The 476150-nt window shown below is 43.2% G+C and overlaps 1 protein-coding gene and 1 long non-coding RNA gene across 3 annotated transcripts; one reads left to right on the top strand and one right to left on the bottom strand.

Moving 5' to 3' along the window:
* Positions 1–23459: 23459 nt before the first annotated feature.
* On the top strand, positions 23460–80207 carry LOC123362087. Its single transcript, XR_006576337.1, has 5 exons — positions 23460–23501; positions 42749–42784; positions 75197–75313; positions 75411–75486; positions 80101–80207. It is a non-coding gene; the product is annotated as an uncharacterized LOC123362087 (long non-coding RNA).
* HMGA2 (high mobility group AT-hook 2) lies at positions 77196–249605 on the bottom strand. Of its 2 annotated transcripts, XM_045002386.1 has the most exons (5): positions 249466–249605; positions 246967–247053; positions 238179–238229; positions 107075–107107; positions 77196–80263 (listed from the first exon to the last, which is right to left on the bottom strand). In XM_045002386.1, exons 1-5 carry the CDS (start codon positions 249580–249582, stop codon positions 80207–80209), a joined length of 345 nt encoding a protein of 114 aa, XP_044858321.1. In that variant the 5' UTR covers positions 249583–249605; the 3' UTR covers positions 77196–80206. The 2 variants fall into 2 exon arrangements, 1 of the variants encoding a protein (XP_044858321.1); XR_006576336.1 differs by lacking the exons at positions 238179–238229; positions 246967–247053; positions 249466–249605 and adding an exon at positions 114899–114957.
* Between the last annotated feature and the right edge of the window lie 226545 nt (positions 249606–476150).

The raw sequence follows: 476150 nt of genomic DNA, 5'->3' as shown, positions 1-476150 counted from the left end.
GAAGCAGAGTCTTTTGGCCACTCTGTTAGTACTGCTTTCTTGACTGCCTGTGGTTGGATGTCTTTTTCTATAGCCTCTTTGATTTCCATCAGCTTCACTGTGGAAACTGGGAGATAGTGTGGCATGTTAATGAATTCAGTGTCCCGATCCCCGTCCCCCAACTTGCTAATGCTGAGTTTCTATGCCCTGCTCAGGCTATCAGCTAACACCAGTAATCATCTTGGACAATATATGATCTCTGCTGGGTAGCGCTGGAGGCACATCAACATGTACTTCAATCTCTTTGGAGCACTAAAAAGGGGTTTTGCTGTGATTATGTCTAGGTCTTATTGCACTATTACTACTGGGTGGCTATTGGTGTACTGATGGAATCAATCCATTCCAAATACCACAGCCAGAAGACCTTTTTCTATTTGGGTGTATCCCTGTTCAGTCTTTGGCAGGGCTCTACTGGCGTCAGTAACCAACTACTCCTGGAAAAGAGTTACACCCAATCCTTTCTCTGATACATCACACTAGAGTGTATGTGGCTCACTTGGTTGGTAGTACTTCAGGATAGGGGCATCTGTTATCTTTTGTTTCAGCATGTCAAATGCTTGCTGTTGGGGACCTGCCCAGTCCCACTCAACATCCTGCCTTGTGATCTGACGTATGGGTTCTGCTATTGCAGGTAGGTGTGGGCAGAACTTGGACAGTGGAGCTGGCATTTCTCTGACTGCCTTGATCTTGCTGGGGTCTTGTTGGGACCTGAGCTGTGTGCAGATGTCCAATGTATGTCACCTCACGCTGTTTGAGTCACATTTTTTTTCTGCATTGAGTTTTATATTCTTGTTCCTGTATTGTTGTAGAAAAGCTTGTCACAATCTTGTTCAGCTTCTGTATCAATAGAAATTTTCTATCACAATCTTGTTCAGCTTCTGTATCATTGCTCTCTTCACCTATAATGAAGATTTCATCTACAATTATTTTCACCCCAAGGAGTCTCTCCCATACTTGGGTGAGTCTTCTTTGGGAGACGTCTGGCACTGGGCTTATGCCCATCGGCATGTGCAGACATCCGTGTCGAACAAATGATGCTGCAATAGTTGTCAGCGTGTTGGACTCTTATCCAGGGCTTATGTGCCAAAACTCATTTCCTCAGATCACAGACTACAACTCTGGCTTTGGAAAGTTCTGGCAAGATATCATCACTTCTGGGAAGTGGTTAGTAGCATTTTTTCAATGCCTGGTTCAGTGGCTTTGGATCTATGCAGATGCACAATTTAGCTGATAGCTTCTTTACCACCACCATGCTGTTTACCCAGGCTGTACTGGCCTCTACAGGTGGCATGATTCTCCTGCTCTACAGACTTTTAAGCTCCTTGCATGCTGGATTATGTAGCACCACTGGAATTTTCTTTTGTGGGAAGCACACAGTTCCACTGTGGGAGTGGAAGCTTTGAAGCTTTCCTTTGAAGCACTTGTCACCTTTGAAAACATTCCTCTATGCTTTTAAAATTGTCTCCACTGTTCCCTCTTTGCTTCTTGTGCTGCAGCTATAAAATTCGGACACTGCACCCTGATCAGATCCGTGGCATCTGTGGCTGAATTCCCCCAGAGAGTTATGTGGTGGTCACCATCCACTATTACAAACTTCCGTTGGTAACATCTGTTATTTTTCAGGTTAGTTACTATGAGATCACATTTTCCTGCATTATGCTGTCATTGTATATTGGTGGATTGTACCTGATGTTTGTTATGCGTGTGTTCCAGTCCAATTTAACCCAAGGAATCAAATTGCAGGAGACCCCACACAGGGCATTTCCCTATTAACATTGTTGCTTGCACAGAGGTTGGTATTGTCCCTGTTTGGTTTCCTGTCCTGACAGCCTGAGTCTGATAAGCTTTTAAACTCAAGGAGAGAGTACCATCCCCCTCTTGCAAGTCCTACTGCGGGGCACTTCTTCTTTCCCGACTCATGGTATCTCCCATAGTAAATGCATCTCACTGTGGGTGTGGAATCCTGGCCACTTATTGACCTTTGATATTGTCTCACTGCATGTACTACTGGAGTTGCTGTGCCTCCTGGAGCTTTCATCCTTTCTCTTCAGGCTTCTGCTGCACGTCCCATGTCTAAATATCCAGTGTCAGATCACCTTCCTGAGGCAGCCACTCCCTAAGGTAGTGATCCCAAGTGCTGCAGACTCTCCTATCCTGAATTAGGGAGGCTGTCAAGTCCCTAAAATAGCAAGTAGCATCCAATGTGTGTAAGGCAGTAGCATAGGGGTCTGTCCCCTCCCCTTTGGATTGGTCTCCAGTGAAAATTCTGTGTCATTCCACAGTTGTGTTCTGCTTTTTGGGAGCTGTGGGTCCCCATGGCTCCTAAGGCTGCTGGGAGGCTTGAGGCACTGGTGAGCTTCAGAGAGATGCAGGCCTCTGTGCCTTGTTTCCCAGTAAGGTAAAATAATAGTTTTACTTTCCTGCTGGTCTGTGTCTGTGTACAGCTCAAATGCTTCCTTCCATAGGCCCATTGCTGGGCTAGCTTAGTGTCTGCAAAATGCAAGGCTCCTGGGGCCTTCACACTGAGTTCTGTGTCTCATGCTGCCAGCTGCTGCGCTTCACAGAACTTGCTCCTCAGATGCTACCAGCATGTTTCATCAGCAAGGAGTAAAGCTGACTGCAGGTTGAGTTGAACAAATGGAACTTTCTTAAATTCTGTGCATGGCTCTATCCTTGTAGCTGAATTGCTTCCAACCTAACTCCCCACATCTGCATTCCCTGTTCCATTGTTGTCCCATCAATAACAGTCTCAATAACATGCATTGTGGTTTTTTGAGTGCACTCAGCAGTAGCTTCTTCAGGATGCTTTCTATTGGCTCGTGATCGGACTGCACGTCCACCTCATGCCCAGAGGTGAATTGATGGAATCTTTCCATTCAAAGAGCATAGTCAATAGCTCCTCTTCTATTTGAGCAAATCCTCTTTCTGTGTCTGTCAGGGCTATTCTAGAGAGTGCTAGGTGTATCAGTCCTGCTGCTAAGCCTTCTTCTGAGGCGTTGCCCTGTAGCTATAGATGCTCTGTGGGTACTTTCGTACTTTAGGCCTGGTGCTTCACTTATTATTTTCTTTACTTTTCAAATGCCTCATTGTGTGTTAACAATCTCCAGGGTTCAGAGGTTTCTGATACATGTGCAGAATTTGGGAAGATGATTGGGCATCCCTGGAGATTGTTGGACTCCCTTCACATCCTTTGCTCTGTGTCAGGACCTCAGCTAACTGTGGGCTAGCAACCCAATGAGCTCAGCGGGGATGAATAAACCCTCACTAAGTGACCGTGTTTCCTGATTGGACAGAAGGCCCAAGAGATCACCATTTAAGCCTTGTAGCAGCAGCAGTGCAGTGGCTGCTCAATGCATTCCATGCCCACAGCTGCACCAGGCCTGCCTCCTGTACTGGTTTTGCTCCAATCCATGCCTTCTCCCTCTCCACAGAGGCGGCTCCAGGCATCAGCATGCCAAGCGCGTGCTTGGGGCGGCAAGCCACTGGGGGTGCTCTGCCGGTTGCCGCGAGGTTTGTGGTAGCTTGGCGGCTTGCCTGCAGAGGGTCCGCTGGTCCCGCGGCTTCGGCGGACCTCCCGCAGGCATGCTTGGGGCGGCAAAATGCCTAGAGCCACCCCTGCCTCTCCAGCCCTAGTGCCTACCTTCCTCTGAACTCTTGACTCCTGACTCTGATCATTAGCTTGTCTCCTGACTGTGCCTCTGGGTCTGCCCTCTGATTCTGCTCCGACCACTAGGTCAAACTCCTGTTCTGACCATTAGATCACCCCACTTATGGTCTGGCCATTTCTTTATTGCCTCTCAGTTTGTCAGAGTTTGACCTGAATCCCTCAGAAGTCAAAAGACATCCAATGTTGGGTGTCACCCTGCCTACTGTGGGACACAGCTAAGAGCACCAATCTCAGGTCAGACTACCAGAATACAGGGCATGTACCCCAAACTGGTGGTATATTCTATCACAAGATTTCACCAAACCAGTAACAAATGAGTGCTTCCAAAATACTATACTGGTTATTATGTAGCCACAGACAGTCCCCTTCAGGCCCCCTAGCCCCTCACACACCACTCAGACAAACCAGACTTCTGTGATAAATGATTATTAAAAGCAGAAATCACATATATTTGGTTCTTCCAGTTCCAAAGAATCAGACACTCACCTTGGGTCAATATGTACTTCCAGCTCTCACCAAATACCATGCTGCAGCCAATCTTTAATAAACTAACTAAAGATTTATTAATTTAAAAAAAAGGAAAGAAGAGAGTTGTTAAATGATTAAAGCAAATCATATACATTACAGTTGATTTCAGAGTCAGCAGATCAGGATAATAGCAGTGATGTTAAATCTGCCAGTTTGTAACAAGTCTCTCAGTACATCCAAAAGATTGGAGTCCTCAGTCCATTGTTCAAAGCTACTTTTGTTAGAAATCACAGTCCAGAGATGTGGAGCAGGAAAGAGGCCGGGAGATGATATCACAGTCTCCAATTTATACCTCCCTGTCCATGTGCATGGAAAGTTACTGTCTCAAACATGGAGTCAGGGATCACATGTTTTACGTGCCCTGCTGAGTCACTGAGTCTCTGAGGCATCCTCAGGAGGGGCCCATTGGATAAGTTTATTCTCCTTAATGGCCCATTGACACATAGCTGGCTAGTCTTGATGTAAATATATCTTGTGGGTATTACCCAGGAACATAATATGTTTAGTAAAAAGCATACAGCAAAGTGTCATAACTTCATATACAAAGATGATACACACATTTAAACAGAATAATCATATTTAGCAGATTATAACTTTTCCAGTGATACCTTTCAAGGCATACATTGTGTAAGATTTATCTCAATTGTGCAGCAGTGGTGATACATCTGTGGTGATACGTTAGTGAGAACATGGTAATCTTTCTTTTTCTACAGCGTCACATAGGGGACCTCAGTTCCCCTACAGTCTTCTGCTTTTCTGCATTCAGCCTAACTCCTGGCACCTGGGGAATAGTTGTCACAATTTGGTATCATGGTTCTGGATTGCATCTTCCTTAATCTTGCCTTCTCCTACAATAATAATGTCATCAGCTACAGTCTTGTTGCTGGGAGTTTCTCTAGTGCCTGATTCAGTTTGCACCAGAGCGCCTCTGGGGCTGGGCTGATGCCCTTAGGTATTTGTACCCAGCGATACCTGCCAAAAGGTGTGCCAAATGTTGTCAGGTGACTGGATGGCTCATCTAGCTCAATATGCCAGAACTCATTCTTGACATCACAAACAGTGAATACTTTTGTTCTGCATAAATCAGGTAGTAGGGCCTCAATCACTGGTATTGGGGAGTGACTTAGACTCATAGACTGGACCATCATGATCTAGTCTGCCTGCCTTCACACTGTAGGCTACAGAACCTCATGCAGCCACTCCTGTAATAGACCCCTATCCTCTGGCTGAGTTACTGAAGTCCTCAAATCAGGATTTAAAGCCTTCAAGTTACAGAGAATCCACCATTTACACTAGTTTAAATCTGCCAGTGAATCATGCCTCTTGCTGCAGAGAAATACAAAACCCCCCACAGGTCTCTGCCAATCTGAAAATTTCTTCCTGACCTAAATATCAGTTAGACCCTAAGCATGTGGGCAAGACCCACCAGCCAGACACCTGAGAAAGAATTCTCTGTAGTAACTCAGAGTCCTCCCCACCTGATGTCTCATCACCGGCCATTGGAGATATTTGCTGCTTGCAGTTGCAGTTCAGCTACATGCCATAGTAGGCAGTCTCATCGTACCACCCCTTCCATAAACTTATGAAAGTCAGTCTTGAAGCCAGTTAGGTATTTTGCTCCTACTGTTCCCCTTGGAAGGCTGTTCCAGAACTTCACTCTTCTGATGGCTAGAAACCTTCATCTAATTTCAAGCCTAAACTTGTTGATGGCCAGTTCATAGCCATTTGTTCTTGTGTCCACACTGGCACGTAAATAATTCCTCTCCCTCTCTGATATTTATCCCTCTGATGTATTGATAGAGACCAATCATATCTCCCCTCAGCCTTCTCTTGGTTAGGCTAAAGAAGCCAAGCTTTTTGAGTGTACTCTCATAAGGTAGGTTGTCCAATGCTCTAGTCAGTGATTTTGGATCAACGCAGATTCTCAGTTTACTTGAGGGTTTTCTCATGGCTACTAGGCTGCTGAACCTCTCAGCTAGTTTCAATGTAGTGCATGGGTAACAAAATCAATGTCCAAAATATGGCTGAGGTTTGTATGCAGTCTAGAAATGTGCTGGATGAATGGGGGCTAGCTGTGCAGGGAATTTGAGAATCCCTATTATCGTGTGTGTTTGCATGTAGTCTATAGGTAGGTGTAGTCAAAGTAGGCTGTATTGTAAGCTGTAGAGAGTCACTAATCCAGGTGGTCACTAACACAGCATCCTGTTGATTCCACCATTAATTTTGACCCTAATAGCAGTAAACTTTTCTGGTGGTAGGAATTCCAGATAGGTAGTCACATTTCAGGGAAGGATGTATTCTTTGTGCCCTCTTCTGTAGGACACCTGCCCACTCCATTCATAGATGTGTTGCTCTGTCACCATAAGCTTGAAAACCTCAGAAGCACAAAGGGCTGGCTTGCTACTGGTAGCTTGGAATCAGGTTGGATTGATTTTTAAAGCAAGGCAATTTAAATCATGGTTTAGATCAACAAGAGGAAAGCCTAGTTTAAATCATCAATTTTAATCAACTTTTCCATTTTCACTTCAGTTAGTTTCTAAAGAAAGGTGCATTTTCATTGGTTGATATAACTATGAATATACATCATAGCATGGGAACTAGGGGGTGCAGAGGGTGCTGCAGCACCCCCAGGTTTTACGCGGGGCCTCTGGCCCCATGCCCAGTCCTCCAGTCCCCAGCCCAGGGCTTGGGTCCCGGCCATCGGTCCTGCTCCCCGGCCACTGGCCCCATGCCTGGGGCTCCGTGCCAAGGCCCTGTTCCTGGCCTGAGGGCCCCATGCCCGGAACTCCACTCTCCAGCCCTGCGTCTGAGGCTCAGGTCCCAGCCGCTGGTCCTGCTCCCGGGGCTTGGGTCCCGGCTGCCAGCCCGCTTCCTGGCTGCTGGCCCTGTGCCCAGGGCCCCGCGCCCAGGACTCTCAAGGTATAACACTATAACTATACACATTTATAGAAGCAATTATCTAGCTTAATATTTTCAGATTCTTGTTAATTGATTGTACATTTTTAGTATGTTAGAAATTGGTGAATGCTGTGGTGAATGATATATTGCTTATTTACTAGATAATTAACTTTTTGCTCATGATTTGTGTCAAGTTGCATTAGGAAGGTAACTGGAATTTAATTAGACACAAAAACCACCATATAACATTTATTTTTATTAAACAAAACAAGCCCTTAATACATATATGATCCATTGTGCCATATTTATAAAGTTCGATCTCAAAAGTTAGATGTTTTCCCCCTGGTTCTTTCTTTATATAGAAAAGCAGCCTTTATACTCAGTTTTTGATAGAGGCTCATGGAATCAACATATTTATTTTTTATTTAAATGTTTAAGAGATTATAATAAGTTTAGGCCTTAACATATTTTGTATTAAATTCAGATTTCATTTTAAACAGGCTTATTTTTTAAAAAAATATTACAATTTAACAATAAAATATCTGATTCAAATTAAAAAATCTGATTTTTAATAGTTTTTTTAAAATCCTCAGTTTTTAATTTTAATTCACTCTGCTTGAACTAGAGCGTCCCTTTGCCATTCAGGGACTTCCAGGATTGTTATGTCTTCCGGAATATGGAATGCCTGAAAGGATTGAGAAAACTTAGTAAACCACAGCGCGCGCGCGCGCACACACACACACACACACACACACACACACACACACACACACACACACACACACACACACACACACACACACACACACACACACACACACACACACACACACACACACACACACCTACCTATATCCCCAGGCTTCAAATTTTAAATATATAGCATTTGTGAATTTCCCCTTACCATTGTGTGTGAACTCTTTTCACTCTTCTTAACTCATTGTCCATGGAGCTTCTGAGAACTGAAGTGTTCCTCTAAGAATAGATTTTATCTTCGAGACTGCTCTGTTGCGGGTTCACTCTGGCCTATTATTTATCACTAGTACTATTTGATTATTATTTGACTAGTGCCAACAATATGTTAGGAATTTTACAGGATAAAGACAAACTACCTGCCCCAAAGACCTTACAATCTAAGGTCTCAATCCTGCAATGAGCTCCACACGGGCCCATCAATTGCAGTGGGGATCCCCACAAGAGCAGAAGTAAGACCATGAAGACCTCATTGCATGATCAGGGCCTAATTTTAGATGTGATGTGACAGAAGAGGTCTGATAGCAAGCACCAGGGAGGGGATCAGGTGAGGAGTTACAGCAATAGGATTACATGGTTATTTATTTTGGAATGGTTCAATAAAATGTTTTTTTTAATTTTAAATTTTATTTTTAAATAATAATATTGATTTGACTCTACATGGGCCTCATGGAAGAAGCAAGTCTGAAGAAATGATTTGATGAGTATAGGATGGTGACTTGGTGGATTCAAATTGTCTTCCTTGGTTCTGCAGCAGGGAACTCAAACACTATCCACTGTCGCAGAAAGGAAAGCAATTTTTATTTATAAAGAAAGAACATAAGAACAGCCATACTGGGTCAGACCAAAGGTCCATCTAGCCCAGTAGCCTGTCTTCTGACAGTGGCCAGTGTCAGGTGCCCCAGAGGGAATGAACAGAACAGGTAATCATCAAGTGATCCATCCCCTGTCACCAATTTCCAGCTTCTGGCAAACAGAGGCTAGAGACACCATCCCTGCCCATCCTGGCTAATAGCCATTGATGAACCTTTCTTCCATGAACTTACCTAGTTATTTTTTGAACCCTGTTATAATCTTGGCCTTCACAACATCCTCCGGCAAGGAGTTCCACAGGTTGGCTGTGCGTTGTGTGAAAAAAATACTTCCTTTTGTTTGTTTTAAACCTGCTGCCTATTCATTTCATTTGGTGACCCCCTAATTCTTGTGTTATGAGAAGGAGTAAATAACACTTCCTTACTTACTTTCTCTACACCAGTCATGATTTTATAGACCTCGATCATATCCCCCCTTAGTCATCTCTTTTCCAAGCTGAAAAGTCCCAGTCTTCTTAATCTCTCCTCAAATGGCAGGCATTCCATACCCCTAATATTTTTGTTACCTTTTTCTGAACCTTTTCCAATTCCAATATATCTTTTTTGAGATGGGGCAACCACATCTGCATGCAGTATTCAAGATGTGGTGGATCATGGATTTATATAGAGGCAATATGATATTTTCTGTCTTATTATCTATCCCTTTCTTGATGATTCCCAATATTCTGTTTGCTTTTTTGACTGCCGCTGCACATTGAGTGTATGTTTTTTAAAAATTACCCACAATGACTCCAAGATCTCTCTCTTGAGTGGAAACAGCCAGTTTAGACCCCATCATTTTATATGTATAGTTAGGATTATGTTTTTCAATGTGTATTAGTTTGCATTTATCAACATTGAATTTCATCTGCTATTTTGTTGCCCAGACACCCAGTTCTGAGAGCTCTTCGCAGTCTGCCTGGGTCTTAACTATCTTGAGCAATTTTGTATCATCTGCAAATGTTGCCACCTCACTGTTTACCCCTTTTTTCCAGGTCATTTATGAATATATTTAATAGAACTGAGCCCAGTACAGACCCCTGGGGGACATCACTACTGTATTTACCTTTCTCCATTCTGAAAACCTTCCATTTATTCCTACTTTTTGTTTTCTATTTTTTAACCAGTTACCAATCCGTGGGGAGGACCTTCCCTCTTATCCCACGACTGCTTGCTTTGCTTAAAAGTATTCAGTGAGGGACCTTGTCAAAGGCTTTCTGAAAATCTAAGTACACTATATGCACTGGATCCCCTTTTTGAGGGGGTCCACATGCTTGTTGACCCCCTCAAAGAATTCTAGTAGATTTGTGAGGCATGATTTCCCTTTACAAAAACCATGTTGACTCTTCCCCAACAAATTTTGTTCATCTATGTGTCTGACAATTTTGTTCTTTACTATAGTTTCAACCAGTTTGCCTGTACTGAAGTCAGGTTTACCAGCCTGTAATTGCTGGGATCACCTCTGGAGCCCTTTTTAAAAATTGGCATCATGTTAGGTATCCTCCAGTCATCTGGTTGACAGGGGGGACCTGCTGTAATGATAGGTTACAGACTACAGTTAATAGTTCTGCAGAACTCTTGGGTGAATACCATCTGGTCCTGGTGACTTATTACTGTTTAGTTTATCAATTTGTTTCAAAACCTCCTCTAATGACACCTCAATCTGGGACAGTTCCTCATATTTGTCACCTCAAAAGAATGGCTCAGGTTTGGGAATCTCTCTCACATCCTCAGCCATGAAGACTGATGCAAAGAATTAATTTAGTTTTTCCACAATGGTTTTATCATCCTTGAGTGCTCCTTTAGCATCTCGATTGTCCAGTGGCCCCACTGGTTGTTTAGCAGTCTTCCTGCTTCTGATGTACTTAAAAAAAATTTTGCTATTACTTTTTGAGTCTTTGGCTAGCTGTCCTTCAAATTCTTTTTTGGCCTTCCTAATTATATTTTTATATTTCATTTGCCAGAGTTTATGCTCCTTTCTATTTTCCTCACTAGGATTTAACTTCCACTTTTTAAAGGATGCCTTCTTGCCTCTCACTGCTTCTTTAACTTTGTTGTTTAGCCACGGTAGCACTTTTTTGGTTCTCTTACTATGTTACAATTCAAAATACCTCCAGTTATATATAGCGACACTTATAGGCCCTTATCTCCACATCTTTATAGAAATAATATAGTACCAGCAGATTCATACTGTCTTCCAGATCACCCAGAAGACCAGTGCCTGCTCAGAAAATTTGGGGACTCCCAAATATTCACTCCTTGTTTTTAACTGAGGGTTCCAGCATTGGACAGCAAAATTTTCCTAAGGCTATTCAGGAAGCCCCAACTTTCCCCAACCACTTTTTCCACTATGCAGTGAGTAGAAGCAACCAATGTCCCTGATTGGCTTGGAGTACAGCTCTGAAGTGATTTAGAGTTCTGCTATCTCTGCTTAGATTTGGGAGAGGTCTCTTCTTAAGATGTGTGTACAGTGCCTAACGCAATGGGGCCCAATCCCTAACTTGGGTCTCTTGGTACTACTGCAATACAAATAATAAATCTTAAGGCACCCCAAAAACAAAATATGTACAGAATTTGGATCTTTGTCTTGAAAAAACTGTGACGACACCTCTACAGGTTCTACAGCATCCATTTGAAACCCCTTTACATTCATTGGGCGAAATCCTGACTCCCGCTGAAGACAATAGCAAAGTTCCCCATTGCCTACAAGGAGCCAGGATTTCACCCATTATCTTGTCTAAAAATCCTTGCCATTCATGGTAAAACACATGCCGCAAGGAAAGGAATATTTCTGCAAAATAAAACTATGGCCCTTTTGCAGGAGGCCCCAGAAGCCTAGAGAAACTGGCTACAACAGCATTGTGTGGGCTTCTGCATGAGGGAAGCCACATATATCTTTTGCTGACTTGTGCCCCCAGGAGATTATGGTTTGGAATATAAAATCGTTGACAGTAATATACATTGAACAATCATTTTTTATTAGGAGGTTGAATGGTAGCGGTTAACAAATTAATTGGGGAGCAGGGATACAAACATACGCCTTAATAGTTCATAGCACTGGTAGGACTCTTATTTTCTCTACTTAGTTAGGCTGTATGTTTTAAAAGGAATAAATTATAGGCTTGTCATTTTTCTTGTTGTCCAAGATTCCAAAAACAAAACAGTAGGGAACTCCCATTACACGTTTTAGCTCAAAAAGTATTCTTTTCTATTCTCTTTAAAATGCACAGATATAGCAGTCCAAGTGAAACATCACTGGAATTTCACCATAAGTCAAAAACAATATTAATTTTGAGCCCACATATTTTCCTTTTGGTAGGGTATAAAAGTTTAAAATAAGTATTCCAGACAATTTGTAAAGGGTAGAGAGCACTGGATAACATAAGGAAAGAAAAAGGAAACAAAACACATTTTTAACAACAAAGCATCAGAAATGTTTTAGTATGACAACAGGAATGAGAGTTTTTCCCCTTCTGTGGTCAGGTTCAAAGAGAAGCTAAGGTTGGCATCATGCCACAGAGCTGTGGTTGAAGATTTCTGTACCATACTAATCTATAATCAGGGTTACTCCTTGATGGGAAGCACAGAGATTCTTACAGAATATTAGCGTGGCATACTGAGCTAATGTATCCCTTTCTCCCTCACTGTATGGGAGACTCTGAAGTGCTGTTTATCTGAAGTCTAAAGATTACCATAGTCATCTTTTTCAAATTAAAACAGCCGTGTAAAGTTTTGTAAATGTTAGTTCTTCTAATTGACAGTGGCTTGTATAATTAAAATAAAATCACTAATATTTTCTCTTGTTTTCTTTTTTATCACTGAAGTTCATTTTTCAGTAACTCATACAAGGGCTTCATTTTTATGAAGACCCATGCTGACCTCTAAATATCTGATTTTTTTCAGTTAGTGTTTATGCCCATCTGGTTTGAATTTAGCATTCTTATGAGTCATTGCACTTTGATAGGAACACTATGCTGTAGCAAACTTCTGTTAATATTTTAACATTCTAAATCAAACACTGCACAGAGCATTACCTAAGTTGAGGTGCAATTATGGAGACCTGTATGTTACATTTGCTCATGGAACATGCCTTTGCTCCTTTGTTAAATAAATATAGTTCATGATAGATACGTCTATAGCCCATATGTGTTCAAGTGTTTTACCATGGTTTTCTGTCACATCCTTTCCCAGACTTAATAACAGCCTTTTGGAAGCAGTCTCAGTAGAGGAAGGATGAGTGATTCTATAGGAAGTAAGGATGCTCTGCACTTCCTTACATCTGACATTTAACCCAGGCAAAAATGCTATATTTATTTTTCTATCACACTGACTTTATTACTTATTATGTTCTTACTACATGCATTTCCTGATTTTAAAAATAGAAATTTTAAATAGGAAAGTAACAATACACAGGAAAGCATTTGAATAGATTTTTTTAAGATCACTCTAAGGCTAGGAGTGATGGGTGTGATTCCTAGCTCACTTACTCATACTTGTGCTCTCACCTCAGCAGCAGCAGCATGGGTTAGCCACCTTGAATACCAACCCGCCTGGACACTTTGGTTACGTACTTGGAGAAGTTAGCCTGTGTCACTGCTGCCCGTGCTACCGAGGCTTCACTACTACTTTTAGTATGTTTGCGCCGATGATAGCTAGCACAATTATGTATACATGAGTTGGGAATCACATCCCTAGCTTGTAGTGGCAGCATACACAAAGTATTTATTAAAAAAGGGGGAAGAAAAAAGTTATAAGCAACATATTCAAAATTACTTCCAGGGCTTAGAGACCAATTTTGTTTCAAAACAAAGTCTGAGTGTATTGGTATGTTTTGTGAGTTATAACTGAATCATCACATGAAATGGAACATCCAGTTCCAACTTGAAAACAAACAGTGTATTTTAAGGAGTTATTTGTTTGCATTAAGTGGAAATATGTCCTAGCAAGTTGATTCTATGATTCCTTTACCAGCTATTTAAATACATTTCAACTCTTTAAAAAAAAGTTTGCTTAACTAAACAGAAAACTCATGTCAGAATATATATAGAATAATCACATTAAAACAGATGAAAGTTACTCTGAATAATGGACCTGATTGAGGAAAACATTACTGTTCGGGAAAGTATTTAAGCGCGTGATTAATTTTATGCATATGCCTAAAGTTAAACATGTGCTTATATGTTTTTCTGTATCGGCATAAACTTAAGCACGTGCTAAAGCGCTTTCCTAAATCAGGGCCAATGTTTTTAGCTATCTTTGAGAGCAACTGGAGTTTACTTCTCTTTATGGCCTGATTCTCCTCTACCCTTACACCACAGAAAATCAGATTTGAAGAGTTTAACTGGTGTTAGCGAGGGGAATCGGTCTGCAGATAATCTCTAAAAGACATGCATATTAACACAATAATGCAGCTTCACCAAGATTAAGAGCATTTATTTCTTTAGTCTCATTGATCCTGATTCAGTGACGCACTTAAACTCAGGCCTTAGTCTATTCCTGTTCAGCAGAACAAAGAACGTGCTTAAGTGCTTTGCTGAATCAGGCCCATTATGATTATTGTAAGTCAGTTGCAGCTTAACCATAAATGGAAAAGAAAATCCCTTATTCACAGAGACTGATTTTTGTAACTACCTGTCATAACCATTCATGTTCGGCTTTGAGCATGAAGAATACTTTTGTGGTTCCCAGTAGCTGTATTACCGTGGCTGAATAATGAAAGCAAAAGGATGGCTTTTTTCACACAATTTAATTAGAGATACCAGATGTGTTGTTGTATGACTGATGTAAAATATGGCACTTTTCTGTAAATATTTTATCTTAAACAACAAAGTAAATCTCTATAACTGTTTTAAAAGCATTTCTAAACTGTGTTAATATCTTACATTATTTTTGTCTTTGGTGGAACAGGTCATAGACAACTGCAACCTCATTAAGAAATTAGGGAAAAGTATTAAATTGGATAACATTTGATTATAATTTGTCTAATGTGCAGTAATGACTCATTGCAGATTGTTGAACTTTGTGAATTAATGAATAAACAAACACAAAAAATGTCCTTTGTTTACCCATTTGATGTATAGATTAGCAATGACTGTTTATCATACTTCATAGTATACTAGAAAAGGGTCTAAAGTAGGGCTGGTGATTAATCACAGTTAACTCACATGATGAACTCAAAAAAATTAATCGCGATTAAAAAAATTGATCACAATTAATCGCAGTTTTAATCGCACAGTTAAACAATAGAATATCAATTGAAATATATTAAATATTTTGGATGTTTTTCTACATTTTCATATATATTGTATTCTGTGTTGTAATTGAAATCAGAATATATTATTTTTTACTTCAAATAATTGCACTGTAAAAATGATAAACAAAAGAAATAATATTTTTCTATTCACCACATACAGGTATTGTCATGCAATATCTTTGTCGTGAAAGTGCAACTTACAAATATAGATTTTTTAAATTACATAACTGGACTCAAAAACTAAACAATGTAAAACTTCAGCGCCTACAGGTCCAATTTCTTGTTCAGCCAATTGCTAAGACAAACAAGTTTGTTTACATTTACAGGAGATAATGCTGCCCACTTCTTATTTACACCAGAGAGTGAGAACAGGCAATTGCATGGTACTTTTGTAGCTGGCATTGCAAGGTATTTATGTGCCAGATATGCTAAACATTCGTATGACCCTTCATGCTTCATCCACCATTCCAGAGGACATGTTTCCATGCTGATGACACTTGTTAAAAAAATAATGTGTAAATTAAATTTGTGACTGAACTCCTTGGGGGAGAATTGTATGTCCCCTGCTCTGTTTTACCTGCATTCTGCCATATATTTCATGTTATAGCAGTCTTGGATGATGACCCAGCACATGTTGTTCATTTTAAGAACACTTTCACAAAATGCAAAGAAGGTACCAATGTGAGATTTCTAAAGATAGCTACAGTACTCAACCTAAGGTTTAAGAATCTGAAGTGCCGTCCAAAATCTAAGAGGTATGAGGTATGGAGCGCGCTTTCAGACGTCTTAAAAGAGCAACAGTCTGATTTGGAAACTACAGAACCCAAACCACCAAAAAAGAAAATCAACCTTCTGCTGGTGGCATCTGACTCAGATAATGAAAATGAACATGCATCGGTCCGCATAGCTTTGGACTGTTATCTAGCAGAACTCGTCATCGGCATGGTTGCATGTCCCCTGGAATGGTGGTTGAAGCATGAAGGGACATATGAATCTTTAGCGCATCTGGCAGGTAAATATCTTGCGACACCTGTTCTCACTTTCAGGTGACATTGTAAACAAGAAACGAGCAGTATTATCTCCTGCAAATATAAACAAACTTGTTTGTCTGAATGATTGGCTGAACAAGAAGTAGGACTGAGTAGACTTGCAGGCTCTAAAATTTTATATTGTTTCATTTTTGAATGCAGTTATTTTTTGTACATAATTCTACATTTGTAAGTTCAACTTTCATGATAAAGATATTGCACTACAGTACTTGTATTAGGTGAATTGAAAAATACTATTTCTTTTGTTTGTTTACAGTGCAAATACTTGTAATCAAAAATAAATATAAAGTGAGCACTATACACTTTGTATTCTATATTGTACCTGAAATCAATATATTTGAAAATGTAGAAAACATCCAAAAATATTTAAATAAATGGTATTCTATTATTGTTAAACAGTGCGATTAATTGCACGATTAAACGTGATTAATTTTTTTAATCACGTGATTAATCGTGATTACTTTTTTGAATCATGTGATTAATTTTTTTAATCGCTTGACAGCCCTAGTCAAAAGTGTATTATGTAAAAGTAGTAGTAAGTCTTAGTAATATGAGACCACAATATAGTTCTCTGCTACTTAATTTGTGCTGAGAAATGGGGAGAGGTTGCATTTTTAGGTGTGTGAATTATGAGGGAAGATTAGCAAAGTGTACATTAAAGGTTCTACTGTGTTTTTTTTAATGTGCTGGCATCTATGTTTAGTAGTTTCTTTTGGACATATGAAAATATAGTGGTGTTTGTGTACTGTTAGCAATTAGTGAGGCATAAAGTTTAGCATGAGGGAAGTGGTAAACAGACTCCTAAGTTTCTTTAACACTGCCTTTGACCTGGTCTCTCAAGGCTAGATTCTGATACTCTAATTTTTTTTGAGTAACTTTATCCCACAAATAGGCCCATTAGCTTCAGAGGGAATAGTTGAGAAAAAAGGTACAATTCAATGGGAATAAGGATGTAAAAAATACTGAGTAGCCTGGAAGTTTGAAACCCTCTTGATGCACTCAAATGGCATTGCCATTAAGAATGGGATGGTGGTTAAGCTGCTGACCTGAAATTCAGAACTACGGTCAAGTCCTGGTTCTGCCACACACTTCCTTTGTAACCTTGGGCAAATTGCTTAGGCTCAGATCTACAAAGGTACTTAGCTGCTTAAGTCACCTTTTTAGGCACCACTGCGATCCACAAAAATTGCTGATTAGCTGCCACCTAAACCCTGTAGGCACCTAAACTCACTCTTGCACCTAAATTCTTGCCATAAGAGTTCCCTAGGCACCTATGTTTCTGCCTCTGGCAGAGGTGCTGGAACAATTTGTACAGTGGGGGTGCTGAGAGCCATTGAACCAAACTATAGAACCTGTATATAATGGAAACCACTTAAAGCCAGGGGGTGCTCCTGTACTCCCAGCACCCCTAGTTCCAGCACCTATGGCTTCTGGGCATATGAAGTGCTGCCTTGCTCTAGGCGACTAGATACCCATTTCCTGCCTGAGTCCTAGAGCAATCCACAAACAAGAAGGATAGCTACTCCTCCACCTGTCTGGCATCTAGCCCCAATCAGGTAGGTATTCTCAGAGACCACCTAATACCACAAAAAACAGCCCAAGGAGGCATGCTATTGTAATCTTTAGCCCAGTGATTAGGGTATTCAGCTGGGACGTAGGAAACCACCTATGAAAGTCCCTAGTCTGCCTGCTGAGGAGAACAGATTTGAAGAGGAATCTGCTCCAGGGCTGGTGCAACCATTTAGGCGACCTAGGCGGTCACCTAGGGTGCTGGGATTTGGGGGGCGCCATTTTCTTTGGCAGCGACCGTGGCGGCCGGATCTTCGGCCGCCCCGGTCGCCGCCGACATTTAGGCGGAGGGAGCTGGGGCAGGGGAGTGCGGGGAGGGCCACTTGCAGCAAGTAAGGGGAGGGGGTGGCATGCAGGGGAACTCCCCGCCCCAGCTCATCCCTGCCCTGCCTCCTCCCCGAGCACGCTGGGGCCCTTCACTTCTCCCGCCTCCCAGGCTTGTGGCGCCTAAGCTGATTGGCGTCGCAAGCCTGGGAGGCGGGAGAAGTGAAGCGGTGACGGCGTGCTCGGGGAGGAGGCGGCGCAGGGGTGAGCTGCTTCACTTCTCCCACCTCCCAGGCTTGCGGCGCCAATCAGCTTAGGCGTCGCAAGCCTGGGAGGCGGGAGAAGTGAAGCGGGATGCTCGTGCTCGGAGCAGGGGTGAGCTGGGGCGGGGAGGGTGCCTCAGGGCGGAGGGTGGGGGGTGGGGAGCTGCTGCAAGGAGGGCACATCAGGGCAGAGGGGGTGAGCTGCTGCGGGAGGGGCACCTCAGGGCGGGGGCACGGGAGGGGGCGCAAGGTGGAAGTTTTGCCTAGGGCACGAAACATCCTTGCACTGGCCCTGATCTGCCCCCTCTCAGCTGAGTGTTCTAACCAAGGGCTATAGGGTATTCTGTTGTGAGGGGGCTCCCTCAATCTCTACTGTTGAAGTTGTTCTAGTTAAGTAATTTAATTATTAAATATTAGTTGCGCTAGAGAAAGAATGAAGATTGCTCGTGAGCTCAGTGGTTGGCTGTTTAACTATTTATCCACACTGGGGTAGTCATTGGGCCAGAGAGAAGGTGGGAATGGGAATGGGAATGACTCTGTAGCCTGGGATTTGGGAGACCATGGTTCTAGTCCTGCTGCTCCAGTTACTCTTTCATTAGTTATCTATGAGCTTCACTAGAAGACATTGAAGGAACATCCCCACCCTCATGTCAGAATATCCCATAGCTCAGTGGTTAGAGAACCCCAGAAGAGGTGGGAACCCCTGTTCAAATCCCTTCTCCCCCTCTGGCAGAGAGCGGGGAATTGAATCTGGATGTCCCAATCCTGTGTGAGTGCTCTAACCACTGGGCTAAAAGTGATAAGGTGAGCACCTCCTCAAGCTGGATTCTGAATGGGGACTGAAGCCAGTAGGCAACCATGAACACACTGACTGGATCAGCCCTGCATGCAACTTAGATGGATGAAGGCCTTTCTTCCTCTGGCTCATGAATCACTCTGGGGCTTATGTAGAAGATGGATTTTTGGACACCTAGAGGAGACAGCAGTGCACCTGCCCAGGAACATAGGTGCCAAGCGAATTTTTACCCTGAAAAACTTAAGTGCTGAGTGAGTTTAGGCACGTATATGGTTTGGTGGGAGTTTTGTGACTTGCAATGGAGCCAAAATTGGGACTTAGGTGCCTAAACCCCAGACTAAGGCACCTAAGTCTGGGGTTTAGGTGCATAAGTACCTTCGTGGATCCCACCCTCTTTGTCTCAGGTCCAAGTCTGTACAAAATGGCACTTCCCTACCTCACAAGGTTGTTCTGAAGGTAAATACATTAATGAAGGTGCTCAGATGTTATAGTAATGGGGACAATATCAGTACCTCGATAAATAGATTAATTTTCATGTATCTTTTCCTCCCTATTCAAAAGCACAAATCTACAAATGGCCTCACAGGAGTATATCTTTGAAGCCAATGGGGCTCGCAAAGTTACACACATACGTAAGTGCATGAAGGATTGGAATGGAACACAAACAACAAATCAAGGAGAAAGAGACTCTAGATTTTAACTGCTAAGCTGCAAACTGCATATGAGGTAAAACACGTGAATGTCTGTGATTTTCCACAAGCAGAGTGTGTTTGGATTATAATAGTAATTCCTTTCTCCAGAAAGTGCCTCCATTGAAGGTGATCAAATACAGTTTTTATATTTGTAACTGCAATATATTTGTTTTTCCTGCAGTCAGTTAAGTGTTTCTTGTTTGAGTAGTCAATGGAATTTCTTTAAAATTCAAAACAGCACCCAGTTTAAGCCTAAACAATACATAGTTTGTTCATTATTCTTTTTACATCAGTCATAAACTGCGAGTGATTCTGGGTAAGGAGGTAGGCAGAATTAAATCATTGCCTGGCTTCTTTGAAATGTTTGTGATTGTTCAATGGGTTGTATGCTGTGAGGCATTTAGACCGTTTTGCTGCCAAGTCAGTGACTGTTGCATTAGTCATAGGAATCTCTAGAGATCATAAAGGAGGAAAGTGCTGAATAACCTGTGACTCAGCTCTATTAGAATTTCTAAGTACACATTAGTAACACTCAGCCTCTGGGTACACCACTCACGCCCTGATACTACTCCTACGCTCCTTCCCACATGAAACCGGATTTGAACTGTCTCTTTCAATTTTCACTAGTTGCTAGGGACAATGGATCATTGCTCAGCCCCATCCACAATTTCTGCAGCCTATCAAAGGCTGCCGAGTTTAATACTACTTAGCTTGTGTACAGTTTCTTGAGCAAAACAATAAGGACAGAAACCAGCTGAAATTTACAGCGATGGTGCCGTTGTTGTATGTTGTAGTTAAAGCTCAGTATTTTTCACCTTTGTACACATCAGGAGTTATACACAGGATTTTTAAGGAAGAATGAAAATCGAGCCATCAGGAGGTTTCTGTGGTAGAAGCTTAAACGTGGGTTTTTTTTTCCTTTTTAAAGACAACTTTGTTTCTGTTGGCGTTATTGTAGATGAAGTTAATGGTGGGTGTAGGCTTCCCAGGAAGGAAATGTGTAGGGGTAAAAAATGAAATTGTGGTGGGCCACCACCCTGTAGGGCTTTGGTGGAAACCCTGAATAATTGTCTGAATGTTTTGTGTTATGGAGTTTGGGTCGTCTTAAATGAGAGTTTTACAGAAGTGTAGATTTATGCAGCATGGGGTATGGTAAAAGAGCACAGCATGTTTTTTCCCATGTGGAAAGAAGACAGGACCTTATTCACGACAGCCAGATTCTGCCAGCCTTGCTCATAGTGAGTAGCTTGTTAATCCAGGAATAGTTCCATAGAAGAAAGGAGAACTGTTTGTAGAGTAAGATACTAAAGCTCTGAGTAAGGATATCGGAATCTGGCCTTAAAAATAGAGATTAATTTTGATTTGGGAGATATAATGACACATGAAAGGCATCCTTAGCTACCCTGCATGGGAACGCAATGGGAGCATGGTCAGATGATCATAGACCTCTCAGCCTGTAATAAAAAAAGGCAAAATACGGAAGAAAAGCCAAGGGCCAGATCTTCAGCTGGTGGAAATTTGTGTAGCTTCACTGACTTCAGTGGAGTTATTCTTATTTACAGCGGCAGAAGATCCAGCCTAGGATGCCTTTGGCCAGCCCAGATCAGGCATATGAACCCCACCCATGAGCTGATATGTTGTTTATATGGAATAGACTGACTCTGCTGTATACTGGTCAGAAAATTGTAAATATTTTCTGTGAAAGATTTGCAAAAGAAATTAAATACTTTTCATTTCATTTTTTAAATGTTAGCAAATTGTAGAGAGATTCACAGTATCTGCTATGGTAAGGCAGTTTCAAAAGGAGACACGTAATAGTTACATTGAAGCCAACTTAAGAATTCACAGTTGCATTGTCCAAGTTGTTCTTAGTCTTTGATCCCCTTTTTAATTGCCTGAGCATTATATGGTCTCTCTCTAGGTTTTTATTCTGAGCTCATTGCCATGCCAGCTGAGCTCCTAGTTACAGCGAAATCTAGTGCTAGTTATTGTAAAACATTTAGCATGCGTAAAACAGCAGCAAGTGTTAAAAAGTAAAGTCCAAATACATTTACGGAAAGACTTTATGACAGAAATAGTTTTATATATTTGTAGTGCAGGTTCTGGTTCAAAGTGCAGATCTTTGAAAACTCAGTAACATGAAATTCACTTTAGAAGTGGAAGGTTTTGGAGGCTCTGTATAGCCAGGGGTCTGCCCGTGCGGATCTAATTTCTTTATTATTATTAATTATTATTGTATGAAGTCTTGAATGTGTTGGGGCCCCATTGTGCTAGGCACTGTACAGACTTGGGCCCCAATCCTGCAGACTTACAGGGATGCTTAATGGAAATGCGCACAGTAGTTAGGAGAAGCACATGTCTAAGTCTTTGCAGGATTGGGGTTATATAGTAAATGGCCCTGCCTCAAGCAGCTTGCAGTTTGGGGGTCTTTGGGGAAGCTGTGTCCTATACTATCAAAAATAAAGCCCTGGGCCTTTCTTTGCAGAAGATATAAGCTAGGATATATTATGAAGTGAAGTTTCAGCTGGATGCTCTCCCTTTTGTGGATGCAATTTGTAGTCACAAAACTTGTGCCCACATTTTTGCACCCATAGTTGTATTGCAGGGCCAAATCCAAGTAGTTTTATCTTTAGCTAACTGATTGAGATTGCAAATCAGTCAGAGACAAAGGCACTCAGATTTGCACCCACAATTCATTTTTATGCGTGCAAGCTGCATCAACAAAAAGGATAGTCGACTCAGTCCAGCTGAACTTTATTTTACATTGTGTTTAGTGTACTTGAATGTTACATTGGGTTTTTGTGTCTGCACAGGAATCACGTACACTCCAGTATCATCACATTTTGACATTACACCTGCAGTACAAAAGGAACTGTAGATGCCTGCAGTCTTGTTTGAATTAAAATTATGTTAATCTTGGGTGCCATTGTGTATGGTGGTCAAAGGTTTAGGAAAAGTTGTTCACAATCTGTGAAACATATGAATTATATTTACATCACATTTAGAAATACTTGGAAGAGAGAGAAGTGCTGAGTGAAAGGTAATAATCCACAGTTACCTTACCTTGTAGTTTGCCTAGTGTTGCAGTGTTTAGCCATTCTATTGCATAAAACATTTTTACTGTATTTCTTAATGGTATAGTAACCATTCACCCAACGTCTTTGTTATAGTAGCCATCCAGAAAACACATTAAACACAGGCACAATGCTTATAATTTTCCAGTAACTCAAAGATATCTTAAATGGAAAGAACTTCATGGAGCCCACTTCAGGTAAAGATGGCTGTAAAGAACTTGACAAGTCTCTCATGTTTCATGATCAGTATCTGAGCTCCAGGAATCAGTTTCCTGAGCTGAAGCGTGTTACAGGAGGAAAATGTGACAGTAGAGTAGTTGGCATTCCAGCTGCTTCCCTTGCTGATAAAGGGGAAGAAAAAACAACGCATTTCTCTCCTAATCCTTATTAAAACTTTTGAAAATGCACGCAGAAACACTGATTTATAAGGGGAAACCTGCAGAACTGAACTCCAGAACAGGGCCGCCCAGAGGGGGGGGCAAAGGGGGCAATTTGCCCCAGGCCCCGGGCTCCGCAGGGGCCCCCAAGAGAAGAGCGGAGGCTCCCGCCTCCGCCCCTCTCCTGGAGCCTCAGCGCATCAAGCGCCGAGTCTCCGCCGGGGCCCCTGAGCCCCACCCCGCTCAGAGCCGCGTGGTCAGGGGGCGGGGCTGGGAGCTCCAACGGGGCCTGATCCCCGCCCCACTCAGAGCGGCGTGGGGAGGGGGCGGGGCAGCTGCCTCCGCTCGGCGTGGAGCTCCCAGCCCCGCCCCCTCACCACGCGGCTCTGAGCGGGATGGAGCTTTGGCCCCGCCGGAGACGCGCTCAGGTAAGAGGCTGGGGCCGGGGCCGGGGCCGGGGCGGGGGGGGGAAGCGGGACCCGCCCCCGCCGCCACCGAAGCGCAGCCCGGTCATCGGCGGCGGGGGGCCCCTTCTGTTCCGGGACCCACCGCCGAAGTGCCCCGAAGGCCCGCGGCGGGGACCCCCCCCCACCACCGAATTACCGCCGAAGACCGGGCTGCACTTTGGCGGCGGGTCCCGCTTTGGCGGTAATTCGGCGGCGGGGGGGCCCCCGCCGCGGGTCTTCGGGGCACTTTGGCGGCGGGTCCCGGAACGGGAGGGCCCCCCGCCGCCGAAGACCCCGGGCCCCCGGAATCCTCTGGGCGGCCCTGCTCCAGAAAACCACCCATTGCAGTGCCAGAATTTAAAATGTGCTGCTGTTAGTTTCTTTTACAAGCATATTACAAGCCAGGGATAACTTGAGATAATTTCTGTGGATGAAATGTACTGCTATTTGGGAACCCTGGATTTAGACAATGTACTATCTGGTTATTTGGCTTGTCTGTCATCTGGGTGCTATTTGTCTGACATACAGTGCCAGCCACAGTATTTTTGGGCAGATTGGTGAAATAAATGTTCACTCCCCCACTCAGTGTTCACCTCCACCACTGCACTCATTTCTTATCCACTACTACACTTCCACCACAAATGATAAATGACAGTTGGGCCACAGGACTCATTGTTAAAGCCAGGATTAGAGTGTAAGGGGCCTCTGGTCTTAGTCCCATGCTTATCCCAGGTAGTGGGCTACACAGCCTCTCATGGTATTTAACTGCCTCTTCTTGTAGGCAGAGGTCGCATTGGCTTCTCATCAAGGCAGGGGAGCCATCTCAACTGCAAGCAGCCAGCTGGGAGGGGGCTTGAAGAAGCCCTAGCAGTGTCAGTTTGCGACTGGCAATACTGTTCTACATCCCCACTCCCCACCCCAAGTGCCACAAACTGAAGTGATGTGCTCCCCAAAACAGTGATTGTGACTGTGGTTGTCACAAGCCCCAAAGACCAGTCATGGATATTCAGTGGATGCTGATGATAATAATAACAATAATTAATAATAATTGTTATTAATAATTAATAATTAATGGTGGTCTTTAGGGACAATACTTTTTAGGAACTTTTGAATACTAGTGATTACATTACATTACTTTACAATGGAGTCTCAATTCCACCTTTACCAGGCAAAGGGCTAGAAACGTACTAAAAACAAACAAAACAAAAAAGCAAGCTAAGATTAACCCAGCTAGGATCTCTGTATTGAGGAGCTCCAGAAGCCAGCTATGGTAACGTGGATCTAATATGTGACCCCCATGTTCAGCCACATTATTATTACTTTTTTATTTGTATTGCCATAGTGCCTAGAAGCTAGGGTTGCTACCCATCTGTGTTTTACCCGGACAGTCCGGTTTTTGGCTTCTGTGTCCGGGTGCCATTTAGGGTTGCCAAGTGCCCGTGTTTTTTACCAGAAATTCCAGTTGAAAAGGAGACCTGGCAGTGTTCAGTCAGATATACTGACTGGACACCAAAAGTCCGGTTACCTTGGGGTGGGGAAGGCACCGGGTCATTAACCCATGCCAGCCCGTACCCAGCTGGGCCCACCTCCTGTCTGCAAACAGGCTCCTTGTCAGGCTGCAACAGCTCCCATCCCAGCCCTGGAGCAGAAGGAGCCCAGCTGGGGGAGGGAGGAGGAGGGAGGTGGAGACAATTCAGCAAACAATGGAGGGAGGCGGTAGAGAAGTCAGCGATTGGGGTGGGGCTTTGGGGTAAGAGGCAGAGAAGAGGTGGGGCCTCAAGGTAAGAGGTGGAGCATGAGTGGAGCCTTGGGGGAAGAGGCGGGGTAGGAAGCAGTGGGAGGGGGTCCGGTTACCAGCAATTAGAAAGGTGGCAACCCTACTAGAAACTGTAGTCATAGACCATGACCTTGTTGTGCTAGGAGCTGTACAAGCAGGCTGTCATATCTTTATAAGGTTACAGCTGGACAGAAAAAAGGAGACTGAATGGAGAGGGGTTTGTGTTGCAGGTGGACCAGAGGACACATAGTACAGTAACCCCGACATCTGTGGTCAGTGGTTTCAGCTCTTATCATCTATTAATGGGGAACTATAGGACCCTAAGCCAAGATGAAGTAACTGATAGGTCTGTGAAGTGCTGATTTTTCCAATGCCCGTATTACTATTTTTACCTTTTACTTTCTTTTTTACTGAATTCTTGAGCTAAAACAATGGGATAATCAGTTTGAAAGAAAATGCCCTTATGGCCACAATGATTCTTTATTGGATTTAAAATTCCCCTACTAGCTTTGAAGTAGTCATTTCCAGAATCCTGTTAACTAATTCTGGAAATGGGATGATTTGATAAACTGGTCCTTGCCCATTTGAACGGCTCAGTCCTCATGCATTTGTAAATTACATTAATTAATTAGTCTTATTACTGTATTCAATTCACACAGCTAAAGAGATGTAATTAAAAAGTAAGTTTACATGCTATCTCATCACAGCAGCATTAGGACTAATGAGTTCAGTAAGCCATCTATGAAGACATCAAGCTTATTATACAGGCTGTAGCATGTTTAAGACACTCAAAACTGAGGAAAAGAGGCTCTGCCAACTGAGATATTGTATCTGCACCAAGAGCATTTGCTTCAAAGATCATAGATAATGTTGGTGGGACTTAATGTGGGGATGCTTTTAAAATGTGAATATGAGTAACTAATGGCCACATAAATTACATTGCATTTACATCATACCTCAGTATTGGTTTATATGTTGAATTAAAAAAAGAAGAATCTAACGGGCTAAATGGATTCCTCCATTTCAAAGGGTAATCTTGCTTGTAGGTGATATGCTGTTATTATAAAAGGGCCAGATTGTGTTTACTCACACGGGTAACCCCATTAGCTTTATTTAGCTACTGCTCATTTGAGTAGGGTTTGTAAAGACTGGCCCCAAAAGTTTTGTTGGTATCTTAAATAAATAAACAACAGGTGGCTCAGTTTTGCTGCTATGCTTTTAAAACGTGAACGTTCTAAAAACCTCTTTGAGATCAAAACAACATAAAATTATGGTAACACTGCAAAATGAATTTATTTTTATGATATGTAGGATTGATAATTATTCTTTAAAAGTTCATTGTTGTTTTTACAGGAAACATTAAAATGTTCTGTGTTGAACTGGCAGATGCAGGATATTTTTAATATGCTGACATAAAATGTGCTTAAATAACCTTCCACAATACTCTTTCTTTCTTAGCTTTGCTTCTACTGAGAACCAGCAGTCACTTTAAGTTTTAATAAGTTTCATATGATTTGTACTGAATTGTGTTTGGTTAATTCTAACCTTTAATTAGTAGCCTCTGGACTGGTGTGTATCCCAGATATGGGGATGTTATTAGTGTGAAATGAAAGCTGTGTGTGTTACTCCATACAGATCAAAACAAACCTGGTATGCTCTAACAGCATTAAACCCCACTGAAACCTGATGCAGAATATCGTTTTGTCATTCGCAAGTCCTTGCCAGACGTTGTCCCCCAATACTTCAGCCTCACTGTGTATATACAGAGTAGGTGGTCACCTGAGGTAAAGCCAAATGTGCACTGTAGTAGAACATTTGTTAAACGAAATAATTTCTTCCAGCTTAAAAAAATTAAATTCACACCATGGAAAATGGTTACATTTAGCATGATGGCTCTTCCCTGACTTTCAGGCTTCTAGAAATAATTTTGGACTTACTAGGGCTCTGCATTGGCATAGATCCAGCTGTAGGATCAGAGGTTTTAACTGAAACTATGCTATGGAATTTTCGGATTTGTATCTCCTGAATGCTTACATTAAAACTCAAAAGTCCTGTTTAATCTCCTCCATGAGAAGAAGAGAACAGAATTTTTATATCCCCAAAAGGCAGAGGGGTTAAAGACCCCATGATGTCTACTAGGAACTTAGCTATTGCTAATCAATTTTACATGGAAGATACCCAGATGCCAGATGATGCGTAGAAGTCTAAAACCCTAAGATGGACAGACAGATAGACAGTGAAGTGGTGAAAAAATCTCTGCTTAATCCTGATTTCAGGAAACACTGTTTTATTATAAAAAGAAAAATTCGCAGTACCGAGTGCAAGTTTTGTCTAGGTGGGGAAAAAGGCAGATAAATATGCATTTTCAGTTATCACACTTGTACCTCTAAGATGCTCTTCCTCAGAGTATTATTAACATGTAGAATGATAAACTGAGTTTGTTCTAGCATTAAATTGTTATGATTATAGCTGGTCAGAAAATTTAGAGAAAAATGAAAAAAAAATACAAAAAATGTTTTCAAGCAAAAGTTTTTGATTTTTCAACAAAAACTTGAAATTTACCATGGAAAGCAGAAATTTTTCAAAAACACAAGGGTTATCCAAAAAAACCCCAATTTTTTGTCAAAGAATAGGTTTGATGGAACTTTTTTTCAATCAGCCTAGTTATAATTTTTCCACATGCTGAGTTGGAAAGTTCAAATGAAGCACAATTAGACCATTTATGTAGTAACCTTCTTCATGTCTGGCTGGGTGTGTATAAGTCAAATGGGACATTTTATTAAGCAATGGAATAGGCTTCCAAAGGAGGTTGTGGAATCCCTATCACTGGAGGTTTTTAAAAACAGGTTGGGCAAACAGCTGTCTGGAATAGACCAAGTATATTGGATCCTGTTTCAGCTCAGGGGACGGGACTAAATGACCTCTCAAAGTCCCTTGCAGTCTTATCTTTCTATGGTTCTATGATTTCCACTCTAAGACACATATATAGTTTTTAATCTATTATTACGTTACTGTACAAATGTGGCAAGTAACAACTGCAAGTATTTTTTACTTGGTGAAAAACTTTAAGATGTATTTTTAAAGCAAATTTAATTGCTGTTGGTCTCAGGAGTGTTGAAAGGTATTAGATAAAGTTTTAACAGTGGATGTATATGTTATACTTACAGCATGATTATACTAAGATACAGAAATCCAGTCTGTCACCATGCTTAGAACAAGCCTGTGAATGTCTGAGGTTTAATGGCATATTAACACAATCTATTTTTGACTTTGTCTAATGCAGAGTCAATGATTAAAGGGACAGACCCTGCAAACGAGTATACATGTGAGTAATTTTACTCATGTGCATAAGATTTGATGCCCAATTCAACAAAATACTTACATGCAGAGTTGGGGCTTTATGCACCTAACTTCACTCCCATGAGTAGCCCAAGTGAGTTCAATGGAGCCATTCCTGTGAACAAAGATATTCACATGCAGGGATCAGGTCTTAAGCTATATTTGTCATGCGAACAAAAGGAGTCAAAAGGTTTTATTTGCAACAAAGTCTAAATGTAAAACAGATAATTTTTATGATTGATTTATAGTTAAAGGATTGTTTTTATAATTAATTGCCTACATAATTATTAATAAAAATGTATAATTGAAAGCATGTGTCCTTTCTTCTGTTAAGTGCCTCAGTTCACTTTTGTTCTATTGACTGGTTACTCTGTGCTCCTGAAGTCAATATTTGATGACAGAAACAGTCATGGAAGTAATTTAAAATTAGTCATACGGTAGGAACATAGCTATTGTATTACTGTAAAACTAGTGTATGTTTTATTCCTCTGTCCAGGAGCAGCAGATTAGGGCACTGCTTTTAGGAGTACTCTTTTCAAATGGTCTAGTAGGAAATTCCCTGTGAGGAAGGTATCCGCATCTTTTCACACATCTTGAATTTGCGTGGAACTAAGTAATTGCATATTCTAAGACAGAATGTTTTCTTTCATCAGCACCAGGCGCAAAACATTTTTTTAAAAACTGGCTTTAAGGATCTCCAGTGCTAATTTGTGTGTGTGAACAAAGCAATAAAACCTAGCAGACTATCCTGAGCTAGGATCTGAGGTTTGAGAAGAAATCTGAAACTCCTTTTCAATTTCCCCTTTGGTTCCCCTGCCCCCACTCTTTCATATGTCTCCTGATGAAGGAGCAATACCAAGTGCTATTCAAACAGCATCTGAATCACTGTTCACTTGACATCATAGTTAAATGTTGCTGGGGCATTTTGTGCTGTGTGGTATTGCATCTTTTTGCTCATACTCATTCATCTTCACAAGACTAAAATTTAATTAACTTCTTTAGATTGATGATTTTCAACTTCTTGACAACAACTGACTAGCACAAAAAGTGCTCACATCAAGAACATACAGCAGTTATAACTCACAACCAATTCCAGGAGATTTCACCAGCATGATGAATAGCAATTTGTTAATTCCATTTTTTGTCTCCAGAGGATAATCTTCCAACAAATTAATTATGATAAAATCATTTTAAAAACAATCCTCAAAATAATCAAAATATGCAAGGAAATATGCAGGCAAACTACAGTGTCCAGTCAAACAGAAATTCAGAAGTTCAGAGTTTTAAACTATTTGTTGATTCCATTGACAGTTGTAATAATTGCTGAGCTGACAGTGGTAGAAATTGAAAGAAAATGTCAGTTGCATTTATCATGACATTGAATATAATTGTTTACAGGTATATTTTGTACACAAGAGAGTCTCTTCTTCAGAGTAAAAATTTTGGTACAAAAGTAACATGTTTAAGATCAATGTAACACCTTGCTAGTACAGATACAGTCTGTAAGCAACATAAACAAGGTAATTTTTATATGAAATAGTTACTTCTTTGTGGCCTTGCTGAGAATTTTGCCATTGACGTTAACAGAAGCAGAATCCTATTGGATTCAATAGGAACAGAATCAGCCCTAAACTTGGTTCTAAGATCTGACTTCAGACTTGATGTTCTTGGGTCAGTCTTCTGTGTAAAAGAGTTTCTTGGTTTAATGGAAATAACCCAAGTTTTGGGCCCCAATACAGCAAAGCACTTAAGCACATGCATAACTTTAAGACTACGAGTAGTCGTATTGAACCCAATGGGACTACTCATGTGTAAGGTCACCCAGATGTTTAAGTGCTTTGCTGGATTGAAGCCTTGTATCATGGTGATTTCAAAGTCTATTTATTTATGACATCACTGTGCTATTCGAGGGACTGACTGAATAAATAAATGAGACAAGGGCAAGTCAAGCAGAAGCTGCTTAGGGAGGGGAGTACCACATCCCATTCAAAATAAGAACATAGTAATAAGAATGTAGGAGATAGGAATCAGCCACATAAGAATTTATAAATAACAGAGAGTGGTATAGCTGGCTGAGATACCATTGTATTATGGTACATATTCTATAGCACTAACATATCAGTGCTTTGGGCTTTAAATCTTCCCACAGCTTAGGCAGCAACCTGTTTTCCAAGGCCAATGAGGTTTGGTCTGTGGGAGAACTCAATCTCTCTTTGCATGAAATTTGATGCTATATGAAGTACAGTAGCTGGTGCCAAGACTGCAGGGCACATTCAGGGCTTGGCATTAGATGTGGTATTGTTTTCTGTAGTTTTCTATAGGCCAGGGAACATTATTATTGCTTATGCAGTGCCATAAGTATGCACAACGCTTTACAGACAAATAAAACCCAGCAATTTCTTTCCCTGATGTGCTTGCAAACTAAATTAGACATAACATACCAAGGGATGGCAATAAGTAAAGGTTGTGGGAGAGGATAAGCAAGGCAAGGGTTACACTGTGAAAGGGCATGAGATATACTTATTGGGGTAGATTCTCTGGAGAACTGGGGCCATAGCCTGCAAAATGGTTTGCAAAGGAAAAAAGTGTGTTCATGCCCTTTTCATTTTGTTCTTCAAGCTGTATACAGAATGAAAGCTCTTTTGTTAAAAAGGGTTAATTTTACTGATTGTTTTTCACTTTCGAAACATCAGAAATGCCAAATCTGGTTCTTCACTGGTTTTGTTGGGAGATGCCTTGGTTGACTTAGAATTGTATATTGGGAGTTCTCTTCCTGCTTAAGCAGGAGGAACAGGGGTGTTGAATTCTTAGCATTTCTCCAACCCCTTGTCCCCACCCCACTCAAACCCCTAAAAGTTTTTAAAAGTTTAAATAAAAATCATATCTTCTCTGTTACTCAGGTTTAACCACCATAGTACTTGTGATTTGATATATGTACCAGTTCTCCAGTCATCCATAAAATCACCTAAGTCAGAAAAGACCTGAATTACTAACATCAAAAGGAAGGAGAAGGGGGCAAGAACCCTACCCCCCCCTCCCCCAAAAATGCCTTTTACGGTCATTTTCATACATCATAAAGGATCCATAAAGAGCTAAAGTCTGCTATTTTTCCTTTGAAGGTCCCCTTCAAGCATCCACTTCATTACAGATGTTGGCTTACAGCTGGAAATAAAAAAAACAACCTTCCAGTCCTATGGTGGCTGATGGAAAGAGAAGGCAAGCTTTCTGACCAAATATATCAAAAATTCCATAAGCCTTTTCTATTGAAAACATGTATAGATATGATAGCAAGGGCATAGATTGATTTATACTTCCCTCTTTGAATCTTGCTGACAATGCTGCAGCCTGAGTATTTTTCACCTTTTTGTTTAGTTTTGCTTATTGTTCACAGATTAAAAAAAATATTTTCCTGGGATCATTTGTAACTTGAATATGTAGACTATCGACTAATATAATAAAATAAAGTTTTATGTATAGAAAAGGGCAAAGTTCCTACTATTTCCTTGAAGCTCTTAGCACCTGACTTCACATTTGATAGAATTTACAGGCAAGATCTCAGCAGCAGCTTGGTCACATGCTGCTAGCTCACAACAGAGCAATGACACTTGCACTGTTAAAAGAGGATGTGTTCCATCCTTTTATTACATCAGCACACAGCATCACCACTGTAGCGAAGGCTGAGTTGCTCTTTCCATTATAATCCTCACTGAGGGTGGGTTATATCATAACTCTGCCTTCTTAGCTAATAACTGTGTTGCAAAGAGCTGAGTGTTATGCAACTTAAGGGTGTGATCCAAAGCCTGTTGGAATCAATGGGAGTATTTCCATTGCCTTCACTGGGCTTTTGATCAGTTCGTAAGCCTGCAAACACTGACATATGAGTGACTTTACTCTTGTAGGTAGTTCATTTGAGTGAGCTACTGCTCACATGAGTAAAGTTACTCAGATGCGTACGTGTTTGCAGGCTCTGGCCCTTCATCTGTTTCAAGCAAAAACTCTGCAACTGTTTGCTATCTGGTGATTCAAATAACTGTATCTGTTAAACTAGTTTGTTGGGCAAAGGCAGTCTATAAACAAAACAAAACACCTTTATAAATGAAGGGCAGGGGAAAGCCAAGAAGTGCAGAGGACCACATGGTTTGAGCAGAATCATCCCTTAGGGATGAATGTATTAAAGGGGGAATTCCATATCCCAGTAAAGAGGACAGAAAAAAGTTGGTAAAGTACAGGTGGGAGCTAATGAGGAACAGTCAAACATAAAAGAGTCCCAATATGAAGGCAAACAACTCAATATTGACAAAATTTACAAGTGCTTGTGTACCAATGCTAGATGTCTAAATACTAAGCTGGGTGAACTAGAGTGGCTGGTATTAAATGAGGCTGTTGATAGAATAGACATCATGGAATCTTGGTGGAATGAAGAAAATCAATGGAACATGGTAATATCACTGTACAAAATATATTACAACAACAGAGTGAGTCACGCTGAGGTAGGAATGGCACTATATATGAAAGAAAGCAGAGTCAAATAAAGTAAAAATCTTAAATGACTCAAACTGTACCATAAAACCCCTGTTGATAGAAATTCCATGCTCGAACAATAAGAGTATAGCAGTAGGAATATACTATTGACCACCTGACCAGGATGATGACAATAATTGTGTAATCCTCAGGGAGATTAGACAGGCTACAAAGGCAGAAAATGCAATAATAATGGGCGATTTCTACTATCCTCATATTGACTAGGTATATGTCACCTCAGGACAGGATGCAAAGATAAAATTTGAAGATAATGTTAATGACTGCTTTCTGGAGCAGCTTGTCCTGAAACCCACAAGGGTAGAGCAATTCTTGATTCAATATTAAATGGAGCACAGGATCTGGTGCACAAGGTGAATATAGCTGAACCATTTGGCAATAGCTACCATAATGTAATTAAGTTTAACATCCTTGGAGGGGAAAAATTCCAGAGAAAGCAACCACAGTAGCATTTAACTTAAAAAAGAGGAACTACACAAAAATGAGTAAGCTAGTTAAACAAAAATGAAAAGGAACAATCACCTGGGTGATATGTCTGCAAACTGCAAGGATGCTATTTAAAAACACCATAATAGAGGCTCAAACTACATAAAAAACAATAAAAGGGCCAAAAAATGCCGCTATGGCTGAACAGCAGAGTAAAAGAGGCAGTTAGAGGCAAAATGGCATCCTTTAAAAATTGGAAGTCAAATCCTAGTGAAGGATATAGAAGGAGCATAAACTCTGGCAAGTCCAGTGTAAAAGTATAATAAGGCAGCCAAAAAAAAAATCTGAACAGCAGCTAGCTAAGGTCACAAGAACTAACAGCAATTAAAAAAAATACATTAGAAGCATTACGCCTGCAAACAATCAGTGGGGCCACTGCACAATCAAGATGCTAAAGGAACACTTAAGGAAGACAGTTAAATGAATTCTCTGCATCAGACTTCTCTGAAGAGGATGTGGGAGAGATCCCATCTGAGTCATTGTTTTTAGATGACAAATCTGAGGCACTGTCCCAGATTGAGGTGTCATTGGAGGAGGTTTTAGAACAAATTGATAAACAGTAATAAGTCACCAGGACCAGATGGTATTCACCCAAGAGTCCTGAACTCAGATATGAAATTGCAGCGCTACTAACTGTGGTATGTAACCAGTTGCTTCAATCAGCCTTTGTACCATATTACTGGAGGGTAGCTAATGTAACATCATTTTTAAAAAAAAAAGTCCAATCTTCAGTACCAGGCAAATTGGTTGAATCTATAATAAAGAACAGAAAAGGAACATAGATAAACATGATATGTTGGGAAAGAATCAACATGGCTGTTGTATAGGGAAATCATGATTCACCAATCTATTAGAATTCTTTGAGCATGTCAACAAGCATGTGGACAAGGGTGCTCCAGCTGATATAATGTAGTTTGACTTTCAGAAAGCCGTTGACAAGTCCCTCACCAAAGGCTCTTAAGCAAACTGAGAAGTCATGGGATAAGAGTGAAGGTCCTCTCATGGATCAGTAATTGGTTAAAAGATAGGAAAAGAAAGGTAGGAATAAATGGTCAATGTTCACAATGGAGAGAGGTAAATGGTGGGGTCCCTCAAGGATCTGTACTGGGACCTATGCTGTTCAACATATTAATTGATGATCTGGAAAAGAGGGTGAACAGAGAGGTGGCAAAGTTTGCAGACACTACAAAATTACTCAAAGTAGTTAAGTCCAAACTGACTGTGAAGAATTACAAAGAGATCTCATGAACTGGGTGACTGGGCAACAAAATGGTAGATGAAATTCAGTGTTGATAAATGCAAAGTAATGCACATTGGAAAACTTACTCCCAACTATACATATCAAATGATGAGCTCTAAATTAGCTATTACCACTCAAGAAAGAGATCTTGGAGTTCTCATGGATAGTTCTCTGATCCACTCAATGTGCAGTGGCAGTCAAAAAACTAACAGAATGTTAGAAACCACTAGGAAAGGGATAGCTAAGAAGATAGAAAATATCATAATGCCACTATATAAATCCATGGTACAGCCACACCTTGTATATTGTATGCAGTTCTGGTGGTCCCAACTCAAAAAAGATATATAGGGATTGGAAAAGATACAGAGAAGGGCAACATAAATGATTAGGAGTATGGAACAGCTTCCTTACAAGGAGAGATTAAAAAGACTAGGATTGTTCAGATTAGAAAAGAGACAACTGTGGGGGGGGGTGTTATGATAGATATCTATAAAATCAGGAAAGGTATTGAGAAATTGAATAGGGAAATGTTATTTACCCCTTCACATAACATAGGAATTAGGGATCACCCAATTAAATTAATAGGCAGCAAGTTTAAAACAAACAAAAGGAAGTATTTCTTTACTCAATGCACAGTCAACTGAGGGATGTCATTGCCAGAGGATGTTGTGAAGGCCAAGTCTAAAACAGGGTTCAAAAAAGAACTAAATAAATCCATGGAGAATAGATCCATCAATGGCTATTAGCCAAGATGGTCAGGGATACCATGGTCCCTAAACCTCAAACTGCCAGAAGCTGGGACTGGACAACAGAGGAGGGCTCACTCAAAATTGCCCTGTTCTATTCTTTCCCTCTAATACATCTGACACTGGCCACTATTAGGAGGCAGGATACTGGGCTAGAGGGACCATTGTTCTGGCCCAATATGGCCGTTCTTATGGTCTTATATTCTTACCTGTTCAAAAATGTTTTAAAATGGAAAACTAATCTAAAATATAGCCATTTTAAAAAACATTTTTGTTAACGGCTGTAGTAATCAATGTTAAAAGCAGGACAGTTTTTAAAATTAAATCTTTGTTGAAATTCTTACAAATAACATACAGTAGCATTTATGTTTCTTGTTTCATAACAGTTAATTCCATACTACTTCTAGAAAGAAAGAAAGAAAGAAAGAAAGAAAGAAAGAAAGAAAGAAAGAAAATTAGTTCTGTAGTACAGTAATGCCTCACTTAAAGTTGTCCCACTTAACATTGTTTTGTTGTTACGTTGCTGATCAATTAGGGAACATACTCATTTAAAGTTGTGCAATGCTCCACTCTTACATTGTTTGGCTGCCTGCTTTCTCCACAGCTGGCAGCCTCCTACGCCCCCACAGCGCCTCCCGCCCGCTGGCAGACCCCGCGGATCAGCACCTTCCCCCTCCTCCTGGCCCCGGCAATCAGCTGGCTTGCGGCGTTTTGGAGGCAGGAGGGAAGAGCGAGGACTTGGCGCGCAGGCTCCCGCTCCCTCTCCTGCCTCCCAAACGCCACAAGCCAGCTGATTGCCCCAGGCAGGAGGCAGGGGGGAGACAGAGGGAACCTGCGTCAAGTCCTCGCTCCTCCCCCCTCCCTCCTAAACACCGCAAGGGGGGGAGGTTGCAGGGGAGAAGAAGTGGGTCTAGGGTGGGGGATTGGGGGAAGAGGTGGAGTGGTGGGGCTGGGGGTTGAGCCCCCCGCCCCTGGTGCTTGCAGAGTAGGGGAAACTGCCCTGGAACCTAACCCCCACATTTACATTAATTCTTATGGGGAAATTGGATTCGCTTAACATCATTTCACTTAAAGTCGCATTTTTCAGGAACATAACTACAATGTTAAGGGAGGAGTTACTGTAATTCTATGAGAGCAGAATATATGTTAGCATTCCTGTGGTTGTAGGGTTCAGCTAACCTATATTTGTATGTGTATATTTATTTTGAGGAGGATTTTCAAAGGCATACAGGACAATTAGTCACCCATCTCTCACTGGAAATCAATGGAATTTGCATTTTTGCCTTCCCTCACGCTTGAGAGGCGCTCCCCATAAACATCCTCAAAGCTACCTCATTGTCCTTCAGATCCCTCTTTAAAACTCTACTTTGCCATGATACCTACAAAAAAAATGAACAATAGCTTGGCAGCTGGTATGCAGAGACCACTGCTGATCATGCTGATTAATATTACTGGTAACTCATTTTCTTGTCCTCCCCAATCTGTCTGACTGCCTCCATTTGTTGTCTCTTGCGTCTACTTAGCTTGTAAGTAAATTCTATGGGGGAGGGAACTGTCTTCTCTTTGTTCTGTTTTTGTACAGCATGTGGCTCATTGGGTCCTGGTCGACGATTAGGGCTTTTAGGTGCTACCAGAATACAAATAATAAATAATACCAATAAGGGAATTGGGTGTCCCTTGTGCCTTTGAAAATTGTCCCCAGAATAAATGTAAACACTGTGGCTATTCTATAACTGATTGCTCTAATCCACAACACACATTCACACAAGGCCATTAGTTTTAAAGAGTTTAGGAAGCCTGCACAATGCCTAGCACTATGGGGAAGTTCTATGCTGAGGTCAATGGGAATGAAGCATATTCTTCAGGAAGGGAAATGCAGCACAGGGACAGACTGTGGTTACAGCTGAACGCACCTCTCAAAAAGGAAAGGTTGTTATATGTTGTTTAGGAGTGGGAACGGCTGGGCAGAGGCAGAGGTCTGGGGCGGCTGGAGTGGTAGGAAGGAGGGAAATTGTATCGCATCACGGGATCAATCACCAGATCTTTTTTTATTGTTTGCCCATATAATCCTGCCCTGCACTCCTTTCAGATATGGCATTTCTTCTGCATGATGCCATTTATGTTTTAGATGTACAACAAAATGATCCATTGAAAATCCAATTTGACACAATTAACAAAATGTCAAGTTTCAAGCTATCGCTGCTACTTAGTAACCTGCAAGGCTTTTGCTTTTGGACATAATCAAGACAACATGTTGGGTATTGGTTTATCCTTAAAAAGCAAAGTAAAAGCAGATGAAGTGTATTTATAGTCTCATCAGCCAATAAATGGATGAAAGGGAAAGAGAAATTAATGGGAAAATGTCAGCCAGGATGGAGGAGGGACTGACTGTGAAGTTCATGTCCAGACCAACTATTTGGAGTTAATTCCAAAGACAGAGGTCACTTGATTTACAATAGAAGAAGAATTGACACTTTAGCTACAGTAAATTTAAAAATAAAACAGTAAAAGAGCCCAGTTTTACTAAGATTCCTTAACCAAGCTCCACCTTAGAAAGGGAAGAACTAGGAGGCACTTAAATCTGGCCATTTGGAAGTGTGTGGCTTTGATTTGAAGCTCAAAAACCTTAAACAAATGGGGAAGGTAGAACAAATGTTACAAAATGAATAGCTCTCCCCAGCCCCAGATAACTGGAGAGAAAGGGGGAGAGAGAGAGAGAGGAAAATGAAAGGAAAAGCAGAGCTATAAAGGGATGATGACCCATGTCTTTGTTGCTCTCCCACTAAGCCAAAAACACAACTCTTTGAGAGCATAACCTCATTTAAAAAAAGCCATTTCCCAGCAACGTTAGAGACAGATAAAAGCAGAAAGAAATAAAAGTCTCCATAATGCTGGGGGGAGGCATGAGCGTGGCAGTACAGAATCATCCCTCTTTTAGGGGTTTGGTAAAAATATCTCTAATTCCATAAAAATCCTATAGTCCATTCTAGTTCTCTCTTTAAAAGGGGGGGGGGAGGTATTGTAGAGCCAAACACAATGAAACTCAGCTCCAGGAAATGAGGAGGTCAAAGTAATCTAGTAGGTAGGGTTATTGCTGATTTTGTTTCAAGTTCTGCTACTGGCTCACCCTATGATCTTGAGAAAGTCATTTAAACACTCTGTCCATCAGTTTAGCCATTTGAACAAATACATTTTTACCTACCTTATAGGTGTGCAGTGAGGCTTAATTAATTAATGTTTGCAAACTGCTCTGAGATCCTCTGATGAAAGACACATATGTGCAATATATTGTATTATTACTATTCAGTGATTCCACTGAAAGAGATCCTGCATGTCTTCCATAAGTACAAAAGAGCATTTCCAAAAATCCATCTTTCACAAATTTGACTACAGGGGTATTGCTATGAATCAACCCATGCTCTAAAATATAAGCGAGAGTATAGAATTCTGAAATAAAATGCAACTGACATAACATACATACAGCTGGCAATACTTCACAGGTCATGATCTGATGATGAACTTTAATGAATGTATATTAGTTAATGGTCTAACCCAGTGTTAATTTAAATAAAGTAAATTGGAACTTTTGTGTTCACTGGGGAGATGAATGGAATAAAAACTGAACCACTTCCTTAATTCTTGTAGAACTCAGCGCTCGAAATAGCCCCTTCAGACCGGTTCCACAGTGAACCATAGTGAAGTTTGCAAACCGGGGCTAATAATACAATTCATGTTCCAGAAAAGCAATAACCTGTGACACACAATAGAGGCTCAATACATAAAATTGTTCTTTTGTAATGTATTATTTGGGAGAGCTATTTCTTAAAAATATGTAGAGCAGGACTATTTCTTATCATTCCCACATAGAACAAGTGGTGAAAGGGTTGCAGAAATAATTTTTATTGCTATCATATGTTTTCTCTAAATGTTGCTATAGGATTAGGCCTTTCTTGGTACTATTTACAATATTCTATTGTTTGACATCCAACATTATAAGTATGTTTGAATAGTTTACCCTTGTAGCATCCTTCTTTTTCTTTGTGGATTTAATTTGAGATAAATACACCAATGTTTTCCTGAGGTTTTAAAAATTATTCTCACTGCAGCTGGGTGACTGAATATTAAAGAAATGTCATGGATTGTCTTGGTGGCCTACACTTAGCGCATTGCATTTCCAAGTGTGAGATCTGGCTTTGAATCTTAGATTTAATAGCTTTTGCCTCCCAGACCCCAAGACAGCTCTATGTACTGATAGGCCACTTATCTGCAGATGAAGGAAGGGTTTTGTTGGGCCTCTTGGCTCTGTGCTGCTCCACTAAGCAGTGAGAATTCTCAAACTATTCAGCTGAGACTCAGCCAAAGGTCTGCAGCATATCTGGGAAAAAGTAAAGGTCTTCTTAACATTTGTTTTCTTTAATGTATATGCCTAATTGACAGACACCAACACCAAAAGGTCAAGGATTGTTCAATAAAGCTGGTGACGAAAATTTCTGGCAGAGTATTTTCATTTCATTGGAAATTTTCCAGGTTTTCAAAAACTGAAAAAAGCAAAGAAATTTTTTCGTTGTTAAAAAAGATAACCATCCACCCAACCAAAACAAAAAATCAACCCAAACCCACCCACCTACTCTCTTTCTTTTTTCAGTGAAAATACATACATTTTCCTGTAATTAAATAAACACATAAAAATGCCATTTTTGACTGTTTTTGCTGAAAATACGTATCATTTTCCAACCAGCTGCAGATCATGTTAAAGACATATCAACTCATGTGTGGGTTTCATATACTTCCATTGGCCTGTACTGGGCTGGCCAATGGCAACCTGGTCTAGCTCTTCAGCTGCTGTAAATCAGAATAATTCCACTGAAGTCAATGAAGCTACAGCTGAAGATCTAGCCCATAATTTTTATTCCTAATTTTGCCTAATTTTGTCACAGGCTGGGAGGTCTTTGATCGTCTGATCAGAAATTCCATTGCATTCCCACGCAGAGTAACTGATGATGCCTTTCATATGTTGTTATAAATCACAGATAGATGCATAAAATTAATCTCCATTGTTGGGGTCAGAGTCTGACATTCTTACTCACACCGAGTAAGACCTTCCTCCACAAACAGCCCCACTGCAATCCATGGAACTAGTCACAGAGCCAGGATGGGATTTGCCGAAGTGCTTTAGTGATTTCAGAGTACAAGTCCCATTAATTTCCAAAGATGTGATGCTAAATTACATAGACACTTTTGAAAATCCCACCCTAAGATATTACTAAGTTTGAATAATAGTGTAAGAAGCTGGCCCTTATTTTATTGCCATTAAGCCGCATTTTTATTTAATTTAATATTTGGATGTTTGCACTTTTTCAGTGGGCTGCTAATCCTCAGACAAGCCTCGAAAAAGTTAACCCCCCGAGAGTTCTCCTTCCAGTGGTGACTTCTCTGAAGTCTGCAATTGTTAGAAGAAATAACTCCTATTCTATGTATAGATAAATGGTGGGAAAGTGCGATCACTTGAGCCTGTGTAGGGTGCAGCATCAGTGAGGTGATCAACATTTGTCCATATTTAGAGTGCCATGAAAACGAGAAGTCCCAGATTCACTGTTGCTAAATCAGGGGCTCAGAGCAATCTCTGGAAGGAGCCAAAGCCTCTTCGCAATGTGAAATCATGGACAGGACGTAAGTGATTTTGGGTAAATGCAGTACTCATAAAGCTCTAATACATTAGTGTTGGTAGAAAGGCGGTGTGAAAAAGGCAACATAAAAGCTTTAATTAATTAGCAATGAGAGAGGCAGCGTGGTCCAGGGAATGGGGTAGTGGTGTGTCAGTCAGGAGACCTGTGTGCTATTCCTATCTCCATCCCAACCTGCTGTGTGACCTTGGACTCTCTATGTCTGTTTTTCTGCCCACTTTGTATGTTTTATAAGCTCCTTGGGATAGAGACTGTCTCTCACAACCTGTTTGTATGATACCTAGCCCAATGGGGCCTGATCTTGGCCTCTGGGTGTTATTGTGATACAAATAAAAGATTTACATTCCTATTATTATTATTTCTACAGTGGTCAGGCCTGGTAAAGCATAATTCGGTGTGCAGAATTATAGGACATTTCCCCCCTGAGCTTTATAAAGACTACTACCTCCATTTGTACATGCTGTATGCCACCAGCTTCTATGGTGTGAAGTAATTTAGTCTCAGTGCTAGCTTTATTATTCTGGGTCTCTCCTTAGCAGAGTGATTACCATTTGTGATTAATTATACGCTGCTCTTTGTCATGTGGGCTAGTGTCCACAAAAAACTGAACTGAGACCACAATCACAGAACTTAATTATGCTCATATCATGATCCCTGAGGTGGAAGATTTATACTCTATTAGCTAAGCAACCCAATATTAACCCAATCAACTTTCTTCAGGATTTACAGGCAATGGAGCATAATGATACAAATGTATCTTGAATAGTTAGTATAAAGTTTTCATCTCATTTTCAGTAATCATTTAAACAGAAGGGTTTAGTTTTAGATAGATGCTGACAAGTTAAGCTGTATTCTACCTCTGTGTACTAACAAAGGTCATGGATAGAGTAATAAGTGTTTGAGGTTTGCTGGATTGCTTTGATGTAAATTCTATTTGCCACTGGTATTCTTCATTTACCACATATGTCCCTTGGGAATGGCCTGCCTGCATAGCTTATACATTTGTTATAAATCATAATGTTTCTGTTACATCATTTCCAGCCTATCAGGATAAAAGCACAATGTGATTTCTTTTTCCTATGTGAAATTTCCAGTTTGGTGGGATTTCTACTTCATAATAAATTCCAGACGGTCAATATTTCATGGGATATCTAAAGCCTGCATTTTGGACCCGATCTGGCTGACTGTTGAAAACTGTGGGAGTTTTGGTTCCAATAGGAGCAGAACTGGGCCCTTTATGTGCATTACTTTTATTTGGTGCAGTAAAATGGTGTTTTGGGGTTGGCCTCTTATATAATAATATGTCTAGGTTTACAAATATCTGACGTGCTAATTATTTGCTGAAATGTGGATTTCGATGCCAGCTGGAAGCAGTGGGTTTCTAATTTTAAAAATCTTTGTTTATCTTTAAATTGTAGGGCTACAGAATGTAACCATTACACATCATAACAATGGTAAGTGAAGAAAATGTCAGCAGCTACTACACAATCATGTCATATAGTAAAATGATAACAATGCTGTAGCATATTTCTGCTGTATATATGTTCACCATCAAATAGTGTAGGTGATGAAACTGTATAATTATCACATTTAAACTAATAGTCTATAGTACTTGGATTGAAGGAATATTTTGATTAGCTCACTAAAGGCTTAACATGAGTTCTAGTCCTGCAAACATTTACATACATGCGTATCTTTACGTACATAAGTAGTCCGTTTGAACTCAATGGGATTGTTCATGTGTACAAAGTTATTCATGTGCATGTTTGTATGTTTGGGACTTTATTCAGTAAGATGCATAAAGCTGAGGTAAAACTCCTGCCTCTGTAGAGAATAATTTTTGGAGGGACAAATTCTGCCTGTGGATAGGTGCATGCATTGAAGTCACAGTGAAACCTGTGCCCGTATCCAAGGGTCTAATTTGATACTTAGTCAGGTCTCTCTGCCTGTTTATCTAGCTATTCTCCCTCATGTTTTATACCAGTAAAGCAAGTAGCGAGGTGTGTGATTGTGACACAATCAAGGGTAAAAAAATCACGATGCAGGGTTGAGTAAGGTGCCAGTGTTATGATACAGTACCTCCATTATCACGAGGACTGCTTGAAAAACAGAAAAATAAAAGTATGTCACAATGTTCATGAAAATTTTCTCTCCTTTTTTCATCAAAAACATTCACAACTGGAAATGTTTTGACCAGCTCTATAGCTGGTTTAAAAATGGGTTGACTTTTTCATGAACATTTTCACCAAAAGTTGAAGTTTGAAATTTTTTTACCAGCTCTAATTGTCGCCACTCTTTTGTTATGCCTGTTAGTTAAACTTACCAACTTTTAGCATATTTCCCCAACCAAAAATAAAAACAGCTGCATCTAAGTTAGTGAAATTGGGGAACTTAACAGAGAATAAGGAAACCTGCAAAAGTATAAACATTTTTATCTGCAAGGCTATTGAGTTTAAATTTTTGTTTTAAAATCCCAACAAAAGCAAGAATATAAATGGGCAGGACCTGTTGGTATTGAACTCCTGGCAGCGGCTCTGCAAAAGCTCAGCTTGGGTGACTTGTGGTCAGGGGGGTCGTTCTGCACAGAGCTCACTGCAGGCTCAAGGCCTCTGATGTCATAAATAAATGGGACAAGTGAGTCTACTATGCACACCATTAATAATACACAGAAAAAAAACAACATTTTCCTCATTAAAAAAAACCACCCTGAGGGAGTGGTATCTCTTTTGAAATGAGAGTTAAAAAGACATGCCCAGCAATGGGTCAATGAGGTACATTTTTGTCACTGATTTCCTACATATTTCCAAGCTCCATTTAAAAGAGAAGTCTCCTATCAAGTGATCATTTGCAATCATTCACTCTTTTCTGGTTGTAAAGTATAGCAACAGAATACTTTTTAATAGAAACCCCAATAAACGACATATGCTGCAAAGTGGCTACAAATGAGCTTTATAGTCTGGAATTCTTACGTCACACGCTGTTTACACTTATGATCCTAGTGAATGGCTCTGGGATGTGGAAGAGGATATATGAGGTTATAATGAAGGGACAAATGGACAATATTTATTTTAGAAGTATATTGTCCTGCGGAGAGGAAAAGGTAAGGGTGCCTCTCATAAATACTGAAAACATGTATTGTTGGGAAGTACTTTGCAAATATTACGGTATATTTTAAAAAAATACAACAGTCCCCAGTAAAAGCCTTGTCTACACTGGGGCTTTGCCCCGACTCTGCTGAGAGTGCCCACATACAGTGTAGCTGTACCATTGTTACCCCTGAAGGCCCAAGTCCTCCCCTTGATAGCAGCAGTTTGTCCTAGTGCTATTAATTGCAAGACTGGGGTCTAACTATTGACAGGGACATGCGGGGCTTGCACTGATTGGGCTAATCAAGGTTTATTCCTATTTGTAGTTGGGGTAAATCCTGATTATCTCAATTGGCCCAACCCCCAGCATGCCCTTATCTACACAGTACTGGTACAGCTAGACACAGATTGCTGGCCATGGATTGGTTAATGAAGGCCACTGCCTCCACTTATTCCCAAGTGAAGACAATGCCAGTGTGTATTCATTTTTTTCTTTAAAAAAAATATTTATGTGTGGTTCAATGTTCAAGCTTTATTCTGATCCCCGTTTCTTTTTAAAAAAAATTTACACAATACCAGAAGCATTATCCATTTTCTTATTGAAAGCTGACATGATATTACTTGACAACATAATATTAGTTTTAAGCAGTTTTTTCGTTTCAACATAGGGTGGTTAATTGAACACTGTTCAGCAACATATTTCTCAATTGTTTATTCATGATAAAGTATTTCTTGGTCGTTCTTTAGTACCTTTTATAGTTATTAAATATGCAGTCAATTTAGCTCCGCCCAGGCATTAAACAGGTATTGTAGATCAATGACAATCAGTTTACAAACAGATTTGTTGAGGCTTTCCAGCTATGAGTCAGACCTTCTCTAAATGTCACTAGTGCCCTGACTCAGCAGTCCAGACCTATTCAGCAAAGGACTTAAACACTTGCTTAACTGATTTACTGAATAGGGATAAACCTAGGAACATGCTTCAATGCTTTGCTAAAATGAGGCTTAAGGTCCCAATCCTGCAAGCATTACCCATGTGAGAGAATACTTGCCTAAGTAGCTACTCACGTTCATAAGTGTAATAGTGGCTAGTAAACAGTATTTAATATAAAATAGCAGCTTCATTAAGTCAAGGGATTCCAATTGTTTAAATGTTGTTTAACTATCAATCAATTATTGAAATGTATTTGCTGAAATTAAGGGTACAATTTGCAAAAGTGCCTAAATGATTTAGAAGTCTAAATCTCACAGGATTTAGATTCCTAAGTCATTTAGGTGCTTTTGAAAATGTTAACCATAGCCACCACATGAGAGACACTGTACATGTTTCCACAACAAATACTTTATATCAAATGCATACTAGAGACCATTTAGCCAAATGCTGCTCTCTGCCTATACCCCGTATAAAACTGGAGTATCTTGGCTGCAGTAAAGTTATACTGGTTTAAGATAGGAATTTAGTGCTTTGATTTTAAAGCCTCACTATCATGGCTTATCATTTTCTTTGTCTCGTTTTTAAATGATCATATCACCAATAATAAAAATGCATTCCTAACCTACCCCAAGAATTAATCTCAATACCAGAGAAACTCCTAAAATGGAATTCATGGTGCCTGGTGGACTTAAATGAACAAGTAGATTTCATTTCTGCAACTTCAGGTTTAAGCTACAATTGCATCTCAAATGACGTGAGCTTAGGGATCTCAGCTAAGGCCCTGATTCTGCAAGTGAGCCATACAGGCAGATTCCTTTGCCGACATGGTCATAGTCATCATAGTCAAAGGTGTTCCACATGGATGCGATTGCACCATTGGTAATAGGTATTAGGTCATCTTTTCTCAAAGAGGATCAGTGCAACCTATTGGAACACATATACCTGTATACCACAGGCAAGATGAAATCCTGACCCTGTTGAAGTCAACATCTCATTGATTTCAATAAGGCCAGGATTTCTCTCCAAACATTTATCTTATTCTAATAGCACTTAGAAGATAGGTTTCTCTGGCCTGGTCTACACTAGGACTTTAAATCGAATTTAGCAGTGTTAATTCGAATTAACCGCTCAACCGTCCACACTAGGAAGCCGTTTAATTCGACCTAGAGGGCTCTTTAGTTCGAATTCGGTACTCCACCCCGACGAGGGGAGTAGCGCTAAATTCGACATGGCTATCTCGAATTAGGCTAGGTGTGGATGCAAATCGAACTTACTAGCTCCGGGAGCTATCCCACAGTGCACCACTCTGTTGACGCTCTGGACAGCAGTCCAAGCTTGGATTCTCTGACCAGCCACACAGGAAACGACCTGGGAAAATTTGAATTCCTTTTCCTGTCTGGGCACTTTGGATCTCATGTCCTGGTTGGACATCGGGGCGAGCTCAGCAGCACCTGCAACGATGCAGAGCTCTCCAGCAGAGGAGTCCATGCAATCCCAGAATAGAAAGAGGTCCCCAGCATGGACAGACCGTGAAGTCCTGGATCTGATCGCTGTGTGGGGCGATGAGTCTGTGCTTTCGGAGCTGCGCTCCAACAAACGGAATGCAAAGACCTACGAGAAGGTCTCCAAAGCCATGAGAGACAGAGGATACAGCCGGGATACAATGCAGTGCCGCGTGAAAATCAAGGACCTGAGACAAGGCTACCAAAAAGTCAGAGCGGCAAACGGACGTTCCGGAGCACAGCCCCAGACATGCCGCTTCTACGAGGCACTGCATGCCATTCTAGGTGGGTCTGCCACCACTGCCCCACCAGTGACCGTGGACTCTGAGTATGGGATAGTGTCGAGGGGCAGTTCCTCGGCGATGTTCGCCGATGGGGAAGATGAGGAAGGGTTTGTGGAGGATGACGCAGGTGACAGCGCTTACAATACCGCTTTCCCCGACAGCCAGGATCTCTTCATCACCCTCACAGAGATCCCCTACCAACCCTCCCCAGCCGTTAACCCGGACTCAGAATCAGGGGAAGGATCAGTCGGTAAGTGCTATAAACATGGAAACATTTATTTTTTAAAAAACAGGAATAAAAAATATGTAAAAACTATATAAAAACTTTTCCTTAACAAACTATATAAAGAGAAGGTCCACACATATAGGGATGGAACAGAAATCCTCCTGGGACAGTTCCACGAAGCTCTCGGAGAGCCGCTCGAAAAGTCTCCGCAGGAGGTTCCTGGGGAGAGGTGCCTTATTTGGTGCTCCGTGGAAGCACACTCTTCTGCGCCAGGCCATCCTAATGTACAGCGGAATCATTGCCTCCACCAGCATTGCAGCGTACGGTCCTGGTCTGTGCAGGGATTCGAGCAGCATCCTCTCTCTCTCTCTCCGAGTGACCCGCCTCAGGGTAATCTCGTTCGGCGACTGCTGCATTTAATTAGGGCATTTAGTGTACTGTTACTATTGTGAATGCTTGACTTTTACTTTGCATAGCAATGACCTTCGTTTAACAGCCACGTGTTGGAGGCCACAGAGGAAAAGCATACAGTGATCTTTCCCGTGCACAGCCGCGAGGGGCTGGAACAGGGTCAGACTTTATGCTTTACAGATTGCCTTCAGCGGGAGAGCACAGCTATCCATTAACTGTTAAGCAGCCTATAGTGTAGTGCTTACCAGGCCTGCCTGCTACACGGATTCAGCTGTACCGCCCCGCTTGTCCGATCTCCTGTGCAAGACCGCAGCCAATGAAAGCGTATTCCGAAATCTCGAACTTGTCCTTAGAGCTCGTGAGACTAGGTGCCCTGTATGGTCTTGTTCACAGAAACTGACTAGACTGTGTTCAGTGTTCGCAAACATGTATCTTTTCAAGGAAATCACTTCCTTTTTCCCATCACACAGCTGCGGCTCTTTCACGAACTGCCCCGGCATCCCCCTCACAGAGGCTGGCGCAGATTAGGCGGCGAAAGAAAAAGACTAGGGACGACATGTTCTCTGAACTGATGGCTTGCTCCAGAGCCGAGGCGGCCGAGCAGAGACAGTGGAGGGAGACCCTATGTCAGCACCAGCGCTCACACAGCTAACGGGAGGACAGGTGGCGGCAGGAAGACCAGCAGGCGACTCAAACGCTGCTTGGGCTAATGAGGGAGCAAACGGACACGCTCCGGCGCCTTGTAGATGTTCTGCAGGACCGCAGGCAGGAGCAGGCAGGAGCCCCCCTGAACTGTATCTGCAACCGCCTTCCCCCGCCACAAAGTCCTGTCTCCCCCTCACCAAAAATCACAAGAAGGAGGGGCGCTAGGGGCCGTGAAAACTGTCACTCCACCCCAGCAGAGCGCTCATGTACCAAACAGCTCTCATTCCCTAAAGTATGAGAAGTGCTTCCCTTCCTGGATCACCCAGTCCCAAATCCAAGTTTCATCCCCCCACTGTGTAGTTGAGTATTAAAAGTAGTTTGTTGTTATTCACTGTTTCCGTCACGTTTTCCTTGTCAGAAGACTTTGTGTGAAGGGGGGGAGGGGTTTTTTAATTGCATAGGACAGCCTCCATTACCAGGGTACAGACTTGGGGGCAGGATCAACAGCAGGACACACACAGACTGCAGTCACTAGGCACTAGGGTCATTCTGGGAGGTGAATGCTGCCCCGGGTCAGTCTGTGAGGTGTATGCTGCCCCAGGGTCCTAGCGCCTGACATCCACAAATGGCAAGGCAGGCTGCCCTTACCATGCCCTTCCCCCCTAGCCACGAGCCTCTCCGATGTCCTGAGCCCCAGCAAGAGCCCTCATCCACGGACACATACTCACCCTTCCCACACACCCCTCACCCCTTCCTACGCCCCAACCCCCAGTCCAGAGCCTGCATCCAAACTCCGTCCCAAAGACGGCACTCCTCACCCCTTCCTGCAAACCCACCCCTTCCTGCACACCCACCTGCAACTGTCCTCCCCCCAGAGACCGCTGTAGGAGCATGTCATTCCTCTAGTGTAGAAGCGGTCTGGACATCAGTGCACACCGTACCCACCACAGTCCGCGTCCATGTTTCAACCCTTGAACAGGAATTCATAATTAAAGAAAACTTTATTAATAATCAGTGTTCCATCAAAGTTATTTTAAAACGTGTGTTGGAAGGGGGGAAACCTGGAGAACGGAGTATGTAACCGCAGATCGAAGTCAACAGTCACTGAAACAGGCTCAGGTTCAGCTTCTCTGTAAATCAACTGGAGAGTCATAGGTTATCCTGCTCTCCGAGGAACCTATCTTTCAAAGCCTCCCGGATGCACAGCGCTTCCCGCTGGGATCTTCTATCGGCACGGCTGTCTGGCTGAGCGTAATCAGCAGCCAGGCGATTGGCCTCAACCTCCCATCCAGCCATAAAGGTCTCCCCCTTGCTCTCACAGAGATTGTGGAGCACACAGCAAGCAGCAATAACAACGGGGATATTTTTTTCGCTGAGGTCCGAGCGAGTCAGTAAGCTCCGCCATCTCCCCTTGAGACATCCGAAAGCACACTCCACCACCATTCTGCACTTGCTCAGCCGGTAGTTGAAGAGCTCCTTCTCACTGTCCAAGGCGCCTGTATAGGGCTTCATGAGCCAGGGCATTAGCGGGTAGGCTGGGTCCCCGAGGATCACTGTAGGCATCTGCACATCCCCAACCGTTACTTTGTGGTCCAGGAAGAAAGTTCCTGCCTGGAGGTGTTTAAACAGACCAGAGTTCCTGAACACACGCGCGTCATGAACCTTGCCCGGCCACCCGATGTTGATGTTGGTAAAACGTCCCCTATGGTCCACCAGTGCTTGCAGCACCATAGAAAAGTAGCCCTTTCGGTTAATGTACTCGCTGGCCTGGTGGGCCGGTCCCAGGATAGGGATGTGAGTCCCATCTATAGCCCCACCGCAGTTTGGGAATCCCATCGCGCCGAAGCCATCTATGACGACCTGGACGTTTCCCAGGGTCACTACCTTTGAGAACAGTTGCTCAACAATTGCGTGGGCTACTTGAATCACAGCAAGCCCTACGGTAGATTTGCCCACGCCAAAGTTGTTCGCTACTGACCGGTAGCTGTCTGGCGTTGCAAGTTTCCAGAGGGCTATGGCCACTCGCTTCTGCACAGTCAAGGCTGCTCGCATCCGGGTGTCCTGGCGCTTCAGGGCAGGGGACAGCAAGTCACAGAGTTCAAGGAAAGTGCCCTTACGCATCCTGAAGTTCCGCAGCCACTGTGATTCATCCCAGACCTGTAGCACTATGCGGTCCCATCAGTCCGTGCTTGTTTCCCGTGCCCAGAATCGCCGTTCCACACCATGAACTTGACCCATTGCCACCATGATCTCCACTGCGCGGCGTACCCTGCTTTGTGAGAGGTCTGCGCCACTCTGTGAATTCCTGTCCTCACCGCGCTGCCGGAGCCTCCTCGCCCAATTTCTCAGCAGCTGACTGTGGAAGAGGTGGACGATAAGGTGCGAGGAGTTGACAACGGCCATAAGTGCAGTGATGATCGCAGCGGGCTCCATGCTCGCAGTGCTGTGGCGTCCGAGCTGTAAACGACCAGAGAAGGGCGCGAACAGATTTCCCGCCGGCGCTTTCAAGGAGAGAGGGTGGGAGTGACGGTTCAATGATGACAGTTACCCAAAACCACCCTCGACACATTTTTTCACCCAGCAGGCATTGGGGGCTCTACCCAGCATTCCAATGGGCAGCGGGGACTGCGGGAACTGTGGGATAGCTTCCCACAGTGCAACGCTTCCAACGTCGACACTGGCCCCGTTACTGTGGACTCAGACAGTCGAATTAGTGTATTTAGTGTGGATACACAACTTCGACTTCATAAGGTCGATTCCACAAATTCGAATTAAGTAGATTCGAAATAGTCTTGTAGTGTAGATGTACCCTCTGTTACTACTACAGACTCTTTCATACCAGGCTATGATGTGGCTGCTAAAATATTACATCATCAGCTTTCTTATAAAGCTGAAACTAATATTTAGATACTATGTCTACTGGGATTGAGTAATTCATTTTTTATTAAAAAGCCATGAAAGCATTTTTCTGAATTGCCCCAAATAGATTTTCCCACCTAAAATATGCTGATCATTTTGTCAAGGATTTTTTTTATTGTTTTTATGGATTGCTTTGATCTTTTGTTTGACTCCTGCTTCATGGAAAAATGCTCATAAACCTTTACAAAAAGGCTTTCTTTGTTTCTAGCTTATTCAAGAAATGTAAACAATTGATAGATCTATAGCAAAGCTATTTTAAGAGCACTTAGTACTAGAATGCTAATTTATTTGCTCACCGCCAGACATAAGGCTTAATCGTCCCATGAAGACTTAGAAAAACACTTTTAAGTGTATAGAAGTTTTCTGATTTTGATTACAGGCTCTAAAAAGGACAATCTTTTGAATATGTGATAAAGTATGAATGAGGCCACATCTATATTCATTCTAAAAAGCCTTCAAGAGAGCTATGGCAAGTCTATGCATAAACACAAATTCTATGGTTTACAAACAAGTTATGGCCTGTTGTAATTCCAGGATAAAAACAGACCATAGGTCATTAGAGTGCGAGCTAGCAAGCTGCCCTAATCCAAGATTACTACAGTTTTATTGCAGTGACTCCACAAATTACATATGTATGTGGAACTAATGGTTTTTTCAAAGTGTTGTGATGTACTCTGGTTAAAAGTATAGAATTAAAAACTCCTAATCATTTAGCACTTATGCTACTAATGGTGTAATTTACTAATCAAACACAGGAAGAAACAATTCACTGTATCTGTTTTGCTGTTTTATATTGTACTATTCTAATTCTGTTATGTATTTTGCCCTGCTCCATTAAAATATATCCTTTGTTGATTAAATATAGAACGGATAACCTAAAATACAAAGGTTACAAAGCAAAGATGGAGAGTTGTTGCTGCTTCTGTTTTAATGTTTAAGCTTCAGAGGGGTAGCCGTGTTAGTCTGGATCTGTAAAAGCAGCAGAGAGTCCTGTGGCACCTTATAGACTAACAGACATATTGGAGCATGAGCTTTCGTGGGTGAATACCCACTTCGTCGGATGTTTAAGCTGATCACATTACATTGTTTACTGATGGGAGAGCACACACACACGCACACAGAAAAGCCCTGGGTTGTAATTCCATAAGAGAATTCAGGCAAGTTTTGTTTCACTTGTATCCCAGACCAAAATATCCTAAATTAAAGTTTAACCTAGGTCCTTGAAGAAGCCAGAGCTCAATGACCCTAAAATGGGCCCAGTCCTGCAAGCAGACCATTGGGTGCATGCAGAGCCCATTGAAATCAGTTAGACCTCAACCATATTGCTCAAAGGAACCGCTTGAGAATCATGTTTGACTGCAACTACCAGAATGGATGAGGCTAGGGATTAACAACAGTTCGTTGCTAAGTGTGCTCAGTGACAGTCTCTTGAGCTGGAAAAACAAAAACAAACTGACATAGTGGCTTCAAAAAGGGAAAGGGCATTTAAAATATAGACGTCTCCCTCAGTCCTTCATGTAACGGTCCAATAGAATTAACCAGAAAGTGATAGCCTTTGGCTTATTTTTTTAACCTTCTTTTAGAATTTAGTGGAGACTTCTGTGCCTACTACTGAATTCAACAGCATGGATTAAAAAAAACAATAGAAAAGATATAATTCTCCTTTACATTCCATAGTTTTTTAGGATAATTTCTACAGAATCTGAATGGGTTCATCTCTATTAAATTCTATAGGATTTCTCAATAGAGGATGGTTGATATTCATCCCTGGCTGATATTCATCCCCAGTGACTTCAGTAGATGAATTTGGCCAGTGTAGATGCTCTGATGGGAGCTACACAAGTAGATGAAGGGGGAAGCAGAATCTTTGTAGGGGTTGAGGATCTTTACTGAAAGAATCTTACACAAGGCACCTATACAGCACCTAGTACATAGAAAATTGTTCTCATTTCTCCCATGCGGCTGTTGCCACTGAGGAGTAGAATGGGGTGTCTAAATATGGCAATAAGCCACAGCCAGGTGAACATGCCTTATCTGTGTGTGAGGCAGGAGGCCAAAGGCCTCCAGTAGCCAACTCATGTGTATTATTTTTTGAGTTCATTAGGACCCCAGAAGCCTAGCTGCTCTATCAGCAGCAATGTGTGGCCCAGCAGCCCCTTTCACCTCAGGTTTATTTATTAAAAGTAGGGGCCAGATTCTGGAACTACGCACATGAGTGAAGTTATTCACATGCTTACAGGTTTGCAGGACTGGGCCCTAAATTTGGCACACTGAACAGCTCCCTGTCTAGCTTTTATACTTGCAAGTCGCTTAAAATTGGTTGCAGAGGCCACAACATGCTACTGATAGTGCAGAGAAAATGTATCATTATTTCCCCTCATTCTTGCTTTTCTCCCCTCCCTACCTTTCCCACTTTAATCGGCTGCCTGTTCTGTTTCTGTCCTCTCATTAACATTCCTTCCAACATCTCAGCAAGGCGTATTTCACTTTGTGGGTGTAGAGATATTGTTTTAGTTGGTGCACAGTTGTGATGTCATCAGAACGGCCCAGCTGGTCAGTCGGAGTGTGTCTTTCAACAGCCATTGTTCCCAGCAGGAAACTGTATTATGACTTGAGTATCTGATCAATTGAAAGTTCAAAGAAGTTAATGATTATACAGGACCCGTGTTAAGGTAATTACATTGTACATTGTTACCACATCTTAGCAAGGAGATCAGTCTTTAAATGTTTGATATAAAGTTGTTAGAAATAAAAATCTAAGTAGCTAATAATCTGTTGGGCCTGAATAATGCTTAGAAAATATGAAACAGAAACTTGGATGATGTGAAGGTTTAAATGTGATTTGCACTCTTACTAATCCATTGTTTTACACTGTGCTCTTTCTTTGATACCCTGCTATCCTACTAACTGTAGTATGATATTTATGCATGACATGACATCAGGGGCGGCTCCAGGCCCCAGCATGCCAAGCGCGTGCTTGGGATGGCAAGCCGCGGGGGGCGCTCTGCTGGTTGCCAGGAGGGCGGCAGGCGGCTCTGGTGGACCTCCCGCAGGCGTGCCTGTGGAGGGTCCGCTGGTCCCGCGGCTTCGGTGGAACGTCCGCAGGCACGCCTGCGGGAGGTCCACCGGAGCTGCGGGACCGGCGACCGGCAGAGCGCCCCCGCAGCGTGCCGCCGTGCTTGGGGCAGTGAAATGGCTAGAACCGCCCCTGCATGACGTACCAGGTGCCCTTTGGATAGCTCAGTGAAGACATGAGGTGGGGTAGAGGACTACTCAGTGGGGTGAAAACAGCCAATAAGATGTTTGGCTGTATTAAGACAGGTATAAAGAATAATACAGAAAATGTTGTAGCGGCATCATGTAAATAGATGGTACGATCCCCTCCTAAATTCTGCATTTCATTTTCATAAAGAAGAACTAAAGAAGGAACAAAATAATTAGAAGAGTGGTATAGGCCACATAAAGACAAATTAAGGGCTTGATCCAAACCCCATTGAAGCCAATGGAAATCTTGCCATTGACTTCAATGGTCTAGCTCAGGCCCCCAGAGATTAGGGATGAAATCCTGGTCCCATAAAAATCAATGACAAAACTCCCATTGACTTCAATGGGACCAGGATTTCAGTGTAGCGCTGTTTACTTTGGAAACGAGAAGAGGTGATATGACAGGTGTATGTGAAATAATGAATGGTACAGAGAAAGCTGGTTCCAGCACTCTATTTACCCTCTCTTATACTGTATGAACAAGTGGGCACTAAATGAAACTAAATGGCAGGAAATGTAAAATAGATTAAAAGAAATATTTTCTTACACAATATATAATGGAATTTTTGCTGCAGGAAATAGCTTAGTAGAAATAAAAAAATTAGACATATGAATAATTACAGCATCTGCAGTTACATTACCTAGTGTAAAATTACAAAATTGCCAGTTGGACTCAGGATGAAAATTTCCTTCGTGGTCTAGTGTGATATAATTAGGTATGTTGTGGGGTTTACATCTTCCTCTTAAATGTGTCTAAATAGCCACTGCTGAGAACCAGCAAGATGGACCACTGATATTGTTTCAGTACACTAATTCTTACATTTTTTACTCTATAAGGTGTTTGAAAACTAGCAATATCATATGAAAAACTGAAGGCATCTGCAATATAGGAACAGTTTTCAGAGGCTGTGCTAACCGTGAAACATAAATTCTGATTCCTTCCCATAAACAAAAACATAAAATGAAAAGGAATATATCTTAGAGATCTACCAGACAAGTATGTTAGCACTGTTTTAAAATTCAGATGAGTGGCTATGTTTATTTAACATACACACACGAAAAAACAGACACATACAAGGACATTAGCAGTCAAGAAGAGACACTATGATACATCGAGGTCTGACCTTTTAAACTCAGGAAATACAAATCAACCTATTTCTCATTAACCTAATCTCAAATATCTGGTCAGTGGTACATACTCTTGTGCTTGCACCTTTTTCAAAAATGACTCCCCCTCCAGAATTGGTGTTGTTCACTGCTTAGAACAAACTGCCAAAGTTAACAATCAAACTATCTTCTCATTACCCCTTGTATAAAGAAATTCTTCCTGAATTGTTTATGGACTAGCTCCCTCCTCCATTTCAGTCCATGACCTCTGGGTCGTAAATTAGATACTGTGTTAAGCATTTTATCCCATCAATCTGTTACTCCCCACTCAGGATCATATATACCTCCATGGGACCTCCCCTCTGCCCTTCCAGTTTCCTTTTATTTTAAAATAGGTATTTGCCAAATCTGACTCATCTTTCTATATAATTCATTCCTCCCAAACCCTGAATCATTTTAGTTGTCATCTGCTGCACCTTTTTAATCTTAGCGATATTCTTCCTGTAATAAGTTTTCCAAAATCACACTCAGGACTCTGAATATGTTCTCACCAGTGACTTTGATAGTGCTGGACTAGCTTCAGTTGATTTAAAAATCAGACTTCCTATATATCCAGAGAATTTGTCTGGCTTTCTGACAGCTGCCTAGCATGGTGCAGCTGGTTTTAGTTTATCCACCATTTACCACCAAGTGATTTCCCCCTTAAAATTAATAGAAGAAAAATATTTGGAAAGTGATAGCTCCTTGTTAGATATCACTTCTAGCGTTCCTGTCCATATTTTTCTTTTTTCTCCCTCCAAGCCTCCCTTATGGATTTAGCCCTGTGATACTGTGGTGCTTGAGGCTGCAATTCAGCAAAGACCTAATGGTGCAAGCTGAGTTCCATTGAAGTCACTGACGTAAATGGGGCCAGGATTTGATCCAGGGAGCTGAATTCTGGCTTTGCCCCAAACCCCAAGTAAGGGAGAACACATAATTGAGCAGAGCAGGGAGCAGATGGTGTCTCAGAGCCCTTCCTTTGTCACCAGTAGCTCCAGGCTAGTCATCTGTGCTAGCCCTGAACCACGGGTGCAGATTGTTTCCTCCTCCATGCTGGCTGGCATGTTGGAAAGGCAGAGTGGCTCTGGCCCTCCCTACCTCTGTGGGAGGGGAGAGAAAGGGCCCTGCAGAAGCTGCTGTCTCTACCGCTCCCTGCATGCCACTAACAATGATACAGGTAGGTAGTTTGTGTAAAGGAAGTACGGGCAGATAACAACCCTTGTCTGCCCTCCACAACTGTGTCCTTAAGCATGGGTTTAATTCTAAGCATGAGAACATTGCCATTGACTTTATACGGCTATTCAGATTTATGCTTAGGGTTAAGCATATGCTTCAGTTCTTTGCTAAATCACAGGGATGTTTTTAAAGGCGAGGAATGCTATTAACATATAGCATGGCCCTTTCCCAAAGACCAGCATTTTATATTTTCCTTCACTGAGCTCTATCTTCCTCACTTGCCTGCTTTGGCAGGGATGGGTTCCGTTTTGGGAAGGTTTACACCTTGCACTGTGCTATAACTAATGGGTTTTAGGATTTTTAAAATTTGAATTTGTGATGCTACTATCCCATTTTAGGCCCACTTGAATGAGACCTGGGAACCTTTCATTTGCTTCTATACCAATTGCATGTGGATATCAAGCAGAGCTGGGAAAGAGGGGACTTGAAGATTTCTCTCCTTTCCTTTCTCTCTCACAAATTCGGTAGGCTAGATCTTTCTAGGTCCTTTCATCCTAGCCCATATGATGTTCTTTGGCTGCTGCTAACATAAAGGGCCAGTACTAGTCACCCACAGTTCTCCAGTCATTATTGTGTCACAGTCTTGCAATATACCAGCTACAAGAGCCACTGGTCAGAGTAGGATGTTACCATGCTATTTGACTAAAGCCATAGCACTGAGCAGACCTTCTAGAGGGAATGGCTGTGATATATTTGTATGGAGAATGATCCTTCTGTACCAAATATCTCACAACTTGTGAGGAATTGGGGTTCACCAAGCTCCCTTTGACTCCTTTAGAAGTGATGTTCTATATAGACAAATTAGAGGATTGGGCCATCTGATGAGGTTCAACAAGGAAAAGTGCAGAGTCCTGCACTTAGGACGGAAGAATCCCATGCACTGCTACAGACTAGGGACTGAGTGGCTAGGCAGCAGTTCTGCAGAAAAGGACCTAGGGGTTACAGTGGACGAGAAGCTGGATATGAGTCAACAGTGTGCCCTTGTTGCCAAGAAGTCTAATGGCATTTTGGGCTGTATAAGTAGGGGTGTTGCCAGCAGACTGAGGGACGTGATCATTCCCCTCTATTCGACATTGGTGAAGCCTCATCTGGAGTACTGTGTCCACTTTTGGGCCACACACTACAAGAAGGAGGTGGAAACATTGGAAAGAGTCCAGCAGAGGGCAACAAAAATGATTAGCGGGCTGGAGCACATGACTTATGAGGAGAGGCTGAGGGAACTGGGATTGTTTAGTCTGCAGAAGAGAAGAATGAGGGGGGATTTGATAGCTGCTTTCAACTATCTGAAAGGGGGTTCCAAAGAGGATGGATCTAGACTGTTCTCAGTAGTAGCAGATTACAGAACAAGGAGTAATGGTCTCAAGTTGCAGTGGGGGAGGTTTAGGTTGGATATTAGGAAAAACTTTTTGACTAGGAGGGTGGTGAAGCACTGGAATGGGTTACCTAGGGAGGTGGTGGAATCTCCTTCCTTAGAGGTTTTTAAGGTCAGGCTTGACAAGGCCCTGGCTGGGATGATTTAGTTGGGGATTGGTCTTGCTTTGAGCAGGGGGTTGGACTAGATGACCTCCTGAGGTCCCTTCCAACCCTGATATTCTATGATTCTATGATTCTATGATTGCAATTGAGTTCAAATATTGAGGTAAGCACTTTAACAGCACAATAATACATTCCAGTGTATGTGTGTGTGTTTTCTAGCTCAGATTGTCACTGCTTAGGTGTTTGGAGGCACAATACACCCAAAACACATGTCAAGGGATTCTGGAGACACTGTAACCCATGCGATATTCAAGATGGCATTAAATTATATGGTCTGAAAAAATCTTGAAGGACATCATTCTTTTCTCCCTTGTATGGGTCTCACACTGGTGTTACTTTATTCGTTTCAGGGGAGGAATTGTTCCTGATTTATGCTGCTGTAGCAGGAGAATCAGGCTTCTAATCGCTAATCGGGTTTTGACCCAGCTTCCCCACTCTCAGGTGGCGTCAGTTCTCGGAACACTTGCCTCCTCCCTCCAGTTTTGCCTCGGAACTTGACTGGTTGCATTTTCATCCTCTACTGGTGTCAATCAGAGTAGCCCCATTGACTTCATGGAGCTGTGTGGATTCATACCAGCCGGGGATCTGGCACAAAGTATTAACATGGAAAGTACATCCTGACATGGCGTTCTTCTTCTTACATAGAGCAGAACAACAGTAAGAATCTTTAGTCCTTTTGTTGACCATTCCTCAATCCCGATGTAGGGATTTTCCAGTTGTAAGATCCAATCAAAGCCCATCTGATATCGATGGATCTCCTCTTTTGAGAGGGGAATAATGGTTTCTGTGGAAGAGCAGCTCTTCCTGCTAATTAATGCCCCTCTCCGGTATGGTGATTCATGCAGTCACAGAAGCTCACAATATACTTACATTACAGAATAGAACACAGATATTATAAGTAAGATTAATGCATGCAGCAACTCACAAGCATGCACTAGAGACAAAACACTTTCTTTAATTCTAATACCTATTCTATCAATACTAACCCCCAAGTGTTAGTATCTGTCAGTCTCCAGTTGAGACATGGGGACCTTGGCATGAACTGGCACCTGGCCCACCAGTATCAAGCACAAATGCCCTTTCAGCAAATTTAATAACTAATTAAAGCTTAACGAGCTCAGCCTGAACAGACTTAGTGCCACTCTGGATGCAGGCAAGATGGAATAGTTCAACTAGTCCTCTCACTACCAACCTACAGTGTACTAATGCCCTTGTGAAATCTCCCAGAATGCACTTCTTCTGGAAACTGAGCCAGGGATTGTAGAATGGGTACCCAGGGAAGTCTCAGATCTGAAAGGGTAGTTATCACAGGGGAATCATCCTAGAATGCGGGTGCTCTTAGTGGGGTTCTGCAGAGATTGGTACTAGGCCTGACACTAGTCAATATTTTCATCGATGATCTGGAAGTAAGTAAAAAATCACTGCTGATAAAATTTGCAGATGACACAAAGATAGGCGCAGTGGTAAATAATGATGATGACAACAGCCATATAGAGCAGGGGTCCCCAATGTGGTGCCCACCGGCGCCATGGTGCCTGCCGGAGCCTCTAAGTGCGCCCGTGTACTGGCCAGTGGACGAGTATCCACTGAAATGCTGCCGACAAGCAGCGTCATCCACAGGCGTCGCTGCTGAAATGCCGCCAATTTTCGGTGGCATTTCTTCGGCGACGCCTCTGGATTCTGCTGTTTGTCGGTGGTATTTCGGCAGCGATGCCTATTGACGTTGCCGCTTGTTGGCAGCATTTTGGCGGATGCTCATCTGCCGCCACAGTCCTCCGGGGCTCGTCGTCTGGTGCCCGCCAGACGAAAAAGGTTGGGGACCACTGATATAGAGTAATTAGGATTGCTTGGTAACCAGGGCTAATTCAAACAACATACATGTTCATACAGTCAAATGCAAAGTTATACTTCTAGGAATAAGAAATACATGCCAGAAATACAGAGTGGGAGGCTGTATTCTGGAAAGCAGTGACTCTGAAAAGGATTTAGTGGCCATTGAGGACAAGCAACTCAACAGGAGTGCCCAGTGTGATGCTGTAGCAAAAAAAAAAGGGGGGGGGGGAATGGATGTATAAACCGGGGAGTAGTAAGTAGGAGTAGGGAGGGGATTTTACCTTTGCATACAGCATTGGTGAGACCAGTACTGTAATACTGCAGACAGTTCTTGTACATGCATTTTTAAAAGGATGTTGAAAAATTGGAGAACGCAGAAAAGAGCCACAAAACTGATTAGAGGGCTGGAGAAAATGTCTTAGAGTGAGAGGCTTACAGGCTCAATCTGTTTAGTTTATTAGAAAGAAGATTGAGCGGTGACTTTCTTACACTGTGTAAGTACCTTCATGGGGAGAACATACTGGGTACTAACGGGCTCTTTAATCTAGCAGAGAAAAGCATAACAATGGCTGAAAGCTGAAGCCAGACACATCCCCATTAGAAATAAGTAGAGTTGGTTGGAAAATTGTCAACAGAACATTTTTTTCTTGGAATTTGCTGTTTTTTCACAAAGATGGTTCGATTTTGACAAAATTCTACCAGACACCAGGTTTGGAAACCTGTCTGGTTTCCTGCCAGCTCGCCCACCTGATTCCTTGGCAGCTTGTCTGGAGGCTGCTGGGGACCTTGGGCTTCCAGACTTCTTGCTCTTGGGCAGCCTGCCTAGCAGCTGACAGGCTCTGGGAGCCTAGAAGTCCTAGGAGTCCTGTCTTTCAGGCTTAGCAGCTCCTCAGTAACCCAAGTTCCCAATGCTTAAAGGCTCCACAGCTCTGCAGTGGCCAGCCAGGTGAGCTGCTGTGGAGTCCGGGTTCCCAGTACAGTTGGGTGGAGTTAATTCTATTCTCTACCCAGCCTGCTCTAGAAATAAGGCACACATTTTTAACGATGAGGATGAATAACCACTGGAACAAACTACCAAGGGAAGTGGTGGATTCTCCATCTCTTGATGTCTTCAACCCAAGACAGGACACCTTTCTGGAAGATATTCTTTAGCCATCCACAAATTACTGAACTCAAGGCAGGGGTAACTGGGTGAAGTTTAGTGGCTTGTGATATACAGGAGGGCCGACTAGAGGAGCCCATCTGGCTTTAATCTCTATGAATGAAATTGTGTAGGACAGTGCAAGCAGAGAGATTCAGCATGGCCAGTGTGGTTGCACTGAACTATTTGGGCTTAAATGAGTTCTGTACAATGGTTTCCGTTACAAATGATTCATTTCTTTTGTGTAGACAAGGCCAAAATGCCAGCGCAGAAATCCAAATGAAATCAGAGATCTTGGTAGCGTAAAACTAGGCAGTTCTTTGGCTTGTCTCAACTCCAAAGACTAGCCAAATCTCCCTTAGGGTTCCCAAGATCTCTTCAGGAAGCCTTTCTAAAAGTCATGTGTCCTCCATGGTATGAAAATGTTTTTCAATTGTACAATTAGCACACGCCATGCCTTTATTTATCCCACAATGAATTTGCAACAGCTTTACTTCCCTTTTTGACCATGGAGATGGGCTGCTGTAATGTCCCCCTTGGTAGAGCTTCCAGCAGGGTTTCCCCACCGCTTGTAGCTTGTTCTGAATACTGCATTGACTGAGCAGCCAGGATTCTGTTACTTTCCTGCCCCGCTAAATTGTGCCTGTAAAATGAGGATACAGCTATTCTTGCTAGAGGTGTTATGAGACATAGGGTGGAATGTTCTTAAGTGACTTAGGAGTCTAAGTCCCAATTTCAAAAGTGACTTAGATACCGAACCTCAAAGATATTTAGGCCTGATTTCGATGGGAGTTAGGAGCCTGCATACCTGTGAGGAACTGGGCCCTAAGTCACTCAGGCCCAGATTTTCAAAGGTATTTAGGCATTGCTGCGCTCAGCATCACAACAGCTAACTGATTTAGGAGCCTAAATCTCATTGTCAAAATGGATTTAGACACTTAGGACTCCAAATTCCATTGACGGTCAATGGGATTTAAACTCCGACGTGCCTAGACCCCTTCTGAAAATGAAATGTAAGCTACTAAATCAGTTAGGTGATGCAATGCTGAGCACAGCAATGCCTAGATAGCTTCAAAAATCTGGGCCTGAGTCACTCTTGAAAATTCCTATTGTTTATGTAGAGCCTGGCAGACCCTTGAATGGAAGGTACCAATAATGCAAATTATGATTATTACTACTTTAAATTTTGTAATTGCCCTGTCTGTTCTCCAAGCATCTCCAAACATTTATCACTAGTAAATGATTATTGGGACTAGGTTTCTGCAGACTGGGTTGAATATTTATGGGTATTTATGTGTGTATAAATAATGGGACAGATTCGAATTTCATTTACAATAATATAAATCTGGGAAAGCTCAGAAAGCTGAAATTCTAACATCATCCGGTGAGCTAAGGCCATGGGGCCTTAAAAAAGTTTTGTCTATACTTAGGGTTGCCAGGTGTCTGGTTTTTGACCGGAAAGTCCAGTAGAAAAGGGAACCTGGCAGTGTCTGGTCAGATTTACTGACCGGACACCAAAAGGTTGGTTACCATGGGTGGGGGTCATCAACCAGGTCATCAATTGCCAGGTCAGCAACCCATGCCAGTCCCTGCTTTAGGATCCCCTTCTACCTAAATCTCATGGGCAGGCATGCAGCAGACTCTGCGTCAAGCTGCAGCTCCCAGCCCAGAAAGCCCAGCTGCAGAGGCGGAGGAAAGGAGAGCAGCAAGCAATGGGGGGAAGGGGAATGAAGAACGAGTTGCGGGGAGGGTCTGGGGGAAGAGGAGTGAGTTGGGGATGGGACCTTGAGGAAAGAACAGCACAGAGATGGGAAGAGGCGGTGCAAGGAGTGGAGCCTTGTAGGGAAAAGGTGGGGCAGGTCCAGTTTTCAGCAATTAGAAAGTTGGCAACCCTAACTATAGTATCTAAGGCTTTATCTGGCCACTAGCTCTAATAATGTGAAACAGGCAAGGAGTGTTTACTTCTGAATGTTTGGTCGATCAGCTTGCTCTTTTTCATTTTTTCTAGAGAGGAGAAAACACTGTGAACATGAATTAATAACAGAATATCAAGTTCATTAGGAACAGCATATTAGTCTCTCAATATATGCAGTGCCTTGAAGAAGAGCTACAGTTTTTAAGTGCTAAGTATTAGTATGATATTAGCTTTTTTAATTCTTGCCACTAAAAACAAAGCTTGGGAGTAATGCAGCCATCCCAGATTCATGGTAATGAAACATTTATACTACCAGACCCCAATTATGAGTGTGTATGTGACTGTATATACTCTCTCTCTCTCTCTCTCTCTCTCTGTCTCTCTCTCTCACATACACACACACTCTCTCTCTCTCTTGCTGTCTCTCACATGCACACATATTCATTCTAACAGGTTTATAAGGAATACATAAGAAAAATCTACTACAGGAAGACATATGTTCATCCTCTTGGGACTTTATTGTCCAAATTACTTATGCAGCAACCCAATGATTTGTGGTTTTGGCATTGCCAGGAAGGGTCTTTATTTATTCAAGACTAGTTACTTTTAGGGTTGCACATCCCAGAGGTGTCTATAGAACCTCAAGCTTCCTCATAATTTAGAGTTTAGAGGATCACAAAAGAAAATCTGCATAAATCCGCATAATTTTTTGAGCATGAGGAAAATGCAATACCAAGGTCAGTTTTTCCAGGTCAAAGCTAATTACCAAAAAGAACAGAAACAACCCTGAAGTTGTTCAGGGAAAAGAGATAGAAAGAAGATTGTGAATGCTTCCTGTGTTCCGGAGGAAATGAATGTTTCCTATATTCCCTTTTAAATCTATTTCCTATGGAAATCGGGACAGGAGATGCTTTATATACTTTTATGTCACTGTTAAGGACCAGGGAAAAACTGCTTTCATATCAGTTAGTTTGTGCCATATAGTTAACTGGATTGTCTACATGAGGGGGTTAATCTGCAGCTTTTCTATATGTGTCAGGTAACGTGAAGTACACAAGCTGCACAAATAGCATTCACACGAGGCACTTGTGCCCTCTTTCGGTGTGCATCATTCTGTAAATAGGGTGATGGCTTCCCATCCCATGGCCCTTTGCTTTGCTGCTGAACAGTGTGCATTGTGTGATTTTTCTTGCTGTGCATTGTAAGATGCATAGCGGAAACCAGGAGAGTTCAAATTTTTAAAAATTCCTATGTTTCTTCTGTCTCTGCCCCGTACTTCCTTCCTGGGTGGGCTAGCACCACTTTTGGATTACCATTGGCCAGCATGGACCTGGCAATGCTCTGCACTGCTATGCTGGCAACCTTGAATATGCAGAGGCTGTTTGGGCTGTATTTCAACACTCAAACCAGATGACTTCACCTTTGGATTCCACCTACCAGATGACATGATGGCAGCAGCATCTCCTCCAGGTGTAGCAGGAGCTTCAACAGCAGAGGAAGTGGGATGAGGATGAAGAAGAAGACACCGAGCAACTGATAGTACAGGAGCAGTTCCTGGAGCAGCTTCATACCCTGCAGTGCCATATCTGGGCTTGGGAAACCAGCATGGACTGGTAGGAAAGGGTCGTTCTGCAGGCCTGGGATGACCAGCAGTGGGGAGAGAATTTCGGGATGCAGAAGGCAACCTTGTTGGAGAGCTGTGCTGCACTAATGCTGGAGCTGCAGCAGCAGTGTACCAACAGGCAGTCCCTCAGACCCCGGACCAAGCAGGTTGCCTTTACCATCTGGAAACTGACCACCCCCAAATGCTACCAGTTGATAACCAACCAACTTGACATGGGGAGATTGACGGTTGGGGCCATTGTAATGCAGGTGTGTGATGCCATGCAAAAGATGCTGTTGCACTGGTTTATAAAGTTTGATAACACTAAGAAGATTATAGATGGCTTTGCATGCATGGGATTCTTCGTGGGCCTGATGTGCCTATTATTGGCGTAACCTCTCCCCCCACCATCAGGGATGAGAATTCATACACAGAAAGGGGTATTTCTCCATGGTGCTTTAAGGGCTGTTTGACCACTGTGGCAGGTTTCTAGACACACATTGAGGGCAGCTGGAAGGGTCCACAATGTTAGGATCTTTTGGAACTCAGTTCTGTTAACCTCAATGGAGAAAGGAATGTTTGCCCCTAGGAACACTATGGACATTAATGTTGTGGACATGGCTCTGTCTATCCTGGGAGCTCCCGTTTATCCTCTGCTTCCTTGGTTAATGAAGCCATTCACAGCATGCTTGGACAGAAGGAAGAACTGTTTAACTACCATCTCCATAGTGGCAGACTGGTGGTGGAGTGTGCATCTGGCCATTTGAAAGAAAACTCTTGCTCTTTGTGGAATGGGTGGGAAGCAGAAGAAAAAACATGCCTAAACTTGGGGCAGCATGTTGTATTTTGCACAGTATTTGTGAGAGTGAGGGAGAAAGCTCCAATGCTGGTTGGGAGGCTGAGATGCAGAGACTTACTCAACAGTTTGACCAACCAGCAAGGTAGCCAATACAAAATGGAAACTGCTGGAGCAGTACTGTCAGGTGCAGCTGTACGTCGAGCTGTTAACCGGTGCTGGGTGGGCTGGACTGAACAGTTCAGTATTGTTTCTGGGTGGTGGAGGGGCACCCTGGTAGTACTCCTTATTGTATCTTGCGTCTTTGCCCAGATACTTTTGTAGAACCTTGTGAATGAGATAAAATGTAGGGCTGTTCTGGGTACAATGCATTGTTGAAGCCTTCTGAATGACGCTGTCAAGGATTTTATTATCATTAAACAATCTATTATGGACCAAGCAAAACTAAACCTTTAAGTGCAACGATAACGCAACGATGTTTTTAAAAATTTTGAAACACTGTGTTAACCAACTGTGCAAGAAACCTTAGTGCAACAATGTCGTGTAGAGCACAACACAAAAAGACGGGAGGAGCTTAAAGTCACTGATGAGTAACTGTGTGGCCTCTGCCTCTTCTTGTTCGTGGGCCTTCTGGTGTTGAGTGGCGAGGCTTGAAGGTACCAGGAGAGGTGGAGGCCTCAAAAGAGGAGGTGCAACTGTTCTCAGTGCCCTGAGCTTGGGTGTGTGAAGAGGATGGTTGCTGTGGTACAGCAGGGAGGTGTTGCTTTTGTTCCCAGTAGCCTGTATTGTCCTTGTGCTACATCACGTGGCTGGGTGCTGGTTTGCCATACTGCATTGCCTGCTGCCCTAACAGCAACATGCGGTGCACCAGGGCCTTCTGGCTTTGTATTCCTTTCAGGAGTTGCCTCTGTAGCTCCCTGTTTTTCAACACTGTCTTTTGCCAGGGCAACGCTGACCCTGGCACCCGCCCTACTGTCCTTGGCCACTCCCACGATTTCTCTGGAGAGCATTTGTCTGTCCTCAGATACTGCCTCTGCCTCTCCACTGTTTTTTTTTGGGAGGAGGGAGGGAGATTTGGAGGGGACTCTGCAATGATGTCTGTGAACATTTCAGCCTGACTTTTCTGTTTTCTCCCCCTCAGGTTTGCCAGTTTCTCAGCTGTTGATAAAGGCCCTGCCCTTGACGATCAGGCTGGTGCAGGTGCCTGGCTGAGGAAGGATTTAAACCTCTCCCCCAAAGGTGGTTCTTGTTTGTATTCGACAGATGCTGTGATAGTATTTTTGTCATGTGCACTTCTGACGTTACCTCCCTGAGAATCTCCCCAGTCTGGGGAGGGGGGCACCTCAGAGATGGTAAGTGGTGTGTGCACTTGGCTTTTTGTTTGCGCAGAACATGCTGGTTGGCTTTGCTGTTGTGCCTTGGAGGCTGTGTGTGTGTGTGTGGTTGAGGAATTATGTTTCCAGTCTTGTGGAGAGGAGCGATGGTGGGAGGAGGAGGTTGGGAAGTATGTTCCTGGGCTTTTACAGATCCAGACTAACACGGCTACCCATCTGATACTTGACACCATGCAAGGCACTGCATTTAGCCGTGTTAATGAGTGGAAATCCATCAACCTCATGAAGAAACTTGCACAAATACAGACAGATATCATCTTCCTTTTCAAATGCAAACGGATGGACATCATACCAAATGGACTAAAGGTAAAAAATCCACTGCTATCTACATACTACACAGACCACAGTGAGAGATTATGCCATACTCTATCAAAGAAACTGAGGAACCACCTGATCAGCATCCTATACAGCAAACAGGAAAACATCAAAAAAGAGCTCTCCAACCTGGAGACTCTCATAAATAACCAAACTTCCATACAAACGGACTTCACTAAAATAAGACAGGAGATCTACATTACTCACTTCACCTCTCTACAAAGGAAAAAGGACTGTAAGCTGTCTAAACTCTGACCTGCCACATGGGTCCACAACCGTGGTACCCCCTAACCCACCTAGCAATATCGTCAATCTTACCAACCACACACTCAGCCCAGAAGAAAAGTCTGTCCTATCTCGGGGACTCTCTTTCTGCCCTGCCACCCCCACTAACATGATACAGTTCTGCAGCAATCTGGAAGCCTACTTTCGCCGTCTCCGACTCAAAGAATACTTTCAGGATAACACGGAACAGCCCACTGATACACAGTTACCCTCCCACCAACAGCACAAGAAGAAAAACTCCACATGGACTCCTCCTGAGGGTCGAAATGACAGTCTGGATCTATACATAGAATGCTTCCGCCGACGTGCACAGGCAGAAATTGTGGAAAAACAACATCGCTTGCCGCGTAACCTAAGTCGTGCAGAACACGTCATCCACAGCCTCAGGACACTCCCTACACTAACACCGGAACAAATTAACATACCCTTAGAGCCCCGACCAGAGTTATTCTATCTACTACCCAAGATCCACAAACCTGGATATCCTGGACGCCCCATCATCTCAGGCATTGGCACTCTCACTGAAGGACTGTCTGGATATGTGGACTCTCTACTCAGACCCTATGCCACCAGCACTCCCAGCTATCTCCGTGACACCACTGATTTCCTGAGGAAACTACAATGCATTGGTGACCTTCCAGAAAACACCATCCTAGCCACCATGGATGTAGAGGCTCTCTACACAAACATCCCACACACAGATGGAATACAAGCTGTCAGGAACAGTATCCCTGATGATGCCAGAGCACAACTGGTTGCTGAGCTCTGTGCCTTTATCCTCACACACAACTATTTCAAATTTGATGACAATATATACCTCCAGATCGGTGGCACCGCTATGGGCACCCGCGTGGCCCCACAATATGCCAACATTTTTATGGCTGACCTGGAACAATGCTTCCTCAGCTCTCGTCCACTCAGGCCCCTTCTCTACCTATGCTACATTGATGACATCTTCATCATCTGGACCCATGGGAAGGAGACTCTGGAAAAATTCCACCACGATTTCAACAGCTTTCACCCCACCATCAACCTCAGCCTGGACCAATCTACACGGGAGGTCCACTTCCTAGACACCACGGTGCAAATAAGTGATGGTCATATTAACACCACCCTATACCGAAAACCTACCGACCGCTATGCCTACCTTCATGCCTCCAGCTTCCATCCCGGGCACACCACACGATCCATTGTCTACAGCCAAGCACTGAGGTACAACCGCATCTGCTCTAACCCCTCAGACAGAGACCAACGCCTACAAAATCACCACCAAGCATTCTCAAAACTACAATACCCGCACGAGGAAATAAGGAAACAGATCAACAGAGCTAGACGTATACCCAGAAGCCTCCTACTGCTAGACAAACCCAAGAAAGAAACCAACAGGACTCCACTGGCCCTCACATACAGTCCCCAACTAAAACCCCTCCAACGCATCATCAGGGATCTACAACCCATCCTGGACAATGATCCCACACTTTCACAAGCCTTGGATGGCAGGCCAGTCCTCGCCCACAGACAACCTGCCAATCTGAAGCATATTCTCACCAATAACTGCACACTGCACCATAGTAACTCTAACTGAGGAACCAATCCATGCAACAAACCTCGATGCCAACACTGCCCACATATCTACACCAGCGACACCATCACAGGACCTAACCAGATCAGCCACACCATCACCAGTTCATTCACCTGCATGTCCACCAATGTAATATACGCCATCATATGCCAGCAATGCCCCTCTGCTATGTACATCAGCCAAACTGGACAGTCTGTAAGGAAAAGGATAAATGGACACAAATCAGATATAAGGAATGCCAATATACAAAAACCTGTAGGAGAACACTTCAACCTCCCTGGCCACACAATAGCAGATCTTAAGGTGGCCATCCTGCAGCAAAAAAACTTCAGGACCAGACTTCAAAGAGAAACTGCTGAGCTTCAGTTCATCTGCAAATTTGACACCATCAGCTCAGGATTAAACAAAGACTGTGAATGGCTTGGCAACTACAGAACCAGTTTCTCCTCCCTTGGTTTTCACACCTCAGCTGCTAGAAGAGGGCCTCATCCTCCTTGATTGAACTAACCTCATTATCTCTAGCCAGCTTCTTGCTTGCTTATATATACCTGCCCCTGGAAATTTCCACTACATGCATTCGATGAAGTGGGTATTCACCCACGAAAGCTCATGCTCCAAAACGTCTGTTAGTCTATAAGGTGCCACAGGACTCTTTGCTGCTGTTCCTGGACTGACTGTGCAGTTTTGCTGTGCCTTGCAGGTGCCCATAAGGTGTCACAGGGGTTAGTGGGGTGAATCTGGGGGTGAGCTGAATATAGGGTGACCAGACAGCAAGTGTGAAAAATTGGGATGGGGGGAGGGGGTAATAGGAGCCTATATAAGACAAAGCACCAAATATTGAGACTGTCCCTATAAAATCGGGACATCTGGTTACCCTAGCTGAATAGCAATCCTCTCAACATCCCTTTTAGGCTGTCCTGGCTCTCAATGACATTGTACTGAGCCTAGTGATTGGGAGGAAGAGAATGGTCTTGCTGAAAAAGGCAAAGGGCAGATCAGCAAAGCTATTCACCAAGGTGGTCCCCCCAGAAATGCTGCTGGGAGCTATACCAGGGGGGAATGACCATGCAGCTATTCCTCATCATGTCCAGACAAAAGCTAAGCAATCTTTCAATCTTACATCTTGCTTTATTTCCCCTGCGGACATGATGAAAGTGCAGAGAAAAACAGATAGGATTCTGCACTGCTTGTGTGAAGCAGTCACTGTTATCAGTCTTTCTGTATGTAAGCCTGTGAAAAGCCACTAAGGGCATGGCTACACGTCAATTAAAAACCCCACAGCACTGAGTCTTAGAGCTTGGGCTCACTGGGCTCAGGGCTAGAAATTTGCAGTGTAGATGTTTAGGCTCAGGCTGGAGCCCAGGCTCTGAAACTGCCTCCCTTTGCAGGATCTCAGAGTCCAGGCTCCAGCCTGAGCCCAAATGTCTAGACAGACATTTTTAGCCCTACAGCCCAGGCCCCAAGAACCTGAGTCCACCGATCCGAGCCAGCCACTGCTGTGCCATGGGTCTTTTATTGCAATGTAGCGATGTACCCTAAGAGCTTTGCTATCACTACAGTAAGGGTTATGTGCTGTAGGAATGGGGCCTTTATATCTCAGCAGGGACAGGGAGCTGTCCTCTTTGTAACTTTACAGGCATGGAATGTCCAGTCAACCTCATGTAAACTGAGAGTTACTAACTAAACTTATTGCCTGGGGACCAGTGTTTCAATAAACTCTCATATTTCCCCCAATGGCATGTTTTCATTATTCGAATTTGCCATGGGAGGAGAGGGTGAGATACAGGCTGTGGCTGCACCATGCTCCTGGCTGTCACTTTAAGCTGGTGAATGAGGTGGAGAGGGGGAAGGAAGGGGTTCTATGGGAAGGCAAGATGGGGGAAGGGAAAATGAAAATAGATAGATGGGCATGTGCTCTCCAGGGCATAGGCCTAAAAATGGTTGATAGTCAAGTCTTTATCATGAGAAAGTGGCTGATTGCCCAGCTGGGGCAGCTGCCATTTTGGAAGTGTGTAGGGGGAGGGGGCTGAATGGACAGAACGGGCTGAGGAGGCTGACGGGGGGAAAGGGGCTTGGACCGGAAAGTGTCCTAGCACTCATCCACCTATATTGGTTGCGGCCATGAGGCACCTGGAATGGATGGTGGACTGGCAGTATAGCACAATGATCAATTATAAAGCTAGACATGCTGAAGTTCCTTCCATAGGATCAGCCTCCTCAGTCCTGGCCTGGGTTGCTGCCTGGGAGTCAGCGCTGGGTGCTACAGGGCAGGAATTGGGCTTGCCTTCTACCAGGCCAGTGTCAGGGTCCTGAGTCCCGAAGCGATCTGGCTTTCCAGGGAGATCTTGTCACTGTATTCCTCATGCTCACTCTCCAGTGAATTTTGCTGGTTGTCCTCAGGGGACAGGGGAAGACAGCAGCCAGCTGGGTTCAGCAGTTGTGCAAAATCCTGTCCAGCTCTTCAAAAAAATGGACAGGATTGCTTCCTGATGGACTTTTTCCTGTTATCCGTGGTTTTAGTGTAAGGCCTCCTGAGCTGTGTGCTTTTTATCCAGCACTGGCCCAGTCGTGACCCCGCTCATGGACAGCTGTTTAGCAACATTCACAAAAAGATCTTTATTATGGTGGCTGGCCCCAAGAGCTTCCTGCACCGAGGCGTCTCCCCAGATGGCGATGAGCTCTAGGGTCAGCACAGCTCCAAGCTGCTGCTTGATACATGTTGTAGGGCTTCTGACGTAATATTGCAGCAATTCTGATAGGCTCAAATCCAGAAGCAAATGGGCAAAATCTGGCCCTATGCCAACTTTTAAACAGGAGAAGGGCTGCCCAGTCAACTTGAAATGAGAGGCCACACAGGTGAACAGACAGGGCAGCTCATCCACATGCAATGTGGGATAGCCACTGGAGGCCTGCTAAAGCCATGTGCAGTAGCATTGCATGGACACAAACAATGCACTGCACTAACTCAATTCACAGCAAAGTCAGTTCACGTCTAAAGAGCCTCCAGAGTTCATGCTAGTTAGTGTGCAATAATGAATTGTGGTGCGTGTATGCAAGTATTTTCAAACTAGATTAACTCTGCTGAATCCGGTTTAAACCTCCCCCTCGCCCATGTAGATAAGCCAAATTCTGCACTCAAATAAGAACATCCAATTCTCAGTCAAAGGGACTTGTGTATGTATAGCTGACAGCACAATTTGAGCCTTAGTAGTTTAATCACCAGCTGTGGCAAAATTACTTTTTGTTTTTTTAGAGAAGCCTTTGAACGATGGTGCAGTAAGCACTTTTGAATGATTTAACTTCCCATTACATGAGTCTGATTGGGTTTTGGATGATAAAAAAAGCTTCTGAAATTTAACATGGGCTGACTAACTCTTTGCCCAGAATTGGTGAGGTGCCATCGTTGCGTCACTGTTTCTTTGCTCTTGGACTAGAGTATGTTGATAGATGTAACCAAAACCTGACTACACTGAGACAAATAAAAGCAGCGTGTGTTGCAAGCTTGCTGGAAAGCTGTGGGTGACATCCCATACAGCTGGGAAAGAACTGCAACCTGGGGCCTGAGTTGCCATGGCACAATGGAACCAAATTCTGCAGCAACAACCTACAACTTCCACAGCAGCAACAGCTAAATTCTAAGGCCACATTACCTTATACTGCCACATATAATCCCCTAACACACACAGCGATGGTTCATAGTTATAAAAAACCTCACTGATGTTACATTCAGCTGTGATTATTTTTGAGGCTGGGGTTTTCACTATGGCCTCCGAAAGCTCCAGTTCCATTCCATGGGCCTTTGTTGTCCAGGGGCCCAGCATTGACCTGCCTGCGCTTACTATGTGCCTGGGAAGTAGAGCGATTGTAGCCCCGCTTCAGTGGCTCATCTGAATTCAAATGTTCGATTTAAGGCACTGCTTATCAGTGGGAGACGGCGGTTTTTGCATTGCAAACAGTATGGACGCTGGTTTTACTGGGGTCATTGCTAAGCGCATTTTTGGAGCAAGGAACCTTAGCTTTGCCTTGTCAGGTGGCAGTTTGTAAAGCATGGGTGTGAAGCCTCTAGAGATTCATTATAAATAGTTAAGGTGACATTATCCATGGGACCAGAGTGAGCCAGTGTTGTCCTGACCCTGACAGGCAGAGTGGGAGCCAGACCTTTTTCTCTTAATTGCAGCTGTTTTTTTTATTTTATTTTAATTTTATTTTAAAGAGGCTAGGGGCAGGAGGAGGAATGAGAGGGGGTTGCGAGTACCCTGGCCAGCAGAGAAAACAGATCAGTTGATAAGGGCAGTAGAAGAGTGAGAGAGAAGCTGGAACTCATCAACTGATGGCGTAACTGGGCGTGATAATGCTGGGTTGCTAAGAGATGATTTCTGATGGAGGAAAACAGAGTGAGGCTGATTGACTTATGGAGGGAGGCTGCCCCAAGGAACAGTTGTGGGCTCGGTGAGCCAGAGTCACAGAGGATGTAGCAGAACAAACAGGCGCGAGCTCAGATGGAGCCCAGGATCATTTGGAACATTAAGCCGGCGAAACCTCTGTGCTGGCACAAACTGATCTTTTGATGTTTTTTTGATTTGCCTCTACAGATTTGCTTATCTTGTTGAAAAAGCTGGACACTGTTCTCTAAGCGACACGCCTTATTGGTGAACTAGACAGACTCCTGTGGTTCATCCTGACAAAATGAGGTTCCGGGGGGAAAATAGACAGCACCCCAATGTTGCCAAATGAGCCTGGCATTTCACTGGGGTTCCTGCCTGTTTGTTGTGTGTGATGTGGATAGATCCAAACAATCCAAGATGTACATATTGTGAACCTTGGCAACAATATGGGCCTACAGTGTCTTGGACAGGAGAGTGATACTTCTTGGCTTCAAGTTCCTTTACAGTCCAATGCATTATAAATACCTTTTTGAACATTCTGTTAGTCATGCCTCATAAAATCCTTATCTTACAGGCTTACGGTAGTTTTAAGGATGATCCTCTGCAGTCCAGGCAAGCCCATAGCAGCCCCTCCCACGGAGCTGCAGATTGTTTTCAAATGTTGATTTAAGTTTTAGAATTTGTTTTATTATGTGATAGTCCTAAAACTATGTTTTTATGGGTGAATGTGCTCCAGTGTAATAAAACTGTGCTTATTTTTCTGTCTACTCCGTGAACTAAGAATAAAATGCCTCAAGGGACTATATACATTTAATGGATTTTCTGAATTAAAAAAAAAACCGTCAGATTAAAATCATAGTCTTTGGTGGTCCTACCCAATAGCCTGTTACTGACACTAACACACAACTTTGGAAGTAATAGTTTTAATGCTGTGACATCTGCTTTCAGAGAACTCGTCTAGTGAAAATTAGGGTTTCTACTCAGTTTTGGGATCCACTCATACCTCACGTATGCTATTTTCACTCCTTGGTGAGCATTAATATAGTGTACATTAGGATCACTGCTCTCATCCTCTCCAGGAGCTGCCTCACTGTTGCTGACTGTAAGTCTATTACTTTATATGACAGCTCTGAATTTTTTGCTGTCATTATGCCCGTACTATTATCGTGCCCATTTTTGCAGATTTAGGTGTATACCTCTAATTGTTTAATCTTGTAATTTCCCCTTTTGCTACTGAGTAGATGAGAAGAATAAGCTTGTCTGCTATATCTATAACTAGCATAGATTATGGAGGCAACTCTTTACTGTTAGTGCTCATGCAGTCCTATTATCTCGCGTGCAAATGGTCAACACATTTCCTTATCAGAAATAAGTACCATTGGTCTAATATCTTAATTGCTAATAATAATTTACTTCACGTATTTTCAGACTGTACTAACTGCAAGACTGTTCACTTTGACTATTGGAGCATCTGCAAACAAAGATTAAAGGAATGAGAGTCTGTAGCAGACAAAATAGGTGAACCAAAGGAAACACTAAAAGGAGGTAAGAAAGAGATGCCCCAGATGGGGGGAAAGGGTAATTAGAATGGAAGAGAGGTGATGGAAGGAATGATGCTGAACCCTTGTTCATTGTGTCGCAGTGAATCAGCAAGAAAGGTACTGGCAGAAAAGCTCAATAGTGATGGAAAACAAAGGGAGAACAAATGCAACATAAAGGTAATGGTTTAGTACAATATATGACTGGACCAGGCAGTCCATAGGGGAGACACAATAAATCAACTGCAGCGATCACTATACATGGGTAAATCAAGGACTAAGGTGAAGTAGCTTCTGCATAGAATGTTGCTAGGGGTATAGCAGAGTGGGAGAGCCACTCTGGAATGAAGAAAAGTGAATCATGCCAGTACATGAAATGACGAGAGGAATGCAAATGTACAAAAATAAATTTGTTTTTAAAGTATGGCAGCCAAAGTATTTCCCCCCTCTCTCTCTCTCTCATACACACACATGCACACAACAAAGCAGAGAGAGTGATAATGCTATAGGTCACAGTGGTTTCCAATCAAAGAAAAATATGGCACCCAGACTTTCACTCACAACTAGTGGAGGAAAGGTATGGATTCATGAATAAATATTTCTTGGGTTATAAAAACAAATGCAGAAAGGAAGATTATGGGAAATTCAGAGCAGCTGAGTCCCTAGTGAGATGGGAGAAATTAACGGAAAAACGATGTGAAGGAATGCAAAGGTGTGAAGGTTGGAAATGATACTTCATTATAGTGTCAGGTAAAGAATGGGGTATGACAAGGCTGCATCCTATCTTCTGGGCATAAGATAACAGGAATCGCCACACTGGATCAGACCCATGGTCCATCTAGTCCAGTATCCTGTCTCCAACAGCGGCCAGCACCAGATATTCAGAGGGAGCTGTAAGAAACCATGTGTTAGGCACTGTTGCATACATGGGCAGTGAAACCACTGTAAAAGGGATACTAGCCACGCACCTGCAGCAACAGCTTAAAAAATCCTCCCCAAATCTGGTGTGAGAAAATGACCTGATGTGAGTTTAGTGACAGAGGTGAAAGCTTATCATAACCTTTGTTACAGTTGTACTGGACAGAGCAGAAACGTGGGAGCTGACAAACATAGGTCTCGATCCTGCAAACACTTGCGCATGTTTTAAACATGAGCAGTCCCATTGGGAAGTGCATCGTGGATAGATTTATTGGAAGCTATCTCAAGACGACAAGTGGGAGTGAGGTGATCTAGAGGAATGACTAATAAGAAGATATGGGGAGTTGAGCACAGTTACAGAAGTTCAGTGAGCTGGCCAATCCACCAGGTGGGCGGGTTACAGCTGGAGCATAAGATCAGATAAAATAACAGGAAGAGTTGAGTGATGGCAATCAGAGGGAGGTAGACCACCAGGAAGACTGAAATGTGAAATGGAATGGTCCTGTAACACTGTTGAGCAAGGAACGAGATTGCAGCAAAAGGGGGCAGAAAATGCAATGAATGAAATTGTTCAGATCTCTGCTTCAGAACTGAAGTTACGTATATTACTTCTCAGTACTTGTGTTGGGATTATGTTCTAGGTTATTTGTCTTACTAAATAACCAAGTTCAAAAAGTACATGCCACCGAGCACTACAAAAAATAACGGTTATAGGTTAGGTATGCTGAAAAAAGTAGCTTGGAAATAAACTAATACAGAGAACATGCGTAACTAAATATATGGACTAATAAGATTAGAACAATCACAGTAAGAGAGTGAGGCATAGTTGCAAACATAAATGTGTGGGCATATACCACAATGTTCCAAACTCTGTGATTACTAAAGTCTTTAAAAACAACTCTCCTTTAACTCAACCACAAAGATCTGTACATTATCCATGGTTCTCACACAAAAATGATTTGCATACAAACTTTTACAAATTTGGCCCACTGTGACCAAACTTTATTACCCATTTCATGGTGCTGTGACAAAAGTCTAAGAATCAAACAACTTGGGGATCACAGAGGCTATTATGTTTATTGTGCCGAACAGACTGTGATAATCCATTAAAGGACCATTTTCAACAAGCAAGCGATTCAAAGTACAATCATAGACAGCAACTCTACATGAAGAACAAAGCAAAAAAGGAACAGGAAAACAGTAACCTGCAGTTAAACATCTTGGAACTTGTTTCCTGCAAACATACCTATCTTGCAGAAATGGTAGATAAGTTTAATGTCCAGTTTTATTTACTAGTGACCAATGACAGCAAAGAACAGTCCTATAAAATTTATCTCCCATAAAAATAAACTATATATATAAAAAATTTTATGATGTTCTCACTGTTTCAATGGCCACGAGCAGTTTTCAGTCTGAAAAATGAGGTATAGTAGGCCCTAAGAGGTAGTAATGTGTTTTGATTGTACTACAATATATAGACAATATAAGATGCACTTCATCAGAGCTGTAAGTCCCTCGGAGCTTGATCCACATGCATCAACTACTTCTGTTTCATCTGTTGAACACTGTGTTTTGAAAAAAAACCAAAATGCATTTGCTGAACATGAAATTGTTAGGACCTGATCCAGCGTCCTTCGAAGTCAACTGGAGTCCTTCCATTGACTTCAGTGGGCAATGGATGCAGTCTTTAATGAGCTACAGAATGGATATGATTAGCCCTCATTTAGTTAATATTAACATGTCTAGTTTTAATACTCCGATCAGCTCTTTCTTGGCAATCCCCAAGAATGAGCCCTCTGCAGTCTTTTGAGGAGATCCTTGTTTCTTGATATCATGTCTTTGAAGAAGCCAGTAAGTAGTTATCTTTAGGTGCATTTGACTCAGTACTAAAGCCATACCGATAGAAGCCTTCCTGAGAAACTACCCCCGGCCCAGTTAATAATACAATGTCACAAAGCAGATGTACTGACTAGGAGAGAGAGCGAGAGAGAGAGGGGGAGAGAGAGAGAGGAATAAAAAACTCTACATAAGAAGCATTTAAAATAAATCAGGTTTGAAACATTACAAAAATCACATTTGTGTAAAATACATGAAAATACTTGTCAAGTATTTCCTTACAATCTACTAATTTTAAAAAAAAACAACAACACATATTTGTGATTGCATTATGCAAAAGCTGAGCTTGTTGCTTCCCACCTACAAAGCTTCAAGTTTCTTTGAAGGTTTTTTTTGTTTTTTGTTTTTAATAGGAATGTAATTTAAAATGTGTTCATTTCCAGCAAAGTTCTTTTACAAAAAATAGTTTTGAATTAGAGATTAGTTGCAGTCCTAACTGTTTCAAACATCTCAAACTAATGCTGAAAGTAACAAGTTCATTCCATTTAAAGTCTGGAGGTAGGTCTTTGTCAATCGATTAGTCCATTTCTTTAAACAATTCATTTGAGGTACAAACTTGGACAGTAATATTTAAACATTACAACTAATTTTTTTCTATGTCATGTAGTGTCATTGAAAATTATCCTTACAAACCTATGAGTATTCAGTACAAAAATATATTCAAGTTAACAGTACATTACACAGAAATCTAGCAGAGAATAGGAATAAGTACATTAAAAAAAAAGAAAAATACATAGTCATGCTGAAACACATTAAAAATATTGCGTCATTAAGTGTTGAAGAAAAAATAAGGAGAAAATAGAGATATTCATGATTATCTACCCAATAATAATTTCCTGCATTGTATGTGTATAGCAGCATGTATTTATCAGGCTGTTGAGTTAATTGTAAAAATCAGAGGTAGTGTTGAATAGTGGGGTAATATTGCATCTGTTGCTAAAAGTGCTGTTTTGAGTGAAAAAGATGGAGAAATGTCACTGGAGTAAAACTGCCCAGCGAACCATCCTATGTCAAAGTATATTGCTTAAAGTAATACACAAGCTCACTTGAGGTACATGATGTTGATTCTTACATCAAAACTGGTGAGTAATGAGAAGAGATTCATTCCCTTTGAAATATTGATACATGATGGGTAAAATTAGGTGAGGTCAAACAAAACATTTTTTTCTTGGTTCAGATAAGTTCCTGATTCGTTCTGGGATACCTTTTCATGATTTTTTCCTCCGAAACCACTGTAATTGATAAATCTATGTCTTTATATGGCTTGAGAGTGTTTTGGTGTTAGTCACCTCTAGTTTTGTAAAAAACGTCTAGCTCTGCGGAAAGCTGAGTCTACCTGAATTTCTAGTTTTCTGAAGATGAGTGCTGTGAGTTTAATTTATTACTACTTCTGCTGATATGTTTGTATCTGTAAGTATACAACGTATCTTTGTCGTCCCTTTTGAAAAATGAAAGTACCTATTTTTCCTTTCTTTCGATTATCGGCTGAATTAAGTGAAAAATCAGCTCTCAATTCTTCCTGAAATAACAGTAAGTTTTTTAAAAAATCAAGTACAAATCTACAAGGTTACAAAAAAAAAAGAGTAGTATCTATCCCTTATCTTTGGTGTTCTAAACAGGGAGTTTACTAAGCTAGGGAGTGGGTTCTTGGAGGTGTTGTAAGGCCAATGATGTTACACACCAAGCCTTTCCTATTTCAATGCCCGTTATAATTATGTTACAAGTCTCTTGTTTATATGCAGTGCAGTGAATGACTTAAATCTGATTCAAAGCTTTCCTGACCCAGTCACCCTTACTTAGCAGCTCAAACAAACTATTAGTAGGTTAAGAAAAAAGAAAACAGTAATTAAAAGTTGCATTGGTAATCTGTGTCCCCTTTGTGTTACAGCAGTTTTTCACTAAACCTGGGACTGTGAAGGGATTACAAAGAAGGTGATTAATATAGTCTTTTTTAAGGTTATGTGATTTTTTTCCCCCCAGGCATAAGTGGAAAGACCATGGCATAGAAAATAAGTGGTCAAGGCAGCGTCTTCTCCCTTCAAAAGACCCAACTGCTGATGAGGTAGAAATCGAATGGTGTGGTCTCCTAGTCTTCCTCTGCAGATTCTTGTGAGGACGTCTCTTCAGTTTCTTCAGTCTCTTCCTGGAATACACAAAATAAATAATTACCATTGTGTCTATGCCTTTCATTTACAAAGGCAGACATGGTTGCCACTGAGGACTTCTGCATAAATTATAATTACTTCCTAAGCTGAATGAACACTCTTTATAACCTTTACATTATTTCAAGAGTCCTCTTCCATGATACCTCCATACCCATGTAAATTAGAACATAAGAATGTAAGAATGGCCCTACAAGGTCAGACCAAAGGTCCATCTAGCCCAGTATCCTGTTTTCCGACAGTGGCCAATGCCAGGTGCCCCAGAGGGAATGAACAGAACAGGTAATCATCAAGTGATCCATCCCATTGCCCATTCCCAGCTTCTGGCAAACAGAGGCGAGGGACACCATCCCTGCCCATCCTGGCTAATAGCCATTGATGGACCTATCCTCCATGAACTTATCTAGTTCTTTTTTTAACCCTGTTATGGTCTTGGCTTTCACAACATCCTCTGGCAAAAAGTTCCACAGGCTGACTGTGTGTTGTGTGAAGAAATACTTCCTTTTTTTGTTTTAAACCTGCTGCCTATTCATTTCATTTGGTGACCCCCTAGTTCCAGTGTTATGAGAAACAGTAAACAACACTTCCTTATCTACTTTCTCTACACCAGTCATGATTTTATAGACCTTGATCATATCCCCCCTTAGTCATCTCTTTTCCAAGCTGAAAAGTCTCTGTCTTATTAATCTTTCCTCATACGGAAGCCATTCCATACCCCTAATAATTTTTGTTGCCTTTTTCTGAACCATTTCCAATTCCAATATATATTTTTTGAGATGGGGCGACCACATCTGCACACAGTATTCAAGATGTGGGCGTACCATAGATTTATATAGAGGCAACATGATATTTTCTGTCCTATTATCTATCCTTTTCATAATTATTCCCAGCATTCTGTTCACTTTTTTGACTGCCACTGCACATTGAATGGATGTTTTCAGAGAACTATCCACAATGACTCCAAGATCTCTTTCCTGAGTGGTAACAGCAAATTTAGACCCCATCATTTTATGTCTAGTTGGGATTATGCTTTCCAATGTGCATTACTTTGCATTTATTAACATTAAATTTCATCTACCATTTTTTTGCCCAGTCACCCAGTTTTGAGAGATCCTTTTGTAGCTCTTCGCAGTCTGCCTGGATCTTAACTATCTTTAGTAATTTTGTAAATTGGAAGGAAATGTTCTCTTTCAATGTCCAGCTATGCCTGAGCAAACTGTGGCTCTGACCTCTTGCCACCAGATGGAATCCAGAAAGAAACCAAGAACTTGGGGACCTCAACCCGCTTGGAAAAGGTACTGACCTGGCTGACCACATCAATTCGTTTTCAGTTGTCTTTCAGTCTGCCCATTTTTAATTCTTTAGGACCTATGCTGCTTTTATGTTGACTTAACAGAGGTGAGACTAAATAAATAGCTAGGAATTGGAGGAAGCTTTGAGTACAACCATAATTATCTTATTGTTTTGGGTTTGACACTGGGGTGACTTTGATCTCAACATTTCTCATGCCAGAGGTACATTAACTAGATGCAGCCTTACTCATGTATTTAAACTAGGAAAGAGGAGAGCAGCATCTTCATTAACACCAGAATGCTCTTTTAGTCCTGATGTCCTCAGACAACAATATGAAGAAAAATATGAAAATATCTCTGCTAAAAGTAGCAACTTCAACCCTGAAGTATTAGGTGGAATTTCTTCCTTTAACCTGACTTCTTTCAAAGATTAAGAAGAGAATTTGTTTGAGTGGATGTTTCTCAACTGTTGTTTAGAAGTTTAACCAAGTTCTGCTGAACCACTTAGTCTGAACACTAAAATACATGTAAAAACAACTCTGTGGCGAGATGCAGTGTCTGAAAGGTGGGCTAGCCACGAAAAGTAAATTTGACATATATTCTTGCAGGCCCCTCTCTTAACAACAACTGCTCTCCTCTGCCCCATCCCTCTGGCCTTGATGTTTTCCTTCAGCAGGCCCAGCTCTGCCGTGCAATCCTCTTCACATGCTTATTTAATAAATGTGCAATACCTTTCAGGACATGGCTGGTAAACTGTAGACAATAAACATTTCTGATAAAAGGGCTGCTAGTGTGAGATTGATTTTTATCAAATGCTGCACATCCTCTCCTAAGACAGCATGTGAAAAAGATCTAGGAAGAATAGGTAAACATTTACCCCTACAGCAAAGTGAGACCTTTTAAGAACGACCAGCTTAAAACAGCTTATAACAGTCTTCACACTTTAATAGATTTGATTTTCCACATGGCTTCATTTTGTCTGGGTGGCTAACTGACACAATTTATAACTCTCTTCCTTTCCCAGGCCACTACAGTACACCATTCAGTAAAGCACGCCTTAAAGCTCGTCTGCATTATATGACCAAACTTCCATTCATTAGTGTTTGAAACACCTCAGCTGTGAAGGGCTCCTAAATGCTACCATGTGTGACAGTGCTGCACAAGAGCAGCATCGAGAAAAAAAACACTGGGCTTTAATCATAGGCCACTGCTTACTGCAATCCCTTTTCAAAAGGTGCCCCCCCCCCCGCAAAAGGCTGAAAAAAGCTGTAAATCCAGGGAATAAACACAAGTACAAATGAATGGATGACAGCTTAAAAAATATAACCATAGCAGCATCAAGCCATGAGATTTCACACTGGTTTTGTTTAGTCTGCTTTGGGTTATGTGGGAAATGTGGAAAGCATGAAGCAAAAGCCCCCCTCCCTGCTAAACCATGGGCCTCAAATATTTAAGCCAGTAGGTTTATACCTCTTGACTAGGAAACAGGCCATGACCCTGGGGTACTCTCTGGAGTACCAGGCACAAAGAAAGATGTAGCATGATCAAAGCCATGGCCAGACGAAAGAGAGCAAAGTCAAGTGTCAGCTGCCCTCTGACCTTGTCTTTTCAATTAGTATTTAAATTCCAGAAAGGCACTAAGCGAGCATGCAGATACACAATTTTCTTCCTCACAATGACTCCTTTCCAGTGACATGGGAGGTATTTAGATTACTGCAATGAAAGTTGTCACTGAACAGCAAGTGCATGAGTGAATTTTAATCCCCCTTGCCAAGGTTCAGAATATTCAGGTACTGAACCAATCTTTTTAACACTTCATAAAATTCATAAATACATGATGTGTTTTCCCCACTCATCCTCCCCATCTTGCAGAATGACATAGGGGGCAGTTGTAACAGTTCAGGCTAGAAGAAAATCAGTATCTGAAGCCATCTTTGTGCTGGCAAGTACTAGAAGTGGGAGAAGCTGTTTTAAAACATATTGCATTGACACTTTGCAAATTCAGAGGCTCATCAAGATCATGACGAGCAACCGCTTTGCTCAAAGCTGTCAGTGACTATTCAGCTGAAAATGATGACCTTGGATTCTGTTTTCTTTACTTAACATAACACACATAGGTGGGTTTTTTTAAATGCTGCTTTCTACTGACTTTGAAGTTGTATTAGCTTTGACATTTAATTAATAATGGTATGAGGAGCAGCCTGGAAACCTCCAATGATTTTTCAGGCTATGTAGAGGGCAGCAGTGAGTTGCCTGAACTTTCTAGAAGCCCATTTCACATACCCAACAGTTAAGCTACTACTCCTGGGGGAATTCTGTGCCAAAAAATTAAAAATTCTGCACACGATATTTTAAATTTCTGCAAAATTCCGCAAATTTTATTGTCAAAATAACACTATATAATCATGCCATTTTCAATTATTTTGGTAATTTATTTCAAAATACCTGTCAGTAAGTATTGTCTGTAAGACACACACAGAAATTCCCCCAGGAGGAGAGAGTTAAAGAAACCCCCATGACAACCCAGTTCCTGTTTCTCTGCCCCCTCCTCTCCAGAGCCCAGCCGGGGGGCCAGACACCCACAACCCCTCCCCCCCAGAGCCCAACTGTAGCCCCTTCCCAGCCCAGATACCCATCCTCTACCCCTTAGAACCCAGCTGCAGGCTGCCCCCAGCCCAGATACCCACATCCCCTCCCCCCAGAGCCCAGCTGCAGGGCCCTCCCTAGCCCAGACACTCACCTCCTACCACTCAGAGCCCAGCTGCGGGCCCCCCAGAGCCCAGATACACCCCTTCCCCCCACAGAGCCCAGCTGTGAGGCTCACCCTTGCCCAGATATCCACACCTCCCTCCCCTCAGAGCCCAGCTGTGGGGTGCCCCCAGCCCAGATATCCGCATCCCCTCCCCTCCCAGAGCCCAGCCAGGCCCCCCCCCCAAGCTCAGACACCCACCTCCCTATCCCTCAGAACCCAGGGATCCAGAGGGAGAAACAGCCCAATGCTGGGTCTGCATTGCGCAGTGGTGCAGCATTCCTCCAGGAGTACAGCTACAGGACCACTTGCATCATTTTATGATTGGCTAGTTGGGAGAATACTGCAACCTTAACTGGTTCTTTCTGAGAGCAGGTGGACTTCTGACCACACTATCAGAAAGAAAGAGTGGGGGGTTACTGGCAGCAGTCTCTGGAGAAGGTGTTTGTGGAAATAAGTGTTTCACAGCCAGCCTTGGAGAGCTGAAGAGACATCTTCATTGCCAAAGGGTATGTTTTAGTGCCAGTGTTGCCACCTCTTTTAATGTTATCAAAAGGCTTGCGATATTTAATGGTTTTCTTAAAGTTCCAGCAAGAGATTGCATGAGAATCTTAGCTATCTTTTTTTAAAGAAAGATTTTAGCCCTCATGATTGTGGTAAAAGTTTTGAAAATGTGACCCAAGGGCACCTTAAAGCTGAAACCCCAGAAATCAAGTAAATAGGACACCATATTTATTTATTTAAATCTCATGATTTTAAGACAATCTCATAATTTTGGGACTTGATTCATGATTTTTGAATGTCTGAGGTTGGCAATGCAGTGGATCATTTTAGTTTGGAAGAAGAGCTTTTCAAGAAGAAAAGCAGAACTGGAAAAGTTGTTACTCTGCTAAGGGGAGTGGAATATTGACTTGCAGACTGACAATTGTCTTGTGTGAAGCCTGGTTGAATTCCTTCTATGCAAACACTAAGACCAGAACACTTAGTTTAGAAGTGACAGTAGAAGAAAGATATTTGTAAGTAGCCTAGCCAGTAGTTATTATTTACTGGCTGTTTGGTATTGTACAAAACACAGAAGATGACATGCTTGCTGATTTGGAGTGCTTACCACCTAAACAGAGACAGAATAAAAATTAGGTGTGACAGATATGGCAATTTCCTGCATATCTTTGGAGGACCGTACTGTCTTAAGCTTTATATATCATTGCGGGCCAGGGATTGCATGTAACTCCAGGGGGCAGGGTGACCACTGCTCCTCCAGGAACTAAGAACAGTGGGGGAAAATTCCCTCAGATTGTGACTCCTGTAGAGCAGTACCACTGTCTAGAGAGATTTGCATATACTACTTCAAACTAGATTCCCCAGAGACCAACAGACAAAGAAAGGACTTCCGGATAAATAGCCTGAGTTTAAATTGACTCAGGGCCTTCTTTCTGATCTAGCAAACAGACAGGACCTTCTGTCCAAGTGGGGCCTCCATCCTTCCTGGGAAAGGCTGGAAAGGCCTATCAAGGTTATAAAATACTTTGGTAAGCATTTAGCCTGCATATAGGAACTTTTATTGTTTGTTATGTAGCTTCTCTGTAATGCATTCACCTTAAGAATAAATGTGCTTTCTTAGAAAGAGCTGAGTGGTAACTTGTGACTGGTGGCAATTATAGCTGTTCATCGCCTTTGAAGAGAAAGCAAAGCACAGACAGTGGCCTCTTTACGCTGTCTGGCGTGTTGGGCTATTACAGTGTAGGCAGGGAACTATGCAGCGTGGAAAAACCCTGGTCAGGAGGCAGAGAGATGCATGTCTCTGCCCAAGAGAAGCAGGGCCGCCCAGAGGATTCCTGGGGCCTGGGGTCTTCAGCGGCGGGGGGCCCCCGCTTCGGTGGTAATTCGCAGGCGGGGGGGTCCTTCCACTCCGGGACCCGCCGCCGACGTGCTCCGAAGACCCGCAGTGGGGGCCCCCCGCCACCGAATTACCGCAGAAGCGGGACCCACCGCCGAAGTGCAGCCGGGTCTTCGGTGGTAATTCGGCGGCGGGGAGTCCCCGCCGTGGGACTTCGGGGCACTTTGGCGGCGGGTCCCGGAATGGAAGGGCCCCCTCGCCACCGAATTACCGCCGAAGACCCAGCTGCACTTCGGCGGCAGGTCCCGCTTCGGCGGTAATTCGGCGGCAGGGGGTCCTTCCGCCCCGGAGCGGAAGGACCCCCCTGCCGGCAAAGACCGGGAGCAGAAGCTCCGGGGCCTGGGCCCTGCAAGAGTTTTCCGGGGCCCCCGGAGCGAGTGAAGGACCCCACTCCAGGGGCCCTGAAAAACTCTCGTGGGGGCCCCTGTGGGGCCTGGGGCAAATTGCCCCACTTGCCCCCCCCCACCTCTGGGCGGCCCTGAAGAGAAGTGATGACTGAGGAGCCAGGAGACTAGAGTGGGTGTCCTTGACAGACCACAGAGGGGAATACAGGTGAAGTTGCCCTGAACTGGGAGATCCAGAGGAAGTAAAGTAGTAAATCGTCTTTTTTTGTGGAGACAGCACTTTGACAGAGGTGGATTAATGGTTATGGGTTCCATGGAAGAAGAGTGCTTTAAACAGAAATTTGAAAGGAGGGCAGGTGCACTATATACAGTCGAACCCATTTATCTCGACCTCGGTTAACTTGCCAATCCTATTAACTCGAGGTTTTACAAGTGGAACCGCCAAACTCCCTCTTTATCTTATGGGCTTCTCATCTGTTATGTCGATTTGCCCAACCCTAATATCTCGAGCCCGGCTCCCCGCGTCCCCAGCCGCCCGCTCCCTGGCTCTCCAGCCGCGCGGTTCCCCAGCCGCCCGCTCCCCGCGTCCCCAGCCGCCCGCCCGCCCCCGCATACCCGGTCCCTGCCCGTCCCCGCCCGCCCAGCCCCGCATACCCGGTCCCTGCCCGTCCCCGCATACCCGGTCCCTGCCCGTCCCCGCCAGCCCGTCCCCACATACCTGGTCCCCGCTTTGCCTGCCGCCTGCCCGCCCGGCTCCGCCGGTCCCCGCTTTGCCGCCCGCCCCTCCGCCCGGCTTCGCTTCGCTGCCCGCCCGCCCGGCCCCGCATACCCGGTCCCTGCCCGTCCCCGCCAGCCCGCCCCGCATACCCGGTCCCTGCCCGTCCCCGCCCGTCCCCGCATACCTGGTCCCCGCTTTGCCTGCCGCCTGCCCGCCCGGCTCCGCCGGTCCCCGCTTTGCCGCCCGCCCCTCCGCCCGGCTTCGCTTCGCCGCCCGCCCGGCCCCGCATACCCGGTCCCTACCCGTCCCCGCCAGCCCGGCCCCGCATACCCGGTCCCTGCCCGTCCCCGCCGGCCCGTCCCCGCATACCTGGTCCCCGCTTTGCCTGCCGCCTGCCCGCCCGGCTCCGCAGGTCCCCGCTTTGCCGCCCGCCCCTCTGCCCGGCTTCGCTTCGCCGCCCGCCCGCCCGCCCGTCCCCGCATACCCGGTCCCTGCCCGTCCCTGCCAGCCCGTCCCCGCATACCTGGTCCCCGCTTTGCCTGCCGCCTGCCCGCCCGGCTCCGCCGGTCCCCGCTTTGCCGCCTGCCCCTCCGCCCGGCTTCGCTTCGCCGCCCGCCCGGCCCCGCATACCTGGTCCCTGCCCGTCCCCGCCAGCCCGCCCCGCATACCCGGTCCCTGCCCGTCCCCGCCCCACATACCTGGTCCCGGCTTCGCCTGCCGCCCGCCCGCCGGCTCCGCTTCGCCGCCCGCCCGCCCCCGCATACCCGGTCCCTGCCTGTCCCCGCCCGCCCGCCCGGCCCCGCATACCTGGTCCCTGCCCGTCCCCGCCCCACATACCTGGTCCCGGCTTCGCTTCGCCGCCCGCCCGCCCGGCCCCGCATACCCGGTCCCTGCCCGTCCCCTCCAGCCCGGCCCCGCATACCCGGTCCCTGCCCGTCCCCGCCAGCCCGTCCCCGCATACCTGGTCCCCGCTTTGCCTGCCGCCTGCCCGCCCGGCTCCGCCGGTCCCCGCTTTGCCGCCTGCCCCTCCGCCCGGCTTCGCTTCGCCGCCCGCCCGCCCGCCCGGCCCCGCATACCCGGTCCCTGCCCGTCCCCGCCAGCCCGCCCCGCATACCCGGTCCCTGCCCGTCCCCGCCCCACATACCTGGTCCCGGCTTCGCCTGCCGCCCGCCCGCCGGCTCCGCTTCGCCGCCCGCCCGCCCCCGCATACCCAGTCCCTGCCTGTCCCCGCCCGCCCGCCCGGCCCCGCATACCTGGTCCCTGCCCGTCCCCGCCCCACATACCTGGTCCCGGCTTCGCCTGCCGCCCGCCCGCCGGCTCCGCTTCGCCGCCCGCCCGGCTCCGCTTCCCCGCCCGCCCGCCCCCGCATACCCGGTCCCTGCCTGTCCCCGCCCGCCCGCCCGGTCCCGCATACCTGGTCCCTGCCCGTCCCCGCCCCACATACCTGGTCCCGGCTTCGCCTGCCGCCCGCCCGGCTCCGCTTCGCCGCCCGCCCGTCCGCCCGGCTCCGCTTTGCCGGATCCAGCCACGTGCAGGCAGCGCGGTAAGGGGGCAGGGAGGGGGTGGGGGGGTGGATAGGGGTTTATCTCGATCATTGGTTATCTCGACGGCTTTTGGCAAACCCCTAGGCCGTCGAGATAACAGGGTTCAACTGTACTAGGATTGGGAGACACTTCCTGGTGTTGAAGTTGGCAGAAGTGGTTAAATTTATCAGAATGTTGTAACACAATGATTCTCAACCTCTCCCATGCCATGGCTTTATGTTACCATAGAAAAAGTATCCTCCCAGCCTGCTCCTGTGTAGCCATAGAATCACAGAATATTAGGGTTGGAAGGGACCTCAGGAAGTCATCTAGTCCAACCCCCTGCTCAAAGCAGGACCACTCCCCAGGCAGATTTTTACCCCAGTTCCCTAAATGGCCCCCCTCAAGAATTGAGCTCACAATGCTGGGTTTAGAAGGCCAATGCTCAAACCACTGAGCTATCCCTCCCACCCTGAAAAGGTGAGGTGGTCAGGATCTTCTGAAACCTGTTTGCTACTCTGCTAGGGTTGCTTCTCTGACAGTGTGCAAACTTGTGCTGTTATAAAGTATTCAGGAAACTAGGGCCCACTGAAGTCAGTGGGACTATTCCCATGTTTAAAACGAAGCATGTGCCTAAGTACTTTGCGCAGTTCCTTGCAGGACTGAGCCACTAGAGAGGAAGACATCACAGTCTTATGCCGTGCCTTCATGAGAGGATAATGTATTTTACATAGACCTACTGACTTGTATCTGGTGTTGCTGCATGCAATAGGACCAGGCACTGAGACAAAGCTTCAAACCAAAGAGAAGGATACTGTGTGATGGAGCAGGGAAACAGTCCCAACATTTAGGAGGAACAGGATGCTGGAATGAAAGGCTTTGTGGGTCCAGATGAACTCTGACCAAACTCAGAAACGCACATAATCTCAAGCATGAAGGGACAGTCACTGGGTGGGCATCAGAGATTCTGATCACTCAAAACCAGTGCTAGATCCACCTACTGACATGCCACAAAATCAAGAACAAAACCACAGATCATGGAAATGGTGCAATCAGCTAAGCAATCAATTGAAATGATGCCTGGCTATCCTTAATTCAGGCAGTTCTTAACTTCTGAATGCGTGATTTTGCAACCTTAACACTTTTAATGCAGTTATCTTAGCTGTAAGAGAAAGGCATTGTTTGAGTTAACTTGATTGTTCTGTAATCCAGTTTTTGCATTTGTATGAAAAAATTGCTTTCTTTGTAACTGCTGCTGTTGTAGGCAATTAAAGGGGGACTGGTGGGAAGTGGGAGAACAACTACAAAATGCCTCTCAATCCTCTCCTGTATGGACTTAATTGTGACAGAGAGTAAGGGGTGGGGTCTAGCTGCACTATCCCAATGGGAGCACTGTGAGACATTCTTCAGATGCTCTTAGGCACATAGAAGCTGAACAACTGCTACCACATCACTTTCTGTGGTGCATCTTATCGTCTCCTTGTGTGGCTGGCCAGATCAGAGTGCAGGGGCTGCAGTTCTGCCTGGCTCTCTTGCAAGCTGCTGCAATAAAAGTATGAAACACAGGAATTCTGGCAAGGGACTGCACTTTATTTCCTAGCTCCATCCGCATGACATAGGTTGCAGTATCAAAAGGTTAAAACCCCCTCCCCCATCATGTGGCAGGAGCTAATATCCCTGACTCCAGTGGCTACTGTTATATCTCCCTTCCTTCCCACCCCCCCATTTTTTTTGTTTTGAAAATCAAATGCATATAAACTGTCATATCAATAAAAATAACAACCACAAACTAATCCAACTACTTAATAAAAGTTAGAAGTAGAAACAGCTAGGATGGCGCTCAGGGTACAGCTACCCATAAGTACCCTATCAGAACCTCAATGCCTTTTTGATCACATGGCCAGCCACTGGTTCTCAAAACACTTCCTTCTGCAGTGTCCTAATCAGCTGCTGAGGTGGATCTGCTTCCTGGCGTCTTTGTTTGCTGCTCCTCATGTTTGCTGTTGTGAATAACCAAGTGAGCATGTGTTGCTTTTGTCAGTACTGTCAGTAGCATTTTGGGTGTTCTCAAGACCAACAAGTCAGTGTATTCCTTGGTCTCCTTCGGATGTCTTCAGTTCCTCTTTCAAGCCTGACCCTCAGGGTAATTATGACAAGACTTCAGTGATGAATCTAACATTCTCTCCCACTTGCAACAGGGAGTAACTGCGTGGCATTTTTGCCATAGTATTTCTCCTGTTTTAGTTTCCTAGTGTAAAATTCTTTTGTCACTACTTCAAGGTAAATTGGCTCAAGAAGCTTGTTGGATGTTGGCACTAAGGTTTTGGCAATATTCTAGCAATGCTAAGTACTGATCCCTTGAATCTGCCAGGGCTTTCTTTAAAAATCAAATGATTTTATTTATACAGCTTTCTCCTACTGTGCCTTGTAAGGCCACGATGGGGAGTGCTTAAACTGATATGCCAAAGAGAATTACAGAAATGAACAGCTTATGAACTGTGGACCATTGTCTGTTGCTAACTCCTCTGGAATTCCATGGAGAGCAAAGCAGGATTGTAACAGGAACCACTGGAGACTGTTGCTACTGTTACAGCTGCAGAAGGCGAGTAGAGGCTAAATGTGCACCCATGTAAGGTCAGCCCTGTAGCTGGTAAGAATTTTAGCTTGAACCAAGTCTAGTTTGTTAAGTTTTAGCACTAGGAAGTGGTTTATCTTTATTTCTCTTGTGACCATTTCTGCTTTAATGCCTTGTACTTGTACTCACTTGAAGCCTATCTCTTTGTAGTTAAATACATTTGTTTTATTCTTTAATCAAAACTGATCCAGTGTTTTGGTTAAACAGAGCTCTGGGGTAACTCCATCCGAAGTAACAAACAGTTGGATATTGTTCCCTTACAGGGGCAATGGACCTCCAATATCTGGACTGTCCAGGAGAGAGCTGGACAGTGCAGAACACATGTTTTGGGGGAAAATTTGGGACTGGGAGTGTGTTGGGGTCAACCTGCAGGTCGTAACCAAAGCTGCTGGTGTCAGTGTTCCTGGAAGGCTGCAGTTATACACACACATTCAGGGTGTGACCTGCATGCTGGTTGGCTGTTTGTGAGGGGCTCAGGTTGGGAGCTACAGTACCAAAGCATTGTGAGGCACCCCAGGTTGCAGGGCAGGTGTGACACAGCCCCTGACTGGTCGGCACTGCACCTCGGAATGGGACACTTACTCTGCTTATAGTCCCAATGAAGTCAATGATGTTACTTAATAGCAGAGTAAGGCTACAGTAAATGTGAGTAAGAAGGGCAAAATCTGGATTCAAGGCCAATATTTTAAAGGTATTTAGGCATCACTCCACTCAGTGTTGCAAGTGACTTACACACTTAGGAGCCTGTGTATCACTGAAAGTCAATGAGACTTAGGCTCCTAGGTATCTCAGTCACTTTTGAAAATGAGACAGCCATCTAATTCACTCAGGCCTTGTGACACTGAGCGGAGTGATTCCTGAATACCTTTAAAAATATGGACTCACCTGACTAGAACTACAGTAAAAGCTGTCAGCTGGCAAAATTGAGCACTTCTTATAACGGGTCAGAGGACTTTTTGCACAAAGCAGAGTTCAAGCGTATATTCTGTATAGCATTTATACTGGGGACAAATCCTGCTTGCAGAAATCTTGGGGGGCTGTACAAACTCAGATAAAGAGATACACCCTGCCCTGGAGAGGTCACATGCTAAAAGACACAACCAGGTCACCTAGGATTGAAATAAAATATTAAAGAAAGTAAGGAGGCATTCCTAATGCATATTGGTTGAATCAGTAGTGTGACCTTATACAACCTTGTGGCAGACTGGCAAATCCCAAGGTTTGGAAACAGCTTTTACAAATTGTCTTTTAGATTATAAGCCCTTTAAGTTAAGGACTATAATTTACTATATGTTTTCACAGCACACAGTATAATGAGGCCATGACCTGGATGGGTTTGAGGTGCTAAAAACAATATAAATAGAACAATTGATAATAAATTAACAAGCACATAGCTCTGAGGTCAGTAATTCCTAGTATTTAGGCCTGTGCACTACACTGACAAATTACAGGCCTGGGTATAAACTCTTCCTCCTGATGGTAGAAAAGATTATCAGTACCAGAGAGATGTTGCTGTCAATGCAGGTGGAAATGATATAATCTATAATACCACTGAAGAGCTCCTAAAGACTCATGCATGAATCAGCATATATTTCTGTGCATCCCACCTGTTTAATTACAATCAGTGTTACAGCAATGATTTCGTTTTTGGTAGGCATGAGATGTCAGAATATGAAAGAACAGGGAGACGACAGTCCAAATAAAGGTGTGGGCTGAAATCCATATGACCTGTTTTAGCCAAGCCTAACATCATGATCTCCTATCAACCTGAAGTGAGAGTCTCCTTAGGGCATGTCTACACTGCAATTAAAAACCCACAGCTGGTTCATGGCAGCTGACTTGGGCTTAAGGGCTTGGGCTAAGGGGCTGTTTAATTGCAGTGTAGACGTTCGGGCTCGTGCTGCAGCCCGAGGTCTGAGATCCTCCCTCCTCGCAGGATCCTAGAGCCCAGGCTGCAGTCTAAGACCAAATGTCTACACCTCAATTAAACAGCCCCTTAGCCCAAGTCAGCTAGCACACGTGAGCCATGGGTTTTTAATTGCTGTGTAGACATATCCTTAGTGTGTGTTGTAGAATAGGAAAGAAGAGGCACCAGTCAGATATCTGGGGGCCTCCTGTTATAAAAAGACATAAAAAGATGAGGAAAGAGTTTTGTCCTTTTAATTCCTCAAAAGAGTAATTGCTTGTTGCAGGCTGATAAGGAATGCCCAATGACACTGAAATCCTGACCATTACTTCTTACAACAGCATTATCATTAATTTACAGACAGGTGGCAACCATGATTTTTCTGAGTAGCCAAATTGATATTATATGTATTATTAATAACTAGTATCTGAAACACAGCTGAAAGGTTGTGCCAAGTGCTAAAACTTGGTTAGACCTCAAAGCTCCTGCTTCGAAGTAATAAGAAAGAGATTGAAAAACGGTAGCCAAGAGCTGCACACACCTCATTAGGGTCAAGCAATGTGGGAAGGCCAACCTGCAGCTTCCTGCTCAAGCGTGCTTATCCATTGGAAAGGGGCTTCAGGAAGGTAAGATAAAAGAGCTTTTCAAAGTGGAAGTGCACAGTGACATTTTTATGAGTGCTAGTCATGAAGGCTTCTAAACACTGAACAACTCAGTCATTTACATAACCTACTTCACAAAGAAAACGAAGGCTGCTACAAGGAGCATAACAAGCCCATTCTTTGAGGGAGGGGGAAGGTTGAGTTGGAGAACTTTGTTTTTATTATTGCTGTTTCTAAATCTCACTGATTTGCTCTTCATTTGTTTTCACTCATGAAAGGAAAAGTTTAACAAATATGGCTCTACCTTCCCCCCCAAGAGTGCTCAGAAAAGCTCCCAGAATAAGAAACATATTTCTGAAAGAAAGCTGGGTCCTCTGACTTGGTTCAACGAAGTTCATGCGAGACCTTGCTGTATAATATATCTACATGATTTGGCTCTTAAATAAATAAATAAATCCACAAAATCAATGAAAGAAGAAAACACTAAAGGCTAAAAGCCTTGTAAAATCGCTTTTAAAATGTCTGAAGAGTTTAATCCTAGATTTTACCACACAGACACTGGTGAGGCTGTGTGCTGGCAGCAAAGCAGAGTATTTAACTTTGAGAGCCTAAGTGCTGGGTTTAATTTTCAGTTTCAGACTAAACAGCGGGTCTGCAGTTAAAGGCAGGGCAACGAGGACTCCTGAGTGAAATGGGGTAATGGAAATGGTTTCCTTGCAAGTTTTACTGATTGTGTAATCATGGAGCACCTCCTTGTGCATGCAAAAGAACACACAAATCAGAGAACTTTGTGTAGGCTTTAATAAGAACCCCCGTTTTCCCTCTCTTTTTTACTGCAAAAAATTCTCTTGCTATTTTATTATAATATGCTGCGGGCTAAAAATATATCCCTAATTTAAGCCATTTTGCCAATAAATCTACAAATACCTGGTAATCCAAAAAGGGTAGTTATGGTTTAATGACATACTCTTCTTGTCATCTTAATATGTTCAACTCCTAAAGGATTTAGAGCCATGCATTTAAAGATTTTTCAACTTCTTGAATATCTCTGAGCAGTCTGGTGGAAAAGGCAATAAAGTATGGACCTCTTCACCATGGCGCATGAACCAACTTTTTGAGTTCCATCTGCTAAGTGATTCATGTTACCACAGAGCTGAGCCTTTTCTTTTTCTACATTGGATAGTTTGATTTAAAAATACATTGGGGCTGTCTCACTTAATGGATGGTGATTATTTCCTTTTGACTAGAGAACTTTATGGTAGTTTCTTTTTAAATGGAACATATCTAAACCCTATAATCTAATAGAAAAAAGCGCCTGATGGAAACCTATGCACAAAATACTTTTTCTTTCAAGACAAAGAAAGATTTATTGAAGTTTATACCTCAGTGTTCAACTGTTTTCCTCTTCCTAAATGTAAAAAAAATTGAACTAAAATAAATTACAGTTAACGCCTCATTATATAGCATTCTTCCTTGGAAGACTTTGTTAAAGTGAAGGGGAGGCGGCCTAAAATACTCTGTCCCTGTGTTGTTCTGATTTCAGTTTCCAGATTTTGTCTCAAAACAGCCATGGGAAATAGGGAGGAAAAACCCTATTCACTGTCCTTGCTGTAGATCTCTGGGTCCTAGAGCTCAGTGTTTCATTCTGCCAGATTCCTCGTCTGGTTTCAATACAGTGCTCTCTTTCCCTCCCCACACCCCACCCATTCTGTCTGTGAGATCAGCCATTGGTAACTCTGGGAGACATTATAAACTGCGATGTGGGAAACTAGAGATGAAAATTCAGGCAGAATTTGAGTGATTTGTTTTTTCTTTATTTCTCTCCTTTTTTTTCCCCCCATGGCTGTTGGGTGGCAGATAATCTTCAAAACCAGAGTTCGGAGATCAGAATCAAACTACTTCAGCAGCCTGCTGACCAAAAATTCAGCAAGTTTAGGAATGATGGTTTTCCCTTCACTTCACCAGATGCCAAGACTCTCAAGTGCTATAAACAGGGTTAAGATAAAGCAAGGGGTATCATGGCAAAACCCTAGTGTAGTTAAACAAAATCAGGGATCATTAAAAATAAAGTACAGATTGTGAGCAAAATTTTCAAAAGCACCTAAATCCCATTTTAAGAAGTGCATAAGTAACTTGACTTTTAATGGGACCTAAGCTGCTTACACTTAGGTGCTTTTGAAAATATTACTCTGTGTCTATAACCACAGTAGTACCATAATATCAGTAATCACAGTAATTGTGTAGCCCACGATAATAGTGCTCTGATCTACTATTGCAACAGGATGCCTGCAGTCTCCAACTCTTTGCACAGGCCAGCACAGAACTGGGATAAGGGTGGCTTTTGGAACCTTCAAGTTAGAGCCAATGAACAAGCAAGACTGCTTACTACCAACATACTAACAGAGGCAGGCATGGTGAGAGTTCTATTCCAAACGATGTGGACTCAGCTGGGGTTAAAAACATTTTTAAATGTGTGTGTGTTCTGTGATTTTGTGGGTTATGGATTTTCGTGTGGTTTTTTTAGGTTTTTTTTTTACTAAGGCCCAGTTAATGCACATGAGGGGGCACACTGGTATGCCTGCATGGTATTAGCAAAGGTACTGGTATCATGCTCTGATTGGCTGCCCATATGTGGTAATGTCCGGAGACAGCAATCAGCACTGGTGTAGTGTGATATAACCGTGATTTCAAAGAAAACAATTCTATAACTGCCCATCATTAATATAGTAGCTGTGTAATGCTTCCTACTCATATTCTAAGGGGTTTTTTGGTGTGTGTTTGTGTGGTGGGGAGGGATTGGGGCTTATCACTTACTCTTCCAGGGACAGTTTCCATGGTGAGACTTTATAAAATGCCAGAAATACTGAGGAATCCTTAAAGAATAAGATGTTTTTCTCCCAATCGTCTTTCTCCCAGGAAGCATACATCAATAAATAATTAGGGTTAGAAGGGACCTCCAGAGTCCAATCCCCTGCTCAAAGCAGGACCAATCCCCAAATGGCCCCCCTCAAGGATTGAACTCACAACCCTGGGTTTAGCAGGCCAATGCTCAAACCACTGGAGCACACAGCTATTTCTACTCACAAATTGTTTTTTTTTCAATTGTGCTTGGTATGAAAGGACCATAATTGACAATAACAGGCAAAGACTCTATATTTAATGGATGACAATGCATTATATTCACTGGTTCATTTAGTCATTCTGTGGTTCCTATATTTTCCCAACATTTCTTATTCTATTTCTGCTACTTCATAACTAAATGTTTGTATGTATTATAGTACAACATGTGAAACCAGTCTGAAAAGACCAACAGGCTTGGAGATTTCAGGCACTGGATAATAGATATCTTTGTATAGGAAATTAAACTGTGAATCAGTTTTGTCATCTGAGACGATGTGGTACAATTCTGAGAGGAACAATCTGATGCATCAGTGCTTCATCTTCCACCCTTTCTGATGTAGTTGATGATCTGTTATGTCCTTGTATAATTTTAGTACATCCAAGCATTTAAAGACCTAATCCCAAACCCACAGAAGTCAACGGGAGACTTTCCATTGACTTAACTAGCTTGGTGTTAGGATCTATGAACTTGATTGTAAAAGCTGCTAAACACTCATAACTCTATAGGTGTTCCATGAAACCCTGTCTCCTGGATCCAATAAATGTCTTTTTTTTTTTTGAAGTAACACTCCAACTCACATCACCTTCAATGATTAGTGTGATGGGACATACAGGCCACACACTGGCAAGAATGGGGTTATTGAGGGCCTGTGGACCAAACTGCCTCTGCCCCACCACACCTGTAACATGTCAGGAGTGAAGAGGGATACCCAGCTTGATTTGAGGCTGACCAAGGAGGAAATTAGAGCTCTGCTTCTCTGTTGGTGAGGCCTGGTTTCAGCCAATAATCTGAGACCGCTTGCTGCCTGGACGAACCTCCTGGGGGATGGGACAACTGAGACCACTGACTGGCTGAATGAAGACAAGCCCTAAGCAGAAGGGTGGCATCCTGCCAAAGACTCTTTGGACACCCCTAGTTTTGAGTTCATAGTATTCCTTTAGTTTCTAACTTTATATCTTGGAAGGGGTGAGACTCAAGTGTGCCTTGGCCAGAGGGCTAAAGTGCCACTGCACCAGACAGTGAGAGGTGGCAACCAATCGTTGAAGTCCCTATGACAGCCTGAGTAGTGTCCCATTGGGGCATCATGGAGAGAGGCCCGGTCACAATTGGTTTATTGATTATCTTTGTTGTTACAGGTATAAGACAAAGTCCAAGATTTTCAAAAGCAACTAGTGATTCTGGGAGTTCTTATTTTTTGATGTCTTTCTGGAGACACCTTCAAGAAGTCTGAATTTAGAGAGTGGGTGCTCAAAATTTCTGGCAATCAGGCTCCTCTAAGGTGTCTCAGGTTGGGCACCCAGAAATTATGGAACTCAAAGAATCACAGAAATGACATGCTGGAAGGGACCCCAGAAGGTAATCTAGTCCAGTGGTTCTCAACCAGGGGTCTGTGGCCCCCTGGGATCCATGATATGTGCTTGGTATGTAAACCTGGTGCCCCAAGCCCCCGGGGCTGAGGCTGACCCCCGGCGCTCCCATGGCACAAGGCTCCCCCAAACTGCAGTGCCTTACCCAGAGTGGGGCAGTTCCGGGGAAGCTCCAGCTCCACCCCCTCCTTTCCCCAGTCCCTCTCAAGCCCAGCCCTCTGTCCAGGTCATAGGTGAGAAGCCAGAGGCATGCAATGTGGGGGACCTGCTCCTCTGGCTGGTGGTGCCATGGAGTGGGCAGCCGTGGCATTCCGCCGTCGGCTGCTGGTGCTTGGGGTTGCGGCTGCTCCTCATTTCCCAGCCCCCTTTGACTGCTCACATAGCCGGTAAGAGCTGCCTGGGCAGGGTTGTCTTGCTGAGGTGAGTCAGGGGGTGGAGGTGGCACTTCCTCCCTGGACCCTGCTATGGAGAGCTGGCCCAACAGATGTTTGTCTAAGTTGTCTTAATGATATATCACTGCAGGAAATCTTGGCTAAATTATATGATATAAATAATGGCAAAACTTTTTATTTACTGGCAACGGTAATTGTTTTTTTTAATAGATGCACCCCCCACACCATCATTCTCAATGACGTTGCCCAAATATACTTCAGACACCCTTTTTGCTGTGTCTACTGTTACGGATATTTTGGGCCCTTTCAGCTCTGAGCTCAGTTCTTAACTCCATGTAGTTCATCCCCTAAACATCTTTTGCCAAATATGCTTCTGTGGACTCCTAACCACAACATAAAACATAAAGATACTCTGCGCACAAGCACCATCTGCTCTTCTCTGCTGTTGAATAGCCAATGGGATGTAATGACCAATGCTAACTCAGGGAGGTGTAGCCTTTCCTTTCAGCACCAATGGGAGCAAAAAGTCCTCTGAAGACCACTTCAGAGTGGGGTAAGACTATGAATCCACTGACTACTCCTTGGCATGTATCTACCTATATTTATATTTATCTCCTAGCATCATAGTACCTAATGGAAGCAGGATAGAAAAGACCTCCCCAAAGACTTCAGTCCCTTGCAGGCATTCTACCTCAGAACACACCCGATTTGGTTCAGGACAAAACATCATGGAGGTGCATAACACACTCAGTGTCCTCTACGCTGTCCAGACAGCATGAGAACTAATTAAACATAGTGCCCAATGGATAGCTTTTTAAAGGTATTTGGGCACCAAAATCAAAGGGAGTTAGGCACCTAAATACTTGTGAAAACCTGGCTCTGAATGCTTTACAACCATTGATCAAATCACTAGTGGGAGGGAGGGAAGCACTACCTTCCCCAGTTTTACAGATGGGGAGCAGATCCCCAGATCCCATAGGCAGCGGATAGCATAGACCAGAGGGGGCTAAGCCTCCCCTGCGGCACAGCCGCTGACCTGCTGCCTTTGAGAGCGCGGATGACTGGGTTGTGGTGGCTCTGCCTGCACTCTGCCCCCAAAGTCCCCTCCCGCTTTTTGCCCTTGACCCCATCCACCTCCGCCTCTTCCCATCCCTGCTCTGCCCCTCCGCTGAGGCGCCTGCCACTTCTCACTGAGTCCCTCCTCTCCTGAGGTGCCCCCACCTCCTGCCACTTGCTGAGTCCCTCCTCTCCTCCACCCCCCTCACCCAAGGTCCCCACCGCCTGCCGCTCGCTGGGTCCCTCCACTCCCCTATGCTCCCCCCCCACCACTCAGGGGAGGGGGAGGGACTTAAAGGGTTGGGGAGGGCCATGGGGGAGAGGAAGTGGAAGAGAGGAGGGACTTGGTGAGTGGTGGGCAGACCGGGGGGGGACCTTCGGGTATGAGGCCTCGCATGAATGGGGCCTGGGGCAGAGTGTGGGTGGAGCATGGACAGGGCCTCAGGGGGAGGAGGCCGAGCGGGGGTGGGACCACGGTCCAGTCACTGAGGGCGTTTCTAGCACTCAGGCCAGCCTCCCCATGCACCGCCCATGCCAGATTCTTAAAGGTATTTAGGTGCCTAACTCTCACTGATTTCTGTAGATGTCAAGCACCTAAATACCTTGGAGGATGTGGGCCAGAGAGACTAAACACCAGATTTTTAAAGGTATTCAGCCATCTAAAGATGAAGACAGGTGCTTTGTAGGATATTCAAAAGCGCCTGGATACCTAATTCCCATGGGACCACAAGGCGATCCTTCATTCCCCCTCACAGAGGGGAGCCAGCAGTGCAATGGATACTCCAGCCCTGAGGCTGTTCAACAGCCTAGGGAAGCTATTTCCCTCCCTTCCACAGAAACTCCCCTCCAGAGCAGAGTCTGGTTTCTTGGGCTATGAACTTGGGGCAGGATTAGGGAAATACCTTGAGGTAATGGGTCATGATGTACGTATGTATTTGTAATTCACTTTATAAAGACCTGCTGGGCATACTCTATATTCTTGATGAAATGGTGGAAATGCTAAGTAAACCCTTCAAAAGCTTTATCATAGGTGTTTTCAATAGGTTTCATAAGGGAAAATGTTCAAATCAGCCATGATCGACGCTAGTTCTTATAAAGGTGAATTTTATTGTAGAGAGCTATACTTGTGCTGGCTCATTGGTTGTCACCCTCTGCCTAACAGGTGTCTGCATTTCCAACCTGATGCAGCTATACAATTGGTAAGCGCTTTGTGATAAAAGGCACTATTTGAATGCAAAATAATAGAGTAATTACAATGCTTAGCGCTTGTCCCGTTACTTTTATCTTCAGATCGCCTTAGAAACATGAACTGAGCTCTTCAGATTGGCCTTGTGATTTGGGACTTTTTTAAAGGTGATTAACCTCAACACGTTCTTTTTTAAAGGTAATTTTTCTCCCTTCCCCTCCTTCTTCTTGGCCACGTAAAATCTCAGTTGGCTTGTTTAACTCATTTAAAGAGGAGTTTCTGGGAAGCAGCAGTCTCAGAAATGTCACTCAGTATAGTTACAAAATAAACAAAAATTACAAAAAATATTTAGAACTGAGGAAATCCAAATCTTAGACCAGTTTGGGGATCTACAAAGAGCCTAGGGCTCAGTAACATTCTTTAGATTCTGCTCAGAAGTGATGTCATATAAACAACAAGAAACTCCCTTCCAAAAAACATCTGACTTCCTCTTCTAACCCCTAGTTCTTTAATACAGTTTAGTTTATTGTTTCATCTGTTTACAAAATCAGTCACTAAACTGCTAATCATTACTTGTTTGTTTTTATTTTTTCTTTCTGAACAAGACATCTTTTGGCTTGCTGTCAGAGCTCTCAAAATCTGTCCTTGTGGGTTTTTTTTTCTTGCTCATCATAACAACCTTTGAGGCACCCAGTCATGGTAACATCCTACTGCCCAAAGAAGACTAGAGACAACTTCCTGTAGAAACCACACCCAACAATGCTACATCTTCATCATCTGAAGTGATAGGAGTTGCTTTGGAGTGAGTCTAAGGGCTTGTCTACATTACAGAGCCATGGCTGGCATAGCTATGGCAGTATAGCTATGCTAACAGAGCCCTCTAGTGTCAACGCAGTATAAGCCAACAAAAGGAGCTCTTCTGCCATCATAGCTACACCATTGTCTACTGGAATGATATTAGCTACGTCGTATGCAGTGTTCACATTTCGGTCCCAGGATATTAGAGAGACAAGGCGGGTGATGTAAGATCTTTTACTGGACCAACTCTCATCACAGAAGTTGGTTCTATAAAAGATATTACCTCACCCCCTTTGTCTCTCTAATTAGCTATACTAACAGAAGCATTCTTCTGTTGGTATAGTTATGTCTACATCAGTGGTTTTATTGGCATAGCTATGTTGACAAAGGAGTGTGATTATTTATTTTCAAAACTTTGTGGTGTAGACCAGGCTTAAACACTCAGCCTATGCTGCATTGTCAGGTGGGAAAGTGAGAGGTTGGGAATAGAAATCAAACTTGTCTCTCTCCTTTCACACTGGAGAGCAGTGCCACCTCCTAATTTTTTAACCTGATTCTGCAATTCATCGGCTTGTTGTTACTCTAATTCAGGGTTCGGGAACCTTCGGCATGCAGCCAATCAGGTTAATCCGCTGGTAGGTCGCAAGACATTTTGTATATGTTGACCGTCCACAGGCACGGGCCCCCCGCAGCTCCCAGTGGCCGGGAATGGGAGCTGCCGGGGGCTGTGCCTGCAGACATTCAAAGTAAACAAAATGTCTCGTGAGCTAACCTGATGGGCCGCGTGCCGAAGGTTGCTGACCCCTGCTCTAATTTTTATTTGTTTTATGCTAAACAATGTTTAGAGATATTTTAAATATAAACATTTGAGCTAGTCAAAACACAGAAAAACAGTTTCAAACTTGACCCATTTTCCATGAAAGTTTCTGTAAAATTTAAGATAAATTTTTTATCAAAATCATGTCCAAAACTGTTTTAGAATATTTTTGTTCACAGAAAGCTGCATTTGGGGTAAGCAAAAATGTTTAATAATGATTTCAAACATAATTTAAATTTAAAAATTTGATTAAAATGTCTCAAAACTTTCACAAAAAACCAGAAACATTTCAAAAATACCAACAATTTTTGGCAAAAGATTCCAATTTTTTAAAAAAGGCCAAATTGCTATGAGCTTTTTGTGCAAAATTTTTTGACCAGCTCCAACAACCATCCTTACCACTGCCCTTGAAGTCTCTGTGAACACAGCCAATATTTGCTTAAAATAAATAAACAAACAAACAAAAAGCAAGATAACCAAATGTTTTGGAGATTCTTTTGCAATGGTGCTTGTCACCCCTATACAATTACTTTCAGGTTAAAAACTATATGTGCTATTGGACAATAAAGCTTCCTGCCTCTTATGAATTGTAAACTTCCAATTCTGAGCCGCAATGAACATAGAATAACTATTTATCCTTATGTGCTAAGGGACTGATTCAAAGCCCCTTGAAGTCAATGGGAAGATGTGTGAAGTCCAATGGACTTCAGTCCCTAGAGGATTAAATTTATGTGATACTGAATAATTGAGTCAATGAGCACTGAAAGCCATTCCTTGCAAAGGGTAGGCAGCACTTCAGAGGTTCAAGTCGCTGGAGCAAAGTTTAGACCCCAATTCAAGAAAACACTTAACCATATCCTTAACTTTAATAATGACAGGGATTCTTTCATGAATCAGGACCTTAATTAGCAAGTAAGACACACAAAAATGTACTTAATTTGCCTTTGTACCTATTCAAAAATAATGCTTTTCTCTTTTCCTTGTATTGTTGTTATCGTGTTCGTTTGCTTGGTGTTTTTTTTTTTAAATTTAAGCAATTTATTTACTATTAGGTAAAAAAAGTTACTTAACTGCTGGTAAAATATATTTGGACTCATGTTCTTTCTTCTGAATTCAGTTATGAGATCCAGAGACTCTAACATCTCTGATTTTTAGGCTCTCCCCCCATATGGATCATTAAACAGTTTCAAAAGCTTGTAGACTCAGACTATTTCTATTCTGCAGAAAAGATAAAAATAAAACCTGTCCTGTTCCCCAAAAAAACGTTGACAACCTTCATGAAGTTTCCCTAAAAAATATCAATTTCTTTTGTATTACTTAAGAACGCAGCTAATCTATATGCCATCAGCTGAGGATCCAGCTGTTACAAATCACTTAAAAATGAGGAAAGTGGCTACTTAGTCCTTACTTAGTCACTTAAATGAGAATATGGTAGATCTTACTAGTAAGATTGGTTTGTTTGTTTTTTTTTCTGGTGACTAAAACATATTTGAAGCAGATACCTGAGACTTCTCATCTTTTGAGATTTTTAGATACCTATCCTTCATGGAGACTTTAAACTTATTGATGGCTTGCAGTTAGATTTTTCCAGTGCAAGTTCACCATGGTGTGTGTGTTTCCCCATTGATACAAGTCACCTGGTGACCATCATGAATACATACAGATCGTATGATTTACATGTTTGCATTGATTCTGTGGACATATCTCTTCCCAGTGGAACCTGCTGTTGCATTTACCACCTGCAAGATGGGAAATCCTCAGGGTTCTATGGATGTTTGACGATATCATAGGTGTTTACATAGCACCTTCATGACCTTAAACTGGACAGCAGCTGTCCATAAAAGGAGATTTAGAAAATGCCTGAGACCTGGAGAATGCCTAAAACCTGGGAGATGGTGACATTTACAGAACTGTTATGACTACAAGAAGAACTATCTGTTTTTGCTTCTGTGCCTTTTAAAATGCAAAACAATCAACAGTCGTTCCATCTGAGTTGGCAACAAGGGTAACAACTGGATGTAAACTAACACTAATCCAAAATCCTTGAGAATGAACATCTCCAGAAATTCAAACCACTGCATTCAATGATAAGTCTGATCAAGGGTTATGCTTCTTTTATTCAGCCAAACTGTGGCAACATGCTCACTATCACATAGCAGTGCTTGAACGTAACCTTTCAAAGCTCCGCTGATGAAGAAAAGATATGCTTCTAACTTAATCCAGACTGCCACATGGAAAAACCATCTGTGAGGATATTTTGAAGGAAACAGATGGAAAAGGAAGAGATTCCTCTGAATGCAGTGTAAGATTTACTTTATCCTCATGAACTTCCATGTAGTCCGCATGTTTATATAATTTATCACTATTTCCTTAGACAGCTCAGATTAGGAAACTCGCATGAGCTCATGTTCTTGCTGTTAATTCTGAGTCTGAACTCTTCTCCTTTAAAGGGAAATTCAGTAGTGTAAAAGAAAAGAAAGAAAGGCAATTGGACAGAGTGAAGGCGAATTGTGTCAGGCTCCCAAACTTCCCATTGCTATCTCTCCTCCTTTTCAGCCTTAGAGTCATTTTGGTATGTGTGTACCCATGACGATAGTCTACATTCATTACCATGCAATAGAGCCAAGTGACAGCAAGAGGCTTTGCTCATTGTAGTTCTAGAGCAATGCCTATTACAGCTGCTTGATAAAGGCCAGTCAATACTTGTGTTGAAAACCACTGCTGCCAGGGGTTTAAAAAACGTTCTTTGAGTTTAACATGACATACAAATAACTGCATTCATATTTATAATGTATCTGTTTGTAAATAGAAGTTTAGCTATAGTTCTAGTGCTAGATTACCTTTTAGAAATCAAGAGTTATTTACTTCCATGTTAAATACATGCAGGGGAGGAGGGATAGCTCAGTGGTTTGCACATTGGCCTGCTCAACCCAGGGTTGTGAGTTCAATTCTTCAGGGGGCCATTCAGGGATCTGGGGCAAAAATCAGTATTTGGCCCTGCTAGTGAAGGCAGGGGGCTAGACTCAATGACCTTTCAGGGTCCCTTCCAGTTCTAGGAGATAGGTGTATCTCCATATATTGTACATTCTCTACTTGATTTCTAGCTTTTTATAAATACTGCAAAGTTCAGAGATTAAAAGTGGGAGCCCCAATGGGGCAATTCTTAACTCTAGTGCTCACCATGGAGAGGAATCCCTCTGCCCGCTTTTGGCTGCAAAGCTGCACCCAGGAGGCTACTGCTGCCCAGTGTCTGAACCCCAACCCCCCACAGAGTGAGTCTCAGAGCCCAGGTTCACAGATTTGGGCTCTCTGCGCCTGTGCTATGCTGCTAAAAATAGCCATGTGGATGTTCTGGCTTGGGCTGGAGCTCAGGTTCTGAAACCCACCTCCCCTCCGAGGCTTCAGAGCCCAAGGTGGAACGTCCACTCGACTATTTTTAATGCTGTAGCATGGGCCCAGCAAGCCTCAGTCTATAGACATGGGCTCTGAGACTCGTTGGTGCAGGTGGGTTCTTTTGCCATGTAGACGTGGTCTCTTCTGCTGCCTCCTGTGTGGGGAGGGGAGGATAGTGGGATCCAGGCAGCAATGGGTCTTCTGGTCCAAGCCTTCTCTTAGTCTACCTTTACCCTGCCCAATGTACAGTACTGCCCATCTGTGGAAAGGAGCTCTGCAACATGTAAGAAACATGCACCTCATGCAAGGCCCCACCCAGAATCCTGTCCCTCTTTGCACAGCCGAACTGTGCCTGGAGTCTCTGCTGGCTGGGAGGGATGGTGAATTTGAGTTTAAGTGTGGAATTCTTACTGCATTATCCTGAATATCTCCACAATTAGGGAGTGTAATATTATTGTATCAACACCATTCATTCATCACAGCTGTAGTTTTATTGATTTTTTTAGAAACTGGACTCCTACAAATGCTTTTGGAGAGTTTATATCTTTTTACCACTAGAACTTTCTGTTTCTATTCTTAATTCAGGTTATTTTACAGCAATACATTCAAACCATAAGAAAGTCTAGCAAAAGTACTATTCCTTCAAAAAAAAGCAGACCTATCTCAAGAAGAGTTCTGTACCCTTAGCAGTCCACCTGTATTCATCAAAGCACTAAGCACATGCGTAAGTACTTTTCTGAATATGGATGGACTTATGCTGATATGTAAAAGCTTGGCTGAAATGGGGCCTATATATAATTATACTGAAAAATATTTAGTGGATAAGTTGGGTTTATTTTCTTGTGTGGTTTTAATTGATGATTTAAATGATCAGTGCATTTTTCCATTTATTAAGTACTAATTACATTACTTACAATAAACATTGCTAATTTATGTGCTCAAGAACCAAGGATATTAAGGTAATCTACAGAATTAATTCATATAAACATTTCTTACCTGAGCAGGCTTCTTCTGAACCACTTGTTGCGGCTGCAAAGAAAAGTAAAGATTAGCCCTTTTATGAACAAGAAAATACATTGAGATCATATTTCATTTTCTAAGGTCTGAAACAACATATAGACAAAGGACCAAATTCAAAGATGATGTGAAAAATAGTGGACATCTCCTGCACGCACTCAGACGCCCTAGTCATACTTACATCCCCTCGCTCAGTGTGCAAAGGTGTCTCAGTTGATGTAATGCACACTGTGTGGAGGCAGACATATATGTAAGGGTAAATTAAAGCAAGGTGAGGGCTAGGTTAATATGCACCTTCCTCCAGCTCCTCAGGGTGTGTATTATAGCAGCTTTACACATCAGAAGAGGGGGTTTACACAGTTATAGAGTCTGAATGTAGAGGAGTCTGTTCCTGTAAGGGAGTCTGCCTTATAGCATCTTCTATATCCCCTCCGAATTTGTCCCCAAAGATGCAATTTTAGTTTAGTTTCAAAAGTAATTTTATTGATACTGTGTTAGATTTTGATATGTGTATGTGAGTACATATCAAATAACTTTTGGGAAGCTTATATTCCCAGAAATTTCCCTCATATCGGACACTGGGCATTCTGTAAGCAGGCTGACCCCCATTCAGTCTCTCAGAGCTGTTTGTGTGGCTACAGGCGCACATTCATACTCCAAAAGTGGCATTTCTGTGGTCCTATGTTCTGGCTGGCCCGGGAATGGGCACACAACACCATTGCAGACCCCTGATGATTTTACTCATTCCAGCAACACAGGTAATTCCAGCAGAGGATGGGGGGGACGGGTGAGCTAACATAAACACACCAATCTCCTTGAGCCCAGGTCCTATCTGAAATACTATCTCTGTAGCTCTGATGACCTGTAGAGCATGACCTCCACAGGTCTTGATAAAGGCACAAAATAACAAAACTACTTAGCACTCATAGAGGGTGAAATCCTGGCCTCACTGAAGTCAATAGGAGTTTTCCCAATAACTTTAATGGGGCAAACTTGCACCCACTTAATTTTTTTTAGATATATTCAAAGCACAGTAGTGGCATCTAATGATTTTCTTCCTGGCCATTGCTTTCTGGATGTGTTGCCTATTCCCAACTTTGCCTGTTCCCAGCTCAAGGCCTGTGTTTGTCTCCTTACTTGGGCATGAGCCAATAAGTCATTTGGATATCCAAAGGCTAGTTTTCATTATAGCGTGTTAGAAAATCGCTTAAACTTTTCAAAATAAACAATTTGATGTATCTGGGCCTTCAGAGCAATATTTTAGTGGGTGAGAAAAATCAATGAAAATGTAAAACAAAAGTAACTGACGCTAGGATCAATTTAGACTGCCCACCACAAAGCATTCTATTTCAGCAATAGAGACTTTGTTTACCTGCAATATCTTTCTAGTTCTATGGAGTCCTGTTAATGATATATTTTTGTATCTGTGCATAAAGCTCTAAGGAAATACTAGAAAAGAAAGTGCCATTTACTAAGTCCATTTATAAAAATCTTAGCACTGACCCTTTCTTTTCCATTAGATAACCGTGCAGTGGAGAAGCAATCAAAAATGCACACTTTTTTGTTGATGTCTTACCCAGGTGACCACAGGCCCTGGGCTGATTAGCACATTGGCTGCCTCTTGGGAAATTAATGTTGGTGCAAAGAGATGATTTGGTTCAAAAGAATCATTTGTAAAACTAGAATTCATTGAGCTTATCAATAATCTCAATCATTAGCACTTTCCTGACTTTTCTTCCCCCTGCTGATTATACCTGTACACATGTTTACTCACAAACCACACAAAATCCACAGACATTCTCACTGGCTGACTTGATTCCCATAGCTCAGAAATCCCCATTTTTTTTGGCTGTGGACCCGGCATTCATGTGACTGTTGCACACTGTAGCTCAATGAAATCCACTGAAAGAGCTGCCAACTCACCAAATTTTCCATGAATTAGCTCCTGACACTTCAATGAGGGGAAAGACAATGTCTGAAACAAGGCCAGCTCTGGCTCCTTGCCTGGTATGTGTCACAGTAATTCTACCAGCTGCCCTTCCACACAGCACTTCATACTTTTCAGACCACCAAAAAGACCCTTGAATACTTTCAATACCAGTTGGGGTTAGAGCTGCCAGTATGTTTTCCCAGGCTCTGGCACCCGATGGCTTCAGATTGAATCTAGAAAGTTTTGTGTATGTTTGTTTTGTTTTTATTTTTATGAATGGCTTTAGTAGAGGACTCTGATTGAAGCACAATACTGCAGTCATTCATAAAAAGTGAAGGGAAAATGTTGTACTTTGCCTGCCTGGAAACTGTTTCTGATACTGACCAAGTTTTATGAGACTCTTACTCACTTGGGACCTTTGCTATCTGACTGCTGGGAGCAGTTTGTTCCTTGCTAGCTAGAGTTCTTGTGATTCAAAATACAGTGGATTTGTGGTCTTGGATATGCTGCTTATTATGCTTTTATAAGGAAGAACTGTATGACTTAGATTAAGCTTTAAAGCAGGGGTCAGATACTCAGCTGGCGTAAATCAGCATATTCCCTTGCAGCCCATGACATTTAAAGCTTTGCCACTTAGAAAACAATGATTTGTATGAGCTGGGCTCCTGCAGTTTGAATCAATGGATGCTTTGTTTGCATAAGGACTGCAAATATTGCTTGGTAAAGTCAAGCGAGATTTAGTCTGGTTCCCTGAGGCTTTTGGAGTGTCCCCTGCCTTGAAGGCAATGAGAGAGTTCAGGGAAACTGACTCTGCACAGAATCAGGACCTATGTGTCCTGCTCTAGTGATGCTTTCTTTGACTGAAGTGGCTGCGTATCTGTTGGCTCCTTTGTCAACTCTGAAAAGCTAATGACGTAACCTCCTCTGCTCACTAAGCTTTCACTTCATTGTGTTAACAGATCTCTGCATCTTCCAATGAGTGTCTTGAAATGAGACACCTCTAATTCAAAAGGTTGTTGCATTTAAATGTACAACTTGCTGAGGTGAAAGAGAATTCATCTTGGATATTAAAAAAAAGTTAGCGCCTATAAAAAAATGCCAGAGACAAAGGACTTTAAAGAAATCCTTTAGAGCAAAATAACATTGTACACAGAACTGGAGAGCCCTGAATAAAAGACTCCATCAGCTGAGAGTGTCACTTATGGATTCTGTACAGCAAAGGGTGGTATCTCTGACTGTAATCAAAGATGTGTAGTCTTGATTATTTCAAAGATCACATTTGGGGTAGCTTAGCTCAATATATAACTTTCAAGTCTTATTTTTTGCCTAGTTTAAAAGTAGACTATTTTATATTGCCTGGAATTTCAGTCACAAGTCTGGACACGTGAAAGCAAAATTCATCTCTTTTGGTAAAACACGATTATAAGACACAGTCTTATACTGTGTCCTCAAATTCATGCACTACAGGGAATACAAAGCAAAAGTGTTAAAATGCTGGCAGATATTAAAAATATTCATGTGAGAAGAGAACTTAAATAGCAATAATTTCTTTTAGTATAAAAAGGAAACTAGAATAGAGCAGGATTTTCTTCACCAACTTTAAAATTGTGTTGTTTTAGTGTGCTAGCTAAAGCAAAATAAAATTAACTGTATACTTTCATGGTACGATACTGCACTTTGGATGGAAAAAAACAACTGTGGTGACAACATGAACAGACCTTTCATATGTCTTATCCTCAGCTTAAACTTCCCACAGTTAAATCCCAACTCCTTATCTTTCCTAACAAACCTTCTTCACTTCCTTCATCCTCTATCACTGCTGTCAATCACTACCATTCTCTCTGTCACCCAGGCCTAGGGATTAGTTTTGACTTCTTTTCTCTTGCCCTGACATCCAGGTCATATCCAAATCCTGCCACCTTTTCCTTCTCAACATCCGAGATGCATCCTTTCCTTTCCCTCCCCACAGTCAAATCTCTTGCTCAGGCCTCATTATATCCTGCCTCAATGACTACAACGTCCTCCTCTAAAAAGTCTATAATATCAGATATTGTCTACCTGTGTAGGGAACTACAGACCCTGATCAAATCACTTCTTAACCCGTCTCTTCATAGACTAGTTTGAGCTTGTTTACTCTCTCATTGTAAGACATGATCTCCAGACCACAAATCATTTTTGTAGCTCTTCTTTGAACCCACTCAATTTTTTTTTAAACTGGACACATTATTCCAGCAGTGGTTTCATCAGTACCAAATAAAAAAGCAATATCATCTCCATACTCCTGCTCAAGATCACCCTGTTTATATTTCCAAGTAGGAATGCCAAGTTAGCCCTTGTTAGTGTTTCATACTTGGACGTTCACGGACTTTGCTGAATGCCAAGCAAGTAATCCTTCCAATGTTTTCAGTATTAATTGGGAGACTTCAATAACTGAATGATAAGTTAGATTTTGAAACGTCATGGCGCTGGCTGGAAGAATATGCATAGCTTTTCCTTTAAATAAAATGAACAATGCTGGAACACATATCTAATGATTACAGATGAAAATACTATGCATGAATTCAATCCACTAATTGATTTCTGTCCCCAAAGTGCAGCAATACACACTGTTCTTAAGTATTAAAAGTTTGCATTTGGATCTGTCTCTCTCCCTTATTAAAGTGAGCTTACTGCTGTGAAAAGTGCTAGATGGACAATCCCTGGAGACTACAGTTCTCTGTTTTACTCACAAGCAAGTACAATATCAACAGTAACAATAAAATCATACGTCGGTAGCTCTGTTGGTGAGATTAGCAAGAAAGGTGAAAAACTAATGGCAGTTATGATGGTTACACTAATGCCAACTAAGTACTGTATTGAGACAATCAACTCATTTCAGAGCATTTGTAGCTCTAATTTAACAGAAATGTAAAATGATATGTACAAATCCCTGCTGACCTACACACCCAAGGAGGTTCAAGAACTCAAATAATACTAGCTAAACTGAAATTAATCCAAACTAAAAATATATCCCTCCAAACAATTTCAAGAGGTGGCACAATTATTCCTGTTGTAACCTCAACCTCCCTCAACCAGTTTTAATCCAACTTTGCCCCCGCCTACTTGACAACTGTGCAAGACGTGCATATTTGGTGATCCATGTTTTGGGAGATTGGGAGTGGATCCTTAGTTATGGACAAAGGCTGCTTTTAGCTTCTTAACTGCATACATGAATCCACAATGCAGAACTTGTGATATATTGGCTTATATATATATATGCATATTCTTGCCCTCTAGCCAATAGAACCAGGTATGCAGGTTTCTCAGTTGGAGACTACTGTGTACTACAGTGGTTAGAGACCTAAAAACAGTATATATGTCCAACCGTCACCAAGAGCTACAGCATATTCTCTATTAGCTCAGTAAGTAAAATGCCTGAAAATTTTGGGAGCAAAAGATCATGAATTCTATTGCTACAGCCCATGTTTACAATTAACAGGCAACCATGGTGTCTGTGTATGCTCACAGCCATGGGTCACTAGAATCTAACAGTAATACCATCAGGCCCGTATAGTGCAAAGATTTCACAGTGCTCTGTGTAGTCTCATAAACTGGGATAATAGTAATCTGTGGAGAATTTTGGCAAATATGTGCTATTTCTAGCCTTTATTTTCTACCCTACTTGGTCCTACTTTTAGATTTCAATAGCAAAGACAAAGGAGGATCATTGAAAAACTATTCATTAGTTTATTAAACTGATCTTCCTGCTGCTGAACTTAGTTTTATAGAAACTCACAAACTTCCACAAGCCACACCACTGGAGACCGATATCTTTTAGCCTATAGCAATGTAAACACCACTCTCATCCTAATTGTTAATGGCAGTAGCAAGGAACTCAGTTATCTCAATAGAATATTTAATAGGATATTTCACTGTTTGCATATTCAAAACTTAATTATAGGAAAACCTGTTCAGATAACAGAAATTTCAGGCTGTTACATGTATATCCAATACGACAAGCACATTAGTGGAGATGAGGATTTAACAGGCAATAGTAACTTTTTATCTAGGTACTTTTATGGCCTTTGTATTTGATCTCCTTGGGTGAAATTCTAGCCCCATTAGTGTCAATGGCGGTTTAGTCACTAACTTTAGCGGAGCCAGGATTTCACCCTTTGAGTTTACACAGTGAAGGCTATCTTCACAACAGAAGGCTAGACGCCTGTTATGTTTTTAATAGTTTTAGGTTGTGGGGAAAATATCAAAACATGAGAGAAATCCCTGGGAAAGAGCTAATGGGTCAGATTCCGCTCTCATTTACAGCAGGATAATTCCAGTGTAACACTAATTTAAATGGATTTACATCTGGATAACTGAGAGTTACTGGCAGATTTTCCACAAAAAATTCTTCAAGTTTGAAAGGAATTGTTGGCAAGTAAATTGGAAAAGTCTCATTTCTTCTCAACTGTTAATTACTGATCAACAATATCCAACAGAGTTTATCAAGGATGTAATCAAGACTCAATGCACAGCAGGTGAATGTAAATATATTTTACACTCTGTTGCCTTGATATAAAACATTTTTGATTATTTTAAATATGTCAACCATACTATCAACTACACTTCTCTTAAACTTCTAGGGAAGTACAGGTTACAAAATAATTAGTCATTCAAAAGGGGCTTATATCTCTGAGTGAAGTATATAAGGCTGGTCTACACTGGGTGGGGGGGCGGAATCGATCTAAATTACGCAACTTCAGCTACGTGAATAATTTTATTCACGTGAACAACGTAGTTGAAGTCGACGTACTTAGATCGACTTACTGTGGTGTTTTCACCGCAGTGAGTCACCTGCTGCCGCTCCCCCATTGACTCCGCCTGCGCCTCTCGCAGTGGTGGAGTACAGGAGTCAACGGGAGAGCACTTGGGGATCGATTTATCGCGTCTACACTAGACGCGATAAATCGACCCCCGCTGGATTGATTGCTGCCCGCCGATCTGGCGGGTAGTGTAGACATACCCTAAGTCAGATTCTCCACTGTGTTACACTGTTGTAAAACCAGTGTATCTCAGCTGAAATCAGTTTTTTAAGTCATTCTCTATATGTTTATATTGAATTCAAATATGGGAGCCCACTAATAGCCACAACCATCAGAAGCTGTGGTTTAGGGCCAAAGTGTGCTTGGTCTTGCTCAGATTCACTGTCTGGAGGAGGGCACAAAAAGTCTTCTCTTCTTGCACATCTTGATTGCAGTGCCTGCATCATCATTTTCCCTGTTCCTTGCTCTCTTTCTGCCTCACCTCTTCATTTTTTTAGCATTCCCCCCATTCCATTCACTTTTCTGAAACTAAGGGCTTGTCTATATGGCATGGGCAGTGAGTGAACACGCCCTTGAGGGAGGCTAGCCCCCAGCCCTCCCCTTCTGCCTCCCTCCCCCACCGGAGCCCAGAGTACCCTCCTCCTGCAGCTGCCGCCCTCCGCTCCCACACCCCAAGCCCCCGTGCATCAGGCAGGCGGTATGGTGGGCGGTGTGGCTGGAGCACCCCAGCTCCAGAAGGGTGGTGCGGCCAGAGCGACCCCAGAGCACTGGGCAGGCAGTGCAGCTGGAGCAGCCCCAGCCCTGGCGTGGCCCCAGCCCCGAGGTCTTGTGTTCATCCGCCCCAGCTGGCCTGCTCGCAGCCTCTCAGCCACAGAAGAGCAAGAAGGGAACTGAAGCAGGCAGGAGGAGGTCTGGGGGTGGAGCATGGGCAGGGAAACACCAGGCTGTTTGGGGAGGCACAGCCATCCCCTGTCTATGCTACCTGCTGCCCATGCTATATGGAGACTTAGGCCTGGTCTACAGCTTCGAGAATAGCGTAGCTGAACTCGAAGTACCCTAGTTCGACTGACTTACCCGTCCAGATGCGGCGGGGTCGAACTCCGCGGCTCCAAGGTCGACTCCGCCACCGCCGTTCGTGGTGGTGGAGTTCCAGAGTCGACCGGAGCGCGCGGGGAGTTCGAACTATCGCGTCTTGATTAGACGCGGTAGTTCGAACTCCGAGAAGTCGAACTCACCGCGTCGACCCGCGTGGTGAGTATGGACCTGCCCTTAGTGTGTGGCAAGCCGGGGTGCAGATATACAGTGCACCAGCCTGCAGCGCACTACGTGGCTGTTTGTTTGAAACAGCAGTACATCATAGTGCACTACGGAACTTTGGTTGGCAGCAGGCTCCACTGGCTGCTTAGTACATGACAAGCTGATGCAATGTAAATTCATACCCCAGCCTGCCATGCACTACGTCTCTGTATAGACAAGCCCCTACATTTTAAAACTTTAATGTGACTTTTTAAGAGCTCTTGAAAAGTGACAAACTGACAGCTGCAGGAACTGAAGCGCCCTGTTTATCCTCAGAACAGATAAAATATGTGGTTCTCAACCAGGGATCCAGGGCCCCCTGGGAGGCTGCGAGCAGGTTTTAGGGGGTCCGTCAAAATAAACCGGAGAGCAGGGCTAGCATTAGACTCGCTAAGGCCAAGGGCAGAAAGACGAAGCCCAAGCCCTGCCACACAGGGTTGAAGCGGAAGCCCGAACAAGTTAGCTTTGTGGGGCCCAGTGCGGTGTGGGGCCCTGGGCAATTGCTCTGCTTGCTATCCCCTAACACCGGCCCTGGCTTTTAATCTACTGGATACGCAGAAAAACAGTTGTTGTGGCACAGGTGGGCCGTGGGATTTGTATAGCAAGTTGGGGCCGGGGGCCTCAGAATGAAAAAGATTGAAAACCCCTTTAACGGACCTTTGTCTATGATGCCCAATCAATATGCATCAACCTGAATCTAGAGGGGCTACTTTTAAGGGAGAGAAGGTGGTTCAGTCTCTTTGCCTTTTCTGATAATATTGCCAACTAAGGTCCCACTTAGTGCCCACTGTGGTGCTGATTTTTGTGATGTTGTGAATCTGGTCCCAGGGTGCAACATGACAAGAATCCAGTTTCTTCCCAAATGTTTTCAATAACCTAAGCCAAGGAATCTGACACACAGCATCATATGTGTGTGGTCATGCATGTCTTTCCAAGTAACACTTTCCTAGTTGCAGCCAATTACAGTTTCTCCTTCCTTTTATCTGCATGCTCTGCTGCAGCCACTGCCTTTTGTTTCATGTTTTCAGCAGCATCTTCTGAAAAAAGAGAATGAGGAGAGGCTCATATCTCACTGAATGAGATGATGTGAGAAGGTGAATAAAGAGAAACATGATCTTTTGGGGTGGGTTGGGGCTTACAGGGGATGTGGATGATATCATCTGTACTGTGCCTCTTTCACAGCCATGTTTGGTACAGGGTTTATGCCTTTTGATGTTCTGATGGTTTGGAATTGACACCTGACAATTACATTGGATAAGCTGCAGTGGAAGTCATCTGAATAACCATTGTGGCTAACCTTAGCGTATATATCTGAGAGTCATCCATGCTGAACAGCGACAATCGAATTTCTGATAATGTTTCAGTGGGAGTCAAGTGCTTCATTGTAAGTGATCACTTGGCTTGGTCCTTCCCAGCAAGCCAGTCCCATTTATGGCCTTCCACTACTCTGCCATAGGCTGGAAGGATTTCCCTCTAAAAGAGTTGCCTACAATGAAATGAGAGCAATCAATGGAGCTACACCCATTAATAGCAGCTGAAGATCTGGCATGATATATTTATCCTGAATGTCTTGAATGTCTGAGCAAATGTGCTGGTAGCCAACTGGTTGGCTAGAGATGTTTTTGTATGTCTGGGATAAACAGATGTTTTTAAGGTGCCATATTTGATAATTACTGTTGCATCCAGGACAGGGTTGCCAACTGTCTAATCACACTAAGTTGACCATCCTTGCCCCGCTCCCTGCCCTGCCCCTTCTCCCGAGGCCCCATCCCCACTAACTCCATCCCCCCTCCCTCCGTTACTTGCTCTCCCCCACCCTCACTCTCTCGCTCATTTTCATCGGGCTGGTGCAGTGAGTTGAGGTGTGGGAGGGGGTGAGGGCTCTGGCTGGGGGTGTAGGCTCTGGTGTGGGGCCAGAAATGAGAGATTCAGGGTGTGGGAGGGACTCTGTGGTGGGGCAGAGGGTTGGGGTGTGGGAGGGGGTGAGGGCTCTGGCTGGGGGTATGGGCTGTGGGGTGGGGCTGGAGATGAGGGGTTTAGGGTGCAGGAGGGAGCTCTGGGCTGGGGACGAGGGGTTCGGAGTACGGGAGGGGGCTCAGGGCTAGGGCAGGGGGTTGGGGTGCAGGAGGGGTTTTGGGGTGCAGGTTCCGGGAGGGAGTTTGGGTGCAGGAAGGGGTTTGGGACTAGGGCAGGGGGTTGGGATGCGTGAGGGGTTTCAGGGTGTGGGCTCTGGGCAGCGCTTATCTCAGGTTGCTCCCAGGAAATGGCGACATGTCCCTCTGGCTCCTAGGTGGAAGCATGGCACGGGGCTCTGTGTGCTGCCCTCACCTGCAGGCGCTACCCCTACAGCTCCCATTAGCTGCGGTTCCCAGCCAATGGGAGCTACGGAGCTGGTGCTTGGGCAGCGCGCAGAGCCCCTGTGGCCACCCCTACACCTAGGAGCTGGAGGGATATGTTGCCACTTCCTGGGAGCTGTGCAGAGCCATGTAGGGAGCCTGCCAACCCTGCCAACTGGACTTTTAACGGCCCAGTCAGCAGTGCTGATCAGACCTGCCAGGGTCCCTTTTTGACCAGATGTTCTGGTCGAAAACTGGACACCAGGCAACCCTAATCCAGGAAACTGATGCTGCTGTTGCAAAGTTTCTGAGAGAGTTCTAGTGGAGTTTGCTGAAATCCTAGCAAAGTTTTATAAGGGAGTCATTATCCTTCATCCAAAATATAAATATATTTTCCATGTACCAGAAATACACTAGTGGCTTAGTCAGAGATAACAGAGGGATGGGGGGAGGACGCAGGGTCACATCCCCCACCCCCAGATTTGCTGCTTGGTTTGTACTCAGCATGCTCACATGGACTGAGCATGTTCATTTACACTGCTGCCCTCACTCTGCCATCCCACTATCTGCTGGCATGGGTCGTCTCTAGGCTTAGTGCTGCATTATTGTAGGTAATCCATTTCCAGACATGCAGGGAAGACATTGATGTGGAACCATTTTGCTGTATGGTACATTAGATGTTGCACTTGGCTCATGTTGTTATATTTGAAAAGGAATCAGGGGTGTGTGTTTCCCAGGGTTCAAAACAAATGATTTGTGCAATCCTTGCAAAGCAGCATGAAAGCCAAATTGAATTTTTGCTATGTTTTTACCATCCAGACAACAAATGCAACATCTCCATATACAGTATGCTGTAATCCACAGTATGTAATAATAGATTTAAAAGATGTTAGCAAAGCTAAATTCCTCTTTATTCGCTGAAATCAGCTGTTAAAAAAACTGATTTATGGATGAATACTCAGCCTCTGTAATAACCTACCCATAACATCCTGGTAACCATAGCGAAAGGAATGGAGTGTGTTCGTGTGTGTGTGAGAGAAAAAGCTCTCACTTCCTCTTCCTGCCAAGATGGCAGCAGCCTCAGATGGTGGGACTGAAAGGGGCTTTATTCTTCCAGTACGTTCTCTGGATGTGAAGGTGCAAGAATCCATCTATTTGGAGATTGACTCAGAAGTTACTGTGCATAGACTGGTGGATCCCGTCGTGCTATTGGCTGATGTTATGATTAATAGATTCATAGATTCCAAGGCCAGAAGAGACCATTGTGACCATCCAGTCTGACTTCCTGTATAACTCAGGCCATAGACCTTCCCCAAAATAATTCCTAGAGCATACCCAATGAGCCTTGTTTCTGTGGTGCCTTGAGGTACCTGTGGGGAAGCTGACTTGGGAATTGCTCTGGGGTATGGGGAAGGATTTGGGGTGAAGGGACAGGCATTCGGAGTACGTATTCAAAAGGAAAAATAGTTTGCTTTGCAGCTCCTTGCTTTGGGGAGCAATTGCCAGAGGGAGCTCTGGGAAAGGAGGGGTGGAACTATGTCCTTTTACTCTGGGAAATGGTTTGCAAGGCATGTCCTCCATTTAAAACACTGCATAGAGTCTTGAGGAGAGGCAGGAATACAGTGGAGCTTGGCCACAGTTGGGCTGTATCAGTAATACAGGGGTAAAGGACAATTTAGTAGCCACACGTGTGGCCTTCCCATCCCCTGTAAGTTGAGAGGAGGTAGTACTGGAATCTCCTCTGTTGCAGGGGCTCCATTTGCTTTAAGGAACTCCACCCAGGGGATTATTCAGCCTCTTGACCAGAGGGAAAAGTGGCCCATAAGAGGCATTTTTAAAGAATCTGAAGTGGGGCCTTTTGTTTTTCTTGCCCCTGAGGTTCCCAGCAACACAAAGGGAAGCCCCCATGCTGAGGAGGGAGCACAAAGGCCTGTTCTGAGTGAGCAACTGAGGAACAGTGACAATAAGGAAGGACCTGAGGTGTCTGTTTCCAGCATGGGGTTCCCAAGGGGCTGGATAGGAAGAAGTCCCATGCAACAATCACAGCCAGTTGGGGCCAGGCGTCTGGGCAAGCCCCCTCACAATGAAAGCATTGCCCTCAGCAGAGATACATGATTGGACTGCGCTACACAAGGGACATGCACAAAAGTCCCACTAGGGATTTTGTTGTTGGGACTCTGTTAAGATTCTTTAGGGTTCTCTCCTGCATGTCTGCAAGCTGTGATATACCTGCCAGGCAGCAGAGAATGCCATGTCAGAGTTTACTCTTATGGAAAAAAGGATTTTTTTTCTGGGAACAGTTTGGAATTAGGAACAGGACGAGGGATTGGGGTGACATAGTAGCCATTCTTTATTCCATCCTGCTATGAAGCCCATGACTACTTTATTCTGCAGCGAAAATGTACATGAAGCAAAAGTGCTGCACTGAGTTCCAAGTAACACTAAAGTGGTGCAGCCTCCGATTAAAGTTTCTGATGGATTTAGGGTTTGGAATGGTGAATTTAAAGGTACCATTAACCTCTTCCAGATAAATAATATTGTGCAACATCTCCCCAATACATTTTACTTAGGTTTGAAGTGGGGTTACTGTAGGGATCCCGGGCAACCACTCACTCTACAGGGCATTTTAGTGTGTCTGGGGAATGAAGAAGTGCATGTGCTGTAGTTAGGGTGACCAGATAGCAAGGTTGAAAAATCAGAATTCGGGGGAGAGGGTGTAATATTTGCCTATATAAGACAAAGCCCCTAATATTGGGACGGTCCTGATAATATCAGAACATCTAGTCATCAAGGCTGTTGTTCTAATGCAAAGAACTCAGGACTACAGGGACTTCAACAGATGCAACATGCGTGGGAGAAGTGAACATGTTTATAGTCAGACATGGCCTAATAGGGAAAGAAATCATTCCCAGCCTTGCAAGGAACCTTCCTTCTTCCCTGAGCCAGAGGCTCAGAGGATTTCGAGCAGCCCTGCAAGGGTTGTGGCAGGGCCTCTCTACTTCTGGGGGAAGGACTGGGGGACTTTGTTTGTTACTGATTCAGGATTGGAAAGGGGTCACGGTGAGGGAGTGGGAACCACTGAGAGCCAGGATGATGCAGTTGGGGAGATGAGCCCTAGTAATGTGGGGGAGACTATCAGAGATGGGCAGGGGGGAAAGGAGAAGGGAAGGAACTGGGGAAGGAACATTTGCAGGCACAACTGGATATGCAGGAATCCCAATCACCAGGGATGGACAGGCAGGCTACGGGTATGGCAGACTTGCTAGCTGGGAGGCAGGTTTTGATGTGCTCAGCTTCAGGAAAAGAAGAGTTTTTGTGCAATCAGACGAGGAAGGAGAGGATCCACGGAGAATGCTAAGTAGCTGAAGGTGGCCTGCAGCTCTCCAAACTACACAGGATTTTCACAATTCCAACGGGTAACAGGTTTTCTGTATAGGTGCTGTTTCAGATGACAGAGAGCAGGCATTACAAATACCTTTATTTGGGGAGGCAGAACTGAAAGTTATTGGGCTTGAGCAATTTCAGAAAGAACTGCCAGAGTTGGGATCAGGATCTGGGGACTCAGGATGCCCTCCCTCCCCCCCGAGTTGACAACAATGGACTAGTCAATAAGAAAAAATTGGCCAAAGAAAAGGAAGGCGTGAGAGAGATGAGTTAGATGGAGGGATTATCAGCAGTGACATGATGGACAACTAGATGAGGATCACAAGTACCCGTAAGAACTCGGAGCTGAGCCTTTGTTTAGATAGTACTGAAGGTTGCAAAGTGAACCATATGTTTCATTCTGAGTGTATGCCAGAGGCAGATGATCTTTTAGTTTTTGGAGGGGCAATATTTGGATCTGGTGGGGATCCAGGTGTGACAAGGAAGCTCAGAGGGATTGGAAGAGGGACCTATCTTTTTGGTCCACAGTGCTGGATACTTACGAAGGAGTAGGGATACTGTTTTATACTTAGGCAGTGTAGGTACAGAGCGTGGTAGAACTGCAGCTGGGAAGGGGATTCTTATTTGATTTCTGTTATTTGCATGTGAGATATCGTTGTGTCAGCATCTTTGATCCACAGTGTCAACAACTGAGGAAAGATCTTTTTATAGAGGTTGCTCCTCTTGACAGTTGTTTTGTACAGGGGATTTTAATTGTTTAGCTGCAGTGACTGACGAGTGAAGCAACACCTACAGTATTACAAGCTGATGAATCTTAACTTACAAGTTGTGTGTGATACTCCTGGGTTAAAGGATGTTTTTGGGCATCCTCGTTTAAGAAAGGAGGGAGCATTTATATTTTTTTTAGAGGGGAACTGTGTAGTCGATTGGACAGGGTGTATGTGAAAACCACCACAGTGATCAGATTCTGTGCAATGCAATCTGTAGTTTTCTGACCACTGCTTGGTCAGAGTATGGAACAGTGATGTTCCATACCTTGCAGAGTATGGAACAGTGATGTTTGGCTGCAGTTATTGGAAACTAAATACCTTACTCAATAATGCTATTGCAATCAGAAAGATTGAATACATCTTTATGGTATGAAAAACAGTTCGGGAATTTTATGCATCCCAAAGTGACCAAGCAGAGCCTGGTGATTTCTCTACGTTCCTTTTTCAAGCTGCCTGTATACAACTGATTACAAGCATTATTTAGCATTGCAGAGCCATTTGAGAGGTCTTGATAGTTGACTGTGGGCTGGAGAATGCATAGAAACAAGTGTCTTTAGAGGAATTAAAAAGGAAATATTACAACGGTACAGGAGAAAGCTGGAATCAGCTACATTTGCAAAGGACTTTAGGACAAAAGGTGGGGCAACCTCCTCTGATATATATGCAGGATGTAAGGAAAAGAGACTGCAGAGGAGTATGATGGGGTTATGGTATCTTAAGCAAAGGGCAGGTCCACATGGACACCAATGGCATGTTGAGGATAGTTCAGGAATATGACAGTGAGCTCTTTCAGGGACAAATCACTCCTCCATCCCCGCAGCAGCAGCAGCAGCAGCAGCAGCAGTTTTTGAATAGTATTGCAGGTTTTCCAGCACTGGCAGATGAGGAACAGGACTTGCTTGTGAGGCCAGCAGAGCTGTATCTTGCCACTGAAGAAGGGAACTTCCCTGGGGATGCACGGTTTGACAGTGGAATTTTATCAGAGATTTATGGATCCCTTCTCTGTAGTGCTCTCATGTGCTTTCAATGATGCCTTGATTAGAGACACATTGGGATCTTCCTTTTATTAAGTCCTTTTGGTTTTTTTCTTGGCAGACAAAGAGGATTAGGCGTTGAGGGCCCATTGCTCTTTTGAACATAGATTACAAAATGTTGGCTTCCATTCTAGCTGAGAGATTGGGGAAAATAGCTGGAAAATTATTGCATCTCTGCCAATCTAACACAGTTAAATGTTGCACAGTGGCAGACACTTTTGTGTCGTTCGTAGGAAGTATTTGAAATTGGGCGACAAGGATAGTGGGAGGTTTTTTTTTTCGGCTTTGGATCAAGCCAAAGCTTTGGATAGAGTGAACCTGCCTTCCTCGTGGGATGAGCCCCTGTGGGGTTATAGATATCTTGTGATTCACCTTTGTCAGTGATTCAGTAGCTGAGTTGAACTGGGAGAAACAGTTTGCCTTCTGCCGGGTTAAGGTGATGAGGTGGAAGAGGTGGACCCTGACGCTGGCAGAAGGGGTGATGTTAATTAAAACATTTCTGTTACCTCTCTGCATTTATGTGGCATATGTGTTTCCTCCCCTAGAAAATTATTGGTCAAACTGACCTAGTTATTTTTTCAGATGCTCTGGGAGAATAAATGTAGCCTAGTGAAGAGACATATAGTTTATCTGCCAATTAAAGAAGTGGAATTTGGGGATGATGTGCCCTGAAGCTTTCTTGATGTTGTTGGTTTTGTTTTTTAATTTTCATAAGGTTTGCATGGTTGGGGGCAGGATATGTGCACTTATTTTCCAGTATTACTGGGAAGTGTCACAGGAGAAGAAATGGAGTAACTGGTGGGGAAAGGGGGATGCAGCCCCTAAAAAGGAATTTTTTTTCCTGCCCAGCAGGCTCCCACTTACATACAACTTGCCTCAAGGCGTATTTCCCATTGCCAAATTCAGGCAACAGCACTCCAGCATGGTGGCTCACAGTTTAGGAGACTGCTATATTGGAGGGCACTTAAGGGGTATTTTTCAGAACTCCATATGGCAGTACTGACTTGCCTAGAAGATTGTCTTAGTGAGGCGTTGTTGTACCTTTAAAATAACAGAGTTCCCTTCAAGTATAAGGATGTACGGTGGTGGGTATCTCATGGTAAACTGTCTGTTAGAGGTAACTTATGAGGAAAGTACACAGTAGATATAGGCTGCCCTTGGTGAACCTGATCTGTATCAGAGGAGACAATGGAGCACTTTTTACAATTCTGCTCCTTTAACGTCCACAATTGAGATTTGTTGGCTTCAAAACTGAGAGTCCCACTGTTGTGTAGCTGGATTGATGGACTACTGGCTTTTGGACTTTTTCAGACACCAGAAGATTCAGCACCTACCTGGATCGGACATTTGCCATGTATTTTCTTTGAGAATTTGGCAATTGTTAACGCAGTGGTTTTATACTATCTATTGCAGAGCTGCTGTTCAAGCCTGTCTTCAGGCACAGAGTGACACACCTGAAACTCTAGTTCACACTACTGTGCAGTTATTCCGTTGCTGGCAATGATGGAGAAAAAACTAACAAGTTCGGCGGAACAGTGGGCAGCATGGGGACCTAACATACCGGATTGATCGTCTAGTTTTCAGGACAAAGAGTCTGGGGTGGGGAGGGTATGAACAACTTCTTTTTGTGTCTGTGATTTGTCCTAATTGTGACTGTATTTTTGGTCTTTGTTTTGAAGTTTTTATTTAAGTAAACATGAACACACACAGAGAGAAAATATACTCTTGGTGACCACAACGTAATTCTGAAGTAACTCTGTTGAAATCAGTGAGTCAGTGGGGTTACTGTGAATTTAGACCAGTCTAACAGATAATAATTTTCTCAATAATTTAAAAAGAACTATTATATAACTGTTTAGCAAAATTTTTAGTAGTCTTTTAGAAGCTGTGTCTAACCTGAAGATCACATTTGTTATTTGGATCTAACATTGTGAATATCAAAGATGTGTGTGTTAGGTATGTATGCAAATCCCCTGTAGCTTTTTTCATAATATTACTGTAACATGATACTGCATCAAGAATGCAGTGCCTAAAGCACTTAACTACAACCCTGCTAGCCATTACAGCTTAAAGTGGTTTCCTTGTTCCTATATCACAAAGCACCATATGCCACTGGCAAAGCAGTCCAGTTTTAAAATGTACTCTTGTTCAGGAGCTGTCTTGAAAGGAACATTTCAGCCAATCACATTGCTCAATAACTTACTTCTGTTTCCTGGCACTCACTCTCTATTTTTTTTTAAAAGACAAAATAAAGTAATTAGATATAAGTGTTTTATAAACACTGAGCCACATGCTGCTCTTGGTTGGAAGAATGTATCCCACAATGTAAACACCTTGCCCCCTCCCCAGCTAGGCATATTTTATTTTTGGTTAGTTAAATATGTGGTTTGGGGATGCCAGTTAGTGGCAACTGTGGCTGGCTGATCCTGGGAGGCAAACTAAGAACGGCCTGCTGGATAAATGAAGGGGATGGTTGGCCCCAAAATCCTGCTGTGGCTGGCATTGGGAGTTATGTCTTTCAGGAGATTATGCATCAACCCACCATGTGAGATGAATGGGAGTTGGGTTTGCTACAGCACCTAATCTGCCTACATGAGATCGGACAATATATCAGTGTGGTGGATGAGGGCAATTACAAGACTGTTTGGCTTTGGCAGTGAGACAGCTACGGCATGTTGATATATGAGCGGCTGATGATGGTGCAGAGGAAAGTATAGCTGCCTCCCTACCAGGATTTCCTGCCTTCAGGATTCAGGTAGTTGGTTATGTGTTAATAAACTTGCATCCTTTTCAGACACTCTTTAATTTCACTGTGTGTCTCTCCTTGCTGATGTGGATGTTTTTGTAACTGGAGTTTTATTGCAGGGGCAACGCCATGAGGACTGACACTTCCTCATTTTGTCAATGGCTTACAAAAGGTGTGCTGCCACTGGTGAATCCCTCCTACCTGGTAGGTGCAAAGACTGGGGGATGGGGGTCTCAGCTATTGTGACCAGATGGTAAGTGTGAAAAACTGGTACGAGGGTAGGGGGTAATAGGTACCTATTTAAGACAAAGCCCCGAATATCAGGACTGTCTCTATAAAATCGGGACATCTGGTCACCCTAGTCTCAGCTTGTACTGCCCATTAAATGACTTGCATCTGAAGAAGTGGGTATTCACCCACGAAAGCTCATGCTGCAAAACGTCTGTTAGTCTATAAGGTGCCACAGGATTCTTTGTTGCCCATTAAATGTGGACCTCTACTGTTCTGCATTCTGTCCACCCTGCTGTTATATGTGACTTTTGTGTTGTTGATGTGCCTTTGGTTTGTTATATACTTTTAAGTGATAGATTTTGGGCTTTCACTTATGTCAAGGGCATCCCACCACTTTGCAAGGTTGTGTTTTGGGGGTCAATAGGAATAGTCTGATTTTGTCATCTCTGCGTTGTGTTTTCTTTAGCTACTAGGATCAAATCTATCCCTTAAGAGTGGACCTTTAATAGTAATGACCAGGGATAAAGAGATCCCCTTCTTCCCAGATGGGTGGAAAATAGCAATGGTGATGGCAGGTCTGCTAGCTGCACTATTCTTGGGAGTTGAGGGATACGCCTCTTCCTGTAAATAAGGAATCAACACACCATTAAGGCTGATGACAGTTGGATCCACATTCTCCCTGCACAAGAGATCTAATGATCTCTCAGTACAGCAACTTGTGCAGAAATGCAGGTCTGTTTAGGTGTTGTGGTTAGATTCCTTTTGACATGGGACAGCTAGGATGCTCATTTTTATAGGAGCACTAAAAGGGTGAGGAGGAGCGATGGCACAGTCGTTACTGTTGCCTCTTTGTCTTTCATTATCTACCAAGAACATTTGCCTTCGGGGGTGTGACGTTATGACTGTGATATAATATCTCATTGAAAGATGACAGGGCCAGAAAGAGTTAATTAACTCACAGACTGACCTGACCCATGGGTGAACCTTAAGGACTGGTTAGGAAGATATGTAAATGACTAGAGCTTTGAAATGCAAGTCTGCATTGTTAGAGGTAGTAGGGGAGATGTTTGCTCAGGTCTTGTGATGACAGCAAACAAGTCTTGTCTATTGCTATAGTTTTAATTCAAAGATCAAAAAGGGAATATTAACATTTATGATAATACTTGAGTGAAATAGTATTATTGTCTATGTGTCTCTTTGAAGGTTGTGCTAACCTGTATCTGAACTGTTTAATGGATAAATTACTCTGTGCTAATTGCCAGGATGTTTGGGAGAAGGAGTTAAGCCTATTGTTTTCTCAGGCCAAAAGGCTGCTGGAAATGTATAAGAACCCTGGGACATGATCCTTCTTCATCTCAGATCTGCTTTGGGTTTCAAGAGGGGGAAACCTTAAGCCATAAGGATTGAGATCACCAGTCATTGACTGGAGCCACCCTGAATATGGAACTTGGACTACAACCTATGGACTATTTCTAAAAGGACTTTTGGCAACGACAAGCTCATCTCTGCTGTGTATCTGAACCTCAAGAATTGAATTCAAGTCTGTCTGTAGATTAATCTTTTAACCAACACTCTCTATCTTTTCTTTTTTAATAAATTTTAGCTTAGTTAATAAGAATTGGCTATAGCGTGTATTTTGGGTAAGATCTAAGTTATAATTGGACCTGGGTATGTGGCTGATCCTTTGGGATTGGAAGAACCTTTTCTTTTATATGATGAAGTAAGATTCTTAGGAATCATCATCATATCTGACAGGTGTGTCTGGACGGAGGCCTGAGGCTGGGCACTTTAAGGGAACTGCATGGTTTGGACTTCTAAGTGACCAGTAAGGTACTGTAGAAGCTGTTTTGTGCTGGTTGGTAAATCTAAGTATTGGAATAACCACCAGCATTTGGGGTTTGTCTGCCCTGTTTGGTTTGCAGTTCACCCTAATTGAGTGACCTCAGCTGGCTCCCACGGGCAGCACCGTCACAGTGGCGTAGTCGTAGTCGGCAGGATCCACAGAACCAGGTCAATTAAGCTTTGGGTCAGAACCCCACGCTATCCAAATTGGAATTTTGGTATTGAGAGTTTGGTTGGTTAAGGAGCAGTTGCAATGGATAAGCAAAGAGCATATGAGGGTCTTGACAAAAAAGCCCTGGAAGATTTGTGTTCAGGAAAGGGGATAAGCTTTAGAAAGAAAGCTACAAATCAAGAAATGAGAGATCTGTTAACGGCCAGTGATCAGGAGGCAGGAGCACGGCCCTTACCTGATGCTACAGAAAATGCAGAAACAATTAGAATAAATAAGGCAGCAAATAAACTGCAACTGGAGCATGAACAGAAACTAGCAGATCTTCGATTGCTGGAAAGGCAAAAAATAGCTGAATTCGAAAGAGAAGCTGCTGAAAGAGAGAAAGAAGCTGCTGAAAGAAAGAAGGAGGCTGATGAGAGAGAAGAAAAAGCTCGTAAGGGGCGTCTGGAATTACTGGCTGCTGAGGAGAAAGCTCTACAGAGGCAACAGGAGCTGAAACAGGAGACCCAGAAGATGCAACAAGAAACTGCTAGACTCCAGCTCCAAGTCAAAAAAGCAATGGAAGAACAGCAGAAACTGTATCCTCTTGAAAATCCAGTTTATAACTGTGTGGATATGTGGTATTACTCTGGGCAGTTTTCTGTGTTTAACCAGTTTTGCTATGGCTATGCAGAGGGGGATTCTAACCTGGTGGGAAATAGCTGTTTGTCTGTGAATGAAGTTTCTGAATGTCTGTCTAATGTCTCAGAAGTGAATCTGAAGTTAGATCAAGAGCAAAAAGATCTCATTGGGGAGGAAAATGTTTCTCAGGTTAAATCCCTAACTGAGGAGGGAGAGGGTAAATTTGTAATGGGTAATGGATTGGTGGCTAGTGCAGCTTGTAGAGGTAAACCTGAAATGGGTAACTGTAATTTGCTAAAAGTAGCTCAGTGTAGTGAAAAGAGCAGCAGCTTATCTGTTGGGAGAGGCAATGTGCCTGGTAGGGAAAGTTTGGAGGGGCCTAGGCAGCCTTGTGAGCTGATGGCTTTGTCTAATCAGCAGTTTGGGAAGGGAGGGATAGTGGAAGATGAGTGTCCATATCCCTTACCTGTTTCCTGTGTGGAGAAATGTGACAGTGGAGGGAATGTGCCTGTGTCTGTCAGGAGTATTGACTTGCCTATAAAGGAAGCTACCCCAGTCTCCAAGCAGTTGTCTGTGAACAGCCCTGTGTGCTGGGACAAGGGAAGTAAAATCCCAAGCTGTGTGTCTGGTAAAGGAGAATGTGTCTCCGGCTCTTCTGTGTCTGTGGAGCAGACAGAAGGTGCCTGTCAGCCTGTGATGGTTGAGGGTGATTCAGTTGTCTCGAAGTTGGTTGTAAATACAGCTAAAGCCCAGGAAGGGAATGGTCCTGAGTTTGGGTCTGCTGGGGAGAATGGCACTGTGACTAGGTTGCATCCAGTTAGTGTCTTAGCAAAATCCCAGAGAACAGACAATTCTGGTGCTTGTGGTTTGCCAGTTGCTAATGTGGGGTTGGAAAAGGGTGCAGCAACTCTGTCGGATCAGGGTGATACCCCAGCCAGGGCACAAGGAGAGCATAAAGGTGATTTAATTGTGTTACCGACTGACAGTTTGACAACTTGTAGCAAGAAGGAAAAGATTCCTGAACTTGTTCATGGCCAAGGGAAGGAGATTGTTTCTAACCTGTTATCTAGAAAGTCTGTAGCATCTGTGGTTGCTCAGGGAAGTGTTCCTGTAGAGCAAGCCCTAGGTGAAGAGGGGAAGGGCAGAATTTCTGTGAGGGGTGAATTGCTGCTTAGAGAAGCTCCTAGGGAAAGGAATCCTCATGGTAGCCTGTGCAAGCAGTTTACTGCAACTGAAGGGTGTAAAAGTGATTTAATCAAGAAAGTTTCAGTTCCTAACAGCCAGAAATTTTCTGTTGTGAATGGATCCACTGACTTTCCTTTTAAGAGATCCAGTGTGGGCAGCTTTGAAAAGGTCTCAGGTGGAGTAGAAGCTGTTAAGGAAGTTGAGCAGCCCTATAACCACCTGGCTGTGTGTGGCCAGCTTGTTGGTGGGGAGACAATGCTGTTGGGACAGGAATGTCTCCATGCTGAATCTGTAAGTGAGCAGTCTGTGCTTCAGGATCTGAGGACAGATTCAGTTACTGGTGTTTCAGAGCAGAACAGTTGTATGGCTAAATGCTTGAGGAGGCAGGGGAGAGCAAGCCAGCTCTCACCCTCAGACTCTTTGGATTTGTGTGGTACCTCTGTGAGACAAAGTCCAGCCATGGAATCCATAGCAGCTGAAGAGTTAAAAGCTAGTGTCTGTGTTGATGCGAATTACTTGGCTGGCAGGGAGAAGACAGAATTGCTAATAGCTGTTAGCACAGAGGGCCCGCCCCATCAGCCAGTGAATTCTGTTAAGCAAGAGAAATCAGGGTTTAATCCAGAAGGAAAGAGAAGACTAAATTTTGCAAAGGGAAGCCACAGGTTAACCCTAAAATGCCCAAACTCCAATGGTATTGAGCCAAGGGTGTGGCATGACAAACATGATTGTAAATGGACACTTGCAATGAATTTGTTGTTATTGCTAATGCTAATTTTTGTAACTAATGTGTTGCTATGGCCAAGAACTGTAACAATGTACAATGTGCCTAATCTTTTGGAAAATCCCTTAAACATGTTGAAAGGAATACATGAAAACACACTTTATGTTAAAGGGCCTTGCTATACTGATGTTTCACAGTTAATGCATGTAAACAGTGTTGGAACTTTTCACAGGGGAAAATACATTCCAGACCTGATGTGCTGTATGAAAGGGGAAACTGAGGCACACTACCATATTGCTTTCATGGCTAAATGCAAAGATTCCTGTACAATGAACAACATTAATATCTACATTGGTTTAATGTTAATTGGGTTCCAGGCATTTGCCAAAGCTTGTATAAATAAAATAGCTAGTTTCTTTAGCTCTTGGCAAGATCACATGAAACATACAGGAACCCTGCTGCAAGAGCAGATCCAATCCACTATTGTTCTAACCAAGTTTTACCTTAAGTTCATAAAAAGATTCAATCATGTTATTGAACATGAGTTGGGTAAACCATTTCTGTTATACAGTGACATGGCTTCTAACCCAATACAAGCTGTAATAAAACAAAACCCAGGATGGGGAGCTTTTGGGATGCAGTCAGTGATGTTTGTGTCATCCCTTCCTGCATCAATTTTGCGTTGGGGGTGTGACGTTATGACTGTGATATAATATCTCATTGAAAGATGACAGGGCCAGAAAGAGTTAATTAACTCACAGACTGACCTGACCCATGGGTGAACCTTAAGGACTGGTTAGGAAGATATGTAAATGACTAGAGCTTTGAAATGCAAGTCTGCATTGTTAGAGGTAGTAGGGGAGATGTTTGCTCAGGTCTTGTGATGACAGCAAACAAGTCTTGTCTATTGCTATAGTTTTAATTCAAAGATCAAAAAGGGAATATTAACATTTATGATAATACTTGAGTGAAATAGTATTATTGTCTATGTGTCTCTTTGAAGGTTGTGCTAACCTGTATCTGAACTGTTTAATGGATAAATTACTCTGTGCTAATTGCCAGGATGTTTGGGAGAAGGAGTTAAGCCTATTGTTTTCTCAGGCCAAAAGGCTGCTGGAAATGTATAAGAACCCTGGGACATGATCCTTCTTCATCTCAGATCTGCTTTGGGTTTCAAGAGGGGGAAACCTTAAGCCATAAGGATTGAGATCACCAGTCATTGACTGGAGCCACCCTGAATATGGAACTTGGACTATAACCTCTGGACTATTTCTAAAAGGACTTTTGGCAACTACAAGCTCATCTCTACTGTGTATCTGAACCTCAAGAATTGAATTCAAGACTGTCTGTAGATTAATCTTTTAACCAACACTCTCTATCTTTTCTTTTTTAATACATTTTAGCTTAGTTAATAAGAATTGGCTATAGCGTGTATTTTGGGTAAGATCTAAGTTATAATTGGACCTGGGTATGTGGCTGATCCTTTGGGATTGGAAGAACCTTTTCTTTTATATGATGAAGTAAGATTCTTAGGAATCATCATCATATCTGACAGGTGTGTCTGGACGGAGGCCTGAGGCTGGGCACTTTAAGGGAACTGCATGGTTTGGACTTCTAAGTGACCAGTAAGGTACTGTAGAAGCTGTTTTGTGCTGGTTGGTAAATCTAAGTATTGGAATAACCACCAGCATTTGGGGTTTGTCTGCCCTGTTTGGTTTGCAGTTCACCCTAATTGAGTGACCTCAGCTGGCTCCCACGGGCAGCACCGTCACAGGGGGTAATCTAGATGGGTTTATATTAATGAACGTGTGGCCTTTTTAGCCATAGTTTAACTTTAACATTTGTCTGCACTCACTGGCACATGCCCTCAGCAATTTGTGATTAGTTTGCTCATTTGTGGTTCATTGGGTATTGTATAGTTGTCCTTTTGTACTCAGTCTAGATAATTTCTTGAGGTCAAGCAAACATAGTTCATGAAGGTGAGACAGCCTAACTTTAGTCACTTTACATATTCAATTACCTTTTGTGCTTATTTATTTCTTAATAGAAAATATTAAGGAATATGACACAGAATATGCTGAGCAACACAGAGTGTAGAGAGCACAGCTTACCCCAGTGCACCACTCTCTGCATTGACTCCCTAGTGAATACTGAGTCAAATTCAAGGGTTTGAATCCTCTTCTTCAAAGCCTTCAATGGCATTGGCTATACTTATCTGGGGACAACCCTATACTGCATAATCATGACCTTCCATCACAGCTGGGTTCTAGTGCAACAATGCGACTGTCAAGCTCCTGGGTCAGTCTTGTAACAGAGACTAAGCTCCTGGAAGAGATCAAGATGTCCTTGAATCTCAGAGCCCTTCAGAGAAAAATGCAAAACCCACTTCATTAATGTAGCATTCCCATGATACCACCAACAAAAATTAACAAAATCCAAGTCCTGCAGACTGAAAGGAAAAGAGAGGACTCAGTATAGCCTGAATTCTACAAATTGATCCATGTGTGTGCAAAGGCTAACCTATGCAGATAAACATACAGGCAGGGCCGGCTCTAGGTTTTTTGCTGCCCCAAGCAAAAAAATTTTTGGCTGCCCCCCCCCCCCAAATTTTTTTTGCTTTTACATATGTTTGCACTTTGCAGTTTTGTTTTGACTGTTTAAAATTTAAAAAAAAATGAAAACAGAGACTTTGTAGTTAGTGAAACAAAACCATTTCCTACTAATGTAATTTTAACATTTAATTTTAACAAAACCCTCCCGCCTGGCCCAACTCTTACTTTGCTGCAGATCTGGCCCGAGGCGGATTCAGCTCCAGTCACCACCGCTCCCAGGGCCAGCGGTTGGGGCTGCTGCTGGATCCCAGCCCCGCTCATCCTTGGTCTTCGCCTTGGCCCTGGCATGAGCTGGGCTCAGCCCGGGCTGCCGCTCTGCTCCCCTCTCCCGTCCCCTGGCAGGAGGCAGCGCAGAGAGGAGGAGTGTCCCGCCCGGGCATCATGTCCCTCCCGTCCTCTGCAGCCGGAGCAGGGACGCACTACCGGCTCCTGCCTGGGGGGTGGCCGCTGCCTGTGGGAGAGCGGCGGGGACAAGCCTAGGAGGAGCAGCCTCTGCAGCCGGGGAAGGGCCGCGCTACTGGCTCCTGCCGCTCTTCCACGGTCAGCGGCCACCACTCCCAAGGCGGAGCCGGTAGCGCGGCCCTGCCCCAGCTGCAGAGGACGGGCTGCTCCTGCTCGGCTTGTTCGCGCCGCCCTCTCCCGGTCAGTGGCCACCCCCCCACACACCCTCCTAAGCGAGAGCCGGTAGCGCGGCCCTGCCCCGGCTGCAGAGGACGGGCCGCTCCTCGGCTCGCAGCGGCGGGATGAGCTGGGGCCCCAGCCTTATGCCGCCCCCTATATTTTGCCGCCCTAGGCACCTGCTTGTTTAGCTGGTGCCTAGAGCCGCCCCTGTGTGGAATGCATCCCCGGGGGCTGAATTCACTGCCTCCTATGCAGCACACTGGAAGGCCTGGGCCCATCCAGATGGGACACTCGAGAACCAAAGCACATGCCTCTGGAGTGAGTCACCAACAGAAGCGTTCTGCTCCTCCCAGGCACTGGGCACTCTCAGCTTTCTTGGCAGGGGCAGAGGTGCAAGACACTTTGCGTGCCATGTTGCTTTGCTGGTTTAAACGCACTGAGATTTTGCACATATTTCACACCCCAAAAATTGTTCTATTTGCTGCAGCATGTTCATTACTCGGTTTCAGGGCAAGTCTGACTATAAGTCAGTGCAGCACCTGTGACGATGCGGTTCTGGCGGGACCCAACCAGGGGTGAGCTGGAGCCGGTTCGCACCGGTTCGCGTGAACCCGTTGTTAAATTTAGAAGCGGTTTTAGAACCGCTTGTTAACTAGCTTCCCTGCGAGGGAAGCTTTGATGGGCTCTGCCTGGGAAGCCTGTAATTCCTCCTCCCGGCCGCTGGGGGGCGCTGCGCTGTGCTGCGAGAGCCATGTGAGCTGCCTCCTGGCCCTGTTGCTGCTCCTGCTCTTTGGACCTCTGGCCCTGGGGCTCCTGCTGCTGCCCCGTGAGTCCCCGGCTGCGTCCTGCTGCTCCCCGCCCCCCCCCCCCCCCCCGTGTGAGTGTCTGCGCCCCTCCCCCGCCTTCACTGCCCGCAGCCGCCCCCTGCTACAGCCACCCCCTGCCCCCAGCCAGCCCCTGCCCCCAGCCACCCACAGCCACCGCCTGCCCCACCCCCTGCCCCCAGCCACCCCCTGCCACCCCAGCCAGCCCCTGCCCCCAGCCAGCCCCTGCCCGCAGCCACCCCCTGCCACCCCCTGCCCACAGCCGCCCCCTGCCCCACTCCCTGCCCACAGCCACCCGCAGCCGCCCTCTGCCCGCAGCCACCCCCTGCCCACAGCCGCCTCCTGCCCATAGCCGCCCTCTGCCCGCAGCCAGCCCCTGCCCCCAGCCAGCCCCTGCCCACAGCCACCCGCAGCCGCCCCCTGCCTGCAGCCGCCCCCTGCCCGCAGCCGCCCCCTGCCCCACCCCCTGCCCACAGCCACCCGCAGCCAGCCCCTGCCCACAGTCGCCCTCTGCCCGCAGCCAGCCCTTGCCACAGCCACCCTCTGCCCGCAGCCAGCCTCTGCCTGCAGCCCCTGCCACAGCCACCCCCTGCCTGCAGCCAGCCTCTGCCCACAGCCGCCCGCAGCCACCCCCTGCCCACAGCCACCCGCAGCCCGCCTGTCTGCATCACCTGCCCACAGCCAGCCCGTGTCACTCCCTGCCTCCAGCTAGCCCTGCCCCACGCCCCTATCTGCAGCCAGCCCCACATCCACTGGTGCCCTGCAGTTCCCAGGGCAGTAACCCTGCACACCTGCTTTAATGAGGGGGGGGGCAGGGAGCAGCTGGGACCCACACATGTGCACACCCTAGAGTGACCAGACAGCAAGTGTGAAAAATCGGGACGGGGGTGAGGGGTAATACGAGCCTATATAAGAAAAAGACCCAAAAATGGAGACTGTCCCTGATCACCACCCACACATGTGAAACGGAGCTCATTTCTAGTTCAGCCCCATCTTTTTAAAAAAGAACTTTAGGTAGGGTTAAAATACATCTGTATTTTCCTGGACATGTCAGGCTTTTCGGTTCTTAATCACCTCCTGGGAAAATATGGACGTATGGTAACCCTATTGGTACAAAAAATACATGCTGTCGCACATCCCTTAAATCAGAACTTTTTATAGGGAACCCGTTGTTAAATCAGAACTTTTTATAGGGAACCTGTTGTTAAGATTTTGGCAGCTCATCACTGGACCCAACTGAGAGTGCCAAATCAGGACCAATTGCTCAAACAGGGCAGTCACAGCCCTAGGCTGGGGTTTTTCCACCTCTAAGGCAAACCAAACCAGCCGGACAAAAGGGACTTTGGTCTCACCCCACTGGCTAACCACAAGTCACACAAGCAATTTCCTTAGACACTCCAGTCTCCCAGTATCACCACCAGTGCACTCGTCCTGGGGATGAATGGTTATGAAAACCAACACCCCAATAAAAGAAAAAGGTTCTCTCGATCCCAAAGGACCAAGCCCCAGACCCAGGTCAATATACACATCAGATCTTACCCACAAATCACGCTGTTGCCAATCCTTTAGAATCTAAAATCTAAAGGTTTATTTACAAAGGGAAAAAGGTAGAGATGAGAGGTAGAATTGGTTAAATGGAATCAGTTACATACAGTAATGGCAAAGTTCTTAGTTCAGGCTTGCAGCAGTGATGGAATAAACTGCAGGTTCAAATCAAGTCTCTGGAACATCCCCCGCTGGGATGGGTCCTCAGTCCCTTGTGTAGAGCTTCAGTTTATAGCAAAGTCCCTCCAGAGGTAAGAAGCAGGATTGAAGACAAGATGGAGATGATGCATCAGCCTTATATAGGCTTTTCCAGGTGTAAGAACCTCTTTGTTCTTACTGTGGAAAATCACAACAAAATGGAGTCTGCAGTCACATGGACAGGTCTCTGCATACCTTGCTGAGTCACAAGGCGTGTCTGCCTTCTCTCCATGGGTCAATTGTGTAGCTGATGGTCCTTAATGGGCCATCAAGCAGGCTACGCAGAGCTAACACCAGCTTGTCTGGGATGCTTCCCCCAGAAGCACAGCACCAACTTGAAATACAGATAGCACAGAGCCAACATTTATAACTTCAACTAAAAATGATACAGACATACAGACAGCATAATTATAACCAGCAACCCATAATCTGGTCTTAGACACCTTATATGACCCCCTTTACCTAAGATTTGGTGCCACTACAGGACCTTGGTTGCAACCCATGTTCTATATGGTCCCAGTTTATATTAATAATGTCACAGCACCCCAGCTCTGCCAGCACTGTTCCGCACTCCCAACACACCTGCCTTTGACCTGCAGCACCATCTGCTGTTCCATTCTGCTCTTTACCATCCCCCCTGTACTTACTATCCCATTTCTAAGCACCTCTTCCCCTCCGCCCCCAGCATCTTCTCACCAACACATCTCATGCTGAACTGCATCACTCCCTGCCATTCCAGACTTGGGCCCCACTAACAGCTCTGCCAGTCATCCTCAAGCCTCAGATACCACACCCTCTCCGGCAGTGGTGCAAGGAGCTGTGCTCAACACCACCCAGCCTCAGGTGGCAATGCAGGCGTGGCAGCGCCAGAAATGGGCAGGGTCTGCGCTAGGGAGGGGGATGAAGAGCATGTCTGGACTGGAGCATTCTTCCTCCAATCCCAGGACCAGAGACTGAGACACAGATCAAGGACTCCACAGCCCCAAGCTTTGGTCACAGTGTATATAAGAGCAAAGATTAAAGTAACATAAAAAGACAGCCACAAACATCCCCTGGGCTCTCTGTACCCCAAGCACTCCCCAGCACCAACCAAATGTCATTGCTGACAGGACCTGCTCCCACATCCTCCCATTTCAGTGTTCGGATCAAGCTCCAAACAGCCAAGAACTTCCCCCAGAAACCAGGATTCCTAGATCAGCCCGAGAGCAGGAGCGGCTGCTCTTGGGTCCCTCACTGCTTGGGGACTGTTATTCATGGGGCTCAGGCTGTCCTGCTCTGAGGTCTGGCAGGGTCCTGGGTTTCTAAACAGAGGAGGACTCAGCAAAAGAGCAAGCAAGAGCAAAAGCAAGTGAGCAAGAGGTGGGCAGGAAGGGCTTGTGCCAGCACGCCATGCTTTGGGACAACGCAAGCCATGCACAGGTCCCAGCACCGCACCCCTGACAATGCCAGAGGGAAAAGCCTGAGCTAGCCCAGGATCCTCCCTGATGTGGAGGGCATCCAACGATTACACCCCAGGTCACAACAGCAAACCCCCCCTCCCTGTCCCCTGACCGCCCCCCCCCAACAGAACCTCTGCCTCCTCCCTGCCCCCTGAGTGTCCCCGGGACTCCCTGCCCCTTAGTCAACCCCCCGGCCCCGGCTGCTTACCCCCAGCTCACCGCGCGCATCGAGAAGCGGCCCTGCACAGCGTTGCAGCCGCATGGCTCCCGGAGGGGGCTGAGCTCTTCCCCGCTCAGAGCCCTGTGGTAAGGGGAGGAGCTGCTCGGCCCGGAGCTCGCAGCCCCGCCCCCTGACCACGCGGCTCTGAGCGGGGCGGAGCTCAGCACCCTCCCCCCCCCCTGGAGCCACGGGGCTGCTGCGCTGTTTAGGACGCGCTGAGGCGCCGGGGGATGTCAGCCCTGGCGCGAACAAGCGGAGGAGGAGCAGCCCGTCTTCTGCAGCCAGGCGGGGCCGCTCTTCCGCGGTAAGGGGCCATCCCTCTCCCCCAAGCGGAGCCGGTAGCGCGGCCCTGCCCCGGCTGCAGGGGGTGGGCCGCTCCTTGGCTCGCGGCGGCGGGAGGAGCTGGGGCCCCGGCATTATGCCGCCCCCTATATTTTGCCGCCCTAGGCACCTGCTTGTTTAGCTGGTGCCTAGAGCCGCCCCTGCATACAGGATCAGACCCTATATCATTATATGCATACTTCAGCATTTTGGGAAATGCTTAGAGAATTGTATAAAAACTCTAGATGGAAAAATCTGTCCCTTGAGGTGTTATTGGTAACACCCGTAAGGAATTTATTTTTACATTACAAGGTATTTTGTCAGAGATCTGTAACGGATCACAACAGTGTCATTATTGGGTCAAACATTATGCTTTTTAGAAACAAAATCCATAAATATGAATTAACCAATAATAGCAACAACAATAGTAAAATATATCACCTGACATTTGCACATCATTTTTAATTTTTAAGAAAGGAAGAACATAAGAATGGCCATACTGCCTCAGACCAATGGTCCATCTAACCCAGTATCTTGCCTTCCGACAGGAGCCAGTCCCAGTCCCAGATGCTTCAAAGGAATGAATAGAACAGGGCAATTTATTGAGTGATCCAATCCCTTGTCCAGGCCCAGCTTCTACTAGTCAGAAGTTTAGGGACACCTAGATCATGGGTTTCTTTCCTGACCATCTTGGCAAATAGCCGTTGATGGACCTATCTAACATATCAAAAAAATTTTTTAACCCAGTTATACTTTTGGCCTTTACAGCATCCTCTGGCAATGCGTTCCACAGAATGCCTGTGCCCTGTGTGAAGCAGTACTTCCTTATATTAATTTTAAACCTGCTGCCTATTAATTTCATTGAGTGACCCCCAGTTCGTGCGTTACGTGAAGGGGTAAACAGCACTTCCATATTCACTTTCTCCACACCAGTTATTATTTTATAGACCTCTATCAGATTGCCCCCTCAGTTGCCTCTTTTCCAAGCTGAACAGTCCCAATCTTTTTAATCTCTCCTCATGTGTGTTCCATCCCCCTAATCATTTCTGTTACCCTTCTCTGTACTTTTTCCAATTCTAACATATTTTTGAGATGGGGTGAGTAGAACTGCACACAGTATTCAAGGTGTGGGTGTATCATGGATTTATATAATGGCATTATAATATTTACTGTCTTCTTATCTATCCCTTTCCTAATGGTTCCTAACATTCTGTTAGCTTTGTTTTGACTGCTGCCCCACAATGAGCAGATGTTTTCAGAGAACTATTCACATTGACTTCAAGATCTTTTTCTTGAATGGCAACAGCTAATTCAGATCCCGTCATTTTGTATGTATAGGTGGTACTATGTTTTCCAATGTACATTACGTTGCATTTATCAACACTGAATTTCATCTGCCATTTTCTTACCCAGTTTTGTGAGATCCCTTTGTAATTCTTTGCAGTATGCTTTCGATTTAATGATCCTGAGTAATTTTGTAAGATCCCAAAGTGACTTACAAACCCTATACAGGGATCCATTTCACTCCCCACTGAAACACAGCCATCTCTGAGATGATATATGGCATCTGTTTAACAGCACAGAACCGTTACATATGTTTAGGGCATGAGGTGAAAAATACCATATCCAGTTTAAGCTGCAGGGTAGGAAGGATGTCATTATCCAAACTGGAATTTGGCCAGGACAGCAGGGTCAATACACCTAACTCTTTTGAAAAGTGTCATGGGAACTTTAATGACCACAAGTGGTCAGGGCCTTGGTTTTACATCTCATCTGAAAGACAACACCTCCAGCTGCACAATGCTTTTTAACACCCGCCTGGGGCATTGGTTCCTTAAGTGATTCCGAAGGAAGAGTGCCAGCTAGTGAATCACCAACGCCACTTCCTTCTGCATATAGGTTCACTGGAGATGTCAAGTACTGACCCTAGTATACTCTATTTTTATGATTAAGATTTTTTTAGGTCTTGTATACATTGCTCCGCAGTTCAGACTACAAGGGTATGAATAGCAATGCACACCAAAGTGCTGCACTGTAATTCCCCTGTGTGGATGTTGCAGGCGTGAAATAAAAGGTTCCTAGTTCAAGTTAATGTAGTCCTGGTTGAAGAGGATTACGCTAGGAACCTTTGAGTTTGCACCCACAGTGTCCATATGGCGAGAGATATAGTGCAGCACTTTGGTGCACACTGCTATTCACACCCTCGTAATCTGAACAGTGAAAATGACTGAAATTTCTTTCTTACTTCATTTTTGAACAATTTTTATCTTGTAAGTGAAGTTCAGCAATCTGACTGCCCAGTTCTGATCCTATTTGGCAGAATACCATAGTGTTTCCAAATCACTATTATTTATCTTACTGTGGCTCCTATGGTATGTCTACACTGTGTTTTAAAACCCACGGCAGCCAGTCTGAGAGCTTGGGTCTACAGATTCAGGCTCGTGCTTCGGCACTAAAAAATAGTTCTGCAGACGTTCAGACTCAGGGGCTGAAGCCCAGGAAGTTCAAGTCTGGGTCGAAAGTCTACACCGCTGTTTTTAGTGCCATAGTGTGAGCCAGAGCCGGCTCCTGTTTTTTCGCCACCCCCAGTGGCGAAGCGGGGGAAAAAAAAAAAAGCTGATTGACAGCACTTCGGCAGCAGCTCAATCGCGCTGTTTCATTCTTCTGCAGCAATTCGGCGGTGGGTCCTTCGCTCCCTCTCTTCCTTTTCGGCGGCACTTCGACGGCAGCTCAAAGAGGAGGAAAGGGACTGAGGGACCTGCTGCCGAATTGCCGCCGAAGACCCGGACGTGCCGCCCCCCTTTCCATTGGCCACCCCAAGCACCTGTTTGGTTCGCTGGTGCCTGGAGCCGGCCCTGGTGTGAGCCCAAGCCTGTAGACCTGGGATCTTGGACTCGCTGCTGCGGGTTTTAGACTTACCCCTAGATTTCTCAACTGAAATTGGGCCCCATTATGACAGGCACTGTGCAAACAAATACTTAGCAAGAAATGGTCCCCATTACTACAACTATTATATTATATTATTTATTATTATTATTATTATTATTCGTAATACTGTAGTGACTGAGAACCTCAGTTATGGACCAGACCCCATTGTGTTAGGTGATGTATAAACACACAACAAAAAAGACAGTCCCTGCCCCAAGATCTTACAATCCCCAAACACTCACATTCTAAAAAGAGAAGACAGAGAAAAGGTGGGAAGGGGAAAGAGAGAGACAAAGAGGGGAAATGACTTGCCCAAGGTTGCACAGCAGTTCAGTGGCAGAACTGGGATTAGCATACTGGTCTCCAGAATCCCAGCATAGTGCCCTATCCACCGGACCACACTGCTTCTCCGATTTTTGAAAACTATGCCTAGGTGAATATTACAGTTTGCCAACTATGGCCAAATGCAGCCAGTATAAGGGGATTTTTCTGTGGTCAGTAATTTCAAACAATCTTCTTGAGAATATCAGTCATGGCAAAATTCTATGGCCTATGGTTAAGGCTACGATTTAGTCACGGGTGTTTTTAGTAAAAGTCACAGACAGGTCACGGGCAATAACCAAAAAGTCACGCCCATACCCCTAATTAAATCTTACCTGCTGGGGGGAGGGTGCTCCAGCAGACGCTGCTGCTCCTAGGGGTGATGGGAGGCCCAAGGCCCTGCCGCCGCTGCTACTCCTGGGGGGGCAGCTGCTGCTGCTCCTGGGCTACGGGGTGGCCCAGGTCCCCACCGCCGCTCCTCCGGGCCAAGGAACGGTTTGTGACCCTGCCGCTGCCGTTCCTCCGGGCTGAGGGGTGGCCTGGGGCCTCGCAGCTGCTGCTCCCGGCCAGGGGGGGGCAGCCCAGAGCCCCACCACCACTGCTGCTCCTCTGGGCGGGAGTGGCCTGGGGTGCCGCTACTGCTCCCGGACCGTTGCCTCGGGCTGCCAGAGCAGCAGCTGGTGAGGCTGGTACCAGGGCCGCCCCAGCTCCTGGGGTGGCCCTGGGGTCAGCCGCACCAGCTGCTGCAGCTGTGGAAGTCACAGAGGTCCCGGAAAGTCATGGAATCCGTGACTTCCATGAACTCTGTGAAAGATTCGCAGCCTTACCTATGGTCTCTGTTATTTATACGGGAGCTCACAAAGTAGATCTCATGGTTCCTTTTGGCCTTAAAATCTATTAATAAAGGGTCAGATACCTACATCTTTAAAAATGTGCAGTGGACTGTTAGTAAAACTACGTTTTAGTCACAGGTATTTTTAGTAAAAGTCATGGATAGGTCACGGGCAGTAAACAAAAATTCACGGCCCGTGACCTGTCCATGACTTGTACTATGTACCCCTGACTAAATCTTGGGTGATCTGGAGGGGGTTTCTGGGGGCGCGGAAGGGGTTTCAGGGGCACCATGGGTGCTCCGAGGCAGGGGGCAGTGGGGGACTGCCGCTGGTGCTGGGGGTGGGGGAGGGGCAACAGTGTGTGGCCCAGAACCACCACTGGTGCTGGGGGAGGGGTGTGGCACATGGCCTGGGACCACTGCTGGTGCTTGGGGTGGGGTGGAGGGAGTGGCGGCGTGCAGCCAGAACCATGGCTGATGTGGGGAGGGGCAGCGGCATGGGGCCTTGGGACCGCAGCTGGTGCGGGGAGGGGCAGTGGTGCGCAGCTTGGGACCGTCACTACTGCTGGGAGTGGGGGATGTGGTGGCCCAAGACTGGGTCAGTGGCGCCGTCCACTGCAGAAGTCATGGAACTCCTGGAAAGTCATGGGATCCGTGACTTCCATTACAGACTCGCAGCTTAAGTTAGTCATGTCAATCATTGCCAAAAGGTTTTGTAGTATTACCTTACACAAACACACACACACACACACACACAGAGGAATTGCATAACAAATAACTGTTCAAGCAAAGTTAAGGAGACAACTTAAAGTCCACTAAAACAAGGAGCCCAATACTCCAAACCCTAATTCATGTGATTAGTGCTATTGTAGCCGACCTGACTGAAACCAACAGGAATGCACACATGAGAATGGACAGCTCATATAAATAAGGGTTGTGGGGTTTTGCCCAAGGAAAATTAACTTAATGACTCATCATGTTGTGCCTAAGTATTGGATAGATCTCCTGGCCATGAGCTGGTTTATATACAATACAATATATGAATGTGCAGCCATATCCATGTGAGAGAACCTAAGAATGGGGTTTCAGTCTCACCTTTACCTAGACCCTGGATGTAACTTGAATAAATGTAGGGGGCATTATAAAAAGATACTGGTCTAGTTAAATAAGTTCATTCACCTGGACTACAAAGTGGCCAGTGAGATCAAGACACCCCATGACTATTGGGGGGAGGAATAGCTCAGTGGTTTGAGCATTGGCCTGCTAAACCCAGGGTTATGAGCTCAATCCTTGAGGGGGCCAGTTAGGGATCTGGGGCAAAAATCAGTACTTGGCCCTGCTAGTGAAGGCAGGAGGCTGGACTCAATGACTTTTCAGGGTCCCATCCAGTTCTAGGAGATAGGATATCTCCAGTTATTAAATTTATTTTAGTTAAATTGAGCCTCTTTTATAAAGCAAAAGCCCTGTGGTTTTTAGAAGTTATGACAGCAAATAAGTTTTGCACAATTGCTGTCTGACTGTAATCAAACATGTTCTCCAAGCAAAATTCAATGAATGGAAACATACCGGCTCTTATTTTTACCTGTGATTTTACGGTTAAGAGCACAATTAAATATATTTCTTTTTATCTGGAGGTACACAAGTATTAGCACACAGGGACAAAACTGAAAAAGCTGCACCATCAATAAGTAATGCAACTTTATAAATATCTACTGGTTTGTGCTAAACAGTTTTTTTGCATTTGATTTTGGCCACACAAAAATATATCACAACCTTTGCAATGTTTAGCCCACGGTGTCTAAAATAAGGCTTGCTTTATCACTATGCCACCCCCACTTATAAGAGTTAAAAAAAAAACTTTTAAAATCTAAGCCCTTACTCGTCTCTCTTTCGCTCCTCTCAACTTTACTATCCTGCTGGAAAGACTCTCATTGTTTCACTTTAAATGTCGGACCTTGATACCATGCTCGTTTTCCTAAGTCAATTCATAATATCATTTTCCCTGAAGGTCAGAAACAATATATCAGGAAATACCACCTGCTAGTCAGGGATATCACAGGAAATTTGCATTTCCACTTTATAAAGTGTTGTTATTTTGGACTGACAACCTATATTATTTCATTATCCCAGAGTGTTAGAACCTTGATAGCTACAAAGAGAAAGAGAAAGAATGAGAATCACTGTCCTGGCTGCCCTCCTGCTGGCATTTCATGGTCATTAACAATCAGAGTGAGAAGACAAACAGTCTGTTGCTGAAAGATATGCATGCTTTACACACAGCTACAAAAATATGGTGGCAATTCAGTTCCCTCAGTATCCTCCAGTTTGGCCAAAATGTCCCTGAGAGCTGGGTTACTGCCAGAGTGCATTCTTCCATCTTCTGTAAACAGCAGTTGAAGAATGAGGTGTGTGGTCATGGCTGTATGTTTTTACCTCATTCCAAAGGCTATGACAGACTCTGATACTGTTACTGTAGAGCAGTGGTCTCCAACCTTTTTATGCCCAAGATCACTTTTTGAATATAAGGGCAACCCAGGATCTACCCCACCCCTTTCCCGAGACCCCGTCCCTTCCCAAAAGCCCCGCCCCACTCACTCCATCCCCACTCTCTCCATCACTCACTCTCCCCCACGTGGCCTCACTCACTTTCACCGAGCTGGGGTAGGAGGTTGGGGTTTTGGAGGGGATGTGGGCTCTGGCCTGGGGCCAAGGGGTTTGCAGTGTGGGAGGGGGCTCTGGGCTGAGCCTGGGGCAGAGGATTGGGGTGCGGGAGGGGGTGCAGGAGGAGGCTCCGGGCTGGGGCAGAGTGTTGGGGTGCAGCAGGGGGTGTGGGGTGTAACTCTGGGAGGGGGGTCAGGGCTGGGGCTTGGGGTGCAGGAGGGGGTTCAGGGTGCTGGCTCCGAGAGGGGGCTCAGGACTGAGGGTTGGGGTGTGGCCTCCCATCGGGCAGCACTTACCTCCAGCGGCTCCCTGTTGGCGGTGCAGCGTGGCTGCTGCTAAGGTAGGGTCCCTGCCTACCCGGCCCCATGCCACTCCCGGAAGGGGCCAATGCACCCCGTGGCCCCTGGGAGGGGGGGCGGGTGGTACATGCCCTCTCTGCAAACACCGCCCCTGTAGCTCCATTGGCCACAGCTCCCCATTCCTGGCCAATATACAGTAAGTTGTTCCCTGTTCCCGGCCAATTGGAGCTGCAGGGGCATTGCTTGCAGGCAGGAGCAGCATGCGGGGGGAGACCCCTGCCCCCCATACTCGCAGGGCCGCGCTGGCCGCTTCCAGGAGTGGCGTGGGGCTGGGGCAGGCAAGGAGCCTGTCTTTGCAGCAGCCTCACTGTGCCGCCGGAGATCGCAATCAACTGGGAGATCCTCTAGGATCGACCAGTCGATCATGATTGACTGTTTGGTGACCACTGCTGTACAGCTAAATAGCCTTTGCTAGATCTTTACACAGATAGTCAACAAGTTTGAAAATCAAGTGCTTCTGGATCACCCTTGGAAAGAAAAAAACAACTCTGCCCTTAGATAGCAGCTCTCAACTCGTATGAATAGCCATGAGCGCTGTGAGTGAATAGTTCAAAACCAAATTCAGCCCTTGACGTAACCAGAAGTACAAACTCCAGCAATTGTATAACCTTACAAATCTCAGACTACTGATATGGGCTCATAGAATTTAGAGATGGAAGACCTCTGATGGAATCCATATCTCTGCACATTTTTAGATACTGTTTATAAAGAACAAAACAGATATTAAACTTGATCTTAGATAAGAGGGCTTATTATCAATACCCTCCACTTTCCATACTCAAACATAGTTGTCTTTCTGGCCCGTCCTACTTTTTCCTCTTGAGTTTACACTTACTGATATTAGATGTACAGCATAGACTGGCAGAGCAGGCCACAGTCCAAAGCCATATATAGTGTATTTGATGGAACCTGAATGAAAGTAGAAAGACATGTTGCTAAATGGATTTTATTTATGAAGAGCTCAACTCAATGGTTTAAGACAAAGCGTCACTATTGGGGCTTTTTTGTACGGTATCTAGCTGGCTGGCTGTGTCCCTGACAAGAAAGTATCCTAGAGATTTCACTACAAGAAATAGTATTTTGAAACTTTTTTTTATAATGAGGGTGTTTCAAGACACAATCCTATTTCAAGCACCAGTGATAGATACTCTTATGAAGTGGACTGGGCCAAGGCTGAGAAGGGACATAGCAGAAACAAGAGTAGATGGGGAACTAATCTTACTGTCTGTGTTAAGCAGCTCCTTATTTAAGGGAAACTTAAGGCTCATCCCTGAAAGTGGGAGCAAAATATCTCTAAATTAGATGACACCTAGTGAAAAGCATTTGCAGGTGAGACAATGTGAGGCAGAATGTAGAGTTTCTAAGTAAGTCACACACTGGCCCAGGTACTGTTCCCCTGCTTCTCGCACCCAAACAACTTTGCTCTGTTGCGGCACTGCAAAGCAGTTGGAAAGTCAGGTTAGCCTGCTACCCAAGGAGTCATCAGGTGGTATGGAGTCAGAGGAGCAGCTCTCCTGGCACCAGGTGTAGGAGGCATGGCTTCTCCAGCAATTCCCAGCTGCAGAAATAGCATTCTGGGGCCTCTGGCACTCGGTTTCAATTAGAGCAGCTCTGAGACTGCTCTAAGTTACACTATGGCTGGATTGGTTCCCCACTACCCACTACCGTCATCCCAAGGGGATGAGGGAGTGCAAAGGTAGTAAAAAGCTATCATCCCCTGTGCCCTCCCCGCCCCCTGCCACACCCATCTGCGATGCAGCAAGTATCTCACCACAGCTGAGGATCTAGCTCATTGTTTCTGGGTATGTGAATTTGCTAGCCACACAATGATACTCTTATTAGCAAACAGGATCAGTGAAAGCATCCAACTGGTGGAAAAGTGCTATATACTGGCATTGATTTAGGTGGTGGGTTAAGAAAGACTTTCTTAAAAACTTCTGCCTGATAAAACTAATGACTGTGTTGAAATGACTAGCCCCCTATCCTATCATAAAGCTACTGCTGATCTTTCAAATGGGTTGGAATGAGCTATTCCCTTATACTCAGTGCTTAACTGGAAATAGCAATCTGCTTTACACATCAGAACACTTGGGCCAGCAGTCAAAAAGTTCAAAAAGTGAGAATCACCTCTCACCATGAATAAACACCGATGTGCATTTGAAAATAACCTTTTCAGTTATAATTAGCCTTTCGGAGCCCTCTGCTGCTTGGCAGTTCTCATGCTGAAAAGTGACCGAGATACAGCAAGAGACTGTAAAACAGTTTCCAGCCTAGTTTAATGGTGATTTAAAAATCAGAAGAAAAAACGTCAGTGTTTAGTATTAAAACAAAAAATGTTTAATTTTTAAACATTTATGTTCTTTTTATGATTGTTAAACCAATATTAATGCAGAATGTAAACTGTTTTATTGCCTCAGCGTAGGACTCCCTTGCCACTGCTTCCACAAACAGTCCACTTTCTTGGTAAGATGAGCACCACCTGCAGGAGGTTCAGAAATGCCAGTAATAATTACTAACACCAGATAAAAAGCTTCAGTCTTTGTTCAGCCAAAATTCTTACTGACTTCACTGACAATTCTGCCTGAGCAAGGATTTCAGGTTTTGGGCCCATTACTGTCAAATGAAGAGAACAGTTTATTTGTGATCTGAGGTGCTTCCTCCTGTCTGAACTTTCAGTTTGACAGGCTGAGCCAAAGAGGAGCTGTTTCAATTTAAAAGGGCTCTCTCCCTTTCCCCCAAGTTTGTGCTCTCTCTGTTATTCAAAAGGGCACCAAGATCTTATTATTATCACAAGGTTCTCTTACTATGAGCTTAATCCTGCAAGCCCTTCACAATAGACTAGAGAAAAGACGTTCAAGCGATAAGTGGGTCTTTACAATAGGCTTCAAAAGAACTGAAAAAAAACTTTTCCCAGAGTTAGCCTTCAAACAAAGAGCCCTACTGTACAATTCTTTATAGGCACTGCATAGCATTCATCACTATAAAACAGGAAGACCTACATCAGTGGTGTGCAACCTGCAGCCGCAGGCTGCACACAGCCTGTCAGGGTAATCTGTTGGCAGGCTGCGAGACAATTTGTTTACATTGATCGTCTGCAGGCATGGCTGCCCGCAGCTCCCAGTGGCCGCGGTTCACTGTTCCCAGCCAATGGGAGCTGCGGGAAGTGGCAGCCAGCATGTCCCTGAGGCCCGCGCTGCTTCCTGCAGCTCCCATTGGCTGGGAACAGCAAACCGCGGCCACTGGAAGCTGCGGGCGGCTGTGCCTGCGGATGGTCAATGTAAACAAACTGTTTTGTGGCCCACCAGCGGATTACCCTGACGGGCTATGTGCGGCCCACGGGCCCCAGGTTGCCCACCACTGACCTACATACACTAGGATGTGCTGTACTTCTTTCAAAAGGATGATGTTCTATGGGTGAAAATCAGGCATAGGGTGTCTGAAGTTGGGCACTCAAAAACTGAGATGCTTGCAAACAGCGGCATCTTGAAAATTGTTTCCTATGTGAATTTCTGATGCAGGTCTTACAATGGTAGAAGAGTGAGCACAGAACCCAGACCACTCTGCTCTATTTGTCTTTGCTGCAGCAAAGCTTTTTCAAGAGTGTTGAAATGGTAAATATTTACAAGCAAATCTCTGTCCTATAGCTCTATGGATTGAAATATCACAAGTCTATCCTTCCTCCCAGTCACCTGTACAAAGTGCAAGCTGGTCTCCATATTGGAAGAGAAGGTTCAAGGTCTAGAGAAACAAGTCTCAACCCTGCATTGCATAAGAGAAATTGAAGATTTCCTGGACAGACGTCAGGATATGCTTCTACAGGCACAACATTCTGAAGAATCAGAGCAGGCTGCACAGCGGGGACAGAAGGACGGTGAAGAAATTTGGCAGCACGTGACCTCCAGAAGAAGAAAGAGGAGCGTCCATGTACCAGCAATGCAGATACAGGTGAGCAACCGTTTTCATGTTCTCTCCACTAGTACTAATGCGGAGAGTGGACTAGATGGTACATTTGAGGGAATGGAGCAGAAGGAGACTCCACAGATTGGAAGGCATGAGACGCACTGTCCTAGGGTTGGGGGTTCCACAACCACCACTCCCAAGAGAAGGAGGTGGGTGGTGGTGGTTGGGGAACTGAGTCATCTATCTGCTGTTCCGACTGGGAAAACTGAGAAGTCTGCTGCTTGCCAGGAGCTAGGATTCACAATGTGACGGAGAGACTGCTGAGACTCATCAAGCCCTCGGATCGCTACCCCTTCCTGCTTCTCCATGTGGGCACCAATGATACTGCCAAGAATGACCTTGAGCAGATCACTGCAGACTACGTGGCTCTGGGAAGAAGGATAAAGCAGTTTGAGGTGCAAGTGGTGTTCTTGTCCATCCTCCCTGTGGAAGGAAAAGGCCCGTATAGAGACCGTTGAATCATGGAAGTCAACGAATGGCTATGCAGGTGGTGTTAGAGAGAAAGCTTTGGATTCTTTGACCACAGGATGGCGTTCCAAGAAGGATGAGTGCTAGGCAGAGATGGACTCCACCTAATGAAGAGAGGGAAGAACATCTTCGCAAGCAGGCTGGCTAACCTAGTGAGGAGGGCTTTAAACTAGGTTCACTGGGGGAAGGAGACCAAAGCCTTGAGGTAAGTGGGGAAGTGGGATACCGGGAGGAAGCACGAGCAGGAGAGCGCAAGAGGGGAGGACTCCTGTCTTATACTGAGAAAGCAGGACGATCAGCGAGAGAAGCCTGGGAAACAAGCAGGAAGAACTGAAAATCCTGGCACAGTAAAGTAATTATGATGTGATTGGAATAGCAGGGACTTGGTGGGATAACTCACATGACTGGAGTACTGTCATGGATGGATATAAACTGTTCAGGAAGAACAGGCAGGGTAGAAAAGGTGGGGGAGTTGCATTGTATGTAAGAGAGCAGTATGACTGCTCAGAGCTCCAGTATGAAACTGCAGAAAAACCTGAGAGTCTCTGGATTAAGTTTAGAAGTGTGAGCAACAAGGGTGATGTGGTGGTGGGAGTCTGCTATAGACCACTAGACCAGGGGGATGAGGTGGGTGAGGCTTTCTTCCAGCAACTAACATAAGTTACTAAATCACAGGCCCTGGTTTTCATGGGAGACTTCAATCATCCTGATATCTCTGGGAGAGCAACAGAGGTGCATAGACAATCCAGGAAGTTTTTGGAAATTGTAGGGGACAATTTCCTGGTACAAGTGCTGGAGGAACCAACTAGGAGCAGAGCTTTTCTTGACCTGCTGCTCACAAACAGGGAAGAATTAGTAGGGGAAGCAAAAGTGGATGGGAACCTGGGAGGCAATGACCATGAGACGTTAGAGTTCAGGATCCTGACACAAGGAAGAAAGGAGAGCAGCAGAATACGGACCCTGGACTTCAGAAAAGCAGACTTTGGCCCCCTCAGGGAACTGATGGGCAGGATCCCCTGGGAGAATAACATGAGGGGGAAAGTCCAGGAGAGCTGGCTGTATTTTAAAGAATCCTTATTGCAGGAATAAGCCATCCCGATGTGTAGAAAGAATAGTAAATATGGCAGCCAACCAGCTTGGCTTAACACTGAAATCCTTGCTGATCTTAAACACAAAAAAGATGCTTACAAGAAGTGGAAGATTGGAGAAATGACCAGGGAGGAGTATAAAAATATTGCTCAGGCATGCAGGAGTGAAATCAGGAAGGCCAAATCACATTTGGAGTTGCAGCTAGCAAAGGATGTTAAGAGTAACAAGAAGGGTTTCTTCAGGTATATTAGCAACAAGAAGAAAGTCAAGGAAAGTGTGGGCCCCTTACTGAATGAGGGAAACAACCTAGTGACAGAGGATGTGGAAAAAACTAATGTCCTCAATGCTTTTTTTGCCTGTCTTCACAAACAAGGTCAGCTCCCAGACTACTGCACTGGGCAGCACAGCATGGGGAGGAAGTGACCAGCCCTCTGTGGAGAAAGAAGTGGTTTGGGACTATTTAGAAAAGCTGGACAAGCACAAGTCTATGGGGCCAGATGCGCTGCATCCGAGGGTGCTAAAGGAGTTGGCGGATGTGATTGCAGAGCCATTGGCCATTATCTTTGAAAACTTTGAATCAGTTCTTTGCTAAATCACAGGGATGTTTTTAAAGGCGAGGAATGCTATTAACATATAGCATGGCCCTTTCCCAAAGACCGAGCTCTGTCTTCCTCACTTGCCTGTCTTGGCAGGGATGGGTTCCATTTTGGGAAGGTTTACACCTTGCACTGTGCTATAAATAATGGGTCCCTGAAGGATTTTTAAAATTTGAATTTGTGATGCTACTATCCCATTTTAGGCCCACTTGAATGAAACCTGGGAACCTTTCATTTGCTTCTATACCGATTGCATGTGGATATCAAGCAGAGCTGGGAAAGAGGGAACTTGAAGATTTCTCTCCTTTCCTTTCTCTCTCACAAAATCAATAGGCTAGATCTTTCTAGGTCCTTTCATCCTAGCCCATATGTTGTTCTCTGGCTGCTGCTAACATAAAGGGCCAGTACTGATCACTCACAGTTCTCCAGTCATTATTGTGTCACAGTCTTGCAATATACCAGCTACAAGAGCCACTTGTCAGAGTAGGATGTTACCATGCTATTTGACTAAAGTGTAGCACTGAGCAGACCTTCTAGAGGTAATGGCTGTGATATATTTGTATGGAGAATGGTCCTTCTGTACCAAATATCTCAGAACTTGTGAGGAATTAGGGTTCACCAAGCTCCCTTTGACTCCTTTAGAAGTGACGTCCTATATAGACAAATTAGAGGATTGGGCCAAAAGAAATCTGATGAGGTTCAACAAGGACAAGTGCAGAGTCCTGCACTTAGGACGGAAGAATCCCATGCACTGCTACAGACTAGGGACCGAGTGGCTAGGCAGCAGTTCTGCAGAAAAGGGCCTAGGGGTTACAGTGGACGAGAAGCTGGATATGAGTCAACAGTGTGCCCTTGTTGCCAAGAAGGCTAACGGCATTTTGGGCTGTATAAGTAGGGGCGTTGCCAGCAGTTTGAGGGATGTGATCATTCCCCTCTATTCGACATTGGTGAGGCCTCATCTGGAGTACTGTGTCCACTTTTGGGCCCCATACTACAAGAAGGAGGTGGAAAAATTGGAAAGAGTCCAGCAGAGGGCAACAAAAATGATTAGGGGGCTGGAGCACATGACTTATGAGGAGAGGCTGAGGGAACTGGGATTGTTTAGTCTGCAGAAGAGAGGAATGAGGGGGTATTTGATAGCTGCTTTCAACTATCTGAAAGGGGGTTCCAAAGAGGATGGATCTAGACTGTTCTCAGTGGTAGCAGATGACAGAACAAGAAGTAATGGTCTCAAGTTGCAGTGGGGGAGGTTTAGGTTGGATATTAGGAAAAACTTTTTGACTAGGAGGGTGGTGAAGCACTGGAATGGGTTACCTAGGGAGGTGGTGGAATCTCCTTCCTTAGAGGTTTTTAAGGTCAGGGGGTTGGACTAGATGACCTCCTGAGGTCCCTTCCAACCCTGATATTCTATGATTCTATGATCTCCTCACAAATTCAATCATTGGAACAAGAGGTGCAATAGTTGCCTCTCCCCAGTTCCTCCTGAGCCCTGTTCCTAGAAGACACCACACAGCAGCAACTCTGTTAGTTCCCACTCTTTCCACAGATTTTTTTGATTTTCTTTGGGGGTTGGAGGGGAGGAAGCTGTTCTGCAATATATTTTACTAACGATTTAAAGCATATGGTCTGAAAGCTCTGAGTGCCATGGAAGATTATTGTCACATGTCGCATCCCACTGCATATCTGTTGACACAGTATCACCTTTCATAAATTGCTGGATATAATTTTCCCATCAGCATCACTCTAAACACAGGAATTATTGCCAGGACATAGATCCAAATAACCCTTATGTGCTTAATAAAATAAATAACAATTGGCCTCTTAAATATCTCTCCTTTAAAGGAATTTTTCTTATTTTAGATAAAATACTTCCTGGGAACCCATGTTAATTTGTAATTTCCAATGCCATAAATAACTAACATAAAGAAAAAAGCAGAACTCACACTAAATTAGCCTGATTTATTTTTTTTTAATTTCAAAAAATTTGCTCATCTAGTGCTCCGGGTGCACACACAATTTTTAAACGAATGCATAGAGAACAAGACCACTCTGATGCATCAGATCGGCTTTTGCATCCTTAGCTTAGCTCTGCATTAACGGCGCTAAACCAATTTATACCACCTGGCCCACAAAGTTCACATGAACAATGAAATGTCTTTATAAAGCCTCCTCCTTCTCCCACTTAAGCAAAGCAATTAAAGGGTAACACTGTACATCTCCCTATGCTCAGAACTCATACTGACTATCTGGGTCACTTCTGGGTCAGGCAAGAACAAACAATTTCATTCAGATGAAGGCCCAATTTTCTGTAGAAAGACATTTTGATGTAAAATTTCCAACTGGCCTGAATCAGGACATTTTCCCTTCTTGTAACAACACATGCTATTGTGTGTTCCTGGACCAGTCTACATCACAACCCCACCCGCCAACCCCACACACATTCCTCCCTCACAACCCATATACACAAAGCGCCTAGGAGAATACATAGGCTCTGCAATGTGTCCTAAAGTTCAATAGATCTTGGCTCCAATGGGCCAGCAAAGGAGTAAGTTCCCGAGTTGGGGAACCGCTCACTAAGAAATCCCATTCTGCCAACCTCCTGTTGTTTAAACCTGGCAGTTGAGTGCCACCACTCAGTTTAACTGTTGCATGATCACATGAGTAGAGAGGTGGTCTCTATGGTGGCATCAAGCCACATCAAGATTTATAGGTTGAAACCAACAACTTGCACCTGGAGACTGGTCAGGGCAAATTATGGAGCAGAGATATAATGTGCTCCAGGTGGGAAACACAGCTAAATAAGTGAGCAGACACATTCTGTACTAGGTGATATTTCCAAGTGGAAATTACCTTACAGTAATCCAATCTAGAAGTGGCAAAACACAGGTAGGGAGTGTTCCCCTTTACCACAGTATCAGAACATTTCCTACCTACTTAAAAACAGAATTAATAATCTCTCTCTTTCTTCCTTCCTATGGTCTATGAGAAAAAGCTTAATTACTTCAAAGAATTTATCTTAAAGCCAAAGTATTTGTTTGCATTTATGAATTCTAGCAAGGCCCAATCCAACTTCAAATTCATTTTAACGGCCAAGTTTACATAACATAAAAGAATCTATCTTGTCTAATGTTTTAATGTCTACTTTGGTCATTTCATGTTCCATAAGTCTCTAAAGCAGAGTGTAGTTGCACTATGAACCTTCCATCACATCTGCATGAATCTTTGTCAACTCTGATGTAATGGTGATTTGGGAGCTGAAACATTGTACTATGTCAGCCTATACATAATATAGACACTTTCAGGAAAGGATCTTTGTCAGGTGCAGTTTATGATGTATCACATCAGTGTAGATTAGAGACACTCACCCCTTCCCCATGGGCCACCATGTTTACTAGTCTGCAGTGCTAGTGTTCTTTGAAGAGTTAGCATTCCAGGAAAGTCTGACACCTCAGACGAGGTGCGCCACATGTGCGATGCAGTACTACATGTGTACATTCTGTGTCAAGTACCTTGTATATTACACTTAACTGATGAGATTAAGATGCAGGTCAGTGACACCACAACCTTATTGGTTCCTTCAAAGTGGTTGTCACATCAGTTCCTGTAGGAAACCTTAAAGACTAAACGCAGATGTAGCACATGCCTTATAAAGTTACTCTGTTGTGAAACAACGCGCTGGTGTCAGCCCAGTTCCCCACAGACAGGTTCTCACTGCACAACCAACCATGTTGCAACTGATACTAATTGGAACCCTTGTTGGCAATCCCAGCAGAGTCCAAGACTTGGCAAGGAGGCTTACTACTCTGTCATGCCTCCAGGTGGAGACTTGAACTTGTTAATATTCTAAGTATGTATGGAGCCAATAACATCACCAGGCATCAACATGCCGAGACCAGACTGCACTGGCCCTATCATGGGGATTAACAGAGGACTTCAATTTCCAGGGCTGTCAATCTAGCAACTTTCACAAGCAACACATTCACTCTGGAAAACAGTATTTAAAAGAGAATTTAAATATTACTGAACCTGTGCAATAGCAGACTGGCAAATATTGATGATTTGTTAGTTTTAAAACTTTAAATAATAATAAAGTCTCCAAACAAGCCAAGTTTATGTTACATGCTAATGATGCCTACAAAATGTCATCTTTTTTTTTTTTTTTAAAAGAAGGGTCAGATTCTCAGGTACAGCTGAAATGCACAGGGTGCAATGGGTAAGGAGATGCAAAGGTGGCTTAAAGTTTGCCTTTGCACTCCCTTGTCCTGGTGACACTTAACACAGGTTCAGTCTCCTTACACGGAGTTGGATCAGCCGAAAAAATTGCTTGAACTTATTCCAGGCTGCAGTGCCTCAGGAGGCTAAAGACGCAGCCAAGAATCTGTGTACGGTGGTGCTGTCACACCCATGCTTACTTTCCTCAGTTCACGTCTATGTTAACTGCTACACTGGCAGCAAAGAAAGTGTTGTAATAGTTCCTCTGATGCCTCTGCTCCACCAGCAGATCATCCTTCTCCTGAAGTGAGCCTCTCTGGGTTGGTTACACCTGCATTTGGGTGATGAAAAGCAGCTGTACTGCATGGTGAATCTGGCCCCAAGCCATTTTAGTGATGGAGCTTGACCACAGATCATGAGTGTTAGGGTATATCTACACTGGGAAGTTTCTGCACCACAAGTCATACCACTTTTATTAAAATGTTGGAATTAAACTGCTGTTGTGTGTTCACACTATGCTCCTTCAGAGCATCCACATTATCAGCTCTTGCAATGGCAAAGACAGCAGTGTACTGTGCAACTGGCTGCAGGGTACTTTGGGAAGGGTTTGCAATGCCTCATGGGGCAGGCACAGCGTCACATGATGCAGGTTTCCCAATCCCATTGTTCCATGGGCAGCCTACTACATTACTGGCTTCTTTTCAACTGAAGTGGGGTGGGGGGAAGAGTGTGTGACAGGGAGAGTGTGTGTGTGTATGGAGGGTGGCGGAGAGAGAGTGTGTGTTTGGGGGGACAGAGTGTGTCAGCATGCTGTCTTGTACGTTCAGACAGTGGCAGGAAGCAACCAGTCCTGAGGCAGAGGGAGGGGGAAACCCTGACATCAGCCCCTGCCGCCCTCCCTGGGCTCTCTAGACAGCAATATCTCTCTCTACACACACACACACACAAGCATTCCACATTAATGGTTTGCTTTGTGTCCTGGAGCAGATCAGCACAGCACACAACCGCTGTCAGAAACGGAACTTTGGAAGGGAAGGGGCGCATGTCTCCAGGGCAGCTGAGTTCAAAACAATGAGCAGAGTGGTCACTTGCTGCATTATGGGACAGCTCCAGAGGCCAATTACAGCGCAGAAAGCAATCAAGTGTCTACACTGGCAATAGAGCGCAGGAGCCGGTGCACAAATAGCCTTAAGACTCTCAGCGAGGTGGTTTTTTTGCAGTGCTGAAGCTGAGGTGTTTCTGCGCACAAAGTGGCTTGACAGTGTGTTCCCGTCTGCAGTCTGAGCGCAAAAAGCTACTTTACTGCACAGAAACATGCCAGTGTAGATAAACCCTTAGTCGGATTTCAGAAACATGTTAACATTTGAGGCGTATCAACCCTCCCTCCACTGTGTGTTGAACTTATTAAAGAGTGAGGCATCTGCTTCATATTGCTCACATTTTAAAAAAAAATCCCAACTTTTATCACCAATTGTTTCTGCCTTTGCTCTGGAGCTGCCAGGCCTACAAGGGTGCTTACCCATGCTGAAGAACAGGGAAGCATAAACTCCCTCTCTACCCTGGCTTCTCTTTAAAACAATTTTCATTTATGGTAACACTGACAAATATCAACAGAATGTCACACTGTCAACTCCTCTCTCCAGCACACAGTCTTGCAAGCTCATTGGAAACCAGAGGAGAAGGGTGGGAGGGGGTGGTGGAGAACTCAGGTGAATAAACTCATAGACTCACAGACTATAAGATCAGAAGGGACCATAATGATCATTGCAGGCCACAGAACCTCACCCACCCACTGTCTCTATATCCTTTTGAGCCTCAGACTGCTCTTACTTATATCCAGTGGAACCCCATTAACTGAGGATGCACAGAGTATAAGTCACAGCTGAATCTAGCACATTGATTGAATTGTTTACTTTTGCCTGATTCTATATGCATAGTTACAGAAACTAATGGTGAACTGAAAAGGTAGATTAGTGCCATTTTACAAAGTGCACAAACAATGAGATGTACATCTAAATCCTCATGCTTCCGGACATAAGTCAACCATTAAAAGCCTCGGGTCAGGAAGAAACTTCCCCTATGGCCAGGTTGGTCTATAATTTCCTGTTATGGGGATTTTGATCCATCCTATGAAGCACCTGGTTCTGGCCACTGTCAGCTACAGGACATAGGGCTACATGGACCACTTCTCTGATCCCGCATGGCAAATTCTTAGTCCTACTCCCAAGTAGAGTTTACTTTTTTTAAATAAGATTTCTAAACAATTCTTCCAGAGTGAGACAACCTTGCCCACTAAGAAGAATAAGAATTGTATCAGGCCTAGAATAGAATCCAATACAAAAAGGTATATGGCACTATGACATGTGCTCCTTTTGTCCATTTTTTGCTGAAGTCAGTCAAACATATGTGAAGTATTTTCTTTTTGACCAGCTCTCTAATTTTGTTAAACATAAAAACAGTACAAACAATTATTACTTAAAAAGCATTTGTTTCTTTTTTAGTGAAAGGAATGCAAAAAATGGCAAAATTCAGCCAAAATACTATTTTTGACATCTTCTAAATAATAAATCATGGCCAAACCGATTTCCTTCAAATTTTGTGGAAAAGAAAAATGTTCTTGGATCTAAGCTAAGAGTTTGTGCATTACATTTCAGTCTGGAGAGAACTTTTATGGCTGTGTTATACACCGCTAATATACAGAGTTTATAATGGAAACATTGACAGGACCTCCACTGAAGCGATACCAGGAAAGACCGCTGTAATAAATTCAATTAACAGCTAATAGAAATTGTGATCTCATCACATGCCAACTAACATTATGCTCTGAATAAACTAAGACTAGCACTGACTGGCTTCTGTCAATTCTCTAAGACTCCTATCCTCAAATTCTATCCACAGAATAGCAGGCGTTATGAAATGATGTGTCTTCTTCAATGTAAACAGAAAACTACTGATTTTAGGCCACTCTGAATCTCAGTTACACTGGTTTAAATCCAGAATATCAGCATTGGAGTTTTCATCCCTCACTCTCTGCGATGAGATTGCACGGGTGTAACTGAGGGCAGAACTTGGCTCAGAGGCTATTAAAAAGACTAAATAGAAATTAGTGATTCCTACATTATAAAGTATTTGGATTCAAATCAGAGTTAAAATCAAGCCCTTGTTTGTTTCCTGCCCATAGGACATGCTACACCTAACATCCTTTTAAATTTCAGAGGTAATAAAATTTATACTAAATGAGGCAGGTCCCAGCACAAGTCTGTACTGATGCCAGGTTTAACAATCACTTTGATGTGTACTGTTTTGAAAGTACCAGGGCTGAAAGGCACAGGGGTTTATGGAAAGACAGGACTTGACATTTCTACTGATAACATGATTAAGCTGATAACATGATCATTGCACATAGTACATTGACAAGTTAAACAATTTTTGTATGGGGGTGGAAGTGGTGGAAGGGGCAGGGAAGTGTGAGAAACAAGGAAAACAGCATCAGTACAAAGCATAGGATGCTAACTTCTGTTTCCTAGAAAAATAAATAAAACAAACCCTTTCCAAAGGGATGTGCTTTGAGCCTGAATTTCATAAGGTGTAGGCATGATCTATGTTGTAAAGATAATTACAGTGGAATTCAGGTGGGGCCCAAGTACACAGAGTATAGTTCTGCAAGGTTAACCAAGCCATATAACAAGGGGCCCAATTATCTGTTCCTGCTGAGATGCACTCAGTGTGGGAGCAGAGGTGTATGGGGAAAGTAAACCAGCCAACTTTGTGCCTCATAACTTTTTTTACTGACACTTGGGCTACTTACTCAGAACCCCCAGGAGGATGTGGGCAACCAGGAGTACTTGGTGTGCAGAGGTGCATGGGCCCTGTCCTGCTCTCCCTATCCCTAAAAGGGGCTGCAAGAGTCAATTGGCATATAACCATTCCATCATATCGATACCAGCTGGGGAGCCTCCTTATAGCATAGGTATTTCTGGGGGGAATTCTGCTGATTTTAAGACCCCTTTATATTGCTGGAGAAACATGTGGGGGCCTTAACACAACAGGACATTGGATGTTCCCACAGAAGCAAGGCATAGTTTACAAAATACTATTAAACTAAAACAAACCCTAAAACACCAAACATAGACTCAAAGATTTTAAGACCAGAAGAGATCAGTCTCACCTGCATAACACAGAAACCTCATCCAGTGATTCTTGCATCAAGCCTATAATGTCTGGTTATAGCTTTTGGAAAGACAGCCAATATTGATTTAAAGATTTCAAGTGTTGAAGAATCCGTCACATCCCTAAATAAAGTGCTACAGTGGCCAATTACCCCCACTGTTGAACATTTGTATCTTAATTCTAATCATGTGAGAACTAAAAATACAAAGAGTAATTGAATCATCACCAAATCATAGTGCTATGCCAATTTACTTCAGTTGAGGATGGGCCCTTAATATCTTTATGGCTTTTTTAATCCCAAAACAGAGCATATACTACCAATCTGAAATATTTTTGTGTAAAAATCTAGAACTAGGCAAGAAATGTTTTTTCCAACCCATGAGAATTTTCAAGATTTCAAAACATTTTCCCACCTCGAATCAGGATAAAAAGTTGAAATCTTGAAAATTTTTGTGAATTGAAAATCCCAACTTTTTTTGGATTGGGTCAATTGAAACATTCATTTTGATTTTGATCTTTGTTTTTTTTTAACCTATACATTTTGAAACAAAAAGTTGTTTCAAAACTGAAATGCAGTACTTTTTATTTTGAAAATGTCAAAATGGCATTTTCAAAAAAATGTCAACATGAGAAATTCATTAAAACTGACCTTTTTGCAGAAAAAGTTTTGGTTTTGACATATCGGTACTTTCTGACCAAAAATTTTTGTCAAAAACTCTAATAAAATCTGATGGGCCTCAACCAACTGTTGTGTATCTAGAGTTTTATCAGCAATTGTGTGAGGGCCATATGGAGACCAGACAGACAGAATGATTCTCTTCACACTAACACAAGTTGAAAATCAAATTACTTTTGATTTACTCTAGTGCAAATGAGAGAAAAGCCAGGCTTAGAATTCAGAATACACTGCTCGATGGGAAGCAACTAGCCACAGCAAATCTGCTCGTAAACAGAGGAACAAGGAACCAATAAGCACTATGGTCTACGCCTTTTTGAGGAAGTAAATGCTACATGTATTTTGAGAAGGATGGCCAAAACATGCACATAGGTGCACTGTCATCTATTGTGCCCTTGATATTGGTGATTTAAATCCCATTAGCATCACTGATACTTAAAGAGAGGAGGGACTTTTCTGTGCATTCTGTAAAAAGGACTCTGATTTAATTTGTAGTCCTGCATTGAGAGTGGATTCTACTTTTAAGTATAATTTTCTGTCCCACTTCAGTGTTTTTTTAACCTAATCAATGGTTTAATTATTGAACATGACACCTGCAGGAATCAAATAATCCAAAATGCTTTGATTATGGACCAAAGCTTCCGATGGTGTAAACTGTCTGGTGTAAAAACTAATAAATGCCATTTGAGGCCGGGATCAATGTCTCTTTTAAATGCGTTGTCAAAGGTGGAACAACACATGTGCGCACATCCTTCTCTCCCAAGTCATCATGTCCTACATGTGGGAGGAAAAGGATATTTTACATGAGCTGCCACTGATTTCAAACTGGTACTTTTACCATTCTTAGGAAATTCAAGTACATGGAGAATAAATCTGCACAAAAGTGGAGCTTGTTGCTGGAGACGCTGACCTCCAGGGCGACCCCTTGATGATTCCGCTCTAGTCTCCAACAGAACACCAAAAGAACTTCACCTTCAATCATTGTTAAAATGTGACCTCATGGTTACTTCCCCACATGAGCTTAGCTGCAGGCCTATGTTTTAAAGTTCAGGCACTATAAAAACCAGATTATTAGATGCAATCAGGAATTAGACTTCAAAGGCTATTAGTCTGTCATTTGAAATTAACATATTGGATAGCAATTAAGCCACTTTTGGCATTTTATAGCACCAGTTCTTTGGGAAGAATGGAGCTAGTTTTTAACAATATTCATCAGAAAAGATTTCATTATTTAAATGCACCTTACCTTTCTAGCATGTTATAAACTGCAGAATTTAATTATGGAAATCTATTTGATAACACATCATTGGAGATAGTATCATTAGAAATCAAGGCTATAGTCTCAAACATAATGTTGCATTCATGTTGTTTTATTACAGTTGCGTTAGTGGCACTGACTGTTCTGGGGGAGCAGGCTGTGTAATTAAAAAAAGAATTAAAAATAGAGGTGTCAAAACACTGATTGGAATGATGAATATACAATCATTAGTCACATGTTCCAATAAAGTATGTGTACTATGAGGCTACATAGCCCGATGTAATACATCCTGAAGTGTGCATTAAATACATTACAATGTTTGACTGCCGCTGTTCATTGAGTGGATGTTTTCAGAGAACTATCCACAATGACCCCAAGATCTTTCTTGAGCGGTAACTGCTAATTTAGAACCCATCATTTTATATGTATAGTTGGGATTATGTTTTCCAATGTACATTACTTTGCATTTATCAACATTTAATTTCATCTGCCATTTTGTTGCCCAGTCATCCAGTTTTGTGACATCCCTTTGTAACTCTTCACAGTCTGCTTTGGAATTAACTATTGTGAGTAGTTTTGTATCATCTGCAAATTTTGCCACCTCACTGTTTACCCCTTTTTCCAGATCATTCTGGTCAAGGCTAAGACAGACCTGACAGCTTATATGTTTTGTATTGTATTACAGTCATTTCTAGCCCAACTTTCTTCAAAGACAAATGTCCTCTTATTTATTTTCATTTATTCACATTCATTTTCATTTTAGAGCTGTCAGCTGAGCTGCTGGCTCGTTCAATCTCTCCCTGGCTCTGTCAGCTATATAAATCCCCGCCCCTCCTTTGAAAATGTCAGGAAGGAATTAGGAACCCTGAAAAGGTAAGAAGAGGCCTATGATTTAGTTTGGGAATCAAACAAGTTAAGTCTTCGAGTCTAGCCATTTTTTGATTTGTGAGTGAATGAAAAATTTAGAACAATTTCCATAAAATGGAAAAGTACCTTTTGCCCCTTAAGCACTGTAACTCAAAACCAGAATGTCAGATTAACCTCAAGCTTTCGCAGAAAAGTTTATTTTGCTGTAAGACTAAGCATACACATTTCCACCAATAATGAAGGTTTTGTTTTGTTTTGTTTTTGCTTAAGTTATGGGGATATGGAATCAAAATAGTCTTGGAATGGCAATTTATAACTTCAAGACACTAACTTGGTCCATAATCCAGAGAGGCAAATCCTGGTCTACTAGCAGTCAATGACAATTTTGGCCAAATGGGACCAAAATTTGGCATAGAAGATACAATGTGTTTAATAAGAGTTTTCTATATATCTATGGCATAAATTGTTTGTTCTTCCTGATTTAACCTAATGACACTATCTATTACACTGTGTTTGTTATGATTCTACAACGGCAACAATTTCAGTTCAATATAAAAAATTCTACTCTTGAAAAATTCCATCCAGTTTTAACATATTCACTTTATTCTTTCCTCCTCACATACAAACATGCCAAAAATGACTCAAAAAGATATAACTATAAATACTTAGCTCAAGATTTTAAAGGTATTTAGGCACTCTCCATTCAGCATTGCTGGTGTCCGTGATTTAGACAACTAAGTGATTTAGGCACTTAGAAGCCAAAGTCCCGTTAATTTTCAATGGGACTAAAGTTCCTAAGTCACTTTTGAAAATGGGACTTACCTGTCTAAATCACTCAGGGCTTGTGGAACAACATCTAAAAAATCTTTAAAAATCTGGGCTTTATTGTCCAATTTCACTTCCCTTAGCGACAGATTTCAGAGTGGCAGCCATGTTAGTCTGTATCAGCAAAAACAACGAGGAGTCCTTCTAGCACCTTAGAGACTAACAAATCTATTTGGGCATAAGCTTTTGTGGGCTAGAACCCACTTCATCAGATGCATGAAGTGAAAAACACAGGAGCAGGTATAAATACACGAAAGGACGGGGCTTGCTTTACCACCTCACACTTAGTGTAAATTAGTGATAACTCTATAATCTATGAGGTTACACGAGTGTGAGATTAGAATCAGGCTGTAGTGTACTTATTCAATTACAGCCACTTACATTGAACTGAGTAGTAGATTCCCTTTAATGAGGTCCATTAACATTCTAACTAACCAGCTGTCATATGTTTCTTGCTTATACCTTTTCACAAGCTAGACAATCATTTTGAATCTTGTATCTTTCAGGTTTTTAGCTTTTGCAATTCACATGTCAACATAAGAAAGAAAGAAAGAAAGAAAGAAAGAAAGAAAGAAAGAAAGAAAGAAAGAAAGAAAGAAAGAAAGAAAGCCTAAGGCTATATGAAAACTTGAAGAAAAAACTACTGCCTTCAGTAGCTTGCCCCAGAAAAGGATTACAAATGGGCATGGTTACAGTATTAATGTTATGATTCCACAAAACTAACCACTGCCATCAGGTGCTTGGTTCAGGAATCCTATTCTGAAGAACTATGAGAGTTGTCCAGTGTACCACAACATTGAGTTGTCAAGTGTATTGTCTTGGTTTAGCAATCTGTTGATGTATTGTTCACATTTTTTTAGAATAGCACCCCAATTTTCTTGCAATATATCATCTTCCATCGTGACATTTTCAGATTAGACTGGCACCCGGGGAATTATTTATCGGCTCATAAATGTGAGAAGCCATGTGACACAGACATAGTAGGCCACACTTTGATTTCCATTTCACATGTTTCTTACATCCTTCTCTTTGTGAGGAACATACTATTATTTTCACTAGAGGTGGTAAAATCACATTGAGATGCTCTTGAGAAGTAGTGTTGTCAAATCCTTAGAGCAGAGAACTGAGAGTCAGCACCCCAGGTTCTATTTCCAACTCCACCACAGACTCACAGCTTGGCCTTCAACAAATTAATGATTATTTCTGGCCCTAATTCTCCTCTCACTTATACCAAGGAAAACAGAAGTCAATGGAGTTAAGGGGTCTAAGTGAGAGGAGAATCAGACTCTAAGTGGAAGTTTACATGTCTATAAAATTACTAGACCTGGGTGAAAAAAAAATTCTGTAGAAGTTTTCCTGACCAAAAAATATAGTTTAATTGAAACCGAAATTTTTCATTTGAATATGTCAATTCTAATAAAAAAATTCAGTTTTCCCATGGAAATTTTTTAAATTAAAACTTCTTGCTTCATTTTGACTTAAAACAATGTTTTATTTCTCTATTTGTGGTTTAAAAAACTGAAATTACATGACAATTAAATTACATGACAATTAAAATGTCAATTTGAAATGAAAAACAAACTGCTCTGAAACTTCCAGATGGCAGCCCAACGTTTTTTAACCAAAATTTTTCAACGTTTTTGTCTTCAGAATTTCTTGCGAGAAATATTTTGTTTGTCCTCCCAGTACTGGGATAATGGAAGGTTTCATCAAATAAGGATTGAGATCTTTAAATGAAAGGAACTACAGATCTTGCAAAGGGATTCACCTGTAGGGACCATTTCACCCACATGGAATTCTACTGAAGTCAATGAGGCTCCATGCTGGCTTAGGGCACATGATCGCTGGTGGGCTGCTTTGCAGGTGTGGAGCTCATGCTTATTAGTACACAACATTTTAGCATCATGCTCTCAGAAATGCCAACAATAAATAATAAAACTTCCGTCAGACAGAGAAAACAACTTTCTAACATTAGCCATTCCCAGGATCAAACATCCTTATTAGAAGGAGCTTCAGAAGGTTTACATTTTATTTGGTTCCTCCCCTCTAAATAATAAAAAGATGCAGCATTGTCTGATCTTTGGTTGCTGAGATTATTTTTTATAAAGCAAAACTAATTTTTATACCACCCCTTTGAGTTCTGAAAATTACTTTTCTCAACATATCCATTACTAGAAAAGCATAGTACTTGTTAACCAGCTGCTGGGAGAAAAAAAACCTGCAAATGTGTTTTCTAAAGCACTACAAAATAACTATATCCGGAGAGACAGAGATTAAGAACAGTGGAAACTTGAACTCATATTCTGATGCCAAGGTGAGACATTCCTTAACATCCTGTCCTTCCTCTCCTGCCCCAAATTCCAGCTATTTATGGGATGCAAACTCAGAAGAACCTACCCCAATGTGAAGGAAACCTCTGAATCAGACTCCTTACACATCCCTCCTCCGAAGGTATGTAAAATCAATTACAAAAAGGAGGCCATGCAGTTACTGTATATGAGTTTATGGAATCTTCTGAGGTTCACAATGGCCTTGAACTGGCCCACTGACTTACTGGGGTGCACAAAGGTCACAAGATCTGCTTCTAAAAATAGCCATGTAGCCCAAAAGGAATGTACATTCATAAGAACAGGGAAAGAATGAGGAAAAGACTAAAGGGAAAGAGAGGACAGGGAAAAATGGAAAGAGAGAGAGAGCGAGAAAGAACCACATTTCCCTACAAGAGCAGCTTTGTGATTCCTCTAGTAATGTTCCTTAGTTTTGTTTATCATGAAAAGAGCCCATTAGTGTCCCAGCCCAATCAAACAGCAGACCAAGTCCATGAATGGCACCTATCAGAGGCCAGGGTAAATCCAATGATTAGAGGGAATTCGCCAAAGGGCCTTTGTAGCTGAGAAAAATGCCTACTCCAGAGAGGAATGCAGAAAATTCCTGGGAGCACAGGCACTCCTTTGTTGGCAGTCTGGCGGTATTCTGGAGCAAATAAAGGCACACAAAAAATGGGATCTTAGATGCAATGAACATTCGAAGAAAATGTTCAAAGACCTCCTTGAAATAGTCCTTATTTTTTGAAACTGTACTAACTCTGTTTAGGATGAACTAAAGGGCTATACTCAGAATACCACTTTTTTTAGTATTGCATAACTTAAATGTTTCCCTACAGCAACAACTTTGCTTATTTCTTTTTCCTGATTTTTTTTTCTAATTCATTTTTTAAAATTGATATAAGGTTTGAGAGGCCAGATTCTCAGTGAGTATAAATCAAGGTAAATCCACTGAGGTCAATGAAGCTTCGATGATTTACACTCGCTGAGAACGTAACCCCGAGGCTTGCAAAAGAGAAAATAGAAGCAATATTCAGAAACAATGGAACAGCTCCACATCTGGAGTAGAACTAAAGTCAATGTGGCTTCGCTGATTTACCCCAGCTACAGATCTGGCTCCATGTATATACAAAAATAATACATGCAGTCTATGAACTGTGATGCAGGAATCACACTACACTAGAGAATGAAAGACATGCCTGGCTGTGTTCGGCTTGAAAATACAGAGACATTCCACCAGAAATAAAACTCACTAGATAGGGCAAGACAGGACAGCACCTGGCAAATAACAAAAGACAAGTCATGTGGGACCTGATTCTTCCCTCACTTACGTAAGTGCCACTCAATTTACTTCAGCTGAGTTAAATCCTGATTTAAACCAGTGTATGTATCAATATGTGGAGAATCAGACCCATGGAATTCAGCCAGATTTTATTTAAGCTACAATTTGTTATGCAACATTATGTCCACGTTTGCTTACCAGGATTCTGTCAGCTAAATTACAACAATATGAACAGTACTAGAAAATGTTTTTATACCAAATAGCCCCAGGCCATGTATAGTGGCAATGTTCTGTCTACTATAGGTCAGATTCTGATCTCATTTACATCAGTGTAAATCCAGAGTAACTCCACTGATTTCACTGACACCCAAGTGAGATCAGAATTTGGCCCTGTGGCATTTTCATTCTATTTCCTCCAGAGAAACTAAAACCATTTATTGTTATTTGTTTGGTGTGAAGAATCAGATACAGATTTTATGGCTGAATTAGAAGATTATATCTGCTACTGAAATCCTGAACTGAATAACTGCATGTAATCCTCACCTAAACACTTTCAATAAACATAATTTCCTCCCCTGCCCCCACTTCCTAAGGTCTGTACAATCTTAATGACTTTTTTTCACAGTGTGTCCCTAGCTGCAATATGTTTCCTCATAAATCCAGTTATATGCTTTTATTTTATGTTCTGTTTTAGAGAATTTGCTGGAATGAGCAAGGAGTGAACTAAAAATCTTGTTCCTGTTAGATTCTGTGTGCATGCACGCATATCTGAAACCTAATAAAATATTATTTATTTGCAACTTTGGAGATTAATTCACTAGCATTTTTCAAAATGGGAGTGAAGTTGTTGCAAAGGTGGTACCTTTATTGCTCTGCAAATGTTGTTCATTTTACTATTTGTTTTAAATGCTTTTTTACAGGTCCTGGTGGATTTACATCTATTAAGGAGTGCAATGGCAGTCAGAGGATACAGAGTTATACAATCAAACAAAATATGGCCTATTCGGAGCACTGTTAACATTAGTCATTGCTTGACTATCTGTAAGAGCCCAGCAATGTTAAAAGGACTGTTATTGTCTAATAATTAAAAAGAATCCAGGGGACTAATAGAGAGAGAAACAACTACCTTCTCCCTACTGCCAATTAGTCCAGTACCAAGCCATTGCTACACAGTAATAGGGATAAGGGCCACTCTTGCTCCCATCAAAATCAATGGGAATTTTGCCATTTTAACAAGAGCGGGATTGCGCCTTTAATCAAACGGAAACAGACAAATTCTGACATCCTTGTTCATGCTGAATAATTTTCAATGGGACTCCTAGAGGAGTAAGGTACCATCCTATTTCACATGGGTAAGGGTCGCAGAATCTGACCTGTAGGCAAAAATGAGAAGTCAGCCATTCTGAAAGGCATGTGGCATTGTGCCCTGCACGCCTATTATCTCTGCATTTACATGAACAGAGATGGAAACAAAGGGCTGCAAGGGGCCAGTGCTTCCTACCAGGTGCAGAGCACCCTCTACTCTGGTTAAAGTCACTGGGAATTGAAGCTACTCAGCATTTTGCGGGATTAGGTGCTAAAAGACCCCCACGACAGAAACGCACAATTAATTCTAGCAGAGAACAGACACGCTGACAGAACAAGCCATTAATTACGCTTCCTCCAAAAGGGGTGCACGTCTCTACACACCAGCTCTTTAATTACCATCAGCTGCATGCATCCTAAGAGCATCTTCTGCAAGATAAGTATCAACTAGGAAAATAGGTCATCAAAGAAAAATGCAGAGCCTGCAAAAGGCACATACAAGCACACACACACTCACACAAATGCACGCGCACACACCAAAACTTGACTTACTGAGCCCTATTTTCAAAGCCGAGCAGATGGCTGACCTTTTAAAATATATTTCTAAAAGTGTCCCCACTTTTTTACCCCACCAAACAGCCCTTAACATCTTTGGTAATATTTTTTTTAAAACTACTTAAAAGAAGGAATAGTACGGTAAAACAATGCGACTGTGATGATGCGTACGAGTGGTCAAATCAGGGTATCATGGAAAAGCGTGAAAAGTTGGAGCTCTCTCTTCCAAGCTGAGGCTGTATAATCTAAACACATGCTCTTTTTACTATTTTGTACATTTGGCTGTGCTCAAAAATTTCCATGAATTAACCACTGATTTACTAGCTGTTATGAAGCATTAATTGTAGTACAAAGAAAACAAATCAACTACCTATAGAAAATTTTATGGGGCCATTATGTATTTTTCAGTTGTATCTTATTGAAAAAAAACCAAAACGAGATAAAGCTGGATAATTATAAGCAACTGACATCCCGTAGAGACAAGGCTGGGTGCTTCAGGAAAGTCATTTACAGTATGTCTACACTGCAATAAAACACCCGCAGCTGACCTGTGTCAGCTGACTTGGGCTCGCAGGGCTCTGGCTGTGGAGCTATGAAATTGCAGTGAGGAATCCAGGCTTGGGTTGGAGCCTGGGCTCTTGGACCCCACGAAGGGAGAAGGTCCCAGAGCCCAAGCTCCAGCCCAAGCCCTGGCATCTATATTATAATTTTATAGCCCCAAAGGCTGAGCCCCATGAGCCTGAGACAACTGACACAGGCCAACCATGGGTGTTTTATTCTAGTGCAGACGTACCCTTAGGGCCAGATACTTAGGACCCTAAAGTTACAGATAGATTATTTCAATGGGAGTTAGGTGCCCAGGCACTTTTGAAAATCCCACTAGCTGCCTATCTGCATCTTTGATTGTCTAAATAGCTTGAAAAGTCTGGCCCTTAGTCTGTCAATGCCTCAGATCCCCTTTTGTACAATGGGGATAATAGCATTTCCTTACCTTCCTGGGTCATGGAAAGGATAACGACATTCAAGATTGTGAGGGGCTCAGATACTGTGGTTAATGAGGGGCCATAGCTAGCTAGTTTCATACCAGTCCTCTCTTCTAAAATAAAAAGAGTGAGGATTTATACTGATGGGCTTTGGATCTGGAATGGTTTGAAGTCCCCTCTCATCCAAAGCCAGAAATGTTTTCAGATTATTTATTATTTTTTGCTAGAAGCAGCCAAACCACCATTAAATCCTAAAATCAAACTACTGATTAAAGCAAACTTTCTATAAAATAAAAACAGCTTGACTGGCCCAGATGCTGAGCTGCAGCCAAAAAGTGCTCAGCACAACATAGTAGGGGTGTGCTACAGGAGCTTTAAACTCCCTCTGCATTCCCTTAACCCTGAGGAGGGTTCCGTTTCTCTCATTTACGCTAGCTGCCCGGCACCCGGAGGTGTCATTTCTACTAATCAGAGGTTGCTGGGTCATCAGGGAAATCTGGCTAGGCCTGCGATTCTCTGGCCGCACCTGTGTCACTAGTTGCATCAAGGCGGAGGCAAAGCAGCTGATATTGCATCTTTATGCCACCTAGGTATGCTCTAGTGCCTGCATAAGGAAGCGTAGTGCTGATCCCCCTTGCTCCTTCCTTTGTCGCAATTCATCCCCTTTTAGCTTCTCCATTTCTCTTCACATACATAAAGTGTGCTCTCTGGATGGAGTCTTGTAGATGTCTTTTGGTGAGGGGATCAGATACCATGGTGATGGTCTAAGTGTAAGAACCCAGACAGATTTGATATGTTAGAGGGATAATCCCTGGTTGGTTCACCCTTCAAATGCATGTGAGGGGAGCATTTCCAGAGCACAAGCAACAGGTAAATTTGAGTGTGTCACTCTCTAAATGTTAGTTAGTGTTGCCTCTGTATTGGTCCTGATTTAGAGCTTACACCTATGTAAATGAGGAGTGATTGAAGCCAAAGGTACTCATCTTGTACAAATGAGATCAGAATCAGACCTGTTGTCTACTGGAGGGAGTTTATGGGTGCAATTTTCCAGTGTCCCAAAGTGACTTGATTTTCAATGGGCTTTGTGCTCCATGTCACTTTGTGGCTTTGGAAAATCCCACTCTAAGTGTTGGATTTTTCTCTCTTCCTATCACCATGAAATGTTGGGGAGGTGGGGGGGGAATCCTACATAAAACAAATCAGATAAATCAATTACACTTTATGTTCACTTCTCTGCTTCAGGAATTGTGGCTGGCATTTAAACATATACCCTTCAGTAGTGATTCAGACACTCAACAATCATCCATGAGCCAGCAGGAAGTAGCTACTATTGAGGTCAGAAAGAAGAACATTGCGATTACCCCTCTGAACCTTTGGAGTGTTCATCAGGATATGAATGTATTTAAGCAGGAACAGGTACTGTTTCCAAAACTAGATCTGTGCAGTGTTAAATTAACATGCCTAAGCCTGAAGCCTGAAATAACATTCGCTGGTGTTTAACTTTTAGTATTTTGCATTTTACATGCTCTTAATTAAAAATCCAGGAAGGGTCTTGAAAGTCTTGGGGAACTTAAAATAGCTGTGTTCTTCAAGCATTAAAGTACAGCTGACCTTTATAAATAACCTTTATAAACCTAATGAGAGTTACTGAAATATATTTACTGACTTTTCTTTCCACGGGGGGGAAGAAACACGGACTGCCTTAGCATAAAGCAAATTGGCGAAGAGAGTGCAGAGGTAGCTCTGGACACAAAACGTCTTGCTATATTTCTTAAAGGTTCTCCTATAGTAACAGCAATTAGAAAGTTCAGCTGTAATTTCACCCCTCATTCATACAGGACCTTGTCTCACCTTAAACAGGAAATAGGGACTGAGTTAGTGGAGCTTGAATATAATAGAAGTCTGTGACTGTAGTGCAGTGCAACCATCAATATAAATCTGTCAGAGACACACTCAGTGAGGAAGAAGAACTTCCATATACTACAGCCCCTACATTTTTTGATGCAGATACAGATTTATGGCACATGGGGAAGCAATAAGCCTTTGAGCCAACAAGGGCCTTGTAAATGTGCAGGATTCTGGAGACTTACATTACAAGATACAGCTACAATTTTCTAATTGTGTTTCTAGCCAACTCCCTAAAAGACAACAGAGCTTCGTCAGAATAAAACTGAGGGGTCTACCCAATAGCAGGTCTTCTGTCACTTCAGTTTTCATAACAGGGTGAACTGACAAAGGAGACCTAGAATTTTTCAGAACTAGTAAAACTACATTAAATCAGACTTGGTCTACGGCCTCTCTGCAGCATATTATGCTTCAAGATATAATGTTAAGACAAACAGAGAACCAGATTCTGTTTCCCTTACTCACATTTGCTCCATGTGTGGGATCATTCGTATGATAAGGGACATGAGTAAATGTAACAGACTCTGGCCCCAAATGCATCAGTTGGGTAGCTTCTCTAACAAAATACTAACATCGACTACCAAAAAACAAAACAAAACAAAAAACAACCCATCTATAAGGCACTTAAGTCAAGTGCCTGAATTAAGACAATTACTCTTCTGAATTAAGGTATCTTAAGAGTGTTTTCACATAAAAGAAACTACAAATGAAAGAAGTTTTTAGCAAATGAAAAAAACAGCTCAGTGTCACTATTAATTAATTAAAAACAAATTTTCTAAGTTAGCCTAATAGAAGGCTTCCTACATGCAACCAGTAACTGATTAAGTGAGTGACTCAAGCAGTAAAATCACAGTTGGGCCTATTTTCTTCACGCTGGAAGGCCAAGTTCAATATTTTTCCTATGAGGCATGCCTGTGCTATAAAAAGAATATGATGTTTGAATGTGAGTGTCTCTGCTTTCTCTGCGCTGGCACTAAAAGCTTTTCCTAGCCCTCCTGCCACATTTCAAGAGTACAGTATGAATCAGAATCATGTGGCTCACCTCCCTGCCAAATTCTTTTCTTCTGCTACCACTGTGAGTTCCTCTCTGATCTCTGCCAACAGTATCTGTTTCCCAGCCAAGACCATCAGCGTGAGTGTCAGTGGGGGAGACAGGGCTTTCTCTTTTATTCTTCCACTAGGAAACAAGTAGGCAGATTGTTATAAAACTGCAGTCACCAGACTGACTAAATAGATGGTGGTGTTTGGAAGCATAGGGTTAGAAAGAGAGAAAATAAGTAGGAGGCCAAAAATGAACAGAGAGACAGAAGAGAAGAAACACATGTGCAACTGAATGGACTCTGCAGCCCACACTTGGAGATGCAAGGCAGCTCTCTTTCCTTTCACACACACCCAAATTATAAGCACACTCTTAATCCATCAGACAAAAAATGTATGATCAGCACAACACTGCTTTCAACCAGGCATATCTCTTAGACAACAGAGTTTCCTTTGCAACAGAGCAATGAGGATGTGTAATCTTATCACAGGCTACTTCCTGTAGCAGTAGCATCTGGGCCCCAAGCTATGGCAGAAAGGCAGATGGGAAGGAGGGTATTAGTTGATGAGGAAGCAGACTGGGTTTGAGGAAAGCTTGTGCAGAGATTGTACCACTGTATTGCTCAGACCAGGAATAAAGATGGTAACAACTGTAAAAATGCTTTTAATCTACCATAGCCACACTTGTAGGCCAATAAATACGGGCTAGACATAATATAAGATCAATGCACAGCTCAATATAAGTCAGAGAAGTGCAGAAGCTGCAGCAAATGATTACACAGCTCACCTTACTGAGTGACAAACATGCTTTTTGCCATCTCCCACAAGTTACTTTTACCATCCCTTTTTGAAAATCTAGCAATCTGGAAGTCTATATTACTCTTCCTAACCCTTCCCCATCAGAGCTGAGTTCCAGAGAGACCCAAGGAAACAGAAGGATCACCTGTGTTCCCTCTCAGTGTATACAGCACTCAGAGGTGGGTTCACAGGCCATGGTGATGTATGTGCAGGGCCGGTGTAACCACTAGGCGAACAAGGCGGCCACCTAGGGCACTAAGATTTGGGGTCACCAAAAACCGGTGCCCCCCAATTTTTTTTTACACTACAGTGGAGTTACACCTTATGCGGGGGTTAGGATCTAAGGTCAGCACGTAAGAGGAAAATCACGTATAGTGAAAAATACCATAAAGTACAGTACACACAGTATACACTGTATACACTAGAACAGGGGTCCTCAACCTACAGCACGCGTGACAAAGGTGGCACCCGATTTTTTTGATTTTTTTTTAATGGCAGGCTGCGGGTCCCGGCCACCACTGAGCCAGCTGCCGACCTAGGGTTCTGTTCACCAACGCCTGCAGAAGGCTGAGCGGAGCCGGCAGCCAAGACCCCAGCTGGCAGCAGCCTGAGTGGGCTGAGCGGGGCTGGCAGCTGGGACCCTGGCTGGCAGGAGCCTGCAGACGGAACCCCAGACCGGCAGCGGGCTAAGCAGCTCAGCCCGCTGCTGGTCTGGGGTCCCGGCCGCCAACCCTGCTCAGCCCGCTGCTGGTCTGGGTTCTGGCTGCTGGCCCTTTGCCAACCAGGGTCTCAGCCGCCAGCCCTGCTCAGCCCGATGCTGGTCTGGGGTTCTGGCTGCTGGACCTTTGCCAACCAGGGTCTCGGCTGCCAGCCCTGCTCAGCCCAATGCTGGTCTGGGGTTCTGGCTGCTGGCCCTTTGCCAACCAGGGGTCTCGGCCGCCAGCCCTGCTCAGCCCGATGCTGGCCCTGAGCGGGCTGAGCGGAGACGGTGGCTGGGACCCCGGCTGGCTCAGCCCGCTGCCGGCTGAGTGAACAGAACCCCAGGCCGGCAGTGAGCTCAGCGACGGCCGGGACCCACAGCCTGCCATTAAAAGAAAAATCGGCTCGCGTGCCACCTTTGGCATGCGTGCCGTAGGTTGAGGACCCCTGTTCTAGTGTATACTGTGTGTACTGTACTTCATGGTAATTTTCACTATACGTGATTTTCCTCTTACTCGCTGACCTTAGAACCTAACCCCCGCGTAAGATGTGACTCCACTGTATTCATTTTTGAAAGTTTATAATAAGCAATGCTCCGGGGGGAGGGCGGAGGGAGGGGGTGCAAGGTGGAAGTTTCGCCTAGGGCACAAAATATTCTTGCACCAACCCTGTGTACGTGGTGTAAATACACAAGCAGACAGGGTGGAAGAGAATGAAGAGGGACAACTAATAGTGTAACTGACATGGGTGAGGGGTCAGAATATATCAGGCAAGTGGCAGAAACTTTTCTGATTGGTATAATTCCCATGTATGAGAGTTCTTCCTCCATTTTACAGAACTGCCTGTCCATTTGCAAAAGATAAACTTGGGGATGGAGTGGTCTGACAAGTCTAGCAAACACAATTAGAAGACTAAGGCTACATCTACAGTGTTGCCGGGGGTGTAATCTGCAGATCATGTAGATACACCCATGCTAGCTTTAATCTAGCTACCTCTCCTAAAATAGTAGTGAGGATGCAGTGGTGCAGACTTCAGCATGGGATAGCAATGCCAGTATGTGCCCAGGAGGATTGGGGGGCTTTTACATCTTGCACTGAACTCTGTGCTGCCATGGCCTCACTGCTACATTTAGCCACACTGTCCAGATTAAGCTGCAAATTATGTGCCTGGCTGCAACATAAAGGTATCTTAACACTTCCTCTTTGAATAAAGCCTTTCCACCATAACAAGAATGACATTCACAATGTGGCACCCCCACCTTCCCAAGTGCGTGCTCCAAAAACCAAACGAGATAAACCCAAACCCCAAACAGGGCATTTACTCCAAGAAGAGAGAAGAAGAAGAGGCTCCACGAAGTCCACCATGGACGTTGCTATTACTATCAATTTTGCTTGCAAAATGCTCAGACACTGCAGTGAGGGGTGGCAGTATAAAATCCTAAAATAGATAAGAGAATAAGCAGAGTACATGACAGTCACCTCAAATGGAGTCATGCACGGACTGTCACCGAGGACCTGAAGCACTCAAGATCATATAAGCGCTTCTTGAAAAAACACAACAAATAGGGGGAAATCCACAAGCTACTTATTGCAGAGCTTCAGTGAATCCAGACAAAGGGTTCCAGTGCTCAGACCCCTTTCTGCTGGTGCACTAGTATTATTTACCTGAACAAATATTATTGTAAATCCTCAAGAAAATATTTTCTTTATGTAGGAAGGAGTCGTGTTACTGCTTTGAGCTATTGACTAATGTAGCAAGATAGGAGGGTTAAACAGATCCCAGTTTCTAAGTGCTCCTACCAAGAACTCATTCAAACTCTCCTCTAATCCCTAATCTCTCTCCCTACCCAAAAACACCATTGCAGTTATTGCTTCAATATCTCAGACAGGCAAACTGCTGGGGGAGCTTTCCTCATCGTGTGTGGGGGTGTGAAAGGCTCACTAACATTGGGAGAAAGAGTGTGGTAGATCGCCCAAGAGCCTCTACTCATTGATAAACCCAACGCAAATGAGGGGAGCAGTTTTGCTGGTCCTGCTCCACTGCATGTGCTTCTATTATGAATGGCAAAAAAGAATCATTCTTAAAGGCTACCAGAACTTATAACTAACCTTACATGTGACTGAACTGGTTCTCACTTCCTGAAAAAATGTTCAGCATGGGTGTGTCTGGTCATTGCAATGTTTTGCCGGGAGAGAATCTGAAGATGGATGGCTTTTAGTTGTCCTACAGTGCTCAAGGGTCAGGGTTAGAGTTAGGTAATAAAGCACCTGCTTTACATTAAATTATTCAGGGCAGAACTTTGGCAGGTGTAAATCAGCATAGCACCATCAACTTCAGTGGAGCTACACCAATTCATACCAGCCAGCCATCTGGCCCTTAACATTTAAATAGAACTGAGGCTGGAGCGTTTGCAGTTTACTGTTTGCCATAAAGAATATACAAGGTCTACAACATCTACTTACGTGACTCTGACAGATTTACTCATTGTCTATAAAAAGCAAGGAAGCAAAAGTACCCTACCCCAAAGGATATTAAATTCTAGACTCTCCACGTTCTTCGTGTAATGTTACCAAGCCTAGACACTGTGCGCAGAGGCTGTAGACTTTCCAAAAGCAGATGCCCTAGGTTCAGAAGACATTAAAGCTGGGTGGATTAGGGAGGCTGGATCGCATTGGAATATGAATCTAGCACACTGTAGTTATAGCTCAGAGTGTTGCTTGCAGGAAGAAGAGTAGCCCAATGATTAGGTTTTCCATTTTCAAAGTATTCCCAACTATGAGGAGACTGGGGGAAGGGGGAAGATTAAAAACTGCAACTAGGTTTCCATTTAAACAAAGGAATATTTCTTGTTTAAAATTAACTGCAGTAACTGAAAGATACAAGTTACTTCATAATAAATGTTTGCATTAGTTAGAGCTAAAACTTACCAGAACAGCTAAGATTTTTTCCTCCAATTATAAAATATATTTACTTATTGTTTTTATTATCAGAACATAATTAGGGATTAGAAAGGCTGCAGAGTCGAGTGGATAAGTAATGAACTGGGAGTCAGAAGAACTGACTTCCATTCCCAGCTTTGCCATTAACTCACTCTCTGCCTCAGTTTCCCCATCTACTAAATGGAATGATGATAGCTCTTAAAGCTTGGCATAAAAGAGAGTATGTTTAAAAAATGCTGTGTAAGTGGCAAGTGTTAAAAGTATTATATTTCACTATTGGTAAAAACTGTTTCTCTAATCAGCATCTCAGAAATACTGAGAAGAATAAATACCACTTAATACCCTGATGCATATGAATCAACAGTGTGCCCTTGTTGCATATAAGTCAACAGTGTACCCTTGTTGCCAAGAAGGCCAACGGCATATTGGGCTGTATTAGTAGGAGCATTGCCAGCAGATCGAGGGAAGTGATTATTCCCCTCTATTCGGCACTGGTGAGGCCACATTTGGAGTACTGTGTCCAGTTTGGGGCCCCCTACTACAGAAGGGATGTGGACAAATTGGAGCGAGTCCAGTGGAAGGCAACAAAAAATGATTAGGGGGCTGGGGCACATGACTTATGAAGAGAGACTGAGGGAACTGGGGTTATTTAGTCTGCAGGAGAGAAGAGTGAGAGGAGAGTTGATAGCAGCCATCAACTACCTGAAGGGGGGTTCCAAAGAGGATAGAGCTCGGCTGTTCTCAGTGGTGGCAGATGACAGAACAAGAAGCAATAGTCTCAAGTTGCAGTGGGGGAGGTCTAGGTTGGATATTAGGAAAAACTATTTCACTAGGAGGGTGGTAAAGCACTGGAATGGGTTACCTAGGAGGTGGTGGAATCTCCTTCCTTAGAGGTTTTTAAGGCCTGGCTTGACAAAGCCCTGGCTGGGATGATTTAGTTGGTGTTGGTCCTGCTTTGAGCAGGGCATTGGACTAGATGACCTCCTGAGGTCTCTTCCAACCCTAATCTTCTATGATTCTATGAATTCAAAGGGGGGCAGGTCTTTTTAAAATATGGATTTTTCCATTTTAAATAACGATTATTAGGCTTCTCAAAACACATTACATTAATGTTAGTCTAGAATTCTTAGAAAGCTTAATAAATCACTCTTAGTGCGGGCTGTTCCTTTACAGGATGCCAGCTGAAGAAGAGGAAGTTTTAATGCACAGAAGTATGTGCAGGCACTAATAAATTATTGAAATAAAAGTGTCTGAGTCCACTGAAACCACACTGTTCCTGACAGAAATATTCCCCTCCATCACTCTTGATGGCAAGTTACTTTAGAAAATACTATGGTCCAAATTTAGTTTTGAGATGCAAAAACTAGTAAGTAGCTCCCACTGGAGTACACAGAAGGAAGCAGTGCAGAGAGTATGATATGGCCCTATGCGTGGGCACATCAGCAGTATTGCTGAAAGACTAGTTCAGAATCAGTGGTTAGATGAAAAGCCTAAAGATCATTTTTCAAGTTGGATACCGTAGGCAAAATTGAGCCCTGGTGAATGCAAGCATAATACTACTGATGCTGGTGACAATGAGCCTGCTTCCATCGGGGCTGAATTTGGCCTAACAGGACTAACAACCACAAAATGCTAATTATGGGATCAAACCTTTGACCAATATAAACTCCATTAAAGTTGCCAGGACACATTTACAATTCTGAAACAACTTTAGGCTACTTCTATATTCATACCTTTTAAATAGCTAGGGTTTTTCTTACCTTTCCCTCTCTTCACCCAAAGTTTTCAGTCCCCCTAAAGGTATTTCAGTTGTGGCTATAACTTGGACACAAGACACATTTAGTGCATGCCCAGGCTGCACATGTAAGCTGATGACTCAGATTCTCTCATTACATGCTGTTTATATGCAGCATTTACCATTTCCTGTACAGAGGAGAAACTGCAGTTGATTTGTACTTTTCAGCTGTGCTAAAGTTCAAATCAACTGGATCAGTTTAGATCGGGTTCATTCACCTTTACCTAAACTTGACTAGAAGGTGGTTTGGGGGTTTTCTTTTTTGGCTCTTTGGTCTGACAACGTAACTATTCCAGTCTAAAGAAATGTACACACACTTTTGTTTTTGCCTCTAAGTAAATAAAAGGTATTGCATGAAATGGCACTCGGAAGAGTATGGCAGAGCACCAAGATGCCACTGCAATATTATTCAGTGGCTTTATTTGTTAATGAACACAGCTGATTTGACCGGGTTGTTTTGTTTTGTTGCTGGATCCACTACAAACGCAAACCATTGGCAATTCAGCTAGAAGTATATGAGAAGGGGCTTCCTCTCTCACCATAGTGTTCCTGGCTGTTTGAGCATGAACAGAAAAGGTGGACTGAGGCCAATTGGCAAAAACAGTAGAAATAGCAGTGCATGATTCTAATACAAGCAGCAAAAAGCACAGGCACACAGCATTTTTCTCTCTCTCTTTCTTGCTTGCTTTCTCCCATTGACCAAGGTTGCTTTTGGCACACATCAGCACAAGGCTTTCTCATGCTTATTTTCCTCTGGTCAGAGCAGATAACTTTAATTATGTAGCAACACGAGGTAATACTGTACATTCTCTGGCACCAGCGGTCAACTAGGGTGGTAAATGAATGTCAAGTGTGCTGATCAGCTGTCAAGAGGCTCATAGATACTCCCCACCTTGACTTTCTAATGAAATTCCACATAAAGGGGCTTATTTGGGGACTTCCCAGGAGCTCTCCTCAGACCAATTCACATGCACTGCATGAACACATGGGAAAGGGCGTACAGCTAAAGGGAAGGAAAATGTGTAAACAGCAGTGACTCAGTAATCCCAGCACGTTTATGAAAGGCAGGTTCACTGGGATTAACATGCTTCCTTCATAAACAGATCTTCATTAACAACTATTCTGAGTGTGCGCATGTTTCTGTGTGTATGGAATAGGGCAGTGGATGAATCAAATTCTTAAGCAGTTTGCTTTCTATTTTTTCCCCCTGCAGGACATCGTCTAAACACAGCGCCAGACCCAACCTGATCTTTCCACTACTTAGCAGCCAGCACGTGGATTTGCTGGAGTGGGGTTTTTTCATTATTATTTTCACTATTAACTGAAAGACTGCTTCATAATCTTTAAGATTTTTTAGCCAGCTTTTATGTTGTGACCTGCAAAAGCAGTGATCAATCCATGGATTTCACAGCATGAGGGCAGCAATCAGAAAGACTCTCTCAAAACAGATGATGTCTTTCCTGAAAGGAAACTGATCTTTTCACCAAAAAGACAATAATACTTTTCCTGTAAATACACGGCTGCTTCTGCCAACTGTAATCTGGTTTCCAGACACTGGGGGATAGGGGAGGTAGGGGAAAGTGATCCAGGGGAAAGTGATCCAGGGGAATTGTGATCCAGGGGAATTGTCCCTTGCCGGGACTGGAGAAGCGGGAACTATGAAGAAATATGCTCTATGAAGAAGCATCTTCACATGCTCTTGAAGGGTGGTGAATTCTGCTCCCTATTGGGCATGTCTACATTGTGATAAAAGACCCACCGCATGGCCGAGGTCAGCTGACTTGGGCTCACGTGGCTCAGATTTTGGGGCTACAAAATTGCAATGTAGATGTTTGGACGTGGATTGGAGCCTGGGCTCTAAGACCCTCACCTCTTGCAAGGTAGCTCCAGCCTGAGCCCAAATATCTATACTGCAATTTCATAGCCCCACAGCCTCAGCCCCACGAGCCCAAGTCAGCTGAATTGGGCTCTGAGATTTGGTGCTATGGATTTTTTATTGCAGTGTAGACTTACCCAATAATGAGATCCTACTGGCATCTTGCCAGAATCATGACAGCTGCACCTAGGGCCTGATCTAATGCCCCATGAATCTGATGGATCTTTCCCCTGACTTCAGAGGGCATTGGATCAGGTTAATAATTTGTAGGGCTGTCTATTAATTGCAGTTAACTCACGTGATTAACTAAAAAAAATTAGTCGCAATTAAAAAAATTAATCATGATTAATCGCAGTTTTAATTGCACTGTTAAACAATAAAATACCAATTGAAATTTATTAAATATTTTTGGATGTTTTTCTAGATTTTCAAATATATTGTACAGTGCTCACTTTATATTATTGTTTTTATTACAAATATTTGCACTGTAAAAATGATAAACAAAACAAATAGTATTTTTCAATTCACCTCAGACAATACCATCTCTTTATCGTGAAAGAGCGACTTACAAATGTAGATATTTTTTGGTTACATAACTGCACTCAAAAACAAAACGATGTAAAACATTAGAGTCTACAGGTCCACTCAGTCCTACTTCTTGTTCAGCCAATGACTAAGACAAATATGTTTGTTTACATTTATGGGAGATAATGCTGCCCACTTCTTATTTAAAATGTCGCCTGAAAGTGAGAACAGGCATTTGCATGGCATTTTTGTAGCCGGCATTGCAAGGCATTTATGTGCCAGATATATTATACATTCATATGCCCCTTCTTGCTTCGGCCACCATTCCAGAGGACATGCTTTCATGCTGATGCTCATTAAAAAAATAATGCATTAATTAAATTTGTGACTAAGCTCATTGGGGGAGAACAGTATGTCTCCTGCTCTGTTTTACCCGCATTCTGCCATATATTTCATGTTATAGCAGTCTTGTATGATGACCCAGTACATGTTGTTCATTTTAAGAACATTTTCACTGCAGATTTCACAAGCAAAGAAGGTACCAATGTGAGATTTCTAAAGATAGCTACAGCACTCAGCACTATAGCAAGATTTAAGAATCTGAAGTGCCTTCCAAAATCTGAGTGGGACGAGGTGTGGAGCATGCCTTCAGAAGTCTTAAAAAACCAAAACTCCAATGTGGAGCAAAGCAAAACTACAGAACCTGAACTATCAAAAAAGAAAATCAACCTTCCGCTAGTGGCATCTGACTCAGATGATGAAAGTGAACATGCATTGGTCTGCACTGCTTTGGATCGTTATCGAGCAGAACCCCTCATTAGCATGGACATGTCCTCTGGAATGGTGTTTGAAGCATGAAGGGACATATGAATATTTAACGCATCTGGCATGTAAATATCTTACGACGCCGGCTACAACAGTGCCATGAGAACGCCTGTTCTCACTTCCAGGTGATATTGTAAACAAGAAGCGGGCAGCATTATCTCCTGCAAATGCAAACAAACTTGTCCGTCTGAGTGATTGACTGAACAAGAAGTAGGACTGAGTGGACTTGCAGGCTCTAAAGTTTTACATTGTTTTATTTTTTAATGCAGTTATTTTTTGTACATAATTCCACATTTGTAATTTCAACTTTCATGATAAAGAGATTGCACTACAGTATCTGTGTGAGGTTAATTGAAAAATACTATTTCTTTTGTTTTTTAAAGCACAAATATTTGTATTAAAAATAAATATAAAGTGAGCACTGTACATATTGTGTTCTGTGTTATAATTGAAATCAATACATTTGAAAATGTAGAAAACATCCAAAAATATTTAAATAAATGGTATTCGCTTATTGTTTAACAGTGCGATTAATTTAATTGCGATTAATTTTTTGAATCGCTTGAAAGCCTTAATAAATTCACATGTATTTTTCAAGCCAGAATAAAGGCACTCAGGCATAACATTTGCTTGCACTGTATCAGATGAATAGAGATGGATTACTGTTTGGATTCACTAGTAATAAAATCCCATGCATGATCAACTTTGTCCTCACTATACAGTTACAAAGAGAAGGCAGCTGTGAGATGTATTTTAGGACGTAGAGGGCTGCATTTAGCCCATGAGCATCCAGATATAAGGATTTAGGACTCAATCCTTGGCTCTGTATTCAGGCAAACTGCCTATGAAGTCCATGAGGAACTCAGGATCAAGCCCTCAATTATATCACCAACTATGTACACTGTGATTTTGGGCCTGATCCTTTGAGGTGTTCGGTGCCTGTTACGTGCTGAGGTTAGTGGACGATAAGGGAGCTCAATACATAGCAGGAGATGCTCAGCACCTTGTCATATCAGAACATGTCTTTCTGAAGAGACAGAAGAAACAGTTAACATGAGAAATCTCTTCACCTCACCACTACAGGCCACATTTTACTACCAACTTTGATACACTGATTTCAGCAAGGAGTTCTGTATGGTGGAAGACTGATGGCAGAAAATTGCTCTGTGTAGAGGTTTGAATGGTGCAGCTTTAATAAAAGAGAGAAACTCTTAGCAAACTCTCAGCAAGGCAAATAAATCCACAGATATGCAGGCTACACCTTATTGTAGTGCAAAAGTACTATGAAAGCTCAACAGCTCCACAGAAATAGTTGCTTGCAGCATGCTTAACTAACTGTTCCACTGCAATTGAAAAAATCCCCTGCCTTTTGTCTGTGGGGTTGGGTGGTGGAGAAGGGATGGAGGGAATGTTGGTTTGTAAGAGATATGGAAGTGCCTGTGTTTCCCCATGGGAAGTGCCTATCATTATCTCCAGTGCTCTAAAGTCAGTGTCAAAGGTTTGTAAATGGGTTTTTAGAATGAGCAAGTGGAACCTCCCATCGTTAGCTGTCTACATTTTTTATAACCACTTGCATACTTTTGGTCAACCACTGTAAAATAAACAGTCCTTCCCAAATGTTTTTGTTTTCTTTGACAGCACAGCAATAATTCACTTGGAATGCTGCAGACTATAATAGCACTTTATTGCTGTTGTAAAGCTGCCTTTTTATTATTTATATTCATCAAGTTGTTTTTAAGTGAAAAGGATACCAGACCTGCAGAAGTATAAAAAATTAGAGGATATACTGTGTGTGTGTGTTTGAGGGGGTGGAGAGGGCTCAGGCTGGAAAGACTATTTTTAATATAGTTTTCACCTGTGATTTTTGCAGAGAAGCACAGATCACGTCTGTGCCTTTGAATATGTCAGCAACACTTTATGCCACAGTAAGGTTAAGTTTCACGACTCCTGAAATCTAATCAATAAGACCCAAATGAAACCCATTCAATATTTACTCCTAGAAATAGAACAAACCACCCTACTGACTGATTGCCTGCCACACCCACCTGTGCAAAAAAAAAAATTATGAAAGGACTTTATTGCATCTAACCAGAAGAAAATTCTTACACCTGCATATAAAAATATTACAGGGCTGCAAATGCAATCCGGAAAGACTGATGCAGAAATCTGTGACCATCACTACAGTGCCTATTGTGTAGTACCAGGGAGCTGAGCCAATGTACCTGCAGATATTTGGGTCTTGATGGTGTTGCTGTATTTATCTTTCTCATCCTCCTCTCTGAAGAATCTGTCTCCAGCCTGCACAACAAAGCTCCTAAATTGCACTGTATGACAAGAATGAATAAGTCATATGTCAAGTTTGATCTTGAAGGCTTAGAGGTTATCAGTTCAGCCATCGCATCTGCATTCCTGACAACCAGCTGGAGACCAGGGAGGCCTAGCCTAGCTCAGAGCTTCTCCAGCAGAGAGCAGTGATACACTGTCAGTGAGCTCAATCCTGGAAAGCAGGGCAGTTTCCAAGCATGAGAAAAAGGCAAAGCTTCAAAGCTGGCAGGCTCACCAATGTGTTTCGAGGAATGTCAGAGGAGCTGGTCTTGGAGAAACAGATATAATAAATAGGGGTCATCTTAAAATAAAACAACAGTTTAAAAAACAACCTGAAAAGGTGGTGCCGGATCATGCAGCCTTTATTCACAAACGTCAGTTCTGTAAGGGCTGCAGCATGGGGCCTGTGATTCTCGCAGCATTATGTGTGGCAAGAGAAGAACAGGTGCAGGTGATGTTACATTTGCACTGTAAAAACTCAGCACCTAACACTACCATGGCAGGAAGTGCTGCAGATGCTTACAGTTGCTCATATGTGTGCCAAAAACATCCCTCTTTAAGGGAGCAGAAGAGAGTTTGGAGGCAGAAAACAGAAACAGAAAATTGCTGTGTTATAGACTATTCTTCTTACTAACACAAGTTTTGTGAGCTATGTATCCGGCCGCCGCTCACATGTATACACAACTACTTCACCTTGTACTGCGGCTTTTTGGCCTGTTCTACAACCCCAGTTGCTTCTGCTCAGATCTTTCTTGCCTTTAATGAAGTCATAATGGAAATTGCTCCTTAAGACAAGATAAGTAGCAATGACAAGTGTTGACTGTTTAATTACAGCTGCCATCATTGTGAACTAAACATAAAAGACAGGTACAGAATATGCCTTAGCTGAATGCTGCTAACTCCTTCAAGTTGTGAGGATTAATCTGACCTTCTGGATAAAAGTCTTCCCATGAGTGCAGGGGACCCATACAACCTTATCACCAGTGCATTCTATGCTGATCACATTAACTATTTTGCATGTATATAGCAGGTTGTATCTGGCGAGCTCAAAAAGATACATAAGTGTCATTATCCCTATTTTACAGATGCGGATACTGAGGCACAGAGTGGTAAGTGACTGGCCCAAGGTAACATAGTAGGCCGGTGATATCCCTGTGTAGACATAGCCTAAAACACCCTGGTTGGCCTGCGTCAGCTGATGCAGACTCGCAGGGCTGAAAAATCCCTGTGTAGGTACTCAAGGTCGGGCTAGAGCCTGAGCTGTGGGACATTGCGAGGGTCTAAATGATGACTTTCAGCCCAGCAGCCTCAGCTCCGCGAGCCTGAGTCAGATGACCCGGGCCAGATGTGGCCCTTTTACCATAGAGTCTTGGACTAGAACCCAGGTCTCCTGACGCTTAGTCAACAACAAATTTTCAGAATGAGAAAGCTAAATATAATTCTGTTATATACAACTGTAACTACCCCCACAGTGCGTATCTTTAGCAGGGCTTGAACCCTAAGGCTATGGCAGTTCCAGACAGACTCCGACCACTTGAGCTATAGGACTAACAAGGCTGACCAAGAGCAGAAGGCGGCTTTTATCCCAGAGGTGGTGAAGATGGAGGTTATGGGTGTGATTGGTGCGGGGAATGAGGAAAGTCTGGCCCAGTCCCTCACTCTTTCCATCCCCCATGGGAGGTGAAGGAGCTTCTGACCCATGAGGTGTTATATGCTGGGTCAGGGGGATGTGTGGGGGAGGAGGGGTAAGAGCCTGTTTATAGGGTCGGGAAGCACAGCCTGCTTCCAGCCCTAGGTGCTGCCCCCAAAGGCACCAGCCACTAGAGCCATGTGCTAGGTCCAGGGGAAGAGCCCATCCTGGCCCTACCCCTCGTTACACCTGCCAAGGCACCTCTAAGGTGTTTCCAGTCCCAGTGTCTGCGGTTCCTGCAACTTTGTCATTGGAGCCACTCAAATATTGGGAAAACTATTAGGGACAGGATTTTACAGTGGCAAGAACTGGAAACCCTACTATTCTCTACCCTTTCAGTCTTGGCTTTCCTTTGTCAGAATATCAGAAGTCAGATATGCTTTTCTATTTGAAGGGTGCACCTTGAGCCAATTCCCTTTTACTCAAACAATAACATAGTCTCTCTCTTCCTGTGAGGACCTCACCCATTTAATGTTAAATGCTGCCCTCAGACCTGTAGCACAGACCATTTTTCAGATAATTTGAGAGAGAGCATTCTCTATATCAGAGGTTCCCAGAGGTGGGCCGCAACACAGTCCCAGATGCTCCGCTGGCATAAAATGAAAAGGAAATGTACATTGTTTATTTGCAATGTTATAGTTTATATGTATGCAATAATTAAAATTAATAATTTTCCTGAAGAAGTGTTAACAGTGGGGCCACAGTGCCTATTGCAGCTGCACACGTGGGCCTCAGGGAAAAAGGTGGGGGAACCTCTATATAGGAATGACCATGAGAGGGGAATCCAAGGTTTCGTTGGTTCACGTTCTAGCCCTGCCACTAACTTAGTGGGTGGCCTTGAACAAGTCACCTAACCTCTGTTTTTGCCATCTGTAATATAGGGACAATAATGTTTCATATTTGTCATCACTATTGTGAGACTAAAGTTTTACAGGGCTTTGAAACTGTTAAGTGTTATTTTTACTAATTATTATTAGTAGTAGTAGTTTTACAGTAGTGCCTTGAAGCCCCCGTCATGGATCTGCACCCCATTGTGCTAGGTGATATGCAAACCCAGAACAAAGCCTCTAAGTAGTAAAATGATGCTCTCGATCTTTATTACATTTACTGTCTCCTAAAGGCTGAGTTCAAGGGCCAGGCGCAACCCATGGGTTTATGCGATCTGCCTGAGTAATAGGTGAAGCATCCAGGGGTTACACACAACAGAAGGAAAAAGATCAATGTGGTACCTTTCCTAAAATGCACACACAGAATTAGATGAACTTCAGGGGGCTGGCTCAAATCTTAAGACACTTCAAGGTTAGCATTCCTTTTTGGCGATTGTGATCTTTTTACATGATGCTAGACTCTCTTCTAAGCAATTCTATTTCTTGCGCTGAAACAATCCACTTTCCCTCACACACACCCCGCCTCACCACTGCTACCATCACCATGGGCCCTGCTTCTGGAGGACAGTAAATAAAGCTGCAACCAACACACCTAAAGTCAGTGCTTCCCTGCTATTGAAGAATGCAGGCTGATGTAAAGGCTGAAAAGCTTGGGAAAGTGCAGCCCTGCTGTTCCGTGTCAACATTCCACCCCCTCTGCCTTTCCCAAGGTCTCAGGCAGAAAATCCTTTTTTGTTCTTATCAGTTCAAACAAGAACAATGAATTCCTCAAGCCCGCAAGAATGTGACAAGGTGCCAACAAAGCCAACCAGGAAGGTGATGTATGGTCTATAGGCTGTAGCTCAAATAAATCACTTCACAACCCAGGACTTGAAGGAGTGAATTCAAGCAGTTTAGAGCTTGTATTTTAAGTTCCCCGCTACAGATTTTCACCTGCAAACCATCCCAAATATAAACAGTTTGTGTGATGCTAGAAGGCTGCATGTCCTTTGCTTTCATTACAAGTAATAGCTATACAGTATGTAATTAAATCTATATTACAGTAGTGCATCTGCACAGTTTCAGGGAAGGTTGAGTTGCCGTTTCCATTATAAACCCCTAGATTCAAGGGTTTACAACTGTCAGTAAAAACTGGCTCGCAGAGCAAAACTTGGCGCATACAGCTGTCAGCTTGAGAGCAAATGATTTTTACCATATTTCAAAAATAATTGGTTTGGCTCTTTTTAAAATCATACGAATGCTTAAACAAATGAGACGGTTACTAGGCCTGGATGCTACTTAGTATATATCTTCCATTTCTACAAAAGAACACTGGCAGGCTGTTTGTCTCATAGCCAGGTAGTTTGAAGAGGAAAAAGAAAAGAATAATGACCAAGCTACTCAGCCCTGAAAAGGTGCCTCAGCAGGTAGATAATGTGAATTTGATCAGAATGCTTATTTTTCTTCTTTCACTTGGATAGGACACATCCTAAATGAGACTTTACATGCCAGTCTGAGCCGGAGTCTATGGAGAAATTAGAAGATATAACAGATCATCAATAAATCACGCTCATGATGGGGAGAGACACTGGTGCAAATCCATAGGACAGTAACTGGGCTAGGTGCTCAATAGAGATGCATTCTCCCCATAAGCCCATGGGGCAATGAGGCAGCCCTATGCTGCCCTAGGGTGAAATCCACGCCACACACATAATACTCAATTAGTCAAGGTTTATGTGAATGGCTGGGGATGTGAATTCCATCTCCTGAAGTCAGGCCAAGCAGGTGAGTGGCTGCACAACTTCCTCATGGCTGCTATTCCAGCTCCTGGGCTGGAGAAGTGGCTTCAACCTCTGTGTTACATGAAATACTGTGATTACAGGATCCTTGCAAATGTGGATCTCCAGTGCCTCCCCCTGCCCACTTCCACCATGGCTTCCACTCTGACCTATAGTGGGCTGGTGCTTAGGAGATGTATAGTTACATCACCAGCAACCCCGCAACACACTCCCTATACAGAGTTTAATTGGTGCCAAAGGACCTCCACACCATGAGTGAATTTTATCCCTTATGCACCATCTCAACTCTGCTGGAAAGAGGATACGCATAGAAACAAATTCTCAAGCATTGCTCCTGCTCCTTTCTCTGGCCCACCTAAGTCCTGCCCCCACCTGCTGTCTACAGAGCCCTGTAATACTCAGCAGATGCACAATCCCCATACAGAAGAACCACAATGGTCCCACTGCCAGCGGATTGTCTGTGGCTACAGGGACTGGATTTGCCCTGTTGCAAATGTTTCCAATTTGCAAGCTAGGGGGTGAGCAGAGAAATACAATAAAAAAGCAAGGAGAATGCCCCCCAGATGGAGTTTCTCCTTTTGTTTTGACAATTGCCGCTCAATTCTAACTGCTTGTGTTAATCATTCATAATGTACCAGTAAATGTTCTGCAGAATATTTTGTAAAAATACTCTGTAACATGAGACCTCACTACAGCCCTGGGCTATTAAATCTTTGCTGTGTGGTGGGGAGAGACGGACATTTTTTGCTGAGAATTATATAGTGTGTGGATTAGCGAGGTTCCACTTAGTCGGCCATTTCCAAAAATGACTTCAGTGGGAAATTTGCCTGAGTGAAGAGTGCAGGAATTGGCTCTCCAGATTTAACCAATAGACTTGAATAAAAGAAGCTGAAGAAGAAAAAGCTGAAGACGCTGTTTTGTTTTGCTGGGCACATGAGGCATTTGCCAAAAAAAAATGCCCTAAATACATATTTTACCCAACAGACCAGAACAGTCAAGTAAATAATTTATAAACATGTATTTATATGGTAGATCAGAATGGCTGCCTTGCAATTGCTGCACCTGACATCACCTAGAACAGGTTTTTTAAAACCTTCCTGAAAGACTCCTGTGTACAGGTTATTCTGGTACAGTCTGAAAGATGCTCTTCTGATATGCACCTTACCAACTACACTCACTGGCAAAGTACCTATGGGTCTAACCCTGGATAGGCTTATTTACAGGGGTAGTCCTGACATATACCATCATCAGTTATGTCAAAGTCAGTGAGATTACTCCTGCCTTGGAGGCTTATATTACAGTGGCACACAGAAACCCCAGTCAGAATCAGGGCTTCTCATGATTTTTGGGGCCTGATTCTGAGTGTTTGGTGTTGGCAATCCTGTGACATCCATGGGATTTGCGCGCCTGTCACTTAGATGCTTTTGGAAATCCCGTCCACAATCCCTACACCGAAGCTCTTACAGTGGAAGAGGAAAAGGATATGTGAAGGCAAGGGGGAGAGGAATACAATTAAACAGAAACCATCTGTATATAGCTAGATACATTTGAATTTAATGTTAGTAATAAACACAAAGTAAAATGATCCCCCATCTGCTCCACAGCCTGCCAAACCAGCTAAATACTTATCAAAGGAATTCAAAGAGCTTTCAGGTCAATAACATACATTTAATGTTGTGCCTTTAATTCACTTTATGCCTTTTAATTTTAATTAAGGTAAGAATGTATTAAAATGTATTTACAGTAAAATTTTTATCATCAGGTATGTTGGGGTAATGGGGAGTGCCAATAAGTCAAAAATTCCAGTTAACTAAGAGGGAGGGAGTTTGGGTGTGGGAGGGGGCTCGGGATGGGGGTTGGGGCACGAGAAGGGGCGTGGGGTGCCGGATCCGGGTGGTGCTCACCTCGGGCAGCTCCCCACAAGTGTCAACATGTCTCTGTTGCTCCTAGGCAGAGGCGCGGCCAGGCAGCACCACCTACAGGCACTGCCCCCACAGCTCCCATTGGCTGCAGTCTCTGGAGAATGGAAGCTATGGAGCCAGCACTTGGGGCGGGGCAGGGGAAACACACGGAGCCCCCACGGCCATTCCTCTGCCTAGAAGCAGCAGGGACATGTCACTGCTTGCAGGGAGCCGCCCAAGGTAAGCACTGCCTGAATCCGGCACCCCAAAAGCTCTCCTCCACCCCAACCCACTGCCCTGAGCCCCCTGCTGCACCCAAGCTCCCTCCAAGAGCCTGCACCTCCTCCCAAAATATCAGTTTCTAGAGCTTTCCCATTGGTAAAATGCTGGATAACACAGCTTTTACTGTATAATATAAAGGTTATGGCAGGAAGCTAAGAAAGCAAAGCAAATTCTAAATTAGCTCCAGTCTTCTCTTTCTTTGCTCTCTTTGGCACCATGCTTTCAATACAATAATACAATACAAGGCTACTGGTGCAGTGAGTTAATGCAGTTCACCTCAGGAGCCCCAGATATTGGCAGAAGACACAAGCAGAAATGATTTTTAGTATCATCCCACTCCCTTTGCACAGAACAACCAAGCACACATGCAATTTGGCACAACCGTCTCTGCTCAGGAAAGGCTTAGTACAACATGAGAGTGGATGTAGCAGGTCTGGGCTGGGATGAATTCACCAACCTGCCAGTATGTGCATATGCAGTCAGCAGACACAACCATGTCCAAGTAGCCTTACTCTCAGAGGTACCAAATACATACATATTTTTCAGCATCAAAGAATGGTATGACAGACTTAATTACAGTTTCCTAATCTGTATTTCAGATTTAATCTATAAATTGGGCTGAAGAAAGGGGACTGTCTGATTGGCTAATAAGTTATAACTCGAACTACTGTCTAGTTGAATCCCCATGGGCAAGGTCAAACATTTTGGTACTATTCTGGCATCCCTGCCCACCTGCTTGACAAGTGAAAATGACAGACTAACAAGACTGATTTGAGCTAGGGCAGACACACGGGGCCAAATTCTCTGCTGGTGTGAACTGGTGAAGCTTCACTGACTTCCTGTAAACTGTGCTAATTTACACCAGCAGAGAACTTGGCCCAGGCTTCACACTGCTCTGCCATGCATCCCAATCTTCCTCTGTTCTTCTAGTCCTGAGCGTCTCTTGAACGAAACCTGTACTAGTTTTGTGATGTCCACAAAAAGGGGAACTCATTTTCATCTCTGACCTAAATGAGCCCTTTACTCTGGAGGAAAGAGTAATCAACTAGCCTCCCCACTGATCCAGTCCTGCATACTGTTGACTTGTACCTACAACTCCCACGAACTTGATGGCATTCATCACCTTGAAAGAGCTACTCAGTACCACAAAAGATGACATCCTTTTGGAATTTATGAGTAGCAGAGCACATTAATTAATGTAACTGAAGAGTGTGCATTAGTGATTTAATTTAACACACAGTCCTAATATGATAACACACCCGATACACTACTCTTTACTCACTACTGTGTATTGTAGTAATATCACACTCATTTGTTTGTCCTTTGGGAACTCTCCCTACTGTAGATCATTTTACATCTCTTTTCGAATCTCATCTTAAAACAAATCTTTTCTCCCTGGCCTCAATATCTTGTAATTCCTCTCTGCTTGGATTTATAAATAGCAGGCCAGATTCTCCACAAGGGTTGAGGAGTGAGTGCTCAGTGCAAGTCTGAAGGAAGCCTTGCTTCTTCTTTGTGATCTCTTCATCCTGAAGCTGTCAAGCACTGACCTAGTCGATGGTGCAAATTACAACTGTTGGTGCTCTGTCTTCTTCTGGGTGTCAAAAGTCCTCAGGGACTGTTACAGCAGCCAGGGATCTGATGGATGCAGAGGCACCCAACCACGTCCACTTCAGGATCCAGAGGAGAGATGGTGGCAGACCCCCATTTTGGAGGAGAGCCACATTACATGGAAAAAATAGCCTACATGTGTGGCTCTGGAGGGTGGGAAGGGGGACACAATCCAGCAGGGAGAGGATGTAGGATCCATTAGAGCGGTCTAGAGTGCCTAAGATTTTCCCTGGGTAAGGAGAATCCTCAAGTTCTCAGATCTGCAGCTCTATGTTTGCTTTGTACTGTTGGGATAGCGCAAAGCAGCCAGAATGCTCTGGAGAATTGGGGCCAAGGTTTTACTTCAGCACCTTGCATGACCAAATTTTCAAAGGACCCCATGTACATCTTTCCAAACTTGTGCCAGCAATTTGGCATGCACAGCACACAAATGAGAACTGTGTGAGCAGATTGAAAAGCTGGATCTCTTCTCTACCCAATGTACACAAATCCTAAGGGGTATCTACAAAAGAGTTGCAGACACTAAATGATAAGGACTAGTTTGGAGTCTCATTATGGACATTTGTCATAAGTTAAATAAATATCAATCAATATGCAAGTATCATGAAAATAAATGGAAATGAGACAAAGCCTAATCAACAAAAAGGATTAAAATAACTAAACTAGAAAGTAGATAAATAGTTAATTATTTTTTTTAGATAATAATGCTAACAGGCAAGGCTTACAAACCAAGTTACAATGGCCAAGAATAGTGGCATTTAACAGAACTGAAAAGGAAGAAACAATGGCTAGCTACAAGGGCATCTGGGGAGAGTATGTGTGTGTATATATATAACAAGACTAATCACCCACCTGATCATTTTGCTTTTATATTGTGTCCCTTTTATCCACCCTTTGTCTGTGTTTTGTCTTTTTGATTGTAAGCACTTCTAGGGGTGGCCTGTGCCTGCAGAGAACATAGCACATTTTGGGAACTACTATAATATAAACAGCAAATACTGCTGGCCTGGATTGTGTCCCCCTTCCCACCCTCCAGAGCCACACATGTAGGCTATTTTTTCCATGTAATGTGGCTCTCCTCCAAAATGGGGGTCTGCCACCATCTCTCCTCTGGATCCGGAAGTGGGCTTTCCACAGGTTTGTGACATGGCAGGAGGCACAGAATGGATGAACTGGGTACAGGAATAGGCAGAACAGGTGTGTGGGTGGTGGGGGGAATGGTGTCTCATCTTGTCCTCCCTCCAAAGCTGCTGAGATTTCCCAGCAAAGACAATATGGCCATGGACTGATTTGACTGAGTTCTGAGTATTCCAAAACCATGTCCTGGACATGCACAGTGCAGGTTTTTTGTTTGCTTTTGAACTAAGCTTCTTAAATTTGCACTATGGAATGATGGAGTACGCATGCAGGCACCGCTGGATTTGTTTTTTGGTAACCTGAACTGTTCCAAATTGGTCCTGATGACATTCCAATTGTTCTGGGAAACCCAGGGTCTGGCAAAAGACACCCTTGTCTTGCTACTACTAAACTGTCCTCTTAGCCAAAGAGAATGTATCCAGAGCCAAAAGGTAGGAGGTCCTGACTTCTCTTCCTACGTCTTTCACTAACTGGACCTAAAACAAGGGTGGAATTTCAGTTCTCTCACTTAATTTACTGGCCTGGTGAAAACAGAAGCTGTATTGTCACAGCCTTTAGCAATGTCTCTGTATTGAGCACGGGTCGGGGTATTCACATGTTCACTAGGGGGTTCTGCATTCACCTTGGTACCTCTGGTTCTTTGTGAAGTAAAATAATGATGTCTAGGTTTAAACTACTTCTGATCTACCTCAGCATGAGAGTTGCAGGCAATACCTTATTTAGCAATGTTTTCCTGACCTGAACTAACCCTCTTTAAACATATTTTTAAAAGATTACGCCTTTGTAACTGTTACTCTAGGAATCCCAACAAGGGATTAGATTAAACTGCAATATCCTAAAGCACCTGAGAACACAGATGTGCTGTTTAAAAACATTGTGTAAATTGCTCTTAAGGTGCAGTAGGTGAGAAGGGAGGAAGTATGAGCTAGTGGATAATGAATGGGTCTGCCAGATCTATATTCTCTTCTTGGCTGTGCAGCAGATTGCCTGTGCTACCTTGGCCAAGTCAATGACCCTCAGTTTCTTGGGGATGGGGATAACATTTCAGAGGGGTTTTGTCCAGCTTAGGTCTCTAATATTTGTGAGATGCTGATACTAAAGTGATAAGTGAATAATACATTTTATTATTTATTTAGTCCCTCAAGGTCCATCCCATATTACAGGGTAAATTTACAGGGCAAAGATTCACTTCTGATTTATGCAGCCTTCCATTGTCATAATCCAGAGGACATGGGGTTCCTGGGAGCAGAAAGTCTGACAAGACGGAGGATGTAGCTGTACAGGGGTGCCACAAAGGACCAGTGCAGGTCTAAAATTGTGCATTAATAGCCTAGGAAAACTATAGCTTTGTGTTTGGGACATGCTCTAATCCAGCATTTCCTCACTGACAGCAGAACATCCCCTGAGGAAACCAAAGTTGCTCTTGCCCTCCATGTAACTCCTATGGAAGAGCAGAGGTGGAAACCTCATCTGCTCTCCTCTGGATGTGAACCTACCCCTTTATCTGGGACACCTCTCTGAGCTAGCTGAGGGGAATCTATTTCTGATTTGAATCTTTCTAACTTTAAATTGGTTGTGCCAAATTCACCCTGGTGTAAATCCATTGACTCAATGAACTTGTACCCAACTTTGCCCACTGTTTTAAAAGTTTGGGGGGGGAATATTACTGCCTGCCTAAGCTCATGTTACCATGATCCAACTTGGGACAAGCTATTGGGGTGAATTTGAGTGAGTTAGAATTAACCCCAACACCACCCTAACAGTAAGCTCTAATGTACATAATTCTTCCAAACTGTCCAATACATAGATAAACACGTTTTAACTGTGCGTCTTCCATTGCTGAAGACAGGCAAATGGAAGTGTTAAAATGAAGACTGGTCCATTTACAGCACACCAAGAATTACACATGGAGACACAAACAAGTGCAGTTTCACTGCACAGCAGGCAGCCTGCCCATTTTTTAACCTTGACTTAAGGCATCTCAGTAGAGATACTGCAGTTAAAGTTGAAGCTTCATTTCTATTCCGAGGGTCAAATATCCCCTTGACTGTGCATGTCACTCGCTTCTCATTTATGGTTTATTGTGTAAGTCAGTGATGCCATATGGCACTGTAAAAAAGAACAAAAGAGCTGACGCAACAAGATATCTTTGCCCCAATGTGACTTTACTACAGTCATGTACAAATGCAATGTAATGTATTTCAAAAGTAAGCTATAAGTATGTATTTTTATATGACATATTTGGGGATCAGACATCTCAGGGATTGGCAATGAGATATAGAGGCTTTTGCCTTGAGGTCATGAGTTCAACTACAGACCAGGTTGCTAGTGACCTAAAGTTGTTACAGCCTGACAGCTGCTCGATGGCTTATGTGAAATGAGTTGGTGGTCTCAGATCCTAGTGAAGAGAATTCCCCATCTCAAGTTCCACCCTTTGGGGGATTTAAGTTGAGAGGACAAAATGAAGCCTAACCTACTCTCTCACCCTTTAAGTGGTCCCTCAGTGGGTTGAGGAACCTTGTTGGGATTGTGTGAGGAAATCTGCAGTTCTCCTGCATATACTCTACTTTTTCTCTGTATGTAGAATGTTCTTTTCGTCAGGCTGTCTACCCAGCATCTTTCACTAACACTGTAGTCATACAAAGACATTATATTTTATACAAATTGTCACTACTATGAGTCACTGCTCTAGATCACTGGCTTTTCAGGTGAATCAAATATTTGAGTCCTCCTTGGCCTAACCAGACCTAACAAGAACTAGAACTGTAGCAATAACTGTTTTGTGATGAACAAATTTAAAGGCCCTGAGGGGTTGTTGTTGTTGTTGTTGTTTTTTGGGGGGGAGAGGAAAGAGGGAGAGGAGGTTAAAGGGGCCTGAATTCAGCCAATGATTTTCTGGCTAGAATCTTGCTCCCAGAAATAACTACAAGTGCAATTTCACAGGTGCATTTTCTAGCTCTTAGATATCTAATTGCTTAATTTGTAGGTGCAACTAGGTCATTAGACTTCTAAGTGCTATAAACAGCAACCACAATTATTTCCTGAAGCAAAACTGAAGGAACAAACATTAAGGTCACTTTTCAAAACCATGCTCAAAATATGTTTTGAATTGTACATGAAAATAATTCTATCCTATTACCCGCAGCACTAAAATACAGTTACAGGTGTCATGCCTATAGTGGCACAGGCAGCGGACATAATTGTTATATATTAGCTGCATGTTAGTGAAGCTGTAAATGTTATGGTGTAACAGGTACTCTATTATACTAGGATCCTTCAACAGTTCTCTTACTTATTATAAGTGGATTATCAAACTTGGCCAACTGCGGGGCAAATGCATCAGAGTGTGTATGTGTGTGTGTGTGTGTGTGTAAGCAAAGGAGACCTTTTCACTTTCTGTTTAAGTCTATGAGATAGAGTAGATATTGGGGCAAATATTGCTGTGAGATACGTTCCTGCAACCCTAAGGATCTCAATGGGGTTGTGTGCGTGTGTTTAACTCAAAGCAGAAATTGGTCTATTATTCTCAGGTATCTCATTTTCTGTGGATTAAATGAATGAAATGCAAATAATTCACAAGGTAAATATATAAGTATGAATCACCCTTATACACAATACCTGGGCTGTAATTTCGTTATATCTTCATTCTGACAGTAGATAGCATGTTGACTTACCCTCACACCAACATTGTTTAAAATGTGATATGGGGGGGTGGAGGCTGCCTGGAAATCCAGGGAGTGACTTTTTTGTCTAGCTCCTGTAGTTTTCATTGTTTCTGCCCTTAGGCTTATGGTTTTCTGGTAGCTTAACCCAGCTAACAGCCTAACTGTTTTCAACAGCGGATGCAGCACAGGGGAGATCCTCAGCTGGTGTAAACTGTCAGAGCTCGCAGAACCTGTGCGAATTCACACCAGCTGCAGATCTGGACCAAAACTCCTCTCCAACTTTACACATGCAGAGCTTAGCTTCAGCCCTGCAGAGCTTCACAGTTCCATGGGATGGAAGCTCCCAATTATCTAAACTCCTTGATGGCTTCAGCTATGTCTATAAAATCTGTTTTTCCATCTGTATATAAAGTATTCTTTGCCTGCCGTTGCCTCCTATAATACCAAATTATAAAAGCAAAGCTGAGAAGTCAGCACTCTTCAGTGGAAATGCAAAGCCCTCCTCAATTACCATTTCTTTAGCACAAAGCTCCATCTGTGAAATGCTGGAGCTAGTAAACTGAAAAAAATGACTCAATATAGAATACTTAATTGTCATTAGATGTGAAAGGTATCTCTCCTAAACTTCCTGACCTGGAATGTTAAATGGAACATATGGCACAAGTGGGTGGAGAGCCTGGCTGTGAAAATATAGATAGAGTGCTCTTTCCAGAAAGCCTATGTAAAGGAACTTAGTGATCAAATAAAGTTTAGAACTCTGAGGACACCAGATATGGTCAAGGAATGTTAGACTTTTAGGAATTCCTGATTAATTATAGAAACCCTCATTTGCTTGCATTTATGGGTGATCTGGTACCCACTATGGTAAAACTGATTATGAAGGATGAACCCATCTAATGAAAGGGCAAAGAAACAAAAAGAAACTGGAAAATAATACCTGGAATCTTAATGATATTTGGTTTCCTAGCTGACATGAAGGGATGTTACCATGTTGAGTAACTAACATTGGAATGCTATCTAAATATTCCTAGAGTGATACTAGAGTGTAGAGTTTGCTGGGTGATGATTTAACCGGCTCTGTGTTATTTCCCCTCCACCCCCTTAACTGTGGACACTAATGGCAGAAATATTCTGTTTGGTAGGATTTATATGAGAGGTTCCCCACCCTGCTACACAAACATTCTAGTCAGAGGCTGGGTCTCCTTAATTTTGGAAACACTCACCAAAATGCAATGCCTATAAACTTTTACACTTGCTTTTCTAGCTGTGTGTTTTGGAGACATGAGCCTGATCCAGAGCCCCAAGGAACCTTTTCTTTGACTGCAGTGAGCTTTGGATCAGGCCCCACCTTCACAATCTACGAAGTATGGACTTTTCATTCAGGACTGCTCGGCATGACTTTCCAGAAACAACAACTCTTCTTAAACAGCAGCCAGTGTCACTGACCCTCACTAAGATAAAAACTGACTCACCCTGATCTTGGTCTATTTTTAAAAATTTCTGTTTTCATTTTAGACATTTTGGACGTTCCTATGTGGTGGTGTCCTTTTCTTCTTATTTCTAGAAAGAACTGCTGGCCTGCTGAGAATGGAACACTATAATTAAACTTTTAGCCATGTAGATGATACTGTATAATTGGAATAACGATGCTACAGGGCAGGGGTGGGCAAACTACGGCCCGGGGGCTGCATATGGCCCTTCAGACATTTTAATCTGGCCCTCGAACTCCCGATGGCGGGGTAGGATCCGGGGCTTGCACTGCTCTGCACATGCCGCGGCTCTGCATGGCTCCCTGAAGCAGTGGCATGTTCCCCCTGCAGCTCCTATGCGGAGGGGCAGCTGGGGGGCTCCACACGCTGCCCCTTCCCTAAGCACCACCCCCACAGCTCCCATTAGAACTGTGAGCATTCATGGCCCGCCATACAATTTCCATACCCAGATGTGACTCTCAGGCCAAAAAGTTTGCCTGCTCCTGCTACAGGGCCTGCTCCATTCCCCTCTGAAGCCAATGGGAGTTTTTCCACTGATATCTGTCAGTGTTGCATTGGGCCCATCAGTTAACTGAGATTGGAAAAAGAGAGAGTTTGAGTGCAAACCCAATCTCTGCTATGATTTCCCCCCCACATGCTTCTCTAATGTTAATATTATCATAGAATCACACAAGTTGGAATTGTCACAGACCTTTTAGGACATCTAGGCCATCTGCAAGCTAATACAGGATTGTTCCTCACAGTATGTCTATGAGTGCTTTGTCTATTGATTGAAAAATATTGTAAATCAACTTTCTAATACATTTTGTGAAGTATAGCTTGCTCTCGAGTTTGCTGTACTTTCTTACCCTTCCTGTCTTCACTCCACTTTTCCTTTCGTTTCTGTGGTATAACAGATTATGGCATGTCTTTTCCCATTTTGTCCTCAGGGTCTGTTTTCTTTTTCTTCTCTTTACATCCATCTTCTATATCTTTCCTTTTCCTCCTATAAGGTGTTCTAAACCTCTATGCTCTACCTCTCTATTTTGTGTCTTCTTCCTTCACCCATCAAAATCTCTCCCAGTTGGTACTATACTTCTCTTTTCTGATTTATCCCCACATTTTCTTTCTCTCCCACTTACAGCCTCACATATTTCTTCATTCACCCCTCAGTGACAGAGTCAACAGTCAGAGGACTAAATCTAATAGTTGACAACCTGTAAGAAAGACCCACATACGTTCCCCCCCAAATGTAGGAACAATACGCAGGTGAAAAGCCAAAACTCCTCTAGCTGCAGGGAAAAAGAAAAGGGTGCTGGGATTTAGGATTCCTACCAGAGTAGTGTCTCTGTACCTTGCTTGGTGACTCCATCTTTCATACCAGCCTCTGATGAGTTGACTCCCTCCCCTCCCAAGCTGCTGAAGGAGAGAAAGAACATTCTCTCTCTGTTTGCTGCTCTACAGCCTCCTGTTTGCTACCACTATGAGATAGTCTAGGCTACTATACCTCTCCTCCAACTTCTATTTTTGAGCTCTCCTCCAAGTGAATAGCTACAACTTCTCAGTTTCACCATTGTCAACAGGATTCTAAATAGCGGGAATGGAAACTGACAAGACCCTTGGCAAAGCTCTGAGCACCAGTAGAGGCACAGGAACTGCTTATCTGCAGACTCAGGCAAACAGCACCATATTGATTTATATTCAATTCACGTTTTGAAGGTAACCTTTGTAACCATACAAACTAGAGACTTTTTTTTTCCCACTGAATACTTAGATTCTGTAAAAGTTAATGGCACTTGCCAGGGAAAGCTTCCTATTCATCACATATGAATGGGGGAGTGGATTTTTCAAGGCCTGGACGACAGCATAAGTCTCCTGGGTATCATGGCATCTGCAATGTTACATAATGATGAATATTCAGCTGTCTTTGGCACTTTCTCATTTACAAGAGAATTTCCAGGGCACGGAGAATTGTAAACATTTAATTTTATTTTTGTGCTTACTGCTGCAAATATAGCTAAGCTTATCTCAAATTTCATTTTAACTTAGTGGTTGTCCCTTAAGTGATTCAAGCAGTAGAGTTTCCAGTACATCCCTTGGGAGACTGTTCCATGATCTAATATATCTTGCTCTTTGGAAATATTCCTGATAGTCAAACTAAATTTTCCTTTGTTCATTTTTTCCCTATTTCCCAATTTTATCTTTTTTTTCTTTATCGTATCCTTTTGTTCATTCTGCTGCTATATGTGTCCCAAACACTCTACATCTGCTAATGCCCTTTATAACATCAAGCTGTAAATATTTAGGGCTAAATCCTGCACACTGATTTTCACAGCTCCTTATGGAAAAAATCCTATAGAATTTAATAGAAAAAAATGCTCCATAGATTTTTTAAAACAAAAATTTTCCTACAGTATTTAATACAGAATTATATCCTTGCTATAGAATTATATAGGATGCCCCAAAATTCCTATAGAACAGATATATTTTTCTATTAAATGGATTTTAGAGAAATTTCTATAGAACCAAATTAAACTTCTTTATAACCCTATTAACTGATAAAGGATTTTTCTATCAGACTTGATTCACAGATTTGATATTCTGCTCATTTGACATGTGCAAAATTCCCAGCAGGGGAGCAGAATATTAAAAAGCACAGAGAAGAAATATTATTCTACTTGGAGATCAGCGTTTTGTTCATTGTTATTTTAAATTTTCCACTTCATAATTCACATGTCTTGGTGCATATATTATTATTACTATGTTGTTTTTTATATAAATGAAACCAAAGGAAACTGCATGCCAAAAACTACATTAATAAATGTAAAGGATGAGATTTTAATCCCACAAAACTCAGGTAATTGAGCCATTATGATTCTACCTGACCTGAATATGCAATAAACAAACAGACCAGAGGCATGCTTTGGAGTTTGAAAGGGAAAAAATGCTTTTCATGTAAAGACAGAAAAAAAAGAGTTCATCTAATTTGCTTCCTTTACTTCTTTTTTTTTTTTTTTTTGCAAACTGGCCTAAGAGACAGAGACAAACATATTAAAATCAAAATTCTGGACTTTAGCTCAGCAAACAGATCTTATTGCTCAGCACAGTAAACTGCATTCCAGTACTAAAGAAAAAAATCATTTACAGCAATAGTCAAACTAAAATTTTATTCTAGCATTTTCCTACTGTCTGAAAATCTCAAATGACCAACACATAAGCCAATGTTAAACTTTAATTATATCATCCCAATAATTTATATGTTGTCTGGTTATTAAAGTCAAAACTTAAATTACCACCTACTTGCAAAATCATATTTTGTAAGAACTATACCTTAAAGTTTAAACAGATCTATCTCTTAATTCATTTGTAAAACCCTGATCAACTCCTATTAAAGTCAAAGAAAGCCTTTCGTTCAGTTTTAATGAGAGTTGTATCAGGTTTAAGAGATTAACATAGTTTTTCTTATCAAATGTTAGTTTGATAAACTAAACTTTAATTCCATTCCTTTAAAGAGTCATGTTAGTTGATTCAGTAATTGACCAGTTACTCATTTAAAAGTACTTCCTTGGTTTAGGTACTAGAATAGGGTTGCCAACTTTCTAATCGCACAAAACCAAACACCCTTGCCCTGCCCCTCCCCTTCCCCAAGGCCCTGCCCTTCTCTGAGGCCCCACCCCTACTCACCCCATCTCCCATCCCTCCGTCGCTAGCTCTCCCCACCCTCACTCACTTTCACTGGGCTGGGGCAGAGGATTGGGGTGCAGGTGGGGGCTCTGCCTAGAGGTGCAGGCTCCAGGGTGGGGCCGAGGATGAGAGGTTTGGGGTTTAGGAGGGGGCTCTGGGCTGGGGCAGAGGGGTTTGGAGTGCAGGAGGGAGTGCGGGGTGCAGGGTCCGGGAGGGGGCTCAGGGCTGGGGCAGGGGGTTGGGTTGCGGGCTCTGGGAGGGAGTTAGGGTGCGGGAGGGGGTTCCAACCTGGGGCCGGGTGTTGGGGTACGGGAGGGGTTCAGGCTCCAGCCGGACGGCATTACCTTAGGCGGCTCCTGTCAGCGGCACATCAGGGCTGCAGGCTCCCTGCCCGCCCTGGCTCCACACAGCTCCCGGAAGTGGCTGGCTCCAAGGCAAAGGGGTGGCTAGGCTGCTCTGCACGGTGTGCACTACCCATACCCACAGGCGCTACCCCCACAGTTCCCATTGGCCAGGAACTGCAGCCAATGGGAGCTGGCGCTCGGGGTTGGGGCAGTGCGTGGAGCTTCCCTGATCGCACCTGCGCCTACTAGGGGCTGCAGGGACATGCCAGCTGCTCCCAGGAGCCGTGCAGAGCCAGGGAGCCTGCCTTAGCCCCGCTGCGTCGCTGACTGGACTTTTAGCAGCCCAGTCAGCATTGCTGACTGGAGCCACCAGGGTCCCTTTTCGACCAGGCGTTCCGGTCGAAAACCGGGTGCCTGACAATCCTATACTAGAAACTGATTCATTCAGCAGATATTCTTGCAAGTGTACTTGTCACAGGGTGTCTGGCTTCTTTAAGGGAAGATGGTGCCAGCCACACCCAGGGCCGCCCGGGGGCGGGGGGGCAAGTGGGGCAATTTGCCCCAGGCCCCGGGCCCAGCAGGGGCCCCCACGAGAGTTTTTAGGGGCCCCTGGAGCGGGGTCCTTCACTCACTTCGGGGGCCCCGGAAAACTCTAGCGGGGCCCGGGCCTCCGGAGCTTCTTCGCTCCCAGTCTTCGCTGGCCTGGGGTCCTTCCTCTCCGGGACAGAAGGACCCCCTGCCGCCGAATTACCGCCGAAGCGGGACCCGCCGCCGGAGTGCAGCCGGGTCTTCGGCGGTAATTCGGCGGCGGGGGGTGTCCTTCCGTTCCGGGACCCGCTGCCGAAGTGCCTTGAAGACCCGCAGTGGGGGCTGTACTTCGGCAGCGGGTCCCGCTTCGGCGGCAATTCGGCGGCGGGGGGTCCCCGCCGTGGGTCTTTGGGGCACTTTGGCGGCGGGTCCCGGAACGTAAGGACCCCCCGCCGCTGACTTGCCGCCGAAGCGGGGCCCCCTGCCGCCGAAGACCCCGGGCCCCCGGAATCCTCTGGGCAGCCCTGGCCACACCTGTGCCATAATTAATTAAATGCTTCCCAACCTGAGGGGGTGTGACAACCAAGGGTCAGGTGATAGATTAATAGACATCTGGGCCTTAAAAAGGACTGAAAGAGCTCAGTCTGGGGGGTTGTAACCATGGGAAATGGGTGGGGACCTGTGAAAGGCCCTGAGCCAGGGGCTGAGGTGGTCAGAGACTCCAGTGGAACTAGCCGGGGACCCACTGCTCTACCAGAATGGGCTGGAATCACAGGAAGTGGACAGTCTCCTGTGTGAGGCCCTAAGCCAGGGTCTGCAGAGGAAAGGTACTTCAGGGGAACGAGCCTGGGGTCAGTGCTCTAACCCACAACAGAGAAAGACACTCTCCAGCCAAGTCACAAAACAAGAAGTCCAAACCAAACTAGAAGGTTCTTCTGCCCTTTGGGGCTTCTCTTCAGCCCACCCTATGGGTCCTGTTCCAAGGCCTTTTTAGTTTGTTTGGACTTCTTGTTTTGTGACTTGGCTGGAGGGCTAAGCCACATCTCCAGCACTGACCTGTGTGTGGAGAGCTGAGGAGGCCCACCCCTGGAAGGAAACTAAGCCAGGGAGTGCCAGCAGTGCCATGTTTGGCCAGTAGGGGTTGCTACAGGAAGGTCATACCCATACTGTACAATTTCTTGGTGATGTAAGTTGATGCCTTTAGAATAACAAGACACCAATTTCCAGGGAAAAAAACCCAAAACCAACTACAACAAAAACTTGAGGCAGCAGTTAACACTAGCCTTCTTAGAAAATTTCTTATAAGCATATTACATTTTTTAAAACTTCCACAACTTTTTATATCTGGGTAACTTAACTTAAAAACATATCAAATATTAGAAAGTATGGAAATATTCAATAAAGGGGATCTGAACAACCTTAACTCTGCTCACCAGCAGTCTTCCAACCTTCATAGCTATTTTGTAAAGTGGTATTTTTTCTTGCCATCTTCCTGAATGAAATTTTGTGAAGCATTTTTCCTAAATACTTTATGAATCCAGAGCCTATGTCAGTAAACACCTTACTTTTGGAAAAAATGTTGAACAGTCTGCATGTAAAACATGCCACAGTAAATAAGGATGATAAAGCACTGGTTCCATACATATGAAGTATGGAATTCATTAATCTTTACTCTTGCCAATTCATTAAGCTTTACTCTTCCAGGGCCGGGTTCAGGCACTGTGGGGCCCAATTCGGAAGAGCTGCCGCCGAAGAGAGTGGTGGGACTTTGGCAGCAGCCCAATTGGCTGCCGGTGCCTTCGGTGGCACATCGGCGGAGGATCCTTAGGGACGTTGCAGGGCCCTCTTAGGGACGCGGGGCCCGATTTGGAGGAATCGGGTGAATTGCCTTAAAGCCGGCCCAAATCTTACCCTGTAAATGCCATAAATTAAATAGTTAGGCCTTAGAATTTTCTATCTGTAGATGCAGTAGCTCTGTGACTGACGTACATAATGGGTGACAAATGAAGTGGGGGATGTATCTGGTTTTTGAAACAGTGAGGGGTCTGTATGGTTTAAATGAAAAGGAGTTATACCGGACGATGATATAAACACTGGTGCAGTTTGATATAGATGACAGCATGGTACATGTTCAAGATTAAGACTGGAGCTGGTGGAAAGTTGGGTGAGAATTCATACTTAAAAAGAATTGGTTCCATTTTTTGTCAACATTTCATTTTCATTAACATATGCCAAACAACTCTAATTAAGAGCAAGGTATTTTAGTAACATGTATTCTTTATTGATAGGAGTCAATGCTTAAATGTACCTGTGAATTCTTTGTGGAAAAGGTTGTCTTCAGTACTGGTTGTTCTGAGGGAAGCAACATGGGCAGAGAAAAAGTTCTTTGGACGACCTTGACTAAGCATTTTCATACTTGCCAGCTTTTTTTTCTTTAAAGTGTAATTTTTAATGTTGGATTTCCCAAGTTTTAAAATATTAGTTAGTATTTTATAGAAGGCTGGTGATTCAGTTACACTCTGCTCAACCATAACTACAGTTTAACCAAGATTTTTGCTTGGGAATTTCCTTAGGTATTTAAATATATTTAAGAATTGCTCACCTCTGGTCTACACTGGAGGGGCGGGGGGAATCGACCTAAGATACGCAGCTCCAGCTGCGAGAATAGCATAGCTGAAGTAGACGTATTTAGGTCTACTTACCACGGCGTGTGCACGGCATTGAGTCGACTGCTGCCGCTCCCCCGTCGACTCCGTTTGCACCTCTTGTGGTGGTGGAGTACCGGAGTCGACGGGAGAGTGCTCTGGGATCGATTTTATCGTGTCTACACTACACACAATAAATCGATCCCTGATAGATTGATCACTACCCGCCGATCCGGCAGGTAGTGTAGACATACCCTCAGTTATGCGTGTCTGAGGTCCTCACGAATCACAAGCCATTCAGGGATGGACTCGTTATTTCCCAGAAAGCATCCCATCTCCCCAGAGGCATTCTCCTTCCCATTCCCCATATTGGACACTATCACTCATGCTCTCCCCATCTGCTCAGATCTGACCTAATTGCCTTGCATGTGGTTCCCTACATGCTACTGCTCCATCATAATCAGCTCCCTGCATCTGGACTATACAGAATTTCCAAAGTCTGCAGCAGGCAATGAAGACATTAATCAGGCCATACATACAGCATAGAAAGACCCCGGGCCACGAGCATTTTGTAAAATGAACATGGGCATTATAATGCACACTTCAGGCTTTATTGTGTAATTGAAAACTATAGTCAATATCTAAACAATTTAATACCACAATGCCTTCAAACTAATCACTGGCACTGCTACTTCATCGAACAACAGAATAAAAGACTTGTTTTGGAGATAGGGAAAAATAATCAAAATGAAACCAATCTCAACTTTCTGAGCTCCCAAATCTCTCAGTTAATGTGCCTGATTGTCCCAAGATCTGGTATCAAAACCTTCCAGTACACCAGTTTGATTCTTGGCTAAAACAGAGGGCTGGTCCGAATTAAAATCGACATAACCTAGATTGATTCTCAGATTTATGAGCTCACAGCTGCAGGAGACCACTGCTCTGCTATGGTTCAGGTTGCAAAGGAGGTGTGGGTATGAAGAATTCCAGTGAACACTACTCATTACTTTCTTCTGGCATTAAAATGTTTCACATTGTTACTCATGTAATCATTCCAGGTATAGTTACTGAGAAATTGAGACTAAAATAACCACCCACCTCATGCCTAAAAAATACCTCTATGTGCACAAAGGTGACTGACTTTTCAATATGTCTCAACCAGATTCTAGGGTGTCTCACAGGTAGAGTATGTGCCAAAAATGTACTAAATATTTCCCTATTTTTTTCATCTACTAATGGGTATAGATTGCCTGATAAATACCAGGTGGTTTCTGCCTCTTCTGCCTCTTGTTTTAGTTACTTTGGACATCCAAACTGGATTGCAGGCCAAACATATCATTGCTATTTTAGAAGGTTCCCCCCATGCTGAATAATTTGCTGGGCTTATTACTTGCCCATGACTCCTGATGAAGACTACGTTGGCCACTAGGGTAAATGTTTCTGGGAACAAAGTTTTCTCAGGCTAGGATACTAATGAAGCAAAACTAAAGAAGCAAGGAGGTGGCCACATCCCATTGGACTGGGCATAGGGAAGAAGAGTGACACAGTGGAAAGAGGGGACCCTAATAACTATACTGTGATTTTTTTGTTTCATAGGCTCTAGGACTTCATACCGGCTCTCAACACTGAATATGCCACCTCCATTTATCCACCTACAACCTAATCTACATTTTCAAGCAGCTTTACTGCCCAATACCTCCAAAGTATGTCTACACAGCAGCTGGGAGCATGCCTCCCAGCCCAGGCAGACAAATGTGCTAGGTCTGCTTTGGCTAGCATGCCAAAAATTGCAGTGTGGACGTTGTGGCATGGGATAGCCACCCAAGTACAGACCTGGGGGGTGGGCAGGCTTGTACTCAGATGACTAACCCATTCTGTCCCCTGTGCCGCAAATGGCCACACTGCTATTTTGAGTGTGCTATAGCGTGTCCATCTACCCAAGCTGGGAAGCACTCTCCCAGGCTGGGACACACACTCTCAGCTACAGTGTAGGCATACCCTTAGAAACCAGATCAGTGCTTGAATTGCAAAAGTAAGCCAAATGTTCAAACGATGTAAGTATTGTTTTTACAAGAGCTTAAAGCTAAAAGATAATTCAGGCAATCTACCTGACAAGTGTACAGGGCACTGATCCTCTGTAAATGGCCTGCACATAATACAACTGAAATGGCATCACTCAGAAAAAGTGCATGCCTATTTTCCCTCTTCGGTTCATAAAGCAACCTCAGCACAGGGCATTTCCTCAGGATGGGTGACCAGCTGGGAAGATCAGTTGAAAGCCAATGACTCCTCCTAGCAAGTCCTACTGCCCAGGAAATGCCCTGTTCTTCAATTTTTATTACTTAAATACCATTTGTGAGAATTCTTTCGTTTGTTTCAAGAGGTGCAAACAAAATTGTGTTACAAAATGCAGTGTATATACGTTACTTAACAGGCCACTATGGGGTAGAAGATGCAATAATTAAAACTACAGGAAATAGAAAGACACTACCCAAACTCTGCCAAGGGGAAGGAAATTTGGAAATCATTTACGGTTGAGAAACATTGGCATAGAACAGACACTTCCTCTGTCTTTCTCAAAAAAAAAGTGAATGGGCACAAGTTGGGTGGGTATACCTTAGGCATGCAGACTCTGTTGAGCAGCATAAGATTGTCATTAACTAACCAAAATAAGTAATTAATTAACCACAATTATATTTAAGTTTACACTGAGATTTGAATTTGACAGATGCTGAAGAGCAAGTGTAGACAGATTAGCTCTCTAATGGGGCATGCTGGCCCTTTAAGGGAAGTCTCCCAAAGTATGCTACCCCTTGCCAGGGGATTTTCTGTAAACACAGACCTCGGGAAAAAAGGAGGCAGCCACTGAGAGAGAGGAAGTGGTCCCAGAGTGGCAGTTTATGGTTTGAGGTGAACCAAGGCTATTAACTCTGTGTAGGGCCTGGAACTGAAGCCCTGATGTGTGGGCAGGGAGAGGCTTCCCTTTCTCTTAGCCAGCCAAACAGAGAATCATAAGTAGTATAGTCCCAGGACTGCTATGATTCATGGGCCTTCCCAATGGAGCATGCTGGGAACAGTGAATGGAGATGGAGCTGCTGCCAGCGACACAGAGAACTTTGTTTGTTTGGACTGGCCTGCCAGATCTCTGGAGAATGTCTGGAACCCCTGCAAAAATGCCTGAGAGGAAGAAAGCCGGGGGGAAATTGGTTTATTTGTTTTGAAATTTATCATAAGTCTTCTAGTTTGTTTGTTTGGACTTGCCTGCCAGATCTTCACGAACATCAGGAACCTCAACAAGCCTGGCTGGTAGTCAGAAACCCCAGGGAGGGGGCTGATTTATTTGTTTTGAATTGTCTTACAGATCTTCAGTTTCTTGGTTTGGATTTTGCCACCTCTGGGTTCTCCAGAGAAAGAAACATTGGCCAGGGGCCATATTGTTGTGCTTGGTTGTTGGGGTTTCTTTGGATTTTTTTTTTTTTTTTTTTTTGGTTTTGGTTTGTTTAAGCCTCCATGGGCATGACCTTCTGTCCTCACATGGGAATGACCTTATGGAAAGAAATAGTAAAATATATATATATATTAATCATGGGTAAACAACAGTCACATTATCCATTTGGTTACTGTGGGACCATTGCTTCAGCCCCTGTTCACATGAGTGGTCTCAATGGGTCATCTGTATTTGGGGCGGAGGGTGGCATCAGTTAAGAAAGTTAACTACTTGCAACACACACAAAGAATTTGGTCCTATCAAAGTATGGCAAAACTGTTCTATAGCAGTAGTCTGAGAAGTGACTATATACCACACACTGAACAAAAAGCACAGAAGTTTTGTGGTGTTATCAGCCACAGAAACCCCCCTTCTCCCATAAACTACACGTGGATCACACTTGCAACCCACTTTTTGGGGAATCTATGGAATATCTTTCTCTTGATATCCACAATTTTTGACAATGTTGAGGCACACTAACCAATCAACTGAACTTCTAAAAAGAATAATAAACCTCATCAATTCTGGATGTGGACTGAGAAAAATTATAAAACAAAGGCAGGGATCCAGGAAAGAATCTTATCAAGGCCACTGATTCCAAATCTCCTGAAGTAAATCAAAGGATTGGAATTTGTATCAATTAAATCTTTGAGGGTATATTATATGTAAAACAGGCCAAGAGCGACCACTCATGGGAGTTTGCAAAATTGGTTGCTTGTAAGAGATGGCCTCTCTTCAAAGATACAGTACAGTATTGCCAGCCTTACTTCTGTGCTGCTGCTAGTGGCAGGTGCTGCCTTCAGAGCTGGGCGCCTGTCCAGCAGCCACCGCTGTCCAGCAGCCCAGCTCTAAAGGCAGTAAGAAAATGTGGTCATTGGCCGCAGATGACAGGTGGTCGCTCTTCTCAGTTTCTTCACAGTTAAATTATATAGGGAAAAATTCCATTGGCCTCTGCATGTATTCACTCATGACCGGTGGTCTCTCTTCAGAGGTGGTCTCTAAAGCAGGTTCTACTGTATGTTGGAGCTTGTAGCAGGGTGAAACCCTGCTCCTGCTGTGAGGGGTTTAAAAGTGGCCTGGCAGGGCTTGAGAGCGGCTGATCTCAAGGCTGGGCTTATTGAGGAAGTGGCTGCAGCTGGGGCCACGCCCCAAACTGAGCCACAGGCCTTATAAAAAGGCCAGGGAAGCCAGAAGGAAAGACAGTCTTCCTCTGCCTGAAGAGGAAGAAGGGCCTGGCTGCAGGGGCTATAGGCAAGGTACCTAGGGTGAAGCAGGGCTGGGGAAAGGCTGAGGAGCTCCAGCCTAGAAAGCCCCAGGCTGCGGCCTAGCGAAGGGCCAACTGGTACTGGGGGTTGCAGAGGGCAGCCCAGGGGTAGGCCAAGGCAGCAGGTCCAAACCCCTTTGCCTGTGATGAGTAGGCTGATACTGCAGTCTGCCCCAGAGTGTGGGGCTAGACAATGACTGGCAGTAGCCAATACTGAGGCAAGGTGGGGCTAGAGGGTGGGAGTTCCCCAAGGAGGGGAAACCCAGAGAGAAAGGGGTTATTGCCAGGGGGCAGCACCCCCAATAAAAGGGCACCAGGTCCAGGGAGGGACACGGGGGGCCTGAAGACAGGCGGATCACCGGGATGGACTGAGCTAATTCCCGGAGACGACCAGCAGGAGGCGCCACAGGGGTGAGTCCGACCCGTCTACAGAGCTTAAGTGTAACTCTTCAGAATACATGAGACTGCATAGTTACAACTCAGCTGTTCCAAGGAAAGCTCAGTTGCTTCATGGAAACTTATTTACTAACTACACTCTACAATTGGTACAAATCCCACGTAGTTCATTTATTATTATTTGTATTACAGTAATGCCTAGAGTCTCCATCCAAGATCAAGGCCCCATTGTGTTATGCACAGTAGAACTGTGTAGTGAGAGACAGTCCCTGTCCTGAAGAGCTTATACTCTATAAGTATTTAATTAAGACAGACAAAGAGAGGAGAAACAAAGGCGAAGTGACATGCCCAAGATTACGCAACAGGTTGGTTGCAGAGCTGGGAACAGACCCCAGGTCTCCTGCCTCCTAATAGGGTGACCAGATGTCCCAATTTTATAGGGACAGTCCTGATTTTGGGGTCTTTTTCTTGTATAGACGCCTATTACCCCCCCCCCCCCACCTGCTGTCCTGATTTTTCACACTTGCTGTCTCGTCACCTTACCTCCTAATACAGTGTCCTGACCACTAGACAACATCATTCATCTTTATTCTGTCTGTCATGTAAAGCAGTTACATTGTTTCAATTCCTTAAGGTTCCTCCCTGCCCACCCCTAACAAAAGGCAGAAAGTAACTGAAATATTTCATCCATTAAGTTATGTATTGCCTTATTGATAGAAGAGGTACAGCGCACACACAGTGGTGGAACAAGCTTCCCAGCTCTGGCCTCCTACTGAGTGTGACTTGGAGAGACTACCTCTGGGGGTGCATCCACAATGGAGAATTTAGTAACCCATATTACAATAGCAGCCAGCAATGGTATAGCTGCATTTTTAGTAAGGTGATAGTCAAGTTGAAGCTCAGGCATTTTTACTACTATTCAAAGTAGGTTTTCATAATATAATTGTAAAAATTATAGCACCTCTAGCAATGGTGCAGTTGCACCATCGGCAATAGTCTCTTTATTGAGGATAGTTCAGCAAATCGTATTAATGGAGGTTTTTTTAATGGTATGAACACCTGTCTTCTAGGCACTGAACTGAAACCACTAAGTTATTTCTTTCAGATTGTCTCAGATGGTAACAATTTTTGTTCACTATTGATCGAAGCCAAAGTCAAATCAATGACGTATTGTAGAATGTAAAGGACCGATACCTTATTAGTAGTTACTCAAATCATTCCGTCTCCCCTGAGTAATACATCTGCTAATATACCATTGAAAAGCAACAGGAACTCTTATGAAAATGTGTTTGAGGGGTCGGGCGGAGTCCTGTATTGTCTTATGGAAAATAATAAGTTTTTATTTTCTAGAAACACAAACTTCCTGGAAAGTTATTTGTATTTGTGATTTAGATTGTACTAGTGCCCAAAATGTGCTCAAGCACTTCCCAAACACATAGGAAAGATGTAATCCTGGCTTCTAGTCTAAAAAGTTCCAGCTACTTTTCAACTATAACAAGGCACTCTACAGCTATAACGAAAGACCAGTTTCTAAATCTACTTACAGCTATCTTGAATGCAGATTGTGACTTCCTTGTGATTTTTTTAATGATTTATAACTTTGATGTTTAAAATTGCATTGTCTTGAAACTCAGCACTCAAGTTGTCAGATTGAAACTTGTTTCCGACAAACACATGGCAGCTTTAAATGGCAACTTCAGGCATTTCTAAGAGATACTTATGTCAAAAATTAGTTTCTGGGGGATTCATAAAATTTGTTTTTATTGTCTTCAGCCAAAACAATATTATGAAATTTTGAAAAGCACTTTATTTGACATAGCTCTTAATAATCTACATCATATGTTTTATTTTCCTTTTACCCTCCACTTTATTGTTTAATAGCGGCATTTGCCTGAAAACCTGTTTCTTAAGAGTTCATCTACTCATTCTGCACCTGAAGCCATAATACTTTGTTTTGCAACATCACAGTCTGTTGCTGTGGAAATGATTGTGATGTCACAAAGAGAGGATTAGTGATGCCGTACCTAGGGAATAAACAAGTTAAGCAGATGAACACTTAGATCCTGTTTTCCTACAAATGTTCCTAATAATAATGATATTAATAATAATAAATTAATTAGTAGCAAAAATTTCCCCAAAACCTGTTGAACAGCATAAAGTAATGCAAGTGCTGTTCCTAGATCAGGGACTGAAAACTTTCCTTAATGATGGCTGTTCCAAAACTAGTGCTTGGAACGGTTTAAGAAAGTACTTATAATGAGCTGATAAAATGCTTCTAGCCATGGCGGGACATAGGCCCTTCAAATATCATTAAGATTATCATTGTGCTTCTTTTCTGCCCTCCAGGGGTAGGAATGTAGCACAAAATATTTTGTGGCTTGCACAGGGCTATTGTTCTTTACTCAGGAAAATATGTACAGTATAACACTGAAGCATAAGATGGCAACTCGAGAAATCAAACTCACTGCATGGTACCAGAACAAATGGGGGGGAGTACTTGAAGGCTGAGTTTAATTCTCTTTTCTGTGTCATCAGGTGATAGAATCATGAACATTTGCCACCAAATCCTCTCAATGCTGTGGTAGATGAGAGAACAACAACCAGTATGAGAGTTTCTGGGTTCTAAAAAGGTGCTCATATTCATGCAATATAATAACTAAGTCCAGGAGTCCTGATTCCCAGTCCCCCATGTCTTCCTAGTAAACACACTCCCCACAAAGACGGGAATAGGATTTGTGTAGACTGCCTCCACATGCATTTGTGGGTTCTGGGTAGCAAGCGGCAACAGAAGAACAAGAGCAATAAAAGGCATGTGGTGTTTCTCTGCCTTTTCCTACCAGATGCACATATCTTTGCTCTCAAACCCTCTGTACCTTGCCTGTGCCTCACACCTTATCCATTGCACCCGAACACTTCCCCTCCAAACACTCAGAGGCACTACTTAGCTGCGGCAGATATGAATAAACCACTCTGTCCTACAACCCACCTTGCTTCTTGTAGGATAAGCAGTGAGGCCCTTGGAAAGGTTTGTTTTAGTCTCCCCCAGCTCTGCACTCTGAAAGCACAAACAAAAGGAGACATTGAGGCCCAGATCTAGAAAGGTATTTAGGCTCCTAACTTCCATTGACTTCAATGAAAGTTAGGAGCCTAAATACCTTTGTGGACTTGGGCCTTATTGCCTTTTATCTTTGTTTGTTTGTCTTAGGAAAAGAGTAGCAGATTCTCTACACAAGGGATAAGAGGGTTGTGGAATTTGCTTTTTAGTGTGTATTAGTTTAGTTTGAACCAACTGCACTTAAGAGAAACAAATAAGAGCATCAGTCTACTCTCGGAATGTGGATGGTAGACATGAAGCTGGCATAGCAATCCTAATGTTGAATGAAGCAAAACAGGCACTGACTGAGTGGGAATCAGTCAATGAAAGAATTTTTAGAGCTGGCTTTCAGACTAGATTCTTTCAACTAACAGTCACACAGTGCTATGCACCAGCCAACGAAAAGCCAGATGAGGAAAAAGATGCTTTTACGACTTGTTACATGATATGTTAAATGAAGGTCCCAAAACATGGTATCATAGTGACTATGTGTGATTTTAACACAAAATGCTGGAAGTAACCAGGATGAGTTGGATAAAGTTATGGAAAGTGTGGCAGGGGTTTAGACACGCACCAAAATGGTGACCGATTAGTAGAAATTTGAAGTATGACCAACCAAATGATATGTGTAATAATATTTCCTCATCAAGAAATCCAGAAAGTGACATGGAATTTCCCAGATGGTACTACAAAGAACCAGAGAGATCACGTCTGCATTTCAAGAATGTTTCAGAGCTCCCTGGCAGATGTACACACATACAGGGAAGCAGGTGTGGACAGTGACCATAACCTGTGTATTGCTAAATTGAAGATTAAGTTAAAGAGGATGAAGACAGTTAAAAGACCACACATCCACAATGCACAACTAAAAGATCCAAACACTAAAAGTTTTTAAACAAATTGAGTGTTCTAATGGAGTTAACTGAAGAAAACCAAGACATTCATACCTGTGGGAAGACATCTGAGACTGCTGTCTAGAAAGTGCAAATACTAATACTAACATGACTAATAACAGTGAAATCCAAAAGGGAAAAATGGATTATCAATGCTACTTGAGCAGCAATGGGAAAGAAAAGAAGTATAAAGCAAACACTCCTGAATGCTAAGATATGTGAAGAGAACAAACAAGTGGCCAAAAAAATAAAAATAAAAAATACAGGCCTCTAGATAGAGAGCTAAAAAGGAGTGCTAAAAGGGCACATATTGATAGAAAATGTCAAGATGCTAAAGATATTAGATAAAAGGGTGACCTTACAGCCTTGTGTAAGACAATCAAACAGCTAACAGGAAACTTCAGCATTACTGGAGGCCCTATTAAAGATGCAAATGGAAAGATTCTTAGTATAGGAGAACAACAAAGGAAAAGATGGGCAGAACATTTCAGGCTGTTTAAAATAAACCAGGTCCAAGTGAACTACTACAACTATGTAATGAAGACCCACCTCTAGAGCTTGATATTGGTTTAGGAGATATTACAATGGAAGACGTTAGAAAAGCCATCGGTAAACTCAAAATTGGGAAAGCAGCTGGAAAGGATAACATTACTGTAGAGATGTTAAAGCAAGTGACAAAACAGCTCTCGAGACTTTCCTTAGATTTTTTGATAAAATATGGAATGAAGAAAAGAACCCAACGCAGTGGAAATGAGGCCTTATAGTAAAATTGCCAAAGAAGAGTGACCTTACCAAGTGCAGTGTCTGGAGATGAATCGCATTACTCTCAGTGCCTGGGAAAATCACATACAACATCATCCTGGAACATATCAACAAACAAATATACCTTCAACCAAGAGAGGAACAAGCAGGCTTTTGACCACTGAGGTCATGTGCCAATCATACTGTTGTTCTCAGACATAGTACAGAACAAAGCGTAGAGTGGCAACCATCTCTTATGATAAATGTTATAGATTTCCAGAAGGCTTTTGATAGCGTACACAGAGACAATCTTTGAAAATTATGGGACACTATGGAATACCAGTAAAAATAATTAGAATTATGATAATGCTGAATTTGAAATCAGACACTATGAAATCAGCCAATGGTTTGCACTGACAACTGGAGTTAGGAAAGGGTGTCTTATGTCTCCATTATTGTTTTCACTGGTCATTGACTAGGTCATGAAGAAAGCAACCACAGAAGCCACTGAGGAATTTTATGGACCAAAAATAAAGCACCATTCAATGACCTTGACTTTGCTGATGACATTATTCTACTTAGTTCAACACATTGCTTAATGAAAGGGAAGACCCAGCTTTTGGCAGATACAGCATCAACAAGGGGAAGACAAAATACGTGGTTATCAGTGTCCCAAAAACACTAGAAGTAGTAAGTCATTTTACCTATCTAGGGAGTGAGATGTGCAAAGTTGGTGATCACAAGCTAGATGTCATATGACGAATATCAAAAGCAACAAACAACTTTAATACATTTGAAAAGATTTGGAAAAGTAGCATAATCAGCCCTGATACAAAAATATTAATTTTTAACACCAGCATCATGTCTGTCCTCCTTTATGGAGCAGAGTCATGGAAATCTACAACAGATATTGATAAGACGACCAAGTCATTCCAAAGTAAATGACTGTGGAATATCTTCAAAGTCCATTGGAAAGAGTTGCTTGCAACATCAGAAATTCTAAGGAGAGCAAACCAATCTAAAGCATCAAATATGGTGAGCTGACGACAATGGACATATGTAGGACATGATTTAAGGATTCCACCAACACGATGTCTATAGCAAGTGATAACATAGGCACCACCTGGAAAGATAAAAAGAGGGTGACATAGAGAAACATTATGCAGAACAATAGAGAACGAAGCCGAATCCACCAGCATGACCCTCAGAAGCTTGAACAGACCAGTAGAAGACCAAAATAAATGGCAGAAACTGGTGGATGCTCTATGCACCTGAAGGTGCAGGAGGATAAGGAAGTGCAGGGGAACCAACAACTCCTTCTTAGACCCATAGCACAGTTTGTTGCAGGAATATCATCTAGCAGCCACCAGCATTTGGAAGGCCAGGAATACCCCACTTTGCTTGCTCCTGAACATGAAGATACACAGTGTAAGGGTGGGAATAGTTTCACCTCTGCTTGTCACCCCTAGGCATGACTGCACCACACCAATAAGACTGTACAGGTTCTGAACCTGAGTCCACTCTCCTTTACACCACTGTAAATCAGGAGTAACTCCAGTGAAGTCAGCAGGCCCCATTATCAGTTACTCCATTCTTGCACTTGGCACAGGCTTTATGCTACCTTTGCATTTGTATTCTAGGGCAGCCAGAAGGTTACCCAGCTCTGGGTGAAACCAGAGAATAGCCAAAGCACAATGCATTCTGGCCAGTCTCTCCCCACAAAATTTATCCCTCACACCAAGGCCCAAGAGCAAGGCTGGCACAAAGCCCTTCTGCCAGCTGTATGCCAGATGAGAAGGCCCATTGTGCAGAGGTATTCTCAGAGGGCCACTACCACCTCCTTTATGCCACCAGAGGGGCTTTAGTGTAACTGAGAATCAGATCTACTTAATTACACCATGTGCCACTAGAGTATGTCACAGTATAATTAGTTCCTCTGTGCCCAAGATTATGACCTATTCTAAACCTACACACACATTTCCAGTCACTAAAGAAATCTAATACACACTAGGCCTGACTCTACTTACAGGTCTGTCAGTCTAAATCAGGAATAATCCCATTGAATTCAATGGAATAGCACCAGTGAAAAAACGGTGTGAGAGGCGGGTGAGACCTATTTTCATAACTAATGAGTTACAACAGTGTGCAACTGACACCTTCCACATACTCCATCCCTAAGAAGCCCGAGTCTCCATTTTGTGTAATCATTCACATATATACAAAGTAGTGCTAGCAGGTATATAAAGTGTGAGGGGAGAATTCTGATCTAGTAGTGTTTTCCTCACACTTTACACAGAAATAAATGACTTCAGTGGGAAATCAAACCAGAGTGCCCAACATGCAGCAATCTAACTATTTACCCCACCTATTTACAACTGCCAGGAATAAGAATCCTTCATTTTAAAGTCTTCTATGAGGTATTAGTACTGCCGGTCTTTAATTTTAAGAGCCTCAGAGGAATTAGGTGTTAACTCCCACTGATTTCAATGGGAGATAGAGGCCCAAGTACCTTTGAGGATCTGGGCCTTAGTACATTTTAAAGAAAAAAAATGGCAATAATATTTAACTTTGGAAAGTATATGCTGAAATGCTCAGTAAGATCTGTTTAAACCTTCTTGCCTTGAAAAGAATGCCATAGCTATTCTAATACCTGTGTACTGTTCATGAAAACACTGAACCATCCCCTCAATGAAAGCTTGTTTTTATTTTCATTAAGTATCTCTTTCTCTCTCTCCCCAATAAAATCAGCATAGAGGACATCAAACACCAAAAAATACACTGAAATAACATTAAGGATCTAATATAAATCCACAAAAGCCAGGAAATTCAGAGATAAAGGAAGACTTTCATACTAAGGTAAACTTTCCAATATATTAGATTGAAGCATAAATTCACTTCCCCTTCACATGTTTGCCATCAGCCCTTCCAGACACAAAGGGATAAGTTCCTCTCTGTTGTAACTCCACTGAGTTCAATAGAGTGACAGCAGGGATGAATTTGGTCCTATGGAACTGTATATTAATACTTTATCTAACTATTTCTGATAATTACCAAAGATATTTGAGTTTCAACAGCAACTTCCTTCCTTGCAGCTATAACCCCATCTTTCTGGGATTGTTATAAAGCTGTGAGATCACAATCATTTCTATGATTACACATTGGGATGTCAATCACAGGATTATGACTTCATTGAAGGCCCAACCAGAAGAACCATAGCTGAGGAAGAAAACCCACATTTAAATGTGAATATCTTCAAATGTAGCAAAGATAACACTGAATATTACTAGTTACGTACATTTCCATCTGCATAAATAATAGTCTCACTTTCCATTTTCTTCAAGTGTGAAAATGCTCCATGAATGTGTCAGTTTTGTTCACAATTCACCCATTATCCATTACTCCTCTACCCCTATATAACGCTGTCCTCGGGCGCCAAAAAAATCTTACCACGTTATAGGTGAAACCGCGTTATATTGAACTTGCTTTGATCCACCGAAGCATGCAGCCCTGCTCCCCTCCCCGGAGCACTGCTTTACCACGTTATATCTGAATTCATGTTATATCGGGTCGCATTATATCGAGGTAGAGGTGTACTTATGTTTTTCCACCCAGAAAGGACAAATTCAGACTGTGTTAGTGATGTCTGGGCCAAATTCAGTGTAAACAGTGGTTAAAAAAATCATACACTATGGGCCCGATTCTGTGCTGCACCTCTCAAGAAACACATCACAAACTGTGCAGCTTAGGAAAGAGTGTGAGGGCTACAGCTGCGCCTCCCAGAGTCTGGCCTACTCCATAGGCTGACATGGCTCTCAGCATAAATTAGAGCTGCGCTGTGCTCCACCCACACCCCCTATGACAGAGTAGGAAGAAGCTGTAGAACCAGCTAATAGTGCTGTGCCACCTCAGCTGACTGGTGAAGTCAGCTTTCCACTTGCTCTGTGCTGCCAGAGCAGAAAGTATCAGATGGACCTGGCCCTCTGATCTTTATATCAAAACTACAATTTTTCCACTATCAACTAATGTTACTTAAAAGAGGCAGCTAAAATCATCACCATGCAGTCTTAGCCCACCAATCCTAACCCTTATGTCACTGCTATAAGCACATGGACTTTCAGGGCAAGGTCTTTGGACACTTTGGTTTCTGAGAAACAGTAATTGTTTTCAGAACACCTTTAATTTCCAGACTCTGTTTACAGTAAATGTAAATAAAGTATGATTCAGGATGCACTGAGATTTCACTGCACCTCTTTGACCAAAAACTGATGGTCTAGATGCACTTTTTCGTTTATAAAATAAACAATGTCTGTTATGGGTGAAATCGTGGCCCAGCTTGTATGGCTGCACAGAGGAGTAAAAGGGTGTAATGTGCTCCTTTTATCTCCTGTGTCATACGTAGCTGTGGGAAGGGAAAGCAACCACTGTTGGTTCACTACATTTCCTCCCTCCCATGTGGGTGGGAATCTCCTAGAAGGGGAGGGGAATGGACACTGCCTTGGCTCCAGTCACCCACTCAGCCCCCCACTACACTCAACAGTGCTGGTACTCTGAAGGGTGTACACTGCACCAGGTATTAACACAGTGCAGTGTATTTCCCCACCATAGAGCAGGGCAAACTGGAGGTAGACTGTGGCCTGGTCTACACTTAAAAGGTAGGTCAATATAGGTGTGGCACTCAGGGGTGTGGAAAATCAACACCCCTGAACTCTGCAGCTGTGTCCACTGAAACCCCTGGTGTTGGCAAGGGTAGGTCAATGGAAGAATGCTTCTGATGACCTAGCGACTGTCACTCAGGGAGGTGGCGTTAGTTTTTTACAGTGATGGGAAAACCCCTTCTTTCACTGTAGTGTACATCTATCCTCAGGCACTGCAGCAGCATAGCTCTATGGTGCTGTAGCTGTGCCGATGTAGTGTCCCTAGTGTAAGCATGGCCTGTCTGAGGCTCTTGGTTTGCCCCTGCAAAGATGGACTGCCTCTTGCTTGAGGTGCTTGGAAAAAAGCCACCATTTAGCCCTTTAATCGCAACAGTAAATTAATAACAAAAATATAGTAGGAAAATAATTGTCTGTTATGTTGTGTTTTGTTTGGTAACCAGGCTGACTAATAGTATTCGTTTTTATTACAAGTATCCTCCTGCAATAATCAGTTAAAGTGAACATAACTTTATCATTATTGCTCACAGCAATATTTGCCTTTGGGCAAATACCATTTCCAGTTCCTTGGTACTCAGCTGAATGCTAATTAGTCACCTCTAATTATACACCTCTCATTTTCCTGAAAACTGGGGCTCAAGTTATTTGTAATGGTTTGTTAGAGATCAAAACAGAACCATAGTCAAGAGAGCTCTCCAAAGCAGACCTGCACACCAACATCCTGAGTGCAGACAGTGAAACCCACACCCTGCCTGAAGACATCATTAGAGCCCTGCATGGATACATTTGTATCCGCATCGGATCTGCACTCTGCAAAAATGATCCATGGATGTGGATATCTGTAAATATAAAGCAGATATCCACAGATTTGCAGGGCTCTAGTCATTATTGCTGTGCAGAAGTTCTATCACTTGATGCTAACATTGTCACAGTCAAGGAGAGCAATGGATTGTGCCAGTGCTCAGATTGCAGAAAAGGATTCTCCTTCCGACGACTATCACTATCCACAGAAATAAGCAAGAATGATGTGTGTGTTCCTTTAAACACTCTGCAGCTGTCCATCACATGGATGCAATGATCAAGATCACGCAGTACGGCCAGCCTCTGTGGCACAAACACTATCAGGGCACCCACTTTTTTGTGCTGAAGCAGCAGAAGGGGATATCTTTTCCAAATGCTGATGGGTGTCACCACAATCAGATGGGAGCAAACACACAGCCCACAGTACTTGGGTCATGAAAGGAGATTCTCCAGAGTCAGGTCCAGGGCCGGCTCCAGGCACCAGCCCAGCAAGCAGGTACTTGGGGCAGCCAAGGGGAAGGGGTGGCACGTCCAGGTCTTTGGCGGCAATTTGGCGGTGGGTCCCTCACTCCCTCTCAGAGCAAAGGACCAGCCGCCGAATTGCCACCAAAGAGTGGAGCGGCGGCAGTAGAGTTGCAGTATGCGATCGTAGTTTTTTGTTTTTTTTTTTCTGCTTTGGTCTGCAAAAACCCTGGAGCCAGCCCTGTTCAGGTCAGTAGACCTCTGCTATATTTCCAGTCACTATTGCTAGAGCTTATCTTGTTTTCACTGCTTTCTAGATACAGTATATAGTAAAAATAATACTGTGCACATCTATAGCTCCATTCATCCAAGGATCTGCAAGTGCATTTCAAATGTTAGACTGTACCACAGCCCTGTGAGGTAGATATTATTATCCCCTATTTAACATTTGGGAAAATGGAGGCAGAGATGTTAAATAACCGGCCCAAGGTTCTGGAGGGCTCAGCTGTGCCTTTAAGGAGCAGTGTGCAGCCTCCCCCAGGGACTTCCAGAAGGCAATTAAGCATAGGAAATTTCCCCTGGTGTTCCCTAGCAGACAAGTCCCTCCTGTGTGCTATTAAAACCCTCAGAGGTGCAACGTATTTCCCAAATGTGCCAGACCAACATTTTGGGGCAAGGACCATAGTTTTTTTCTGTTTCTACAGTGCCTAGCACAATGGGGGTCCTGGTCCATGACTGGGGCTCCAAACCACTTTGGCAATACAAATAAATAAATGCAGATCAATGCATGGCGAGCTATGGCACCACCGCTTCCCTGCCCCTCTAGGATGCTTTGCACTTCAGGGAGTCTGCTGAGGTAGCAGTTCCTGCACTCTAGGAAATACAGGGACTGCCATTGTGCCCCACTGCTGTGAAAAATAGGGGACAGGGCACCTTTGCACTCTCCTTCCCTACTTTGAAAACACTATATCAGAACAGAAGGATACAATCTGTCCCCACCTGGTTACTAGGAGAGCCAAGACAAGAACCCAGCCATGCAAATTCCCAGTTTCCTCTTCTACTGCTGCTTACACATGATATAGGCTACGCTGCAGGATTAGCGCTGTAGTTAAGATTCAGAGAGTGTGTTCATTCTAAATGCCTATTTTCTGCCACTTGCTATATGACTTTCTCAAAGGTTACCTGAAATTTCTATATGTATATTTTCTTGGATAGTTTCCAAATAAATCCACTTAAGACATTTTTTAATGAAATAAATGTCCTTTTAAATTTTTCAAATGCATTTTGCTCAGATTACTACAACCCAGACCTTTTTCAAGGCTCATACCCATGACATTTATGTACTTCTGAATGAGGAAAGGGGGGATTCAAATACAGAACCAGAGAAGAAAGAGAAAGAATGTGGATATGATTCTTCCCTGCCTTGCACAGTATGGGAGTAAAATCCCCTTTGCACAGGTGGAAATGAAGACACATGGTATGATGCTGGAGAGAATCAGGCCCTGGGTTTCTTATGAAATACCTTTTATAAGAGCCTTTTTAACACAAACTAGTATGTTTTAACCAAAAGCAAGGAGGCAAATAAATAAATGAATCCTTTTAAACATCTCCTTGCATAGTCCAATATTCCCGCTGAAGTAAATGGGAGTTCAGGTGCACAAAGAAAGCAGGACACAAGGGATAGGGGCAATAACTGCAAAGGATACTCTATGTGAAGCGGGGCAGAGTTAAGGTTACTTTGGAACCGTGCATTTGTTTGCATTTGAATGATTTAAGTCTTAACCTTAATGATACATTAACACAGGTTTCTTCACCCTCCCAAATTATTTAGAAAGATCATGATAGCTCCAACTGGGTCTGTTACCCTAAATCATAAGTGTTTTCTCTATATGGGATTATTATTCTTTGCCTTGGACTTCATAAAGCAGTAGCACCCAGTTTACCATCACTGGATGTGCCATTAGAAGATATCCTAGTGACTAGCTGAAGTTGTTTTTGTAAAAAGGATTATTAAAAAATCTGGTGTTAAAACAATTTTTTTTTTCAAACTGTGACTAGAATAACATTTCTCTTTGGATTTCTGTGCTATGGACTCTTTTTCTTGGCTATACCTACAGAATTTCAATCTAGCTGTTAAAAACAAATGATATGATACATAGAAAAGAAAGGTTACCTATGTTGTGTAACCAGAGTTCTTTGAGATGTGTGGTTCCTATCTCTATTTCTCTCTGGGTATGACAACACTCCAGGCACCTGAGCCAGAAGATTCTTGCTAGCAATGTCTATTGATCTGCACCTGTGCTCTTTCCCTCCTTGAGCTCTGATCCAAGGGCAAGAGGGGTAGTGAAAAACTGACCGCTTCTCCAGTTCCTTCTCTCCCATGAATCAAGTATTATGATCCAAAGCAGAGAAGGAGGGCAGGTAGTTTAATACACCCAGAGATCGCACGTCTTGAAGAACTCTGGTGACAGAAGGTAAGTAACCTCTCTTTCCTCTTTGAGTGCTGGTCCCTATGTGTATCCCACCGTGAGTGACTGACCAGTAGATCTCATGATGGCAGAGGACATGAGAATCTCTGTGGTACTGATGACTGCAGCACCACTAACTGAGACTGAATGCATCCCTATATTCACACTCTATACACCATTGTAATGGTGAACAAAATATGCCTTTCTAGGGTACCATTTGAAAACTAATAACTCTCTGATCAATAATAGCATGATGAAATGTGTGTAGCAACGTTATATGGAAAGTTATGTATTCCCCTGACTGATGTTGGTAGCACATGTTCAAACCCACATAGCCCTGGTTAGGCAGGACTGGTCAAGCAAGTCTTAAACACAGGAATGTGTGTTTATATCAGCGGTTGGCAACTTTCAGAAGTGGTGTGCCGAGTCTTCAAGAGCTGAGGTCAATGACATTGAGTTACTGTAACTTAGCGGACACTAAATATTAATTACATTTCACCATAGGTATTTACATATAAATACATGGTATGAAATCCTGGCTCCATTGAAGTCAATGGGAGTTTTACTATTGACTTTAATGGAGCCTAAATTTCACCCCTGGTCCTTGACCTGAATTTGGCCCATGGAGTAATATATTCTGAACGTGTTTTGCAGCAAGATAATTCAAGTTACTGGCTCTTTCTACACCACAGAATACTTTGCTGGTGTAAAGCTATGAGTTTGACTTTTAAATTGTCTGCTTCACTGAAATGATTAGAAAAGAGAATTATTTGAATTTTTAAAGTAGCAACACTATGTATTTGATACACATGATCCTTTTGTAAAAACATCAACAAAAAGCCCGTTACATAAGGGTAGGATATACAAAGGTATTTATGCACTTAAAGTCCAGTTTTGGCCCCACTGTGATCCACAAAATTCTCACCAAATCCTGTAGGCACCTAAACTCACTCGGCACCTAAGTTTTCATGGTAAAAGTTCCCTAGATGCCAACATTGTTGCCTCTGGGTGTGTACATTCCTGCCTCCCTTTAGGCAGCTGAATGCCCATATCTTACCTAAGCACCAGAGCACTCCACAAATTGAAGGAAGATAGGCATTCTGCCACCTACGTTGTGTGTGAGGGCTGATCCTGTAGACATGCTCCCTGGATCAGGTCCCATTCAAAATCCAGCTGGACGAGAAAGTGGTGGTGGAGTCTACTTTATAATTTTAGCTCAGTGGCTAGAGCACTCACCTGGGATGGGGGACACCCAGGTTCATTCCATGCTCTCTGCCAGAGTGGGGAGAAAGGATTTGAACAGGGATCTCCCAACGCTCAGGGGGGTGATTTAACCATAGAACTATAATGACTATTTAAGTATTTATCAACAGTGGATCAGCCATTGGGGCAGAAAGAGAGAGACAGAGCGAGAATGAATGTCTGAAATAGAGTGGTGGGAGATCTGTGTCCAGTCCCACTGCTCCAACCTCTCTTTCATTACATAGCCAGAGCTGAACAGCTGCAACAGAAGAAGTGGGGGGGGGGGAGAAGAGAGAGAGAGATCCCCCACCACACAAATCAGAATTCCCATAGCCCTATGGTTAGAGCACTCTCCTGAGACGTGAGAGACACCTGTTCAAAACTTCTCTCATCCTTTAGCAGAGAGAGAGAACTGAACCTGGGTCTCCTACATCCCACATGAGCACTTTAACCACTGGGCTAGAAGTTATAAGGGGGATCATCTACCCCATGCCCTATTTTCTGTGGAGTGAAGCAGGCATTTAATTCATTCCCACAAGAAATGCCTTAGATTCCTAAGCTGCCTGACTCCAGGCAACGGGTTCCCATTCATGAATCGCTAGCAGAGCTAGGTGGTGCCTCCCTGCAGCTTAGACTTAGGACCCTGGTCTCTGAGAAAGGAGGAAGTTTAGCACTCACCTTTCTCTTTGACATATCCCACTGGCTATCTTAGGCACCAATCTCTCCCCATTCATTGTACAGGGAGACTAGGTGCCTAACTCATCTTTGTGGATCGCAGCGTTGTTCCTGTGATTTTTAGGTGCCTAAAAGTTGGTCACCACCATGACGCTCAGTGTTGCAACGCCTAAGTCCCTTTGTGGATCCCATCCTAAATTTCTGTACAAGTCTAATCAATCCTTTACTTATGTGGTATTGTCTGCAGGAGATGCTTCCACCTTCCTCTAATCAAAACACAACCAAACACCTAAGTAAAATGTGTACCAAACTTATTGAGATTCAACTATTATTATGATATATGCTCACAATGTACTCAACATTGAACAAAACACAAAGAATATTTTAAATCTGTGTAGCAGATGAATATTTGGCACTTATGTCAGTCTTTTTCATCAACGGATCTCACAGTTTTATGTTAGCATGATAACAATCCCTCATTTTATAGACAGCTAGATGACTTGCATAAGGTCACACACCAAGTCAGTGGTAGACTAAGAACTAGAATCCAGGGATGAATTGAAAAGGAGCGTTCACTTCAATGGGACCAAGATTTCACCCTACAACTTCTGGATCTCAGCCCCCTGCTCAATCTACTCGACCATAGCCACCGGAAGTATTTACTAAAACAATCTTTCCCTTCATATAAGGCCTGATATTACAGCTGTTTTATGCCTGGAAAACTTCCATTGACTTCATCATGAGTTCTCTGAATAAAATGTTTCCAAAATCAGGCCAATACAGTCCAGGGAGACCTCTGTTGCACCTAATGGTGGCATAAACTGTTTCTACACCTAGGCATGCATCACACAGGAGTCTGGTTCTTTTGCTCTGAATTTTTAATGCTGTAAGCCAAGTGCTGTATCAGACAAACAATGGAAAAAGGTTCCTGAGCAGATTTTTCAAAACATCATTAACAGGAAACAATGCAGTATGAGTAGGCAGAGTATCAATGAGTTCAATGTGAATACTAAGAAAACCCCCAAAATATGTGAGCACAGTGCAGCTTTGATAAGATCATAATAGCGAAGCGCATATATGTGTTTGTATTACAAATTGTAAAAGCTCCCAATTGATCTTTATTAGGATAATTGATGTAACAGTCAAGATGGATTAAGATAACGTATTGGATAAAGTTGCCATTCTCTCTGTATATAGGAACTAACAGTTGTAATGAGTTTTAAGTGCTAAGCAGTTATTCTAAACAGAGATGATGTAAAACATAAAATTCTAAACCTGTCTGATTCATTAATAATTTGAATGGCTCCAAAATGTAGGCTATGCCCATCGGTTCACTCAAGCATACAGACCTCTATGGGCCAGATACAAGTGTCATTTACACTGGTGTAAATCCATTAAAATGAATGCAGTTACTGCAACTTTAGCTTAATGTACATCACTGTAACTAGGAACAGAGTTTGACCTTCCAATTTACAGACACCTAGACTGGCAGTTTAGAAAAGGATAAATTTATGATGATATGTCCAAATAAAACATACAGTAGAACCTCAGAGTTATGAACACCAGAGTTATGAACTGACCCGTCAACCATACACCTCATTTGGAACCAGAAGTACTCAATCATGCAGCAACAGAGACCAAAAAAAGGCAAATACAGTACAGTACTGTGTTAAACGTAAACTGCTTTAAAAAAAAAGATGAAAAGTTTTAAAAAAAGATTTGACAAGGTAAGGAAACTGTTTCTGTACTTGTTTCATTTAAATTAAGATGGCTAAAAGCAGCATTTTTCTTCTGCATAGTAAAGTTTCAAAGCTTTATTAAGTCAATGTTCAGCTGTAAACTTTTGAAAGAACAACTAGAATGTTTTGTTCAGAGTTATGAACATTTAAGAGTTATGAAAAACCTCCACTCCCAAGGTGTATGTAACTCTGAGGTTCTACTGTAACAAACAAAACAAAAGAGCACATTACGCACTACTAGCTTCCATAAATTGCTATGAAAAGAATTACGATCTTGAAATCTTCCCCAAAATATGTCAACTTACACAATACATGTATTAAATTGCCTAAAGTCCAACGAGTAGGAAATGAACTACTATTTCAACAGGTAAAGCAAGAAATAAGCTCATGTGAAAGACTTCATGGAAAGTGGCTCTCCTTGTCCTTCTAGCCACACTGTAAAACACACAAGGGCCATGTTCCATGAATGTACTGAATTCTGCAATGTCAGCCTACGGACAAAAATAATGAAGCCTACAAATGGCCATATTCATAACTGTAGCATCTCCTCCTCAGATCTGTCAACTAAGAGTGGCCCTGAGGATGCTCTTGCACAATATAAAGGTCACTGTTCCACCAAGAAATCAAGGGAATGTTAAAGCTGGACAAACCAAGTGAGCAATGACAAAAAAGAAAACTCTGTGATTGACAGTTCCTTCTGCTTGTAAACAAGGAAGTTATCCTACATCAATAGTTACTGACACAGACCATACTGATAGTGGTTTGTAAAATCAGAATCACTTTGAACGGAGAATGACAAAAGATTGCAGAACAACAGTGCATTATAAATGTTATCATCTATAACATCAAGATTACAAGATCCTCAACATATGACTTTTTCATTCAGTCGTTCACCTCCCTGGGCATTGGCGTTTCCTATTATGGAGTCTCCCTGAAGAATGAAAATATTTGAATTCTCCTGTTCCTTTATTGACAATGTCACTGATGCATCTGAAATTGCTAAATTACATATCTTAACTGACTCTTAAATGGTAAAGATCTGGATTCATCTTTCTGTGATGTTAGTGTTTTCAGATTCAATCGGCAGGTTTTTTCCCAGTATTTTATTTTTTTTTTGAAGATCTAAAGAACACTGCACATAGGTTCTGAAAAGGAAAAATAATCGCTCTGCTGTAAACGTGCCATGTTCCTCACACTTTTTTAATTTGAACCTGTATGAAATTTGAGTGGATATAAATGGGCAATGCTAACTAGAGACACATATAAAGTACATTATTGTTGGTATAAAAACTGGTTTTCCTGAATCAGGTGCTTGTACTTAATGAGAGCAGCCCCCTTTCTTGTTGAAAGTCCTGTACTGTAACTAAAATATAAAACTGAATTTCAATATGAAGCAAACCTTTGTCCTATGATTAAGGGAAAGGAAATAATAATAATAATGCTTGCACGTACGTCATGCAATGATTTCATTCAAGGACCTCAAAGCATTTTCCAAACATTAAGTATCCCAAAACCATCGGAAGAGACTCAAACCTGCATTGCATCCAGATCTCCAATTGGGGAATGTAAAGAATGTAGAATCAGGCTTAAAGCATCACTGGTAATAAGTATTATCAAACTCCTTATTTCAGATGGGTGAATTTAAGCACAGAGGGCCTTATTATCATTTACACTAAGCAACACCACTTTAGCAGTATAAAATGGGAGGAAATTATCATTACCGCTAGAGGCCATAGTGTAAATGAGCACTGGGCCCAGGGATTAAGTGGCTTCCCCCATACCGCATAGAGAGTAAGAACTGGAAGAGAATCCAGGCGTCCTGACTCCACAGCCTAACCATCAGATGACACCTTTACACATGGTATTCCATTCATTGTGTCAAGTTTCTCCTTAACCCCCATATATTCAAGGGTGTAAGGTGTTGACTTTTTTATTTTTGAAGTGAGAGGCAGTGGAGGTGCTAGCCCACTGGGGGTCCTAATCAGGAATATTTCCCCCCATGCCCCCAACACATACTAATAAACTAAGCTGAGTCTGGAGCCCTGGCCTTACTAACAAAGGCAAGTTCTTATGAAAATAATAAAAAATCAAACGGGGCCCCCTTGAGCTGCTCAGGGCCCCTAAACAATTGCTTAGTCTGCTTATGCCTAGTGCCAGCTCTGGTGGCTGGCTTTTAACTGGACATGTCCAGCGTCTATAGCAAAAATCAGCATAGATTACTTACATTCAGAACATTTAAGGAATTATCCAGCGAGGTTTGATGATTGTATTTCTTATTTTAAAAGACAAATGCAGGAGTTTTATATGCAATGAAGATGTAAGAAGGAGATAAGTTCACTAGGATTCACACTTCCGTCAAATAGAAACTAGAAAAATTGAAAATAGAGCCCAGTTACAGAAACTCACGCTGGTCCTGACACTCCCTCATCCATCTTGTACACAAAGAGTATGCTAGGCCCTTCCAAGTCCTCCCTACATCGTTGTTCTGACAGCTACACATGTGCTGGATGCATCTTTAGCCTATACGAATTGGAAACAAGCAGATGCATTGGTTTGGGAAACAATTCAAATGTGTGCGTCCCTCCATCAACTAACCTGTAGACAAGAGAGAGCTACTAAGAAAGGACAACCTTCCTATGATACAAGGCAAGTGTCAGGAAATCAGAGTTCTATTCCTGGCTCTTCCAAAGATTTCCTATGTGACCCTGGGCAAGACACTTAGGGCCAAATTTCTAAAGTATTTAGCTGCTTAACTCCCATTTATTTCAATGGAAGTTAGATACCTAAATGTCTTTTAAAATCTGGGCTCCTAACCACTATGGAGTACATTTTCAATGGGCTGAGGCTCAACATCTCCTTTTATACCCACAAAATTTTCATGGCGAAAAACTGAACTACAGGAGCAAATCTGAGTGCTTGCACCTCTACCTAACTGATTTGTACAGTCAGGTCCTTAGAGACACAGGTAGTTAGAACTGTACCTGCAACTGAACTGTGGTTGCACATACTGGAGGTGCAAAATGCCCTCAGAAAAAGTGGGCTTCCCTTTTGACAATGTAGCTCCTGAATCTGTTTTCCCATATATAAAAAGGGAATGCAGAAATACTTACCTACCTGACAGGAAGTGCTATGAAAATTAAGGGATACTGTCAAATGAAAAATCACTTTTAAATACACTAACTTTCTTACCTGTGCTACTAATAATACTTGAGATTATAAAAAATAAACATTTTAAAATGTCAACTTACTTTTCACTATTGATACTGTTTCCTTACTTATTGCATTTCCCTCACTTTCAACCATGAACATTTGCTGTTTGGGGCCAATCTGAGTTCGCAGTTTCCCTTTAATGACTATGAGTGCTTTGAGAAGCTCAGATAGAAAATGCTATAGAAATGCAAAGTTTTGCTCTTTGGCTAACTTGGACATCTTGTGATATCCCATTCTGGCATAGAGGGCATCAGCGAACTACCCTTTTGATAATATAAATAAAAGCCCTTGTTAAGGTCTGGTCTATGCTACAGACCTATAACAGTACAACTGCGTCGCTCAGGGATGTGAAAAATACCGACCTAACCCTCCGTGTAGACAGCACTATATTGGTGCTACAGTGGTGCAGCTGCATCAATGCATGATGCAGCTGCGCTAATGCAACATTTTAGGTGTAGACGTGCCCTAACTGTAGGCCATAAAGATCTAGGATCAAATTCTCTACTGGTATAAATGGGCAGAACTCCATTGCCATCCATAGAGTCACACCCACTTATACCAGCAGAGAATTTCGCTCCAAAATTCTGAGCAGGGATGATAACTGTGATATCACATACAAAATCCTTTACTTGAATCTGATCTTAGACCTAGCCAAGGCTTGTACAGAAATGAAGATGCACACACCTCTTTAAATATATCCAAGGTAGAATATGTTTTCTCCAGAATGTCAAATGGAAAGAAAATAATTAAATGGCAAAATTATGAATCTTTAAAAATTCACCAGTAATTAGAGATAATCTTAAAGGTTGCTGGATAACTTGCTTTTGCAGTCATTCTAGCCTCTTGAGAGATTATACTTTTTGCAGATCATCCTGTTTGGAAATGATATAAATAAATATGATGCTTTCTAAGACTTTTAACTTGTTCTTCATGTAACTTGACTTCGTGTCACTTGTTTACACTTTCAGCTTAGGAATTGTGAGGACACTGGTAATTAGTCTGACCACTATAGCTATAAAAGCCCATCCAAGATCTTTAGGTGGGTAAAATGATGACCGTCCACAGGCAGTAGTCTTGCCTGCATTGATTCATTCATAAGGCTGTACAACAGAGGTGGGCAAACTATGGCCCATGGACCAGATCCAGCCCACCAGCAGTTTTAATCCAGCCCTGGAGCTCTCGTGGCTCCACTGGTGGGCCGCGAGACAGTTTGTTTACATTGACGTTCGCGGTTCACGGCCAATGGGAGCTGCAGGAAGCAGCACGGGCCAAAGGGACATGATGTCCACCACTTTCCACAACTCCCATTGGTCGGTAACAGCGAACTGCGGCCACTGGGAGCTGCGGGCGGCCATGCTTGTGGACAGTCAATGTAAGCAAACTGTCTCGCAGCCCGCCAGCGGATTACCCTGACGAGCCATATGCAGCCACAGGTTGCCCACGACAGATCTAAATCATTGATGAAGATATTAAACAGAACCAGATGCAGAACAGATCTCTGCAGAACTTGATATGCTCTTCCAGCTTGACTGTGAACCATGGATAACTACTCTCTTGGAACAGTTTGCCAATCAGTTCTACATCCTGCTCTATCTCTATCTAGTAGCTCTATCTAGGCTGTATTTCCCTAGTTTGTTTATGAGACAGTCACATGAGACAGTATTAAAAGGCTTACTAAAGTCAAAATATACCACATTTACTGCTTCCCCTCCATCCACACAGTTTGTTACCCTGTCAAAGAAAGCTATTAGGCTCATTTGACATGATTTGTTCTTGACAAATCCATGGTGACTGTTACTTATTATCTTCTAGGTGTTTGCAAATTGATTGCTTAATTATTTTCTCCATCATCTTTCTGCGTACTGAAGTTAAGATGACTGGTCTGTAATTCCCTAGATTGTCCTTATTCCCCTTTTTATAGATCAGCACTATATTTGCCCTTTTACAGTCCTCTGGAATCTCTCCCATCTTCCATGACTTTTTGAAGATAATCACTAATGGCTCAGCTATCTCCTCAGTCAGCTCCTTGAGTATTCTAGGATGTATTTCATCAGGCCCAGGTGACTTGAAGACATCTAACTAAGTCTAAGTAATTTTTAACTTGTTCTTTCCCTATTTTAGCCTCCGATCCTATCTCATTTTCACTGGCATTCATTAAGTTAGATGTCCAATTGCTACGAAACTTTCTGATGAAAACGAAAACACATTTTCTGTTATTGTTTTCCCCCCCTCATTCAGTAATGGCCCTACCCTGTCCTTGGTATTCCTCTTGCTTCTAATGTATTTGTATAATTTGGAGAAAAAGTTATCAGCTAGAAATCATTTGCTTCACTTTTTTAAAAACAGTTTTGTACCCCTTACTCTAATTTTCAGCATTTAAGGTGAAATCCTGGCCCTACTGAAGTCAGTGGCATAACTTCCATTGACTTCAATGGGGGTAGGATTACATCCTTAAACTTAGACTTGTACACCTACGCATGTTAAGATCAGCTCAAACTCTTGCATAGGGAAATGGAGTTTAATTCTGTTTGTTTTATTGGTACCAATTTGAAATGCACTCTTTAGCACATTTGGCAGTAAATATAGCTGCCTGAAAGAAAAAGTCAGGTTATCCGAACAAATCACATTCATCCGTTATTTGTGTTTCAATGGTTCTGTGTGGGTGTGTTTGTGCACGCACATGCTTAGAAATTAACTACTTCCCCTCTGTTGTTATAAGCAAGTTATTGTTGGAGTTTCATCCCTCCTTTGCACAATCCATTACCAGATAGTTTCATACTATTATATCATTATGTCAGTCACTTACCCACATCAACTCCAGACCCCTTACAAAGTTATAACATCTGCATATTGAGCTTTGGAATATGCCTGGCTATTTTATGTGCTTTTGAAAAGTTGTGTTTCCGTTTAAACAATGTGGGGGTGAAATCAGACAATGCTAAAAACCAATCTGGAGGGGAAAAAAGAAAGACAAACCTAAATACCCTTTTAAAGCATCATCTTCAGAATGAGGTTTCAGGTTTCGCCATTAAACTGAAGTTTGAGAGCACTAGAAGTCTGTGAAATTTCCAGGACTTTTCAATATGATCCATTGGAATGAATTATATTATACTGCTTATTCAGTCTCCGTTCCGCTCCTGCCCCAACACAGTACTTCACTCAGATTAGTAGCCTTACACAAATGTAAAAAATATGGAAGTTTAAAGTGTAGGCTCCTTGGGACATGGCAATGGAGACCTACTCCTGCTTCTCCCTGACTCCAGTGTCAGTAGGGTTAGGCTCCACAGGTGAAATCCTGGCCTCACTGAAGACAATGGCAAAACTCCCATTGACTTCAATGGGGCCTCGTGTCTTTATTATCTCTGTAAATTGCTGTGAACATCTATGACACATACAATAGTAATTCTCCTAATAAAAAGCCAGGTTGCTTCATCTGCATGTTCCACTGGCATCAAAGAACCTAGATCATATCCCTGTATCAAAACTTCTAAAATTAAAGAGTAACAAGCATACAAATAAATGTTTTTCATCATTAAAATAATAGGATTTTCTCCCCGCCAAAGTTTTATTGTACTGCACACATACTGGTATGTCCAGCAACTTGTGATGACAGATGGGTTCTACTACAACTGAAACTGAATTTCTGATTCCAAATATGATGGTTCCCATCTGGTTCTTCCTTATTATCTTCAGTGCTTTTAATCAATTAACTCTAAATATGGGTGGCTTTTCTTTATAACCAAATATTTATTTCCTATAGAGCCACTCACTCTTTATTGTTTGTTCAATAGACAAGGATCTTATCTTCTTGGACTATTTTTCAAAGTACACATTATTTTATTAAAAATATTACTTTGTTTATTGTACATGTCTGGTAAAAGAGGTTTCCACTCACTTCACTTCAGCTTTTTTCTCCAGGTTTTATTCATAGTCAACTAGATTTAATCCCTCTTCTAAAAAAAATTGTGAGTCACAAGTATTAAATACTTAATTTGAACTGGCAGAAAGACTGGCTACCAGAATTCTACAGAAGTCTGTTAGCTAGTTTATTTCTGCATGTGCATATTGAAGGAAACAGAAGAAATAATACTTTACTTTTTGATGAACAACATATGACACAAAACCTCTGAACTCACAAAAATAGGTTATAAACTTAGAAAAATATCCGTCCTATACAATTTCTTGCCCCCCGCAAACACAAAGGAAATCTACGCATTCCTTATTTTAATTGATACATAACTGTTTAAAGTAATGCTTGATACAAACATACTAGATCGGGGGTAGGCAACCTATGGCATGTGTGCCGAAGGCGGCACGTGAGCTGATTTTCAGTGGCACTCACACTGCCTGGGTCCTGGCCACCGGTCCGGGGGGCTCTGCATTTTAATTTAATTTTTAAATGAAGCATCTTAAACATTTTAAAAAACTTATTTACTTTACATACAACAATAGTTTAGTTATATATTATAGACTTATAGAAAGAGACCTTCTAAAAACGTTAAAATGTACTACTGGCACGCGAAACCTTAAATCAGAGTGAATAAATGAAGACTCGGCACACCACTTCTGAAAGGTTGCCGCCCTCTGTACTAGATTAACAAAGAAAATAACCACTAATGTACTTTAAAAACCCAAATGAAATTCATGTGATAAAAAGGGGTGTTTTCTGAACAGAAGCTAGATGTTAAAACACAGTGGGCTCTATTATGCCATGCCCATCTGTTTTTAGGTAGAATCCCTCACAGATTTCCACAGCTAATACAGTACTGCTTAAAAATTGTTGGTATGATAATGGCTCCTAATGATTTAACAATATTTTTTCATGTACAAAATGTGATATGACTCTCCATTTTACCACATGTAAAGAGGAGCCCGCAAGCCTGACTCAAGCTGGAAAAAAGAAAAGCAGGAGAGAGAAAATGGCACTTTTATTTCCCAATGTCTACAACTTGATCCCATTGTTAGGTGCATGCTCATCTATTATTTCTAAAATTCACTAAAAAACAACCTCCAGTACAGTAGTGAATGGGTAAAGGAATCCGTTTCTGATACTTGCAATAAGAAAATACTGCAGAGCTTTAAAATAGTCCCTAATTTCAAGGAAATGAGTGACATTGTTGGAAAGCATTAAACTGGTTGCAGAGTGAAGACTGCCTCTATGGGAGAGTCAAGAATTTATTTCTGCAGTTCAATTTTTTCATCCAAAGGACTGTATTGTATTTATTTCTTTGTTGCTACTGCCTGCTCGCTCTTGCCAGTATAAGCTACACAAACCAAAGTATAACACGCCAACTATAAAAAAAAAACTTTTTTTTTCCTCTTCAGAGAAGATACAGCTTAATCTCCAGATACAATGGCTGGGATGGTGCACCTCTTAGCACCACAGACTGTGACACTTTCCATTCCCACAGAGTTAACAACCTTCTGCCTATAACCGCATACACCAAACCTAGTATAGATGGCTTGGATGTTATAAATTATTCTCATAAAACAGCCATTCATTTTGCCTCCCTGGGGACTGCACCCAATATGAGGATTAGACGAGTTGAATTAGCATCCACATATACAGTCTCGGGCCCTACTAAACTCTAGACAACCTTATAAGGAAACTGACAGTAATTGCTATACATTTTATTGAGCTATTTAGTGTTTGCCTCATGCAAGCCACCTTTGAGAAGGTTACCAATTCATGTAAGTTTTTATAAACTATCTAATCTCCTAATGCCAATGGGCTTCTTCTCTGTGTACAAAGAATTTGCCTAGTCTAAATACTGTAGACATGTATAGTATATACTGTATGTGACTGTCTGATTTTCTCCACAATATTCGAGGAAGATCCTCAGGCACTTTTATCACTGGACCACAATAGGACTATTTTTATAGTGTATGTTAAAGCCATCCCTCTTCTCTTGCGCTTAGCTGCTGACACTTTGGGGAATGTCAGTTGTAGTTATAAGCTTCCTGTGGTGCTGTTTTAGCTCTAGGAAGCCTGTATGTCTTGACAACAGTCTTAATATATATTGGAAAGGAAAAGGATGAGCTAATGGAGGGAACATAACAACATGAAGATGAGGAAAGAGAAGAAGGAACATAATAAAAGAATGAAGAAGAAGAGATGAGGTAGGAAAAAGAAGTATAGAAAAAAATAGAGGACAGAGGTGTAGAAGTTACAGGTAAAGGGAGAAGGAAAACTAGATAGAGAATTTATTATGGAACATATGGTTGCACCGTCAATTTCTCCCATTAACTCAGGTGACATTCTCATCACTTTCCTTTTGAAAGTGTGTGTATAAGGGAGAGAAGTAAAAAAGGACATGTACAAGAAGTACTCAACAACTCAACACTGAATGTCTAGACTCCAAGTGACCAGAAATCTGTATGACAAGAGGATCAAGGGCACCTTCCAAAAATGCATTTGTCTCTGACATCAACATCCAGGGAGCCAATAATAGTGTGAAAGAGCAATATTTTAAAATTTAATAACAAGACAAATGAAAAATATAACAAATCACCCAGTCTATGTGAGATATACATCTGGTCCAGACAGGGAAAACATTCGGTGCAAGTTACCCAACGTTTATTTTTGTTCCTGTTAAGGTTTTTGGGAGGGAAATGTACTCTGTTTCTCAGGGACTGTGGAGCATTACTAAAGAGACAAAGAGGTTTTGGTTTTTTAACTTTATCTTGTACACACTGCATTTGAATTTTATCACCTTTCATAATCACTTTCTGATGCCTGATAATACCCCCTTTAACCTTTGTTACTCAATTACGGAACAAGTTATCTCATTGTTACTCTTTTTTTGAAGGAAGAGTTGAGACTCTTTTCATGCTGATAAGACACACAAGTATTCAATGCCAGCAAACATTTAGTAGTAAAGTGTCTTGAGCAAACTATCAGAGTCTAAAGGTAGGAAGTTGAGATAAGGTTTCTGTTGCCTTAACCCTTTCGTCGACCACCCAACAGAACAGAAAGAAATGAGACAGACATTCTTTTTTAAAAATGAAATAGAAATAGTCTTCTTCTAAAGAATGGCATTAAAACGTTTTATAAAGCAGAAAAATAAATCAAATGACTAGAAATGGATTACTTACCCATTTTCTGGGCCGGCCTCTGGGTCGTTTTTCTCCAGTGGCTTCTGCTTTCTGTAAAGTGAAAAAACAACATATTTTATAAGCCAACATTATTTAGCAGTGCTGGTAACTTGGAACATATTTCTTGTAATATTATCCATAATTATGTATCTGCTGATTAGATGGGTGGCATTAAGTCTCTGTCTCTCTCTCCCCTATAGCTTAAATCTTGACTGCATTCCTTTTTCTAATATTTCATAGCATAGACTTAAAGATATTAAAATCCCCTCTTGTGGGGTAAAAAGCATACAGTTTGTTTCAAGAAGGAAGGAAACTTTTTTAAAACTTATGGGCTATTCGCAATGGTCTGCCTGTTTTTCCTCTGTTGATAATGTTCAGAAAGCAAACCAGCATGTTTGACAAAGAATATCATCTTGAACATGTGTGTATTTCTACTTAGTGATACTTTCCTGATTCTGAGTAACATTTTCCTTTTCAGGTGCAAACACGTCCTTTAAACTCTGAACATAAACTTTCACCATTCCAAAATATGTCTTCATTTTAAGGGTTGAAGAAAACTCAACAGTAGGTGCCCTAGAAATGGCACCTGATATGTAAGCATGGCCTAGCGATTAGTGCAAGGAGCTCAAACAGAGAAAACACAGATGCCATTCAGGACTCTGTCATTAGTTTGCTTGGTGACTGCGGGATATACTTACCCACTTTTGTAATGCAACTTTGAAATCCTTGGATGAAAAATCACATATAAAATGTTGTTATTTACAGACAAAGAATGTCCACCATATAGATGTCAATATTTGATTAATAATAATGATAGTTAGGTAGGTGAACTACAGGTGAAATCCTTGCCCCACTCAAGTCAATGGCAAAACTCCCTTCTATGGGGCCAGGATTTCACCCTATGTGCATAATCACTCCTTAGAATCAAGGTTTTTTGTATGCCTGGTGCATAATACGTGTTTTCATATATTGCTTCTTCAAAGGAGTGTGTGTATTTGACTTTCCCCTCAGGAGTCAATTGTCTCATTACATAAATCACTTATTGGCATATCTCTGTAAAATGTGTGTAATGCCTTGTCATGTAAAATGAATCCCACAAGAAGAGATGGGAAAATACTGAGGCCAATCCCTATAAACCCTACACTATAAGTGCAGCGAAATGACCTTGAAATAAATCTCACCAAGAAGAAATGTGTGAAAAATAAAATTCACATTCCTAAAGGGCAAAATTATCACTTAGACGTGTTAAAAGAGTAAACTTGCTCTTTAACAGTTTATACCAGTGTTACGTGTAAGGTGAAACCCTCTTATGAGAATACTTTTTAAAGAAGTCCATTTGCTATATTCTCTAGCTATTTAAGAGGTTTTTGTTTCCCTTCAAGCCCTTCATTATTATGTCCTTATAAGCTGGACAGTGCAAATAGGGATTAATTTTAGTGTATGATGTCCAATAGACATATAGTTATTGTTTGAACTATCTGAGGCATTAATTTTTAAGAATGGATCAGTTTAAAATGTTCTAAATCAACAGTTGACATCTTAGTAAAGGAGCAACAACCCCTCTCCTTTTTTTAAGGTTTTTAATACTCTTAAAACTAAGATCATGCTGGCAGTGTCCTTAAAAAAAATGAACATGAACTTTTTTAGATCAACAGCAAACCTGGTCTTGAAATCAACTTAAAAAACTCCAGTAAGTTGACCTAGACCAGTGGTTCTCAAACTTTTGTATTGGTGACCCTCTTCACATAGCAAGCCTCAGAGTGTGAACCTCCCCCTCCCCCTTATAAATTAAAAATACTTTTAAATATATTTAACATCCTCATAAATGCTGGAGGCAAAGCGGGGTTTGGATTGGAGGCTGACAGCTTGCGACCCCCTGAGGAGTCCCAACTCCCAGTTTGAGAACCCTTAGGGGTAGCTCAGTAAAATATTCTTCAGGTTTTAAGACACTTAGGCTTTGTCTACACTGGCAACTGAAAGACAAAACTTTTGTCATTCAGAGGTGTTAAAAAAAACCCAGTTTGAGAACCCCCAGTTTGAGAACCCTTGACCTAGACTATATAAAGTAGCTTGACTGGAAAGAGTACATGCAGATTTCTTTGAATAATCAATCTTCATTTCCAGTCCTGAACTTCATGCAGTGTGGCTGAGTGCTGTTAACAATATGTTTCACCCCAGAGGTGGCTACATTCAGTAGTGGATAGTGCTCCTTGTGTATCGTTTGTATATCAGTTTGTAAAGTGCTTCAGGACCCTTTGGAATGAAAGGCACTATGTTAGTGATATATATGATTTCCACCTCATGTCAGAAGAAAAACATTTCTATAGTTCTTATCAAAAGCAAATCTTTCCCAGAGGTGAGCTGGGCAAACAGAACTGCATTCCAGTTCATTATGTTTTGGTACAGAGAGATGCTGTAAGCAAACAGGAAGGTTTCCATAGACTAAACTGCAGAAGATGAATGACAAGGACTTCCATAATGGACATTTTATCTCTACTCTAAAAGGCAAAGACAAAACACTTCTTGAACAAACAAGAAGGAAAATAATGGTCAAAAGATGATAGTAAAGACAAGGAATCTAGGAAACATAGTTCCAGTTTTTCACTGGGATATTTAATTATTATTAATATTTATATTTTGACAAATATAGCACGTTTACTTTGGGAGCACAATGTTGTCACAATATAAATACCTGGAGTCATGACTAGTTATTTAGCAATGATCCTGTAAAATAAATAAAATTGTGTGGAAAAATGTAAAATTTAATTAACAAGAAGTTAAACACATCAACCCAACAGCACTACTTTGCCTTTTTAATAGATATTTAGAGCAATTTAATCTAATTACTCTGCTAGCTGTTTGCTTTTATTACATTGTTGTGTCTTGAGTGAGGGACAAATCCAGAGAGAGCACCAAACCTCCCAAACATAACAAACAGTATTATTTAGGCGGCAGCCTGCAAATGATCTCAGCTATCCACTGCAGTTTATACCTGCTTAATCAAAGGAAGCTGTTTCTTTTTAATCCTCTGATGCAATGTAGAGTAAGGTGTGTGGTGTTGGGTTATATCTCAGCAAATGACACAACATGCTGAGACATGACTTTGCTCTATATAACATAGCACAACAACATTTAACACTGAACATAAAACAGAGGAGGGCTGAGCAAGAGGAAGGAAGGTTAGCATATATGCAGTTTAAGGGTGTTTTTCTTTTTTTTAAATTAACACACTTTTATATGCAATATTATAAGCAATTAATTGTTGTGATAAAACATTTTGGGAAAGGAACTGAATTAAGTAGCTTTTTGAGCACAAAATATGTCTGAAAAAATGGTATTTTTCATGCTATCACAACTGCCATTTCAATCTTTTTCATATTAAAGGCAGTTAATGGTCAATGGAAAGGTCTGCAATTCATCTAAGCTTCAGTAGCACAAGGCAACTTGAAGCTGCTTCATAACCTCACACTGTACTGGGCTCAGCAAAAATGGAGTCTGACTTTCCCACCACCAGCGCCTCCTTGGTGCACGGGTGGGCAATGCCAAGCAGAAACTGAAACTGTACAGTTGAAGGCAATTAACAAGACAAGATGAGTGTAAATAATTGAATGGATATAAAGTGTTCTTCGGGCATCCATATATTGTCAAGCACGAACCCAAATGCAACAGAATCCATATCTTGTAAACTCTATCTGTTTTGCAAAATGATCTGTTGAGATGTCAAGATAAAATGTGTCAGAGGCATAGGTCAGCTGGAGTAATTGATAGCTCTCTCAACAAAGATCACTGTTGTCAAACCTAGTCAAGAGAACTTGCACAATGAAGTGTCCCTCTACTGAAGTCACTTTGTAAAAAACAATAATAAAAGGAATCAGGTACTGAACAGACATAATCTTGTTATAGCTTCCATGTCATATTTACCCAGTTTATCGCTAAACAGGGTGTCCTGCCTGACACATCTTACTGAAAACATCTCAGTGGCTGTAGTCTCCATGTTTTAGGTGCAATGACCACTTGTACATCACACAGAATCATAGAAATGCAGGGCTGGAGGGGACCTCAAGAAATCATCAAGTCCAGTCCCCTGCACTGAGGCAAGACCAAGTAAACCTTGACCATCCCGGACAGGTGTTTGTCTAACCTGTCCTTAACAACCTCCAGTAATGCGGATTCCACAAACTCCCTGGGAAGGCTACTCCAGACCTTAACTACCCTTACAGTTAGAAAGTTTTTCCTAACATCTCATCTAAATCTCCCTTGCTCCAGATTAAGCCCATTACTTCTTGTCCTACCTTCAGTGGACATGAAGAACAATTGATCACAGTTCTCTTTACAACAGCCCTTAATATATTTGAAGACTGTTAACAGGTCCCCCCTCCCCACAGTCTTCTGTTCTCAAGGCTAAACAAGCCCAGTTTTTTTAACCTTTCCTCATAGGTCAACTAGATTTTCATCAACCAACGTAGGGTGAAATTGTGGCCCCAAAGAAGTCAGTGGCAAAACTCTCACTGATTTCAACAGGGCCAGGATTTCACCTGACTATTTAATTTAGAGACACAAACCTCTCTTCACAGAAGGCATATAACAAAGTGTAGATACAAACAGTACCACTAACTTTTGTTTGCAAAGCGTGGATTTCCCAACTCACGCGTTTTTGAGTTATTTAATTTCATTCTAATGAAAAACAAATGACTCTATTTTAGTTGAGCCGGACCTAAACTTTTAAATTGAAGGTGAATTTGACATATGAGCGCTTCTTGGGATGCATTTCTGAAGTTTTCTGTTATGGCACATAGTAACTATTTCTATTGTTTTACTTCAAAAGCGTGTTTTTTCATTCCAAATAAGGGAAATTTTATCAAACACAAATATAGGAGCTAAACAAAGAAAAGCCCTGAATGCGTAAGGGAAATGGAGATGTACTAGTAACAGTGCTACCACAGTCTAACAAATAAAACATAGGTACGGAGTAACCAAGAAGATAATAGAGGGATGTCAATATGTTGTCCTTTTTGCAAAGTCAAACAGATAAACCTTAGAAAAGAGAATACCTCATTTTTTGGTTTAAATCAATGACAACAGGACATAAGCTCCAATGATAGAGTAATTCTGAACACTCTAGTACAATGTGATTAGAGTACTTTTATGTCTGTCTCCTACTTGTCAACTGTTAATATGTTATTCGCATCCACTGTTCATGGAAAATTAAAGCAACTGATAGGTTGGGGTGTTTTTTGGTAAAATGCAGGTTTACCTTATGTATTCATCTAATAAATACATGTAATAAATATGTATAAGCTTGGTAGAATTCTATTTTTATATAATTTTGACTGATATTGATGTGTTTCTAAGCCTTTTTTATTTTCATCTATTTAAATTTTCACTGTTGCACAAAATCATGGGTTTTAAGCATTTTTTTAAAAATTGTATCAATTTAAATTTTCACAGTTATAGAAAATTGTGAGAGGGTCAGACAATAATTATTTAATGACAGCAGACATTGAGATTTAAAAAGATAAAGCTTTGTAACCGTTCAAACATAAATTGTGATCACATCAAATTATGCAAAGTAAATATCCTTAAATCAAACTCCAGTTATCAAGCAGCATTTTTCTTACTTTGCCTATATGTAAATTTTGATTATTATTGATGGAAATATTTTTCATTGATTTGTGTGTGAACAGTGAAATCAACGTTCACCAACAAACATTTACAGATAAAAATCTATCTTTCCAAGCCTAGATATGTATTATATGCAAGTCAGTTTTTATGTGTGTATTACCTGAAATTAGAGTAATTGCTACATTATTAGCTGTCCAATTGGTCTTGCAACATTCTGCATGCATTGTCAAGTTTCACATTGCTAATTTCCTAACAAGCACAGTTTGTTTTCAAATGCCCCAAGGCCAGTTTACTAAGTCCAAACACAAGCTCTGCAAGTAAAAAAAAAAAAAAGAACCATACACCAAGAAATTTTAAATGTACCACAGAATCATGATCACAGGGAAAATGGTGCCCCAACTGATTTAAGGATATTTACTTTTTAAAGTATAATAAAACAAAGCTCCAATACTTGTCTGAGTATTTTTAGCTCTCTGCCAGTTTGTGTAATACATTTTTAATTGTTATGTGTAATGGTTTGCAAGAGAACACCCGATCAATTAATCATGAGTGCCTTCTCACGTCCGCTCTGTGGGTTCTAGTGGTGTACGTTTATCTTACATGTTGTGAACACTATAGTACATTTCAACGAGCTCACTTTGAAAACCATAGGCCACACACTATTCTATAGAAATTCCAGCAATTTTCAACTGCATGTAGAGCAACCAAGTTTACATGTATAGGGTCTTAGCAAAGTTAACAAGCAAGGCTTTGAGAGTTGGAAAAGGATATAGAGGCCTTTCAATTAATATATATTAATATATATGTCATAAAGTTACAACTGTAATTCATTATTTTAAAAAGTGATACCAACAACAACTGAACCATGAGTTTTTGTTTGTTTTTAAATGAGAAAACGTTTCAATTCATGTTTACTATGAGGAAATTTATCATAAAATTAATTGTATAAAATAAAAACTTTGAGGTGTCAAATGTGATATTACAACATCTATTTTTAAAAAGGGCAACAAATAGCTAATTGAAACATGATCCCAAAGCTTTTACTTTATTTAGTTAGTTAGTTATTTTTAAAAGTTCTACAACTGTTTTACACTTTGGTAAATATTCCGAAGACTTGTGCATCTTACCCAAGATACATATTTTAACAACCATTCCATCACAAAAATTAAAAAAAAACACATCAGACTTATATTTAAGGAAACATCAAAGATTTTTTAATAGTAAATAAGACATGTCCCTTGATCAAATTTTATTACACATAACATTCTGTAGAGTTTGCCTTAGTTACAGTAGTTACTTGGTGAACTCTGAAAATCAAAAAGGTGCTATTAACTTGTTCAGTTCTTAATTCAGACTAAAAAGGAACTACATGCACCAAAAAGATCTGAACGTAACTAAACTGCATAATATATAATTTTATATAATAAAAAAGGCTTTTCTAATTTATGATGATTTTAAATCACTCAGATTTATTAACAGCTTTTAATATTTCTACTAGAAATATCTTTTAAAAATACATTTCGATGAAGAATTACTTTAAAATTTTATTCTTGCTAGAAATATTACACACAGTACTGCCTACTCTTCCAACAGTAATATTCAAAACGTTTAATCTTAAATTTTGATTTTCCAAACTAATAAAAATGTGTTTTCTCTCTTTTGAAGAATTAATTTTAAACTGTTTAATACTGAATCTGATGTACATTTTTAACTATACAAAGTAAAAAACCTAAATACCTACACTTATTAGAGTAGCAAAGTGGTTTTTGTATATTTTAAATATCTAACCTGAAAAGGACAATTTTTACCAACTTATACATTTATTGATTGAATATACTGTTTTTTTCCCAGCCCAGACACTAAAAAACAATTGGAAATTCAAACACTGTAGGAAAATGTTCATTCAGCTAATATTCAAAACATTTAAAGCAGATATGAAAGAATTTAATATTTATCACTAGTTGCTATGGTAATTTATAACACTGCAAACTATCAAACTTAACATGGTCAGTGCCTACAGGCACAAAGTAAACCACATTTAAAAATTAACCATAATTAGATGAGCCAACAGCCATCTTCCAACACACATTTTACCACATAACTACTAAAGAGTAAAACCCACTGATACACTTAAGCACCACAGTTCACTCCCACATTTCATAACCTTTTGTTTTCAACTTAGTACCTGTAAATTAGTGCTAACTGCTGTGGACCCCTCTACAGAACCATTACTCCTGTACTTATTTTCAAAACTACATACTTCTATTTACTTCTTATGTTCACCAAAAAAATGTCATATATAAATGTATTATTAGCCTTGTTAGCAAGATTTTATAATGCACAGTATTGGCAAATTTAAATTTAAAATTAAGCTAGTTTTTCAGGTTGAACTTACAATTTAAAATCTATGAACTAAAAGGATTGTCTTCACTGGACTGGTCTGTACCATTGCTAAACTATTCAGAACCACTATGGTATATATCTGCTAGCAACACCAAATTGTAGGAGTGGTTCAAAAGACTAATATTGCTTCAAGAAACAACCTCTTTGAAAGTGATTACTAAACAATACGTAGCAGGCTGTTAAGGAACTCTCAGTTTATCATCACAATTTAAAATTGTAAATTTCAAGAAATATTTCTATCAACACATAATTGGATTTACTTCTAATTACCATGTTTGACAAAGCACTTAGCTTTAATAGACAGATTTGGTTTGAAGTAGTAATGTAAATAAATGTACAGGCAATGAATTTTCATTTTTGTGCACAGAAGACTTTTTAAATCTTAAACTGGGAAAATACTATTATTAATAATAATAATAATAATTAATGATATTGATTTTCCTTCTAGACCACAATGCTAGCTGCAGAACATCTCAATCAATATCTCAAATATGTCATATTATTTCATACTGTATGCACTGTACAAAAAGTAAATTGACCTCATATGTTCTGTGCTAGGGTCTTTCTGCAGCAAATGTTAACTCTGATCTTACAAAGGTAAAATGCAGAAAATATGTGGCCTCCATTATTAAAAATGGTTCAAACTCTACAGTTCAAAGGCTGAATGACTGGAATAATTTGGAAACTAACTGATGAGTGGACAGTAATTGTTAAGAACTCTCTCTCTCTCTCTCCTCTCTCTCTCTCTCTCTCATAATCTCACCTTCTGAGCTGCTTTAGAGGGACTCTTGTTTTTGCTTCCTCTTGGCCTTCCTCTTGGTCTTTTAGGAGATGGTTCTCCAGTTGGTTCCTAAACACAGGAAAACATGCTATTGTAGCAATAATCTCCACAAGACACTACCCAAATAGACCTTAAGTATAAACAACTGAAGAGCTACCTAAAAACATGAAGTATAAATGAATGATATAAAGTTTAAAGTGAAGCAGAGAACTCTAGTTTGCATATTAAAGGGAAACATCATTTAAATTCTAATTATGTAAGAACATCATGAAAATTTGCATATTCTAACAGCAGCAAAACATACCAGAAAACAAAAATTGTTAACAGGGATGGAGATTGTGAACTTTGTGGAAAGATGTTTTTTCAAAATGAATTACCCATTTCATTTACGTTTCATTATAAAAGTATACAACTATGGTATGTCGTTTCTATCACAAATATTTTTTGAAAAAGCTCAATACTGAAAAACTGGGAAGTAATTTGCAGTTTTCTCTTAAGGGCACAATTTTTTTTTGCCTTTGTTTTATGAAGTTTGCATTTGTCCAAACTTAATTGTCTTTTGTTAAAATATAAATGTAAAGATTTCTTTGTAACAGATTTTTGGCATGCAATATAGATTTGTTGAAATAAAATATCTATAATGAAAAAGTTTAACACATCTATACAAGAACAGTGATTATTTTAGCAATTTTCTTAACTGGTCCCTGTGTTTGATAGTAAATAAACCAGTCATTAAAATGGATATGAATGACTAATAGTTCGGATTCCAAATATTTATTCAGTGAATCATAAATACTATAAAACTCTTCTAGTTCTAAATATTGAACATTTCATTCAGATTACAGGATGTGGTAAAACTAATTAAATACAGTTTGTTAACTTAAACCAGCCTAAAACCCTTCAGATTTTAAATTCCCTGGTACATTTAGATAGTCTGGAAAGGAGACTAAATTATACGATTCTCAGTTGCAAGCCAGAGAGACATGGTGCACATCTGGATCGAACACGTTTTAGGAGATGCAGTTTTCTTTCTCTTCGAGCCATTCAAATGCTAAAAAAAGCCATGCTCAAAACTTGCAGAGCCCAATGCTACTGGTTGGTTTTGTTGCAAGACCACTTTGGCGGAGCTAAGTGTAAAGTGAGTTTGTGGGGGTATAAAGCTGAAATCGCAAAGCTGAGTAAGTGTCACACGGCAGAGCGGGAAAACGAGGGGCTCCAGTTTTGTGGTTTTCCATAAGTATTTTCTGTGCATTTTTAGGGGCACACTGGAGGGGCAGGAGGAGCTGCATATCCCCCAGTATAGGGGGATGCTTTCTAGGATGTTCTGCATCTCAGAGCTTCCATAATATTTTCTAATCATCTGACATGCTTTGAAGGAAGTGGTGAGATGCTAACGAATGGAGTAAACATGTTTAAAGCCCGCGGAAGTCAGTTTTAAATGAGCTCACTAGAAATCCCCACACACTTCCAATCGCTACTTCCGAAGCCTGCGAATTATGGCAAACAAACCTCCAGCTCGGTGCTTCCCCATGCAGCCCCTGCAAAGCTGCAAGCTTAATTGGTTGCATCCGCAGGCAAAATCCCCGCAGCATACACCGCTTCAGAGGGGGTGAAAAAAGCCGGACTCGGGAAAGCAGAGTGGCAATGTCACTCCAAGAAAGGGGGGCGGGAGGGACGCACAAGTCTAGCAAACTTCAACCCGAGTCGGGTCCTGCAAGCGAAGACGGGCCCGATGCGCCCCTTTTTGGAGTCCCTGAAACTGACCAGGGGTGCAAAGCGAGGGGGGAGCGCCAGAACCCGGAACAGCCCCCCCGGGAGGTGGAAGAACGACCTGCCTGGCAAAGGGCTCCGGAAATGCAAAAGGTGTTGTGACTGCGGCGCTGCCCCCCTCCAGCAACCTCCCCCCGCCGCCGGGAGTGGGGGGCACCTTCGTGCACACGAAGGGAAGTGGGGGGGGGACCAAAAGCCAAGCGAGTTTGCAGCCGCACCCCCCAGCCCCAGGATCTAGGGGTTGGGCTGGTCAAGCTCGGAGGCGGCAGCAGCCCCCGATGGGACCCGACCCCCACAGCCCCGCAGCTTGCAAAGGCTCCGAGAGGAGGGAGCCGGCGCAGCTCAGTCCCTTCGCCCTCTCGCAATTTCAAACTCTGCTCGGGGATGACCCAGCGCGCGCTGGTTGGCCGGCTCCGCGCTGCTCCATGCTGCACGTTTCCACTGAACAGCGCTGCCACCGCCACCACGCCGCGCACAATAGCCAGCGCCTCTGCCCGGCAGCCCGCCCCGCGCCGCCGCCGCCGCCGCTGCGCCGTTCCCCCCTCCGGCGGGCAGCTCCGGCCCCTCTGCCGGCGCGTGCGGCGGAGCCTCTCCGGCGCTGAGCGGGGAAGGGCGCGCAACAAAGCCCCCCGCGTCCCGTCCCCAGGACTCCGGTGGCAGCGGGAGCCCGTCCATGGCCGCGCGCGCTCCGTGTGGGGAGCGGGTACTGACTTGTGGCTGCTTCCTGGGTCTGCCCCGTCCTCTCTTCTGCGGCGCTGCGGCTGCAGGTTGCTCCTGGGCAGCAGTGGAAGTGGAAGGCTGGCCGGCTCCTTCCCCTCGCGTGCTCATCCTGCCGCTGCCGCTGCCGCCGCTCAGCCGGGAACAATCGCTCCGAGCACCTTGAGCGCTGGGGCGGGGGGTGCGGGGCGGGGGGGGGGGATTCAGCCCGAGCGCTCGCCGCTCGCTGCCACCACCGCACACCGGACGTCCTGGTGCTGCCAAAAAGGAGAGACGGGGAGGAGGAGGAGGTGATGGTGGTAGCGGTGCTGGTGGTGGAGGAGTGGGAGGGGGGGGACTCTGCTCTCTTCTCTCCCGTACGCTTTGGGAACGGGGATCGCTGGTAACGCGGAGCAAGTCAAGAAGGGGGGTGGGGAAGGAGGGCGAGAGGGTGAATTGCAGCCCTACAAATGCCAGGAGGGGGGACCGCTGCAAGCAGAGCAGGAGCAAACCAAGCCGGGGGGGAAATATCCTCTTGCCAAAATGGGAAGCAAGCGGTGGCTATCGCCCGGGGATCGGCTCAGGACCCGGTAAGAGGAGACACATTGGAAAGGCACGGGGGACTCGGCCCTCTTGCCAGGAGTCATGCACACTGTGGAGATGGGGGGCTCGGGAGCGGCAGCGAAAGGGCGATCATTTAAAAAAAGAGCGAGCGAGCGCGAGCTGTGGTGTCTGTGATGTGAGCTGCTGGGGATAGAAATATTCTTAGGCGAGTCCTGCCCACGGATTAAACTGGGATGAGTAAAAACAAAAACACCTTTGCCCGTGGGTGGAAAAAATAGGAGGGGGCTGTGTGAAAAAAAAATACGAGGAGGAGTAGGAGGCAGGGCGAAAAACCTAGGATCGGGGGCTGGACCTGGGCCAGATAAAACATTAGAAATACAGCAGCAGTGGAAGCAGAGGCAGGCTAGAGCACACTGAGACCAACTCACGTGTCCAGCACCGTTCATGCCCAACTCGCTGCTGCAGGTTTAAAGGGACAGACCGGGGATTCCCACTGCCCCCCAGTCCTCTCCCATAGGTGATCGAACTAGGGATGCTGCCGGCACGTCGGGCTTGAAGTAATAATAACAACCCAAAAATGTGGTGTTCACCTTCAGCACGCCCACTATAAAAAGTGTCCCAGCACCACTGGTCGTCTCTCAAACCTGAACTAGCCAAGTCTGAGCAGCTGCACAAATGCACCTCAGCTCCTCTACTACAGCTTGTCAGGCATAAAGATTTGTCAACCAACCTTTCTAATAGCTGCTTGTTTGCTTCCTTCAGTGACTTCGTTATTTTGTCCTGCCCCGTCCACTTCAACCTCCAAACCTCCGCACAAAGGCTCCAAATGAGGGGTATAAAAAATCCAATAAGGGAGGATGCAAATAGCATTGGATTCAGAAGTTGACATTTCTGATGCAAATAACAAAGAATAATTTGAAAAGTAAGATATCTACACCAGGATATGGCACAGAGATGCACTAGTTGCATTGACAGATAATCTCCTTACACCCATGGAAAAGGGCAAACATTAGTACTTCTAGAACTCACATCAGCCTTCTGTACAATTAGCCACTAAGTTCTGGCTCACCAGGTTCAGCTCTCCTTCACAAGATCTCAACAGTCCTGAAGTTTTGGTGCTGCCTTCCCTCTTATATGTCTAACTAGATTCTCAGTATTACAGCTGCACTTGCTGAGAAAGAGACAATGCAGTTACTCATCTCTACTTAGACTCTGAAAGAAAAACAGCTCCTGGATAAAGTGCAGCTGGCTCCAAATGAAACTTGATTGAGTGGAGGTGATACTGATGGGAAAGAGGAACACTTTAAGGGACTGATTGAAGCCCTTTGTCAAAAGGTGGGTCCTCTAACTGTCTAGGAGGTGCCCGGCTTAAAAATCTTACCAAACTCATCAGCTAGCATCCAGACGTGTTTTCTCCCATCTTCAGCCATTCTTTCCTCTCAGATGCAGTCCTACCCACAGTTATTCATGCCTTTATCTTGGCAAGGGTTGACTCACTCTACATAGAGCTGATTGTGAAGGCTACGCGAAGGCTTCCATCTCCCAAAACAGAACACTAGGAGCACCACACTAGGGCATTGTCCCCTCTCATCTAATTCCGTATCCACTTCAAGGTCTCGGTCCTTATCTTCAAAGCGCTCAATAGGTTAAGATGTAGCTGCCTCCAGGACTGTCTCTTTCCCCTCAAATAAGCTACAATCAGCAGGGATGATGGGGCCAAGCAGCGATAAAGCCCAGTATGAAACAGAGCCCACAAAGCAACTAGCCGTGAAGATGGATAGCCCTGAAATTTTACAGATGGACTATCACAAGAATCCTACAGACAGAAAGCCACTTTGAACAACATTCAGTTTTCTTCACATTGTGAAGAAATCTGTAGAGCCCTGTAAATCTCTGGATATCTGAGGACCGTGTTTACAGATTGCAGATGGATGCAGATCCAAATGTTATATCTAGAGCTCTGCAAATCTGTGGATATCTGCTTTATATCCATGGACCATGTTTGCGGATCGCCAATTGGATAGGATACAAATTTCATATCCGCACAGGGCTCTAGAAATCTGAAGATCTCCAAGTCCATCCAGTACATCAAAAGATTTAACTGTTGCATGAAAGAGCAAGATTTCAAACAAAGATCATAAAATCAATAGTTTCAGGTGTAGCAGTAAATAATTGTTATAACATCCATTCATCTTGTTGATGTCTCTGTAAGACAATGGTACATAAGATTCCTATGATCTTTTATCTCCAAAACCACTGTTCTTATTGATTCATCCCATATGGGCTATTAATAGTCCTGTGTGTCTTCACCAAGTTCTTAACAGTTCTGGTGACAATGCTATGATTCAAAGGTATTAATGTAATGTCATAATCAGACAACATTCACATCAGACAACTGTCCAGAACTGTCTTTGAAAGCTGTTCAGTGCAGGGGCTGTCATTTTCTGTACTGGTGTTCGTACTGTACGTAGCATGATGGAATTTTAATTCTGGTTGGGCAATACAAATGAATAACAACAACAACAGAAAATAAATGTTATCATCTGAGATATAAAGGTCCATGAGTTCATCATTCATCTGTAGCTGAGTGTATTTCTTCATCTCCTGAAAACCGCTACAACTTGAATCAACATGGTATTCCTGATCGACCAAAGGAGGAATAATTTATAATACAAATCTGCCTCTGACTAATCAAACAACTTAATTTTAATTCAAGCCACTCATATCCAGGGAACCTGAACACAGAAGCAGAGAGGACATATAGCACTCAGAATGGATTTCAAGCGGCAAAGTTTTTGAGGCAACTGCTCACAAGCAGATATGTTTGCATCAAACTGTAATCAAAAGGTGAGCAAATATTTCTCAAAGGACACAATAGTATGAGAAACAGATGCTATCTGCCCACCTGGCTGAAGATACTTGTAACAGGCAGGGCCCTTCTATGCATTCCCCTATGCCCAAGAATGGCACTGCAGGTGATCCTCACCTTTCTTTCCCCCAACTTGGCATCAATAAATTATCTTGCACAGATCAGATTAATAAGAAGCCAAAACAAACTAGTCAAAATAAGTATATCTTCTTTAATGGAGCCCCACGGAAGGAGCACTTGGAAATAACAGTTCACAGATCATTACCTCAGGACCTGGGTTCAGAGCTCCCCGAACAAAGTCTCTGTGCCTGGTCAGGCTAGCCTTCTGGAGATGGAGAGAGCTCACCACCCTTTTGCAGCCTGTTCAGCTTCCATTCTCCTCCAACCCTGCTCAGCTTCCTCTTCCCATTTAAACAGGTCACTAGAACAGAGTGGGGAGTCTTCTGCATTATCCCCAGGCTGTTCTGTTTGTGAGTTCCACCCTGGCCCTTAAATGGGCCTACACACTCCTACACAACCTTCTTATGCACTTTCCCACTAATCTTACTGCTGAGCAAGTTCTCAAGTGGCCATGTAGCCCCTGGTTTTCCACACTAGTGGTCAGTGGAGATATCTAGGAACCAATTCCTTTTAACAGCTACCCAATCTTGTCAAGTAAGGATCATTGTTCCACTTAGACCCTGTATCCCTGAATTTGATGTTGTATTCATTAAGTGGAGCAGCCATAAAGAAGAACGATGACAGCCTGACTGGAATACCCTACTTTCCTCCAGGAAATACTGCATAAAGTTTTGGCTTAGCTTTATCAACAAAGATCATAATCCTGAGAATTAATTATTATTATTATTTGACTCTGGTAAGAGCTATCATGAGATAAGTATTTTACACACATAAACGAATGCATGGTCTCTGCCCCAAAGAACTTACAATCTGATTATTAGGAAAATAAGAATTAGAGATTTATTTATTTAAATACTTAGATTTTTATTAAATGTGCCATGTATCCTGGATTATGTAACATTTAAAACACTGATCTATTTTATTAAATAAATTAATTAACTCCTGCTTACATATTTAGTTATTCAGGCTCAGTAAAAACCATAGATTTTAAAGCCAGAAGGGATGATTAGATCATCTAGTCTGACTTCTCTCATAACACCATAGAATTTCACCCAGTATCAAGCCCCATAACTTCTGCTTGAGCCAGAGCATATCTTTTAAAAAGACCTCCAATCTTCATTATAAATTATAGGTTAAAAAGTTATGTAAGATTATACATTTTAAAAATAATTTCCCTAACTCATTTTTCAATCCACCCCTTTCTCAAAAGCCTGGGAAAACAGACAGAATTTGAACTATGTCCTGATGTCAACGGACTCATGCTGTGTTATACCAAGGGGACACACAAGTCCCATAGACAAGAGCCCTTCTCTGACTACACACTGCCAATAACTCCCACCTGTGTTAGCCAGAGTCTCAGATGCTCTGAATTGCTGAGATATTACATAACACGAGATGCAAAGGAAAGATAGGAAGAATAGTAAGAAGCCAACATGACTCCATCCGGAGCTCTTTAATGACCTGAAAATCAAAAAGGAATACTACAAAATGTAGAAACACATGGACAAATTGTTAAGGAGGAGCACAAAAGGCTAGCACAAGCATATAGGGACAAAATCAGAAAGGTAAATGCACAAAATGAGTTACATTTAGCAAGGGGCATAAAAGGCAATAAGAAGAGGTTCTTTAAATACATTAAGTTCAAGAGAAAGATGAAGGAAAAAGTAGATTCTCTGCTTATCAGGGCAGGAGAGCTATTGACTGACATCAAGAAGACTGAGGTGTTTAATGCCTTTTTGCTTCAGTCTTCACTAAAAAGGTTAATTGTGACCAGATATTCAAACACGATTAATATTAACAACAAGGACAAAGGAGTGCAAGCCCAAATAGGGAAAGAACAGGTAAAAGAATATTTAGATTAATTAGATGTAGTCAAGTCAGCAGGGCCTGATGAAATTCATCCCAGGGTACTTAAGGAACTAGCTGAAGCAATCTTGGAACTATTAGCAATTATCTTGGGGAACTCATGGAGGACAAGTGTGGTCTCAAGGGACTGGAGAAGGGAAAATATAGTATCCATCTTTAAAACAGGGAACAAAGGGAACTCAGGGAATTATAGACCAGTCAGCCTAACTTTGATACCAGGAAAGATACTGGAGCAAATTAATAAAAATCAGTTTGTAAACATGTAAAGCAGTGGTTCTTAACCTTTACTGCAGCCTGCACCCCTTTGGTTCTCAAAATATATTCTCACACCCCTTATCAAAAATCAAAATATGTTCTCACACCCTTAAACCTAGCTATATTTTTTGTTTGTATATTACAGTAATCCTTAAAAAATGTATAATATTAATAAATACATAGGTTTGATGAAACAATGTAGTTGTATTTACATGCCTGTGCTTAATTTTTGTTTTTGATGATTTACCTTCTAACAAAATCTGACATGTCTCGCACCCCCAGAAAGGGCATCTCGCACCCCCAGGGGGTGCGTGCACCCCAGGTTAAGAACCACTGATCTAAAGGATAATAGAGTTTAAAGAATAGCCAACATGGATTTATCAAGAACAAATCATGACAAACCATTCTTCTTTGACAGGGTTACTGGCTTAGTGATTGGGGGGAAGCAGTAGGTGTGATATAACTTGATTTTAGTGAGGTTTTTGACAAAGTCCCACATTACATGTTCATAAGCAAACTAGAGCAATGTGGCTGAGATGAAATTACTATAAAGTAGTTGCAAAACTGATTTAAAGACGACTCAAAGAGTAGTTATCAACGGTTCACAGTCAAACTGGGAGGACTTATCTACTGGGATCCTGGAAGAGTCAGTCCTAGTTCAATATTTTCATTAATTACTTGGATAATGGAATGGAGAGTACGCTCATAAAATTTACAGATGACACCAAGCTGGGAGGGGTTGCAAGCACTGTGGAAGATAGGATCAGAATTCAAAACGACCATGACAAATTGGAGAATTGCTCTGAAACCAATAAGATGAAATTCAATAAAGAGAAGTGAAAATATATCACTTAGGAAGGAAAAATCAAATGCACAACTACAAAACAGGAAATAACTGGGTGGGTAATAGTACTGCTGAAAAAAGTCTGGGAGTTATAGTGGATTACAAATTGCATAAGAGTCAACAATGTGATGCAGTTGTGAAAAAGGCTAATATCATTCTGTAGTATATTAACAGGAGTGTCATATGTAAGATATGGGGCGGGGAAGTAATTGCCCCACTCTGCTTGGCACTGGTGAGGTCTCAGCTGGAGTACTGTGTCCAGTTCTGGGAACACACTTTAAGAAAGATGTGGATAAATTGGAGATAGTTCAGAGGAGAGCAGCAAAAATGATGAAAGGTTTAAAAAATCTAATTTATGAGGAAAGGTTAAATAATCTGGGCATGGTTAGTCTAGAGAACAAAAGACTGATGGGACAACCTGATAACAGTCTTTAAATATGTTAAGGGCTATTACAGAGGACAGTGATCAATTGTTCTCCTTGTCCACTGATTGTAGGACAAGAAGTAATGGGCTTAATTTGCAGCAAGACAGATTTAGGCTAGATATTAGGAAAAACTTTCTAACTCTAAGGTTAGTTAAACACTAGAATAGGCTTCCAATGGAGATTGTGGAATTCCCATCATTGGACATTTTTAAGAACAAGCTGGACATACACCTGTCAGAGATGGTGTAGGTTTACTTGGTCCTGCCTCAGAGCAGTGGGCAGGACTAGCTGACTTCTTGAGGTTCCTTGCAGCCCTGCATTTCTGTGATTCTATCAGTGGTCTTTCAGGTGGCTAGATATCCTTGAATGCTGCAAAACAGCCTATTGGCCGCAGCATAAGCACATTATATGCTAGATGGCGCTTGGCCATTGTTTGAGGGTTCTTAGGAAGGGTGCAAAGAGCAGGGAACAACTGAAGTGCAAAGACTTCTCTCTCCTAAAATTCACAGGAGAGCTATGGGTTGGGATGAAGGTAAGTTTTGGCAGCAACTTTTACAGTGCCAGCAAGCAAGGATTTCTGGACATGGACAGAGGAGCAGTTTGCAACATTCTAAGGGATTGTGCAGCATGCTCTCTCCCTCTGCTTCTTAGAGGTGCAAGAAGGACTGCACCTTCTAAGAGACAGACCCTCCTGGAGCAGCTCCTAGAGTGACCTGGCTCAGCAGTGCCCTGAATGCTGGGTTAGTAACTTAAAGGCACAATCTAGCCCAGTGGTTCTCAAACTTATTTTGTATCTGTAGTTGTTCACACCACACCCCCCAAAAAACATATTCCGCCACCCAGCTTTGAAGGCAGAGCAGAGAGCAGCAGCTGCTGGCCGGGAGCCCAGCTCTGAAAGCAGCGCCGTGCCAGCAGGAGCACAGAAGTAAGGGTGGCAATGTGAAAAATGATATTCGTCATTATCACTTTTCATAGCAGACTTAGCATCCCATTGCCACCCTTACTTCTGTGCTGCTGCTTCCACCCTAGGGCTGACAGCTGGATCCCCACTGCCTCCAGGTGAGGGATTGGGGTGAGGGGGAGGGAAGGAGAGCCTGAGCCTGGGCCACCTCCTGGTGAGGGATTGACCAGGGGACAGAGGGAAGAGCCCAGGAGGCAGGACTGCAGCTGTCAGCCCCAGTGCGGTGAGGCTCCAGCCTCTGGCTTTCTTCTTTATCCCCCCATCCCAGGTGTGCATGGCCCTTCTGCATAAGCCCCAGCCACTTAGGGCTAAGAGCCAGAGCTCTTAAAAAAACAAAAAAGCACACAGCTCATGCCTCCCTTGACACATTCTCACACCTCCCTTGGGAGGTCCACCCCATAGCTTGAGAACCACTGATCTAGCCCTATAGGTGCAAGTGGCTACGCTATACAGTGAACAGACAGCTGAGCCAGGTCTGGCTATATTCCCCTGTATCGTGGGTCATCAGAGTGGCCAAACTCATAAATCCATTTCAGGAACAGTATTGCCCTCCTTGGAACCTAAACTGGGTTCTCTAGGAACTCATCAAATAACCTTCTGAGGCAACATCTTTTGTATATTGACTGTCTATCCATGGAAAACTCATCCTTCCAGGAGGAGAATTAGATTCCTGAGAATATCACCTTCATTTATGAATAACAATATCTTTCATTTTCATTAGGCCTGTTTGATTAGGCTCCCTTCATTCTGCAGGAATACAAAGTACAAGAAAGAAAAGCACGGGCACAAACTGTATGTGTGAAGAACCTTAAGTGTATGTATCAGAGGGACCAGAGTGAACTGCAAATCTTCCACTCTTTTCTTTCATTCCACCCAAACTGCTGGGATCAAAGGAACTGCTGCCTTAAAAATCAATGATCTGCAGATGGCTGAGATAATGCATGAGGGAAGCAAAATTGAAATTGACAAACAAGACCCAGAAAAAAATTTAAGGCTCACTCTCAGGCCTTGTCAACGCTGGGGAATTTTTACAGAAAATTCCCACCATTGCTAATATGAGTGCAGCTGCACCGTCTTTAGCAATGCTGGGAGCTCTTACACAGAAGGGTTTTCATCTTCAGAGCCATTTTCAGCGCTGTGTCAATTAACCCCACTCAAAACAGGGTTAATTGACACAATGCTGAAAACGGCTGCTGGAGCCAGAAAGCCGTCTACACTAAGGATCCCATTGTTGCTAACACTGGTGCAGCTGCACTGGAATTAGCAAGTGTGGGATTTTTTTTTAATTATTATTATTTTGTTGGTTTTTTGGGTAAAATTCCCCTGTGTAAACACAGCTCCAAAGTGTAGTATATCCACCTTCTGGGCCAAAAGTCCCTTGGCTTCAGCCAAGAAATATGCAGAGCTGCAACCAGGTTTCAAAGTTATACACAGGATTTCTGGTACAATCTTTGTGATGCAAAGAGAAGGCTCTCTAAGAGGAAGTCTCTGTACTAATATCTTAAATTTCTGTTTATTAGATTTCTTTTGGATAGCTTTGTTTCTCTTCTGTGTTCTTGGGATTGTCATTGCTTGTTACTTTCCACTAGTGCAGATGGAGGAGGAGGAAGAAAGGAAGATCTCTTGTCTGGTAATTCCGTTTCAATTATTAATATGTTTGTTAGTCCACAACAAAGTTAGTTCTGGAATTCAGAGGTTTTTTCCATATGAAGATCTGATTCTTTGCATTTGGGCTGGAGACTCTTGTTTATTTAATGCAAATAAATAAATACGGGCCTAATTCTGCCACTCTCACTCATGCTAAGTAGCACCTTACTCTGTGAATACTGGTATTTATTTCACATGGAGTAAGGTACACCCAGTATGAGGAAGGGTGATAGAAGTAGTCCATCAATTAGTTTCTATGCATCTTTGAAAATGCCTGAAAGGCTCTGGGTCTTCTGCCCTGCTGAGCAGGACTGACAGGTCTGTATTGCCCCTACTAATTGGGCAGGGAATTATTGTGGTAGAAATATTCCTTTTCCATAAAACTACTGATCTGGCAAACATTAATGATCACATTTTCAAAAGGCCGTGCAAGCCTGGGTTCTGAGAGCGCATAGAAACAAGCCCACACAAACCTCAATTTGAGGCCCCAGCCCAGCAAAGCATTTAAAGCACAGCTGCCAAGTTTTGAGCAGCTTCATGTGTGACCATTTATGCAAATCAATAAATCAGCTAATTTGCATATCTGTAAACTTCTGCTTATGGTCAACACACCCAGCCCAAAGTAATGGGGAGGAAGAAGGACAAAAGAGAAGGAGCTGCAGAATACTTCACAGCGGTTAAGGGTAGGGAGTAGAGTGCTGGAGTGAGTGGCGATGTGCTGATGGGTGAAAACGAGTGGATGTCTAAAGGTGCCAGGAGCTAGCTAGGGAGGCAGCTGGGTGCTTTTTGGAGGGAAGATGGAAGTTATTTGGTGAAGTGGCTGGGTGAGGATATGGCTGGGAAAAGGTGGCGTGTGGCTGTGTGGGGAGGAACTAGGGGAGGGTTGTCTAGGTTAGAAGCTGAGCGGGAAGTTTGGATGTGTCTGGCGATTTCTGGAAGGGGAAGCTGGGAGCCAGCTGAGTGAAAGGAAGCTGAATGGGGTCTGTCTGGGGCCAGTACTGGGCACCCTGCATCTCTGTCCCAACTATAGCCACCAAGTGCTCTTTCCCCACTCTGATCCAGCAGTGGAAGAAGAGGCAGAGGTACAGAGAGGTCTTAAGTTACCTGCAGAGCAGGTGCTATAGCAAGCCCCAGTGACCAGGAGAGGCTGCAGGCCATCACCTCTGCCCAGCTGATATAGGACATGTAGCTGGGCTGCAGGATTTAATGATAGAGCTCTGAAGTCATGAGTGTCACAATAGACGCATAGCACTTAGCAGCAACATTTAAGCATAGTGTGTGATCTAACAAACCACTGAAGTGCACACATTGGGTGTTCCACAGATGCTAGATGAAAGGTGCAGAAGTGCACATGTCCTTTTGCACACAATTTTGAAAATTTGGTCAAAAGCTCCCATCCCCAAACTCTGTAGAATCAGCTCTTTTTTCAATATTAGGAGTGCGAGCTTGCATATTTTGGTACGATTCTTTGTCATTACAAGTATTTAAGACTAGCTCATTTTTCTCTGCAATGAGTTGAATTATTTCCTTTTTAGACCTTCCAGAATTAACTACACCATATCCAAATATTGGCTGCAGTCCACATGTTTTAGATCATTTTCTATAATAGTCTTGTTGTTATAGAATGCTATATGTGTGTGTGAGAGAGAGACACAGACAGACAATTATTTGGAATGAGAAATCATAGTATATTAATTCCATAAGTGTTTTTTAAAAATAGTAAAATACAAGAGAGAAAACCCTGAGTAGTGAAAGTATTGACTTTTAAGGTTTTAACTTGTGCTTGTGCTAGTTAATGCTTCTGATCCCAGCGCATTATGGTACTATATGTATACTAATAACATTATTAACTCACCTTTTCGTGATGTATGATTTTCAAACACAGATCAATTTAATGTTGCTTATTCAGAATTCCATGTTCTCTCCTTTTTGACTTAATCATTTAGAATGTATCTTTCTGATTTGACCCTCAGAATTTGTTGATTCATTGTGAGCTTACATGAGAAGATGAAACAGAGGTGACAGTTGAAAATCCTTGTTCTTCACAAGAAATCAAAGACAGAGATCTGTATCCTGTCAAGACTTTTAGGACTTACGCGAAAGCAGATACTGCAAGCCTGGGACTATTCATGTGGATAAGGTGAACAGGATTTGATGGGGGTACAAGACAAACTTTAACTGAAACAAGGTCAAAGAGTGAAATACATTTTGCCCATTTAGCACCATAATGTGCTGGTGAAGTTCATGAGGACTGGATTGAGAATTGCCCTCCCATCCTCACCTGGGGACAGGATGAAGCCAATAGATCTGTGCCCATGTCACCTTTTACCCAGCTCTTCCCGCCCCCCCTCCCCCCAATATCTCTCCCAGCATGGAGGAGCTGTAGAAATCCCTTGTACTGGCCAATCCACTTGTCACCCACCTTGTAGGGAGCTGATTCAGAGATAAAGTGGTGCTGACAGCCCTATGTATACCCTTTGTGTTGGAGTGAATTTCACCCAAAGAGAACACATTCAGCTTCTGTAACTTCTTTTCAAGCTAAGACAAATTTCTGCTAAGGTCCATTAACAATACCTGTATATTTAATCAGAATTCATTTTGTTCTGTGTTGTCTTTGGAATTAACAATATTACAGTTTATGTGAAATACAAACAAATGAGGGAACAATTTTTACCTCCATGTATGAATAGCAGTTTGCAATTTGTCATTGTGATATATTTATCCTTTGAACTTTCAGTGAGCTCAGCTGAAAAAAATGCTTCTCTTCAGCACTTTACTGGAAAATATATTACACCATGGAAGTATATTACCATTTGAGTTTAGAAATTAGTGGCTAACTATATTTTTCTGTTCTATGTTTTACAAATTGTGTAGTAAATTATTTGGTATGCAGTAGATGCTTACTAGATACTTCAGAAGGTGTTAAAAAGTCAGCATTCCTATTCAAATTAATGTCTATTATGCAAACTTTCATTATGATTACTCTGGGTCTGGCTGCTCAGGCACTACAAATTAGTATAATACAGTTTCAATGAAACAAGTTGTCAACAATGTACACAGAGAGACAGATCCTCAACTGGTGTTGATGGTCATTGTTTGGCTGCAGCAATGACTGTTTCTCAGCAGTTGAAGATCTGCCCTTGGATTTTTATCTACAGCCTCATGACTCAAATTCATAGTGTTATATGGCCATTGCACTCCTAACAACTGTATAGTCTAATAAAGTAGCATTGCTGGTGTTACTATTTTTAAATGATCTTTAAGAAAAATTTATGCTCACCCTAAATGGTCTACAGTGGTTGACCTAACAAATTTTCCAACTTTGATAACTAAATAGCTTTTCCTTCATATTCCTTACATAAGCAACTTAATTAGGAAGGCTGATCCAGTTGTCATGGCACTAGCGTTGGGCTTGAGAGACATGGATTCAGTTCCCTGCTCTGACACAAACTTCCTGTGTGACCTTGGGCAAGCCATTTAGTCTCTCTGCCTCCGTTTCCCATCTATAAAATGGACATAATAATGCCTCCGTATGTAACCTCACATGGGTATTGTGAGAATAAGTACATTAAAAATTATGAGATGATCAGATATTAAGATAATGAGTGCCATAGTTCTCAAGAGAGAGAATAGTGTAAATACTGAGGTAAATTTGCTTAGTTATCTAAAGGCAAAGAAAAAAATTTGAAGTTTTTGAGTGAGACTGAAAGTAGTAAGAAGGGGTCAAACCTAGATTTTCAAAGTCCTAACTATCCTAGCTGCAAATATTCATGTTTTTTTTATTATTTTTCTAAGGATATTACTAAGCATCCATGATATAATCACAAAAAAATGAAAACTCTCCAGGGCATGAGCTTAGTTGTATAATTAACATGGGTGGCTGAAAGAACAAAGTAAACCTGAAGCAAAACTTGTACCAAAACCACACCTAATTATATCTTGCTGCTTAAACCTGTCATAAATATCTGTGTTTGCTACACATCTGCCATTTAAGGTATGTATTATACGCAATGTTATATGTTATTTAGATTTAAAAATTTAAAAACACAGCATGACAAGCTGTGTTACTATATTCACACATGCCTCAAGGGGCAGGGGTGTACATCCTAACATACTCCTCAGACTGCATTCTAATTCAACCACTACAGAGTTACAAATCATTTACATGATTCTATTTTGTAAATAGTATACCTATTTCCTCTTGCTTATCGTGGTGTCACTCTGGAGCAAATCCATTTAAGGCAATGGAGTTATACTAGTGAGAGGAGAATCAGGCTCAATATACAGATTTACATTTATTTGACCAAATCCTGAAGTCTTTACTCAGTGCACCATGCTCTCCTCTGCTCCCATGAGCAAAGGGAACTGAAGCCTCTGGATCTGTCCAGCGAAGGCAGAAAAGAGGGAAGATCCAGCTCTGAGGCAAGTTTCCCTTTTTAGTACACAGCCCCAGAGAAGCCCCTCTGTAGGATTCCATATCTGTGATTGGAGAGGGCTGCAGAATGGGCAGAAGGCCTACCTTTTTAGGGTATATCTACACAGCAAAACAAACAAACAAAAATATTACCTGGCAGTGTGTCTCAGAGCCCGGGTCATCTGCCTCAGTTTCTTAGCATTCACAATAGCAGTGTAGACATTGGGGCTTGTGCTGAAGCCTAGGCTCTGACACTTCCGCCCTTGCCATGTCTCAGAACCCGGGCTCCAGCCTGAGCACAAATGTTCACACTACTATCTCTAGCCCCACAGATGATCTGGAGCTCTGAGATTCACTACTGCAGGGTTTCTTTTGCTGTGTAGATGTACCTGTGACGGGTTCCTTCTCGGGTGCCACCTGGAACTGGGGTACCAGTGAGCACTCTGACCCACCAGTCTGGGCTCCCTTTCACACTGTGCTGCTGCGACAAGTTGCAAAGCCCTCCAAGCTTGCACTTTCACCAGCATTCATACAGGTAGGGACACACCCAGCTGCAGTCACATGCAGGCTCTCTAACCACCGGCCTCCCAGCCTAGGACCCCAGAGTAGTACCATCCTGCCCTGGTCAAATCTGGCCAGTATATGGGTTTAACGCCCGGTCCACCTCTCCCTCAATGTGAAGAGGACCATGCACACCTGTGGTAACCAAGCTGAGATTTTCCCCACACACCTTAGTCAAACGCACACTGGTTTGGATTAAAACATAAAATAAGTTTATTAACTACAAAAGGATAGATTTTAAGTGATTATAAGTGATAGCAAACAGATCAAAGCAGATTACCTAGTAAATAAACAAAACTGCAAGATGAGCTTAACATACTAGATAGGTAGGATATGAATTAGCAAATTCTCACCCTGAGTGATAAACAGACTGGCAGATTCTTAAGGCACAAGCTGCCTTGGCTTTTCAGTTTGGGTTTTTGCAGGTTTTCATACACAGGCTAGAAATCCCTCTAGCTGGGATCATCACTTCCCCTCTGTTCAGTCTTTGTTCCTTAGGTGTTTCCAGGTGTGTTGTAGGGAGAGAGAGGTCCTATCATGATGTCATTTCCCACTTGCTGAAAAGCTCTTTTGCTGTGACCTGGGTCAAACAGTTCCCATTGTGTAGTGCTATTTCTGAGAGGTTTCTATTGTACACAGTTCCTGGGGTAACCCTTGTGCTTGTGTACATTTCCTTAATAAGCCATTAACATTGTTTGGCCTTTTTACTGTTGTACCTGAAAGGCTGCTTGTGGGTGTTTTCAATGTCACAACATGTTTCAATAACACATACACAGCCAAACTTCATAACTTCACATACAACAATAGCACATACAATCCAATGAGATATTAATGTAGAGCCAATCAAGACTTTTAGAATGATACCTCACAAGGCTTATGTTGTACAATATATATCCTAATCACATGACGGGGTGAATATTGGGATGCCAGGGTGTCACTGTCCCCATATATTGTTCCCACCTACACATGTAGTGCCACCCTATGCAAGTCTCCACAGTCTACAGTTACTTGTGTGGGTTACCTTCCTAATCAGACTCCCCTTTGGGGGATAGCTCCTGGGATGGCTGGCTTTGGAGAAGCCCCTCACAACAAGGCTCTTTCAATAAGTCATGCTATCTAGAATCTGTATGGAGGAAGAGGCCTCTGCCTAGCTTCCCCTGGCTATAAGTGAACATCAGGTAACCAGTTGGACTTATCTGTGAGGCAAGACAAACCTGGTTTCCGTGATGAAAGACATGAAAGAAACTCTGTGAAAGCTGACACATGTGGAGCTTTCAGACCCCTGTTTGTGAACAGCCTGCCTGGGGAAAAATGGGGAGCATACATCACATGGTAAACCCAGACTCCTTCCACTTAACCCTAGAATTTGCTTCTCTCACTGCATGGATTTCTCTGATATCACAGAGAAGATCAACTGCATGGGGTTGGCCACTTGGAGCATGAAGAACAGTAGGCTGAATACAGAATCATAAACATATCAAAGAATTCAGCCCATTCACACAAGTAGGCAAAGGAGCACTGATGGCAACTGGAGCCGTCATCTGTGACTCTGCACCATCCCTTCCTGGATGGTAAAGGATAGTAGAAAATGTCTGGCACATACTAATCCTATTTTGTTACTAGGGTGTTGACATTACCCTACTTTGTCAATATCTCCATTGATGAGGGAAATCTACAGCCCAGCCTACACCATACAATAGACTGACCAGTACAAAAGAAAACTCACTCCTGGTGGCATTGTGGAAACATCAGCCATCTTAGACTCTGCAGACCTAAGTTTTAGGCCCCGCATCCTTACAGGAACAAAGACAGCACCCATTGCTCTGGTAGGTGAGTACGTAATGTTCATAGAAAGAAGTACGTCAAAATTCATCCTGTTGGACTGCTCTTCAGCATTTAACATAAGAATGGCTATATTGGGTCACACCAATGCTCCATCTAGCCCAATATCCTGTCTTCTGATGCAGAGGGAATGAACAGAACAGGGCAGTTTATTGAGTGATCTGTCTCTGCTTCTGGGACACCCAGAGCATGAGGTTACATCCCTGATCATCTTGGCTAATAGCAACTGAAGGACCTCCATGAACTTATCTCATTCTTTTTTGAACCCACTTGTATTGTTGGCCTTCAAACATCCTCTGGCAACAAGTTCCATTAGTTGATTTTGCATTGTGTAAAGAAGTACTTCCTTTTGCTTTTTTAAAATGTGCTGCCTATTAATTTAATTGGGTGACCCCTGGCTTTTGTGATATGTGAAGGGTAAATAACACTACCTTTTTCACTTTCTCCATGCCATTCATAATTTTATAGATCTCTATCATGCCCCACCCCTTAGTCATCTCTTTTCTAAGATGACCAGTCCCAGTCTTTTTAATTTCTCCTCATATGGAAGCTGTTCCATACACCCCCCTAATCATTCTTGATGCCCTTCTCTGTATCTTTTCTAATTCTAATATATCTTTTTTGAGATGGGGTGACCAGAACTGCATGTCATATTCAATGTATGGCCATTCCATAGATTTATATAGTGGCATTATGGTATTTTCTGTCTTCTTATCAATCTCTTTCCTAATGATTACTAACATTCCATTAGCTTTTTTGACTTCCACTGCATATCAAGCAAATGTTTTCAGAGAACTATCCACTGTGACTCCAAGATCTCTTTCTTGAGTGGTAACAGCTAATTTAGACCGCATCATTTTATAGGTATAGTTGGGATTATGTTTTCCAATGTACATTACTTTGCATTTATCAACATTGACTTTCATCTGCCATTTTCTTGCCCAGTTCCCTAGTTTTGTGAGATCCCTTTGTAACTCTTCCCAGTCAGCTTTGGACTTAAATATCTTCAGTATTTTTTTATCATCTGCAAACTTTGCCACCTCACTGTTTACCCCTTTTTCCAGATCATTTATGGATATGTTCAGCAGCATTGGTCCCAATACAGATCCTTGGAGGGCCCCGCTATTAACTTCTCTCCACTGTGAAAACCTACCATTTATTCCTACCTTTTAACAAGTTACTGATCCATGAGAGGACCTTCCCTCTTATCCCTTGACTGCTTACTTTGCTTAAGAGCGTTTGGTGAGGGACTTTGTCAAAGGCTTTCTGAAAGTCCAGCTGCACTATATCTGCTGGATCACCCTTGTCCTCATGTTTGTTGACTCACTAAAAGAATTCTTATAGATTGGGGAGGCATGATTTCCCTTTACAAAAGTTGTGTTGACTCTTCCCTGACATATCATGTCCATCTATGTGTCTGAGAATTCTGTTATTTAGTATAGATTCAACCAATTTCCCTGGTACTGAAGTTAGGCTTACTGGCCTGTAATTGCCTTTTTTTTAAAAATTGTCATCACATTAGCTATCTTCTAGTCAGGGCCGGCTCTGGCTTTTTTGCCGCCCCAAGCAAAAAAAACACCCGTGGGCCAGCCAGAGCAGCGAAGTGCGGGAGGAACAAACAAACCTGCGGGCCGGCCAGAGCAGTGAAGGGGGAGGGACAAATGAACCTGCGGGCCGGCCGGAGCAGCGAAGGGGGACGACAAACGAACCTGCGGGCCGGCCGGAGCAGCAAAGAGAGGTGGAACAAACAAACCTGCGGGCCGGCCGGAGCAATGAAGGGTCGGGGGGGGAGGGGGAGACGAACAAACCATGCTGCCTGCCAGGAGGGCTCCGCGCCGCTCCGGTGGGCGGGCAGGGAAGGACGCCGGCTGCCCTGCCGCGCTTGCTACAGACCTGGCACCGCTCCCAGCAGGGTGCGCCTCTCCTCTGCACTGCTGCCCCCTACAGGGTGGCTGGAGCAGCGAACCAAAAAGAAAAAAAACCTGTGGGGGTGGCTGAAGCAGCGAATGCCTCCCCTTGGAATCTGCCGCCCCAAGCACGAGTTTGCTCGGCTGGTGCCTGGAGCCGGCCCTGCTTCTAGTCATCTGATACAGAAGCTGATTTAAGCAACAGGTTACATACCACAGTTAGTAGCTCTGGAATTTCATATTTGAGTTCTTTCAGAACCCTTGGGTGAATACCATCTGGTCCAGGTGACTTATTACTATTTAATTATCAATTTGTTCCAAAGCCTCCTTTATTGACAACTCAATCTGGGACAGTTCCTCAGATCTGTCAACTTAAAAGAATGGCTCAGGTGTGGGAATCTCCTTCACATCCTCTGCAGTGAAGACAGATGCAAAAATTTCATTTAGCATCTCCAAAATGGCCTTGTCTTCCTTGAGTGCTCCTTTAGCACCTTGATGTCCAGTGGCCAATTGCAGTGTGGATGTGGAGGGTTGGGCTCTGGGACCTTGGAAGGAGGGAGAGTCCCAGAGCCCAGCTCCAGCTTGAACCCAAATGTCCACCCTGCAATTTTATAGCCCTGCAGCCAGAGTCAGCTGACACAGGCCAGCCAGTGTGGACATACCCAAAGTCACATGTCCTGAAAATGCTCTATAAAAATGCCATTTTTTTTTGAAAAGCGACAGCACAGCAAATCTGCCTAGCAATGCAGATCACTGTGAACTCACCATTCCAGTACTCCAGTTCCCGCGTGCTGGGTCCCCATTGAACACAGAGTCCAGTTCAAGGTTCAAGAAAGGTTGTTATTTTTATTTCTAGTTTTGAATGCTTGAGAGGTGCTCAGATATTATTATTGCTACTAGGAGGAGGGCAACATAAATACAGAGATAGATAAAGTTCGTAGTCCTTACTCAGGCAAAATTCTACATTTTCATTGTTGTGTGTTTAGGATGACTGCATTACTCATGAGCAGTAAATCCACAAGTGTATTATGCAAGTCATCCCAAACAATGCACAACATAGCATCATGTGTTGTTTGGCCCTGATCTTGTTCCTAATTCAGTGTGTTCACACAATAATTAAACGTCTAAATTCCTATAGGCTTCAAAGAAGGCTGGATTGGTCCTCTCATGTGCTACATATTTCACAGAAACTTCTTTTTAGATATGCTTTAGATTTATTTTTTTTAAATTGATGCTATTTTTCATATCCCTCCACCTTTAAAGTCAGGCTGCCTTAGTATCATAAGTGCAGCTATGCAGACCTTAATGGAAGGAAAAATAATGTAATAACACTTATTAGAAACCTCAGAATATTATCTAAAATAACTTTACAGTACATAATGATGTAGCCATTCTAAGGTCTATTACCTTGTAATTGACCAAGGCTAGCAACTAATTCCTAATAGCACTGGAAAGGAGAGATTCTCAACTTTCCAATGAGATAAAGTTTTGCAGTCCCTGACAGTTTGCAAGCAGATACTGGACTCTGAACTTAAGACTGGTCCAGGTGGAACACTGCTTGCTTATCCTTAGGCTTGACAGAATTTGATTCCCCCCCTTCCCCGATTTTAACAATTAAAATCTATTTTTATTTTATATTTTGTTTTGATTTTAATCAAATTTTATTTTTACAGGTGCAGGAAATTAAGGAGGACAGTAGGGTTGAGGCCAGGGCAAGGGAAGCACTGAGAGGAGGCTGCAGGGGGCACCCTGCATGGCTAAGGAGCCCAAGACACTCAGGCGCAAGGCTGTGGTCCTGGCCCAGTAGAGCAGAGATCTCCAGCCCAGGCTCCAAGAAGGAGGTTGAGACCCCAGTGACAGAGAGGGTCACCCCACCGCTGAACAGTTCCTGCCCAAGGGCAGCTCCCACACTCCTGGCTGGTGAGCAAGTGAGCATGGCTGTGACAGTGGAGCTGCAATGGTTTCCTTGCATGGCAATGGGGCCAGTGATACCTAAGTCTGTGCAAGGTGCAGGGAAGCCTGTGGTGCTGGTGGGGCAGAGTGGAGACCACTGAGCCAAGGCTACAAGGAGGAAGACAGGCCCCCACCATGGGAGAGACCACCATGCTGCTGAATGGTTCCATCCTTGGGCGGGTACCATTCAGCATAGGAGTGTTCTCCCTTGCAGCCAAGGGCTTATCCTCCTTCTTGAGGCCCTAGCCTAATGGTCTTTGCTGTGCTCCACCAGGACTGTAGCCTCCCCCGAACCTTGTACCTACAGGGATCCAGTATCAGCAGCTTCATGGTCGTGTAGGGAGCCTTCTGCAACCCTGCTCTCTCAGCCCCAATCATTCACACCTGTGACAGTGGGGCTGCAGAGGATACTCAGCAAGTTTTTAATAGGATCCTTTGAGTATGAATTACAGGTAAATCCTCAATTAACCAACCCCCAGCTATCTGAATGTTGCATGATCCAAAATATGTTTGTTCCTCAGATCCAAAATTCATTTATCTGAACTGACTGGATGTGCTTGGGGCACTCAGAGAACTGGAGTTGGCCTGTATTTAAATAATCCTGAATGAAATCTTCATAAATTAATCACCTTAGCTAAACAATAAAAATAACCAGTGACAAATAACAGAGCTGTCCAAGCTATAATACAATCCACATAGCATTATTCAGTATTTCTAAACATATGATATTGTCCAACCAAGCCACCTTATCTTCACTGAAAGCTCCATATTACAAAGTGCTAAGTGCTGTGGGTCTGATCCAGCAAAGCAGATAGTCCCAGCCTCTTCAATGGGTCTACATACATGCTTACAGTGCTTTGCTGGATCAGGGCAAAGTGCTCAGCACCTTGCAGAATCAAACACTGCATGTATATGGACTGTGGGCTCTATTTTACAGGACTCACCATATTTGAAAAGATAGAAACATTAATTTATGAGGAAGCAACCCTGGTGTTGGTTTTGACCTATTATGGGCTATAAATCACCTTGTGAGATCCTGCCAGAGATGCAAGCAGCAACGGTGCTCAGACTTGAGCCCCCTTGGTTTAAAAGAGAGAGACTCTCTTTTGCCTTTGGAATTCAGTCCCCTCCTAGGTCCGATGTAGCCCAAATGTATCAGCCTTCAGGGCATGCTGCAAGGTTGATCTACTTCCTCAGGTTTTGGGGGAATAAGCAGATGGAGGAAGATTGCTGAGGGCCAGTATGTTTGGGGAAGGTGGACTGCTTCCAATGTCATTATTTAGTCAGTACTTTTGCTCTGTGGGGAGGACAAGTTGCTATGAGTCATGTAACATTTTATAAAAACTCCGAGAGCCATCTGTAAAATGGATATAACAATAATACCTACATGACAGGATCGCTGTGATGGCTAACTCTTTGGATGATGAAATGTACTATGGGTGTAGAATCAGCAGTAGTAATAAAAGGCTGGAGTCCAGTATGAATAAGGCAAACAGAGTTTACTACATTTATAGTGATACTATTTACTGACAGTACCTCTTGCTGTCACCACTATATCTTTGTAAATACACAAAGCCCTATTAAATCAAGAACTATGACAATGTACATAGAACAGACAGGAAATGTAATATTACAACAAGTAATAATAAGAGGAGATACTTGGAGTTATTAAAATGGAATACTAGAAAAGCTAAACCACATTTACATGTCTAGAGAGAAGGATTACAGGGTCTGAGTTCTAAAGCATTTTGTTCCCCTGACAAGTAATCCAGGGTTCCCTTGGATTTCCACTTATACAGATTACATACTTGGGCATGGAGGGTGGGGGTGATGGAGCGAGGCACACACATGTGCACTTGCGATGGTGTTACTGGCAACTTCTGCTCAGAGGTAGTTTACTATAATGTTCTTTATGAGATTATTTTTAACAGTATCTTTCTCTTCTAATCAATTTATTTTATTTTCAGGTTGGTGTTTATTTTTCAAAGGTGCTTCTTGAAGAGAAGAGGCTGCCAGTACAAAAGGGAAAGGTTCCCAATCCAAAGACATACTTTTCGATATATTTCTCTCCTCCGGGAGTGTGTTTAGCAGGGAGAAGCATCTGGAGAAAGAGCTGAGTCTCCTTCCTTCGCCACAGTGCCAAGAAATTTTAGTGCAACAGTGAAACCAAGTTCTGCTAGATCAAAAGGTATTGTCTCCCCCGATGGAGAGCAAGGAATATGTATCATGGGGGCAAATCTTAAAAGCTTTACTCAGGTCTTACTCATTCCTTCCTTGGGAAAAACTCTCATTGACTTAGTAGTTTTGCCTGGATAATGACGTCAGGGTTCAGCTCTTATTGAATACTGTGAGTATCTTAAAAATTATCTTAATTGCAATTACGGTTCTTGAGGCCAAAATGTATTCTTATGCTCCCTGAATTACCAGCCTGGAGTCTATATTGGAAGTGATCTTAAGCCTTTAAAAGAAAACCTCAAACATTACCAATGGAGTTTGAGAGTACCGATTAAAGACAATGCTCTCCTACCTAGAACAGCTTTCAGGCTCTGGGAAATGTAAATAAAAACCTGAATTTGGGGGTCAATCAAGGTTTTTGAAGGCAAAATATCCCTCTATGAATCTAATAGATATATTTGAAATGATTGTAGAGAAGAAATTTGGTCTCTCTTTAATTGTAATTAAAACTGTTGCATCTCCACAAAAATACTCCAAAAGCCTGGTGATCTCTGATGGTTTATACTCTGGGGAGAACACACAGATACGAACTTTAATAGTGTCTTTTGGTAATGTGGTGAATAAAGACAAATTGATTACAGCAGTCTGGAAAAAAGCAGGTGATGCATTACCAGGGCCACTGGGTTAATGTTTTCCCAGACATGGTGAGGGCCACCCAGATCGTAAAAGAAAGTTGATATCTTTAAAGACTGACTTGTATGATCTGGGGCTTGATATGGCTTTCTTGTTTCCAGCTACATTGTGGATTATATCAAAAGAAAAAGAAATTTCATATTTTATGAGCCAGATTCTGGCCTCATGTACACAAGAGCAAATCTGGGCTCTAGTCACTGACATACATTGGATTTACTCCAGATATACACCATTGTAACTAAAAGCAGAATCTAGCCCTGTGACTATCATGACACGTCACCATTTTACTTTTCAACCTCAAAAAAGTGAAGGTGCAAGAGGGTGATTTGAACTCTGAAGAAGCAGTAGTATGTAATTTAATCATCCTGGCTTTCTTGCTAGTGTCTCATTAGTTAATTGATACATTGTAGCGATAATTGGCATTCCTAATGATATATTTCCCTCCACTTCACTCATTTATCAATTAATTTTGAAAACTTATTTGTATTGTAACACACAGTCAGACCTACAGTCCATATTGTGACCCTTCTCTCTAGAGCACTAGGGGGGAAAACAGCCAACAAGTGGAATTGCTTTGAGGTATTTTGCTTTTGCAGGCCAGGCACAGACAGAAAGCATCAGAGAACAGTGGAGGGACTGCTCTGCAGAGCTCCCCTCTAAAAGTACAGCTTACAGTCCCCCTCAAGGGCACAGCGAGAGCTAGCATCAGCCTTCTGTCTAGGTCATAAATAGGTGTACCAAGGGGATTGGGGAGCATACCCCTTGCATGCTATTTCTCCCTCCTCCCATCTGCCCTGCAGATAGACAGGGGCACCCAGAGCAGAGACATAGGGTGATGTAAAGCATTTCACTAACAAATTGAGAGATGCTATTTCAAAGGGGAAGCAAAGTATTCCCTATTCCACCTTTACTCTTCTTATTTCATGTTCTCCTCTGAGCTGGAGGTGGATGTTGCAGAGAATGGCAAGTTTAAGTTAAATGACACATGAGGCATTTTATCTATCCGTCTTTTCCCTGGTTTTATCAATTATTTATTGTGTTGATTAATTTGTAACATGCACATATTATATAATATTGTAGAAAAAGCCTCTTGTGCTTGGTTGGAAACAAGAAGCTATGGAAGAATCTCTTCTCCAAAACCACTTGTGAGTATTAAGCAGTGTGTGCTGGAATTTAAGGCACTGGACTGGCAGCTGTGTGTGCTGGGTTGTAGTCCCTGTCGTGCCTTGCGTGTGACAAGCTGTATTTTTATCTGCTGCAATTTCCCCCTTTATAAATTGGGAATAATTACCTACCTTTGAAAGTGCTTAGAGACCCAGGGCAGCCGAGCACTATGTAAGAGATATGGGCTAGATTTTGTCACAAAGGGAAGCCCCTTGTAAGGAGCAACACACGGCCATGCTGCCCCAGCAGCATTTCAGGGAAGGAACTGTGATTCCCTAAGGCAGAGTGGCCGTGAATCCCTCCCTGCTTCCTGTTTCCTCCCTGGGCTTAGTAATTTACTGCTTTCATATACCAGCAGTAACTTACTACCCTCCCACCCTGGTGGGTGAGTTGCACTGGCCAGGAAGTTGATGGCAGGAGTGGAGTCAAAGTGTGAGCAAGTGGGCATCTAGCCTCACTTGCCCCTGTGCACCCAGACCCAAGGTCTGGTCAGCCTGTGCAGAAGTGAAAGGGGAGTCTTTGCTCCCCTGGGTGGGTGGGTGGCCCAAGTCACAATCTAACCCCAGGGTATTTTTGTGAATCCTCAACGTTCTGTCCAAGTAGGAGATGAAGTGGCTAGAACAGTAATGCAAATCAGATCAGAAGAAAGCTGGGACAGTACCTTTTCTTGCAAAGGTCTGCACTGCTGAGCAAGTCCACAGCCATAGGGCAGCTCAAACCTCTCAATTAATTCAAATATTATATTTTTAAAAATACCTACATCTTTTGCTTAGGATTTAATTTTTAGGGACCCGGTTGTGCATCCCTGACTCATGTGGAGAGCACTTCCTCATATAAATGCGTATTCCTTGACTTCACTGGAACAACCTCTGTGAATAAGAGATGCACAATCAGGCCCTGTAATTGGATTTACTCTTATAAAAGGGCATACAATTCTGATAATACTGTATTATATGATACTAATTTTGTACAGAGATATTTCTCAAGGGTATTCAACACAACTCCCCAGCTAAACAATAGCAAAGTTAGAGCAGCCTGAAATGGGCATTAGCAGACAAAAAACAAGCACTGCAGAGTTACTATCATATGCAGTAGATAGAATCCCTCACTGGATAGACAGGACTCAGACAAGAATCAGCTGCAGAGACAAAAATCACACAAGGGAAAAACGTATCTCACAGATTTCAAGAGCAATACTTACTATCTTTGGAGAATGACCATGAAGAAAAATTAAAATGCTATTGTGATTCGATTTAACTGTGAATTTTGTTTATTGGGTTCAATTTTACAACTACTTTTGTAAACCACCATTTCTACAGCTAATACATTACAACAACAAAAAAACAAACTGGCTTATTGATGCAAATATATGGGTTTCCTACAAACTTGGGAAGAGGGAGTCTGAGGCTGGCTGCTTGTTTTTGTTTTGTTTTGGAGAAGGGCAGGGAGAGACTTATCATAGAGTTTGGTTTGGGTTGTTTTTTCTCTTCCTTGGCTTGAGTAACTGTGATCTTCATAGAGCTAACCACAGTGTTTTAACCTATGCTGCCCCTGCTGGTCAATGCTGCCAGAAAGACTGACAAAAATGTGCCACAGCATGGCTTTGAAAACTGCTACAGAAAAGCAGGTACTAATTAATGAGCGTGGGGCAGATCAAACAAACATGGGAATTGCCATAAAGGATCAGATCAATGGTCCATTTAATCCAGCATCCTCTCTCCAACAGTGGCTAGCACCACATGAAGCAGCAAGAAACCCAGCCCTAGACAATTATGAAATAGACTATCCTCAGGGAAATCGTCTTCGTAACTCCTATTAGACTTATGCCCTGAAGCAGGAGGGTTTACGTCTATTCCATAAATCTTGTTCTTTTGTGGATTATTTTAACTCCTGACGTTATGCATATAAATATCTAGTTGTTTTCTTTAATCCTGCCAAGCTCTTGTCCACAATGACATCTTGTGGCAATAAATTCCCCAGAATAAATGTGCACTGTTTTATTAGTTTTAATTTTGCTGCCTCTCAATTTCACTGACTGCTCTCATGTTATTGTATTATGAGAAAAGGTGAACAAATGTGTCCTATTTATCTTCTCTCTGCTGTTCATTATTTTTAGGCTTGGCAGAATTTGTTTTTTTTTTAATATTTTCTTGGATAATATCTATAGTTATTTAAAGAATTTTTTAGATTTTTATTGAATTAAATTGTCACCGTTGTGCAAAATTATAGGTTAAAAGCTTCCCTCCCCCCAATTTTTATGTATTTAAATTTTCAGTTGCATAAAATTTGGGGGGGAGGAGGGTCAGACAAAAGGGGGTATAATAATTATTTAGTGACAGCAGATGTTGAAATTCAAAAAGTTAAAGCTTTAAAACTGTTAAACCACAAATTGGCAACATCACAGGTCAAATATAGAAAGTAAATATCCTCAAATCAAACTCTAAAAAGTTCTCAAGCAGCATTTTTCTCACTTTGCCTATTTGTAAATTTTGATTACAGATGAAAGTATTTTTTCATCAGTTTGGGTGTGTGTGGTGAAATCAGTGTTTGCTGACATTTACCAATAAAATGTGAATCTTTTCAAGCCTAATTATTTTGCATACCTGGATAACGTTTTCTTTTTAAATTAAACAGTCCCAATCTGTTCACTCTTATTGGCTGGACCTTCCTCCTGGACGCCTCCTGGGCATATTAGCCACCAGAGCTGTGTCTCTGCGCCTGGTCTCACCTCCAAAGTTCAGAAACTAGCTGTGACTGACTTATTTCCTATCCTCACTTAGCTGCCAAATGTGGCTACACTATAAGAAAAAGTCCTCCCACAAGAACTATCCATGACTCCTTTTAAAAATGTGACCAGCTTTCAAAAGCTGTCCAAGGCCATGTGAAACTCATTGACCTGGCAACATTGCGGCAGGAAGCCTAAAAGCAAAAATTACTCAGTCAGGAGCATTCCTGAACTATCAGAGGTGAGACAGAGGCCTAGTCATAGCAGACAGCTAACGAAGAGAGGCAATACAATTTTGGTGGAGGATGGGGGGAGAAGATGGTTGTTATATGATGGACTAGTGACTCCAGAAGTCAATGTGAGTGCTTGTTTCTTAGGTAACTTTCATAGGCTGTCAAAGTTGACCGAAGGGAGCATTCAAAAATCAATGCCTGCTGTTTTACAGCCACTTTTAGGGGCTTGCTTAGGCAGGTCTTGACTTGCACGTCTGGCAACACTGCAGCGGGCCCAGGTTTCACAGAGCGCGGTTTGGATCCAAATAATCTATAGGGCTTTCTTGAGTACTCCTTTGTGAATTTTGCATGAAATATCTTTCCTTTGACAATTCCTGCAATAACTTGTCTGGGTATCTTTTTTTCCTTTTTGTTCCCTTCTCTGAAGTTTTTGAGTAAGTTGGATTATAGTTACCAGTGATGTTACAGATCCAAATATGGAGTGAGTGAAGAGGGAAAAGATTGAAGACTGATATAGAAAAATGAGCACACAGTGAGAAAGATGTATTGACCTCCCTCAACGGCAACAGAGGAAATTAAAAAAAAAAAATCTTTCCCATTAGCTGGTTTCTCTCCCCCATGTAGCCTGTGCTCTATCTTTTCTCATTTTTCACAGTCTAGCAGATGAGTTAACCATGAGGTTCCATCTCTATAAAATAGGGAATCCATTTCAGTATGTCGACTGAGTTAGTTGGTTAGTCCTCCCATTGGAGCAATTTGTTAACAGCAGGAGTGTATGCAGCAAAATATAGTTCTTTGCACAGACCTCCCAAGTTGTCCCATCTCCATCAGAGAATCTTTTGTGGGATATGGTGAAGGGAGGGTCCTTCTTCCCCGCTCCCCCGAAGTAATGTTTAGGTGGCAGAACCCTAGAAAAATTCCACAGAAGAAAATCTCATTATGAACCCTTTCACCGCTGAAATATTAGCAGGGGAAATGCGTCATTAGAGGGGAAAGATGAACTTACAGAACAGCTAAAATGCAGGGCTTGGAGTCATAAGAACAGCCATACTGGGTCAGCCCAAAGGTCCATCTAATATCCTGTCTTCCAATAGCGGCCAATACCAGGTGCCCCAGAGGGAATGAACAGAACAGGTAATCATCAAGTGATCCAGCCTGTTGCCCATTCCCAGCTTCTGGCAAACAGAGGCGAGGGACACCATCCCTGCCCACTCTGGTTAATAGCCATTGATGGACCTATCCTCCATGAACTTATCTAGTGCTTTTTTTAACCTTCCTTGTTATAGTCTTGGCCTTCACAACATCCTCTGGCAAACAGATCTACAGGTTGACTGTGCGTTGCGTGAAGAATACTTCCTTTTGTTTGTTTTAAACCTGCTGCCTATTAGTTTCGTTAGGTGACCCCTAGTTCTTGCATTATGAGAAGGAGTAAATAACACTTCCTTATTTACTTTCTCTACATCAGTCATGATTTTATAGAGTCAGGGGATCTGGGGTCCTTTTCCAACTCTGCTATGCAGTTCCTGTGTGACCTTAGGCAAGTTGCATACCATCTCTCTGCCTCAGTTTCCCCACCTGTAAAAAAGGAATAGTACTATTGCCCTCCCTTATTGGGATGGCATAAGGCAGAATTCATTCATGTTTATAAAGTGCTTCGAGATCTTTGGATGGAGGGACCCTGGATTCGAAAACAAAATAAAATTCCTTTTTCCTATTTAAGAAAGAGAAACTTGGCACAGGTCTGATAAGGTAGTTACAGCCATGCCCAAAACTACAGGGATCAATCTGCAAGCTAAGCCCCAATATAATATTTCTTCTGCACTGTTTCCAACAGCCTTCTGCAAATTGCTATCTGCACTCTCTTTTTAAATACAATAGAAAAACTGCCTCAGACCAACTACCCGAACTGTCGATTGGCAGGATGTGGCTGGTGTTTGAGGGCTTCTGTATGTATAAAGAAAATTAGATTGTCTCCCTCCATCACCCCCTCCCCCCCCGCCCCGCAGAGCAGTACCCATTTTATCTGGTCTTTAAGGGTTGCAATGGCAGGTATGCAAAGCCAGTTCTGTTGCTGTCCAAAAGGTTAAGTGGAAGATCATCTGACTGGGTTTTAAGGAGAATTAAATGTTTTGGTTTTTTTCTAGCATTGTTATGAGTGTAAGTTGTGCACCTGGGCTGCTTAGTTGTTTGTCTAATACTTATTTCTCGGTAACTATTTCACATTTCCAGATATACACACAGGAATATTTTTGCAGTTGACCACTTCAGCACAGGGAGATGTTGTAGTCCCAGATCAAGGTATTGGTGAGAGTGAAGAATACCAGGTTTTAACTCTCTCATTGCTCTAACAATTGCTTTACTACAGATATGAGCACTGGGAGAACTGTCTGATTTCACATGTATTTTTTCCAGAGGGAACATTAAACATCTTTAAACAAGACTCTAAAAAGGGAGATAGGAAATAAACATTTTTAGTCTATTTTATTTCTCCAGTAATATTCAATTTGTGCACACACATTTTGCCTGTGAAAGTTGAATAGTTAGACATACACACACCCATCTGGGTTAGCAGATGCCCATTTGTGCATGTGACTGGAGATTTTATGGGCACAAAACATTGCATGTATAGTTTTGCAAGCATAAAAATAGAGAGGACGGCTGAAACATCGCTCCTCAAGCTGTAGGCCCTCTATGATCTAAACTGATTGTGAGCAATTTAAAAAAAATCTTCACAAACATATACATCCCGAATGTATATGGTCTAACCGGATTTTTGCTCCCTTAGAAAAGCCAGGGAGGGAGAATATGAACTGCAATCTTCACTGTACTTTTGCAATAGTGCAGCTGCTCTTAATTAAAGTGAGTGGTGGTTTCTAGGGACTGTATCTACGCTATTTGTCTTCCAAACTTTTTTTTTTTTTATTATTTTGCAATGATTTCATGCATCACAACTGTAGCTCAATAAAGGGGTGTTACAGTCAGGACCATATTGTCTGCATATTTCTTTTCTGTTGAGTATCCCAAAGATTTAAGATACAGTCACCAATAAAATGGTTAAGAAGGGTCAAATATTGAAAAGAATATTCCCAATGCAAGGCCACGTGAAGCAGAGTTCAAAGGGTTCCAGTGGAAGTGGGTTTGGGCCTGGGACCATCGGGGGGCCATAAAGGGCCCTATTTCTTCTTTACTACTTTTTGTTTTTCTTTTCACTCCTTTCTTCTATCGTGGGTCATAAGGCTTTTCTGCTTAGTATCCCAAATGTACTATTTAGGGCCCCACTGACTGCCCTAAATGGTGTATTCGGGACAATGTTTAGTGTCCTTAATGGGCCATTCCAGGCCATGGTTAATGCTTTGGAGGCAGGGGCGGCTCTAGGAATTTGGCCGCCCCAAGCAGGGCGGCACGCCGCAGGGGGCGCGTGGCCGGTCCCGCCGCTCCAGGGGACCTCTTGCAGACATGCCTGCGGAGGGTGCGCTGGGAAGGCAGCAGGTGGCTCCGGCAGACCTTCTGCAGTCATGCCTGCAGGAGGTCCGCTGGCCCCGCGGCTCTGGTGGACCTCCCGCAGGCATAACTGCGGAAGGTCCGCCGGAGCCGCCTGCCGCCCTGCCGGCAAAATGCCGCCCAAGCGTGCGCTTGGTGCGCTGGGGTCTGGAGCCGGCCCTGTTTGGAGGTGCCTTTGACATCCACATCAAAACAGGGGAGGGTCTTCTGAGAATCAGGGTACAGTGAGATTCACTGGAGTTGGGAGCCTTTCTAGGGACAGGATGAAGTGAGATTCAGGGTCCCTCAAATTTGGGGGGATATCTCTGGGGATACAGGGCTGGTGGTGTAGTGAGATTCATTGGGGTGTATAGTCTTTTTGTGGGTGCAGCCTCTGCCCAGCTAGCCCTTTCCTGCCCCTCCCTGCTGGCCTGGCTCAGAGCCTGTCCATACAAGGTGCTTGGTTAGGGTTGCCAACTTTCTAATCCCAGAAAACTGAACACCCTTGCCCCAGCCCCTACCCCTTCCCTGAGGCCCTGCCCCTGCTCACTCCAGCTCCCCCGCCCCCCTTCACGTGCTCATTTTCACTGCAAGGCCCAAACAGGCACCAGGAGAAGGCCAGGAGCTGCAACAGTTTGAACTTGAGAGATGGAAACTGGACACCTGGTCACCCCAGCGGCAGGAGACTTCCTGTGCCTGTGGGCCCCTCCCCCAGGGGGCTGCAGTGGTGCCGTGAAGATTGGGTCCCAGAGCAAAGGGGCCAGAGGCTGGCCACCTGGCACTGAGGGGGTTCTGCTCTGTGCCCTGGGCTGCTGGCTGAGTTTTCTTGTCTAGTTTTATTGCCTTTTTATTTTCTCTGATTATGATGTTGCGCGGGAGACTCTACTCTTCCAGGGGCTGCCTAAATCACCTGGCTGGGAAGGGAGGAGGGTGGGCTGGAAGGGAAAAGATGGGGAGGGTGGAGAAAAGAGGATGGGGGGGGAGAAGAGGCCAAGGATGAGAGCAGAGTGGGGATGCGAGGGGGCAGTGAAGGGGAGAGGGGTGTGTGGGGTGGATGGGGATTCAGGGGGAGGCAGAAGGCTACAGGTGCATGAGGCTGTGGGGGCACAGGGTGTATAGGGACATAATAGGAGTGCAGTAGTGTATGGAGGTGAATGGGGTGCAGGACTGTGGGGGGGTGAGGGACATGGGGGTGGCAGCTCTGGGAGGTGGAGAGGATGGGTGGGAGAGTGCTGTAAGGGGTACTGGGCTGGGATGGGCAGGTGTCGGGGGGCAAGATGGGATGGGGAGGGAGGAGTTGTCCAGAGTCCATGGCTGCTGGGGCCAGCAGTGGACTCAGGAAGACTGTACCGGGCTGGGGGCGGGGGGGCAGGGCTACCAGGGCAGAGGAGGTGCTGGGCTGGGCCCACCCCCAACTCCGTGAGGTGGCCAGGCACTGGGTTCATCTCATTCTCATCCCCTCCCCTCCAGAAGCCCCATTCCCAGCACTCGGAAACGGGGATACATACCTCGAACTCCTGGGTGCAGGCAATGGAGCAACAAACCCTGGTTCACCAGAGGACACGCGCCGCAGCTTGAGGCTGTGCTCCTCCTGCGGAGGAGGAGAAGAGGGCCAGCAGCAGCAGGAGAGACGCACCACAACCCCTCAACAGCCACCTACTGAGCGCTCACGAGTTGTGCTAGTTCGTCTCCTGCCTTGACCCGGCCAATAGGAGCTGCACCTGCAGGAGGGGCAGCATGCAGACCCTCCTGGTTGCCTCTAAGCCTAGGATCTGAATATGCCAGCTGCTTCCTGGGAGCCACATGCCAGCTGCTTCCTGGGAGCCACATGCCAGCTGCTTCCTGGGAGCCACATGCCAGCTGCTTCCTGGGAGCCACACTGCATGGTGGCTAGCAAGGAGCCTGCCAACCCCTGTGCAGTGCCGCCAACCAGACAGTCAATGGCCTGGTCAGCAGTGAGCTGCCAGGATCCCTTTTCAACTGGGGATTCTGGTTGAAAACAGGACACCTGGCCACACTATGCTGGATGGCCAGTGGAAGAGGGTTCACCCCCCCTGTGGCTTCTGGCCCCTCCCCAGCTCCTAGGAGGAGCCTGTCCCCCCCACTGCCCACTCCCCTCCCACCACCTCTTCTACTGTCCAGGCTGCCGCAACTCTTAGCTCTGCTATGCTCCCCTATGGACATAGGCACCACCCACTCCTAGTGTGCTAATGGAGGGGCTAATGAGTGGGCATTGCCTGCCCATGAGGGAGTGGAGGAGAGCCTGGGGTACTGTATGAGGCTGCATCAGAAGTTCAGGTAGCTATAGGAGGCAGCAGCTCTAGAAAAAGATCAGCATGGATCTTAGCGACTCTGCTCAGGCTTAAAAATATAGTTTTGGAGCAGGTCTGTGGTCCTGTGTGGCCCTCCACATACACTTTGTGAGACTGAGTTATAGCCACAGATATTATGTCCTTTTAACGATTTCTCTCAGAGCTATTAGTTATGCATCTTTCACCTGCTACTGCAGACATTCCAAACCACACAGTTCATTCATGAAGAACTTGGTGGGTGAATTCTTATGGTCAACTAATTTCAGCCATGAATACCTACAAGCATAACATTGGTGCTCAAAAGTGCAAGCTGCGGCAGGCCCCTGAAAAAGATCAGAAGAGTGCACGTGGTTGATAAAGATTCTTCAAATGCGCAAAGTTCAACCATGTTCCTGGTGATAATCTGTGGACAGTTCAGCTACTTGCACTTTGCATCTTCCTTAGCTGGTAAGGATGTTGATTTGGGTTTGGCAGGAAGAAGGACACGTGGTGCAATATTTTACATCATCCCTTGGATATGTTGTTGTACTTAGGTGAGTGGTATTTAGATTTGAGAGATTCAGACAAGATATTAGACAGTCCTCTAAATGGTAATTTTGGGGGGTTTACTTGAGTTGCTTGCAACGTATTGCGGGATCATATTGAAACTATTAAGGCCAGTACTGCAAAAGGCGAGATACTTCCCAAACCAAATTCAAAATGTATTGGTAGGATTGCAAGAAAAATAGCGGTAGAACTATTTTCAACAAGATTAGGAAAGCTAAATACTTCTTTATTATGGCTGATTACACTCCAGACCTCTCCAAAGCAGAACAAGTGTCTCAGGTGTTAAGGTATGTTGACATTTTGAAAGATGGAATGTTGAGAGCTTTGTAGATTTCACTGATATCCACACCAAAAACAGGGGAAGGTATTACCAAGGTTATTTTAGAGAAGCTGAAAAATATGGTTTAGATATGGCTGATTGCAGTGAACAAATCTATGACCATGGAGCTAACATTGAATACAATTCAGCAGGTAAATCTATACACATCTTTCATCCCATGTGTAACCCACTCACTGAATCTTGTTGGAAAAGTTCCTGCAATGGTTGGTTCAAAAGTCGTTCTCTTTTTTGGAATTGTTCAAATATAGTACCATATTTTCTGTTTCTACTAGACATTGGGATGTGTTAAAAAAGCAGATTAGCACTATATTAAAATGCCAACTCATGAAAAGATGGTCAGCATAGGTAGAGGCAATCATCCATGATGAAATCAGGTTGGGGTGTTTTTGACACGTTAGAAAAGATTGAGGCTTCACACAACTTTATGCCAGAACTTCACTCAGAAGTGGACAGCTTGCAAACAAACATTTCAGAGTTTGTTTCTTGTGTTGGCTGAGATATGGTGTACGATCTTATCTTTTTTATAAAAGTGTGAGGAAAAAATTTCAGAGTCTGCTCTTGACATTCAAACAACTTGTCATTTACTTGGTGGTCTTTGAGATGCTTTATCAGAACTATGGTCTTCTGGGTTCATTGCATGCAAGGAAGCTGCTACTCCACAAGCTGAAACGTTAGGAATATCTATGCAGCTCAAAGGGAATTGATCTTGAGGGAGGCAAGTAATGCCAGGTGAATGTGCAAAGGATGAAAGGTGGTTAGATCTTGAAACAGTTTTTGAACGTGAGGCCTTCAGCCCCATCTTAGACACAATATGAATACAACTGGACGATTGACTCCATTGTACTTACACAGTCTGAGAAAGGTTCGTTTTACAGGCAAGAAACTGAAGTCTCAGCAGTGAAGAGCTAAACAAGCATGCTCGAAACTTAGCAAGCAGCTACCCATGGGATTTAAACTCAGAGTTCTGAGAACAAGATAGAGCTCTTTGTCAGTTTCTTCAAGCAAAACTTTAAGGATGACTTGGAAACAAAGGCACCCATTGCTTTCCTTAGCTACTTGCACAAGAGGATCTTTAGGTACTTGCACAAGAGGATCTTTCCCTAACAGAGAAAACAGCACTGCATATTTTTGTTGTCTTCCAGTAAAAGTGGCTGCTAATAAAAGAAGTTTCAACAAGCTTAAAAAAAAAATCAATCAAGACTGCCTAAGAACATCCACGGGGCAGGAAAGGTAAAGCAATCTGGCAGCTATTTCTATAGAGAACTCAGAAGCATGAGGAACAGACTGGGACTGCTAATTAATGAGGTTGCTTCAGAGAAGGCTAAGAAGATCTTTGTAATAGTAGTTAGTGGGGGAGGAAGTGGGTAATTGTGGACCAGGGAGGAGGAGGAGGAGCAGGGCATATCTGATTCTCTGAACTGGACTCAACACCCTTGACTGCCCCATGCATTCATTAGTATCCCACAATGGGGAACAAAATGTTACAGAAATTATGTGCTTTCATGAGGCTTGAGACAGACAACTGTCATATCACTTTCAGTAGGTGAGGCACCAAAGGGAACACTATACACAGCCAAGTCCTTGTAATACAACCTTTAGGTAACCAATGGGACTCCATCCAACCATTTTTCTTCATAAGGCACTCCCACTGAGGTCAATGGGAGACTTACCTGCAAATCAATCACACAATCGGCCAGAGTATAAAAGTTCAAAGGGAAATGTTATTTGCAGAAGAAGATCCTCACTAATTAGTTCCATTTCTAACCCAGATGTTTTATGTCAACAGGTCTTTTAAAATCTGGCCATATTCTACTCCTCTTATATATGCAACTAGCCCCACTGAATCAAAGGAAGAAATAGCCTTGTGGTCAAGATACGGACCTAGGAATCAAGAGACCAGAGTTCTATGGTGACTCCCACAGGCTGTGTGGGTCCCTGGTCAAATCACTTAAGGCTAGACTGAGTGTTTAGGATCAATCCTGTGTCTGGAATGGCTCAGAGGCACAATTCCCCCTCTTGCTCGAGGGGATGATTAGATTACTACACCTCTTTTTTGGATTGGCACACCCCCCCACACACCATGTACACCTGGCTAGCTCTGTCAGCTGGTGCATAAAATGGGAGAAGCCAAGATTCTGATAACTCCCTGCCTCCTGCACACACCCCAGCCCCCAACTACTAGACACCATACATCCTCCTCCCCATGAGCTATCTGCTGCTTTGCTCCTCAAACCCAGAGCTGTGGTTTGAGAGGGTGAAGAGAAACCTTACTTCCTCATACCACCTGCATGGTGGCATTGGGCTCAGGCACAATCCTAGCCTTAATATCTCAGGGCTTTGTTATGCTACTCTTAGGGCAGGTCTACACTTAAAAACGCTGCATCAGCGCAGCTGTGCTGATGCTGCGCTTAAGTAAAGACATTCCTACATGAAAAGCTCCCCCCATTGGCATAGTTAATCCACCTCCAAGAGACGGTAGCTATGCCAATGGGAGACGCTCTCCTGTCGACACAGCGCTGTCTACATGAGGAGTTGGGTTGGTAGAACTATGTCTCAGGTGTGGATTTTTCACACCCCTGAGCAACGTAGTTATACCAATATAGTCTGTAATGTAGACCTGGCCTTACTCATGCTGAGTACTACTTTGCTATGCAAACAGTGCCACTGAAACCATGGCAGTACTCATGTAGTAAGGTACTACTCCACATGAGTAAGGATGGCTGAAACTGTGCCACACTTTTTGGATCTGTAAATTGAGGAAAATAATGTTTCCTTACCTCTCAAGAAAATTAGTTCATTACTGTCTGTAAAGAGTTGTGAGGTCCTTAGCGGATGGAAAATGCTATAAAATACAGTGTTGTATTATAATCATATGTAGGTTTTATAAAATGCTGTGCCAGCTTGGTTCAAAGTTTAAGAGGAAAAAGGTTTTTCTAGAAATCCAAAATTTTCCAATATTAAAAAAAAACTAATCCAGAATATCCAGAAGACAATCTTGTAAACATGCCCACATAATTAAACCTTTCCATTTTTGGATAGATCAAAATGCTCCTTTTTTATAGGAAAGCCACTTTTGCTAAATGTAACACCAATACTTGGGGTGGGTTGAGGCTGTTCTTTTCATACTTTACAATTCCAGGGGACTCCCACTGGCAAAACCTTTCTGCAAAGGTACACTTGACATTTTCACATTGCAGTGGTATATTTTAAGCATCAACCGAGTTTAACGTCTAAACACAGCATTGTACATTACGATCACTGGGGCTCTGGAGCTTAAGTATTTTGGAACCGGAAAGCACTATATTCCAGAGAAAGAGCCAAGCAGCTGAAACAAGAAGGCAGCAGAGCCTGTGGTTCAGGATGTCCCTGTCTGTTTTTTTTTTTTAATTAAAGTAAGTACTTCACACACTTACAGCCAGCCATAGTTAGCTCTAGCCAATGCTTGTTATTTTGTATCCTGTGGCACCAACCCTGAGAGTGGTAATAGACAGACTTAACTGATGTCGCATAACGCCCCCCCCCTTCCCACCAGTATCCCACAGAGGGAGCTGAAAAATGAGAGCGACCCATAGAAACATATGTGTTTTGCCATTAGTGATCAAACTGATTCAGTTTTAATTACCCAGAATTCCCAGTATTATGACAGTCCTGTAAAATGCTGACCAAGTTAGAAATAACTTTAAAATGAAGACGGAAAACAAAACTAGGGAGCCATTGCTAAAGCTAAATGCCTGCTTCTGAAAACCAGTCACCTATTTGGCTAGAGAAATAGCTTTAAAATATTTTAACAGAACGTGAGGAGAAGGCGTGAACAATTCTGATGCCCAAAGGTGTGTGTGTTAACAGATATGCAAACACAAAATAGCAGCTTCCTTGAAGAAAAAAAAAACCCCAACCAACCAAACTGGCCCAGATGCTCTTCTTAACTGGGAGGAGCAGAGGGAAGGAAAGCAAAGTCACAGGACAGGCTCCAGGTGATCTGCAGCACCATGAGACCAAATTCTGCAGCAGTAAGTGTGATTCCTGAATTCTGTGGCCACATTAAATTGTATTGATTTATTCAACAATTTTTCCATTATGTTCTCCAGGTGTCACTCCACAGGCCTTAGTGCCTGCTCTGTTCTCCAGGCTGCCTAACTCTCCCAGCTGCGCAAGCCAAAGTGCAAGCTGATTTCCACTTTAATTCCCCAAAGTCCTCTTGCTCCATAGCACAGTTCAGGGAGCATGCACATAATCCAATTAACTCCCCCATTGGGGGAAAGCTGCAGGGCAACTGGCAGTTGCTTGCAGGGGAGGGAGACAGGCACCCAGCATTTTGTTTTCTTTCTACAGTGAAATGTTGAATCTCATGGCATCTTGGAGAAATGCCAGGTTATGGGGCTACAGAGTCATGGCAGCCTCAGGGCCATGAATGAGATGAATGTGGCAGTTCACACCTTTTAGAACTAGTGGTTTAGACTGTTTGCAGGCTCACACAGGCATCATTGCATTGTTTTAATCTCGGTTCACGTCTTTAAATTTACTTCAGCATCCATATGGGCTACAAAGGGCTTGGCTACACTTACAAATTTGCAGCGCTGCAGCAGGGTGTGAAAACATACCCTCTCCAGCGCTGCAAATTGTGGCGCTGCAAAGCGCCAGTGTGGTCAAAGCCCCAGCGCTGGGAACGCGGCTCCCAGCGCTGTCCGTTATTCCCCACAGGGAGGTGGAGTACGGACAGCGCTGGGAGAGCTCTCTCCCAGCGCTGGCGCTTTGACTACACTTAGCGCTTCAAAGCGCTGCTGCGGCCAGTGTAGCCAAAGCCCAAGTTTTTAAAAACTGAAAGCTCAGATTCTTTGGCACAGTTCTGTGGCAAATGGTGAATTCTGTGGCTAATTCTGCAGCTGCCAAGTTTTGCAATACACCTTTACTCTGATACAATGCGACCCGATATAACAAAAATTCAGATACAACACGGTAAAGCAGCGCTCCCGGGGGGGAGGAGGGGGCTGTGCGCTCCGGTGGATCAAAGCAAGTTCAATATAACGTGGTTTCACCTATAACACGGTAAGATTTTTTGGCTCCCAAGGACAGCATTATATCGGGGTAGAGGTGTACGTGGGAACAAGAGGGGAAACTCAATGGAACAACCACCCTCCACCACATGGCTTCAAGATTGCATGGATTTCCCAGCTAATATTAGTTAGAGAAGCATTCAAAGTTGCTCCATGACCTTGCTTGGAGGAAGGCTCTGGAAATGCAATCAAGGAAACTCAGAGCATGGCTCTCTGTGGTGATGGGCAAGATAGGCAGCATCACAGATTAGGCAAACCCCCTGGGCACAAAGACCCTTTGATGGACAGAATTTGGCTGAGGATCCTCAAGCTTCCTGGGGCATAACAAGCTTCATATCTACTGGCTGGTCCATGTGACTGCAGACTCCTCCCCTAGAGGGAGGGAAGCTTTCAGCAGAAATTCCATGGGTTTGATGGAATCCTCACAAAAAAAAAAGCATTTTAAGTAGCAGAGGATTATGACACATAAGTGACTTTTCCTTGTGCTGCCATGTTTCCGCTTCAGCTACAGTCTGTTCATAGAGGTTACATCACTCCATGGGCTTGATATAGCGTCAAGAGTTAAAGTAGAGCCACACTAAACAGACATTTTGACAGAGAGGAGGGTGAAGGATTAAAACAAGTACAGCCCATGTGACTCTTTATTAATCTTAGGATTTTCTACAGCACCCATTGCAATGAGCAAGATTTGTGCAAACTTGGAAAAAAAAATCCCACATGCTTCAGAAAATTGTATTGGCTTTTTTTTTTGTGCACAGTAAACGTTTCTAATATCCTACATCTATTTTTGTTAGGAGTGCCTTGGTTACTGGTGCACAGAATAGTCCAAAGGCTTGTTTGTGGCATATGGTGCCTTTCACCTCTAGATAAGTGTATCTGATCCAAAGGAGGTTGGTTTGGATCTAAATTAGTTCCATCTGGTGAGCTATTTGGTAGCTTAGGAGCTAATAATTGTTGCTCTCTTCCTAAGGGATCACTAAAAACACCCTTGCCAACAATGATGCCAATGGCAGTCTCAGCAGGGAGAAAGAGGATAAAGTGGGCATGGAGTGTGGCAGGGTGCAAGCACGCTGGCCATGTGGAGCAACTTGCATAGCTGTTGCCTGTGCTGCGCATGTCCCAAGGATAAACAGAAGAGTTCAGTTTCTGATACTTGCCACTCTAGCACTTTTGACAAGCCTCCCCCAAATGTTCACAAAAAACAACCCCAGAAGATCCTTTTCCTTGAGTAGTCAAGGTTTCAAATACTTGGGAATTGTAGTTTATACAAAAGGTGGATTAAATTGGTTATTTAAGCAATAAAACATTTAAAAAAAAAGAGTTAACCAGAGTTGGACACATGGCATTGCCGCCCTCATTACAGAAAGAACAGAAACTGTTAAGATGAATATATTCCCTAAGTTTTTATTCCTTTATTGTCTCTGCATTAAGCCACCAAACTCATCCCCCCCCCCCATTAGACAAGTCCGTCTCAAGGTCCACTTCATGTGGGAAAGAGCCAAAGATAAAAATAGAAGAGAACTGAATGTGGGCTGCCCCTTCTCAGCTTTCTGGCCTGTTCCCAGGAAGCTCATCTGAAGTATTTAACAGACTGGGTGAAAGACCCCTCAGGGACAGCGTGTTCACAAATAGAAATGATGCCATTTCCATCAATTCCCTTCTGCAATCTGAATAAAAAGACAAAAATACTACAAATCCCTACATCCTTGCAAATCCTTTTCACTTGGAAGACTTTTTTAAAAAGACCTATAAAGTATGATCTGCTGAAGGCCAGACAACCTCTATCACATACCTGAATTCCTTCTGGGTTTCCATTGAGCTGCAAGGAATGGGTGGTCAAAGGACTTGTGTCCCTTGAAGCAATTCTGATATCTCCAAATCTTTTGAACTACAGGGACAATGCATGTTTCAAAGATCAAATTTCTTTAAATAGCTACAACCGAAACCCTTTGTATTCAAAGATTGGCCCTGGTTAGAGGAGCCACTGCAACCAATTAACATCAAAATTAGAGAAAAATACAATAACTCTAGGAATATTGGTTGGCCAGAGTACTTTCTGACACAGAGCCTGATGCTGAAGATGCTGAGGACCCTCACATCCTAATGACATCAATAGAAGTTGAGGGTGCTGAGTACCTCTCTGGAGATGCTCGGCATCTTTCCAGATGAGGTTCTTACTGCAAAAGTAATAAGAAGCAGGTCCTAAACAACCTAAGGATCCACAAAGTTCTTAAGTGAAAGATATATTGCTATCTGTAGAATTTGAAGCATGAAAAGAGATTGAAAGAAACATTTTCCTCACAGTTACAACCTCCCCAGACTGAAGGGGATTCTAATTTCCTGTACTCCACATGCAAAGCATCATAGGCTAAGATTTCAAATGTCCACTAATGTTGGGCACCCACTAGAGATATCTTAGGTATCTCAAATGTGTGCACATAGATGAAGACATCCCAAATTAGTGGACACTTAAAATGTAGCTCTTATCTGTTTTTGGTTCTTCCAATTACTATAGCTGTTGGCAACAAACACGAACACAAACACACACACACACACACACAAAACAAAACCACACACAGCAGTCAGACAGTGACATTTCTATGTGCTCCAGAGTTATCCAACCGTAATCTCATTTTGGAGAACTATTCCTAATTTAATAATTGACAATTTGAATGCAACCCGCTGTGCTAGAGTAATTTTGACAGCAGCAGACAAACAAATATTTGTTTCTATTAATGACCACTGCAGCTGAGCAAACAGAACAAAAATTGGTTTTCAAAAGCTCTCCTCCACTTGAGTACTGTGGTTACAGCAACTTCATATGATGGAAGAAAATACATCACAGTTCTGGAATCCATACAATTTAATTGTTCTGCAAATGCCACCAGTGATTAACTTGTTTATAAATGGACTAGTTTAGTGGCTTCAGACTAGCTAGTAAACAAATCCGAGTTGGTGGGGTGGCACCTCAAACAGCAAGCATGTTTGTAAGATTGGATATGCTGAAATGTCTAAATATGTACAGCTGTACAGTGGCAAAGGGTGGTATGTTCAATAACTGCATGCAGTTTATACCTAAGGATTAGAAAAGAAAAAAAGGATATTTTGTTTAACACTTTGTTCTTTTCCCTCTGAAATACATTGAGATTTCCAGGCTGTACTTACATGTGCTATTGTTATAAATATAGTCTAGCTATTATTAGGTTAGTATCATATGCTGTAAGGGTCTAAAAGATATTCATGTGGATTTGTAATGACTCTACATTTGAAAATGCCCCTAGTGGAAGGTGCTAACTATATTTTAAATCCCAGGAATAAATCAATAGGAGATTTACTATTTACTTCAGTGGGACCAGGATTTTACCCTCAATTTTCAGGTCCCAGAGACAAAAAAGGATGGATGACATTATACTGAGTGAAAATAGGTTCCTAGATCATAGTCACTATTCTATGTATTGAAACATCTTCCTCGGTCTTTTGAGGAACACAAGAATTGTTGTTAGCTGACTGGTTGGTAAATAAATAGGGAGCTTTCAAAAAAAATAACCACTATGGAGCATAGCTTGGAATGGCATCTATTTGGTTTACTACTGATGTTATGTAGTCACAAAAAAACAAAAAACACACCAACCACACACACGACATTTCAAGCCACCATTTCTTTCCCATTCCTCTCTTATCTTCCAACTTCCTACTTGTTCTTCCTCCCACCCCCTTCACCCTTACCATATTCAGGTGGCTCCAAACCACTACTACATCCTATTTTCTCCATTTCCACCCCTGCTCTCTTCCTTTAAAATCTTGTGTTGCATTTGTTCAGAAGTGAGAAAGAACAGGCAGATTTCTACAGGGACAGTTGCTACAGTGGGAGAAAAAGAAAACCAGCGCCAGTGTTCAGTCTCACAAAGGTTGTGGAACAATGCTAAATTGTACCATCTGTGGTTTCAGCTGGAATGTCATTCTGCAAGAGGCCTGGGAAAGGGACTAGAGTTACTGGTGAGAAGGCACAGCATGAAAAATGGGAGTAACAGGTGTATGCTGTAGTAACAAACTAGTGACACCTGTGACTGATAGTCACATGTCCAGAGTATAGTATTGAAATTGACTTTATTAAAGCAAAAATGTGCCCGATTTACTAATCAGTCTGTTACTGGCTGAAAGAGGATTTACACACAGTATTAAGGCAGTGGTGGGGGCTACATTGGCAACCTGCCTAGCAGTGGGTTCCTGACCTTATCCTAGGACTATCTGCATTGGATGAGCAAGAGAGGGTAGGTGTGTGTGGCTAGTGAAATCTGCATTGTGTGGGCAGAAAGGTTGGTGGGTAAGGAGTCTAAATAGGGAAGGGGTAGCTGTAGCAGCACCTGCATAGGAGGAACTAAAGGGATGGCTCAGTGAGAGCTGCACTGGGAGAAAGGAAAGTGGTTTGCTAAGGAGGGAGTGGGGGGAGGTGGGATCTGTGCCAGAGGAAACTAGGTGAATGTACTGTGGAGAGGAGAATTGCACTAGGGGTAGGAAAGATGGATATGTAAGCTTCAGGACCATAATTTGCACTTGGGGGAAGGAAGGAAGGAGTGTGGGTAGATCTGCACTGGGGAAATGAAGGGGGATGGGAATGGATTTATACTCATGAGGAGGGAATGCATAGTTATACCAAAACAGGGTAGGGTAACACTATAGAATGCTTCCCAGTCTGCCAGCATTTCCAGCAAAAGCTGGAGTTTCCTCCTCCATCCCCCACCCAATCCAAGATGTTTAGGTTTGCTGGCAGATTTGCTCCTGTCTGACATGCTGCGTATCAGGCTTCCAAACAAGTCAGTCCAGATTCATCTCCACCCATTTTCAAGAATATTGGTCTGGTTCTGGCTATTTTAAAAGCTTGAAGAATTGAAGTAAATGGACTGTTTGGGGAGCTGTTTTGCAGTTGAAAATTATGTTTTATAAAATGAAATTCAGTCCACAGAGATGATTAGCTTCTTAGGAACTTGTTTTTGTATTACCAACGGGGGAGTTTTAGATTTGTAAAATGGCTACTGCATGTGCATAGTACTTTCATATTTAAAAAATGCTGTGGGTGAATTTGGTGCACATGAAAGTCAAGGACAAACCACACTGGCTTGAGTCAAGAACAATTGCGGACAGATGCTGTGCAAACTTTCATGCATAGCTGTCAAAGCATCCATGTCCTTATTTGCAACACTCCCTATTTGAGTCCTGAGCAGTGTCATGGCAAATGATGCCAGTTTTGCATGGTTCTGGGCTCGATCCAGCCTATCCTTGTTTATGTGAGTATTCCTACTGACATCAATAAGTCTACATGCATAAGTAAAGGCTATTCATGGGAGTAAGAACTGACTGTTAAGGACCTCACTTTCTCCTAAAAAAAACAGGAGTACTTGTGGCACCTTAAAGACTAACAAATTTATTTAAGCATGAGCTTTCGTGAGCTACAGCTCACTTCTTCGGATGCATAGAATGAAACACACAGACAGGGGATATTTATACATACAGAGAACATGAAAAGGTGGAAGTATGCATACCAACAGGCAGAGTCTAATCAATTGAGATGAGCTATCGTTAGCAGGAGGAAAAAAACTTTTTGAAGTGATAATTAAGATGGCCCATAGAAGGTGTGAGGAGAACTTAACATAGGGAAATAGATTCAATTGGTGTAATGACCCAACCATTCATTTCTCCTGTGACTAAAGCCTGGTCTGAATTCCTAGGTTTTTAAAATTGGGAAACTTCGGGCACCAACATGCATTGCTTTGCTGAGCATCTGGCATTTTTTCTCCTCACGTGTATCTCTATTCACAGAATTGGTCCATGCTAAATACTCCATTGTGCTAGCCAAAAGGAGTCAACCATAGATTTTCTTGACAGATTACATTAAGGTTTTATGAAGATGTGTTGAGAAGGAGCCAGTGGCCCCCATTTTTCGAGACCAGCCAATGGTGCTCAGGATAGGGCCCAAGGAGGGTGGGCAAGTGTGGCTTTATACCACTTCTGTAGCTCTAATTCTGGAGATAGCTGGTCAGCAGTTTGGCCCCTGGCATATGTTAATACAATTACCCATAGCCCCAAGGACCTGTTCTGGCAGGAAGGAATAGCTGGAGCATAGATATTTTCTGGTCAGGACCTCATCTGTCCCATGTCATGTACCTTAAACCAGGAGCTCCAAAGACAAATGGCATAGAGGTTCTATGCTAACTGTATGCCACTGAAGGATGCCCCTGTGCTGGGGGAATTCCCATATAGCTGGATTCATGGCCCCATTGTGTTGTTCAAGTGTTATAAAGGGGCTAGAGCAGACCTGACAATCAGATCCACAGTCTGTTACGTAGGTATGTGTTTCAAATAGAGTCCAATAGACAGAATGAAATGATTCTTATACTTAAGTATATGGCTCTCCAGACAAAAGAAAAGCTCTAACAAATTATTTTACATTTAAAAAGAGCTGCAGGGCGACCAAAGTGGCCCTGTAGGACAAATTCAACTCTGTTGTAAGCAGTTGTCCTCTGCTGACTTTAAAAGGTAAATTTGGCCCCGTGTCTGTTTTCCTGCCATAAATTTAGCAGTTTCTTAGAACTAAATGAAAAAAAATAAATTTCCATCCAGCTGAAATTTACAATACTTTGACATTTGTTTTCATCCCAAGTCAGGACAAAAAGTCAAAATGGTTTACTGCATGACAGTTCAAAAAAAATTATTTGGAAATGTCAGAATGTTTGTTTCAACATTTTTGATCTAAATGAAATGGTTCTGCATTCACAAATCAAAACACTTCATTTCAGTTTGTCAGCCCGAGATAAGTTTTATTTCAAGTCAGCATTAATCTCTGCAGCTTTCTGTACCACCACAGCACTTTAGGAGAGTTGTAGTTCCGGATTCCTCATGCCCTCAAGGGACCAGCTCCGCAACCAGAGTACATCTCCCATAATGCACCAAGCTCAGGCACATGCAAAAATTGTCAGCCTGAAATGAAATTTGTTTTAATTTTCCTGACAGATTTCTGTCTAAATTGATCTTTTCTGTGGAAAATTTCAATTACAATGACAATTTTCCAATAAGAAAATTTTTTATTCAAATTTTTCCATCACCCCCTAGTTCTGACCTTGTTGTTGGAATGCAGGTCTAGAATGTAGGTGATCTGGGTTTTCTTCCTGATCTGCCATCTATATCCATGGGCTCCTGGACAAGACACCTAACCTCTGCGACCGTAAAATGGGGTAATATTTTCCTATCTCCCAGGAAAGCACTGTGAGGGTAAATTCATTAGTGTCCATAAAGGGCTCTAAGCTTTTTGGGGCTATTATATAAACTATAGACATACCATGCCTGGATATTTCAGCATATATGTCATAAAACTGTCAGATATTCAAAGGTTCCCCCAAAGCCATTCTGTCAGGCCTCCCCAGAATGTTTTTTTGGTATTTGGTAAAAATGGCAGAAGTAAATCTGATGGTATCTCTCACCATCCCTCTCTCTCTGACACGAGTCCTACCAGTTTTTTTTTTTGTTTTTTTTGTTGTTTTTTTTTTACACAAATTGCCCTATGAAAGAGGGTGTGATTTAGCTGAACTTTGTGTGTGTGTGCGCACACGTGCGCACACACACACATGCTCAGGTAGCTTGTGATGCCAATCAAGTCTCACTAAACTAAACTGAATGCCATCTAATGCTCCTGCAAGGAGTCTGTGAGTTAACCACGTAGTGCTGTCTAGAGCTCAACACCCAGAGCATCCACTACAAAAGTAGCTGCCTTTTTTAATCATAGGACTGGAAGAGACCTCAAGAAGTCATCTAGTCCAGTCCCCTGCACTCTAGGCAGGACTAAGTATTATCTATCTAGACCAGGGGTAGGCAGCCTATGGCACGCAAGCTGATTTTCTGTGACACTCACACTGCCTGGGTCCTGGCCACCGGTCCGGGGGGCTCTGCATTTTAATTTAATTTTAAATGAAGCTTCTTAAACATTTAAAAAATGTTATTTACTTTACATATGACATTCTAAAAACATTAGCATGTATTACTGGCACACAAAACCTTAAATTAGAGTGAATAAATGAAGACTCGGCACACCACTACTGACAGGTGTTTGTTCAACCTGCTCTTAAAAATTTCCGATGACAGAGACATCACAGCCTCCCTAGGCAATTTATTTCAGTGCTTAACCACCCTGACACTTAGGAAGTTTGCTGCAATTAAGTCCATTGTTACTTGTTCTATTCTCAGAGGTTAGGAAACAATTTTTCTCCTCCTTGTAACAACCTTTTATGTCACCCCTCAGTCTTCTCTTCTCCAAACTAAACAAATCCAATTGTTTCCCCCCCAAATCTTTCCTCATAGGTCGTATTTTCTAGACCTTTAATCATTTTCGTTGTTTCTCAGGACTTTCTCCAATTTGTCCAAATCTTTCCTGAAATGTGGTGCCCAGAACTGGACACATTACTCCAGTTGAGGCCTAATTAGTGCAGAAGAATTACTACTTGTGTCTTGCTTAAAACACTCCTGCTAATACATCCCAGAATTATGTTTGCTTTTTTTGCAACAGTGTAACACTGACTCATCTATCTTGTGATCCACTGTGATCCCCAGATACCTTTCCACAGTACTCCTTAGGAGAGTCATTTCCCATTTAGTGTGTATGTGTAATTGATTGTTCCTTCCTAACTGGAGTACTTTGCATTTGTCCTTATTGAATTTTATAATATTTACTTCAGACCATTTCTCCAGATCAGTTTAATCCTATCCTCCAAAACACTTGCAACCTCTCTCAGGTTGGTATCATCTACAAAATTTTATAAGTGTACTCTCTATGCCATTATCTAAATAATTGATAAAGATATTGAACAGAACCAGAACTATAACTGATCCCTGCAGGACCCCACTCAATATGCCCTTCAAGCTTGACTGTGAACCACTGGAGGACTACTCTCTGGGAACAGTTTTCCAGAGATGCACTCACCTTACAATCTAGATGGATCTACTGTATTTCCCTAGTTTATGAGAAGACAATATACAAAGCCTTACTAAAGTCACGATATACCAGATCTACTGCTTCCCCTGTATTCACAAGGCTTGTTACCCTGTCAAAGAAAGTTATTAGGTTGGTTTAACCTGATTTGTTCTTGACAAATCCATGTTGACTGTTACTTATCACCTTATCTTCTAGGTGTCTGCAAATTGATTGCTCAGTTATTTGCTCCATTATCTTTCCAGCTACTGAAGTTAAGCTGACTGGTTTGTATTCCCCAGGTTGTCCTTATTCCCTTTTTCTAGATGGGCACTATATTTGCCCTTTTCCAGTCCCCTGGAATCTCTCCCATCTTCCATTATTTTTGGAAGATAATCACTCATAGCTCAACTATCTCCGCAGTCAGCTCCTTGAATATTCTAGGATGTATTTAATCAGGCCCTGGTGACTTGAAGATATCTAATTAAGTCAAAGTAATTAACTTGTTTTTTCACTATTTTAGCCTCCAATCCTACCTAATCTTCACTGGCATTCGTTGAGTTAGATGCCCAATTGCTACTAACCCTTTTGATGAAAACAAACAAAAAAGTCATTTAGCAATTCTGCCATTTCTTACCTACCAACTCTGAGTTTGCTAAAATCTGACTTCTTGAAAGCCACTATCTGTATTGTGCGGTTTTCCCTCCTATTCCTTAGAATCATGAACTCTATCGCTTCATGATCACTTTCACCAAAGTTGCCTTCCACTTTCAAATTCTCAATCAGTTCTTCCCTATTTGTCAAAAATCAAAGCTAGAACAGTCTCTCCCTTAGTAGCTTTCTCCAGCTTCCTGAACATAAAAAAGTCTCCAATATTCAACAAGTTCTTGAAATGTAATCTGTGCCCTTCTGTTAGGATGGCCAGACAGCAAGTGTGAAAAATCAGGACAGGGGGTGGTGAGTAATAGAACCCTATATAAGAAAAAGGCCCAAAAATCAGGACTGTCCCTACAAAATCAGGACATCTCGTCACCCTACCTTCTGTGTTATTTTCCCAACAGATCTCTGGATAGCTGAAGTCCCCCATCACCACCAAGTCCTGTGCTTTGGATGATTTTGTTAGTTTATAAAAATCCTCATCCACCTACTCTTCCTGGTTAGGTGGTGTGTAGTAGACCCCTCCCATGATATCACCCTTGTTTTTTACCCCTTTTATCCTTAACCAGAGACTTTGAACAAATCTATTTCCATCTCAACCTCAGGTCAAGTGTATATACATTTGATATGCAAGGCAACACTTCCTCCCTCTTTCCCCTGCCTATCCTTCCTGAGCAAGCTGTACCTTTCTATACCAATAATCCAGTCATGTCAGGGAGAAAGTACTCTGAACCTGGGAGATGGAGGGAAATTAACACAACATTGACCAGATGTGGTGGAGTGCCCACAGGCAAGGAAGACATTCTGGAGACTCAAGTTGAGCCCTCTGGATCTGACCTGTCTTTCACCTCACCAAGAGACATGTCTCATCCCAGTAAATGCTGCAATCTCCCTCTCAAGTTCTGAATACACTTTCCATTCTGTGTTCTCTCACATGCAGTAATTCAAAAGGCTATTGGACCAGAGGAACACTATCAGTACCAGATGGTAAAAGCACCTTTATTTCTCATGATCCATCCACTGGGCTGGATCATCCTAGATAGAGGTGTATACAGAGGGTTTCCTCAGCACACAGATCTCTCCCTTTCTGTGCAGGAGAGTGCTGCTACTAGAGCACCACCCCACAGATGCCCCTCCACTTGGGTGCTACAGACCCATTGCTCTGCTCCCACATTTCCATGTGGAAATCCAGGGGAGGTTATATAGCCAGAACAGTAGTGTTAGGGGAGACAGTGGTGCAATTGTTGTCCCTGCAAATAGCTCCTATTTTTGTGAGGAAGGGAGTTCCCTTCCCTGTGAATCCCCAAGATTTGCAAAGTTGGGAAGCAGCAGGACTTTCATTGTCCACACATACCCCAAATCCCTCTCACTAGAATAAATGGTTCCAGTAAAATTCAGATGGAAATTACACCAAGTTTTCCTCCGCATCCTGCAATCCCTCCTGTGGGTTTATTTATGGGAGGAACCAATCTGGCCCACTGGTTTAGGGACCTCTAGAATGCAACATATCCAGATATCACAGAGACCCAATTTTGTACACAGAGCTCAGAATTATCTGAAAGATGTGTAACTACTAAAGTACTAAGAGAGCTCCCTATTGGCTCAGGCTGCTCAGGAGTACAAGTTCAACTTTCCAAGGTCACTTCAAACTTGGGCTTGCTAGATTGGCTCAAGTTCTAACTACACCTCTACCTCGATATAACGCTGTCCTCGGAAAGCAAAAAAAAATCTTACCACGTTATAGGTGAAACTGTGTTATATCAAACTTGCTTTGATCCACTGGAGTGCACAGCCCCGCCCCCCTGGAGCACTGCTTTACTGCATTATAGCCAAATTTGTGTTATATTGGGTCACATTATATCGGGGTAGAGGTGTATTTGGGACAGTAGCATTAACTAAGACTTTTAGCAAAAGTGCCAATTTTAGATCAAACCACACCCCCTTTTGGAAACCTTCCATTATAAGCGCAGAAGACATGTGGGTATGAAGAACCAGACTTTCAGGAGGAAAGCAGAATACTATTGCATTGTAACTTGAATTCAGGAGCTGCTATTTGTCCCTCAGGCACTGAAATTAACCACACATTTTGGAGATCTACAGTTCAGTCCTAAGGAGAGAGAAATGCCAGTTTTTAATTTAAACTATATTTGTTAGCGGCCAGGATTACTGTGATTACAGTGGTTATTTATTTATGTTCTGGTAGCATCCAATGGTCCCAATCAGGATTAGGATCTCCTTGTGGGAAACACTCTACAAACACGAAGGTAGATGTTTAGGAGCCTAAGAATTGCCTTACTTGGTCATACCTGAAGTTAATCTAATCCAGTAGATGACAGTGGCCAATATCAGATACTTCAGTAAGGTACAAGAACCCATCATAGTCAGATGTGGGATAATTTGCCCCCTAACCCTTATTGGTTAGAGATTAACAACCTGGGAAACAGAAGGTTTTCTCTCTCTTACAAAACACTTCATATTTTTATCATTAACTATTATTCTTATCCAGATAAATGTCCAATCCCACCTTGCATCTTAAATTGTTTCTCACAGGACACTGTGGAACTCATGGCCACAGCAGTCTGATTATATCCTGTGCAAAAAACAAACAAACAAAAAGTCTCCTATGACCAATCTGGAATTTACCAGCTTTCAATTTCACTGAATGTCCACTTCTTGATTTATGAGATGGGGAGGGGGAATAAAGCTCTCAGTTGAACTATTCTGCACCATCCCCAATTCTGTATATTTTTACATATGCCTTTGAATTAAATCTTTTCAATCTCTCTTCATATGGAAGACTTTCCATGCCCCTAATCGTTCTTGTCACGCATCTCTGAATGACCTCTAATTTTGCAATATGCTTTTTGAGATGGGATAAGCAATATCATACACTGTATTCCAGAAGAGGAAAGATCATGGAGTGATGTAATGGCATTATCATACAAATTAGAATAAAAAAACCGTAGGGCTGCCATCCTGCATGCTGAGGGAGGACCAAGTATACCTAGATCACCCCAGGAAGGGGTTTGATTAACCTGTTCTTAAAACCTATAGTGACAGGAATTCCATAGGTAACCTGTTCCGATGCTTAACTAGCCTGATAGTTAGAAAGTTTTTCCTAATATCCAACCTAAATATCCCTTCCTGCCAACTAAGCTAATTACTTGTCCTACCCTTGGTGGACATTATAATATTTTCTGCATTATTTTCTACCCCATTCTTTATGCAGCCTCACCTCTTTTTTTTTTTTTACTGCAGTTGCACAATCCCCGCCTTGAAGAGCTTATTACCTAATTTAAGACAAACACAGAGGAATCATAAGGGGAGGGGGAAGGGAAGAGATAAAACATGCAAGCAAAGTGATCAGGAGGAGGATAGCAGACATATTAGTTCCGCAACTTTTTAAAACATAATTGCTTTGCTTTATTTATATTAGAAATACTTGGAGACAGATTCTGGCCCCCATCTTCATCCATTTTGTACCATAATAGGGCAGTTGGGAGTTTCCCTGATGAAAGGAATCCCCACATGGTGTAAAGACAACATAAGCATATTCCTGGGTGAATTGGAGAGGAATGAGCAACTAGCACAGAGTAGGCCCTTGGGGGAAAAAAACCCACCATTCTAACTAGTATAATTAGAGCACTCCTTAGCTTGATCCATGTTATACCAAGGGTCTGACTGGGTGCCAACATGACCAGAATCAGGGTTGATGAAAGACAGCTTACAGCGATTTTCCCCATGTACCCCTAGGGCCTGCACCAGGTGCATCTTGGCCAAATCTGAAGATCTGATCCTTGGTTTTTAGAGGGTTCATTTGGGACTGAAGGGAAGTGGAAGAAAGTGTTGGCGTATGAAAAGGAGATTAAAAGGAAAGGGAAGCTGCAACAGAAACAGAAAAGGGAAAGGATAGAAGCATTGTGGGCTGTAGTGATAAGACAGAGGCCGGTCTTGTGTTTACGGCACAGACCAAAGAGCTCTGACAGCAATTCCCAGCACCCCCACAGGTTTTCTGAGAGAAGTTGGACAAGTCTGTTAGTCGCTCAGTGCCTCAGTTTCCCATCTGTTTTTAAAAAAAAAAGGGGGGGGGGAGGAGACTATTAATACTTACCTAACTCAGTGGTGCTGTGAAGGTAAATCCACAAATACTTGTAAGTGCTAAGATACTACTGTATGGGAGTCATACACATAGAGCTATAGAGAAAGGGTGTCCAGACCCAATAGGAAGATCACAGAAGTGTTGAAGAGTCCAAGCTTCAGACCTGAGCAAATCTGGATATCAGGAGGCTGCCGATTTTGTTTGCTGTGGGAAGAGGGGGAAGGGAGGCCATCGAGCCTGATAACCCACACAGATATGGTGGTGGGTGCTGGAAGATCATGATTCACCACCTATGCCTTATCTGTAGCTGGGGTTGGCTGCTTTAGCTCAGAAGTGTTAGTTTTGATTTTTTTTAAATGCATTTTCAAATACATTTCTCAAAGTACACAGAGCAGGAAGGACTTCTGTAACATCAGGCCTTTGGCTGATCAAACAATCTAGCTTTACACACACACACACACACACACACAGATTTCACCTGCACACTGAGGAATCTCACTTATTCCGCATGTGCAGGGTCAACTGAACATTGGGATACGGTTACTAACAACATCCTCATTTGGTAAAAAAAACCAAACACTATCAAGCACTATCTACAATTAAGACACACTATTTGGCCAAATACAAACATTTTCACCAGGCTACTAGAAGGCTCATTACTGACCTAAAGTCTATGTCAGAAAGCAAGTTGCTACCCCAAACCACTGAAAGAGCGGTTCAGAAAATGGCTACACATTTGCTTGTTTGTAAATAACAGCAAAATATTTGTGTGTGGGAGAGGGGGTGTTAATTTTCTTTGTTTCAAAATGCAGCTAAACTGTATTTGCTAAAAAATTTCCATGAAAAAAAGTCATCCTTAGACCAGCACTAGATGTGGAAAATTACAGTCCAAAAAGTAAAAAAGTTTAAGAAAGTGATAAGCAACTGGATAAAGACCCTTTAGGAGGAAACTTTGGGGTAACTGTAGTTAGGGACATTGGTACAAGCTCCACCCTATGTGTGTGTATGCATTATGATTAACCCCTTTAATGCTGTACTGGAGATGCTTAGAGTCTGACTGCACAAGCTCTAAGGATGCAAATCCTGGTGAAAGAGAAGAGGGTGTTTATTGAACAATTGTGTATGGTGGGGATGGAGATAGGAAATGCTGTTATGTATTACTTAAAAAGGAAAAACTGAAATGTGGGGACCAAAGAGGGCTCAGTCCTCAGCTGTATCCAGCTATGGCTATATATTGCCTTGGTGCCATTTGTACCCCTCTCCCCGACCTCAATAACTAGAACTACACATCACAGTAGAAGCAGCAAAGAATCCTGTGGCACCTTATAGACTAACAGACGTTTTGCAGCATGAGCTTTCGTGGGTGATGCATCCGAAGAAGTGGGTATTCACCCACGAAAGCTCATGCTGCAAAACGTCTGTTAGTCTATAAGGTGCCACAGGATTCTTTGCTGCTTCTACAAAACCAGACTAACAGGGCTACCCCATACTTGACATCACAGTAGATTGCTCTTTGTTTAAAAGTACTACCAGCTACCAAGGAGAGCCCCTAGTTGGTGTCAAACTGTAATTCTTGTTCTATAGTAGTTTACATTGTAAACTATGCAAGTCTAAAATTGCCCCAGAGGAATCCCCGCCCCCTTCAAAAAATACCTACACACACAGGGCAGAATCCAGCTGTTTAGCCAGGCCAGGGTAGAAACAGTGCAGTCTGAAAGTCTGTGTATTTGGGTACATTAACGCCCTCAGCTCCCTTCCACCCACCCTCTCCACAAAGTCTGCATTTTATTTATTGATTGGGTGTACTTTAGAGATTGGAGGAAACCCTAATCCCACCCGCCCCCTTCTCCTGGAAGAGGGGGCGGAGGCAGAGTGGGTGCAGTGCGAGCTGATTGTGCTCCTGCTCCGACCTCCAACAGCCCGATCCGCCTTTGAAGTTTTCCACCCCTCAACTTGAAGTGAGATCGATTACAGAAGAACAACAGGGACAAAGAATCTGCTGCTTTACGTGCAGCCACTTTCCCACGATCAGGGCAGCCAGCTCGACAGCAGCAAGGGATCACCGCTTTCCCCAGGCTCCTCCTTGCTACCATTCAAAAAACCTACACACGCCCCACCCCCAAGCCCTGGGTTTTGCCGGAGGAGGGAGGGGGTGGGGAGATTTACAAATGAAACAGAGGAGGGGGGGGGAGTAGCCTTTGCCGGCTTGATCTTTGCAGAGGAAACGGCAGCGGGCCAAAAAGCAGCGTATTTAAAAAACGCGAGGACGTTTAAAGTGCAAATAAATAATAAAGGGACGTAAGCGGCTGAGTTGAGCTAAGCGGTGAGCAGGCCCCTCCCCGGGCCGGGTCCAGTCCCGGCGCGCACACCCAGTCCCAGGGGGAGTGTGCAACACACCCAGGCACTCGTTGCGCACGCGGGGCGGACTGACGGCAGCTGCGCTGGGCCCAGTTCAATCGCGGCAGGGAGAGGGCGTGGGCGGGGGCTACGTGCCCGCGCTCAACAGCACAAGTCATTTACCTTCGGGGCCGGGAAACACCGTTGTGTCATTGCGGCCGCGGGGCCCGTGCAGCCAAGGGGGGGGCACCTGAAGAGCGACTGTCTGTCACCCCCCCCCCATTCCCTCCCGCCCAGAGGCAGGGGGTTTGCACCCCGGCTGGGGGAGAGGGACGCGCCCCCCGAGCTGCCTGCGGAGGGGATTGAGGGCGGGGCCGTTTCCCCACCCCCCGGGAAGGAAACTCCCGCAGAGCTGGGCGCGCCCCCTGCCCGGGAGGGAGACCGGCCTGTCGCCCCCGCCACCTCCCACCCCAGCGAGTGAGCGCTGCGGGGCTCCCCCCCACCGAGCGGAGACCGCGGCGGCGGCACAGTGAGATGTGCTGGGGGAGGGGGGTCTGCGCACCGCTGAGCCCGCCCCACGGCGCCTCTGCCGGCCTTGCCCCCGCCGCCGGGGCAGGCAGAAGAGCGGCGGCGAGGAGCCCGTGCGAGCTCAGCCCGTGGCCGCCCGGCTTTCCTGCCTGGGCGCTCCCGTCCATTCATAAAAACCCCTCTGGCGGCAGGGACCCCCGGAGCAGCGGCTGTGCGTGCAGGGGGGATTCCCCCGCCTCCCCCGTCCTACGACTTTGTTTATGAAACACACCCCTGCCCCCTCCCCCTCCCGCTTCTCCCGGGGCCGGGCTCCTCCTCCCCAGACTGCCCGGCGTCAGGGCCGCGAGCGAATAGGAGCAACCCAATCAATAGCCCCGGCCGCAAATTACAGCCGGAAGTGTTAGCAACACCCCGGCTCCTAAACAAGATCGATGACTTTCCACTGCGGCAGCCTCCTGCTCCTCCCCCGCGCCCCAGGCCAGGCGGGGGAGGCCGCCCCTGCCTTGCCACCACTCACTGCCCAGGAATGGGGAGCGCGTGTGTGGCGGGGCCGGGGCTGGGGCTGGGACTAGCCCGCCCCGCAACGCGCCCCGCAGCAGGGCCCCACCGAGCTACCGCGGCTGGCGATCCCAGCTCCCAAGCTGCTCAGCAGCCGCTGATCGAAGGAAGCGGAGATTAAATCGGAGGCTCTCAATTCTCAATCCGAAACCCACCGCCCGTTAAAAGCACGAATGTCCAGGAACCACGTGGAGCTGTGTTTGGGCAGTGCCGAGCCCTAAGTGATCTTGATGAGGACCTCTAGGCGGTAGCCGACTATAAAATAAGCTAATAAAGTGTTTTCATGTAATGCACCTGCCCCTATGTCTGGCCAATAGGCATTTTAAAAAAAGGAAAAATGTTGCTAAAAATGTTTTACCTCCGCTGGTTTGTGTGGGTCTTTCATGCATCAGCAGGGAAAGGGACTAAGGACCCCAAGCACCTCAACGAGTTTTATGTGGATGGACCACTGAGCCCACAAGGAGCCACGTTCACACTTCAAGTAGGCCTGTACCAGGGCCCAGGGCAGGGGTAGTCAATAGGTGGACTGGAAGCCAACTCTGGACCGCCAGACACTCTTGAACGGACCCTGAAAACTTTAATATAAATTTTTCTCTGGAGTCTGGACCTTGCCCAAGAAATTTGGACCTTGACAACAATAGACTGCCAGGGGTTGGCCTGCAAAGAACATGCTGCAGGAGGCAAAGTAGCTACACAGGGGAATGAATCAGTGTAACTGACTATGTACAAAGAACTCAGTTTAGCAAGGTGCTGAGTGTTCTGCAAAGCAATCCAGCAAAGCACTTAAACCCATGAATAGCCCCACTACAGTAAAAGGCTGAAATCCTGACCCTATGCTACTATTCACTTAAATAGAGCCACGGCATAAAGGTCTTAAAATTAAGCCATGTGCTTAATCCTGGCCAGAGTGTTCAGTACCTTGCAGGGTGGAGCCAACATACACCAAGTAAGCAGACTGAATATATATATATATTTTCTTGTGATTGCTCACAATTATAACCATCTGAGGTGTTACAGGCAATAATATTTGGTAAGCAAAATTCAGACAAATATGATTTTTAAGGTGACCATGTCCCTATGCACTGGGTGCTCAAGCTAAGAAAGAACAGCATTACCATTCTCTCCATATTTTATGTTTCTTTAAAGCCCTGGCTGTCAGGGTATTACATGGGAAATTTAGCCTTCATTTAAATAGAGAGAAAGCGCTTCTAGCCCTTATGGTTATAGAGAAAAGCATGAAAATGTGATCTGAGTGAACCCCAAAGTCAAATAAAAATAGTTCAAATTTAAAAAAAAAATCATTATTTTAAGACAATCATGATTTGAGGGGGTTTCATGGTTTTTGAATACTTGGGATTGGAATACTGGTTTTACACACACACACGGGAAATTATTGTGTTTTCTGCTTATTGCTATTTTTAGTCATTTTAGGGAGTTTGATTCATACTAAAAAACCAAATATATTCCTCCTCTGTAAAATAAGAATAATCTGACTCAATGTATTGATAGCATAGGTGTTACAGACATCAATCCTTACAAGTACACAGTTAGAGATCAGTTCTATGTGATTTAAATAGCACTAAGTACACTATTACAGGGCCTCGGCTTAAAAATCATAGTTCATATTCTGTAAATCAGTGGAACTTCATGAGAATTTAGCCCGTCTTGTAAATATGTCATTTTTACCTATGTTACTAATAAGAGCTTAGTTATTAAAAGTGGAAGTTTTAAAAAATCTAATTTGTTTCTAATTTGGCTCCTTATTTACTTCTTGTTTTTCTCACATTGATTTTCATCACAATTAAGTCAGTTTCAATTTTGTTTATATTCAGTTTCTTAAAGCTGTAGTATTTGGATTTCATGCATTAAAAAGGAATGTCTAGTCATTTAAAACAAATGGTTTTCATTGGATTTTTTAAAATGAGGAAATGCTTCTATTCATCTTAGTTTTTATAAAAACTTTCTGTTCATTTTTTAGAAAATATAAATGTTTGTCATATTTAATTTGACAGTTTCTCTTCAAATAGTAGAAATAATGCCAGTGGTTCCAGAATATACTATTAAAATTGCAATAAAAATATGGGCTCTACATCAAATACGTTTCTCTGTGTTTGTGGCATTGGCCACTGTCAGGAGACAGAATACTGGGCTAGATTGGACCTTTGGTTTGACCAGTATGGCTGTTCTTATAGTTACACATGTGCATGTAGACAGAGTTGTTATAGTCTTTACACAGACACACATGAACATACATCTATATCTAAACATAATCACACACAAGTATTTATTGATATATTGTTTTGGACTAGGACTCTGATTTTCCCCACAGTGATTTTATTGTAATTAAAATATAGTTCAAGTGTAATACTTTAAAAAAAAAAAAAAAAAGGTTGCAAAGTCGAACACTCAAAAAAGTTAGAAATTGCCAGCTCAACTTAATTTGCCCCATTTGTGCATATGCTTTATTATGCAATCTTTAATTACCTGATTACATGCTGGATTTTGTTTTTTTAATTGTAGCCTTGAATCTTTCTATTCAATATTCTTTATCCTCATCATTCAATGTCTGGCCCTATGCATTTACTGCACACCATTTAAACCCTGCCTGGTATGAATAATTATTAATTTCCCCATGGGTTTTTCTAGGGTGCTCTCAGTAGTATCTCAGTACTTCTGAAACATTAGTGAAATTATTGATCTCTGTTGCAGCTGTGATCACTCAGTACTTCTGCAAATCAGAGCCAGAGTGTCTCAAATTGGGCATTTACAAAAAAAAAAAAATGATGATTACACAGGCAACCTTAATTCTTAGAACTTCCTAACTTTTGAGTTTTGACTTTGCAACCTTAAGTTTTTTAGCATAGTCTTTTTGGATGCAATATGAATTAAACTTAGGATTTCAACATTGAAGGGGAACAGAATTCCTCTTGTTTAGTTCACTACACCCCATACACATTTTATGTATCATTAGAAGCAGTTAGTGGCCTTCTATCCCCTTATTGCTGAAAGCAAAAACAAAGGAAGCTTTTACTACAATAGCATTTCATCATAGGGGGCTCAGTCCTGGCTTCCATTTAAGCTAATGAGAGTTTTGCAGCTGACCTGGGAGGGACCAGGATCAGCAAGCCAAGCCACATTAAAATAAGATTACATAAAAGGAAAAAAAAATCAGTTGCAACTGCTATAATCAGGGTATGATAAGTTATTTTTTCCCCACTGATTGATCTATCCCAAGTATAAACAAGTGTAACTACATCCCCTCCCTCCTCAAAAAACCCTACTGGTTCCTCATTCATTTCAGAATAGGGTGCAAAACTGCCCTCCATGGACTTGCTTCAGAATGCATCAGAGACCTTGTCTTTCTACTCCACTCTCTGTTCTCTGTGCACATCTTCCCCCTTCCATCTGGGCAACTGTTGGTACAAAAGCCTTCTTCTCTGTAGCTCTTACCATGTGAGACAGCCTTCCCATTTGCCTCCTCTTTGCCCAGGGCCGTAACCAAGGTGCAGGGCAAACGGGGTAGCCACGGAGACAGAAAAATGGAGCAGAAACAGAAGCAACACGTGAAGCCCAATGCAGTGACATGATTAGGCCAGCCCCACAAGGCGGAGGTCAAGGAGGGAACGCCACTTACATCCCTGGACTCACCTCAGCGAGTCACCCAACCTATGTTGTTTCGGGGGTCACAACCAAAAAAAAAAAAAAAAAATCTAGAAACATGTGACCCTGCATGCCCCTCCCAACGTGCAGCCTTAGTGCAGAAAAGTTACTCCCCAAAATGAGAGGGGGCACAAATACGCTTGCTGACTCAGGATGCTAAAATGCCTAGTTAGGCTCTGTCTTCACCTATTTATTTTTCACCAAAAAAAACAAAACAAAAAAAAACAAAAAAAACCACACCCACAACCTCTTTTCTCCCTTACCTATAATTGACAGTTTATTGAACACCAATGGTATTATTTAACTCTATAAAGCATTGTGGGATAGAGTTTGTACCAAAAAAATGCTGTACAGAAAAAAGTTGTATTGAATTGTTAACTCACTGGTTGCCTCTGCTTTGTGTCTTGTGAGCTAGACTGATTGTGTTTATTCTACACACTCATTATATATATTATACACACACACTCTATACAAGGGGTCCTCAACCTTTTTCTTTCTGAGCCTCTCCACCCCCCAACAGGTTATAAAAACTCCACGGCCCATCTGTGCCACAACTTTTTCTGCATATAAAAGCCAGGGCCAGCATTATGGGGTAGCAAGCAGGGCAATGGCCGAGGGACCCATGCCACAGGGGCCCCTGAAAAGCTAAGTTGCTCAGGCTTCAGCGTCAGCCCCAGGTGGTGGGGATCTAGCTTTCTGTCCTGGGTATCAGTGAATTTAATGCTGGCCCTGCTTGGCAGACCCCGTAAAGCCTGTTCACAGTCCCCCAGGGGACCCCAGACCCCTGGTTGAGAACCACTGATCTATACAATAAGGGGTATGTCTACACTACGAAATTAGGTCGATTTTATAGAAGTCAATTTTTAGAAACCAATTTTATACAGTCGATTGTGTATGTCCACATTAAGTGCATTAAGTCGGCGGAGTGCATCCTTACTACCGTGGCTAGCATTGACTTACAGAGTGGTGCACTATCGGTAGCTATCCCACAGTTCCAGCAGTCTCCGCTGCCCGTTGGAATTCTGGGTTAAACCCCTAATGCCTGATGGGGCAAAGATATGGTTGCAGGTGGTTTTGGGTACATGTGATCAGGCCCCCCTCCCTCGCTCCCGCCGTGAAAGCAACGGCAGACAATCATTTTGTGTCTTTTTTCCTGGGTTACCCATGCAGATACCATACCATGGCAAGCATGGAGCCCGCTCAGCTCACCATCATCGTATGTCTCCTGAGTGCTGCTGGCAGATGTGGTACTGCATTGCTATACAGCAGCAGCTCCTTGCCTTCACGGCAGATGGTGCAGTAGGACTGATAGCCATCATACATCTCCTGGGTGCTCCTGGCAGACCTCGGTGAGGTCAGTCGGGGCACCTGGACAGACATGGCTATCCTCCTCTTAGAGCATCAAATGGGATCCAGAGACTCCAGTCATTCTCTTCTTTAAGTTTCATCTCATGGAGATTCAGTCCTGCCTGGAATATCATGCGAGCTGGAGGCTTCTGCCTCAGGCAGGCTCCCAGCCAGCAGCACCGCATGGTCACACCTACCCCAGCCTACCCCTTGCTCCCATGGCTCATGAAGCCTAGACAGTAGTAAGGAGCAACTATAGGCTGAGCAAGTGCAGAATGGTGGTAGAATGTGCTTTTGGATGTTTAAAAGCTCGCTGGTGCTGTTTGTGGACTAGGTCAGACCTCAGTGCAACCAACATTCCCATTGTTATTGCTGCTTGCTCCATAATATCTGTGAGAGTAAGGGGGAGATGTTTATAGTGGGGTGGGAGGTTGAGGCAAATCACCTGGCAACCAATTTTGAGCAGCCAGACACCAGGGCTAATAGAAGAGCACAGCAAGGTGCGCTGCGCATCAGAGAAGCTTTGAAAACCAGTTTCATGACTGGCCAGGCTTCGGTGTGACAGTTGTGTGTTTCTCCTTGATGCAAACCCGAACCCTTTGTTGATTTTAATTTCCTGTATTCTCCCCCCTCCGAAATAAGATAACTATTGTTTTGAAACCATGCATTCTCTTTATTAATTAAAATGATATATAACGGACAAGGTAGCCCAGGTGGGGTTGGAGAAGAGGGAAGGACTAGACCACATTGCTTATTGTAGCCACACTAAAAAAACAAAAAACAAAAAAAACAAAAAACACACAACTGTTTGAATGACAGTGTTCTGTTGCTTGGGCCATCCTCTGGAGTGGAGTGGCTGGGTGCCCAGAGCTTCCCCCCCTCCCCCCACACTCTTGGGTATCTAGGTGAGGAGGCTATGGAACATGGGGAGGAGGGTAGGCAGTTATACATTGGATGTAGCCAGGGTCTGTGATCCTGTTGGCTTTCTTGCCACTCCAACAGATGCTACATCATGTCTGTTTGCTCTCCCATTAGCCTCAGCATCACATCCTGCCTCCGCTCTTTATGCTCACTTAATTCTTTCCTGGCCTCTGAATGCCTCCATGCATTAAGCTGTGCCCTATCAGTGCAGGAGGACTGCATGAGCTCAGAAAACAGGTCATCACGAGTGCATTTTTTTTGCCTTCTAATCTGCGATAACCTCAGGGGCGGAGATGATAGGGGGAGTGTAGAAACATTCTACAATTCTGGGGGGACTGCATGGTCCCCTGTGCTGCTGAGTTCACCACACTGACCAAATAGGAAATGAAATTCAGAAGTTCCTGGGGCTTTTCCTGTATACGTGGCTAGTGCATTGGAGTTCAAAGCAGCAGTACCAACTTTCTCTGGCGCCAGTGGGTGCCCGTGCCCCCCCGGCCCTGTCCTGACTCCACCCCTTCCCTGCTCCTATTGGATGCCTTCCCCAATCCTCACCCCAGCCCCACCTCTTCCCCCAGCATGCGGCATTCCCCCTCCTCCCCTCTCCCTCCCTGCCCCATAAATCAGCTGTGGGAGGGAGGAGAAGCAGGACGCGGTGGTGCGCTCATGGCAGAGGCAGAGGCCAATTGGAGCAGGGCCGCAGGGCAGGGCCACGGGGAGCTGCCGGTAGGTGCTCAGCACCCACCAATATTTTTCCGTGGGTGCTCCAGCCCTGGAGTACCCACAGAGTCGGTGCCTATGGTTCAAAGTGCTGTCCAGAGCAGTCACAATGGAGAATTCTGGGATAGCTCCCAGAGACCAATACCCTTGATCTGCGTCCGCACGACCCCAAATTTGACCCAGCAAGGTCGATTTTAGCGCTATTCCCCTCGCCGGGGAGTACAGAAGTAGATTTTTAAGAGCCCTTTAAGTCGATTTAACAAGATTGGTTGTGTGGATGCATTCATTTTAAAATTGACCTAACATGGCTAAATTCGACCTAACCCCGTAGTGTAGACCAGGGCTAAGATTCCAGGATTGCCACCTTGTGTATCATTGAATCCTAGAATATCTGCTGAGTTGGTGCAAAGTGATGGAAACAGCTACAAGCATGGGGCAGAGCTCTTTTGGTTTAGAACGGGTCAGCAACCTTTCAGAAGTGGTGTGCCGCGTCTTCATTTATTCACTCTAATTTAAGGTTTCGCGTGCCAATAATACATTTTAATGTTTTAGAAGGTCTCTTTTTATAAGTCTATAATATATAACTAAACTATTGTTGTATGTAAAGTAAATAAGGTTTTAAAAAAAAAAAATTTAAGAAGCTTCATTTAAAATTAAATTAAAAAATGCAGAGCCCCCCAGACTGGTGGCCAGGACCCGGGCAGTGTGAGTGCCACTGAAAATCAGCTTGCGTGCCGCCTTCGGTGCCCGTGCCATAGGTTGCCTACTCCTGGTTTAGAATATCACCAGGTTCCATCACCACTGGGATTTGAGGTCTATTACGATCCAATTTTTAAGTTTGCAGCCATGGGGGGGGGGGGTGTTAAATAAAAAACAAAACATACTTTACAAATTACACCCAGATACTTGCACAGGCTTCCACCTTATACAGTGGTAATGTATTATCACCTATACAGTTATGATGAAAGAAAAAGCTGATTAACCCTATAAAACATGCTAACAAAATTAAAGACATTTAATACAGAGGCTCAAGATAACTTCATCTTGAACTTGCTACCACTCCAGCCTCATTAGCCATCATTAATGTACAACCCTTAATAAATAGCCATGCTTAATATACATTGTAATTACTTCATTATGCCTAACTATTGCTGACTCTTGCACAGAATGTGTGGTTACCATACAGAATGGATGTTTCATACTTGAAGAAAATAAGGGAAATTAAGATTGGAATTTCAGCCTTCAGTTTGAATTTCTTTTAATTGGCTTGTGACAAGCTTAAAATTATTGAAACCATTTCTTGGCCAGTTAATTAACTTGTATCAGGGCTTTAAAAGCAGATTTTGGCCAGTTAGAGGGAGATGGGACTAAAGTAGTGTAGAAAAGGCAAGTAAGGAACTTCTATCCACCTCTGCCCATAATACAAGAAACAGGGTATGGTGGTCAGTAGGACTAATAGTTATCTGAGCTACTCCAGTATAAATCTGGAGTAACTGATCAGAATTTTGTTTATTTAAGTTAATATTTATCATTTACTGTATAGCACTTCACATCTTCAAAAGCACTTTACAAACAATAATGAACAAATTGTACTTCATTATAGTGAAACCCAAGAAAAGCCAGACATCAAACCAGGTCAGTATCATGCCTTCAACAGACACCAGAACCAGATGCTTCAGAGGATGGGTTCTTCAGAGGATGTTGGCCCAGCCCTGCCCCACATCTGCCCATCCCCCAGTCCATTCATTACGTATGGCTCCAAACCTTTGCAGAGCCCCAGTCTTGTCAAGCATCAGCCCCTCCTTGCTGATCAAGTGGCTCCTCAGATCTCAAACAAAGAACCTGCATCAGCACAAAACCCACTCATGCCAAGGGAGAGGAGCTGTAAACCAGGCACCATCAGCAATTCCCAATACTACCTCCCAAGTACCTTCTCCGTCCCCCAAACAGAAACATTCCCACAATAAATTTACTGCCCCCCTGTGACAGGGTGTGACTCACCACTCCAGCACCTCCTTGTGGCCAGTACAGGAATTAGCTCTGGTAGCCAGTGCACCTTGAGCTGGTAGTGCTCCACCCATTGCCTCTTCTGCTCCTGGACCACATCCCTCCAAGGACCATGATGTCCTCTTCAGTGACACTGCCCTCCAGCCATACCACACTTGGTGCTCTCCCCTTTCAGGGGACATCTCTGTAGTCCCTGTCTAGCCACTTTCCTCAGTGACAACTGCAGTCAAATATTTAGCCATTTCCCCATGGCAAGTGGGGGAGACCCAGTCACAGCCAAGGGACCCTATAGAAGGCCACTGCTTGCAGCACCCACCACCACCTCATGAGTAGATTTCCTGGGCAACTTCTTTGAAGCCCCAGCACCCTCTTTGCCCTTGCCCCAGGGCCTCAGTCTGCAGATCCCTAGAACCCACCAAGAGCTGCTTGCAGTACTGCTCTGTCTAGAGTGCTAGCCACCTTGAGCCTGCAAGGCAGATAGTCCTCCTCAAGCTCTTCTTATATGGGCCAGCTGGACCCTCACTGGCTGCTTCTCACAGCTCCTCTCTGATTGGCTGCCTCCTGTGCAGCTTCGCAAGGGCTCTATTAACCCCTTAGAGTCCAGTGTGGGATAGGCGCCCCATCAAACCCACCCAAAAGCATGCACCCTCCTCTGTATTCCCTGAATTAATTCTTCTGAATTAATCTGGCACTTCTACACATGCACTATCCCAATTAATTCATCTGTTGCCCCCTACACAAGACCAATTAATTAATCTAATCCCTCCATGCAAACCCCAAAACTACTTATGTACCCACGAAAGTTACTTCAGGTTCTGCTGCTGCTGCTTACATTTCTGTGACTCTCCTTATCATTTGCTCCCAGCCGTTCTATTTCCTCCTATTCTCCTCCTGGGAGGTGGGCAGCATTGGGTGCCAGTGAACAGAAGCTGCAAGACAGCTGAGCAGCTGGCCATTTAAGAGAAGAGAAGGTGGAAAATGAGCTTAGCCTGCTCCATGTACTGATGGAGGAAGAAGCCCCCCAACTTATGGAGCAGCTCTGATTGGCCGCCTTTTCCCAGGAGGCAGGCAAGAGAAGAACAGCAAATCAGAGATTTCCTCAAAGGGGGACAGTTTATCCTCACCGGTCCCTCAGGAGGATCTGAAACCCTGTAGTCTCTGGGGAAAGCCCTTCAAGCTAGCAGCTCTCAGTTGCCCAACTTTTGCTCTCTTGTAAAGCCATCGTTTCCCTTGTTCTCCGGTCCTCATAGTGATTTCCAGGCTAGACAGCACCTGAATGTCTAATGTTTAAATGTTTAAAAATCGCAGTTTCTTTACATATCATGAAGAAACATAAAAGGGCAAATGCCACAAGCCACACAAACAGGGTTGCCAACTTGCAAACAAAGGGGATTTTGGCCCCTGTTGGAACCTGTCTCCCAGGTCGGGGAGTAACTCCAGCCTTCAGGCCATCTCTCACCTAGCCCAGTAACTCTGACTGGCTGCCTTCCCCTCTTCCCTGCCGCCTGAGGAAGAACCTCCAATCAGCAGTGCTGAAAGAGGCACACAGAGCCTCTCCTCCCCTACAGCTGCCAGAAGTGCTTGGGGAGGGGTGAGCAGGAGCATACAGCCATTCCATTCTCACAGGAGGGAGGCTTCTCTCTTCCTTCCCATGAACAACAGGGTAAACTTCTCACTCCCCTTTAATCCTACAAAACTGGCCCCAGTATAGGGGAGTGAGGAGTGCCTGGAGCTGGCCCCACCCATGCCTAGGAAATGGGGCTGAAGAGCCTCCACATCTGCAGAAGAGGCAGAGGTGGGGCAGAGCAGGACATAGGGCAGCTGTGAGTCAGAGGTGTAGAATTGATAAAAAATGTGACCTGCATGCACTATGAAGGTTAAAAAAACCAGAAGGCAAATAAACCCCTAACTTTTATTATTTAAAAATCTCATCATTTTGAGGCACCTCACTGATATTTTTGTACACTCTGTATTGGCAGTAGTGCATCTGTATGAACTGGAATAGCATTTGCAACTCCAATATTTGGGAAGAATTCCTCCTAATCCTATAACAGCTTTCTTCTCTATCACCTCTGTACTAACACAAAGTAGGATCATTATGAAGGCTTTTTGTCTTGCTCTGAAGTACTTTGCTTTGGCCACTGTCTGTCACAGGAGCAACTCAGATTAACTTGTTCCAGTGCTGAAATACCTATGTTCTTATTGGTCAGAGATCCCTGGGTTTTATTTAGTGGATTTCTGGATTAAGTGCTGATAAATCACTTACTCTCTCTGTGACTCACCTGTTAAATGGGAGTAATCACTCTGTATCTTTCAGCAACATGGGGATGACTAACATTTGTAACATAGCAAAGAGTCCTGTGACACTTTATATACTAACAGACGTATTGGAGCATGAGCTCATGCTCCAATATGTCTGTTAGTGTATAAGGTGCCACAGGACTCTGCTGCTTTTACAGATCCAGACTAACACGGCTACCCCTCTGATATTTGTAACATAGTTTGAGATTCTCACTTGACAAGTCCAGAATGCTATGACAAACTAATGACTATCAGGATTTCACAGTGGAAATTTAGGAGCACAAAACTAGCATGTTATTTACATTACTAACCTCTATTTTGGTTTCCACTTTTATAAATTAAATATCAAATATATTTTTATTATTCATTTTTTTCTGTGAATCTCCCCTACCCCCCACGTCTGAGATATTATATGCCAAGTTCCATCTAGAAATGAATTTTTATGGTTGAATTATAACCCCCCCTGAAAACAGAGCTTTATGATGGAACTCTGACCTGTAGTACCATGTACAGATACATAACTTGTTGGGGCGGGTGTGTATTAGTATTCCCCTGGTGCCCAGAATAGCAATTGTGATTGTCATTTTTTCCCCTGACAGCGTCACACTGTTTGCAGTCAAAAATTCCTAGCCAGCCATGCAATCGAGAGCAGGATCAACCATGTTCACAAAGAGACAGTTTGTACTAGAAAGGCTAGTTAACCTTGCCACCCGGCATAACTTTCTACGAGCAGCTTCGTACTGTAGAGCCCAGCAGGGAAGCTTTCGATGAATATTCTGCCTGCCTCTGAGCTCAAAACATTTCAGCAATTCAACCTGCTCCCCGAGTCTGCATGGGAGACTTGGGAAAGCCCTGCTGAGGGCCGGGGAGGAGGTGGGGGGAAGAGATCTACAGGAGCTGAGATTGTCTGTCACCTACCATCACCTTCCCACGTGCGCTGAGCAGCAACACCCCTCTGAAAGCAACCCAACAACCCCTGATTGCTCGCGGTGCCCCAGCCCGCGGCACTGCTCTCTCCCCTTCTGAAAGGGCTAAGGGGCTTGCTGGCCGCTGGCGGAGCTATTTACAGATACACACGGGTGGCCTCAAACTCAGCCGCTTTAAAGCTCTTGATTTCCTGTCGGGGAGCCGGAGGAAATCGGGGCATGTCATGAGAGCTGCTCGTAGGAGGCAGGCAAGCCAGCCAGCCAGCCAGCCAGCGCCCACCCGCATCAAGGAGGCAGAATGAAGAAGAGAGTAGCCTGCAAAACTAATCTTGTGGGTTGTTTGGGGGAGAAAGGAAGCGCTGGTGCTAAATCTGTAGGGACTAATTAGCTAGCCACAAAATGGCCCAAACTCCCCAGCCTTATCATTGGAGCCTTCTCTGACCAATCCAGCCTCCTAAACAAGAAAGAGAGTATTTTGCAAATTATTAGACTTTCTACAAACATGATTTATTTGCCTTGAAACATTGCCTGCCTTTATTAAAGCACATTCCAATCAACATACCTTTTGGGCTAAAATTGATTTAAAAGAAATAAGAAGAAAAGAAACCCACCAAAACGAAGTATTGTTTATATTTGAAAATGATTGCTAGTTTTAGAAATCACCTGTCAGATTAAGAAAGCACTGACTTGTTATATAAGGTCATTCTGAAGAGTTAGTGAGGAGGCAAGCTATCACTCAGAAATTTCCAACAAGGTTTGGAATTTAAAAAAATATATATATAACAATAACCATGACTTTATCATTTCTAAAAATCAAAAATAAAACGCACAAACAAAAGTATAAATTGTCTCAATTAAATGAACTCACTGAAAGGAGAAGGAAATTAATTTTCATAACAAACAGAAAAAATAACTGTCATTCAGCTGACAGTTTTATTATAGGAACACAGACAAATTGTGACCAAAAATGATATTTTGATACTGTTTGTTTTATTAGTAATTTATGTCTCTATATGTTTTCTTTGGACAGGGCTGACATTTAAGTAATCAGTATTGCCAAGTAAATAAACTGTGCTCTGTGAACTAATTGTCTTCTTAATTTAAATGTACCTTTTAATTGTTTATTAGTGGAAGTACTGATAACATCTTTACATTTAAGAGAAGTTAAAATAACAGTCACTTCCAGCTGCACTCTAAATAACATCAAGTCAGAATGGTAGTTGTTTTCCTCAATTTATTATGAGATTTAAAATCATATCCTATTGACTTTCAAACTGCTTGCAAATTAAAACAATTACTCTTAACTCATAATGCATATAGGTAAAATCTGATTTTCTTAACGACATATTTCAACTGCAAGTACTATAGCTGTAATTCAAAAGTGGTAAGGTTATCATTAGAAAAAAATGTGTTTTCTATGGGGAATCACATTTTTATATAATAAAAAAAAAAGAAAACCCCATACATGTTCTTCACCTTCAGAGAAGATTTAATGTAAGACTTTGTTCGTTTTTTTGGGGGGGGAGGGTGGATCCATCCACTAGCTTTTTTATAGTTTTTAATAGAGCCCTATAAAGATTTTTCACACCTAAAGTGAAATTGGTAACATTGACTATTTGCTGGTTTTACAAAAGATCAAAAAGATTCACTTTTCATCTGGTACAATTTCTCAGTGGGAAAAAAAACCCAGCAAAAAAGCTGTTTTCACCAGCTTTGGTTTGGAAACTGCCTGTTGTGTATCACAGCAGAAAGCAGGAAAAGGTCAAAGTTTAAATTTAGCTTGCTGCCTCACTTGGTCTGTTTGAATCTTGCACACATGGGGTCTGACTGTGCTTTTTTTTGAGTACCCTAGGCTCCCATCCCCTTCTTTGGGAGTGCAAGGAATGCAGGATCGGGCCCAGGATAAGCAGCACTCATTGCCATAGGGGTAACTTGCAAAGGGAAAGATGTAGTACAGTATTGAAATTATGGGGAAAAAATCAGAAAAAGTCTTACCAATTCAGCAAAAAGAGCTCTTTTAACTTCTTTAATTTCAATGATTTTAAGTTGCAATAAATACATAATTTCCCCCTCTTTTATGGATAAGTAGCAAAAAAATTCAATGAGAGGAGCTGTTAAAAAGGAATTAACCCTGTAAAAGTAGAGGAGGAATAAGAGAAAAGAAAGAGGAAGTCATAACAAAGCCCCCTACAATTACCTCTGTTAAAGGAAAGGACAAAAGGCAGGGGCAGATATGATTGCAGCCTCTTTCCTTCTTGTTTTTTTTATTTCATTCCCAGGATTGGCAGGGCTGAGTTCCCCTTAGATTTGTGCCATTGAGACAAAGAAAAGGGCAAAAACGAGCAGCAAGGGGGGGTGCTGTTATTACAGAGAATAAGGGAATTTTATGCTTTTTTTTTACGTTATTTTCATTAAACTGTTGTGACTGTTATGTGTGAATATGGCTGTGGGCCTGATCCAAAGCTAGTGGAAGTTTTGTTCCATTGACTTCCATAAGCTTTGGATCAGGCCCTCGCTGCAGAGGCTGAGGCACTGCCACTTTTGTGTCCAGAAGACCCTGAGAGAGGTTAAATTAAGCCTAATACTTTAAATAAAATCTGTGCGTTGTCTTAGCTTTTGCTTTTTTTATGCTTTTTCTTGTTCTTCAACCCATCCAAGTGCAGCAAGCTCAAGTCTTTGTGGGATTGGGGCCTCAGGGCAAGTCTACACTACAAACTTGTGGCGCAGCTGCGCCAGCGCCTTTGGTGCAGATGCTTCAAGCTGATGGGAGAGAGCTCTTCCGTAGGCTTAATAATTCCACCTCTGCGAGAGGCGGGAGCTATGTTGGCGGGCATGGGAGAAGGTCTCCTGCTGACATAGCATTGTCTGCACAGGGGTTACGTTTGGTATAACTACATCACTGAGGGGTGTGAATTTTTCATGCCCGAGTGATGTAGTTATACAGACGTAAATGTGTAGTGTACAAAAATAGGTCATGTTTTAAACCTGCAAGCTAACACTGTTTTAAATAAATCTTTGTACCTTGTACAGAGGGCAAGAAATGGCTGAAAACATGTTAGGTAGTCATGGTCAACCCGATCTTCATGCCTACGACTGACCGTGACCAGCTAATACATTTTAAAACATGACCTATTTTCTTAGGCCAGGCATGGTCGAAGAAACCTATTTGCACCTAAAACATTAGCTGCTAATTTTTCAATTGCTACTTATTTGGATGATAATTATATATGCATATTACAATTACTATTTTAGCAAAACAATGTGGCTGCAGTAGCACAGCTGAGGAAGGCTGAGATCATTAGCTTCTATATCCTCCATGCCACTGACATTTTCATCCTGGCTAGTCAACTTGCTGCTCAGGCACTGCTTACACACAGAGTTGAACCGATTTAATGAAAATTGGGTTTGGAATCGATTAAGCTACACTGCTGCAAATCCCCGTGTGGACATACTTAATTCAGTTTACTATAGTCTTGTATCAATGTAGCTTTATTACGTTATTTTCATTAAACTGTTGTGACTGTTATTTGTAAATATGGCTGTGGGCCTGTATTTTTCACCTTTGTATGTAGTTATGTATTAGGATTCTTATCTGTGGGTTTTTTTATTATTATTTTAGTGCTAATTTTTAGACAAATTATGGTTTGTTTTTGAATGAGTATAAAAATTGTTTACAATCAGTGCTTTAAAAATTTTTTCCCTTGGATTATCTGGGGAGAAGAGTCCAACATGCCAGCTAATCTTTAGGGCCACACCATAAACAATTCGCACTTCAAAAATGGTATCTTTCAGATATTTGCATATTCTCATTTCTTTGCTTTAATGGAGTCTCATTAGATTTTATGAGTTATAACTTAAAACTAAAAACCCAAGTTATGGAACTGTGTTTGAGTAGCTAAATTAGGTAGAGCACATGACTAAAACACATGACAGAGTTTTAAAAATAATAGCTAGCAAGCTTTTCATAGCACTTTTTCTCCATAGATCTCAAAGCACTTTACAAAGGAGGATCAGTTGCATTACCTCAATTATACAGTTGTGGAAACTGAGGCACAAGGCAGGGAAGTGACTAGCCCAAGGCCACCCAGCAAAGCCATGGCAGAGCCAGGGGTCCCAAGTCCTAATCTGGGGTCCTGTTCAATAAGGTACACTGCCTGCCTTTAAGAGAGCTGTATTTCATTCTTGATTCTGCCACAGACTTCCTGTGTTACCTTTAGCAAATCACAACCTCTCTGGACCCGTTTTCTCATCTACAAAATAGCGATTATGCCTACTTCAGAGGGTGTTACAAGACTACATTCATTCATGTTTGTAAAGCACTTGGAAATCTGTGCATGGAAAGTGTTCTATATATACAAAGCATTATTTAAAAGGAGGAGAAATGTTCGATTTCATCTCTCTAGTTGTTTGCTATGGGTCCCCGTCACCCACAAAAAAATGTTGCTTTAGGGGCTTTTACTCTGAGCAACACTACTCCAGCAAAACAACACTTTCTCTTCAACTTCCACAAAACCAGAAACAATGCTTAGTTTCTTACATCTTCATTTACTTGCAAATTGCACTTTTCATTTAATTTTTGTAATTTAATTTGAAACATTTTAAATTGAATAAGTTCCCAGATGTTCACTAAGCTGTTATGTCAGGTTTGTGCTAGAATACAAAAATGAATATCTGCAAAATGCATTTCCAATTGGAGTGAAAACAGAATTCAAAGCAAAACTCAGACTTCATTAATCTGAAGTTCTTAAAAACTGATGGCCTTATAGAACCCTCTGATTATTTCTCTCTGATACTCAATAGTGAAATAAATACATAAATAAATACTTCACTCTCTAAACTGGGTAAAGTAAAAAGCACAAGACATTTACTGGACAGCTTCTCTTATGATTCTGAATGTATTATCCAACACAGCTAAATCTATTGGTAATTACTTGACACTATTGGAGCTCTACTTGCTAGAAGATTAGATAAAGTGTTTATGACAAACATCAACCTTTAAAATTACCATAAATACAAAAATTATGATATTGATGCAAGAAGGAAACCTACTTTAATAACATACTCATGTTTCTAGTTACTTGCTTATCAGCTTTGCTTAAATCAACTATGACTGAAATATGCTCTAATCTTTTCCTCAATTAACTTTTCATTCATTCACAAATTCATTGGGCCTCACCCTGGAATGAGACCCTTCATTCTTCAAAGAGTCTGGGTGACCTGTTACAGTTTTCAACTAATCAGAGAAACAAAAAAGTCTGAGATTAAACCCCAAGCTATCTTGGAATTTACTTGCAAGAATAAACATTGTCACTTACAACATGCAGATCTGCAGATATTTAACAAACCCCAGGGTGCCCTATACAGAGAAGATTTCCACATTTGATTGCCATCTTATTCACCAGAGTGGTTTTCTTTTAGATAGTTCTTTATCTAATCAAAAAGTTAGCTGGTTTGTTGGACAAAAGAAATTTTCAGCACAGTTGTAAGGATTGGGACAATCTTCAATGTCCCTATCCATTACAGAAAACAAACAAACAAACAAACAAAACAGTTTAAAGGAATAGGAAATGTGGTTAATAAAGATCAAAGAGACCTGGAAATTGTGACCTCTGTGTTTGAAGGATCTCCAGTTTGTGAACTTACAAACTTTTTTTTAAAGAAAAAACTTGCTAAAAGTTTAACATCATAAATATGATTTCAACAGAAGATTTCTAGAATCACATTATTTATAATTGCATGATGTCTTTGCAAATGTATGAAAGACGAAGGTGAGGGAGGTAGTATCTTTTATTGGACCAATTTCTGATGGTGAAAAAGACTCTCAGAAGTTGGTCGCATAAAAGATGTTACCTCACCCAACTTGACTCTCTAATATTCTCTGGGACCAAAATTACAACAAAACTGAAAACAACAATTGTAGATGTTTGTCCAGCGCTTAGTATGATGGGGCCTCAGATCTTCATTGGAGACTTGCAGCATTACTGAAACACAAATATCAATATTAAATAAATAATAATGGCTCAGAAATCAAATCAGGCAATTTCTAAGATTTACCAAGCTAATAGTCTTATATGCTGTGCTTTTCAGATTTTTTTTTCCTTTTTACATAGCAAAATGATCAAGTTAGCTGAAATGCTATAGATCTGTCTGAAAAGAGTGTGTGTGGGGGAAATAATTGAAAGAAAAGAGCACAAAAGAGTGAGAATACCAACAAAAGCATATACAAATGAAACTTTCTAACTTACTGCGTTACATTGTGGGGCAGCATTTCCAAAGACCCTTTTGGATATATAATGGATGGATAGCAAATATCTTCTCATAACTACTGTGCTCATAATAGGATGAAGACCAAACAACTTGAGCAGGAATCCTGGAATGGGACATACTAATCATGTGCAGCATTTGCCATGAATAATGAATCCACCTCAAAATGAATGGCCAGAACAACGTGTTTCATGACAGAATCATCATTGTCAAAGGATCTTCAGATTTAGGCATCTTCACAGGTTTGCTTGACTTTTTCCCCAGTAACAGATAATTTTTCTATCTGGCGCTAATATATAGTGTACATTTAGTCCTGCATAGATTCGGTCATAAGACCTGAAACTGAAAACATTTATTCATTCAAAAGATTCCATTGACTTACCAAGGGCTAAGGTTGGCTTATAGGAGTCACACGGTTCAGTCCCTGATTCACCCTATGGGAGAAGAGACTGTGGCCGCCCTTTTCCTGGTGTAGTTTACTTTTTACCCCTCTTTGGGAGCTCAACTCCTGCAGGACAGGGGAGTAGCAATTTGATGGAAGCGTCTCTCCCCCAGCCCTACAATACTGGTAGTCTGTGCAGGGAAGTAGGGGAGGTTCCTTATGTCCTCTTGTGCCCCTATGCAGGACCATAGCAAGGGTCGTGATCTGGCCCTAGGAAAGACAATATTCTGCTCCCATTTAAGTCAACAGGCCTACAGTGACAGGAGGGGCTTTTGCACGGCTGTAGAATACCACCTCCTGAGTGACAGTGGCTAGGCTGATGGAAGCATTCATCATTCATCTCTTGCCCTAGCTGCGTATACACCAGGGGTTAGGTCGGTATAGCTATGGCGTTCGGGGGTGGGTGGGGTGGATTTTTCACCCCATTGAGCACTGTAGCAACCTGAATTTTAAGTGCAGACCAGCCCTCAGTGAACGAGTGAGGACTACTCATGAGTGTAAGGGTTTGCAGAATCTCCATTAATTTCACTGAATACATTTACACCCGAGTTAACATAAGCGGTTTAGTAGAGCACCTCATCACAGGCAGCAAATGTGTCGCTGTTCAAGACACCCGCACTTTTATTGCTGATTTATAGATGGCTTCCAACAGTGCTGGAACATAGATGTGACAGAAAAGCCACTCTTCTTCGATTCTTTTATCCTTTATTATTTTAAATTAACATGTTTCACAAATGGCTTCAAATTGCTTTAATTTGGTTTGCGTTACACTAGCTGCTCTTCATTTCTATGTACAGATTATGGAAGATGGCATTTTTATAAATAATTCTTACTCTGCTTGAAGAACCTGTTAACAAAATCAGGGCCAGATTCTCAGATACACCACTAAAGACAAAAGGATTGTTTGAGTGTAAACAGGTTTGGCAAGTAATCTGGATTCCGAGAGGAAGTGGTAACTTCCATAAAATGTTGAAAAGCCCATTCCCCACCTCTCTCCACCTCTTCTACCTTTCACTTGTAGACTGCAGTCCTCAGTAAAACCGACAGTTTTCTAGCCTGCTGTGTCATGCCATGATGATTCAGGATGGACTGAACAAATGGAAAACAGAGCTGTGTGAAATTTTCACAACACATCACAAACTTTGCCTGGTTTCAGGCTTAGTTAACAATCCAAATCCCAGAGAAGGCTAGTTAAGGTTCATGAACCTCAGGGTGAGTTTGGTGAGGTTCCAAACAAATGGTCTGGAGCGCTGAGTGAGAATGTGAGACAGGAATCTTGAGTTCTAATTCCAGCTCTGCCCCTGATTTGATGTGGGTCTTGGGCAACTCGTTCTACTTCTCTGCCATCTGTGAAATAGGGATAATAATGCTGACCTCCCTCCATCACAGGAGTGCTGTAAGGATTAATGGTTGCACTGTCCTTTGGGTATGTAAAGTGCCACCTCAAGCTGGATTGAGTAAAGGGTAAAGCATAGCTATGCTGCCCCAAAAGGAGCCTCAGGAAGGAATTGAGATTCAGTGTTTCAATTTCTTCCCTGCTCTTCCTTGCAGGGGTAGGTACTTTATGGTGTGGTTTACTGGCTAGCATGTTGGAGAGGTGGAAACTTGGCCTCATGGGAGGGAGGGAGGGAGAATTGGGCATATAACCCCTGTTCTGCGCACCCATGCTCAGAGGCTGAGTGGATGGAATGGTCTCACACCCTTACATGGTTGTGTGAAGGTTAGTCATACTCTGCCCCCTAAATAATTCATTATAATTATTATTTATTATGAACCTTTTCACAGAATCTATGCCGTTTTATTAGGATTATTATTTGTTTAGTAATAATTATACCCTGGGTTAAAAAAAAAGATGCTAAGAAAGAAAACAACCAAAGGGCAAAGAAGAAAGAGACAATAAAATTAGTAAATAGGGGAAAATATTTAATATGGTCCAAATCTTGAAGAAGTTCTTCCTCATGCAAAAATTTGGTTCGAGTCAAATCTGCTGCTGGTTATAGCTATGCAGCCTCGGAAAAGTCAGCGTGGTTGCACTGGTGTAACTGAAGGCAGAAATTAGTCCACTGACTTCAGTGAGAGTTTTGTCTAAGGTCTGGGTACATATACTTCTCTACTTGTTATTTAAACAGAAGAAATTGGAACAATTTTCATTTGTTAGATTTTTTTGTTATCTGACCTCAGGTATATTACAAAAAACTATACATATTCATATATACCACTGTAGTTAAATGAACATTTTATTTAGCTGTTTAATTTCCATGATTGACTTTACCAGGAGCCACATGTCTTTTGACCATGTCTTTAAAAAGTATTTAACATTCGTTGTTGTTTTGTCTATAAGATTTGTTTAAATATTGCAAGTCTGCAAAGCCCTATCCACAAATTCCTCAGGACCAGGGGGAAGAAAATTTTCATTTCTGTAAAATAATTTTATTGGGTATTAATATTACTTGCAGCAACCACGTTCATTGGGGTGGTGGTGAAATCAGAGACTTTGAGACAATACCATAACATAGGCAATGGAGTGTCAAGATATTGATTACAGCAACAGCAATTTTGTGAATATTTCATCGTGCATCAGCCACACAGACTGGTGTCCAATAAGTTCAAAAAGGGATTTTTCTGTTGTAAGTCTAGACAGAAGGTCTAGTGAGGCTAGAGAAATATTGGAACTAATATGTGTTGCCAGTCAGTAGGAAACAGGGAGGTCTCTATATCTTTACTCCATATGGGATGAAGTGAGTTTGATGGTATTTTAGATTGTTGGGTTACAGTAGATACTGAAGTTTTGGTGCAGGGCCATTGTATAAAAAACCCACAAACATATATTTAAAAGAATGAATAACTGTGGAAGCCTTATGAGGAATTTATTTAGGGTAATATTGTACAGAGCCAGGGGGCACATACTGCCTTCATACACACCTTGTGACCATCACAATTCTGTGTATTGTTCTGGTGTCAAGAAGTTAGGCCAAAAAATCTAACAAATTAGTGGAAGACAGGAAGAAGCTAGTGTGCATATGAGACAAATTTTCACAGGAGTTGGACCAAAACAATGGAATTTATTCAGGCCAGAGATAAGAATGACTACAGGCCTCAGCACATGCAAAACTCAGGATTTTGACTTTCCCCCACTAAGGTCTTCAGACACTCTCTCTTGCACACACAACTAATTCTATTTCTTCCTCAGGCTGGGAAGAAAGAAAGAGAGAGAAATTTATAGTTTTAAATACATGGGTAAGATTAATTACTAAAATAATGGGTGGTATATAATAGACAGATTTCCCATAATTTCCCAAAATGGAAGCATTAGCGAAAAAATATCCTGTTGACATTTCATGGATTCATTCTAGATCTCATTCATTTTTATGTAACTCAAATCACTAGGCACATTATATAAAGCTAGTGAAATGTGTACGAATTATTACATCCAATATCTATGTAATAGGAGACTTAATCAATAAAAGTTATTTTATTTATATATACACACACTTCACATTTTGAGTACTCAGCAAACATTAATTAAATAATATAACCCATGTTAAAGCTTTCTGTTCAAATTACGTACATTAAATATGTAGCCATAGCAGATTTTTAGAAAATAATAACACTTTGTATTGCTGTTTCACCTTCTGAGGTTCTTAATGCATTTTTCAAACATTAATCAGTTTAGTGTCATGATACATCTGTTAAGTAGATATGTATTGTTATCCCCATTTTACAGATAACAAAAACGAGGCACAGAAATTAAAGACTTTCACAGTGATTACAAGGAATAGAGCCTAGCTTTTCTGACTCCACTCTTGTTCTTTAACCACTAAACTCCCTCCACTTTCTATACATATATTAAGATTAATCATACATAATGATTTCTCACTGGTAAAAAAAAAAGGAAAAACCCTTTAACTGTATTTAAAATAATTTATGTCAAAACTAGGTAATATTTTTCATGCTATAGAAATACATTCACAATTCATTTGGATATAGCAAATTGTATTGATAAGAAAGTAGAATTCATGAGTGAAATGGTTTCAATGCATTGGAATGAGCCACATGGCAATTCCATGCTACCGTGAGAATCTGTTCATAGGGAAGGTGTTCTAAGAAAAATACATTTAACAAAATGAGCACATTTCCACTGTTTTCCTAAATACATAAAGTATGTAAAATATTTTAAACAATATATTAAAGCAAGTAACATATAAACATGATTACTGTGATGTACTTTTAAAAAAATTTCATTGTGATCATAAGAAAATAATAAATGTTTGCATTCCATATTGAGCAATGTATCAGCCACTGTATTTATTATAATTATACATTACATTGGGAGGATGACTTAGCAGAGACTCTTCTCTTATATTCTGTGTTCTAAACAATACAACTGTATCCTAAGAATGTACTTTCCAGGGAGCCTGAAACGTGTCCTAAAGTTCCAATGCAAAGTGTGTTCATGAAGTAGACTCAGGGGTGGCTCTAGCATTTTTGCCGCCCCAAGCACGGCAGGCAGGCTGCCTTTGGTGGTGCAACTGCGGGAGGTCTGCCGGTCCTGCGGCTTTGGCGTACCTGCCGCCGAATTACCGCCGAAGCCATGGGACCGGCAGACCTCCCTCAGGCAAGCTGCCAAAGGCAGCCTGACTGCCACTCTCGCAGTGACCGGCAGGGCGCCCCCCCGTCGCTTGCTGCCCCAGGCACGCGCTTGGAGCGCTGGTGCCTGGAGCTGCCGCTGAGTAGACTGATGCAATAATTTATACATTACATGGAAATAAATTTCTTAAGGGTAGCAGAAAACTTCTAGGAGTGTGACTACTGTGACCCAGGTGTGACCCTGTGAGCTTATAAAAAAAATTCCTCTGTCTTTTGTCATGTGTTCTCTGGGTATGATCACATTACATTCAGATTTAACTTCATTGCTTACAGCAGTGAACATCACAAAGCCACCAAAATGGACATCTCTCTCTAGGAGAGTTCTGGGTAACAGACTATTGGGAAAACATTACATCTCACTTCTACAAGTGATGATGGCCTTCCAAATAAGGTCTGTGGCCATTGACTGGGCAATACTGGAAAGCTTCCAATGCAGATGTTTAGACTACTTGACTGACTGATATATGGCAACTTCTTTTTACAATGCTATTAGTGTCTTAACATTAACAAGCAATGGGATTTAATAAAAATACTTTTCCTGAAAAAAGGCTCAGTACTTTTATTTTAGCAGTAAGAAACTTAAAAGCATTTCAAACCAACCTTTGGTGAAAATAATAATCAGGGCAGGATTTGGATGCCTTCAAAGCAGACCTCTTAAGCATACCGTACTGCATTTTGTGGGATGCCGCACACTTTGGTTGACTCAAGCTGCCTGTTTTGCAGCACTGCAAAGGCAGGCAGTGTTACACAAACAGAGAGAGTAAGAGAGACACTTCCCTGAGAAAATACCCTCCCGCAGCCTAGGGGAACATGCACTGGTGGGGCAAAAGACCATGTCTTTAAATCTCACTTTTAAGGACTATTTATATTTCTGTTAACTTCACAGCTCTTATTACTGACCAAGACCTTACATTCTAACCCTAGAGGCAGTAAATTAACAGACAAGCTGCATAAAGTCACTTCTGAAAGTGTTGGGAATAAACCTCTAATAGTGCCAAGTCTTACCCACTCAGCAAACTGTCTTTTTAGCTATGCCTTCACTGCCAAAAGAGATTATTATTATTTTTAACTGAGAGATAACTAATGCTAATTATCTTGCTATAAAATCCTAGTGGAGACAAGGCACAGATAGTTTTTACTGTGATGTAATTAGGCATCGTCAACACTATACCTCCAACTAGCATTAACTATCTTGCTGTAAATCATACTGAATGTGCCAACTATATGCAATTTGGTTAGCCTACCTCTAACCACTACACCACACTTCCTAACCATGGATTACTGATGTCCAATATGCTGCTGCTGTCTTAATAGGTCTGTAATCTACTAGCAAAGTGTGTGCCAAGTCCCTCTCTAGTGGTCCATACAAAGCAGAGGTGGGCGAACTACAGCCTGTGGGCCACATCTGGCCTGGGGGACCATCCTGCCCGACTCCCGAGGTCCTGGCCCAGGAGGCTAGCCCCTGGCTCCTCCCCTGCTGTCCTCCCTCCCCCGCAGCCTCAACTCGCTCGCTCCGCCACCAGCGCAATGCTCTGGGCAGCAGGCTGTGAGCTCCTGGGGCAGTGCAACTGCAGAGGCCAGCCTGACCCAGTGCTCTGTGCTGTGTGGTGGCAGCGGTGGCGGTGTGGTCCAGCTCCAGCAAGGCAGCACAGCTGTAGCGCCACCAGCCACTGGTGCTCCAGGCAGTGCGGTCAGGGGGCAGGGAGCTGGGGGGGGGTGTTGGATAGAGGGTTAGGGGAGTTTGGGGTGGTGGTCAGGGGGCGGGGGTGTGGATAGGTGTCAGGGTGGTTGGGGGCAATGGGGGGGTTGAATGGGGGTGAAGTCCTAGGGGGCATCAGGAATGAGAGACGGGGTTGGATGGGGCGGCGGGGGTCAAGGGACAGTCAGGGGACAGGGGTGTGTAGATGGGGTCCTGGGGGGGGCTGTCAGGGAATGGTGGGGGTTGGATGGGGCAGGAGGCCCGGGGGGGCAGATAGGAGATGGGGGCCGAGCCACAACTCCCTTCCTTAACTGGCCCTCCATACAATTTACAAAATCCGATGCGGCCCTCAGGCCAAAAAGTTTGCCCACCCCTGATATGAAGGATATTAATTACTCCTGTCATTCAAGCGGTAAATGTTTGTGTTGGAGATCTGATTCCTACCCTATGGATAAGGCCCTACCAAATTCACAGCCCATTCTGGTCAATTTCATAGCCATCAGATTTTAAAATTAGTCAATTTCACATTTTCAGATGTTTACATCTGAAATTTCATGGTGTTGTAACTGTGGGGGTCCTGACCCAAAATGGGTTCGGGGGTCTCACAAAGCTGTTGTAGGAGGGGTCATGGGATTTCTCCCTCACTTCTGCATCCCTGGAGCTTCCTGCAGCTACAGCAGGTTCCTGAAGTTGGAGGTGGGTCTGATCTGCCCCATGCTGCTGGGAGCACCCCAGCAGGGGGCTCCTAGCTGCTACTCCCGGCTGGGCTGGGGTGGGACAGGACTTGCTCTTCCCCTGCACAGCTGCTCTTGGGAGGAGATCAAACCCAACTCTGGGTGCCTCCTCCTGCTGCAGAGTGTTCCCAGCAGCACAGGGGAGATCAGACTTACCTCCAGAAACCTCCTGTGCTGCAGGAAGCTCCAGAGCTGGGGTAGGTACCCTGGTAGGTACCCTGAGGTGGATACCTACCAGTCCTGCACCTCCCCTCCCCTCCAATAGATAGATTTCATGAGGGAGGTCTGATTTCATGGTCTGTGGCACATTTTTCATGGCCATGAATTTGGTAGGGCCCTACCTATGGATGATCCACATTGGCGGGGCGACTTTATGGCTGCATGCAATAGACTTTTTGCTTTTACAGTTTTCTTTTTAAAATAATTTAATTTATACAAAGAGAAAACATCCTTTAAACAGGTTTTGTAGATAAAAAATATAATCAGTAAGTTATGGTGCCATATGCAGCCATATACAGATGATCCATATTTTGGTCATTTGTCACATATTTTGCTTGCTGGGGTCATACATTGACAGATTTGAAGACTGAGAGGTATGCTCAGAGGACTGGTAACTGGTCCTTCGTTCCAAGAGGGAGTGACAGCCCCGCCACTGAATTGCTGCCGAATGGCCAGACATGCCACACCCCCCTCTTCATTGGCCGCCCCAGGCACCTGCTTGCTACGCTGGTGTCTGGAGCCGGCCCTAGTAAGGGGGAAAATAGGAACAGAGAAGGTGAGAGAACTTTTCTAAATTACAATGTGTCACACACAAATACAGAGAAGGAGATTAAATGTATCTCATCTTTCTCTATATATCTACATGTATATGTGGGTAGACACTCAAGGTGTGGTAGGCACCAGTGGGTTCCCTCTATATTGTGTATACGCACACAGGTGCGAAGCACACCAGGAGCCCAGTCCTGATTAAGGCCTCAAAGTGCATTTTCCCTTTAGACAGAAAAGCATGTGTGTAAATTGAGTCAGTCTTAAAATTCATAGGTTAAAATTATGGGTGGAAAAGGTTTGCAAACTCAAAGCAGCACAGCAAACTTAAAAACATACATTGAGAGTAGTCCATCCCTACTTCGCTCATTCTTTCCTTTTCACTAAAATATACTCTACAGCTGCCTTCCAGGTCCCCTTGTCATAACTTGTATGTGCAATAAGGCATTTTATTTGTAGATACCAGATATCATGTATTCCTGAGATGCCCAGAGCTCTGCAAATAAGCAAATACAAGTAAACCATCCAGGAGAATTAAGGCCTTTATGTTTCTCTCCTAATAAAATCTTCTAAAAAAGGAGTTGAGCTCACTGTATCAAGAGATTTGTAGAATTTTGGATTAATCTTATCTGGAAAGTATACCATAGCTCCCCCTTCTTTCTTTATACTCACAAGTGTTCTCTCAACCTCTATGCCTCACAGCTGCAGTGCTAATAAATTACCCACCCGGTCACCTCCCTCATAATACTTCAGCTGAGTCTTCTTCAAAGCCAAAGGAGTGAACTATTTGACTGCATATAAATAGACAAGCAACACACTAACAAGGGTGTGTGAGTGATCTTACTTTTATTTCTCTTTGGTCATGAGTTCACCAGAGTTGGCCTTGTATTTGCTAGGCAGGACAGGAATAAATACAAAGAGAGAATATTAAAAAGCCTAGGGACAGATTTGCACTGCTCCAAAGCTGGCATAGCTGGCCACAGGAGGAGTACCTCAGTGGAGGCATTGTCCCAGTGTAGCTGGATTGCATAGAGTGGCCAAGTGATTTCTTTATCACCATCTCGTTCCTGTGGCTAGCACAAGGATCATAGTTGCGATAAAGACCACGTGCCTGAGGCATTCCTGCATCCTGGTGATCCCCAGCAGCCTTAACAGCCTTTGACAGCTGGTACAAATTACAGTAGCCTCTACATTGCTCTAACTTGCACCAGAAGGAGGGTCTAGCTCAGACTGGAACTAGGATCGGGGGAGTCGAAAGGTAACTGAGTTCTGCTCAGTTCCTAGGCCAGAGCCAAAGACCAGGGCCAAAACTTGTTAAGACAAATACATTTAACTGGATTCATTCACATCTGGAAGAAGCAGCCAGCCAAATATATTCAGTATCACACATTTGGAATGGGATGATTTCCTCTGACTCTCTATGACCCAGGCTAGTAAAGATAAAGAGAAATTCACTGTGCAAGCTAAACATTATTTCTGTACCAAATTCCACCCCAGCCTGGTTTGCTGTGAGGCACATTCAGCCCTGAACTAAGTTTTCTCATTTTCATTTCTGCTTTGCTGTTCACCTTAAAAAATTCCTCTTCTTTTCTCTTTGCTTGTCTCTCAGAGCCTGAATGTTTTATCTGCAAAAACATGCTCCCCAATGCACACGTATTGACATCTACCCACACTACACCAAGGTGAGTGTTTATTCAAAAATAACTTCAACTACTGGATCAAATCCTCTTCTGGCATAAACTAGTTTATCTGATTTCAAGGAAGATCTGGGCCACTATTCATTTAACGAGATAAAATAGGACCAGAATTAAATACAACTCAATCAACGGTGTAAATTTTCCCTACAAACTATGAGTTTCATCAAAATCTAAATTTTTCCATGGGAAAATGTCACTTTTGAGAAAATGTTGCAATTTTTTAATACAAATTCCATAATATCAAAAAATCATCAGAAAGGTTGACATTTAAAAACAAATTGCTTAAATTTAAATTGACATTTCAAAATATATTTTTTTATTTCGATGTTTCCAAAGTGAAATTTTTCTGTACTTTTTCTTCTGTGAAAATTTTGACTTTTCATCCTGTTTTCAGATGAAAACAAATGTCAATATTTTGGAATTTCCCATGGGATGGAAAATTCCATTTTATGAGCAGTTCTATTATTCATACTCAAGAGATCATCAAGTAATAGAAAATTCCTAAATCTTCTTAGCTGGTCTATGGGGCTAATGGTATGCAGTAACTGTATTCAACAAATAACCAAAATCAGAGTCCCTAAAGTAGATTCAAATGTCAGACCTTTCCAATTGCATGTCCAAGGCTATCGCATTAAATAATAATACAGTACTTAGCATTTATACTAGTGCCCCCAAACTTGACAATAAATACTTACACCTTATCATGTAGTTAAGCACAGTTATCATCATTTGACAGATAGTGAAAATGATATGCACAGGGCCAAATTCATCCCAGCTGTAATCCATTAATTTGAGTATATTGGGGATGCATTTCATCTACAGTGCCAAATTCTGCTTACATACACCTCCATTTATTTCATGGAGAATTTGTATGATAAGGGTGAGCAGAATTTGGCCCATTGCAGATTAAGGGACACGTCCAAAGACACATGGTGAATAAATGTCAGAAGTGAGACTAGAAATCTGGAATTCCTGGTTCCCAGTTCTGTACAAATTCCCTTAGCTCATGCTGTTCCTTTGACCCCATCGGAGGCTTTACCACATATGATATTTTGTATGTGATTTCTGGCAGATGTGAAGATTAATAACAACACTGTGTCCTTCTGCAAATGATTTTCACTGGAAGATCTGAAGGAGCTTTACAAACAGTATCCCCATTTTCAGGTGGATAATTGGAGGCATAGAAAGGTTCAGGCTGAGACAAAGGATTTCGGTTGACTTTCATTGGGAGTTAGGTACCTAAATCCCATTGGAAATCCCAGCCTAAACAACTTGCGCAAGGTCACACAGCAAGTCAGTTTGTGAAGTGGGAACGGAGCCAGGCAGTCTCGACTCCCAGTTTCCTAGTGTAACTACTGGACTGTTCACAGGACATTTGGTTAGCATTGCACAAAATCTTGTCAGCAATGCTTGTCATGACAAAATTATAATCCCAAACAGAAGATATGATGCCTTGAAGATAGAAATTGTAAATCCGAGCTCCTTTATATTTAGCAGCAAGGATGACACATCCCATGGTCGGATCTCATTACAATCAAATATTTGCGGTGAAAGAACCAACATGAAATGATGCAGTCCTGATAAAATGGCCATTAAAGACCAGATGTATGCATCTGGAAAACAGGACACACTACATTAAATATCATGCCACAAATATTCTGTTTCCTATTTGGGCTCAAATCTAAAGTCAAATGAGACACTTTTCATGCTGGGAAGACTATTTTCACTCTTAAAAATTTTATTACAAAAAACTAAACCAATACAATCCAGATATTCATATTATATTAATACATGCACACCGAGTTAGATTTTAATAAGTGTAGTCTTCCGTTACTTGCACACTTTAACCTCTCACTGAAATCAATGGGAGGTGTTATGAGCACACAAGTAATGCAAGTTCAGACTCATCTTTGGCGTCTAGGAAACTTATACAGCAATATTAAATCTGTCCATTTGAATCCATATAGGGAAAATCATATAGAGAAATCAGATAGTTTTTAATATTACAGAAACAAATAATTTTGACTCGTGTTTTAAAAAATACTTTCCCTTGAATTCTGTGCAAAGACTGAAGTGGAAAGCCCTGCTTTCTGTGCTCCCAGGGGGAAATCTTAAAGTTTAACCAGTCCTTCCACAAATAATTTTCCTCATGGCAAGAATGGCTTATTTTGTATTTTTGGTGTTTATCTTATAGAAAATTGTTTGTTTCAATTAGTTTTTATTAGTTGTAACATGCAGTAACAAGCCCTTTTTTGATGCACATTAATGAAAAGGTGATTCATGGATTCAATGACAGACAGTATCTTTAACTGATTTACATACGGAGTGAAATAGCTTTGTACAACCAATTTGCACAGGTGTAAATGGCTAGACAAGCTTCAAGCTAGGGAAGAATCAGGCCCACTGTAGCTAGAAGGGAGAAAGAGAGAGATGACAGGGATGTCCATCTGGTCCTGTTTCCCATCTTTAGTGGCACTTCACAGCTAAAAGGCATGTTATATAATATACAGTGTGTCTCTGATTCTCATTTACACTATGGCCCCTTTACACCACTCTGACACAGTAAAGGGGTTTTAAAGTGGAATAGCCCCCACTCTAAGGCACCTTTACAGTGCCAGATCAGTGTAGAGGGGCCTTAGTGTAAATGTGAATCAGGCCCTGTTTCTTTGGGGCAGGGATCATCTTTTCAGGGATAGGGAGTAACACAACAGGCGCCGATCCACAGCTGAGACTTTTGGGGAGCACCACAATATAAACCATAATAGACTAGGATGACGCAAATTGGGGAGAAAAAATGTTTCTCCATATAATAGTTTGAAGTACTTTAATACTTGAGCAAAACCAACAAGGAGTCCTTGTGGCACCTTAGAGACAAACAAATATATTTGGGCATAAGCTTTCATGGGCTAAAACCCACTTCATCAGATGCATGGAGTGAAAAATACAGTAAGCAGAATATATACTATAGCACATGAAAAGATGGGAGTTGCCTTACCAAGTGTGGGGAGGTCAGTGCTAATGAGGCCAATTCAATTAAGGTAGAAGTGGCCTATTCTCAACAGCTGACAAGATGGTGGGAGTATCAGCAGAGGGAAAATTACTTTTTGTAGTGACCCATCCACTCCCAGTTGTTATTCAGGACTAATTTGATGGTGTCTAGTTTGCAAATTAATCCCAGTTCTGCAGTTTCTCATTGGCGTCTGTTTTTGAAGTTTTTTTGTTGAAGAATTGCCATTTTTAAGTCTGTTATTGAGTGTCCAGGGAGATTGAAGTGTTCTCCGACTGGTTTTTGAATGTTACAATGCTTCATGTCTGGTTTGTGCCCTTTTATTCTTTTGCATAGAGACTGTCCAGTTTGGTCAATGTACATGGCAGAGGGGCATTGTTGGCACATGATGGCATATATCATATTGGTAGATGTGCAGGTGAACGAGCCCCCAGTGGTGTGGCTGATGTGGTTAGGTCCTATGATTGTGTCCCTTGAATAGATATGCGGACAGAGTTGGCAACGGGGTTTGTTGCAGGGATAGGTTCCCGGGTTAATGTTTTTGTTGTGTGGTGTGTAGTTGCTGGTGAGTATTTACTTCATGTTGGGGGGCTGTCTGTAAGCGAGGACTGGCCTGTCTCCCAAGGTCTGCGAGAGTGAGGGATCGTCTTTCAGGATAGGTTGTAGATCTTTGATGATGTGCTGGAGAGCTTTTAGTTGGGGGCTGTAGGTGACGGAAACCTATACTGGAAACCTACTGACCACTATACTTACCTACATGCCTCCAGTTTTCATCCAGACTACAGCCAAGCTCTAAGATACAACCGCATTTACTCCAATCCCTCAGACAGAGACAAACACCTACAGGATCTCTATCAAGATGATACAGACTAACACGGCTACCATTCTGAAACCTGTCATCTTTTAATACTTGAGAGTGTCCCATGATTCTGAGAAAGTCTATGCAGATTTCCGAGACAGAATCAGAACTTTTCACTCATGTACCCAGACACTAGCATTTTACACCCTCTTAGCTCTGGTGTAAATGGTGACGCAAAGTACAAGGATGTGGTGAATCAGGCCCACTGGCTATTTTCTATATTCAGCAAATGTTACTCACATAATGGTACAACAACTGCAGCCATGGTATCACTCCAATGACTGCTTACGCAAGGGGTGCTTTTGGCACTGAGTCTATTCCTTTTCATTTTCAGGTAGTTGTGAAATCACATTGTGCACTGGGAAACAGCCTGCTGCCATCCCAGCAAGCAGCCACATTCAGACACAGGGAAACAGCATGCAGCAGTTATACCGGAATAGCAAATGAGGAAATCGATAAAACAGGGCACTTCCCTTGAAAGGCACTTGTCACTCAGCATGTTCACTTCTTGTTATCAGAGGTCAGCAGGGGTGCTGAAGATATCCTTCTGGAAGTCAGACACTTTTTAAAGACTCTTGAAATGTTACATACTAAACCTTCTATTTTGTTCCCAGTGCCCAAGTTTGATACCATCTGGCTATTTGAACTGATTTCTCAACAAAATGTTCTCAGTTCAAGTGAGAAGTGTGGCCCGTAAGGGCCACTCAGTTCAACACAAACCTAGAAAAGATCCTGTAATGAGGCAAAAAGAAAAGAGCCAGGAGAGTAGCAATCCTGTTCCCTTATAAACTCAGGTGCAGATGACCCCTGTGAAGATGCTATGTAATAATCTAAGAATACTGATATGGAATAATGGCATGAATCTTGTAAGTGATCTGGTCAGTCAAGTAAACTTCCTGTGTAATTATGGTGGGTTATTAGAATTTCTTGTACGAATGTATTTATTAAACTTATATTGGGGGTGATGGAATACTTATTACATAGCTATAACAGTACTTGAATTCAACGGGGTCTGTGCATGGAGGCAACAGAATAGCTTCCTGGATAAAAACATCCAGGTACACATTTGAAAGACAATGAATGGAGCAAGATGTTAGGATACAGGATCCTTGAAGCAAGTCTTGTTTGCAAGTCTTGTTTTGTCAAAATTGGGAGCCTGGAGATTAAAAAAAACACATAAATAAAACAAAATACACAAATACTAAATAGTTAAAAAAATCCTCAGGAGAAGAAAGGGATTCAATTGTCAGAAGCTGTTGAGGGACACAGGAAGAGACTCTGCAGAGGGATTCTGAAGGAGTTGGGTCTTCCCAGATCCCGGGGACAGTAAGCCCTAAGGAGAGACAGGTATGCACATAGACTGGTTTATTGTTTGAAGAGTTGTGTTCTTTTAAATGTTTTTGTTCTACATAAATAACACTTTGCTTGAAGAAGGCTGTTTGGTCGCTGTATTAAACCCTGTCATTGCTCCAAGCAGGAACAGACTTGCATGGTCTGGACATAAGTGAGACTTTCTGTGGTGATCACAGTTGATGCATAGGGACTGTAACCCAGGGCCTGGTCTGACAGCGGGAGAATCATAGCATTCCATCCCAAGAGAGAGGTGACAGCTCCAGGCCTGAGGGGGTATAGTCAAAGAGACCAGGAGTGTGAGAGGTGTAGTTAACCTGGTAGCCATGACAACACTGCACCTCAGAAAACAAAACCTTTAATTGCATCCACAAGACCTGTGATGTAAAGGCCAGAAAGAATCAAGGACTCTTAGTGGTCTGTAGAGCTGAACGCAAAGACCCTGTTGATTTCCTAGAGGAACTCACAGAGCTATTGCCCAGCCTGGCGTTGGAATCCCCCAGATTTACTATCCTCAGTGACCTTACCTTCTACATATAGAATGCCAAGAATACATTAGCATCCATTCTTCTATTCCACATGGAAACCATAGGTTTCACACAGCCCATCTTTGGACCCACACACTCAGGTTGTCACACACTGGATCTGATCTTCAGCCTAGAAGTGGACTTTGGGGACATCATCAGCTGTCCGGCCTCATGGTAAAGGCTACGTTTATGTCATGGAGGTCACAGAAGCTATGATTTCCAGAGACCTCTGTGACATTTTCTGCTTCAACCCCTGGGTCTGCAGGGCTGGAGCTGGCAGCCAGTGCCCCAGCAGGGTTCCAGTGACAGGTGACAGCCTCCTCAGGGGCCCTGGGGACAGCCTTGCAGGGGGGAAGGAGGTAGGAGAATCTTGCAGCTCTTAGCCACCACAGTAGTGGGGGAAAACCATGGAGCCGCAGCAGCAAAAGTCACAGACAGGTCACGGCTTCTGTGAATTTGTGTGTATTGCCTGTGACCTATCCATGACTGTTACTAAAAATAACCATGACAAAATCTTAACCTTACACATGGTCCAGCCACCCTCACCCTCTAGATGAAGATCAGGGCTATCCCTCCAGATAATCCAGGTTATGGACTGCCAGAGCCATTTTACTACACACACTTTTAAATCTGTTACATTTTAACATCTCTGTAACAGGCTAGCAGTGTTTGCTGGAAATACCCACCCGGTTAGCAAATGTTAATATTGCTAGGAATGTTAAGGAGGTTCTGCTGATTCACTAAAGCAGGCAGCTTGTCAGCCCATTCCTTGATATAAAATAAGGGGGAGTAGCTGTCTAGAGAGAGAGAGAGAGAGAGGACCCAAGGTGCCAGCTGAGCAGTCCAGGGGAACTCTAGGAGCAGCTAAACCTAGAGGGAGAAGGTCCGAGATGAACTTTGTTATTTTATCGTTAATTTGCTACTACATTTCTTTGTTAATAAAAAAAAAATCAAACCTCAGGAAGAGGACGAATTTAGACTTTACATGAAGTGTAGACTATGTTTGAAAGTAAGATGGGAAAAGCATCTGTTCACAATGCCTTTGTGGGTAAACCACCCACCCACAGGACCGTGGGGATGGGTAACTGCTCCTCCTCCTCAAAAGCCCTCACCAAAAGCGTCCCACAGAGATCCATCTGGCCTCCCTTCTTCAACATCAACATAAGACCACTGGGAAGTTGGTGAGACGCCATAGGCATCACTGCCTCCAATTTGCCAATGACAGCGCTCTGTATGAATCATTTTCTATGGCTGAAACCAGCACCACCACTGAGATGGCCCCTATAAGAGGTCAGCTTTTGGAGGGCAGCTGGCTCATGCTCAAATGAGGCAAGACCTAAGTGATACTGGTTAGGAGGAGAAAAAAAAATCTTCTCTTTCAATCAAATGAATCCTTCCCCTTTCCCATTTGTCAAAGTGGTGCAAGGCTTCTAGGTCCTGTTTGACTCATCCCTAAGATTAGATGCTCAACATCCACAGTGAACACAGCCTTTTTTCACCTCCAGATTGCTAGGAAGTTCCACCCCTACCTCCTGGATGAGGATCTGGCCACAGTGATACATGCATTTATTACCTCCAGACTAGATTACTGTAACTGTTAACTGGAACGAAAGGTGGATGCAAATAGGATGGGTTGCCATGAACACATCTTCTGTGATCTACTCCTCCATAGTACCCCAGTCCACTTCTATTGTCTGTTCAAGCCTTTGCTCCTGATCTTAAGAAGTTTAAGGACCCACCTGAGTCAGTGACCACATCCCCATCTGGTTCATCTAGCCAGCTGCAATCCTGGTTTACAATGCAGCTTAAAAAGCCTCAGGTGAAGGAAGTGATAAAACATTCTCTACTGAAGGAAGATAAAACAAACATTCTATCAAAATAAGATAAAACATTCTCTATTGAAGGGCATTAGAATGACCTTCCAGAGGCAGCCAGACTAATCTAATCTGACCTCCGGTAGGGCATGTTGCAAGACTTCCTTGTTTGACAAAGCATTTTCCCCATAAGTGATAGAATGATGATTTTTAAAAAAATATTCCCCAAGCCATGCCCAAGGAGGGGGAAGAGCAGAAACTTGCTGAAGTTTTAACTTACCTGGGAAGTGTGTCAATATTGTGGTGATGGACAGAAGAAAAACCCTAAAATATGCCTCCAGTATGAAATAGAGCCATTTCAGTTTAGCTCAACTAGTGCTGAATATGGACGGGCGGCGTATCTGTGTAAATGTAAATATGTGTAAAGTGTAAATAAAAACAAACTGTGGCTAACACTGGATCAGCAACCATGGTAAAGCCATTGCCGAGGGTAAATAGGTCAAAGGGATTGTGTTCTCCTTTTCAGGGCCTTACAAAGTCTTACCTGCATATGGCCATTTCATTGTTAATCAGATCCTTAGTCTGGCTCCTTCATTGAGAAATGACCTGTTATGTCTTCATGTTTTCCCCCTCCCTGAAATGAGGGTTTTGTATAAGAGCTACACAGAACAGCTGCTTGGACCATGGATAGGCCAGTTTACATTAGGCTGGTTTTTCTTGAGAAAGTCATAGTTTAAACAAATGGTTGTGTCTATTTTAATCATTTTTGCCCTCTTTTGAAGTGTTTTTTTCAAACATTAGCTTTTTTTCCTTCAGAATCAAGTTTAGCTTTACAAATTAGTCTGCCCTGTCATGTCCCCTTTAAACACAGCTGTTACTACAATGTAAACATAGTTTTAAAAATGTAGATAAACAGTTACAAGAGAAAGGACTTCAAGTGTTTTTAACACATGGTCAGCTTTTGCTTACTTGGTTCTCTGTGGTTTAAAATTAGAATTCAAAATACACTCTGTATTTCACAGATGTCAGCCCCTCAGTAATAACACTTACATAGCGCTTTGCATTTTCAAAGGGCTGAAGAGACATGAACTAATAATCCTCACAGCACCCCTGCCAAATAGGAGAGTATCATTTTATAGCTGGCAAAGCCGAGATACACAAGTTTAGTCTAGGCTAGGGAATGTTTGCAACTATTTCCCACCATCACAAACACAGTTACTGCCCCCACAAGTGTTAGCACCTCAGAGCCACAAAGAGAGGGTTCCTGACCCAAAGAGCTTACAGTCTAAGCCCTAGTGGAGGTGGGCCATCTCTTGCCATCACCATTTTAAGCACCATGACAATCAGAACTGCTATGAGCAAAGTTAGATACAAGGTAACATTTTCAATAGTGCCTAGATGACTTAGGAGCCTAAGTCCAATTTTCAAAAGTGACTTAGGCACTCTTTAAAAGTCAGTGTGACTGAAGTGCCTAAGGGTCAGATTTGTAAAGGCATTTAAGTGCCGACTGGGATTTTCAAAAGCCCAATTTCCTTAGGTTTAGGAACCCAGCTGCTTTTGAAAATCCCACTAGGTGCCTAAACACCTTTAAAAATCTGCCCTCAAGTGCCTAAGTCTCTTTAAAAAATGGGACTTAGGCACTTTTTAAAATTTTACCCACAATGCCTAAAATAGCAGCATCCTGTCTGTGCTAGGGTTCCCAACATCACTAACACCAGTAGAACTAAACCTGTGCTACCACTGATGGGAATTTTTTTGAAAAAAGCTATGGAAATTAAGTAACTTGCCTAAGGTAATCAAATAGTAAGTCAGTGGCAGAAGTCAGCGTAGAAATTAAAAGCTCCTGCATCTCAGTCTTTGCTGTGGTCCTCTAAACTACACTGCCTGTCTTTAACAGAGCGATTCTCCTGCATACTCTGAAAAATAACTAAATTATGTTTAGCAGCCAGAATTGTTGACATTGTCATAATTTTGAGAAAACAGAAGTCACAGATGCAAAATGATCTCTCTTCTGACCCGAATCATTTTCAGAAAGAGAGAAAGGACATGGGACCACAATTTAATAAATGTTTTCCTTTTAATGAATTAGGGATGACTACAAAACTTTGGCAGGCCAAAACTAAAGTGAAAGCAGATAAGCTGTGCATGGCTCTCTCTAATAATTGAAAATAAAATGTGTATTATGTTTATTTGCATTATATTTACGTCAGAGAGGATGTCTACAGAGTAACTCAAGGTAAACTATGTAGCTATTTGCTCTTCTTTAAGAGCAGCCATTCTGATTAGAGGTGCAGCATATAGCAAAGCTTCTAGACAAGGTTACACAAGAGTTTTCATTCTAAAGGCTATTTTTCAGATATAACTTTGTCAAACTGTTGCCTTTGGGGCTAAAATTTGGCACGCTCTCAGCTGAGGAATGAATTGCTTTGAAAAGTCCAAGCAAAAAGGAAGAGTGAAACAACTCTTTCAGCATTACAAAAATTGTCACTTTTTTTTTTAAAAGAACAGTAACATTGCCTAAATGGAGATGGTAAAAACTCTAGATTTGGCAGGGACGTTATCTTAAGGTAAGAGATGTGCTTTTTTAGGGGTTTCAAGAAAATTAGTTTTGAGCTGTCAGATTAATAAGGGATTCTGAAACATCTTTTGCACATGCACACTGTTTTTTATAAGGTTTTATGGTGAATTTCATTTTTAATTAACAGGCAGATATAAAAATATAAGGCAGAATTCAATTTTTATTATTTATCTGTCATTTCAACAGATAATAATGTTTATCTGTAGCATTTTTTTTTAGATTTTGATTGATTTAAATTTTCATAGTTGTGTGCAATTACAGGGAAGGTCACACAATAGAAGGTTGAGACAATTATTTAATGACAGAAGTCATTGAGATTCAAAAAGTTAAAGCTTTATCGCTGTTAAAATACAAATTGTCAACATCACATGTCAAAATACACAAAGTAAATATCCTCAAATCAAACTCTCAAGATCTTATTTAGCATTTTTCTTACTTTGCTTATCTATCAATTTTGATTATGACTGAGGGAAATATTTGTTTGTCGGTTTGTGTATGTATGTTGAAATTGATGTTTACCGACATTTACCAATAAAAATGGAATCCTTCCAAGCCTAATTATTCAGTATACCTTTATCACGTCTTCTCTTTAAATTAAAAAGAGTCCCAATATGTTCACTCTCATTGGCTGGATCTTCCTCCTAGACTCTTCCCTTGCAGATTAGTCACCAGAACTATGTTCCTGCCCCGGTCTCACCTCCAAAGTCCATAAACTAGCTAAGAGAGACTTATTTCTTATTTTATTTACTGACATTTACTGATAAAAGTCTAATCATTCCAAGCCTATATATCAGGGAGGGTGTTTTTGAAGCCCTGCATCATTCCCTAGGATATCTGAAGTTATACATCTACTCAATATGTTCATGAAAGGAGAGATGACTCTAAAGGAGCACTGTTTCTTCCATACATTATGTAAAGCTGCTTTTGCAGAAGCCCTTGCATTGTTGAGTGCATATGTTGTGCAGAATGGCACACTAAACTGTTGTCTAGCCAATACAGGAATTCTTTGTTTTATCTCTTTAAAAAAAAAAAAGAACCTAGGCAATTCCATACAAAAAAAGAGACTGGTACGATTGCAAACTGAAGCAAACAAATGTCAGGAAATACCAAAGTTAAGCTTGCCCATGCATCCTTATCTTGGCTCCACCAATGTCTCTACATTACAAAAAAGGCTTTCATTACAAGATCACATGCTCTTCTCCCCCGCACCACCACCACAGGACATAATGAATGGTGAATAATGTACGGCTGTGCAGTGAATGAAGTTGGGATCTGGAGATCCCATTTCATGCATGGCAAAAGCTGGATGGTGTGTAATGAATGAAGCATGGATCCACAGGCCCCCTGCCCCATTCAGCGTGGGGGTTGGAAAGTGAATAGTTTCTGAGGCATGCAGCCAATCATTATTCCATTGGGAATATAAAATAATTCTTAATGAATATAACATTGTACATTAAGTTAACAAGTAAAGTAAGCAGATTATACATTTAGACAATAATCAGCCATTTAAATGGCCAAGTTAAACAAGATACAATTAGAACTCCCAGAACACCCATGTGTGGGTTGCTAAACCTAGTCGGAGGCCACATTAACTTTCACTACATGTTTATGTTTTACAAAAATAAGTCCTCTCTCACTGAGAAAATCAGCTATTAGGCCAGGACCAGATAGCACCTCTGACCTGCAAGAGAAGGGGAAACCTCAGATGCAGATCTTACCCCTCCCACAAAGAAGTCAGGGGATCATCCATCTTTATGGTTTCTTCTCTCACACCTTTCTAGGACCTCACAGTGAGGTTTCTGTGGGATCTGGATCTGCATGTGGGAGGGAGAGGGGCAGGCACTGGGTGGCCGCATAATGGTGAACAGGAAAAATGTGTATCATCCCTTCTCTGGTCTTGCATCTATGGCTGTATTACCTCTTCCACAGAGCCTACTCTGTGTTAAGACCCACTTTTAAAGGGGGCTGTCAGGGGACACAACGCCTCTGCACATTTGTAGGTGAGCTCCAGGGTTCACTCCAGAATGCCCTTTTACACCCATGGAGCAATAGTAGACAAACATCACAAGATGAAGCTTGTGACGGTTCTCTGGCCCTCAACCCCCATTTGTGGGTTTTACTGTAGGAGGGGGTGATCGGGCCCAGCATTACTTTTTATTGTTAATGGAAACAGAAGCAACACATATGCCGCCATCTGTGCGGTCACAAAAGCAACCACCATATCTACCATGCTACAGAGAGCCTTCGGTGAAGAATAAACCAAGAATTTTCATGTGTTAAGTTATACACCAGAGGGAGTCCCATGAATGTAATACAAACATCCTGATAGCGCTGAAGAAAAGTCAATTTAAGGTTGGACATAAAGGCTACAGAGCTCAAACACTGTGATCCATAGGTCACAACATAGCTCTCCGTGCATGCAAAAGTTCATGAACATCCGACTTAATTTACTGTCTGCTTTTTATCTATAGCCAAACGTAGAGGCTATTGAAGATGACGCCTCTCCTCATGTTTTTCTCCAATATGTATCCTCATCTACGTCTAAATGAGCAGACATATGAAACTGATTTGATGCATGTGATATTTAAGCAAGTAGGTTCGTCTGAAACAACACATTTCTAACATTTGGAACCGTTTTAAGGCAATATTCTAGATTTCCCACTAGGTTTGCTCCTATATGGGATGGTTATTTCCCCCCCTTACTTGAATATTGTAATGTTCATGACCTTCAATATGTGAATTTTAACATCAGCCAGTTTGATGAAAGGATTTCATGTAATAATTCATCTCCTATTGTCACCCATTTTATTTCCTTTCCCCCAGCCTTCTGGAAATCTTACACTTTTCATACGCAGCAGTCTGGTTCTCTCCTATTCCCCTTCCCTTCCCTCCACACTATCTAGTAATGTTCAATTTCTTGCTACAGAAATGACATCCAGAAACTTGCCATATACGGTCAGCTTAATGACTTCAGCAGTTAGCTTCAAATCTGGGCTTTGAACCAGAGTTGAGATTCAAAGGGTCAAATACAGTTTCTAATGTTTTGGCTGGCCTTTGTTTCTATTTTTTTTTACTGTCCTTTTTTTAAAGCACTAAATGGACTTTGTTTTGGCTTTACAGTACGCCAGACTATTTATAGAACTGGTCAAAGCATGTGAGAGAATTTTTTTTTCATGAACATGATACAAAAAGCACCACCCGTCATCATTTAAGCTAACTCTGCTAATTAGAGGAAAAAGTTGTATTGTGTGAGCATTTGATAAATCTGGTCACGGATAAGCTGCTGCTGCTCTTTGTCTGAAAAATTCAGACTCCATTAGGCTGATAGTTTCCTCAGAAGAACAGTGGCTATGTCACTTGTGGACCTTCCTGTTTCCTTTCAACATTCTTAATGTGATACTGGAAGAGGATATCCTAAGGTCAGACATTAAAATGTAAAGTTGTGAGGTGATGATTAAATGGGAACACAGTGAAAACTTCACTCTTCATTATTTTAATATAGTCCAGCCTTTGCTTATATAATCATTTCCAGCAGATATTTAAAGTGCTTGTGGAAATGATGAAAAGAAAAGACTTTCATTTATTATCTTAATTATATTTTTTGTGTTATTTTAATTTTTTTCTTTATTTCACTAAATGCTCAGGTTTAAGTCTTACAAGTTTGTTTTAAAGGACAATATATCTTCAACTGTGCGTTACACTTTGATTTTCCAGGTATAATGGTTTCATAAAGTTATTATAGCAGTGGCTGCGATAGTTAAAATTTATAAACATTTTCCATTATAATCGCCTGGTTTCACACACTCATAACCTGCTGAAAAAGTCACATTTGTGGCTGAAATTGTCCATTCTTGATTGCTGCTTGAAGGCAATTACTTTTTTCTTTTTATAAAATTTCAGCATGATCCTTTCGGCCCTTTTCAGTTATAGGACAGGAGAAAAGAAAAACTAGCACACACATTCTTCCCTGCTCTACACATTTTTCTACAGAAAATACAGCTGAAAAATAAATCCTTAAATTGGGCCTGGGCATAGTCCTGACTGAGACTTATGCCTTTGCATTCATTGAAAGTAACTGCTTTCTTCAGAGTATGACAGCCATTTGAAACCTGTGTTGTGAGCATGTACAATAGAAAATGTCATAGTCCCTAGGTTCATACCTGAAGATATGCAATGAGTAAATTTGCAGGTAGGCTCCCCTTCAGCAAGTTATAACGCCAGTGGGACTACTCATGTGCTTGAATTTAGGCATGCTCAGAAGTACTTAGTTGAAATGGGCGCAACTTAAGAGGCAAATCTGTACTCAGCTCCCAATCAGAGTAACTGAGCTAGTCACTGGGCTATAAGAACAAGGGAGAGAAATCATCATGCCCAAGGCAGCAAAGTGAGAGCAGCTTAGATGGAGTAGAGTGTACTGCCCTATTGTGCGGGTAAAGGAAGAAGGATGGCTGGAAGAGCCATGCAGCTTGCACAATTAAAACCACACGTCAGGCAACGCAAGTCTAAGCCTTCAGCAGCTATATCAGCTCCACTGAACACATGAACTGCTTTCAATTCCTGCTTCTTTGGTTCAAAATATAGCCCAATATATTAATTGTTTATATGCTTAAACATAAACTACAGAATACACAGCACGAGCAGCCCAGCCAGGTTAGTGTTGCTGTTGGAACCTTAACAGTTGCATTTCTTGACATATTGTTATTTCAACTGTGCATCTTTGGTGTAGCATCAACAGAGGCCTTTCCCCCTCCATTTAATTTTAGATTAGCTCAGACTTGCAGTGCAATAACCCCATACATTAAGTCCCCTGTCATATAATTTCCTTTCAATGAGCCTGAACATATGCTCTTTGCACCGGCCCAATGAAAGAGATTTAGCACAAAAATTGAGAGCTAGCTCTCAAACACGAAGCTTTCCACAGGGTTTGCGTAACAAACTTTCCACCACATCAATACCTTTTCAGTCCCCCAATGCGGTGAATTGCTGTCTAGTCCCATCTGATACCAGGCCCTCATCTGGAATGATAGTATAATATACATGGATGGAAATTGCCAAGACCGTAAGGATGCACCAGGATTACTCTTGTGAGTAACGGCTTCATGATCAGGCCCTATACTTCTATACCCCACCAGGACTGGAATGCTATTCCAATTCATTCCCAGCATTCACTCTGAACACCAGGGAACAGTTCTGTCAGTTTGCCCAGGAGGTTGCAAATGTACATTAAATAGTTAATTTTTGCAGTCCAAACTTAGTATTTCTGTCCCCCCCTGCCTCCCCTCCACCCTATCTCCCCTCTCTTCCAACTAAATCAGGACTGTTGCTTTAGGACTGTTGCTTCTCCACACCATCCCGAGGAATCCCAATGTTTGGACATGGTTCAGATAAGCTCATGTGTGACTATGTCACTGCAAGCGAGTAAGGTGCGCATATTAATGACTCACAAAGGAAAAGCTGAGCAGTTTTTTATATAACTTCCAGCCCTGAAAGCTCCCAATGGGATCTGAAGGTCAAGCTGGGTTATTTCCTTCTCACATATCATCATCATCATCAGGAATAAAGATTCTGCAGACCAAATTGTGCCTCAGTTACACCTGTGCAACCCCAGTGTGTTCTGTGGAGTTGCCCAGATGTAACTAAGGCCATGTCTATACTATGGACCTTACAGTGGCACAGCTGTACTGCTGCAGCTGCGCAGTGGTAAGGTCTCCTGTGTAGCCACACTATGCTGGTGGCAGAGAGCTCTCCCACCAGCATAATTAAACGACCCTCAACAAGCAGCAGTAGCTATGTTGGTGGGAGAGTGTCTCCCACCAACACAGCACTGGCCATACTGGTGCTTTTGTTGGTGAAACTTATGTTGGTCGAGGTGTGTGTTTTTTCACACTCCTGACTGACAGAAGTTTTACTGACAAAAGTGCTAGTGTAGACAAAACATTATTGTTACCCACAGGGTTGCACAGCACAGCTGTTAGAATTTTGTTCACAATTCTGTTGCTGATGTGTGTAAATGGCTGGGCTGAGGCAACCTGCCTCTCCTCCATAGGAGGGTTCAGATGGTGTTTTGTTTCTTTGCGAAGGGCTCAAAGGCTCACCCTTCCCTGTCAAAATACAGAACTGTATAGGGGGCCTGAACACCTCAGCCTTTCCAATGGGATTGCAGGAGCAGAATCTACATGGTTTCAAAGGCTAATGCTTTACATAACATCAAAGTAATTTTGCATGTGAGAAAGCAGGTGGTTGTCTACATTCAGAAAATAAGTCCACTGGCTCTGTCAAATATGTAATCACTTTGTCCTTTATATTGACCTGATTCTCCTGCTACATCAGGAGTAACTCCATTGCCTTCCATGGAATAAGACTGAACATGGCACAAGAGAATCAGGCCAACATACTTCAATTTTCTTTGGGGGTTGTTTAGGGCTTTATTTGTTTTTTTCATGTATTAGTTTATGTTGTGAATAATTCACATGGTTTCTTAAGGGTGAGCTTCTGTGCAGTGCCTCTTGCAGCACAAAACTCACAGACCAGGGGGAGAGGGAGTTACTGTGTTTTTAAGCCACTTCAGCACCCTCCCTCCAATCTTGGGCTGGAGTGTTGACCAGCATAAATGAGACAGCCCTGGGACCCTGTCTAAGTAAGGGTGGCCTCTCTCCCCCAATACTGTGTGTTGCAGTGCCACTCCCAACACACCTCTCTGGCCTCCAGCCCTGTCCCCTATACTGGGGCTTGCAAAGGGATCCTTGGGAGGTAGCCTCCAGCTGCCTCCACAGTTCTGAACCAGAAAATTCCTCCTTTAAGCCATCTACAGTAGGGCTTTTAGGGCTCCTTTACGCTGCTCCAGCCTTTTTACTGAGATAAAGGGGACAGAGCAGAGATGAGGATCCCACCCTTAAACTAGAAAAGAATCTGAGCCTGATTTTCTGCTCACTTCCACCAGAGAAGGGACATGGCGGGTGGGAGGGACCTCCAGAGAGGGTGGGGGTGGAGGGGAGCAGAGGAGGGATTCACTAGTCAGTGACAGGCAGAGGAGAACTCGGGGAAGGGGTGGAGCAGGGACAGGAAGAGGCGGAGCACAGGCAGGGCCACCACAGCCCAGGCGTCTGTGCCAGGGAGCCCTAGCCTCCCTTGGCCTATTATACCTGACTCCCATGCTTCCACCCATGTAACCCCATTGGCTTCAACAGAATTACACTGCTGATTTACACTACGGCAAGCTGTTGTGCTTGCACAACAGTAGTGCTAGAGCAGGGCCCCACTGTGCTAGACACTGTAGTAAGAAGCAGCAAAGAATCCTGTGGCACCTTATAGACTAAGACGTTTTGCAGCATGAGCTTTCGTGGGTGAATACCCACTTCTTCGGATGCAAGAAGTGGGTATTCACCCACGAAAGCTCATGCTGCAAAACGTCTGTTAGTCTATAAGGTGCCACAGGATTCTTTGCTGCTTCTACAGAACCAGACTAACACGGCTACGCCTCTGATACTGTAGTAAGAGACAGTCTCTGCCCTGAAGAACTTATACTCTGTGGGCTTGTCTGAAGGCAAGACACACAAAGGAGGAGAGGGAAAACGGAGACACAAAAACTGAAGCGACTTGCCCAAAGTTACCCAGCATGTCAGAGCAGAGATAGAACCCAGTTCCCCTGAGTCTAACGCCAGTGCTCTCACCACTAGACTACACTGCTTCCCTCAGCAAGTGGAAGCATTAAGGCATGTATTTTCAATCCTTTCAGATTACAGCACTTTCTTAGATACCCATATACATTCCCTTTGGCCCCCCGAGTTAATTATAAAAATCAGATGTTGTATCCTAACCGGCTCAGTTTCTTTTATGTCCATTTTATATTCTGCATGGTCCTTATGAAATTAGATAGATTTGATTTCTCTACCATATGTACATCATTATCTTTGTACTTATTTCTATTTGTGTCTTTGTATATACACTGAACATGTGTATGCTATAATTCACAGAAGCCCATATCTACCTAATAATTGGTGTACTGTGAACAATAGGCTATTAAAGGGTTCAGTTCAGTAATAAACAGTTGCTGGGGATGTTGGCCGCCAAAAGCTCCACAGGTTTCCTGTACTCTGCAGCTGTGGCGGCTAATTTACATTCTTCAGAGAAATTTTTTAATTTCACTCATCTTTGGTGGCCATGTAAATAGCCTGTCTGGCCTTCTGTGCTGCACCCTCTCCACAGCAGAGTCCGAGGGCCCAGTTGAGAGGTGGTGTGAGTTACATGGTGGTGGTATAAATTACATGCTAGCAAAGAGATGGAGGGGGGTCCATTTGAGTGCAAATTGATGTAATCTACAAACCTGCCCTTCAGCTCCTGTGGCATGTAAAAGGGAAAAAAAAAATCAACCAACAGGGGGTGGAGTATGAAAGTGTAAGGTAAAGCAGCCTGGCACATACCTCTCACATCCTCCTGCTGATTACTTTTACTTCTACAAACCCGCCCCACTCTCCTAGCATGTAAATTATCAACTTATCCCATAATTTTCATCCCCTCTGAATCAGGCCTCTGACTTTGCCTCGTCTAATATGAAAATCAGGTTCTTGAAAATAATGTCAGGGAAACAACCTCACTAAGTGAGCTTGGAAAATCCCACTAAATATGCTCAGAATCACCCCTCCATCCTTCATAACAAAGCACTTGGCTCCTCCTTAACCGCTTTACAAAAGCCAGTGAGAATCATAAGACAAACCAACCCTAGGCAAAATTTTCTGCTGACACAGGTCCACTGATTCCAGTAGAGTTACAACAGCAATGTATTTAGCTCTACACTTTATTTCTGTCCCTAAATGTTTACCAGTAGAGCAAATTCCAGTGTTATATTAGCCGAGGCAAATCTAATATGTAACTGTTGCAGGAATTTTTAAGATTTGTTTTGCTCCCTAGAACTGCTGTAACAGACCAGGGACTACCACATTTCAACACACCATCCAGTGCCATTATTTTTATTGTTACAAAGAAATACGACGCCTTAGAAGCCTTGTCTATACTAGCATGTTTTAAGAAACCCCCTTCTTGCACTACTGCTAATGCAGCTCCACCAGCGGTAGCAAAGATGGGAGCCCTAAAGTAGACTGAGCATGGGCATTTCTACCACCACATTGTTTAGAACTGCTTTGAGCAGGGTTAGACAACACAATGATAAAAAGACCTGGGCCCTGTTGTATCGGTCTATGGCATTCCCACCAGGGCTGCCACTAGTGGATCTATCTAGTGCAATGGTGGTGGTGGTAGCAATGGCATCCTGAAAAACATGCTAGTATAGACACAGGCTTAATCTGTTGTTACATAAATCTGCAGTTTGATTACACCTAGAATCTCTTCCAGACAAGAATATGGATATCCACAATGTGTGCACCTCATTCAAATGGAAAAGTGGGTCATTTATATAGACCACATATTGTGCTGCCCCAGCATTTACGTCAGTTTTATATTAGCTACTGATACACCTCTACCCCGATACAACACAACGCGATATAACACAAATTCAGATATAACGCGGTAAAGCAGTGCTCCGGGGGGCAGGGCTGCGCACTCCGGCGGATCAAGCCAAGTTCGATATAATGCGGTTTCACCTATAATGCAGTAAGATTTTTTGGCTCCTGAGGACAGCGTTATATCAAGGTAGAGGTGTAGTTCAGGGATATAGACAACATTTTATGGGGCAGTGAGGCTGAGTTAAAATAATAGCTGTTGAATACCATTTTTACATCATCTAACTATTGTATAAGGGATAGTCCCCTGATAACTCACAGTTTGTTCTCTGCAGTTCAGGAGGGGTACAGTGAAGTCCTCTGTTGGTCTTGGTTGCTTGAAGTCCCTCTATTTCCCCTCTTTCTGCTGGCACTTGAGAGCTGGGGCCAGTCAAAGGTCTTTTTTGCAGCAGGCTCTGGCTCCTTTCTTCCCTGGCTGGGAAATGGCTTAGCAAGCAGGGTCTCCTCTGAGGAATTGTGTGTGCCAGGGTGAGGGTCTCCTGTCTGTGCTTTCCCCACTCTTTCTGCAGCCGCCCTGGCCATTTCCCTCCTTCTCTCATGTAGGTTATTAACCCCATAGGTGCTGGAACTAAGAGTGCTGCTGCTCCCCCTTGTTTGAAGTCATTTCCATCATATACAGGGTTTACAGTTTGGTTCAATGGCTCTCAGCACCCCCACTATACAAATTGTTATGGCACCCTTGACTGATTCTCTTATTCTGTCTCTGTGCACGAGGACTTCTCATCCCCTCTTTATCTAGGGAGTCCTGATAGGTCCAGCCAGCTGCCACTCCTTTGGGGCAGACTCCCAGAGACTCCTAATTAACCCTGTTCTTCTTTTGTCCCTCTTCCCTCATGAGTTCCGTATGTTCTTTTTCACAAAGGGAAAGAGAGGCCAGAAGTCACTGAGCCCATGATTCTTTGGCTGTTTTTTTGCAGCCTCTGACACTAGTCTCATCATCCCTTGGGATCACAAGGCCACCAGCTGCCATCTTATTGGTAGTCCTTTCCTTGTCAGACTCTCTGGGTATGAGAGGAACCCAGGGGGTTACCTAAGCAAAACATAAAAAGCAATTGTTTTCAGTGTAATCAATGGATCAGGTGTAGTCTGTTCCCTTTCTTCATTCTGCCACAATCTTGACTAGTCTACAAAGAATGCAGTGACTACATAAAACCAAGAGGCCAGCTAAATGATTCAGTTTGCCGGAGAAGTATTGTGTGTGTTTTGTAATTCTATAGTGCTATGCTGGTCTCACTACGTGAGTAGTGCCTGAGTGAAGTGCCAGAACAAAGCAGATATATTCAGGGGCTAAAATGAAATCACTTTAAAAAATCGCTGATCAAAAAGGAGGAAACTACCCGTCCAATAAAGGGATTGACTTCTGCTGGTCATAGTACTGAGCTGTCTCCACCATTGCCTACAACTGGAACCAACTGCCAGTTGCCTGATGCTGTTAGCATTTCTGAGACTCCTCACCAACTACAATATAAGGTCTTTCCTTGTGCAAAGTTTTGGAAAAAATTTCTAATATGCATAAAATGGAGCAGGGAGCAGCTTTCAGTGAGGCAGGCTCCTGGTCACAGCATATAATGTACCATTTTGGCCTGGGCGGCCCTTATCTGTAGTCTCGGTGAGTCACAACTCTGTATTAAAGGGAAACTGCAAGGGAAATTACTGACATCTGTGGGCTGCATTTGACCAGTGAACCTCCTCCAGAGTTCAAGCAAAATGAGTCAAGAAATAATACATTGAAAAAAGTCCTGAGGAGTAGCAGTACAACTGAACACAAACAATAAAACCAAATAAACAAGACTAGAAGCACTCTCTGTTCAGAATTGTGTTACTCATGTCAACAGGGAGCCTTTTCTTATATTTACAACAAAATAATGTAATGAGAATGTGTCATTTGGGGAAGAGAAACAGGCTGGGGGAAAACAAAGTAATTTGGAGATAGAAGGCCCACTCCTGCTCCCACCAAAGATATTGACAAAACTGCAATGAACTACATGGGGAGCAGGATTGGGGCCAAAGTGAACCTTGACTTTTGCCAACAGTATGTCTGTTGGCTGGAGCTGGCCTCTATGGAAGTACATTCATCCTATTCCTGGGTAGAGGAAATCTTAAGGTCGCAATTGTGGAACCTTGTTCATGTTGGTGAGCACTAGATCACCCAAATAGTCCCACTGGCTGCAAGAACATAACTTGAGTACTTTGTTTAGTTCTGGACCCCTCACTATAGAAGAGATAGGGATAAAGTCACAGCAGCACAAAAGAGAAATGGATAGTAAGGTTAGAGAGCATGCCCTATAAGGAGAAACTATATAGATACTTTCCAACTTGGAAAAGAGGTGACAATAGGTGATGCAGTTGTGGTTGATAGATGGTGCAGATGTTAAAAAATTAGAAGGAAGCATTATTCAAAAAGCAGGAAAACAAGGAGCAGTAATTTCAAAAGGGTAAAACTCAAAAATAAGGTTTAGAAAATAGTTCTTAAAGGTGTAATATACTCAAGGAAGCCACTGAGGTTTCATAATACTGTCCCTGAATATGTCCAAGACAAAATTAGACTTAACACTTAGGGCCACAGTCTAAAGCAAATACCGTTTTATTGTGAGGTGATGAATAGATTATCTGTGTGAATCTATGCATGTGTTAGCAAAAATTGTAACAATACTTTAAGAGATGTCATTGAAAAGAAATATAACATCAGATGGGTGCAATTTATTTGTTTGCTTTTCTATGTAACATCCATCACTGAGGAAATAACTGAGGGATAAATTCTGCCCCAAGATACACATATTGACTTCAGTGAGGGTTGTGGAAGTGTCTCTGAGGGTTGAATTAGCTTGTTGTGATTAGAATTGGTACGGATACCTATGAACTGCAAATATTTTACAATTTAGCCCTTAAACGTAAGGGCTAAATTACAGATCAGAATGCTGTTCTGAACACCATGTAAACTCAAGGGCTATTGGGACTTGTCTATAAATAATTATTAAAAGTTTCCCTTAATAAATAATTATTAAATGTGTTTTAGCCTTGTTAAAAATATTTATTATTTTAAAACTTAAGTCACTTGTTGCTTACTTTCTAAAACATCACCAATTTCCCAATTTTTTTGTAGCTAGCACCCTTGATTTGGAAAAAAACATACTTGTCTACACCTTTAGGACTAATTCCTTTGTAATCCATTGGCTTCAGCGAAGTCACAGAGCTGGCTAAATAATGCCAAATATCATTCATAGGAATTTCATTTTTTGATGCGTTTTTTTGGTTGGTTGGGGATTTTTGGTTTTGGTTTTGTTTTTCAAAATTTCCATGACAATTTTTCATTTTTGGACAAAAAACTAAAACCAAAAACTGAAATATTTTCAGTTTTTCAAAACTGTTTTAGTTACAATTTATAGTTTTCAGTTATAAGTGAAAATGTTTACATTTCCCCCCAATTTTTCCATAAAAATAAATCAGAAAATTTTGACCAAAATGAATAATTCCTGCAAATATTTTCATTTTGGTCAAAAAACCATTTTTCATTGAAAAAAATTCTTTGATGAAAAAAACCTGACCACCTCTAGAAGTTACTCTGGATGAACACTGAGGCCTGGTCTACACTGGGGGGGGTGGAGGGGAGGGGAAAAAAAATCAATCTAAGTTACACAACTTCAGCTACATGAATAACGTAGCTGAAGTCGACGTACTTAGATCTACTCACAGCGGTGTCTTCACTGCAGTAAGTCGACAGCTGATGCTCTCCCGTCGACTCCGCCTGTGCCTCTCACCCTGGTGGAGTACCGGAGTCAACGGGAGAGCACTTGGCATTCAATTTATTGCATCTAGACCCCCCGCTGGATTGATCACTGCCAGTCGATCCAGCAGGTAATGTAGACAAGCCCTTAGTGCAGTGGTCCCCAAACTTTTTCGTCTGGCAGGTGCCAGACGATGAGCCATGGAGGACCGTGGCGGCGGATGAGCATGTGCCAAAATTCTGCCAACAAGTGAAAATCGGCGGCATTTCAGCAGTGACACCTCTGGATGACACAACTTGTCGGCAGCATTTCGGCAGATGCTCGTCCGCCGGCCAGTACACGGGCGCACTTAGACACCCCAGCGGGTGCCATGGTGTCCGTGGGCACTGCGCTGGGGACCCCTGCCTTAGTGTAAGTGAGAGAAGAATTAGGCACTTGGGGCTAGATTCACAAAGGAATCTAGACTTAGTGAAGCTTAGTGTCACCATGCCTAGCTTTTAGGTGCCTAAAAAATCACTGGGCTTCCCAAAGCCTGAGTTAGGGGGTGCAATGCACATGCTCAGAGGCAGAAACATAGATACCTAGGGAACTTTTACTGCAAAAATGTAGGTGCTGAGCAAGTTTAGGACCCAAAAGGAGCTGAGGGCAACTGAGCAGGGGTTTTGTGAATACCAGAGTGGCCTGATTCTGGTATTTAGGTGCCTAAGGTGGCAGCTAAACACCTACGTCCTTTTGTAAATCTGACCCTTGATCTATACAGCTCAGTCAGACTTATTAGAATAGACTAAAAGGTTTATGAATGAAAATCATAGGCAGTCTGTCTCTACAAGAAATAGTCCAATTAAAGTCTAGATTCCTTTCAGAGAATTTTCTAGCAATATATAGTACCATTTATCATTTAGCATTAGACAAGTCTTCCAGGTATTTTCCTGGCTGCTTAATAATGAACTAGTACAAGACTTTTTCAGGATCACTGGCTCCCCTTTTGACTTTCACATAAAGGGAGTTTGTGACTCTCCTGGCCTCATTGCTTTCGGAGTTATAATGCTGCACCTGTCATGAATGATGCAATCTTAGCCACTCAGCTCTTCAGGGGAACTGCAGCACGTATGAATTGCGACAGGACCTTCTGTTTCTAATCACCTCACTAGATTTTAGTGTGTATAGGATTAGAGTTTATAAACATTTCTGATTGTATTTGGGAGAAAAACAGGTGCTGTAGCCATATCATATGATGATAAACACTCTTTCCATTCCATTAGCATCTCAAGAGGATGTTGAACAGCAGCTACTAAAGTTAGAAATTTTTAAATCATCAGGCCCAGGTAACTTGCATCCAAGAGTTTTAAAAGAGCTGGGTGGGGAGCTCACTGGACCATTAATGTTGATTTTCAATAAGTTTTGGAACACTGGGGAAGTTCCAGAAGACTGGAAGAAAGCTAATGTTACACCAGTTTTAAAAAAATGGTAAATGGAATGACTGGGCAAATACAGGCCTGTTAATCTGACTTTGATCCCAGGCAAAATAATGGAGTGGCCAATATGAGAATTGATGAATAAAGAATGAAAGGAGGGTAATATACTGAATGCCAATCAGCAGGGGTTTATGAAAAATAGATCCTGTCAAACTAACTTGATATCTTTTTTTTGAAGAAATTATAAATTTGGTTAGTAGAAGTCATAGTGTTGATGTAATATACTCAGCTTCTGTAAGGCATTTAACTCGGTATAACACAACATTTTGATAAAAAACTAGAATGATATAAAATTAGCATAGCACACATTAAATAGATTAAAAGATGACTAACTGATAAGATGACTAATGTAATTATAAAGGGGAATCATCATTGAGAGATGCTTTTCTAGTGGAGTCCCACAGGGAACCTGTTCTTGGCCTCACAGTGTTTAACATTTTAATCAATGACCTAGAGGAGAACTTAACATCACTATTGATAATGTTGGCAGATGACACAAAGATTGCAGGAGTGGTAAATAATGAAAAAAAAACAAGTCACTGGTACCAAGAGATCTGGATTGCTTGGTATAATGGGTGCAATATGAGTTTTAATACAACTAAATGTAAATGCACACATTTAGGAATAAAGACTGTAGGCCATACTTACAAGATGTGGGATTCTAGCCTGGTAAGAGGTGATGCTGAAAAGATTTGGCAGTCATGCTGGATAATCAGCTAAACATGAGCTCCCAGTGTGACACTATAGCCAAAAGGGCTAATGCAATCCTGGGATGCGGTAGAGGGGCTTAGCTGGGCTCATCCCTCTCTGGGGTGGTGGGGGACCACACTGCCTCATTATATCCTCACCGTTGCTGGTGTGGAATCAGTCCGGTTGCAGGAGTCTCTCACAGGGATGACTGGGGAGATGCCACAAAACGGTTATTCGTGCCCAACTGTGGGCAGTGAGTGCCAGTGGCTCAGGCCCTGGGTCAGGGCTGAGCAGCAGTTTATAAGTAACAGGCCCTGGGTCAAGGCGGGGCAGCAATGAGTCTAAGGCTCAGGCCCTTAGGCAGGGCTGAGTTCAGACAGGTTAACAACAAGCCCTGGCTCTTGGCTCCAAAGGGCCTGGGACGGGGGAGAAAGCCATCCCCAGGAGGGGTGGCAGGGGGGACACAGGTCCTCCCACGCCACTGCATCCCAGCCTGAGGCCCTAGCAGTGGCAAAAGGCCTACTGCTGTGTCAGTGGGGATCCTGGCCGCATCACACTGACGTTGGCACTGGCAGTACTGCAGCCAGAGTAGGGTCAGCTGCCCTCGGGCCACTTCCTAACTCCCCATCTAGAGGTACCTGGGTCAGGACAAAGTCCTCCAGGGGGTCAAACACCATGGGGTCCTAGGTCAACTGGCCAGGTTAGGCGTGGCAGCTCCTTCGGGTAACTGGTGAGGGGTGGGCTTGGCAGCTCCTCCAGGTAACTGGCGAGGGGTGGGCTTGGCAGCTCCTCCGGGCTCTGGTCAGCGACAGGAGTTGGTTGGGCAGGCCAGTCTTTGGGTCTGTTGCTGGGGTCTCCCAGCCAGGAGCTAGGCCAGAAGCCTCTCCAGCAGCTGCACTCAAGTGAACTCTGGCCCCATGTTTTTCTACTTCCTGTCTTGCACCTGACCCGCTGGGAGGCAAGCTCAGAGCTCTCTGGCCCCACCCACTCTGGTATCTGGACGGGTTTATCCCTCTTTGGGGCAGTGGGGGAACCACACCACCTTGTTACAAATGCATAAATAGGGAAATCTCGAGCAATAGTAGAGAGGATTTTGGGGGAGGGATAGCTCAGTGGTTTAAGCATTAGCCTGTTAAACCTAGGGTTGTGAGTTCCATCCTTGCAGGGGCCACTTAGGAATCTGGGGCAAAAATCAGTACTTGGTCCTGCTAGTGAAGGCAGGGGGCTGGACTCAATAACCTTTTAAAAAAAAAAAGACTGGCAGCTCCTTTATCTCGATCCGAGGGGCCTTCCGTGAGACTTCTCTGGGCTGCCGGTCTTCTACCAGGACCTCCTCCGGACCTGGAAGCTGTTCTCCGTGACCAGGTCCGTGGCGGCCACCGAGGGGGTGGACCTCCTTGCGGAGCCCCTGCTACACAACCCCCAGCTCTGTGTGCAGGTGGCGGAGTCCCCTGCGATGCGCCAGAGGTTGGTCCTGGCGGAAGCTACCAGGGTCGGAGACCTCCTGGACTGCAACCGGGGAGACTGGCTGGATTCCCTGACTCTCGCTCAGCGTATGGGGCTCTCCAGACCTTGTACTCCCCGGCGCGTACTACAGGAGGTGAAGGCTGCTTTGCCGCCCGCTGCTCGGGCTTACCTCGACCGGGTCCTGCATGAGGGCACGCCCCGCCCACCCCCCACCCCGAGCCCTCCGGACCTCTTCATCAGGCCCCTGCCCCGTGGACCCGACCGGCCCCCTTCACCGCAAGCCGGCTGCACGATCTGCAGCCGGTCCGTTTCCAAACCGCGCCAAGGAAGCATCTCTACGCGCTCGTGCTCCACACCCTTCACTTCCTCACCCTCGTGTCCCGCCCCGACACCAAGTGGTGGGACCTCCTGCCACCTCTGGAGGGTGAGGAGCCCTGGTGGGCCAGCCTGTACTCCACCCTGGTTCCGAGGCCCGTCGGGGATATCAGTTGGCGACTCCTCCATGGGGCCGTGAGCACGGGCATGTACTTGGCGCGGTTTACCCCTGTCCCAGACACCTGCCCCTTCTGCGGCGTGAGGGAGACCCTGGTGCACGTTTACGTAGAGTGCGCCAGGCTGCAGCCCCTATACCGGCTCCTCACCAATATCCTACTGCGTTTCTGGCTGCACTTTTCCCCCCACCTCCTTCTCCATGCACTCCCTATCCGTGGCCCCACGAAGTCGCGGGACCTCCTGGTCAACCTCCTCCTCGCCCTGGCTAAGATGGCCATCTTCGTGACCAGGGAGAGGCGGTTGGCCAATGGAGACTCCTGTGACTGTGGGGCTTGTTTCCGATCCTTAGTCCGTTCACGTCTCTGAGCGGAATTCCTCTGGGTGGCATCCGCTGGCTCCCTTGATGCCTTCGAGGAGCAGTGGGCACTGTCCGGGGTTCTCTGCTCGATGTCCCCGTCAGGCTCCCTTCTTATGACCTTTTGACCGCACTCCTGTCCCTGTTCTTTTATTAGTTGTCCCCCGCAATTAGTGGGTTTCTGAGGCCCTGTGGAACCTCCCCTTAGACTGGGGGGGGATCCGTTAGCATGGGGCAGGCTTTGCCCGCCCCGTTTCCCAGAAACCCAATAGAACAGTAGAGAGGATTTTGGAGGAGGGATAGCTCAGTGGTTTAAGCATTAGCCTGCTTAAACCTAGGGTTGTGAGTTCAATCCCCAAGGGGGCCACTTAGGAATCTGGGGCAAAAATCAGTACTTGGTCCTGCTAGTGAAGGCAGGGGGCTGGACTCAATAACCTTTCAAGGTCCCTTCCAGTTCTAGGAGATAAGTATATCTCCAATTACTATTATTATATTTTATCTCTGTATTTGACACTAGTGCAACCAGAGCTGGAAAACTGTGTCCAGTTCTGGTGCCTGCAATTCAAGAAGGATGTTGAAAAATTGGAGATGGTTTGGAAAGAGCCATGAGAATGATTAAAGAATTAGAAAACATGCCTTATAGTGATAGGGTCAAGGAGCTCAATCTATTTAGCTTTACAAAGAGAAGGTTAGGGAGATCCGAGTCACTCTAGAAGTATCTACATGGGGAAGAAATAATAATGGGCTCTTCAATATAGCACTGTCCAAAGGCTGGAAGCTGAAGCTAGACAAATTCAGATGGGAAATAAGGCATAATTTTTTAACTGTGAGTGTAATTAACCATTGGAACAATTAATCAAGGGTTGTGGGGGATTCTTCCTCACTGACAACTATTAAGTCCAGATGGAATGTTCTTCTAAAAGCCATGCTATAGGAATTATTTTGGGGCACTTCTATGGCCTGTGTGATACAGGAGGTCAGACTAGATTGGGGTGGGCAAACTTTTTGCCCTGAGGGCCACATCGGGGAATAGAAATTGGATAGGGGGGCTTGAATGCTCACAAAATTGGGGTTGGGGTGCAGGAGAGGATGTGAGCTCTGGGGATGAGGAGTTTGGGGTGTAGGAGGGTGCTCTGGGCTGGAACCGAGGGGTTCAGAGGGCAGGAGGGGGATCAGAGCTGGGATAGGAGGTTGGGGCGTGGGGAGAGGCTGAGGGGTGCAGGCTCCGAGCGGCACTTACCTCAAGCAGCTCCCAGAAGCAGTGGCATGTCCCTTCTCCGGCTCCTATATGGAGGTGCGGCCAGGTGGTTCTGCACGCTGCCCTAGCTGCAGGCACCGCATCTGCAGCTCCCATCGAAGCATGTAGGAGCCAGAGTGGGGCCATGTCGCAGCTTCTGGGAGCTGCGTTTTGCGGCTTCTGACCCTGCACCCCAGCTGGAGCACTGAGCCGCGTGGTGCAGCTCGTGGGCCACTTTAAAATGGCTCACAGGCCGGATCTGGCCCACGGGCCATAGTTTGCCCACCCCTGGACTAGATATTACAATGGTCCTTTTTGGCCTTGAAATCTCTGAATCTGTCTTTGGGGTTTATTCTTTTGTTTTTGTTACTCAGTTTCCTGTTTGGTCAGCTGTCCCAAAGATGGGTATTTTGTAGCTCTACTTGGAAACGTATGGAATCTACACATATTAAAGTGTTCATAGCCCTGTGTATCTGAGCTCATTCTAGCTGGCATAAGTGCTTCTAAAAGGTCAGCAGAAAGAGGCATGCTCTCATGGCCTGAACACAGGACTCAGAGCCAGGAACTCCTGAGTTCTTAACTCTCTCTGACACTGATGATGCCTTTTGTGGATTTGGGCAAACCACATAGGCCTCAGCTGAGAGCTCCTGAATATTCCTGCGTAAGTGGGTATAGGATGCCTCCTTATTCCTCTGCACAGATACATGCTGCAAGAGAGCATTTGCCACTGGGCTCCTTCTCCCCTTCCTGCTCCTCCAATGCACTAGCCAACACGGTTGAGCCAGCACAAAGAGGGGAATAAGGACCAAATTGTGAATCTGAGTCACAGTTTGGTCCCTATCCTGCTCTTGAGGCAGCACAGCTACTCATTGCCCATTAGTCTGGGCAGATTGCAAGGTACTAGTCTATCCCTTCACCTCTGAGTGTCAGTCTCCCTGGGTGTAAAATACTTAATCTAGTTACCCAAGCTCTGGGGAGGGAGGGACACAATCAGGACTGCTACCTGTGTCTGGCATGAGGTTGGTTTGTCCCTAGTTGGTTACTTTCAGGTTTTAGGATGAGAAAAAGCTGCTGGTTTTCATTTTCAGATGACTGTATTGCCTAGAACTTGGGATAAAATCTTTTTTGTTATATATATTAAAAATCAAGCCAACTCAATATATACAATATCTTGCACAGTGTTGAGCTATAATTTTTCATTCTGTTTTGTTTGTTGTATTGTTTAACTTCAGGTTTACTTTTCTTGCTCTTTAAAATGAGCAGATGCCATTTTTGTCATGAGCCCTATTTTATTTATCTACAGCCTCTCCCAGTTAATAAATTAAGGACTGTTACTTGCTGTAATGTTTATCCCTGCAAGTCCCCCGAGCTGCATAATACTGGGGATGTCCTCAGCTGCAGCTTGAATACCAGAAGCCATTGTTTGTCAGAGGAAATATTTTGGTAACGTTCAGAAATTCTTCAGATTTGACAGAGCCATTGTTGTATCAAGCCCCAAGAATATTCCAGAATTTTCCTGACTTTAGTCATAGTCCCCTGGGTCTCTACAGATACACAGTTTGCCTGATTTCCTAACAGCTACTATACTGTTAATCTAGTCAACTAGGGCAGAAAACTTGGCTGGGATACTCTTCCCCCTCCCATTTATTTACTAGCTACACAAGGAGCCACTTAAAACCCAATTGCCCAGGACTGCTCCTGATTTCAACCCAAAATACAGGTGCCTCTTCCCCACTCAACACTGGGCTAAATGTACACTAGTCAATTCATGTGCTTTTATTCCTATAGAATTTAGTAGCTGCAACCAGCTCCCTTTTTCATGTTGCAGCCAACTGATAACGTAACTGATAACGTAACAGGTGGCATTTGATTTCATTTACCACTGCATGAGGAATCACTTGTAATAAAGCTTTAGAAGTACAGGGTTGCATATGGTCACCACTGGGCCAAATCCAGCATCAGCAGCATTTGTTATTGTATCTCATTCATCTCTTGTCTTTGGAAATTCTATTAATCCTTGAAGTACCAGAGAAAGCACAAAAGGTTCACATTACAGATCAATGAGTGTATTTCCTTAAGACGGTACTTGGCATCCCTTGGAAGTATATGAATCATCATCTCCTTTGGCTGCTGTATAACTACTTATTGTTTTATTGAACAAGAGAGTAAGAAGTCTCATAAAAGCCTGCATACTGTAAATGGCCAGGGTATAATTCAGACCTGCCCTTGCGCAGATTAATTGATGCATTTGGCCTTTTTGGAAAAAATGTCAACTGTTTTATGATAAATATAGCTTAGGCTGAGCACTTGAACCATGAATGACTTTTATTATTATTTTTTGGGTTGAATTTCACTCACCCTTCTAATTTTTTCTCTCTCTCTCTCTCTCTCTCTCTCTTTTTTTCTTTCTTTTTTTGGCTCATGAGGTTTTTTGAGTGTAACAAGGGGAAGCAAGTTAAGACAACAGAAAAAAACCATACCCTTTCCAAACTCAGAAAGAGCAACTTTTGGCATTCTCCATAGATAGTGCATAAAGCTTTATGAACATAATCTCTCGTACCTATATGTTTATTTGTAGTATTGTGTGTTTCCTCCTTCTGAAGCACACAGTCAACATTCATACGTAGGAGATGTTTTTTACACCAGAAGGAGGGTGATACTGGCTCTGTGATACTCCAGCATCCCTGGAATATTTTTTTGGAAAAGCCCAATGTTGGTTTCTTTTACATAAATACATGAAGCATCACAGTGTTTGCCCCAGATTTTCTGTGCAGCTGTCCCAGGGTCTGGTCTACCTAAGCACAAGCTGTGAGGTGCTGAGTGTCTTTAACTCTCATTGAGCTCCATGAGTCACATTCTGAGAGATGCTGAGCACCTGCAGCTCCCCCTAAAGTTAATGAGAACAGCAGGTGTTCAGCACTTCTCAAGAGGGTTACAGGAAGGGAAGGGGGAGGCCCTGGAGAGAAGAAAACTTTATGAAGTTCCTCCACAGACAGTTTCCTAAAATTTCCTCCCTTCTACTGAAGAAGCTGGAATTCTAAAAGAACCCCAAGGTTGACATGGATCTTAGGAATCTGCCAGAAGCCCCAGGCCTGCATATTGGCTACAGGGTCACTGGTCCCACCCTTTTAGCACAGTCCCACTGGTGCTGAGTACCTTCTGCATGGATTTTGTGCAGGATTTGCGGGGGAGTCAATGCCTCCAGCCCAACTCATTTGTGGATCCCAGACAACAGAGGTATCCCACAGTAGGAATCCAGGAAAGTGGTGCCACAGAGTCAGGATTTGGGACAATGGGACTGAGGTATTTAGGCGCTTACAGATGCAGGTAGGTGCCTAGTGGTATTTGCAACAGTGCCTAAGAAAGTTAAGGTTTAGGTGCTTAAACATCTTTGAAAATTTGGTCCTCAGTTCCTTGCAGGGTCAGGTTCACCGATATTTAAAATTCACACCTGTCTCTAGGCTTTCATGGGTAGTCCTACACCAGAAAAATGTTGTTCCTGTTACAGGAGTGCTCTATAAATGAGATGACTGTACATATGTAGATAGTTGTTCGATAGATAAGTGCCAGTGGATAGTGCTCAAGAAAATGTAATATAGCTTCTGAGTTTTGTTGGACCAATGAAACTTGTACCCTTCAAATTGCTTTCTCTGTGAAGTTCTTTACAGGGAACTGTGAACAGTACCCATTTTTCAGCAATGGTAGACACTGCCCCTGGGGCTTGTGTAGGCAGAGCTCAGGTGTTTTTATTAGCAGGTTTTCAGGATAAAATGCCTGAATCTTGTCTTCACTAGTGCTTATACTGTTACTAGTCCTGGTGTAGATTCACCCTTGCTGGAGAAATGAGTAAAAAAAAAAAATGTAGTATACACTAACATGATGAGGGGCTCTGACTTCTGGACATTAAAATATAGATTTAACTGTATGATCATGGTGCAGCTTCAGAGACTGTCTTCAAAGCTTTGGACTTATGTACACATATTGCACTAGGTCACTTCTAGTTTCCTCATGTATGAATTTCACACCTGTTTTACACTGACATAACACTATTGATGTTAGTGGAATTACTCCTGATTTACACTGGTATAACTGAAATTAGAGTCGGGCCTGGAGTGTCTTTGTTTCAGGCTTTGTTGCAAAAGGTAACATGGTGTAAATCAAGTGGTGGTTATTGTTGGTTGCTGATTGGCTGAGCCATCCCTAATTGATAGCAAAGGACAACCATGATGCATTTGTAGGTCAGTTCTCATCAAGCAGTCCTGAACTCAGTTCTGCCTTCTGAAGAACCTGCTTAACCCCACTCTTCTTATTGGGGTTGGTTGCATAAGTGCCATGGAGGGTAGATTTTGGCCAGCTATGTTTAGCTGGGACTGAAACTCCAATTTCCACAGGTTAACTTTTAAAATATTTTTTAACGTTTATAGATTTTCAAATACAGAGAATCACTTTATGTAGTTACAGAGGCAGCAGGGAAGGATGGGAGGAGGGTTTTTTTCTCCCTTAAGCAAAAATGCTACCAGTAATAATTCTTTCTCTATGTGAAAAGTAATATATATTATGTGATTATGCAGACCAAATTTCACTGCATGCTATCTCAGTAATGTCAGCAAGCAGAAGCTTATATCTTCAGTGGGTCCTAGTTACCACTGAATTCCATCTCCAGAGGAAAAGAATCATTTTAGGCCCCGATTTTGTAATCTGATGCACCTTGCTGGACATTTATGCATTTGCAGAGCCTCTAAGTGCAGTGATCAATCCATATGGATCGGACTGTAGGATCAGCACTTTATTTTGCAGTCTGCATGTTTGCTAGGCCTCGTACATACACAGGAGCATCTGCTTCTGAGGGGTCCATTCTTCCATGGCAGTGTTTAGATATGGAATTTCCAGACAGTCTAAAGTTGGAAGTATTATAGTTTTATTTTGCAGGTTGGACTCACCTGCCAGTTAGGCCACCTGTAAATCTCTCCCTTCATTTGGATGGATAGGTAATGAGTGATCTCCCATTACATCTTCAATGCTGCTGCTGCCCACAGGATTCTCTCAAAGCGGGGACAGGACAGGTTGTGGTTTTTTGTACAATGGTGATTTTGGCCAGTGAAGGTGGGAGGAAGTGGTGGAGGCAATTGCTGAATGCTGTATGCCGATGGAGTGTAGATGCAGGCAAACTATGGCCAGGGCAGTGATTAATTTGTAATGAAAGAGGTGCCGGGGCTCAAGCAATTTTTTTTTACTTTCATAACTGAAGTGACCAGCCTAGAGGTGCCAGGGCTATGAACTGCCAAGCCTAGAGGTGCCAGGGCTATGAACTGCCAAGCCTAGAGGTGCCAGGGCTATGAACTGCCAAGCCTAGAGTAAGGAATCTTCACTCTCTCCTGCACAGCCCAAACACAGACTAGCCAGAATTGTAGCCTCCATGTTTGAGGGAGCACAGGGTCTCCTACTGAGTTGCTCCCTGTGGGTAGCAGCTCACAGCAAAGGGAGCAGGATGGATGGGGGGCAGGGCAAGGTAGAGCATGGCTTGGCTCCCCAATCCACTGGCCAGCCAGACTGAGAGGAGTATGTGGCATCTTTCAGAAGGTTCTAGCTAGCTGCTGCCCCACTAAGGTACCAGGTACCACAGCATGTCCTTGAATCACAGAGCCTGTGAGAAAGTGCCATCTCCTCAGGAGAAAGAGAGAGGGAAGGAGGAGAAATCCTGACTGGAATTAAGAACACTTACCAGCTGGCTGGAAGAGATGGAGAATCAGCAGCAGTTAAATGCAAAATGGTTGCTTTAGGACTGCAGCCCCCATTGGCCAGGAGCGGCGAACCGTGGCCAGTGGGAGCTGCGATTGGCCAAACCTGCAGACGCGGCAAGTAAACAAACAGGCCCGGCCCTCCAGGGTGTTTACCCTGGCAGGCCATGTGCCAAAGGTTGCCGATCCGTGCCCTATAAGAAGGATATGCTACAGAGAGGCTAGAGGGAGCAGTTGTTTATTAAGGAAGCTGTTGCTACATCAAAGGGCCTAATCCTGTAGGTGCCAAATGCAGAGGCCAAACATAGCTTAATAGCTACTTATCTGCTACATGGGGGACAAAAGGAGCTGCAATCCTGCCTGCTGAAAGGTTACACCTTCATGCATGCCGAGAAGATCCCTGTAGTGGCTCTTCACTGTGACGAATAGATCTGGACAAGCAGGAATCTAAACTTGTGTAGGAACTGAGCAGTAAACTGAGTCCACTATTCCTCCCTCTAAACTTAGCAGTATCTGGATGCAAGCTAGCCATACAAATACCTCAAACCTGGCTTTGCCACACAGAGCAGGATTCCACCCACTCCGCTCCTTCCTAGCCTCCTTGAGCAAAGCCCTATTATTCAGATGATCCACCTCATTTATATATTCCAGTGTAGTTTGCACATGTAAATATCAGTTTTTGCACATTTAAAAAGTTAGGTATGATGGATTATATGTGCAAAAACATAAGCACACAAAAGATTCTAGACACAATTTTAGTGGCCTTTTCGATTCCACTGTCTTCCTCTTTCCCTGTCATATGCTGCTGCAGCTGAGACTCTAGATCAGGGGTGGCAAACTACGGCCCGTCAGGGCTTTGATCTGGCCTGCAGGATTGCCACCCCCGTGGTGCCACAGGCCCCGCACAGCTCCTGGAAGCGGCCGGCACTACGTCCCTGCGGCCCATGGTGGGGAGGAGGGGGCAGAGGGTTCTGTGCTCAGCCCTCACCTGCAGGCACCGCTCCTCACATCTCCCATTTGCCAGGAATGGGGAACCATGGCCAATGGGAGCTTTGTGGGAAGTACCCGCAGGCAAGGGCAGTGCATGGAGTCCTCTGCCCCCACTTCTTCCAGGGGCCACAGGGACATGGTGCTGGCCACTTCCAGGAGTGGTGCGGCGCAGGGCCAAGGCAGGCAGGGAGCCTGTCTTAGCCCCACTGCATGCCGCTGCCACCCCGGAACCACTCCAGGTAAGTGGCGTTGGGCTGGAGCCTGCACCCTGAACCTCTCCTGCACTCCTCACCCCAAGCCCCTGCCGCACCCCTCCTGTGCTCCAACCCCCTGCCCCGAGCCCCCTCATACACCCTGCACCCCTCCTGCGCTCCAACCCCCTGCCCTGAGCCCCTTCCTGCACACTGTACCCCCTTCCACACCCCAACCTCCTGCCCCAGCCCTACATATGTGGCCCTCAGGCCAAAAAGTTTGCCCACGCCTTACGCCTACTCTAGATAGAAGTACTCAAGCTGGTTTTGGTATAAAAGAGGGGACAGAGGTTTCTCTGTGAAGTCCTTTTTCTTTGGAATTCACTCCCTCCAGTCCAAAATAGCCTGAATGTGCTGACCTTCAGGGCACACTGCAAGGTTCATCTTCTCGGAAGAACTGCTGAAGAGGTGCCTATTGCAGGGGGTGAGATTTATAGAGAAATGGGGAATTGGCTTATTTATGTCCTACTTGGTTACAACTCTTCTATACAAGGAGATTTTTGGTCTTTTCTTTGACTTATTTTCTTTTAAAGTCTGTGTTATATAGGCATCTCTTGTTATAGATCTGAAGAATAAATACATTCAATTTTTGCTCAAAGCTTTGAACTAGCCTTAACGAAATTGTGCTAGGTACACTGTGTATACATACAGTATATACTATAGGTTATGTTGGAAAACTTACTAAAATATGACGTTTTATTGGTGTAAACATTCCATATTACTGTAAATGGTAAACACAATGTCCTTTCCGTCCCTGATCTATAGAATTAAAATTGTCAATCAGTATGTTATCAGTATAAAAGATACCAACCTCCTCAGTGATGGGAACCATATATAGAGAAAATAAAAACATAGGGCCTGCTCCTGAACTCTGTGGGCTTACCCTAGTGAATAAGAGCTTGCAGGATTGGGAATTCTCCTTTCCTAAACAGGAAAGAAGATGCACAGACAAGATCTTTTTAAAAAAAAAAAAAATTATCCCACAGCCCCACTGCATAGCTGTAAAATCACACATTCTGGCATGACAGTCATTTCTGGAGCCCCCGGATCCTCAAATTAAGAGTGCATTTTTATCATGGACATTTCATCTGCCCTTCATTTTACCCCTAATCTATCTTCCCTTTGCAGCCTGTGTGTGTGCTGGTGTTGAAAGATAATAACAAAGCAGGAGTCATAAAGGAGACACTGAGATATGAACTCAATGCTAGGGTTCAAGCCACATTTATAAGGACTACTTTCAAGCAAAAGGCATCTCTTTCTAGTACTCCCTAAATATTTCTCCTCGCACTTTAGTGAGACTGATTTTTATCTAGTAGGATACAGTTTTCAAACATTTCTATGCACACAAACAGGCCTGTGGTTTTGAGCTTCCCATTTCATCTGTTTGCTGTAGCTGAATTTTTTTTTTTTTTGCATTATGCTGATATGTGAAAAATACATAAAAACCATATGGCCCAAATCATGACCCAGGCAGTGAGCAGCTGCAGAGCACAGGCAGAGTTTCAGATTCCAACCAGGCTCCACCACCACTGCACAGCATGAGTTAGAGTCAGGTATGGGATGAGTAGCTACAGCAGAGTGTGTGGAGTTACTCTGCAGCTGTCCTGCCCACTATGTCCCCAAGGGCAGTGTGCATGACTCCCCCTCCCACCTATGACAGTGGGGATACTGAAGAAATATCAGTGAGACGTGGTGCCTGTCCCAATGTCCCAATGCAGGAGAGAGGGAAATGGCTGACAATGCCAAAGCTAACTGACAGGCAGCTCTGGGTGAAAGACACTGCCCTCCCAGAGCAATCTTCAGCAGAGGGCACAGCCAAGCCTCCCCACCATCATCCCCATTAGCTAACAATTTTCAGGAGCTAGGACTGAGCTGCCCCATATGTGGGTCTGCCTGCCTCATCACTGAGGCTGCTTTGCAGAGGGCTGTATGAGAAGCTGCTGGAGGGGGCAGGAAACTCATTGCATAGGTTCCCCACCTCTCCTCTGTGCTGCATGAGCCCAGACTCTGGTGTAAAGAAGAAGCTGATCTACTATCCCACCAGGATTTGGACAGTGCTTAGCTCCCCTGTGCAGGAACGAGGGACATGTGCATTGCTCAGGCTTTGGGTCTATTATATAGCATTGCCTATAGTTAAAGTAGTCCGACATTTCCCATTTTAAGACCATGCTTTCAGTTGCTTATAACTTTGCCAGACTTACCTGCTCAGGCTGAAATTTTCCATGCTGTTCCTGCCTTAGGCTGAATGTTTGGGAAAACTAGGTCTGGGAGCTGAAGAGGGAAATGGGGAAGGGAAGACAGGGAGACTAGGTCAGGAGGAATTATGATTAGATGAGAAACCATTAGAGTGGGATTGGCAGGGCAAGAAGAGAGTGGGAGCCAATCAGGTAGGGGAAAGGAGATGGGGGGAGATGAGACAGATATGACAGAGCTGGGGAGGGGGAGAGAACTGGGAGTGGCTGGGTAATGAGACTGAGACAAGGAGATGTCACAAATATCAACCTGTGGAACTCATTGTCAGGTGATGTTGTGAAGGCCAAAAGTATAACTGGGGTCAAAAAAGAACTAGATAAGTTCATGGAGGATAGGTCCATCAATGGTTATTAGCCAAGATGGTCAGGGACACAACCCCATGCCCTGGTTGTCCCTAAACCTTTAACTACCAGAAGCTGGAATTGGATGACACGGAATAGATCACACGGTAAATTGTCCTGTTCTGTTCACTCTCTCTGAAGCACCCAACATTGGCCACTGTCGGAAAATAGGCTACTGGGCTAGATGGACCTTTGGACTGACCCAGTGTGGCCGTTCTTATATTCTTAAGTAGCCAGGGGAAGGGCAAGAGGGGATGAATCTGTATGGCTGGGCAAGGAGACTAGAAGGAGGGCAGGGGGCAGACCGGGGTGGGGAATACTGCGATGGGGAGGCTGAGTGGGGGGGTGAGAGGAGGACTTAGTGGGCAAGAAGACTGGGACTGGGATCAAAAGACACTGGGACTGGCTAGGTGAGAAGACTGAGACTGGGACAAAGGGCTGGTGGTGTGGTAGAAAAAAGACTAGGGCAGAAACAAGTTGGAAGGGAGTGGGTTAACAAGGTCAAACCTAGGGGGAATGGTAGGAAGAGTTTGTGCACACACGAGAACATGCTCCTCCAGACCCTGCAATGGAACCCAAGATTCCCCGAGTTTCACCATTCCTCTGAGGTCAGCAAATATCTAGCAAAGTGGCCCATCACCCTCTAGTTCTGGTCCACATAGAGGATGAAAAAACAACATACCTTTGCTCTCCGTTAGCTCAAATGGCAGGGGATTGAGGGTTGTGGGTTGGATGTAAAGGTTCCAACCCAGCTGATGACCCATGTGGGTGTCAATATGCTGCCACATGATGACATTTCTGTTGTTTTCACTTTGCTTTTTTAAAAACCTAGGAAATGACACACAATAAATATAGGTTAAAACCACATTATTAAGGTTGCAAAGTAAAACACTCAAATCAGTTACTATTTTTTCTGCTCTGCTCTGGGGATGAATCAGGTTTGTCTACTGAAGGAGACAGTAGTCTCTCAGACCTCTGCCTCGTTTGTTGCACAAGTTGGAAGGTGTGTAGTAAATGAGGAGAACTGGCTTCTATCCCTTCCTCTGCCACAGAGTTCCTATGTGATGCTAAGCAAATGATTTAAACCAAACTTTTCACAAGAGATCACTAATTGCATGCCCCTTATTTTCTGAGTGCCTGACTTGAGACGCTGGAGTCTGTTTTGCAGAAGTGATGAACATTCAGAGCTGCAACTAAAGGCAGTAGGAGCTGTGCTTTGACTATATAAAGAACTATAGAATGCTAAAAACTCTGAAAAATCAGCTCCTTGGTATCTCAAATTGGGCAATTAGTGGATACTTTTGACCTTAATATTTCTGTGCCTTGGTTTCCCATCAATAAAATGGGGATAATACTACCCCCCCCACCTCACAGAGGTGTTGTGAAGACAGATTAATTAATGTCCGTGAAGTGCTCAAATACCGTAGTGAGGGGCACCATGGAAAAGTCCACGAGGAAATTAATAATTCTGTCCTCAGCTCAGGGTTTGAATACTGTGCAGCAAATAAAGGAAGGGGCCATACACTGAACAATGAGGAGAAAACAAAATATTGAGTAGTTGCTCATTAAGTGAGCTCTATCCAGCCTGAACACTCAATGAGGCAGGAAATAGAGAAAATAATATGTGATTTTGTAATTAAATACTATCATAATGCATGTGCACAAGAAGGATGAATTAGGGTTGCATATGCAACCTTAATTCTGGTATTTCATAACTTTTGAGTGATTGACTTTGCAACCCTTAATAATGTTCTTTTAACATAGTTTTTTTGTGTAATATAAAAGAAGAGAGCTTTGAGGCAAATGGGATATGTAACAGTGTGCAGCACATTTTAATTCACCTACAATATATCCCTGAGGGGTTCACATTTTATCAAAATCAAGATCTTTTTACCTTTCCACTTTGCTCCTCCTGAAGTGATTCCTTTCCTGTCACCATTATTTGAGTCATAGTTACCGAATGTCCACATCTCTTTCTAATAGGGCAGTCGACTAATCTCAGTTAACTCACATTATTAACTCAAAAAAATTAATTGCAATTAAAAAATTAATCTCAGTTAATCGCACCATTAAACAATAGAATACCAATTGAAATGTATTAAATATTTTCGGATGCTACAAAAAGTGACATGTGAATGCCTGTTCTCACTTTCAGGTGTCATTGTAAACAAGAAGCAGGCAGCATTATCTCCTGCAAATTGTAACCAAACTTGTTTGAGTGATTGGCCGAAGTAGGACTGAGTAGACTTGTAGGCTTTAAAATTTTACATTGTTTTATTTTTGAATGCAGTTATTTTTGTACATAATTCTACACTTGTAAGTTCAACGTTCATGATAAAGAGGTTGCACTACAGTACACCTCTACCCCAATATAACGCTGTCCTTGGGAGCCAAAAAATCTTACCGTGTTATAGGTGAAACCGCATTATATCGAACTTGCTTTGATCCGCCGGAGTGCACAGCCCCACTCCCCCGGAGCGCTGCTTTACTGTGTTATATCCGAATTCATGTTATATCGGGTCACGTTATATCAGGGTAGAGGTGTACTTGTATCAGGTGAACTGAAAAATACTATTTCTTCTGTTTTTTACAGTGCAAATATTTGTAATAAAAATAAAGTGAGCACTGTGCACTTTGTATTCTGTTCTGTAATTGAAATCAATATATTTGAAATGTAGAAAACACCCAAAAATATTTAAATAAATGGTACTCTATTATTAACAGCGCGATTAGTCACAATTAATTTTTTAATTGCTTGACAGCCCTACTTTCTATACTTTCAGCCACAAGTGGAAAAAAGCCAATCAAGTTATTTTGCAAAGAAATGCTTGCCGTCTTGAATAAAAGTTTGCATCACCCCCTTTCTTTCTTGCCTTTCCCCCACAACCCTGTTATAAACTCCAAAGGCCTGAATCTCCATTGCTCTGAACCCTTTGTAGTAATTTAAATCAGTGCAAAGTGGGCAGAATCTTGACCGAATCAGAATGGTAGCTTTGTACACTTGCCTTGCACTGTGGTCAATGACTCGGTTGCAACGCGGTGGAGAATTGAGCCCCAAATATTGGTTGGAGTTAACACAAAATGAAAGCCAAATCCTGAAGACCTTAGTTTTTACTCAGGAAAGCTATTGATTTAAAACAACAACAAACATCCAAAACCTCTACAGAATTCTAGTGTAATATCCAAAATGCTGCCACTTACTACAATGTTACTGCAGTGTTTTGAATAACTGTTGTATTTCTATAAGGGCTGTGCCCCCAATCCATGTTCCAAATGACACCTCTCTCTGTTTTACTTCAGAAAATCTAGTTTCACTCCACACCCTCCCAACTCAGTCAGTCCTCATGTTCAGCCTTGATTTTTAAAAATGTTGAATCCCTTCCATCTAACTCTTTCTTTGCCTCTCCCAATGTCTCTATCGCCCTTTGCACCAATTGCAACTGTTCGCCTCAGTCTGGAGTGGCTCAGAGCACTCCCTGATAACGTGGGTGGTCTGATCTGCTCAACCCTGAAGCTGACAGCTGAACTCAGCTTTAGATAGCAACAGGCACAACAGGAAAAGAAAGGGAAGGTTAGAATTATTCTATCTAACATTTTGCTAAATCAGCCATGGAAAGGAGTATAAAGTGAGGAAGAGATTGGGGGAGGCTGCTGGAGAGAAATTCCTGTTTTTATTCAGGAACAAAGACATGTTGTGGAGGTTAAAGCCAGAGATATGCATGTTACTAAGGGATGACAGAAGGAGAAACTTTATTTTTATTGATACTATAAATGTTATAGTTTCCCTTCTAGTATAATAGGTGGAGTGCTTCATTTTCCTCAGTGAATAATTCACTTCCCCCATTGAGATCCATGGCTCAGCCTTCGGTCTCATGGTTTATTCCCTCACAAACCAGATTATTGCCTTGTAAAACAGAGCACCCCCTCCCATTATCCCTTTAATGCTGGAATAACAATTACTGCAAGCACACACACAAAAAAAAGCATCTTAGTCCGGCAAAGTTCAGTTTGAGAGCAACTGGCTCAGATCTGCTGTACTATTTGTATTGCATTTGATGATGAGTTCCAATTATCTTTGCAGAACTTTAAATGGAGACTTAAGTGTCTGATTAAAGAAAATAATGAGCTCTGGGTTATTTGTTCATGTGAGCGGGATTTTATCTCAAGATATGAACCAAAACCAAAAGGAAACACACTCCTCCAGTTTGACGTGTGCAGTTTCTCCAGAAGAAAGGCACCCTGAGTCAGAGCCTCAGTTGGTGTAAATCAACATATCTCCAGTGCCTTTAGAGGAGTGATGTCAGTTTATACCTCAGGAGGATCTGCCCCCTATTACTTGCACTAAGTGGTTGCATATGAAGACGTATGAGCTACCCACATATTATTACACATAACAGACCAGGTTTCAAGGGAGTCACAACAAAATTTGCTGCTATCCTGTAGGGTTAGGGTTGACAATTTCGGTTGGACGTGCTCCTTGAGGTTTCCTCACCTGACATAATCTTTAATTAAAGATGAATCTTTAATTCCTGGAGACTCAAGGACAATCCTGGAGGATTGGCAACCCTGTATAAGAGGGTCTTGTATCCTTTCATAAACTTGAGAGAAATGTCTATGATGAACTTCATTGTGCTGTGATGCTGATGTTTAATTTGAAAAAATGGTGCTGTTCGCCTGTTTAGCTATTAGATGAAGCCTCCGGAATAAGTAGGAAAAAATAGTGCATATTAATTAAGGGCCAGTTCCAAAGCCCATTGAAATCTTTTCACTGACTTCAGTGGGCTTGGGATGAGTGTACGGAGACAGAGATTTCCTCTCCTAGTAATTTAGCCTGCAGAGGAGAGAGGAATTTGAGAAAGAGTTCAAAGATTCCCACAGAGCAGATGAGTAGCAGCAAAGAGTCTGGGGCTGGGGCAGGATGAAGAGCAAAGCTAGTCATTGTGGGGGGATAAAAGGAAGTTTGAGGCTCTATGACAAAGCCAAATGGAAGCAGGTCAGGAGAAGAAAGCAAACCACAAAAACCTTGACCTCGCTGAGACACCAAGAACTTCCTGGTGGAAGAAAAGAATGGCCTAACAGAAAGAAGCATTGCCTCCAAATTCCTCAGAACCCAAATTCATCACAAAAGGTACCTCAGTCACTACGGTGTCACTAAAAAGGTTGCAAGGTAATAAGGTGACCAGACAGCAAATGTGAAAAATCGGCATGGGGGATGGGGGGCAATAGGAGCCTGTATAAGAAAAAGACCCAAAAAATCAGGACTGTCCCTATAAAATCAGGACATCTGGTCACCCTACAAGGTAGTAAGTCTAGTGTGAAACACCTAGCAGGAAGAGAGAGCATGAAAGGAAGTTGGTATCTTACTGCAGGACACATTTGGGAAAAGTTAGGGAGGGAGACAAAATTTAGCCAAAGTGCGCCTCTTCAGCAGAAAAGCAGTGGAAACATAGCAGTTCCTAGCTGGAAGAGGATCTCTGCCATTTTCTAGTGGCTGTACTGGAATCAGAAAGGACTAAGAAGAGAAGGGAGAGAGGAAAACTCTCCAGAATCTCCCCATTGCTGTCTGAGATCTGAGTCCAGTCTTGTGAGACAGGAAATACTGTTCTTGAGCGACTGGAAAGGTTGAAGCTGGGTCTTTGTTCTGCAACAGGAGAGAGATGGAAGGACTCTTAATACAGAAAGGATTTTTTTTCCATATGTAGCTTCAGAAAATGTATGAAAGTTGTCTTCTTTCTTTTGCAAAAGATTCATTTCCTATTTGAGTTCAAAGCCTGTGTTAGGTAACTCATCTGAGGGAGGCTCTGGTTTCCAGAGACTGATTGGGAATTCTCACAATTCTGGTAGACTCCCTTCCTCTGACCTCCCAGCTGGATAGTGAATGTTTGATAGAATAAAGGCTCACAGAGTAAAGAGTTTGGTCTTTCTAGCACCTTTGCAAAAGTCTATTTAATGTTCAAAGATGGAAGGTTAAAGAGCCAGATCTTGAAGCTCTCACTGAGTTTGTATCAGTTCTCACTCAAGCAAAATTTCTATTGGGTCAAATCTTGATATCTTTCCTCGGGAGTTTTGCCTGAAAAATGACAAAGTACAAACTAAATACGGACTTCACAAACCTGCCCACTGATAAACAAACAAACAACAATAATAATACAATTATTTAGAAAGAAAATGAATAAGGCATTTACTGCCAATGAAGAGGAAAGAAAACATCATTATCACAATGAAATGCTCAGAATAACTCTTGTAGCATTCACTTCTCAATCAGGCTCATTTCATTAGAAGCAAGCAATCACCAATGCTTATGTGATGTGTGAAAACTGTTCTTTCAACCATTGGGACCGAAAGTAAAGGAGCAGGCACATGAGCAAATTCATCCTCTTCGCTGAGGAGTATTCTGTGCCATGAAGTGAATTATTCCATCAGCTCCTAGACAATTTGTACTTTCTTTGATCTAGCCCCTACCCCACATATTCTCTTGCATGCAAACTGCAGAATGAAATGCATGCACCCAGCAGCCTTAGTGGTGCAATACAAAACACTTGAAAAGGAATTCCTCCACACCTCATGCACTGGTCCCATCCTATACATCTCAAAACATTAACAGTAACCTTCTAGCCACTAAAATTAAACTTTTAATCACAGACAACAGTCATGCACCTCAAAATCACTTCTACCCACAACATCACCAGCAATCAAACCCAGAAATAAACATGTCTATTATTAATTAGGATGATTAAATTTATTCAACATTTACATAGTAGCATAACATGGTATGGTGCTTTACACAGACTGACTAGAAAGGAGAAGATTATAATGAAGAGAGAAATATGGCTTAATTACACATTAACTAATTAAAGTCCCACTCACACAATTTAACAGATGCCTGAAAGTGAATGATGGGGAGTCTGCTTCTCATTTCTATTCCTTGAAGAACACAATGACTTGGCACTGAGAATTTGGAGTCAAGAAAAGCCACACTATTTAGAATTAAAAATAGTACATTTACAGCGGTACCTCACCTTCATATAGAAGAAGAATAGTTTTATGCATAAGGCACTGGACTGGGATTCAAAAGATCTTGGTTCAGTTTCAAGCTCTGACACAGACATCCTGTGGCAAGTTACTGCATCTTTCTATGTCCAGTTCCCATCTTTATAATAGGAATAGTAACACTTTCCTGCCTTATTTAAATGTTGTGAGAATGAATTAAATAATGTATGTAAGGTGCTTGGAAACAACAATGGGGGCCATGTAAATACATATAGAGTAGGTTCAGATTTCTTATTTTTTGTGCCATAATTAAAACTTTATGAGTGTAAACAAATCTTTCTTACTAGCACAAACAATGTTACATAATGTGAAACTACACTATTAGAAAATCACACATTATCCTGTATCTAGCATTACACCTTGCCTTTTTGCGACTAGGTTGACATTATTAAAATATTATGCTTTTACAGTTTAGTTATAACAAGAAATACGACTTTGTAAAATGGCATCATAGGGTTCCATATTTATTTTCTCTGTGATTCACTTACCAAATTATCTCCAGTTGAAAATAAAAAATAATAATGTTTGAAATGCTAAACTCAGTCTGGGATCTGAAAAGCAAGCTGTGTTATTTCTACTTTTTAATTGTCACGAGCAGTGAAGATTCTGTTGACAATTTTATTGATGGTGCGTGCACATGATCAAACAGAATCCAGGGATTCTCATGGCTGTGTTGGTTCTGCAGTACTAACAGTATTTTTCCCGCCTAGTAAACTAAGTACATCTGACTTGGAAGATACTTAATAGCTCTGCTCCCAATGTAAGAAGGTGACATTTTTATATCATCATTTTTCTGCGCATAATAGCTCTTGACTGATGTCTGTGGTCATGGCACTGAAGATCAAGTAGATAACTCCAGCTGAGTCCCACAAACACATGACTAGGGCTCTAGCAAAGGCTTCAAACATCCAGAGCTCACGTCCTGTGCTTTGACTCTTTTGTTTGCCATTGTTACTCCTGGTGTTGGGAACAGAGAAGCAACACCCGGTATCCTGAGAGAAGTTCAGATATTCCATAGCGGGCACTACATGTTAAGTTCTACTACAAGATAAATTTCCTATTAAACCACTTGCTTTCATAACATGACATCCAGACCATGGCCCCCATTTTAAAAAAGTGACTTCCCTTTCCCCCAGTAGTATTTGTGCAAATAAAAAAGAATAATGATCAAACTTAAAACATATAGTGTGATTGATGGGACATCTACCAAGTGCTTTACAAATGTTAACTAATGAATCCTCACTATCGCTCAGTGCATTAGTATAAATATCATCACCCTCCATTTTACAGACAAGGAAACTGACACAGAACGTTTCAGTGACTTGCTCACAGTCACATGCCAAGGCAGGGGACAGGGAGAAGCAAAGCCATGGAGCTAGAATCTGTCAGAGAGTGGGACAGAGAATAAACAGAAAGAAGGAAGCATGGTGGTTTTAATTTCTTACTGTTACACCAATAAAATTCACAAAAGAGGAAAAATTTGATTTTTATCGTTGACTTGAATACTTACAAACCCCCCAAGATCACAGACCACACCCATCACATTAAAAACAGTCATAAGAAGACAAATATTGTCCTCGTATTATTTCACCCTGTGAGCAAGCACTGCAGTGGCCATATGGAAGGTATATGATCCCAGATGGAATCAAGCAGTGGCTTAGAAGACCATCTTGTTCCTAAGAATGCTTCCACACTCTGAAAGAGTTTGAGTGCATCTGTTATATTATAGCTGGCCCCACAGATCTCTCCTAGATAACTTTTCCAGATGTGACAGGCCCATGGACTGCATCTGGTGCTACACGACTACAGAACGACACTATATGAAAATCCACAGCACATGTCACATTCAGTAAGTGAAAGCAGAATAGAGCAAGAAAGTGCAACATCAAAAGTGGCCTCCCAAAGGAGGCTGCCAAAGTGTGTAATCTTCCTGCAGGAAATTTATTGCACATAAACCAACATCATATTCCCCAGTGGTATTTACCACATGAAGTTATGTGTTTTGGTATCCCCCACTGTGTATTGTGGTTCAATTCCAGTCTTTCTCTCTGTGCAACCGGATTCTAGGGGGCTGTACACTCACTGCATGACACAAAGCTCTGTTCTGGGGGGGCAGAGACATGGGCAGGGCAGAAGAATCTGCTTCTGTGTTATGTACATATTCCTACCCAACTCTGAGGGAGCTGTGGAGGAGGCTCCAGCCATCACACTGCAGTAGTCTCTGTAGAGCAGTTCCATAGCCATTCTGCAGCCGGGGAAACAGGCTCCGCCCTTGCCATGTGTAGCTATCCAGCACCTGGCTTAGCTCCTCCTCTGAAGAATAAAAAGGTCTGTTTTCAGAAGAGTGGCCTCTCTTTAAGAGGAGGAAATGTATGTGTGCCCATGAACAAGGTGTGGCACAAATTGGGGGCTTGGAGGGGCAAATACTCAGATTTCCACCCATAATCCATTCCTTGAGCGCTAAGCTTGCATGTGCAAAAAGGAAAGGCAGCCCCAGGTGGCCCACAAACACTAAAAATATGTGTTCTTGCTTCTTTCTTGCTCCTTTCTGCTTTCACTAGACTAGTACAAAACTGCTATTTTCAACATCTGAAAAGAAGTTTTAGAGGTGTTTTCTTTTCTGTTGGCTAAAAGCTGAGGTAAAATTACTTCAGGAATTTGGCTCAGAGCATGTTGAAATGTTTGTGAGAAGTTTGCGTATTGGGGCCCAGCAGAGCACTGTACAAGCTGATGCAAGCGATACACCAGTTGCCACGATACCGTAAATGTTGATGTCTATTGACTTGCCCAAATGCAAGCCTCATTTGAGTGCACAAAGCACTTGTTGTACCTGGCTCCGGGCAGGGTAGCTTTGTGGTGATTCAGCCAGATATTTTAGTTAGTTAGTCAGCAGCGTTTCTGCTCTCGAAGAGAGGTTGTCTTTGCTTTTCCAACTGCCCCTTTTAAAAAGTGTACTCTCAGTTGACTGGATTATACTTAGTTGTTCATGAAAGACAGTGCTTTTCTACACTCCTCTACCTCACTTCTCCATAAGCCATACTGCCTAACCTGCTCCTAAGCCAGCTCTGTCATTTTAAGGATGGCATAGTCACAGAATTGTAACAGCAGGGGGACATACTCTGAAGAGATGCACCACCAGGAGTGCCGGGATTGATTGTGCCTTTGGAGCCACAGTGCCTGAGAGTTCCCCCATGTGCAGTGTGAGGGCGTATGCTGAACCGTACCTTAGGGTGATGACAAACACCTGTGTACCCAGCTGGCTTTGCTGGCCAGTGTGGAGGGAAGTGTGGGGCACACCTTGGCCTCCTCAGGACAGTTTACAGCCCTAAGAACACTAGGATGGATCAGTCCCTGTATTCACAGGAGTGCAGGAACAACGATTATCTCCAGCCCTTTCTCAAAGGGCACAGGGTCAAGGGGGAGCGATCGATCAGTGCTCTTTGCATCCTACCTCCTCCCCATCCTAGTGCTCCCTTCACAAGGCCCAAGCTCAATCTGTCCCTCAGTCCTTCCTCAGTCACAACTCCCATTGCCTTCGCTGGGGCTTTGCCTAAGGAAAGGAGTGAGGACCCCAAGGACTTGGTCCATAACAATCAGAGATGGAGAAGCCATATTGAGGTAAGTCAGCAAAACATGTAGCCAGATTCTGGCCCCAAGTCCCAGCCTCTCTGTGCTTACAGCCAGCTCTCTGCCACTTGTTCTCCTCAGCATAGGGGTGCCCCTGGGTGGTGTGGATGTGGGAGGACACTGCACCAGAGACCTTTAGGCTGCTCTAAATTAGGTCAGGAACCAGTTCAGCCCCTGGTCAGGCCAAGGGCCAGGGGACTAGAGCCACCTTTCCTCTCCCAGCTCTGTGTCTTGCACTGAGCACAGCTCTTGGCCCAAAGTGTCTACATTGTGCTTATAGACACAAACAGGAAATGACACTTTTTTAATACAAAGTGGGTCATTTTGAGCAATTTCCCCCATTTGTGTAGGCATTGTTTACATGCACATTTAGCTGCTTGCGCCAACGTGCTCATATTTTGCAGGTACAATCTAGGTTGCTACATGATGAGAATTCAGCCTATCCAGGTTTCTTGTCGACCTCCTGCCAACTGAAGATTTGTCCCTTTCATATAGTGTCCAGTGCCCAGTCTAGGAGAGTTTTAAATGCCTCAAGTTCCAGGGCTTAAAACAGGCTGTATGGGCCCAAGTGATAAGCATTCAGCCCTAAAGCTGAATATTTCCCATTTTCCTAGGTGCGGGAATCCTTCCCTCCAGCTGGGAAACTACAGTTCCTACTGAACCAAACACCTTAGCTCTGTCCGGGTATGACCAAAAGCACCCCTGTAGTTACACCCTACACATTATCATCATAATCTTTGTGCAAAATATGTCTTGTGAGATATCATTTAAAAACTAACATTACACTGGTTATTGATAATCTTATGCAATGTATGTACCAAATGCATGTTAAGAGTTATGAACACAAGGTGAAATTATGACTCATTGTTTACCAGATGGGGCGCTGGAACAGGAGGGGCCAAGGGGCCATAGCCCTCCCACTTTCTGAAAGTGGCCAGCCTGGCCCATCCACTTTTTGCCCGGCCTGGCCCCCTGCTCCTCCTCTCCCCCCCAAGGCCACGCCCCAGCCAGGCTGGAAGCTGGAGCACAGCCCAGGTAAGAGCAGCCTGGGGAGCCTGGGCAGCTCTGGGGAGCCACGGACCCTCCACCTGCCTGGGGTGGGGGTTTCAAAAGCAGCCTCCACCCCATGTCCCCACCTCCTGGGCTCCCCACCCAGGGCAGGTGGAGGGTCCATGTCTCCCCACAGCTGCCCACACAGTTCTTACTATGGAGCCGCTGTGGCTCTTCAGCCCTGCCCCCAGGCCAGAAGCTGGAGCCAGGCTGGAGTAAGAGCCACACGGGCAGCTGTGGGGAGCCATGGACCCTCCACCTGCCTTGGGCAGGAGGTTCAGGGGGCAGGGACAGTGGCTGGGGTTGCTCTCGGGCCCCCCTGCCCACCCTAGGCAAATGGAAGGGTCCAAGCTCCAGCTTCCGGCTTGGGGCAGGGCCTCTGGGGGAAAAGGAGGGGCAGGGGCGGCGCCACATGTTCCCCTCCACTTTTAGGCAGAAGCCATTGCCCCTGTTACCAGACAAATCTGGGGGAGGGGTGGGGGGTAACCCTGTTTCTCAAAGACGAAGAACAAGCCAATGCCTCTAACCAGGTCTCATCAAAATTGCTTGGCAATCACCTGTAGAGTGGCTTTCTTTGGCAAGGAAGCGGGGCAGGAACAGATCAAGCTGCATTTTAGCAAAGAACAACATGGGACCTCTTTCACCACGAGACTCCATGTCTGCGTCCTCACAGCTGGAAGGAACTTTATCTAGAGGTAACCCTCAGGAAAATGCATTTCAAATGCTGACTGGACTATAAAAGTGAGGGGCAAAAACTCAACAAGCTCTCTCTCTCTCTCTCTCTCACCTAGGAAGACAAAGGAGCCAGCCTGTTGACTCTGAGGAGTGTGATTGGTGTGTTGCTGACAAGCCGCTGGGATCAGAGTTGTGGGAGAAGGGCTGTAGCTATGCACAGATGCTCAGGGTGTGTAGCAAAACACAGACACTGCATGCTGTGAGGGTGTTTGTGAGAAGCCCCAGGTTGGGAGCAACAACAGCAAAGCATTGTGAGGCACCCAGGGTTACTGGACAGGCAGACAGAACCTTTCACTGCCCCGAAATGCAACACCTTGCTCCACACTTTCACCAATTTGCCAAGTGTAATAGTGCACCACAGGCATTTAATATCTTATCTTGCTTTAAACATCCTTTTTGCCTCTGCTCAGCACATACTGCTGTATATAGTTTGCTGAGTCTTTTTTTCCTTTCTTCTGTATCATTTTAATGTCTCCGTTTCAGTGTTCACTGGTAATACAATGGGCTAAAATTGAAGAGAATTGAAGCTAATTTTTAATTCTGTGTGAATAGAAAGGCTCCTGCCCCTTACAGGAATATGTTAGCCTTCTCATGTGGATGTAATCTTCTTAACTCTCTGCCACGGAGCTCCTAATACCTATTGTATGAATGATCTGCCTGTCAACCCCTTCATTGTTTGCCTTTGTTTCATTCTTTTTGCATACGTATCTCTAAAAGGCTATTTCAGGGAGGGATCCATTGTAAATGTGTTGTTCTTTAATATTATAAATATTCTAATTCTCTGCATTTAGGTAGCTCTTATTGCTCAGCCAGACACATTACCACTGAAAAGGGAAAGAAGACTTCAGCTCACAAAAAAAAAGACCCCATCATCTTAGATTATGAGCTTTATGGGAACGTGCCTTACTATAGCCATCTGCTGTCTTGTCTTATACTTAGATTATAAACTCCTTGGGGCAGGGACCCTTCTTTTCATTCTGTGTTTGTACAGCACCTAGCACAATAGGGTTCTGAACCACCACTGGAGCTTCTGGATGCTGTGATAATACATATAAAATACTAATAATTTTATTTCATTGAATGCAGACATAGTGATTTAGAGGACAGAGCACTGGACTGAGGATCATTTCTGAGCTCTAAGCAAAGCGTTACCACCTACATCAGTGGTCCCCAACGCGGTGCCCGCCGGGGCATTTATGTGCACCCACCTAGTGACACGGTGTGAAAAGCAATGCCCAGCAGGGGAGAGAAGCGGCGGCCCATGCCTGCCAGGGACATAGAACTCTGGGGCAGCAGGCTGTGGGCGCTGGTGTTCTCTGTCCCCGGCAGGTGCGGGGCCGCAGCTTCTCTCCGGCTTCTCTCCGTGCTGCCCAGAACTGCCAAAAAAAGAAAAAGAAAAAGGCAGCTCGGACTGTCGCCGCCCAGACTGCCAAAGTGCAAAAAAGAAACCCGCTCGGACTCTGCCACCCCAAGAATGGATGGAATGCCGCCCCATAGCATGTGCTGCCACAGGCACGTGCTTGCTCCACTGGTGCCTGGAGCCGGCCCTGTATGTGAGTATTCTTCCGCTGCACTGATACTGCTGTTTTCTCGTGCTTTGTGATTTATTATTTTTTTAACATTTTGCCCCAAAATGAGTGGTTCAAATAAAAGACAACATACATATTATTTCAACGCAGAGTGGGAAGAATCCTACTGTTTTATTGAAAATAAAGGGAAATGTGTTTGCTTATTGTGCAGTGGTACTGTTGCAGTGCTGAAAAAACAATGTCGAACACCATTTCCAAACTAATCACAGCTCTTTTGACATTAGCCATCCACTTAAATCTGAGTTGAGAAAGAAGAAAATTAATCAACTCAAATCAAACCTATCTGCCCAGCAATCTGTTTTCACTAGACAAGCGGTAAAGTCTAAAAGTGCTACTATTGCTTCCTTTAAAATTGCTCATCTGCTCGCAAAGAAGAAAAACCCCTTTCAGGATGGTGAATTGTTGAAGGAAGCATTTTTGACGGGTGCTGATTGCCTGTTTCAAGGATTTCCTAACAAGCGTGAGATTTTGTCAGCAATACAAGACTTGCAGTTATCAGACAACACAGTTACGAGGAGGATACATGCAATTTCAAGTGACATGCAAACTCAGCTAAAGGATGACTTGGAAATATGTGACTGGTTTTCACTGCAGTTCAATGAGTCGACAGATATATCAGATACGGTGCAGTTGGCAGTTATGGTGAGGATGGTATTTAGTGACTTCACCATAAAAAAAGAGTTACTAAAAGTATTGCCTATGAAAGGGCGAACAAAGGGTGAGGACATCTATAATTTATTCAGATCATATGCAACATCAATTAGTATGCCACTACACAAGCTGTCTGCGATCACCACTGATGAGGCACCAGCAATGATGGGCAGTGCCCATGGATTCATTGCACTCTGTAAGAAGAATGAATCCTTTCTGAACTTTATGTCTTATCATTGCATTATCCGCCAAGAAGCTTTGTGCGTCAAAGTTCTTTCTTTTCAACATGTCATGAATGTCGTTATTAAAATAATTACCTCTATTCGAGCGAAACCTTTGCAACACTGACCTTTTAAGGCCCTATTGGAAGATGTTGATGATAAACAATCTGATCTTATCTTGCACTCAGAAGTACTATGGCTGAGCAAAGGTAAAGTTCTTGCACGTTTTTTAAGCCTAATTGAAGAGATCAAAGAATTTCTGAAGTCCACAAATCAGAACTTCAAGCAACTAGAAAACTCCAGCTGGTTAATGGACTTGGCTTTTCTTGCCAACATCACTGACAAATTGAACATTTAAAATCTTGAGCTCCAGGGAAAAGACAAACATGTGGCTCAAATGTAAAATCATTCAAAGCAAAACTGATCTTGTGGATGTCACATATCAAGATGAAGTCTCTCGAACATTTCCCAAGTATGAAGAAAATGGTATGTGACAATGATTTTAACCCATCACCATTTGTTATCCACATTCAAACACTTCTGGAACAATTTGAAAAGAGATTTCAACAGTTCACCACCATTGAGCCTGTAGTTGCCTGTCTTGTGAATCCTTTTACTTGCCAAATAAAGGTAACAGAAATGGCTACATCAATTGTGAGTCTCATTCAAGTAAGAACAAAAGATGTGGAACTGGAGATTTTGTACCTTCAAAATGATATTGTTCTAAAATCCTGCGCAACAGATGAAAACCTTTGGAATATGGTTGACCGAAAAAAGTTTCCTGCCTTAAAAAATGTAGCATGCAAAATAAAATCTTATTTTGGTTCCACTTATCTATGCAAAGTTCTGTTTTCAACAATGAACATCATAAAATCAAAATACAGATCTCAACTTACAGATGCCCATCTTGACGATTGCTTACGAATGGGAATATTATCCTACTCTCCCAACTATGAAAAATTGGCTGAAGAAATGCAGTGCCAAAAATCACACTGACTTTATTAGAAAAACCACATGAATTAATTATACCTATTTTCCATTAAGTGCTGATGAGCGTGTACGATTAACTTTTGTTTAACTTTTTTTCATATTTGTTTGTTTGTTTATTGAAATCCAGATACAAGTAACAATACAAAGAATATTTTTAATTAACCATAACTGGCTATCTATATTAAAGTAAGAATAATAAATATATTTGGACCAGCAGTTCAACAATGTTTTACTTTTTAAAAATAAATAAGATGAAAACTGTTTATGATATTTGTTTTGTAAAAACTCCTTAATTTTTCTTACAGGTAGATAAAAAAGAGCAAATTCACATGGTAAGGTGAAAGAGTAATTGATGAATAATTTAATTAATACCTTTTACATGTAAAATTACCTTTTTATCTTATGGATTCATATATTATGTAATATTAAATATGATGTTTTTCGTATTATTTAATGTACAAATACAAAATAAGCTTTGAAAAATTGTTGGCACCCGCCACACTCTTCTGAAAACATGAATGTGCTATTGGCCACAAAAAGGTTGGGGACCACTGACCTACATGATGTGTGCTCTTGGGAAGCAACATCTCCCTTTCCCCACCTACCCTTTGTCTGTATTATCTATTTAGCTGCTAAGCTTTTCGGAGCAGGCACCAAATCTCACTAGAAAAGTTGATGAGGAGAATAGAGCATTTCATACTAAGTGGGAGGAAGATTACTTGTTCATTGAAAGTGATGGACACCCACAATGCCATTGCCTTGTGTGCTTGCAAGTGTGTGTGTATGCGCACAGTGTATGTGTGCACAATGTCTAACACAAAGGATCCTTGATCTCAGCTGGGGCCTTTAGGTGCTATTGTAATACAAATAATACATAAATAATAATAGTGTCCTGAAAGTGCCTAGACTCTTGTGCGTGCTACCATGATACAATTAATGATATGGTTACATATGAATACAGCCCAATCTCATTCTCATCCAGTTGTTTCTTTTTATGTTTTTAATCCCTTTTGTCTATGTGTATTTATTTATCTTATTTACACCAGTAGCCAGAAAGGGAGGGGTTTGGGGGCAGAGGCTGCTCCCACATCTTGCATACCACATATCCCTTACTTGACTTAGAAAATTGTGTACTTGGGAAAGTGATTTCAACATAATTGAGGACATAGATTCAGACTGGTAAGTGTGCAGGTCATGCTCACTTCCTTTATCTCCTAGATGTATTTAAAAGCCACCTCTACCCTGGAACTGGCAGGTATATAGAATAGTATCCGCCCAGGATCCAGAGATTAAAGCCAAGATTTTCAAAAGTGGGGACCAAAAGTTGGGCTTCTAATACCATGGTGCCTAAATAAATGGCCTGATTTTTAAAAGGGCTAAGTACCCAGCATTCCCAATTAACTTCAATGGGACTTGAGGGCACACAAGGAAATGCTCTGTATTTCATCAAACTTTTTAATGAAAAAAATGTTCAAAGGGGAATTTCAACCATATCTATCCATTGTACTCTCATATCGCAGGAAGATTTCCCTTTCAACAAGACAAGCCACCAACTTACTCACCCCTCAGCCATTCTTTGGACAAGAATATTAAAGCAGTTGAAATTTACTGCAGCATTGTCTGCCTTCATTCCATTTGTGAGTCTTCCTTTTCTATACTTAATTCCCCAGCTGAAGCCGATATTTGGCAGAAGCACGGTAGGTTACAATTTCACCATGAGATTAGAAAGAATGAAGTGCTCTCCCTTGTAGACCAGATCCTGAAACAAGACACAATCGACAAACTCCCTCGCTCACAGTATTTCAATGGTTAATGACCATCTGTTAATCTCAAGTAATACTGCAACCTCTCCAGTATAAATTTAGGGTAGAGTTCTCAATACCACTATTGTAGGGCTATCACAGAGTAGGTTATATATAGTCCTGCTATGGTCTTTTCCCCAAATCAAAACTTTTTGTGAAAAATTGTTAGCATTATAGAAATGTTCTTGTTTTTTGCAAAAACTTTTCCACAGTATTTTAAAACAAAATCACCACATTTTCTTACTGAAAATTGTGTCTTGGTAAATTAAAAATTTTGAAAAAATGATTTTGATAAAAATTTCAGTAAAAAATGCACAGAAGATGCAGAATAAAACAGAAAACAGGGCCATTCCAAACTGCCAAACTGAAACTATGAAATTTTTAAAAATTTCATGAAATTATTTTTCAGTCAATTCGAATATTAGATCTGACAACTAACTGCCCCCTTCCCCAAATAAATAAGTAAATAAATCGTGGAACTAACATGATGTTTGCTACCATCCCATTGTTAACTCCGCTTGTGTGTTCTACCTCTCCCCCCACCCTGTGTCTGTCTTGACTATTTAAACAATATTTTCTCACTGATCCCTTGTATTCTCCCACCTAGCTGTTTGCATCTATTGTCATATACTTAGATTGCAAAATCTTTGAGGCACGTCTTTGAGGTCTGTCTTTTTGTTCTGTGTTTGTACAGTGCCTAGCACAATGGGGTCCTGTTCCATGACTGGGGCTACATTAATACAAATAAATAATGAAATATTCTGTTTACAGTATCTTAGTGGCCAATAAAATACTGTTTCAGCCAGTTAAGTTTGCTATACTGAAGCTACAGAGAGGTTAATGGTCCAACTGGCATCTGGAGGGACAATTCAGTCTGGCCGAATCACGGGGGGTAGTTGCTTTTGAATCCGTTTATTATAGTATATTCTTTGTGGATTTTAACCTTGGTGCATTAAAATGTGATGCAGCAGTAATCTAAGAGCAAGGATGTGAGTAACTGCAATGGCTGCAAGTAAGAAAAGTTGATGCAGAGAATAGAGCAAGAAGAAAGTGGTGGACAGTCACAATCCCTTGTGTGCTTGCAAGTGACACGTTTGGCTGCCATCTCCGACTTGCCACTACAAATATTGATGTTGACATTGGGACTCTAAGGTGAGAAAAACCTTTTCCTCGGGGTTCTCACTAAGATGTGAGCTATTCTCTTATTTAATTTTATTTTATTGCTGCTTAACGCCATTAATGCCTTAGTGGCTAAATTCTCCTAAATCTTAAAAAAGGATCTAATTCTAGAATCTGGAATGATATTTCTGTATGTGGCCCACAGAGGTGCCTCAAATTTAGCATCTGGCCCACAGCAATGAAAAGGTTGGACAATCCTATATCGGCTGTGACATCTGCAATATAAAAATAAATGGCATGGCAATCATTACCGCATCAGAAATGCAGAAAAAAGTATTCTACAGAAACAAAAGAAAGCTTTTATTTTTTGTGAAAATGAATTTAGCGTCTCTTTGTCCACCAGGAAACCCAATATCTTTTAAATTATATGACCATACTGTGTTGTCATTCTTACAGTCAAGATTATTTTTGGGGGTGGGGGAGAAGTGACCGATATTTTAGGACAAGGCTGTTTACTGCCAGAAAGCCAGCAAAAAATGGAACGTGATTAAAATAAATGGATACCTACTCTTTTTCACTCACTTAAACTGGTCTATAAAAGTCACAATGAGTTGGCAAGAAACTTGAGATTCATTTACCTTAATTTCTAGAATAGAAACATTCTTATCAACTTCAAACACTGTTAAACATTATTAACAGTTGCAGGTCTGCCAGAATACGATGAAAAGTATAAGAATTTTGCAAGTCAGAGACATAATGTTGTTTAACAGGTATTGGATACATCAGTGGTATATTAGACAAAATAGTTAACTGTGTTCAATTTTGAAAATTTAGGTATCTACATGTCCTGGTTATCCTAATATTAGTATTTTATTAATTATCAGCTTATCTTAAATTTTCTTTCAGGTTTTGAATCATGAGTTTGATTTTGCTAGATTCATACCGTTATGTTCGTACGATTTCCTAAAAGCATATTGACATGGGGCATAATAATCAGCAAATGAAAATGGTCTAGTTCACTCAGGGTCCTGTTTACCACCAAAAAACCCACAGCCTCTCTCAACCCATGAATTATGGATATCTGGGGTCTGTACTCCACCAAAAACTTGGCTAGGCTACATAACACCTTTTTCTCAAGAAAATGTGTTGAATGAAGCAAGCAAGAGGCCAGTAGAATTAAAGTGGATTATTAAAGTCAACTCACAAAAGTCTACTCATAGTCCCCGCCATCTTGTTAGTCTCCTCCCTCCAGATTCCTTCTCCAAACCCCTACTAGTGTTCTGAAGTATGTTTTGTGTCTACCCATTCCTTCTGAACTGAGTTAGTATCACAGTATGGCTGCTACTGAGTGCCACTCAAGAGTTAAGAAGTCATTTATATACACAGGAACAATGTAGCAGTCATACTATTTCAGACCATTGGGTATTCAATCCATTATCCTAATCCTAGCAAGTATCTGATGCTTCAGAGAAAGGTGAACCCACCTTTCTACTCCTCAATTTATGGGAAATATCCTCAGCACTCTCTCCTACAGGTATAATTCAGGATTATTAATTCAAGAGGCTTAATTCATGAAAACATTAAAGTGCTCTGAGATTCTCTGATGGGATATATTTTATATCTATCTATATCTATATCTGAAGCAAGTCCCATTGAAGTCAGTAGGACCAGATTTAAGATTTCCTGAATACTAGTAAAAGAATTGATTTAGCATGTGGGCCAAGTGCTGAGATGGCATGGGCTATTGAGAGGATGTATTGTATTATTACATTCTCCAGACACCCTGGATACGGCCCTCCAACGAACACAACCCACTTCTGGGGCTGTGTTCATCTCTTACTGTCTCCCCATAAATAAAGCAACTGAGTTAAAGCCCTTTGAGTCACTTCAGCCTCTTCTCCCAGCTGACTTTCTGCTCTAGATCCTGCACAAGAGTAGATTCGTCAGAGGTACAAGCCCCCATTCAGGAATACAAGTCACTTTCCATATTTAAAGGATATTGAAAGCAAAAAGGATTATACATTTTTTTAAACATAGGATTATAGGAAATCATTGTTTTATATGATTATGAAGACAAAATGCTTTTCAGTTAATTGAAATTACAATCTGTCAAGTGATTTAGCAGTAGCCTTTGAAAGAGACAATAAGCCTGTGGCTCAGGAGTCTACAGCACATTAACAGTGAGAAATCCCTCTAATACCAAAACAGGTGAGCACCTAATAGGCCAGTAGATGCTTGTCAACAAAGCTGAAGTGTTGCTGAGTTCAACCAACAAACCACTCACAACTCTACTTGAAGGCTTCTACTCTTGACCAATCACAATTGAAAGAATCAATTATCGTTGCCATGTCCTGTCATGTTCCAGATTGTATAGCTCCTGCTTTTCAAAGCCACCATGCTGACATAATAGGCAGTCCCTTTACTATCTCCTCTCTCAGGAGCAGAGAGGTGACCTCTCCCAGACTAAAGCCTTGTTCCTTCCTAGTAACATCTTAATTACAGAAGAGGCCTTTCCACCTCTTTAATCGCCACTCTTTTTTTTTCTCTTATTTTGTCTTGCAGAGTTCAATGCTTATCATTTCACTCAGCTCAAGGACTTCTAGTTTGACTAGTTGTCAGCACGTTAGGTGCTAACCCTTGCAGAAATCTCTGAGCCGTGGGAACTGTGTCTGCTGCCACTTTGCACAATCGGGTGTCACGGGTCCTCCTCTTGCACAGTGCCACCCTCTGTCTCCCCACGGCACTGCTGGAGGAGGCATGCAGTTATATTTAGGATGCTGATACCTCAAAAAAAGAGAGCGAAAGTCCTGTTAGCTGCAGTTGGCAGCCACTGTGTAGTTAAAAGGACTCCGAGGGTTCCAGAAAGAATGCACTTCTCTGTGCGCTTTCCAAGATTTGTTTTGAAAAGGTGCCAGGGAGAATTCTGCAAAGCTAAGTGGAAGTAGCAAGCATGATGGTGACATCCTAAGACCTGGCCTGCTACCAATGGGCTTATACAGTGCCAGAGCGATAACGTTCATAGAGGACTTTTTTATTTTTTGTTAAATCACATTTTCCTTGTTCTCAATAGCAGCTTGCTCATTAATACACGCTAAAGAAATACCTATGTCACTGAGACGGAAGCAACTGTTCTGATTTATACAAACGGGCTGACATTCCAGCACTAAGTGAATGAAAAAAAACACACACATAACATTTGCCGTTTTTAAATTACCCTCTAAGCAGGCTATCCAGCCAGACGTTACTACAGCCCAATTAACCTGATAAGAACAGGGGCTGCAGTTAAGATTCAAAAACACAAACCCTTCTCTCTTTCCCCTCCTAAAAAAGAAAAAAACTAATGAGGGCAGAATTATACATTTGTTATCATGCTGATGTCTATTAATGATCATCTCAAGAGTGTGAATAAAAGACCTCTCCACAAACTAGAAACTAATTAATATGGAATAGTTTGGGGAAATCTGCTTAGAACAGATTAGAGGTATCTTATAATAAGTTCCTCCCCATCCCCACACAAGACACTTTAAATTGAAATATCACCTGGGGAAAAAATACTGTAATGTCTGCCAAAATTTCACTCCTTCAGGAAGGAAAGGCTGAGAAGAGATGGTGATCCAAAGGGTAGAGGCACAATGCTCACAATCCCCTTAGTCCATCTTTGGCCTTTGGAGCAGAAGATTTTGAGTTATAATAATGTCTGAATCTTTCCTATTCCAGTAGAGGTTACTGAGGTATATGTAATTGTTTGTGGTCTACATTATATATAGTATGACTCTCTGTCTCAGTTATTAAACAGATTTAACATCTTGATAGCCACCATTTTTCAGAGCTGTGTTTGATGGGGTCCAACAGGGGCATGTCTCAGACTTATGCTTCTTCCGTTCTGTTTCAGTGATTCGGTCAGATGTTCTGTACCAATGAACCAGACAGAAGGGCCAGCTTTAAACTTGGTGCAGTTATTTATGACTCAAATTAGGGGAGTGAGAGGAAAAAGTGTAGAACAATGAGCAAACAGAAAATTTAAAAGATGTCGCATCCAGGAACTCTAATAGGGATAGAGAATCAAGGGGGCTGAACAACGGAATGAAGATGATAAAAAGTTACAAACAGAGGGGAGGAGGGAGAGAGAGAGAACTATTAAAAGTCCTTCAGATGATGGTAAATTCCTTTCTAGAGATGTGCAGATACCTTTAGAAAGACACAATCAAGAAAAGCCAATAGATCAGAGGAATGACAAGACCTACTTGAGAAGCCAAGCATTAAGAAATACGAATGAAGTTATGCATTTCCCTCGTAAGACGTCACTTGCTGTGTATCCTGTTCCATCTTGGTCAATTAAAAAAACAAATGTCTCTTTGTACTTGAAAAGTGAAAAGAAAGGCAACAGGGCAAAAACATGTCAGTTCTGAGGACAAACTTTAAATCATCTAGTCTGGAAAAATTAGAGGATTATGAGGCGGTTTTACTGAAGCATATTCTCAGTCAATGATAAAACGTCCTGGTTTAACACCCTCACTGATAGAGCGTTACTTGCCTTAGCTCCCACATACATTAAACCCCATCATAGTCATTCTTGTAATCACAAGACTTAAATGATTGCTTCCCTTCCAAGAATGGTGTAATCAGGAGAGTGGAGTGTTTCTGTGTAGAAAATCCTAACAATATAGTTAATGTTAACATAAGGGGATATTTTCAAATGAGCAGTGGAAGATAGGCTTAAGAGGATATAAATAGAAATTATATAAATATATCGGTCTGCATGGTGTGATGCTGTGCATAGGAAAGAGGGCTTGTCTACACTAGAGGGGTTTGCTGGCATAGCTATACCAGTAGGACTATGCTGGCAGAGCCCCCTAGTGTAGACACAGTTTATATCAACACAAGGAGTTCTTTTGGCACCATAGTTAATCCACCTCCTGAACAACATAAACTATGCTGATAGAAGGACTCTTTTGCCAGTATAGCTGCAGCCACACTTGGGCTTTTACCAGCACAGATATGCTGGTCAGGGGTGTGATTTTTTTCCCATTCTCCTAGCCGACATAGCTAGGCTGGCAAAACTTTGAGCTTGGACCAGGCCTGAGTGCCTCACCAAGGGAAGGTGCTATTGCCACACTCATGGGTAAGACAGTCACAGAGAAAGGGGATACTGGGGCTTTGATTCTGAGCCTAAGGAGTCTTTCTTAAGACATCTTGAGTAAGGTGCAGCCTTACTTAGGGTTTGTCTACATGAGAAAATTTTACCAGTTATACTAGTATGATTATACCAGTATAGTTATTCTAGTGGAATTCCCCATAGGGACATACACATTCCAGAATAAGCATGACTTTTTTGCTTTAAGCCCTATTCCAAAATGACATAAACTGAATTGAAAAAGACATGCTTATGCCAGCAGAGGGAGTGTCCACACGGGGAGTTGCATCAGTGTAACTATATTGCTTTAAATTTACACCTTGACTTTCCTATATAGACACATCCTTAGTGTGAAGCAGCAAGGAATATTGTGTGTGTGTGTGTGTGTGTGTGCCCATGCCAAAATATGGGGATTCAAAACAGACCTACTTTTGCTATGGATAGTACTTAAAGAGCTAATAACAAGACTAACCTATGGTGAGACCATTCTCTAGCAAGATGACCCCATGTAAGAACATTTGTGTGTGGGTGAGATAAGCCATCTTCCAACAGAATGATCTTAAGTACATAAAGTTAGTAATTAGTATGAAAAATGGAGAGTGGGCCAATGTCAGTTTTTGTAGTGTGAAATGTTCTTGTATGGATTCCCCTTCATTGTCTTTGGGATGTAAAATGTATTATCATTCCAAAACGAGACTGATCCATTTTAGCAGGGTGCTCTGGAGTGAAATGCATATCACAGAAATCATTTCCCCTCCTGTTCTCTACTCTTCAAGATACAGTATTATCACAAAGCAGTCCTTTTTCTATCCATCTGCTATGGTCCTCATGATTAACTGTACTTCCCAAGGTGCAGTAAAGTCTTCAGTAACCTTGAAAATCCTATTTCCAGATTCAAAATGTGGTTTCTTCTCTGATCCTTCTTACATCCACTCTCTAAAGTGAAAGGCTTCCATTCATAGTTACCCTTTCTTTCCTCCTCTTTTGCCAGTTTTCAGTCCAATATGCCCATTGTCCTACTATTCCATGACTTCAGACTTTAGACATTTTAACCAACAGTGGAGAATTTTGTCAAGTGCTTTCTGAAAAACTAAGGCTATAATATCCTTCCCTCCTTGCTTATCAACCATAGCAGCAATTTCCTCAAATAATTCCAACAAAATTAGTTAGGCAAGATCTCCCATTCCTGAATTGATGTTAGTTGTCTTTAATCAAGCTCTGCTTTTCCAAGTGTTCCCCATTTGATCCCTTAAAATAGTTTCAGAGTCTTCCCCCATAAATGAGGTCAGATTGACAGGTCTGCTTTTTCCTAGTGTCTACAAGCAGTAAGGTGACCAGACAGCAAATGTGAAAAATCTGGACGGGGGTGGGGTAGCAGCCTATATAAGAAAAAAGACACAAAAATCAGTACTGTCCCTGTAAAATCGGGACATCTGGTCACCCTAACAAGCCGCAATCTTCTTTCCTACACTGAGAAAACGATGAAAAGGAAATCTTAGTTTCCATGCTCTCCTTCTTTGTAGTCTGCAATTTGTTTTTAAATGCAATTTTTTGGGGAAGCAAGAGATGAAAAAGGAGGGAAGGAAATCATTACAGAATACAGGCAGAGTGCTTCCCCAACTTGATAGATTCAAAACTTTCCAAATATCCAGAGTAACAGCTGATATTTTTAACATAATATCTATTTACTTATCTTTCTTATATTTATTTTTCCTGCCTCTGGCATGAAACTCCTACTGTATGTGCACATCTAAACTTCAGAACTTCCAGAGTCAAAGGGTTAAGATGTGAATATCAGTTCCTTTATTATAAAACATTAGTTTTAAGGGTATATGGTTTGCCTTTTATGTTGTCTATTTACACCACAAATGTGAACATACCCTCCTCTTTTTCCCAAACCTTGGTATAAAATTTCCACATCAATCAAGCCGAATTCTGACCTGGTGTAAGCAGATGCAACATTATTGATTTCAGTGGAGTTGCACCCACTACCGCCGGGTCTGAATTTAGCCCATTGACTTTATTTTGCTTGTGTGGATGTCACTAGTAGTCACTCAAAATAATAACATCTTTGTTTGCCAGAGGTAAGCCCTGTCCCCACTATCTTCCATGGGCAGAGCGAGCCCTGCATACAGTGGAACTGCTCCATAGGAGAAGTGGAGGAAGGCTGGAGACTTTGCAGGGGGCTCTGGAAAGGGTAGTGAGGGGAGGATCAATGGAGTACCACTAGACTATTCCCTTCTGCTCTGAGGGAGCAGTCGTGCCACACCCCTGAAACTCAGCCTAGGGACGAGAGTATAGGGAAAATCCAGCTAAGTCATGTACTTCAGAACAGGGGGGAAATATAGATAGATTAAAAGGACAAAGTCTGATAGAATCTGTAGGAAATTCTGTCCCTTGTAAATGATGAGGGCATCTCAAAGTCACATCGATAAATAAATCATATGATGTTTCATATATTGAAACAAATCTGGAGTATATGCATTGTGCCTTCCTGATCTTTTTTTCTCTGCAACCAGTGTGTTATTGAGTTAGAAACACAGAGCAGCAGATAAATTAAAGGACACACCATCTTAGGATCAGCAATCCTTTGTTATTCAGTTTCTCTGCAGAGTAGATTGGCATCCCCTTATTTTTAAGGTAGGTGATTAAGACAGACTGTTCAAGTGACACAGAATGCCTTTGCATAGTATTTAAAATCCAATTAGGGATTCTGTTGGGTGCATCCTTTATAAATAACATGTTTGTTTGAAAACTGCACCAACAAATCAATAGGCCTCTTTGAGTTTTTGCATTTTAATCTTGTAATAAGCACTGAACAAGCATAGACAGACACAATTCCCCACTCAGGAAGCTACTTCTGTCCTCCTCTTCCTGGTTTTCTCCTTCTCACTTTATAGTCTCCTTTCATTCTTATTCTCCCTTCCATTCTTTTTCTTCTTCTCCCTCTCCTCAAAACGCCTCAGTTGGTGTGAAGCACTGTACTGACTCCATGATACCATCTGAGGATATGGCCCTGAACATTTTTGTGTATGTGAGTGACGGATGTAGCTAGCACGGATATTTGGGGCCTGATTTTAAGAGATGTTGAACACCCATTGCTCCTATTAACTTGCAGCTGTGGGTCCTGAGTAACTCGGAAAATAAGGCCATTTGCTACTTCATGGTTCAGTCCTGCACACCTTTTTCCTCAACCTTTTTCTGAACTTCCCACTGAAGTTCATGGCAGATTGGCCAGAATAAGCCATGCAGGGTCAGGCCCTGAATGTGCTGTAGTTTATCTGAAGTTGAAAGGCTCAGTCAGTGAAAGACATACACCTTCAATAACCTCAAGTAAAGAAGGCAGAGATATGGATTGAGGTGACAGGAGATAATTTCTAGATAAGAGGCAACATGACAATGTGGTCTTCTATCAGCAAATATGGCAGCTGATGAGAGGCCTCCCATTGACTTCCAAGGACTTTTTGCAGAAAGTTTTTAAAAAAATTAAATTTCAGCATGCATTTTTGCAAAGAATTTTTCATCGTTTTTTCCCCCCTTATCTTTTCCCTAGCTTATTAGGTGGTCAACTTGTTATTGAAACTTTGACTAAAAATATGTTCATGAAAATTTTCATGAATGATTTTCTACTTTTTTTGAGCATCACTACCTTCATTGCAAGTTAAGAGTTCTATACAGAACAGCCCTTTTCCGGTAAGCAGAGCCCATGGCCCAGCTTACCAGGCAGCATTTGTAGCCACAAAGTACTTTATACAGAGAGTAGTTTAAAAGTACTATTCCTTTGTTTTATATGTTTGACAGATGATCTTTATTACATAAAGTTGCAACGTTTCTGACAGTATGGCCTTTGGAGGTTAAACCCCCACAAATACTTCCTGGCCTCATTTATTCTGATGACATGCTACATCAGGTATTCACAAGAAAGAGTTGCCTGAGCTGGACTTTGATTGTTCTTACCACACTGAATGTCCTTTTCAATTTTGTTTGAAAATAGAGCTAATGCAAATGTGAGCATAAGCTTCCCAGAAAAAAGCAGCTGACACGGAAATATGGGGAGGTGGGTTAGCTAAAATGCCTCCAGAAAATACACACCCAGCCAATCTAAAATTGTAGCTCTGATCAGTCTCCTCCTTCTGCTAGGATGCCATCTAATGAGGCACTGTAAAGAGCACCTCCTGTCGGCGGCAGCAGTGATTGTGGAAGTGCTGATCCACAGCACCTGGGCCAAGCAGATGTGGGATGATACCAAGCAGAAGCAGATGTTGGAGGCCTTGCAAGTTGGCTTTCTCATGAAGGAGACGCCAGTGCTGCAGAGTGTGGATAATACTCTTAGGTGCAAGTTGGTTTATTTACACATATATACCAGTCCTGGCACAGAGTGGGTCCATCCTTCAGCAATCTCAGCCAAACACCAATGTCTGGTTCCCAAGGAGCAAACTGTCCTGCTGCTGCCACAGCCGCATCTCCAGGGACCACCGCCTCTACCCAGAACCTTTCATAATAAAACAATTACCACCATCTCAGCATGGCTTCCCACCACTGAACATCTGCTCTTCCATGTCTGTGTCTACATTGCAGCCAGGGCAGTGAAAGGCAGCCCAGGTAACCATAGCTGTGCTAGCAGTGCAATATTTAGCTTGCTAAAAATAGAAGTGAGGACACCATGATGCAGACTTCAGTGCAGCTGTACAAGCCTGCCTTACCCCTCTGGGTATGGACTTGTTTGTGCAGCCAGGGCTAAAGCCTGCACTGTGGTATCCTCACTTCGACTTTGTAGTGAGCTAGCTAGAGTACCGCTAGCACAGATCCACGTATGTGGAGGTGCAAATCACACCTGAGGCTGCAATATAGACACACATATCGTCTTCCAAGTCCTTTTTCTTAGGGTATGTGTAACTGCACCACCTGGTGATGCCGGTCATAACAATATTTTAAGAAAGGTTTATTAAATGAGGGAGACGAGAGGGGAGCCTGTTCTAGTTCCAGAAAGGCTACATGTCCACCTCACCTCCCTCCCTTTTGAAGGCTAAGGGTACATCTACACATAGGGTTACCAGATAGCAACTGTGAAAAAACGGGACAGGGGTGGGGAGTAATAGGCGACTTTAAAAACGGGACATCTGGTCACCCTATCTACACAACCATTAGACACCCAGGGCTGGCCCATGCCAGATGACTCAGACTCACGGTCTTGGGCTGCGGGGCAGTTTCATTGCTGTCTGGACTTCCAGGGTGAGCTCTGGGACCCTCCCACCTCTCAGGGTCTTATCGCCTGGGCTCCATCCCAAGCCCAGAAGTCTACACAAGAATGAACAGCCCCACAGCCAGGGGGGTCAGCCACTGGTGTCTAGTTGCTGTGTAGATGTAACCTAAGGGTCCATCTACACTGGAGCTGGAGGTGTAATTTCCAGCTTGGGTAGACACACCTGTGCTTGCTCTGAGCAAGGTAGCATGCTAAAAATCAAAGTGTAGCAGTGGTGGCACAAGCAACTGGATTGGACAGCCATCCAAATGAGTAGCTAGGGTTTCAGACAGTATTGTGCTGGGGACAGCTATTCCATTCCACGACTGGCACCACTGTGGCTAATGACTATTTTTAGCAGACTAGCTCCATCAACACTAATGGGGATAGGTTCACCTGAGCTAGAAATTACACTTCCAACTCTACTGTAGACATACTCTGAGTTAGTTCCCTACTGTACAAGGGTGAAATTTGCTTCTGTGAAGAAAGCCAACACAGGACCTATTTACTATTTTAATCCCACTTAAATCCTCAAAGTATGGACTAGGTAGGATGTCAGATAGTGTAGGTCTTGAGCTGGCCCTCTGCCCAGGAAGGAATTTCACCACTTTTGAATAACTTCCAGAGGTGGGGAGGTGATGTCTCTTACATGAGTGTGCAGATGCATATGGCTGAGGTTAGCTTTTATACAGATGTTGCTAAGGCAGGGAGACCTATGTACTTGCTCAAGTCTCTCACACACCAAAAGGAATCCCATGTTTGAAAAATATAGACTCTGTTACCTGATCCTGGCTAATACCAAATTCCCTTGATTACTGCAACGTTAATCGATGACAATCTAGTCACACTGGCACTTGAAAGAGGACAGGTTTTATTTGTATCAGATAGTTTGAAAGTGAATTGTGAGTGGTTCCAGACACATACAGCAATCAGATAATCCTTTATTTTTGTTTTGTTACTTCAGAGAAGTCAGATACATTTTATTCTGGATAACCAGCAGCTTCTCATAATTGTGGCTGTACGTTGTTCTGGGAACACAGAATACAGAGTAGGGAACCTGATAGTACAGCACAGCTACTTCACTTTGACATTTAGGTCCTGAGACAGCTCAAACAATCCAAATTACTTACATTATTAAAACTCAGCCCAACTTATAGACTGCTTCCGGATTTTCTCCAGAAACAATAAAAGATACGGGAATGTTAATGTTTTGATGGGCCATTAGAAGGCACTTTCTACCTCTATAATTTTATTATTGTGGTGTATTAAGACCTACAGCAGCTTCTTCGATGTTGCATGCTAGACATTCTTGAGTATATTTGACTGTAATGAGTTTCAGCACTCAGAACATACTCTGTAGCTATAAATCTCCAGATATAATTTTCAGCATTAAAGTTCTAAACTTATTCATCATCAAATAGTGCTTTTCAGTTAGTTTAAAATGATCCAGATCTTCTACTTTATAAAGGAACCTCCAACAGAGATGTTTCTCCTCCTTCAGATCTCTCAGAGCTCACTTCTTTTGGGTAGCTTTCCATTTCTGATGTCTACCCCAATCCTTATTAGGCCACCAAGGGCCAAATTCTCTGCCGTGTCTAGCCTCTATGGAGCTCAGTCTGTGGAAATGGGAAGCAGGCAGGGTGGAGATCAAGGAGTGAGTTATGTCTATTTGATTCTCTGCCCAACCCCTGACCTGGACACAGGTTAGATCAGCATGGGGACTGTTCTACCTTATATCAGCTGTCAATGGTCTCCAAAGGGTATCTGGCTTTCCGGGGCTGCCAGAATGAACCACCATCTGCCAGTAGTATACCCACATATGGGTTTGCATTGAGTCTCTGCCCCCTTTCCACTGTCTCAATGAAAAAACTATTATATGAATGTTACTATAGTACATTAATTTTTAAACTCCAAAGAGGAATTAATAAACTGCTTCCACGAGCTTTCGTTGTTGGTTCGATAGCCACAGTATCATAAACTTACTGTAATGAAGAATGATGTCAATGGCATATCTGAATGGATAATAAAGGCTCAACTTACCTTTCAAATAGCTAATGCAGATCAGTGGCTAGCTAGTTCTAAACTTTTACCTCTGCGGACTTGGGGCCAAATTCACTGGTCCAACCCACTGAAGTCAACTGAGTTTTGTCCCTTTACGCCAATAGCGAATTTGGCTTAAGTCAAAAGTGAACATAAGTTTTCAAGTCTAATCTACGTCTTCTCCTCAACACAAACCTTTACACGATTCAGTACTAATAGCATACCTTGACCAAGAAGTGGCAAGAATGACAGGAGGGGTTTTCTAGTCAGAACGGAGATGCATTAGCAAAGGCTGTGTGGGGGATGTCCCTCAACACATGCCCACACCATTTCTGGCATGAATCAGAGCTTTTGATCCCTCCCCTTTCATAAGTATAAAACACAGGCAACATTTAAATACATAGTTAAAGTTAACTTGACATGTTCATGAAATACTTGGTGTTTAATAACTTGCTCTTTAGATAATATGTTCTTTCTATGTTTCAAGTATATAAGCATTTACGTTCAACAAAAATTACCTTTTTTTAAAGAAATTGTCTTTCTAACATCAGGAAACAGGAATGTCTGTACAATATTACATAATAAGTCATCCAATCAGGGAAGAGAAATTATACTATAAGATGTCTGTAACTGATCTAACAGTGAATTTTGAATTTTACATATTTGCAATGAATTTTTCATGAGTGATCTGAAGACTACAATTACTGAGGAAATTTGGGACTCATTCTGAAGAACAAACAGTTACAAGAAAGTCATGATCTGCTCATGAATAATTCACAAGTAGAAAGATCTCAGCTTCATCCAATAAATTATTCATTGTGAATTGCTCACACAGCTGTACTCTACACCCTAGGGAAGCTCAGGGGTCTAATAATTTTACTCCATGACGAATATTTTGTTACATGAGAAAAACAGTAATTCTGGGGATGCTCAATTTTTACATTATTTTGTTAAAAAACAAAAGAAACAATGTTTGCTTTCTAGTTTCTAGCATTCTTGGGAAACTATACACAGTTCCTTTGTACAGTGAATTTTCCCAGTAGTGAAAATAAAAACAAAACAAAAACACTGCACTGCATCTTTAAAAAAGTCAGTTTCTACCAACAGTTACAACCCTTGAGAGAGCACAGTACAGGGAAATGTTCTGTTATCTCAGAGACAACAGTGCATTAACTTTTGGTAAAAATTGCTTTTTTAGAAGCAACCACTGCAACTCCATCTGTTTTAGCTAAAATAACTGTCCAAGTGACCCCAATTTCAACTTTGAGGCTTATATTAATAGGGAATCTGAAGAAAATGAGATGGAGTTTAGCTCATGTCACTACTCACATTTTCAAGCTCTTTATCAAGTATCTCTTAAAAGTGTCCTGTATGCTTGAGATTTGAATGCATGTCTTTAAGTGATGGACTCGTCTGTAAAGGAACAGATCCACTTAATGTGTTCAGCTACAAACATGAGCCTATCGGTGCATATGAACTAACATGTCACTGCGTGATTGATGTTTTCCTATTACTCTGCCAAAGTACATTAAGTTAAGCCTCCTTTTCATCTCCACAAATAGTTGGGACTACAGATGGCCCTCATTTGTAATCCTAAGGAACTGGTGCAACTAAACGTTTGGATAGGGTGCCATTACCTACTGATTGCCTGAAATAGATTAAGAAGGTTTATGCAAGGAATAGAGTTGCATGAATAAAGTAACAAGAGTAATAACCAAAAGGAAGGAGTGCTGATTAGGGCCTACCTGTAATAACAAACAATAAAAGTCCACTTTCTAAGTAGGCTACAATGTTTAGGGATAAATATTTTTCAATAGCATGCATGTCTCAAAGTTCTAGTGTGTTTGTTGAGGTTTATCTTTTATGATATTTGGACAATGTACTTCACATATGGACATATACATACACTGCATGAAATCTTGGTTCCACTTAAGTGAATGGCAAATCTCCTATTGACTTCAATAGGGTCAGGATTTCATCCCCCCTTGGTAGGAAAGCACACTGAAGACCTGGTTTTCAAAGCACCCAAAGCCTAAGGCTGCATGCAAAACTACCTATGCAACTGCATGACTAACATGTGCATGGACAGCTGTGGTAACTGCATGCTCAAATTAGGCACACAACTGCAGATACATTTTTGGTATCCTGTTCTTGGTTTCTGTTTTTTTTTTTTTTTTATAAGCAGGTCCTCAACGAGCCGTTTACCTGAAGATACCCTAAGAAGAAATGTTTTCAAGCCTTTTATTGTGTCATGCCCTAATACATAATGAATATTTTTTGCTATATTAGTCTGAATGAACCTGTAATGCAATAAGTGCATTTCCAGTGGGCATATAAACTATGTTCAGAAGTAGTAGCTAAGTCATCATACTTTTTAATATTCCCAGTGGGCTGGTGGCAATTCTGAAGCAAGGACACCAGTACTTTTGATAACTACAGCTTCATGAGGTTACAGCCTAATCCCCGCAGGCCTGATTAATATCAGTCTTTTTAGAGCACTTTTCATCCATCAATCTCAATGTATGTTCACAAAGCATTATTATCCCCATTTCATAGAGAAGGAAACTGAGCCACAGCTGTGACGTGGCTTACTCAACCTCACATGATAGGTCAAAATCAGAGCCAGGCACAGAACCCAGTTTGCCTAACTCCCAGCTCTGTTTTACACCCACTGAACAGCCATTTTTAGGGAACCACTATGTGTCTGTCTGTGCAGTTATAGCATTCCTATTGCTAGCCACAGTTCTTGAATATGCCAAAGTACACATGGACCAACTTTGGCCTGTTGAGACTGCCATGATTTTGGGAGGCACAATGCTCTCTCCCATTGATATTATTGTACCTCCTACCTAAGATTTTTCAACTCTTCAGTTGAAAGGGAACATTCGGTAGCGCACTATGGGCTGGTCTACAGTAGAAAGTTAAATCGTCTTAACGAAATTACTCAGAGGTGTGAAAAATCCACAACCCTGAGCAGCATAGTTAACCCAACCTAAATCCTGTGAAGACTGTGTAGACAGTGCTAGGTTGAAAGAAGAATTCTTCTGTTAGCCTCCTCTTAGGTCATGTCTACACCAACACTTATGTCAGCAAAAGCTATGTTGCTCAGGGGTATGAAAAAACGCCCCCCAAGCATCATAGTTTCACTGGCATAAGTGGTAGTGTGCACAGCACTATGTCAGCAGGAGTGCTTCTCCTGCCAACATAGCTACTGCTGCTTGTTGAGGTGGTTTTATTATGTCGACGGGAGAGCTCTCTCCCATCAACATAGAGCAGTTACATGAGCAATCTTACAGTAGCGGAGCCGTATCGGTACAGCTGTGCCGCTGTAAACTTGCTAGTGTAGACAAGGTGGATTACCTCCGCTGTCAGGAGAACCTCTCCCATCAGCGTAGGTAGTGTCTACACTGAAGCACTACAATGGTGCAGTTGCAGCAGTGCAGTTGTTGCGTTTCAAGTGTAGACAAGCCCATCAATGTGCTCTAACCTTGCACATTTCAAGTGTGAATTTATGTGACTACATTATTCCCTCCACACACACACACACACACACACACACACACACACACACACACACACTTCTGTGGGAGTTCAGCAATGCTGTGTCCTGTCACCACTGTTCAATATCAGTGTTCATTGCTTGATGGATAAGATGGAGAAGAAAATTGCCAGTGGGGCAAGCTGAACATGATTTTGCTTCAAGACCTCAAATACCCCCATGACATTATCCGGTTGGCTCAGTCTGGTGAATCACTGCAGGTGATGAGCGATGTGGTCAGGCAAGAAACAGCACACATTGGTCTGGTTATTAATCTAGACAAAACTAAGTCCTTGGCAATTACCATCAAGCGTTCTCCAAGTCTGCATTACAATCCACTTGGTATTAACCTATCCGGATAGGGCACCAAACAGATGGCAACTGTAAAATACTTGGGAAGTGTCATATATAGTGTTGGAGGATGCTCAAAAGATGTTTATGTTTGTATAGTAGCAGCTGCCACCAATTCTGGGCCTTCAGTGGCCTCTGTAGAGACATGATGACAACAGGTTTACCCTGAAGCTGAAGATCTGGGCAATGAGGAAGATGAAGAAAAGTGGGATTCATGTTTTCAACTCTTGTCGTCTTCATCAGCTGCTCCATATTAAGTGGCAGGACAAGATCAGCTATGAGGATATTTGTAGCTGAGCCCAGCAGCCACCTTCACCAGTGCTAGTCCTGTTTCAGCAGTTTTCTTGGTACAGTACAGTACAGTATTAGAATGGAAGACCAACAGATTATAGAGTGTTTACACCAAGAAATGCTGCTATGCAACATATGATCACATGGGTACCAAAAGCTTCTGTGGCCTGATAAGATGGACAAAGACTGAATACCCAGCTAGACCACGTTAATGACCTAGGTAGAGATTGAGCCAGGTTGTGCTGGATTGGCAAGAACTTTCCCATTGGGATTTGCTTTGTCAGTGATTTCCCCTTCGTCTCCCCCCCCCGCCCCGAAGTTATATTGTAATGAAGGCAAGTGTGACTGTAGCTTTGGCAAGAATGCACGTATTTTCTCTTATCAAATGTGCCCTTACCATATGATGCAGAGGATCTTTCCAGAGGGTAGCATGGGGTTTCACATGGATGAGTCGGCCTTCTGTATCCCAGTGCCTTATTCAGCTTCTGGATCATCTGCTATGCTGCAATATATTCAGCTGTTCATTGAGTTTTATAACATTCCACAGCCTCAGTGGAGTGAGCGAAGGCTTTTATTTCATTGCTGTTTTCCCCCAATAGCCTGCCAATGAATGACTGCACTCATATTCCCACAAAGAATGAGATGTATTGTATACTATGGACATCCTGGCAGTTAGTGAACTGATGCAGGAAATATTGTCAATCAAGTGTTAGTGGTGTATCCAGCTCTTCTCAAGACTCATATCTGTAAGGTTTCTGATTCAGGCATTTGGTGACCAGGCAGTTAACTAGTAAATCAATATATTTTTAACATGTCTCTAACTAAAGTTGTTTTATTTACTTTTAGGGTAAGGCACAGATAAGCCATTTATTGACTCTTAAATGATGCTTATGTTGAATACCAAAGCTATACCCAGTTGGTGCCTCTCCTCCCCCTGCCATGTAATGTTGGGGGAAAACTGCAGGGAGGAGCCAGCCAGAGACTCCAGCTGTTAGGAGTAGAAGCAGCAAAGTAGGAACCTCTGGACATTCAGAGAAGTTCCTACAGTTTGATGGGACTGTCTCTATCCTGTGCTGATTGGCTGTTTGCTCCACCAACCCTCCCACTCCCTCACAGACTCTTCACCTCAGCTTCACACCTTTCCCCTTCTCCCCTGTCCTATCCCCCTCAGCCTCCTCCCCTTCCCTTTTCTTTCTATTTAGCTGATCTCCTCCTAACCAAACACATCAAATAAATAAATAAAATAAAAGTATAGAACTCGCATGATGTTCCCGCCCTCACATTGTTCACTCTGCTTGTGTATTCTACCCCTTCCCCTACTCTATCTTGTCTAGATGGTAAGCTCTTCAGGGCAGGCACTGGCTCGCTACTCCGTGTTTGTACGGTGCCTGGAAAAATGGAGCTCCGTTCTTGGTTGATCCTTACTAGTGTAAAAAACATGATTCATATTAGTAAGTTACAGTAGTTTTAATAATTGTGTCTTTGGGAAAACAACTCTTTAGATACACATCGCACAGTAATACATGAATCAGGACCAATGGAAGGATCAAAAAAGAATAGCAATGTTTCTGGAACATGGTTATAGTGAACTCCAATATAGTTATGCCAGCCAAAGATCACCAGATCGGAGCTCAACAGCACTCTGGCCATGACTCCTCTCTAGCCATCCCAGTGTACATGCATGGGTGTGTTTGTGTATTGTTATTATTTGTATTATTCTAGTGCCTAGGCAGCCCAGTGATGGACCAGGATCCTATTGCTCTAGGTGCTGTAAAAAGAGAACAAAAAGAGTCCCTGCATATGTACACTAGTTTTATATACATTCACACATACACCAATATTAAAATCATACACTTTATAACTATCTCTGAAGTTTGTCACTTTTAAAAAGTTATTTGATTAAGTTTGGTAATCTTATCATTGTGAAGAGGGGTTTAATAGAAACAATACTCTGTTTATCCTTCAGAGAATGAAGCCAATCTATGAATACAAAAACACACTTCACATATTCTGGCATAAACAGAAACCACTTCAGGGTGCCTGGAGATCTCTTTCTTGCCTATTCGTGGTAAAGACAACCTAAAACCTGTTTCTATGGCTTCCTTTCTTGTGAATTATCAGAACTTTTTTTATCGACAGTAAGAGAAAACAAATGATCAAGAGATGAACCACTCTTAGTTCCTCTGCATATTGTCTTTTTGATATGGCAAGAGACTGCAGCAAGGCAAAGTAAGCTAATTATTTTTGTCTAATCGATCAACGGTTGTTAATGAAGTGTGACAAGCTTTATCTATCACTGCTGTTAAGATAAGGCCTGGGTTGTTTAACTGCAGCTGGTTTTACTGCCAGTTTAATAGCCACAGTCATCCCCCCAAAAAATGCAACTGTTGACCAGTTGGGCATCATTAAGACACTAGAAAGAGAAGCAGGAACACTCTTCATGACAGTCCTACTGTTTAGGAAAGCAGGACTGCATGTTCCATGTGGCCAAAAGAACCAGCTGGAGAAAAGCATGAGCATATTTTTTCTCCACTTCACAGACAGAATAAATAACAGGAAATAATAAGCACTCTTAAAAGAACTTAGCATTTCTTACAAGCCAGTTTTGACTGCTTTGATCAGCACATAACATCATAAGTTCTTATATACTGGAATTGCTCACTGGGCCATTTAGTCTAGTATCCTATCTGCAGTGGTGACCAGTGTCCTATACGTCTGAAGAAAATTTAGTCACTTCTTAATGTATGTACAGTAACTCCTCACTTAAAGTCGTCCCAGTTAACATTGTTTCGTTGCTGATCAATTAAACATGCTCGTTTAAAGTTGTGCAATGCTCCCTTATAACTGTTTGGCAGCTGCCTGCTTTGTCCACTGCTTGCAGAAGGAGCAGCCCTTTGCAGCTAGCTGGTGGGGGCTTGTAACCAGGGTGGACTGGCAGCCCCCCATCAGCTCCCCGCTCACCTAAGTTCCCTATGCTGCAGCCGTCCAGCAGGCTATCAATTGGCAGTTCAGCTGTCCCTCCCCCCACCGCCATGTGCTGCTCCTGCCCTCTGCCTTGGAGCTGCTCCCAGAGACTCCTGCTTGCTGTGCAGGGGGAGGGAGGGCTAATGTCAGGGTGTCCCCTTCCCCCCTGCTCCTGCACCCCACTTACCCCTTCTCCATACAGAGCAGGGAGGGGACATGGATGGAGAGAGACAGAGAGAGCTTGGGGCAGCAGCTGCTGACTCAACTTCCTGATCCACTTAAAAAGACAATGCACTTAAGAGTGGGTCAGCTTATTTAAAGGGACAGTGTGCATCTCTCTCTCTCCCACACACAAGGTGTGTGTCTGTCTCTGTCTGCTATGCTGTCTCCCCTCCCTCCTGTTCGTGCTGCCTTGTGTGAGAGGCTACATTAACAACAATGTGTTAACCCCTGAGGGCTCAGCCAAATGCTAGTTCATCATTTAGCAGTAAGGCATTCCCTGGGAAATATCCCTCCCTCTTCCACCCTCTAACTTCACCACTTCAACCAAGCTTCACAATCATCATAGCTGTGAACTGTATTAAATTGTTTGTTTAAAACGTATACTGTGTGTATATCTATATAATATATAGTTTTTTGTCTGGTTAAAAAAAAATTCCCTGGAACCTTAAGCCCCCCCTTCCTTACATTAATTCTTATAGGGAAATTGGATTAGCTTAACATCGTTTTGCTTAAAGTCGCATTATTCAGGAACATAACTACAACGTTAAGCGAGGAGTTACTGTAATTTTCTGACCCCAACTGATGTCCTGAAGTATGGAATTGACAATCATTGAAAGCCAAATCCTTAAAAGCCATCTCTAAATTGGCAGCCACAATCTTGAATGCCCTAAACCCTGCATTTTCATAAGCAAAAGGTATTTGCATGTACATACCAAGAGTCTGAGTCTCACTGTGTTACTCCAATTTTACACCCGTGTAACCCAATCTATTTCAAAGGAGTTACACATGTAAAACTGGAGTAATGTATGGATGCATCAAGCCCTGTTCAGATGTCAAACTACCAATTTGTATATGCAAATACTGTATACACAAATACAAATTTTTAATCTGCAAAATAAAATCATGGGTGCAGATTTAAGGGCTGAGTTGAGATTCTATTGAAAATTTGGCTCAAACATTTTATCCTAACTAATGTAGCTGCTCCTGTTCGACTAAAAAGTAGGGGAAGAAAGACCTGGATAGCGTAGGGATTGGTTATGGGATAAAATGTCTAGACACAAATGTTAGGCTTGTGATCAAGTTACTGGACTGGCACTCAGTCAGTCTGGGTTCAATTCCTAGCTTTGCCACAGACTTCCAGTGTGACTTTTGGCAAGTTACTTAATATCTCAGTCATTCTGTTCTCCATCTGTAAAATGGGGATAAGTAATAGATCCATTGTCTGTCTTGTCTATGTAGATTGTAAACTCTTTGGGGCAGAGAGTATTTTACTGGTTTAAATCCCAGCAAGCAGTGACTGACAGTTACTAAAAATCTAATAGTTCTTTGGTTGTTTAAGTCCAGTTTCTAGTGAGCTGGTGTCCACATCTCTCTCTCTCTCTCCCCCCGCCCTCTCTCTCTCTCACACACACACACCAATCAAACTGCATCTTTGATTGCAGCCTCAAACAAAGTGGGGGGGGGGGAATCAATGGGCATTTGGACTGAACTACCCTCTCCCTCTAGATGTGATGTCTCCAGTTCAGGGTAGAGGCACATTGGTAGGTCTAAATGAGGAAGTTTGCACTGCCATTAACTAATACTATAATCTAGTCTATGTAGAGCTTGAAGGCAGCCCAATTCCAGGAGAACTAAAGCCATATGTTTTTAAAGATGCAGTGTATACTAGAGCTCTGGTGTGACTTGTTCACCAGAATTCCAACAGGCAAGTACTATGGGTAGCTGTTACTTTCTATTTACAGATCAGAGAAAATTCGCAAATTGCAGAGCAGTGGTTAAAGGTAGGAGAACAGCTAAGTCCTATATTTCCTAGCAGTAAGGAAATTGGACTATAATTCATGTATGGAAAGAATTATGCCTTACTACCATCCATTGTTCTGCATTAATACCTGGAAACAGGCTTAATACCAGACCAGGGTTTGTTTTTTTTCCACTTTCACCCTGGAAAAAGAAAGATACATTTTAAAAACAAAGCGTGTTTAAGAAAAAAAGGAAAATCCAGAGCTGAGGCTAAGTTGCTACTATATGTATTCACAGACAAAGAAAAAAATGTTTTCAGTAACATGATTGTTATGACACAAGCCAACCAAAGCCAAGAAAAGCAAAGTGAGCGCAGATAGTGTGTTCTTAACTCACACTATGTTAATATATTAAATTCTTTCAAAAACAACTCTGCTTTGTTTGTTTGTTGATAAGAGTTTTACAGGAGGTAACACTAAGCACTAACATCCTTTCTCACTGTTATGATCCTCATCTAGCCACATTATCCGCCCCACGTTGTGTTTATTGTCTATATTGGGTCCAATTCTGCCACTATTACAACATTGGCTCAATGAGTAAGAACTGCAGGATTGGGCTCTAGCCTCTATTGGACATGGACTTGCCCATGTTTTTTGTCTGTAGAATACCATCTACACACTCTAGAACAGTGGTTCTCAACTAGGGGTACATGTACCCCTGGGAGTATGTAGAGGTCTTCCAGGGGGTACATCAACTCATCTAGCTATTTTCCTAGTTTTACAACAGGCTACATAAAAAGCACTAGCGAAGTCAGTACAAACTAAAATTTCATACAGACGACTTGTTTATACTGCTCTATATACTATACACTGAAATGTAAGTCAATATTTATATTCCAGTTGATTTATTTTATGATGATATGGTAAAAATGAGAAAGTGAGTAATTTCTCAGTAATAGCATGCTGTGACACTTCTGTATTGTTACAGCTGATTCTGTGAGCAAGAAGTTTTTAAGTGAGATGAAATTTAAGGTACACAAGACAAATCGCTCTTGAAAGGTTGAGAGCCACTACTCTAGAAATAATACACTAACGCTGAGAATGGGTGCGGTGGGTAGCACAATGCTGAGAGTAGGAGACAGTCTGTCTGCCCTTACTCTGAAAGGAATCAGAACTGGAGCTTATCAGGAACAGAAATTTTCATTCTGTAGGAAATGCCAACATTTTAAAATAATTCATTCTGAATCAGAACACAAGTCTACAATTATCTGCGACATGAAATTTCCAAAAAAATTCTGTTTGAGATCCTCAAAATGTGTCATTTCAATCAAGTCAAAATAAAACATTTTTACCTTATTTGTATTTATTTTGTTTAGACTTTTCTATTAAAAATATACATATATTAAAATTAATTTTAATAGAACATTCTAAAATCAAAAATCAAAATGATAGAGTCTAAATGAAATCTTTTTACCTTACCAAACGATACATTTTAACTTTATTGAAACAAGAGTCAAAACAATTCACTTATAAATTTTCCTGTCAAAAATGTCATCTAAATTGACAGAGTCTTGGGAAATGTTTTGATTTTGACAAAACTGCAGTTTTTGACACAAAACTCTTGTGTTGAAAAATGTTCAGTGACCTCTCATCAGGACCTTCATGTTGTGTGCGGGTTTTGTTTTTGTTTTTTTAAAACACGGGTTACAGAGAGAGACTCCTGGTTCTACGTGCAGGAGCAGTAGATGGAGCAGAAGGAACCAAAATCGTCCAGCCAGTTCACAGAGAAGGGTAGGTTTGTGGGGTGTGGGTGCTAGAGGTAACATGCTCAGCTGCACTTCTTACTGCTGCTCCAAAATGGAGGAATATGAACTCTGCCTTATATCCCACAGGGCTTCCCTCCTACTGTCTTTGACCAATCCCTCCCATAAGTGCACGTACCCAGAGCTTGGCAACGTGCCCCAAGCTGGCTAGCCAAACTGATTAGAATAAAGAAACACTTCGAGGTTTGTTAATCTGGTTCCCAGTGTCACAGTTCAGGGCAGCTGCACCAGTATTTCCCCTCAGTGCTCCAGCCAGGGCACCTACTCTCAGACTTCTAGCTCGCCAACTGTTGCCTTTCTTGCGGGGGTGGGAGACCCATATATCTCACTCCTTTCTGACCGGGAGATTTCCAGCCTGCACAGTTCCCTGCCTTCACTGTGTTATCCCAGTAGAGACAGGTGTTCAAGCACACTTGCCTTCTCTTCAGAGACTGCCCATGCTTATAGATACAACACAGCTCTTCTTTATGCAAGCCTATTTCATTCTTAAGGTAAAAACACCACAGAGAAAACATATTAACAATAAAAACGTATACCATGGTAATAAGCTTACCAGACCCCACCCCAACTCTAATATGGGCTCTGGCAGGAGCAATCCTTCCAAGCCCCAACCTCTTTGGGTCACAAGTTCATCACAACTTCAGCTCAGAAGAAGCATCCAGTGTTATAAGCCTCAGTAGACGCAGTCCTTCCAACCCTTCTCTAAAGATTGGGGCCCTCCATGGACCAGGTTCCTGTCCATTTGCTGGGAGAAAGTAAATTAGCATCCACACACACACACACACACACACACCAGAGAAGGCACATACAATGCATGCACAATTGCATTTTTAATACAATGAACCCCAAAGGTATAAACCTAATCCAATAAGGTTTAATTTAATTCAATATGGTTTATTTTAATTCCATAAGGTTTGTCCAGGATATTGTCAGCCTATCATATCAAGTCTTGTGCACAAGGACGTGCTAGGTCCATATCCTTCCCTGTAGGGAGACACTCCTTCCCACCTAGCACACTTAGGAACGCAGGAGTAGAAGGGACTTCATGGGTCATCGAGACCAGTCCCCAGCTACAGCAGGCCACCGCGTAACTTGCACAAGACAGCCAAATCCCCCCCCCCCACACACACACACTTTTTTTCTGATAGTTATTTTTTCTTGCTACCCCTGCTACCACCCAATTCTCCATGACACTGAATAGCTATTTTTTCTGTTGAATTAGATACATTTAAATATGCTCTTTGATCCCACTGTAGAAGTGGTAGCCCAACACATTAGGCTGTTGGCAGATTGTGGGGCCTAACTGTATTGGCCTGTACTGTAAATATCTTTTGTGTGTGTACGGGAACCCAGCTGTGCTAGCTCACTGTGCCATAGCGCATGCTGTATCTCAGCGGTGACAATAACAACCAAAAACACAAGACCGTTTGAAGGCCCTGTAATTGAAATCAAAGAGGAAAAGACTGGGCTTTGAGCCCATACAAATCAGTGCCAAGCAGTGCAGCCTGCAAAAAACTTCCTTGTAACTAGTGGCATTTACAGACTTTCTAATTGGTTTGCAGACCTGACAGCTGTTACTCGTGCAGAATTTGAAATCAGAGCCATGCTGTGCTGACTGAATGGTTTTGAACTGACTTTGCCTTGATCCAGGTGGCAGAAGAGATATGCCCTTCAAGTGGTGCTAAGGGAGACAGCCAGCAATTCACAGGCTATTCAGCAAAATGCCATTCCATATTCATATTCTGCCCTGATTTTTGTTTTGAAGTAAATTGGATCAATGTTTCTATGGGTGTAATAGTGGTCTCATTATACACATATGCACCACAGGGTAAGGAAGTTTATATACATGCCTTTTTTTCCCCTTTAGAAAAGAATTTAGTATTGATTAAAGGTGCCAGGCAAATAGCCTTGGAAATTAACATCCTCTAGGACATTCTTGATTAGATCTCCTTTGAGCAGAATTATTTGTTAATGGAACATGCAGGTGTTTAAAATGCTGGCAGCAGCAAGACAGTCATTTACATTGTGACTCCCACCGTTGCTAACATGAACCAGTGGAAAATCTCTGAATAACTTCCCTAGTGTAGACAATGCCTTTATACCCACACAAAATGGTGTAAAAACAAACCAACTAACAAACCTGTGGCACTGCATCAATTTGTCTTAATCCTGACTTGGAATGACCACCTTGAGGAGTGAGAGGACAATTCGGACTGTATATCCACTCCGTTTTTTGCCTAGCTGTCAAGACAGCCAGTGAAGTGAATCAGTTTGTGACAATGATTTTGCAGTGCAGCAAGGTGGCCATGTATTTATTGGAAGTGAACTGAGAGCACTAACTCAGCACAGCATTGTTAAAGAAAAAAAATCAAGTGTGGGCCCTGGATTTAGTATCATAATGTACACAAGAGACTATTTGGCTCACTTTTCTTTGTTAAAAAGCTGTAAGGAAGCCATATATATCCATTGGAACCTCTTTCTCGCTGCCTTATACCCCTTCCAAACCACATTTTCCTTACATGATTTTAGCGATGACTTAACATGATTTCCTTACATGATTTAACAATGAGTTTCTTTATACAGATGTACTCTGAAGTCTGACCCAGCAGACAAGCCTGGCTCCATAGGTGAAATTTGAGCAGGGATCATCTTTTCATCATACGTTTGTATTGTACCAAGTATAATGGGGCCAGGCCTCTACATGCTACCAAAACACAAATACATGAGATAATGAATAATAACTAATAAAATAGTTGGCTATTCTTGGACGGCCTTACACTCAACTTAATGACATTTCTCTGATTGGATGTAGTGTGGTGTCATTTGAACCCCACATCCAATCAGCTCCAAAATTTCCAGGGAATGACACTCCCAAAGGAAACTAAAGAGAAAGAAAGAAGGAGAATAAAAATGCTTGGGAGGAATGGAGAGAAGGGGGAATGGAAGCACACCGCCCTTTTCATAAGGGGCAGGGTAGACACCAGAGTTCCTGGCATGGGGGCAGCGTCATAGGGCAGAGTTCCCTCACCATGAACTCCTCTCTGCAAACAGTCCTCACACACACCAATGGCAAGTTCAACACCAAGTGCTTTAGTTCCAGTGTGTTGTACAAGTCCTTTTCCCCCAACAATGCAAAGCTTTTACCTTCTCCCTAGGCAACGGTAGGGAAACTCACCTTCCTCAGATCTTGAGCTTCTCTAACCCTTCCTTCTAACCTTCCCCTCATTCCTCCGGCTGTCTCTCTTGTCTGTCCTCAGCTGATGAGCTGAATCACCTTGTTAACTGCTTAAATATCTAGTCCTTAACCAATTAGCTCCTCAGTTTGTTCCATGCCAAAATCTTGCCAGTCATCCTTAGATGATTAACACTCTGTCACAGGGAAAAGTGGGGCATGGGGAAAGCAGACCATGATGCACACACAGCCCCAGGCAGGGAGAACGGGGGCACTGGCCTGGTGGGAGGAGAAATGGGGGGGGGACAAAAAGGTATGGGAGGAGAGTGTATGGGGAGAGAATGGGGGACCACAGTATGGTGGGAGCAGGGGCACACAGAGCCCCTGGTATGGAGGGGAAAATGGGGGACCCTGGCATGAGGGAGGGGGGGAAATGAGAAGCACACAGAATCCATGGCATGAGGGAGGGCTGTAAGAGGGGATGTAGTGAGTCTCTGAAATAGAGGAGGATGGGAGAGTGGCACACAGGAATTGTGTGGGAGGGAGAGTGCAGGAATGCAAGGAGCCCATGGTGCGGGCAATGAGCTCAGCATGCAGAAGCAACAAGTGTGCAGCCATCTAGGATATAATAACCATAATAATAAAACATAATGGAGAGGACACACTCAAGGGCCTATGTATATTTTAAACCCCCTTTATGCTGTAAGGCCATGTCTACACTACAGACCTATAGCGGTATAACTATGTCACTCACAAAATCTACTCCCCCGAATGATGTAGTTATACTGACTTAATCCCCTCCATGTGGACAGCAATATGTCGAAGGGAGAAGCTCTCGAAAATTGTGTAGTAGCATCTTCATGAAAGCACTACAGCAGTGCAGCTGCACTATGAAGCTGCACTGCTCTAGCACTGTATGTGAAGACAAGCCCTTTGTTAAGGGTTTCCATGATGCATAGGGCCTTGTGTGACCTCTCTGCACTAGAGTGAATTTCACGCTGAAGTTGTAGTAAGTGTTTTCCTCAGGGATTAAAATTATGGGGAAGGGGTGAGACCATTAGGGTGAAGGTGGGCTGTATGGCACCATAGTAAAAACTGAAAAATGTTTAACTCATGTTTTAAAATGATCACACAAATACTCAAGTCTACTATGAAGCACTACATCTACATCGTTCTTGGTTTCTTGTAATTTTGCACAACTCTGTTAATGAACTTCTCGAATGCAGTGTGTTCATCTTTGGTGGCTTCTTGTGTGTCCAGTACTTCCAGTCCTCCATGATAGGCTCATGATCATGCAGAAGGTGACTTCTTTCAGAACATAAAATTCTATTAATTCTGTGATCCCTGGGGAGGGGGTCTCCAGGTGTTGCCCCCGTCCCAAGCACCGACTCCGACTCTGCAGCTCCCATTGGCCAGGAACTGCGGCCAATGGGAGCTGCGGGGATGGTGCCTGCAGGCAGCAGCATGTGGCGACCCCCTGGGCCTCCTGCCTAGAAGCCAATGCCAGAGAGGCGTGCTGGTCGCCTTTGGGAGCTGCCAGAGGTAAGCGCTGACCCCCTGATCCACTCCTGCACCCCAAACCTCTCTCCCAGCCTAGAGCCCGCACCCTGCGCCCAAACTCCCTCCCAGATCCCACACCCCCTCCCACACCCAACTCCCCTGCCCCAGCCTAGTGAAAGTGAGTGAGGGTGGGGGAGAGCAAGCGATGGAGGGAGAGAGTCTTCCAGAGAAGTTTGTAGTTCCATCAAATGCACAAGCAGCCATCTCTTTGGGGTTCAATTTACAAGCCTTTAACTTTTCAAAACTGTGGGTTGTCACAGATTCAGCCAATGTGTCTTCTGTAACGGGAACATCTAGAAATGCATCTATTGGCCTGCCACTGACCTGGGCTGCCCAGAGGATTCAGGGGGCCTGGGGAAAGCAATTTCGGGGGCCCCTTCCATAACAAAAAGTTGCAATACTATAGTAACATGTATTTGGAAATATTAAAAAAAACAGTGAAATACATTCAAAAATTTATTTTGAATAATTTGAAAATACATAAAATACACTATTAAAAATATTAAATGCTTTAATGGTATGTATACATTTGCAAGTACATAATACTTCTTAGGAAATCTTTTTTTTTACAAATTGTTCTGAACATTAATTATACATCTGCAAATTTTTTCCTCGCTTTCATTTTGGCAAACTCATTATTAATGTCATCGAATCTTATGTCTTTGGCCATTTCGTATTCTATGCTCAAAGTGAGCAAATGGTTCAGCCTTTCTTCCCTGGTGGCTGAACGCAAATGATTTTTAATCAATGTTAGCTTACTAAATGCACGCTCTCCCGATGCTACCGACACTGGCAACACTGTTACAAATACAAATCTGTGGAAACACATTTTCCAACCCTTTTTTGAAGAGAGCATTAAGAAGTGTAAGTGCAGAGGTTATATGTCCATCAACTCTTAAGTTGGAATCTTCTTTTATTTTGTAAAAGATTCTAAGTTCCTCTTTAAGATCTTCTCTCTGGAGAACTTTTGGATATGCTGTGGCCAAAGTGTCAACAAAATTTTGTATAGAAGATTCATTCACTTTATCTGTCAGACACAAAATGGGTGAAAATAAATTTGAGACTTCAGCCATTCTTTCGCCAAGACCTCCTAGCTCTGATAGAAGCAAATCCATTGTCGGGAAGAACACCTGTACTTTGAACTGAATATCGGGAGAGTCAAACGTATAGTCTGCATCCCCTGTGTTGTCAAATAATTGCTTGTTCTTCCGGATCCTTGAGTCACTTTTCATTTTTTGGTCAATGCCAAGGCTTGAAAGCGACTTGTTTGGATTCTTCCAAAAAAAAAAAATTGGCCAAGAATCTTTCATTGTTTGAATTCCCTTGACTAAGTTGCTCATGTGTTTAGTTCCCTCTTCCATTGTTAATTTGGTGCTTTGTAGGACCTTGTTCTTATCATCAATACACCGAAGCACTTTAAACCATATTGTAGTAAGAAGTACAAATTCAAATGACCTAAGCCACTTAATCAAACAGTCAACATCTGCCTGGATTTCGGGAGGTAAATGAAGCTCCTCTTCAATTTTAATTAAACTTTCCAGCACGCCTGTGTGATTTTTGATTAAGGGGCGAACAGCATCAACTCTTGCGCTCCACCTAGTTTTTAGATACAGAGTGAAGAGATATATTTGCAGTGGTCTGCAAAATTTTCCATCTCGCAGGGCTAAGAGCAAACACTTTATAGAGTTTCTGAACATTTCCAAAATATGTTTTACCTCTACACTGGTTTCCATAGCGCGGGTGCCACAGAGGTTCAGCGTGTGAGCGCTGCATGGAGAAAAATAGGCTTGGGCATTTTCTTCCAAAATTCTTGTCTTTACTCCCTGAAATTTTCCTGACATGTTAGAGGCATTGTCATATTCCTGCCCTCTGCGCCAAGATAGTTCTAAGGCACATTCTTTTAAAAACCTCTTTATCTATTCTGCTATATCTGTGCCAGTCTTCTTTTCAAAATCTACTAGTTCAACAAATCTTTCATGCACATCCCAATTTCCGTTTTTTTGCATCACATATCTGAGAGTAAAAAGTAACTGCTCTGTGTGTGAAACATCAGGTGTACCATCAACAACAATGCTGAAATATTGGGCTTTTCTTACCTTTTCAAGAATAGAATTTAAAACTTTCTCCCCACACAGTTTCAAGAACTCATTCTGACTATGCCATGACAGGTAGTGAGCCTGCATTCTTCGACCACACTCTCTGCATTGAGCTACCATCTCTAGATGTTGTTTCACCTCAGTATTGTACCTGCCCACAAGCTTCAGTGTTGACAAGAAAAGCCCACAGTCATTATAATCAACAGTAGAATGGCTACCACGAAATGGCAGGTTATTCTTTGCTAGGAAAAGAATTACGTCAACAACGGTAGTTAATATTTTACGCCATTTTTCCTCCTCCTGTTTAATACTATGCTGTAATGCAGCATCAATGCCTCTTTTATCACTGAGTGTCTGAAATAATTCCTTCCACTTAATGTAATTGCTCAAATGTAAAGCGTTTTCTTCATGACTCTTGATTTTCTCGTAAATCTTTTTCCAATTATCGGCAGTTCCACCTTTGACAAATTTTGAATGATGTAATTGGTTAGTTTGAGTTTCACTTCTGTAGAGACTGCAGGGAAAACAAAATATTGCTGCAGCAACTTTACTCCACACCATCCAGTCTCTTTCAATACATTCACCATTACTCAGATGTTTAGAAAAAAACGTTTTTGGCAATTTCCTGCCAAAAGAATCATGAGGAAAGTTTTCGGGCTTATGTCGTGGACCCTTCAATACAATAAGATCCCTTTTCTTTATATCTAGGTACTTCCAAGAGGCAGGGTCATTACTGCACAACTCTTCTTCATTATTCCCATCTACAGCAGCAGGACTAGTCAACTGTACCAGTTTCTCAGTTATAGCAGTGTTGCCACTGTGTTCTCCATTGTCTATCCAAAGAGATTTAATTCTCTTCCTCCGCAACAACCATAACATTGTTTTCTGAATGTGGTAATATTTTGGATTTCTCACACATCGCCTTTTCTTTTTCTCTTACAACACCACTTTCACTTCCCACCTCTGAAGAGCCTTGAATGCCAGCATCGCTCAACTCAGTGAACTGACTTGACTTGGATTGTGCCTGAAGAAATTTGTGAAGAGTTATTTTTCCCTTTTCTTCTTGCATCTGTCTAGCTTTCTTCTGCTTTCTCGACTCAAATCCTGAAAGATATGTACATTTCATTTTTCTAACCCCTATGATCATTGACTATGTGATGATACCTGCAAACAAATTAATTCCTTTGGTATCTTTCATTTTGTTAGGTAATGTGACGCTGTACCCCATAATGCTTTATGGGAATATGACATAAGTGGAATATGATCTATTGAATCTATCTATGCTACATATGCTATGTAACATATCTATATAAAGGTTATGATCTACTGAATCTATTAATCCTATCTGCATGCATGCATCATTTTTGTATTCGAAGTTATAAATATTGGCTGTGTACTGGCTTGATTTCTAAATAACCTTAGTAGAGCATTTGGTTCCTGGAGAAAGGAATGTTGAAGTTAAGTACCTAATCAAGAGACACTTAAAGGACAATGAATCTTGGAATGCTCCAATCCACATAAGAAGTCTACTTGAAGACGTTCAAGGTAGCATGTAAACAATGGATGCTACCTGTAAAAACTGTGAGTCATGCATGGACATGTGACTTGCCCAGGTAACTCTTAAACTCCATCTTGGAGCTGGACTGTGCATAGGAGTGAGGAGGGGGACTCCACCCACAAGAAAAAGTCTATTTAAACCCCTGGTGGTCTTCAGCTGGCTAAAGAGAGAGCCTCCCTACCCCCCTTGAAAGAAACTGGAACAAAGGACAGTGTGCAAGAGGTGTGAGTGGTTGCTGGACCCAGGCTAAAAGGAGATTAGTCTGTAAAAGGGAGCATTCTGGAACTGGTGAGGATCTTATCTGTATTCAGTTTGATTAGGCATAGATTTGAGCATTTTATTTTATTTGGCTTGGTGACTTTGTTCTGTCTGTTACTACTTGGAACCACTTAAATCCTACTTTCTGTATTTAATAAAATCACTTTTTATTTATTAATTAACTCAGAGTATGTATTAATACCAGGGGATGCAAACAGCTGTGCATCTCTCTCTATCAGTGTTATAGAGGGCGAACAATTTATGAGTTTACCCTGTATACGCTTTCTACAGGGTAAAATGGATTTATTTGGGTTTAGACCCCATTGGGAATTGGGCATCTGAGTGTTAAAAACAGGAACCCTTCTGTTAGCTGCTTTCAGGTAAACCTGCAGCTTTGGGGCAAGTAATTCAGACCCTGGGTCTTTGTTGGAGCAGATGGGAGTGTCTGGCTCAGCAAGACAAGGTGCTGGGGTCCTGAGCTGGCAGGGAAAGAGGAGTAGAAGTAGTCTGGGCACATCAGGTGGCAGCTCCCAGGCGGTTTCTGAGATCTAAACTGTCACAGGTAGTTAATTGAAACATTCCTTATGTACCCCATGTGTTGCAGAACAATTTGAACTGCAACAGAAATTAAAATGGACATTGAAGTACCTGTCATGACCATCGTGCACAGGAAGGAGAATATCTTGCAAAATGTATGCTGTAAATTTTACTTTATATCACTTTGTTATGCTTTGACAACATCAAGAAGCATTGCCCACATAGGCGTGCACAGCACATTTCATTAGGGTGTGCACCCAGGGAATTTTTTTTTTTAAAGGTGAACATTTATTGAATACTCAATCATAAAGGACATTATTTTTATTCATCAAACAAACTAAAGAAACTAAAATGTAACTAAACATTTTTTTTAATTAACAACTAAACTTGACTTTAAAAATGAGACACAAAATACCAAATTTTTGCTGTAGTGATAACCAGGCGTATACAAAGATAAAGATCATGAAAATTTACTGTATCTTTAACCAGATAATGAGCTAACCCAAATTGACCAAAACAGATTAAGGTTTCTTCATCTTCCTGTCCTAGAGAATGAGGCCTTGTCTACACTACAAGACTATTTCGAATCAACTTAGTTCGAATTTGTGGATTCGACCTTATGAAGTCGAATTTGTGTATCCATACTAAATACACTAATTCGAATTTCTGAGTCCACATTCACGGGGCCAGCGTCGACTTTGGAAGCGGTGCGCTGTGGGAAGCTATCCCACAGTTCCCGCAGTCCCCGCTGCCCATTGGAATGCTGGGTAGAGCCCCCAATGCCTGCTGGGGGGAGAAATGTGTCGAGGGTGGTTTTGGGTAAGTGTCGTCATTGAACCGTCAATCACAACCTCCCTCCCTCCCTCCTTGAAAGCGCCTGCGGGCAATCTGTTCGTGCACTTTTCTGGTCAGTGACAGCGCGGACGCCACAGCACTGCAAGCATGGAGCCCGCTGCGATCATCGCCGTTTTCTCCTCCTCGCACTTTATCGTCCACCTCTTCCACAGTCAGCTGATGAGAAATTGGGCTACTTTTCAATGGTGCTGCAAGCACTGGGGGACCATAGGGGACGTTTTACAAACATCAACGTCGGGTGGCCGGGCAAGGTTCATGATGCGTGTGTTTTCAGGAACTGTGGGCTGCTCAGACGCCTGCAGGAAGGTAGTTTCTTCCCGGACCACGAAATAACTGTTGTGGATGTGCAGATGCCTATAGTCATCCTCGGGGACCCAGCCTGCCCGCTAATGCTCTTGCTCATGAAGCCCTATACAGGCGCCTGGGACAGCGACAAGGAACTCTTCAAATACCAGCGAGCAGCGAGCAGCGTGACCTGTGACTGTTCAGTTTCTTTACAGAGAAGCTGAACCTGCCCCTGTTTCTTTACCCAGTTACTGTTGACTCTCCTCTTCGGTTACATACCCCGTTCACCCCGTTACCCCCACTTCCAGCACACGTGTAAAAATAAAATACATGTCCCATTATTACTTAACAAAGGTTTCTTTATTCATGACTTTTCGTGAAAGGGTTGAAACTGGGACGCAGACTGTGCTGGGTAGGGTGTGCGGTGATGTAAAGACCGCCTCTAAACTGAAGGAATGACAGGCTCCTGCTCCTAGAGCGGTCCGCAGTGCCGGAATGCTTCTTTCAACGGAGCCTGCCATCCCTCTTTATGGAATTCTGTGTGCGGGCGGATATGTGACCTTGTGGTGGAGGAGGACAGATACAGATTCCTCAGCTGCGTGACTCAGCGGTCCAGGACAAGGACCGCTGTATAAGATCTGTAACCGCCCTCCCCCGCTGCAAAGTCACATCTCCCCTGCCCACACAGATCCTGGAAACCACCTCCCATAACGACCAGGGTGCCTACTGACTGCACCATGTGTGTGACCCGCTGCTGATCCTGCCCCCGTGTCTGTACCCTGGGAAAGGTGACTGTCCTATGCAATTAACCACCCCCTTCCCCACGCCCCCCATTCAAACACAGTCTTCTTTGAAAAAACATAACGGAAACAGTAATTAACAGCAAAGCATTTTTATTAATTAAGTAGACAGTTAGGGGATGGGACTGGGATTGGGACTACTGTGAGTCTGGAAGTGAAGGACTTCGGCAAATGTACGGTATGAGAGCTTTTGGGTACTTGAGCACTGTGCTGTGGTGCAGTGACAGTATTCACGTCCCCGGCCGCCCCTCCTCCTGATTATTTTCGGTGAGGGGGGTATGGGACTTTGTGGCAGGGGAGTGCGGTTGCAGATACACTGCAGGGTGTCTCTGTCCTCCTGCGGTCCTGCAGAACATCCACAAGGCGCCTGAGCGTGTCCGTTTGCTCCCTCACTAGTCCAAGCAGCGTTTCAGTCGCCTGCTTGTCTTCCTCACGCCACCTCTCCTCCCGTTCGCTGTGTGAGCGCTGGCACAGAGAGACGGTCTCCCTCCACTGGCTCTGCTGGTCCGCCTCTGCTAGGTAGCAGCCCATACGTTCCTCGAACATCTTGTCCCTTGTCTTTTTCTTTCGCCGCCTAATCTTTGCCAGCCTCTGCGAGGGGGATGCTGTGGCAGGTCTGGAGACAGTGGAAGCTGTGAGATGGGAAACAGGGAGTGAATTCCTTGCAAAGATACATTTTTGCGAACAATTAACTGAGTCTAGGCTGTCTCTGTGAATTCTGGGTTGAGACCCCTGTGCCTGCTGGGGCACAAATCATTTTCGCGGTGGATTCTGGGTAAATGTCGCCAGTCATTCCTTCCTCCGGGAAAGCAACGGCAGACAATCATTTCAAGCCCGTTTTCCCAGAATTGCCCTGGAATACGCCATAGCGTGGCAACCATGGACACTGTTTTGCCTTTTGTGTATGTCACCGTATGCGTACTAGATGCCGCTGACAGAGGCGGGCCAGCAGCGCTACACAGCAGCATGCTTTTGCTTTTGCATGACAGCAGAGATGGTTACCAGCCATATTGTGCCATCTACCATACCATAAATTGGTAATAAGATGGGCATGGTTACCTGTTCTTTTGCACTGCCCCATTTGGTGCTGTCATAAGTGCCCCTGGCCGAGCAGCCAGGGGCGCAAAAGCAAAAATTGGGAATGACTCCCTGAGTCAATCCCTCCTTTTTGGTATCTAAAAATAGAATCAGTCCTGCCTAGATTATGGGCAAGTGTACTAGAGAACCACTGTATCATAGAACCAGAGAGCACAGCTGCTCTGGTCCGATCCTGCATAAATTATGAGCTGTATGCTATTCACAGGGGGTGCTCCTGCAACAACACCACCTGTTCATTCCGTTCTTACCCCAGCCTTCCTGGGCTACCATACCATTGTCCCAACACTTGTGTGATGAAGTAATAAAGAATGCAGGAATAAGACACAGTGACTTGTTTGTGAGAAATGAGTGGAAGGAAGCCTCCAGCTGCAATGATAGTCCAGGCAGGACATTAAGGAGTGTGGATGAAGGAGCCCATCATCCCTCTGCTAGTCCAGGGGCAATTGAATCTTTTATTTACAATGAAGGGTGGGGGCTGATGGAGCTCAGCCCCCTGTTGCAATGATGAGGACGGTTACCAGCCATATTGCACCATCTGCCATCAAAAATTAGGGACAGGCGCCCTTGATCGACCTTACTGATGCTAGTCGGCATGGTTACCAGCCCTTTTGCACTGCCCCATGTGCCAATAGGCTGATGATGAGGACGGATACCCATCATTTTGTACCATCAGCCATCCATAGCGTGGGGGGAGCAAGGATGTTGGTGTTGAGTGCTGCACCATCGCGTCTATCTGCAGCATTCAGTAAAGATAGGGTGACATGTAAAAGAGTCAACAGAGGATTGTTTTCACTTCTGGTGGTGGGTGGGGTGTGTGCGCAAATTGCCGAACTATGCCCTGACCCACCGCAGACACTGTGTTTGACCCTAGAAGCATTTGGAGCTCATCCAAGAATGCAAATACTTTTCGGAGACAGCAGGAACTGTGGGATACCTTGCGTCCTCATTCCCCCCTCCCTCCATGAGCGTCCATTATATTCTTTGGCTTTCCGTTACGCTCGTCACGCAGCTGCGTGCTGAGTCTGTGCTATGCCGTCTGTCCGTAGATTTTTTAAAAATACTTTGGACTGGGCATAAAATTACAGTAATTACCCTAATTAGATGCAGGAGTCTCCGAGCGAGATCACCCTGAGGAGGGTCACTGAAGGAGATAGAGAGCGCATGCTGCGTGAAAGCTAGCACGAACCAAGGCCCGATGCAGCCGTGCTCGGGGAGGCAGTGCTCCCTGAGTACCTCATGAAAGCCTTGCGCGGAAAACTGTGCTACCACGGAGCACCCAATAAGGCAGCTCTCCCCAGGAACCTCCTGCTGATGCTTTTCGATTAACGCAAGGAGAGCTTCGTGGAGATCTCCAAGGATGATTTCTGTTCTATCCCCATATCTAGAGAGACCTCCTTTTCACACAGTTAAGATTCCTGTTATATTAAGAATGAAAGTTAACATGGTTAAAGCACTTACCGACTGCTCCTTCCCCTGATTCAGGGTCCGGGTTAATGGCCGGGGAGGGTTGTTGGGGGATCTCCGTGACGGTGATGAATAGATCCTGGCTGTCGGGGAAACCAGCGTTGTAAGCGCTCTCGCCTGCCTCGTCCTCCACAAACCCTTCCTCATCTTCCCCGTCCACGAACGTCACCGAGGAACTGGCCGTCGACACTGTCCCATCGTCAGAGTCCACGGTCACTGGTGGGGCAGTGGTGGCAGGCTCCGTAGCGTCCGTTTGCCGCCTTGATTTTTTGGTTGCCTTGTCTGGGGTCCTTGATTTTCACGCGGCGCTGCGTTGTATCCCGCCTGTATCCTCTGTCTCTCATGGCTTTGGAGACCTTCTCGTAGGTCTTCGCATTCCGTGTTTTGGAGCACAGCTCCGAAAGCACAGACTCCTCGCCCCACACACCGATCAGATCCAAGAGTTCCCAGTCAGTCTATGCTGGGTCCCTCTTTCTATTCACAGATAACATGAACTCCTCTGCTGGAGAGCTCTGCATCGTTGCAGGTGCTGCGGAGCTCGCCCCGATGTCCAGCCAGGACGTCAGATTCAAAGTGTCCAGACAGGAAAATGAATTCAAATTTTCCCGGGTCATTTCCTGTGTGGCTGGTCAGAGAATCCAAGCTCCGACTGCTGCCCAGAGCGTCAACAGAGTGGTGCACTGTGGGATAGCTCCTGGAGCTACTAAGTTCGATTTGCATCCACACCTAGCCTAATTCGAGCTAGCCATGTCGAATTTAGCGTTACTCCACCTGTCGGGGTGGAGTACCGAATTCGAACTAAAGAGCCCTCTAGTTCGAATTAAATGGCTTCCTGGTGTGGACGGTTGAGCGGTTAGTTCGAATTAACGCTGCTAAATTCGAATTAAAGTCCTAGTGTAGACCAGGCCTGAGACGTTGCTCACCAGGCGTAATGGACTTAAATTCCTCAATCACATCATTGTAATTAACTGACTAAGCCAATTCTTGTTCAATGTACAAAATCATGAGTGAGTTGAGGCGCTGTTGGGACATTGTACTTCTTAGTTTGTTTTTTATATGTGCTAGTTTCGAAAAGAATCTTTCACATGAACAGCTTGTCTGCTCCTTTTCTTATCTTAACAACAAACCGGTCCATATTTTAAAATTAAAAGGGGGTTTCATACGATTGAATTAAAACGTAAAGCCACGGGCTTGTTATGCTATTTCAGTAGAGTACACACAACAAAGATTACAAACACTGTAGACACTGTGCTGGGCATGCCTGACGCGGCCGCTTATATAGGTCAAAGAATTTTCTAGAATAGTAATCAGAGGGGAGGGGAGGACCAATGGTAATGCAGCGCCACAGTATTGGGGACGCATGCTGCGAGCAAATGCGTGCTTTCTATATAAAGCATATCATGCGATTAAATTAAAATGCAAAGCCACTTTTTTTGAGACATTAGGGCAGGCATGGGCAAACTTTTTGGCCTGAGGGCCACATTGAGGTTCCAAAATTGTATGAAGGGCCAGGTAGGGAAGGCTGTGCCTCCCCAAACAGCCTGGTCCTGCCCCCTATCCGACCCCCACCCACTTCCTGCCCCCCTACTGCCCGCCTCAGAATCCCTGCCCCATCCTGCTCCTTGTCCCCTGACCACTCCCCCGAGACCCCCCCAACCACCACTCTGCGACCCCAACCCCACCAACCCCCCCTGCTCCCTGTCCCGATTGCCCCAACCCCTATCCACCCCCCCCCACCGAGTCCTGACAGACCCCTGGAATGCCCACGATCCAACCCCCCATTCCCCATCCTGACTGCCCCCCCCCAGAACCTCTGCCCCATCCAACCCCCCTCCCCCCTCCCCCTGGCTGTTCCCAGAACTCCCTGTCCCTTATCCAACCCCCCTGCCCCGGCCTCTTACCATGCCGCTTACCCCCTGCCTCCCCTCTCTCCTGGAGCCTCAGCGAGCTGCATCCAGGAGCGGCCCTGGACAGTGCTGCAGAGGCATGGCTCCGGCGGGACCTGAGCTCCTGCTGCTTGGCCCGCTGGAGCTCGCAGCCCCACCCCCTTACCATGTGGCTCTGAGCGGGAGGAGCTCAGGTCCCGCCGGAGCCACGCTGCTGCAGCGCTGTCCAGGGCCGCTCCTGGACGCGGCTCGCTGAGGCGCCAGGGGATGGGGGAAAGTGGAAGTGGGGGCAGGGCCGAGGGGGAGCCTCAGACATTCTTGTGGGGGCCCCTGTAGGGCCTGGGGCAAATTGCCCCACTTGCCCACACCTCTAGGCAGCCCTGCCACTGACATCAAGATAACATACACAGTTACTTAATACTTGATGGCCATTTACATCAGTGCATTCATCAGCCATGTATGCACATTTTTTGAATGTGGTGAGAGAGTTCTTCATTTTTTCAACTTCCGAGTCTTTCACTGTTGCACTGCATGCTTCTAGACAGTCAGCTGAGTTTCTTGCAGAAAGATAGTGAGCATTTGCCGGTCTTGCTCAGAACCAGTGTTCCCAGCTTCCTCGCACTCCGGCTCATCACTAGCTGTCAGGAGAGAGCTCATTCAGACCTTCTTTACAGATCATAATTTGAAATTATAAGGTTGGCTAACATCACCAAAACGAATGTGCCAACATTGTCATAAAAAAAATAGCTGTGTGAGAACACAGTCTTTGTCAATACTTTTCAAACCTATTATGCTTTTTCAGATACAAGTATTTTATCATATACTATATATGCTTTTAAAATTTGCATTAATGTTTCTATTTCATTCAAATTTCCAACCAGCAACTAAAGTGGCAACACTGCATGTAACTAGTTGACTACTGGGGGTGATGGAGAAATTCAGGAGGGGTGTACACCCCACCATGGAGGTGTAGAGAAATCCCTGCAATCCTTCTGTGCCATATCTCCATAAGTTCCATAGTTAAATGTGGCTTAGCAAGAGGTCTTACCCAGGGATGAGCTGCCAAAATATTAACAACCGGTTCCCTCCTCCTCACCCCACGAGGGGGTTGTGCCCCCCCAGGACTCCTGCCCCATCCAACCCCCCATGTTTCTTGACTCCCCACCCCCAGAACCCCTGCCCCATCCACCCCCCTTCCCTGTCCCCTAACTACCCCCTGCCGCCTCATCCAACCCCTCCTCTTATTCCTGATGGCCCCCCGGGACCCCTGCCCCATCCAACCACCCCTTCTCTCTGTCCCTAACTGCCCCCCACCACCTCATCCAACCCCTGCTCCTTCCTGACTGCCCCCCGGGACCCTTGCCCCCATTCAATCCCCCTGTTCCCTGCCCTCTGACCACCCCGACCCCTATCCACTCCCCCACAACTCCCTCCCTGCCCCCTTACCACACTGCCTAGGGCCCGGACTGGATCTGCTCCACCGGGACCACAACCAGCGCCGCGGGGCCAGACTCCCCGAGCCGGGCCGGCCGGACCAGAGCTGCTTGGCCAGCACCAGGACCGGCGCCGCAGGGTCTGACTCCCCGAGCCGGGCCGGCCGGGCTGGAGCCACTTGGCCAGCACTGGGACCGGCACCGCGGGGCCCAACTCCCCGAGCCGGGCCGGCCGGACCACAGCCACTCGGCCGGCACCGGGACCGGCGCCGCAGGGTCTGACTCCCCGAGCCAGGCCGGCCGGGCCAGAGCCACTCGGCTGGCACCGGGACCAGTGCCGTGGGGCCCGACTCCCCGAACCAGGCTGGAGCTGTGCGGCCGGGACCAGCCCGAGCCGGGGGCGCTCGGCCGGGGCCAGGGGGAGACAGACTGGGCTGCGCGTGCCGTGCCTCCCTGGAGCCCTCCGCATGTCCGCTTTCCCCCCCGCCCGGCTTTACCTGCCTGCTCCTTGTTTCAGGCTTCCCACAAACATTTGATTCGCGGGAAGCAGGGGAGGGGGAGGAGAAGGAGGGCGGAGCGTTCAGGGGAGAGGGGGAGGTGAGCTGGGGCCGGGGGCTGGGTGGACAGCTGCCCGAGCCTTTGTTAAATTTAAAATTTTTTTTAGAACCAGTTGTCCTGGAACAACCGGTTCTAAAAAGGCTTCTAAATTTAACAACTGGTTCCTGTGAACTGGCTGGAGCTCACCACTGGTCTTACCTGATCTTGTCTTCTGCCTTCCCCGCAAATATTCTACCCTCTCATTCATGGCCTCTCCCTTGCTTGTGCTACCTAGAAATTTGAAAGCAATTCACCAAGAAGGAGCTCTACTAAGGCCTGGTCTACACTAGGAGTTTATGTCGAATTTAGCAGCGTTAATTCGAATTAACCCTGCACCCGTCCACACAACGAAGCTATTTAGTTCGACATACCGGTCTCTTTAGTTCGATTTCTTTACTCCTCCCTGACGAGGGGAGTAGCGCTAAATTCGACATGGCCATGTCGAATTAGGCTAGGGGGTGGATGGAATTCGACGCTAATAGCTCCGGGAGCTATCCCACAGTGCACCACTCTGTTGACGCTCTGGACAGCAGTCCGAGCTCGGATGCTCTGACCAGCCTCACAGGAAATGCCCCGGGAAAATTTGAATTCCTTTTCCTGTCTGGCCAGTTTGAATCTCATTTCCTGTTTGGACATCGTGGCGAGCTCAGCAGCACTGGCAGCGATGCAGAGCTCTCCAGCAGAGGAGTCCATGCAATCTCAGAGTAGAAAGAGGGCTCCAGCATGGACTGACCGGGAAGTTTTGGATCTGATCGCTGTGTGGGGCGATGAGTCTGTGCTTTCGGAGCTGCGCTCCAAAAAACGGAATGCAAAGACCTACGAGAAGGTCTCCAAAGCCATGACAGACAGAGGATACAGCCGGGATACAACGCAGTGCCGCGTGAAAATCAAGGACCTGAGACAAGGCTACCAAAAAATCAAAGCGGCAAACGGACGCTCCGGATCCCAGCCCCAGACATGCCACTTCTACGAGGCACTGCATTCCATTCTAGGTGCGGCCGCCACCACTACCCCACCAGTGTGCGTGGACTCTGACGATGGGATAGTGTCGACGGCCGGTTCCTCGGAGATGTTCGCGGACGGGGAAGATGAGGAAGCAGATGAGGAGGATGAGGCAGTCGACAGCGATTACAACGCTGATTTCCCCGACAGCCAGGATCTCTTCATCACCCTCATGGAGATCCCCTACCAACCCTCCCCGGCCGTTAACCCGGACCCTGAATCAGGGGAAGGATCAGTCGGTAAGTGCTTTAAACATGTAAACATTTATTTTTAATGGAACAGGAATCTGAACTATGTGAAAAGAAGGTCAATATATATGGGGATAGAACAGAAATCCTCTTGGGAGATCTCCACGAAGCTCTTCTGGAGGTAATCGAAAAGCCTACGCATGAGGTTCCTGGGGAGAGCTGCCTTATTGGGTGCTCCGTGGTAGGACACTTTTCCATGCCAGGCTATCATCAGGTACTCTGGGAGCATTGCCTCCACGAGCATGACAGCATAGGCCCCTGGTTTGTGCTGGCTTTCACGCAGCATGCGCTCTCTATCTCTGTCAGTGATCCTCCTCAGGGTGATCTCGCTCGGCGACTCCTGCATTGAATTAGGGGAATTAGGGTAATGTTAGTATTGGGAATGCTTCACTGTTCCTTTGCATAACAATAAGCGTCGGTTTACAGCCACGTGGTGGAGGCTGCAGAGGGGCAGCATACAGGGACCTTTCCCGGGGACAGCCGCGAGGATAGTCAACAGTAACTGGGTAAAGAAACAGGGGCAGGTTCAGCTTCTCTGTAAAGAAACTGAACAGTCACGGGTCACGCTGCTCACTGAGGAACCTAGCTTTCAAAGCCTCCCGGATGCACAGCGCTTCCCGCTGGGCTCTTCTAATCGCACGGCTGTCTGGCTGAGCGTAATCAGCAGCCAGGCGATTTGCCTCAACCTCCCATCCCGCCATAAAGGTCTCCCCCTTGCTCTCACAGAGATTGTGGAGCAAACAGCAAGCTGCAATAACAATGGGGATACTGGTTTCGCTGAGATCCGAGCGAGTCAGTAAGCTCCTCCATCTCCCCTTGAGACGTCCGAAAGCACACTCCACCACCATTCTGCACTTGCTCAGCCGGTTGTTGAAGGGTTCCTTGTCACTGTCCAAGGCTCCTGTATAGGGCTTCATGAGCCAGGGCATTAGTGGGTAGGCTGGGTCCCCGAGGATCACTATAGGCATTTGCACATCCCCAACAGTTATTTTGTGGTCCGGGAAGAAACTACCTTCCTGCAGGCGTCTAAACAGACCAGAGTTCCTGAAAACACGCGCGTCATGAAACTTGCCCAGCCACACGACGTTGATGTTGGTAAAGCTTCCCCTATGGTCCACCAGTGCTTGCAGCACCATTGAAAAGTAGCCCTTTCTGTTAATATACTGGCTGGCCTGGTGGTTCGGTCCCAGGATTGGGATGTGAGTTCCATCTATAGCCCCACCGCAGTTTGGGAATCCCATCACGGCGAAGCCATCTATGACGACCTGGATGTTTCCCAGGGTCACTACCTTTGAGAGTAGTAGCTCAATGATTGCGTGGGCTACTTGCATCACAGCAACCCCCACGGTAGATTTGCCCACACCAAAGTGGTTCGCTACTGACCGGTAGCTGTCTGGCGTTGCAAGTTTCCAGAGGGCTATGGCCACTCGCTTCTGCACAGTCAGGGCTGCTCGCATCCGGGTGTCCTTGTGCTTCAGGGCAGGGGACAGCAAGTCACACAGTTCAAGGAAAGTGCCCTTACACATGCGAAAGTTTCGCAGCCACTGTGATTCATCCCAGACCTGCAGCACTATGCGGTTCCACCAGTCCGTGCTTGTTTCCCGGGCCCAGAATCGCCGTTCCACAGCATGAACATGACCCATTGCCACCATGATGTCCACGGTGTGGGGTCCCGTGCTTTGTGAGAGGTCTGTGCCACTCTCACACTTCATGTCCTCACCGCGCTGCCGGAGCCTCCTCGCCCGATTTCTCAGCATCTGACTGTGAAAGAGGTGGACGATAAGGTGCAAGGAGTTGACAACGGCCATAAGTGCAGCGATGATCGCAGCGGGCTCCATGCTCGCAGTGCTGTGGCGTCCGCGCTGTCACTGACCAGAAAAGTGCGCGAACAGATTTCCCGCCGGCGCTTTCATGGAGGGAGGGCGGGAGTGATGGTTGAATGACGACAGTTACCCAAAACCACCCTCGACACATTTTTTTCCCCCAGCAGGCTTTGGGGGCTCGCCCCAGAATTCCAATGGGCATCGGGGACTGCGGGAACTGTGGGATAGCTGCCCACAGTGCACCGCTTCCAATGTCGATGCTTGCCCTGTTCGTGTGGACTCACAAAGTCGAATTACTGTCCTTAGTGTGGATACACACGTTCGACTTTGTACGGTCGATTCCACAAATTCGAGTTAAGTTAAATCGAACTACTCTGGTAGTGTAGACATACCCTACGACAGGCCTTTCCAAGCAACTCCATTAGCAAAGACCTTACAGCTACAAAAATCCTCTTACTGTCCATTTAGTCACATGAAAAATAACACAGAACCAAATGTTCCTGATGAATTTTCCACGCCCTTTTCACATTAGTTTGGGGTCAATGAACTTGTCCGATTCTATTGTTTCCTTTTTAAATGCGTGCTCTGTAGTAACAATCTCTGTCCTGACTTGTTTCCTTTCTCATGGAGCTTTTTCTATAATTAACAACAGCATTAAATCAAGAGAGCAAGCACTTGTTTAACATTTCAACACATTTTTTTACTGAAATGATTCACTCAGCCAGCTTTCCTGGAAAAGGTGCTTTCTGGATCTGTAATCCCCTAGGTATGTGTTTCATCTTCCAATATTGAGCTGGCATCAGCACATGGAGAGAAAAATCTTATCTTATAATAAATCCCCTTTCCAGAGAAAACAATGCCTATTTGGCAACCATCTATTAAAGCTTTATGAGTAACTCCTCAATAGATAACAAGAAAAAAAAATCCCAGGCACAAGAGGTAGGAATCTAAGAACTCACTTGCCAACACTTTATAACAAGTGCCAAATCTTTATTACTTTCTTGGGTAGTCATTGTAATAACATGAATCATGATGCATTCTTGTGGTATTCATATGGATAATTCGTGTAATCTCACAGGATCCTCTGTTGAGCCTACATATTTTGGCTTTTCCTTTCCACTTACAGGTGAGAACCCTGTGAGCAACATGTGGAACATGTTGTATATTCAACAATTCCTCATGCACATTTAAGTAGATCCTATAAAAAAATCACTTCTTCATAGATCTATAATCCAGTCATGATGGATTGTCCTTGTGAATTGGCACATGTGGGAGTAATAGGATGGATTCTTAAACAGAGAATGAGTAAACATAGAAGTAAATTTTGGAGGAAAACTATTTAGTGTAGACAAAATTTTCAAATGCACCTAGGGGACTTAGGAACCTAAAACTCATTTTCAAAGGGGACTTAGGAGCCTGTGACAGGGTGTACTGGGCTCTTTGAGGCCCACTGCTGGAGGCTATGCAGTCCTACCACACTCCACTGCACAAAAGGAGGAGTAAAAGTGGGTCCTCTAAACCTTCCTAAACAGGCTGCAGAGAAGCAGCCAACCACAGCCCAGCAGGCTCAGTTAAAAGGAGGTGCAGGAGTTAAGTGTGTCAGTTCCTGGCTGGGACCAGAAGGGAAAAGAGAGAGAGAGACTTTGCAGGCAAAGAGGCCTGGGGACCCTGAGCAAACAGGGAACAAGACAAATAGAACCCATGGACCTGTAACCTAAGGTAATGGATAAAGGTGATGGGACCGGGTAGGAAGTGGCCCAGGGAATAATAGCTGCAGCGTTGACTACAGGAAGCAGCATGTGACTGCTGTTTATAGGGTCCCACTCTGTGGGTTGGGTCCCCTCACTGGCAGGGTGGCCTAAGCCCCAAGAAGGGGATAAGGTTTGCAGAGGGAAGGACTTAAAGAGTCTCCAAAAGAGAAAGCCCTGGGGGCACTGCTCTATACCAGGGCAGACACAGACTTAAAGCTAGCCTAGACGGGCTAAAGATGGTAACAAGGGCACAAGGATCTTACCAAAGTCCTTTCCAGCTCTACAGTGCCGTACACTGGTGTAACGTGGTAGCAAAATGCTAACTAATCAGAGTGGCAGCATTTTGTACCCACTGGGTGCTGATGTAAATGGCTGCACAAGATGCAGAGTAGTGAAGAATTGGGCCTTTTGGCCTCTCTGGAGGAGGAATGGAAAAGAATTAGGGACGACTGGGGGTTGTGTGGCTTTTGTGTGTATGACAGACTTATTTGAGGAGTTAAGATTTCTTGGTATTATTGAAAGCCACCACATAGCACAGTAAAGAGGATAAAAAGGCATATTGTAAAAACCGTAATGGATTACACGATCTTGTTTTATCACACACTAAATCCTTTCTCCCTGAATACTTCTCAGGCATCTTAGTGCCTCGTCTATCAAGATGTCAAGAGCCCTCAATTTGTTTTGACTTCAGGGGAAGATGAGGATGCCTCGCACTTCACAGGATCAGGCTCTTGAATAATTAAGGGCTCAATCCTACACCCTTTGAAGTTAATGAGAGTGTTGCCATTTGTCATAGATGGGGGCCTGATCCTGCACCCTCTTTCTTCAAAATGATGCAGTAGTTCCTTTTCTGAGGTGATTTACAGTTTTGGTGGACTGTTACCACAACTAGAGACTGCAACAATCATGTATATGAACCTAAATATATCAAATATACTGGATAGCCACTAAAGGCGTCAACATTTATTTCTTCTTGACTCAGCAAATAAGGTATTAAAAAATGAAAGAGGTTCATTTTGCTTACTAGTCAGTGGTTGAAAAAGAGTAGCACATCTATAAGAACTCATTCAACGGGCCTGAATTCCCAGCCTCCCAGTACTTGCAACTGAGCAATTCTGCTTGCACTAAGTGATCTCCCATGAGGACTAAGAACTTAAAATAAATGCTGTTTTATTTGCACTCATTAGGGCTGTATCTGGATTCCTTTATTGAGCACTTAGGACTTCAAATCTTTTGAACAGCATTCCTTTACAATTAAATAGGGAAAGGATTTGAGCAGCAGTCTGGCAGACAGACTGGAAGAACACACTGATTTTTAACATACCATGTAACAGAAATATACATTTTACACATTTGTGTAAATGTGCACATTTTCAGACTGGGACTCAGGTGACTTTAGTAGTTATGGCCATAGCACTTCATTAAACTAAACAGTGTAGTTGTCCCAGAATATGCAAATGCAGAAATATGTAACCACATATGATAGATCAGAAACTGCAGCATCTTCTGGTCTAAAGGAAACCAACCTTCTTAGTAGTTACAGTGAGGGGCATGTTAAATAAACATTTGTTTGTTGGACTATAGTTTAGTGCCTTTGCTCCAGAATGCTAGATTTGTGACTGGGAAAGGAAACTTATATAAGTAGTAGGCCAAGATTTTTAAAATGCATTATTTGCCAAGGTTGTTATCTCACATTGTTGCTATCTTGAAAGGTCATTATGTTGAGGAGTTTCTCTACTAAACATTATTATTATTATTATAATTAATTTTTACATAAGAATGGCCATACTGGATCAGATCAATTGTCCATATAGCCCAGTATCCTGTCTTCTGACAGTGGTCAAGGGCAGATGCTTCAGAGGGAATGAACAGAACAGGTTATCATCAAGTGATCCATCCCCTGTTGCCTATTCCCAGCTTCTGGTAATCAGGCTAGGGCCACTCAGAGCATGGTGTTGCATCCTTCCTCATCCTGGCTAATATCCACTGATGGACCTATTCTCCAGGAACTTATCTAGTTCTTTTTTTAATCCTGTTATAGTTTTGGTCTTCACAGCATCCCCTGGCAAAGAGTTCCATGGGTTGACTTTATGTTGTGTGAAGTACTTACTTTATCTTGTTTGTTTTTTAAACCTGATGCCTATTAATTTCATTGGGTGACTGCTAGTTCTTGTGTTATGTGAAGGATTAAATAACATTTCTTATTCACTTTCTTCACACCAGTCAAGATTTTATAGAACTTTAGCATATCCCCCCTTAGTTGTCTCTTTTCTAAGCTAAAAAGTCCCAGTCATTTTAATCTCTCCTCCTGTTTCATACCCCTAATCATTTTAGTTGCCCATCTCTGTACCTTTTCCAATTCCAATAATTTTTTGGGATAGGGTGACCAGAACTGGACACAGTATTCAAGGTGTGTGCATACCATGGATTTATATAGAGGCACTATGATATTTTCTGTCCTATTATCTATCCCTTTCTTAATGATTCCCAACATTCTGTTTGCTTTTTTGACTGATGCTGCACATTGAGTGGACATTTTCAGAGAACCATCCACAATGACTCCAAGATCTCTTTCTTGAGTGTTAACAGATAATTTAGACCCCATCATTTTATATGTATAGTGAGATTGTTTTCTCATGTGCATTACTTTGCATTTATCAACATTGAATTTCATCTGCCATTTTGTTGCCCAGTCACAGTTTTGTGAGATCCTTTTGTAACTCTTCAGTCTGCTTTGGACTTAACTATCTTGAATAGTTTTGTATCATCTGAAAATTTTGCCATCTCACTGTTCAACATATTCATAAATGATCTGGAAAAATGGGTAAACAGTAATGGTCCCAGTACCGATCCCTCAGGGATACCACTATTTAGCTCTCTTCATTCTGAAAACTGAATTTATTCCTATCCTTTGTTTCCCATCTTTTAACCAGTTACTGATCCATGAGAGGACTTCCCTCTTATCCCATAATGGCTTACTTTTCAAAAGTCAATCTAGAACTGTTATGTGTTTTGGTGTAATTTGCATTATCCTTACACAAAATTTGCATTATCCTAACAAAACATTTAATTTATTCATATCTTTTATATGTTGCAGGTCAAAATGAAAGACAGAAACAATGCAACAATTTTTCCACTCAAAGGACTCAAAAATCAACCAAGGTGAAGAACACATCAAGAACCAAGAATATCAATGTCATCTGAAGGTTCAAGTGGTATCTACATCTGACCAGCCCAAAGCACAAATACAGCTACCTACTGAAGAAACAGTGTCTCCAAAACCTAAAGGCAGTTCCAGATGTTTGTCAAAGTGTTCCCATTTATTGAAGTTACAAAAGATGGCTACTAGTGCACCTCTCGCAAAAAAGCTTACGAAGAAGGAAAGCTTCCCAATGCTATAATTGGTAAAAGTGGAGGAGCTTGGTTTGTCAGACCAATCAGCAAAGCCAAAGCCACACTGTGAAAAGGCTGCAAAACACCATGCCTCTGGAGTGCATCAAGATGCATAAAAGCCTTATAAACCCACTTTAAAGCCAATTTTAGAAATACTTAATGAGGCTCTTAAGAATGCTGGAGACACAACACAGTCCATGCAAACAGACATGGCTGTGGCATCGTACTTTCTGTTTAAGCAAGAGATACCACACAGTAAGAACTGGAGGCCAATGCTAAGTGCACTGTCACTTGTTCATCCTGAAGTTGAACACTGGTTCCGAACAAGACCAGCAAATGCTCACTATTTTTCTGCAAGAAACTCAACTGACTGGCTAGAAGCATGTTTGTAAGCATCCACAGCTTACAAGAAGTGGAAGATTGGACAAATAACCAGGGAGGAGTATAAAAGTATTGTTCAGGCATGCAGGTGTGAAATCAGGAAGGCCAAATCACACTTGGAGTTGCAGCTAGCCGGAGATGTTAGGAGTAACAAGAAGGGTTTCTTTAGGTATGTTAGCAACAGGAAGAAAGTCAAGGAAAGTGTGGGCCCCTTGCTGAATGAGGGAGGGAACCTAGTGACAGAGGATGTGGAGAAAGCTAGTGTACTCAATGCTTTTTTTGCCTCTGTCTTCACAGACAAGGTCAGCTCCCAGACAGCTGCACTCTGCAGCACGGTATGGGGAGGAGGTGACCAGCTCTCTGTGGAGAAAGAAGTAGTTCGGGGCTATTTAGGAAAGCTGGACGAGCACAAGTCCATGGGGCCGGATGCGCTGCATCCAAGGGTGCTAAAGGAGTTGGCCGATGAGATTGCAGAGCCATTGGCCATTATCTTTGAAAAATCATAGCGATCGGGGGAGGTCCCGGATGACTGGAAAAAAGCTAATGTAGTGCCCATCTTTAAAAAAGGGAAGAAGGAAGATCCAGAGAACTACAGGCCAGTCAGTCTCACCTCAGTCCCTGGAAAAATCATGGAACAGGTCCTCAAGGAATCAATCCTGAACCATTTAAAGGAGGGGAAAGTGATCAGGAACAGTCAGCATGGATTCACCAAGGGCAAGTCATGCCTGACTAACCTAATTGCCTTCTATGACGAGATAACCGGCTCTGTGGATGAGGGGAAAGCAGTGGATGTACTATTTCTGGACTTTAGCAAAGCTTTTGATACAGTCTCCCACAGTATTCTTGCCAGCAAGTTAAAGAAGTATGGGCTGGATGAATGGACGGTAAGGTGGATAGAAAACTGGCTAGATGGTCAGGCTCAACGGGTAGTGATCAATGGTTCCATGTCTAGTTGGCAGCCGGTATCAAGTGGAGTGTCCCAAGGGTCGGTGCTGGGGCCGGTTTTATTCAATATCTTCATTAATGATCTGGAGGATGGTGTGGACTGCACCCTTAGCAAGTTTGCAGATGACACTAAACTGGGAGGAGTGGTTGATACGCTGGAGGGTAGGGCTAGGATACAGAGGGACCTGGACAAATTAGAGGATTGGGCCAAAAGAAATATGATGAGGTTCAACAAGGACAAGTGCAGAGTCCTGCACTTAGGACAGAAGAATCCATGCACTGATACAGACTAGGGACCGAATGGCTGGGCAGCAGTTCTGCAGAAAAGGACCTAGGGGTTACGGTGGACGAAAAGCTGAATATGAGTCAACAGTGTGCCCTTGTTGCCAAGAAGGCTAATGGCATTTTGGGTTGTATAAGTAGGGGCATTTCCAGCAGATCAAGGGATGTGATCATTCCCCTCTACTCAGCACTGGTGAGGCCTCATTTGGAGTACTGTGTCCAGTTTTGGGCCCCACACTACAAGAAGGATGTGGATAAATTGGAGAGAGTCCAGCGGAGGGCAACAAAAATGATTAGGTGGCTGGAGCACATGACTTATGAGGAGAGGCTGAGGGAACTGGGATTGTTTAATCTGCAGAAGAGAAGAATGAGGGGGGATTTGATAGCTGCTTTCAACTACCTGAAAGGGGATTCCAAAGAGGATGGATCTAGACTGTTCTCAGTGGTAGAAGATGACAGAACAAGGAGTAATGGTCTCAAGTTGCAGAGGGGGAGGTTTAGGTTGGATATTAGGAAAAACTTTTTCACTAGTAGGGTGGTGAAGAACTGGAATAGGTTACCTAGGGAGGTAATGGAATCGCCTTCCTTAGAGGTTTTTAAGGTCAGGCTTGACAAAGCCCTGGCTGGGATGATTTAGTTGGGTTTGGTCCTGCTTTGAGCAGGGGGTTGGACTAGATGACCTCCTGAGGTCCCTTCCAACCCTGAGATTCTATGATTCTATGTGGTGCAACAGTGAAAGACTCAACAGTTGAAAAGTGAAGCACTCTCTCACCATATTCAAAAAATTTGCATACATGGCTGATGAATGCACCGATGCAAATAGGCATCAAGTATTAAGTCATTGCGTATGTTATCTTGATGTTAGTGGTAGGCTAGTAGATGCATTTCTAGATCTTCAAGTTATAGAAGACACATTGGCTGCATCTGTGACAACTCACATCTTAGGCCTGGTCTACACTAGGAGTTCATGTCGAATTTAGCAGCGTTAAATCGAATTAACCCTGCACCCGTCCACACAACGAAGCTATTTAGTTCGACATACAGGTCTCTTTAGTTCGATTTCTGTACTCCTCCCCGACGAGGGGAGTAGCGCTAAATTCGACATGGCCATGTCGAATTAGGCTAGGTGTGGATGGAATTCGACGCTAATAGCTCTGGGAGCTATCCCACAGTGCACCACTCTGTTGACGCTCTGGACAGCAGTCCGAGCTCGGATGCTCTGACCAGCCTCACAGGAAATGCCCCGGGAAAATTTGAATTCCTTTTCCTGTCTGGCCAGTTTGAATCTCATTTCCTGTTCGGACATCGTGGCGAGCTCATCAGCACTGGCAGCGATGCAGAGCTCTCCAGCAGAGGTGTCCATGCAATCTCAGAATAGAAAGAGGGCCCCAGCATGGACTGACTGGGAAGTCTTGGATCTGATCGCTGTGTGGGGCGATGAGTCTGTGCTTTCGGAGCTGCACTCCAAAAAACGGAATGCAAAGACCTACGAGAAGGTCTCCAAAGCCATGACAGACAGAGGATACAGCCGGGATACAACACAGTGCCGCGTGAAAATCAAGGACCTGAGACAAGGCTACCAAAAGATCAAAGCGGCAAACGGACGCTCCGGATCCCAGCCCCAGACATGCCGCTACTACGAGGCACTGCATTCCATTCTAGGTGCGGCCGCCACCACTACCCCACCAGTGTGCGTGGACTCTGACGATGGGATAGTGTCGACGACCGGTTCCTCGGAGATGTTCGCGGACGGGGAAGATGAGGAGGATGAGGCAGTCGACAGCGCTTACAACACTGATTTCCCCGACAGCCAGGATCTCTTCATCACCCTCATGGAGATCCCCTACCAACCCTCCCCGGCCGTTAACCCGGACCCTGAATCAGGGGAAGGATCAGTCGGTACGTGCTTTAAACATGTAAACATTTATTTTTAACAGAGCAGGAATATTAACTATGTGAAAAGAAGGTCAATATATTTGGGGATAGAACAGAAATCCTCTTGGGAGATCTCCACGAAGCTCTCCTGGAGGTAATCGAAAAGCCTCCACAGGAGGTTCCTGGGGAGAGCGGCCTTATTGGGTCCTCCGTGGTAGGACACTTTTCCGTGCTAGGCTATCAGCAGGTACTCTGGGAGCATTGCCTCCACGAGCATGGCGGCATAGGCCCCTGGTTTGTGCTGGCTTTCACGCAGCATGCGGTCTCTATCTCTGTCAGTGATCCTCCTCAGGGTGATCTCGCTCAGGGCGTCCTGCTTTGAATTAGGGGCATGTTAGTATTGGGAATGCTTGACTGTTCCTTTAAATAACAATAAGCGTCAGTTTACAGCCACGTGGTGGAGGCGGTAGAGGGGCAGCATACAGGGATCTTTCCCAGGGACAGCCACGAGGGGGTGGAACAGGGGCAGAGTTCATGCTTTCCAGATTGCCGGCAGCAGGAACTTGCAAACGCTATGACCATTGCTTTGAGCGTGAAAGGAGGGCACTGCTATACATTAAGTTTTAAGCAGCCAAAAGTCTACGGCTTACCATGTCTGCCTGCTCCACGAATTCTGCTGTCCTGCCCCGCTTGTCTGATCTTCAGTGCAAGACCCCAGGCAATGAATGCGAAGGCCGAAAATTCGAACTTGTCCTGAGTGCGCATGAGATAGGTGCTGTGCATGGTCTTGTTCACAGAGACAGACTAGACTATGTTCATTGTTTGCAAAAATGTATCTTTGTAAGGAATTCACTCCCTTTTTCCCCATCACACAGCTGCGACTGTTTCCCGACCTGCCCTGGCATCCCCCTCACAGAGGCTGGCACAGATTAGGCGGCGAAAGAAAAGGACACGGGACGAGATGTTCTCTGAACTTATGGGCTGCTCCCGAGCCGAGGCGGCACAGCAGACCCAGTGGAGGGAGAACATGTCTCAGTACCAGCGCTCACACAGCGAACGGGAGGACAGGTGGCGGCAGGAGCACCAGCAGGCGACTCAAACGCTGCTTGGACTAATGAGGGAGCAAACGGACACACTCCGGCGCCTTGTGGATGTTCTGCAGGACCACAGGCAGGAGGACAGAGCCCCACTGCAGTGTATCTGTAACCGCCCTCCCCCATCACAAAGTCCCATACCCCCCTCACCCAAAGTAACAAGAAGGAGGGGTGCCAGGGGCCGTGAAAACTGTCACTCCACCCCTGCAGAGTGCTCAATTAACAAGAAGCTCTCATTCCCTAAATTTTGAGAAGTCCTTTCCTTCCTGCCTCTCCCAAGCCCCCATCCCAGTTTCATCCCCTAACTGTCTAGGTGATAATAAAAAAGACTTTCTGTTAATTACTGTTTCCGTCATGTTCTTTTAGAGGAGACTGTGTTTCAAGGGGGAAAGGGGGTTGGTAATTGGACAGGTCAGTCACCTTTACCAGGGTACAGACACGGGGGCAGGTTCAGCAGCAGGTCACACACACAGTGCAGTCACTAGGCACCCTGGTCAGTCTGGGAGGTGGTTTTCATGTTCTGTGTGTGGGGGGGGGCTATGTGACTTTGTGGCAGGGGAGGGCGGATAGAGATCTTATGCAGCGGTCCTTCTCCTGGATCACAGAGCCACGCAGCAGCTGATCTGTAACCATCCTCCCCCACCACAAAGTCACATAGCCCCCACACACAGAGTCCCGAGAAGGAGGGGTGGCAGGCTCCGTTGAAACAACCAGTCCGCCACCGCGCACCGCTCTAGGAGCAGGAGCCTGTCATTCCTCGAGTTTAGAAGCGGTCTTTGCAGCACTACACACCCTACCCACCACAGTCTGCATCCCAGTTTTAACCCTTTACCGTGAAATCGGTACTAAAGAAAACGGTGTTAATTAACAAAGTTCCATGTATTTTATTTTTAAACGTGTGTTGGAAGGGGGGGAACGGGGTGAACGGGGTATGTAACTGCAGAGGATAGTCAACATTAACTGGGTAAAGAAACGGGGGCAGGTTCAGCTTCTCTGTAAACAAACTTAATAGTCACAGGTTACCCTGTTCACTGAGGAACCTAGCTTTCAAAGCCTCCCGGATGCACAGCGCTTCCTGCTGGGCTCTTCTAATTGCACGGCTGTCTGGCTGGGTGTAATCAGCAGCCAGGCTATGTGCCTCAACCTCCCATCCCGCCATAAAGGTCTCCCCCTTGCTCTCACAGAGATTGTGGAGCAAACAGCAAGCTGCAATAACAATGGGGATATTGGTTTCGCTGAGATCTGAGCGAGTCAGTAAGCTTCTCCATCTCCCCTTGAGACATCCAAAAGTACATGCCACCACCATTCTGTGCTTGCTCAGCTGGTAGTTGAAGAATTCTTTGTCATTGTCCAGGGCGCCTGTATAGGGCTTCATGAGCCAGGGCATTAGCGGGTAGGCTGGGTCCCCAAGGATCACTGTAGGCATCTCCACATCCCCAACCGTTATTTTGTGGTCCGGGAAGAAAGTACCTTCCTGCAGGCATCTAAACAGACCAGTGTTCCTGAAAACACGCACGTCATGCACCTTGCCCGGCCATCTGACGTTGATGTTGGTAAAACGTCCCCTATGGTCCACCAGTGCTTGCAGCACCATTGAAAAGTAGCCCTTTCAGTTAATATACTGGCTGGCCTGGTGGTCCGGTCCCAGGATAGGGATGTGAGTTCCATCTATAGCCCCACCACAGTTTGGGAATCCCATCGCGGCGAAGCCATCTATGATGACCTGAACGTTTCCCAGGGTCACTACCTTTGAGAGCAGTAGCTCAACGATTGCGTTGGCAACTTGCATCACAGCAACCCCTACGGTAGATTTGCCCACGCCAAAGTGGTTCGCTACTGACTGGTAGCTGTCTGGCGTTGCAAGTTTCCAGAGGGCTATGGCCACTCGCTTCTGCACAGTCAGGGCTGCTCGCATCCGGGTGTCCTTGTGCTTCAGGGCAGGGGACAGCAAGTCACACAGTTCAAGGAAAGTGCCCTTACGCATGCGAAAGTTTCGCAGCCACTGTGATTCATCCCAGACCTGCAGCACTATGCGGTCCCACCAGTCCGTGCTTGTTTCCCGGGCCCAGAATCGCCGTTCCACAGCATGAACATGACCCATTGCCACCATGATGTCCACGGCGCGGGGTCCCGTGCTTTGTGAGAGGTCTGTGCCACTCTCACACTTCATGTCCTCACCGCGCTGCCGGAGCCTCCTCGCCCGATTTCTCAGCATCTGACTGTGAAAAAGGTGGACGATAAGGTGCGAGGAGTTGACAACGGCCATAAGTGCAGCGATGATCGCAGCGGGCTCCATGCTCGCAGTGCTGTGGCGTCCGCGCTGTCACTGACCAGAAAAGTGCGCGAACAGATTTCCCGCCGGCGCTTTCATGGAGGGAGGGCGGGAGTGACGGTTGAATGACGACAGTCGACACATATTTTCCCCCAGCAGGCATTGGGGGCTCGCCCCAGAATTCCAATGGGCAGCGGGGACTGCGGGACCTGTGGGATAGCTGCCCACCGTGCACCGCTTCCAATGTCGACGCTTGCCCCGTTAGTGTGGACTCACAAAGTTGAATTACTGTCCTTAGTGTGGATACACACGTTCGACTTTGTAAGGTCGGTTCCACAAATTCAAGTTAAGTAAAATCGAACTACTCTGGTAGTGTAAACATACCCTTAGAGTTAAATGCTTGTCAATTGGACCCCAAACAGATGGCTGCTTGTGCATTTGATGGAGCTGCAAACTTCTCTTGAAGACATGGTGGAATACAAGCTTTGCTCAGAGAAAAGTGTAACCCTAATCTCTCCTATACACACTGCAGAGGCCATCTTCTCCAACTAGCACTAGTATGAGGTGCAGACTCTTCAAAAGACACTTAAAAAGCTATAAATGTAATGTCTTCATTATATTCTTTTTTCAGAAAAGTCCAAAAAGACTGAATATCTTGGAAAAAATAGAAGATACACTGGGACTTAAATTCAAATTAGTCCAACCTGGGGAAACCTGCTGGCTGTCTCATGAGTGATCCTTGGCTGTTTTCTTAAAATTACTCTTGCTGTTATTACTGGTGGCTTTGGAAAGTATCTAACAAGATGGGATAGATCTAAGTAGTGAGCAGGGCCAGTTCCAGGCACCAGTGCAGCAAGCAGGTGCTTGGGGCAGCCAACGGAAAGGGGCGGCACGTCCAGCTCTTCGGCGGCAATTCAGTGGTGGGTCCCTCAGTCCCTCTCAGAGAGAAGGACCTGCCTCCGAATTGCTGCCGATCGTGGCTTTTTTTTTTTTTCGTGCTGCTTGGGGCGGCAAAAACACTGGAGCCGGCCCTGGTGGATTACTTTCGCTACTACATCTGGAGAAATCTATTGCTATTCTCTCTTGTAAGTCTACTGTTGAAACCACTTGGATCATTACATAATCCATAATGCCATCCAGGCATCTGCTACAATAGTAGTAGGTAGTAGATCTTTGTTCAGCAATAGAAGCTACATTTGGAACAGAGAGCTATCCACTGAAAAAATACTGGAAGAAGCAAAGACTTCAGTCCAGAAGTTGAAACTAGAAGGCATTTTATATTGAATCCTTAAGTGAAGAGGACAAGAAGTGTTTAAGACAACTGAAAATGTACGCAGACTTGATTCTTAAAAATCTACAACAGCAACTTCTAGATTCTACTCAACCTCTACGTAGCTTTTACAGATCCCTGTCCTATAAAACACCAACAGTTGAGTGGAGTGAGGCACTACCAGCAATGAGGCTGCCATGTGCTCAGGACAGAACAGAAAATTTGAACACAGAGTGGAATATCATATGACGAATGAATGAAGATTTGACTTCAACTTCTTTATCACTAGTAGCTCAACCCAATATTTGCGCTGTTTCCTGGGATGAAAGTAGTAGGAATTCATCTCTTGCTACTCCCAGTCACAACAGCTACAGCTGAGCATTCTTTTTCATCATTGAATAGAATTTTGTGTTCTGAAAGAAGTCACCTTCTGCTTGATCATGTGAATGAACTAATGAGCATATCAATTGAAGGAAGGGAAGTACTGGACATACAAGAAGCCATCAAAGATGAATGCACTGCATTCAAGAAGTTCATTAACAGAGTTGTGCAAAATTATAACAAGAAACCAAGAACGATGTAGATGTAGTGCTTCATAGAAGGCTTGAGTAGCCAACTTTAATGTGTGTGATGATTTTAAAACAGGAGTTAAATCTAATAAAATGGTCATGAAACATTTTTTCAGTTTTTACTATGGTGCCATACAGCCCACCGCGCCCCCCACCCAGTTTTAATTCCTGGGGAAAACACTGGTAGCTACACAACACCACATGGCAGCAAAAACTAATACATACCCTAGGGAAGCTGTTCCTACTGGCAGCTTGCTATGCAATAATTAGAAAAATGCCCTTTACACCTTTTATAAATGAGTGGCCACAACAACTGTGCTGTCTCGATGAGAGAAGTGAACTCTTGCTGGTTGTACCAATTTTATTAAGAGATATGGCCTCCCTTTGTTGAACATGCAAGATCTTCACTGCCCTGTTTGGCTAGCAAAGATATATATAGTCACACCGTTGTGACTCCTTTCTCTTCTGTGTGTGCTAGGCATTTTAAACTGTTAGATCAATATATTAAACTGCTGTTAAGTGTTTTAACCTTCACCTTTTTGGTTGCTCTGATTTCCTTCTGAATGTGAACTGAAGCAATGCTGCCTTCCTGAGTTTGCAGGCAGGTAGAAGAAACTAGAGAGTGTTCCACACCAAAGGAGAATGGTGCACTGATTGGGGAGAGGGGGAGTCAAAGGTGGCAAATAAGCAACAGGGGCAGGAGGAGTGTGATTGAATGAGGTAGGGGAAGAAGTACGTGTGCAGAAAGATGGGTGATTAAAAGGAGGGGCATGACTAATGCATGTGGTCTCTGGATCTTTCCCCGAGACAAACTCTAGCCTTGACTTTGCCATCAGCTAGATTTGCATGTTTTTATAGGCTGTGCAGAATCTTCCAGCAAGAGTATTATGGTGTTTTTTCATTTTCTCCCTCTCCAGTGGTTCCTGCTGCTCGCAACCCAAACCTGCTTACCTTTCTGTTTTTATTTATTTAAAGATCCAAGCATAAAGTACCAAAAGACAAATTAAGTCTACTCCGCTGGAAGCATTTTCACATTCATGAGCTCATGAATAATTCTTAGATTTCCACATTTAAAAAATGAAGGTCTACAAAACACCAAAAGCTAAGTGACAGTTCACATGGGAAATAAATTAATTGTCTCTTTCCTCTTGCCCTCATTGATGGCTACATTGTCCATGTGTGACATCATACTTATCATCACAGATGGTTGGAATATCTGAATTACCACTATTCCAACCAGATTCCAGGCATGGTATGAGTAACATGCTTCTAACAACCGCTCTCTGCCACCTTGATGTGCTCCAGCAGTAGTGGGATTGACTGGTCAGCTGCTCACTGTTTGTTCATCTTCTAATTTTGATAGACAATTTTTATAGGGTTCATATGGATACATCCCTATGAACGAATCTTAAGCATGTTTCTTTTTGCTTTGAACATCCCCTTCCTTAGACATGTGCCTTTTGAAATGTGCTACCTCTGAGAATATTTCTGTATCTCTGCTAACAGGAGTCAGGGAGAGGAAGGCTGATACAGTGACTAACCTTGAGCAATGTGCTCAAGGGTACATTTAGTTACCTTATAAGTTTGGGGTATGGAATGAAGCAGATATGCCTTCACTTAGTTTGATGGGCCCAATTCTGCCCCACTGAACTTGATGGAAAATTTGTGATTAAGCAATGGGTGTAGCATGGGACACTTCAGAGCATGGTTTTGCATCCCTTCCCATCATAGCTAATAGCCATTGATGGACCTATCCTCCCATCCTAGCTAATAGCCATGATGGACCTATCCTCCACGAATTTATCTAGTTCTTTTGTTCTTACTGGGCCCAATCCAACTTCAGCTGAAGTGAATGAAGACTCTCACTGGCTTCAGTGGAAGAGGGATTGGGCCTACTGTTTGTGTAAAGTAATTTGAAAGGGTTAGAAAATAGCTTTAAAAGAAACAGCTGCATTAAGAAGAAGCTTAATTCAAAGTACACAGCTAGAAGAGAAGAGGGTTTTTCCCCCCCTCTTAGCTGATGAGAGCAGTTCAACCCAGTTCTCAAACTCTCCACCTATACAAACTAGCAAGGATAATAAAGTGTGGCTTTATGCTGAAGAGTGGCTGAACATGACATTATGGGGTTCCATAAGTCAGTGATTTCTATCTACAGGCAAGTGTCATCTTACGCTGGGGTTACATTCCGTTGTCAGCGCGTAAAGCGAAAATCGCGTGCAGTCAAAATTACATTGAGTGTAATGGCGGGCGGAATCACCCACACTAAAGGTACAGTATTTAAATTGTTGTTTTTCTTTTGTTTGTTTTTGCTGACCACGCAAAGCTGAATTCGCGCATGTTAAATGCACGTAAGATGAGACTCGCCCGTATTCATTTTACAAGTAAAAAAAGTGGAATCTAATTCTGATATCACTGAAATCAGTTTTTCATTGGGGTAACTGCACTGACTTCAGTGGCTTTATTGCTGATTTACACCACTAACAGATCAGAGTCAGGTGCTCTGTTTCTAGCTGCCAGAGCTGCAAATTCCACTTGGAATCTGAAGGCTTTGCTGGGCTTTTTTCTACAGTAGCTCACATATCACCAACAGTAAAGATTCTGCAACTAGCTTTTGGAAATTAGCTATTGAATGCAAGAAACCAGAACAGAATCTCTCTCATTCTCCCATAGCTCTGTTGGCTTTAACGGGCTAACAGGAGTACAAAGGACTAAATTTAAGAGCCTGATTTTTAAATATGCTGCAGCTTCTAGTAAGTTTAACTAGAGCTTTGGGTGCATATCATCTCTGAAAAGCAGGCCATGATTGTGTCACTAACAACAGCAGATAACATTGAATGTAACCCTGCTGCTGTTGAGTAAGAAGGTGCCATTTTTACAGCGTCACCTTTTCAGAGCGCAACATCATTGTAAATTACAACCATTATCTCATCGGCACAAACTCTCATTGGTTGGTGGTCTTGAGAGCAGGACACTATTGCCAATCAACTTTGCAAAGATTCTGTTTACAGATTAACTCCACTCAGAGGATATGTATGTCACAGATTTAGGCCTCAAAGAGCATAAGGCCCCAACATTTCTGTGGGAGGTTAGCATTTGGGTTGGCTTTTTTGGTATTGTCCGTGGTAGTTTTCTATGCGGTGAGCACAGAGCCCCTTCCTGATACATTTTAACTTCCCTACTGCAACTGTAGGTATTTTGTTCCTAAACTTATTAGAGAATGTAATTTTATATACAATATTTTAAAAAAAAAAATCAGTATCAAGTTGAGATAAATCAAATCCATCTTTCCAGATGATGGATAAAACTACACAGAGGATGGCTTTTCTGGCATAATTCAAGGAAGGGAAAAAGCCTTCTAAGCCATTCACTTCCCAGGCAGGTTAACAGGCCTTAGCTCAGCAGGCTCTGACCATCAGTGAACTAACTTTTTTTCCTAAGACCTAGTCTCCCTGCTGGGCAGGAATTCAATACACAATCAGAGGTCAATGTGAATGTCATTGTGCTAAGGGCAGCCAGCATTCGTTCACAAAACAAGCCACTTAAACAGCTGCAGCAAGAAAAGGAAGTAGCACAGAAGAAAAATGTGTGAAGATTTCATATTAGGTCAGAGCTGATTTACAGCATAAAAATAGGGCTGGATTGAATATTGGCATAATATAGTCTTAAAGCAGTTACTTAAGTGTGAACCAAGAAATGAAGGAAGATATTTTTGACTGTTTCTAAGTTTAATGACAAACTTGCACAAATAAGATGAGAAACTACAGCTGCAAAGAACACTGGTGCTGCTGCAGGGCTTGCCTATTGCAGTTTACAGAATAAACATTTGGGATCTATCTGGCTGATCATGATATACTTTTCATGTAATCATCTGTTTATGCTTCTTTGGTTTATGTTTCTAATAACTGGGCTTTATGCCAAGGGGCTGGGGTGTGGAATCCACACACACACACCCAACCCCATGGGATTGCAGGGGAGAACCTCTCTGCAGCTGCTGCTCAACTGGCGTAGAGGCTACAGTCCTACACCAATGTTTTTTGTATTCAGCAGCACATCCCCGCTCACTCAAGAGTAACCGCTCTGGGCTCAGAAAAGAGGAGGCATCCGGATGCCCCCTTCATAACACAGTCATCTACACTTACCCTCTTTCAGAGGAACAATGTGAGGTTTAAGCGATGAGGAAGACCTTGAATGAGCCTTCAGAATTTGAGTGAATTTCACCCACAGAGAACTAAGCAGCATACTGTGCTCAAGACCTTGCTAAGGTACCAAAATTCAAGGTAAGCAAAGATACTTTGACTGCAGAGCTCTTGAGAGTGAGGGTGAAGGGGCCAGGGGCACAGGTGGTGTTCTCATCCATCCTGCCATTTGAAAGTCAGGGCCCACGCAGGGACAGAAGCATGACTGTGCAGATGGTGTCAACAGGAGGGCTTTGGCTTCCTCAACCATGGGATGCTGCTTCATGAATGATAACTCCCAGGAAGAGATGGGGCCCAGATGATGAAGATAGGGAAGAGCTTCTTCACACCCAACTCACCAACACAGTGAGAAGGACTTTAAATTAGGTTCAAAGGAGATACCGGTAGGCTTTTATCACCTAAGTATAAAAAAAGGTGACCTTGAGAGAGAGCAGGAAGCTGGTGAGGGAGGGAATGGAAAATTAAACCAATAGAATAAAAACCAACAGGATCTTATTTAAGAGGGATAAGGCAAAGATGCCACATTTATTGTAAATGTAATAATAAAGCAAAAGATAAAAGTAAACAACATTGTTTGACTACTTATTCCTTACACACACACACACACACACACACACACGATCATTCATTCAAGTTCTGTATAGGTGTTATAGTTACCAGCCTAGAAGTAGCTCATGCCAAGTTACTGGCCAGGTATCTTGGTCATGAGGATGGAGCCGAATCTGTGTCAGATGCACCCAATGCTCCTGGAGGCTGGCAGCAGAACCAGAGACTCAAAGTCCTCAGTCTTTAGAGTTCATTCTTATAGGAATTAATTTCTATGTTAGTCTATGGGAGCTGTTTCATCCTGCTGTTACTGACTCAATCAGCAGATGGCACATTCCTGGTAGCTCTACACTGTCTAAAGTTTGTGTTTCTCATCCTTCAAGGTGTTGGGGTGGATCCCAGTTTACCCTCTGGGGGTTGTCTGGTGGTCCACTTGACATTCTTCGGCAGATGGATACTCCCTTTCTAGGCTGGTACCTCCCCAACCATTCATGTACATCAAGTATTCATCAACATACATTCCATATCTTAACCATATTTTAATTTACTGTCTCCACCACTTTCGGGGTGTGTGCTAATTCATTTGAGACTCCCGTCCCTTTAATCACGGAGGGTGGGGGTCTGTTCCTAGGAGCCGTTGCTGTTACAATGAAGTAAAAGTCACTTAACGGCTTATATAGCCTTTGTTTACATTGTATCAATTACAGGTAACATAGTGTTTACTTCAAGAACAAAGTCAATTAACTTGTTTGTAAGTTTTACATAGTAATAGAGTATCTTTCACAGGACAGATACAATCAATGGTTTCTACAGACAGGAGCTTACAAGTTTTAACAGAACTAAAATATTTTTGTACTTGGTGAAACTGGGGGGTCACTGTCACTTGGGGGAATCACGGTTAGTACCTTCTTTAATATCCCTACATAGTGGGGGGGAGGGGATCTGTGCATAAATACAAGGAGTATGGGGATTAAACTGGAAGAAATGGAAGTCTTAGTACACAAGAAAAAATATAATGTAACTGGAATCACAGAGACTTGGTGGGATAAATTTCATGACTGGCATATTGCTAGAGAGAGGTATAGCTTGTTCTGGAAGCACAGGCAAGGAAAAAATAGGTGTCGCTCAGAACATCAAGGTTGTATACACTTATTCCGAGGTCCAGAAGGAGGTGAGAGACAGATCAGTTGAAAGTCTCCTGGTGAAGATAAAAAGGGGTGATGCCATAGTACAGATTTACTACAGACCACTAAATCAGGAGGCAGAGGTGGATGAGGCATTTCTAGAACAACAAATATCCAAACCACAAGACCTGGTAGAATGGGGGGACTTTAACTAGCTAGATATCTGTTGAAAAAATATGGCAAAACACAAGAAGTCCAATTAGCTGTTGGAATGTGTTGGGGAGAACTTCTTGTTTCATATGGTAGAGGAAGTAACCAAAATGGCAGCCATTTTAGACTTGATTCTGGCTAACAGGGAGGCATTACAGTGTAGTTGTAAATCTAAAAGTGGAAGGCAACTTGGGTGATCATGAAATGATGTCCTGATTCTAAGGAAAGGGAGAAATGAGAGCAACAGAATAAGGACAATGAACTTCAAAACACTAGACTTTAACAAACTCAGAGAACTGGTAAGTCAGGGTCCCAAGTGAAGAAAATCTAACGGACAAAGGAGTTCAGGAGAGCTGGCAGTTTTACAAAGAAACAGTGTTAAAGGCATAACATCAAACTCTTCTGATACAAGGAAAGACAGGAAGAATAGTAAGAGGCCAATATGGTTGCATCAGGAGCTCTTGAATGACCCGAAAAATCAAAAAAGAATGCTACTAAAAGTGGAAACATGGACAAATTGCTAAGGATGAGTATAAAAGAATAGTACAAGCATGTAGGGATAAAATCAGAAAGGCTAAAGCACAGAATGATTTAGACATGGTAAGGGACATAAAAGGCAATAAAGGTTCAATAAATAATTAGGAGCAAGAGAAAGAGGAAGGAAAGTGTAGGTCCACTATTTAGAGGGGAAGGAGGGCTAACAGATGACACCAAGAAGGCTAAGGTTTAATGTCTATTATGCTTCACCCTTTTTTAAAAAAAATTAGTTGTGACTGGATGCTTAACACAATATATATTAATAGCAATGGGAAAAGAACATAAGCCCAAATAGGGGAAAAAAACAGGTTAAAGCGTATTTAGGTAAATTAGATGTATTCAGATCAGCAGGGTCTTAAAAAATTCACTCTAAATTGGATACTTAAGGAACTAGCTGCCCTTTAGTGATTATCTTTGAGAACTCGTGGAGGACAGGAGAGGTCCCAGAAGACTGGAAAAGGGCAAACATAGTACCTATCTTTAAAAAGGGGAACAAAGAGGATTCAGGGAATTGTAGACCAGTTAGCCTAACTTCCATACTTGGAAAAATACTGGAACAAATTATGAAACAATTTGTAAGCACCAGTGGCTAATAGGGTGATAAGTAATAAACAACATTGGTTTTATCAAGAACAAATCATGTCAAACCCACCTAATTTCCTTCTTTTACAGGGTTACTGTCCTAGTGGATAGGAGGAAAGTGGTAGCTGTGATTTATCTTGATTTTACTAAGGCTTTTGATACAGTCCCACATGACAGTCTCATAAGAAAACTAGGAAATGTGGTCTAGACAAAAATTACTATAAAGTGAATGCACAACTGGTTGAAAAACAGTGCTCAAAGAGTAGTTATCAATGGTTCACTGTCAAACTGGGGGAACACATCTAGATGGGATCCCACAGCAGTTTGCTTTTGGGCTGATACTATTCAGTATTTTCACTAGTGACTTGAATAATGGAATGAAGAGCGTACTTATAAAGTTTGCAGAAACGACTAATATCATTCTGGGGTGTATTAAAAGAAGTGGTGTATGCAAGACATAGCTCAGTAGAGTGGAAAAAGTATGTCCTATGATGAGAACACAGCTAGAGTGTTGTGTCCAGTTTTGGGCATCACATTTTAGGAAAGATGTGGATAAACTGGAGAAAGTTCAGAGGAGAACAACAAAAATGATAAAAAGGTTTTGTGAGGAAAGGTTAAAAAGAATTGGCCATGTTTAGAATTGAGAAAAGACGACTGAGGGGGACTGATGACAATCTTCAAATATGTTAAAAGCTTTTATAAGAGGATGGTGCTCAATTGTTCTGCATGTCAACTGAAGGTAAACAAGTAGTAATCATCTTAGTCTCCTGCAAGGGAGATTTAGATTAGATATTAGGAAACAGTTTCTAACTGTAAGGATAGTTAAATATTGGAATAGGTTACCAAGAGAGGTTTTGGAATCCCTGTCATTGGAGGTTTTTAAGAACATGTTAGACGTACATCTATCAGGGATAGTTTAGGTATACTTGGTCCTGTCTCGGTGCACAGGGATGGACTAGGAGACCTGTGGAGGTCCCTTCCAGTCCAACATTTCTACGATGCTTTGAAATACTGACTATGTTTAAGAACCAGATAATTAAAGAGTGCCATGTAACATCTGCACAGCCACTCAGGCCTTGTTTAGATTAGAGCCATGTCTACCCAAGGGCTTCTGCCAGCACAGCTATGATGGTCAGGGATGGCTTGACTCCTCTTCATATCCTTGACCAACAGGGCTATGTCTACACTACAGACACTGACATAGTTTAGGATTTGGAAGATGTTAGCTAATACACACAGTGCTTAATTTGTGCCAGGACTGAGCCCCAGCACCTCCAGGCTTGGCAGTTCATAGCCCAGCATCTCTGGACTTGCTGTATCAGTTATGAAAGTAAAAAAAGTTGCTCAAGCCCTAGCACCTTTTTCATTAAGCACTGAATACACATTAACACCCTAGTGTTAAGACGGTGTACCTTGTGTTAAACTAGTCAATCTAGCCCTTACTTCACCAGAATAGCATGTTAAAGGCACACTGCCTTGTCTTCACAGCATGTTAGCACAGTAGTTAACACATATTCTAAATCCTAGTCTAGCCAAGACATTGGAGTGAGGGTTCCATGCATTTCCTGATTGTTAATTCTTTAGCCATACAGTCTCACCGATCCCATCCATTAACAAAGGGGTACATCAATGTATCTATCACAAGTGTGTAACCCTTCAAGCAGGTGCCAATGGCAGCGACAAGGGCCAAGTTCAATATGTCAAGGGGTCCTTTTCTAAAATAAAATGATGATTCGAGCCCCCACCCAGAGCTGTACCCCTACACCTGGATCTGGGAAATTAAAATATAACATCCTTGGTCACCATACTAGTTATTCTTGGGCATATGGAACCACAAATGCCCTTTTATTTGGGAGACAAAGGGAAAAAAACAAAAGCAGCACAAACTATGTATATTTACATATGATAAAGTAAGCAAAACCCAATCAGTGTATTGGGAGTATGGCCAACACCACAGTGCCAAGTATTAATTGCTTGGTTTGTTGAGGTTCAGAGCTCTTAGTCACAAACCAATCCTCACCCACCCTGTTTGCTGCAGTTCAGCGAAGGCCACAGTCATAGGTTCTACTCTAATTTGCAACTACCTGTTCCAGTTCCATGGCTGGTTCAACTGGCCCTCACTACGAATTCAGCTCTGCACCACCACCACTACTGTCACTGATCTGGTCCATTCCAGTCCTGCAAAATCACTCCATATAGCATTCAGAACCTAAAAGTGAGGCACCCAGAGCAAGTTAGGAGCCATGGACAGAGGTCCTGTTCCCTGGGATAGCACAGGTGGTCTCTAGAACAGGGACCTCTTTTGTTGAGCCTGAATCCCATTCCCAAACCAAAGTCCATTGCCTGTTAAGTCAGGGTGACCCACTTTCTCCAGGGTATATCTTGCACAACTCCTATGTCCTCTCATGAGTACAGTCACAGTAGCAATCCCTTTATACAATCACAACACAGACAAACACCAAATAAAGCAGCAAAACAGCTGTGGAACTGTAAGCAAGCAATATTATAATTCATGCAAAGAGACTGGCCAGAGCTGGCCTGCCTCCATTTCCCCTATAACGGAAGCAGAGTTCCATCCTTCTAAGCCTTCTAGCTCTGGGATTTACAAGTGAAGAGAAGTACACTTATTTCCCAAAGTACGTAATAAGTTAGAAAAACAAGGTTATGTATAAGTCATCATCAGTGCACTAAAGAGCATGTTATGGTAGAAGATTTATATAGTTTGTTAAACTAGACACTAGTAAGCATTTTAGCTTTATTTTTCTTGTAACCATTTCTGACTTTTATGCCTCATTACTTATACTAATTTAAAATCTCTTTGTAGTTAATACACTTGTTTGATCTAATCTAGTGTGTTTAAATTGAAGTGTCTGGGTAACTCTATTTAAGATAATAAGCTGCTATATTATTCCCTTAAGGAATCACAGACTTGAAATATTTGTACTGTCCAGGAGAGGGCTGGGTAGTACAGGACATACATTTCTGGGGGAAGATCCAGGACTCAGGGTGTGTTGGTGTCATGCTGCAGTATAACCCAGGCTGATGAAAGCCAGGGTGTAGCTGTCAGGCTGTAGTTACACACAGACACTCAGGGTGTGGCTTGCAAGCTGAAAGGCTGTTTGAGAGTGGCTCAGGTGGAAGCTACTACAGCAAGGTATTGTAAAGGACACCCAAGGTTGCAGGGCAGTGGTGACAACCTCCAACTACTCTGTCTTGTGCCCCAGTATGTTACATTTGTCTACTACTAATATGAATTAGTGCCTGATAACGGAACTAGACTGAGGAAGAAACAAGATTTTGCAATTACTTTTTTCTCTACATGAATTTCAGTTTTAAGATACACATTTTTTGTCAGCGAGTTGCTGTAATAGTAACCCTCCCTAATGATAATGTTGCTTTGCTATCTACCTTGAAAGATCAGCTTGTAAAATTACTTTGAAACAATCACGGGTGAGAAGTCACAGTAGTGAATCTGAATTCATCTAAGAATGGTAAAAAAGGTGTATTCCAGGAGACTAGAAACCAAGGAAGAGTGGGATGGGAAGCCTGTGTATCTAATAAGGGAAGAGTAGCTAAATATCTGGGGGATGACAGTAATTCACCACTAAAATGACTTAATTTATGGTACACCATTGGTACTTCAGGAATCTTGGAATCAGACGTTTCCATCAGCTAAAGCTCTTGGCTTGAAAATGAATGCAGCAAGTTCCGTTTCAGAAAGAATGTCATACAAAAGTGAACCACAAACTAAGAGCCTGATCCAAGGTCACTGAAGCCAATGGAAAGACTCCCAATTACTTCAATGGGCATTTGGAGCAGGCCTAAGATAGGCAGTAGCATTAAACAGGGATAAAATTCCCTTAACTAGTTAGATGGATTAGATAGACTATGAAGGTACAGCACATGGTGCACCTTCCTTTTTTATAGTTTCAGTTTGCAGCCAGACCATGTCAAGGCATCATCTCATTAGACCTAATCTTCTTCTTACTGGATGCAGAGCTTGCCAAGCCAATTCAATCTAATAAAAGTGCTTCTCTTATTAGAGCACATTGGGTTCACTACTCAGGTAAGTGATCTCTAGGGAAAACATAGGTGCTGCATGACATAGTGATGACGATTCAGTAGATATCAAGGCCACCTCTGAGTGAACACTCAGCCAGTGCCCCAGCCTGGTGTTAGGGGTCACTGTGCTGCTGGAGGTTCCAGCTCTCAAATGAAACTTAAAATTAAGATCCTGATGACTTGCAGTCATTTAAAATCCTCTGGCACTTTTTATAACAGTAGGTGTGTGACCCTCAGTGTCCTAGCACATTCTAACTTGGGCAGTTGCATTCCACCTATTTGCAAAGCACTTTGAGATCCATCTAGATGAAAGTTACATGTAGATTAAGGCCAGAAGGGACCACTATGATCATCTAATCTGACCTGCAGCACGTAGGCCATAGACTTTCACCAAATGGTTCCTGCATCAAGACCATCACTTTTGGTTGAGCTAAAAACTTCTCTTTTAGAGAGATATCCTTGAGCAATGTGCCCTTATTTTTAAATTCACAGACGTTAACAAGCTATTTCCTCATAAATGAATATGAGGTAAGTGCAGAACAACATTGCAAAGATGGACTTTCAAAAGTTGTATTGGAAGGTGGAGTCAGCAAAGCTGTCACCCAAGCTGCTTGTGGATCTCAACAAGGTGCTAAAGAGCAATGGTGGAAGCAGGGCTGTTATGCAAAAAGAAGCTATGGTAAGGCTGGTTCAAAAGGGCAAGTGAGTCCTCCTCCATCCTCTCTCTGCTATTCTCTTAACCTTATGCTTTCTCTCTATTCCCTTCCCCTCCATTTCACACCACTAATACACTATGTATGAATTAGCAGGTAAGCTAAAGTGTCTAGAATCTCAGTCTCTGAAGCACTCTGGGCCAGTACTTCCACAATCCTACAATTTAATAAAATGTTGCTTTGCTGCTAAGGGGAAGCAGAGAATAACATGTGAAGTAGACAGAAGAGTGGAGTATAGAGTGTTTGTCTGGTAGCTAGGTCAAGGAAGGAATTTCAGGTTGGAACAAGCTCTCCATTCCTTAAGTCCCAATGGCATAATCTTTTGGGCTGGAAGAATATTGTGCATACCTAGTATCTGTACATTGTGGTAGCATTAGCAATACAAACTCACCCATACTGCAACCATCTGTGACTGTAATTACTGGTATGTGTGACCAGAAGATGAGGACACGAGCTGACAAGTTGAATATTGACAGCCTCACAGGATGGGCTTTCCCAGCTCGTAAGCCATTGTAAGAAAATTGTTTTCATTATGTTTACAGCTTGTTACACAATATGAACACTCTCCCTTTAGTGACGCTAATGCACAAGCCCTTTCCTAAAAGTACAGAGCCCTGGTCTCCATTTTGGAAATTCTGAGCCCAGTGAATGGTGAGTTATGCTCAAATGGAAGTAAATCAGACTGCTGGGATCAAACTGCTCGCTAGAGCTGGTGATCCAACAATAATTTCCAACAACCCCAGCAGGGGTACCCACCATTGTCAGGCACTTTGCTATGACCTGCCTGTGGTGGGGCTCACTCACCCTTACACTGCCCCCTTGCAGTGGTGCAGCATGTTGCCACTATCTTCAGATCCAGCAGCTGCTGTAGGCTACCTACCTCAGGTGCCAGATCATCTGGGGCTCTGCCCTTCAGCCAAGTCACCTAAGTTCAGACCCCAGTCAGGGCATCATAAAAGGTAATAAAAAAGGTAATAATTGGAGATATACCAATCTCCTAGAACTGGAAGGGACCTTGAAAGGTCATTGAGTCCAGCCCCCTGCCTTCACTAGCAGGACCAATTTTTGCCCTAGATCCCTAAGTGGCCTCCTCAAGGATTGAACTCACAACCCTGGGTTTAGCAGGCCAATGCTCAAACCACTGAGCTATCCCTCCCCCATAAATAAATCCAAATGAAATTGAACAATTCTTCTGTCCCCTTGGGCTACCAAAGTCTTCTCTTACAAACCTATCTCAGAGCTTTCCTTGCAGGAGCCTACATTTTCTCTGTTAGTCTAGCCCTGGGCTTCTCTCAGTCATAGAGACCTGTCTCCTCTCCAGTCTACTTATTATGGCTTAGCTCCACCCCCTGGCCAAGAGCCAATTAGTTACTCACCTCCCCAGATGCAAAGCATGACTAATTAGATGCATTCACTAGCCTTGCAGGTGATGGAGGTTAAGTCCCAGCAGTGTTCTTAGCATGAGGAAGCCTTGTCTGTACCTGCCAGGGGCAACATAAGCTTCCCTCCACATGGGGCTCTGCTGTTCCTCACACATTCTAGTGACAGGACTCTAGCCTCCAAGCGGCCACCTGGAGTGTTCAGCCCCTTATCCATTGGATACTCACAGAATTACCAGACCTGCTGTTCCTAAAGGAATTGTACACCACAACTTGCTAGTTACACCTTCGCCCTCAGCTCCACTTAACATACAGCACTTAGATGTGTTTGTAATGAAAATAAGTTTGTATACCAAAGAAGAGAGATTAAAATGCTAGCAAACAGAAATGTTGGGAACAAAGGGCTACATATAAAATAAAATCATAACACACATTCTAGAGCTTAAACTTGACTAACAAGATGCCCTCTTGTATAATATGGTACTGCTTACCCAAAGTCCTTTTCACAGCGTTTTTCAGCCAAGATGGCTGTGAGTAGGACCTGCCTTTCATGAGAGCAAGCCCAATGGCAGCTTGTCTGCCCCAGAAGAAAGATGCCAGGGCATACTTCTGCACCCCTAGCTATATTAAAGCAGTCCTTTTTTCTTTACCTGTAAACAGGGCTCCCTCCCCCGTTGTTCACCTCTTCCTGTTAATTTCTTCTCTGGAAGCACCCTGCAATCTCTTCATTAGCATTTGACTCAGTATGCAAATTGACTTCCATTGTAAGACACACAATAGTCAGCTAGGGCGGTAAGTGTCTCTCGCCTCCTGCCTAGTGGGACCTGCCTTAAGGCACACTACCGCTGGGTGACCTATCTTTAACTAGATGGCCTTAGGCACATCATTTCCAATATATGTCCAAATCTCCTCCCATATTATCCACACACACTTTTCTCAAATATTATGATGACAAGTGTGACACAGGCATTCAGTAGAAACCATCCATGACACTCTTTGGTGAACTAGACCACATGCAGGGGACCCCTATAGCTCTTACACAGCCCAGTGCCCTCTGCCAATTGGCATCAAGATGTCCTTGGGTCACATAGATCAAACAACTCCCAGAGGCTGGTGGTCCATCAATATTTCCCAACAGTCATTCATTATAGGGCCAAGACATTTCTGCTCTTTTAAAACCCAGTTATAGTGCACAAATACAGGCATACAGTTGCTTCATATTTGGGCTGCACAAGAAAATTCAGGGACCTAATGTGGAAAATATTTCTAAAAATCTCTCCTGTGGGGGTTCATTTCTTTCTCTCCCATTTAAATATCACTGTGGAATATAGTGCAGCCCTTGCATGTCTGAAGGATGCACAGGAGGGTTGAGGTACATGGGGATTTTTCCCCCTGAGAATGATTTTTCTCAGTCAATAGCTACTTTTTCTTCTTTTTTTTACTCCCTTTGTTTTCAGACTCAGGAAGCTCTACATTCTTCAGCTCAGGACATGTCTAAACCAGAGTTGAAAATAGAGACTGTGGCCCTTGTGATTAGAACAACATCAGTCTTTCACTTGAAAGAAACAGTTACTGGGAAAATCCAAGCAACAGTTGGGAGCAGGCTTCGGTGGATTTGTCTTTAATATGTGGGGAAAGGCATGGTCTCATTTATAGAATGGTAACTGGTATTAGCTGATGTCTGGAAATGTCAAACCTATTAACATGAAATACTAAACTCATGTGAAATCAGTACTATAATGGGCCATCTAGTTAACTCCTTGAATGTGTTTTGGACCATATTGCATGCTAGGATTTAAACAAAACAAAACAAAGTGCTTGGTACTCAACAATAGTGCCTGCTTTACAGCTGATCCTTGTGCATTTTCCAAAGTTCTTAAGCCTGCAGTTTTCAGAGTCACTGTCTTCAGGGATTTATGAGGTGTTTCCAATATTACTACTTTCCCACAGCCCCCTCCTTTTCTGTACCCCTTTCTCCTATATCCGAGGTACTTTAAAGCACATATTTACACATCTGGGTAATGGAAACGAGACACACATGACTTCTGGACTCAAAGAATGTGTCGTGACAAGCTCCCCATGGACTTAGTACCCAAGTGGCCTCCTAATGTGCCTTGGAGATAGTTGATGTCAAATGGAGAAGGCAGGCAATGCAAAGGGAGGGAAACAGTCCAAGGAAAGGTTACAGACAACAAGGTGTAAAGGCATCCCTCACCATGTTTTGGTTATGACTGAGTGCTGAGCTTTCAATACATTTTGATAAGAAACAGGGCCTTTTCGTTCCAGGAGGGACTGGCTGGGAGCTGCGGTAGACAAAGCAGGAATTTAAATGCTGTTAACCCACAGCCTGTGATATACTGGTAGCAATGATACTTGATAGCCCCCTCCCTGCAGCCCTTGTTAATTTAAGCCACCCACAGTGAATGCATTCACATAAAAAAAACCCCAAACCCTATAGATTTCTTGTCACTAAATACCTTTGTTAATTGTAAAAGCTGTCTGGCGATGACGGTGCCCTTCAGGAAACATTCCATCTAGCCCTTCACAGAAAGGGCAGCTGCACAACATACCCTTTGGATTGTTCTCATTTGCTTGGTTTCTGAAACACCACTAACAGGCAGGCAAAACAAACCAGCCAGCCAAAAAGCACAGGAGAGATGATGACTAAGGGCACAGTGCCGCAGACATTTAAGTCCTTAACTTTATTCCCATGAATAATCCCACGGAAGGTAGGGGTAACGTTACTTCTGTGCGTGTTTGCGGGACTGGGCCCAAAGAGATCACATTTTACTCATTTATGAACTAGCATATGTAACATTTTTTTAAATAACCTTTATGATGTCACAGAGTGACTGAAATCCTGAAGGGCCATTATTATATGGTACACCTGAATAGGCATGTTGTGGAGCTACTCTGGTGATCAGAGCAAAGAGCTGGAAGTCAGGGATTCTGGATTCTTTTTTCATTGATTGACTGTTTAACTGACCTTGGGGATATAAAATTGTATCTGTGCAGGGCTCTAACCTCAAATTAAGTAATAAAGACCATGATCTTACTCCCATTGGAAATAATGGCAAAACTCCCACTGACTTCATTGAGTCATAGATTCCACGGCCAGAAGGGACCATTGTGATCATCTAGTCTGACCTCCTGCATAACACAGGCTATAAAACTTCCCCACATAATTCCTAGAGCACAGGTCCCAAAACTTGGGGGGGGGGGTAGGAGGGTACAGAGGAATGTTCAGGGAAGCTCAATGGGCCAGGCCAGCCCCCCAGTAGAGCGGGGAGAGAGCTCCATGCCTGACTCTGTTCCCAGCCTTGGCGCGGCTCTGCATCTGGCCAGGGGGGCAGCTGTAGCCTCTGCTGTGGCTTGGCTGCGGCTCCACCCCCAGCTGCACCCCAGTCTCGGCCCCTGGCCACAGCTCCAGACCCAGACCCCACCCCAAGCTGAGGCCCCCTTACACCTGTCTGTGTCCCCTCCCCAGGAGCTGCAGCCCCCTCTTGGCTCTAGCTCTGGGAGGGCAGGGTGCAGACAAGGGGAAAGGGAGATGTGACCCTCAAAAGTTTGGGGACCACTGTCCTAGAGCATCTCTTTTAGAACATCCAATCTTGATTTAAAATTGTCAGTGATGGAGAATCCACCACACCTGTTGGTAAATAGTTCTAACAGTTAATTACCCTTATTGTTAAAAATGTACACCTTATTTCCAGTCTGAATTTGTCTAACTTCAGCTTCCAGCCATTGGATTGTGTTATACCTTTCTCTGCTAGACTGAAAAGCCCACTATCAAATATTTGTTCTCCACGTAGATATTTCTAGACTGTAATCAAGTCTCCCCTTAGACTTCTCTTTATTAAGCTAAATACGTAGAGCATCTTGAGTCTATCATTATAAGGCATGTTTTCTAAACAGTCTTGTGGCTCTTCTCTCAATCCTCTCCAATTTATCAACATCCTTCTTGAATTGTGGGCACCAGAACTGGACTCAGTATTCCAGGAGCGGTCATACCAGTTGCAAATACAGATGTAAAATAACCTCTCTACTCCTAATCAAGATTCCCATTTATGCTTCCAAGGATTCCTTTAGCCCTGTGGGCCACAGCACCACATTAGGAGCTCATATTCAACTGATTATCCTGGGAAGCAGTGTCCCAGAAAAAGATTTGGAGGGCATGGCAGATAAAGTCCTCCACCATGTAAGCATGGCCTACACTCTTTGTTCATAGATATATCATTTACATTTAGCTGTATTAAAATGCATATTGTTTGCTTGTGCCCAGTTTACCAAGATATCCAGATGGCTCCCTGATAGTGACCTGTCCTGTTCATTATTTACCACTCCCTCAATTTTTGTGTCATTTGCAAATGTTATCAGTGGTGGTTTTATGTTTTCTTCCAGGTCATTTGTAAAAATGTTTAATAGTGTAGGGCTAAGAATCGATCCCTGCAGGACCCCCATAGAAACACACCCGCTCAATGATGATTCCTTGTCTACAGTTACATTTGGACACTTATTAGTTAATAAGCTTTTAATTCATGTAATGTGTACCATGTTAATTTTATAGCGTTCTAGTATTTTCAATGAAAATGTCATGTTAAATGCCTTATGGAAGTCTAAGCATCTTGCATCAACACTATTACCTTTATCAACCAAAGTTGTAATCTCATCAAAAAAGTTATCAGGGTAGTGAGATGAGATCAATTTCCAAAAACTCATGTTGATTGGTATTAATTATATTACCATCCTTTAATTCTTTACTGAGTCCCATATTATCCTCTCCATTATTTGGCTCATGATTGATATCAGGCCTATAATTACCTGGGTCATCCTAGTTACCCTTTTAAAATATTGGCACAACATTAGCTTTCTTCCAGTCTTTTGGAACCAGTATTCTAAGACTTATTGAAAATCAACATTACTGGTCCAGCGAGCTCCTCAGCCAGTTCTTTTAAAAGTCCTGGATGCAAATTATCTGAATCTGATGATTTAAAAATGTCTAATTTTAGTAGCTGCTGTTTAACATCTTCCTGAGACACTAATGGCACGGAAAGAGTGCTATCACCATATGAGACTATAGCGTCTGTTTTTTTTCCCCCAAATACAGAAGTATTTATTGAATATGTCTGCCTTTTCTGCATTATTATTGATAGCGCTACTTCAGTGCTGCTGGCTAGGGCCCTCATACACCTTTGCAAGGTATTGTACAGTTGGATTAGCTTAAACATCTGCCATCTGGAATAAATATATTAATTGATAAAAACAGTTCCAACACAGTGCAATGTGTTTTGGTTCTTTGATTCTCGAGCACAAGCCAGCTATTACTTAAAAAAAAAAAATGAAGCCCAGATTCCAGAGCTGTAAAGTGACTACAGTGCTGGCATTGGTATGACATTTGGTGATTAATAGTCTTGCTTAGAAAAGTTTACAAATCTGTAGTAGAGTTCTATGCAGTTAGGCTTGCATAAACAGGGCCGACGAAGAGGGGGGCGGAAGCCGGTATAAATTACCAGGGACTGGTGGTCCAGAAGGGGGCCTAGGGCCCAGCTTCCTCGGCTTCGTTGGCCCAGTTTAGCCAGTCTGCCCTTGCTGGGGGGCCCGAAAAAAAATTTTCACCAGGGCCCGAACCCGTGCTCGGCGGCCCTGTGCATAAAACTGGTCTCCTCAAAACGAGCTTAACAGGAGTCAGGGGGAGCCAAGGGTACACAGCATCCCAAAAGGGGTTCTCAGCATCTTGCAGGATCAGGCCCAGAAAAAACCTATGCCACCAGACTTCTCAGGTCCCACCCCAGAACCGTGAAAGAACATCTGCATCTATATAATCTCTTGAAATCCTTAGGCCCAATTCACCATTGCTCTGCTGCATTTTGTATAGTCATTTACAAAGTGAATGTAAAAAGATGCCTATGCTGAGTTTGTACCATTCCTATTTGGTAACATTTTCCACCCCCATTGCACTGCACACAGTGCAAGGCAATGGTGAATCAGGCTCTTTAGCTGTTTCTTAGACACCACCAGTTGATTTAAGTACTATTTCTCTTTCCTCCTTAGCTCAAAATTGCATAATGAGGCTCTCGAGTTGTATTAGAAAAGCAACACTCTGCTGAAAAATAACATGGGTGAAACCTTGGCTCTATTGAAATCCATGGGAATTTTGTCATTTGACTTCAGCAGACTCAGGATTTCATCCCATCTCTCTAATCTCAAAAGCTTGTATGCAGCCCTTTCCTCACTCTAGGCATTGTAGAGTAGAAGTGATTATTCTCTCCCCAGTGTTTAGTAACCATCCTCTCGTTTAAGCAGATTCTTGCTTTCCTAGTTAGAAAAGACTGCTACTAAAGAACCACTGGCACAAACCTACTTCCCTGGGAATATTCAGAAACAAAGGTGTACGGCCTCTTTGAGGTTTTTTGGTTTTGTTTTTCTTAAGGAGTTCAGTGGTGGTTGTAGTACTAAACGCAGTCTTTAGACAACTAGGACATATAGACTGCTTTCCACCATCTTAGAATATGATCATCCTCTTTATTTCTCTTGTCTGACTTCTAAAGTGGTGGTAGTATGATCCATTAACTCCGATTAGCTTAAAAAATGGATGTAAATTCAGTGGGACAAATTTTCAAAGACCTTTGCTTAGACATGAAGCAGAATGTTACTTTCCTACAAGTACAAGATTGATTGGGAGCGAGGTGAGGGGAGTCCTATCTTCAAAGAGTTATGTGTGCATCTAGGCTGGAAGAAAGTTAGGCCAGCAGAGGAGTCAGCAATTGTATGGCTGACAATACAGCTTTTGATTTGCATGCAGTTGCACACCAATGGGATTTTGAAAGATGCCTTTTTGCATCATTCAGCATTACTGCTGTCTCCAGCTTTCAGGGTGGTGCCCCTCATCCCCTCCTTTTGTTGCTAATATACTTAGAGGTGCAATGTTTGTTGGACACTCACTTTACCATTTGGGTACAAGTGGTTGAAGCTAGGTAAATACCAAAGACAGTTTCTACCACGTTGGTTGAGTGTTACAAATTTGGGGCAGACCCAGCTTGGCTGAGCATATTGCCAGCAGGCACGTATCTTTTCTGCCAGATCGTGAAAGGGACGCTGTTTCTTGGACTCGACACCATATGTTGGAAGAAAGACAGGACGAAAGGTGCCAAAAAGCTCTGCCTTCTACAAACTGGACAGGTACGCATCCTTGCTATCCGTATTGGTGGCTGGGTCATAGAAAATGCATTTCTGATAAAGAATAGCCAAAGGATTGAGGCTAATTTACAAGTTTTACTGTCCCTTCGCCATTTAGGGCCAAACCTACTACTAAACGTAGGCCTTTTTGCCATGAGTAACCAGTGACTTCAGTGGTGCTCTTCACCGGAGTAGGTGTTATACTCCGTAGTAAAGGGTCCTCTCTGCAAACCTTAGGCAATAAAAAGGGATCCTTCTTCCAAATGAAATTGCTCACTTAGCAACACATGTGCTATTCAGTATTAATATAAATGGATCAGACTTCAGCTAAGAACCTATTCCTATAAATCATCAGCTCGTGGGAACCTTTACAGTGAAGTATCTCCACAGAAGCTCCCAGCTCCCCTAAGATAGGGGACACAAGCATAGGGCTAGTCCACACTAGCACTTAAGTCAATGTAGTGGAGTGACATAAGTTACATCCACCTAAGCGCTTTCCAGACCAGCGCTACGTCGCTGGGCACCGCTCTCCCACTGACATAGCTTCTGCCTCTCATGGAGGTGAAGTAATTTAGCTGACAGAAGAGTGCTTTCACCTCAGCATAGCGCGTAGTGTAGACTTGCCCTTAGATACTACATAGCGGACACTGTTTAATTGTCCACATGCAGGGTAGTCTGAATGGAACTCTTTGAATGACAAACTTTCATATCTTTGGCAAATGGAAAAGCAGGAATTCAGGATATGATGAATGTAGTGTGAATTGTATTATAACTGGAAATAAGTTGTCTATGGCCTTGTACTGGGTGAAATAACAGGATTAGAATAGCTGTGCTGAAAAAACACACACCCACTTGCATGATTTTTCCTAACATTTTAAACTCATGCCACAGAATCAGAAATATTCTGCTAATAGAAGTTTGCCTATAATAAATTCAAAGAGTCATTAATAAGAATATAACAGAACAAAAACAAAACTTTTTTTTTGAATAGCACTTTGTTAAGAACTGAACAATAACAAATAAAAAAAATGCATGACAAACAGCAGCTGTACTATTTCAATTACCTAGGCCTATATGAGTATGTCTACACCGCAGTTGACTTGGGCTCAGGCTGTGGGACTGTAAAATTGCTGTGTAGATGTTTGGGATCAGACTGGAGCCCAGGCTTTGGGACCCTGCCCTCCCCAGACCACCGGTTCCAGTACCATCCTGAATGTCTACATAGCAATTTTACAGCCCCACAGCCCAAGTCAGCTGACCCAGGCTGGCCACAGATGTTTAATTGCTGTGTAGAAACATCCAAAGAATGCCTAGAAATCATGGCAGCGAAGCCAACATTCATATGAAGATGGGCCTCAGAAGTCCCTATTTACCTTTCAACCTCTCAGATATAGAGTAGATGTGTAGTGGTATGCTACAGAGAGAATTTAGCACTAAAGACAAATTAGCAAATAGCAGCATGCTGCAATTAGATAATTAGAGTAACATTTACAAAGCTGGTGATTTGGAGAAAAGAAATATTGATGTGGCCCAAGCTAGATCCATCTGAAGGGATAATTTTCCAAATCTGGGTGTTAGTAAGCAGATCCTTTACTAATGAGCCTGTTTGTCCTCAGTCCTCTCCAAAGCAAGGGTTTGTAATTATATGCACAATCAAAGCCTCTGTATCATATTACAAGTAGCATTACTGTCAGACTATGGCCTCTTTTAAAAAACACTATTTTTCCAGAAATGTTTATTTTAAATTTAGAGTTGTTATTGTTATTTCTGCTTGGTGGGTTAAGAAGGATTTTCTTTCCTCTGCACTGAGGTTGAAAATTCCTGGAAAGCCATGACAATATTCGGCATTCATGATTACGCAGACAGACATATTTCATGAAAATTGCATAGGCTTTTAATACAGAATTCTGAATGAGCTCTAATGTTGAAATTAGATTGCTTTTCAGAACATATTTAACATATTTCCATATGGCAACCTTGCGGTGTCTTTTCAATAACAGCAATTACTAAGGTTAGGCTATTTTTTTTATGAAAACATTTGTTCAGAGTGGACAAGACTTCCTGAAAAATGTTGTACATCTTTATGGCTGACATTGCAATTGTTTTGAATTAGCTTCCCATCCCCACCATGTTTCGCCATATGCATCTTCAAACAAGCCTCGAGATTTTCCTCAGAAGTTTCTGCACTGTAATGTAAACTCAGATGTGAAAATAATTAGTGAGTTGGGAAGTAAATATATAGCCCAAGTTATCCCGTTACTCAGAAAGTATCAATATTCTTAGCTAATGTCAAGCTGTTTTTAAGGCAGTGATTTTCTCAGCTGATTCCAAGGGGTTCTGTAAGTATTATCTTGTGAACAATCCCAAATTTACTCTTTTCCCAGCCTCATTCAGCTGACTGCTTGGTCCACTGATCCTGATAAGAACAAGCTATTTGATGCCTGGATTGAGTGGAATAGAGTTCAGATTTACCTTTGCATAATGCTAAACACATCATGATTATACATTACACAGTATACACAGGGCAGTATGTGCATTTGGAAAACAAATGTCTGAGACTTACCTTTGGGCTTTGTCTGAAACAGCAGCTTGGGGGTGGGGGTGGGGGTGGGGGCAGTGATGAGCTGCCAAAAAATTAACAACTGGTTCCCTCCTCCTCACCCCAGGAGGGGGTCGTGGCCCCTCCCACCCCTCCAGGACTCCTGCCTCATTCAACCCCCCACATTCCTTGATGTCCCCCCCCCAGGACCCCTGCCCCATCCACCTCCCTTCCCTGCCCCTTAATGCCTCTTGCCACCCCATCCAACCCCTCCTCTCATTCCTGATAGCCCCCTGGGACCCCTGCCCCATCCAACCACCCCTTCTCTCTGTCCCCTGACTGCCCCTGGAAACCCTGCCCCCCACCGCCCCATCCAACCCCTGCTCCTTCTTGACTGCCCCCCAGGACCCTTGCCCCCTTCAATCCCCCTGTTCCCTGCCCTCTGACCGCCCCGACCCCTATCTACCCCCCCCAACTCCCCTGCCCTTTTCCAACACCCTCTCCCTGCTCTCTGCCCCCTTACCATGCTGGAGGCTGGGCCATAGGCGCTGGGCCGGGCCGGGGCTGGAGCCGCTTGGCCGGGCCCGGGCTGGGGCTGGGGCCGGAGCCGCTCGGCTGGGCCTGGGCCACAGCAGGGGCGCTCAGTCGGAGCCGGGCCAAAGTCTCTCCGCCGGAGCCGGGGCGGTGAGCCAGAGCCACTTGGCTGGAACAGGACTGGGCTGGGCTGCACTGTGCCTCCCTGGAGCCCTCCTCGCGCCCCCCTGCCCCATACCAGCTTACCTTGCAAAGCCGCCGCTTGTTTCTGAACCCTCCCAAGCTTCCCGCGTGAACATCTGATTCGCGGGAAGCAGGGGATGGGGAGGAGAAGGGGGGCAGAGCATTCAGGGGAGGAGCCGAGGAAACAGAGATTAGCTGGGGCTGGGGCCGGAGCTTTACCAGTTGTTAAATTTAAAAGCCCTTTTAGAACCAGTTGTCCCACGCGGGACAACCGGTTCTAAAAGGGCTTCTAAATTTAACAACCGGTTCCTGCGAACTGGTGCGAACCGGCTCCAGCTCACCACTGGGTGGGGGGGTTCATTTACATGAGATTCCCTCAGATGGATGGTTTAGTTCTACCACTCTATGGTTTACCCCTTATTTCTGGGGCCCTGTTCTCAACAAAAATTTCTTTTTCAGAAATGGCTAGGTAATAATAATAGGAGATATACCTATCTCCTATAACTGGAAGGAACCTTGAAAGGTCATTGAGTCCAGCCCCCTGCCTTCACTAGCAGGACCAAGTGCTGATTTTTGCCCCAGATCCCTAAGTGGCCCCCTCAAGGATTGAACTCACAATCCTGTGTTTAGCAATGCTCAAACCACTGAGCTATCCCTCCCCCCAAGGTAAAGTTTTTGTTAATTCATTTAGAAATGTATCACGTATGCTAGAGATCAAGATGGCTGAGCAGCAGTTTTGCAGACTATATGGTGCTTTCAGTTGCTGACATTGCCTTTTGTTCATGTTGACGGGCAGCCACTTGCACCACTTGGAATGATGCCCTTTGTTGAAGGTGGGCTTCTACTCTCATTCACATGGGTGCAAATCAGAAGGAAGGCCATAGAAATCAAGTGGGTTATGCCAGTATAAAAGTAATGTAAATGAGAAACGGATGAGTCCCTTAACTGCATAGTAAGAAAGTTTGATAGTTCTAATCTATCTAATTTCGTCACCCGGGCAAAAAAATATATATATTTATTTGACACACTGTTGGTATAAATGTATATTTTCAAATGTAAACCAATAGCCCACTTGTAGTCTGTATCACTTACCTCTACTGAATAGTAACAGAACTGCTCACCCCATGAGTCACAGGCCAGACTGATTAGCTAAGAAAGGATTGGGTCACCTAAAACGGTTCTGCATGATTGCACTGGTCATAAACATTTATCTGCTGATTCTTCTTTTTCTTTCAGATGACAAGAGAGGTGGTGAGCATTGTGGAACTCCTTGCCTGAGGAGGTTGTGAAGGCTAGGATTATAACGGGGTTTAAAAGAGAACTGGATAAATTCATGGAGGTTAAGTCCATTAATGGCTATGGGTAAGGAATGGTGTCCCTAGTCTCTGTTTGTCGTAGGGTGGTGATGAACGGCAGGAAAGAGATCACTTGACCATTACCTGTTAGGTTCACTCCCTCTGGGGCACCTGGCATTGGCCACTGTCGGTAGACAGGATACTGGGCTAGATGGACCTTTGGTCTGACCCAGTACAGCCATTCTTATGAGCAATGTTCAAATATCCAGGCTCCGTTTAGTGAGGCATAATCTGCTAATTAAATAGCAACAGAGGACAAATACTTTTGTCGTGGTCATCTATTGCAATTTTGGCTTCTGGACTGAAGACGTGGAGGAATAAAAACACAGAAAGTCACACACACATTAATCCTCACACCTGTGGATGGAATTAGCTAGAGATGTATGCTTACCAACTCTGCATCAAGAAGTGGCATAGGCATCGGTACCGGAGCCTGTCCTTCCCACTCTAGCAGTGTTCCATTATGGCAATTTCTGTATTCCTACAACTCAGCCAATTGGTAACCCAGAACCAATGCCATGTGACTCACCTGACTAACCTCAATCTGGCAACCTGGCTCGAAACATGAAATAAGAATGAAAACCTTTGTGTGAAAGTGCCCCGGTCATCTAATAGTGACTTTTTTTTTTTGGTCATGATATAGCAACATTTTAACAATTCGGTTCTTCAGTGGCACAACAAAATTCACAACTAAGAAAGAAAGCCAGTGGTTTGAGCATTGGCTTGCTAAATCCAGGTTTGTGAGTTCAATCCTTGAGGAGGCCATTTAGGGATCGGGAACAAAAATCTGTCTGGGAATTGGTTCTGCTTTGAGCAGGGGGTTGGACTAGATGACCTCCTCAGGTCCCTTCCAACCCTGAGATTCTATGAATTTCGCCCATGTCTAGGGTGTAACGAAACCTACTGGTTAGTTTTGAGTTTTAGGTGGAGGGAAAAAGATGACCCCTTTGTGACCAATATGCTTTCAGACACAGGCATTGCATCCCACTACTGGGCATGGCTTCACCCTTTGGAATCTCTTTCCACTGAAACGTCAGCTGTAGTCAATACATAATATTTACCCAACTCACTTGAGGATAACTCCTGCAGGACCCCTGCATGGATTGAAGTATTTGATGTTCATGGAGGGAGAATACCAAATATTATTCCCCTTGGACGGACGTCATTCAGCTGTTGGACTCGCTCCCTTCATGTCACGGTGTCAGTAGGGATGAATGAAGCCGCCCTTTGGCCAGGTCAGTGTTTGGTTTAGAATGTTAGGTTTGGTGTAGCAATTCAGGCACCTCCCACCACCTCTGCCCTCATTTTTCAATGCAAACAGGCACCGGCGTCTTGTGACCTAAACAGCCGCAAGAGTCTGCCCTTGAAAAACACAAACACTGTTATTTTAAATGAAAGGGTTCTCTGCTTCGACCTGCATCTTCTGGGGAACGACTGCCCTCCCTCTGCAGGACACAAGCATTGTCCACCCACTTCAGTGGAAGCTACTCGGACCCTGGGACTCTAAAGGGGAGAATAGGACCTTTTCTGCCTTCCCACCACCCACTAATCTTAGCTATCTCGGGGGGGGCAATTGTGCTCCCACTGGGGTCAATGGCAAAACTCTCACTGATTTCAAACTGCAGCACGATCAGTCTCTCAGTCAGTAAATTCTCAGCTATGCTTTGTCACTCATTCTGTTGGGTGATATTTACTACATATGCACCGATCTGTTCTTGCACATACACTCCAAGTAACAATTTATTGGACAATGGCTTTGAACTGGCAAAACACCAAAAGGACACAATGGCAGAGAAAAACTAGCTGATGACCAGAGAGGACACTGAATCATTCTGCAACTTGTGACCACTCAGGTCACTGCTAACCCACAAAACTATATTCAGTGACCTGAAGACAGATGGGTAGAAATTCCTTAGATTAGGATTGGGATAATATGATAGGTTTTCTGAAGTCCTATACAACATTTGAGTCTGCAAAACATGTGGGAACCTATTGTAACTGTGAAA

Source organism: Mauremys mutica, chromosome 1 (genome assembly GCF_020497125.1).
Source record: "Mauremys mutica isolate MM-2020 ecotype Southern chromosome 1, ASM2049712v1, whole genome shotgun sequence".
NCBI lineage: Eukaryota > Metazoa > Chordata > Testudines > Geoemydidae > Mauremys > Mauremys mutica.
Note: the sequence above shows the minus strand (reverse complement) of the source record. Positions and strands in the feature narration are given on the sequence as shown.

Excerpts from the sequence above, each read along its gene's own strand:
- HMGA2 (XM_045002386.1), bottom strand. The coding sequence starts at position 249,582 with ATGAGCACGCGAGGGGAAGGAGCCGGCCAGCCTTCCACTTCCACTGCT. Across the intron at positions 247,054-249,465 it reads GACCCAGGAAGCAGCCACAA|GAACCAACTGGAGAACCATC; the intron begins GTCAGTACCCGC and ends TCCTGTGTTTAG. Across the intron at positions 80,264-107,074 it reads TTCAGAAGAAGCCTGCTCAG|GAAGAGACTGAAGAAACTGA; the intron begins GTAAGAAATGTT and ends TGTGTATTCCAG.